At 37.9% G+C, this 576,716-nt stretch overlaps 7 protein-coding genes and 1 long non-coding RNA gene across 21 annotated transcripts in view; 6 read left to right on the top strand and 2 right to left on the bottom strand.

Annotated features, from left to right (window-relative positions):
- Positions 1-10,534, top strand: part of pde9ac (phosphodiesterase 9ac) — a 13,903-nt gene extending 3,369 nt beyond the window's left edge. For both annotated transcript variants that reach the window (XM_028044568.1, XM_028044569.1), the window contains 17 exons: positions 935-1,005; positions 1,483-1,560; positions 2,147-2,190; positions 2,270-2,324; positions 2,470-2,540; positions 2,618-2,705; positions 2,791-2,872; positions 2,958-3,032; positions 3,128-3,214; positions 3,378-3,482; positions 3,731-3,813; positions 4,098-4,254; positions 5,025-5,138; positions 5,405-5,509; positions 5,585-5,713; positions 5,803-5,898; positions 10,074-10,534. In XM_028044568.1, the coding sequence (XP_027900369.1) occupies positions 935-1,005; positions 1,483-1,560; positions 2,147-2,190; positions 2,270-2,324; positions 2,470-2,540; positions 2,618-2,705; positions 2,791-2,872; positions 2,958-3,032; positions 3,128-3,214; positions 3,378-3,482; positions 3,731-3,813; positions 4,098-4,254; positions 5,025-5,138; positions 5,405-5,509; positions 5,585-5,713; positions 5,803-5,898; positions 10,074-10,121 (1,488 nt within the window). In that variant the 3' untranslated portion in view covers positions 10,122-10,534. The remainder of the gene's footprint in view (positions 1-934; positions 1,006-1,482; positions 1,561-2,146; positions 2,191-2,269; positions 2,325-2,469; positions 2,541-2,617; positions 2,706-2,790; positions 2,873-2,957; positions 3,033-3,127; positions 3,215-3,377; positions 3,483-3,730; positions 3,814-4,097; positions 4,255-5,024; positions 5,139-5,404; positions 5,510-5,584; positions 5,714-5,802; positions 5,899-10,073) is intronic.
- Positions 10,535-29,640: 19,106 nt separating this feature from the next.
- Positions 29,641-49,542, top strand: oafa (OAF homolog a (Drosophila)). The gene is made up of 4 exons (XM_028045792.1): positions 29,641-30,377; positions 45,667-45,801; positions 47,117-47,297; positions 47,736-49,542. The coding sequence occupies exons 1-4, from the start codon at positions 30,147-30,149 to the stop codon at positions 48,008-48,010; spliced, it is 822 nt and encodes a 273-aa protein (XP_027901593.1). The 5' UTR covers positions 29,641-30,146; the 3' UTR covers positions 48,011-49,542.
- LOC114162047 (uncharacterized) lies at positions 36,344-52,603 on the bottom strand. 2 transcript variants are annotated; one of them, XR_003599124.1, is made up of 3 exons: positions 52,476-52,603; positions 50,450-50,756; positions 36,344-36,626 (listed from the first exon to the last, which is right to left on the bottom strand). It is a non-coding gene; the product is annotated as an uncharacterized LOC114162047 (long non-coding RNA). The 2 variants fall into 2 exon arrangements; XR_003599123.1 differs by lacking the exon at positions 52,476-52,603 and having other exon boundaries at positions 50,450-51,499.
- tlcd5a (TLC domain containing 5a) lies at positions 50,038-56,019 on the top strand. 4 transcript variants are annotated; one of them, XM_028045793.1, is made up of 4 exons: positions 51,941-52,022; positions 52,170-52,200; positions 53,634-53,837; positions 53,977-55,752. In XM_028045793.1, the coding sequence occupies exons 1-4, from the start codon at positions 51,981-51,983 to the stop codon at positions 54,489-54,491; spliced, it is 792 nt and encodes a 263-aa protein (XP_027901594.1). In that variant the 5' UTR covers positions 51,941-51,980; the 3' UTR covers positions 54,492-55,752. The 4 variants fall into 4 exon arrangements, with proteins under 4 accessions (XP_027901596.1, XP_027901595.1, XP_027901594.1 ...); XM_028045795.1 differs by lacking the exons at positions 51,941-52,022; positions 52,170-52,200 and adding an exon at positions 50,038-50,358 and having other exon boundaries at positions 53,977-56,019; XM_028045794.1 differs by lacking the exon at positions 52,170-52,200 and having other exon boundaries at positions 51,922-52,022.
- A 2,685-nt stretch (positions 56,020-58,704) lies between these two features.
- Positions 58,705-115,570, top strand: arhgef12a (Rho guanine nucleotide exchange factor (GEF) 12a). 6 transcript variants are annotated; one of them, XM_028045591.1, is made up of 42 exons: positions 58,705-58,795; positions 60,147-60,320; positions 84,354-84,374; positions 86,125-86,216; positions 90,040-90,105; positions 94,042-94,140; positions 96,042-96,091; positions 96,308-96,365; positions 96,464-96,636; positions 96,866-96,943; positions 97,630-97,749; positions 98,123-98,230; positions 98,752-98,877; positions 99,692-99,793; positions 99,913-100,023; positions 100,107-100,205; positions 100,449-100,491; positions 100,618-100,723; positions 100,874-101,011; positions 102,090-102,122; positions 102,744-102,858; positions 102,943-103,042; positions 104,913-105,107; positions 106,524-106,665; positions 106,747-106,779; positions 106,870-107,021; positions 108,424-108,570; positions 108,660-108,745; positions 109,644-109,769; positions 109,867-109,981; positions 111,011-111,111; positions 111,287-111,364; positions 111,490-111,565; positions 111,694-111,861; positions 112,310-112,397; positions 112,488-112,565; positions 112,664-112,758; positions 112,847-113,047; positions 113,133-113,369; positions 113,443-113,669; positions 114,194-114,269; positions 114,361-115,570. In XM_028045591.1, exons 2-42 carry the CDS (start codon positions 60,289-60,291, stop codon positions 114,369-114,371), a joined length of 4,302 nt encoding a protein of 1,433 aa, XP_027901392.1. In that variant the 5' UTR covers positions 58,705-58,795; positions 60,147-60,288; the 3' UTR covers positions 114,372-115,570. The 6 variants fall into 6 exon arrangements, with proteins under 6 accessions (XP_027901392.1, XP_027901391.1, XP_027901390.1 ...); XM_028045590.1 differs by lacking the exon at positions 58,705-58,795 and adding an exon at positions 58,890-59,269; XM_028045589.1 differs by lacking the exon at positions 58,705-58,795 and adding an exon at positions 58,890-60,035.
- A 24,198-nt stretch (positions 115,571-139,768) lies between these two features.
- On the top strand, positions 139,769-474,350 carry grik4 (glutamate receptor, ionotropic, kainate 4). Of its 2 annotated transcripts, none has more exons than XM_027999192.1 (22): positions 139,769-140,751; positions 220,736-220,928; positions 283,687-283,820; positions 320,374-320,538; positions 327,411-327,508; positions 351,195-351,360; positions 362,311-362,489; positions 367,117-367,170; positions 394,926-395,087; positions 400,306-400,458; positions 403,324-403,428; positions 432,974-433,081; positions 444,163-444,366; positions 447,048-447,161; positions 459,152-459,261; positions 460,318-460,491; positions 462,254-462,298; positions 462,422-462,587; positions 464,175-464,400; positions 467,056-467,184; positions 467,277-467,395; positions 468,477-474,350. In XM_027999192.1, the coding sequence occupies exons 3-22, from the start codon at positions 283,739-283,741 to the stop codon at positions 468,864-468,866; spliced, it is 2,949 nt and encodes a 982-aa protein (XP_027854993.1). In that variant the 5' UTR covers positions 139,769-140,751; positions 220,736-220,928; positions 283,687-283,738; the 3' UTR covers positions 468,867-474,350. The 2 variants fall into 2 exon arrangements, with proteins under 2 accessions (XP_027854993.1, XP_027854994.1); XM_027999193.1 differs by lacking the exon at positions 462,254-462,298 and adding an exon at positions 159,862-159,931 and having other exon boundaries at positions 139,772-140,751.
- An 11,799-nt stretch (positions 474,351-486,149) lies between these two features.
- On the top strand, positions 486,150-531,147 carry cbl (Cbl proto-oncogene, E3 ubiquitin protein ligase). The gene is made up of 16 exons (XM_027999732.1): positions 486,150-486,296; positions 493,177-493,424; positions 509,901-510,047; positions 511,197-511,353; positions 513,579-513,700; positions 516,151-516,288; positions 516,986-517,073; positions 518,133-518,264; positions 519,146-519,364; positions 519,804-519,935; positions 520,899-521,318; positions 524,127-524,215; positions 524,329-524,523; positions 524,606-524,691; positions 524,821-525,066; positions 526,632-531,147. Exons 1-16 carry the CDS (start codon positions 486,150-486,152, stop codon positions 526,925-526,927), a joined length of 2,862 nt encoding a protein of 953 aa, XP_027855533.1. The 3' UTR covers positions 526,928-531,147.
- A 4,396-nt stretch (positions 531,148-535,543) lies between these two features.
- mcamb (melanoma cell adhesion molecule b) lies at positions 535,544-574,968 on the bottom strand. 3 transcript variants are annotated; one of them, XM_027999733.1, is made up of 16 exons: positions 574,785-574,968; positions 545,258-545,388; positions 544,941-545,169; positions 544,755-544,822; positions 544,577-544,664; positions 543,577-543,756; positions 543,041-543,171; positions 542,470-542,587; positions 542,275-542,390; positions 541,942-542,083; positions 541,692-541,816; positions 540,869-541,013; positions 540,455-540,574; positions 538,756-538,879; positions 537,708-537,819; positions 535,544-537,590 (listed from the first exon to the last, which is right to left on the bottom strand). In XM_027999733.1, exons 1-16 carry the CDS (start codon positions 574,849-574,851, stop codon positions 537,588-537,590), a joined length of 1,899 nt encoding a protein of 632 aa, XP_027855534.1. In that variant the 5' UTR covers positions 574,852-574,968; the 3' UTR covers positions 535,544-537,587. The 3 variants fall into 3 exon arrangements, with proteins under 3 accessions (XP_027855534.1, XP_027855535.1, XP_027855536.1); XM_027999734.1 differs by lacking the exon at positions 540,455-540,574 and adding an exon at positions 539,283-539,324 and having other exon boundaries at positions 574,785-574,967; XM_027999735.1 differs by lacking the exon at positions 540,455-540,574 and having other exon boundaries at positions 574,785-574,967.
- Positions 574,969-576,716: the final 1,748 nt, after the last annotated feature.

Raw genomic sequence — 576,716 nt, 5'->3', positions numbered from 1 at the left:
GGAAGACATGTGTAAAGATCAAATCTGGACCCCGGCCTCAGACCTCAGAAACGCAGAGTGGTGGATCCTCTGGGAAGTCAGAGGCAGGTGCCTTAAATCATAAGTTACCTGTTCAAAAGCAATTACAGTATCCCGGGGGATTTAAGAACCATAACGAGGATCTAAAATTAGACACTGAAGGATGTCCGTGAGCCTTGAAGGGGCTGCCAACAACACACACGTGTCCTCCTGCATCCTTAAGACTCCAGAAAACATTTTTTTTAAAACATAGTGCTATAAATGTTAATTGTTTTTGACATAAATCTTGAATAATGTTTAAATAAATCCAATTCAGCCTTCTATAAGCAGCTACAACATACGGTTTCTGGCTCAGGTTTGACATATTATAGTTCAAAATAGTAACAAGCAGAAGCGCTCCTCATCTAGTGATGTAAAGGGTTTTTTAAGTGGAGGTCTGGCTATGACACATGTCTCCACAGGAGCTTCAAGCCCATGATCTGAACAGCGATGTGTTTTTGTTTTTCTGCCTTACAGCTGGGGCTAATGCCCCTGCTCCCATGAAAACTACAGTTTTCTGGATCTTTGCTGTAAATCATTGTTCATTCCTTCAATTTCACAGCCTGCAAGTGCTGACTTACTCTTGTAAACTAGACTGATTTGTTTGCATGTGACATCTTTAAGGGCTCCAGGAAATCTCACACTCCCGCTGTTGTTTTCTGTCAAAGTGTTCCCACACAGCAATATTGCCTTTAGCTTATTCCAAAACTCATTTCACTTTCTTAGATTTTTTTTAGATATTAAAAAAACCACAATAAATTGAATGACCTCGATGTTTATGAATTTGTGTAACATAAAATTTTTTATACAAATCATTTGTCATACACTCTCTGCTGTCTGACCTTGGATCTGACTTTGTTGAATTACAACATTTCAGGTAGTTTTCAGTCGGCACTGTAGTCCGTGTGACATCAAGGAACTTCTGTGTTCCTCATCCAACCTTCCCAGGTTTGTTGTTTGGTTTGGTTTCACATTCCAAAATAAGGAAATACCAAGTAAATATACAAACATATATATAAACTTTATCCCACTGTGGGACAATTTAGATAATATTCTGTTCTATTCTGTAGCAAAATGTTGACGTTCTGTACAGATGAAAACTGAGGATTAATGACAAATGTGAGCTTTGTTGCTTTCTCTCAAGTTAATGTTACCTTTTTGTCTTTTTTTCGTATGTGCAAATGTTTGCACACCCTTTTTCAAATTGTTTTATGTTACAACCATAAACTAGAGGGGCTGAATAAAAAAAAAATGCCCACCAAACTATTCAGATTGGTGGTGGTAAGAAATACGAAACTGAAGTTTGTGGTTTTAATATGGCAAAATGTAAAACAAAAGGGGTGATTAACATTTTTGTGAGGCATTGCATGCAATACTCACATATAATACTCACATTTTTCTTCAAATCTCATTGTCTTTCAACAGGAACGCTGCCATTAAGGTTGTAAATCCAGAAGGTGCCATGGTCTCTATTGATGCCACAATGCCCACCAACTCTCCAAAGTAACTTACCAGACATACTGTAGAAATATTACAGCTTTGTTTAAATTTCCTCACATTCCATTTTCTTAAAAAGGGAGGTATTATGTAAAATCAGCTTTTTGACTCCCACAGTCAGTTCATCCAGACTAGCGGCAGCAACAATTAGCAAACATCTGGTGGAACTACAAGTCTGCAGCGCTTTTCGTGTGAACTGCTTCTCTGTCCAACGCTCCTCATAGTTGTAGATGGGATAATGAACTAACGTTGTTGTGACGATGTGGAGGTGGAGTGTTGGAAAGAGCAGGAGCTTCTTAAAGAGACAAAGGTCCAATTTCAAGGTGTCAAGTTATGAAGTCAAAACTCTTTTCAGTCATATTTATACATCCAGCATTTTTATGACAACTGAAGGTAAAATAGTTACGTGATTGTGCTATAAGACAGGACAATGTTCCTAGTAAATACATAATACCACCCTTTTAAGATGTGGTTGCATCCTTTGATGGATTCAACAGCTCTTTAGGAGAACTAAACGAACTTCAAAGTGACAGATGATATGAAAAGGGAGAGAGAAATCTAACTAAGGTGTTCACATCTGATTTCTTAACAGTTTTCTATACAAAGTTGTCCCGCTATCTACTGATCAGCCAGGAGGTAAAGAATTTAAGAAAATTGTATGGGAAATTATTGTACTGGTGTTCAGTGGCTCATCAGATTTTTATCCATGCCACAGACAGGGAGGACATGTTTCAGAGCGTGCTGTCTCAGGTGGCAGAGCAGTTCACCAGGTAACACCTTCATCTTTTGCTGTGTCTGAAGCTTTCCCATCGCCATTTTGCAAAACGTTCTTGAAACCGCGACAGCCCTCAGAGGTAAACTGAATCACTTGTAAACAGAGCTGATTTCTTATTTGTTCTTAACTGTCTGAGACAGAGCCTTCCGCATCAGTGAGCTGAAGTCTGAGGTCACCAACAGGTTGGCAGCGTTGGAAAAGAGAGTGGAAAGTGAGTGATCAACAAAAAAGAGAAGCATCTACAAAACTCTAATAGGGAACTCAAATTTATCATTCGTCCTGTTTCAGTGGAGGGTTTGAAAGTAGTCGAAATCGAAAAATGTAAAAACGATCTGAAGAAACTTCGAGATGAGATGACTTCAAGAGGCGGAAGTAGGTGAGACTTCAAACATGGCATCACACAGAGTACATTAAAACAACAACAATGAAGATTGATTTACTTTGTCTACTTCTGACCTTAGGGTAAGCTGTTCATGCAAATTCAATTTCTCAGAAGAGGGGAAGAAGGTCACACCTAGAAGAGATGTCCCCACTTACCCAAAGGTATTTTCTCCACAATGCAGCCTTTGAAGTTCACAAAAGGTGTGTGTGGATTTTCTGACTGTGTTCGTTTATCTGCCACATTCAGTACACACTTTCTCAAGAGACCATTGAGGCACTGAAGAAGCCAACGTTTGATGTTTGGCACTGGGAACATAATGAGGTTTGGTGATTTCCATCATTACAGTTTAATGTTATCCCTCTCACCTCCAAGAAAGAAGGCTGTTATTTTTTTTCTTTCTCTATTTGTGGTGACAGATGTTGAGTTGTCTGGAGTTTATGTACCATGACTTGGGATTGGTGAAGGAATTTAACATGAACCCCATCACACTCAAACGCTGGCTGGTAAATAAAGCAGATGCACGTTAAGCTACGCTTAACGTGCATCTGCTATTAAATTAATCGCTATTAAATTAAACGCTATTAAATTAATCTGTGTTTCTGTTAGAAACACAGATTAATTTAATATCCTGTAATACCAAAACAGTGAGTGTTCTTTATTTTTTAGCTGGCAATACAGGAAAACTATCGCAACAATCCTTTCCACAACTTTCGTCACTGCTTCTGTGTTAGTCAGATGATGTACGGCATGATTCACCTTTGCAACCTGCAGGTATGGTAGATATTTGTTCTGGGCCTTTCAAAATTATTCATACATCTTGAACTTTAACAAAGTATGATGCATGCAAAATTGAAGCTTGTTTTATTGTGGCAAAACATATAAAAAATTAAAGAGGCATGAAGCACTGAATACTTCTCAATCTTATTTACTAAAGCCAGATGTAAGATTATTTAATTAAAAACAGTATTTCCAGTGAATTTCCAGGCAACAGGCTTGTTTCATCATCCGTTATCCTGCAGGGGAAGCTGACCCTCACAGATCTGGGAATTTTAATGACAACAGCGGTGTGTCATGACTTGGACCACCCTGGCTACAACAACACGTAAGACTCAGTCCTATGTCTGTAGTACTGTTGACATATGCAGCACTGGAGAAGCCCACTGACCCTCGTTATGTTTTGATATACTCTGCACAACATTGTTGTTGATGAGCTGTGAAACTAGTTCAGCCTGGAGAGAATTCAGGTATGAAAACATTCCCACTGAGCAAATCATGTTGATACGTTTGTCTGAGTTTCATGTAGGTGAGAACCTTGTCAGAAAAACTTCATGAGAACTTACTATCCAACCATCTCAGATCCATTCTACTATGTCATCCATTTATCAGATACCAAATCAACGCTCGCACAGAGCTGGCAGTGCGCTACAACGACATCTCCCCGCTGGAGAACCATCATTGTGCTGTGGCCTTTCAGATCCTTTCGCTTCCTGAGTGCAACATCTTTGCAAATGTTGATCCAGAGGCATTTAAAAAGATTCGACAGGTGAGATGTTGGTCATGTTGAGTTTGTCTTGAATCTTTTGCACTGCTGTCACATCTATGTATCGTTCTGATTCTGATTTCACAAGGAATCAGCAAAGATGTTCGTACTTATTTCTGTCCAGACTCATGAAAAAAGAAACTTATCTTAACTCTTATAGACTTTTGTGGCATGATGATGGGTTCTCTGACAAACCCAGTATTTGGCAACAAAAAAGTTAGCCAAAATAAATCTATAAGGATACATGCTGCATGCTTGTGTTTACTCCATCTGGGCATCCTCTCCCATCATTGAAGTCAACTCACCACCGAAGTGATCAGTGGACAGCTTTGCCCCTTTCTTCACCCAAGTGTCCGAGACATGAAGCCGCAGATCAGATGAGACGACAACAAAGTCTATCAACGAAGTGCAGCCAAGGATGTCCTGGTGCCTAGAGCACATTTGGACACCCTTATGCTTGAACATGGAGTCCATCATGGACAATCCATGATGAGCACATTAGCACACTTTGGTACAGCATGTATTGTGTTGTGCCAAGGTAAAATGAGTTAAATATAGAGTACATACCAATTCTGTAAAGTTTGTATGCCTTTTCTTTCACTTCAGACTTATGCTCTACTTCAGGTTGGTCCCAATTCAATCAAGCCTGTGGTTGTAAAGTGACAAAATTTGAAAACATTTAAGAGCTATGATTACTTTTGAATGCCAGTGTATGTTGATTTCAAATCTAAATAATAATAAAAAAGATTTCGACTTTCCTTTCATGTTTTCAGGCTATTATCACCCTTATTCTGGCCACTGACATGGCCAGGCATGGTGAGATTCTTGAAGGCTTCAAGCAGAAACTGGACAACTTTGATTTTAGCAACGAGGACCACGTAATGTGTGTATGTAAACATTTTCACCAACAAAATTCCCATCTGTTAATGTTACTCTACTGCTACCCCTATGGATCGGGCCTTTTGTATTGCAATGTATTGCATGTATTACATTGCAATGGGCCAAAGTCACAAACAAGGCATTTCTGATGAATGAGAAATTTAAACGAGAAATACAAGCAAAACAGATTATTTTCACAGCTGCACTTGTTTTAGTCCTCAGCTCTTGGACATGTTGAATTTGAGTTTGAACAGGCTTATGTTTATTATTTTAGTTGCAGAAGGTGTTGATCAAGTGCTGCGATATTTCTAACGAAGTGAGGCCAACTGAGGTTGCTGAGCCGTGGGTGGACTGTTTACTGGAGGAATACTTCATGCAGGTGAATTTCCTTTGACCAGAATGATCTAATCTTAACATGACAATATACTAATGCAGTGACCTCTTTGGTTTTAAGAGTGACAGGGAGAAGTCTGAGGGTCTTCCAGTAGCTCCCTTCATGGACAGAGACAAAGTTACCAAACCCACAGCTCAGATTGGATTCATCAAGTTTGTCCTCATTCCCATGTTTGAGACAGTCATGAAGGTAGTGGACAAATGTGAATTGCTAATACAGCACTCTCTTTTTAAAAATAAAAAAAATTGTTGTTTACTCTACATGTGTATTTTGACCAGCTATTCCCTCAGATTGAAGAAATCATGGTTCAGCCTTTGAGAGACTCTCGAGACCATTATGAGGAGCTGAAGCAGCTTGAAGACTCAATGACAGAGGTAGGATTTGTCTTTTTTTTTTTTTTGCTTTACACCCCTTATTTAGTTCAGTTTGGCTACATAGAGAAAGCAATGTGAGAGACACTCTGTGATACTGTTGTCAGTCACAATGAACACCAAATTATTGACATTTTTCTAAAACGGTCAGGACACTGACTGCTTTTTCCTGAGATGCATTTGTTCTAGATTTCACCCAGTCCAGCAACATTCAAAAATTTGTGGATACGCATTAAACAGTAGGGATGATTTTTACATGGGATATAAAAAAAACTCATAAACATCCAACTCTCCCTGTCCTCCAGCCAGGCAATACTTAATACAAACCCAAGCAATGAAACTAATCTTTTTCCCCCATTCTTTGCCAGAAAACAAATAAGAACATTTTTCCCCCTAAATGGTTGCTTTAAAGTCCCAGTGTGAAACATTCAGAGACATCTATTTGCAGAAACACATGACATCCCAAACTACGCTTTTATATGTTTCACACATGGGCGTAGGTTTGGGTATGGACGGTCGTGACATGTCATGACCAATATTCAAGGGATATAAAATAGTCCCGACCAATTTTTGCCATATAAATAAAAAAAAAAGAACATATGTATTTTTTAACAAAAACAAAATAAATAAACAAAAATCTACATTGATTAGTTTAATGTTTCAATATACTACGCAGTGGTAGCATTCATTTTAAATGCTGGTGAGTTGGCGAGTAAGTTGTAAGGTCCACCCAAAACGTAGACCAAACCTACGCCCTTGGTTTCACAAGTTTTGAAGCAGTCAGAATCATTGTGTTTATGTTGTTCGAGGGCATCCAAGTTATAGTCTCGATTAGGGGTTGAACGACTACATATTTTTTAAGGTCGACTACATCATGATAATAGTCGAGTCGATGTCGACTAGTCGCGGTGACGTCATAGTGACGTAGGCGCAAAAACCCTTCACAACTACTTGGAGGCTTTATTAGCTATTTTCACGGCAAATATTGACCCCCCCCCCCTCCACACACACACACACACACACACACTCCCCTTCTCCTGCTTTTACTAAGTCTATTATGGAGATTCTTCGTGAGCAGCGGGGAAAAGTTTGTTGCACAAAGTCGGGTCTGACTTTTTTTTTCTAAACACCGGCTGATGCTGATGATCTCTGGATAGTTACTATAGAAGTCAAATTATCACACTGACTACATGGGGCTTTTGGAACATCACAAGCCAAACTTGTTATGAACGGATCCCGTTTGGTTACAGCTGAATTCAACGAAACCACCTGCTTCTCCTCCGCCCGATGCGCGGCAGGAAGCTCTGCTGACTCAGCAGATTGAACGATTTAAGATATTTTCTAGTCAACGTCAACATGATAAAAGTCGAGTCGATGTCGAGTTGACTAGTCGTTGTGACGTCATAGCAACGCAAGACGCAAAGCTTTGGAGTAACGTACAGGCTTTATTACCCGTTTTCACGGAAAAGCTAGTTCGAGCTAGGTTCGAAAAACTGTAGCAAATCTCTAAATCCTTCTCTGTGGACAGCAGCTAGTGGTCTCATGTCTTTGACAATGAAATTCACAAGCAAATTTGTGATTTGCTGCCGCCGGTGTCCTGTCACAGCTGGGCGTTTCATGAATGAAGTTACTGACAACTGACTGGATCGAGCCGGTTGTTCAGGAGCTAGCATTAGCATTAGCGGATGCCTTTTCAAATGACTGTGCATCGCGGTCGTACTTTTGTTGTACTTCAGCACAGCTTTGCAGATTTTGCACGTTACGGTAGTTAAACCAGAAGAGTCATCTTTAGTGAAATATTTCCACACTGTTGACGAATTTCTACCTGTTTGACAAGATGCGGGCTTGTCCTCGATCTGTCTTGAAGACGCCATTTTGTAGCCAGTGTTCTGTCAGATCAGCTGTCAGAGTGTCATACACTCTGACAGCTGATCTGATGACACTTCTAAGCACGAGGTGTCATTCTTAGCACGAACTCACGGCTATATATATGTCAGACAAGTATACACTGCCATTACCAACTACAGGCTTTTATTTAATTAGCAGCTGTCATTACCACAGATCTTTATTTAATCAGCAACATAACAACATAATTTATTAGTTAGATCGTCGTGACAAAGACACTCGCGAGCCGGCTAAGTGACATCCTTAGCGGGAAGGGGGCGATTTTAGACGGCTCGTGTTTTGTAGTGGACTGCAGCTGCAACTCCATCTCCTTTTAAAAACACTGTAAAACCACAAATATGCATCCATCTACATATCATTTAAACTAATGTATTAAGTTATTTTTTTTGTGTCTTGTGACGTATACTGTGCTGTCAGATCAGCACAGGCTGTCACCACCAGCAATCACATGACTGCGACTAGTCGACATGAAATGTAAAAACTCGTGAGACGTCCTAGAGTCCACTAGTCGACTAGTCGACTAATTGGTTCAACCCCTAGTCTCGATGCTACAGTAACACAAGAATAAATGAACAAAAACTGTTACTGTTTACATCCAATAAAACAATAAAATGTCTCTCTTACTCTTGTGAAATCTGCCATTGCTCAACTAGTCTAAACACACACAGAACATTGACAACACAAGGTCAAGGTCGTGTTGAAGATAAGAGTTTACGAGCATTTTTAAGATTTTTAAATTATACATGATTACAAAGTTCATTAGCATTAAACACACATAATTACTTTACAACTTGAATTATAATTCCTAGTTCTGACAATAAAGCATGCCCACTTGTTATGGTGTATAAAAGGAAGATTGCATAGTGCCAACATAATAAAAAAAAAACACCATAAGCATTTTCCTACTTTTCCCTGATGGCATACAAAACGCTGTGAAAAACTTTGAGTCTTCACACACACCAGCAGAAATCAAAGCTTGCATGTGCTGACAGATTAGATCAGTGCATGAGGATTTGATTGGGAAACTATAATGTAAAGAGTCTGTTTTCCTCTGTAACAAGATGAAGTCACTCAAATATTCACACACACAAACACAGGCTCAAACACAGGCTCTCGTCACATGCAAACATAAAGGTCTCTTTTGTTCAATGAGGCAGAGAAGAAGAAAAAATTGAAAATATGTCAGTAGGCTTTGAGACAAATTATGGTCCGTAGCAAGTGGGTAAAATAAAATCAAATGAATTCTTAGTTCTGTTTTGTGTGTATTAGTGAGTGCAGTGAGCGCTCTGAAAACATTTATAATCAGGAATGTGCTGCACTTTCCCCATGTTTGATTTGTCATTTCAGCTTTAAGAGATCAATTTGCTCCCATAATCCCATATAATTGAGTTTCCTGGCAAATCTAAATCTTTCACTTTGAAAGCAAGCATACAATTTTTCAGAGCGCTTACATGAAAGACAGAAATAAGAAATGTTTGAGTTCAGATGCAATATAAAAAACTTTAAATTTAATCTTGTCACTGGTGAAAACAAACTGGTGAAAATGTTACGTATTTAATCTTCTCTTTTTTTTCCCCTGTAGTCATGATTTTTTCTGTTGAGCTGAAATCATAACTTCTTTGACGTATTTGAACTTTGATGTATTTTATAAATGTACTCTTCACTAACAACCTGGCTCTGAAACTTTGTTTTTTGCAGAAGTATTTAAAGAACCATTTATGTATTTTGTTTGGATGTTATGTGACGGACCAACACAAAGTACAACATGTCAGCTTGTTTCTAATGGGTTTGTTCACAGATTCGCCTCATCAAATTTGACTAAGACCTAGTCATTTTGGAAAGAATTAGGTGTTGTTTTTTTTATCTCCTGTTGTGCAAACCTGGTAGAAAAATATCCCCCAAAACCTGCAGCCATAACCTCAGGCAAACATGGCAACAAAGTCTTGAATCAGGGAGGACGCCACACTTTTCAAGTTTTTTTTTTTTTTTTTAAACATTTTGAACACAAAGTCAAATTTTCTCTTGTACTTCCAAATAACTTTGGAGGTACAAAGCTGAACTCTGTGGTTGTAATATTACGAAATGCAAAAATAAAACAGGAACTTTTGCAAGGCCTTGAATCAAGGTTTTTCAATACTGAACCATCTTGCACTATCTGAACTGGGCAGTGCGTGTCTACTTATCTAAAACCCAGTCTTAACATAAACTTTTGTCCTTGAGGTAAAATAATTCCTGTCTGCCTAAATTCTTTTTTTTTTTATTTCTTATTGCAGGAGTCGTCTTTCATGAGCCGATTGAAGAAAGACTTGAAAAGTGAGTGAGGCCCCGGTGAAGACATCCAGTGCTGCATACTGAAGATGACAGCTGAAGCAGGGGACTAAGATAAAAGCGACACAGCTCTGCAGCATGCTGAACTAAATATAGGCAATGCATCTCTTGAACTTTGACTTTGATTTTTACAGCAGATGATGAAGGAAGGTGCTGACCTCCCGTGGATATTTATGCCGTGAAAGCACTAGCCTCTATGAATTGCTTTTTATTTTGGCAAAAGAGTCTAAGGGGATCGCTTTCTCCAAACAGAACGTAATTTATTTTAATTTATCATGTGCTTTCACAATATATAGAACAAGTTTTCTAGTTTACCAAAGTTTTAGCTGTTTAAATAAATAAATGAAATGGACCAGAGTGGCACATTTTAAATGAAAATCTAGCAATAAAGTTTCACTTGGTGTTACTGGTATTATTAATGTTTGTCCCAAGAATTATACAATGTCATACTTTCATCTTTTAATTAATTGTCCTTTTGCATTTACTTTTTAGTGAAATACAGTGCATGAAGTGTGTTATAAACAAGTCGCCAAGCCCTGTATATGTCTGTTCAATATAATGTATATAGGAGGTATAAGAAAACATTCCAACTATTTAGGAGCTCCTGTTGCACCAGATGTTACACAGTAAAGAGCTACAACAGCAGAACACTAAATATTCATCTACTTAAATTTTTATTCTAATTTAGTCATTTCTGCTGCTGTTTGAGTTAAGACCACAACTGCATTTATTTTATTGATTGTTAAAACAATTAGACTTAAGTTTTTATAACTGTCACAAATATGTAATTATGGTGAAGGGCTCAGTTTTACCATAACTACAGAATTTTGCTTAAAACCTAGAACTGTACAGTGTTGGGTTGGTCCTGTAGAGAACAACACTCTGCTCTAAAATGTAATTCAGTTAAACTCAATCCAACTCTGTATACTATCCTAGTTCATAACAGACATAATCTCAAGTTTAATCCAGTTAATTTCAACATTACTATAAAGTTATGTCAAATGCAAATTTGATCCAGTTTTAATGCAGTGCAGTCAGTCAGCTGCTTTTACAAAAAATGAGAAACCAGCCAATCGCATCCAATCTTTACTCCGATTTGCACTTTCATCCTGAGAAAACACAGGGTGACTGTGGAGCCAAACTAAACTCTCCTTTAATAGGAAAAAAAACTCAATAGCAGCAATTTGCCTTATCCAGTTTAAAACTAAACAGGCAGGAAAATACATGGAACAAAAGTATGGGACCTGAAGCTACAATTAAAACAAAAATAGTCTCAACTGTTAATGGAGAACAAACTGGAAAAATCAAACTGAAAAGTGAAAATTGGTCCTAAGCTAAGACAACCCAAACTTAGCTAAAACATAGTTTGAGCCTCAGTCTTAAAAACAGACAGGGTGTCTGGCTCACAGATAAAGCTTGGGAGTTGGCTCCACCAGAGAGCAGCCTGATAACTTTGAGACCTGCCTCCCATTTTAGAAGCTACAGGAACCACAAATAAAAACTGCAGTCTAGGAGTGAAGGGCTGTGCTGGAAATAAAAGGAACTATGAAGTCGTTGAGATAAGATTGAGCCAGACTATTTATGGCTTTACATCTAAAACTAAGTTTAATTTTTAGATATCATCATGAGAATTTTCTTCGGATCATTTGAAGTCTTTCAAGGTCATTTTTTAGACCTCATTATGATAAAGAGTTACAATAGCCCAGCTACGGATTGACAAATACCCTGGTTTGATGTTCTGTATCACTTTCTGCTCCTACTTTTGGCTATTTTCTGCAACTAAAGGTGGAAGACGAAGGTCGGTGTCCTGAAACTTTTAGATTTGTCCCTGGCACCACACACCAGAATTAAATGGCTCATTTACATTATGCAGTCAAGTTCTCCACAGTCTAGCGAATGACCTCAGTATTTGACTCAGGTGTGCTGAAGCAGACCAGATTTTCTGTCTTTTGACAGAAAAACACGACCTATGCTTTGATGTCCCACATCTTTCCCTCTGTGAACACATTCTCAGTCTACAACAGAATACAACAACTTCAAAATAGTCATATACACAACTCATGTGCTCTCGGTGATTTAAAAGTTCAGGCAAAGCATAATAAGTTATAGGAACAAAGTTAGTGGCTGGTTTTTATATCTGTGATTGCTGCCTCGTGTAGCGAGTAGGAAACCTTCCACATGTTCCCACCCCACCATCATTACCTGATGTGTTTCATTCATCTGTTCTACGGCAAACGCCTGATACACCTCCTATGTGTCAAACTTATGCCTACTTTTTCCCAAGAGACTACACCCAAAGGTGTACTTATGGAAACCCACTCCACAATCCACACCCACTTTTCCTGCCACAGTTTCCCTGCGGGCCACATGGATGGTGGCGGTTTTCCTAAAGGTACTTCACGCTGTTTTTATAGATGCCTTTTTATGCAGCATGTTGTAAATTACTCTGCTATTACTTTACCTTTAGGCAACATCTGACATCCACTAAATGCCACCTGTGTAGTTCTGATGAAATTATATGACTACACACCGGCAAACAGCGCGGATCAACAATGTTTGTACTCTACTTTAGGTGGAAGGTTTGCCTGAATTTTTTTAATTTATGTAGCATGACTAAACTACATTTGCAGCCCATCAATGTGCAATCTATTTTGATTAATGTGTTCATTTGCCTGTCAGTTTGAGTGTTATTCCGACTTACGCTGCTAAAGAGATAATCTTGAGGCAACAACAGAGAAAACAGTAGACCACATGCTTCAGTGGCTGTTCAGATAAAAGAGGAGAAAAAGCTTGTTTTGGACTTCAATAAAGGTAATTAGCCACCACCTTCACCACATTGCATGACAGAGTGTTGAGATTTATCATGCAAGGAATGCTGTAATGTAATCAAATGATGTTTTATCTCATCACATTACTGCCCTGTCTATTGCAATGCTACCTATAAATAAAATGAGTCATATATAATTAATGCCTAAGGTATGCTTAATTAAAAATAGATGATGGAACATGTTCATTTTAGAGATTTTTTTGTGAGATACAAGCAGCTTTCAATCTCTTTTTTACAACAGTGAGTTGGGCCTGTCTCTAACTTGTTGACTGGTGTTTTTTTATGAAATCAACACTAATTAAATCTCCTCATATTTAAACCTCTGTAGCTGTTTTGCAGGGAGGGTGTCACATCACAGCACACTGCCACAATACTTCAGCTGCTCTGTTTGTGGATATAAGGGAAATACATTAATTATATCTGAAATAGTTTAACATTTAATGAGTGTTTATGTATCTATATCCATCCGTGTTAATACATGTTGGTTTAATTTCATCCTGTTATTTTCTGATATCGCTGGTTATTTATCTCCACCTATTTTTTTCTTATATTTCCTCATGCTGAGCTAAGAGGCTGCTTTAAATGTGCTTTTTTCCCCCCTTTTTTGCAATTAAACCAAAGACCTTCAGTGTTCTGAGCAGAAATGTCACATACCTCCCACAACTTTCATGGAGCTATAAATCTGCACTGGTGGTCTCACAAATCCTGATCTCAGAGCCAGGAGAGAGTTTGAAAAAGAAACAGGGTAATTTGATCACGCTTAATCCTTTTTATCTGGTTTCATCCACACTTTATCAGATTAAAGAGCATGTGAGAAACGCGCAGTCAGGAATGCTGATTGAAACTGATAAAATGTTTGTTGCTTGAAAAGAAAAAGGGAAAACCCACTTTGTGTGACAGCACAGGTAATTTCTTGTAAATGATAATACAGTGATTGACATGTTGTGACTTTTGATCATTTGTAACGCAGACAAGATAAAATTTCCAACAAATGATACCAAGCAGGGTATCTCGTAATTTGAATGCCATTGTTGTATCCAAATTTTCAAACGCACTCTTTGTTACTGTATTTATACGACACTTTAGGCTCCAAAGATTCAGTCATCCAAAATGTTCTCTGGTTACAGGACAAAGGCAAGACTGGCCTGTTTTCATCTGACCAAACAAATCACACAAACAAAGGCGAGCGAGCAGGAGGGATGGCTAAATTATCCAGGAACTGACACCCACACTCCTAAGAATGCTAAGCTCCTTGTTTGACCATTAAACTGTGAGGACACAAGCTGGATTTACTGATGACAGCTACATCCCTGCTAATAATGGCAAAATGTCAAAGGTCACAAGGGAGAGTAAAGGATAAACAGTGTTTCTACATTTTTGCACTAGCACTTTGAGACCCGGTGGAGGAGAGAGAGCAAAATATCTTGGAGTGTGGAGTGCTATGTAAAAACATTTTCACCCTCGGGTGAAACTTCAGTAAATTTAGTTGATTTTTTTTATGATAGAAGAGTTCAAATGTGTTCAGAAATGTGAAGTGGGGGCGTGCTGTGGTGGCGCAGGGGGTTAGCACGCCCCACATTTGGAGGTCTTAGTCCTCGACGTGGACGTCGCGGGCTCGACTTCCGGTCCCGGTGACCTTTGCTGCATGGCCTCGCCCTCTTTCCTGTCTGCCTACTGTCACAAAAAATATGAGCCACTAGTGCCGCAAAAACTCTTTGGAGAAAAAAAAAAGAAAAGAAAAAAAAAGTGAAGTGGTTGGGTAACTTTACATGGTTTTCAAAAAAAATTTATTAAAAATCTGAAAAGTGTGGCATGTATTTGCTTTCACCTCCCTTAGTGGAATCAAACGTTACCAAACGTTTTCAGATCTCGCCTACTTAAATCAACTTATTTACCTGTATGTAATCTAATATAAGGCCTCAGAGGTGTTGTTACAATAATGAAGAAGCGACTTCATAAAGACGGAAGAACATAGCAGTTGCTGAGAATTGCAAAGCAGGCTAAGGTTTTCATCACGAGTTTTCAATGAAAGTCATCTGTAAACGTAATAAGCTTGCTGACACTCCAACTGGCCTTTTAAGAAAGAGTGGGAAAAAAGTCAATAAAACTAAACCACCACATGCACAGTTTGCCTCTGTTGACACAAATAACATATGAAAGAAGGTGAAAACAAAAGCTTGCTTTCACAGATGATCTCCATCCAGTCTGATTGAGCTTAAACTGTTTTGCAAAGCAGAAAAAAGTACAATTTTGATCTCAGTAATAAGCATTTCAGGCTATAGATGTGTAAAGATGGTGGAGACATAGCCAAAAAAAACTGACGTCTATAACTACAATCAAAACTGCTTCTACAAAGCATCGATTTAGACAACTGAATATCAATGCACTTTTTAGGAGTTTTGTTGTTGTTTAAAGAAATGAAGTATATCTTCTAGATTCTTGGCTGAATTGATACACATGAACACAAAGGTTGTGCTACGTAGCATTTAGTGGTGTGTGTTCTTATCAGCATGAGGTGGAAGATTTGTAAAGAAGAGTGTGGGCTACAACAGCATTAATAACTTTGGTTCTAATTTGAAAATTGTAAATATGGTGAATTTATGGCATAAAACAGTGAGGCGCTGCCTAATGATGGAACATTTGAACAAACGCTCATACCAGATTGTTAAATTATAATTTATATCTCAGCCAATACACATGCCCGGTGTGAAAGAAAACCATAGCAATAAGGCAAAAAACCAAACAACCTTGGGAAAACCACAGGGAGGCTCCAACAGTTTCTGGGATTCCCAAAGGGACTGCATGACATTATGAGTTTTTTTCTCTGACTGTGCTTGTGTTCCAGACAGGAATGTTAAAATGATGCAACAACCAGCTGGGTGTTGGCAAAACCACCAGCAGCCATGCTGTAATTAATTTGTTGCACATAATCTCGTGAAACCCTCCACTCCACTCTGGGAGACTTATACTCGCATTATTACGGGGATTTTTGCAACAGTTTTAAAAATAAAACCTATAAAATAAATAATTTTAGGAGTATTTGCACCAAGTATCCCAAAACAAAAGATTATTTAGAATTTTACTTTTTTAGCTGTTGAATAATGTTTGTATAGGCAGCATACAGTCTGCCTATACAAAAGCATAGTTTTCAACTTTAAGATTCTCCCAGGGAAGCCATTTTTGCCCATTCACTTTGTTACTGTTGTTTGATCTGCAGTGCTTTACTTGTTCTATATTCTTTTATGGCCTTTTATATTAGTTGTTGGTGCACTCTTTGAGTAAACTTCCCTGACCATTCCTGGGAAGGTTCATTCTTGTTCCACTTTTTCTTAATTCGTGGACAATTGCTGTTACTGGAATCAGAAGAACTAGAAATAGTTTTATGACCACTTTCACATCTACATACACATCTACGCTTTGTTTCTTATCTTTTCTTGGTGATGTGGGACAAAATGTGTTTCTTTTTGCAAACATCATTTTGTCAGACAGGTTTGATTTATTGCATAAATAGGCAGACAAGAGAAAGTAAGTGTTATGTTGCGACTGAAAATTTATCATAGGAGCTTGCTAAGAAACAAGAAGACAAGAGAAACTGAGCATCAGACCAGAACAACCACAGCAGCCGTGCCGTGACTCAACAGCAATTACACTGGCTTCTTATCTGTATGAATAAGAGGCCTGTTACGCCAGCAGAGCTGGCTTAAAGACAGATGGACGTATGGAGAACAGTTATATAAAAAAAAAGGCCAATTCCAAAAAGTGCTTTGATGTCCTCCCTCAATAATCTCAATAATCTCGTGACACTGTGGAACGGTTCTAAACTTCATGCATCTTCCATTATGAGAAGGGTTAGAAGAGATTTTACCAGCTGAGGGACTAAAGTCCTTTGGCGTGAAGGTTCTTTTTACTTCAAATCTGTTCTTCTAATAACAGATAAGAGTTAACTTACCATTCAAGGAATGTATGTGTAGTGATCTACATGAGGCAGGAAATTGCAACAAGAAAATAGTTGCTTCTCTACAATTGCCCATATCTGTAGTTGTCACAATCCCAAGAGCTTAATTAGAAGGCTGTTGAACTCAAGTTGACTTCTAATTAAGCATTTAGGATCATTACGTCCTTAACGACTGAGAAACTGTAGAGTTGTAGAGTTACAGCCATAATTACAAAGTTTAAAATAAATAAAAATCCTGGTTTGACTGAAGTTTATCTTCCTCACTGTTTTCCTCAACAAAAACAGTGAGGAAGATGGTATGTGTCATAATTTGCAGTAGCTGTAGGTTTGGATCCAGAAGCAGAGAGGTGAGGCAGCAACTTAGTTTGATGATTTAATGAATATAAGAGCAAGTGCAAAGTCCAGGTAGCACAGGTGAGCATTGTAACAAGAACTCAAACACTGGTAAAACAACAAACTGTCTTCTTCTTCTTCTTTTCCTTTTTTATGGCGGTTGGCAAACAACTTTTAGATGTGCATTACCGCCATCTACTGGAATGGAGTGTGGATCGGGACGCTAACTATATACACCCCCCTCAAAACAAAACAAACAAAACAATAAAAATAAAAAAATAAAAATAAAATAAATAAATAAATAAATAAAAATAATAATAATAATAATAAAATAACAACACTTAAATCTTTTCTATCAATTTTGTTTTCTTAAGATAATTAATTAAATAACTTATATTTTTAGAATTAGAAATTTTTCCCAAAATATCTTGTAAATTTAACTGTAATTTATTTTCTTGTAACCGGCTAACTAATTTCCTTCTCTCAACAGAAAACCCAAAGATGTTTACTTTGGTCAGAGGAGCCTGACTGGTAACAGGTAAATGCTCCAGAGCCTCTTCTCGTTTTAAACGTGTTGGAGGCGTGTTGCTGAAGTGCACTGAGCAGAATTGGGCAGAGGTCTCCAAAAAAAATGTGGTCATGTAAGAATAGCTAGTGATGTTACGTGATGTGCCGAGGCTTCGAGGCGTGTGTCGAGTAATGGAGGGGGCGTTTCCGTAAAGCGCATATCGAGGCGTGCTTCATTTAGGGGAGGAGCCGAAAACGATGACGTCCGAAGCCTCGCTGCACCACGTGACTGCTTCGGGAAGTGGCTCAGAGTTTGGCGCGGGGTTTGCCAGCTTTAGAAACCCCACAGGCTCCATTCAAAATGTGGGTTGTTGTAGGCGAGTTGCGGTCAGTTGAGAGAGTGGATAGAGTTTTGATAGTTTGGATAGCAGAGTTTGGATAGTGGTTATTTAGTTTGAGCCGGCGAGAAAGAGGAGGATTTCTCCTATGTGGGAACATTTTGATTTGATAAGCCCTAACAAGGTAAGGTGAACTGAACATTTGCAGATGCATTACGTTTGCTTATGAGGAACTGTATTTTTCGTTGTTTCTTATTTTCTGTAAAGGTGAGGTGTTTATTGTGCTCCAAGGAGTTGGGGTACAATAATAACACCTCATCCATGTAGTGTCAAAAAAGAGAAATCGTTTGAAATCAAAAACTGTGGAGAAATTGTTGTTTCTTAATAAAAATGCACACAATCATCCAAGTTACACAAGCAATAGCCTATTCACTACCCCCTCCCTAGTTCCACAAGCACTTTCACTGTCCTCTGCCTGATTAAGCCCAGGCCACTTTTCTAGAGTCACAGAAAAACTTTATTACACAACATGCCATATCACATGACACTACTATTTTGGGAATAATTACACACAGAGAATACATTCAAACAATATTTTATTATACACACATGTGTATACATAATTTATGTAGACAAATGATTTCGTCCTACACCTTTTGTGAAGTCATTCCCAAGAGCCATAATAGACAAAAATTCAATGCATCACACGTGTTAAGATACAGCTGGCTGTGATTATACACCTGGCCAGTAGGTGGTTTCGTGTGCACATGAAGCTTCAAGAAATGAACCCTTTCTCGAACCAGTTGGCTCAAGTGGTTCAATGCCTCATGAGGCTTCATCTCACCATCACTAAGAATAGCGCTACTTCAGCATATTGTTATTCAAGTGAAATAGCCATTCAATAAATGACTGAAATAAGAGTTAGAAGCATTTGGTAAAAAAGGTTAACTAATTTGGTAAATACTGAGTAAATGGTCAGTTAAAATTACTCAAGTAAAACTGAAAAGTATGGTAAAACTACTCCTAAAGGGACTGTAATGAAGGTCTTCATTACTGGGATGAAAACACTTAAAAGGGTGTGTTGAATAAGAGACAGATACAGATTGAAGTATTTTATTGTTTGTGTGTTTTTGTGCAGTGGCATCTCAGCTGGAACTGATGGTGTCCTGTTAAAATAAAACAAACAAATGGATGGATGGGTCTTGTAACTGTTTGAAATACACTGAAATGTTTGTGTAGATGTGGCTTACCTCTGTCTCTTCCTCTGCAGGGTGTTCAGGCTAAAAGAGTCCCCAGGGGCCTGAGCACCTTATAAAGGTTCCGGAGGAGACCAATGCAGATGGAAGAGGGGGAGCGATAGAACGATGCATTTTAGAAGTTTAATGACAGGATTTATATTTATAGAAAGATATTTTTAGAAATTAAATGGCTGCTTAAAAATGAAGAGCATTTGTTAATATTGTGTTGAAGATTTGGTTGTTTTGTCAAGATTGTTTGTGTACATGTATTTTCTCCTACCCTGTTTCTTGGTGGGGTTGTTAATTGGAGCAGCCAGGAACTATAAAAACCTGCATGTTGGCCACATTGCAGGTTGGGTAGGTGTGGTTGCTGCTGAGACCCATGGCTGTTGTAAGCAGGATTGTCTAAATGTTAAATGTTGGAGAATAAACACCTGGTTGGTCTGCACTATTTCTCTGCCTCAAGACTCCTCTGTAAACCAGCCGCTAAGGGCCATTCTAACAGGGACACTTTCCCAAAAATGTTTTTCAAGTAAATGTAGCTGAATAAATGTCAGAGATCCGTCTCTGACTGAGACACAGCTGATTACTGGACTGGAAGCAGTGAAGTGTTTCAACAGGAACATCAATGCTTTTGAATTAAAAAGTTTTGAAAAGAGTCATTGGCCACTATGACTTGGTGCATTGCTGTGGGCTTGCTTCTCTTTATGTGCTCTGGGGAACCCTTTAGGAGTGAACAGAATCATGGAGCCTTTTAGACAAAAGAACATGAAGTTTTTCTTAATAACAATCTGGTAGTTCGGTGCCAGAAAGCTTAAAATGAATTATGAACCATAGGTCATTATTGGATATGTCAGCAGGATAAAGTTCCAAAACCATTTTTCATGGCCATCTCATATATGTTGATACTATTAGCAACGTAACATCACGCGCAGAGATCTTAGATACTGATTGAGTAGACACAAACAGTTGACAACATGTCTTGTTTCTCCTTGTGTTTATGACTTTATGTCGAAAGCTTTTCAGGACACACTTTGTTAAACTAACATTCACAGTCTGATTTACTTTGTTCCTTGGGTATTTAGCCTTAAAATCTTTACTTTTCCATCAAAGTCTAATCCCTGCATTCAGTATAGGTTTGTGATTACATCTAACCACAGAGCATGAGCTTTAATGATTTAGCTGTCTTTAAAAGTCATAGGATAAGAAGATTTGATATCTCATAATAACTTAAATTTATTAATTTATCTACATCATTTACCACAGTTCCTGGAGAGAATCTGCAAACTCAAAACAGAAAATCCTCAATTAGGATTTGGAACCAGGAGCTGCTGAGAGGCAATGAAGCTAAATACTTCAGCAACCTAAAAAAAAAAAAAAAAAAAACAATAAAAAAATTAGACAAAAAACTGGGTTTGTGAGTCACCTCTGAATGACTCTACACTAGAGCTTTTTAAAATCCCCCCACTGTGAATTAGTAGTAATTTATTCTCCAAATCCAGTAGTCTGAGAGTATGATTAATTAAATATTAAGGAGGTCTTCACGGCATACTGAACAGATGTTATGAGTCATGTAGCTCCTTAGGACAAAGACTTTAATTAACAACATCTGATGCAGGGAGAGGGTACATCCATCTATTCCCAACAACCACTAATGCAAAAAGCAATGAGCAACAACTATGAGCATCTTGGTTTTTACTTGATCGTCTCTTCATTAAGCACAAATAAAGCTGAGTCAATAAGCAAAGTTTGTTTTAAACAAATCACTGAAGGGAGACTATAAGATTTTGTTTTTAGGAAAATAAATTTGTCACTTGTAAAAAAAAATATATAAAAAAATCTGGGGTTGTTAAAATTTTCCAGACATGTTCAGACAAGCAATAATGAAGCTTTTTTTTTTTGGTCTCCAAAGCATACAGAAGAGGCTCAAAGTATTTGTATGTGAATCTTCTGGAAACAAAGAGCGGGGTAGCTCCACCTGAGCTATCAGATCATAACAGCTTCAGCTTGCCATAATGGGGAAGGATAAATGATACTTTCCTACGCCTGTGTTTAAAGGAGGATTGCCTTTCATCTTCTCCTGGGACTCTGCCAGGAAAGATTCACACTGTGGAGTTTTAAAAGCTCCTAGCCATAAGTCCAAGCATGTTTATTTGTTTTTACAATTCGAAAAGAGTTTGTTTTTTTTTTCTCTCCTCCCGATAGTGTATTTGTAACTCCCCTCCCTCTCTCTGTGATTAACTTTATGGGAATTTCCATGGAATACACTCCTCACAAGTTATTGTGCGGGGTTGGGGAACCATATGGTAGAATGTTTTCTGAGGAACTGCAGACATTGGTTAGCTAGGGATCTTTTTTATCTTTCAGCCCTACCCTAATGACTAAGGAACATCTGGACAACAGAATCCAAAAACCCTATCGTCATCAAGTTATGGGACGTCAAATGTAATCATGACGAAAATTTTATCTAAAAGAATTAAGTTTAATTTTTTGTAGCCAAACCATACATAATCAGAAGCTACTTTACTACATCTTGCTGAACTGGAGAACCTGGACTAAACCCATAGATGCATGGTAAAATCTTGCAAACTCCACGCAGAAATTACCTGATTGGAAATTAAACCCAAGACCTTGCTGCAGGGCAACCCCACCAACAGTGCTACTGTACAGCTATATTTTTTCCACACAATGACCTGAATTTTGTCAATAGTTAAGACCCCCACATAATCAAGTTCATTTTACATTGTGAACAAAAAGCGGTTGTCTGCCGCACATGTCCGCATAAAGGTAAATGTTTGCATCAAACGACAAGGAACTGAGATGATTGAGAGTTGGCACGACCAGTCGCAAAGATGTTCATCAGCCACTTCATACCGCACCAACAGTGGAGAGATTGTGGGAAATGAAGGAATTTGTCATGAGAAATGTACGCAGTTGGTATGCAAACAGTGTGCAGAGTCTGAGTGGACCACAGAATATACACAATATGTCAGAGTATGTGGGAGCTTGATGATGTTTCCACTGACACAGGCAAATGCCACCATGTTCACTCTGATATGACTTGTATAATTGGGTTCTGGTCAAATTTCAGTGCAGTTCTAAAGCTGGTATGCTGGCAAAATCAAAATGTGCAGGAAAAGTTCTACTTCCGAAATTAAGCACTTTGCGTGTCATGAAATGTGTTTGCTGGTGTTCAACTGCCCTCTTCCACACAAACAGTTGTGTGCACACAGGCCACACAACAAGATTACATGAAACAGACAAGAAGAGAACATTGTTGTGAAGGGTGAAAAACAAATCCAAATTTGTCAGTGGTACCTAACCTTTTCAGCTTCCAACCCCCCAAATAGCTGGAAGAGACCTGTGACCCCAACCGTTGGCTGATTGTGCAAATGCAAGCAATTGCTGATAATTCAACTGAAGATCAGACTGTGGAGTTTTCTGACCTGTGGAGAAATTTGTTTTCACAACACTGTGTGAACTAAACAGGTACATTTCTACTGCCTGGCAGAGAATAATTGCCAAGAGAAACATTACACATGTCACAAATACCACATAAAATGTCTATAATTTGCATGTGAATCTTTTCAGAACGAAGCTAAAGTTCTCACAAACTGCTGTTGTGAAGTGCATGTGTGACTGAGGCAATAAGGTTTTTCCCAAAATATGTTGTCATGATTCTCATTGTAAAACAGACCCTCAGCATCATGCTTCCACCACCATCCTTCACAGTTGTTCTTAAGGCTGAAAGAAGTAATTCCTGCAGTTTTAACCAGAAGACATTTAACTTCTCCGTGTGGGCATTGGGAAATTTCAGTCAATCTTGATGGTGTTTGTTTTGAAGGGTCTGTTAGACTTGAACTTTGGAGGTTAATGGTTTGTTGTAGAAGAACATCCAAACCAAAGATTAATTGAGGCAAACAGTTTGTGTCAGATAAGTGAAACCTGCTCCTGATGGGGTGTTTCAACAGAACAGTGATCCCAGACTCATCAGAACAGGCTTTGAAATGGATAAAGCAGGCTTGTAATAAGCCAGTTTAACGCCAAACCTCAACTCCATTGAAAATTTCTGGAATTACTCAAAGCTGGGTATTTGCTGGGAAACTTACCAGCTTGCTGATGGCTTAAAAAAGGGTGTGGTTTCTCTACAACTTGCAATGGTGCATTTTATCCAAATATTGGTGAGGGTGTAAGTACGTGTTTCAGCCTTGTTGTGTCATTTTGGCTTGCATGGATCAGAGAAAATCTAACGTTAGTTCAAACTTGGGTATCCAATTGTTATTTGTTCAATTTATTTTAGTTTTGCATTGTACTAGCTGTCAATGTGGGGAAAAAAATATTTGAAATCTCATCAAAACAACCTCATTTGCTGTCTCTAGTAAGTAACAAAATCATCTTTCAGTTTTTGTCTTTGTTCCACCATGCAAGCCTGCGCTCCAAAAGGGTTTGCTGCGGCCCCTGAGCCCCACAATGTGTAAGAGGATATCTTGACTCAGGCTTCAGCAGGGAGCTCAGTGAGCAACTGGTTGCTGGCCTCAACACACTGACAGTTAAAGTGAGGGAAGAAAAAAAAGTGAGGCACAGATATGAAAATATCATCAGAGGGAGAGGGAAGCAGCCTCGGCTCCTGCAATCCCAATGTAAACACCGCACACTCTCAAAAACACATACGCACTCTAACCCTTCTGGCATCTGTTTGAGGGAAAGATCAGTGATAAACCACAGTACTTGGCTCTTCCCCACTCTCTGTCCTCATTCTGCAGCACTGCAGAGGTGAAATACCATCAGACTGTTGGTTTTGGAGAGGTTTTGATTGCACCAGAATAGTTTGCTCAGGCAAATCAGCACAAAGGAAATTTGTATTGGACCCCTTTATGAATAGTTGTTTGCGATAGCAAGAAAATCTTGCAAAATCTAAAAATATAAATTTTCAATATTTTTCTTTAATCTTTTTGGTCTAATACATGAGGAAAAATATTTCTGTTTTGGACAGCTCAAACAAATGTAATAAATATGACAAGCCTGCTAAGTTATAAAACAATCAGTCCTGTGTTTTATTTTCTTTTTCCTTAGCTTACAGCAAAAATTGCTGTTTTGTTGAAAGCTTCTGTCTGGGTGGCACAAATCCCTCCCCATCAAATTCAGCAATTTAAAGCTCTCTTTTCAAATGCTCTCACACGCGTGCGTACGCACAAACGCACGCACACGTACGGAATGCGGTATTAGCGCCTTAGCTGGGGTCAAATCCAAACAAGAGGAACGGTGCCAAATAAAAGGCTGAAAATATTTCACATTTCTCACAGCAAGATAGGAAATGCCAGTTCAGGATCACTTTGCAAACACCATGATCAAGATTTTTTTTTTTTTTTTCCAAATGTGTGTGAACACAAAAGGAAACTAAACTAAAGGCTCAAGTCGGGTTTACTGATAAATGAGTGCAGCCCCTTTTAAACAAAGCAGAGATTTAAAGCTGTTTCCATACATCATAACTGCAGGAGATTGGAGAAATTAATGTGTTTAGTCAATGAGCCTCTGCAGCTGTGTTATTAGAATGAGCCATATGATCACATGGAGGATGTGAGGAGACTGACGAGACAAGACTCTGGAGTCCTTCTCATGGGAAGTGTCTTCTGGAGTCTAAACCGCTTCTCAGCTTTGCCATATTAATGGAATATATATTCCATTAATAGGAATATGCATTGCTATTAGTGTGGTATGCCTGCTCATTGTTTAAGTAAATAGAAAAAAAGTTTGTATAACAATTGTATTTCATTTCCTCTTGCGCTGTCTGATAATAGAGTTCCACAACAACTGTTCTGCTTCTCATTCACCTACAGACAAAATAATGAGGCGAAATGCTGACATGGTTAACCATACACTACAGATTGTGCCAGTGATTACCACAGGACAACATGGTTGTTAATCATAAACTTCTTCTGTATACTGAAGCTTGTGTCTGTTTTTGCTATCAGTCTGAATAACCTCTGTTAAATAGTCTCACAGAACCGGACTTTGAACTGCTGTGTGCACTTCAGACTGATTTTAGAATGATGCAAGTGCAACAAAAAGACTCGTTGTTTACTTACAAATAGACATTTTGAACCCATGTTACACTATGTCAATTAAAGAGGAAAACAACACAATACTTTGGTTGATTGCGTAATAGGAATTATATTGCAGGTGTAATAAGGTTTGAGAAAACCTACAAGAAGGAAACATGCATTTCATTACTCTCTCTTGGTCCATACTTCTTCATATGTTTGCTTGTTAGACATAACTGATGAATGCTTGAGAGTGACACTTCAAAACAAAGGGGAGTGTTTGAATTACCTCCATTCCTCAAACCTATCAGGACCCATGACTCAGCTTAGTTTCTCGGTTCCACCTAACAATGTTTGCACTGCTGTAAAGTCTTCTGTTTGCCTTCCCCTTGGCTGAAGCAACTGCTTCTGGGTTCCAGCGGCTCCAGAGTGCGGGCACTTTTGGGGTCACCAATAAAGGCCTCGGCTCAACCTGATTGCAGTGCTTGACATAAATGTGCATGAAGTGTCTGAAAGTTTCTCCAACACCTCAGAGACTATAGTTAGACATAAAGAGGAAATCTGCCTATTTGTGGTGAGATGATAAGCAACTTTTATCAACATTGGCAGCTCTCTAATGAGGTTTGTTACTATTTCCTTTGAGGAAGCTACAAGGACAAATTAAAAACTGTGAAAGAAGAAAACGGGGAAGTACAGGCTCCCATGCACTCAGGCATGATGTTCATATTCTGTAAGGACAGCAAGCACAAAGTCTGCGGACAGCTGAGATTTCATAGTTGAGCATATCAGTTTCCAACATTTCTCGTGACAAATTTCTTAATTTCCTACAATTACAACCATAGCATTAATGGACAAGGACAGATAGTTGATTTGGCTTTTAGTACTAAAAAATAAAAAACAAAACAAAGTGGTTATTCAACCAAACTAGGAATGAAGCTCCCTAGTTTGCCATCCCTACAAACGGGATCAATGCACACTAGAGAAAATATATCAATTAATTTAATTTAAATTTAAAAGACTCTCCTCTGGCATTATTTGCATCACAGTTCATGTGCCCAGGCAATAACTGGCATTTACACTTTGCTCAAAGCAAGTAGTTACAAGGACGCACAGCGTGACTGTCACTCTATGAACCACACTGACAGGTGACAGCTCGGTGTCACGTACAAAACAGTTCGATGTCAACACTGTTTCCCGCCAAACAGTGAATTGGGCAACATGGAGCATGAGTGCACAATCATAAAAATTGACCTTTGCGCAAACATGTCAGGCAGATGTACAGTACATTTTGAGTCCACCTTGAATATGCGCAAACCTCTGCAGAGTAATGTACGCCTACGTATGTAGTAGGCGTTAACTTTCTTTTTTCAGTTGTAAAACAGCCAATCATCTGATAGAGGTAGAAATGATCTGATTGAAGGCAACAATATTTATAATATGTTACAGCTGAATCTTCAATACTTAAACTTTTGGGTTTATTTAAACTCCAGTGGGGCATTCCAGTAAGTGTAGAACCTTAGTTGGCCTTCAATTGCACACACTTCTTATTCTGCAGACCCTTTTTCAAAACACTTTAAACTGGGATTTACTGTGGACACCTTCTGTCCATCCCTGTGTGGTTAACCAAGGTGGCGAGGGGGTTTGTAATCATTGCACTTCTACAACACCTCCTAGCCACCAAGCGAGGCAGTGACAGTTTATTTATGAACTTATGCCAAGAGTATGAAGACTTAAGGGAAGGGGGAAAAAAACATTAAAATCACTCTGGTGAGGTATATCGTTTTCATCTTTGTCAATTCCCAGCAACAGGTGAAGATAGAGTAGACTACTGGGCTGTAGCCAGTTTCTCCAGTAGCAAGAAGAGTCAAAAATAAACAGAAGAGAAAATAGGATAAAGCAGACACAAATATCCATGTTTACATTTTTGAAGTGGGAATGACTAAAAGGTTATGACCATGGGCAGGTAGTGCTCTTATCTTCTTTACGTTGATGAAACAACGAGGACTTTTCCCGCAAATGCCTAGTCAGAAAAGAGTCATATCCAAAAATGTTAGAGTAGTTCCTACAGATGCTCGTTTTGAAATTGCTGTGCCATTTGCATCAGATGATTATCAACATAGAAGTCTGCAATTATACAGTAAAAACCATAGCCAGCTAACAATGAACAAAAATATTGATGCAAAATGAGGCATGTTAGTGTATCCAAATTAAAAAAAGTATTTGATAGAAGTTTAAAAATCAATAAAATAGTGTTCACTTGAAATTTTACAACACATTATTTTTCTAACAGTAAGGATGACGTAGGTCAGACTTACTAACATACTAACAATGTTTCAAATGCAATGCTGTGTTATGGACTGACTTTGTTGTAAATTACTTTAGTATCTGATGTAAATTATAATACAAAATTGCAATGGTTTATATCAAATAAATGTGTGTGCTCTATTACCGCATTCCTAAAATGTGTGTTTTCTAATAATGGCAGAAATCTGTTTTTGTTTTGCACCTTTCTTACAAGCTGTTAGCTGGAAAACGAAGAGTTGTTTCATGAAATTGAAGAGACGCCTATCTATTGCAAAACTTGCAGCAGCACACTATGATCCTTCAACCCAAATTCCAGAGAGTTTGAATTATAAATAGCTGATCCAAAGTGACATAATTGTATGGCTGTAGCATTTTTTTATATTGCCAAAATACAAACTTCAAGCAGAAAATTGCGTCTTAAATGCCTTCTTCTGAAGGAGTAGTTAGCTTCAGAATTACTTTGCCCATTTGTTTTGTTTATTTAGTTTATAGAAATAGTAGAAATTTAAAAGATTTCAGATGAAAACAAGCCAACTTTATGTACATAAAATTATTGTATGGTAATTCCATTGGATGCATTAATGCTTAGCTAAAAATCACATAAATGTTTTTAAATTTTATGCATTATAATCTTTCTAGCAACTATACAGTACTTCAGAAAAATATCAACACCCCTTTCATTTTTTCACTACCACACATTTTAAAGCATTTTATTGGGAATTCGTTTTATAGATCAACACATAAGAGTGTGTGATTGCGATTATGAAGGAAAATTATGTGCAATTATTTTGCCAATAAAGATTCTGAAAACAATTTAGATCCCTTTACTCTTAATCCCTTCCAATAAGATCGTGTGCAACCACTTGTCTTCAGAACTCTTCGAGCTATTAAGTGGATGTGTGTGAAATTTAGACATCAGGATAAATACAGATGTCCTATGAAGTTCTTTGAGGTTAGTTAAACACCACAGTGGAACAATGAGGAGGTGACTTTAGAGGAGCTGCAGAGATCTACAGCTGAAGAGGGAAAATCTGTCAACTCAATAAATGTTCAGCAATCCGCAAATTTGGCCTTTATGGAAGAGTGGAAAGAAGAAAGTAATTGTTGAAACAAAGTCATAAGATGTACTGTTTGCAATTTGCCACTAACCAATGAGGGCAGTGGTCCATAACCCTGTTCCTCTGGGACTCCATCCCTCTGCCACACATCAGAAAATGTAATTAGCTGGTATGCTGAGGATGTTGCAATGTAATTATTTGAATCAGGTGTGCGGGAGCTGATCTACAGCTGAAACATGCAGTTAAAAGTTGGAATAGGTTGCTGAAGACTTCTTACTGGAGTGGAGGTTCTCCTTCCAGCATGACAACAACCCTAAACACACAGCCAAAATCCAGGCCTAAATGCAATTAAGGGGGTGCAACACATTTTGGAAAATTGGAAAATTGCTATGTACAGTTGTTCTCCGTTTAACCCAAATGAGCTGGGGCTATGAAAACTGTGAAAAGCATGGAGCTGTAATTAGAAAGTGAAAGCTGACTCAGTCTTTCTGAGTCAGTTTGCCACACTTTTAAGATTTCATTAGCCAACAAAATAAAATCTAAAAGGTTTGTGGTGACAAAACCCACCAAAAAAAAAAAAGAAATTAGGAAAACCTTTGTAATACACCGAATAACTATTTTTGTTTGTTTTTCTTTCCCCTACCACCAGCTGCACGTTATTTTTTTGCCTTTAATTTATGCCTACATCGGAACATTAACAGCGATGAAGAAAGAAACAAACTCGGTGTTTTACAGCTCCTCATGGCACCTTTGTTGTAATTGCTGGGGTATTATTATCCTACGTATACTTGCTGGAGTGCCAGAGAATCACATGAGGCCCTTTAAGGGGGATGGGCAGAGTTTTGAGAGGTTGGTATGACTTTAAGAGTTTACTACCAACACCTCTCTCTCACACACACCCACACACAAACACACACACACCGCAGAAAGTTTGGTTTGGAGGGTTGACGAGCAATGGGATACCTACGGGCAGGAAGTGACGGAACTGCATAAATTTCAGAAGGAGGGGGAAAAGGCGAGAAAAGGCATCAACACAAAGCAGAGTGCGAAGCAACGTGGGACCGTTGTAGAGTTCGTCGGAGGAGTGAACTGCGCATGATCTCAACAACACCGGAGCGAGCAACTTTTTCAATGGAAGGAGGTTACCAGCAATGAGAAGCGGAGATTTTACTCAGCGGCTCTGATACCCATGACTGTGTTCACACTTCTGGAAAGTATCGGCACACAACGGCACCATATGGAGCAGTGACCCACAAACCTCCAGCCTCCCCTAGCTTTGAAAATGAGGGGAAAAACTTAGCGCAAGAGGAGGTGGAGGGGGAGAAAAGTGTGGGAGACAGTTGGAGGATATGAACTCAGACCTTCAGGTTTCGCCACGATTATTCGCTCCGTCCGGTTCAGTTTTGCGTCTTTGGGGATGTTTGCGGGTTGCACCTCTGCGCCTTCCGTTCGGACTCTGGCTCGCCTTTGCGCCCTGGTGCTGATGGTTGCCGTGGGATTCGGGTCGGAGCTTCGGGTTCGGGTCCGGCTCTCAGACGGGTTGGTGACCGAGGAGATTTTGGAGGCGGACAGTGAGAGAGACTCGATATCGCTGGAATTTAAGCAAGGAGATGGAACCCTCATCACTTTTGTAGCAGACTTTAAACAGGTGAGAGGAGGTTAATATTTTATTAATGTAATAAATTCCTCTTGGTATATGACAGGTCAATGTTCTGGATTCTTAATCATATTTTGAAACATGGCTTTTTTTCAGTATTATGTACTGTAATCATTTTTAGCCATTAGTTTTCATTAAAGTTTGTAAAACTTACACTTTTCCTGCTTACTCTATCACCTAGTAAAGGGGACAACTTTCATTTAACTTAATACAGAACCTATTAACAACCTAATCAGTTCCCCTTAAGAGACAAAATCTAATCAAGGTTCCTCTTTAGACTACTTACTAGTTTTAGGAAATAGGCTGCTGTGTGTTTTCATTTTATTACATGCCTTATAGTAAGACCATTTATTGGTATCCCAGAAAACGGGCAGAAGTGCAAAGGTTAAAGTGATATATTGCTCCTTCCTCACATGTTGCTGCACACTGTTTGTTAGTTGGCTGAATGAACTTTCACTTTTCCCTTGCTTATTAAAATGAAGAATATTGAAAAGAAAAAACATATCCATGGAACAAACATGGATACTGAAGGCATTTAGTTGCTTGCATGCCTTCATCACATTTCCATTTTAAACATGGAAATATGATTTTTCCAAGTTCTCAGTTGGAAACTAAAATCAGAATTCCAAAAGGAAAAGTCAAAACCCCCAACTGAGCATCCAGTATGGGTATCTCACTTGTAATACTGAATATTTTGGGCACTTATGAGAGTTTATATCACCTTACCTACTGCATTTGTCTCGAAACTCACCTGTTGTTTTAAGCGCTGTATGAAAACATGGCCATGCACTGCGTGTGACGAGTCCAAATTATGTTGGCTTCTATTTTGTGACTTTCCACTTAGTCCTGAAGTGAAATGAGGAATTTGGACTACATGTAATCAGATGTAGCTTAAAATCAGATATAGTTCAAGATTTATGAAATATTTTCTCTGTTGACAAAAACAAACAAACAAAAAGAAACACAGTTGGTATCTGTAAAGCAGTCGGGTACTGGCCAATATCACCTCAAACTTGTGATATTATTTTAAATAGCAAAACAATAAAAAGGAGTAGTACACTTTATTAAGCAACCAATAATTTAGAGGGTGTTGATCCTGTCTTGTGAGTTAAGATTATCCAAATTGAATTAATACAATATATACCATGATAATCTCACGTCGGACCATGCAGAAGGCAGATAATCAGAAACCCCTAGTAGCTTTCCTTGACATCCTATTATCTTGTCTTTCCGTTCTTTTCAAAGAAATCTGCCATCGCTACAGGGTTTTGGTTTCGGCTAAATTGTTACCCCAAAGCAAGCATGAAGAGTCGCATATTTACGGCTTTACAGAAATCTCCCCAAAGCATAAAACTCACCCCTTGAAGAAATTACTCTAAAACCATGTCTAAGCTCTGTTAGAAAGTTTCATTCATCCATCTCCATCAAAGCGTGAGTTTTAGCAGAAACCAGGACAGATGTTGCTCCCCAGATGTGGACGCCCACAGAAACCTCAGCAGCCCACGTTTCCAGTCAAAGAGGAGATTATAAATGGCCACGTTTACCATTCTTCCAAAAGTAGATGAGCTCATCGAGCGTCTTCACCCCGGTCAGCGCTGAAGCATTTTGGGGTTTTGTTTCATCTTAGACGAAGAGCACAAAGAGACACATAAAAATCTGCGGAGAGCTCAGAAAGCTAGAAAGGCATGTGTTTGTTATGGTTGTTGTCACACAGAAGCTGGCGAGATGTGAAGGGGGGGGATTTGCCGGGATTAGGTGGGCATGTCTGACCTTTTTGATCTGCATGTCTGCTTCGCTAACCAAAACAGCTAATTTAGAGTTGAAAGAGAGGAGGCCATCATCTCAAATCATTGGTGACAAAGCAACAGAGAGACGGACATGTAGATTATTTATCAGCAAACCAGGAGTATTTCCTTGGCTGGTGCATGGCCGTGTGCCTGCGCCCATACTTCCGCATGCATGTGGTTATGTTTATTTGAATGAAGCCAATAAAACGTTCTTAGATCACTTTGCTTTTCCGCTGGTTGATTTATCTTTTCCAGTTGGAGAATCAGCCGTCTTCTCTCCCTCCCCTTCTGTCCTCTTCCCTCTCTGCTGCTGCATGTGGTTTCCATTCAGCTCTTGTCCAGTATCTCAAAGATTTATGCAAAGTCAGAAGAGCTCCCAATTCCAGCTTCCATAAGTATACAGTTGGGATGAACGTGATCCGCGCATCTTCACAGGAATGTCAAACAGAGTCAGTATGGTGCTTTGCTGTCAGTCTGTCAGGGATAAGATGAACTGTTTAATTTACTACTTGAAGGCATGTGGAACATGTAGAATTTACTGGTTATGTGGAGTAACATTGGGATCATTTACAAATGAAATCCTCCTTCTTCACTTTGTTCTTTCTTAAGACTTCAAGACAAGGAAAGAAAAAACAGTAAATGTTATAGACATTAAATGCAGGAGAGGTCTGCTGAACCTGAAAGAGAGCTTTATCTATGCAACAATCTCCCCCAAAGGATCAGCTGTACTCCTGGAACACTGTGCTTGTTCTGAAGGCATCTGGACATATGGAAAAGATGATGTGGTTTAGCTAGCTCGCAATGTTTCTGAGTCAGTTTTGAGTAAAGCACAGCAAATGGATATCACTGTGTTTCAACTTGAAACCACACAGGAACTCTTAAATAAGAGCATAACATCAATAATATAATGACATGTCACTTATTTTGTGGAAAAATATGGCTGTTTGCCTTTGCGATGTTGACGTTGTTTATTTGTCAGCAGAAGAGAAACGCGTTTCTGATTGAACAGCTTTCTGCCACTTCACTTCACATCTGCTTCCCCCCGCCCCTTCTGTAACTGACACCATTTACGGCCTTAGATTGTAGAAGACCTTATGCTGAACATAAACCACGTCTCACAGATTAATCTAAGGGAAGTGTCTTGCATATTTCATGGATTGCTTTTATATCTCCAGATGTCAAACCAGCTTGTACCAACGTGGTTCTACGTCTATTACCAAGTAATGGGTTTAATCAATCCAGGATTGTGAGGGACTGCAAAGACTTGATGGCTCAAGGACTTTTCCTATTAAAATGGCTCCAGTGTTGAAGTAGGAGTCTGTTTCTACCCCTTCAAGCACAGACTGGCACAAAAAAAACCTTGTGCCAATCTTGGCCAGTTCTTCGATATGTCAGAAGAAGACACACTTGTTTTTGTCTGGGGCTGGACTCAGTGTTTCATCAATCACGTCTTTTATAATGTTGATAAATCAGCACATATTGTCAAAGAAGGTTTCGCTTTCAGAAGTTCGAATTTGCATTTCCAAGTCATGAAGGAAGTAGCTTGTAGTTAAATCATCAGCAAGAGGAACAAAAGGACCACCAAATAACACTTATTTTTCCAACTGAAACGTGTTTGATTCGAGGATTAAGTATTTCGGAGATCTGAGTTGTCTTGAGAGTAACTTTTTAAAACTTTTGTATACCTTGATTCTGTAAACTTGCCCATGCAAAGTAAAAATATTAAATAATTGAAGGGATTTGTGGTGTCGGTCTCCCTGGACTGTGCTCCTTCACAAAAAATCAGAATACAACAAAAAGAGGATTTTTATGTCTTCTGGAGAAGTGTTTATTGTTATGGCTCTGAACTTGTCCTCCCTCTTTGGGAACTGCGCTGAAAGTACCAAATGTTCTGCTTCTGGCTTACAAGCTAACAACTGAAGAGCTCACAGCAATTCGTTAAGCATTTAAACATTTTGACTTGGCTGTAAAATATGGGGGTGGGAGCACAATGCGAACCATACTAGCAGTCAAAACTAGGCTTTTGTCAACTCTTAGTGCTGTTTTTATCTCTGTTTATAGAATAGATATGCTTTACCACTAACATTTTTATTTTAAGTTTTAAAATGGATCAAGAACCCATACCAGTTGAATTGCAACCCCAATCCTTGAAGGTCTTCCATTGTTCTAAGACTTATCTATGACTTCTTAACTTAACTAAATGAAGTATGCAGTGCAGTGATGCTTCAGCTGGAGAGTGAGTTAAATATTTGAATATGAGTAAACCTTTATCATACTGAAAGTGATCCTTAATGGTCAATAAATAATAAAACATTTCTGTCTCCAAGTAATTGCGTAGTTTTAGTAGTCTGGGTGAACCTGCTAGTTTTTTACTAGCAAGCTATTATGTAATAAAGTATTTAAAAATGTAAGCTTATAGTGATTTTTGTGGCTTTCCCACAAAAAGACTGAAAAAGACTCTTTTATATCACCCTTGTTTTGTTGAAAGTGAATCCACATCAATGGAGACGGTGCAGGAATGACCTTTTGTAGTGATGATGGGTCAGGCCATCAACAGATGACTGGAGGCCACTTGACACCATCTCTCATTATCATGCTAAATGGGCCTGGATTTTGTAAATAATGGTACTGTGGTGAGAGGGCTTGAGTAGTTGAACTTATTTGCAATTCCTGACTACCTAAAAATGTGGCTTGTCTATCGGTTACAGTTGTTTCTCTCAGGTCAGTTCACTGTAATGTGCTTTGGGGACATCTTCAAAGCACAAAGCTATCCCGAACAAAGAGTTTTCTGCTTAAATGAATTGGAGATTCCACACACCCTCATGGCAAACTGTATGTTACGAGTGGAAAGGCAGGTTTGTTAGCTTTCACTGTACTGATACACAGGTGTTTGTGTTTAATTTCTGATTCAGTTGGTGTGTTTTTGTTGAGCTTGGACTTTGACCTTTACTAAGCAAAGTTAATTTCCTGTGTGGAAGAACCTTTGGGAATGCATCAACTTTAAGAATTGTTTGTGGTTTCTAAGAGAGGCGTTAATGAAGCGTTTTTGTCGTGTACGTCAGTCACAAGTTTGTACATTTTTGCCACACCTTGTTTCATGCTTAAGCCTGAAACGCTGTCTCACTTTGTCACCTGCACTAACTTGTTAAAGTCCTTGCAGGTAAGTGTCACCTATTCCAGGAAATGCTTCTGAATCAGATATACAATAGTGGAAAGGAAAATTTCCAACATTTCTGTTCAGAAGAAAAAGTGATTGTGAATCATCAGTGAGTCACTAAAAAGGCCATCCAACATTTACCTGGTATTATAAAGATGCAGGACAATGAATCACATGCTTTACACATCACAATCATTTTTAAACAGTGGATGGCTTAGTCTAAGTGCTGTTTTTGGGAAGGGTGCTGAATTTTTTTTATTTGATGCATTGCTTATTGGATTGTCTTGATATGTCCATGTTTTTTTAGATATCTGCCCCTTTTTAAAATATAGGGCAAAAATACATTATAATGAAACAAGTCTTTGAATGAAGGCATGCAATAATTTTTTTCTGGTAATCACAATGTTGATTAGATTATCAGTATTTTACAAGTTATCCTCAGCAAACACTAACCATGGAATCTTCAGGGAGCATTACGTAAAGGTTAATTGGTGTTCACTGAAGATTAGAGCTTTCTTAACATCTAGAGAATCTTCAAGAGCACATTCCTTAAATGTTCCCCGGAGATTTGTTTCGACACTGGCACTGTGACCTGCTGGTAGCAATGGGAGAATATACTCTTAAATGTTCCCTGAAGACTACCTATAACTAACATTTAGAAAACCTTAAAAGTTCCCTAGATGTTACAAAATCAGCAACATGCAGGGAAGATTTCCTGGAGGTTAGAAAATCTGTAACCTTTCGTAAACATTTAGATAACTGTCCCAAAAGGTTCCGGTACAATAAGTGTGTGATTGAGGATGTCTTCTAAGTTAGTCTTAGTCAGATCAATGTTGTGAAGATCTGACTAGCATTCCCTGAGTGTTTTTTTTTTTCCCCATCCTTAAGATCAAGATAAAATTAGCTTCTGTTTCCTTGTTAGTTAGGTTGTCTTCATAATACTTTGTAAGTGATGAGAACATCTTTTTTTTTTTGTGGAGCTTTAGTGAAGCTTATTTGTACCTTCCATTCAATAAAAATTTATTTTTTTTAATTTTTGTTTATGATGTGCAATGAAGTTAATCTCTTCACACATTGTGTCACATTGCGAGAATGAAGTGGAATGTTTTACAGATTAAATGAAGCCCTTTTCATCCTTTACTCCCTGCTGACTCAGAGTCTTTACAAACTATCTTCTTCCAGGGCTGTGTTGTGGCCATGTGGTCTCCCTTTGGCCTCTCATGACCCTTTTGCTCCAGCTGGTGTCCTTATCCTTTGTTTCCCTCCCACCAGCAGGCCAGATGTTCATTAACAATGCTGCGAAGGAAGATTAGGAACAATGATGATGGTCTTGAGTAATTGGCTTACCACCTAGGACAAAGATAGTAACAGTTAAAGGACAAGGAGAAAGCAGTGATGGGTTGTAGTTTACATAATTGTAATCTTTTCAAACAATCTTTCAAGTTTTAGAAATCCTCTTGGGAACAACAAAAGCAAACAAAGGGGTTAAGGTGCTAAAACCTCAGTTTTAACTGAATCATCCTCAAACATCCCCTTTTGTCAAATATGTAGACAGCCTATTCAGTTTTTGGTCCGTCCTGGTGTCTAGGGCGTTAGTCACTTATTGCCTTTTATTTGTCAAAAAATTAGAAAAACAAATGTATTTTAGTAGTTTTGCTTTTAAGACTAATTTGGATAATCTCTGCAGAAATACATCAATAGTTATGTTTTTAATTTTGTCTGTTTAGACTTATTCCTTTTGAATGTTTGTCATTTAGTATAAATATTACTGGAATCTTTTGTCCTGAATCTGGATATGAAAAATGTGGAGTAACGTTTTGAGGTGAAATGGCACTGTAGCCTTCTCTGTTGTTTATCCCTTATCTATCTGCCTCATTTCCTTCCCTGTTAGCACTCACTGTTTGCCTTCCTCTAATTTCCTGAATACAAAAGTCTCCATGAACTTTGTTTGGTTGTCTGATTAATTGCATCCAGACTGTGTGCAAATGAATTCATAGTTCTCCTGTGGTGGGCTATGGAGAGTTCGTATAGCTCGTGTGTCCTAAAAACAGAAGTCTGACGCCAGTGATAATTGTCTTTCTTAGTTGATGTTAAGAGCACTGCAACATTCTTTTCAGGAGAATAGCCAAAGGGTGTGTCTTTCTTTCCACGGCCTCCGGTGTTTTGATTGTCCATTCACTGACTCTGTTTACTAATTGGTTCGTTCTTTGGGCAGCCAGGTGTGACCAGCCCTAAATGTGACTCCACATTCCTTCCTTTGGAGCATCTGTAATTAACTTCAACTCAAGCATTTCTTAGCTCAGCGGTTTTTCTTCTGCTCCTTTTGTCTGCGTTCGTCTCCAACTCCGTCTCCCAAACTGATCTTTAATCCCTGGCCACACCTGTGCTTTTTGACTGGCTCCTCTCTTACTCCAAGGCAAAGACCCTACTTATCACCACACAAGGAAAATCTACGTCGTTTTTCTAAAACGAGGAGTTGGTGTTCAAAACAACAATAACAAAAAAAAAAGGCAAATCATCACTTGCATTTTTGGAAAAAGAAGACAAATGCACCTAAATTTCATATTTTATACAATGACAAAAAAAAAAGCTAAAACAGTTCAAGTTTAAAGGTCAGTCAACAAATCATTTCAGCCAGGGTTAGAATGCCTTCACAGACTCGCATTGATCTCAAATGACTCATTAATGTGTGGCTGGCTAGCAGTCCTTTTCAGCTGCCCTTATCAACACACCAGGGTGTTAGAGGGGATTTAAAACAGGAAGAACCCCCTCCGCACGGGCTGCAATCCGTACACTTTTTGTGCCTACATGTGAATAACCATTCTCCCACTCAAGTGTCATCTTGTGTGTTTAGTTAAGCACCCAAAAAGATATGCACAAATCTTTGCCAATTTTTCTCTTGCCATGATTGTGTTTGGCTAGGTAGTTTGCAGTGAAGTTTCACTGTAAATGGAACCCTTTCAGTGTGTGAATGGGCTTTTGTGGACCTCCTTAAATAATCTGGCCCACTGAAGGTTGCTACCATTGAAACAAGCCTCTCTCTCTCTTTCTCTCTCTCTCTCTCTCTCTCTCTCTCTCTCTTTTCTGTGGAACACATCTTAGTATGTCCCAGTTGCAAGGGTGCATAAATACAGACTTGTGTTTGGCTGGTATCCAGCGGTAGTTTGTCTGCAAATGGACTAAAACTTGTGGTGTAAGTGAGCAAAGTTACAAAATCTGTACTTATGTGGATTATTTATAGCTGTGCTGACATTTATGCTGTACCAGTTGGGGAAAAGGAGTCACAGCTATGCCATCCTCTTAATTATGGGATGGGATTGGGTCACTTTTTTTTAAAGACGAGCCAAAGATTATTATTTTTTTATTTTTTTCTGATTCTTAATCCATACCTGGTTATTTTCTCTAAATTATGTCTGCGAGCCTTGAATTTTTTTTAGGTTAAAGGAAATACAATAATTGAGGGGTGAGTCCTTTACCCAATGTAGGTCACATTGCAAATGCTTGAGTGCTTTTAATTTTACAGTTTCTGGATTTATTTTTTTCTTATTCGCTCTGTCAATTTGATTTGATCCAAAACTTGGTGCATTTGAGCCAAAGCAGGTTTTTTGCAGCATAAGTGATTAAATTCTCCATTTGCTCAGAGAAATATGATTCTCCTCAAAAGGCTTTTTTTACACAACACTGGGCACGTTTCAGAAAAATTGTGGACAATTCGGACTGTTGTGTTTTTTCCTGCAGTTGCTGTTCACACATGAAATATCTACTGTAAAGCCATCTTCTTTCATTGTTTTTCTTGCTTCCCCGTCAGATATGTTCCTCTGTAGCAGAAATCACAGAAAGAAAAATTACCATAAGGTCTATTACAGATCAAGCATAAACAATATTTCCATGTCAGCCAATTGCCACAGAACAAACTTACTTTTACATTTTTATATCAGATGTAATGCCATCTGTCTGGGTGGACGCACCAACTGTAGTTCAGTGTCAAACACATTAGAACCTGCAACTTTCCAGATTCCATGATTAAATTAGTGAGCACAAAAATATTAAGATACCATTAAGCATTAGCTCACATTTTAGCTTTGAGTCTTAAATGTGGAAATGAAGTTAGAGGTTGTTGCTATTTTTCTTTCATTTGAATAAATAATTAACTTTTAACAGGCAATTTGAATTTTACAAATTTGCATGTGGACAAATAAAACTATTTTTTAGCATTAAGGTGTAATTAAACTTAAAATATAACATCTAAGGATTATTTAGATAACATAAACTTACCTAAATAAAAAGACAAAAAGCACAAAAAAATTAAAACATATTATATTTTTTGTTTTTTATTTTATTTTTTTAAAGAAAATAGCACTTCCATTACGACTTCAGAAAAGACATTGTGGTTGCTCTCTGTCCTGCAACATTCTGCATTGGGTTCCTAACCCAAAATAATATCCCATATTTAATGTGGAAACAACCACCTTCAGTCCTCTTATTACCACCTCTTGGTTTGCATTTAAGAATTGGTCTGAGACATTTGCTTCTGACCGGATTTAAAATCTAAATAAAATCCAGAACATTATGGTGTACATTCATGGTGCTAATTAGCCTATCCATGATTGGGGTGATGCACTGTACAGCTTTTTTGTACTTTCCCCAACATTGCACACACTTCTCTGTTAGCATGGGATGACAGGACCCCTCGAGCACGTTGGATTCAGAAGGTCCCTGTTTACATTAAGTGGTAGGTTAGATGAACAGCCAACATGCCTCCATCAACATTTGTTTTCCTGCTAGCTGCTGTCCCATTTTTAGCCTCCTATCTTCATTTTTAAACACCTCTCTACCAACTCCAACACTGAATACAGTTGTTAGCACCTGTTAATGCTTAGGCATGGGCCGTTCACTGATTTGTTCGCTGGTTGGGTGGTCAAGCTGAAAATTCATCCATCCATCCATTTTCTGTGCACCCTGTGGGGCCGGGAGGTGCTGGTGCCTATCTCCAGCGAACGTCTCAGGCGAGAGGCGGGGTTCACCCTGGATAGGTCACCAGTCTGTCTCAGAAGTTGAAAATTAAATGGTTTTGATCACCTGCCAGTTCATAGTTGCATCTTTACTTTCTTCAGGTGTTTTTGTTGTTGCCTGCCTTGTAGCATATAAAATTCCATCCTTAACATCACAATTGTGATATATACACTTTTGTGTCTATGTTTTAAGCGTGCCTGCAGAAACAAGGATGTTTTCAGGTGTACGTCAGAGTTTTTTGTCTAAGCAAACACTTAATGCCGCTGCTCTCAGATACACTATTATTCCAGCTGTACTGTTAGAAAATCAGTGATGGTTTGTTTGTATTGCAACAATGCATCATTCAGTGAACAGTTAACATTGAGAGTGTTAAATAAAGGGTTTAATAGGATTTCTACACCTGGACTACCAAGATTACATCATGTGTGCTAAATGTTACTTTATCTTCCCACATAGAGTCAGTTTAAGAAGTTTAGTTTTCATCCCATTTTATGTCATTAACCAGCAAGATCTTTTAAAAAGTTTAGCTGGGAAGATGCATTTTGTGAAGTGGTAAAAAAAAAATATATACTTTTTCAAACTTATTTGGTACTTCGCAAAAATCTGGAGGCATATCATTAAAATATTAGGTATCCTGCCTATGTATTTAAGGACAATGTTGGGATACTTAAATTACAAAGTGTTTAGGTTCCACTCTAGAAGTTAAATAGTATTTATAGTAGTATGAAATTACAATGAAAGAAAAAACGTATGTATGTTTTGTGTCTTGTTTTTACCAGCACCTGGTTGTAATGTTAGACTGTTACCACAAAGCGGCGCTAGTGAACAAAGTTGCATACCTTTAAAAGTAGCTGCAGTTATTTAGTGTTTTCAGGTATGGAAACAAAGCTAACTGGGATCTGTTTGTTTCTTATTTCCAATGTAAACATGTTCATTTTACTATAATACAAGTTAGCTTTAAACAGTTGATAAAAGTAGTCCTTGTTCAATATAACAAGTAATATTATTCTCTACTGTCTGATATGTTGATCATTATCTCTTTATACATTAACTTATTAACTTTATGTATTTTGAATGGTATTTAAGTTGGTGTAATCAACCCAATCTCTTCCTCAAGTCAGAATTTTAGTCTGGGTTTGTTTGAATTTTCTCAATATTCAATATGGCTACCTTCAACATAAAGAACACTGGGGGTGCTGTGGTGGCGTAGGGGCAAAGCACGACCCACATACTGAGGCCTTAGTCCTTGTGGCAGTGGTCACAGGTTCGATTCCTGGCCTGGTGACATTTGCTGGATGTCTTCTCCCTCTTTCATTACCCTGTTTCCTGTCAAACTACTTTCAAATAAAGACCACTAGACCCAACAAAACCTTTTAAAAGAACAATGGTAGTTCTGATTGTTATCTCAAATCTTTATCTCATTTCAGTTGCTGTATGGTAACACTATTGGAGAACTGTAAACTGTTGCCTTGCTATGTTGAATGACGTAAAGTTGTATTCATCGATACTTATGGGAACCACAGTCAATAAGTACTGTTCATGAAAAAAGGCATGTACAGAAGGCATGACATGCATATCAGTTGTAGTTTACATGGAAAGACATGGTCAAGGTTTTGCATATCTGGAAGAAATAATACAAGAAAATAATCTGGCCTTCACAACATCCTAAAATAAAGGAACTGCCTGTTCAGATTAAAAAACAACTGTTTTTGGATGTCCATCCCTTGGAAGTTTGGCAGCTGTCTTAAATATTTTCCACTTGTGCAAAATCTTTCTCACCATAGAATAATGGACTTAATGTTGCATGGAAATGACCTAATAGCCCTCTTCAGATTGATGTTCAGCAGCAATGGCTCTAGTAACATCATTAATGATGCTTTTCCTTTGCCTTGAGAGCTCCAGATCTAGAAAGTTCCAATACATCTGTTTTTATTTTAATACCCACACTTCCTGACAATCATTTATTTCACATATATGGTGAATAGCACCTTCCTACTGCCCAGTCTCCTAATGAAAGCAGTATTTGCTGCTGTTCTCTTCATTCCTACATTTTGCTTTAGTTTTATTAATATTAATGACTCTGTAACGTGTCAATGCTTTTCTTTTTCCCTTCTAAGTCTGTGTTTTGGCCTACTCAACTTTAGCCGAGCATTGGAGTTCTAACAAGGTTCTCAGAGAAAACTCATGCACGTTTTTGAAGGCTACCGTGATACTTGGCTTTATTTAGACATTTTGTTGTCTAAATAACAAAATGATACAATCTATTTGAAGTCTAAATATTCTTTTGGAAAGACCAGACAAATTGCTTTTTTACTTGTTTTTCACTTTAAAGCAGGGGTTCCCAAAGTCGGTCCTCTAGGGTCGGCGTCCTGCATGTTTTAGTTCTCTCCCTGGTTTTACGCACCTGGATCAAATGATGGCTCATTAGAAGGTCTAAGAAGAACATTGACCTGCTGAAAAGGGTGTTGATATTACCAGGGAGAGAATTTTTGCTTTAAAGCTTGAAAATAAAAAGGCAAGGTTCATCAGTTACAACTTGACCTGACTTATGCAACAATTTACATGAAAAACCTCATAATTACTAATAAATGCAGCTTCTCCTTTCAGTTTTTTATGTTCAGAGGCATAGAAATAGCAGGTTTTCTTCCAGTTTTCATTGGTACTAGCTTCACAACAACTTTAAACGATTTTGATTTTGCTTTAATAATTATTAGAACTAACTCATTTGCATGCTTACGGCCATCAGTCTGTTTCATTGTTTATATTGGCAGCAGAGGCATTGTCACTCCCTATTTGTGAGAGCAGCTGCAGCATTTACTGTTGCTCCGAAACAACAGCAAAAATTATATTTACTATTTTAAACTGACCGTGACATTTTATTTATGATTCAGAAATACCTCTGAACAACAGTTACCGCATACATTGCCCCTGAGAAGTTAGGTCCGTACCATTTCCGAGATTTCCAAAACACTAGCAACACTTTTTAAATCCAGTATTTTTCTCCAACAGATGTAAACAACTTTACTTTTCAACAACTTTATATTTCTTCTGATTTCCTTTTTTAAACCCAGCTAATGCTGAAATTAGGTAACTACAATGTCTCTTCTGTCACTAACAACTTGCACACTGAAGAGTGCGGATCAAAAGACATTGTATTCTTTTGGAGGAGATGCAAGCAATAGTCTCCATAACACAGTGTGAGCATTTTAATTCAATGTAGTTAGACTGGTTGACACGGGTATGGTCAATTTCTTGAGTAAAAGGATTTTTGACCAGTTGGTCACCGATCAATGTGGGTCATGTTCAAAATAGTCTTGATTCCTTTCACCAGACAATTTGAAGGCAGATCTGTAGTGATCAGATATTGATATGATTGATATACTCGTTCATGACTAACACCGATCAACCAATAAGACCTTGGAAACAAAAATGAAACTCCTCTGTGAATCAGCTGAAATCCTACATCAAGCAGAGATTGATGTAGGCGCCAAACAAAATTGTTTGGCATCTTTTCTCACACATAAAAATAAGAGCCCGAATGTATTTGTTTTTGTCTTCTAAATCAGTTTCTCTGCAGAGACCTCCAGGAAGTGACATCACCTGGGTGTACTGGAGTAAACCAAAGGCTTCTATTGAACACCTAATCATTGCCACACTCAAGCTAGTTAGAGCTAAACAAGCAAGATATAACGCGCCTTCTACCTTGCACTGCTGTTGCAAACAGGTACAACAGCAGTGTTTTTTTTCCTGCCCTGAGTTAAAGAATAAATCAAGTGTTGCCAAATGCCATGCTTCTTCCTTGAGATCCTTTTTTTTATTGTCCGGGGGTGGTTTGGCCAAAGTCAGCACCATTGTTTCCTTGCACTAGTAGGCAATCATTAATCAGTACACAGAACATCAAAGTGTAGGAGGAGATCTCGTATACTAAACTTAAGCATGGAGTCAGTTCTACAGCGTTATCTTTGGCCTGCTTCTCTGTAATTACCCAGAAAACCCTGGGGCAAATAGAACATTTTTCACTCTGCCTACTCAAACAGCGTGGCAGTTCAGCCCCATGTGTCTGCAATATGGGAGGTCTCCAATGTTGCGGCCTCTGAGTTCCCCCACATGTGATGAAACTTGCTCGTCCCCTGTGTGAGCATTGTATCACACTGTGATATATGCGAGGCTCCTCCAGTCTTGACGTCCTCTTTAATCATTTCAGCTTTTGTCTTATTATTATCTCCGCATGGAAAGAGCTGAGGTTTCTAATTTCCTCTGTCTGTGTTCTTGTGGTTCTCTGCGGTCTCCGGGCCAGCTTGCAGAGATGTAATCAATATTTGCTCAGTGGTTTTCTTTTCCAAAGGTCAAATGGTATTGCATGATTGTCTTGTGTAATAAATACCCCTGCTTGTACTGTACGCCCGCCAGGAGATCCTTTCACAGGCAAAAGTGGCTCTCAGACTGAGTAACTGGTGGCCGTGCAAAGTTTTCTGTCAAAATCTACACAGCAAAAAAAAAAAAAGACACTTGTGAGGCAGGATGTGTTGCTTTTGTGGTTACTCACTCCCCCAACCCCCAATTTAGAAGGCAAAGATCAAAGAGTTTAAGGAGAGCTCTGTTGGGTCATCTCTGAATGTTTATCTATTTCTACTACTCTGCAGCGACTCATTCACTTCAGAGCAGTGTGTGAAAAGTGGAGGAGGGGTGTTTGGGGCTGTGCTGTGGAGCTTCAGGGAGGAGGGAGTGGGGTGTCTGATGAATAGAAAGACAGGTCTTCTGCTCTGCTCTCTCAGCTTCCCATCATGCTTTGGACGCCCCTCCTCATCAGGACTCTTTATGGCCTCTGGTTTGGTGCCAGATCTGTCATAGACATGCCAAAAGCGACACTTTTTAAGAGTTATTTTGTGCTCCTGCTACCTACATTTTACTACAAATTTTGTTCCAAATAAAATACCAAGGAAATATACCCCTGCCCTTCCCTCCTCTTTTTTATTTTATTTTTTTAAGAGAACTTTGTGCAGCAACTTTAATTTGACACTGCAAATAACCAGAGCGCCGTTGTAGCAACACTGGGAAGGCCTACGCACAATAAAAGTATCAACAAACTGTCAGATGAGGCTTTATTGGCACAGTGAACATAAACTCCTCTTTACTTTAGTCAGACAGTTGTTTGAACATCTTTGAACTCCACATATTGAAATACTTTGAGTGTCTGGAAAAGTGCAGCAGTGGAAAGAATATTAGCTGTAATCTGTATGGGCTGCAGATATAAACAGTAACTTATTGCAGTGTCCTTCAGAAGTCGTCTGTTTATGCGTTCATCCTCCCTGGCCTCTTGCAGGAAGTGAAGATATTCCGAGCGCTGATCCTGGGTGAGCTGGAGAGAGGGCAGAACCAGTACCAGGCGCTGTGCTTCATCTCTCGCCTCAGCCGTAATGAAATCATCCCCAGTGAGTCCATGGCGCGACTCAGACAGGTATGACGCACCGGATCTAGTCGTCCTGTGAACCAGCTGACATTTAATAAAGTAAGAGGAAGACGCCTCAAGCGAAGCCATTAATTTACAGTTTGTCAGCTTTTTGTTTCCTGAATGTGTCCTCTTTCAAACTAGTGGACTAAAAACACATGTAGATCATCCTTTTGCACAAGCAAGAGGATGATCTACTCTATTCCATAGAATCAGAACTTTCAGTGTAATGTTTAACCATTTTAACTCACACCAATGAATTATTTGGACAGAAAAAGCGCCTAACTGGATAAACTAGAGCTATGTTTGGGTGTAACCTATGACCTGGAGAAGAAACCACTTAAAATCATTCTCATTTGTAGATTTTTATGTCTTTGGCAAATGCAAGGTTCCTACTCAGTCTGGAAAAGTAGATTTCATTGTTCTTCAGGTCTGAAAAAACAGATGAGAAAATGGAAAATATGTGTATCTTCAAACTGTATGCTGTCTCCCTTTGAGTACTGTCTTTCCTTTTTATTTATGAATCGTTTTTTTTCCTGCTATACTGCCTTGTGTCCTCACTTCTTTTTTTTGTTACCTTTTATTTATCCTTTTTACTTCTTTCTGTTGTGCTTTATTCCTTTGTTTCCCTCCATTTATTTCTTGTGTTATCTTATTTCCTTTATTGTGTCCTTTTTTGTCTTCTTTGTGTTCATCCTTCCTTATATTATGTCATCATTGTATCAACAGTCCATTCCTTACCTCTGTCCTTCATTCCTTGGATATCATCTCACCCCCTTGTCTCCTTGTTTTCTTTATTCTGTTTTGTCCTTTTCTTCTTTGCTTCCTTGTCTCCTCCCTTAATTTATTCTGACCTTCTTTACTTCCTTGTGTCGTCCTTCCTTTGTTGTTTCCTTTTAGTTTTGCACCTACAAGCCCTTCTTCCTTCATTCCTTTGTTCCCTCTTGTTTCTTCTTTTGTTTTTTTCGAATTAAATATGTAGTACCTGGCTGCTGTAGAAACATTTGCCAGAAATATTTAGTTAAATTTGAAGGAGTTTAAACACTGGGAAGTTATTACTGGAAATGTGTTTCTGAAAATTAATTAGAAACCCTGTAAGTAGACTTCACCATAATTTGAGAGAGACCATAAACAATGTTGCATTGTATAAGACTTTTTCCCCCAAAACAGTAGTCCCTCAAAAAAGCTTTTGTGGGAATCATAAAAAAACACGCAATTAAGAAAGTTAATTGATTTCAACCATGATTTTTTTTTCATCACTATACACCTGCTGCATCTCACCATACATTGAGCTTCAAGAATCTAATCATTTGTTTCTCTTTAGAAAAATCCTCATGTCATTCGCCTGGCAGAGGAGCGAAAAGGGCTTGAGCAGCTGACGATGGGCTCTGCTGTGAATCTCAGCCGGGCCTGGCAGCTCAGCTCCCACATCCACAACATGTGCAGCGAAGCTCATGAGGCCATTTACACCAGTGAGTCAGATGTGAAATATTGGCTGCAGAAAGGTAATCAGATCTGTCATTTAAGTATTTATCTTATTCTACTTTGTCTTTGCATATCTGACAACATTATTTATGTTGTTTATATATACAGCTATTTGAGGTTAGATTTGGGTTTGTAACAGCAATAAAGCCTGATTGTCAATGCTGAAGAGAATCAGTATGACAGCACTTTTGTTCACTGACAGCTATGTTTGAAAGAAAACACTTCTGATGGTCATGGTTCAACAAGCACCATCATATCCAGAGGGAATCACATAAGCATCTGTTTAACATGACAAAGCTCATCTCTTAGCCTACCATCTGCCCTCTTCGAAAAAAAAACACACTCTTCAGATCCACGCAGAATTTAATTGAGTGAAATAAGAAGATTGTTCCAGACACCAGTGTGATGGCATGCTTTTGTTTTAGCTCTTGTTGACAAGATTTGCCTTTGTGTTGCAGGAGTAGACAGCTCAATATTTGAGGTCCTGCCTCAGACGACGGAGGCGCCCAGCTTTCAGGCCTGTCATTCTACTAAAGACTTGTGGCAGCCGTGTCTCTGCACGTACGGCCTCCGTCTGGAGTGGTACCCATGTCTGCTGAAGTACTGCCGCAGCCGGGACGGCACGGCCAAAGGGACCACATACAAGTGCGGCATCAGGAGCTGCAGCAAGGGCTACCATTTCACCTACTACGTCCCCCAGAAACAGCTCTGCCTGTGGGACGAGGAGACCTAGTGTTCTTTTTATCTCTGGGAAGTTATAAATGGAGGAAAAAAATAATTGTTCTTAAGCCAGTGTTTGTCCACCGGTTCTATACGTGGCAATATTGGACCTTTGATGGAAAGATAGTAAATTAATCTTTTATGTATTAGGACACGATGAGGGGGGGGAAACAGGAGATTTATTCAGGTTCCAAGTCACGCCAAACAAAGGAAGGACAAGTAGCTGAACCGTCACAAATAAATGACACGTTATTGATATCCTCATTGTTACTTTGCCAAAAACTACCACTTCTGTGCCTCTTTTTGGAAGAATTATTGGGGAGGAAAACACAAGACAACAATGACCTCTGAAACAAGCTATGATGTGCACAAAACTAAACAGTGCATTTGCAAGGAATGAAAAACCAGCAGAGGAGCATCTGCGTCTCACATTTCCGCAATGGAGGAAGACAAAAATAGTCTTCCATCTTGGTGAAGGACAATAAAGATAGTAGATTTATCTTCACGATAAAGCTCTGTGAAAAACAAATATACACATTTATATGTATATGCCAGTTGAAGCACCTGTTTAGGTCACAATAAACAGGTTCACTAAAAATGCCTTGCCAACAGTGGCTTTATTTTTGTTTTGGTTGTAAAACAAAATCACCTAGGGCTTTGTCTGATGTCATATTGCTTTCTTGATTTTTTTTTCATACTTTTTCTCAGATTAAACAAGTCCTCAGCAAAAAATAATTATTCTAAGACATTTATAACTCCTAGGACTTTGCATACTGTTCATGCAGGTGTAACATTTTTGTTTCTAACATCTGTTTGCTGTACAGTCATCTGTTCCACCTCATTTGTATGTTTAAGGAGCAGCTCTTGCCTATTCATTTTCTCACACTCTTAGAAAAAGTGCCAAATAAAATTAATTTTGCAGAAAAACTGTTTTTAAAAAGGGCCTCTCTTTAGTTGTCTTTTCAAGAAAAATACTCTGTACGTTTTATACAAACTTTGCAATCTTTACTGCCACCTTCTGGTAAATGGAGATACAGATTCCACTGCCATATAATAGTTTTGTTTTTGTTGTTTATCTGTTGAAATCATCACTTAAATGTTTAATTTATACATTTTAAATCTTTGGTCATTACATGCATAATTCAAGAAGCCATTCTTGATCTCATGGGACCAACTTAAGCTGTGTCTGTCTGTTGTCAAGAGTTATGTTGAAGTAAGGTTTTGAATCATCTTACCTCCACCATGGTCTTTAGCTACCATATAAACATTTTAATTTTCTTGTTGGCATCTCCTGCTAACTAAAGAACCAAATAAGTGAAACATTTGTCACTGTAGCCTTTTTGTGATAATCAAGTGCCTTAACATTTCCACTGATGTTTTTGCAATGTAATTGTAGATTAAGTTGTTAAACATATTTTTGTATGGAAGATGTTGCTGAATTGTTGTAAATAGTCCTAAAAAGTAAATGAAGCAATTTAGATATTGCATCTTTCAGAACTGTTTTGCATAAATTGTTTCAATAAAGTCTTTTTGCACTGCATAAGAGACTGTGTGAGTTTGGGGTAATTTTCAGTATATACTTGAAGGAGAGAAGCAATGCTTACAAGAGGTAGGTGGATATATACTAGAATGGCCGAGATCTAAATCTAAAACCTGAATACTAATGTTCACTCATCCAATCTACTATTTTCAGTTAAAACTACTACTGAAAAATAGTAGTAAGAGTAGGATTTTTTATTTTTTTTAAAAGAGACATACCGAAGATTTGCATCTGTAACTGCAGTGATTGTATGTTATGCAAAATACTAATTCAGGGCTCCACATTTCCAGGTTTATATTTGTAAATAAAAACAGATATTAACAATCTAGAATTTCCCTTCTATTTCACAATTACGTTTGATTTAATCTTTCACATAAAATCCCTTTAAAATTAAATGTTGTTCACTTCCTGGTTGAGTTGTAACGCCACGTGTTGGCTATTAGGTGTCGCCATTGTACTGAAAATATATATATATATATTAAACATTCTCTCATCAGGCCGTGAAGAGAAATGGAAAACGCTATATTTAATGTATTTAATGAGCCTGTTATCGCCTACGGCGTGGTTCGATATTATTTACTCAGAACACCTTCCTTGTGTTACTTCGAGCAATATAAAATGTTTACATTTATAGTACTCAATATAAGCGTTCTGAGAACCAAAGGATGCTGATGGAGGCTGTTGCTGCCGGAGCAGCCCGGATAAAGGACAACAAATAGCAGCTAGTGTGTCACACTTCTCTTTCCCTTAGAAAACATACATAGAGAGGAAAACGGCAAACTGCATCTAGGCGCAGACACCGACAGATGTTTACCAATAAGGTAATGCTATTTTATAGCGCTTGTGAAAGACCAAGAAAATGCTTTAATGTTCTATATAAGCATAGCCTGCTACAACTAGTTAGCTTGCTACCTGGTACGGTTAGCAGGGTATCAGGTGGGGTTGTCGGAGCATCCTGATGGATGGTGGATAAGCTTTAATTCCGGTGCCTTTAGCTGCCTACCAGCATATTTCCGTGACGGTTTCATCTGTAAAATACTCAAACGAGAAAACAAAAATATTTATATTGCTTCAACTTGTCGCCACGTCCTGTTTTCCTTTGGGTCGTCATGGAAACGGCACTTTCGCCTTAAAATGTCAAGCGTTCATACCGTTAGGTGCAGTTAAAAATATATAGAATGTCTTCTATTCAGGAGGGGCTCCAATTATTACTTGTATCCTGAAAAACATAATAATGTTGATTTATGCTATCATCATCTAAATCTTTCCTTGCGTGGTCGCAGGGTTAGGGGACTAGTCGACAGTCCATCACAGGGCAACACAGAGACGCACAGGATTACACACTCACACCTAAGGACAATTTTGAGAGACCAAAAGTATTGTTTTTGGACTGTGAGAGGAATGCAAAACTAAAACATGCAAACTATGCAGAAAGACACCAGGCCATGATTTGAACCCATCGCCTTCCTGCTGCAAGCCAACAGTGCCACGAACTGCACCACTGTGCAGCCAGTTGTTTTATCTTCTGTATATAGTTTTACAATCTGTAGTTATCGACTTAATTGGGTACATTGCCGTTGTTTAAAATAAAATTGATTTAGTGGATTTCTTAAAGCACAAAATGAGCTGAATGAACTGTAATCTTTGAGGAACAATAAAAGTAATTAGATATCATAATTTTTCATTTAAATTAAGCATTTAAAAAGTCAATAGACCATTAAACTGTAATGTTCAATATTTACTAACATTTAGATGTGTATTAGGATGTATCAGGACAAAACAGCCCATGGAGTTCCTTTGCAGTGTGGAAAAGTATTAATGTTTGTTCAAACGTTATTTCTTGTTTCATTGTCTGAACACCATCCACCTTGGTGTACAATGCTACGTCCATCCATCCACCCACCATATTTTACTTAAAACCTAATCTCTGTTTTTTTAAATAAAAAAGGCAGCATCATAAATTGGAAACTTTTGTATTTATACTTAAAAATTTGCCAAATAGATGGAGAATTCTGAAATTTTGCATCTGAAAAATTATCCTCATTATCGTTAGGTGTTTAATGATTTTCATTTATTCTCCTCTTTTGTAATGTCTTTATTGTTTATTTCATTAGATTTTGCCTCTTCAGTTTTGTGTGCACTGTTTCATCCTCATTGTTTGTGCTTTGGACTTGTTTCTTTAGATTAGTGGGGTTTTTTCTGTTGACTGTTTATGTTAATTCCAGTTTTTTTCATTTCATCTATGGCTTCCATTTGGTCTCATGATCAATATTTTTTTACTGTTTCCTAGCAACAAGGGGTGACTCAACTTTTACATCACTCTCCCCTATTTGCAGAAACATGACAGAGTGAGAACTCCAGCAGCAACTATCTTTGACTGTTTTTCTTCCGTAACCTTGTCAACAAGAATTTAGGCAGTTATTAGAAAGTAAATAACTGCTGAATGCAGTACATACGCTTTGCACCTTGGAAAACGTTTGTGTTTGTAAGTATTAATGGCATTTGGAATAGACTTAGGCCTGTTGTTTTTCCTTTGGTTACTAAATTGTAGAGTAGGGTACGTAATCTTTGAGTGTAGCATTAAGATGTTTGTATTATCTAGCAATGTATTTTTCTTTCTGTTATATTTCAGTTACAAAAATCCACTTATAAAAGTTCTCCATGTAAGAAAAGCAAACCTTTGCGTGAGTGGAGACGTTTGAGTAGTTGTTCGTAGCTTTGTAGCTACGGTACACATGGTCATGTTATGAGGACAGCATATCACATCGCAGACTCTCAGCGGGATTCATAATAATAATAATAGATTTTATGTATAATGCCCTTTATACCTTTAGATCTCAAAGGGCAGGAAACAGAAAAACACAAACAATTATAATGTATAAAAAATGAATAGACACATTCACTGTTCTACTGGAAGGTAAAACTCCACTCCACTCACAATTTGTTTCCAACAGGTTTTCTTCCAACCGTCCTATGAGACCAGCTTCCCCACTCCATGATCCTGCTACCACCATGCTTGGTGGTGGTGTTTTTTTCTTACCGATCTTCCACAAAGACCAAATTTGTGGAGTGCTTAAATAATAATTATCTTGTCAATATATTCTGTCACCTGAACTGTTTCTCTTTGTCCCACTACAGCATCCTTGCACTCCATTTTTGAATGATGCTTTATCTAGGAGATATTCAAAGCACTGGATATTGTTTTCTAACTGAACCATATGCTTCTCCACAACTTTATCTTGGACCGGTCTGCTGTGTTCTTTTGTCTTTGTGACACTAAACTGTCTCACAATTAAGCCTTACTTTGTGTAGTTCAATCACATAAAACCCTAACGGAATAAATAGAAGTTTGTGGCTTTAACTTGGACAAAATGTGAAAAAGTTCAAGGGTGGGAATATTTTTGCAACAGTATTCCCACTGTGTTGTAAGTAACAGCCATTATCCATATTTTAATAATATTTTGTAGAGACAAGTACATTTATACAACCTGTTAGGATAAGAATAGAAATTAAACCAAAATAATATTTAAAAATCAACACATGTACTTTGGAACCGCCGTGCAGCCTGAACAAGACAAAAATAGTTTCGTTTGCACCGACGTAGAGCGTTTTTAAAGCTCACGTGGCATTTGACAGCAGCAGCGAAAGTCTGTGTTCCTCATGGGATCCTGTCTGAGGCCCATCACCCGGTAACCTCGCTGCCTGTTTGGAAATTAGCTCCAAAGACATCCAGAGTTTAGTGTGCGTCTTGTGCTACTTTCAGAGGGTGGTTCTGCCCGTCTGCTATGGTCTCACCTCCTAGCACAAACGTCACAGCAGAAGAAGAGACGTCCCCCTCACCCCACCAGACCCTCAGCCTGCCGACTATAGTACTATTATAGTTCAAGCAAAGGCTAATTGTTGGTCATTTACAAAGGCTGCACAGTCCAAGCCTGCGGATGGCATTTCTGCCTCTCTCTACTGTAAGTGATATTACAGGGGGCGATATCTGCCTCCTTACATTGTTCTCCTATTCTATAAGGTGATTCAAAGGACGCTAAATACTTATTTAGTTCTTGTTTATTTCTAGCTCTTTTCTGTTTGTTTTTGTCTTCAGGGGAGACGATGTTGCTGCTTGTAGGTTTCACGCTCCTCTGCTTCTGCTGCTGGGCATCTTTCTACTTCATCTTGTGCTTCTTCAATGCACATAGGAGCGACGAATGGAACTGTCGCCTCGTCACTTTGGTGCACGGCATGGTGGCGGTTTGCATCACAGCTTACATAGGGTATGTGGATGGACCCTGGCCATTCAGTGAGCCAGGTAGGAAACAGATATGGTGAATTTTTGCAGAAATGTAAAACCTCATTGTTGCTTTTTTTATATACTTAAATAGGTTTTTCCAAGTGATTGCATTTTTGTATTTAAAAAGCTGAAGTCTGATTCTGTTTTGTTATGTCAGGCACCAAGAACACCCCCTTACAAATAAGTGCCTTGGTGATCAGTCTGGGCTACTTCATTTTTGACATGGCCTGGTGCTTGTACTTCCGCACTGAGGGACGTGTCATGCTGGCCCACCACACCATGACAATTCTGGGAATCATAATAACCCTGTGGCTGGGCGAGTCCGGAATCGAATCGTGCGCCGTTCTCTTCGGCAGCGAAATCACCAACCCCCTCCTGCAGACGCGCTGGTTCCTCAAGCAGACGGGACGCTACGAGACTCCACTCGGGGACGCTGTGGATGTCCTGTTTGTACTGCTATTTGTTGTGATGCGAATCTTTGTGGGAGGTACAATGCTGTACTGTGAGCTGATCTCGCCGAAACCCTTATTCCTCATCAAGTGTGGAGGAGTGGCCATGTATGCTCTGTCCTGGGCCTTCATGGTGGACATTGTTGGCTTTGTAATACGGAGGGGCAAGAGATGGCACCAGGAGAGAGACCAACGGCTGAAGGTTGCAGCTAAGAAGCACTGACTGACATTTCGGCCTCCGAACGAAATCAGTTTACCTGACTTTATATCAGCTTCTCACTTCAGATACTCAGTGGATTTTTTCAGTCTGCAGGAAAATCAGCTTTCTGCATTGACAGATTTAGAATTTTTTTTTTTTTTCGCGTGAATGGAATACACTATGCCATCTTTTTGAAAAGTCTACTATGTGTGCATTAAAAAAATACATATTTTAGTTTTTATGCACCTGATGATTGTTATTTCAAAGGTACAAACAACATGTTTATAACGAGGACTGAAAACCAAAGCACTTTTATAAAAACACATGTTGCTTTCAGCTGCTGTGAACTGTGGCCCAGTCATTTGTGGTGGTGCTGTTCCAAATAGGGAGTTTACAATTTAGAAAGCGAGACAGTCAGACCTAGGGGTGACTGTTGAGCAGTTTTTGTCAGACAATAACATTAAGACAGCTTTCTTTCAGTTGTTTTGTTTTGTTTGCTCTAAGAGAAACACAGTGCTTATTTGAAAACACAATACAGTTTGAGACATTTTTTTTCCCACTTGCATTGTGAATGCGCTAATATGATAGATCTACGCAAAATCCTGCGACGTTGTACTTCATTTCCTTTCTGTGTGAGCTAAAATGATCCTGAATTACTTATTAACATTTTACCTTTATTTGTTGTATAAAAGCCTCATTTAATTGTAATACAGTAAAAAAAAAAAGCCCAGTGTAACTAGTTTAGAGGAAATGTATTTGGTACTATTACCATTATATTCAAATAACTGACTTTCACTGAGTGTTTGTGTGATTGTCGAGAAAGTCCCTTCAGTCTTTGTTGACAGCAGAAATGACCCTTATTGCAAACTAACTTTTTGTCTGAATTTTGTTGTTTTTTAAGGCACTTACGCACTTTTTTAACATCCATACTCTGCTGAATCTTTGGAAAAAACGAGCTCAGTCAGCCAAAATGTTGGAGATCAGGTTTGAGCTCATAGCATCAATCCATGCCAAGGAAGGTACCAAGCCATCAGCTTTCATGTTTGCTGACACAATATCTTTGTCACGAGGAATATGATCATTTGTTTGTAAAGAGAAGAAAGTACATAAATAAGTTCTCTGTGCCTTATCTAACACACATACACCTTGTATGTGTTATGTTTTTTCTTTTCCAGTGCTGTGATCTAAATGCTCCAACACTAGACTGTAAAGTGAAAACATTGACAATGGATTTAATTGTCTTTGTAATCCCGATTGAAATAATAATAAAAAAAATCTTTGTGTATGTTTTCCACATCAAAATGTCACCTGAGAATAAATAATTGTCAGTAGCTAAATCGGCACCACGTATATTCAGATGAACTGAAGTTACCACAACCATCCACAAGATGGTGATGTTCCAATTACATTTGAATGATAAGTGAGACAATATCCTTTTTACTCGTACTGGATTTAGGTGTTTTATTTTTGTGCGTGTGTGGGTGTTTTATCTATGCAAGATTTTAAGACTTTCAGAAAGGTCCGTGTGGTTTTTAAAATGCAAGATATATTTTTTTTAAAAAGGTACTAAAGCATAACACGTGTCTTTTAGGTGGGATTGATCAATAAGACTTAAGTAAAAGAGTAAAAGAGAAATGAATAAAGTTTCCTTTTGGGATGAAAAATGTTTTATTATTATTATTATTATTATTTGAATTGAGTGCAAATTCAGTGCACCAGCTTAGTGAAAATGGATCCAAAAGCTGTTAGAATCACTGACACAAAAATGTGTCCTAATAAATCCAGCTGATGTTTCATGATTTAGCAAATAGCCATGACAAATAGCTTCTAAAATACATAACTAGTTCATTTTTGCCACTGTTTTAATTGACAAATAATAGATTTAATGAATCTCTTTTCACTCCTTAATCTTTGCCTAACCTCTGTGTTTTTCTGGTTAGCACACATGGGGACACAGTTTCCCAATTCCCACTGGATTCCATGACTTTCTAGCTCTAAAACCAGATTTTTCATAGGCACACTTAGAAATCAATTGGGAGGAAATGTTCTTGCAGATCGCCTCAAAAATTTGAACATTTTCTTCTGTGACACATTTGCAAAATAATCACAATATATGGCAACTCTTCAATATCTGCTTTTAAGAGTTACCATATATTTTGAGTATGTCTTAATTACCCTCAGTCAGTATTGAAAAATGCAAAAACATTCTATAATTTCAAATAAAATAAAAAAACACAATTTTATGGTTTTGGCTGATGCATACCGATTTGTTTAGCATAAATAACATTTCATTTCTGTGATTGAAATTTGCTGCCATAACCAAAAACACAAAAATATAACTTGTGAATAAATTGAATTTGATAATGATTTTGTTCTTTCTGAGCAAGCACAAAAAATTACATCTGCTTCAGGCTTGATTACTGTTTACGTGACTAATAGAGTCATACTAGATCATATCTTTTTGAAGTCAAAAGGATCAGCCCATGATGCATCAGCTAACCAAAGGCCTTTCCATTTCTCCATGAATGGTTTAACCACCACCTGAATTAAGTGCCATCAGTTAGGTGGGACGAGGAGGTCATAGTGACACAAGGTCAGGAGATGACATTTTTATTTAGTCAGACTGTTTTTAGTCATTTTTATTTAGTCAAACTTTAAATAAAATCTCTCAAATCGAACTGCTGAAAGGGTCGCTACATTTTTAAACAAAGAGACATGATTTAACATTCAGTTGTTTTTGACACTATTTTCTCCTGTGGATGCTCCACTAAACCTTAAAATGAATTTAATCTTACCCTTAATCTTACCGCTTAGTTCTGTTACTAGGTTTTACATATTCTTACTGTGGGGATGGAAGTTGCCCCCCTTTAATGTTGAGGAAAGGAAAAATGTCAGAGCTATCTAATCCTTATTTGCTCTAAGTCTTTTGTGGGCAAAGCAACTATTTCTATGTAATGTTTGTTGTAATATCCAATGCACCATGCATTGGTATGTCATTTGTTCTTTTAAAGAAACATAAAAACATTGTTGTATGCTACATTTTGTTACAGCTCAAAAATTGTTTACATGTCCTATACATAGATGTTGATGTTGCATATTTTTATTTTTAAGGAGTCTGAGTTTTATCAGTCGTTAACAGAGGGGAACAAACAATTTTGATCCGTGCGTAAATTGTAGGATTGTGGATTATAAAAGAAAATATGTCCCTTTTAGAATAACTTTCAAGCATAATTAAACTGAAGATAAAGTAAGTTATCTTTTAAACAGCACTGTACATTATATTTACTACTCAATTTTAATGTTTTAAAAGTGATCACTTGGATACAGTTATTAAAAATATAATACTAAAAATATAATACTTCCTGATAAAGTAGAATTATGAAAGAACCTGTTAGAATGGAACAAATAAAATTTGTTTTGCAAATTGCTTCAATTTTACATTTGTAGATTTCAATATTTCTCCATAGAAATTGTTAATTTGACACAATTTGACTGCATAAAGATAGATGAATAGCTTAGTTAAGTGAGAATCATTTTTTAAATTGTACTTGATTTATTTAATTCAACTTTAATTAACTATTAGTATCATTTTTGATTGTTCCTATGTTAAAATGAATATTAAAAAATGAAGCTAGCTTGTGGTTAATGTCTAAAATATTTATTAATAGAGTATGCTAATAAACTTTTTGAATCTATTTCAAGAAGGTTGCATGCAAATCTGCTTCTTGACAATGGCAACAGTTGCCTCAGGGTAAAAAAGCTTAGCTTGTTTGCGAACTTGACTTTAATGGTAGCCCTGTGGCTAAATTGCAGGATGCTAAATTGAGTTCTTGCTCTAACAAAGTAACTTTCTCCCAGTGCAACTCTTATCACAACTTTCTATAAGACTTTTCATTTTTAAGGATTTAAACACAAGGAAAGTACTTTTTTTCTCTAAAAAAAAATACATTTAGACGGATCAATCAATCAATCAATCAATCAATCAATCAATCAATCAATCTATCTATCTATCTATCTATCTATCTATCTATCTATCTATCTATCTATCTATCTATCTGTCTGTCTATTTAGCTATCGCTGAATATTATATTGAGAAACGTATGCCTTTTTCAAATGCAAACGATTCCATTTAAATTTAAATACTTTTATTGGACAATATTTAATGCGTCAGACAATCCATTTTGGGATGCATTATAGTGTCATTACACATTACACCTGGATTTTTCTTGATAGCGCAAGGCCTGTCAGAATGCATCACACACTATAAGAATTGATATCACGTTGTTGTTTCGCGTGGAAGGAGCAGTGGGGGGCCTGTTGTCACGAATGTAAGCAGTTTAACAGTAATGTTTGCTAACGTTGTGATGCAACCAAGCATTTTCCCATCTCCCGGCGGAAGTGGTCAGTGGAAGCGCTACTGGACTCCAACTGGTAGCGGGCTAGGGCGTTGCTAGCGGCAGAAAGTGGGATTGATTTTTTTTTTTTTCTCGCTACCTTTCCTCAAGTTATACTCTTCCACTAGCCGCGTCTTCCATCGGAAAACAGCGCCTTTTGCGTTTGCCAAAAGTTTTTGGGGGCCCCTCTCCGAGGCTTCCGGTCGTTGTTTACAGAGGGGCGGTGGACAGTTCGCGTCCCGTTAGCTGGCCGCGGAGCTAACCCGCTTTCCATCCACGGGAATTCTGCCGAGAAACGACCGGATTCTGGAAACATGGAGTCAAGCAACGTAGCGCTGTGCTAACCGACTCCGCTGGGTTTTCTCTCTGTGCCTCCCGGAGACTTTTCAACACGGAGACATATCGCAAGTTAGTCTGGACTCGAGAGGGTGTTGTTACGTATAATTTTCTCGTCGCGGTTCGGCTCGTTGTTGTGAACGGGAGTTTGCTTAGTTTGCACTCGGAACAAGAGCACACACGAAGCAAAGTTTTTTTTTTTCTTTCTTTCTTTCTTTTTTGCTGAAAGGGCTCATCTGTTTTGTTTGCTGGTAGCAGGCGAGATTTAACCCCACCAGTTTACCGTGAGAAACGATTTCCCCAAACCCCCCCCCCCACTGTATTTCTTCTTTTATATACATAAATATGATCACCTTAAGCCGCTTTGTTTTTTAATCTCAACATATAGCCGCAGTTGTTTTTGCTAACTTGTATCACGGCTCGTTGATACTCGCTACTGAGCGATTCTCATGATCACGGGAGAGTCGTTCCCGGAGCCACAGGCAGGCATTTCTGGGAACAGGGAATACCAGATGGGACTGCAGGAATTTCCAGCATCTTTAAAGATCATTTAGGCATCGAGGCCACTCGTAGCCGATCAAGGGGTGGTGGCAGACGGACTGCATCGCTGGGCCAAGGTGTTCGGTGCTGCATTTGGATTGTTTACACGTCTCCTACCGGCGGAAGCTGGGGATGTGAATGCAAAAAAAAGAGTCTCGCAAGGAGTTCATGCATGCACGTCCACTTGTGCCAGCTAGAGCTGTTTTTATATTTATTATTGCTGGCAAAAAGCTCTACGCTGTACGGTCCTTGCTGCTGTTTCATTTCGACAAGGATTACCTGTAAACATGATCAACCAGTCAGTGTTTTATTAGATTTTTTTTTTTATTCGGGGGTTTTTTTTTTTTCGTATTTAATTTTTGGACGTGCCTTGCAACAACTTAACTGTTTTTTTTTTTTTTTACCAAAGGGAGTTGATTCGAAGCACAGCTTATAATCCTTGCCTACTCAAAGACGAATGCCGGAGAAAGACGCTCCAGGAAGCCAGATCACCAAGCTCTGGAAAATGCTAATGGGATATAATTTGCTGCAAATCTAGAACCGGAAGCCCAATGAGTGACCCACAGTTCAGTTCCACTAACAGGTAATGTCTAATCATCCACTGTCTGAACGCACACACACACACACACACACACACACAGACACACACTGATTAAGACTTCTAAGGTCACGGTTCACAAACTGTGGTACATGTGCTACTGGTGGTACTCTGGCAGCTTTCAGTGGCACTTTGAAAATAAAAAGTGGGCATCAGTTACTTCTAATGTAAATACAAACAAATAAAGTCCAAATTAGAAATTACAAGCACCAATCACCACTCCAAAGATACGATTCTGCCATTATTTCTTTGATTGGTTTCATTTAGCACATCAGAACTAAGAACTCCCATCATTTATGGTCTTCAAACACATCAACCAGCAGCATGCACTTTGATGCATTTTTGTAAGCATGACAAGTAGCTCAATCAGCTCAAATAGATCATACACGGCAAAGGAACATTTATTCTAAGTATGAAAGCCATATGATAAAAAAAAATCATCAGAAGTGTTTTTACTTTAATTGCTACAGAATATTTTATGCCAGGAAGCCAAATTGGATTTATTGGACAAGGTTGGTGAAAATTCTCCTATTCAAATTCTAACCTTTATGTTAATTTCTCCAAGTTGGAACATTGAAATTTTAAGTTTAGAGTAAAAAGGAAATTCATAATGAAACTGAATACTTCAGTCAATCACGCAGTGGTGCAGCACAACGAGATGACAATGTTTCAAAAGAAATGCACTGCTCAGGCCAATACTGACTTCAGATTATTTTTTTTTTTCAGGTCTGGGCTGCTTATCCAGATTTTGACAGATTCATTTTTGTTTTCTTTTTAATTTCCAAAATCTATAACATGCACAAAATGTAAAAATGTGCTGCATGTTGTTTAATAGATGTGGTAGTTTTTAATCCAGCGGAAAGTGGGAAGTTCTTAGAATTATCTTGACATCATTGGCATCACAGCATCTGCCCCTAAGCTTAACCAATTCTTAATAAATTAAAACAAGTGCCTCTGTGTTGGCTGATGCAGTTTAAGATGGAAAAATGGCAGGAGTCCTTAGTTAAACAGTTGATGACCAATCAATTGTTCAAGTGAAAATGTTCAGATTCTGATCTCTGGCTGATTGATTGGTGTTTTACCTCAACTGAGTAATAAAGCCCTTCTCTATGGTTGTGCTGGGAAAACTCGATATTTATTGAGGTAGTGCTTATTATAAAACTCTGAGAACCAATGTTCTGGTATTTTAACCTGACTGTCTAATTATTTGTGCGCAGTAACATCGTTTTTAGTAAACATTTAATACAGATTACTCTGTGTTGATATGATCAGTTACAATTATGGAATTATATTACTGAAGAAGGACATCAAACCTTAATGGAAACTCTGCCAACCCTGGGTAATGTACTTCCTGCCAATGAGGAGGCCTTCAGTGTGTTTGTGCTAGGAAACAGTCCTCTCTAATCCATGTACACCTTTCAACATCACTATTACCCCTAAGCCTTTAAAGCTAACCCTCTCCTACACCTATTAAAGCAATCTCTGGATTTAAATAAAACCATGGCTGCATGAGGTAATCGCTTTATCTTGGCAGCTGTCTGTCCAAAAATCAAAGGTTAAACCAGAAGGGCTAAATAACATGTTTTTTGGGAGCTGAATAAAAGAGAGCCATGCGCGTGTTTGATGGCAGTGCATGGAGATACAGTCAGTGTACATCCCTGCACGCTGCCTTTACAGGAATGACTTCCTCTGTGGGTTTTGCACCTATAGGGAATAAGGAGGTGACTGTTCCCAATCTGACGAACGTATGACAGTGGAGCAGAAGTGAAGCTGGTGCATTACATCAAGCCTTCCTCCCTCCTAGAATCCCACATACCTGCAAGCAGAGCAGCAGGCCAAGTTTCCTGGAATGTGTTTGTAGACTTGGAACAGAGGGGAGCTTATTGCACAGGTTGGGATGTGAAATATCCTCATGGCTTTGAGCTGGAGGCTAAAGCCCAATCCATTTTACTTGACCCCCTTCCCCCACTGAAATGATGGCAACAGTGGCTGGCACCAACTGCAATTGTAGTGGTATTTTATTTTTATGTGTGTGGATGTGTGTGTGTGGTTTGTCTGATGGTATTTATGTGACTGGCTAAGCATGGGTTGGTATGTGATTCTTACAGTATGATAACCTTGATTTTAAAAATACAACCAAGTTTCACGGTTTCCTAATATTTACTGGAAAATGTAGAACGTAGACTTATTGGCTTTATTTTAAACAGACAATAACACTTAGCAGAAAATGATTGATTAACTATACAAGTGTTATCAAGAAGATTTTCTTAGTATTTTGAATTTAATACATAGACTTAAGCAAAAAAAAAGAAAGAATAAACACATTTAAATTAGTATTTTTCTTTTTAGCGCTTTTACAAATGGATCATTCTTTGCTCTTCAGCTGTTTATAGGGTAAAAAAAGAATATCATTGCCCTGAGATTTTAATCCTACTCTTGCATTAATTTTGTCTACTTATTTTATCTTGTTTTTAAAATAGAATAGAAGTATTTATTGTGCCAGAGTTGGGGAATTTAGCAACATTTTTTGATTTATCTGTATGAATGGTGATGATGAATGATGATAACAGCTCTAACAGCTGACTCTCGGCTGCTTGGCAACAGGACGATTTCAATCCTTTTCTGTCTCAGTAAAATAGTTTCTGATATAGTCAGCGCCATACCTATGTTCCACCATGCTTGGCACATTATTTAAAACAAGTGTCTCCTTCTATAGTGTAAAATGATGTCTGCTCGTGTTAAAGGACATTATCACCACCTAATGCAATGTACAGTATGCAGACCCCACTGTTGTTTTTATGACACTTTTTGCCCAGACAAAGGCCTGGGACCCTCTGACACTTCTGGGTCAGGACCCACCAGTTGGAAAAGATGGCTTTACCCAGACTGGTTTCAATGACATGATGCTAAATTTCACTGGTTTTGGAATTGTAAAAATTGTATAACATATTTCAATCTTTATACACATTGATACTGTTAACTGGACCATGCCTGTGTTGATTTAAAATGGTGCATTAATGTTGAAATCGGTGATGTTCGTATGTTGGGGTCCATGACTTTTCAGCTCCAATAATAATTTTTTTACCCTACATAAAGAAAATAATATAGCTTAATGTATTATTAAAGTTAAAGAGATTTTACAGTAGGCTTTTCTGTGCAGCTACGTGTGTGCCTCGGTTGCAAAACCAATTTGGTTGCTTTCGTGTAGGATGCAGCTGCTCATCAGGGTGTATGTGAAAAGTACTTGATAGTGCTGAATTTCCTTCGCTTCCTCTCACTTCACGTGCAACACTTCGCAGCCTGTGTTTGCAGCAGCGTCGGCCTTGACTGCAATTTGCTTCTCACATGTATCAGGCACTCTGCCGGTGGGCTCAGTTTAGTGTGCCTGCTAGGTCTTTGTCACAGAGTTCTGCTGATCTCCACGTTTTCCCACCACCTCCCTACCGAGGTCCTCCCGGAAACCGGTGCTGTTGACATCACTGGTTGTAAACAATGGTTTTCAGTGCAAGCAGATCGTCCGTCCAGTGCATATTCCTGCAGCTGTTTGTCATAGAAGTCTGAAAAATGTCTGTCCAAATGTCAGTATGTTTGCACCTTTTAGAAGTTTCCATCAGAAGTAAAAATCCTTTCAGAATAGATGTGGAGGATGTATATTTCTGTAAACAGTTACTGTTTGTTAAGTAATGAGGACCACAAAGTGACAATGTCAGCTCTTTTTGACAATAACAGAGCTGAAGTTTATGTTTGCCATGCTGCAGTGTAGTTTGTTTCCTCGTGATAAATGTTTTCGTGAGTCCTTCTGACAGCTTGGCTTGCTGGTATGCATCTCCTCCATTTTGGCAACCTTCCATGATAATGCAGCATCCTTTCATTCCATCAACTTAGTGCTGATACTGAAGGAGCTGTGTCAGCTGCTTTGCGCTATGCATTAAAAACGAGTATGTAGAGATAAATTACAGACAAGAGCTGAAAAAGGCTCAACATAAGGTACCAACTGCATGTTTCTTGCAAAGAAAAAGGAATTTGATTTCAATTAAAACATCTTTGAATTCAGTTACAATATTCCTTCGGTGGAGTATGAGATTCAACATGCTTTTAGCTAATAAATTACACAGATCTTTAAAGGCGTCGTAAAATTGCTATATTTAAATGGTGAATGACACAAGCGTGATGGTGTTGCTTTGACAAGCGGTTATGAGAGCTTACAGTATTACAACTTATAACACCACAGCAATTAAAATGTATAACATGATCTAAATGTTGTTACTTAAAACAGAAATGCAACAATTATTACTACCAGTACTTCTCATATTAAAATATACAATACAATGATTATTATGTTCATAATAATGATATTGATACATAGACAAACATTTGGAGAGTGAATGAACACAAATGAGTGTGGTGATCATCCCTCTATTTAAATTCAGTGGCATATTTGATGTACTTATGACAATGCTGTCAGTTTCTTTCTGCTAAAGATAGGGACAAAAAGTTAAATTCATCTGCACAAGTAATCAGGTAAACAGTGTCACCTACAACATAAGGTTAAAATAATATATATTTTTTAAATTATTACTTTTAAAATATGAAAACAGTTGTGGAAAGTGCAAGGAAATGTAACGTAAAGCACTACTAAATTCTTTAGTTTTTAAATGAACATGCTTAATTTAGGGACTATTATCCTTTTTGCCTTTCTGCTCTTTAAAGAGTAACAGTGAATCTAAGAAGCTAATATAAGTTGGTCATTGAGCAGGGCTATGTGCTCATCTAACAAACCTGCAGTCTACTGCTGAACTGCCTCTTTGTAGGCAAAATGTAGCATCTAAAAAGCGCTACGTTAATAACAACTTGCTGCGCTCTGCAAGTTTCAATTGTAGAACACAAGCAGACAGTTTTCTTTCTTATAAACAAGAGAATTGTCTTGAGTTAATGTTATTGCACAAAGTCTACATAGGTTGTTGTATGTAAATGCCCAGTTAGTTCAATGTGAGAGTAGGATGTGCTATTCTACAGAACAAAAATACCTCTTTGTATAAACAATAATAGTCATCGGTGAGTGAATGTCGGTAACATCACTGGCGAGTCAGTACTTTTCTATTCGCCATGAGATATTGGTTCAGACTAGAATAATTTTTGAGGTCAGAGAGAAGTGCCCAAGTCCATTCCCTGAAAGTTGCTCTCCTTCAACTTTTAGGCGCATCCCTAAATCACATTTAGATGTCTTTATATTTAAAGACTTTACTGTATTTGAGAAGTCTAGAGGATTCTCTTGCAAGAATACTGCTTCTTCTCCAGGTTTTAAATCACAGTCCATTTAAATGCTAAAATACTTACTCTGTAGACTTATATTTTAATTATGGGTTTAAAAGGGACTGATTGCAGTTTTCTGGCCCATCACTGATCATTGATTTTTAAAAGCCTGACCTGTTGATTCCGATTTTAGCCCATACTGATTTTTTTCTCTCTGAGATATTGCTAAATATAGCAAGAAAGTCGCTAAGTTGGCAACAGTGGGGTGACTATTATTAACTGCAAATGTGCAGACATGACCTGCTGGGCTGGTCTGTGTGTCAAACTTCTCTCATGGCAAAGCAAAAATTGGCAGTGGTTGATTTTCTGACCTGTGATGAGGTCGATAAGATGGGTGGATAAGATCGCTTCACATCCAGGTACTGGCAGATGATCAATCTCCCAAAATTAAGGAAATCAGGGCCCATTTATCAGCTGGCTGATTTAGCAGTGCATCCCTTCTTTTAATGTGGATTTTAAATCCAATATATGAGCCTCAGCTCCTTCAGACTAGTGCCAGCAGAAAATGGGAAACACCTGGTGGAACTGCACATCTCCTAAGCTTATCAACTACTTCTCAGTTTAACACTACTAAGAACCGTTGAAAACAACAAAATGGACAAACATTGGGTGTAATGACGTGTTGATTGCGAAGAGCCGGAAAGAGCAGGAGCTTCTTAGAGAGACATAGGCCCAATTTCAAGGCGTTAAGCTATGAAGTCAATTTGTTTTATAAATAGAAACCATTTCTACAACAACTGAAGGTAAAGTTACTTGGTTGTGCAATAAAATGGCACAATTGTGCCTGGAAAATACATAAAACACTTCCCTGTATAGGGGGCTAAATGGGGCCTTCTGATGACCTTATTTATTCACACCAGAATAAATACCTATTAAGGAAGCAGAACTGCAACACAAAGTGATTCACAGATATCAAACTCGCAGCATGAAGGTCAAAAGATTGTCATACATGTAAATATATAACACACAAAAAATAATTCTAATTGAAACTATTTATCGTCTTTCTTAACTTATTATTGGGGCCTGCCATAGCAATGCATAGGACAGCATTACTATGGCATTTCAATGCCTCCATGCAATGCATGGCAGGCACCCATTCTACACATCAAAATAACTGCCGGATCCTTTCACCGTTAATACAAGGGATTAGTGAGGCCTTTTAAAATGAAGCTTACTGAAAATTTCAAAATGAAAGCCTCAATATTCCTCTCAGGCCACTTGCAAAGCAAGGTTAAAATAAGGCTAAAATGCTTATGTTTTTTGAACAATAACAATATTTGTTGTTAATCTGTTGCTAAGAGACGAGCTCGTCTTCTGGTAACCAATTGCCACGAAGTAAACATTTGATTTTTACTTTTTCAAAATGTACTAATTGTAAATTTCTTGTGTCTAAGCCGATAAGCAGAATTTCATTAGAGCTTATGTTTTAAAAAAACAATATTACTTTTTTGGTGGTAAGAGATGTGTTTTTTCTGCTAACGAATTGACATGAAGTATAAATCAAATTAAAATTTTTGTAATATAACAACAAAAAAAAAACATTTTCACTTTTCTGCCAAATGCACAATTCTTGTTAAGTAGTAACTGGTGTTAGATAAATAGTATTCAAAAGAGCAGAAGAAATCTTGAACAATAACAATATTTGTTGTTAATCTGTTGCTAAGAGACGAGCTCGTCTTCTGGTAACCAAGTGCCACGAAGTAAACATCAGATTTTTGCTCTGCAAAAATGTACCAACTGTAAATTCCTTGTGCCAAAGCAGTATTTCAAAAGAGCTTATGTTTTTTATAAACAATAATATTACTTACTAATTTGGTGTTAAGAGATGAGCATTTTTTTATGGTAAAGAACTGGCATGAAGAATAAATCAGATTTTTACTATTGTTTTGAATGTATGTTTTATAATATGTTTACCACCAATGAAAAAAACCCCCAAAACATTTTCACTTTTCTGCCAAATTCACCAAATGCACAATTCTTGTTAAGTAGTATAAGATAAGTAGTATTTCAAAAGAGCAGAAGAAATTTTATGTTTTTTGCACAATAACAATATTTGTTGTTTATCTGTTGCTAAGAGACTAGCGTGTTTTCTTGAAACAAAGTGCCACAAAGAAAACATCTGAAGGCATCAGAAGGCAGTGAATTAACATTAACATTAGCACAGACAGCAGTGCACTGCCCTCCATTAAAAAAGATCGTGTTGATCTTTTTTTCCTAGTTGTAGCAACATGTAGCATGTTTAAAGTGTAGCTTAAAATGTGCATATGTTGGAGGTTACAACAATCCCCTGAATTAAATAGAAGTCTGAGGCACACAAATTGGCCTAAGTGTTTCAAAAATGTCTTGCGTGAGACACTTCCAGCAATCAAAAGCTTTTTGCTATTATCATTATAATAATAGCAGAGTATCATATTGTGTTTGAAAACAACTTATAAGTACATTGTCTGTACCTCTCTTCATTTGTCATATTTTGCTGTTCTAAAATTAAGTTCGATTTGGCTGAAAACGTTCAGAAGCTGCTTTCATGCATTCATATTTTTATACTCTTCCCACTTGTTATTACAAATATTATGTATATTTATGAACAAGTGCAAATTGACTTATAAGTCTAAACATTTTGAGCCAAAGTGTTCGTATCTAATTTTTAAAAATGAGAATATTATTGTTGAAAATGTAGCTGTGTCAGTAAATTGAACGCCTGAAAAAAAAAGAAAAACACTTATAAAGCTTGGAAAAGGATTAGAATGGCAGAGAATTAAGAATCAAGCCTTGCCTGAGGGATGGGGATGTTGAAGAATGGGCATTAGCAAGGGCACTGAGTGCCTGGGGAGTTTGGGGTCTATCACCCAGCTTTGTGATGCTGATGCCTCTGGACACCTCTTACAATCCTGTCTTGTTAGCCACAAGAGCTTCAGGGCTGGACATTACTTTCACTCCATAAAAGACTGGATCACAACAATAAACTAAAGAGGGACAAGGAGAGATTTGTCTTGTCCAAGTGTTATGTCCTCACATGTCCATTTAACTGTTCATGACCTTAAACCTGGCTAGTGCCTTATAGGTAACAACACTAGCTCTCAGCCCCTGTGTCCTGCTGATTGAAGAGCAGCATTATAAGCCTATCTCTATTTGATGATTTCTTTTCCTGTAAATGTGTTTAAAAGTTTTATTTGTTGCTGTCGTGTGAAACAACTGGAAACGGACGGTGGATTTTAAAAAGCACAGCCAGGTATAATATCTGTGTCATGTTTTAGACTCATGTTAGGAGATTGAGGACGTTGTATGAAAGGTGGTGCTTTAGAAAGTGAGAAACTACCTGCCTCAGCAGTGTTATTAGTATTGCAGTGTCAGCTGATTCCGGGGTGCCATGGAAGACAATCCATGTATAACTCAAGTGCAGTTCCTAATGTGATATTACCTTTAGGAAGTCTATGTGGAGTAAAGCATGAATAGTTAAGAGCTAATGAAAATAATTATAGATTTTCCTGTAGAGTTTCCAGAGTAGGTGTTGTTCTTGGTCACTGAATGTCCTTCGTCAACCTGTTCATGTTGGATTAATTTAAAGAGTGCTATTTTCTGTCTAAAATGACAAAAGAGGTGTCACTAGTTTGCCATTACACTCAAGCATCATAACACCCACTAATTTTAGAAGTTGGCCAAGATGGATTTTTTTAAAGGCCAGTGTCAATCTTTAGAAATCAGAGCCTCCGATGCATGCTGTGATTTTTATTTTTTTTGTAGCAATTTTTATTTTAAATAAAACAGAAATACAGCAAGATTAAAAACAAATAATTATACACTAACTGACCAGTCCAAAAAGTTAATCGCCTAGAAGGAATTGTCCAGTTTATTGTATTTTGGTACGAGAACTGACAGAGGGTGCAATTTTTTCTTCATATTAAGTACTAGTATTAAGAGTGGAGCTAGCACGCACACTAGGAACATTGTGGTTCATGTCCTAAATTGGCACCTTTAACTAGTAAAATTTCAAACTATATATGTAGATGTTATAGACAAATAACATCTACATATAGATACTGAGAAAAATACCTGACGCTTAAAATTCTGTGTTTCCTATGTTGTTTTTTTTTACACATTCTGTTCTTAGTGTAAAAAAAACAATATTGCAATATTTTAATCTTAATTAGGCCTAGCCAATAAGTAGCAGACAATTCAGCCCTCGTTAATATAAAAAATATATCATTTAAATCATCCTGTTTGGGAAAACTATAGACAATGTCACATTTAGTACAAGTGTTAATGTCATTTATGGGAGTGTGTACCATTTGATCTAGTTGTACAATTATTATTTTATTTTATAGTAATTTCTTCCATTTGCCTGTCAAGTTTCCTGTTGATACAAATATGTTTTATTACTGAGGGACAAAAAGGCTCTTACTGAAATTAATTACATTGAAAGAACAAATAAATAAAACCTGGATGTGTTTAAAGTGTAAACTTTGCCAAATAGGCAGCTCTGAACTGTTGTTTGAACCAAACAAGTAAACTATGATCCACAAAAAACCCTGGAGCAATTCACTAACAATGGGAATGCAAAAGGCTATCCAGCAAAAAAAAAACAAAATAAGTGATCCAAAGAGAGGAAGTGACTTTGATTATGAGTGTGATGAAGAAATGAATGTTATTAGGAAGACTGGCACAATGTTTAATATTGAGATGATTATTGTGATTAACCCATTATTTCCTCTCTTCTGTCTTCCATCATGGTTTCCTCACCTCTTTTCATGACCTCATGCATTTGAGCCACTCAGACCCTTTATAAGGTTTGAGAATCAGTGACATTGCCAATCTATTTGCACAGATGTGTTGCATTGCTGAGTGGTGCAGACACAACCAAGTAGCAAATCTTGCACATCATCTGTTTTTAATCCACTACTGTGACATAGAATCTAAATTGTTCACAAATGAACTGGGTGCACTTTTTTTGTTTGCCAAATGCTGCTGCTGTCTTCTCGGAGGCTGCTTATTTAACCCCTTCACCATTCCATACCCTTGGCATGAAAACTGTGGTCTTACGGTTATTACCAACGAGGCGGATCGCAACTTTAGCGTTGTTGGTGGGGAATATTTAGCCAGTGTTTTGGAGATTATTACATCACCATTTTCTCCCATCAGGTATCTAAAATGCTGCCACATAAATAATTTGAAAGTGATGGAGCCCTTTTTAATGCTTTCGTAAATGCGTGATTTATTGTTGAACCGTGTCAATTCATTAAGGGACACATAATGAATTACTTCCTTTCCTTCTTCAGCGTAGAGGGTGTTAACTTAGAGCATTCAGCTTCACCGTTGGGGCTTATGAAATAGCTTTAATGTACCTCACTATATGAATACACATACAACTACTGGACAACGTTGCAAGATAGAATTCTCTTTGACAAGAAATATCTTGATCTTGTTCCAAGTGCTCTGATTATACCTCCATCTAACAAAATCTAAGCTAGCCCACTGCTGCGATTTGTGCCTGATTGTTAACGTGTTTGTAGTAGTTCAGAACTGTTCCATGTTAAGTGATAAATACATGTCTGACTTCCATAAAAAATGTATGAAAAGGTCCACTTAGAGTAACTAAAGCATTACACATACACACTGTTCCACATTTTCTCCATGCAAGGAATGTCAGTGTGAAAGGGGCATGTATTTGTGTTTCCAGGTGTGTGTATGGGGGTGTGGGCGTGTGTGTGTGTTTGTCGGGCAGACACCTCTACAAACGTTTAAAATCTTTCCAAAAGAAACCAGAAATCAATAGCAGCAGAGAAAACCTGGTACAGTTTGGATTTCAAAAAGCCTGACTAGCTCAGGGAAGTCACTCATTGATTAGCATTGGTTTCAGGTCTGGCAGCAGGGCTCACGAATAATCAGCGGTTTGGACAGGTTAACACCTTTTTTCCTTTCCCAGTGCTCAAGGACAGCAGACAGCATAGCGTGAAGAAATGTCTATCCCCCGGCCCTCATGTCAGGAATCCCGATGAGGTTTATTGGGGCAGAAAGGGCGCAGATTCCCCCCTGAGGCTGTAGCTTGAGCTAAAAAGCTATTGGTCTTGTTTCTTTAACACACGCCACACCTCCCTCGCTTTTTCTGTCTCATTCGCTTATTTAATCCCTTTGTTCCTTAAAACTATGTTGCACTGAAGAGTGCAACATGGCAAGACTGTGAAAATGTACAGAAAATACTTTGTTTTATATTTGTGTAATGTGGAAGTTGTTTTAAAAAAGTAGCAGGATAGATGAATGTAGAAAATTTGCAGAGAGTGGAAAATAGTGACATCATGCAGACTGCCTGTTGGTGTGTCTGCTCGGCTATAAAGATTAGATAATTGTTTTTGTGTTCATGTATCTTCTCATTGGCTGGCTACCAGCATAAATCAGACTGTATCATTACATGCATAGGACAGGCAAGCTTTAGGAGGTGCTGTCAATGGTTGGCTGGTTAAAAAGCAATGATTGTCAGTTCCATGAGGTATTTACTTGGCAGGCCAGCAGGCATTGCTCAGCACAAATAACAACCTGAGGACAGCACACCAGCCACACAGATTCCAAATGCAGTTTGCTAACTTTTCCAGTCTAATCTACCATCTCAGGATGTGCTTTAAGATGTGATGTTGGATTAGACACACCTTCGTCTAAGCTCTGCAGCCCTGGGTGCTTCTGTCAAAGCTGAATATTTCTGACTTAATACTGTGCTGTGAAGAAGTACCTGAGTTTTTCTTTTAGAGTTCTTCTACTTTTTGTCAAACATGAAATGTTTCAAATGATCAAGCATATTGTCATCAGACAATGACAACTTGAGTAAATATAAAATATAAAAGCCAGTTATTTTGGGAAAAATGCTACCCAGACCAATGTGAGAAAGCAATGGTTCCCTAAATAAAACTAGTTGTGCACTGTGGGCACGACTATGTGTTTGCTATAATTGGTAGTGAGTCTTTTCGATTGCCCGTGGAGGAATTTTGACCCACTCTTCTTTGCTGAATTGTTCATTCATCAGGTGCCGATGCAGCAAAACCCCCTTCTAATGTGCTATTCAGCTCTGTCTTGCATGCCTCCTGCCTCCTGCCACCGCCATGTTTGGATATTTCATTGGAGTTCCTTTTATTAAATTCTCTGTTAGTTTCACACCTGAAGTTATGGGATACACACTGTTCCACATTTTCTCCATTTGTGGACAGTGGCTCTAACTGTGGTTTGATGGAGTCTCAAACCTTAAAAATAGCTTGGTAACCCTTTCCAGATGGGTGGAGTTCCGTGACTTTGTTTCTAAGTTTTTCTTAAATTTCGTGATAGTACAAGTCTGGCAGTCTGAGTGAGACATTTGCCTTCTGCGTCGGACCAGAACCGAACAGTGGGAGTTTAAGGTTTGAGTATTTACTTCCTCAAGTCCTCGGCTCCTCAAAGCTATCTAATCTGCTTTCTGGCTTCTAGAAGTTGAGTAGCTGGGGCTGTTTTGAATCCCATGAAATTCAGACCAATCAAACAATAGTTTCACAAGGAGAGGGGGGCAAAAATTTCACCAAGGAAGTTGTGGCAAGAAAGGACGGAGGACATAAAGCTGAAAATTATGCGATTTTTGTCACAGAACTGCGACAATGAGAACTGATTTCAGCAGTTCAGCTGAACCATGCAGAGCCCCAAACCATGTTTAGTTTGCTGAACAGTGTCTGCTAACTTTGGTTGAGTTTTCTTTATCACTTGTCCTTGTTATTGTTTTGACATTTTTTATAATAAATTAGTTGTTTATTATTCTCTAGATTGACATAAAATTGAACAGTGTACAGCTTCACAGGTTTCCTCCCAGTTTACACAAGTCTGTTACTTTGCATGATGTTCCTTTGTTTCAGTTTGAAAGATCCAGTAGCTTGCAGGAATCAAAACGTGTTCAAGTTCTACGCCCATAGAACTGTCTGTCGTCTTCTTCTTTTTTCCCTCTCTGTGTCCTGCTCTGCTACCAGCCTTTCTTACTGCCACTTTTGCCACAGTTGGCCCAGCTCTGCCACAGTTTTCCATCAAAACACCAAACCTCAATGGAGCATTCAAGCCCAAACCCGCTCCAGCGCTGCCCCTCCCTTCTGCCCGTCTATGTTCTGACTCTGCCTTCTTTATGTCTTACTCACTCTCTGCACATTTAGTGGGCCAGTGCATGAAGAGGCCCTCATTTTGATTGTGATAGCAATGTAGCATCTGAAGATTTCAGTGAGCCGAGTAGTTTAATTAATTGAGTTTTTAATCAAAGAAATACATGGTTAGCTACGATTTTCCTTGTCTATTTGTTGGTTTAGATTTCATCGCAATCAAAATATATAAAATAAGAAAGCCTTATTGTCATACAATGTGATGTGGTGACACTATATAGCAACAGGAATAGACAAAACATGTTGTGCAATTAACTACCAGCCATATTACCTTTACTAATTTGCAGAGGACTGTAGTCAAATGCACAAAATGTTGCAGAGAGTTGTATTTAATTTAGAACTTTACAGTATATTGAATGGCAAAAAAAATCACAAAGGACTGCTAGCAAACCCGGTCCGGGGGAGAGCCTGGAAGTGCCAGCTGCGAACCCTACATCCGAGAATATCTAGGGCGGCGGGAAGACGGGGTTTGAGAAATCACATGACCTCTGCGGGCACCGCTGCTGCTGCTGTGGCCAGGAGACAATGTTGGAAAAAATGTGGCATGAATTAATACTCGGTATTTGTATTATTTACTTCCCAGTTGAATAGGTCAACGTATTGGTCTGAGTGAGTTGTTCTTTATTGGCTGAGGTGTTAGAGCTCATGGAGAGTGGTGGGAAGTGGTAGTGAAGAAAGAAAAGCATCCAGAAAATAGTTAATTATAGTTCATATTATCATAATTTTCAAAAGCAGTATTTTCATTCAAGCTACAAGTTTGTTTTCTGATAGAAAATGTCTGAAGTATCTGTCAAAAGATAAAAAGGCAACTTACAACTCTAATAAGGCAACTCTTATTTTTTTATAAGAGAAAACCTCTATATTTATTTACATTTTAACTTAAAATGGCTTGGCAAAAATATTTACCAGTTTCTAATTGCTGCTGTCTGTAACATACAAGTCCCCTGAAATGGTTACTGAACAACGTTAATTATGGGTTAGCTGTACACATTCTGTTCTTAGATGATCAATTTGTTGGACATTTGATAGCAAGATGTTGTTCTGGAGATAGAAGATGGAGTTCGCAGGTGGCTTGGACTACTGTGATTGCAGAGCTTCCCCCAGTGTATTATAGGCCTGGCGGCCCACCATGCTTTATGAGCCCCACCGCCAGGTTAAGCCTTTCTTGTTTATGTTTTTAGGAAAATAATAATAAAAAATTTAAAAAACGCTATTTTTTATATTTTTATATTTTAAGCGAAATTGCAAGCGTCTCTGCTGCTCTGAGCGTTTCACTGGTGGAGCAGATTTATTCCTAAAATATATGTTTATAGAAGATAGGTTTATAGTTTATGCATTTAAAGCTGGACCAATCACACCGCTGGCGCCTCTGCGCGTTGCCTCGTGCGCTGCAGCAGCTGGATGTCTTAAGTTTACCTCAGCACGGATCCTGTGCACCTCCTTTCACTCAAACTGGACACAGACTGACCTGTATGGATATTTACATCAACCCCCTGTGAGGAATTATATTTTTTTCCAGAGAAATGATTTGCAGAGTGGTGCTTTCAGAGGTGCGTTGAGTGGTGAGAATGATTTATATTTGTGGACAAAGAATTTTGTGCGGCTTTTCCATCTCAACACGCTGCCCAGCGCTCGGTTCTGTCTGTGCTGATAAAGTTAATGTATGTGTTCCCGGTTGGCCGGTGCGTTAGTGGTTTACGAACCAGCACTAACCTCATCATGCAGGTTCAGCCCGGTGAGGAGCTTTCGCGCTCGCCTCGTAGTCATGCATCATCCTGGTTTTATATTATTTTATTATTATTTTTAGTATTATTTTTCCGGTTACGAAGCATCAAACCACATCAAATGCTTTGTCCACTTAGTCAGTCAGAGTTAATGCGCATGGCTGTGCGGAGATTTGAGAAACACATCCCATAAACTGGACCAACCAACATAGTTTCTGTGTCCCCTTGTTAAAAATGGAAATGGAAGAGCTACTAAAGCCACATTAGCACCATTGAATTAAATAATCCTGTTTGTTGCTCATCTCTGCGCAGTGCAGCAGATTTAACTCATCATGCAAGGCCGGTCCAAGGCTCTGTGAGGCCTTGAGCAGAATTTGACTTGGGGGGCCCCTTGTGCTGCTGAAAACATCAGCACCTCTAACAGCTTATCTGTTAGATTTAGTGAAATCTGGGAGAAGGAGAGTAGTTTAATTGGCCAACCTAAAAAGCAATAAGTTGTAATTGTAGTTTGTATTTGTGGGCAAACAGAGCTCAAACTCAAAGACTAAACTCACAGCATCCGATTGTTGCTATAGTAACAAAACAATTTAACTATGAATATTGTTCTTTAAACTTTTACAAAGTGAACTTCCCAGCTCCTTAAAATCCTTTAACAATTTAAAATCTTTTAATTTCTGTATGCTGAAGCCATTAAATCAAATTTAGCAGCATTGATCATCTCAATAAACAAATGTTACATTTATGTATCTGTGGTCTGTGTTACAATATTAGCATTTATGGTCCCTGAAGCCCTGGGGAACTTTATGAAGCTGCTGACTTAATTTGGATTAAACAAAAGTGCAAATAATTGATATTCATTTTAATTATGTTTTTTGATTTCTTGTTTTTAAGACTAGTTGTGGGTTTAAATATCGTTTCACTGGTGATGTCTTCCCGTAACATATAATTACCCAGTAATATTTTTACTTTTCCTGTCTACTTAACATCGTTTAATACAAAAACACAGTGGACCGCCTCAGCACCCCGACCACCGGGCTTAGCAAGTTTTCTGGGGGAAACCTTGGATGGCAAAGGTTGGGAAAGTCAATACAGCTTTTTCCTTTCATTAAATAACTTGTAGTTTAAACGTCCTTGTTGATGAAATGTTCTGTGCTGTACAAATAAACTTGATTGATGGTGCATTTTTCCAAGAATTATTGCTTGAAGTTTTTATTTTCTGGTAATCTAAGTGGCATTCCCAAAAGTGCATTTGCTGCAGGTTTTTTATCTTCATCCTTTTTTTGGCTAAATAATAATAGTCGAGTTACACAGCATAACATCCTTCATGTAGATAATGAACATAATGATATAACAATGTAAAATTAGTTTTGTTTCCTTTTCAGTTTGTATAATCACTAATCAGTTGCCATATACTGTGGTTCAACCTGGAATATGTAGATTCTGTTTTGAAGTCCTGGAAAGTTTGTTTTGAGTGACTGAAGTTAGCCAACTGAGGATTAGCACAGACAAGCAGACACTAAGTTAAGCTTTATATCATAACATTATCCCAGTCCTCTCAGATTGTAGCCAGGGCCTAAACATTACTAACAAGGACATGCAAAGCGTATGAACAGGGATCGAGAGTTCATTTATAGTACGGCAGAATTTGAAATGGCAACGTTCTAACTGTGAAGTAATAGAGATAACAAAACAAAAATGAAAATCTTTAACTATATAATTAAATATATTAATTACTTTCTAATAGGTATAAAGCCCACAGGTATTTCATATACAATTCATTTACTAAGAAGCTACAAAATCTGTATGATGACATAAATGAAAAATGAAAGAGGATTTCAATACAAGTCACCTGTGCATCTTATCAAGATAGGGGACTGTCACAATTACCTCTTGTGCAAATCTGCTTCCTTGAATTATTTCTCTTTTTGTCGGTTACAAATTAATAACTAAAGAGGAACTTTTGTTTAGTCCAAAACCTACTGGGAATTGAAAATAGTGTATATTTAAAGTAAAACATAGATCAACCGAGGTTCTGATTTTACATTGTAGTAAAGGACTGTTTCACGATTTCTTTTTTGTTTTGTTTTCTTTCCCAACTATAATCAGCTATGTTTCAAAATATAGAATGCCAAGAATTGTTCAAATCTGGGCAGGGTTATGCTGGAATAAATAAGCTCAATGAAACATTTGGTTTGTTTTTTAAAGAAAATTGGAGTTTGCTTAAGTTCTCTCAGTAACCCAAGGACAAAACTAAGTTTTGATGTGGCAAATCAGATTAGGGTTTTTATCGAACAATGTATGTGGCATTACCTTAGAACTGTAAAACACACGATGTAGATTAATTAAATGCAGCCTTTTTTAATATGATTTTTTTGCTTACAGCTAATGATATCATATTTAAGTTTGGAATATCACATCAGACAAAAACAGCCTTTTAAGTACAGAAATGAGAAGTGTGTATAATACTTTCTTAAATATATATATTTTTTCTTTCAAAACGTACTTTTAATCTGTCAAACGAGCCTCATCGGAGTGCATAGTCCATCTACTAAATATGGCTGTATAGGTTTAATTTTTTAACTAGATTTTACTAGTGAGCAATGTGCAGCCTAATTCACTTATGGTGTTCTCTGTGGTAACAGATGGCCTACATTTTTTGTTCATTTGAGTTGTTGCTGTAATGTACCAGCTGAGCAAACTTTCACTTCCTTTGCACGTGTCTGGCAAACCTCATTCACTAAAATTGACACTGCTCTAGAATAGCTTAAATGGGTGGCATGCTCACAGATGTCTGAATTAGTTTCCAGTTCAAACATCACATTTACTTTTAATATAAATTAACATGCACAGTGGGAACTGTCTTGGCACTACAGCAGAAGCAGACATCTACAGTATAGTTTTCCTTGTTTCCTCTGTTGGGGATACAGCCAATCAGCACCAAGGAAAATCAATGGCGTTTCAACAGCGTTTCAAGTAGCACTGCAGAGTGATATTTCAGCTTCCTTACCTGCATTTTCTTTAGAATATTTGGATATGCTCTACTGAAAAAATCTGCAAACAAAATTATAGTAGATTTTCTGTGAATAATTTGGAGTTACTTTCCATGAAAAAAATCCACAAATAGGTGACTCTGTGAATACTTAACCACGATTAGGTGGAGGTACGCTGTGTTAATAATACATGAACTCCTATGCAAAGGATGCAGAGTATTTAGTTATGCTGCCAACATTTCCTTTTGGTTGTTTTGAGTATTTTGTCTGAATTTCTAAAAATAAAAGCATATGTATAGTCTCTATCATCTCTAAGTATACCTGATTAGTAGAATAAATTTCCAATACTTAAAGTATGAAATAGACCATATGCTTGTCATTGCCCTTTAAAGATGAATATAACAAGTCATTTTTTTTCTCCATTATATGTCTGCAAGATACATCAGTTCATCAAATGACCTACTTTAAGGTGGATCAGTGTTTCCCAAACACAGAAGATGCAGTGCAGGTGGATGTGACTCGATGTGCAGCTGGCGTCCCATCTTCTGTTCTCTGAGTGCTCCTGTGTACTGCTGCTTGGCTCATTGATTGGTTAAGGTGTGCTTATGATTGTGCTGCAAAGATTCTGCATCATATAACCTGATGGATGTTTTTTTTTTTTTTTTTAAATAGGCTACTGTTTTCTAATGGCCTTCGATCAAGGTTCCCATCAACCAGTGCATCAGGTTTCTTCACTATGACATGCTCAAAGATGAATGATTTTACTTTCTTGCATTATCTCAGGAGTGAGGACGTGGCTTGGAACAGCAGTTTAGACCGAGCAGATTTAGCCTTACTGGAGACCAGAGCAAGACCAGACTTGGTTATTGATCTACATGGTACATTTTTTAGATGCAATTTTTACTATAATTAATTTAAACATAAGACTGTTGTTCTTGCATCTAGATTTTCTACAGTTTTGCATTAATTTTGGCCTGGGTTTAGCCAGTACCTTAATCCAGATATATTGTGCAGATATTTATGTAAACTGTAAAAAAAAAAAAAAAAGCCTTTTTTTCCCAATGTCAAGTTTCACTATCTATAGTTGTAGGTCAGAAGGATAACTAAAGTTTTTTGTATTTGGTAAATGCCAGAATAATAAGAGTTTTTTTTTGTTTGTTTGTTTTTAAGATTTTATTACATTGCATTTGATATATTTCCCTTTTCTACTTTATAACTTGGGGCAAACATTTTGGTTCTCCTGTCATAAGCTTCTCTCAGCGGTCTGCTTGGATTTAGTCCCATTCATTCTGACAGGTCCGGTGTTGAATCAGGTTTGTAGGCCACCTTGTTCAGATACCGATTCATCTCAACATTTTTATGGAATTAAGACACTTTGAATTTCAGCCTCTTTGTAGCTAATTTGTTTTGTATTTCTAGAATTATTGTCTATTTGGAAAGAAAACCTTTCTGCCTAAGCTTTAACTTCCTGCCAGATGTCTAGAGATGTTGGTTCAATGTTGCCACATAATATTATTTGCTCATGATGCCATCTAATTTGTGTACCAGTCTACCCTCTAGCAAAACATCATCACAGCAAATACTTCACATTTTAAATTGTGTTGTTAAGGTTGTAAGATTCTTTCCTTTTCCTCCAAATGTAACTATGATCGTTATGGCCAAATATTTCAGCTTCAGTTCTATAAGAAAACCGGACATCTGTTCAAAAATTGGTTCTCCCAGTCAGTTTTACAAAAGAGAATTTTGTTTTCTGTGTTGCTTCTGAAGTGATGGTTTCTTCCATTCTGAGCAGCTTTTCAGCTCATGTTGTTACAGGGTTTCTATCACTGTTGAGCATAATGCTGTCTTTCCAGCTTCAGCCAGTACATTCGGGTATTTTGCTTTGGTTCTACAGTTGATACACATATTTTCCTCTGAAATGTGTATATCGTTAGAATAAATAGCTTTTTTTTTCCTTCTGTAGAGTGTGATCACTGGGCATTCCGATGGTGTCTATACTTGTGTACAATTGCTTGCCTAGATGGCTACATCAGATATCTGGATAAGGAAAAACAATCCACAGTTCTCTTTCTGATAGCGTAGCTGATTTCTTCTTATTTTTTCATGATTTCACACAAGGTAGCACCGTGTTTGAGGTGTTGCCTTAAGACATCCACATGTATACCTCAAGGTAATTCCTTTATTATTCAATCTATTAAAAGCTTGCATAACTGTAACATTCTGATCGGGGTATATTCATTCAGTGGTTGAGTAGATTATTCCTAATAGAACATGACATAAAGCAGGAAAACATAAATCTTTGACGTAACGTCAGACAGTGAGGAAAAGGGAGATTCTTTTTGTCTCTTTGTATGGCGTATGTAAACATCTGATTTCAAATTTATTTGGCAGTTTGATAGACAAATGCAAAGACAGCATGTAGAAAACCAGGTGAAGACAGTATGCAGAGAATTTCAGAGCTCAATTTTACTAGCTACCATTTTTAGTTGTTTCACACTAAGGCTTTCCTAAACCAACAGAGTCACAGTTTCTGTGATTAATCTTGGGTTTTCCCCAGGAAACGCTTGTTAAAACATCATTTATAAAACACATCTTATTTGGGTGCATTTTATACTTGTCTGTTTTTAATAAATATATTATAGAAAGGCTGATGTCTCACCTAGCTTGCATGTCAGTCATTGTTCCTTTGTGATCAACTAAGTACAGCATCTGCTGACTCAGTTTTACCGTCTCTAAACTTTTGCATTCACATGTAAAGTTTCAGTATGCATGTGTGTGTGTTTATGTGCTGACGTTTCCATCTTTCCAACTCAGAGGTTTCTTAGGGAGGGGACTACTTAAAGCTGTTTTTTTTCTCTTCTGCTTGAAGCTCTGGAACTTATTACAGTCTGAGGCATTTTCATAAACAGGCCATTCAGCTGCCTCTGCATGGCTCTGAATGAGACTCAGTGTCACAAGGAGAAAGAGAGTTAATGTGGGCTGGTTAGTCGCAAGACCTCCCCATTATGGAAGCCTGCATTTGTAGGACCATTTTGTGCTATATTAGTAGGGTTTTCAATTTTAAAAGATTGCAATGCAATTGCCACTGAATGTTTTCTGTGAACCCTTTTAGGTACTTGGACAAGTTATTTTGCGTGGCATATAACATGTATATGATCTAAATGCTGCTATTAATGCAAAATTAAGAGCATCTGAATGGACACTATTTGGCCATTATAATGCATTTTTAACGATGGTTTTATGCTTCCTGATTCATCAGGGTAAAAAGTAGTAAAAGTGAGTCTAAACTGCACCTTGTGGTTTCTGTTTTACAAAACAACTTTTAAGTTTTTTGTGATTTGTAAATGAAGCAACGTAACATGTCACCAGGGACTGCACACAGGCCATAACTCAGTACATTACCCCATGAATTCACACATAAGAGTGCTGTCATGAATTGGTTACAGTGGCTTAGTGATATAATCGTAGTGCTATGGTCTGAAGCTGGACTGTTTTAATCCCTTTCAGTGGTCTCTGACATTCTGCTAGGACGTACATATGTTGAACACTAGAGTAACATAAGCAGCTGAACTATTAAATGACCACCACTTGGTGAATTAAATCAGGTGGTGAAGGGGGACAGGCTTTGTATAAACACTAAAATACTGTGGGACCCCACAATCAAGAAAACCTTTATTTCTTATGGAATCCTGCAAACTGGAGGTGCGTTATATCAGACAAAAAATATTTAATTTTGAGTCTATTTTTAAAAGCTGATGATAGCATTGATGATGTTTTATCCACATTTTTCTGGCACTGCTGGCATTAAATATGTTCCCAACATGCCTCTAGAGCTTATGCATCTCAGCCACTAATAATTTACTTCAGTCGAGGGGATTAAGGGCAATGAGTGTGCGTCCAACTGTTCAAATATATTAGCAATATCCAGGGAGCTTAAAAACCTGACACTTGAATATAGTATCCTACCAGATTTTGTCCAAGCAATCTTTTCAAAATGCAATATTTCACACCCTGATATTGCGCTGATTGTTACTAGAGATGTGAATCTTTCTGTGTGTAGCGTTTCAGTTCCAGTTTTAGGGTCATGATTCGATTCATAAACAATTTTTAATTCAGAAATCAGTTTTTCTGTTCATACAGTCTAGAGATTCTGTTTAAGTTGTGTGACTGACAAAAGGAAAAAACTTTTGGAAAAAAAAAACAACATTTCTTTAAAACAATTCTACAAGGTACTGTATCAAATTCCATCGGTTTATATTTAATCAAAAATAGTTTTGTGCATAAAATTTTGTAACTTAAACTACCAGTATTAGATTTGCTTAGTTGCCTGGCTTTTTAAAAATAAAATACCAAAGAATTATTCAAAATATATTTTTTACAAAAGATTAAGCAGACTAAAATTGATTTTTGAGTATTTTGATTGATTGATATAGAATTGCCAGCACTATGAATTGCAATTCTCCTTAGAAACTTTTTTTTTCTGGATCTCTAAATGTAACGCAATGTATTTTGCAGCTGTACCACTCTACTGGTTTATTTGGGGAAAAACCTTTACCAACGAGTCAAATCAGATTACCAGGGAATAAATGTATCCCAGAAAACAGCCCTTGTGGTAGGAAGCCAGTAAGTAACACTGAACCGTGGGAGAGGTGTTCTGATTGGAAGCTTGTGGACCTTCCCCACTGGTGGAAGTAGGAGTGGGCGATATGGACTTCAAGGTTTATCACAATATCTTGTGGTACTACTGTGACAACAAAAGTGAAAATAAGAACTATTTATTACTACTTTTGTGGGTAACTTCATGACTGTGACTACATAGCAAAACATTCCTAGGGCCACAAACACAAATACTGCTCTTGCTCTTTATGTGCTTCTTCAGGACATCAGTCACATAAAGAAGTATCGTTAAAGTGCACACACTAACTGCATGTAATAATTTTTTTTCAAAATTATTGTTATTTATTTATACTCAAATTGAACAAACAGTGAAAACAATAAACTAGCAATCCCTGCAATAAGGTTAGCTTTGAGGTATTTTACACACCATTAATTAGAATTTATCATGATAACATTAAATCAAAATTCTTATGGTGACAAGAAATGGTAAATGATAAATTATAACAATAAATGCCCATCCTTAGGTTAAAGATACTAACCCTTCTGTTTGCTAGCTCCCAGTTTAAGGTTCACAAGATTTACACGCATGTTAAAAACCACTATTTTACAGTGTCTAGATATATGTTAATCAGATAACAGTGGAAATAATAGCACAGACTTCAGTGTTTGTGGTGGCTGAGAGTAAAGATTCTTGTCAAAGTAAGTGTTAAGGAATTGTAAACAGTAACTATTTTTTATATTTATGTTGCAAGATGCAGATTAAAACAACTTGGCTCCTTCATTGTCATGAAAAGTGAATAGTGAATTATGGAATTCACTTTTCATGAATTGAATAATTCATGAAAATTATTGAATGCTTCTGGATAATAATTTCTTATTTGCCATTTCCTCAAAAGTTCTTTTTTTTTTTTTTTTTTTTTTTTTTACAAACGTGCCATCTATAAAATTCCTAACCCTAAAGTTGTCGTGTCTTTAAGGAATTAAACTCCCAACAGCTGCACACAAAGCAAAAATCTGAAAGGCAGAGCAGATTTGACCTGGAAAAGGTTTTAATCCGCAGCTCAAGAACTCTGATGTTTGATGAGGATTATCATGTTTACCACTATACAAGTCTCAGTAAATGTTGATACCGTCTTGTTTTTCATCCTGAACATCAGCATAATTAACTCATTTGTGTGTTGAAGTTTCATAAATATTCTGATTATTGGTGTCTTTATTTTGCAGGTTTACCAAGAAAGCGATAAGGTAAGACTTTTCTTAATAAATCGTGTTGTCAAGGCTTTCATAATTTTTAATTAGGTTGTCCTGCTGTAGCTTTCATACACAGGTTTAGATTAAAGTTGTACTTGTCTTGCTGTGTTGCAACATAGAAGCCTTTAACATTTGGACCAAACATACCCTGCCAGCCCCCGCTCATTCATGAACACATACACACTAAGCGCAGGACAAAGGGCTTCCTTTTCTATGAGCAGCCCATGACTGCCTTCCACTGCGAACTAAACAGTGGCCTTTTTTACTGTTGGGGCCAGCATAGGCAGAAGCGGCCATACATAGCCTCCTCATAGGTTCAAGCAGGAGTTATGTCCTGTGGCATCTCCGCCGAGGAGTGTGTGTTATGTGGCACTCGTCTCTGGGCACTCAGCAGAGCTGCTCCACATCCTCTCTGACTGTCACATTATACATTGGACACACTCAGACTGATTCATTCACTGCCAGATCTTTGAGTAACACCATTCTCAGCGCTGAAATAAACCAGCATTATTCACATTATTCGCTCGCCTGAATTTTGTGCTTATCAGCACATTAGCCACTGAACTTTTTCACATTTTACAGCCACAAACTTTGGTTTATCTCATTAGGATTTAATGTGATAGAGCAACACATGGTTAGTGTCAAATTCAGTGAAAATGACAAATGGTTTACACACATTTTTTACAAATAAGAGATTGAAAATTGTGGTGTGCCTATGTTTATAACCTCAATGTATACTTTACAACCTTTTCTTGCAAATACAGCTGCAAATCTTTGCCCATTTTTATCAGAACAGATATTGCTCAGTCAGACTGGGTGGAAAGTTTCTGTAAGAACTGTCTTTGAGGTCTTGCTGCATATTTTCAGTTGTATATACTGTAGTCTGGACTTTGACTGGACATTTTGGTCTAGACCATGCTACTGTTGTGCTTCCTCTGTTTAAGGTTGCATCCTACTCCCACTGAAAAGGCCTTTTTAGCTTTTAACCCATAAATGCTTTGCATTTAGTTCACATATCTTACCCATTGATTCTGACAAGCTTTGCTAGTCCTGCTGAAAACAAGCAGCATAATTCACCATGTTTCAGTCTGTTTTTTTCAGACTGATTTCCAGCATTTCTGATTAATTCTCTTTCTTCAGCCTGTAACGTTAGCTGGAAAGCCATGTTAGTGTGTTTCGATTGGTATCATGCTCTTTTTCATTTTCAGATAATGCACTGATAAATGCTCCGTGAGATATTTGAAGTAGCCTAACCCTGCTGTAAACCTCTCAACAATTTTCTCACTGCTGTTTCTGCTGTGGCCCTTAGTCTTCATGATGCCACATAAATGTGCACTAATGTTCTCTAACAACTTCTGCCTCCACAAGACAGACAGATTTATGCATGGATAGACTATTTAATTTTGGGATTTCTTAAAACAGTTGATTGTGTTTGATTTTATTTAGGAGTGTCAGGTCAGTTGGGTCTTGAATGCAAATATACACCAACATTTTTCTTTGTTTTTGTGCAAGAGGTTACAAAAACCTTGTATCATGTTTAATGTTATGCACTTTTTTATGTTGATCACATAAAATTATTAAGATTAACATTAATGTTTGGTTTCAATGGTTTCACAAATGTGGGAGAGTTTAAGAAATGGGTAGTACAAGAAGTAAATACCTCCACAAGACACTATTATTTTGAAACTTTTTTGTTTAGAACCGTTGGTTGAGTCTTATCTCATTTATGCTCTTCTTTCTTTAGAACCAGCAGCATTCTCAGTAAGGACCATCCCCCAGACAAGAAACCCAAAAGTGACAAAGCTTCACTTCCCTCCAATGAGTTTGACCCTACAGGTAACTTCCCATTCTCATTCTCAGGGACATCCTTTCTTTCTGTTTTTCATGTTTACTCTTCTGCAGTCTTTGTTCTTGTGGCCACTGCTGAATGTTCCTCCCACTCTTTGTTCTTTCTAACACACACAAGACTGCCAAGCAAAATACTTGTTGTTAATCATTTACCAGAAAGCGTGTTGGAAGGGTAAAACATAGTATATGTTATATTCTTTTTGCATAATGAAGAGAAAAAAATAATATATATATGTGTGTATATTTTGCTGAAATAGATTATAATATAATATTTTCCCCTTTTTTATATTAGTACTTACATTATTTAATTATGACTATACATTAAGTTTTTAGACTTCACAAAATTTTCATGTGAACAAAGAAATAACCTCCAGTGCAATTCCTTTTCTATTCAAGAGAACAATATCTGTTGACTAAGTCATCAGTAATGAGAAAAACAATATGTAATGTAGTGCACTGAAAAAAGTATATAATTGTAGTGGTTGACACTGTCTGCTGACTAATGTCTCACTTTCCTTGAGTGACACTCATGAGGTATTTGCAATTTACTCAACTGGTTTTGCACCAATCCCTCAACAGATGACTGGAGTTGGATGGTTTTCTGCTCGGTTGGACCAACTACTATCAAAAAATGTATACTTTTGCTTAGGTTATTGAATAGTAATGAAATAACTTTTCAGAAATCAAAACTGATTTTTTTCTGACCACAATAAACCATCAGAATCAGGACAAAGAGAAGAGACATAAAATACCCACAAAAAATGGCTACAGCTTTGTTGATGTGATGACATTTGTAAAACCCTCCTTAAAAAAAAGATGTATGTGTGACTTTGGATTTGGACAAATACAAATATTGCAGATGCATGCAGTTGAAAAGACTTATCACATCTGATTGGAATTCAGTTTTTTTTGTCCTGAAATATGGAGGACATTGCAGCAAAAACTCTGTTCACAGGTCGACTTGTGAAAGGACATTTTTGCAACCTTATTGAGGAACTGTTGTGTGAAAAGGCTCTGTGGACTGGAACTTTATTTCACTTTACAGTTATACCACTCCTTGCTTAATCTAAGGCTGCATACTGTTCTATGGTTTGCAAAATCTTTACCTGCTTTATTTTTAAATAAAGTATTAACGAGGTGTGGCAATAAGCTGCTTACTATTGACACAAATGTAGTTAACAATCTGCTCACATTGTTCGGACTTGGTTTTATCTCAGGCATGTACACAGAAACTGACTACTACATTCTCTTTCGTAGTGTTTAATAAAAAGCATGACAGTAAAAAGAGGTTGTAGACGAAGTGTGTACTTCCAGTTATCCTCCTCATTGGGAAGTTTCTTGCACTACCTCTAAAACTGGTTGCCAAATAAGACATTGACCACAGTCTGGAGCCATGAATTGGCAACTGCACATAGCCTAAGCCGTTGCATGTTTGGTGTGAGCTGAAATGATCATCTGGATGTTATGACTAAACCTTTAAAGCTTTTATTAAAGGTCTTGAATATTGTGACTAGTACTGTCTTTTTCAACAGATAGTACAGGAGTATTTTGCAGTTGCTGTTGTATGTGCCGTGTCAGACTTCTCAATTTTACACTGGTCAATACTGCGTTGCGAAGAAAAATGTTTTCCCTTTATTCTGTCTACTCCTAAACATTTCAGCTCAACGGACAGTTTTTTGTTTGTTTGTTTGAGACAAAGATTGACAGAGTAAAATACAATTTTCAGATGATGATTTAATTTCTTAGGGGAAAAGTAATCCAGAACAACCATGCCCATCTTTTTAGATAATGAATTAACTCTCATTAAACATACTTTTTGAAACACACAAAGGCCTGATTACAAACAAAATAGTAAAAACATCTAATATGACCTGTCTGACGATCTTCAAAAGTAACACATCTTGTCCTAATTTGAAGAAATTCAAAAACAGAGGAGAGCTTGTCAATGAATCAGCCTGGAAAGAGTTACAAAGCCATTTCTAAGGCTTCCGGACTCTAACAAACTGCAGTTTGACATGTCTGAACATGGGCTGGACTCCTCCTGACTGGGCCGAGAGGCGTGCGGAAAAAATATAAAGCCTCCCTGAGTCTGCTGTGGGATTCGAACAAACCACAGTGAGAGCCATTTTCCACAAATAGAGAAAACATGGAACGGTGGTGAACCTTGCCAGGAGTTTGCCAGCCTACTGATATGAGACCAAGAGCGCAAGAACGAGTAATACAGGAAGTCACAAAGAACCCAGAAGAACTTTTAAAGCACTGCAGAAAATCACTTGTCTCTGTTCAGGTTTTGTACAAAATTGGATACAAGATTGTATCCATATAGATCCAAGGCCAGACCATACGGGCTTCAGTCGTGAAGTAGCTACAGAGAACATTCTGAAAGACACTGTCTAGGCATCAGTGTGCCATTTTAAGCACAAGCATCATTATATTATGCATCAGAAAGTTGATCTGAAACACACCAGTATGTCCACTTCTGAGTGGCTATCCCACTGTGGTGGTGTGCTATGACCTTAAACATCTAACCATGCTTGAAAACTCTCAGTTGTGGCTGAATTACATTACTTTTGCTAATAAGATTGGGCCAAAATTCCTCCTTGTCATGTGAAAGACTCTTTGCCAATTATCACAAACACTTTATGTCAGTTGTTTCTGTCCAAGGATGACACTACTATTTATTAGGTTTAGGGGGCAATTACTTGTTCACATCAGTTCAGGTTTGTCTCTTAGTGAATAAGATAATCAGTGTATAACTGTCTGTTGTACTTGTTCAAATGAGTTAATTTTAGTTTTAGTTTGATGAACTGAAAGATTTTAGCATGACAAAAAAGCAGAAGAAATCTGTTAGGGAGATCTGCTTTTCATTACACTATGCATGAAGGACACAGAAAGCCTCTCCACCTCTTCCTCAGTCCAATCTCAGACCTTTGCAGGGTGAGATTGTTGAGGTCCCAAAACCAGTCCAGTGCAATATTGTGACTTTTCCCTCAGGTCTTGTTATCAATCGGGGCAGAACGACAAAGGATCTGATTAAGGCTTCTGTATTCAAAACAAAACAGAAAATCCTCTGCAGCACATGGTGGCTTATCTCTGTGTCATGCAGCCATTCATACAGGACTGTTTTTCTTTCTCAACAGTTACACAAGATGTACTCTTCACCACATGTTTTGTGTCACTGCAAATACATTTATGTGATTTTCAGTGGCAGTTACCGCCACGTCTGAAATGACCACCACAGACAGGGAGGATAGAGGCTATATTTATTTGAAATTTACATCGACTTGTTCCCCTTTATCTAAAAAAAAAAAAAAAAAACACTTTTGAATTCATTGTACATTTTAGCATGTTTGCATGCTGTAGGTTTGTGCTTGTCTATGTGTTATGTGCATGTTGCATGAACTGTTCTCTTGATTTCAGCTGATTTATCACAATTTTTAAATGGCTTGGATATGTAGTAAAGGGCAGCAGATAGGATACAACATCACACAGATGTGGCCTCCTATGATTTATATCTTCAAATTTAAAATCCTTCATTGGCTGTGGTCTTTTCTCCAAACTAATGACTTTCATTTAACCCCTTAACTGTCACGAGAACACCGATGTCCTCACCCATTGACTAACATGTAAGTCAATGGGTGACAGTCGAGGGGTGCTGCCCTTTTGTTCATTTAGTTTTTCTTCTCCCATGATTGTTTCTTCCTCATGATTTTCTCTTTCCTGTTTTGTGTTTCCTTTTCATGTGTTGGTTGTCGTTTATTTTTGTTTACGTGTTTGTGTGCTGCTGGCTTCTGGTGGGGGCTGTGAGCAGAAGCTCTGGTGGTGGAGAAGAGTGGCAACAACAGTGTGCTTGCAGAGGGAAAGCCTGAATCCTGTGGTAAGACGTTTCATGGTGCAATCGCCGGCGTGACATTATTAATGTCCCAGTGTGAAGTTGCCGATAGAAAATAACGAATGGCCAGGCTAAAATGTCAATTTCAGCCTGCGTGATGCAAAGTCGGAGCTGGACACCAAATCAAGGCATAAGCCAGAGAGATAAGTTACATAAGCATGCGATTTACAGACTTTGTAAGCAAAAATGTTGAGAATTATGCCACAGAGTGATTAATAAGCATTTTATTGAAAGATATGCAGCTAAAGTAATTTTATAGTTGACCTATATGTCGTCTCCTAGGCATGGGAACGTGTAAGATTCTTCACACTCACGGCAGTGATGTCCATGGTATATCAGTTCTTATTGAAGGGACTTTGAAACAATAGATTGGTTCAATGGAAGAACTGAGCAATTTTGAAATTGTGACTTTTAAAAACTTAGTAAACTGACCCATTCGATAACGTAGAATATTACAGGAATGTCTCAGAAATGTTTAACTCTAAGTAAAACACGTTATATAGATGAATTACACACAGAGGGATGTTTGATAGCCTTTATTTCTGGTATTTAGGATTTTCCACTTACAGGCAATGAATAGATCACATTTAAAATTTGAATATTTCACCAGACCAATAAAACTGGTGAGCAGAATGATTGTCTAACAGTAAATACTTCATTTTTAGTACAAGAGCCATGTCACTCTATGGATTCTGTATGTTTTTAATAGTTTAATCTTGGATAAGTTAAACCTATATTGAATATTTTACTAGAAATTGTTAATGCTTAGAAAAATAGGCTCTTTTACCAGCACCAAATTATATTGATGTTTTAAAATTGATCAGTTTTAATATTACTAAAGTTTGTTTTTATCATACCCTTCCTGTGGTTTAAAGTTCTTTCAATGAAATGCTAGAGAAGATGACATCCTAATTAATTAAGCTAGCTATGAGCTTACTGGTGTTAAGCAGAACGGCAAAAAGATGTGATATTTTCCACAATAAGTAGTCAAAACTAATAAAATGTGTTCATTTTATTTTTTTGGTTTGGTCAGGTAAGAACTATCAAATGTTACAGCAAACATTGTTCCTACTATAATAATAAATACTGCAATGTTTTATTTCTGGTTTGAATCACAAAATATTCTGTGAACCTAAAAGTCTTGTATTCTTTAGTCAAGTTGGTAACACCGTGAGATTCTCATATTGGCCCATGCCCAGTATAAAACTAAGGTCTCAGTTGGTGTGACGCCTCATTTCCTGAATCCATGCTAACGGGGTCATTATGGAGCGCCGTCGTCCCTGCGGTGTCAGTGCTGCTGTAACTCTGGTCGGCTGCCCTCTCACGCCTGTCACATCAGTTGGGAGTTTGTTTCAACACTGCAATGGCCCACACAGTCAGTTAATTTGAGGTTTCTAATCAAATGACTCATAGCAATAGCCTAAAGTTATATAAAGCCCACTGACAGAACACATTGTTAAAGCTGCTGTCAGATGTTTCAGTTGCTTTCTAGAAAGCATGATCAAGATAACACATTCCTGTCATTATTAGGATAGCGTAGGTGTGTTTTGTCTGTTTTTATTTCTCCCTGTGCTTGCTTCAGTGATCATAATCAAACTCAGGGATTCATTGCAAACAAAAATAATGTAAGGGTTTCATTTGCCTCAGTTTTAGATGTAAGGAAAAGTGTCTGAATTTTGTGAGCCGTCCTTTATTGATTTTGGTTCCTTTCCTTTGGCATTGTGATGCTGAAAGCACCTCGGCTGCATTAAAGGTCAGTTTATCCCTTAGAGCATAGGTGTCAAACTCCAGTCCTCAAGGGCCGCTGTCCTGCAGTTTTTAGATGTGCCACAGGTACTGGAGTGAAATGGCTTAATCACCTCCTCCTTGTGTAGATAAGTTCCCCAGAGCCTTGCTAATGACCTAATTATTCTATTCAGGTGTGATGCAGCAGAGGCACATCTAAAAGTTGCAGGACACCGGCCCTTGAGGATTGGAGTTTGACACCCCTGCCTTAGAGGATATTCCTATGTGTTTCAGTGAAGGGTGCCGATTACATATGAGTTGAACTTTTGAATAATGCATGAGCTCAGATGGTTTAACTTGAGCAGTAATTACAAGACCACTCTCAACTCACTGCCATTGTTCATGAGACCTGAAGATTTTGAAAATTTCAGCAAAAGATAGAAAATCAGATCTAGAGGCAGATTCACACCAGCTCTATTCCCCAAACGGCTTTATCTGCGTCCCTGCCCTCCCATCCCCTCCCATCCTCCTGCTCTTTCAGATCTACCTAACCCTCTTTTCCACCAGCCACCCACCCCCCATACTGTGCCCTTATATGAGCTGCTGCCCCCTCCAATTTCCAACCCCCCATCTAACTCTTACTGGTGAACATCTTTATTGTTGTTGTTGAATTGACCATACATTTTTAGACATTACTGGAAGAAATAAGTTATTGTGCTTAATGTTTGCTTCTTAAAAGATATATGAAGGTTTGTTGTTTTAAGAATAAGTGTTTTATTTTGTATTTTAACAACTGTGTTCTCATTAGCTTTCTGGTTAGTCTGGCTCTTGTCATCCACATGAGATAAGCTCCTTTCACTGTGGTCAACAAACAAAGCAAGAAAAGAAAAACCTGTCAAGTAACGTTCCTATTTTGATCTTTCTGATCTCTGGATACAGTTCTTTGCAAAAGCGTTAAAACCCTTTGAACTTTGTGACATTCTTTTACTTACAGTCACAGACCTTATTATATTTAATGATTACTGACTTGACCAACACAAAGTACAATAATGCAAAGTGGAAAGAAAAGTCTAAAATGTGTTATGTGCATTTATATGCCTCCTTCTTTACTGTTATATTCCTAAATAAAATCCAGTGCACCCAGTTGCTTTCAAGCACCATCCAGGTAAGAAAATAGGAACAGACCTTTAGCCAACGTAACCTCAGTATAACACAAACTGTTCTGTTAGTGAACAAACATCATCACTAAGACCCAAACAGTAATGACCTGAGACTGAGGCCAATGTTCACATTTCTGAAGGACGGTTACCTTAAACATACAGCCAAAGTTAAAATGCAATGATTGACATCAAACCATCTTTATGTGGCAGAATGTCCAAGTCAAAGCCCAGAACTAAATCTAAATGAAAACTTGTGTCAGTAATGTCAAAATATATGCCAGCTGACTGAGCCTTAGCTAATTTGCAAAGAAGAATTAGGAAAATGTCATGATCTACATGTTGACAAAGTTGATAAAAACAGAAACCAGAAGAATTGCAGGTGTAGCTAAAATTGCGTCTGCAAACTGAATACATGCATTCCAAACATGTCCGAATTTTATTTGTTTAAAAACATGAAAAAACAGAAAATTATTTATTATTTTTATTCAACTTATTTCATAATAAAACAATATTTTATGTTGGACTAAAACAAAACGTCACAAAAGTTAAGTGAGCTATTGCTATGTTACCATAACACATAAAGTATTATTTGCATCAAGCAATCTTTACTGTTTGCACTTCAAGATGCTTAATGTATGTCTTAACAGCAGCTGTTTAAAAGCATTACTCACATCTATCAACTTCATAGCTTCTGTCTCTTGACCATTGTGGCTACCCAAATTTCCCTTTGAGACTGCTTTCAGTGTGACTAACGGCGTAGGAGGAACAAACAAAAATTCTGTTCTTTTTTTTTTTTTTTTTACTTGCATGTAGGGATGTGAAACTCAAACAACATCAACTTTCCTTTTAGTTGAGCTTAAAATGTTAAAGTAAACTTTGGTCATTTCACTTTAAATTATGAACGAGAACACACAACTGGTAGTGTATTTCTCTGCCACAGTGTTTTTGTTTCTAACTTCAAAGTGCCATCTTTTATCTACTTCCTAGTCTTTATGTACTTACTGTATTGTGTTTTCTGTCCTGTCTCACTTTACAGGTCTGGTCCAGCGATGTGTGATCATTCAGAAAGATGAAAATGGCTTTGGGCTTACTGTCAGTGGTGACAACCCTGTGTTTGTGCAGCTGGTCAAAGAAGGTAATGTGGAGTGTAGCGCTTAAAAAAACCAGATGTTACAATGAAAACTCCTGGTCTGAACCATCACAGAAAAGATATATGCTCCTTTTTATGCCTAGACATCAGGTTCACAAAGCTTCTCGTGAACTTGTATAAAATATTGATACCTGGAATGATAGATGTGATTCTCGAAATGTATCTGATTCCACACTCAATGGGCAGTAAGCTATATTTTCTGCACAGTACTTTCAGTGTAACTGCAACTTCTTCTGTCTGGGTACTTGTAGTTCGTTACTGCAGTGCCTGTAGAGGGTGATGCAGTACTGTTGTCAGGTCTCTAAAAACATCACATGGGCTGTGTAGTTGTGGACAGAAAAAGAAGAAGAAGGAACTCTTTTGGGGCTTTTGTTGCATGGTCACCAATGCTTTTTGTAATATGTGCTCCTGTTTATTAGACAATACAGAACGCAGTCTTCCCAGGCCTATTTATAAAGATATATACTGTACATATGTAGAGTCGGTGTACTTGTGTTGAATATGTGTCTTCTAGGTTTCATGCTCTATGCGATACTGCCTTCGATTATTTACTGCGTTTTAATTGATCGTGTTTCTGTGTTTCAAAGAAACACACATTTGGTGTATGTCCAAATGTGGGAATAAATGCCCCGTGATGAGTCATAAACTAACCAATGCCCTCCACCTTCTCTTCAGTTCATCTCATAAGTTTTTCTTTAAATTTTGATCTGCGATTATATCCATCAATGAAGGTCAGCTTTTTTTATGTTTTGAACCATTTCTGTGTCAATTTGGACAGAGGTTTTGAGTCATTATTCCGCTAAAACGTGTGACAACAAACATTCAGTTTTCTGACAGAATTCACCAGAAAGAGGCCTACAGCAACCCTGGTCCTCCACCTTGCCAAACAGTGGTGCTTCGTCACATGTCCGACTGTTCTTTAGTGCCAAACTCACCTGGAATGTTTGTTGCTGAAAAGCAGAGTCTTAGTTTCACAATACCCATGTTTACATTTGTGATGACAGGGTAGCAAAGCATTTTTCCTATTATACCTTCCAGACAACTTGTTAGCGTGTAGATAGCGTTTAATGGAGACTCAGTCATCAATGTCACTCATTGTTGGGAGTTCTCTGACGTTGCATTTTGGATATTTACCTTCCTAACTCTTCACTGAGGTGGCAAGATAGTTTTGTTGTTTGTTTAGTCTAGTGGCCATTCAATAAGAGAAATAGGCCTTTACCTGTGTTTATAATCTTGGAAAGCAGGGAGTCGTATAGTACTAATTACATTTATAGAAACTCAACTTCAAAGAATAAATGTATTATTTTATATATGAACAAAGCAATTAGACGATAGGGCAATGTAAAGAGAACTGATGCAAAATTTAAAAAGTTTGTCTCTGGCCTTCCTTATTATCAGGTGTGAGGTTAAGCTAAGACCAACAACATTTAGTAAGCAAGTACTGTGGAAATATAATAGATAATAGCTGTTTGTAATGGTCGAATGTTTACCCACAGCCTTTTTAGGACCTTTGCTGCAGTTAATGGCCACTGCCAAGCCTTGGTGGTTGTTTTTTTTGGATTTACAAACTACACTAGCTTTACCCTGCTGAGTATAGTCAGACGTGGCTCCTATAATAACCCGTCTCTTGCCTAAATCCCCTTGTTTGGGGTGGAGCTGTGAAACAGGTCCTACTTGTAATATAACTACTATTATGGTCTTCTAAAAGAGGCCCTTTGCCTCATCTGGTCTGCCAAGACAATGTGAAATATTTGTTGTATAGAAATTTCAACAATTTAACCAGGGAGATGTATTTGTTATTTTCCTTCGACAGGATCATTATTTGTTGTGTTTCTGTTCTCCCTCTTGAGTCAAATCATTGCTTCTTTCTCCTTTGTTCTTGCCAGATGGGGCTGCAATGCGGGCAGGTGTTCAGACGGGAGACAGGATCATCAAGGTAATGTGGTTTAAAGAAACAGAAGATAAACCCAAGTGTCACAATGTCGGTGCAGTAAAGGGGCTGTATGCTGCCACCTGCTGGAAATGAGGTGTCATCTGCTGCTCACTTTCAGAGAATATTTCATTGTCAAACATTTCGGCTTGGCTTCTCATTTAAAGTTTTTGTTGTTGTTTGTTTTTCATTTCTAGTAATTATGCTGCTGTTGTCTTCCAGGTTAACGGGACCCTTGTCACACATTCTAACCACACAGAAGTAGTGAAACTTATCAAATGTTAGTTCCTCTGGACATATTTTTACCAAAAAAACACATTTATAAACAGAATAAAGCTGAAGATGATATTGTGTAATTCTTCTGTCTTATTGTTCTAGCGGGCTCCTACGTGGCGCTCACGGTTTTGGGGCGCCCTCCAGGACTAGCCCAGATCCCGTTGCCTGAAGCAGAGCCTGACATCTTGGGTGTTAGCATATCCTCTCCAAACTCTCCAGCAACAGAGCGCCCCTACAGTCCTCAGGACCGCTTCTCCCTCTTTCAATCATCATGGGTACGAAAGATATCTAATTTATTATCACTCTATTACCGTGCTGACTAAAATATCTGCAGATTCTGCATTTATGTCCAATCTCGCAATTATAACATATCTCAATTGATGCGTTAAATCTTTGGAATGCTTGTCATATCTGCCTTTGTATGATCCTCACGTAAATTTATAGCACTGGTTCCACTGAGTAAGCAGAATTAGGTTAATCAATTACCACCTTTTCAACCCTCAGGAAGAAAATGGCAGTGCCTGCAACCAGAGGTCTGATGTCTTGCAAAAGAAGCTCTCAAAAGAACAGCAGGATCTACAGGTTTGCATAATAATGGCTGTTATCTACTGTGTTTTACTTTAAAGCTTGGCGTCTCCTTGGTAGTGAGCTACTCTACTTGACCCTTAGCTCCATTTGTGTATAAAGCCTCGATTAGAAATGTTGCAACCTAATACTTTCTCAAGATCACTTGTTCTACTTCCACTTAAGTAGAACAAGAACCTTAAGCATAGAGCCAGAGTTACAATAAAGTGATTTGAATCAAAGTATTTCTATGTGCTCGGATGGCCTAGTCAAAGTCTATGCCTAAATCCAATTATATAGAATTACAAGTTCATGGTCACAGACAGTATCCACTCAGTCTGAGTGAGTTTGAGCAAAAAATGACTGAAGTTTGAAGAGACGCATGTGTGAGACTGGAAGCTGAAAATGCACAAAATGTGGTTCTGCAGAACCATGACTCATGGAGGGTAAATTAAAAAGCATGACACATTTTTAAAAATATTTTTAGTTGTAATAAAAACTGTGAAAACCATCTATTCCATTCCTTCCTCTCCATAATTGTGTTCTACTTTGCACTATATAGATTTATGCAATTATCGTGTGACAGAATCGGAAGAAGTTGTGTGATTATTTTTTGCGAGTTTTTTATGTGCGTATTTGCCTATTTGTGCATAAGTACCCTTATACCTGTCTTTTGTTTTGATTACTCTCCTCACGTTGTCTAGGCAATGAAAGAGGAGTACAGCAGGAACCCCTCCCCCAAACTACTGAAGGACATCCAGGAAGCTAAAAAACACATTCCTCAGCTGCAGGGTCAGCTCTTAAAGTCCACTGAAACAACACAGGTACCAACTTTCATATTTGGCCCAGAAAACAGGAAATCTACTGACATAGATCTACCAGATATATCCCAGCAGTCTCTGTATAATTTTTTGTAGCACATTTGGGGATCATTCCAGACATCCTAATCTCATCAAAGGATTAAGCTTCCTCTGTGGGAAGCCACTCTTTTGTGTCTGCATGGCAGAGAGTTTTGCATCTCTCGTGCTATTTAAAGTGTTTCTGGATGTCAGTCTGCTTCATGCCAATTACATTCCGGAAATGTAATAAATCTACCATTTTACTCATTAGTTTTCTCACATTAACGTGTTACATTCTTTGGATGGTGACCAGCTTTTGACTTTTGAAAATTGTAACAAGTCTTGCATGGATCTGCAGGAGGCTGTTTCAGGTGGCGATGCAGACGACAGTAGCGTGTACGAAACGGATCTCGCACACACCCCTAAAGCAGACAATAGCACAGATCTATCCTGGAGCAGCTCTCCTGTAAGTACTGACTTTCATTCATCGTGATTAAATGCTCATCATATTTACAGAGTAATTTAAATGCATGCATTGACTTTCACATGCTGGTTTGACAGAATGCAGATAAAATATATTATTGGAGGGGTTGCTATATGTAAAATCAATTGTTTGAGTTTTGTATTATTTTGTAATGTTATTCTCTCATACTGCGAGTTTTGCTCTTACAAACAGTTGTTAATGGCATAATGTGGAGTGTCTTTAAGTAGTAAAGACACTAATAAAGACGAGGTCAATTTCAAGGCATCAAATTAGTCAAATTTATTTTTAGTCATAATTGATTTATGCAACATTTTAATAACAACTGAAGGTGACACAGTCACTTTATTGTGCTACAAAATGGCACTAAGTGCCTGGAAGATACAAAATACTGTAACTTTAACCAGTTGCAGTATTTTGCAACTGTATTATTTCTGTATTTTATTATTCCTTTAGTAAATACGGATTACTTAAAAATGCTTCATTATTTTCCATCTTGTTTCCAGATATTTAGACCAGCGACTCCAGAAAGCCATTGTCCTAAAGAGCTCTCCTACCCCAGCCCAAAGAGCACACCCCGAAACAGCTTCAACTCCTGCCACTCCCCAGAGACGGAGGACACCACTGACCTGGTAATTGAACTAATCACTAATCCATGTGCAGTTAGCCTGCTTTACTTGTTTAAAAAACAGTGTAGACTTGTTTTAGGGACCTTAAATGACTAAGTTCACCCAACTAGCTGTAGATTTAAGGTGAAATTAGACAGTTTGAATGTAGCTCTTTACTTTCGTTGTTCAACCAACTTTTTGCCATTTGCTAATGGCAGTACAAAGTATCTCTCTTCAGACTGATAATGCCCGTTTATCCAAATATGGCTGTGGCTGTACATAAGGCTGAACAATATTAGAAAGTCTTGTGATTGCAGTAATATTAGTATTTATTGACAATAATGAGATCAGTTGTGATAGATGCCTATTTTCTTTTTTCTCTTCTTCTCATTTGTGCTTCCATCACTCTGTGACCTTCAGCATTTTGGGTATTGTCATTAGTGTCAAGTGTGAGGATTTACTGCCACGAGACTGTCCAACTTGCCAAATATTACATTAGCACATGAGATGCAAGTTTATGACCCTTAACATATATTAGCCAACAATTGCTGCATTTTAAATAGTGCTTTGCAATATAAATATTGCTGAGACTAATATTGGAATGTTGTATTTGCAATATATTTTGCAGACTTGATCCTGTACGTATAATTTTGACGTGTGATTAGAGAAAATCCAGATTAGATTCAAACTTTTGCAACCAGTTTTTGTGTTACATAATCATTTTCACCTGGAAAAGGGAGTTAAAAGGAGATTCATGCCTATAATGAATGTATGAAAAGTTTCAATGTAGAGAGACTAATATGTTTAATCGTTTTTTTTTTTTTGTTTGTTTTTACAGGACTCTCTGTCACCCTCCGCACTCAGCAGTCCCTCCTGTTCTCGCGTTATCTCGCAAATTATTGGAGCTGAAGATGACTATTTTGGTCGAGACCAAGAGCAGGTGGGCTTTTTTACAGGCTTCTAACTTAAGTGTCACACATTACAGATGTACTATAAACATCTGTACCCAAATGTACCCTTGTAAAAGGAAGTTTAAAGAAGGACGTGCGTGTGTTTCAGACAAACGGCCAGTGTGACAGCTTTAACAGTATTGAGCAGCTCAAGTCTCGCCCTGCTCACCTCGCAGCCTTTCTGCACTATGTCATCTCTCAGTTTGAACCTGCTCCTGTGGTGAGACTCTCATAAGCGCGGTTATTATCTGTTTTTATGCAACCTGACATCCTCTAAGTGAATCCTAATGATCCGGTTCTCAGTTGTGCTACCTCCATACCGAGCTCTACAAGCAGACCAACTCCAAAGAGACCCGACGGGTTTTCATGGACCTCCACAATTTTTTTATGGACCGGGGAGCAGTGAGTTGCTCACGTTGAACATGAATTACATTTTTACATGACAGTTGTTGAATGCTACTAAAATTACTCTAACATGTTTGTTATTAAATATTTAATAGTTAGATTTTTCTGAATCAGTCACATGTTTAGCCAAACATGACCATAATCTCTGCCATACCCCCCTTCATTTATATCAATTATGGCACTGATATGTTAATAGGGCATCATTGCAACTAAATGACTTAAAAACATTTTCTGTTGCAGAATTTAAAGGTTGCTGTTCCTGAATCTGTTTCCTCTGATCTTGGTAATTATGTCATTGTGCTTATGAAACTTGGTGAATATTCTGCTTTGTTTGATCATTTTTGTTTGAGTGTGAGTTCTTAACCTTATGTTTAGCGTATTTAAAGAGTTTTCTTTTTTTTCTTTGAAGATCGGCGGCGGACGGAGCTCATACCAGAGGAAATAAATAGGCAACATGTTCAAACACTGCAGGACTCTCTGCTAGCTGACGTTGAGAAACACCTCGAGGACTTTAGGTAAACCTGTTCGCTCTGACTGTTGTAGTCCTTTCTAACGTGGCAGCTACTTAAGTAAACTGTTTTAAAGTTCAAACTGTGAATTGTTAATATCAGTGCACAAATAGTTTTTACAGCGATTCATGGATAAAAATATGCTTTGAATTTCAGGCAGAAGCGCAATATGGGCCTAACGGTGGCTGAAGCTGAGCTGGCCAGACTGGACCAAGAGAGAGTCCGAGATCGTGTCACGCTTGAGCGAGAACGTTCATACGCTGAAAACATCATATCTAAAATAGATGATATTCTGTGAGTCGCTCATTCAGTTGACTTTCCGGTCTGACGTTGACATGCAGTCATTAAAAATTGTAAACGTAGATCTTTTAATGATGTATTTGAGATGTCTTTTTTCCTAGTTGAAATGATCACAGAACCGAAAAAGAAAAAAAAATCTTAAAAGCTGGAATTTGCTTTTTCATTTTCATTACAGAGTTTGAAATCACACATAAAAACTCAAATATTTGAGCACTAATCTTTGGTTGAATGCAACCAGCATCAACACTCTGGCAGTATTCTGGCCGAATATAATCATATTATATTGTCCGCTTTGTGCTTTGTACGAGGACCTCTAGTAGAGAGAGACAGACTCTCATCATGACCCTGCCACCAGTTGAAGTTAGGACTGCCTGAGGCGCAGTTAGGCAGTTTTTTCATCCATCCACGTTACTTCTCGCATGCAGTCTGTATTAACAAGGTTTTATCTTCAAAATGTGATCTCTGTAGAAAGAGCTCATAAATTACTGGTGATTTTTTAAAATAAATACTTTAAATTGCCTTATAGGGTTGAGAGCTCTGTAAATTTGAGTCAGTCTCTAATCTTTAGCTCCCTCATGAAAAATGTGCAGAAAGCCTGTCAATCCAAATTAGACTGAAACAAATCGTTGTTCTACTTTCAAAGAGGAACTCCCAGCTTCCTCTTTAGGCAATCCTGATCATTTGCAACAAATTAATAGTCCTTAATAATATCAAGTTGAAATAACGCTAAGAACTTTAGCGCTAGTTATCAGAAGATTAGATTTATATATGCATATATTTGAGAATTGCTGTTTAATTTAGTGGTGGTATATATTACATCAAATGATGCATGGACACCCAAGAATTCTTTCATGACAGAACCCATCCAGTTCATTTATGTAAAATTGTTTCTCCCTTAAAGCAATTAAAGCCCATAATTGGAATGATGTTTATGCAAAAGATGAGTGCATGTAAACATCTGACTGGAAATGTATCCATATAAATAAATTTTGATGAAAGGTCATTGGGGTTGTTGAGCAGAAATATACTACTCATGTCTCTTTTTGTTCAATCATATTTTTTTGCCTTTCAGTTTAACTACTCAGACCACAGAGGAAGACAAATGGTAAGACATCTCATGCTGTCACAAGTATACATTTCTTAATTAAATGAATATTTGAGAGGTGTATTGTTGCTTTTGAATGAATGAGTCTCAAACTTAAGAAGTCTTTTAGCACAGTGAAAGACTGTGCTAAAAGAATGTTTAAACACTTCTGTCTTTAAACATTTTGATTCTGTAAAATCAGGCATTAAAAGCAGACTTGGGTTAAATGAACTATGTCAGAAATAGTAATTTGTGAACTTAAGACCATATGTCTGTGATGTTTCTCCCACGGCGACTGAGCAACTCTGACAAGTTCCTTTGTGCCATTAAAGCGCCGATTTGCATCTCCCACAGTTTACAAATAAGGCGTCCGGGCAGACTCTTATAGAGAACATGTAATTTATGCAGTGTGTTTATATTAAATTATTCAAAAGTGTGACTGATTGAAACACTCTTGTTTGATATGCCATATGGTCTCAGCACTGCACAGATGGGTTGTCTAGAAATTGTACGAGGACTGGGATGACATATGGCACAAGTCGCAATATGCATACACGTGCTATTCACAATTAAGCGTTGCCTCATTTTTTGTTAAACTACAAATCCCAAACTTGCATGTTAACTCTTCTTATTTTTCTTTAGCACTACAATACAGTTTGTTATCTATACATACATGAAGCACCTCGGTGTGAGGGTTAAGGAGCCTCGAAATCTGGAGTCCAAACGGGGTCTGAACCGTCTTTTCCCTAAGATGAAGGTACCACGTGTGCTTCTGGCATATCAAACGTTCTCCTTTACGTTTAACAAGCATGTAACGCTTTGTCTCCTCCTTTTCTTTAAGCATAAAAGTATTAAAACAGATAAAGAAGTTGATGACAGATTAAAAAAGAAATTTTTAAATCTTGTACCTCAGCGCCGACCCAGTCGCATCGAAGCAGCAGGTAAGTGCTTGATTTTGGGTGTATGTGTGTTTTGAAGGCTGTCTGATCTAGTTGAAACCATATATAATCATACATATAATTTCTTTACTGCTAATTGCCAGAATATTTTTATTTGGAAGCTTACATACATAAAAAATACAATACCCTTTGGTAGATTATGATTTGTGTGGCTTTGTATTTTCGGCCAGAGTTGCAATGATTTTTTGCTATTTTTTTGGACAAGATTTTAAAGATAGAAAGCGAGATTCGGATTGGTGTGCAGATTCTTCTCCAACACATCCCACAGATTCTCAGCATGGTTAAGGTCTGGACTTTGCGGTGGCCAATCCATGTGTGAAAATGATGTATCATGATCTTTTAACTACTCTTGCATAATTTGAGCATGATAAATTCTGGCATTATTATCATGGAAATATGCCTGTGATAAAAATCCATTGATGGACTAACCTGGTCATTCAGTATATTCAGATGATCTGCAGGCAGATTATGTGCAGCAACCCCAGATCATAGTGCTGCCTCCACAAGCTTGTAAGGTAGATGCTAGGCATGATGGGTACATCACTTAATGTGCCTCTCTTCTTACCTTAGCAACCGTCACTCTAGGACAGAATAACTCTGAACTTATCAAATCACATGATCTTCTTCCGTTTCTCCACACTGCAATGCCTGCAAACTGAATCCATTTGTTCTAAACAGCCTCAATGATCGGTGGTGTTCTTAAAACTACTCAGATGTAGTCCCTTAAACAGGCAGTATAAAAACAATGGGAATGTCTGGTTAACATACGAGACAAAGACTGGTTCTGTGTCCCAGAGAGAACCATGTTTTAATGTGAAAGCCTAAAACATGGTTTTGGAGCAAAAACAGAGTATCTTGTAAATATGCTGACTCAAGGTGGTAAGAGAAAGACATTATGCACAGTGAAAAACGTCCTGTGCCAATAAGGGCTGAAGGACACTTGGAAAGGAAAAAGCCATTACTCCAAAAGTAACATAGAAAAAAATTGATTATATTTTCAAATTGCAAAGCACAATGGCCTTATGCTTTGGAGAGATATTTTGTGGTCTAATAAAACTAAAGTGGAAATACTTGGCCATAGTAATTATTGTTACATTTGGAAGAAAAGTGAAGATATTTATAAGCCAGAGAAGAGCGCCTCAATTGTGAAGTTCTGTTGGCAGGTGTTTTGCTGCAAGAGGGATTGCTGCATTTCAGAATACAGGTTTTATTGTAAGTAAAGAAAAACATTGCATGTCTTTATTAAAGCGACATCTCAAGACAACAGCATGACGATCGAAGATCAGGAACTGATGGCTCTTTAAGCTAACAATATCTATAAGCTTTCTGCCAATTTACAATTGCAAATTACTGACTACACATGCAATTTTTGGTCTGGTCATCAAAAAGCTCTGATATGAGTTCCATAGAAAATTTGTGGGCAGAGCTGAAAAGGTGTGTACATGCAAGACAGCCTATAAAACTAGCTACACCAGTTCAGTCAGGAGAAATGGGCTAAAAAAAACAGCAAACTATTGTGAGAAGCTTTTGGAAGGGTCACCAAAACATTTGACCCAAATCAGATAGCTCAAAGGCAATTCTAACAAATTCTAAGGACACTTAAGCTATTTTCAGAATATAAAGAAAGGATGGAGATTATTTTCTTGTTATTTTGGTATTTAACAAATAAAGAAACCTAAACCTAAAACAGGAAAGGCTTATTATGATTCAATTATCATCAGTGGGGAAAAATGGCTATGTAACTCTTTAAAGACTGAATATATTTATCTGGTGTGAATTGTAAAAAAAAAAAAAAAAAAAGACTGGCACTCAATATATATTCTTTCTCTTTTTACAACTTTTAACACAACAGGCAAAAACCTGGAAAATCGCCCCAGGCCTCAGAAACAGCTGTCTCAGCCAACGCTAGGAGCGGTTGAGCTAATGGATAACAGTCGTCTGAAGGGCAGCCAGTCCAGTGAGGGCCCCGAACTCACTCATTCCTTGTCTGTCTCATCTCCAAGTAACGCCACCCACAGTGTGGATGCAAACCGAGACGCTGATATTGGTGAGCTTTAATGTGCCCTATTTAATTAGAATATTAAGATTGTCGATCCTAGTTTTGCCGCATTCTGTTAGTTTAGCATAATAAAATAGCCTTTACTTTTGGGAAGTTTAATATGTTTAATAGCCTTGTAGCCACTTGGTAAAGTGGTCATAGTTTCAACATTCTGCTGTTCATGTCTACGCTTTGAGATAGTGAACCAACATATATGTACATGCCGAAATATAGTCTTTGAGATAGCATAGGAATAAGCTTGATATAAAGTTAATCATTCACATTTTGCTACACAAATCACCACCAACTGCAAAAATAGAGTTCAGAGTGCAATTAAAAACAATCCAATCTCAACGTTAATATCAAATTGTTTGTTTCATGATGTCTTTTGGTGTGATACCAAATTAAATTCCCTTCAAATTGGTGGAATTGTGAACCAATGAACAGATTTCAACTTCATTATTACAACTTCCATTTGTGTTTGGGAAAGGGAGCAAAGCAGTTCCAAAGGCAAAATTAAAAAGCATTTTTAATTTGCTGAAACAGTTGAGAGTTTCAGCAAGCAAACTCTGAACTGATGATTCTGTTGCAGCTATTACACTTTACAGTTTATGTTGAGTCACTCCAAACATTATGGAACTGTATCGTGCCAATTTTGAGCTGCAGGATTACAACTATCACTTTATGGCAGCATAACACCATTATGTCAGGATGCCCACAAAAAATATATCCCACAAAAGGGTGGTGCAGATTATATTTGTGTGTTGCATGTTCCAAAAACTGTGTGGGCAAAGAATGTCTGCGTGGGACAGATTAATGCAGCTGTACTCCTGGCAATCTTTATGCAGTTAAAGCAAAGTGAAAACCACCATGACACACATGGTGTTGTTGAGTTGCACAGTTGAATAAAGCTGTTTAAAGCTTTATTTTTGATGGATTTTAAAATATTTTCACTGGTGTTTTGTACCACCATATACAGAAGCACGCTACTGTCACAGTGGAAAATAAATTAACAATATAATTACCATGTGAAATGTAGTATGATTGATATTACCAGTATATTGCCAACTCCATGTTTTATTTTCAGCTTTCTTTTATGGCCACTCTGTCGTCCGACACCATCCACAATTACAGCCAAAATCCTCATTTTAATAGGACGGTCTGTACCACCGTGCCACCTGTAATCAGCTGCATGCACAATTTTCTGTAGATTCAGCTCCATGGGCCCACTAATTGTGCATACCGTTTTTATCTGGGATCTTTTACAATCAGACCCTAAATCTTAACTCCAGTCTGATGACTTCTACCAACCATCCTGTTGAAATTTCTCTCCTTCTGTGACCCTTTTGTTGACTACAAATGAAGTTATTTAAGTCGGTGTACGGCGTAAGCACACTTCAAGGTACGCTAATGTATGCGGTTCAGTTTCAGGTGGGACTCCAACATCAGCCCCCTCCAGGCTGAGTGACGGTCTTCAGCCTGATCCTCTGGATGGATTAGCTTTCCCTGATTCAACTGAGCTTTATCCCATGGAGAAGTTACCAGAAGATGACAGAGAAAGTGACAGGTGTGTTTTACGCATTCTGTATCAGAATGAAGACAATTTCCCATTTTTGTCATTGATTAATTTAACTAAATCTTATTTTAGAGCTCATGACGGGACACCAAAGGCGGTTAGAAAGTGAGTGCAACAGATCCATTTGACTTTGGTGTTTGGGATTAATCTGAAAGGTAAAGGGAGAAATGAAAGGTTACCTTATTCTTGTCTTAGACTTGAGGCACTGGGTATTGGAGATGTCCAGAGCGAGGATGATCAGGGGACAGACTCTGAGCTTGATCCCCACAACTGGCAGCAGCTGGTGGGACGAGAGGTCCTTGCAGGACTCAGGCCTCAAGAGATTAAGAGACAAGAAGTTATAAACGGTGAGTGCAAACAGCAGCCATTGGTCCATAAGTCTTCTTCATGTTTAATTTATTACAACCACAAATGTATTTTACTGGGATTTCACATGCTACTGCAGGGCTCTTTGGCACCTCAACTGTGACTCTTATAAAACCAAATAATATTGTGTGCAAATATAAAGGCAATATGTGCTTTATGTTTTTAAGTCGGCAACCTATCTTCCTTCATTTTCCATATTTATGGGAAGGGCTCACTCGGTTAGCCTCAGCTGGACTCTACAAAACAAAGTAAAAAACCGACAGGATTCATTTTGTCCTAGAATCTGAAAAAAGAAAGCAATATTAATCTAAACTCCTTAGCTTTCAAAATAGAAATGCCATCTAGTACATATTTATAATGTCTTTGATAAAGTAACGTTTCTTTTCAATTGAACAATGTTAAATCCAATATCTGAAAATGGAAAGAGATTCATACACTTGCAAGCACATCGAGATATGCCGTTCGAACTAAACTGATTGGTTGGAATTATTAAAAGAAGCAGCCAAGAAGTCCTTAGGAACTCTGGAGGAGCTGTAGAGAGCTACTTCCATAGTGGGAGAATTTGTCAACAAGACAAATATTAGTTGTGCGCACAATAAATCTGGCCTTTGTGGAAAATTATCTAGGAGAAAGTAATTACTGTGCACTTCGCTGACAGACCAGAGTCATTCCTAATAGCAATACAGCAAGGTGCTCTGGTCTGATGAGGCCAAATTTTGACTGTTTGGTTCAAATTCAAAATCACTCTCTGAGAAGGACAGTGAACTTTGAAAACAGCTAGTGAAACATTCTCTTGGCAGCATTGTGCTGTGACGATGCTATTCTTCAGCAGGGACAGGAAAACTGGGAAGCTAAATGAAGGCAAATGCTGAGCAATCCTGGATGAAAACTTATCGGAGGCTCGAGACTGGCTAGCAGGTTTACCTTCAAGCAGCAACAACCCTAAGCAAACAGTTGATCTACAAATTGAATGGTTTAGATAATTTTTTCTAAAGTGCCCAACATCCCGTCTGACTGATAATGAGCTATTTTTGCAAAAAAGAATAACCAAAAATGTCAGTCTGTAGATTTGCAAAGCTGGTGGACAAAACCCAAAAAGCCTGCAGCAAGAAATAGTTCTAGCAAGTGATGAAGCTGGGAGGATAAATACACCTTTCAGGTCCTAATTTGTAAAAAATGCAAATGCCTTGTATCATTGTAATTTCACCTCACAATTATAAACAACCTTGTTTTTGAGTATAACATAAAATCCCAATAAAACGCATTCAAGTTTATAAAGAAAAAAAGATCAAGAGATATGAATACTTTTGCATGTCACTATGAGAGTGTACGTACTCACTATCTAATCTTCTGCTGAGTTAACTACTTTCATGTCGTCCACAGAGTTGTTTTATACAGAGCGTGCACATGTAGGGATGCTGAAAGTTCTGGATGACGTCTTCTACCAGAGGCTTTCCAAAGACGCAATCCTTCCTCCTGCTGACATCAAGAACATCTTCACCAACCTGGAAGAGGTCCTGCAGCTGCATGGTACACCCAATAAAACAACTCTTGTACTCTGTAACTTTAATTCATAATTCATAATAAGACACTTTAACGATACATTTGTTGAATTTCAGTTTCAATACTTGAGCAAATGGCAGCCATACGGAAGAGAAATGATTCGTTGGTAATAGATTTAAGAGGGGACGACTTGCTCTCGTGGGTGAGTCAAAATTGTTTCTTCTGGTATCGTTTTTTTTAAACTGTGGTCACAGCTTGAATGATATAGTTGAAACAAACTGTGCACACAGACACAGGGAATGTTCACAGTTGATATTATGCCTTTTTTTTTCAAACAACAGCCTTCAAAGTCTGTTATGAGCATTTTATGTGTCAAACTAATTGAAAGTAAGCCATAATTGTCAAATGAAAAGAAAACAGTGTTTGCAGTTTACAACTGTTTCAAGTCTTGCCACAGAATCTGGACTTTGACTGAGCCATTCTAATACTTGAATATGCTTTGATATAAAAAAAAAACAGCATTATTGCACTGCTTGTCTCTTTTGGGTTATTTTGCAGCCTGTAACAGGCTTTTGTTAAGTATTACTCATAAGCTCTGATTTAAAAAAGGAACAAAAAGGGAGATTTTTATTTATGAATGTTTAGAAATCCTTAACCTTTACAAATATCAGCTGCTTTGAGTTAAGTGTAAAAAAAACTCCAGACAGAAACAATCTTTAGCCCAATAGGAAACTTTCCTATCTTAGTAACAGGGAATGTTTCCACCATGGAGAACAAATGCAGCCTTGTTTCTTAATGATGTCAGAAGATGGCCTGGATTTGACTAACATCTACACATCTCAATGGCTTTCCTGACATATTTGATGTGAGGTAGTCAAATATCCAGTGGCAGGCTCGTCTGAATCCCTTGTATGGGGAGATAAGGAGGGCAAACAGTCCCCGGAGGTCTGAGCATCGATCGAGTACCACATTAAAACTTAAGCTGTCTGTGGTCGAAGGACATAAGTCAGGCCACTTTCTTGGAGTCAGCTGCTCATGTAAAAGATTTCCGTTACAAATGCCTCTGACCAACTGAGCTCCTCTTCATCTCTGCTCTGTAGTTCAGTGGTGCCGAGGAGGAGAAGATCAAGCAGGCAGTGGGAACATTTTGCAGTAACCAGCCATTTGCACTGGAGATTATCAAGACCAAGCAGAAGAAAGACTCGAGGTTCACCTCATTCATTCAGGTACTTGTGATGCGTCTCACCACATTGTACAGGTATTTTTTCCCCAAAATATATTTCACTATGTAAGGACTCCTGACTTTTATTTGTCTATTTTTAGGAGGCAGAGAGTAACAGACAGTGTCGAAGACTGCAGCTAAAGGACATAATTCCTGTTGAGATGCTGCGGCTCACCAAGTACCCCTTGTTGTTAGACAACATTGTCAAATACACAGGTGCAGTCATGCTGACACAGGTTTTTTGTTCATGTTCTAATTATGTTCTAGTCTGTGGGTTTATGGGCTGCTTTTCCTCTTTTAACTGGCTTTGGTAATTATTTAATTAACCAAATTGCAGTAATTTTATTTTTTGAATAGTTTTGATTAGTTTAATTTGGGATTATTATATTAAGTAAAGAACACAAATTGCCAGTTTGGACCAGAAGATTGTTTAGAAACCTGTCAATTGATGTCCATTGTGGTCTGTTCTATATCTAGTAAAGCTGTTTCTGTTTTTAGTTTGCAAGTAAAATCAGAAATGTTCATATTAAGAAAGTTTGGCACCAAAAACTGTTTGCAGCTTTTATATTTGAGATCTAATAAGAATTTAACTGAAATGTTTATATTTAGGCAACAGAAATTGGGTTAAAATTGAGCAACATGTTTGGTAATTTATATTTGGAATAGTCAGCTACTGTCTGTTAAGATAAAAAGTTCACCAATACAACTGATATACTGTAGATAACACTGGTGTACTATATATTTGCAGGGTTATGTAGTACTCATTCTGGATTCTCTAAAATGGTAAATCCAGCATAAAAAACAAGGAAATGTTTATTTTAAAATTTTAATACAGTATAAAAAGTGATTAATATTGAAAACCAGCTCTTGAGTTTCAGTAAAGCGGTGATAAATGTAATTTTGTTGCAACACACCAACTATTAATGAAGTACTGAGACTAGAAGACAGATTATCATTATAATAGTCCTGCAGAGTGAGTTCCCAGTTCCGGAAATGGGGCACCAATTATTTGGGCCATCATTTTATTCTTAGCACGAGTTTGGGTCTCACATGAGGAGAAAGCCTTAATGATAAAATATGACCAGCTCTTATAGGAGCATAATGCCTCCCGTGCTTTATTATATTTTCTAAGAATTATGTGTCCATTAATACTTCCTGTGTTAATGGACACAGGAAGTATTAATTTGTCTGGAAGCTCCCCAAGGAACCAGAGCCCTTACTGCTTGGTGTCATAATATTTTTCAGACGATCCAGTGGAGAAGCACAAAGTTAAGCAGGCAGCAGACTGCTGTAGAAAGATCCTTAGTCACGTCAACCAGGCTTTAAAAGAGTCTGAGGACAAACAGGTGGGTTTTTGAAATGTGTTATCATGTTAAATTTTCTTCATGTGTTTCCTTTAGTTTCCTTATTTGGAGGAAGGAGACAGTTCTTTAGTTTTTCTGGCAGTAACAACCTCTCTCCATATAGCAATCTTCTTTAGCAAACCACTTACTCATCCTATTTTTCTGTTTATTCCTACAGAAATTAGAGGACTACCAGAGAAGATTGGACCTCTCCTCTCTAAAGCAGACAGACAACCCAGTGATCCTTGAGCTAAAGGTGCACTTGTTTGTCATCCACCACCATGTGCATTGTGAAACATGCACTGGATAAAACCATATGAGTAATAGGTCCACAAACCTTAAATCTCACTTATTTATTTTTTTCTGCTGTGCATCCATCAGAACCTGGATTTGACCAAGAAGACACTGATTCACGAGGGCCCTCTATCATGGAAAATGAACAAGGACAAAACTATTGGTTTGCACTGATTGTTTTTTTTAATACATTAAATATTAACATGCTCTTCATAGAACCCGCAGTGTAACTCTACTACAAAAATGTGTATGTATGAAAGTGAAAGGATGCATTCTGTCTTTCCCTTTCAGAGCTGTACACGCTCCTCCTGGAGGACATCCTTGTTCTGCTACAGAAACAAGACGAGCGTCTGATCCTAAAATGTCACAGCAAAATCCTGGCAGGCACCCCAGATACAAAACACACCTTCAGCCCCATCATTAAACTCAGCACTGTTCTGGTGCGCTCTGTGGCTACAGGTCAGTTTACAATCTCCCCGGACTCTCCGCTACTGAAATTTGTAGGAACAGTCCTAGAACCCGTGTAACTGGTCAACCTTATCATAAGAGATCGGTATCTGGTGGTTTATGTCTGTTGTATTTTTTACGTTTTGTCACTTCATAAGATGAACTTTAAAGGATTTTATTGGGATTACATGTGATAGACAAGCAAAATGTGATGCAGTGTGAGTAAAGCAGTTATTTCAGTTCCTTTGAGTCACTACTTGGTTGAATCACCTTTCGATACAATTACATCTACAGGTTTTTAACGAGATTGAAGAAGGAAAAAATAACACCCAACACAAACATTATGTTTCGTGGTTGTAAATACATTTGCAATTTATTGTCCAGATTTACACTTAAGCTCCATTGATAGAAACATAAACAATCTAACCTTAAAGCCTCTGATCACTCTCTCTCCTGCCAGACAACAAGTCCTTCTTCGTTCTCTCCATGTCTGATAACGTTGCACAGATTTACGAGCTCATGGCGCCCACAGTCTCAGATCAGAAAATGTGAGTCCAGTTTCCTTGCGATGGATTCATTTGACATTTTTGCCACGGTTGTTTATCTTACCGAAAAGTATTTTTCTCCTCCTACACAAGGTGGCAGACTCTGATCTCCCAAAGAGCCGATACGATGAAGGTCAAACCTCACAGCATCATACCGTTACCTCAGACTGAGTATGCTTCCTTTTCGTTTTATAATCCAGTCTCATCAGATAGCTACCAGGGTTTCGGCTTGTTACAGAGTTAAGGTTCTGTCTGTGTGGGTGTCTTAGTGGGGAGCGAGATGGCGTGGAGATCATTACAGCAGGTGTTTCCAGACTGAGCAGAGAACAAGACCGCACATCCACTGGCAGCACACAGTCCACAGGTAACTGAAGCCGCTCATTTCTACTGCCTATCATGGAAAACATTTCCATCCACACTGCAGCTGTGTAACTGCAATCATCCATCTTTAGATAAAGAGAGCGGCCCGGCCTCTAGAAGTACCCTGCAAGGTTCTCTACCTGCTGGTAACCCGTTTGAGGAAGAAAAGGCAGACGTGGAGGAAGAGGAAGGTTTTCTGGACCCAGAGCTTTCGTGTGAAGTATCTGAAGTTGACAGAGAAGGAGACTCGTTCGATGTGTTCCCCTCAAGGGCAGATGAAGCACTAAAAACATGTAAGTCATTTGGATACATGAAGAAATTAACTCTCTGAGCTCTTAAATTATAAAGCCAGTCATTACTACTTGTTGGTTTCTTCAGTGGCTGCATTAAAGCAAGTCCTGGTGAACCAGCTGATGTCCCAGGAGGCAGCACAACAAACCAAACGTTCCACAGGAGCCCGTCTCCTAAGAACCACCTCTTTGCGGACGCCGACAGACAACCGCGCAAAGGTGATGACTCACAACGGCTCCGAGAAGGGCACCTCTAAGGCAGAGGACCTGGCTCAGGACCTGGGGTCAGGGGACACTGGATTCTTTGATTCTCCTGAAGATTATGGTATGTGCAAGGAAGTAGAAAATTGATTTAAAAAATGTGTCTTTGCAGTAGATCATTTTGATTCTGCCTGCAGGATGTTTAGTCCTGGAGGGTTACGGAGGACAAGGGGAGAGCAGCACAGACGACGACATCCTGGCATCAACCCAAGGGAAACAGCTGAGGACCTCACAAGGCTGTGCGGCCGACTCCGGCATCAATTTGAGATTTTCTTCAACGTCACAGTTCGGCAGCCTCTCCACTTTCAGCAGACAGGTGTTGTCTCACCTTAGACATCTTCAGACCAGCCTCGGCTATTTAAAGGTACTCAAGATTACTTATCGTTATGTATTTCCAGCTCCTCAACATATCATTTAATCCTGGGTTCCTACGCAGATTTAGAAAGTCTAAAAAAAGACTTTCTAAATCTTTTTTAGATTTAGAAATCTAAAAATCTACTTAAACAGACCTGTTATCCAGGTCTGTTTAAGTATGGAGAAGGTTTTGTGTTTCCAGACTCTATTCTCCATCTGAATGAGATGACAATGCAGTATTCGATTAAAATAACAACAAATAGACGATGAATTCTTCCATCCATCTCGCCGTCTATTCATCTATCTATCTTCCTGACTAACTTAATTATTTACCAATCTATGATCTAGCTGTTCTTCCATCCAATCATTCCAGCCTGTCTGTTTGCTCGAAAATAGACTGATAACTGTAAATTTGAGTGTAGCAAAATATCAATATTGACCTGAAAAATGTGTAGGAGACTTGAGCCTTGAATAATAGTAGGTCATAGTCAAACATAGTTTGACATAGCGACACCTTTTCTTCCCTTTTTATAGGAAGTTGAGACCAAGTACAATAATCTAATACGCCAAAGGACAGATAGGTCATCGACAGACACAGATGGAAACAAAGGTATTCACGTTTAAGCGTAAATCCTTCACTTTGAACCATTTCTGTTCTGTTCCCTTTTTCTAATTTTCCATTCAATGTTGTTTTTACTCAGATAAAAGATAGTGTGGATGTCAACGCCGCAGCTTTTGACTTTGGTACCATGGAAGAAGTACCGACTCGTCGTCTGTTCTTTCTTCTCGAGTCCTGGACTTTCTGGACGTCGTATAAGCTTGTCCTTTGACTGCTGAGCTCTTCTTTTTTTTTTTTATTTCCTTCACCCACAGCCACCGCAGGGAATAACAGACTTAAGTGTGAAGCAAATGTTTTTGAAGGGAGAATTTATTGGTGTGGTGCCAGGCCATCCCTTCTCAGCACAAGGCGAACAGGGAAGTGGGATTGCCCCCCGAAAACCTCAACCCCTTTCTACCATTGAACACCAAATTTTCCCCTCTAAACTCCCTGCAAGAAAGAGAACTTATACCAAAATGTACAAAGATGTGTGTTTAGAATATATATATATGAAACACAAACAAGAAAAGGAAAATTTTAAGATAATGTATTAAGATTTTTTTTTATTCCCAAGATGTATTTATTTTCTTTCTTTTTATTTTTTTTTAAGTGTTTCCCAAATTGTTTGCATGCTTTTGGCCATGGTGTGTTACCTTTTTAGCTGCTTATCCTGGTTGGGTCACACATGGTTGGCCTGAGTGCACGCTAGTATACAAGTGCTCTAGCGTACCTTGATGAGTGGTAGCACTATATCCTGACTGATAGAGGCCAGAGTTGCACGAGTGATGGATAAATCCAGTGTATTAAAACTCCTGAACATTGTTAAAGTCTAGAATTTAACACAAATTCTAAGTCTGGTGTTAACTAGATTGAAGAGTTTTTAGGCTCTGATCTGGTCCTGTTGCATTTCTGTGCTGATTCCTTTCTTTCCCCTCTTACTCTTTTCTCCTTTTGTGTGCGTGACTTCTCCCCTGCCCCCCGTGAACCTTTTTGGGTGTCATCTCTTTCCTCTTTCAAGCAGCCGAGTGGTGCTCATGCTTATTTATCCCTTCCCACACTCTATATGTCATGCTTCCTGTTGTGCCTCTGGTTATCTTGCTCTGTTACCCTCTCCTACAAGGAGCGGTCATGCTCTCTCTGTATCAGCTTCTGACAGAAATGCTGCTTCCTTCTGCTACTGTTGGTGATACTGATCTGACTGCCCACATTTTCTAATAATGTCATGAAGTTCATCATATAGTGTACAATGATCAAGTTGGAAGGTTATTCATAATGTTACAAAATAAAAGGTGCCATGACACATTGAAAAAGAAGTCAAAATATTTTCTTCCTTGTTTTCTAGATGGTTCTTGTATTGGAATGATAGGGCGCCTGGTAATAATATTTGAACCCTTTTGCATTTTGCCATGGTACAACAGCAAATCTTAATGTAATTTAGTCAGATTTTATGGAATAAACTAGCAGAACATTGAGTATAATTGTCAAGTGGAAGAATAGGTATTTGATTTTACGTAGGTAATACATATCTAAATCAGCTTTGCAAAACAACATTTCTCTAATTATAGTCGCAACACCTTTGGGGTATGTCTCTACCAGCTTTACCTGTCTAGAGATTTGGGAATACCAGTTTTGAGATCTTCCTACAGATTCTCAGTTCCATTCATGTGTTTAGACTTTGACTAGGCTACTGTAATGCTCTAAATGAATTGATGGATTTGTTTTGAAGGATGAGCCTTTGCCCTGGTATCAAGTCTTTTTTTTGCTAATTACAAACCTTCTAGTATAAGTCTCCATATTTCCATAATCTCTGACCAGCATACCTATTGCTGCTAAAGAAACATGAAACCACATCATAATGCTGCCACCACTATTTTTCATGGTGAAGAAGCTTAGTGATGTGCAGTACTTGCTTTCCTCTGCTGATAGGATTTAGGATTTTGTATGAATTAAGTTAATTTTAGTCTCATCTTACCAGAGCACTTTCTTCTACATGTTCACTCTGTCTCCTACATGACTTGTGATGTTAAAAATTTAAGAAATTGTTTTCTAACTTGGCACTAACTTAAAAATCTCAGCAACTTTGATCCTGATCTGTCTCATGTGTCCTATGAGCTTATGATACAGTTTTACTTAGCGTTCCCTGACAAACCTCTTAGGCCTTCACACAAGAGTCAATTATACTGGGAGAAGATTATAGACAGGAAATCTTAATTTAAGAAATATGTGGTATAAAATGACAAAGTGTGGAAAAGTTTGAGGAGTATGAGGTTATGCTCATTGTTACTGATCTATTTTATTTATGGAATTATTTTTTGCATAACATCTTATCCAGGAAACATCAGGAAAGATGTTTCCTGCATAAGAAAACAGGAAAATAAAATATGATGGACTGGCCTAACTCTTAAAAAGAGACTGCTACGCTGAAGAATGTCTTCCGAGGTTATTCATCTATTGGTCTTCAACTATTAATTACAGAGACGATATTAAATTAACAGACACTGCTAAGCCTATTTAATTTATCAGATTGATAATATAGTTTCCTTAGCTCATTGTGGGATTTGTCACCATTGTAAAAGATGTCTACAAGTTATCATGTATCAGTAGGCTACATGTTTTATCTGCTATGCTTATGTAAATTGTGTATGAGGTACAACTACGTAAATTACTTCATGTCCATACGTCTTCATACAATAGTCTACACCATTTCAATGATTAGCTTTTTTTTTTTAGATCAATCCATTGTCTCTGTTTGTCCTTGTGGTGTCTCATGGGGGCTGGTGTCTGTCTCCAGCAGTCATTATGTGAAAGCCAGGTACACCCTGGCAACCTGTCCATCCATGAAGATGGACAGGTTGCCAGTCCATCTCGGAATAACATAGAGACACAATCAACAATATACCTGCTATAAAAAAGCATCTGTTTAGGATGATCTGCCACCACTATGTTCTACAGTATCATAGTTTATGTCCACTAATGAGTCAGAAACATGGTTTTCTGAGGCCTTGTATAAATCTATATTGGTTCTCTTGATTCAAAATTTCAGCTCCCGGCATTTTCTTTTGACATATCAAATATCTTAAATAGCTTTTATTCTTTTTCATTTTTCTCTGAATCTATTTAACAGAATTCTTCCTTTTATTTTTTGCTTTTTCATTTACATGAAACAAACCAGCACAAATCCAAGCTGGAAAGGTAGACTTTAATCTAAAATGTGGTGAAAATTAACAATTCGTTTTCATCTCCAAATTACTGTTCCAAGTCGTAATACCCAGATGGGAAAATTGAGCATTTTTTTTCATTTAGTGGATAGGAAGCAACTCATTGCTTTAGTTGTGTTTGTTTGAGGATTTTGTGCAATATTCCCACTCAATGTTGGTATTTTGCGAGCGTTAATCTCTTTTTTTTTCTTACTCAATTAGCATTGTAATGCTGCCTTCCTTTTACGTGTGAAGTCGAAACTCAGAGCTGGGTTTGAGGTTCTAGATAAGAAGTCGGAAATTCAACATGGCGACGCGACGCCCACAATCACCGTCATTGACGTCCATACTCCAGTCCGCTAGGTGGCGGTAAATGCATCTTAAGTTGGTTTGCCATCCGCCAATAAAATTCAAATCTGTGCCGTTTGGTTTTACACGCCCGTGGAAGTTGTTTACACTACCTCTTACAAACGTGATTTTAAGCTTTACTGTCTGAAAGCAACCACTTTTGATTTGCTTAGTTTGTATTTGAAGGCGCTACATGTAACACTGATTTTAGACGCACTCTATGTCTTGTAAAGTAAACATGTTTCCATCGCAGCTTAGTGACGTGGGGAGCGTCCACAAACGCGGAGTCAGTCCTACAAGTCTTAACTGCGGGTAGTCGGAGTTGCTCCCAGTTTTCAAGTGGCAAATCCAACTTCGGAGGTCGTTCCAGGTGATTTTTCCGACTGAGGAGTCGGAATTCCCCAGTTCCGAATACAACTGGAATGCAGCATATTGCTCAACATTTACCCACGTCTCTGCGTGAACACACCTGAGTTACTTGAGCTGGTCATCAGCAGGATTAGTGACAGGCTCAGGAGTCAGCTATTAGAGATGTGTCGGAGCAGGAGCTTATGTAAAACATGCAGGACACCATCCCTTCAAGAACCAGGTTTGGTTTACTTCTTATGTAAATATAAAAGCCAGTGTTCGTGGGAATGAAGTTATTCTAAAGTGTGGGTAAAAAACGGGTTCAGTTTCAAAGTACGACCCCTTTAAATGCTAGTTTTCTGGAGTTTTTTTTTTTTTTTTTTTACAGTTCTGAGTATTCCTTATATTTTTGCATGTTTCATGGTTGAATCTGTTTGGTAATACCCTATTTATATTGTTAGACCCAGGAAAAGACCACATATTAAAATTCTGTGCTGAGGGAAGACTTTGTTTTGACCATGCACGTGTTTCCCTGCTTTATCACACCTGAATCAAATAAATGTCATTAACAGACCTGTGCGGTACTTTGACTGACATACTGAAGTAATTAAACCACTTAATTCAGGTGTGTTGAAGTGAGGAAACAGCCAAAAGTTACAGGAGGATGCATGGCTCCTCTGGTGTGAATGCTAAGGTAAGAACATTTGTTTACATCTTAGGTAGGTATTTAATACTGATGTACATCATACAGACCAGTCACCACCATCTTCTCATAGGTGAGAATCTATGTTTATTGCATTGCCACATGAATAATTTTCTGATAGTAAATCAAATGCTGTTTTTTTTTTACCTTTTTGAAATTTCCTGGGTACATATTGGACTTCATACTCCAAAGCTGATATATCAGAGTCCAGATGTTTCTTCAATCCCATCTGAGGTGTCAGATTATCTTTCTTCAGATTAAATTTTAAAGTTATTACATTTCATTCTAAGGCAAACAGAAGATGGTATGCATTTTTATTCAGTGTAGACTTGACTTTGGCTCTGCAGAGGCATATTGCATCATTGAAGTTGCTATGCCACATAATTTGAACAGAATAACAGAATAAGTGCAATCTTTTTTTAGACTACAATTGATAGTTCAGTGTGCAAGTTTACCTTGATATAATCCAAAATAAATTTTAATTGAATTCAGAAACTGAAATATGTAGTTTACTACACAGATATATTTCAAGCATTTGTTTATTTATCATTTTGAGTAAATGAACAATCCAAATGGTCTTTCACATAGAATAATGCATTTTAATACAAGAAAAATGTTGACTTGCTTTTATGTCTACTTGAGTCTCCTTTTGCATGAATTGCTGTGTCAATGCATCATTGCATGAAGGAGATCAATATAAAGCTCTGAGGTGTTCAGGAAGCCCAGGTTGCTTTAATGAGAGAGAACTCATAAAAGCAGCTGATCCTCTGGTGTGGTCAGAACCCCCTGGAACTCAAAACCCCTCAAGACAGTGGAGATGATGGTGGACTTTAGGAGAACACAATTTGCACTCTTTCCCCTCACAATCCTCAAAAACACTGTGGATCACCGCCGACTTCTTGGAACCACCCTTTCTCGGGACCTGAGATGATCCTCACACACACACCGTTCAGAAAAGAGGCCAGCAGAGACTGTACTTACAGTGGCCACTCAAGAAATACAACCTACCATAGGACCAGCTGGTTATCTTTTGCACAGCCATTATTCAGTCTGTCCTGTGCTCATCCATCACTGTGTGGCTCTCTCCTCTCAGGACTTGTACAGAGCTACGGTCAGGAAAAGGGCAGCTACGGTCTGTGTTGTCCTCTCGCACCATGAACAGAAACAGTTTAGACTTTTACCTTCAGGTCAGGGTTACAGAGCTCTATCTGCTAAAATCAACCGCCTTTCTGATTAACACTCAGCAGTCAGAATGATTTTTACCAGGTTTTTACTATACATTTGCACTGGTTTTTAAAAAACAGGGTGTGTATATAATACATATTTGCAAAAAAACAAAAACATTGAACTTTTTTATACATGCGTATTTAAAATGTCTTTTTTGATAATAGAGTAATATGCCACTTGATAATGGATGCCAGAGAAGGTGATGTTGATTACCAGCAGGTGGCAAACTTCCACCATAGAACTTCTTTATAAGCAAGACCCACCCCAAACCTGCAGTGACATCAGTGTTTTAAATAACCCACGGTGCTTTTTTGATTTTCCAAACACATTTCACTCCAGTGTTTGCCAAGTCATTGAACCAAGCAACATCTAAATATGTTATGACGCTTCACACCAATGCGAAGCTGGAGATCAGGGGAGCCGACACAGATCTGTGCAGCTATAATGTTACTTTCTTCAGGTTTACTGCTACCTGTTGTAGTGTTATAGCTGGCCGTGGTTATGCATTGTGTATCTGTAAGTAGGGTTGGAATAATCCACACAGTTTGACGTGCTTCCTCCGTTTTTCCTCAATCTGTCACTCTGCTGCAGTGAAGCAGGCGGCAGAGGGAAAGAACCTGTTCAGAGAAGATGGTGAAAATCCAGATGAGGTAGAAAAAAAAAAATGGGGTAAAATGGAGAGGTGGAGGAGGGGTAATATATTAAGGGAGTAATAGGAGAGAAATGGGAAGGGACAGATTGTGATACAGACACAGGGGATATGAAAGGATTGGTAATTGATTCTCGTTTGTGCACCTGTCATCAAGCTAATTGAAAAGGCAAAGACGAGAGGAGAGTGGTGTCAGTCAGATTGGACAATTCAACAGGGCACTTTGTGTCATGCTCAAATGAGATGAGATTATTATTTTTTTTGCCTCTGCTATGCATCAGTGCCCCAAGTAATGCAGGAAAAAGATGTTTTATCCTGAGATTGGTCTTGTTTGAAATTGTCAGCAGGCCTGCATTGCTCTTCTCTTAATATTTAAATGTCTGCACTTGTTTTCTGGCGTTCATTTGAAATCAACTTGAGCATTCCTTCTAAGCTCGTCCCATGCTGAGTAGCAGCGATCGTAGTGTGGAGCATATCATTATGTTTGTCCTGAAGGGGCCCAACTCCAAGATAAGGATGCTGGAATAATAATTCACCTGTGACGGGACACAAACGAGACTCTTTTTTTGAGTGATCCCAACAAACTGCTTCATAATAATCCATCCTTGCACATCGACTAAAAGTGAAGTTTCACGCAAGCACTTGCATTTGCAGATACCCGTTGCTTCCTGAAACCGAATTCTCATTAATATGTTAATGTATCCAGCAGTGCATCTATTACCATACTGATGGCTCAGGTGTTGTATATTTACACATCAGGCTGCGAGCAGTGTTTATCCCATGTCACTGTATGAATTAGTTGGTTATTGTTGCAGAATTACTGATGAAGTGTGATTGTGACGTATTTGGTTTAAACTAAACATGACAAGCACTTCAAGTCTTCGCTGTGCAAATTGCGTGTTAGGAATACAGCACCTCCCCTGTTCACTGTGCTTCATTTTTCTCATTTGATATACTGCACTGTTCATCAGTATTCATCTGTGTGTTTGCAGCAGAATCCTCACCAGCAACATCCTGAGCTTCTGTTCTTACTCGTATATCAGTGAATGTCTATAATGAGTCATTTTAGGTCAGACTCCAAATTGATCAGCGATTTTCTTCCAGTATCTCCAAGTAGCCTTTCTTGCAGAAACATTTTGTGTGTGTTTTTTTCCTTTTCTTTTTCTTTTGTGTTTTTTTTTCTTTTAAATGCAATTGATAATAGCCTAGTTGCATGACGCTTAAAATAAGATATTTATATTTCAAACTTAAGGTAAACTTAAGAGAAAATCTTGAAAACATTTTTTAAAAAATTCTAAGACAGGCTGCTCTTCAGATTCGCAGTTTCTTTCAGAAGTATTTATATTTGTTGCACATTATTTACTCTTAACTGTTTACAATTACGAACTTCAGAAACATTTATTTTTTTATTTTAACGGCAACACACTCTACAATAGGGGTTTCAAAGTTGTTTAATGCTAATAGAAATTTGCTAAACTTGGCAAGCATATACTCCCTTTCAACTGGTAATCCTAATTAGTAAGTATTGTCTACCTGTCTGTAGTTTATTCTAGCAATAAAGTAGAACGCTGTTCAAAGGTTTGTTAAAGAAGATTAGTAAACAGAATCCAAAAGACCAAAGGACAAAGCAGAATGATGTGGAGAACTTTGTAGCTGGACCGGGCTATAAATACCTCACCACTGTTCAGTTCATCATCTGAAATGGCATAACTGTAAACTTACCAAGACATAGCCATCCAACTTGATTGAAATGGTAAGGAAGGAGAGTATTATTCAAAGAAGCAGTCAATATTCCCATGATAACACTGGAAGAAGTGAAGAGGTTTACAGCTCAGGTGGGAGGGATCTGTTGAAAATATAACTAATAGACTGAAAATTAACAAACCAAAATGAAATATTTTGACTATTATTCCAGATTTGTTGCTTAAAAATAACACTGCACATGACTCTGAAAACACTATCCCCATGGTAAAGTATAGAAGATACTGCCTTATGGTGGATTGATGCTTTTCTTCAAAGCCAATGAAGCTGTTGAGATTTGATCAGAGGATGAAAGGAGTTGTGTTCAGGCCGATCCTTAAAGAAACTTATTAGAGGCTGTAGATCAGGGGTATCAAACTGTAGTCCTCGAGGGCCACTGTCCTGCTGTTTGTAGATGTGCCACACCTACTAAACACTGGAGTGAAATGACTTAATTACCTCCTCCTTGTGTAGATCAGTTCTCCAGAGCCTTGCTAATGACCTAATTATTCTATTCAGGTGTGGTGCAGCAGAGGCACATCTAAATGTTGCAGGGCAGTGGCCCTCCAGGACTGGAGTTTGACACCTGTGGTGTAGATAAACGGGGGTTATGGGGGTCCATCAGTCAGTCGACTGGTTTATGTCAAAACATATTAGAATGGAAATTCTAATAATTTTCTGACCTAAATCAAACTGGGTACCTGTGACTTAAGACTTCATAATTGCTCTTTGTGGATACTATGCATAGATTGCACTCCTTTACGGAAAAGAATGGGGAAATATATCAATCTCTAGATGTGCAAAGCTGATAGACGCCAAAACAAATTTCACTACAATTGCAGCAAAAGGTAATAACTTAAAAAATACCTGATTTGAGGCTGAACATGAAGATTTTTAACTGAAAATAAAAAAAGATTTACAACTAGATACATGTTTTCTTCCCTCTTTGCTGTGTCAATTCCAATTATAAAAGGTTAGTGATTGTTATGTAATGAAGTTCGAGTCATGATTTATGAACACAATTGCAAGTCGGTGTATAATGAGCTATTTTTGAGAGGAAAACCAGGAAAGGTTTTAGTTTCTGCCCTTTCATTTTACAGTTTCACAATAAATATGTGCATTTTCTTCCATTGGTTCATTGTGTATATGTTCTTATAATTGTATTCATACGCAGATTGAGCCTTTTTTTTACCCAACAGCTGTCCCTTTGCTGCATAAGTCAAAGTTAATCACAGGCCAAACAGCGAGAGAAACAATCATTTACAGTCAAAGGGAAGACATGAAATATTTTCTAAGTTTTTCTTTCCACCTTTGTGAGGAAAATGAATCACAACTTTTGAGTATGAATCTTCTTATAGTGAAACAATAGTTCCTGTTCTGTACTGCCCTGATACTTGCATACAGATTAAATATTTCAATCAAATCTGTACCATTGTAATTTAAAGTTATGTGGTACAAGTAAATGCATGCTTTTCACGTCCCTTAATGCCTCTCTTTAATTTGTTTTTCCATTTACTTGCAAAACTCTCACTTATATTGTAACCTATTTCCCAAACGGGAACCCTGACCTTATAGAATCGATTTCTGTGCTGCCCTACTCGCTCTCCATCGAGCTGAGGCCAGTATCAGATGAATTGGACTGAGGATCAATGCAATTCCACCAATTGTGTTTAGTCCATCCTTTATTGTAATCAGTGTACCATGCAGAACAATGAGCCAGGCGAGATGTGTACAGGATGTGTTCAGTCTATTCTGAAGGAGGAATAAACTGGCTTTCTAAGAGGGGTGCTGTAAAAACATGCCACCGATTGGGCAACGATTCGTACAAACCAAATATTCTAGAATGATACCTGAACTCTTTCATTTATTCCTCTTGTGGGATCACCAATCAATCAGATAATAAATAGGCACCTGTGACTTGGCTTGGCATTAACCCTGTCTAATTACCACATGGCACTTTGATGGAGTATCCGGGTAAAAGACTTTAGGCAGGCAGGCCAGCTGGCGTCAGGCTCCGTTGTTCATCCTGCTGTGAAAGAGAAACCAGTGGGAGCGTTCTGAGCTGCGACCCGGGAGCACACCTAGGCTTAACACGCCGCGGAGACACATTAGAAATCGATTGCGCTGCTGGCAGTCGTGTTTCTTGGGGATTTTTGTAACCAGCACCGGGAGGAGAGGTGCACAGCTGCAGCCTCTATCCTGCCAGGCTGATTGGACGGAGTGTGGTGGCTACATGTCCAGTACTGCGTGAACATGGGAGAGGGGGGGAGAAAACCATACGGTGAAAACAAAGTTAGATGCTTAAAAGCCTAAGTGGGTTGTTTGACATTTCACTGGAGTCAGCCGCTCTGTGTTGGCCTCTGGGCATTTGGAAGGGAAACACACTGGAGCACTGCCTCATTCTAACCGATGCTGGATGAGTACGCAGTGATTTAAAATACTTATTTTGCCCTGCTTTGAGTAACTCAAATCCGAACAAAGCACCGAAAAGCAAGTATTGTTAAAGGAACAATATGGCATTTATTCTTTTCCTTGGCAAGGCCTTGATGATGCCAGTTGGACATTTTATCAAAAATGTAAAGCGAATCAAAGCAGTTTAACAGAGTCTCTGTGAAAACAGCTGGTGATATTTTCACATTTGACTAAAAATAATCTGCAGAGTGGTGTAGTATCCTCCTCCCTTTTTTAATTTCCCCCAGAACAATCATAGTCATGAGTCACAATGAGTCATCTAGGAATCATGGTTCTTCTTTCATTCCATGGAGCGTGCTATGCTTGCTTAATTATGTAATCATTTTTGTGTGTGCCATGTAAACAGGCATTTGGTAGTACTCTTTAAAGTCTGCAGCCACAAATTTAATACGCTGTCCTTTTTATGGGCTGCATATAGCAAACTATAGGCTTCGGTTATGAGGATAAATTTTGAGACAGTTTTAATTTAGCAGTTTAACAAAACCAGAAATAAAATGGTATTTAATCTAAATCTCAAAGCACAAGTTTTTTTTTATAGCTATATCTTAATAAAACAGAATATATTCAAGTAAATGATTACAGTGATTAAATTTTTTTCTATATCTCTTACATGCTGGTATGCATTTCATTTATTAATGCTACTTTAAAATTCAGTATCTCAGAAAGCTAGAATTTTATATAGTGAAACTAAAAGATACTAAAATCAGCAATGTAAGATTACAGAAAAGTGTGTTCATTTGATGTACAGCATCAATCAAGCACATTTTCACTGAAGCAAACACTGGTACACTTAACAGTGTACCAGTGAGGAGGTGCCAAACCCTGCCAGAAATTGAAATTAGCATCTCACTAAAGCTTGTCAGCAGAGAAAAGCATGAAGTGCTCTAAAATTTACTGGCAAACAGCTGCACTGACTTTGGGCGTAGTAAAACACAGTAGATCAACATCAGCCGACTATTTGGCTCCCTAAACCATCAAACTGGACCTCGAGAAACTTGGATTCAGTAAAAGGGACCTTGATTTCCAAGTAAAATGCAAAATGTATCTATATCTTAGTCTATTTAGGCTACAGGCGAAGTCTCTTGTGGCATTACAAGTCTGGATACAGTGTGTGTCGTGGGTCTTGACTGACTCCACATGCAGTCCACTCCTTTCCCACAAACTTTTGATTGGTTTTTGATTCATAGTCCTCAAGACTGCAGCTTGCAGTCTTGAAGCTTGCAGATTTCCTATGCTTCCCCCTCTTCAGTTTTCCATTAATATATTTGGTTTCAGCTCTCTGTGAACAACCAGTTTGTTTAATGGTGATCGTTTGTGTCTTACCCTCACAATGGAGGGTGTCGATAATTACCTACTGAACAACTGTCAACAGTATTCAGCATGGTTGTGTAGGTCATGGCATATTTAGGAGGCACTAATCTATTTCTATTCGTCTTATGTAATGAAACTCTCAAAAAAAGTGTTTTTCTGTTTATTTGTTGTGGGCCATCTTTTTAAAATGAACAGAAATCACTGTTTAATCAAAAATAAAATCTGGTTTAATTTTTGACTTTATTCTAATACGTCAAGACACTCTTAAGTTGTTTAAATAAATCCCCATAGGAATACTTTCAAAGACTGTTACCATTAATAGTCTGATACCCGTTTTTTCTTCTTCATACTTCATGTTGGCATCTTAAAAGTCTGCTAGCAAACATATAGAAAAGTAATGCTTTTTAAAAATTCATCACCAGATTGCAGCAAACTACAAAGTTCAGTTCTAATCCAGTTTGGTAAATTCAAGTCAACCCAGCGTATTTTAATTATTTTAGTTTTTAAAAATGCAAGTTCAATAACTAGCTTATGGAAGGAAAGTCTGTTTGCATCAAATCTTTACTCTTGTTCTGAGCATATGTAGGCGGCAGACTTTGCCATCCAGCTGCGTATATTTCAGAGTGCGTTTTATGCTTTGAGTGAAAGCTGCAGTAGGTTGACTGGCATCCATTAGAGTGTTGGTGGGGAGGTGACACTTCGGTGAGCGTTCACAGCTCCAGATGCATCTCGGCTTTAGATTAGGAGAGTTGATGCAAGCCTGTCTAAGAGTCCTCAATGCTGAAATAGACTAAAACGGGGTCAGATGATTTAGCTTCAGCTCAGTGCTGATCAATGAAGCTCCTACACTAATTCCAACATCCGGAAGGAAAGAATCTACTTGCAGATAAAAAAACAAAGTCTAAATGGTGAGCAAAGAAGAAAATAAAGAGGATAAGGGAAAAAAAAAACCCTGACTGGAATCGAAAATGCCCTTTCTGCTTGGTCATCTGTTGCTATTCTCTCCGTGGGTTGGAGGCTCCTGAGCTGGTTATTTGTAACATCGAAGATGCTCCCCTGCCATCAGTTTTAACTCATCTGACAGCATCCAGCTGGCTTTTGAAAAGGGCAAAAATTGAGCGGATGCTAATAATTCCCGGTAAGGCCTCAGAGGTGAGCCGTTTCCCCTGACCTCTTGGCGCAGAGGTTTCACCATGGGTGCGGCAGAAAATAACTTCAGTCAAGGGCCCCCGATAATCCAGCTGCATTGCAAGCAGGATCACAAAGGCACTGTTTGGAAAAATGGGTAGGCAAGCATGGGGGCGGCTATTAAGTGTTGGACCACAGAGAGCCTTTCTGCATTAACATCTTGACCTTGACAATTGGATAAAAGGTGGCTTTGCTTCTCCAAACAGCTTAAACAGCATATGGGCTTTTAAGGTTAAGCTAAGCTATTTTGACCTATTGAAATAATAGCCTCTCATTTCTTCTCCGAGCATGAAGCGACAATAAGAAAATCCAGTTTTATGTATCAGCAGAAATCCCAAAATAGACGCTTTTATTTGTCCCTTTGTAGAGAGGTCACACGCTGACAAGTCAGTTTGCCAGAGGCTTTGATGTACTCTCCTGATTACATAATTATGCTCTGGTGATGTGTGGTTTGTTCAGCTGGCAGCAGAAATCTGTGCCATCTTTGCTGTTTAACCTTTAATAAAATCAGGACTGGAGATTGACAGAGTAGATTGTCTGAGTTGGTGAAAATCAAGATAAGAAAGAATATCTTTTGCTTACAGGTAAATTTCCCCAAACAACCACTGACTTTTCTCCTCTTGACTTTCACAGTAATGAGCCAAGGCAGCGATAACTTGAATAAAACAAAAAAAGAGAAGCATTTGCTATCACAACAGTGCCTCGAGGAATTTTATTAAAGATTTAGACAGTGGTTGTAATAAACCATTTGTAAAATCCAAGAGAAGTGGATAAAAGGAAAACTGATGAAGGTTAAATCAATACAAGGAAACTCTGAGGTCAGTGGATCTCCAAAATATCAAGACTAGTATTGTTCTAGGACAAAAAGATTTATTTTCAGCATTTATTTGCTGAAGTGATGGAGCATAATGTGAAGTTGAAGACCAAAAAGAAACTCATTGATGATACAAATATTGCTCCATGATATTAGGACACATGGGATTTAAATATCTTTTTTTTATATTTCAGTGATGATGCTGGTTGTTATTAATGCTCACTATTTTCTTTTTTCCACAAACACAAGGTCTCCACCACTCTCTGAACTTAAGCATCTTGACCTCTTGAATCAATTTTATCTGTAGACATCAAGGGCAAGGAGCGTCCTTGCAAATGTACAAGTATATTATTAGCATGCACAACATAAACGAACCTAAACTCAATCTTAGCAACATTTGGAGGCTTCTTCAGGTCTGCTGCGAAAAGAAACACTGGAGGTTCTTTTTACCCTCAGTTATCAGCATCTAAGGACATTCTCATGAAAATGAGATCATTGAAAAGAATAAATAAAATCTACAACTCCTTGAAGAACCTTGGATAATGTGTGTTAAAACATTAAATTTTCCTTTGAGATCAATAAAGTCTCTATGAATTGAGTTTTAATTGGAAAAACAACCTTCCAAATACTGCATCCAAGCAATCTAGTAAAAATACCTTATTGTACACGTTGCTGTCATGCTGACTGTGATTTGACATACTGTGCAGCTCTGGAAGCAAAACAAAATTTTGCATGCTCCTGCATGAAGAAAAATAATAAAACTGCTAAAGCAACTGTTACTTGTGACAGTGCAGCAAGTTTAACATCAACCCTTGACTGAGATGGTGGCGACCAAGATAAAAAGCACTTGACAGTTGCTAACATGAGAAGCCAAATGCCTTTTGGAAAAATATATTTTATACTCAGACAAACATCTAGCTATGCTTAAACTAGTTGAAGGGTTAAAGGCAGTCAAAAGAAGACTTTCAATTTTAAGAACATTGTATTGCTGTGTTTTGCTCCTTGTACTGATCCTTTGCAAAAAGTGGATGACAAAAGAAAATGCTACCTCTGAAATCAACAAATAGGAGGTTGGGCCTTCATTTTTAGCCGTTTCCTCTGAACAATGATATCAAATTCACATAAAGTAGTTTTGGGGTGGACAAAGCAGGCTGACATTAAGCTTTCTTGAATGACCTTTCCAAAGGCTCAACCTTAGCCCTGTTGAAAATTTGTCGACTGTACTTAAAAGCTGAGTGCTTGACAGAAAACTAACCCGTTTCAATTAAAGGAGCGGTAACATATATTTTCCTGGCACATGGTGCCATTTTATAGCATGTTACCATGTTATAAAAATGCTGTACATACGAAATTGGCCTCTCTAAGAATCTCCTAATCTTTTCGACACTTCCCCTTCAGCAAGTCGTCACACAGTGCTTCTCATTATGCTGTTAACAAAGCTTCTTGGGAGTGATGGACTGAGAAGTAGTTCATGCAAGTTCCTCAGATGTGCAGATCTACCAGGCATTTAATTGTTCCAGGAAAGCTGAGTGGGAGAGGGGTGCTTTGTGAGACAGAAGCTCAGCTAGGGGACTGTAGCTCCAAGGAGGAGCTTTGGGTAAATGGGTGGGACTTTGTGACAGCAAGCATTTAGACACCAACAGAGATTCTCTCAAACATGCATTAAAGAATCAGAGCAACATTCCAGATATGTTTTTGATGAGGGATTAACATTATAACATGATACAAATCTGAAAAAAAAATCAATTTTACAAATTACGTCCTCTCGACCTTTAACTAGACCAGTTCCATCAGAACCCTGCAGAATCTTGCTCATGGCTATATTGAGTTGGTTTGAGATGCTGCTTAATGGGTGATATTTAACAGATCTTACTCGGGGAGTATTTATACGTTTGAACCTATCTGTGCAGTTTTATGACCTTGTGTGGATTGTAGAAAATAATCAAAATGTACTGGATTTAAAAAAAAAAAAGGAATTGAATAAAACTAATTTTGGAATTTTAACCCATAGAGAGTGAATGCAAACTTCTGATAAATTAATCCAACTGTCTTGCAAAGGAACTGTTTTCCTTCCCTAAATGCTAGCAGTGTCTTGCTTCTATACTTAAATATTGCAACCCACTTACCAGTCAGGCAGCACAAATTGTGATTTGAAACCCCAAAAACTATTACTGTTATTTAAATGCTCCCATCAGCCCTATTGCTCATTCCTCCTGTCTTTAAAGACGAGTAAGAAGCATTTAAGTGCTTGTTCTCTTGTGCTGAGTGGAATATACAGTAGCTGCTCTGTTAATGTTCCCTTTAAGTTGTCCAAAGAAAGTGAATCAATCCCCTGCTCCCCTCATCTCATTCCGCATCAGCTTTCCAGCTGAGAGACACATGAGCTTTAGCACACATAGTTCTAATCCAGGCAACATCTCGCTCTATGGCGGCTTTCAGAACTGTCACAAGCAGCTAAGAGTTTGGGGGTAGACCTACTCCGAGACAATTTCTTGGTTAGCTGCTCCGAATTCATGTCACTCTACTCTTCTTCACTGCTTTATCTCTTGTTACCCACACCCTCAGTTTTTCGCTCATCCTTCATGTCTCTCCACATCTACTGGAAAAGAGCCAGAGCCATTAGCCTGCTGTCAGTCTGACGGAAGAGGAGGATCCATCCTGTTAGCTGATGCAAAATGAACACCACCACTTGGCTGGTCAATTCACAATACAGGCGGACCTTTGGGGACGGAATGTAATGCAGCACACGCAGGCAATAAAGGGGTGTCCGCGCGCATGCAGATGGACACCAAACAACACCACCTGACACACTGACACAGCACTGCTGCACTGGTGCGGCACTGGCCTGATTCAGAGCTAATGAATATTTACCAGCTGGTCATACCACATCTGAATCTGCAATGGCTCGCAGGAGAGGTGTTAAACCCCTGGTGGCTAAGAGTTGTAAATCAATCTTTAACGCCAGCAGCTGTCAGGGTGAAGAGTTTCCTCTCTGTGCTTATGGAGCTCACATACAGCCATCCTCTGAGCTAACATTTATGCACGTGTCATGAATGAAGTACCTGATAGTGTAGATGGTTAATCTTTTATCCCCATTTGGCTCTCTGATAATCACAGAAGAGTGGCAAATGAAAACTGACCACTTGTGCCACAGGTTCAGAAATATTGGGGATGCATTTTAAAAGATTTTGTTTCACCACTCCCCTCCTCAGCAGTGACGTTTCCTCTAAGGAGCTGCAGCGCTGTCAGGCCACGACGGTACTGTAGCGGTACAGGACTGACATTTCTTTCTCGCAGAAAGGATGCACCTCCCAGAACATAAAGAGAATAATCCTCTGGGTTTTCTTTGTTTCCCCTCCTGCAAACATACAGCAGTATGAGGCGTTAAATTTTCCTCAACCATGGAAGCACTTTTCTATATTATTAAAAATTTATCACAATATGTGCAACCGTTAAAGTTTTATAAGAATGGGGGGGAAAAAACATTGTCAGCTATAATGAAATATTAACATCTTAGTAAAAAGATACAATTAAAAAAATGTGCGCTTAAAGAAGTGAAATGTTTTGATTCTAATTCATCTAAATTATTAGTGAACTTATTATTAGTGAAATTATTAGTGAACTTAGTTAAATATTTTCTCATTCACATAGTATAAAGAACATTACATTATTATACATTAATGTTGATTCTTAAATGTTAAAAGGCTTCATCTTTATTTTAAAAATGTATTGCTCCCTCAAACTATGATTTATTTTACATGTTTTCAAACAGATGTAACTCAGTCTATTAGAATATCACTGAAAACTACTTTGATTAAAACGAGAATGTTTTGTTATGAAATCATAACACACAGAGGGATATATAGAGGGATATAAAGTGTTTTTTTTCTTCTTCTGATATTCTGATTGTGACTTAGAGCTACTGAAAACCAAAAATGCAGTTTCTTAGGTTATATGAATATTACATAAGACCAACAACAACATCACAACTCCAAAAAGATTTTGCTATACAAACTAAAAAGTCTGTTTATGTATGCTACAGTACATCCACTCATCAGTGGTCAGGGCTCCTTTTGCATGAACTACTACTTCAGTCCAGTTGAGTTCTTCAGTTCATTATTCTGTGGTGTGAAGTTTTTAGGAAGCTTAGCTTGTTTTGATAGTGGCTCTCAGTTTGTCTGCATTGTTGGGTCTTGTGTTTCTCACCCAGGGCCGGCTCTAGCCATTTGGGTGCTGAAGGCACAATGATGTGGTGCCCCCTACCAGCCTCTGCACCCCAAACTAAGTAAATTTAAGTAAATCTCAGAATAGTATTTATTTAGCCTGTATTATTATATATCTTGATCATGATCTTGTTTTAGTAAAAGCACTTTTGACATAATGTTGACGGGCTTCACCCTTGGCCTCAAATGAGATCTGATTTTGGATCTTAACACCCATCTGGTCCATTGTTGGATGTGTGCCGCTCCATAAAAACACAACATTATACCTGGTTTCTTAGGTAGTGGTCCATGCAGCAGGACATAAGAGGAGAAACAGTGTTTGCTGTTTCTACAGCATAACTTGCCCTAAGGTGGAGGTCGCTGAAGGTAACTCTAGCTATTATTTGTCTTATTATTGGTGTGTTATCCTCCAAAGTAAAGTAGCTGTAACTAATTGTCCATTTGCTGCATGTAATGTTATGCTCTCTCCACCTTCTGCTCCAATCAAGCTAGCTGGTAGCACAATGTTATGTATTGATTTTCAACAAAAACCTATTTACCTTTGTGTTTTTTCTTTCTGATTGAGCACCTCAGAGCATATAGAGAAACAGTTAAGTGTTCAAATTATTAAAGTCAGAGAGAAAATCTTAGTAGCATCTAAATGTAACCCATTAAGACTTTAGCACAAGGTTGCAGTTGGAATTAGTCTCAAAAAATGGTTTTGAGACCAAGACTAGTTCTAAGACAGAGTCCAAGAAGGACCAAAACTTTGAAAAGGTAATCTCGAGACTGTTGAGACAAAGACTAAAAAACAATCCAGCCAAGTCTTTCTTGGCCTTCTGACTAGGCCAAGGAAGACTTTTCTGACATTATATCAGTAGCAGCCTGACATTAAGATTGCGACAGCATTAGCTGATATCCTGGATACATCTGTCGGTGTTGAGGCAGCGACTTCAGCTGCAGCCCATGTCTTGTGAATCTCCCCCAATCGTCTGGATGAGCTTCTCTTTAATATCCTCTCAAAGCCGTGGCTATCCCCTTTGTGGCTTGCCCTTCTTATTGATTGATCCAGTGATCAATCCTGTTTCCCCAAAGTTCATAGAGCATAAGATTACTTTAAATTAAACTTTTTTAAATTGGACGTATCCAAATTTTCAGAGAAACTGCATATTGGGTTTTCATTAGCCGCCATCAAAACATACACAAATCTTCGTATGTTACAGTCTGTGTTATGAATCATAACTTCTCTTTTCAAATTAAATTATTGAAATTAACTTTTTGAATGATATATGAGACATCATCACTTACTTAGCTAATATTGTTGTTTTGTGATTAAACTGTAAGTCCAAGTTTCAATCTTGCCCTTTTACTGAGCATAAACCTAACAGGTTCACAGCTGAAAAAGGAAAGTCGGTGCCAGAACATCTGTCAATAGAATAAGGCCCTGAATGCTAATGACGGAAATTGCTGACAATCCATGTTGCAATTCAGTGGCAGGTTTTATTCCATGTAAGCACACATTGCCATTTTCCTTTAATCAATACACTCGCAGCGATGGAGCCAGTCACTGACTTCAGCATAAATGTGTCGTCCATTGAGAGCTGCGTCTCGGTGAGGTGACTGTACCCTTGTCCTGCCATGTCAGCGTCAGCAGCCTCGTTCACATCCATCCTCCACACACGTGGTCGCAGTTCATTTGGAATTCAAGGCTCTGTCAATAACGTCTCCAGCAGCACGACTGCATTCTGTCTAATTACTACAGGCCTCTCTGTCATGTGAAGTTTATCTGGGGTCAAATGAAGTCATGCTCATTTTAATCAAATCAGACTCAGACAGTGGCAGACTGACATGACATGACTTGAACCAAACATGTTTAGGAGCACATTTTGTTTTGCATTGCTGATTATTCGTTGCACTTTGGCAAATTTTCTTATGGCTCTAAATTGCACCTTAGGAAAGAAAGTATGTGCTTTAGCATGCATCGTTAAATCGTCTGTTGCTGTCAAGTTGTTTGTACCACATGTCATATTTTCTGCTACTGTTTACCTTATTCCACCGATCATTTAAATCTACCTCACGCCAGGGGATTTAAAGCTCTTTAAAAAAAAGAATCTGAGTTCAGATAGATCAGATAAAGTTTCAGGCAATGCATTTCTCCACAACAAACCAAACTTGCTCAGATATTATTTCATTCCTCTTTCCATTTTAACGCTGACTTGACATGGTTTTTGCCCCCATTCCCTGATTTGATGTTTGTGTTTGATGCTACGGTACAGCGAGTTTATGGATTGTACTGAATAATCAGGTTACTTCCAATTTTTTTTTCTTTCTTTTTTTTTGGGTAAGACCTCAAGCAATGTCATAATAAAAATTATGGAAATGTCTTTTTGTGAGACAAGCAAAACAAAAAGAGTAACTCAAAGTCCTTTATAACCACCATGTTTGTCTAGAGCTAAGGAAATATGAAAACTTTTTAAAAATAATTAATCAAAGTGTTCAGATTTTAAACGTTACTCTTATTGATACAGTCATTCATGCTGACAATAACACAAAGTATTTTTGCACACTCATGAAGGCATCCTCCTCATTTTGCTGACACAATCCTGTATCCACTTTGTGTGCATATCAGGTTTGCACATGCTGTCAAGTTTGCACCTGGTTTTGTACATGCAAAACTTTTAAAAGATGAGGCCCAGAGTTTCTTACTGCTAACCATAGAGTGCATATCTTTGGATTCAATTTTTTACCAAGGACAAACTTTATATTCAAGGTGTTGTCAATGTTTTAGAACCGGTGTTTGGAAAATAGCAAATTACTGAATACATATTTGGCATGGCACACTGTTTGTCGCCTGGAACACATAAAAAATTAATATCAGCTCTCAGTCTGCATTATGAAATACAAATATCCTATTAATTTTCCATTCTGGCCCCATATTGGCTATGAATGGTGGGAATCCCTTTATTAAGTCCCACTTGGAGCATGCAGTTTTAGATTTTTATCTGTAATCGGTGATGATTTACTTATGTGGTTCACTCTTACGCAGTTGTGATAATTGACGTCAGCTTTGTATACCTGTTGAAGTGATTGTGTACATTACAGCAGCTGCTAATAATCCCTGTTTTTCCCGAGGCTTAATGTAAACCTCCCTCCAGGTGACTCTGAGAGATTAAAATCATGGTGTGGTTGTAATCTAAATGCAGCTGAACTGTACAATTGGCCTTGTCACAGATGTAAGATTCGCCAATAAATCCAGTTAAAGTGCCGGCACGCTGCAGTGGCTTAACAGTGTTGCTTTATTTATTTAGGGAAGAACACTTGTTAAGATCAAGATCTCCTTTGCGAGGAAATCCCGAGCATGAAGATTATTGAGCGAGAAGATGGTTGGAGGGTAGATTTCATCACTACGTTCTCATGTGACGAAAATGTGCCTTCATCCTCTCCTTCCATCCTACTAAAGCACAAAAGGTTGTTTTTGGTTAAATATGTACGTCTCTTACGCAGACCTCATATCTTTTATCAGACCGAAGGTTGCGCAAATGACATACTTTGGCTTCTAAACAAGTTTTAGTGTCAAAAGTCTGTCTTTAGAGTGTTGAAGGAGTGACTGGATGTGTTGAAGAAACAGACCCATTTTTATATTGAGTACAGACTCAAGGCAGTGAACATGGAGTGAATAAATGTGGAGATTTTGTAAAAACAAAAAAAAAGCACCTTATTTTTTGTGTTTGAAGGGAAAATATCATAAAAAGTTAACTTTTTTCAGTTTTATATCACATAATAATGTTACTCCCTCATCAAAAACATACCTGGAATGTTGCCTTCATGCTTTTATACATGTTTGAAAAATCTTTAAATCTCCCATAGCAGCCATTCTGTGTCCAAATAATTGCTCACCTCCTCTTCACTCAAAGATCCGCCTTGGAGCTGCAGTCCCCAGTCGTTTCCCTGCACCTTTCCCACACGGCTCCACCAGATTAGCGGCAGCAGCAACTAGCAAACACCTGGTGGAACAGAATAACCTCACCTCCTATAAGGAATGGCAAGGAGTAGGAGTTTAAAACACCTGTAAGAATAATTAGAATTCAACACGTGTGGCCAAAGATGTACTTTTCTTTTGCAGTTGTAGTGTGTCTAAAACCTTGGTGTAAAATCATAAAGAATTGTGAGGTTTATGAAAGAAAATCACACGGTTGGAGCAAAGATAATCAAAGCGGCAGTGCTGTAAACTGAATGCAGTGTACCTTGAAAGTGGAAAATGCACAACAAAAGAAATGAGAAACAAATAAGCAGGAACAGAAGATGGTAGTTGTGACGGAATTGTGAGAAATTTGTGCATGAAATGTGGAAAATATTCAAACAAAACCAACTTTAAACACAGTTTTTGTGGATAAAGCAAGGCAGGCAGTTAATGTTAAGTTGCTTTTAGCTGTGAACATACAGGCTCTGTTTGGAGCAGATTTTAAATAAATGGCACCCTTGTTCACTCCCAAATCCCTCCCTCATGTCAAATTTTCCTTTGGCAAAACACTGGGACCCAAGTTTAGCCTTAACTTTCTAGATTAACCTTGATGATCAAAGTGACAAGAAGGAAGATGTAATCGCAGAGCGGTAAGGAGATCACAGGATTTTGGACAGAAAGGACAGCTTGAAGACAGGTCCATGGTTAACACTCCTTTTATCTGAAGGAAGCACTGAAGCCATCTTTCATTTTGAAAGATTTGTGCCTGATGTAAAGGTTGCATTACAATTTCCGCGTGTTCTGCAGTGAAAGCAGGACGACTGGGATGAAGGACTCATAAGTCAAAGTCGTCTGGTGAGGCACTCCTATGTTTAATTGTATGAGTGCCCCGCATACCTGAGAGCTCAGAGGGACACGGGTTTGTGATTAAGAAGATCACTTTGACATTAGCTGCAGATCCATCATCCCAAACGATGCGGTATGCAATACTTGACAACCACTTTTTTACTTATAATTACTGATAAATGAAAAAACAGTTTACTATTTTGGAGTAATTTGAGATTGCCACTTCGTGAGGCAGCTAGATGAGTAACTTTTTTGTTTTTTTTTATTTTATTTTATTTTTTTTACCCTTTTAGTAAAACGTGAAGATGCATTTCATGGTTGTTTGAAGTTCTACCAAGCAGCGTTTGTTCAAAGAACTTTCAAAAAATAGCTTTGTTGCCTACAGCGATAGGAAAAGAGGCTGGGGTTGAATAGATTTTTCAAATCAGGGATTTTACTGGGAGAAAGGCTACCAGCAGTGTGAATAAAAGTCCTGGAAAATATCACAAGATTGAGTCGGCAGCAGGGCTACAAAAAAAAATAAAAATTGAGTTTAAGCACAAATATTTTCCCTTCTATGTTTGAGTTGTGTACATTTCAGTGTATTATGATAATTTCAACAGTGCTTGTTGGCAGATGACTGAGCATTTGTGGGTTCTATGATTCAGATTAGTGTGAAACAACGTAAATTTAGCAATTTTTTTTCTTCTCTTAGCTGTTATGAGAGTGGTGTGTCATGATTCGTGTCAGTTTTATGGCATGATCAGTGGGCGTACCGAGGGTGGGCTGGTGAGTCGCGGTGACAGATTTTTTTCTGAGCTGTCCACTCTAATGACTTATAACCTTCACCTTTTTAGTATAGTGTTCAGTGTTTAAATTGACATTTACAGTTCATCCACTATGTTTGTGACTCATCTGTGTGTCTGAGTGTGGACATATAGTGCTCAATCCTTGTATTATTATTTTTTTTCTTACTGCAAAAATAACTGGCGGCCACTCTAAGATCTTAAAAAAAGAACCAAACAGCAGAGGTGAGGTACAGCACTTTGCAATAGTAGTCAAACCATTTTAACTTGTCCACTTTTTGTCATGCTATAACCACAAATTTCAATTAAAATGTTGGGGTTTTATGAGACAGACCAGCACAAATAAATCACAAATAAAAGTATGAAATGTGACATGATCTTGTATTAAGCCCCCCTAAATCAACCAGTTGTAAAATTTTCTTTGAATAATAGTTCATAAGTAAGGGAAGTGGGACAGGGGTATAGTGTTCATCCATGTACAGAGTCCTCAGTCCTCGACAGACCTGCCGTGGGTTTGAGTCCCGGCCTGTAGACCTTACACACACCTCTTCCCCCTCTCTCACACCTATGCTCTTGTCTACACTGTCAAATAAAGACTGGAGCTGAAAAAAAGCTCATCGGTCACATTGACTGCGCCACTGAAACACATAAATAATAGGGGCGCACCGATGGCAGTTTTCTGGCCGATCGCCGATTACCGATCTTTTAAAAAACCTAACTTACCGATTCCGAGTTTGGCCGATATCAGTTTTTTGTCTAAAATGTTGCTCAATATATTAAGAAAGTTGCTGAATTGGCAACAATGGGGTGACTATTGTTAACTGTAAATGTACAGACATGATCTGGTCGGCCGGTTTGTCAGTAAAACCTCTCACAGAAGAAAAGAAAAGTACAGTGGTTGATTTTATTTTATTTTATTTTTTTAGACCTTTGCCGAAGTTGATAACCTCGACAAAGGTGGGTTAGCGGTTGTGCTGTACTTCTTACAGAACAACCGCTTATATTTTCAGATGATGACCTGAACAGAACCCTGTGAGAAGTTCAGTGTTTGGGATATATCTCTATAGCCTGACCTGCTTTAAACCGCTCTACAAATTTAGATTGGACCTTTCTACTGTTCTCTTTATGTGGCTCTTTTACTTCTACCAAACCCCTGAGGTTGTCACAGAAGAGCTTTTTTTATACCGAGATTAAAATGGACCCTTTGTACAAATTAGAAGATTTCTGAATACAATCGCTTTTATGGGATTTTATTTTTTGGTACTGGAGTATATAGGGAGGATATACAGAAATGCACAGCACACTTCTTAGATTCTTTATAAAAAGCAAAAAACTTTATTTTTCTTCCTTTCTATTATGCACTACTTTGTGTTAGCTTCTCATTAAATCCCAAAAAGCTAGACTGAAATTTGTGGTCGCTACATGCCAAGAAGTGTATAAGTTAGAGGCCGTTTACTTTTACTGGGCACTGGATGACCCGCTGATTTTTTCTATCAAATAGATGTGAAAACTGAATTTGCTTTCTTTGTAATACTTTAGTGAGATGAAAACCAGTACGAAATTATTGCTTAAGCAACACATTTATTGTGCCTACTCCGCCTTTTCTTTCTCTTTCAGACAAAATAATGGCAGCTGGATAAGTTGGGTGTTAAAATATTCTTTCTACACCAATAAACGACTCATACTGGTCGCAGCAACACGTCACACGGTTAACTTTCTCCCCCGTAAAACCCGTGTTCTTATTCCGTATGCGCACCGCGTCCACCTCCTGTGATGGGTTTATCAATGCAGAGTCCGGAGCGTTTTCCTTTTCACGCCCGGCCAGTCTCTGCGTGAGGAAGGCACCGAGCATCTCCTTTTCTGACGGAGAATTTCTTCGCGCAAGAGAGAGAGAGGGAACGAGAGAGGGGAAGAAGGAGAAAGGACAGACCTCACCCGCACCTTAGTCTGCTCTGAACCTTTCCACCGGACCGCAGTGGATGGATCATCATCGCAAGATGTGAAAAGAAGGAGGCTTCTTCTTTTTTATTTTTGGCAGGCTGCAGAGTGTTTGATCACAGGAGCTCCGCGCAGAGAGGGATCAGCTGCCTCGCTTTTTTCTCTCTGCGCTCTTCCCTCAGCGGGTGAAGTGGGATGCGGGTTACGCAGCATCACCGGTGCCGTCGTTGCAATCAACCTCACAGATACACCTTCCACTTCTTACGGCCTATCAGATTGTGGGCCCGTGGAACAATAAAAACTCTTTAACCGGTGAGGAGAAAGGGGCTCATTTCTACCGGTGATAAAGAGAAGAGGGATATTTTTCAAACTCCTTCGGATGTGATTCCCCCGCCATCCGCTCTTCCTCCCCCCCCCCCCCCCCCCCCTTTAACTCCTCCGCTCTTATTTTCTGCCTCTGTCCCGTGAAAGCGGGAAAAGATCTGATCATCCCCTCACCCCCCTCTCCCAAAAAAAGAGAGATTTCCCCGGACCGCTGTTGATCTTATCGCTATCGCATTTAATCTGTCCATTTCTCTGTCCTGCGAGTGTCGGTGGTGGAGGGAGCTGCGGGAGATCCAGAGACCTGAGGAGGGGAAATTGAGTTACTCTGCAATTACAGGCTTTTCTTGCAATTCAACCTGAGTTCTGCGGACCGAAGCGCACAAACCCCGCGCCAAAGTGAGAGGGAAATTGATTTTCAAGCCAAGCGAAGAGGCAGCAAAGGTGAGTCTTTTTAATTTATTAATGCACGGAGTTTAAAAGAATGTCAGTTGCCTAAGATTGACTCAACACAATTGAAGCATTTTGGTAGACGTCGCTTATTCGTGCAGGATAAGTTGAATAGTTATTTATAATGCAATTACTAATTAATGGATGACTGAAGCTGTTAGTTTCTTGCCAGAGTTGAACTGCTCGGATTGTTTCCTTATATCCGAGCTGCTACAGTTGTCTTGTGTGGACTCTGGCCGTGCGCACATTGTTGCATGTTGGGCAGAATGGAAGCCGTCCTTTGCACGGCAGCAACAGGAGAGCACAAATCATTAGTTGGAAGGAGGCAGAGAGGACGTCTCGGTCGTGACGGATGTTGGGAGGGCGCTGGCAGAAAGTGACACAGATCGGACTGTAAATTCATTTCGTGGGTGATGAACAGCAGATGTGTTGCGCATGTTGATGTGACGCTCAGCGCACAGTTGGGAAAGTGGGCTTTTTTTCTCAAAACACAGATGCACAGGAGGTGTGTGTGTGGGGGGGGTGGGGGGGTGGGGGGGGGATTGACTGGCGATGCTGTCATGAAAAAAGTGGAGGGAGGATATATTTTTGGCACCACCTTGTGGTTTGGTCTGCTCCTTTTTTTTGCTGTGTTGGTGGCATCTACAGGTTACTGGTGTTATTTATAGCATGATGAGCGACAGATCCACATACAGTCATTATGATGTAACGGTATGTTTTTTCATTTTTATCTCCCTAATATTTTTTTTTGACAATTAAATATACATTTTTACATTTTCTAATGTTTTGTGTGGATTCATTTGTTTTGTTTCCACTTTTGATTCCAGCAGTAATTCTATACTAATCCAAATGTCCTTGTTTGAACATTTGTTTTATTTGCTTAATATGTTGCAATGAGGAACATAGCTTTCATCCATTGCTGTCTCCACCTGTTGAGAGCCATTTCAAGGCCTTTTTTAAGTAGAAATATTGCTCATTTTAAAAACACAAACAGCTCAAGCTGTTTTCATGCTGAAAAACACTATTGTAAAAACACATGCCAGAGTCTCAAGATGTAATTTGCTAGTAGATATTCAAGTTAAGCAATTATTACTACTGACCTATTGTTTACTTCATCTGAAAACCTGTGGAATTTGCTAATCATTTTCATACTGTTAACACTAATTCCAAAGTACAATGAGTTGCTGGAAGTATTTGATCATCTGCTTTCAGTCGCAAATGAACTTGAAAGACAACCCATTCATAATGCATGTGGTTTGAAATGTTGTCTGTGCGTCCTTTGGAGCTTCAACAGCTTCAACTCTTGCGGGAAGGTTTTCCACATGGTTTAGGATGTCAGGGATGAGAATGAGAATTATTTACCTTTATTCTAGATGTGTACATGTGGTTTCAGACACTGATGATGGATGAAAAGACCTGGCTCAGGCTGAGGTCAGGAATCTGTGCAAACTGGTCATGTTGTTCCAACCAAGACTTGTCAGTGTCTTTATGGAACTTCCTTTGTCCTAGGTTTGAATCCTGGCCTGGGGTTTGCACGTTCTTCTTGTGAATATGTGCATTCACGCTGGCTTGACAGAAACATGACTGTTAGGTATGCATGGTTGTTTGTCTCTGTGTTGCCTGTGTGATGGACTGGTGAGCTGTCCACTGTGTTACTGTATCTCTCTCTCAATGAAAGCTAGAGAAAGATGCCAGCCCTGCAAGGAGAAGTGGTTTTGGACAATGTAGTCTGGCAACTACCAACCAAAGCCTCAACCCCTGAATTGTGACTGTTGTAGAGTCCAGTGAGGGTGTGCATTACAACTATGCATTGAACCTGACACTTTGCATTGCACCTGGTGATGTAAGGCTTGGATACAGCTGCTTTGCAACAGAAACTCATCTCCCGAAGCGCTCTATGCACTGTTCTGGAGCTAATCTGAAGGCCACTGGAGGCTTGGACGACTGGGGCTATCGACCACTTCTTTATGATGCCACTTACGGTTGACTGTAAAATATTTGGTGCAGAGGAAATTTGACAACTGGATTTATTGCACAGCTGGCATCATGGGCGTAGGTTTGGGTATGGACGGTCGTGACATGTCACGACCAATATTCAAGGGATATAAAATAGTCCCGACCAATTTTGGCCATATTAATAAAAATAATTTTTTTTTTGTTTTTTAACAAAAACAAAATAAATAAACAAAAATCTACATTGATTAGTTTAATATTTCAATATACTACGCAGTGGTAGCATTCATTTTAAAATTTGCTGTTATGAACTATGACGACCCGCTATTGGCTCAAAGAACGTGGATCTACGTTCTTTGATTAGCTGCAACAGGCGGTGGCCAGCTGGCCACACGCGGAACGGAAGCTTGGTCCATGGTGCTGAAAGTGAACGCGTCTCCTTCTGAGTTTGACATTTATTATGAGTCTCCGAGACCATGTCGCCACTAAAAAAGAGGGTTAGGTTGGGGGGTTGGTCAGTAAGTTGTAAGGTCCCACCAAAACTTAGACCAAACCTACGCCCTTGGCTGGTATCATGCCACAGTACCACAATGGAAATCATTGAGCTACTGAAGTTGACCCATTCTTTCACAGATGTTTGTAAAAATAGTCTGCATGCCAAGGTACTGGATTTTATATACCAGTGGCAATATAAGTGACTGGAACACCTGTTTCTGTTATTTGGATGGCCAGCATAGTGTTTTCTATTTTATGCCTTCAAACACAGTGGTAATATGTCCACAATGGTAGAGATTGTATAGCAGTATTTCTGTCACAGGTTTAATGAATGCTACCGAATTTCTGATTGCAACTTTAACTTTTTTTACTTTTTTAGTGGACTGGCTTCATACGTAGCAGTCAGATTTTTCAGTATCCAAGTTGGAAAAATAACAACTCTTTATGAAATTAGGAAGTCAGAGGTTACAGAGCAGCCCCAAGGTTTGTTTGGAGTATACCTTCAAATGTATAGAAAGTCAAAGTTACAAACTATTAATTGGTAATTAATTTTGATATTTTTGTATCTATTTAAATCAAAGGCACACATTTCACTTATGGTAGTTGGCAAAAAACATAATAAATCCTTTCAGTTTTAGCACTGTCACACATGTGCAGCAGTTTGATATGACCACGAGGAAAGTTACCCACATTAGCACTGGTAACTTAGTGCGCATAAGCGCCACATAAAAAAGTATAACTTGTGTAAACTGCATACTGAATAAGTGTCCAATTGCTTTTATATATGTGCAGTCAAGCGGGATCAGCAGGTTAGGCTGTTTGAAAGATTGACGATCGACCAGAAAACTGTGATCAGTGCAACATTTATCCTCTCTTGTTGTATTTGTAACTGGGACCAAAGGTGTATTTCTCTGTTTATTTGATATGTTTTTGAGATTGCCATTTATTTTGAGTGATTGTTTTTCATAATGTTATGCGAAATTCCTTAAGATATAAATTAATAAATTATAGAACAGCCTTAAACAAAAGCACAAGTGCTTCAAAAATGTATTTCTAAGAAGAGCACCTACAGTAAGTGCCCTTATTTAAATGCATTCCCTGCTTAATATTGATAGGTCATTAAGAATCCATATAAAGCCATTGTCCTGCTTCTATTTTTTTCTGTTTTAAACATTTATGCTTTCTAACTTTGCAGCATCTATCTTATGTTAACCTGAATGATTATCAACAAATACTGAGTCTCGTTCCCTCTCCAGCCTTATTTCTCTGAGCACTCTTCTTTCAGAAAAACACAGCTAAATGTTTCCTTTCCGTTTGAATCCTCATGTCGAGCACAAGTGATTCAACAGCCACCAAGATGAAGACAGTTTCTTTTCCCCAAGAATGAATTGTAAGTGATGCAATACATTGATCAAAAAAGTCAGAAGGAAGATGAACTACCTGCTTGTATTCCTCTTTTCTCCTGAGGTGTACTCTTTTTTTTTTTTTTTTTTTCTTAAATCTTGGTGCTAACCTTGTTCACAAGGAGGCGCTCTTACCCTCAAAGATAGTACTAATATTAACAGAAGTCAACAACAATGCATAAAACAACACTAAGGTATTAGCATAATGACTTTGGCTCAAACAGTGTTTGTGATTTGGATGAATTTCAAGAATTTATTTTTGCTCCAAGCACAGTTTTAAGATAATTTTGGCAAATCAGAAGGTATTTTAGGCATAAAAACTTAGTAGGATGATCAAATCTAGAATAAATTAGGGCTATTATTTTTTTGCAGGAACATCTGTTCTGCATGGTCAGATTGTCAAAACAGAAATGTTGTGAGATGACAAGTGAAATCCTAGCTTATTTGGGACTCCTCTCTGGTGATTCCTTCCCTGAGCTGTTTTTGAAAAACCAACCTGATGAAAAACAGTCTCTGGTTGATAAATCGAGTCCATTTCCATGACTAATATAAATAGACCTCAGATGCTCTGTGGGCTGTTTTTCTTCTGTATTAGTTTTTTAACTTAAAAATGCATCTTCAATGCACTTTGAAATCTAGAAATGTTTTTATCTTGCCACTAAAGATAAAAAAAGAGCAATGACTAACGAGTCAATGTTAGCATTCTCTGCATTTTAATGTGCGCACGCTATGAACTGTTAATATTGCAACCTTACTCTTAGAGTGAGTCTGCTGCTAATCAATGGTCATTTTTAGTAATGAAGCTCTATTTAAATTCTTGCAGAGGGTTTTTGACTGGAGCACTTCGGATAATTGTACATTGGTGAAAGATATGCTAGTATTTCAGATGCTTCCTATCAAAATCTACTCTATCAATCGTCCTCACCTACTCAATAACATTAGCCAAGGTAGATTTATTTCAGTCTGATTTCCAGTGCTTGGTCATGGTCATATCAGACAAAAAGGTCTGAATTTTACTTACATTATTTTAAAACAAACATTAATCGAGCAAGCTGAAATCTCCTTCTTTACGCCAAACACTGATTTTAAAAAAAATAAATTATTGAGTTTTCTTGAGAAAATAACTAGGTGGACTGTAAGCAAATTGTTTATGGTACAAGCAAAAGTAAAAAAAAAATGTAAATAATATTTATAATTGCTTTATAAATACACAAATCTTTGTTTTTTACACAATAATGTATTTGTTTGAAACAAGATATTTAAACACCATGCCACTTTAGCAACTTTTCTATCAATATTCATCATTCCCAAACTATGATACAAGTATCACTGGCATCAAGTGGACTATGTCTGGTGGTACTTAGAAGAGGATCAGTGGTTTGCAGGTTAACAAAAATTATTCCCAAGACAATCACAGTAAGTGCACACACTTTACAGACCAAAGCTGCTTTAAGGAAAAGTGCAGGACTGGAGGTTTTAATGACCCCTGTGGAAACTGAAGTGGCTGGAAGTAATACAGTTCAATACAAATGATCCCAACCAAGCTTCATTCCTAGAGAAAACCGGACCAGTTTAGTTTGATTCCATCAAATTTACTTTTAGCTTGTTGTCAGTTTAAGAAAAAAAGTAGAAGAAATTGATAAATCAAGAAAAAATAATATTGAGTTAAAGATCAGGGTGTCACAGTATTCTAGGGAAAACCCCCCAGCAATTCTTAAATCAGCATCTTTTCATGTGTGAGACCCATTCATTTCTAGTTTATGTTGATTTCCAGCATGAACGCATATGATTGTACTAAATAATGTTCAGATTAGTTGGTCATCTGAACTTGACCAACTAGAAGCATTATAGCTGTGAATAAAAATCAAGGTTAATTAAAAAAAATATATTTCTGATATCTTGCATCAGTATAGTGTAAATGATTATTATCTTGTCTTAGTTTAGTTCTGAAAACTTTTTTGTTTTGTTCAATTAACTAGTTTTAATAAATTCTCAGAATATGACAGTATGATGATATTCATTTCACTCAAAACAGATCCCTTGCCTAAAAATATTCAACTCTGAGAAATCTTTTCTGTATTTTCCTATTCTTTTCCACATGGGCACAATGGATGAGATCTGTTTCAAATGTAAGATGCTTCATTTAAATTCCCTACATCACTATTCAATGCATTAGGAAGCGGAAGTCGAAATCAGTCAAACCAATTTCAAACCAGCATCACAACTTTACAACCCTTATCGGCTTAAAGTGGTTAATCTGTCAAAAATACTAGGCAGTGGAGATTTCACTGTAGGATTTATACTCTCATGGCACTGCTGAGGCCTCATGGCTGCTTTTTTTTTTTTGCGATGCCCTTGGTTGTTGTTAAAAACAGTGTTGGATTGTACAGATCTACTAGGTCAAACTCAATTCCTCCGGCAGTTTGAAAATCACATGGCAGCGTATCTTTGTTTCAGTTCTGATCTGGGTGAAGTGTTACCAGACACTTGACCCATTGGCAGCCGTTTGCTTGCATCTGTGCTTCAGTTTACCCGGCGTCTGGTTTGCTGAGGTTTGCAAAGCGAGCTGTGCAACTTTAATCGAGCACAATGGTGCAAGTCAGAGTGACGATGTCAATTAATTTAAACTAAATGCCAGATTTTCCAGCAATTTGTGTTCCTTATGGGTCTTACTGTCGAAGCATTTTGTGTTTGGGTGTTAGATTTATTTGTTATTAATTTAGAGTTGGATAAAAGACGTGTTTTATTAATGTTTTTTAAACATATTAATAAAAAAATATTGAGAGATACAACATACTTCAGGTCTTTTACAGATTTGCAGAGTGAAAAAAAAAAGCAGACATGTTTCTTGGCCTCATTTCTGGAAAATCCTGATGCATCACCATTCAGTCTTTATAAGGATGAATATGTATGATTATGATAATTCAAACAGTTTCATTTCAAAGAGTTTGAATTATCATAATTTGTAAAAGGTTACATGATTGTTGAAGAACAAGTAATTGCAATTAATGCAATAGCAGTTTTAAAGGACGACAAAAACCTCTTTTGCTGAAAGAGTAACTTGTTTACTAAGCAGCATATAGGAACATATGAATCACACCTCTGGTTAGAGTTACCATTGCTGTCTGAAGTGTTAGATCTTTTAAAAGCTTTCTAATTTCCCACTGTACAGTTTAATTAAAGACTTCCCCTTGTACGTTATCTGCTGAAGTTAATACAACATTTGAAACCATTGATTGAATGATGTTCAGGTATCTTTTTGAAGATGCCAGGAACGAGGAACAAGGCACTGAAAACAGTCCTATGTGTCGCGTTGGGATAGGATTACTGCTGAAAAAGAGCACTGTGCTGCACGCTGCAAGTACAGTTTAAACCTGCAAGATGACTTGACAAAGATGAGCATGAAAGAGCAGGAGACTCTAACAGGGAGGAGCAGAAAGCTCAGCCAAAGGTTGGCATCAACCAACATTTAGATGAAGATTTTGGCAAACATAGTATTAACCATCGGTGTTTTGTAATATTTTTGAGTCTCATTGACTTTTTTTGAGAGACTGACATAGTTTTAATGATGGATGCATATAGACTCAAATTATTGTATATTTTATATATATTAAATCAGTGGGTATGACAAGCCCTCTGATGCAATCCTAAAATGGCATATTTTCTCAAAAATGTTAAGTCTAACTCATGTTTCAAACAAGCAAAATGCTCACAAACAAGCATGTGAATCTATCCGGTGGAAAAAATTGGTGTAAGAATGGAACTAAAAGAAAATATGAAAAACTACTTAGTTATAAGTTCAAAATATGTTTCTTTTTTGTAAAATCTCGATTAAGTGACAGTGGCAGGGTGAGCAAATATAATATTACAGCAGAGGCCGTGTGCACTGTGTGCTGACAAGAAAAACGAAGTAAGATTCATGGTCTCATTGCGTTCTTGATCAATTGATGGATTGGACATGGGAGCTCAACTCCCCAAAGTTGTGAATGTTAACTAGCTGCCGTGTGTCTATCCTTCAGCCTTTGAAGCATACGCACCCAGCATGGTTCACACACGGCAAAAGCAAGCCATTTAGTCAGTTATATTTCTGGGGTGTATCTGTACAACTTGACTGATTTATAGTACTCTGAGGGTAAAGTCCTTTTCTGTGCGATGTTTGGGTTTAGTACACAGGCGGAAAATGGGAGAAAATCGTTGTACAAAATCTGATTCTGGGTGTTAAGAGTTAAACAGGTTCCGGGAGTCATATTTTAGCAGAACGCATCGGCTTTTTGTGTCACTTTACCTTTCTATGGCCCAGGTGTGAGGACAATGCATAGTAATGCCAGGTCGTGGCCTTTAGCATACCTGTTTGTGCCTCCTCATGGCTTTATCTCTTTGTACATTTTCCTTGCAACAGCATAGCCGTCTGTGTGCTCGGTGCCCCTTTGGTGAGCGGTTTATTTGTCTGTCAAAGATGATCCATATCCACTGCACAACCTGTCAAACGTTTAGACAGTGATAAATGAGAAGGAGAATAAGTGCAAAGCAAGCTGGCATAGATAAAGTACTTGAAGGGATTCAAGTGGTGGTCAAGGGAAAACAGAGAACCCAGATGGACACGGTGTACATGTAGCACGCATTGTGACTCCCTTTTCTACTTGAGCTAGCGCATGTTCTCGCTCTCTGGCGGTGCATTGTTAGTTAGAAACGCTAAAGAGGAAGCTGCTTTGAAACAGAACATTGAAGTCAAACGTCCGTCTTAACATCAGCATTTTTAAAAAGCCAGAGCCAGTATTTTAAAGCTGGAGCTTTCATGTCTTGGGTTAAATGGCGTGAAAGAATTAATAGCCTACTGCTAATATCATAAGATGTGACAGCTGTCGGCACCAAATTCACTCAGTCGCAGCCATTTAATAAATGTTAAGTCTATATGAGTGCTTCGCAGCACAGAGTGAATATATTAGCTGCCGGGTTAATATGAACTCTGTAAGCATCAGCCCCAGTTATTCCCAGCTACTGATTGTTATGATAAGAGACAACAGTCACAGTTACTTAACTAGACAGATCTCCTCATCAACCATTTATACGATTATGTTGCATTTTTGCAGATTGGTTGCTGCCTCCTAAATCATGCACAAGTACATTTTGTGATAGTTTTAACATCTTATCTAGATTAACTCATGTAATGTAGTCAGAGGATGATTTACTATATACTAAATTATTTCACACAAAATCTACTTTAAGATGAAAGAAACCTGAAGACAACTTACCAGAATATATTTATTAAAGACCAAATAGGCAATTAATCTTATCAAGTCAAATTAAGCCTGATTAGATGCCATTTATGTAAAGATCCTTTAAATTATTCAAACACATGACTGATCTTATGACTCTGGTGAAATTTACACGCATGTTAAAAAATAACGCAAACCCTCTAAACTTTTACTGCCTTTTACACGTCGTTTTTATGCATCTACAATTAGAAAGGTGCTTTTAACAAAGCTTTTCATTTTACGACTTTATTTTTGTCTAACTCCTGATTAGCCATCTCACTGGCACAAATTGGATTTGGCATATGTTTTTTGGTTTTACCTTCTTAAATGTTTTTGCACTGCCTAAACCACATAAAATATTGAGAAACTGCCAGGTACTAAAATCAACAGCTACATTAGAAAAAGAAGAACCTCAGCATGTCTGCAGAGATTCAGTTATGCTAACAGAACAATGCACAAAGCATAACTATTGTAACAAATAAAGTACTAAATATAGTTCAATACACAGACAGCGTAGAAGTGCTAATTTTGAGTGATTATTTTGTCCTGTCCGCATCTTCTGTGATTCCTCTGGGTGCTGATGTTGGCAGCATTTTATGTCCTCACTGCTACAATCAGTCTATCTTCTCTGGCTACATTGTCAGGAATATCTGCAGAATTTTTGTTGGGATGTAAAAAGTGGTCTTGGACCTTTGGAACTAATGCAACCATCATGTCACTGGTTAATTGGTTCAAAGTAAAACTGACCTGAGTCAGTTCAAATTATTTGCTTGCTTACTCCTCTCACCCTTGCTGAATATAGGCCAGTTACTAGTGAACTCTCTTAAAGTCAGTATGTATGTCCAATCCAGGATTTATTTATATAAAGTTTTTTATATTAAACTGCTTTTATTAGACTCCATTTGTTAAATTATCTCATTTTCTGCTACCCATTAAGCAACGGTAGAATATTTAACCAATAGGCAGTTTTGAAATTCACATTTGTTCTCCAAGTTGGTTTTGCAAAACCCCTGACACATAAACTGCTAAGATATCTGGATAATTTGACACCCAATAAAGCAGAGAAATACTTGGAGGAAACTTTAACAACAGTTTCCTCCAAGTATTTCTCTGCTTTAAACATCTAATGATGTAAACATTATACAAGGAGTGTCATTAATTACAACAAAAATAGCATCTTTATCACCATCCTCTATTAAAAGGTGGGATAGATGTTTACTACACAGAAATAGTAGTTTGTTTTTTGTGGGGTTTTTGTTGCACACTTTTAAATTATTTTTTATTTTTGTTAAGTAGTGCTTTAAAGCTTATTCTTTATTGAGCTATCTCTTCTTTTATAACTGTCCAGCTGTTGAAAAAAGATCTCATGTTGCCAATTTACTTTAAGTGTCCCAACAGGCTTTCTGCCATTGTCAAAGACTGTAGACCCAACCCTGGCATCCTTACAGAATACATTATGCTGAATCTCATGTTTGACTTACTCCCAGCTATACCGTATGTGTCTGCTCAATTTCAGCCATCCCCATCAGTCTTTTTGCAACAACGCATTAAGGATCAATCAGTTGAAACCAGGTGGGTTGTAACTTTATAGAACACCTATTCTTGCTTGTGTTTAATTTTTTCCATTACATACTCGCTCAAAAAAAGGTTCTGACTCCCCAATGTCACAACTGACTACAATTGAGAATTTTTTCTACATTAGTTTACTTTAGATTTGCTGCCTTTCAACCATGAGTTGAAATCTAATCTTCTATTTCTGCTAAAATACACTCAATTAGTACTTAAATGAACTTGGTTGATTACCATTAGTCTCCATGATCCACGTGCCTGTAACTGTGTGATGACAGAAGAGTCTTTAATTTACAAGCAGTATGTGTGATGCAGCACATACCCATTTTTAGATCTCTTGCATTGCAACACACAATGACAGAAATGCCCTTATCAATTTCTCTTCTTTTATCATGTGACTGTGTGTTTCACAAACTGTTCTTACAGCGGATCACAACTGGTAATCCATCTAGTGTGCACATGGGCTACACAGTCTTCAACTTTATGAATGTCAAATGTTTTACAAAGCAATAAGCGGTCCCAAGGTGACCTTTGTAATGCTTAAGTAGCATTGTGTCAGATACTTAATGCAGGGTGTCTGTAGAGTGGAAACCTTCCTTTAGTTGCACTAAAGTTGGCTTTTGATTTGCACATCTCTCCCTAAAAGAAAAGGACAAAGTGTTCCTTTATTTGTGCAAATCAAAAGGCAACTCCAGAACTGTGCTTCAGCAGATTGTTAACCCTGGGTTAGCCAAATGAACTCAGAAGTGTTTGAAGTTCAGATGTTGAATCGATTTGGTAGTGTAACATAAAGTTATTTCACTACTGCCTTGCAAAATACTCAAATTTGATGCATTAAAAGCAAGATTGTTTCTTTGCTCCTCTTTAAAGTGTTCTAAACACTTGCAGGTTGCTGTGTTATGGTGCAGCTGCAGAAGACAGAATAGATTGGGAGATCAAATGTACTTGGAGCTTGATGATGATCTTACAAAAGTACCTTTGCAAGGACTTCCGTCACATACTTCAGTTATAAATAGCAGACTCGAGTAATGATGCAAAACCATAACCATTCAGTTAGAAAGATATTTTATATGCTGGCTTACCTGCCTGACTTTTTCTTAAGCATTTACTTAGTGAGCTGCCTGTGCCATCTCTTTAAAACATCTGAGATAAATGTTGCAAACATTTGCATTCTCATATGCAACACGTTCAGGAGATGTCTGTTAAATTTAGGGACACAAAGCATGTGTGAAAATATATTTTGTAAAGTCACAGATGTTGTGTGAGCATGCCATCATTAAGAGAAAAAAATGCCTTGATTAATGACTGTAGTGAGGGAGAAATACTTACTGGTGTAGTATTGATAGAATGTCAAAATGTAAAATACGCTTGTGTTTTTATAGAGAATGAAAGCAGCTCAAACTTAATAAGTCAGTTCCACTTAATCTTGTTCATAAATCAATACAAATATTTTAGTAAATCAGACATTGTGGGTGCCTGACTTTGATCAGGCTTGCTTCTGCTCTTTTAGTTTTTTCTTTGTTTTAATTTTAGTTCTCAAGCGAAAACTTGTCAATCATTGCACTTTTCAATTTACACAATTTTCTAAATTGCATAATAAAAATTTGAGTTTGAAAACAATGATTCACAACGACAATGCTAAACCCCTCAGTAACCTTTACATCTGTATTGAATGCAAAACAATTATTTAGAAGTTATATGTGCAGCGTATTTCTGCTTGGTTTAAAAAACTACCTCAAATAAAGCTAAATTCACAATAGCTGAGATACTGCTAATCACTCAACAGCTCACTTACCCTAATTTTTATTTATTTATTGGTATAATAGTGTTAGAAGGTGCTGCAGATCAATCGGCTGCACATCCATGGTGTGAATCTCCTGTTTTATCACATGCCTAAGGCACTCTGCTGGATTTAAAGCTGGTTACTGTGGAGACACTGAAGTTCAAGGATCTTATGTTCAAGAACCTATTTTCGAGATTATTTGAGTATGGTGACATGGTGCATCATCTTAAAGGCAGTAGCCGTCAGAAGATGGGAACACTGTGGTCATGAAGTGAAGGAAACAGGCAGCAGCATTACTAAGATAAGTTATGGTGTTTAAATTAAGTTTTATGGGTACACAAGAACCGAAAGTATGCCAAAAACGTATCCGACATCACAACATGCCTTGCATCACCAGAACCAGTGATGCAAGGCAGGTGGATCCAATATTCTGGGTTGTTTCTGAATGTACCCTCTGAATATCACAGCTGAAACTGGAACTCATTGGAAAAGGTGTGATTTTTGCAAGAATGTTGTCCAGTTTTGGTTTTGGTAAGCTTGTGTGAATTGTAGCCTCTGTTTCCTGTTTAGGAGATGGTATTTCTGATACCTTAGTTGAAACAAGTGATTGATTGAGCTACTGTTGTCTTGCAATCTTCTTGAACTACTCTGCCCATTCTCCAGTGACCTCTGACATTTTTTTCCCCACACAACCGGCGTTCACTGGATATTTTGTCAGATTTGAACCATTTGGTGCAAGATCTCCATAAACCAGACAGTCTCACAAACTGTCTGATTTATGGAGATCTTGTACCAACACATACTGTATGCGCTATATCATATTTTCTTCTCATTGTGGTGTTTGTATTCAATTTCAACAAGTCATCCTCATAACATTTTGATGTCTGAATGCATTGAGTTACTACCATGCTATTGGTGATTTGCATCAACAAGCACTTTTGATAGGTGTACACAATAAGGTGGCTGGTAAGTACACATCCAATGTCTGGACTTCTGTACATCCAGCCTCTAAAGAGAAAGTTATTGAAAAGTTTTTCTTTGTGTCCTTATATCCAGTAATACACAACAGCATGCACAAATTATATAGCATACTGGTTGTTTTCTCCAAAAACAAAAAAAAAAGTGTAGTGAAGTTACTGCATTGATCCGAACAACTGGCAGCTATTCATTCACATAGTGTCAGGAAACCCTCTAGGCCGCCTTACATCTCTGTGGATTTCAAAGACGACTCCTATAATGGGCCCTGAAATGGCCTCAGTCCCTCACTGAAGTACAGAGAATACTGAAATGTGCATTTTCTCATTGTGTTATTTTCATGCTGATAAATGGCATGCTTGCTGTAGATTCATTCTAATTATTATGCTACAAACGCTAAGTTCACAACGCTACAAATCAATTGCACATTGGGTTGCAAACCGATAAAGGATATACCAATAGACTGAACTGATGTTGCATGTTTTGTCTTTTTTAAGCTAATCACCCATGATTAACTTTTAATTTCACAGATGGCTTAAACTGCCAGGGATTAGTCTTTCAAGATGATTACTTCGTAGTATCATTTACTCAGTTTAGAGCTGCTTTTTGATGTCTCCAACTTCCCCAATAAGCCATTTTGACCAGAGTATAATTCTCATCTCTATGATATTTTTCAGGCTCACAAGTAAATTAGACAGCAGAGTGCAGTGTGCATACTAAGGAGCTTTCCTAAGTGTTTGACTTATACTTTTGTGGGTGTGAAGTGCTTGATAGAAAATGGTAGTTCTGTTTAGTTGGCCTGCTGGACGAACGCAAAAGGAGAACCTGTTGGACTGAAATGTAATTTCAAGAACCTGTTTTGTTATTGTAAAAATCTCTGAGCTACATTCATCTAACAGAAAACCTCTGTAGAAACATTACAATTATAATACAACTTGGCAATTACAGTAAGCAATTTGACTTTCCCTTATAAGGATCTGTTTCCACAGCAGCTCATCCCTGCTTGCCTATTTCTGGCTTGGCAGAAGTTGGCCATAAAATGTTAATGTACTTTTGTGAATGCTTGTGTGTCCGAAATGGGAAGAGATAATTTAATTATTGTTTCATTACACTACAATAAGATCTTGCAGTGTAATTTTTCAAAATGTAGACCTAAAAATCTTCTACAGTGTATTTTTTCTATTTTATGTGATAAACACACTTGGTAGCTCGTGACTGTGAAGAAAAAGACGCATGGTTTTAAAAAAAGTGGTACAAATACAAATCTGAAAAGTTTCCATTTATTTGTATCTTTGATTCCCCTAAATAAAATCCAATGTGACTGATGTGATTACTAACTGGGGTCTTAAAATTAAGGCAGAGAGGTACATTTGGAACAAAAACCCTCATCATACAGCCAGCGCTGTGATGGAAAGGCTGACATCAAAGCATAGTTAGTTGCTTTGTATGCCACACACATTTTGAAATTAATTTATGGTTCTTCTTTCACTGCACAATCATACTTTGCGTTGATCTCCACAACTCCTGTTGCTTGAATGTCTCAGCTACTGAAAATATACATCATTTGTGGCAACTAAGCCCAATTAAGCTCAATTCAACTCAATACAGATAATATCATTATTCAGAGTGTAAATGTATGACACCTGGAATATAGTATGTTACCAGATATTACTCCTGAGTAGTCCTTTATATGCAAGGAAAGGCAATGCACTGATATCTGCATTCTTAGTTTACCAGCTGCAGTACTCTTAGTGCTCAGTTCAATCAAGTTTATTTGCATAGAACATTTTAGTAACAAGGCACTTCCAAGTGCTTTAAGTCATAAAATGCAACAATACAAAGTCATTGAACACACAGTCAATAATTGAAGCATTACATTTTGTCAGATGGCAGATCGTCACACGTCAGATTGTTGATTAATGTTTCATTTATAATGTTTCAAAAAGCAACTCTAAACAGGTGGGTTTTTAGTCCGGATTTTAAAGAACTCAGTGTTTCGGCTGTTTTGCAGTTTTTTGTAAGATTGTTTCAGATTTGTGGTGCAAGGAAGTTGAATGCTGCTTCTCCGTGTTTGGTTCTGGTTCTGGGGTTGCAAAGCAGACCAAAACCAGAAGACAGTTATCCATCTTGGAAAACTATTCCAAGATTTTATGACTCGTTTTGGGCCTGGTTGAACATTAGTAAGCTTGTAGAGCACTATTTAAGCATTTAAAACCTAATCTTACAGAACAAATCTTATTTAGATGTATATTGTTTTTAAACGGTGAAAGATTATAATTGCATCAGTATTCATTCAGCTGAAGCTTTTGCATCCCTCCTTAGGTCTAAGCCCCCAGAGACAATCATATTAATCTGTCTCTATTTCACTACCTCTCCCAATGGTGCGTGCAGAAAATGAACATTGTTAGAATTGATCCGGGTACATCGCTCCATAAGCTCCCCATCTTGTGAAGCAGCCCTCCGTGCCTTCCCAATCCCCTTTTGCCGATTATATGCCAGTCAGCTCTGCCAGCAGTCTTGCACTTCTTTCATTTGTGATTGTGAATTTCATCAAACATCAATAGTCCTTTGAATCATATCCAAATGGATATTTTATTGTTCTGCATTCAAGAAACAAGCCGTGTGCTCAATATGCTGGCTTTCTTAGTCTTACCTGACCAACCTCTTATTACCACTCAGTGGATTAATATGGAAACTGGAACTCTATTCACTTCCAGTTGGCAAGGACAGAACTGACAGTGAATTAACTGCGTGTGTCAAAGTTACCTGGTTCTTAAAAACTTACCAAAGACTCATACCTACAGTGCTGTGAAAGTGTCGGTCCCTTACAGATTTATTTTGTTTTTGTGTCACACTTATACAGCTACTGTATTTACTCGGGTTAACTGTATATGATGTTAAAATTTGTTGAGTGATATGAAACATTGAAGTGTGACAAAAGAGCAAAAACAGGAGAAATCTATGAGGACAAACACTCTACTGTCTTAGTCACTGAGTAGTGTAGGCTGTTTGAAGTGGACTGGGTTGAACTTCAATTGCATAAGTTAAATATTCTTTCTTTAATTCACGACTAAAGAAAAGACTAAATTTTCTTGTATAGGTTTTAGCAACTGCTGCTTTTTGTTTCAGTTTGGGAAGAGACAACCCTTGTGTTTGATATGTTTAATATAAATAAACATTAATTTTAGTCTCTAATGCAAAATTTCTCCCTTCTCACAGAAAGAAATGTCCTGTAGGAACAGCTTCTGTCAGGTTCAGTATCAGTTTTAACTGAGTGGGAGAGAAGAGAACAGGACAACCACTAAAACAGAAGCACTGGACAGAGAGAAACAAAGAGTTTGACTATAAAGGATCATTCACTAAATAAAGGAAAATCCACCAAGCAGATGATTTGGATGAATGTAAAACATCACTATCTTCTGGCTTTCTTTTTTTATCTTCCTCTTTTTAATCTGCTTCTTCAGTCGTATTTAATAAGTATCTCTCAAACAGCTGCAGTCACTTCCCACAGACTCCTTCTTTCCTCTAAAGTCACAGAGCTGCCACGATCCCCATTGTACTCTCCATAGTTTTACAGGACCTTGCTATTTGCATTTTATACTTCTAAATGTACAGCATATGCTGTATGACTTTCCTGTCATTCTAATTGGCTAGTGGAGGCCATGAGTCATTTCACATGTGCTCCCCTCAGCTTGATTGACATGCAGCTGCAGGGACTCATCATATCCCAGGTGAAGAGGCTGTATGTCCTGGCTACTTTTTAATCATGTACTCCAGGCTGGGGCTGATAAGAGATGTAAGGGTGATTATGGTTCAAGGAGGACGTCCTTGCGCTGGGGCCTTGGGATTATGGCTCTTCACCATGCTCTGACTGGGGGAATAAATACATCAGTATTCAGATAGCTGCCTCTGCAGGGGTTACAGAGTTGCTGGAGAGATTTGAAACAGAGAGTGGCAACTTGCTCCTTCAGGGAACTCGGATCCGGTGCCTAAAGCGTCCACATAATCTGTGAATTTATTGCATTTTGACGAGTGCAGTAGATGGGAGAGAAGATGAAGAAAACATTACAGATATATTGAGCCTACCTAACCTTTGAACCCAGTTTCCACTTCATTTCTAATACATGAACAGTGTGTGTGTGTATGTATATATGTTTATGTAAGTGTATGTATATATTTATGTGTGTGTGTATGTCTGTCTGTGTGATCAAATTCATGCAGAAAGCATGAATGAAAAGTGAAATATGCCCATCTCTCATCCAGAAAAAAAAGTGCACTAAATAGAGGAAGATCTAAGCGAGCTAAATATAGCCCAGCCATTTTTGCATGTCATGTCATGCACAAACTTATTCTCTGTAAAAGGCAGAATCAAGGGCTGGGTAACTTAATGTGCAATGAAAGCTAAATCAAAGGAGGCCTCGCTCAAGGATTTCACCAACTATTTAAAAAAAACAAAACTTAAATTTAGCATCTATTTGCATAAAATTACAGTTTGGAAACACCTCACAGAAGCAGATAGTTTCACTGGCTATAGGTAGAAATGATATGGAAATAGAATATGGATTCCTCAAACTCACCAACACTTCAGCTGAGGTCACATTAAATCTACCTGTTGGACATACCGCACCTCACAGTCTCGTTTCATTTCCTTTTTTTCTATGACTTTTACCTTCCTATGAATCTGCATGCTTCAGCTTGCCTGTTATTTTACTACTGGTACACTTGAATATTCCCACTGAGCGATAATTCTAATATATTCTATTCACAGCTGATAACAACCATTTAACTTGTCCATTAATTTAGCTATTCGCACCCCTTGAAGTTTGGAAGGAAAACCCGAGTTGTGTTTTTTATTCTACGTTCTTTTTTTTTTGTGATATAGATAAACCAGTTAGGATATGTCTATGAGCTATATAATACATGCTCATCATATTTTCTGCACAAAATCCTTCTCAGACAACGAGATTTCACTTTACTCAGTTCTGCCTATTTAAGGAAGAGAATGGACTGGTTTAAAGTCTCGTGTCACTTTAAGTCCAAATAAACTGCTGCGACAAAAAAAATAAAATTATTGAACAGCGATGGAGGTGTACTGTTGTAAAACTAAGATCCAATAATAAAGGCAAGACAAAGTCTAGAGTAACAAATGAATGCACAGGACCTTACATGAAGGCCATCTTAAAAAGATGCATTTTGAGCTGTTTAAACAGAGAGTTCGAGAGTTCTTGCATGGAAAATGCTCCAGAGTTTCAAGGCCACTGCAGCAAATTCCTCTTTCTCCTTTTGTCTTTAGCCTGGTACATGGCCAGGCCTACAGAAGCTGGTTAGACATGAGAGGAAGATGAAGTGAGCTGAAGACATGGAAATCCTGGGAACAAAACCTGGTTCAGGCTGCAAAAAACAAAGACAAACTATGCATTCCTTTCTTTACATTTTATGACTGCACATTGTCGTGTGTTGGTTTATCGCATAAACTCTGAGTAAAACTGATGCTTGTTTAATGTGGCAAAATATGCAAAAATGTATAAGGACTAAGTGCTTTTGCAGTGGCCTATAAATAGCTCACCATCTATCCAGCTGCCTTAATTTTAATGATGGAAGTTGCCATTAAGAATGCAAATATTCATTATCTATCAATCCATCCATTGTCTCTACCTACTTGTCCTTGCAGGGTCCCGGGGCGGGGGGCTGTTGTCTATCTCCAGCGGTCACTGGGCGGGAGGCGGGAACACCCTGTAGCGGTAAGTGACATTAAATCAAAGAATAAATATGTCTACTATAAAAGATCTATGTGCCAGGTTTTAAATAAGGATGTCTTATTAGATTAGAAGTAAATAATTTTAAAACTAAAGTCCCCAGAGGTTCAGTTTCCTCCTGGAAGCCTGTTGTTACAGGTGACTGAGCTGCAGGAGAGTCTGCCATTGTGTCTCTGACTAGTATTTACTTCAGAATTGAATTTTGTATTCTAATAAAATCGTTTGATTTATAAGGACAGTGAGTGGAAAAAGCATGCTCCTAAAAAGGCTGGTTTTATAAGCCTTGTAGCAGAAAGATATTGTAACTCTGTAGCTGCGCTGTGATTGGTCAGTTCACAGTAAAAGAAAAAAACAAAAACAAATGGAACTGCAGGGATGATTCATTATAGGCTTTAAATCTCAACTTTCTGTTGGAAGTTGCTTGTTACTTTATAAGTACTTTATAAATATGAAAGACACACGTGTCTGTCTTCATTTAGTCAATTATGTATTCTTAGGTAACTTGGCAACTTTGCCATCGCCATGTCCCTGAATTAACTCACACCTACGCATATCCAGCAGTCATTGTCTCTTCAGAAGTGCTCTTTACTCTGTCCTTGCTCTCATATCGGTCTGATATCACAAAGCTCTTAATTCGATGAATGTCTTTCGTCAGCAGAGATGCAGGGAAAGATAAAGCGGATGCTTGTAATTACTTGTACATGTTAGCTCATCAGAGAGATTTATTACTTGAAGCTTCTCATTTAGTTCAGACTGCCTGTTGAAGTCCCTTTGTTCTGAGTGTCCTTTTCCCAAATATGGTTGAAATCATAGCTGTTAAATGTCTGAAATATGTACTATTGAGCTCACAGGAAGAATACTACTTTTACTGAGATGTACCTGAAATGAGTTGACACTAGTTGCTTGCAAAATACCATGATCCTTTGTACCAGGAGTCGACTGGTCATCTGGCATATGGCTCGTGGGCCAATGCTGCCAGAAGAGCAAAGGTATGATGTGATGATGGGCCGTACAATAAAAATGTTTTGGGATGTGTGTAAAAAATTTAAATAAATAAATACAATTATTAAAAATATTATGAGAAAAACATCTTCACTACATCTAGGGAAATTGTAACCAAAAGTGTGATCATGCTCAGCATAGGAAATGACTACAAGACTTGCATTATTCAGACTTAAAGTCCACATAATAAAAGCCTTTAGTGTAGGTGTGGTTTATGTACAGAACTACAATTTTGTGCAGAAACTGTGTCTGAGAATTGCATTTATATCCTTTGTTTTCCATTAACGCTTTCAGTTGATCTGGTGTGTTGTGTACCTTTGCATATTCTACAGATAATCATGCTTAGCTGCAATGTTCAAAAAATGCCATTTGTAGTTTCAGTCCAGCCCTGTTTTGTACCATGACATTTGAGTCTAGGTGCTTTTGGACAATGGAAAATAGAATACCCCACCCATCTCGGTTGACACACACTAATAAAAACTTCTCTAAAATAAATAAACTAGTCATAGAAACACTTACAGGTTTAGCATCCAGTCATAGTAGACTTAGGACTGACATTCCTAAATCGACGACAGAAAGAGCTTAGTTTGATTCATTTGGAAATTTATTCGAACATAAGATTATTGCACTTTATCAGTTTTAGAAACATTTTTTAAAGATGCTAATGACATTGCTTTTGGATGCTAAAATAATTCTTGAGTGTAAGATTATTACTGATGAAAGCTGAATGATGACAGTAGTTTGTTCTGAATTGATAATAAATATTTTAATATCCTGTATAAGAGTCACAAAGAAATGAAGAAACCACTAATTGATTCTTATCAACATCATATCTGTTGTTTTTTTTAAACTTAAATCACTGATATTTATCTAAGTAATAAGGATTACTTCTACATGTTATTTTAGTTAAAAGGTTTTTAGTGTGTGTCCATGTCTGCCGTTCTCCTCATTCTCCATTTTCTGTTACCAAAATATACCAAATATATTAACTGTCTAAGAAGTCAGCTTTTTATAAAACTTCAGGTTTTTAAGTGAGAAATGTTTCTCCTTTTACATTTTAGAACCTTTAGTTTTGCTGTCTTGTTGCAGAAGTATTTATCTCAGCTTGTGCCTGTTCACATCTGTTCTGAGAAATATTTCACCTCATGCACATCTCATAAAGCTACATGTGCCACAGTGCTAACTTTGCCCCACACAGCTGCTTCTTCGCCTCCAGAAAATGCTGAAATTGCTTGCATTTTGTACCCTGTTGCTCTGCTAAACATCTGCATCCCCTTGTTATCTGAAACACCTGTGATGATTAACCATGTGCCTGAAAGGGGACCCGGTTAAAATACCAGGCAGAAAACAAAGATTACTGAGAGGAAGGAAGGCCTAGTTGGCAGAGAGTCAGATTGGAAGGCTTAGAAACATCTATGTTGGACTAAATGTTGAGTGTAGTCTCACTGCAATGATCAGATTGCCTCAGATCTCCTCTAATTGAATCTACTCTAACAAGCTAATGTTGATAGAAGACAAAGGTGTCTGATGCGGACATTTTGTTGCAGGCAATTATTTTCCTATCCTTCCTGTACTGGCCGAATCTGCTGAGGGGATAGATTTTGATCTGTTGACTTGCAGCCTCTTCAGATGTGGTGTTTGTTGTGGAGTCTGGTATTGATTAGAAGAGCAGTGAAGGAAGTGGAGGAGGAGAAGGGTGGTTCTCATATAAATTAGTCAGCCGCGATGGTTTGAATTTGTGATGTGTCACCAGCCATTGGTTTCGTGCTTTGCGACACAGATGATCCTTCAATACAAGCCCTGAAATTGATATATTAAAGGTCACATTGCTGTTGGCTCATCCGATTGTGCAACATTTGAGCTTTCTAACAACTGACTTGATTGAATGTCAGTTGTGTGTTTGTGTGTGTGCGTGTTATATTTTATATATATACATATACAGTATATAGTATATGATTGTCACTTATAGCATAAGGTGTGCTTTTATGTCAGCAATAGGAAATCCCTGATGTTTATCTACTATCTAGTTTAAACAGTTCCGATGTCTCCATTATGCTTTGTCATGCAAAAAGTAGCTGTAAGCTACCTAAATGTTAATATGACTAAACATTTAGGATAGATGTCTAACTAATGTGAACTCATACGCACACACAACTGTAATGCAGTTTGTTATCCTTGCTAGAGCCATGATCCTTCGGACTTTGAATTTAGTTTAGCCTGAGTTCTGTTTCTTGTGCTCACCTGTATTTTGATTGATCCGTGGTTCTCCAGAGTCACTTCCTCCTGTGTTCTCTTTGTGTTGTCACTGTCTCAGTTTATACCCCCCGCACAGATGTTTGATATTCAGCTAATTACTCTCCTTTTTCTCCTGACAAGTTTTTTTTTTTTCAATCATTGTGAAATCCCCCTGTTGGGATTTTCTCATGTCTTACTGGTTCTTTCCTTGTTGTGTCATAGCAATATATTTGAAGTTTCACCCCTGCTATTGGGTCCTTTTCAGGAAAAAACTAAGCTCAATTCTAGAAATTATCTGGCCTATTAATTAATGGTTCCCCTTATAAAGGACAGGAGAATAATTTCTTTGTGAAACCTTTTCTGTCGTCACTAGGCCTGTCACGATAAACGATAAATCGATTAATCGTACGATAAATTAAAACTATCGACGTCATTTTAATTATCGGCATTATCGTCTCTTCCAGCCTTTTTCTCTTTCTGTTAATGACACTGAATGGAAAAAAAGGCTCAACTCCGGTGCTCTCCACTGACCCTCCCTTCCTCATTTCCTTAGTGTAAAGCCCAGCGCACACTGCACGATCTTAGAGCTGTCGGCCGATTGTCGGCCCATTTTCAAAACCTGACAGACCACACATTAGCCGACAGAAATCCTAGGTATAACGGTTCGATCGGATTCGTTCCTGCCGTGTGGTGTCCAACAATGGGCACAAAATAATGGCTACAAGTCCAGTGAACTAATTTTAAAACCAGGCATTAATCAATGCTTTACTACAATCTACCTGCAATGCATGTGGCTAGTGTCAGCGTAAAGTCCCGACTGAATGAAAATCATTAGAACCTATTTACGTCACGTTAACGAAGAACAGCTGAAAAGTTACCGGGTTTATCAACTGCGGTAGCAATTTCGCTCCAACTCCTCTCCTTGTCATTTCTATATTCTTTGCATGTTGAATAAACATTAATGTTGTTTCCACGTGTTATATTCGTGTTTAATAATGACCAGGCGTGTTGTATTGCTCAGACACTTTTATTAAAGTCTCTTTCCATGCGTCTGCTCACACAGGTTTCGTACAGGTGTGTCACCCAAGACTCTCTCACTCTGTTGTTCTATTATTTACATTTATGCATTCACATGAACTCATGATTGCCACCTAGTGGACATAAGCATAATTCATTCAATCATCACATCCTCCTTTCTTTAAAGTAAGAATATTACAAAAGAATCCTGTCAACAGTCAAAGAATAACATATATTGTATGAGACAGATAAAACATGAATTACAAGATGCAAACATTTCAACGTAGACATTCCCCCCCCCCCTTTTTTTTTTTCTTTTTACAAGTTCAGCCTATCTGGTAGATCTTCTTAACCCAGGTGGATTGTTCCTAATACTGTCCATGTCGCAATGTGTTTTAGTTGTAGGAATAATCTGAGAGTCCTTAGAATCTTCACTCAACTCATCAACAGGCTCTAATGGAATTTTCAACAAACTGCGACGATTTCGTCTCAAAACCTGTCCATCTTCAGTTTTCACTTCAAATGAACGTGGAGCTACTTCCTGCAGAATAGTTGCCTTAGTATTCCATCCCTCATCATCCTGAATCCGTACTGGGTCCTTGTATGACAATGGGGGTAGAATCTTAGCTGATCTGTCATAATATGACTTTTGTTTTACTTTCTGCTTTCGTAACCTGTACTCCAACTTTGACGATTTCTTTGCACCTTGTTCATTACTGTCATAACTTTTTCAATGTTGTGCGAATCTTCCGATTCATCAAAAGTTCAGCAGGTGAAAATCCACATTGCAATGGTGATGATCTGTAGCTTAATAAAGCTAAATACGGATCAGAGTTACTATCTGCAGCTTTCTTCAGAAGTTGCTTAAGAATATGAACTCCTTTCTCCGCTTTTTCTTTCGACTGTGCATAATGTGGACTTGATGTTACATGCTTAAAATCATACTGTTCCGTAAACTTTTGCCATTCTCTGCTACTAAAACATTGTCACTCACCACCATATGTGGGATGCCATGCCTTGCAAAGATTGATTAAGCATGTGTTATGACACAATTTGATGACATATTAGCTAACAGAGCCATCTCTAGATAGTTTGAATAGTAATCAATGATCACTAAATAGTCTTAACTCTTAAAATGAAACAAATCCATTCCCACTTTCAGCCATGGTGATGTAGGAATGTCAGTTATTATCATAGGTTCTTTGCTCTGTTTGTTTCTAAATGTCTGACATGTTTCACATTTGCTTATTAGCACCTCAATGTCCTTATTTAGTCCAGCCCAGAAAACTGATTCCCTAGCTCTTCTTTTACATTTTTCAATGCCTAGGTGACCCTCATGAATCTGCTGTAGAATGTCCTGTCTTAACTCTTGTGGAATTACAATTCTGTTGTTTTTCAGTAACAGTCCATTCACAATACTTAGGTCAGCTTTAACATTGAAAAACTGTGAACATGAACCTATTGGCCATCCTTCATCCATATTCTGTATGACCGACTGTAACTCTGTGTCTTTAGCTGTTGCCTCAACTATTTGCTGTAACTTTCATCTGACACAGGCAACACAGTGGACACCAAATTCACATGACACTTAATATCCTCTTCAGTTGAACTCACACTATTGTCTGAAGGGGCTCTAGACAGAGCATCAGCAAGAATCAGATGTTTCCCTGGAGTGTAGATCAGTGTAAATTCATACCTCTGCATCTTCATCATAAGTCTCTGAATCCTCGGTGACATCACGTTCAGATGTTTTTTATGATGGCAACCAAGGGTCGGTGATCTGTTTCCACTACAAAAGATGGCAGACCATACACATAGTTATGAAACCGTTCTAGTCCATAAGCCAGCCCCAAGCATTCTTTTTCTATTTGAAGCATATCTGCATTCAGCTTTTGTCATGGCTCTGGACGCATAAGCCACTGGCTTCCATTGTTCATTCTCAGCCTGAACAAGAACTGCTCCAAGTCCATCTTTTGAGGCATCTGTAGACAGTTTTATTTTTTTGGTTGGATCGTCAGATATTTTTTTAGTTCCTTCCACTCTTGTTCATGAACTTCTGGAATTCCACTGGAATTGACTATTGTTGTACAGGAGTCTGTGAATGTTTGTCATCTTTGCACTCAAATTGGGAATGAATTTTCCTATAAAATTAATCATCCCCATGATGCACAGGACACCCGTTTTGTCGACAGGAGGTGGCATCTTCAAGATGGCTTTTATTTTATCTTCATCTGGTTGAACAGATAGTTTGTCTCCAAGAAACATAATTTCATTGACTCCAAACTCACATTTATTTTTATTGAGCTTCAGTTCATTTTTCCGTATGCGTTCCATGACGCGTTTCAATCCGTCATTGTGTTCTTGAGCTGTTGATCCCCAGATAATGATGTCATCAATGTAGACTCTCACTCCTTCCAAGCCTTCTATGATCCGCTCCATCGCTCTGTGGAATATTTCTGGTGCCAATTTTATCCCAAAAGGAAGTCTTAGAAAACAGTATCTTCCAAACGGTGTATTAAAGGTACACTACTTGGTACTGCTTTCATCCAGCTTTACTTGCCAGAACCCTTGTGCTGCATCCATCTTGGTGAAATATCTTGCTCCAGCCATCTCACTGATTATTTCCTCTCGAGTGGGTATTTGATAATGTTCTCTCCTAATGTTCTCATTTAGATCTTTTGGATCCATGCATATTCTTAATTCTCCATTCTTCTTTGTAATCACTATGGAATTAACCCAATCTGTAGACTCTTCCACTTTCTGAATGACCTAGTCATTTGGTCCAACTCATTTTTCAACCCCTCTCGCAGTGGTGCTGGAATACGACATGCAGCATGCACAACAGGTTGAGCGCCCTCTCTCAGCTGAATCTTGTTTGTGCAGGGTACAGCACCTAACCCTTGAAAAACATCCTCATAATCCTGAAGCATTGCATCAACAGGGTTATTAGATTCATTCAATTCAGTGTTTATGTGATACACTCTTTTCACCAGTCCCAGTTCTTCACATGATTTATCACCTAAAAGTGACTCACGATCTTCTTTTACAACTGAGAAGAACACAAGATGTTTTGTTCCTTTAACTGTCACATTCAGCTGACATGTGCCAACGCACTCAATTGATTGTCCATTATAGTCTCTTAGACCCGACTTTACTTCTTTTATATGAGGTTTTACATGCATTTCTTTTATATCAGACATGCTAATAAGATTCGCCTTAGCACCTGTGTCCAATCTGAACTGAACTGTGGCTCCATTTATTAACAAAGGAATTGTCCATTTATCATCTCTGTCAACACACTGCACTTTTTCTGACTCAATTTCACAATTCACAACACCAATAAAGAATGCGTCACTTAGGTCAGTTTCCTCTACTAAGTTTACACGATTCCTCTTCTTTTCTTCTTTCCTCTTCATAAAGCATTGCTTTGCAAACTTATTCTTTCCACGGCGATTTAAACACTGCTTACCGTAAGCAGGACATTGTCTCACTTTATACCGGGATCCACAGCGCTTACAGTTGATATCATAGGTGTGTGGTGCCTTTCTATACTAAAGAAAAAGATATAAAATGTCAGATATTTCACAAGGAGATATTAACATACATGGGAAAACCTTGCATAACCTTGTATTAAGGCAGAAAATACGGCGGCCACCGCAAGAAGGGCTTGCAGTATTCAATTATGCCGCATAACTGATAAGTAGATTATTGCGAGGGAACGCAAAAGAAAAAAAATATCCTGTGTTCCCTGGAGGGCTCCGTAGTTTAGTACAAATATGGATGTGTGTTTTTAGGTTTGGGAGTGGGAACATAAAATTTTTACTGCTAAAAACAATCTTCGAAAATACAATATGATTAATTTTGTAATTGACAGGGCCCCAATTTTTTTATTTTTTTATTTCTATGAACAAAAAATAAATAAATAAATTGTGGAGGGTCCCCTGTTGGTCAGGGGCCCTTAGAATTGTCATAACTTTCCCCCCTAAACGGCGCCCCTGGTTGCTAGTGTAGGGTATTTTTCACTAGTGCAATTGGGTATTAACTGAACATGTCTAGGACTTTTTTACAGATTTCTACAAGGGATGACTATTAATGTGTCATCACTGGACAAGAAGAACTTGAGAGAGTTCTTTTCAAGTCCATAGTCTTATCTCTCAGTACAGCTGGGATTTTATTTCCGAGGACTACTATGTGACTTCATTGAATTCAGGCCAAGCCCAAATAAAGAGCTGGTGAGTTTGGAAATTTACATTTTTGCCAGTCCAGATACAGATTGCTAAGCTTAGTTCCATTAGACTTGAGTCCCTGCAAAACTTCCTTACTTCCTTCCTTACAGGCAACAACTTTGGGAAAACTTTCTTTTTTCTATTCCTTTTATTTACGATCCTCTACCTCCCACACTGGTCAAAGGTTTGGCCTCGGCTATTCATTCAAATCAGGCTGATACTGTATGTCCCATTGTTTTCATGTCTCCAAGGAAGAGTAAAACATTATAGTAAAAAAAAGATAATAATAATTGGTTTCCATAGAAACGAGTGTCATTGGTATACTGGGCAAAATTAGTGCATCTTTCAACAAGGAACCGAACTGCCAATTTTTCTTTCAGCCAAGCCATTTTGTTCCTGTGACAATAATCTTCTTTTTATCTGTAAAAAAATTTATTGTTTTTGGACCAGCTGTATCAACAGGTGACGTGATAAAATTCATCTATGAAAATTGTCTCCGTCTTTATGGATATCTGTGTTACTACATTTGTTAATGGTGAAGCTTCATCTACCAAGAAAAAGCAGCTTCATATACAGTATATCTTTGTATACATTTAATTCTTTTCTTCTGTACATCTTTTGTGTAAGATTTTGTGAGTTTAAGCAAAAGGGTAGACTTTTATCAAAGTCTGAAAGTAAAAAGATTAGGACAGTTGTTCTCCAGAAAAAAGAAATGTCACCCACAGACTGCACGTCTGCCCGTTTAAACTCACCAACCCCCCTCACCCCCACAAAAAAACATAATCTCACTTATTTGCTCCACAACCTTATCTACCCAGATATACAGTGTTAAAGGGGCAGATAAATATAGTCCCCTTGATGAATATGTTGAACAGCTTCAGAAAATAATTAAAAGGGTTGATGAGGTTGTCTGTATGAAGTATGGCCTCTTATAAGTCCTCATTTGGGAGTAGTCTAAGGGCATGTATGCCCCCTACATGTTCCTTCGCCTCCTTTTTTCTGACATCTAATTAGAGGCATGTCAAGTCCTTCTGCACAGTGTTATGATGATTATACTGTTGGGATAGTTTAGGTGATAAGAAAAAAAATGGGAAAGAGACTCTTAGCTTGGTATGAACAGTGATACGACCACAAGGTTAATTGTGATGCCAGTGCAGGAAGGATCAACAGCTTTTTGAGCTTAGATTTAGCCATCTGTCAATAAGGTCAGTTGAGATCTATAAAGACTTAATTTTGAAAACGTTTCGCTGATTACCTTTTGGTAGGCATTGGAAGGCATGAGGTTCTCATGGTAGCTTTAGCATGGATTTAGTGTTTATTTAGAACAAAAATGTATAAAGTAATGTAGAGTGATTGATTTGTTTTATTAAAAAGAAGCTAAATAGAATATCAATACTTTTTGTTGGTATAAAAGTTCATCAAAAGCTACTATCGCTGCTTTGATTTTGATACATGAACTTAAGCGAACATATAAAATAAACACTTGCTAAAGTCAGTAGTAGTTTTGCAGTGTTTATGTTCATAATATAGATTTTGCAACTCTGCTTTTTATAAAGTAGCAAAATAACTACCTCATATAATCTGATTAATTAGTCAGTCTGTCTGCTAATCCAGCCAGCCTGAGTCAGCTTCCTAACTGACCATCTTTAAAAGAGAGTTATCTTATTACAGGTGATGTGTGGAGCTCAGTTGGTGTTCAGTAGGATTGTGTATCTCTCCTTAGTAGATGATACACATCGATATGCTGCTAATACTCCGATACCTCAAAGGTACATGAGGAGCAAACTGATTAAATACAGTTCAATTCTCCACTTAAATTCTGTCCAACTCAGTGTGTCTAGATTAAGCTAAACATGACACCATTTAACTTATGACAAAATAAATTAGAATAAAATGTAGTAAAGGATTTGCAACTAAAATATGTAAGTCAGTCAAGTTTTTGCTGCTTCTGGAAACAGAACAGAGTTTTACAAAAATTAATTGGCGAGCTAGAGAGGATGAGCAGCAGGGGTTCTTCTTAATGCCAAAGAAAAGTGTAATATATACAGTATATTTACATAATATCGCTAATTTATGCATGCAGAGTACTCTTTTAGTGGGACATGGGTCATGTTGCCACATCTGGATTTTGAAGACCAGATGAATCGGCGCTGGCAGTGTTTGGCCGCTGATAATTATGTTGCTTCGGTAGGTGTTAAAGTTTATGATTTGTTGCTTTTCTAACTGTTTTACTCTTCCAAAGGCTCACAGCTAAACAAAACAGAGTGTCCTTAATTAACCGAAGTTTCTGCTTACAAAGATAATAGTAAGTCATGCAGCTGCAGCACCCAGAGGGGAATAAACAAAGATTTAGCTCAAGCTTCAGTCTCAAACCAAAGTATTAGAGATCATTTTTTCCCCTCAGCTGAAGGTTAAATGTTATGAGGACACTACTGAGAGGTTAGAAAAGGCTATTGTTTCTCACCGACCTGGATGATTCTTCTTAGCTTCACCTGAGTGTTGTGAATTGGGTTTAGTTGTGTTGTAGGCTTGCTGTAAATAGATGGACAAGGTGACCCATGCTGTAGATCAAACTGCCAAACAGCCACTCAGGGACAAGGTCTTGCTCGCCTGACTGGACATCATTTTTCTCCATTTAGCCCCATCTCACACCTGTAATTGGACTGTTGTCCACATGAATGTTTACAGCACCACTGGGATAGTCATGTTTTTTGGCTCTCATGACTTTGTCAAAATATTTACTGCCTTTCTTTGTAGGGCTTAAAAGTCTTGAGCTGCCAATTTTGGGTTCAGATTAGTAGATTATAGATTAGTATACATAAAAAGCTGAAGATATATCCAAATTTCTTTCATCTGGTGAAGGCAGGTGGGCAGGTATTGCCAAATCACAACAGACTGCTGCTGACGAAAATCAAATTTTAATAACTGAAAGAAAAGAGGCTTTAACAAAATATAAGTGGTTGGGTTTGGCCTCTTGTTGCTTACTGTACAGGTATGTGGAAAATATTTCGAAATCATTTGTCATAGATGGCTTTACGTCAGGAAAACCTGAGATTTTAACTTTAGCATGTACGCTTTACGAACTCAAATATATATGTTTTTTCCAAATAGTTAACACAGCATACTTATCTGGTGCCACTCTTCAGTGTGGAAGTTGTTTCTGTGTGAGGAAGTCTAAAAATAGGCTATTTTCAGTGTCATTGAGGTAATTTTCAAGACATTCAGGAGATGGTAGGAAAGCTAGATAAAGTACAGCAAAGTTATTCTGTTTCATGTCTGCGATGTTCTGTTTGTGCTAATATCTTAAAAGTAATTTGATTAAACGGAACATTTTTCAAAGTTTAACCTTTTAGTATTTAAGAGCAGCTCCAAACCAATTCTCTTGTCATCAGTAACTTCTTCATCTTTTAATAGATTTCCACCAAAGCAGTGCTAGACAAAAACTAGATCTAGTTAGAAACAGTTGTTATAAAATTATGGCAGATACATAGTGTTTGTTCATTTTCTAGTTTTATTCTAAATTTCTGTAAAACAAAATCCACAGTGCAGGAATCCAAAGTTCAAGGAAATGTTTGTGAGTATTCATAATTTTGTCACTGCTAACAGAGGCCTTAATATAAGCAGTCCATTTTATAAATGCTGCTTAAATGCCCAGTGACTGTGAATGCCTCTTACAATGTCAATTTATGATCTGCATTTACAAACAGAATATGCATCTGGTCATGTTTAAAGAAGTGAAAATATTTGTAAAGAGTGTCAAAAAAATTATAATCCAAGATGAAAATGGCAGCTCTTAACCCGTTCGGAGTGTTGATTTGTACTCATTATATGAGGTACAATTTTAAAACAAATTACAAAAGGAAAGTTACCCTCAATCTTGTATTAATATATTTTTTCTTTAAGGTTGAGGCCCAGTGTATTTTCTCTTCTAAATAAAGCAGATTACAAGTGAAACTAGCTTGAGTTAGTTTAATTTGTTAGAGCCCACTTCCAACTCCTGAATGAAAGCAGTTCTTTCTTGAGCTCTATGCGTACAAAAAGATGAAAAACAAACGTACGTGTCGGGTTCTCTTAAGTATTGTGCGAGTAGAAAAGTAAAATGCTAATTCTTGTTGGGTTTATGTTCTGTGACCTTAATTTCTTCATAAAATAATTTGATTCATATATTGTTTACACAGTATGCACACACAGCAAGCCTAATTAAAAATACACAGAGATAATGACTGCTCATCCATGTTAAGGTTTGTGCGAGCAGCGCCAAGTACAGTGCAGCAGAGTTTTTTAAGGTGTCATCCAGGTGTGTTTTCTCAACTGTGTGCGGTAATCTTAATTTTAAAAAAACACAATGAAGTCCAGAACTCACGTGCTTGAATGAAATACTATTATATGTTAGGCAATCTATGTTAAGTCCGTGTTTATATATCGTCTTTTAACAACAATTTTTGTTTTGCTCACAAGTTTGTGATTTGTGAAAATATCTGCTATGTGAGTAGCTTATTTACATTTTAATGTCTGGAAGTGCAACGCAGCTATTAGCTGTAAGGACCTTACCTTGCTAAGTTATATTTTGCAGCCCATTTTATTAAACTTTTTTTTTTGTTTTAATGTTTTGGTCATGTAAACAAAAACGATCCTGCAGTCTATACCCTACTGCCTCTTCATGCATTACACACATTTAAGTTTTTTACGTTGCTTTAATAATGCTGCATAAATTGAAGTTTCATTGTGATATTGTGCATTAGATTCAGCAAAAATGAACGTTAAGAATAGTCCCTCCGCACGCTTAACATTGCAACAATGTTAAGCTTTTCTTTAGATTGCTAAAGAAAAAGGTCTCAAGTGTGGGAAGGAAAATCACACAGTTGCTATGGCCACCCTTGAATAATGTCTCCGAGTGATTACATTACATGCTGTACCAAAGGATCAAAGAGAACAAGAGTTGTTCCCCTCTTCAAGTCAAACAAAGTGACTTTCGTACACAGTTGGTGTAATGTGTTGGCTGATGATAATTGAAATTGCTTCTATCTTCACTCCAAGGTTTTTTTCCCTTCATCTGTCACCTAATTTGTGTGTGCTGCAGTTAGTTTCCTGCTGCACCCTATCTTCTCTCTTTTCATCTCCCCTCCTCCTCTCCAACCTTGCCCTTTTCTTTCACTCGTCATTCATGAGTCTTTCCTGCTTGCCCCCATCTTTTACCCAATGTTTGGCCTCTGTGGTGGACCAAAATGTCAGCTGTGGTCAGAAACCTTAAATCGTTTGCCATTGTTCTTGTCTCTTACCCTTGAATCATTTAAAATTAGCCTGAGGGTGCGCCTAATTTTAGTTCTCATTCATACTAAATTGATTTTTCCTCGAAACAGGCAAAAATAAGAAAACATCCTTCTAGCAACACTGCTTATAGTGTGGAGTCAGTGGTCCTTTAGTATGGAAAATGGCCTCATTTGCATTCAAAGTGATAGACAAATACGCAGCTACGCCTCCCACGATAACTCTGGATGTGGCCTCGGCATTTAGCTCTGAGCGCAACTTCAGTCAATCTCACTTTTATGGGTCTTTAGACTTTTTTGTTTTGAGCCGCTTGTGCACAAGCTGTACATTGACTCAAAGTACGCTCCACTGTTAAAAGGCCAGTTTTATTTAAAAAGTGGTACAACAATAAATAATTTCCAAACTTTTTCACATATATGGTGGAACAAATATCAACTGAAAAACAAACAACTCACTCTCAACACAATTCTTTAAAAATAAAGTTGATTGAGCTACATGCAGAAGTGTACATACTCTTAAAATGAATGATTTCAGCATTTGTTCTTCAGAAGGAGTCTGTCTGTCCCACATTTCGACTTACAAATTTTTCTCAAAATCGAACCCTATATTAGTACAGCTTATCCCCCACACTGTTACACCACCAGTCTAAAACCATTCTAGCAATGAAAGACAGGAATAAGGTTTAACACTGTTTAGTGAAGTTCGGACGCATCTGAATATTGAACTTGCTGAAATTCACCGGACCAGGCATTGTTTTTTAAAATGATTTTCGGAAAGTTTGAGGGCGCCTCGTAGCTCAGTGTTGGAGCAGAGGCTACAGTCGTCAACACAATTATCCCTGATCAGAGTCACGTCCTCGGGCCATTTTGCTCCACGTCTTTCTCTCTGCCCTCCTTCCTGTCTAAGCTGCTGTTGAACAAAGGCCATAAAAAACTAGAAATAAGAAAATATATTGGCAACCTTGTGCTAATGGTAGCCTCAATTATCTGTTCCCATTTGACAAGAATAGCCCTTGTTGAGTTATTGTTGTGGTATTCTGGCCATCTATATCGAGGTTTGATGTGTTCAGAGGAGGCATTCGTCATAGCTTGGGTTATTTGAAATAGTTCTTCTTTTTCTATCATCTGTTACCAATCTGTCCATTTTCATCTCACCTCTCACTGTTATCAAACTGTTGCTCACTCAATATTTTAGTTTTTGTTGCTTTGTGTTAATAAGAAATTGAACAAGTACGAACTGCATGATTGTGTGCCTGAGTATAGAGTTAATTTTAAAAAATAAATACAAGTCTTTTTGTGTTTGCACACAAAAAGTACAACAGTTTCACATCATGCAATCTGCAAGATCCAAAAAAGGGAAACTTTAGCTGGTCAGGATTAACCTCTGCCCTGCATTTGTACAATTTACTCCCAAAAATATTATTTTTTTAAGCAAAATCATTTTAAAATGCTAAATTTGGGATTCCTGTGGGTTAGAAATGTCTGAATATTTTCTTGAAGATTAATCCTTTTCACTGAAGCATTTACAAGACCAGAAATTATAGTGGGCTGTTGTTTGACAACTTAAGTGGCTGCGGTTTGACAAGATAAGTGGGACATGTGACGTGATGAAGAAAGCCCATATGCAGCATAGTCTCTGTTTGTGGAGTCACCGCTGCAATATAAAACTTTATTCTGTTATGAGCTGCTGTGTCCAGTCACATAGCTGGGATTCTTTGGGATGTGTATTTACATAGATGCACTATGGAGTAGTGATTTTTACCTTGCATTTGTTTAAAATTGTGTCCAAAGCACTTTTTATAGTTAGACCCAAAATTATTGATACCCTGCCAGATTAAAGTTTAAAATAATCTTTTAATGTTGCAAACCTGTTTATCCTGATTGGTAATATAAACATTTTGGAGTCACCCAGCCTAAGTCCTGACCTAAAGTTGACCAGTGGAAACATGCAAAAGGCAATTATAAGGAAGGTTTGATTGCTGTAATAACAATTTTCCACTCATTGTTAAGTAGGGTATAATTACTTTTTATTATGTCATTTTATAAGTAAATAAACATATTTAAAGCATTATAATGTTTTACCATATTTTCACATTTTCAATAAGAAACAAACCTTAATGAAAGACCAACTATCTAGTAATTGTATCAGTATGTAAAACACATGTTCATAACGCCTACAATATGTTGTTATTACCCTTAAACGGTACAATGTAAATATTGCACACACTGATACTGCGATGACAATATATTCACGACATATTGTGCATTCGAAGCAGTTAGCTATTTTAGGTTGCTGTGGCGTTTAAAAATATGAAATTACTACGAAGGCACATTAGCTGTCCTCTTAAGCTGGAGCATAGATATGGACTCTGTTCATTCCTTATTAGGAGGCTGGTTCTGTCTGATTGGACGAGCTAGGTTTGGAAATGTTACCAGTCTTTTGGAAATCTGAGAGTTGAGATGGTGCTTTTAACTCTAGAAGAAATACACTTGGCTATCTGTTTGCTAAGTGTACTAGTAATACTTACTGCATTAATTGTGCTAATTGCAGAAATCACCTGAACAACAATATAGGATGCAAATGCCAGTATACAATTCTGAGGCTAATCATTTTTCTTTAAATTATAGTGAAATTGTGGTTTATGGCAGGGCTGTATAGTAAGACTGCTCTCTCCTGCACATAATGTGACACCACCAATAATTATAAGATAATGGATTTATATGCAATTATGTGATGAATGCTGCTTAAGGGTTCTTTTAAATGAATGTCTAGTATATTTGATATGTATCCCTTCACACATCAAGAAATCTGTGGAAAAGGACAGATTTATGAAAATATATTAAAGGAAATTTGAGCATACAGTACACAAACCTGCATTAGCTGTCTATAATGAAAGGTAGACATGGTTGACAACTTGTTGTTTCAACTTGCTGAAACATTTCGTTGCTGGCTGAAATTCTCCATGGACATAATTAGTATATGAATCATCATGTACTTACTGGAATATAAACTTGAAGAAATGTTGAACTAGTTGATGTTAAATTGCAGGCATGAGAACAGCTATGAAAGGAGATTGAGTTAACAATGCTCACTCTTTCTTTTACATGTTCAGAAAAGAGAGCAAATACAATATTTCTCATGTCTTCAAGCTGATTTATTGTCAAAGTAAAAAAAACATTAACAAGGTTTTGGATTATCCATGCTGTTGCACTCTTTTAGATACAACAGCATGGATAATCATTCACCTCTGCACACCTGGTTGAGACTCCTGCAATTTATGACAATTAAAAGACTCTAAGCAGCTGCTGCAGACATACTGACATCTAATCTCTAGTAAAGACACTTATTCAATGTGACAGGTAATTTTGCTTAGAAAGAAATTATGAAAATGTGATTGATGTATAAATAAAATTGTATGGATTCAACCTTTTGGTGTGCCAGGAAAACCACCTTTCAATGGGAGTGTGTATGATTCTGATAGATAAAATGGGAGGAACAGCGTTTCCAGGGGGAAAATAAACCATCCAAAGCAGAAATTTATCCCATTACTCAATCAATGGATTTCTCAGTAGAGCACTCGAATATTAAAATATTTGTTGACTGTAGCCAGACTCGAGCTATTAAACTATTTATTAAAGTGTGAATGTGTGTTTTTAGCAATTCTCACCTTCTAAGGCCTTCTTTTCCAACAAATACTACACTGTGAGAACTCATTGCTCCTTCTTCAGAAATGTTGAACTATGTAGTGAAAGCTTTTGGTTTGGGCTTTCAGCACTGAGAGTACTGCAGGTGGACTAAAAATGATGATGAAATCCTTGTTTGAGTAGCCACCGCCTGTGGTCCTCTGACACTGGATCAAAACCTTGATTCATTGGCTTCATCAGACACACTGAGCTAGATCTAAGGTGGAGAGTGCACTCTAGCATAAGTGCATACATGAAGACCACAGAAATGTGGCTTGATGTGGAATTTAGTTCACACATAATATGCTTGTTTATTCCGTTGTCCAGCCTTTTATTTATTGAACATCTAGGCATTTCCTTTAGTTGAAAGCCTCATTATGTTAATTTGCAGAAAATATTGAAACACTTTTGTTTTGATCTCTGTTTGTATCAAATGCTGCTTTCCTAAAAAATAACCACACAAAAAAAATGTCTTAAGCTCATGTGATGTTTTGGATTTGATCCATGCAGTCTAGACTAGTGTTTCCCAACGCTGGTCCTCCAGGCACACTGCCCTGCATGTTTCCTTTCTTTAGCCCAGTTGATTCCAATTTTTTTGGCTGATTAACAAGTGTTTGCTGAATTGCAGTCATCTGACTCAGGTGATTTAAAACAAGGAAATGTCTAAAACATTTTCCAATATTTCTATTGGAATTTCAACTGTATATATGATTTTAAATATTGTACTTTTGAATTGACCTCCTGAAATAAATTACCTTTAATATGCAACCTTGTTGTATTTGTAGGACATCATAACTGAAAATATATACAAACAAGCCACACAAACTTTTATTTAAAAACATGCCAGACGTATCTCAAAAAAGAAATTCTTTCTATTTTTCAAACGTTACCTGCTCTATTATAAATACAAGTGAATGTTTCAAATAATTTTGTGAAGAGTCATTCCATAAAATGCTTTGAGAAGTTGCTTTTAAAAAGTGGGACTTGCATAAACTTGATTATAATATTCCTATTGGCTTTGTAGATGCAATAAGATCAAGGCACACCAATGAGTTGTTTGGTTTATTTAAAAATAATCAATTTATTCCCGCTCCAGTGGCCTTAGTGCTCTTTCACTGATTAGTTGTGCTACTTCTCTGACCTGTCAGACCAGCTAGTTGGTGCTAATAGAGCTCAATCTGCATGTGGGGGTGATGGTAAACTCCCATGGAGAAGCCAATGCAGCAGTCTGTGATTAATCCTCACATCAAATGCACTAATGGTTTATTTTTTGGGGGGGAGGGGAATTACAGAGCCTTGGAAGTGCTGGGGTTCATTGATAACAAAACCCAACAGTGAAGGTGGGGGGAAGAGGTGAACACATCCCGCTGCCTTAGTACTTGTCTGCCTGTGTGCATACCTGTGGATTGATACCCAGTGGACATCAAACAGCTAATTTTCATACTGACATTAGGATTTATTTTTTTAAGTGTGATTCTGATGCAAAACATGGCATAAGTGTTTTCAGCCACAAGCGGCAGTTAAAGTTTGTCACCGACCCCTGCAGTGAAAATATTGTTTGATCACTGTGTGCCTTCCTCTAAGTTTAGGGGAGAGTTTAGGTTATTTTTTTAAGACAGTTCATACATTACTTTCAGGTTTTTCTCACTCTGAAATTGAAGCCTTTTTTGCAGAAGTTTGACACTAGAGTATTTAAACATCTGCCTGCTGTTTTTGTTTGATGCACAATGTGGCTTAGGTGCCTGGGGTGACAGATTCTGTTGCAAAACTCTTTATAGCCATGAAAATAAAACAAAAAATGTATATATACAGCTCGACTTTCCACTGAAAAGAAATTAATTGTGATCATCAAACTGTGACACAATGCTTTCTGAGGTGATGGCTTGGACTGTGGGAAACCATTATAGTGTTGTATATGACAGCATGAACAGGGGGCAAGGCCGATGATGAGCTTTCTGGCTTTGTCTGCGTTAATGGTTCCATCCAGTAAATCACCTCCAGTGATCAGTGCTAACATGATTCATTTTAGCTCATTAATGTTAATTGAAGCTGGTCTCTCCTTATGAAATCTTATGTAATCACTGTTGAGATCACAGGAGCTCTGGAAAGAGCACCTCACCGTAAATAATTTTTGACTGAAAGTAAAAGAAGCAGCAGAAGTTTGTTTTATTTATTAGAATAATAAAACCAGAGGAATGTAGCAAAATTCATATACATACAAAAGTATCATTGGGCCAGTCCCATTTCCTAGGTTTATTCATAACCTTTCTACCTATGACTTGGTGTTTAACTCAGGTAAATGTAAAATATTCCACTGAGAAATGGGATGTTTTTTCACAAAGCTATTACAACATCTTTTCTTTTTAACTCTCTGTGGATAAGCATATGTGTGTTAATAAACCAGTATGTTTTGTAGCCTGAAGTCAAGCCCAAAGTTTGCTTGAAACTTGTATGAAACTTAAGTCACCTTCTGTGCTGTGAGTGGCATAAACCACTGATCTGCCGCCTGGGTGCAAAGGGATAAAGATGGGCTGTTCTGACTGCAGCAGGGAAGGACCAGTATGTAAGGTTCGGGGCCTCAGAGTGTTTCAGGAGGAGGCCCCAGAGGGGGCCAACGGCAGACCCGGTTAGGAGGAAATCGAATGATATGAGATTTCATGTTAGTACCTTCAAAAATCTTAAATAAAAGCTGAAAAAGGTTTTGAATTTCTTGTCAGTCCTGCGAGGGGTCTGAATAGTTCCTAAATATAGTGACAAAGTAAAGAAGTGACCAATTCTGAAATTGAAATGAATATTTATCTTAATTTTATTTCAACTGGTCAACAATAGTTGTCAGATGCATTATGACACTAGACATTGTGTAAAATAGTTACTTTTCCAAGTTTGCCAGTGAAGTTACATGGCTTCATAATTTCCAAATAAGCAACTGAAATTTTTTTAGGACTTATAATAAGGGGCAAGGAGGTAAAAAGGAAATTCACTGTTGATATTATTTCCCTGAGGAAATATCTAATATGTATGAGATGTTTTATTAAAAACAAAAACCTTTCAAATTGAAATGAGGCTTTGGGATGAAGGTAAGCAAATCTTTTAACCTGCTAGCATGCACAGCATTCTGAATAGATCTAAACTTAGCAGATGCCCCCTTTGGAGCTTGTGACTCAGCCTGATTAATTCAGGCACTTAGCTCATGTTCAAGACACAGAGAGCTCAAAGCTTCTCTTCCTCTTCTGCTGTATTTGTTCACTCCAGGATCTCGAAGTCTCCAAGTTTTGCTACAATCACTTCCTTTCTTTGTTCTTTACCAAACATTTTCAAACAGTCCTGTCTTGCAATGTCACATACACTTCCCATTCCTCTTTCTGACTTCATCTTTCTCTTGAGAAATTTTTTCTCAACCACCTTTCTTTTACCCCTTATATTTTTGAGGTACTCAGCATCTCAGGATATATGCGACTCTTCCAGAGTGTGGCGTTTCTTGATTCTGGGTTGTTTGTGATATGCTCAGTGAGAGTAAGAGCTCCTTTAATTAACAGCAGCACGAGGAGTTGTTGGGGAAAAAAGGTGTTCAGCTAGAGATCACTTACTTTTTCAGTTTCCTCCATCTGCTTTGAGTTTATTTCTTGCTTTCCATGATTTGTAACTTGCTTGTCAATCTAAAGCATATTTCTTGCAGGGTTTGGACTTATTGGAAGTTGGTGGAAGCTCTGTTGTCCCCATTTGTTTAGCACTATGTAGTTATGCAGGTTCGATGGCTCAGAAATCACTTTGAAATACTTTCTACATGCTCTGCATTAGGATTAGTGATTTCAGTAAAGGGAGCTCATTTGTCACAACTCAGATTTTTTTTCATTAACTTCTCAGATAAATTTGCGGCCATCGTAATTGCTGTGGTATTCATTATGTAGGTGTGCCATCATTAGACACACTTATTAAAAATACACTGTGAAAATAGTAATGGAGTTCAACTGAGTGTCACTTTAATCGAGACCTGCAGGGAATAAATAAGAAAATATGCTCCCTATTAATGGATGCACATGTGCACACACAGGCCATTTGCACTCATGGTTAAATGTCAAGTTATTTTCTAGCCATGGCCAACAGAATACAAAGCACCTCTGCATTTGCTGGCAATACATTGTGCAATACATTTCTTGACAGAAAACCTGGGGAAACAGTGAGCATAATTCGTCATGTTTTCCTTCAGCTCATACTATTGCTCCACTTTACTGGAATGGAAGCCCATTAAAGTTTCTATGTTCCTGCAGTAAACAAAAACCTCCTTTGAACCCGTAATCTGTCTTCAGAGGAAATAATAAAAAAAACACAAAGAAATTATTAATGCGAGGCAAGGTCAAAATACTAATACAAGGTTTATTTCAAGCACACAAAAATAAGTCACACAGGGCTAAGACTTAAATGTAGCAAAGATCTGATACTAAGTACCAGATGTTGGTGTGAGAAATTGGTAAAATATACCATTTGCATCGCGCGTATAAAGTTAAGTTGACAAAAAGTAAGTAAACTGAGAGATGAGAAAAATGATATTTTTCTGAGTGGGTGATCTAACCTACTAGAGCTGAACGTGTGCTGTCAGAGAAATGCACCAGATTCTCACACCTTTAATTGAATAGTTTGGGTCAATGTTGTCAAATAACTGTTATTTCATTAGGCTGTTCATTTGAATGCATGTTGTAAGTATTGATACGAGTATGGATAGAAAGTAGCAACGGTCAACAGCCAAGTAACGATTAATTTATGAAGCATTTTCTTTTTAAAAAAACAGTAGCGCATTTGAAATTTAAATAAGAGCACAGCTTTAAATTTCTACATCTGACTTGTGAGTGGCAATAAAGTGGCAGCTCTGTCACTAGATTGCTACAAATCTCATTCCCAGTTGGGGTTTTGAAAGGTAGGGAAGCAGCTGGAACGACCTACTCAGACAGGACTCATCTGTGCTTCAGACGGACCGACGAGTAGAGGAGACCTGAACAATATGACATTCAAAGCAAAGTTCTTACTTTATGAAGCAGAACAGCTTTCTCTGCGTTTTGTCTGACCACTGTTAACCACGGTCCCCAGCACCCAATTTCAACCTTTTAGCCATTTTTTATTTATTTATTTATTTTTTGCATTTTGATTGTTAATCATTTAGTGTTACTGTTAAGAAGATGGGGGTTTTCAGAGGTTATTGGTTTGGATCAAGGTTGAAAATGTCACATCTTTTATTGCACCACAACAGTGTAAAAGTCACTTGACAGATATGACCATCGCCACTGCCTTCCTACTGACCTACAATTTCGCTTTCAGGTTCCAGATTGATTTTTTTATTTTTGTTTCATAGAATTGGATTATTTAACAGCGAATTAATATATTGGTCTAAATTAAGCTCCTCCATTGTGTATTGCACTATATTATATGATGATAATTGATTATTGCAACAGAAATATGCCTAGATGAAGCATCATTAAACCACAGACATTTTATACTCTTCATAAAATACTACTCATTAGGGTGGAAGATGAATATACACTGCTCAAAAAAATAAAGGGAACACTTAAACAGGTGTTTAACACTTAAAGTGTTCCCTTTATTTTTTTGAGCAGTATACAATTTATCCCTTGTTTGACAATTATGAATTCACATCAACCCACTATCCAGCTGCCATAAGTGCATCAAAAAGCTAAGTTGATGCATATTCAACACCTATTAAGAATGACGTTGGAAGCACTTTGCTGCCATTTGATGGTCTGGAGTCAAGCCAATGTTGTCTAAACGGTAAAAATTGTAAATCGCTTGCTTTTGCATCGCATTTTGTCAAGCCTCGAGGACCCCAAAGAGCTCTGCACTACATCCAGTGATTCACTGATGGTGACTGATGGTGGAAAGCTACTGAATTGTAGCCACGACTGCCCTGTCGCAGTCCGACAGAGGCAAAGCTGTCATGCACTGCTGCCACCAGGAGAGGGATGTGTCTTGCCCAAGGGCACAACGACAGAGGCAAATAGAGCAGGATCAAACTAGAAACCCACTAATTGATTTTATTGCCATGATGTGTGATGTAACTTTTAGTATTCAAATTAACGAGTTTAATTTAGAATCAGTTTGACAAGAAAACACAAAGTTTTTTCATATAATTGTAAAATTCAGGCAGCAAGAGGTTAAGCTTTGAAAGTGAAAAAAAAAAAACTATTTACAAAAACAAAATGATCGTATTATTTCAGCTGTCTTGCTATCTGCCACAAGATTGATCTCTTTTTCGATAAGTTCGCCACATCTCTGCTTCAGTGCTGTCAAACAGTTGTGACCAATATCAAATCTTGGAAGTACTCTTAGACTCTGTTGTTCTGCCTTATCAAGATTAATGCTTCCCAGCAGTATTTGGAGCCATTATGTTGTAGCACCATGAGTTTTCAGACGATCAAATATATCAACAGTCTGGTCTGTCATTCAGATTGCTGTGACCAGACATGCAGCTTTCAATCTGTCATGCTCTGACTCTTTCTGCTTTCTTTTGAAAGTTGGAGAGGAATTGGGGTTTCAATGGGTCATTGGGTTCCAAACGTCTAACCCTTATCGAATCATGAATTATGTGTGTAATGATCCTTAAACATGATAAGAGAAGGCCTGGAAACTGTGTGCGCTGAGCAGGTAATTTGACAAGCTTGTTTTGCTGAGCTCTGGGTACCATGCCTTTTATGTCTAGTACATTGAATTGCACCATATTATATAAGTAATTGATGTAATTTTCCTTACCATTGAGCTTTTGTGTAAGTCTTTTTAATTTCCTTTCTCAAGCTTTGTATCTTTATGTTTCACTGTAAAATCACAATTCAGACTTTTTCGGCTTGCGGTGCTGTAATCTTTTATGCTCTCCTTTGCTCTGGTGTTACCATAATTAGTCTATTTCTTACTCATGTCTGCAACTCTGCTGACATCTCATACTTTACCTTCTGTAATTGCACCTTACTGTACCCAAACATCCACCTGACAGAGACGCTGTTTTCCAGCTGCCCTGTAATCTTTGTTTGATACCCCATCATCTCCCTCTAACCTCATTATCAAACATTCTTTGGTTATTGGTGTGAGAAGAAAAAAGCTAACGCAGGGTGCAGCCAGTGGGTTTGAACCCTTCTGGGCGCTCTGATCATTTCAATAAAAAAAAGAACAGACAACAAAGTAGAGGAGAACACCTCTATGATTAGATCACCCACTATTATTAATTAAAAGTGTGGAAAGGGTTTGTCAGCTCCATTAGGACACTCTAGGTGGAAAAAAAGGAGAGAACTCATGGGAACATTTTTCAAAAAGACTCCACGCAAAGATTTGTTTCATTTGTCAAGAAAGGTTGTGAATAAAGAAGATGGCCTCATCTATCAGCCTCCAAATGGAGAGCTCCTTTACTGCTTAACAGCCACTCCACTACATCTCCACCACCCAAATGAGTGCAGCTAACATTTCCCCTTAAATTTTAGTGCAAAGGCTTGTTGTTCTAAATCCACGAGTCTAAAGCCAATTTTTGTGACTGCATCTCAAGAGAAGTGTCACAAGCATAAAGACTTGCAATTTACACGTGGAAATTGAGAAGAAATGCATTTGCTTCTTACATTAGTTACTGGTACATGTTCATGTTTTTTTTTTTTTTTTTGTGCCTGTGTGTTTGTGTACATTTTATTCCCAAAGCAGTTTAATTGGTTTTAGTTCCCACTAGGATCGCCTGTTCTGAGCCCATTTATAATGGAAACATGTAGTTATTCATGGCTAGGTCTTCATTTAAAATAATTTTTATAAGCACAGTTTTATATATATTATATAATTTATTTTGAGTATATTTTGCAAACTGCAGAAGGAAGCAAATTTTAACATATTTCATGTCTGCTGTTGAAAATTAATTTGATAAACAGAAGTCTGACATTGACTGTCTCACAGTGCAAACAAGTCTTTTCTGATCCTGAGCTATGCAAGAGTCTATGTATATCAAATAATCCTCCTGGGTTTTGTCCTACTGCACTCTCTGTTACTCTGATATAAACACACCATCCGTTTCCTATGCTACAAGAAAATCAAGCGATTTTCACTGGTTCATGTATCTATTCTCAGCTAAAAAGATAAATTAGTAAATTCTCTGGTTGAGTGTGATCCTCACTTCTAGGATTGATAGCTTCTAAACAAATTGTTAAATAATACAATAAGGTGCAGTGGATGCTTAATTTAAAGTAATTTTATTATTATGCTTAAATACATTTTTACTGCCAAAAGTAATAAAAAGTGGCTTTCTTAGTCTTCAGGGTAAATTAACTGTATTTATTTAAGACTTTTGTAGTTACAATGAAAACTCAAAGCACTTTACACTTGCGCCACATCCACCCCTTCACACTAATTAACGGACATGCAGTAAACACCTGGGGGACCACTGAGACACTTACTTCATCTTTGCGATACGATTTGATGCTTTGCAGATTTGACTTATGCACAAACTGTTTTTAGGTGCTAAATATACAGTAACCTGTTGAATCTGCAGTCTGATTCAATAGTTAATCTGACTGCAGATTTACTATTGAAGTTATGTTAGTGTCTTACCCAAGATGTGTTCATAAATCTTCAACTAAACCTTAAAATTCGAAAACCTTAATTTGCACTATTTGGTATAAGTATTGTCCTGAGAACCAGAACCCCATCACAATTCAAGAACCAACACACGACACACATACCAGGCAAATATGTCTGTCTGAATTTTATTAAATTAATCCTCGCAGTGGAGTGTCAACAGGTTTTTTCTTGTCATTAATGAGGGTTATAAAGGTGTCTAACATGGAAGGTTAAATGGAAAAAAGAAAATGTTCATCATGGATGAGTGAAGTCAAGCCTTAGGGGTTTAATAGATGGGGGGTGTATTCACAGTGATTGCTGATCAAGTAATATGAAAAACTACAATTACGTTTTTAGATAATTGGCGTACTTACGGACAGATCACTCTGATTTTATTCCCGCCTGTGATCCATCACACTGAGAGAATAGTGACGTGTTTCAAATGAAGCCCATTGACTCATTGAGACTTTTTTTTTTTTTTTGCTTGAGCACAGGCATGACTGCACACACACAAATGCAGTTAGAGATCTGTGCTAATTGCTTATGTGGAGCTCGCTGACATTCACACAGTCACGTTAATCCAATTGAGATGCGACAACTAAGCCAGCCAGGTGTGGCACAATGCAGAGGGGGTTGTTCTGAAAATGAGATGTGGATATGTAAAATCACACACCAGAAAAGGGCCTGTGTGAGTAGGTTAGACAAACTGTGTGTTAAGTGGGGAGTAGTACACTAGATATTCTCTTGTGTCAGCTCGCTCTAATGAGATAATTGGTCTTCACATGTAATTACAATGTTAAGTGCAGTCAGCAAGTCGTGGCTCTGCACACTGATCAATGAAGTGTAATTTAGGTCCCCTGTATTAACAGCTGCAGTAAAGTTTTCCTGTGTGTGTCTCACTCCATGAAATCAAAGATAACTGTGATGCTCAAGAGAAGAATGGAAACAGGTTGGGATGGTGGGTGTATTCACCTTGAAAACATGTCTTTAGTCTCTTGTTAGATTAGATAAAATGATTCGACCTCACTGCTAGAGCTCTTTTCAAAGTGTAAGTTTTCATCTGTCCTGTTGTCCTTCAAAGGCTTGTGCAGTAGACCTTTGAACTTTCTGTTGCACTGACACTAAAAGCACAGGTTTTTTCCAGATAATCTGATCATGCCATACTAATGGAGTTATTCAAACGTTCAAATTTTTTCAAATCTGATTGCCGCACATACGCAAGGTTGCTTTTAGATATCACACAAATCACTTTTTCTTTTGACATTTTTGTATCAAAAAAACAATATTTTGTCAACAGAGGGTGATGGTAATTCAAATAATTGTCCTACCTGTAAAACACGCAAAACTAAAGCAATGTCTATAAAACTTAAAAGAGCATAGTCTGATTTGTTTGAAAAATTAATGACTTGTGGAAGTCTAATTTTTGTTCTGGTTGATAGGAACATTTTAAGAGATCATTGTTTCTAGTGGGCTTTAAATTGCTCAGTTCTGATGATACAACTTCTGTGTCTTTCATTTCTTTATTTGGGTAGCTGCAAAAGCTTCCTTGCACAGTTTTCCAAGCAGTGCAACTTTGTACACAGGCTTCGTAGCAGTAAATTGAGAGACAAAAGACAGATTGATACTGAATGAAAGTGTTGTCAAGCATTTGTAGAAAACAGTTCAGAGTTCTCAGGATTTACTGATCTGAGTAAATCTCAATTTTCAGTTGCCAGCATGGCGGTTCACCTTAAATTTAGACAAGCATGAAAACACACAAAAAGAAATAGACCATGTTTGAGCATCTCTACTCTTTCATTTATTGCATAGTATCCTTTAATGGTATGCATCAAGCAGTGACGTGCGGTCAGGGGAGGCAGGTGAGGCAGTGCCTCACCAGCCATCATGGAAAGAAAGAAAATATATAATCATAAAGTAATTTAAATTGTTATATTCATCCGGTGGTTTGTACTAAAAAATATTTATTTTTCATGTAGCTTCACCAATTTCGATTTTTATTTGTTCAAAATCGCTGAATTTTCTTATTCAGCGAGGCAGAGCTCACGTTGAGCTCTGCCTCACCTTGGATTGCGCAACCCCTGGCTCTGCGCTGGCTGCTAAGCGGAGAGAGCATGTTGCTGTACGGCGTCAATAAAATGGTTTAAACAAATTTAATATATGAACTTATTTCCAATAATTTAGCTTATGTATATAATGTACAGTGCTTTTTGTCACCAACTGTGTTTGTGTAACGTGTTTCGTGTAATGAGCGATTATAAACGGCAGAGAACAGGTTCGAGGTGAGGCAGGCAGTTCTCTTGCCTCATGGCAGGGGGCGCTCAAGATCCCAGACGTTCGTCTTGTTCACTCCTCAACTGCCGAGTAAGTGACAGCGAGCTAGGCTAAACGATTCGGGAAGCAAGTCAAGTCCAGCGATAGATTATAATAGAGATAGTGATTTTTTTCCTCTCGCTTATCCCGACTTTCGACATGGATGACTACATTACAACACTAAAAAGGTTTTCTCAAGTGGACTTTCAATCGAAGCATTATTTTGTTTTGTTTTTTAAGGAAATGTGTGTTTTGTGAGCTACAGTTTGTATGTGTAAGGATGCAGAAGTGAAACATAACCTGTAAACTGCTGTCAATCTATGCATCTATTTGCAAATCTGATTCTGATGACGTCAGTGCCTCACCAGCTATGAACCTCACCGCACGTCACTGGCATCAAGTAAATTTACAACCAAAAAAAACTGCAAGAACTTCTATATGTTAGTTGCACCTTGCACCAAAGCGTTTGTTTTCTACTTTGTACTTCAAATAATTATTAAGTAGCATTTTTTTTTTCAGAAACCTTGGTGTCACCGATTACAAGACTTGTCAGGAGTTTAGACAAACGGGTACAGTACAGACCAAAAGTTTGGACACACCTTTCAATTCAGTGAGTTTCCTTTATTTTCATGACTATTGACATTGTAGATTCACACTGAAGGCATCAAAACTATGAATAACACATGTGGAAATATGCACTAAACAAAAAAGTGTAAAACAACAGAAAATAGCCCTTATATTCTAGTTTCTTCTAAGTAGCAACTTTTTGCTGTGATTACTGCTTTGCACACACTCTGCATTTTCTTGATGAGCTTCAAGAGGTCGTCACCTGAAATGGTTTTCACTTCATAGGTGTGCCCTGTCAGGTTAATAAGTGGGATTTCTTGCCTTATAAATAGTCATGAAAATAAAGAAAACCCATTGAAGTAGAAGGTGTGTCCAAACTTTTGGTCTGTACTGTATGTCTCCAAGTTTTAAAAATGTTTTAGAAAGTCACATCACAAATCAAGAATCTTGTTTTGGCAATGTGACAAGTCAGAGGTTTATATACATTTTGGATGGTCACTACACAGAGCAGTGAAAAGCATTGGATTTTTTTTCTCTCTCCCCAACAAATTGTAGAGCCTCATTGAGTAGCTGGTCTACATGCACACTGCTCTTTACCGCCATTAACCACATACATGCAGTGCTTGGCTGCAGTAATGATGCTTGACTCCAGAACCCAGAGACAAGCTTCTAGTGTCAACCATCAATCTACCCAATGAGAATTTAGCTGTATTGAGATTGCACAGACATCGACTGCCTCTTGTGCTAAATTTTCCTGCAAGTTGCTGATGCGACTGAAGGTTAGCCAAATCACTTCTCTGTTAGCAGATAGAGACATAGAGGGTGAGATAGATCAGCGTAATATGTTTAGCAGCAAATGCTAGCTGTGGATTCTCAACAAGATTACTTGTGTATCTGCTTAAACTTCTGCTCACATTAGGCACTGTCATTCAGTTTATCTGTTTCCTGGAGTTTAATGTATTGCAGAATTTAAAGATAGCTTTTAATGTCTATGACTTAGACAAGTGTTTCCTTCATATAAAGAAAAATTGTTTTGTTTTTTTAATGTAATGTTCTTTTGCAGGGCTTCATGTACATACAGTAGATAGCATTTCTTTTAGGGGGGAAATTGTTGTCATTGTAAAGATTCTGAGGGTTAACTTTACTTTGCTATTTTGGGTATTTATTTAGTAAATGCAAGCAGAAGGCATTGAAAGTACAGCTGGGACTTTTCAGTCTCTGAAGACCACCAGCTTTCAACTGTGGTTACATTGTGTTTATACTGTACTTTCTCTGCCTGCACAATACGCAGAAGAAAAGGAGCACTGATCCAGTTCTCTTGACAGTCTTAGTCTTCTACCCTGAAACTATAAACTAGTCATTTTAATATTTAGCCATATGCATGCAGCCTTCAGATTGACTGATTTGACTGGTTATTTTTGTTGCTGGCTTTTTGAACGTTTTCAAAACGTTTTCAAACGTATGCAGATTTGAACAATAGGAATAGGAATGTGACTACCACATTGTAACTTGTACTTATCTTACTCCCTTTAACAAGTTAAACATGGTGAAGTGATCAGGTGACTGTCTCTTTTATAGTAAATGAACACAACCAAAACCTGAATGAAATACATCCTCCAAATTGCCTTCTTTTTACCACAACGCACCTGTCAGACTAAGGTGAAGATCTCCCTCTGGTCTTTAACCACAATTGCTTGTGTAATCAGATGGAAATTGCTTAATTTAATACTTATAAATGCCAGGTCTTTAAAGTAGGTCTGCAAAATGTGTGATACTGTACTGCAATTTATTGACCCTGTGTTCCAGCCAACCATTTTCTTTGTGAATTTCCAGACTTTTTTGCATCAATTATCAAGTGACAGAAGGTTTTAATCATTGATGACTGTAATTTGCACACCGTAATGTAGCTGCAGAGTTTGTAACTATCACAGATCATTTTAACCTTCAGTGTCCTCCTACTCACAAAAAAAAAAACATCAGTGCATTGTGCTTGTGCTGCAGACTGCAATTAGGAATATTTTAATGACATTGTATGTTATTTTAATGAACCAAACTTGTTACATTTATTTGCATGCCTTTTCTGGAAAATGTGTTACATTTTTCTTACTTTAACCATTTATAATGGTTATAAAAGCTTATAAAACACACTGCATTTCTAATAGCATCACATATAGCAACTAGGCTACATTCCACAAAGCTGCAGATGGACTTTTTAAACTATTTGCACTGATTCACATTACATTTTTATTTTATGCTCATGACCACTAGGTTTTGGTGTACCGAAAATTATTGCAACTTTTTTTTTTCTTTTTTTTTACCGAAGTAAATTTACATCTTTAAGCCACAATTTTGCCTTCCCTTATGTCAATGTCAAATTTCTTTATATAGCACTGTACAAAAATGATAATTAAAATAAGTTGATGAAAAGAAAAAGAAAAATAATACAAGAAAATATATGTATAATGTTAAAATAATAAGAGTAGTAATAAGTAAAGAAAAAAATGTATGCAAATTTGAACAATAGGAAAAATCTATGCGATTATAGAAGTTTTGTAAAAATGTTTTAAATGTATTTTTATGTAATGTGCTACGATAGTAGTACAAAGAGTTGTATATCTATTTTTGCTTTATTTTGATGTAGGCTGACCATCTGCTCTAATAATAGCTTAAACAAACCCGATCATTTTAAACACCTCCTGTCTCAGGTTTGAATGTAAATGATTTAGTGGCAGCAGCAGGCAGAACTAGTATAAGCAACAGAAGAACGCCGAGGATAACCCACAATTTGCTCTTTCTCGCTATATGTTTAGTAGAAAAAAATAATCTGTCTCAGCATGAGAAAACACATAAAATAGTTGGTCTTGCACTACATCCAAGAAAAAAAATAATAATAAAAATGAAGTGAAAACATAACAGGTGTTTGTTGTTCAGTGATGGTGGCCAAGGATTAGTTTATTGCAAGCGTTGCATTTCCACCACGAATTCTTCTTGAAAGGAAGTAGGCAAATACCATGAATCTTGAAAGCAATGCTTTTGCATGAGATATTACATGTGGCAGGGCAATTTCCATCCTGAGCAGTAGCGGCCTGTCTAGTGCGGCGTTTAATTCTCACATGTGATTGCAAACGATTTTTTTTCTCAGAGCAAGTTGGTACTTGACTGTGTCAGTTTAATTTTAGCAGAGTTCGCACCTTTCCCTTGAAACTGTGAAATGGTCATCACAATCATACCTACGCTGCATGACTCTTTGTATAGTTTAAACTGGCCACATTATGATTATGCCTAACATATTTTTTGGGGGTATTGGAAACGAAAGAGAAGATGGGATAAGTCACAAAAAACAAAACTTCTTTTGATTTTTGATTGCCAGGACCACTCAAACGGTGCATGCTTGATTTTTGTGGCATGGGTACCATTCTCAGAGTTGGTTTATAAAAGTCTTCTCTGCATCAGCAGCAGCCACGGTGCTAAAGCACAGCCTTCTCACAGGCTTTCTTCTCCATGCTCTGACAAAGACAGGAAACAAGTCTCTGGGATGTGAAACCCTTGACAGCATCTCATTATCCACTTAATAGCACCAGATTAATTACACTGACAATGACAGATGGCTTGGTACTGGATCACTGAGATTGGGAGCTAGTATAGTGACACTAACATTCAGGTACAGTTGAAAGACTCTGCATATGCAATATACCGTTCCCCAATCCATATGATGCCGATCTGTTTTTCTTATAGTGTGACAGTTATGCATTAGGGCTGTCAAAATCTGAAACAACATTGTAACAAGTTATACAGTCCTGCTGTAGAGGTGTTAAAATGTGTCATTTGTGCCACCATTTGTACTAGCTAAAAGTAGTTTTATAACAGGATTTTGAATGTCAACCAACACAGAAGTTATGACTAATCAAGAAAAGTTGTCCTCTGTTGAAGCCTTGCGTTTGATTTTCACAGTAAACACGGTGGAAAAACATTCGTCTATTTGTAGTCAGATTATGTTCTGGTGTGTTCATCCTACAAGCGCAGGTTACCCTCATTGTATGTCCATGCAGGGAAAGATACCTATTGTAAATTTGCAATTAATGTGTGCAATAATAATCTTCCATCTGAGTCTAACTACAGTGGATCACCAAATGAATTCAATTTGTGATTACTTTGCAGTCAATTTGAGATTAAATGTACCAACACCTTTTTCCCAGCGTGATTAGATTAGCTGGGTGAAAAGACCCTCTTGATCAAATTCATATGAGGTACACACAACTGGTTTTCTTTTTCCTTTTCCCAAAACTAGAGCGTGCCTGTTTTCTGATATTTAGTAATATTTTACTGTAGTTATCGGGGAGGAAAAATTCTCTCTTTTTAGACATGTTGATCACCTGCTGATGCATTTTATATGTAATATTACGCAGGTGATTTAGCCAATTAAATAAAATATTAAAATCTACATACAGTCATGTAAATTAGAATACAATATACAACATATTCATATATGTAATGCAAGGTAAGGTAAATATATACTTGTGTTTATATCCCATTCTTTTCCAGGGATTAAAGTCTGGCATTGACTTGTGAACATCCATTTTAAAAGAACTGAGCATTAATTAGAATTATTCCAATTCTTTTTACAAATGTATTAAGAGTGTAATAATTCACAAAGCTCATGAGACGCCACCTGAAGTTATATTGGGTCCATGAAAACAAGACAAGATTCTTGTTAAATGTGTGAAAACAGAGTAAGGCTTTTATAAATCTCCACGTTTTAAAGAATTTTTAATCAATACACCACGATTTAGTCCATATTTGATAAGCCCATATATTAAATGGTCCTACTTTTTGTTTTTAGATGTTGCAAAGATTATCTGTTCTGTCAGAGTTATTGAAATGTTTTATTTTGAACCACAGATGATCAAATGCAGTCACGACTCATGCAAGCTTTAGTGATTTTCTTTAAAGCAGAAGTCAGTTGTCCAAGTGTCTGTCACCCAGTACTTAAAACTCTGCCAACTCATGAGCTATTTTTATTTTTGCTTCAAAGGAAAGGTCTCAAACATAGGTACACCAGGGTGTCAAACTTTAACTACTCGCCTTCATATTCAGGGCTTAATAACATCCACTTATTTCTCCAGACGAAGTCACATCCTGACAGCAACTTGGTTTTACTACTCATTATGTATTCCCTTCGCACAGAGTTTTCTGACTTCTCTAACAACAGAGGTAAAATTTCAGATCACTCTCAACTCTTACTGTGTTTTGTTTACCAGTAACAATTATTGCTCTGTCATTGTGATAATTAATAAGTAAATGTTGGAAGGTAATCTTGAGCCCAATTTGAAAGACTACCAGATCCTCTTAGAGGTTTTTGAGTTAGACTCAGAAGTGTGGTGTTTAACACTGCTACTCCTCAAAACCCAGATGGGACTTGTCTTTAATTTTACATTCTTTTAGACCATAAATTGGTTTTCTCATCTTTCTCTCACAACTCAAAAGCAAAGATATTAGGTTTTTGGACATAAGATTTAGTATGTTGATTTATAGTAACCGCCCTTCTCTTCCTGTCAATGCTCATCCTTGCTTTTCTTCTGCACACTTCAGTCTGCTCTTTCTGTCCAATCTAATTTTTTTAATGTGCTTTAAGATAAAATGCTGAGTTTAGTAGATGAAAGAATTTATTGACTTTGACTGGTTTGAACAGCAGAAGTATAACCCCGTCTATTTAAATATTCCCAGTGATCTTAAAATGCTATTTTCAAAATAATTCAGAGTATTTTCCACACCACTGGCATTCAGGATCTTCACATATTGGCGATTTAGCGCCGACACTCCTGTCAGGACTGCATAGATTTAGACTGCACTATTTAAGATATATATCAGTGGCAAGAAACAACAACCCAAATGTACTCCATACTAACCTAATCAATACACCACGATTAGGAGCCGTTTTTTTATGTTTTATTCTGGTTTTTTAAATAAGGAATGGAGTCAGGAAGGAGTTCCAGTGTTCTCAATATTTTTACTCACTTTGAATTCAATGCATGCATAACCATGAAATACAAAGGCAAATCTCCTAAACCTTATTTAGGTTTCATGCAGCTTACATTTGAGGAATCATTTGTATGTTTTCTGTGAGTAGGTGGCCTGCAAAACATCCTTTGTCTTAAGATCAGGAATAATGTTTCTAAATTAACTGCTAAGGCAAACTTCAGCATTTGTGCTGTGGGTAACTTTGATAACTTTAAGGCTGCTGTTGCTTCTCCAAAAAAGATAGTTTTGTATGTTTTAATCAAGAGGAGCTTTTCATGCCATATCAACAGCAAAAGCATTTACATCCTTTTATTCGTCGTAAGACCAAAAAGATTCATTCTTTTGAGATAATTGTTTGTTCAACCAAGAAGTTTGTTTCTGATATAATATAACATTATAAAACAAGAATCAATTTTGACAAAAACATTTTTTTCTACGTTTTATTAAAATATGGCATATCAAATTAGCCTTACAATTCTCAATGACCAATGGAAACCCCTTTTGGCAATAAAACAATCAAACCTTCACCACATTTTTACATTGTTTTTCACTAATTATCCTTAGTGATGAGCTCCAAAAGTTTAAGCTTGGGAAGTTTCCTTACCATCTGTCTTATCTTTAGCTTCCCATAGAGATTATTGCATTTAACACAGAATTCCTGTCAGGCCACTGCCAAGTGTTAATATTCGAGCTAATATAAAAAAGGTTGTAAAAATAAAATACAAAACACTTTATATCTAAATTTGATAGGTTTATTCAAAATTTCATTCATACTTGGTTAATAAAATATTTTAGAAACTTTAACATTTAAACAAATGAGCATAAAAAAAGAATCTTGTTTCCTTTGTATTTAGATGTAACTTTCTGATGTTTCATATGGATAGTTGAAGCAATATCTTTTTTTTTTATTTTTGACAGAAAACTGTTACATAAAAAATCTCTGACTGAGTAAAGAATCCACTTCTTATTTAGGCTGCATGTTCCAACATAGATGAAGCCTTGGATCTATTTGCGAGTCCTTGGCAATTAAAAATGACAGCTCACATTTCCCACAAGAAGAAAAAGTCTGTTGGTTGGACCCTTTCAAACAGCGATCCACGTTGGCCGTCCTTAAATCACCTGGTCTTATGCCCCGAGGCACTTAAAGCTTTTCAGTTTCTACTCTATATACTATAAGAGTTGACATAATATTTCAGATATGTCGTCTCTGGTTTACAGCTGAGGTCACCATCATCTGTCTTGTTGTTGGATATTCCCTAGATGTAACAGGTTCTGTTGGACTTGTGCTTTCACACAGGAGACAAACCAATCCAACATGTGTCCACATCTCTGACTGTGATATTATTCTTTGCAGCCCTGCTGGTCCATGTTGATTTTTTATTTTTTTTATCTGACACAGTCACCATGTGCACTACCACTACTGCTATAGAACATGGTGGTGTAAAGATGTATGTTGATATATAAAAATAGAAAAAAAAAACTGTGTATTGATATGGTTGATGTGTGCTTCAAATAGCAATATAAAAATGCAAAGTTTGTTCTTACTATGGAGATTTTAAAATGGTAGTGGTTTTCCTTAACTAACTTTCAACATTCTTTCCTAGAAAGCTTTGTCAAGGTCTGATGCTTCTATTATATATGATAAGATCTGGAGCAGAAGCTAGGCCTCCACTTCTGTTGCTAAAAAGGACAAATTATAAGAACAATTGCTCGACTGTTTGCTTTGTCTCTTTCTCGAATGCTGATCAAATTAAAGAAAAGAGTCTCCTGCATTAGCAAGGGAAAATAAATGAAGTTATACTAATAAATTAAGGAAACTGTATCCAGTGTGGGCGTGTGCGTGTGTCAAATCATTATTTCAAAACTGTTTATTATGGTTAAGCTTGTTTTAAACATTTGTTTGATGATCTCAAACATTTAAAGTTGCAGTATGTCATTTTCATTTTTTTATTATTTTACATATTTTTTAATGACAGTGTAGGATGAGACAGATAATCTGTTGAAAAGTTCAGGTCTGCCTTCTCCTCGTTTTATCTAGGAACAACCAATCAGAGTCAGGAGGCGGGACTTATCACTGTCAATCATGTTTGTTTACACGCTGCTCACAACTCCCCTCCCCTGTAAGTGGGCAAATACTTTTTCAGAGCACTGTCTTTTAAAAAGGCAGGTCTGTGGATTTACTTACTGCTGGAGAGACTCCAATAAATGTGTCCAGTTAAGAGAGGCAAAACAAATCATCTCGTCTTTAGAGTATATATCTGTTCATCTTGGTACAGCGCGTCTTAATCTAAACAATTTTTTTTGCATGCTGAAAAATAAGAATGAAATGTACAAGATTGGCAAGGACCAACCATTCTGTCACAGAGAACAGAATGAGTATATGTGTGGAGGAAAAAAATGTAAATGGCTCGAGGTATATAAGAAGGTCACTCTGCTCTCAATGAGAGTGATCACTAATGATTATAATCATGCCTTTTTTCCAGAAGTGAATTGCAGTTAAAGAAATCGCAGTGTGCAATCAACCAATCTCTACATCCTCATCATTGTAAAGCTTCAGTGAGGCATGCAATCATTGTTAATGAAGGGTTTGATGTTCCCAAGTATATGCAGTCCATGACACGATCAGGTTCTAGATCAGATGTTTGAGTAGGTTTACTGGGTTTTTTCCTTTCATAAAACACATTCAGGACTCAAGCTCAAGTTTCTAATGCTGGCAATTGCCAAACAAGAAGAATGTAAACATGAAGTCAAGGATTCATGTAATTCTTGCATCCATTGTGAAGTTGATATCGTATGTTGTCAGGTGCAGATTATTATGCGTTTTCACAGTGGTGATATCCGTCTTTGCAGCTTTTATGGACACAACGGACACAACATGTGGATGCAAAATGAACTTTACTTATTTTTAATGTGGGAAAAAAAATCAATGAAATTTCAAGTTGTTCATTTTGTTGTGATGCTTCAGCACTACTTTTGTTTGACCTGTCCAGTTATCAATGTCTTGTTTTTCCTTTAGCGTTTAGTTGTGTTGTCCATGTGTATTTATAGCTGTGTCCTTATCACAGTGTCAGCTGCCAGTCTTACCTTGATTTGATCTCTGCTCGTCTCTCCTGACCTACTTCTTTTGCTCTCTTTTGGATTGTGCTTTTGCTTCATCTTTTGAATCATTTTCATGCCCTTCACAGAGATTTATACTTGGCTAGTAATCACTAAGTATCCACAGTAAGTTTTCCATCCTCTGACTAGTGGCTAATGATTTATTTAAGTATTTTTTTCTTTGGTTGTCTTACTTTGTACCCTGGTTATCCAGATTTAAATCGACTTCAGTACAGTCAAAAATAACAAAATACAGTGTAGTTTATCCTAATGTCTTTTGCATAAAAAAAGGGGGACTTTGTTAAGTCACATTTATTTAAATGCGTCAACAAATGAACAACACCAGGTACACTGACCATGTATCCTATGCAGTCCTCTTACTTTTCATCTCATGATTGAATTCTGTTTCTTTTCCACGAGGAAAAGGTTTGCAGCACAATCTGAATGTGAGTTCAGTCCCGCTACGGTCTACTGTATAGCCTTGCTCCAGTAGCAGCAGCATGGATGGGATCCAGTATTACAGATATTAATGGGCACACTTTAGGCAGAGAGGGAGGATGAATGACACTATAAAAGAGAGGAGAGTGGAGAAGAGAGGCAATTGTGTGCGTGTGCGTGCGTGTAAGACGAGGAAGGTTGTGATGTCCGTCTTTGAACAATATATTTGACCTGTGAACACAAATGCAGTTAATGTTCCGATGCTATTAACATAAAAGAAAGAAAAATGTGCCTGATGATGTTATTTTACATATGATTATAGAAATACTGGTTATCAACCTTTTTTGGGACGTGCCTTGGTAGCCTCACTTATAAACTGTAATCCTCTAAAACATAATCAGTCTTATAACATAATTATCACTATTTTAAATCTAAATTAGTGTGGTTAAAAACCAGCCCCTTGCAATACACTTTGCTTCGTACAGAGGGCCTGGCTCTCTGCTATTGAGAAACAATTGCTTCCTGGAGGGATGGACTGTGTTGAGGTTTCAAATTTTACCCAATGGACCTTACCAGAGGGGCCGCTTTTCATTGGTTGATGCCCATTCTACGTGGTCACGTGCGTGGCCGTCTCACAAACAGACGCTTCCCGTTAGCTAAGTATAGCATAATGGCAGAACTGATACAACCTCTACACCTTGAAGCCTGTCTGCTACACGCTCTTATGTTAGCTAAACAGATCAATATCCAATGTGTGCTGTATCTGACATACACTAAAGATTTTATTTTAGCAGAAAAGGCTTTGGACTAAACTGTTACTCGTGTTAGCCACGTTAGCACCAAGTACAGCTAGTCAATCAGCCATCACTGTGTTCAGGGAAGCGCTGATTAATAATCGAGAAATAAATATCAAGCCTGGAAACTTGATATCGTAACGGACTGAATGTTATGTTTTTAACGTAATCTTTGCTCGTTTGCGGAGTGCAGGCGGTTGCCACGGTAACAGGTGTGCTTAAACTAAAAGAGAGAGAGAGTAAAAAGGTAAGAGTGGTTTTGAGTTGATCACCTGTTCGGGTTTTTTTACCTTTGCTGTGGCGCATTACAGCCGCTGTAGTTTCTAAACGTTGGACTAATTACCTCGTTCGTTTGTGAGTTTATGTCATTCACAACAAACATCAAATAGAACAAATATATTTCATAAAATTTTAACAAACAAATGGCTTCTACCGCGGTAATTATGTGAAATTAAATTAATTATATCCCGACTTCAGAAGATTTGCCTTTACCTTTACAGAGCTCTTTGGTTCCTCCTATCAGTCTGAAGCTTCTCATATTGACGTCATCAAACCAAATTTCAGATCTACCATAACTGACTGACACCTGCTGGCCTCAGGTTTGCAACCAGCTTGTGACTGAGAAACCAGTAACCTCCTCCCAGATGATGACATGAACTTGTTAGTTCCTCTGTCCATTGTAGTAGCTGATATATTGTGAAAATCCGGTAGAAATGATGCACTAATCGAGCGTGCCGTGATGGCGTAGTGGATAGCGCGACCCGTATTTGGAGGCCTTGAGTCCTCGACGCGGCCGTCGCGGGTTCGACTCCCGGACCCGACGACATTTGCCGCACGTCTTCCCCCCTCTGCTTCCCCGTTTCCTGTCAGCCTACTATCGTATAAGGGACACTAGAGCCCACAAAAGACCCCCTGGAGGGGTAAAAAAAAAAGAAAAGAAATGATGCACTAATCGAGTCATGTTTACATAGAAACAACGTGCCGCGAGGCTTTGCTTGTGAGACTTGTGGTCACGTGCGGTCACAAGCTCGGACCTTACCAAGCTTGTGGGCGGAGCTTAGTGAGGTCCATTGCTGACGTTTGCCTGTGACGTAATGCACCAGTTCAACGCTAAGAAGCTTACCAGAAGACCCCTGCGCATTCAGAGCCAGTCTGAACCACATGGCTGTTCAAGTAAATTCAATATTTGGAAGTGTGGCCAACACTGACTGAATGGCTTCATTCACTTCAACTACAGGCAGACTGAAATTCTAAAACTGCAGAAAATTGACGTCATCATTCACTTTTTCTCTTCCTGTTTGCTGATTGGCCCGGTCAAAACCAGAGGCGATCCAAGTGAAGGAGAGCGAGCTCAGACTTTGCAGGAAGCAGAACTTTTTTTTGAGTGGAGTCGCACAGGAAGGCAATGACATATGACATATGGGTGACCCATAAATATTAATTTATACAACAACAGGACCAATAAGAACTGTAAATGTGTTAGTGAAAGCAGTCTAGACTTGAGAATATTTAAATTCAGTTATCAGGATCATAGCTCTGGATTGAAGAATCTACATATTTTTTTATAGGCGTAGCTCTTTTTATTGAAAATGCGATTTATTTTGTTGGAGTAAGACATCTGGATTGTCTCCTGCAAGCTCAGTCTTGTTCACTCTTTACTATGAAGTTCAAATTCACTAGACTGCATTTATAGCTTTCTATCTGGACATAAACTGAGGAGCTAAAACAATACTCATTAAATTTTATGTTGCTCAAAGCAAAAAGTTTATAAGAAAGGGACTCTTTCTTGTAAACTTTGTGCATATACATCTGAACTGAAATGGCTTTGAAGTACAGCATGTTATCAAAATCATTGAGTCAAAACAGTGGAAATATGCTAACAATATCCATGCACTTGAAGAAACTGCTCAGTGGGAAAACATCATCTGTATATTTATAATATATATATATGTATATATTAAACAATGTCTGTGTCAGATGATGCATTACCAGAATATTATGGTGTTTATGTTAGTATGGATAATACAATATTTTTTCTGATGAGACTTCAGTTAGGACCAAGCATCTGTTACAATATGTTACAGTCAACAAAAATGTATAGGAGAGATTGCTCTGTCTGGATCCAGTGAGATAAAATATCTGTGATTTCTGTGATGCAGAAAATGTGGACGGAATGGTGGAGTTTAACATACACAAGGGAATCCATAAAACACACGAAATTTTGCAGAAATCATTGAGATCAGTGAGAAGGAAAAGCGACAGCCAAAGGAGTCCATGTAGTATTTTGGCTGCTGCAGCTCCCACACCTGTCACTGCCTGGTAAGGCGGGACTTGACTCATGACTCTCCTCTCAGTAGACAGAATAGATCTCCACTCTGTAATTACACTCTTTTTGGGCTAATAAATGTGGTTGGAACAGAGAAAATGGAAACCAGAAAAATAAAAATGAAAGAAATTGAATTTGGGGGCGGGGGGTAAAAAAAACACAGCTTTCATCAGACAATAAGAATGAGAGATGCAATAAATGTTTGTCCATTTAGCAGGGAATTTCATCCACAGTGATTTACAAAGGAGATCATTTGTAATAATGTAGATCATATGATGCTGATGAACTTCTGTTGGTTATTTTACAAAATTTCTTAAGAAATATATTTAAATGTCATTAACTTTAATTACAATGTACATTGTTGAACTGGGACTGTATCAGCAAAAACCTAACCCTAAATGACTTTGTTATTGTGGGTCATGTCAGATCTGTCATTCTTCAGTTTTGTTATTCACACAAGAAAAAAGGATCATGAAAAGTAAGTCTAAATTGTAACAGATATTTTTTCATTCCTGGTCCTTTAATATAGGATTGAAGAAATAGAAAATCTTCTACCTACTTAGCTCTCATTTTATGCACTAATTCCATAAAATTTTTATCTTGATATTTATTCAAAACACACAATTGATCATCTCTGTAAAACTAGACTAAGCTCCACTGCAGACATCACTATTAGTCAAACCCATTATTCTGCTTTTGTGGGCAGAAGAACAGCAACGGGTCGGTGTTGATATGTGTGCATTTATTTACGCATACCGCTATGTTTGGTGACTGGATATATGTGTAAGAACATTTTTTGCAATACTGTCTGATATGCTGCTAGCACATAGCTGCAGTGGACCTATTTCAATAACTGCACCCATCTACTTAGGCTTATGGAAATGCAGGATAATGAAATATTGGGCATTTTGGGCAAAAATAATTATTTATACTGAGAATTATAATGTCCAGACTGGAACTATTTATCACAACTAATGTGTTGAAGAGACTGAAAGACGTTAGGATTCCAATGAATTTCATTTGTGGGCCAGTCAGCATAACCCTCCCCCCCACATCCAAGGTTGAAAAATTCCCGAGCTTCAGCAGACTGATTTTTTAAAATATCAAACAGGATTGGAGAGGAGGCGGACTGTTATCTCATGCAGCGCAATTACTCTGGTGGATTTTCTCTGGGAAGATTTCCCTTTACCATATTTATTAAAATGTTTACGTTGCTTCTTTGGTTTATATTTCCACTCTGTTTCCACGTGTGTTTTGACAAACATCTGTGTGGGTGGACGACTGAGGACATTTTGAAAAGGAAATTGTGCTTTAGACGTCACAGGTTTTGACACTAAAATGGTTTACAGTTCATTTAATTGTATAATGACTGTTTTAAAAATCGTAACACTCTAATAAAGGAACAATAGTATACAGATCGGATTATTGTAGGAGGAGAAAATTGACTGCTGCTGATATTTGAGAAACAGTGAAGCAGTAAAGAATGTTGGCTTAATTTGCTTTCCATTGTGCTTCAGTGTGAGATTACACTTAAATAAGAGGGATACCATCTTGAATCGCTTGGTTTGATTTCCTCCAAATACTCCTCTCAGATCCCCTTTTCTGTTTCTCATCTCACTTGATGTATTTTTTTTCTTTTCTCACTCTCGCTCCCTCTCATCCACAAGTTGACCAATTACAACAATGTTAGCTCTGTCTGTCTCTCCCTGCTTTGATAATTAGAAGTCCGACCATGTTCTTCATTCACAAATTCCCTGCTCAACCATTGTTGCTTAGGGCCAACTTTCAGTTCAGATGAAGCCTGATTAAATTCAAGGCGCTGATTAGCCGCAATGGCTGCAACAGAGGAAAGGAAAGTGGAGCGGAGGAGACAAGGGACAGGGGTGATGCAGGGAGAACTGGCCTGAAGTGCGGATGCTATCCTCTTTAATCACTATAGTAAGGCTCTGAAAAAGCCAACACAGCTGTTTCAGTCAGTAATATAAGGATCTGATCTAAAACATTTTATGCGATTTGCTGTGGCTTACATAGGGGACAATAATTCCCGTTTGTTGATGTGATGTGTGATATCTTGAGGCAATGTGTCATGTCCGATGTGTTGGAGTACAATTTGTTTTAGCTGTGCTCAAGTTCTCAGAATACTGATGCTTTATACTGATGTCTTCACAAAGAAAATATGCATGTGAAATGTTTTACAGCTGCAGCCGCCATAGCGCTGTTGGAAAAACACTACAAGAGAGAACAAATAACTTGTATCCTTTCTTAACTTTTAAATCAGTATACATTTAAAATGTGTGCAATACTGTTTCTGAGAATACTAATTGCATAATATAAATTTGAGTTATTGCAGGCACAATACAGCAGCTATTCAGTCAAAAGGGCAACTGAAATACCTGCAATCAGTAAAATAATATTTAACAGTAGGTCCTCAGTACCATAAATTATGCATAAGTCAAATAAATCTCACAACACCGCCTATATCAAATAATGACAAGAAAAAAGCAAATATTCATTCAGAGCCAAAGTTGCATCAAAATAAACGATACTGAATTACTGAATCAGAACTTCCTGAGAACATGGCTAGCTGATTAATGCTGGTTCTGATTGGCTGCTTGTGACTGAGTGGAGTAATTCTGCAGATCACAGGGAGGGGTTGATTATTTTTTTCAGAGATTATCTATGTCATGTTATTACATAGTGAAAGTTTTAATACATATGTAAAATCTTTGTTTAAGTTGCCTCTTGCAGCTTTAAGCAGACGTTCGGTGTGAGAGTTCACTGCGGGTGGAGCGAAGTCTGTGAAATATTACTACCAGCAGCGACGGTCCAACAGCGGGAGCAGAACCAGCGTCTTACACTGCCAGCTCGTTGACTTAAATGATTTTTCGGGTTATTTGTTTAGCTTTCTGACCGTGATGCTAATCCGGATGAGTGTTGGTAGTTGTGCGCTGCTTTACCTGCTATCTGGCCGCTCCGGATGTCTTTTTTTTTTTTTTTTGCCTGCAGTGAGCCTCGATGTAGCCAAACTCCATCAAATGTTTGTTTTTGGAACGTCATATTAGATTCGTTGTGTTGATGCATTTTGACGTGCTTCACCCCCGAGGTATTTCTTCGGTGGAACACGCAAACTTTCCCATTCTCTGTCAGAGCGTAATAGTTACTCACCACATCGTTTAGGATTTGTTGCTGCGCGCTTGCGCCGTGTGAAGGAAAGAGGAGATGAGCTGAGGTGAAATCACTGGGAGGCCCAGTGTGTGGCTGGTCTAACGGCGGCCTTAAATCTGCCTTGTCCTATGGCTAAATCCAGGGATGACTGTCTGGCAGAGGGTGATGATAGAGAAAGCCCTACTTTAATTTGGAAAGCTGTTGAACACTGTATTCTTCTCATGTCTCAGAACAAGAGCAGCACAAGCTGACGGTCAGAGAGGCGTTTCCACGTGGAAACAAACTTCGTCCATTCAATTGTTGTTTTTTTGCTAAAATATTACATTTTTATGTTTAAAGAGAATGAATTCACAAGTTAGATTGTGGATACTTTTAGACAACAGGTGATAATTATTTATTCCAGAACTTTTTCACCAAATTTGTCTCTGTTATTAAGTTTTTCCTTGGTTTTCCAACATTTAAGATGATATTGACTACAGTCGATGCTGCAGCCTGTCTTTATTCTGTATTCAGAGCATTCAATATTCAATCTCTTTATCACTTGTTCATCAAATTTAGCCTTGATGCCTGGTTCCACGTTATTGATTCTCTACGCTGTTGGCCTTTTTCATGCTCTGTGTCACTGTGGATATTAAACACAGCTTCGACATTGTTGGCGGAATGAGTCGGATGCTTTTAAGACGTAAGGAATATTTTACAACTCTGTTGATTTACTGTTAGCAATTTGTGCACAACCTTCTTTTCAGGGTTTGCTAAAGAAATGTTACAAATGAAAATGCCCTCAAATGCATTTTGGGTGGTTCTTTTTCACAAAAGAAGAATATAGATTTATACTTTAACACAAATTGTTTTTTTTGTTTTTTTTGCGTATTATACTTAAAAGCATTTTATGGTACGTTTGACCTACAGGTGTTCTCTGGGAATTCAGACTTTGTTTTCTAAGAAGTAAGACATTTACTGGCAGATGTTATGTAACTTAGTTGATCAAATTACTGAGAGGCTATAGGAGGGAGGATGGCTGTCATGAAACGATGGGTTTGACAAAAAGGGGACATGAGAAGATCAAATGGGAAGGCAATGAAGTTGAACTCAATTTATTTTGAAAGTTCCCATTAATTTGTTAATTAATTCATCCATCCCTACATCTATCCATTGTAGATATGCATTTATCTAGGCAGAGTCACAGCCTATAGCTCATTTATTCGGCTTTGCAATAAGGATTAAAAGCTTTGAGACTGCCAAAGTGCCACATTTTGTGGGTCAGTTAGTAAATTTAATTGCTATAATTTTTTTTAATCCAAGTACTTCATAAAAATGATGTTTCCAAAGTGCTACATATACCAAGAGTCCCTTGTCTCTTGTCTGTATTACTCTCAGGGTCTGTGCATATGTGAGCACTGCATGTCTGTCATTAGTCATTAGTCTGATCTGTCTGACTAATAAACTTAAAATAAACCTCAAATAAACTGAGTATGTCATCGTTTTTCTCTGTAAATATGTCATTTTTTCTTGTAATGAAATTCACTCCAGGTATTGGCAGCAATCTGTGCATATAGACAACAATAATTATAATAATAAAATTAAACAATTTAGTCCACAAAGGAAGTTACGGGTACAAAATTTGGGGACACAAGGAACACACAGGAATGTATTTATCGATTTCTTCAAAAGCTTTTATAGGTAATGCCAAGATCTACTGAGCTATGAGACGTTCTTGCAGTTTTTCTTTCTTTGTCTGAAAACAAGAGTTTTATTGATTGCTGTAATATATGCTGTAAAAATAACCACATCATGAAATGCAAATTTCTCTGAGTGTTTTTGGGTAGAGGTTCAGTCCATTCTTCCCCCACTTGGGCTGAACAATAAAGTCCAAATGGTTCAGCATGAATTCAACTGACCAGAAGATTTTATCCCCATATTTCTTTGGCTTATCCAGATCTTATGCATGTAGCTGTAAGTGTGTGGACCTTTTCTAATATCAATCTAAATATGATTCTGTACCTTTTTTAAAAATGTGACTTTCAGTGTCCTCAGTTCTTTTCCTTCTCTTTACAGAAATTCATATCACATTTCTTCCTTATAAACTGGACATTTCTTTTTCAAAAGAAATGCGTCTAATTATTTTTTGCAGGTGTGTTATTCTGTGTGTTTGTACAAAAACAAGGTCACTATTTTTAATCTTGCCTGCTAAGCTACAAATGAATCAACTATAAACGAGCGCAGCCCCAAACTGTCAAAATTCATTAAGTAATTGGGAAGGTGACAAACAAGGCTAATGTTTTTCCCCTTTTCTCCCTTTTTTCAGGTGTGAAAAAGTTAGACAGTTTGTACCTTATTGTAACTAAACATTTCAGCAGCAATTGTAGCTCAAACATTAGGATCAATGTTGTTCAGCAAAAGGTCTGACACTCAATCCATGATGTTGGATAAGCAAAAAACACTGGATGACTAAATGATTATAGGTTAATAAATCTAAAGTTAGCAGACCTCACATTTAGGGATAATGCATGTTTTGTTTTATTATTTTTTTTAAAGCTTACTGTTGAGTCCCTGCAGGAATCACTTTACAGTTTCAACCAGTCAGCATCTGCTTTTAAATAAAATATTTATATGAATGCGGAGAAACTTAGAAACAAAGAAAAGTAGCTCACTATACCCTAAAATTCTCTACACTGCTTGTAAATCATAGCTTGCTATGTTGGTTTATTCCTCTGCGTGTACTTGAGTGTGGAGAGCCAATTTTGCATCCTTCCCATTAAATCAAAGGATCTCATTATCTCATTCAGCAGTCAAAAACACAAATCACTCATTCTCCATTGCACATTAAGTACAGACCCTAATGTAACAAATCCAGTCATCAGTGGAACAAAACAACAGCTGGGTGATTGCACTTAAAACACATTTTCATTTACCACAATATAACGCCATCATGACTAGGCCATAAAATTTAAGCCTCCAGGTCCAAATCCCAATTAAGATGATTGTTTGTGGTGAAAAAAGTCGTTATTTTCCAAAACACTAAACTTAATGGAAATGTGATAAAATTAAATGAATATATGAAATATTGCTCCCTACAGCATCGGCAATATTGTCTCTCACAGCGATCATTGATCTTTCTGCAATATGAAAGAAATTACAAAACATTAATGTGGAGAGTTTAATATGTACCTGTCTGGCAGACCGTGTACCTCACAACTATTTATTTATTGTCTACATGCATTATAAAATAACTTTCTGACAAATACAGGGAAATAAGGCAACAAAAAGGAAAAATATATTTTTGCTCAGTTTTTTTGTCTTATTTTTCTAATTTAAGTGTGTTTTGTTATGAATGTTGCCTCCTCAATGTATCCCATTACTAATCAGATGTGACTCATAATTAAGCTGCCATAGCAGGAAAGGGACAGCTTCGTAAAACTTGAGCTTTGTTTGTGGTTCTAATGTGGAACCCAATGATCCTTTTAAGGTTGAGGAAGCAGCTTTAGACTATTATGAATCATAACGTTTCCCTTTTGTTGTGCTTGGAAGAAAAAACAGCATGATTAATATTCTTCTCTGAAGAGCTCAATTATTCACAACGCCAGTCAAATTAGTATATTTTTAGATTGGAAAGTTTTAATGTAGAGAAGCGGGATTTCGGGAAAATATTTAAACGGGCTTTATAATGTGAAATCAACTTTTTTGAGCTTTATATTAAAAAACCACATCTCGCTTTGATCCCTCCGTGCATGTTTGAGAAATCATTTAATCTCCCGTGGTAACCGTTTGGGGTTTGGACAGGATATTTCAAATGTCCAAAACTGCCAACCATTGAAAAATATAAACTTGTACCATCTTTGACATATCTACAAAAGTAATGTTTATTACTGTCATTTAACGCACCTGCTTTCATGAGTCCTTCCTGTCTTTCATGCATGTGTCCCTTTTTCTTTTCTTCCTTCCCTCCTTCCTGCCTTAGTTCCTATCTTCCTGTCTTCATTCCTTCCCTCCTTTGTTTATTCCTTCCTTACTTTCTTCCCTTTTTTCTGTTTCTTGTAAGTGTCATATTTAAAGCCTTGCCAATGCAAAAATATCTATCAAATTAAGGGTAAACTTTATTATTTTATCTTTAAAGAGGAGTATAACGAACTGAGAACTTTGGACTCTTGCGTCTGGAAAGGTCTGAAGTAATTTCATTAACATTTGCAGGAACTCTATGAGTGACTATTTGTTTGAAATCCTGATCATTTCTCACTGATATTCTAAAGTTGATTTGCACTGATCGCTGTTAGTCGCTGACTACTCAAACAACCCCTCTTTTACAATTTGTTTTCCATTTCGATATGCGCAGGCAATTTTAATGTATATGCTTTTAGAGCATATCTGCACAACGTCCTTGTCCTTGAGCTGCCACTTGCTAGAGTACATGTGCGCACTCCACACACCCCCACACACACCTCCACACACAGGCACAGGGACATGCATAGGCACACATGTGTCTTTGCACATTCATTCGTAATTATGTTAATTTGATTTGCAGTAGGACAGCCCAGCAAGCATACAAGGCTTTTGACACCAAATCTTTTTACACATGCATAAACTGCAGTTAAAATTCCCTGCAGTCACTGATCAGTCTCATATGCATCTTCAAAGAACCATCCTTTCTCCTTGTCAGCTCGTCCTCATGGTCAAGCATCTCATCAATGTTGTCAGTTGGTGTCAAATGGCAGCGAACAAGGTGAGAAGAAAGTGAAATAAATAGAATTAATTATGATTTCTCAACATGAATCGGTGAAAATAATAGGTACATTTTGAAATATGTTGTACAATGATGAAAGAAGAGCATTATTTAGGTCATGGGACTCAAAAATCACAGACAAATTGCTGCTTTTCAACAAAATGAAAACCAGGAAGTGTCTGAGCAATCAAATGAGAATAAAATATAAAACCCCCATAGCACTCATTCAAATTTCACCTCACACTATTTAGTAACAGCACAGAGCTTTTTGGAAATCTAACATTCTAATAGTTTTTTATGATGTCCCCATGAATAGACAGTTTTGAAGACTTTGATAAATTGATAAAGTCAAACCAGATATATTTATCTCTCCTGAGTTTTTCATTTTGAAAACTTTCTCCTAGAGTGATTAATAACAATAAGCTGTGCTTGCTTAAATTACGTCAGATACTGATGACTACTTGTAGTAATATTAAGGAAGCTTTACTTTGCATGTGTGCAATAAAAGCCCACACCAAAGCCTCTTTTTGGCATATTGATGGGAAAGAGCCGTACCTGTAGGGGTCTGAACAAGTACAAGTCTTTTATTTTCATTTGGTGACAACTAGATTGGTTTTGGTGGTGGTTATAACTCAACTGCTGATGTTGATGGGTATGAAAAGGGCATTTGAATCTTGATGTAATATTGGAAGATTTTCTCTCTCTCTTTTTTTAACCCAGTGAAATATCTGTGGCTTGCAGCCTTGCCAGCAGCAGGATTTCTTTGCAAAACGCATCCCTCTGGATGTAGTGCTGTGTACCATCTGCTTTCATAAAACCTGTCGTCGATTATGCATATATATGTGTGTGTGTCCTTAGGGAGGAATGCAACATTTCAGGTCATGCATTATAAATTACCATGAGCAACTGTTGGAAAAGCGGGCACTTGCTGTCCTCGGGTAAGGTTAAAGCCCAACAGGATTCAAAGGGATGTTGCTTTTGTAATGCAGGGCGTCCGCTAGACAGAAGCAAGGGCAACAGCGTAAAGGGGAGGCCTAACTTTACTAGTCTCAGTATAACACTTAGCCAGTCTGGATAAAATAAGCCTCTATTTAATGCTTCCTTTCTTGTCAAAACTACCTCAGGTGTACATCTCCGTTTTTCTGTAAGCCTCCAGCATTGCATCACTTGGAGCTCAGTCAGAGAAACCTCCATACCCAACCTTTAACACAATGCTTTCTGGATCCCTTTTTACAGTCCACATGGACTTTTATTTCTCCCTGATGCTCTGTTTCAAATTCTGTCTTTCTAAAATTTTATTTATTTGTTTTGCTTTGTTGAATCCCACCAAGTTCAAACTCTGCATTGTTTTCCTACATCTCACCAAGAGGGCCATGCTAAGCAAACACGGCATTTGTTGGCCAGAAGAAAGAGAGAGGTAGAGAAACAGTGGGAAAAAGAATGTGCGCAGCTGCTCTTTGGTGTGTCTAGTGCAGAACCGATTTAAGGCCCCAGGCCACAGGAAGAAGACTGCTCTACACTCCAGGCACGTCCCTGAAACTAGCAGCAGAGGAAGCACTACTGCCATTCACCACCATCGACTGCAGACGCCTAAATGAGTCTGTTCTGTCCTGCAATGCCCGACGTGGCAGTCTGCCACTTACTTAGCCTCTCCAGCTCGCAGTATGCCCTGCCCCCACTGCCTGCTTTTTTGCAGTTCATCTTTCCTTTTTCCCCCCCCCACGTCTTTCAGTCCATCACTGTCGCATCTCAAACTTTGCAATTTTCATGTCTTTCTGAGGAACCCGCCATCCAGACTGGCAGACCTTAGTCTAGTCATGCGTTTCCTGTCACCATTTCTTTAGATTTACACTCCATCATGTCCGGCTACAGCTCTCCCATGGGTCAGTGTCCATTTATTGAGGTCAATTTGTTGCAAGGTTTTTGATCACAGATTGTTATAAGGTTTACAAGTACATAATCTGTCACCTAAAAGTACATACTTCGTACAGAAGTATTAACTAGCAATGATAAGAACAAAATATGCATGGCGGTGTGGGTTATTGGAGAAAAAATTATTTGGTGGGGGGTTTGGTTAAGTCTCTGTATTTTTCATGTTTCTGATATCCCTTTGTGACCTCTGAAAATGGGAGACGAGCGTAGCTGATGTCGGATTTAAAATAGTGTGACAGGTTGTGAGCTCTGAAGGGTTCAGTGGGCCTTGCAGCTAGCTTGACAGCTTTGCGCCGTTTCCTGTGGTGTGCATTCGATTCAGCTCTTAACTTTGGGCCATTGCACAAGCCAAAAGAACATATCTACTTTTGAGATTATATACAGAGGTCACGATTAAAGAGAGATTTTAGATTTCTTGAAGTGGGGTTCTGTTGAGAAGTCATAAGTTCTTGGCATCATGTCAAGGTCCTTTTTGTCAAGACCAAGAAGGACTTCGACCGTGTTCAGATTCAGTTAAATCGAAACCCCTTTTTAGACAATTATGAAAAAAACCTTCACCTGGCTCATCAGATGCCCATCGATGCAAATTCAACACATACCAAGAATTGTATTGGAAACATCTTCTCCCCATCTTGCCGTCATGGTCTGAATAATAAGCTAAATCTGAAATACTCCTACTGATCATCTAGAATAGATTTTAATCAAATCTGTCATTTATTTTCAAAGCCCCAGTTTAGCAACAGCAGCATCATTAAAGTAATCTACATGTCTGAGACGGTAAATTTGTCCTATTATACATAATGCTGCTAATTTGCATCATACTTCAAATGTATTTCTATTTTCGTATATTCAAATCATCAATCCTTCCTTCAGCATCTGTTTAAAAGAAACATCACTATTAGTTTGTACGTTTTTACATACGTGACATTAATTGTGAAGTGTGGCTATTTAAACTGAATTAAAACTGAATTTGTGGACAGAGTTAAAGAGATAATATACGAGTGAACGAGGCAGCCTACAAAAATTCCAACAAACTTTTGTGGTTGAGAAAAAAACTCAAAATCTTTAATCCTAGTTATTTAGTTATTCTACCAAAATTGGAGGAAATGTAAATGAACATTGGATGGAGAAAACTGATGCAAAATTCGGAATCTCATTATTGTGGGATTTAGTGAAGATAATTGATTTTGGCAATCGTCACAGATGTAAAACAGTTAAAGTTTATTTCTTATACAGTTTATAAACTCAGTTTCTATTGCTAGTATGATATTAGGTCCTTATGACCACTGATCAAAATCTCAATGAAAAATAGCAATTTGTGTAGGAAATGAAACCTCTTTTGAATTTTCAACTAATTAAGCTTTAATGTTATTTTATAAGACATGCCTATTTTCTTTAAAAAAATAAAGTAAACACTACAGCTCTGAAAGGAATGGATTTTGTCCACACAAACTACACAAAATTGTTTTCCAAGTTTTGCTTGCTAAAATACATTTTGAATTCTAGTTTTATCTTTGTGTTCAGTTTTATATTTGATTCTTAACAGAAAATATTTCACAAAAATTGGAATATATATTTATTTATATATATATATATATATATACTTTAATAATCTATAAGAGAAACATGTTTGCCCTTAACACACCAATCTAAAAATGTAAGAATGTACCTCAATTTTGAAGGAATCCCTCAATTATTAAAAACTTGTACAAGATAATTTTAATGAATCGTAAAAAAGTAGGATTGCTGTTGCTTTTTGGATGCACAGTAATGAAAAACGTACACCGGTTTACTAATTTCCCACTTCACCTGCAGCGATTCTTAGCTGCTGTTTTGCAGTTGTATTTATTTCACGATCAGCTACAGGAAGTAGTGGTTTTGCTAAACCAAGAACAGAAAAATCCATATAGCTCCACCACCCTGTGCGTGTTACATTGATTTTCTTGATGAGTTATCAATTTGCATGTGTTGTATTCCTGCAGCAACTAAATTTGCACAACATTTTGAGGCTTAAATCAGAGTAAACCTGTTGAGGAAAACATTTTTATCAAGCTGTTTTTAAAAAGGACCGTTTTTTACAGCTTAGAGGCAGAGAGCAAAATGTATCTAGTTTAGGCACTTGTGACTTTTATTTGAGGCATAAACAAAATTTTATGTCGTTCTTCAATGTGCATGCATGTTTTCACGTATAAATACAACCGCAAACATCCGTACACATAAAACAGACATTTATGTAAAAGAAAATGCATATGCTGCAAAACAATTTCAGTCAATTTGGTGTTGACAGCTTTGATAAATGTCCGATAGAAAATCAGTTATTTCGTAATTTAGCAATGAATAAAAATAAATAAATTAGTTTCAGTTATCTGTGAAATATGAAGTTCTGTCTATCATGCCACTTTTTTCTCAGTACTGTTCTAATCAATCACGCAGTCTTAAATGAACACTTATGCTACTGATGCATCCCTTATTTCTTCATATCAATTAAATTTTTGTAACTGAAGCCGGTCTGGTGGTTTTTACAGTGTAATTTAAAGATTATCACCCATCTTACTGCGACTTATTCAATCAACATGACATTTTCTTGCAGTGGAGTGTTTGTCATGCCAGAAACAGCTCACACACTGCCAAACACCAGAGATCACTCGGCGTTCTTTTTTTTTTAAGCAGAGAAAATTAAAATAATTTACCTTTGCAGAGAAAATTTTTTTTTTTTACAAGATTTCCAACAACAAAATGATGGACTGTGTAACACTTTAAGCTATCATTTGTGGCCAAAATACGTGTTCAAACAAATAGGTGTCTTTTATTGGCAGCAATAGGGAGTGTTTTTATACTAATAGCAGTTAACAAGGGTGTATTCAATTTACTAATTGGCTCTGCTTGTAGCACTTCATTAATGTGATTGCTTGGTGTGCTTGTGTCGCCTATACACCGACTCCACAGACTCATCCACTGCTGAGCATTTCGTAGTTGTTTTTTATTTCTTTTTGTGTCCAAAAGGTGTGTATAATGAATAACTAGTGCCTCGGAAAAACTCACATTACAATCGCAAACATTGATGTATTTTATGAGGTTTTATGGGAAAAACCAATAAAGTATCTCACAAATTGTGATTTTCCAAATGTTTTTCTGCAATGGAAGATCTGTAAAGTGTGGCATGCATTTGGAATCAGCTCAACACATCCAGTACTCAAAAGAGCCACCTTTCTCAGCAGTTACAGCTGCAAGTGTTTCAGTGTCTCTCTGCCAGCTTGGTACATCTACTGAGTTGTTTTTCATCTGTCATTTGTGTCTTTTTAACTCTGTGCTTCCAACACCTTGTTTAATCTATATTTAATGTGAGATTTTCTCAGATCTCACCTGTCAAAAAGCCAACTTGCTGAATAAATGTAACCGATATTAGTAGTAAAAGATCATCCTTTTCGAGTGACGTCATGACATCAAAACATTTACTGTTTTCACATGTTCATTGTTGTGTAAATAACATCAGGAGAATCAATATTACTGACTTACTATGACTACATTGTTTGCGAAAAGTGTCATTTCACCCACCCAAATAACTAATTTCAGATGCTTCAATCTAGTTCTACTAAAATAAACTTGTAATGCTTCTTATGCATATAAACTGCAAGGCAGTTTCATTCACTAAAATCTGTGGGGAAAATTTAGGGATGGCACCAAGGACCTCAAAGGTCCTGAACTTATTTCAACAAAACACCTTTGGGATTAATTAATTCTCGCAGCATCAATATGCTGCTATAAGAAAGGTTCCCATAAACACTCCTAAACCTGTGGAAGCGTTTCCCAGAGAAGCTGAAGCTTTTTTAGTCACCCAGTTTATTGAATTAGCCATTTGTCTTTCTTCATGAGTAAACACATCAGCATTTGATTCTTCTGAGCATTTATTTAGGGGGTTTTCACTCTCAAATTACATGTTGCTGACTTTAGACTGTTCAGACATTATGCAAAGAGCTGTAGTCCAATTGTGCTGTGTGTTGCTTTCTTAATGGTTACTTTAATTCTCCTCCTCATGTTTTAATGGTTGCTCTCCAGTCTGGGTGGGCTAATATTCCTTTGCAACACTGTGCATTAAGATTTGATATATTAGCTCTCTGAATCCTCAGTTTTTAACTTAGTTGAGTAGCTGTTTTTGTTTTCAGACCCAAATAGAGTTGTACTTTCTACAAAACGGTAATAATGCTACAGTGGTTGAATGAATTTGGCCAGATATAGGAAGATTGTTGTTAGGAAACCTCTTCTTATCCTGGATAAAGTCAGAAAACCTATACTAAAAATGGTAATACAAATGGACCTCAAGTAATGTGATTTCAATCACATGTAATCAGGGGGAAGTAATCACTTGAAATGTAAATATATTCACTGGCCACTTTATAAGGTACAAAGTTCAAACTCTGCATCAGATCTGGGAAGAAAGGACGTTTAATTAAATTTTGCTCAGCATGGTTGTTGGCGCTGAACAGGTATATTTCAGGAGCTACTAATATACTGGTCTGAAAAATATAACTCATCCAGTCAATTGTTATGTGATTGAAATTGGCTTTTTAAGGTCAGAGGACACCAGGTTATCCGTTCAAGGTGATAGAACGATAACAGTAGCTCAAATAAGTATTTGTTTTAATGAAGGTGTGTTGAATACTAACTCTTTAAACCATGACACAAATTGACTACAGCAGAAGACCACACCAGGTTCCACTCCTTTCAGCTAATGGCAGGAAATGGAATATACAATTTACACAGACTCAACAAGAAAAACGTTCCTAGGTCAGATAAGTCTCAATGTTTACTGTCTGAGCATTATGTTAACTTCACATCCTACGTGAGTGACGTTGCTGACTATGTGCCTGCCTGATGATGGAAAGGGAGACTCGCATCATCAGAAGTGCAGCAACTGTGTGACGAAAACCAATCAAAATCTCTGACGGACTGCTTCCAACACCTTGTTTAATCTATATTTAATCAATTTCTGCAAGATGTCGGCTGGAATCTAGCAGTAGATTCCCGCTCCTGATTCTGATGAGAATGTTCAAGACCTAAAAGGTCACAGAGTGAAAACATTGTGGTGACCTATGAGAAAGACAGCAGTGAGAAAAAAAGCTATCAATTTATTTTCATTACATCATTTAACAACAGTTTTGACATTGCACTCTGTTCTAATAGCATACAACTGCAGTATTGACACGAGGTTTTATACTTATTTTTTGCGAGTATCTAAGCGAGCATTGCTCTTATAGCTTTGGATCCCATGAATTGTATAGCTTGATATTAGCGCAGTTCTTTATGCCTGTATGAAATGTGTTTTTTTTTGTTGTTTTTTTTTTAGAAAAACATGAATGCTTAGTCATGCAGGTTTCATTGTGCAATGATCAGTCTTGAATTAAGTCAGGAGTCTGAGCAATCATGTATTCATAAAAATACTTTTAAGTTGATATTTTGTTTATTTACCATTGTTTGTTTATTATTTGTAGTTTTTGGTAAATTAAATCTCAAGATCTTTACCAGTCTTGATTACATGGAACCCAATGGCTTCCTCTGATGCCTTGTGACAGCAAAGATAAAGTTTATCTGATGTGTTGACACTGCATTTATGACTAGCCAAATACAGTGTTGCTGCTGATGTTAGTTACAAAGATTGATTTTAATGGACAGAAACGTAGCGGTTTCAGTCCTTTGGGCAATGTTTATAGAAAATAAGTTATGTGTCTTTGCTTTTCACGCAGCAACCTGCAACCTAAGACCAAGAAAGATAAAATAATTGCGAGAAAAGTCGTAAGGAAGACGGGGTCGGGGAGCAAAGCATGGTGAAGGAAACAGTCAGCAACAATATCTTTATGACTTCAAGTTTACGTTTGTCAGCACTTCTGAAGTTTCCTTGTTGTTTTTATACACACTGCCTAGAAGAGAGACATTGATTTCATCTAACGTTTTATTCTGGTATTACTATAAATGATTTTGAAAAACACATTCCATAAAAAAATCTTTATTAGAGGCAAGTGGATTTTACAGCTGAATTAAAATGTGCTCTGAACAGAACATTTTTCTCCCATCTACTTCAGCAGGAATTTTTAAGCTAAATCATGCCTAGATGTTTATATTGTTGTTCCAAAAGGATAGTACAGTCTCTTTTTCAAAAGAATATAAGGTTTGACTAGATTTCCCAGTAAAAAGGATCCAAAAATGACCTTACCACGAGGCGTAGATGGTTGGGAAGCAATCAAATCCAAGGTACCGGCCTGTAGATGCTGAGGTTCTTTGGATGTTTAGTCTTTGATACTGGTACTACACTGGAGGTCTTCCGCAGTTGTGGTACTTTCCCCAGATTCAGGCTCAGGTTGAACATGTATCCCATGATGCCACACAGAGCAGAGCACCTAAGGAAACTGCAGCTGATGCCATCTGGACCTAGTTCATGTCGTTCATCCACCAGTTTCAGTCTACTTTGAAATGGTGTTCAGGCTCTTCCAAACCACTGAACCTCCATCTTCTCTCTTTCTTAGATGTTTTTTCATCCCTAATTTTCCTTTGAAGTTACAATGACTCTCTTCTTCTCTTTGAGGAGAGGATTTATTTTTGGGGTTTGTGCACAGGTTGGAAGATGACCCAGACTGAGATCTAAGCACCCAAGGGGAGGGAGAGATGATCTGATGGCATACAATGAGTCCAGTGTTTTATTGTCTTTATTAGCCTGGCTCATCTTGTCATACATATGATATTAAAGGGATGTCTTGGTTTTGGAATATTGACATCTCATTTTTCCAGTGAGACATTGCAGATCATATGGAGAGGACTGAAAAAATATATTGCTATTCTTGATGCTGCTCTTGTCAAATGATTTTTTTTCTGTTCATCACATTTCTTCATTCTTCTGTTTTCTTTGTCCTGAATTACATTACTGCTGTCAGTACAGAGCTTTTGATGGACAACTGAGTCTTTACTGAAGGCAATGTCATAGCACATGTACTCCACATGTAGCAAGATAATCTGAGAATCTGTAGACGTTCTTCAAACTCAGTTTTCTGGTGCACTTTACACCTCAGACAGAAAACTAGACTGCCACATGACACAACAGAACCAGCTCGTTTTGTCAGGTTTCAGCTGCCCACCTGCATCTTAAGGGTAAGAGACAATCTGTTGAGGACAGTAAGGGTAGTGCTCTGGTTTTGCAGTGTAGTACTTTTCACACATCACCTTCTAAAATCAACGTGGCCACTGTTTGGCATGTATAAATTAACAGTAAGGAACAGAGGCATGGATATGTGGACTGATGTGCAAAATGTCTAGTGTTTTTGTTTTTCAGGAAGTTTCACAACTCCTATCCTCTTCTTGACACTGAATATAACATAGAATAAGAAAGTGGTTTTAGAGTAATGTAACAACAAAATCATATTTATTTTTAGGATTATTCAAATTTGCCCTGTACAGGACTGGCGACCTGTCCATGGTGTAGCCAGCTTTTCACCCAATGATTGCTGGTGATGGGCAGCAGCCTTCCCGCAATCCTGCATTGACAAGCGGGTATGGATGGATGGATGGGTGGGTGGATGATTAAATTAAATTGAATTCTACTGAACTATATTTCCACTTTATTTCGATGGGGTAGAAGTTCACATGTGATAATTCCCCTGAAGACTCAACCATGAGATGAGCACAGGCCTGGAAATGAAACATTTTTTCCACCAGCAAATTTTTATTGACTATTTGTCCAAAAGGTCACAACAAAAGTGAGAATTTCAATAGCACTAGAGGCCTCGTTTGACCAGTGGTCATGGTTAAAAATAAAAAGAAGCCTAGTATAAAATGTTATCTCACATGTGCTAAAAACATCTTCTCAATCCCCAAAACTTTGGGGGAAATATTTTGACCAACAAGTAAAAAGTGGAATATTTTTGAAGTGGTGCATCTTATTAAATCAAATGTTAAACTAAGACAGCATTTCAGGATATGAGTACATGCTCTTAGTTGATCTGTTCAGAGATTAAAAATTGAGGGAGTTCTGAGTTGTGATGTATTTCATGAACATGGGGAAATATGGAGGGATTGGTGCATCTCTAATTATAAGCTACATGTATTTGGTTCTGCAGTACCAGCTGAGCGTTCTGTCCAGGATGGTTAGTGGTTGTAAGATTTTCTCAAAACAATGACCAGCAGAAATGCTAGACCTTAAACTTTTGATTGCTTTGAATAGAAGAGGCCCTTAACATTTGAGGCAATGCATCTTCAAGTAATGAAGAAAGGAAGCCTAGTGGCCTCCTGTTTGTGCCCTTTTTGAGATTTGATATGATCCAAATTAAACATCTAATAACCTCATTAATGAATAATTCAGTATTTTCTATTTAAATCTCAATTTTTGAGTGCCCCTCACTTTTCCGGACAGCTGTTCATTGAATCTACTTGATGCCTGGTGAGTGTATTTCTGGCGACTTTTGGAAATGCAGTAATGAATCTGAGGTCGTTTAGATGATCAGTGCTCATATTTTGGCAGGCCAGATACTCAAATGATTCATAGATTAAAGGCGAGATTCAATCACTCCCTCATTTTTCAAGCTGCCCGGGCAAAGCGTGTGTGACTCAAGATTTGCACGTTAGAAGATCCCTTTATTAATTTAGTGAGAAGGTAAAGATAGGAGTTTTATGCGTGTAGAGAATCTTAACATGTGTCGCAGCAGGTTCTACACGCCTTCTGATGATTTCACCCCAGTGCTAATTGACAGGGTTGATCTCCAGGGAGAACTTTAATTCTCTGCTGAGTTCAGGCGCCATTAAACTGCAGTGACATGAGATTAATGCTCATCTTGTTAGTGACATTTGCTTTCTCATTTTCTGTAGAAACTGTCTTGCAATGCCATCCGCTGAGGGTTGTGGTGAAGGATGAGTTTCAGAGGCTCTTTCTGAGGAATGTGCAGTGACAATAAGAAAAATGTTAGATGTGCTGTTTAAACAGGAAGGGAATCTGGCTGAGTAAGGGACATGCCACAAAAACCAGGCCATCAGCAACACAGCACTGTGAACTTTAAAACTCTGGTTTACAAGGCAGATCATGAATTTGCTTTGTGGTTGATAAACGACCGTCCTCAGCGTTAGTGATCAGGCAGCGGAAGAAGATGCTGCACAAGAAATAGCAAGCCTCCGGCTATAAAGATTCATGTGGAATTATACAATTTATTTTAAAGTTTGTCATATAAGTTGCTCTAAGACATATTTTTTTATGAATGCTGGGATTTATTAATGCTTGTACAGTGCAAGTCAAAGTCTTGGACATGCTTACTGATCCATTTTTAATGAATGACTATTTCCAAACCTTGGACAACAACTATGTGCTTTATGAAACATTCTCTGTTCTTTTCAGACTCTAATTTTGTATCTCTTACTTTCTTTCTTTTCACAGGGATCCTGCGAGCAGCACCTCACCTCGAAGAAACCAGACTGTGTGTACATATGCACACACCTCTGCAGGTGCTGGCTCGCACTATATGTGTACGTGAGATGACGAGAAGCTAAGTGACTACCACAACCACCTAGATCAGACAGCCCTCTGTGCTGCAAGATGGATTAAAGCCCCACATCTCAGGAGATCAAAGGTAGGAGCGGATGTTTTGTAATCAGCAGCCACTCACCTGTTCTTTTCAATGACGGCATGAAGAGAATGAAGCGGGGAGAGGAACTGATGAATAACAATGAGCTTAAGGACAAGGTCTTCCTGCCATCTGTGAACTTTAGGTTTTGACGTTGACGCCTGTCAGCTGTATGCATGCGAGAGGAAGTAATGAAAGTTTTAAGAGTATTAAAAGTGCTGCTAAAGCAACATTGGCAATAAGGTTTCCTCCTGCTGCTTCAGAATGCAATTTAAATCCGCTTTAATAAACCGAAATTATGTCAGAGTCTAACCAGACAGTTACAGGTTTTGCCAAAGACAGTCAATCATACAACCATACTGCATTCTGTTTATCTTGAAAGCCAGAAGTCAGATATACATTGCATTTTGCAAATTTCAAGACATGGATTTGTTTTTTGTTGGGGACATTGACCAAACTAAGATGAGTTTTAGCATTTAAACACTTAAATTACACTGTCCCTTACAGATTCTATAAAGTATTGAATGGATGATTAGTTTAGTGTAGAGATGTACAAAGGAATTGGCTGATGGCCAGACTGTTGATTATTCAGCTTGATTGGCTTTGGCTGGTGTAAGTGCACATAAAAAGGATAATTTTTTCAATAAGTTAATGTACCAAAATAAGCTCTGCCAACTCTTAGTGATACAAACGCTCTTTTGGTGTGGAAGATGGTAGTAAGTGAAGAGGCCTTCATTTTATGTGTAAGTAAGTTGCGCAATTATTCAAGATAAATTTATTTTAAGTTAATATTAAGTTTTGGCACTGACATATAGAACCTACGTGCTTAAGTGAATGCACGTTTTGAAGAATCAGTGAGTAAAGATGGCAGAAAGAGACCAGCAGGAGCAGCAGCGGTGTCCCTCTGTATGAAACGTCTCATGGTGGGCAGCACTGTTTTTTACCTGATGGCTTTTAGTGTTAGATCCTCCATTTTGACAAATGCTCTGTCTGTTATTTTAAGGGAATGCTCAAAGGAAGGAAAAAAAATAAATGCACTGTTTCTAAATTCAATAAATAATCATTGAATTGTTGACCAAAATAGTCTTGATCACAATTTTCTATAACTACAAACCCCAGTTGCATCAACGAGATATAAACTGAAATCAAAGGAAATTAAGGAAAACGTAGGAGTCCGTGTTCAGAGTCATTGATATTTGACCTTTGGATGAAAGACCTGTTTACAAAAGGGAACAAAAAGTTGTTTAATTACCTGAAGAGGAAAGCGAGTCTGTTCAGGTTTTGTGAAAGCAACAGTTTGGTTGATAATCTTTCAATAGGAGGAATAAAATGTAAAAATAAAAAAAAAAATAATAAAAAAACTCTCCGGGTTGCATGATGTTGCATGGTGAAGGCTGACAAAATTATGGCGAAGGCAGCACACCATACAATACACACTAATGCTGTGGAATCGATAAACAATTAGAGTTTGTCTTTGTGTTCGTCTGAAAAAAGTAATTAATGGAAAATAGGAAGATTATGTGCCTTGTTGTTAATTCTGTTGACAAAGGGTGAGTAATTTGGCTCTTTGTAAAAGTGATTTTCTTCAGATTTTGGCAGAGCTGTTCTCTGACTTTCTTGAGAATAGTCCTCATGTGACTCATGTTGCCTTAAGATTCATCATTTAATAACGTTCCTGGTCACATTGTGCTGTAATTGCAATAAGTGTTTTATCAAATGAAACATGGCCCTGCTCTGATCTAATGAGCTGGTACCAAATTTGAATTTCTATTATTTTCTGTTTTGCTGTCATTAATTCAGTTGGGTTGTTTAATTACAGAAATGTGTATTTTCTCTAAAACCAGTGGATATCGCAGTTTTATGTTTGCAACACTGCTCTGCTGATTTTAAGTAACAAAATGTCTCTTTAATTTCAGTCTTGGTGTTGGAGTAGTTAAGTCGCTTTTACTGGCAGCTGTAAAATTTTTTCTTTTCTATCAGCTGTTGGAAGGAGGGTCAGAGGCTGAGTCAATGTTGCCGGTAGCATTGTAGCATAAAACATTACAATATCAAATGCTGTCTTTACAGTGACTGCTATGTTAAGTAGCAGCGTGACGATGCCTTCGCTCCTGGCATGAATAATTGATGACTGCTCACAGCAGGGGGGATAGAAAAACATTCAGTGTTGTTGTCATGTCATCTTAAAATATTGGGCTTTTTCAAGATAAATTACATTCAACTAAAATAGGAGGGTTAACAAAAACTAGATTAGAAACTAGGTTAAAACATTCTTGCTGGTGAATCTCTGGGTTAATGAGATAAATCATCAAAAGGGCAAATGAGCGTTATTTCTCCAGCTACCTTGTTTTGCAGCCATAACCGATTTGGAGACGATCCTGCCACTTTATGACTCTTAATTCTAGATTCATTTGGTGTTTTTCCAATTTAGATTTCAGAAAATCTGTCTTTGCATTGCAGCAAAGGCAGAGCAGCTGTTGATGCTTCTGGGATCATCGGCTTTCTTACAGCATTTTGTTTGAAAGCACAGTGGCTTGTCAGCTATTGGTGGCCATTCTGAACACTGCTCTTGCTGAGACACTTGCTTACTCTTTTCATTGCTCTATTATTAATGCGTTGGGAATACTGAGCAGTGAAGACATGTTTGTTTGGCAAGGGACTGTAAAGAGTTGCACATTTTTCTCTGGAGTTCATACCCAATTACTTAAGATACTGTACATGTTGTGAAAGAGTTTTAAACAAGTTAAGTCTGCCTTTTAATGAGAAGGCTGTACAGTAAAGACAATTCTATAGCTAATATTTGAAGTTGTTTCATAATACACTAAAGTTATGCTCTTTTAGATTCCTATAAATCAGTCAAAATACAGGAAATAATCAGAATTCTCATGCTGAACTAAAATGCAGTGTAGTCCCACACCAACTAGGCCTATCGGTTTCCCTGTTCTCAGATGCAAACAGGGTGTGCCAATGTCTAACAGACTTCACAGGCTTTAAAGCGATAGAATCGTTGTTTACAGTACAACTTCCTAAGTTTTGTTCTCTTCATTATGCCCTCTTTCTAATGCCGGTCTGGACAGTTGAGGATATAACCAATAGCAAAAACCACAACTGTGTATAAATGGCAACCTAAAAACGTTCAAATATCTGGATTATGTAGTCTAATAGCTGACTGCTGTGATAATTTATTTTCTGAAGCTGCAGGTAATTTCCTCAAAACAAAAAGTAGTGCACCACTGTTAGGGTAGCAGCTTTTCAAAGCTGTCTGTGTTGTTTTGTGGTGAAACTGCTGAAGGAACGTTTTTAAGTTCAAGAGGTTAATTTGAGTGGGAAATGGCCACAATGTGAATCATCACTGGTAAACATCAGGATCGACTTTTGAATTGCCACCCTCTTCTCCAGTTTTCTAAATGATTCCTAAATACTTGTTGCTATTGTGGGCTAGAGAAGGAACCAAGCCAAGAAAAACAAACACCTCCACTTTTGTTCTTTAATTAGTTAGCTTCATTACCAGACCATCTATAAATGAGAGCCTTCCAGAGCACAACTCCTGGAAGGATTCCTGCAAAAGCAATTCTGAGCAATTTGAAGAAAATCTGACATTGCCTCACAGATGAGGCAATGTAATGAGGGTTAATAACGAAAAGGTGACAGGCGCATGCAAAGCACATCTTTTTCTCACTTAAATCTTTCTCTGTAATTAAGTGATTGAAGAAAAACTTTTCTGAAAGCGAATCTGTTCGTTTTCTGTTATGAGAATACCTCATCCTAATTAGCCTAATAGAAAATGTACTGATAAATTATGGTGAGCTTTCTTTCATCAGAACAATTCTTTTATTTAATATATCGTGAAATGATAAAAGCTTTTCTCGAACTATTATTCGATACTGTCTTCGTTAAAGGGGAGACATTTCCTGAACATTCCTTTGCTCACACTTTATCCGTCCTTGTAATATACACTGCTCAAAAAAATAAAGGGAACACTTAAACAGGTGTTTCACACTTAAAGTGTTCCCTTTATTTTTTTGAGCAGTATATATTCAGACATGTGTGGTTGTTTTTTTTTAACTTTTGCCACTCACACAATTCTTAATAACTTTGAAGATTGGGTAACCTTAGGTTATTCTTTTAATATTGTCTAATTTTGGCTACAAACTCCTTCAATTTTTTTTAAAGTCAAGGATGCCCAATGAGTCTTTGACAGTGTTTTTGTAACTTCTGTAAAATCATTCCAAACTTTAAGAAAAGCTGTAATTATGTGTTTTGAATTTGTTTCAAGGCTGCAGTCTTTTGCCTTTGCTGTTTTTTTCTCTCTTTTTTGCCATAATAGAGATAAACAGAAGGTCTGATCAGGTTCACAAGCCGCTGTTTCACACCAACAATGTCAGATTACGCTCTGGAACAACATAAAAATATTTTCAAACTCTGAGAAACGGAAGAAATTTGAGAGATGGTTATAAAATTAAGCCACATGTTTTCTCAAAGCGCATTGCACATATACATGTAGCAATATTGGCATGTTTCATTAATTTCTAACTCAAAATGATAGAATAATGCAGTCTTACATGAACAGTTTATAAACCTAAAATATTACCTTGACTAAATAATTTAATATGTTCTCCCCAGATGAAAACGATGGACATCCTGGTTCAAAATCTAGCCCAGTTAAAGTTTGCGAAAAAAACAAACTATATACGAGTTCAAACTGGAATCATTTCTACCCTGATGATCTGTTTATACCATGGTAGATGAAGTGAGAGTGAGGTAAAGATCGACCCCAGAAAAATATCCCAGGTTCTGGAAAAGCTTCCTGAGGTGGGATTACTCCTTTTCATCTCTCCTAAGTGCATAATCAATAGCGCTTTCCAAAAGAGCGAGTTAATTTCTTTCTTTAAGGACGTAATAAACATGCAAACTGTTGTGTGTGGTAGGCTTCAGTCAGCAGGAAAAAAATCCACACGACAATGCTTTGCATAGCCTGGAGTGAAACCCTTTACAATACATAGCAACTGCACAAAAACAGGCAACAATTTCACAAACTATGACTTGACATTGTCCTTCTCTAGCTGGAATTCCTCTCTGATTCTCTGCCCTTCTTCTTTTGCCAAAAAAAAAGAAGCCGCAGGAAACCTACTGAAACGCATTTATTCTTCTTTTTTCTTTCTTCCTTTTTCTTTTACAAAAAAGTGAGGACAAAGATTTGTCTTTATACCAACTGACTGTTTTCAGGACTGAAATGCATTGATATGGAAGTTCCTCCTTTGTGGCTACTGGACGAAAATCACAAAGCACAAACAACTGTTTAGTCCTAGCAAACATTTAATCAAAAAAAAAGTACAAATAAATAAATAACGCATGCATATTTTTAGAATATAGTGAAAATGTGTTAAATTAATACATTTAGGAGAAATCTTTTAGTTGATAAAGCAAACTGATTCAATTTCTTACTGGAGAGAGTGTGTGTTGAGCCTTTTAATAGTTGTGGGGGGAAAAAAGAAACCTCTGCACCGCATGAGGCCTTACCACAACGTGCACACACTCCACAGCGACGGGTTGGCTGAAATCATATTACCAACGCCCATGCGATCTGGTAGCGGTACAGCCACATTTATATTCACACACGGGGCAAAACACTTTTCATGTTTTTAAAACCACTGTGCGGCCCCAGTTTCCCCATGAATAAAAATGCCAGAACACACACTACGCTTTAGAGGCGGTGAAATTCTCCAAGGCATCAGCACCCTGTGAAATCTACTACCGACAAAATGTGACTTTTTGCTGACTTTGGCTCGGGGAAAGTGATTTGAAGAGGCCGTTTCAGTTTCATTGCCCACATGTGCAATCTTGCATAAGATTTTGGTGTTGAATATCACTGTGATGCAGATGGTGCACTGTAGCCTCTTGGCATGCATCAACCTGAACATTCTTGATTGTGTCTGTGTAAATCCGGCTGCTGAGCCTTATTGGAAATGTTAAAGTAATCTTCACTGGCCTTCCTTGTTGTCTCTCTCACCCGTCTCTGTAGGGTTTTTCACTTGCTTAACAAAAGCCACACAGCACATATCTGGTGAACTCAACCTTTTCAGAGTAAGTTGCATGTCTGTGTTATAGATTTATGAATAAGAAAATACTTAATTAACTTTATTTTCCCCTCAGGCTGCTCCTGTCTTTGTTGCTTCTGGGTCTTTTTCCTCTTTCTTTCTCCGCTGCACCTGAAAAGTAGAGATAAGACCCACTGATGTTTGTCTGCTCCCTGGCAGATTACTGAGGCAGACAGGTACAAGGGCTCTGGCAGACAGTAGCAATATTTGCGAGGCCAATGCAAGACTTAACTGGAAATGCTTGAGAATCCCATCCCAGCCTTTCTGCCATCTGGCTCTCTGTGTGGCCTGGGTTTTGACCAGTTGCTAAAGGGGAACAAAATAAAGAGGAATAGAAATCTACTACAGTAAAGCTGTCAAGAGTGGTGTAATAATTTTTACTTTTTCAAACCAGTAAACTGTAACGTTTTTAATCATAGTTGCTTCTGTACATAATTATGCTCTTTAGCCCTACAATTATCAGTTGTTCTAATGAAAAATACAAGAAAACTTTTTTTGACAATAGGCCACAGGTCTGTCTTTGACAATATAAAATGTAAATATATAAAAGTGTATTATTATGTTTTGTTTTACCTTTATGTGCCTCTTAAGTATTAACCTTGAACTTGTTACTGATTATGGCGAGCAAAATCTTTATATTGAGACACTGGTGAAGGTTCTGAAACCAACCAAAAGGCATGAGATGAATGTTTAAACTCTAAAGAAAAACATTGACATTCCTTTTTTCTTCTTCCTTCTACATGTTTTATGGTACTCATAAAATTATTAAACGTAACCGTTTTTAGCTAAGAACTTTTTCTAGATCATTTCTTGACCATGATGCATGGCAGACATTTTTTCTTTTTTTTTGCGTTATATGTCAAAGCCCCGGAAACATTAATTTGAAAACACAAAGATCACTAGCTATCCTGAGAAGTTATTCAGCAGCGCTTTCTCAATAAAAATATATCAAAGTTGTGGTCAGTACATTGTTAACATTGTCACTTTGGTTTCTGTGTACTTTTGAATATTAGGAGATACATTATTAAATGGGGGAAACACAAGACAAGACATTCCAACAGTGTTTCTTCCTAACAAGCATCATTGATTTTCTTTTTGTGATCATTTATTGCATTTCTTTTATCTTTGTGTATTTCGTACCTTAAATCAGTGGTGGCAAAAGGTTTTGAGCTACGCTTGCCAAACTGGCAGATGTGAAATTTTGATAAATATACTATATGCACCTCAGATTAGGTCACCCTATTAATACCACTGATGAAAAAGTCTTATGTGGATAATATTTTTAATAAATTATAACATAAGAAGGAAGATAAAGAGCTCCAACTAGAAGAAGGTTGTGTTTTATTTATTTATATTTATGTCAGCCTTTGACCTTCATGCCCTCCAGTCCAATGTCTGCAACTTACTTTGTATCCCAGCTCTGCTTGCTCTCCTGCTTCTTACCTGGGTTTTTTATTTAGAGGTGACACGCCAAGATCATCTTTGGCCTCCATTTATCCCTCTTTAAAATCTTCCTGTACACAGACAGCCCTGCTCAGCATTCTTAAGGAAGCATTTAAGATGAACATTAACATCTAATTTTTTTCTGCTGCTGAAAAATCTCTCCATAGCTGAAGTCCGAGAAGCGGCTACTCTGTGCGCCACCACACAGCATTGACTGTTAATGTGATCAGGACTGGTTAGCTTTTCCCCTTAACCGCTCCAGAATCTGCTGCACAGAGCTCTGCAATATGTTTGCTTGCATTTTATTATGAGAGGAGCAGCGGTGGCTTGTTCTGCTTCGCTTCCACCTCTGCGCTACAATCCGCTCAGCTTGGATGCGGCGCAGAGTGTGAAGTCGAGCAGCTGACAGAAATACAGACCAGTTGAGGAAAGCTGTACCTTATAGACAGATTTAAATGCGAAATGATTCGGCTCTCATCTGTAACCTAGAATCTCCGCTCCAACACCAACACAACTACTGAAAACTTTGGTCACAACACTCTCAGACATGCGAGTCAAAAGCACAATACGGTGTAGAGTGTTTTATTTTACATTTGTCAGTGTACAGCCCTGGGGTTTTTTAAAGACGTTTTTAATTGTTGGTTAAAATGTGCAACGATTTTAAGTTTCATCAGACAATAATAATTTACTCCAATAATGTCTGACTGTCTGATGGGATTTTGCAAACACTGCTTAATTAGGAGTTTTATTGCCTCTTACTGATGGTTTGTTTGCATCATGCCAGTTGTTTCTGCAAAGCATTGTTATTGTACAAACAAATACGAAAGTCCTCCAGAGAGAGCTACAGTTGAGGGAAAAGTGGTTGAGAGCAACAAGTTGTAAAAATATATACAGTACAGATCAAAAGTTTGGACACACCTTTTAATTCAATGAGTTTCCTTTATTTTCATGACTATTGACATTGTAGATTCACACTGAAGGCATCAAAACTATGAATAACATGTGGAAATATGCACTAAACAAAAAAGTGTAAAACAACTGAAAATACTCCTTATATTCTAGTTTCTTCAAAGTAGCAACCTTTTGCTGTGATTACTGCTTTGCACACACTCTGCATTTTCTTGATGAGCTTCAAGAGGTCGTCACCTGAAATGGTTTTCACTTCATAGCTGTGCCCTGTCAGGTTAATAAGTGGGATTTCTTGCCTTATAAATAGTCATGAAAATAAAGAAAACCCATTGAATTAGAAGGTGTGTCCAAACATTGGGCCTGTACTGTATGTGCAGCAACAGAGACATAGAGGCAACACAGACCTTAAAGATGATCAAATGGTTACATTCCTCGATTTTTCCTGCATGATGCACCAGTTTCAGAATCAGTTTGAGCTGTTTAATTTATTTTTTTTTTTTGCAGTGTTTTGTTTTATGCCTCTTTTACGCAAACACCCTCCGTTTGTACCCTCTGCGCTGTTTGATTGACTCGTGTTTGATCAGAACTGTTTAAATAGTAGCTTCAATATTTATGCAGCAAATGGTGATGATACTGTGTGACTATGGCAGAACAGAAATAGTTCATTGCTCTACACCATGTGGCAGACAAGCCCTTGCACATGTCTGACAGCTCTACTGGAAAATTAAATCAGAGGCAAAACCAGATGTACAAGCATAGGCAGGGGACAAGGAGTAACAAATGATTTTATACCCAAAACTTTTTTCAATATACATACAAAACAGTCAGAGAGACAAAATAAGCAAAACTCTGAGGCATAATTTACAAAGTAGCTCAGACTAAACAGATTAAAGACAGTAACTGTTGGGTTGAGATATTATTAGAAAATAACTGATAAACCTATTATATGCACAATTGCAATAATGAAATACAGATACCTGGTTTTATGTGTAAAAGTTGCTTTCATCCCAAACAGCTTGATATACAATACAACCGAATAACAAATGGCTACAGACCAGGGTGCCTTTGGTGCTTTTCTGTTTATAATCAGTGGCAGCATCTGGCCTGCTGATTTTCAGTCTGTAGTATGACAGATGTATAGAGCTTTGGGTCATGTAATAGATGGCTCTGTCATCTGCTTTCTGGGATAAAAATAAATAAATAAAAATAAAACCGACCAGAAAGCAGCAAAATGATTTGTTTAACAAATCGTATATAAAGTCATGCTTGAATTGTTTGTTTTGCTTGCTCAAAAGGTTTATCTGTTTTTGTTTTGCATTGAATGTGGACGAAGAGGTATATTTGTCTGAACATACAAGATCAAAGGCTTTCATTCACTTGAAGGTAAAAAAGGTGACATCTTTAAAATGTTCCAGTGCTTTTTGCACTAAGAACCTTCATCCCGAAAGGAAAAAATACCTTGGTTTTGAATGTTTTCAACAAAAACCTCAAGAGTGCAGCATGCATTTGTATTCAGTCCCCTTTGAACTTTACCCCTCATTAAAATCCACAGCCTTAAGAACTACTATTAGTTGACCTGTCAATAGAAATCTGACTTTTCTAGTCTACATACTCACTCATGCACATACTTTTCACTCTTCTGTGTCCAAAAAAACCTTCATCATAGCTTTTGATAAAGCTCAAAAGAGTTTCTAATCCCACAGATTTTGTTTTCTAAAACTTATAGGACATGTTTTCATGACTTTGCTGCATTGTTACGCTCTAAACTGTTTATTTAAACCCTGACAATTCATGTCAGCGAAAGATTCTTAATATAACAAACATTTCCGTGATAGTTTAGTTTATTCTTGAATTGAAGTATTCCTCTTTTTTTTTTACTTGGAATATTTCAATGCATGTCTTAAACATTGAAGATTAGAGTGAGCTTACATCATCTTAACAATATCTTGTCTTGACAATAAGACTTTGTCAGAACATGTCAGAAATTTATCAGACGTCACAACATATTTGTTTGCAAACACACTTACACAAACAGAATAAAAGTACATGTTATAAACCTTTGATGTCTACTTTCACAGTTGACTGATAAACAAAAGCATTTTTCCGTTTAATCTTTGTAAAATATGGAACTGTGTGGGCGTGCCGTGGTGGCGTAGTGGTTAGCGCGACCCATATTTGGAGGCCTTCAATCCTCGACGCGGCCGTCACGGGTTCGACTCCCGGACCCCACGACATTTGCCTCATGTCTTTCCCCCTCTTCTTCCCTGTTTCCTGTCAGCCCACTGTCATATAAGGGACACTAGGGCCCACAAAAGACCCCTGGAGGGGTAAAATAAAAAAAAAAAGTGGAACTGTGTATGTCCGACCGGACAGTAACAGTTTCTGTTCATAATTCAGTGGCTGGTTGAGGCGACGTGACTCTCTTTCTTATATTTTCTTGTTAATGTTATCAGCACCAGATGACTTCACAAAGGGAGGATTTTTATGATCCATTCAGACTTATAGAGGAGTCTGTTTGTTATGAACTGACAACTTCAAACAAAGTTGGCCCTCAGTTTTATTTAGCTTGCCATAAAGAGTAATACATTTTGTTCAGTAGGATGCGTCTGTTTGGACTGCTTACATCGTCCAAGGGAGGAACCACTGAGACATTCAAAGGGCAGTAGTTAGAGCGCCAGGCAGTGTGAGAGTGACCTTCGTGGACAAACAACAGCTGTGTGTCAAGATACTGGCTGCTGGCAGCACCAGACATGGGATTGTGACAACTGCAACTGCTGAGCTCCAAATCTGGTTCCCAAAAAGAGGTCAGGCAACAGGTTCATTTCAGACAAAACAAAGGGGCCCTCTTTTCAAGTTTACCATTGCAGTTCAGTGGGAGGCCAGTGGACCAAAAGTGTCCAACTGTGACATCATCTCTTTTTCCTATGCAAAACCTTTTCTTTAAAATTAGCTCATATGATAGGAAATCTGGCTGCACAGTGGCGCAGTTGGTAGCACTGTTGCCTTGCAGCAAGAAGGTCCTGGGTTCGATTCCCGGCCGGGGTCTTTCTGCATGGAGTTTGCATGTTCTCCCTGTGCATGCGTAGGTTCTCTCCGGGTACTCCGGCTTCCTCCCACAGTCCAAAAACATGACTGTTAGGTTAATTGATCTATCTAAATTCTCCCTAGGGGTGTGTGTTGTGTGTGAATGGTTGTTTGTCCTGTATGTCTCTGTGTTGCCCTGCGACAGACTGGCGACCTGTCCAGGGTGTACCCCGCCTCCCGCCTGGAACGTAGCTGGAGATAGGCACCAGCAACCCTCCCGACCCCATTAGGGACAAGGGTGAACAGAAAATGGATGGATGGATAGGAAATCTAAATTATGTTCAAAATGTATACATTTAGGCAGAACATTCATTCCTTGGTTCTTTGGGATATAAACCTTAATTAGTTGCTTGTTTTATATATATATATATTTGTTTTAGTTTTTGTTTTGATTTTTTAAATTTAAATAATTTGATTCTCAAAATAAATATATTTTGTTTAAACATCATTCGATTCCACACAGTAGCTTAGTCATTCATAGTGATCATTTACAGACTGGTAGAGACTGATAAGATTTTTATTACAACAATACAAGTACAAATGTGGACAAATTTGATGGTACCCCTCTGTCAATGACCAAAAAGCCTACAGTGGTGCTAAAAGTGTGTACCTAGAAAATCCAGCCCTCCTTAAGTTCCCACCAACACATTTTATAGTTGTATATGAATGAGCACAACATCTGCAGGTGTCTAGTCCTGCAAGTATAATATGTATTGCTAGGCTGTTCAGCACAAATCTACTGCAATCACTGATGTTTCTGCTGTTATTTTGGGGAGGGGGGAGTTATTTCTGGACATGTTTCTTTGAGTCAGTGGCCATGTCTTGCTATTCTGTGGGTGAATGTAGTGGCTGTTCAGTGGCAATGAATATTTTTCTCAGGCACAGGTTTCTAGAATTAGAGGGTTAGAATTGGACAGAAAGATGGATGGTTTTCAAGGGGAGAATTATAGATAAAGAAGAAAAGAAGACCTGAGGGGACAAAAATTAAAGACCACCCACTATGCGGAGCAGCAAAAGAGGATGTGGAAAAATGGGGAGATAATAGCAAGTAGAGAAGGATGGGCTCAGAAACTCAGAGAATGAGACCAGCTGAGGTTTTAGTGAGAGGAACTGAGGGAAAGGAAAGAGATATATGATACTTCAGCTCTTTGAAACTGTAAAGTAGAGAAAGAAGTTGATGAATGACTATGTTGGGTGAAGTGGTCACAGCATCTTTCAGAACACAAGAATGAAGGGCAATAGCCGGAGGAGAAGATGGAGAACAGCTGGATCCAGTGGTGTGTGGTGAAGGATGGTATTGCTTTAGCTTTGGTGAACACCTACTGGTCCTTTTAAAAAATTGTAAGAAAAAACACATTCCTGATCACACCCAGACTGGATGCTGTTGCTGGTGCCTCCTGATAGATGGCTCACGTTGCCTGGCTAATATAATGATAATGAGTTGGAACATGGCCAAGTTCAGGCAGGTAGGAAGGAACTGGGTATCCACTCATGAGTGAAGAAAACCTGAAGCGATCCTTTGACAAAAAGCAACTAAAAACATGTTTTTATCTACCAGTTAGAAGAGAATATGCAATAGGGTGAAACCAGTCACTAGGGGTGAGAGAAAAGGCTATGTTGTTTATGTTGATAAACCATTACAAGAAGTTGATGTTCTGAGGAAAAACTGTTCTGTGGCCGACCGAGAAAAAGTAATGCTATATACAGTGTGGGTGGGAATTCCCACACTTTATACAGTGTGGGAATTTTATTTGTTAAAGTTGACCACTGTTAGTCATTGCTCATTTTATGCTGTTTTTGCTCATTTTCAACATTTTCTTCCTTTGCATGTTGTATCTCCCCGGTGTGACCTGTATTTAAGCAGCTTTTGTTCTTTGTCTTCAGATTAGTTTGTGTGACTCATCTGACCTCAGTTGAGTTGGACTCAAATCTGGGTTTTATCTCAATTCATTTTGCACTGGAGTTTGAGTCTTTAACTCCTTTTTTGACATCATTAAATTGAATTTCTTTTCCCATATTGAACACCTTTTTTTCCCTTCATAGTGGGTCTAAAGGCAATCTAAGATCTTCTAGCTATCTAGATCCTTCTAGGAAGGATCTAGTCTGTTTTGATCTTTTGTGTTGTACAAAGCTTTTTGTCACACATTTAAATTACGATAGGCGAGGTTGAAGCTGATTTAGAAATATAAACTTTTTACTTGTGTATTATATTTGTACTCCCTGAGTAATTGTGTCTGAATTACAATATGTCCCACATGTAAATGTCATAGTTATAGTTATAGTTATCAGTTCTATGAAAAGATCACAGAGAGAACGTTTTACTTCTGTTGTATTCGTTTGCTCATGTTTGGTTTCTATGGTGCACAAGAGTAATGCCATTTGGGGCTGAATACAAGACTTGCCTTTAAACATACTGTAACACTATAAAAACATTAATTTAAATTAATTCAAAATGTTCAAAGAATGCATTTGTTTTCAGCTCATTCCCATTCCATACTGTAATGAAGGAAGAGATGGGATGAATGAACACAGCTCACGTGGCATATTTCCATTCTCACTGGGCTTTTAGTTTTCACTGAGGCATGAACTTCTTTCCCCTGACAGCACAGGTAGAGAGCATCTGTGAATGGTGAGAAGACAATTTACCGTTGAATTACTCCCGTGTTTGCATGTGAGCGACAGGTCTTTATCAGAGCTCTCGCCTGCTGATCAAAGTTGAAAGAGGGTCAGGTTGAATTAAAGACTAGCTAATTAAAATGTCCAGCGAACATGCCAGCCCTCATTTCATTTATCACCTCAGGCTTGCCTGAGAAACAGAGAAGTGAGATGTTAGTGAAGCATGGAACTGGAACAAGGTGTGTTGGACTTCATCTGATGCTGGAGCATAGGTCATTTAACAGGTTGTGTTTGGTAGTGATAGAACACATGCTGTGCTGTGGTACCTTGAGTTAGTAGACTTACAAGTAAATGATAGCATTACATACATTTTGCACAGCTTTGTTCACATAAATACACAGGCCTGCAGATTTGCAAACTGATGTCCCAGATAAAGAAATAAAGCTTGGAAAATTAGGCTTTTTGTATCCCTCATGCTTTGTTCACTTCATTTTTGCAGCATAGCATTCTCAAATCTCAAAACGTTAACACTTTGTTCAGAACAGAGAGCTGTTATATTCTGGTTCTTGTCGAGGGGTACAGATTGTACGGAACATTAACAATATTTTCTGTATTTCATATTTTACCATTATGTCTCAGATCATCAATTTAAATGTTGAATTTAGGGGTTTCTAAACACTTCTATAGAATATTACACACTGGAAAAGGAAGGTATTAAATGTCAATTTTCTGTGGAGAATATCCTTGTACATATGCATTATAAAATATCCTAGAAAATTGTAGAATTTTAAGAAGACAATTTATGTTCATACCATTATGTCTTGTAAAAAAATGCTATATTCATAACTAGCCATATAATTGTAATGGATACTATAAGGAAGAGATTTAGAATAACATTGTGGCAGAGGCAAAAAGTGAGTATAAAAATACACTAGAAGATGCTAAATAGGTTTGGAACTTTTTCTAATCAATGTTCTTCGTCTGGAAATTGGATCAGCAAGAGTGAGCTAAAAGAGGCACTCCAACAATTACCAAGCTTTTTTTGGAGGGGGGAACTTTTTCTTTGGTTTCTTAGTTTAATTTTCTTAAGTACTTAGGTTTGGTTTTAATCCTATGGCCCATTGAAGAGCAGCAGCAACAACAATCCAGCTAGCAGAAGCTTAGCTCATGCACTATTCATTTGCATTCTGGATGCACATCTCCTGCTCTGATTGCAGCTGGTAGGGACTCCTGCGCAAGGACTGGGCCATCTGTGAGTGTTTTGGTACATAGGATGGGCCCACACCTCTACCCTCTGTTAGTTTAAATAGCTATGAATGACGCACACCAGAGTTGCTGAACTAACAGCAGAACAGTTGGTAGATTTGTCTTTAGTTGCTCTAATTCTCCCTAAATATAGCAGCAAAATTACAAAGAGTGAGGATTTGTTTTTTTTTGTGACTTTTAGCTTCTCATTTTCTCTAGCATCTTTGGTTATGGAAATGCAGTTTTATTGTTAGTTTGGTGGAGTTTGGCTAAATCATTTGAAGCGTTAAAGTGGAAGTATTTTGTTAGATCTTTTCTCACCACCCTTAAAATAATGACATACATTTCTAGCTCACATGCGCAAAAATTTTGACCTCAGTGCCCTCGGTTTTTTGATGCCTGCTGTATTGTTTCTAAGAAAGCACATTGTAAATATAATTAAAATTGTAATATTTGCCTTTTCAAAAAAATTGAGGAAATAGTATCATATTTACAATCTACAATATATCTTATGCATGACTAGCTAAATTGCTTCTGCCTGTTAGTTGGCAATATTACCTTTAGAGTTGTGCTAATTCAGGATGCAAAGCAGACCATCAAGATATTACTTAAAGATATGGGGTCTAGACAGGCAACAGATTCACATTATTTTGTACAGCTATTCAAGGGCTATGCAAGATAGACACATCACATATCTATTCATAAAAAAAATAAATAACACACCCAAAGTAATTAGATACATTCCCATTAATAGTTTGACTTTATTTCTCATATTTTCTGTGACGTACCTTTACAGAGGCATTCAGTCATTGTGACCTATGCATGTCCACAGGGAGCAGTGTAACCATATTAACTGAATTGTGCATGCACAAATCCGTTTATCTGTAGTCATTAGAATCCCATACAGAACATTCAGGGGACTAACAAAATGGAATGCTGCTTAGGAATATAAAATAATAATAATGAGGAAACTTGTGCCATCGGTTTGTGCAATCATCAAAGTGTGTTTTTTTTTTTTTTTCTATCAGCAGATTTTTTTTGTTGTGAAGGTGTTTGATGCAGACTGACACCGGGAGCGAATCACCCTAATGAGATGCCATGTTGCTCTGCGGAAATGATTACCTCAGGAGGAGAGGCATTAGATTGATGAGGGCAATCTTTTCCTCCTTGCCTGAGATGCACCAGCACCTTCACCACCATCACTGCACCATTTAGGCAAAGACAAGCCTCTCTTTGTCAGACCAAATGACCCGTAACATTTCCCTGGAGAGTTAAAAGGGGGGAAATCCATGCTGTGCCGTCGCAACATCAAGTGACAAAATCAATTTAAGTATTGTGCTTCTTACTAGAGATTCACTTTTTTAAGTCATCAGTCCCAGCCTGCCTGTGTGCATGCTGATCACCATGTTCCTCAACACTACAGGCCTACGATCTGAGTAGCTCTCGACTCTGGAAAAAAAGGCTTTTCTCAAAAGAAAGTGGGGCATATACAATACAGATGCATAACAGTTAAGGCATGTTTCCCCTCTTAAAATTTTAATGCTGATTAATCGATGACTGAGGTTATTGATGCAATAAGGGATGATTGCTGAGTGTCCTCTTTGCTGCTGTTTGACCCAGCTTTCTGTGATTGCCTCGGCGAAAGCTTGGGCACCCATTAATCAAGACTTGGTTGATCGCCTCCCAGGTCAGCAGTGATCTGGGAGGGAGGCTTGTGGAGGTGAATGCAGCAGCCGCTTGATAGCTCACACCGGAGAAGCCTTTAAAGTAGCAGATTACAAAGGCGGACATACAGTAGATGTCTCTGTTGGCTCCTCTGGAATCTGTAGAAACATTGGAAACAGTTGATGCGGGATGAGATTACATGTCGGTACATTCAGACTTCATCATTTTAATTAGATAATGAACAAAGATGGCAGATAATGAAGCAGTTTTTGTGCATATATCAGTGTCATAGATAATAGTAATGAGCTTGATAAATGTCACTGTTATTACCACAAAGATTTATTTCTACCATGTTTTGCATAAATGTTTGCAAAGGGTAATTCAGTGACACAGCAGAACTCTAGTGGAACTGATATAATTGAATAGATCAGTTTGTAATTTTAGCAGATTATACTGAACAAAGCAAAAGAACAAGTTTTTTTGTTTGTTTTAGGTTGTGTATAATTTTTATCTTCTTAATCAATGGTTTGGAAGTTTAGGTTTTCATGAGATAAAACGTCCAGTTTTAATATACACAAAAGTTATTCTTCTCCACATCTTTAAATGTGGAGAAGAATAATTTGTAACCCTTACAAATTATTTCTTTTTTAAGAATTATGAAAGGTCTAAGTATGCCAGACAACTCAATCATTTAATCTTTTTCAGTAGTTTAATGTAAAGAGGAAAACCTAAACTACAATGATCTGCAGAGTTGTCTTGAGTCTCTTTCTACCATCTGAACTTTGCTGCTGCGAAAAGAAATTCATACAAGTCAAATATTTGTGAACTTTATCTGCAACAGCCCAGAATAGCAGTTCTGCACTAATCTGCCCACATGTGAGGCAGACTGTTTTGGGGTTTTGTTAGTTTATAGCTTCGTAGGGGTTTATTTTAGTTGCACTGCTGGGATTATGCCCAGAAAAGTAAAGCAAGAACAAAAGCAGAAAGGAATTGTATTTTTTTTTTGCTTATATTTTAAGGTGAATGTGATGAATAAAAGGGTAACGATTACATGGAGAAGAGCTAGTGCGATGTGAACAGCAGTTGTTTCCTGGGATAGTTTTTGCAATACTTAATCAAACATTTGCCAAATCCACCACTGGAGGAGCAGTCACAAAAACACAAAGTGGTTTCCACATGACATATTGACTTTTTAAGTGAAACAACTTTCTTGAACAGTAACATTTCCTTCTGACTGCAACACTGGGCAGTCAATCTAGTAGATACAGTCAATCCAGTATATACATTTAAATATTCTTACATTTGAAATCTGACTGTTTCTCATTTTTCACAGGCAATTTTACCTAAGTATCTTGTTAATTGCTGTCTATTTTGAGACTGTTTGATGTCCAGAAGTTCAGATTTTCTGGTTAGTGGAGTATTAAGGATGCTTAAGCTGCCTCTGTTCTAGTCGTTTCTGTTCTGACTGAATTTCATTTAAAAAGCTAAACCCAGCTCTGAGGCGCATCCTTGGGGAAACGAGTCAGTGCTGCGAGGCCGAGGCTTAACTCTGGAATTTGATGTTTTACTTTATCTTAAGTGCACCAGCTCTTTAGTGATACTTCTTACTGTGTAATGCATGTTCTGACAACGTTTCCTTGAGGCATTTATTAGTATCAAAGTTTTATTTTAAATGCATGTTAGAAAATGATTTGCAATTTTTGCTCATTAGTTGTTAAAGTAAATAAATCAGTTTTTCAGATTCAAAAAGTAAATTTTAATTAAAATGTATATTTTCTTTCTGCTTTAATTTCTTAAGCTTTTAATAGTAAATCCATTCTGCTTTAAACAGAACCATCCAGATGGGGACATTACTTTTTTTTGTAGTTATACCTTCATAAGCTTCACCTAAGTTGCACAGTATTTGTAGTTTACTTCTCTAAACAGATTTGATATGTAGCAAAAACTGTCAAGGGAATTTTGTTTGTTGTTGCCTTTCAGAAAACATGAAGAATATAACATTACAGATGGAAACAGATAATAGTTAATATGTTTTTAATGGTATGTGGTGGTTATATTTTGTTTAAATCTTAAAGAATCTTTCATATGTTCTGTAAGTATGCAAATTATGTATGCAACATTATCATGAACATTAATAAATTTAATGGGAATTATTTTAGAAAAGCGGTATTTTGTCTTTTTATTGATCCATCTTCCCAGTGCATGTTGCACTCCACCAGGGCTTTTTATTATTTATTATTATTTTTCACCAGTTCTGTTTGTGGTGTTCAAGATCTTGAGGTGTAGTAACTGAGAGGAAGTTGTCTGGTTTGGAAACATTTGATTTCCACAGAGGCTATGGATATGTTGCCATCTTCAGGTCAAGATCTTGAGCATACATTGGGACAGTTTGTAGCCAGGCCTGCGCAGCTATCATTGCAGAATTGAGGACAGTTCTCAAGTGGGAAAACATGGATTGGATCATCTCTGTTTACCTCATGAGTACCGTAGTTGTATGTTGGTGTCTTTTCTACAAGTGATAGTGGGATGGAGATAGATAGCTGGCTTCTCTGTAGTTATATGGACATCGCTCTGGTCTGTCATGGTAACATCAGAGCTAAGCCATAAAACAAAGCTCTCAGTTTACCACTCTGTCTTTGTTTTATGAACCTTACCTATAGTCAAGAGTTATGGATCAAGACATACGGATATATACTGGATAAAGTGGCTAAACTCTGCCTTGGCAATAAGGAGCTCCATCATCTGGGGACTAAAGCTGCTTCTCCTCCCCACTGAAAGGAGTCCAATTAGGCTAAGACATCTGATCAGGACAGGCACCCTCAGTTGAGAACCAGTTGTGGAAGCAGAAACCTGACTAGCTCTCAATCCAAGAGAAAATTAGGTGGACGACTGCATGAACAGAAAACCGTCCCGTCCCCCAATAATTTCCTCTGCTTAAGTTAAAGTATGAAATTAGGATCAGAATTGAGGCAGGATACCACTCTATTTTAGACCAATGGGAGACTGACTAGATTTGGATGAATTGTAGATTTTATGTCAGTTCGAAAATGTCTTGCTCATGCATATTTATCCTTCAGCTGTGGTTTGTTTCTGTTTGTCAATCTTTTGATTTGTGTGTGTTTCTTTGGCTTAATTATTAGTGAGATTTTAAAGAATTATATTCATAAATCAACTCCTGGTAATTCTTGTTATGATCTTCAGTTGAAGTCTGAATTAACACTAGTGTTGATCCTATATAAATCGGGTCCTGGGCAGTGAGTAATAAGGTTTTGCATGAGTCAGAGCATGGTTTAGCCCCCACTTATACTGATAGGCAACAGTGCCACCTCCAACTGTAGAAGATGGATGGATTGATGAAAGCTAGATTAGAGCCTCAGACTTAGAATCATGGTTTTGATGTTGGTTATATCTCAAACAGTAATCATCCCCATATAAAGAATCTTGACTTTCTGCATGTAGTATGAAAAATTACAGCCACAAAATGTTAACAAGAAGCAATGAATGGAGGAGGAAGGAAATAGCTTCTGTTCAGTGACACACAGCTTATGAATTTTCTTGGTTCCTGCATTTCTGTGGCTTACATCAGCTGCGCATTCTGTACATAATAGTTGCATATTCTTTTCGCACCAGCTTTGAAACTGAATGAGTCAATCAAAACATGTTGTACAGTGCCAGATTGGCATTGGTGGCAGCTCAGATTTGAATGATTTTTTTTTTATTTGCCAAGATTATTCATCATTTGTTATAGTTTAAGAATGTTTTTATGTAAAATGACAGACCAAAGTCTTTGGGCTCAACAGTTTGTCTGTTTAACAGAAGTAAAACAGATCTGTCTGACACATTTGCCTTTGTATCGCTTCTTTGACCCTTTGTGACCTTTGTGCATTTTTCTGCCTCTGACATATTGGGTCCTTTTTTTTCCATTGCGCTAGCAAAAACACCTTCTGTGTGCAGACTCCAGTGTTATTTATAGAGAATTCATTTTTCCCAAAGGTTTATGTTCTCTATATCAGGCATTGTTCAAGTTGTTCAGTGTCACTCTGACTAGAATAGAAAACCAACTAATACCCAGTGGAGCAACACTTTCCAGTGCTTGCCAGTGTTTTGAACATATTAACAACAAAAATTTAAAAGTTATTCACAATAAATTTACACAGATTGACAGAAATAAGACCACTGATATATGAAGAAACACTTTCTGTATTGTTACATTTTATGTTGGAAACACATTAATCGACGTATTAGCAGTGACTTAGAGTCAAACTTGAACACAGCTTCAGACAGAGATGTTACTCCCTCTATGTAGCATAACAGAGTTGGCACCTTTAAGACAATAACTTCACCCCAGACTTCCCTAGATCATAATTTGATATGATTTGATAGAAGCAGGCCCAATCCACACAGACCTCAACACTATTATCCTTGTTAGAGCTACTTCAGGAAACTAAGAAATATCATGAATCATAGAAATAAACACACCCATTAAAATGTCAGGTTTTCATTTGGGGCAACAGTGGTTGAGGGGGTAGGAGTTTGTCGTGAAACAGTGGGTTGCCAGTACAAATGCCTCCATGGGCGAGACATTTTACCCGCCTTGTCTGCTGGCAGTGGAAAGCCTGGTGATGCCAATTGAATGGCAGCCTTGCTTCTATACTTAATTGAGACCTTGCTGAGGATAAAGACAGGACCTGGCCTAGATATGGATCAGCTTTACTGTTTTGATGTGCAACTCGAACTTATTAGTTTGTCTGCCATAGAAAAGGGTTCATCTCGACTTATCGCAAACATCAGGCCTTGGGTTGATCGCAGGTGGCTTTAGTAAAATTGCAGGTTTGCCAGAAGAATAAAAAATTGTTCCACCAGACTTTTACTTTGACAAATGAACGCAAGTCAAATGACTTCCTTTGAAAGGCTTGTGGAAACTTATGTACCGAGAGAAGTATTTTACTTAAAATATGGTTAAACGATTTAAAAAAAAGATATAGTTTATGAAGGAGCACAAAAAATGGACCCACTGAGAAACAAACAATGGGAGAGGGTTCTTGTTCTTGGCAAAACGATTCTCTTCTCACTCACACTGAGCAACAGTGTCCATGCTTGTGGCAAGCAAACTGCCATCTCTTTGTCTCCCTGTCTGTATGAATGCACTCTTACTCTTTTTGTTACTTTCCCCATGCTAGATTTATCCTGCCTGTGAGTTTCCCAAATGGAGCCCTATCTACAAGTCTCTAGCTCACCTGAAATGCCTCATTCCTCCATCAATCTGACTCCCCCATTACGCCATGGGAGATCAATTTCACCTCCTACACAAAAGGGAATAGAAATATATAGACAAGCACTGAGTACTGTTCATGCCAAGTATTGGTATGGGATTGGTTGATTTAGCAGAATATTTTATATATGTAATGTATATTTAGACCCTAGTCCAATACTATCAAGACAGAGATCTGGGGATTGTTTGGGGTCATACTTGGCAGCAAAAGATAGTTTCACAGACTTCACTCTTTACTGTTGTGGCTTGGTTGGTTGGTCAGTGGAGCATATAAGGGCTATCGTTTGGGCCGATCGACTAAAAATGTTCTGCTGCAGAGAGGTTTGCTGGGATTTATGTAGGCTTGGACCAATTACTGTATGTGGTTTATAGATGGGCATCCTTGCATGTTAGGGGTGTGTTAGGGCTAAAACTGAAGTAAGATGAAATGTTTGTCCCTGTAGTCTGTCTGCTTCCTTTTCTGCTCAGTTGAATAAGTGAAGAAAATGATAGAGGGGTGCTGCTGGACAGAGCACTGTCATGCCTCAGTTAGTACTTTGGGAGCCTAACAGCTACTGTACTGCTCTAGACTTCTTTATACAGTAGGCAATTCATAGCTGAGCTTTAATCCTCTTATTTTTGAACATTATTCTCAGAGCTTGTTTAAGTTGATCAAGCTTTAATGCAGTCTTCAGCCACACTGCTGCCATGACTCTAGGGAAAGCAGTGCTGATCCATCACTGAGTCTACAGAATGCAGTGAATTGGGCGAAACATTATGTTTACTTTTCAAATATGCAGCGTGATCTTCTTGTGTTGTTGTGGCAGCTCTGACCTGCCCAAGCATACATTATGCCTTACATGGAACAATGCTAAGCTTGTCGGCATACTAAACCAATGGCTATTTGATGATGTAATGGTGATACAACAATGTCTGGACCTTGGAACATTGTCTCAGGTTTAATAAACCTCAGTTTCAGATAACCGTGTGTCCTGAGGTTACAGTCACCGAATTTACTGATGCAATACAGGTAAAGGCTTTGAGTTATCTGGAACACAATTGAGTGGTGGGCAGGAAAGATACCACCAGTCTAAGAGAAGCACAAAAGAAAAGAATATTTGGAAAGACTTTCATTGATAAGTCATTACATTATGGCAATATTGTTCTGTGAACAGAAGAAACTAAGGTATAAATCTCAAACAAAGCTGGGTTTTGCCATGTTTGTTCTTCATATTCCTGGCAGTGTTGCTGGAGAATTGATTATATTATCAACCTATGATAGTTATAGCAAATTGGTTTGTTTTAGTATGCTGTACCTGCTTTTCTGAAATAACTGGTGAGCAGTTTAGCTAAAATTCTTCTTGTCTGTCCGTTACAGTAATCACACACCTACAAAAATGTCCAAGCTTTCCAGGGACATTGGCCTACATGTTGCACTGTTTGCAGCTGTGTCTTTAATAAAACAAGGTTTAACCTGTGGCTTTAGCAGGTGCATGATAATTTATTCCTGAATTTAGCAAATTACTTTTCATCAGTCAGTGAGAAGATGAAAAATCAAGAAGACTGTGGCGAGACAATCTAAATTTAAAGTGACCTCCAGAAGCTGTGTCAGTGTGTTGTTTTTACATGTAAATAAAAAAAGTAAATTCATTATTTCCATTACAACATAGTTAGATTTTTTTTAAAAGAAAAAAAAAATGCTTTTGGCTAATCCCTGCTGCTTTGGCAGTGATTAAATAAGTTGTTTCTTGATTACTTCATCACCTTACTACCAAGCCTTCCTGCTCTGCATTAAACTGGTGTCAGGTCAGTCTACTGGTGTCACAGAATATATTGCCGTCAGCCTGGATACATGATACTTAAGAAATTAGCTAACATTTACTGCAGTTCAAGCTATTCGATATGCATATTAGTACAATGTTACTGCCATGAAGAACTTGAGTTTTGGTTTAAACTGTCTAACAATGAGTTCTAAGATGAGTCTCTCTGAAACCATAAGTAGAGAGCAGAAATCTACAATTAGGAGAAGGATTATCTGAAATATGAGCAGTAAAATCACTAAACATGTCGAAGTCCGTCCTGCAACAGCAGACAGATTTAGAAAGCGTCCCTGTCTTCACTGCTGAATGATCTTGAATCATATTCCGTACACATTCAATTCATAAAAGTCACACTATGTAGATATTTAGGATAAAAAAGTCTTAAATCTGGCTTAATTAACTACTTTTTTTCTGAGGTGTAACTCCTTGCAACATTTTATTTGAAATCAAGTTTCCTGAACTAGATTTTGAGGTCTGAATGCATAATTGAACTCTGATGTGGACCAAAAAAAGTGAACTCTGGTTCACCTAAAAACCTGAATCAGAGGCGAGGGGGTGAACAGGTTTGTTTGACAGAGCAGTGTGAAAGCGAACTGCATCAGCTGAAAATGAAACAACTTGTTGCAGTTTTGATTCCCAATTGAACCGAGTCTACCTGACTATTAGGTATGAAAACACCCTTAAAGCCAGTATTCCAGATAGTTTTTTTGCTGAAAGTAGTTTGCATTATTCTATTTATTATTCATTATTCTCAGTTCGCCTATTTTTTCACCTGTTGGTTACATATTTTATTTTTTTATTGTGACAAAGCAACTTTACAACTTTGTTGGACATAATTTATATTCTACAGAATCTAATGTGTATATTTTTCATCTGCCTCTGTGCACATGAATGTTTTTCAAACTGATTCCCATACTACCTGGCAGAAACCTGGGATAAAGAAAAAGCTGTAGTAGCTAGGACAAGGTGGATAAATGAAAAAAATGAGCCTTCCATTATTTATGTTTCCCTTGCAAACTTTATGCCATTAGATGGTGTTGCTGTTGTCTTCTGTACCCATTTATTAACTGCACTGCTGCATTTTAATGGATATGCCAAAGAGGACGTTTACCTCTGGTGGTGCAGCAAAGAGCCAGTTTCTTTGGCTTGGTGAAACAAAGGAATGGATGATGCTCAAGATAAGAGGAGTGCGTCTTTTTAATGAGTTGGTTTGTCTGCTGGCAAGAACACTCATTGAGTTGCATTTTGCCAACAAAGCAGTTTTCAAGGTATTGCTCTAAATTATAGTGTATAACAAAATATATATTTTGTGTCACACCAAGAACCTGTTTTCCTGTTTGGTCAGTTCTGTATTTTTGCAGAAGCATTAACTAATATTAATAAATATTACTAAAATGCCATAGAATCCCTTCCTTACTTTTTTCCTGAAGTTTACTTGAAGGGAGCACACTCAGTATCAAGATACTTAACTGTGCTTGACTTTTTTCATAACACAGGATAAAGTAGCATCTGCTGTACGAGGACCCACATTAACATCATTGTTACTTGCACCAAAAATCATTTCCCCAGAGACATCAATTAAGCATTTCATAATTTTATTTTTTTTTAAAAAGTAAAACATGTCTATCTTCTGAGCATTTAGTCCTGTATAACATTAACTTTCCTGCACAAATTAAAACATTTTTAAAATTATCCATAGCAAACAAACCTACTTTGGGAGCCTCCTTCAATATTTTAAAATATTTATTATATCTGACTATAAATCTCCTGCATTTCTATATAATTGAATTCAATAAATAATTTTATTGAAAGAAATTGACTTACAATGATATTCAGCGATTTAATGATATTTAATTCAGTAATTTAATCAAAAGTTAACCTCATATAGATTAATAACAGAGTGATATTTATGAAGGATAATTGAGGATTGAGGCTAAAGGTCACATAAGGTCATTGATTAGGAAGCTGTCTATTCACAGTGTTAAATTGTTGAATCGAAAAAAAAAAAAGAAAGACAAAAAAAACTCTATGTTTGTTTATGTGAGACCAGAATACAGAACTACTCCTTTGTGTTGCTAATTTATTTAAGACTCAGGAATGCATACTATTTCCCAAAAAAGAAGGTTTAAACCATTTAGTGCAAATATGTTTTGTTTTGGATGACATGAAGCAAAATTACAATGATTGATTGCAAAAAAAAAAGGTGGGATAATCCATGTTTAAGATCTTGCTCAATAGAGATCTGCCTCACTCCATCTCTGTCTCCGCCTTGGATAGTTTTGTTACTTTTATTTAAGGTAGTTTTCTAATGTATGAGGCTTTATAATTATCATTGAAGTTAATTTGAGGATGTATCCATACCATGTTCTTGGTCAGATGATTTGTAAGTTTTGGGTCAAACATGCATAATGTTCTACCCCCCCTAGTAAAGGAACTTTTTGTTACTCTTACAGTATTCAAGCATTATAACAAAAAGTTGAATGTAAAAAAAGGTTTGGCAGAAAAAGCTGCATGAGGAACTGGGATAGCCACTTGAGAAGATTAGGCAAAGCCTATTCACGAGGAGGTTCACAAGGCGCAGACTGCAGAGCCACCACACACAGATGTATCCCACTGTCACATCCCCTGTGTTGAGGCACTGCTTAATGAGAGACAATGTCAGGAGTGTCTTGCACAATCTAAAGAGAAGCAGCACTGGATTCTTGCTCAATGGTCCAAAATCCTCTGGCATTTAATTTGTAAATCAAAGTCTATGAGTCTGGAGGAAAAGTGGAGAGGTCCAAGTCAAGTTCCCACAGTCACTCAGGGTCTGGAGAGCGACTGTGTTTTATCAAGTCCAGAGTCAGCGAGCCGTCTACCAAGGAATTTTAGACTCCTTCCCTTTGCTGACAAGATTTATGGAGATGCTAATTTCATTTTCCAGCAGGATCTGGCACCTGCCTGCATGGCCAACAGTTCATATAACAGGTTCAGTTACCATAGCATAATGGTGCTTAATTGGCCAGCAGACTGACCTGACTTGAATCCCATAGAGAATCTGTTTGGTATTATCAAGATAAAGATGAGAAACCCAACAATCCACATGGGCTGAAAGCTGCAATTAAAGCCACTGGAGCTTCCTTAATCTATCAGCAGTGCCACAGACTGATCACCGTCATGCCACACAGTCATTAATGCAGTCATTAACGTGTAAAGTGCATGTACAGTATGTAGAGGCACATTTGTTGTAACATTTCTGTAATAAATATCCTTTTTACAGGACTTATGTAATTTTTTTTTGTAATCGGCTCTAAGCTACAACCATAAAAATGAAGAGAAATAAACATTTGAAATAAATCTCTCTGTGTAATAAATCTGTAATTGAAATGCTCAGACAAATTAACTTTTCGGTATGATCAAATTTACTGAGACCCACATTTACATATGTCATAAATCAAAAAGAAATGTAGTCGTTCCAAGATAATTGATGTTGCCTGATAAAACTCTTATTGTTCAGAAAAACAGCTGGGCAGTTGTAAGTAGACACATTTACCATAAGTGTGCATATAATCAACTTGTTGACTCTTCTGCTCTTACATATGTGGCACTGATGACCAGCTGGTAAAAACACTGATTTATTAATTTTTTTTCCACACCATCTGCTACATGTCTCATAAACATGCATGAATACCAAGTGCACCGACTCCTTGTTCAATCACATAGCTTAAATTCTCATATTCGTATGAAGAGACGAAATCCTTCAAGTTATTTTGCTGACATGCTAGCATCATCTAAAGGCAACACCACCATTTCTAGCAGCAGTTATTCCTCTGAGCTTCAGTGCAAACATCAATACTGAACGTTTCTTAATCTGCACTGTGTGAAACTGGCCCGTGGGTAGATTTCTTATTAATATCTCTGGTTCTGAACAGACAGGGAGCACCAGTCATTTACAGCACCATTCACATGGAATGAAATATATGCATGCACTTTCTCCAGTGCGGCTTTAGCCACGCTATTCTGGCCTTACAGTGTTAATCTTGCAGATGACAGTAAGGCCAGAATACTTCCTGGAAATATAAATACCAACCTCTAGTGTTAACATGGAAACAAGGATGGCACAATGAAAGGGAGTATTCTCTACCTAAAGCTGCAGTAGGCAACTTTTATAAAGAACATAAATGCAGTGCAGCCTGAGGCAGTGCAGCCTGATGTGTTTTTTTTTCACACATTATCCGTATATTGCCGTCAGGACATGGTGACAGTCGCAGCAAATATGTAAAAGACATGTTTTTGTAAAAGTTTTCTACTGCAGCTTTGAAGTACTTTCCTATTCTTTTTAACACCAGTGGAATAAAGTACCATAAGAAGAGTCAATAGGAACACCATAGGTAATATCAATGGACAATGTGTTTATCCGTATCCACATTGATTTTGGATGTTGCAAAGGTGTCACTTGAAAATCTATGTGTGAAATTACACTCCGTAAGAACGTAAAAGCAACACATATCCTCCTTCTGGAAATGGCTGCTTACATTTTAATAGAAAACAGAGGTTAGAACTTTTACTGGATAAGTGCTGGTGTCAATGGAGGCTAATTGTGATGTTTTCTGTAAAATCCAACTAAATAATTGCAGTTTTATGGTTTCAGGGAGGTCTAAGATCTCTGGATGTAATAACTCCATTGTCTTGGAAGTAAATCTGATCTATTGACAAGTAGAGGGATGTTATCCTTTAGCACCTTGGCACCAGTAATGTTTGCCTGGCTGTTTTTGCCAGCAGCCATAAGTTAAACATCATAGTGCTGTGATTTTCCTCCCTGGAGGCACCGTTTGGCTTTCCTTAATAAACTGAGCCTCCATACACAGAGCTGTCAAGATACCTAATTGCCCCAGGAAACTAGCTGGTTGTTACTTTGTGTTTTATAGTGGGGTGATTAGCAATTAAGGAGCAGAATGCAAAAGAGGTGAGCATGTCCCTATCTATCCTTACAGACAGAGTTGCATTAAAAACTTCTGGAAATCCTGGGGGGGCGGTTATTATGTAAACTAAACTTCTTTGAACTTTACATCATTTTATGTTATTTCCTCATCAACATACCAGGAGAGTTTGACTCTTTCATGCATGTTTTAGAAACCCTTCAACAAACCCTCTGACTTGAAGCTGCAGTCCTCAGCATAGCTTCAAGGCGAATTTCAAGGCATCACATAGGGAAGTCAAATTTGTTTAATGTTATTTACATATATATATATATATATATATATATATATATATATATATATAGCACTTGTATAACAACTGAAGCTGTCATAGTTCCTTGACTGTGCAATAAAATTACACTATGTGCCTGGAAAATACAAATAGTAATATAAAAGGGGAGTTTTATATTTCATCAGACTGTATATGCAGTCAGTTCTAATAGAAACAGATGTTCAGATATTTTTGTCTTAATTCAATTTTTGTAAAATTGAATAATTATTGAGCACATAATTTAAGGCCTAACATTTTAGGTACACAACACATTTAACTTACAAAACAGCCTGCACAAAGCTACAAAGGTAACAGAATAGTATCTAAATAAATGCCACTTTCTACATTATACACATTAATACACTCATCACCCAATTTGTCAGACACCTTGTTAGTACCATGTTGGACGTTTTTTTTTTTATAATCAGAACGGTCTTAATCCGTCTTGAATTTGAGTCAACACAGTGATGCATCACTGAGATTTTGGAGTATCTATGCTGCTATGTTGCCATCACATAAATATTGCAGATTTGTCAGCTGAGCATCTACAATGCTTATTTCCCATCCGACTTCATCTCAAAGGTGCTCTACTGGATGGAGATCTTGTAGCTGTGGAAGCAATTTGAATTCAGAAAAGTTATTGTCATTTTTAAGAATTTTAAAACTAGTTTGAGGTGATTTGTGTATGATTGTGCTAGAAGTGCTTATGAGAATATGGGTACATTGTGTTTATAAAGGGATGGCTATGGGTTTAGGCTGTGGCCTTTATTCAACTGGTGTTCAACTGGCATTAAGGGGTCAAGTAGAAAACATCGTCATAGTCTCAACCATTGGTACAAGAATGGATGGCTCTACGATTTTATGCTGTTCACACCACTAACTAATCTTACCATCTTAATGATAATCATTGGAACAGGCAACATTTTTCCAATCCGTTAGTGTGTAATTTGGATGAGCCTGGGTGAGTTCTATTTTCAGTCCAGAGTAGTCTTAGCAGGAGAAGCACCTGGTCTGGTCTTCAGGTGCTTTAACCCGTCTGCTTCAAGGTTTAAGGTGTTGCACATTGAGAGAGAATATTCCTCATGTCTCGGTTGCAGCAACTATTTATTTGCGCTTCTGTTGCCTTTGCAGTCATCCGAAACCAACATCAACAAGACAATTTTGTCCCAGACAATTGCCAGTCTGTGGATATTTTATGTTCTATGTATTATACTCGGATGGCTGTGTGTGAAAATGCCAGTCGATCAGCAGTTTTCTAAAACACTCCCAACAGCTGCAAAATGTTCAAAGTTACTTATATTATTTTTCTTCCTCATTCTAATGTTCAGTTTGAACTTTACCAAGTCGTCTTTGCTACATCTGTCCTCTCAGCTGCTGCAGTTTAATTGTTTGATTCACAGTTTGTGTTACCCGGCAACTGAACCGATGTACCTTGTAAAGTTGCTGGTTAATGTAAGAATGCTTTATATGGATCTTCACAATGCAGAGGTTTATAAAAACATGGTCTTGCTATAGATATGCAGTGGAAAAGTTACTATAAATGTTACTGTAATGCTCTTCTGCATGGCAACAGGAATGCATGTGCTCAATGCATTCCTGAGCACATGCACATTGACTGAAAATTAATAGATTTTCGGTTTATTAATTATGATGTTACATATCTGTAAAGTATTTTTCCAATAACTGAAATTGGAAAAATCAGAATAGCTATTCAATAAGATCAGAAAATCAAGAATTGTACATGTGGTTTTACAAACTGTACACTTTGAATGCTTCCTTTTGTGAAAACCCAAATCATCTCTTAAGTCTCTGTTTGCATAGAGCCATTAATGCACTGCGCTCCTTCCAAGCCACGGTCACTGGGGAAAATGGTTGAACGCTGATCTGAGGCAGCTGGGAAGTGCTGTGTGGGATACTGAGTTCCACGCTGTTTCAGGGTGTCCAATTGAAGTCCTACTTCAAGCACAATGTTATCACATCATGTAGGAGGGTTTGCTCATATACTCCTCTGCATGTAGAGCTATTTATTTGTTTGCAACAGTCCATCTCAAGTGAGGGAAAACAGGAGTTCAAGAGGGGGAAAAAGCACCTACTTTCTAAGTCTGGAATAATATGGAGGGGATAAAGGCAGCTTTCTTGACTGAACAATATTTAGAAAAACACCTGTAATCCAGGTTGGGCTGCTGGAGTAATGGTAGTTTTGGTGTGGCTTACTTATTTGGGTTGCTTCAAAACAACCAAATACAGAGGTGAAAAAATCTCTGAGGGAAAAAACATTATGCCCATTTTCACCTGAAATGTAAAGTCCTAAAGCAGGAGTTACCCTTTAGCTACTTTAAAAACAGACAATGTCAAGTGTTGACACGGTGAAGTTTTCAAAGGGTTTTAAAACTGGAGTGGGCAATTCAATTTTACTGGAAACAGAAGGCAATCACCTTTAACATCTGAAGTACTCTCTAACACGAGTTAACACTAATCTTCATGATTCAGTCAACAGCACCATCAGGATGGCTTCATACTAAAATGATGATTTCAGTATAAAGATTAGATATTCTAAAAGAACATGGGCTCTAATTTTACAGTTTTTGTTACATCTGCACTGACAGAAAAAGTGACGCAACAGTGAATCAGAATGGATTTTAACATAAACCGAAATCATACTTTTAATATCACGTCATTCTGATATTTAAGATTAATATCAGAATCTTGAATAATGTGTATATTGTAGTGAAAAACTGAGTCTAAATGCTTTGTGAATTTGCATTGTACTTTGGAAACTAGCTCTTTAGTATATATCCTTTTTAAGATTATTAGAAAAACTTTCAAACAGATTCTCAATGAGGAGCTCATCAGAGGACCGTGGCAGCATAATATCAAAAACTAATGTTTGTAGGAATTTTGTTTATTCATGAGGTTTTCATTTTATGTATTTAAATGAAGAATATTCTGAATTCAAAATAAGAACCCTATTATATTTCTAGGATATAATAGTATGAAAATAATTCTTTAGAACCATTCACTGCACCCGTGCCAGGTGTCATATGTCCTATATCAAGACAATGGTACTAGCAACTCAAAATAAGCCAATGCTGGATGCAAGCATGCATACTCATCGAGACCTGTGTGGGTCCTTTCCACATTTTCAGGCAAACATCATTATGTATTCTGAAAGAAATAATTGAAGGCATATGAATACTTTTGCAGAAGGGGCAGTACATCCAGCAGTTTCTTGTATTCTTCCCTGTCATTAAGTATGCATGTGTGCAAGCAAACAAGGCAGCATGCCAATGTGTGAATATATTTTTATGGGGCAGAAAATGATCCAGGTCATTGAAACGTAGACACGCATTGAGCCAGATGCTCCAGAAATCAATTCCTGTGAGACAGATGGAAAGATCACTACAAGCATGATTCCCTCGCCTCTTTGTGTTGCAGAATCCCTCGGGACACTCAGGGAGCCTGTGTTCAATGATGAGTGTATCCTTGGTACACTCACATTATTTTTAGAGAGGCTTTCCCATTCAAACATTACATCTCTGTTTTGATTTTTGAAAGCTTTTGGTAGTCTTTGACATCACATGTTTGAAGTTGAATCCCATATAGAAAGAATAAAATGGTTTGGTACATTTTGACACTGTTACGGGGGCATTATCTTTTTCGCATTTTTTAGAAATGTTTTTTAATGTAATGTAGCTTTAAAAAGAGACTCCAAAAGAAAGAAAGAAAAAATGGTAATGTGTTTTTCAACATTGTGTTTGATTTGTAGATATGTTGCCTAACTTTAAATATTTCATTTTCAACCTTTTTTCTTTTTGCAAAAAATATATTCTTTAAAAAAATCTATCTTTAAAAAAAAATATCTCTCAGTTACGGAAATGTTGGAAACTTCCTTTAAATGTTTTGACTTTGTGCAGAAAGAGCAAAACTCAGAAACAGTGCTGTTTTGGTGAAACTCTAATATTTTACTCTAGCTATTATAGCTAAGTGTTATTACAGAGTATTCACCTGAAGTCTGAGCTTTACAGAAATCAGAATCACAGAATTAAACTAATTTGTATAGCACTGACAGAAAAATTGAGCAATTATAGTTTTTTTTCCAGTAATTTGCCAATTACATGTAATAGTAAAATACATTTTTAGACCAAAATTTGACTGTAAAGATAAAGAGACTTAGGGTCCTCTCAATGAGTGCACCCACATTTCCTTGTTTAGAGTAATTCCTCTTCGCCTGTGAGACAAATTTCAGATTCTGAGACTCTTGGCAGATGTGTACATTATTAACCTTAAAGAGGTTAGTGATTTTATGAGTCTAACAGCTCCACCTGCTGAACATTGTCCAAGACTGTTTGGTTTAATAAGGAGTGGTGATGCTTTATATTTCATAAAAATCAACTAAGCCAAATGGCAATCAGAACCACAATCAGTGAAAATAGTGTATAATATAAAATCTTCTGTGGAACATGATGTCCGTTTAAAATATGATGGGTAGGAAAATGTCATACTAAATGAAATCAGGAATGGACAAAATGGGCATAGTTATTATCTAAACAGTAAATTTCAACTTGAACCGTCAGATCACAAGAAGAAAAATGAAAACTAGAATCGCTATTATCTCTGATAAATCACAAAAGTTTCCTGTTGAGAAGTCGATCTTTTTTCTTCATCTTATTTCACTTTGAGTAGGCAGATTAGCTCTGTACCCCCACCTGTTTGGATGTAGCGTAAACTGGCTATGTCAAGCTGACCCTATAATAGAGAAAACAGTTGCATGCACAGAAGGTTCTGCAACTTGTACATATTAACACAAAGCAGTGGATTTGTGGCCCTAATACTCCACACTATTGTTGTTTAAGGATGATTAAGCTTAAACATTAATATGTTACAAAATGCAACTCTGATGGAGTAAGATTAGTGCAAAAATGTGCAGTACTATTTTAAAACATCTATATTTAATCTCTGAAAAACAATATAGCTAAAGGAAATCTGTGTCTGTATGGTTATTGTTTGCTCTAAGAAGCTATATGAAAACAATAAGTCTAATAAAATCAGCTGAAAATGTGCCTCCGGTTTTTTTTTGTTTGTTTGTTTTTTGTAAGAGCAGTCTTTTTTTATGGTTGTTTTCAGTCCAGATTTACGAATTATTCTTTGTGTTCACCAAATACCAAAGCTGCTTTTTACAATTGTCTAAAATAGAATAAAACACTCACAAGCTAGATTTTTTGCCAGCAGCTCGCTGGGATTTTCACATTGAGTCTATAACTGAACCAAGATTGGATATTATTTTCCCTCTCCATGCAAGCCTCTGCTTAGGTTGATCATATTCCAGATGTTTTCACAAAAACACGCAGCTGTCATTCTCTGTTGCCCTTCATCGCTGTAAGTATCTGAAGTATCTGTAAATGTTGATGCTCTCACATCAACATTTAGTGGACATTTTGGTAGCTGAATGATATTCAGATCTCATTATCAGAGCTTTGGTAAGTTTTTTCAGTTCCGTTTTTGATTTGGTCAAAATAACAAGGAAATGTAGCAGCAACTTTGGTCAGATTTAGCTGCACCAGTCGTAATGGTGAATTTGATTTGACTTCTAAACTTTGATAATCAAGAGAAACTTATTCAAGGTTATTTTTATGCTGATGTAACATGCTATCCTCAGTGAATGTGTGTTATCGTTCAAAGTGTTGTCTTCTCCCTTCTTGAAATGAAACCCACAATGGAATTGATACGATCATCTTATCAGTTCACTATCTTTTACTTTTGTGGATTCGTCAGACAAAAGAAAGGAGTGAGCTGGTATGTCAAGTTACTACCTCAAAGCAGTGTGTTATCTAGCAATGGGACAGCAGCTGCTGTGAATTCCCCAGGTACATCCCACGCTACAATACCTCTTCATGGTATCTCAGTGGGAGCAGGTTTAGTAGACAAGGCAAGTTCACCCCTGCAGAGTTTGGGAATGTACTGTAGAAAGATACAGACAGATATATAATATGTGCAAACAGACACTGTTATACACAGCGACACACACACAGAGGCACAAGCCAACTCAGTTTTTAATGAGCACTATCTACAGTGAAGCTGAGTTGTGTTACAGTGCAGGTACAGCCTTTTCACACATGACTAACTCTCATTACAGACACAGGACAGAGATTAAATCAGCAGCTTAACGTAACTCAATTAAAACGTAGCGTGCAGCACGCTTTCTCCTCCTGTCTTACACTGTCAGGCCTTGTGGGTTTTCTGCCTTTTACTCTGCAACCTCTATGATTTTACTACAGTGCAATGATTTCAGATTTTCTTGTTACCTTTCCTTCAAAGGCGCTCCTCAGTGAAAGGTTTTGAACTGCCATAAGAATCGTAGTTGAGAATGCTTTTTTTTCCGTTAGATCAACAATTTAAGTTTGCGTCCAACTTTTTGAAAAATCCAGCTGCAGCCACGTCTGTAAACATTAAGTTGTGGTGTGTGGCCATCAGTGTATTCGCATAATAGACCTCTTCAAGCTAAGTCCATAATGGTGACCTAGCTCAAAACCAGCTAATTCTGAAAGAAAATTAAAATAGGCAGAACATTGGCAGAACTAAATGTACTTGATACTTTATCTGAGAATGATTTTGTGCAAAAAATATAACAAACCTGTTTTGCCTAGCCCATGGACTTATCCTATCTTGTTCAAGGTAGCAAGGCTAAGTCATAAAAAAGACTTTAAGGAGTCTTTGTAGCAACAAACTAACTCCAAGTGCCCTGGTGTTAGTTGTTGCAAGGTAAATGCTTTATGTTGCTTTAGTCTTAGTCTATTCAGACATCTTTTGTTTTGAAGGTTAGTTTGGGCATGTTTTATTTCGTGTGTAAAACTTATGGTGAGATGATCAGACTATTTAATACGTAAACAATATCATCCATCTTGTTATCAGTTCTCAGAGCATGCAGTGAATCTCATTAATCTTAACTGTCTAAATAAATCCTGTCATGTCACACTTGCTGCACTCAGAAGTATAAATGATTGATGTTGCATTGCTATACTTTATTCTGTTGTTGCCAATTTAGTTGGCAAAGAGACCAACCAGTGCGATGTTGAAACCTTATTAAATACCTGCATCTGACAGCATATGGCTGTTGATTTAAAGTAGGTATATAGGTACGTGATATTCAAGCTGTGCCTGCAAAATAATCTCACTACAAAGGCAGGCGGCAGCTACATGTCCCGTGCAATTTTTTTCACCCCCACTTGACCACCTGCCCCCGAAAATGTCTGTCAACGCCACTGATTGTAGCAAATCTACTGAATGACCTCTGAAGGATTATCAGTACACACTGTGATTTGCTCATCTTACAGGGACCACTTCTACCTGTCTGCATCCTCAGAAAGAGAAGCAATGACAAAATCATCTTTTGCTTGCATATGGGTCCTGCTTGCGGGGATGTACGAATAGTCTTCAGTTTTCTAGTTCAGTCCAGGAATAAAACCACCTGTGGGCACCAATCAGATCAATCACACTGAACAAAAAGTGGCTAAATATGATTCAATTTACCTTGCGTTTTTTATTAAATATGAGTAACTTTAAGGAGGAGTGCTTAAGAGAATAAACTGAGTTATACCCATGCTTGCTTTGCAAGACAGGTTTGCTTTAAGCAAATCTCAGACTTCTTCCTTCAATTATAAACTTTATTGAGAATGATTTTTGGTGATGGAGCACATCTCTATTTATGTAAAAGTCAAGCTATTAAACAAATTCATATTCAAAGAGACATAGCAAATGCATGTGGTTTGCACAAAGTGAGTCCGGCTTCAACATTAATAAGGAACAGTAAAAAAAAACAAAAACAACAACACACACACACACACTTGATGTTGTTTTAACCAGCAGCTAATTCCTTATAAAGTGTGGACTGAAAACTTTCAAAAGCCTATCAAAGCAGGAAAAACATTGGTCTACTTTATTCTAAAGGTTTTTCACTAAAATAAGTATGAATATTCAATTCCTTTTACATTTTAAAAAAAGATTGGTTTTAAATAACAGTAGATCATAACATTTTTTAAAGAATCTTTTTCTTGGGTTGCTGATTCACTTTTTAAAATAAAAATACAAACAAAATGTAATTGTATTAAAGCAGTATTCTGTAAAAAGCAACTGATAGTAACATGCATTATCCCGAGGTGTTGATAAGCACTTAGTGTTGGGAGCTGTGAGGAGGTGTGGATATGACGCCGTAAGAAATAGAGACTCAAAGCTACACTGTGTAGGAGGAACCCACGCAGCTCAGCGAGGCCCAACTAACACTGCTTTAACTACAAGTAAGGTTAGGGTCTGTATGTCTGAAATCCCTGAGGAAGGGACTGATCAAAGACACGGGGCCGCAGTGCAACTTTCTGAGCCTGCAGTATCCAGGAACATTTATGCGCGCAAACTAAAAGACAAACAGAACACACCTGCTCCGTTGACGTGTATTGATCGCATTCTGTGTCCATCTGCTGTTCCACCTGTTTCAGAGTCCCACAATAAGAGGCTTTCTACTGCGACATAGCATTTAGTTGGCAATACAACAACAAAAAAACAGCATGCTGAACATTTTTTTTAATTTTTCTTTCTTTTTGTTTAATTGGCCGGAGTTCACATATGCAATACTAGGAAAAAAGTGCACTTCACAGCCTACCTTATTGCGCTAATTAATGCAGCATTCTTACAGGACGTGTAATGCTAAAGGTAGCATGTGTTAGATGGAAAATCCACAGTGTTTAAGTTGGATCAGCTCCAGTCAGAGTTTCAGTGAAGAGCTGGAAGCTCTGGCTTTGGAGAGACAAATGGAGACAAATGGACAAGTGGAGAGACAAATCTGAGCGTGTATGGAGGTTGTGTGTAAACCTATGCATCTAGAGAATAGACATGCAGAGAATCTCCTCTAAAACTGAAACCAAACCAAGAGGTTAGCAACACATAGCATACGTGTGGATCCTCCTCAATGTAAGCTAATCATAACAGTCATGTAGCAAAGGTGGCCTCCGTTTTCTGCTGGCGTCTAAGTTTAAAGAAAGTATTAAGTGAGACCTGATTCTAAAGAAAAGATGAACACAAAAAGAAGCTAAATTTTCTTATCAAAACTTTTCACACACATCTAGATCATTATATAGGTTATACTTTCAATGGGTGTCCTAATTTATTTATTTTTACTTATTTTTCTTCATATTAACCTTTGCTTAAGCAGGCATGATAGATTAAGAACAATTTCTTAACAATTGAACTAAGAGTCTTTTGAGCAGATCAGTTTAAATAACAAAATAGTGTAAACACTGCTCTTCAGTTTAGACATAAGTTTGTCCTGAGTGCATATCTTCTATAAGAACATGCAAATGTTTTTTTTTTTTCTTTTGCATTTATAAATGACTGCTACAGGCCAAACAGTGCCCATATCTTTGCATTTTTTGACTTCCAACTTCCACTTAATCTATTCGGAATATCAATCCAGAGAAACTGTTTGCATTGTCAGATTTCCTGGAAATTAGCCCAGCAGTTTAAACACAACCCCTTTTTTATACAGCTCCTAGCAAAAGCATTCTGTTCATTCTTTTGAATGTTTTTCTATCATGTGTTTTTGTTTTTATTTTTGGATTTTAGTTTATAGAGCAATGCAAAGTCATGAATGACTGTGAAATGGAATGAAATGAATACATGTTTCAATTTGTTTGACAAAAATTAAGAATGTCTGTCGGCTCCCTTTATGGTAATAAAATCATGTGCATTTAACAGACTTCCAAAATTACTTCTCTAAAAAGTGGATTGTGTGCAGATTATCACCATAAACACAGTTGTTCCTTCATGGTCCATGTGATTTGAACATTACTGAACAAACAGCATAATAAAGATGGGGAAAGAAAACAACAAACAGTGAGTGATTATAAAAAAAAAAGAAAACGCAGAAGTGGCTCAGACCAAAATTGATATTTTGTCACCCTGCATTGTGGTAAACTAATAATGGTTAATTTTCTAAAGCAGGGAAGCTTGTTACGTGAATGAGGAAATGTTCAAGCAGGATGACTACGTTTCCAAAGATGTTGCTAATTATTGAGCCAAAAAAGTAAAAGTCTTATTATTGTTGTCATAAAATCATATGTTAGGGCTATAATGGACACACTGAATAGAGGATACCTTAGATATACATCCTCGGGTTATGTCAACATCTCAATTAAGTTATCTGTTCGTCCTTCTTTGCCACTGCACCCACAGAAATCTGTCTTGCAAACCTGGAAAACGGTGAGTTTTAAAATGGAGCCTTTCACCTGCGGTTTCTTTTCTCTGTTCCCAGCCCTGTCCACCAGCCTGCACACATACTCATTAGTGTTTGAATGTATAAATAGGTCAGATTTGACTCCAAACAGCTCACTCTCCCGGATATAACTCACCAGTTTAACCCATTCTTCTGCCACATTGTAATCCTAGCAGAAACTTTTGCTTTTAATTTGGATTTACCTTATCTGGTTTAAATGGATCTGTGATTGACCATTGCTTCCCATCATTACCAAAATTGTATTAATTTCATTAGGATTTAAGAGCCAATGTCTAATTTCTCCTCAAATAAATGAAATAATAGAATGGAAGGTGATTAAAACTGTTTTTGCCACTGATGTAAAGAAATTTCAGTCTATTTAAAGGCTAACACTGTTTCTCAGATACATGCAAGCGAGTACGGTTCTTATATTAAAACGGTAATAATGAGCAGCAAAAGCATGAACTGTGACCCAATTTCAATATGTCCTCGACTGAAACAATATGAATGACTGGATATATAGTTATCTCCCTGCAGATGACTATCAACTTTAAGATTTTTAAAACTCAGCAAGATAGTCTAGTGTTTATTTCATGGCTGCAGTGGTGTTGGTGCTGCCAGCACACAATCCTGTGTGTTCATGTTTGAGCCAACAGCAATCCTCACCAATAACCTCAGCTTTTTCTCTCCAAACATTGCTGTGCCTCACTCTCACTGGTGACAGTCTGCTAAATAGGTGCTGATAGGGGCCAGTCTGTGCTAGACAGGCTGCAGAAAATAAGTGAAGGACAACCCAATGGCTCTTGGTGACCCACTTTCTGCTTGTTTTACCTCAATTTTCTTTTTTTTTTTCTGCCACTGCTAAAACATATCTTGAAGCATTCCACTGTTTTCTAAAACTGGAGTTGAATGAGATCTACTCTGTAAGTGGACTTTAAATCAAAACACAAATCTGGGCACATTCACTAAGCTATGAGTTCTTCAATTTCTTTTGTACACACTTTTGGAGTTATCAACATAATTTCTACACTGAATGGTCAAAGCACATGTTATTAAGGATATGGAGACACAAACACACCTTCTTAAGTAGAATTTGTCCTTTTCCTCCCTCCAACTCCAAAATGCAAATGGGTGGATCAAATTGATACATATTTCAAAATAATGGCTCTCCCCAAAAATCTCAAGCATCATAATTGGAGAGGTTTTTCTGACTGAATAAGTGGAAAATGTCAATCGATTTACAAAAAATTATTAGATTAATTACTTTGCTTAACTTTGCGGGCTTGAAAAATGAATATGCGCGTCTTCAAAAAAATGTTTTAAAAATTGTTTATTGCCTAAAACCATAAAATATGTCAGAAGATTCTCAGTTTTCCGAGTTTTTATATCCAAGAAAGTTTAAAAGAAGTAATTAATTTTAAAACAACAAATTAGAAAAGTTACTTATAAAGTGGTGGTGCTTCGATGGGAGGATAATTCACTGTTGCAATATCCAAACTTTTTTCACTCGCATTTGTGACTCTGCATTGTTGACCGCAGCACAAGACTGTAACCCTCCGTGGGAGAGAAGCTTTTAGGTCAAAACGGGTAATGTGATTAATCAACATTATGTAACATTAACATGATAAACTTTTTAGATTAATCACATGGGTTAATGCATTGACGACCCTAGATTTTATACACCACTCCACATGAGGACTCATCTTCCATACCAAGTTCATTAAATTGATTTCTGTTTATTAACCTCTGGAAATGAGGCAAATCTATTCCACCATTACAAACATTTATAAGGTTTGTATTGTGCTTTTTTTTCCATAAGCAGCAACAAGATTTAGTTTATATAGTTTAATTTATATGATTAGAAAAATAAAGCACAGAAATGTCAAGCACAACCCTCAAGGTGGGCCATATCCAGTCTTTGCAAAATTCAATGACTTTAAGCTTGTTGTGAAAAAGCACCTCAACTTTGGCTTAAGATCCTTTTGTTCACTTTCTAGCAGAATACCAGCAAAACCAGAATTCCCAGAATTATAAGATGCTCAGTGTTACATTGCTCAGAAAGGACACAATGACATGAGAGCAGAGCTAACTTTGAACAAAAATGTCACTGTACTCCCGATCTTGTCAGGGGGTCTGACAGTTTCTCACTTTCTCCTCTGTGTAACTCTAAGCTCACAATTTTCCACAAAAATCAAAAGTAAAAAAATACATCTGTCATCTTTGCAAGGGAACAAAACACAAATAGGTTTGTATGAAACACATACAGTATGTAGCTTTGTGTGAATGGCAGACCTGAGCTGGTTTTCTGATTTACATGAATCTCTCTGGAGCAGCAAGTAGATAAATTCTGCTCTTTAAATAACACTGTCTGCATTTGCATGTTTGAGACCTTAATTTATTTGTTTCCAACAAATGAACTTTTTATGTGATGCCTCAAAGGATCGTGATGATTTATTCAGCATTCACATTGTGAATAGTAATTATTTTCTGCCTTTAATGCAGTTTAGCTGGAAAGTTATGAAGAATCATTTAAGCAGAGCAATATCTGTTTGCGATGCCACGCTGAACAGATTTTGTTGAGAATCCATATGTTGTTTCATTAATCAGACAGCAGTTCTCATCAATTTGCTTCTCTGTTACTGAAGTCTGTCTTGACATAGGCGTACGCAGGCAATTATGAGTTAGATTTTATAAACTCAAGCTCACTTGCATGGAGAGGGTCATAAAGTCACAGCAAAGGAAGAGCTAAAAATTAAAGCCATGAATGTTTCTGTTCCAGCTTTTGTCTCGTAATGGGATCAGCACAGGTGTCTGTGTGTGCGTGTGTGTGTGTGTCTCATAATAGTCTCAGGAGAAAGGCTGCCTTTTCTCAACCACCCCACCCTCATCCCCTCCTCCTCAATTTCCCCCAGCACCTCCCTGTCTTTATCTTTTCCTCCATGGTTTTTGTCATGCTAACCTCCTTACCTCTTTCCTTCCTCTATTGTCTTGGGGCTCGCCACCTGCACAAACTAAACTACCTTGGATTCCTCCAGATTCTCTGTTTGCTCCACAAATCTCATTCACAAGCACAGTCCATTGCTTTGCTTATTCCCCGGTCTTTTCCTCTTCTGTTATTGGACTTCTAAACCTCCATGAACTCTTCACCTGTAGCGTCTCCTCCCCTGCCGGCAGGTCTGCTGTTCTCGTTACTATTTCATTATGATCGATTTCACCCACGGTTAGCTGCCGACCAACAATGAACGGGTTTGAATTATGTGTACTCCTTCAATCACAATGATTTTGCTTTAACAATTTTTGACTAAAATAAATGTTACATTCCAAGAATTAAGCAAGTTTTTCCCTCACTCTTTTTACATTTTTCTGTGCTATATTTATACTTCCAGACACCCAGGCAGTCTTGTAATGGTTTAAAGATATATGCTAATGACCTTTTGGAGGTCATTCAAAAATGTTTTTCTTCACTTTGGGTCCAACTTTCTGTCCATTTCTTGTGCCCGACTAAAATTCAGTGTCACAGTTTCGAGGCTGAAAAGCTTCTTACAGCAGGATAACATTATCTGAATGGCATGTTTAATAAAATATTTAGGTAAATTCAGGTGACACAGGGCTGAGAGATGCATTTTCCTTCAGCTTCATGCCAAGTTTTCAGCTCGCAGCTCTCTAGAGATTACCTTCTTGGTGGTAAAATCTGATTTTGTTTTTATACTATCTCTCAAGCTGTCTCTGTGATACAAGTACACCAATACATCAAGCTTACAAGATGAGACAAAAACATGATATACAAGTTTCTCTTTGAGAAAACTACGTGTTTGTTCCTAGACCAGATTTGAATTGTACCTGTATATTATGGCATATATGCGTGTTCATTTCTAGAATGATCCAAATCTCTAACCCCCCCCCCCCACATAAACCATCCCTTTTTGTGTTTTTCACAAATCTAGTAAAAGGTTTCATTAGTATCCAAAGTGTTTCAAAGAATCTGTGTTTAGAATGAAAATGTTCATGTTTGATCCTTTTAAGCTTGTTACATTTTGGTATTGAGATGCTTCCCAGACTCATTTTAAAAAATATACTGAGGGTTGACAGGAAGCTCTAAAGCAGGGGTCTCAAACTCCAGTCCTCGAGGGCCGCAGTCCTGCAGTTTTTAGATGTGCCACAGGTACAAAACACTGGAATGAAATGCCTTAATGACCTCCTCCTTGTGTAGATCAGTTTTCCAGAGCCTTAATGACCTAATTATTCTGTTCAGGTGTGGTGCAGCAGAGGCACATCTAAAAGTTGCAGGACTGCGGCCCTTGAGGACTGGAGTTTGAGACCCCTGCTCTAAACAGATGCCAACTTTACTTTCAGAAGATTGCAGTTAGACACTTGTGGTATTCTCATTGTTACAAACATCTCACATCTTGCCTGTCCCCCTTTTTTCCCCCCCAACTACTAAAATGCTGACAGACTTAATTAAAACTGATGAAAGTTTCATCACTGCTTTTGCAACCGAGGTTTGTGTGTGAGGCTGGCATCTTTTTATGCAGACTCTGTCAATGCAACAGGGCAACAACTCAAGAACTATTTCCTTCTACATTTCAAAATAAAAGCTCCAAACATGGTGTCGGGCTCATAATAGCTTAGACTTACTTAACTGGCTGAAATGGATAAGCCTCGAGTTCATTTTGTGGAGAAATGTTGCTGTGTTTTTACATCCAGTTATTTGTAGCACCGGTTAAGAACTGGTTCTAATACCAGCCCTTGTTCAGTTGTGGAACTGCTTTGATGTTTCAAGACTTTTGCACAATGCTGTCTGTATTTAAGAGTTATGATGATCATTTTATTGATTTTTATGCACAGTAGCGCAGTTGGTAGCACTGTTGCCTTGCAGCAAGAAGGTTCTGGGTTCGATTCCCGGCCCGGGGTCTTTTGCAGTTTGCATGTTCCCCCTGTGCCTGTGTGGGTTCTCTCTGGGTATTCCGGCTTCCTCCCACAGTCCAAAAACATGGCTGTTTGGTAAATTGGTCTCTCTAAATTCTCCCTAGGTGTGAGTGTGCATGGTTGTGTGTCCTGTCTGTCTCTGTGTTGCCCTGCGACAGACTGGCGACCTGTCTAGGGTGACCCCTGCCTCTCGCCCGGAACGTTAGCTGGAGATAGACACCAGCACCCCTGCCGACCCCACTAGGGACAAAGGTGCAAGAAAATGGATGGATGGATGATTCTTATAGTGAACATCAGCGACATTTTCAATAAAGTGAACTTGAGATAATTGATTCACATTTTCTGTTACCATAACCCTGACAATTACACAATCCAGCAAAACTATGAATTTTAAACTCTTATGTGTCAGTTTAATAAGCGGATACATTGATGTAGTTGATGGGTTTGAATCGCCTTTTTTACAAGTATGAATGACCAAGTATAAATTTGAAGTAAGTATAAATTACTGGAGACGTCGACAAAGGCAGTGTCAAGGTTACAGTTTTGTGCCTCGGTTTTTGTGCAAATACTGCACTACATTTATATGATGAAATATTTTTTTCTAGACAGCTCAAATCTCAGAAAGAAAGCTTACATTTACATTCCAAGGTCAAAGCGCAAAGCACTCACTGGTAATAAATGATGATATGACAGTGGGTGGTGATTATTGTTATCTGCGGCGCTTCGGTTGCTCTGCTTTGTGGCAACAGATTTCCAATATGTTTTTGGCCCTGAAACAGGTTAATGTATTTCTTCAAATGTATGAAATGGGCCTCTCCTCTCTTCTCCTCTTGAGCTGCACCGTCACTAGTCCTTCCCTGCGTCATTGACTACAGAGCAGTAATTAGGCAGAGTAATCTTGTTTCAGCGACAATGAACTACAGCAGCCATAGCACATATCCCTATGAAGTAAATCAGTGTGAAAATGATTGCAACATTTGCAGACGAACATTACATTACGCCGTTGCTCCTCAAAATTATATACAGTCTTCAGAATATATTGCTGCTGTAAACCCCACAAGTTTGCATAGAGTTTACTTTCTTGGTGGATTGATGAGAAAGTTTGACATTGGTGTATTTCTACCCCTTTTTCTCAAATTGCTTCTAAAGCATCAATCCAGTGAGGACACATTATAGAGCAGCCATATCTATACAGCAAATATAAATCAGTATTAAGAACAGTTGAAGTTAGATTCATGGTTCGTTTGTCCTATTTTTATTTTTTGGAAAATAGTGCAGCTTTATATGCTTTTGATTTTTTTCCCCCAAGGTGGAGTGCAGAATTGCCTTGTCTGGATACAAAGACATATTTACACGGTATTGGTTCCATATTCATTGGTTCCATGAATATGATTCTAGATTAGATGTTGGTGCTTTTTCAGATTCTTTTTTTTCACACATTGTGTTTTCAGTCATATATATATATACAAAGCCAGGCTGGTTATTGCTAAACAAATGGAGCTGAAAAATTATTTATGACTATAAAGAAATGTAATGTGTGAAATGCCAAAGGACTGATTAAAAACATTCTCGTTGTCTTTGTAAATAATGCAGCACAGCCCAATATGTGCTCATGTTTTGTTCTCATGACTGAAAGATGAGAAGACAAAAAGGTAATTAAGTTATAAATGCCCAACTAAAGATGTGAAAACTATGTTTTCCCTTATCAGTCCAGTCCCTGGCTGTTCTTCAAAAGGTATCAAACACACTTTTACGCAGTTTTGTTTTTTTTTATGGTAAGAATGGGAATCATATCTAGGTTACACTAGAGATCAGAGAAAACCAGAAACCCTGCTGGTTTGCTTTATCTAAATGCTCTTCTTTCTGCTGTAACAACGGCTTAATTAGAAGGCTTAAAAGGCAGCATGGAGACAAGGCGTGGAATGCTTTTCAGATGAAAAGTAATTTCAAGCTCTTGAGGATTGTCTTTTGTTTTCTGCTGTAGTTGGATGTTAGATATACTTTGTCCGTTACACTTACTCATGTTTTTTTCTTCTTTTCCTCACTTTATAATTCTATTCTTTACACATTTTGTTTTTTTCTGACTGTTTCTCAACCCGTTCTCCGCATGGCTCGACTTTTACAGACCAGACACTATCTTGCATTTAAAAAAACATTTAAAACTGATTTTATTTCTTTGTATTATCTGTGTGTTTTCGGTAGCACAATGTGTAAACAGCTTAGTTTTTCTAAAAGTACAAAAAATATGTTCAGCCCCTGATGGTATTTGCTATAATTCCTTTATGCATTGAGTTGTGGTCCAAATGTGAACAGTTTCTCTTTTTCTGTTTAGTATCATTTATCATACAATGTCCTTTTTAGTTAATCATTCATGTGTCCTCAGATTTCATTTGTTCATACAAGTTTTATATAATGTTCTTTTTGCTTAACTACTATTTTCATCAAAGGCATATTTGTAGTTTGCTATTGATTAATGGAGAGGCTCCAGGTGAAATGAGAGATTTGTTTGAATAAAAGCAGAGATTTGCATCAAATTGTTGTGTCTAAAAAAGTGATAGGCTTTTTGTGTTGCCAATTTTTTCCTTATGATGAGTTTAATTTTGTGACTTGGTAAAAAGTCTGAAGCACATATTAAATAAAACTATATTTTGATGTCCTGCAAATGACAACATGCATTTTGGCTGGCGCAGCGTTTCACTGGAAATTGAACCAAATTAAACTTGAGAAATAATAGGTTTCTTTACAGAATCTGAATCAATTTTCTTTTTCATTTAGATTGCATTTACTTGATTTGCACACAGCTATAGAATAATTTCAGACACTGTTAAGTTTGGCACAGAGCCTGAGCGTTTCTGTTAAATACTGTTTGCTGTTTCTGATGTTCACCTCCATTATCCTCTTCCACCCTGGAGGTAGAAACCATTTCTCTCCCCAACTGTGCACTTCCACGGTAGTGGGCTCAATCTGTGATTGTTTGCCGTGCAGCCTTCCATGATGGATGACTTGCGTAGTAGAGTTTAAGATGATGCCTACAGAAAGCACCAAAGAAAAATATAAGAATCGTCAACTTTCCTTACTGCTGGGGTTTATTTTATTTTTTTGCAAATAAAGATTAGTATCTTTGTGACAAGGGGTCAATCTAGCTATTTATTTTAACACAATATATCTTACATAAAAGCTTTGGAATCCTTTTGCATTACAAACTTTAATGTGATTTGTTAGGAATTTATGCAACACCAACACAAAGTAGTGAAAGATACACAGTTTGCTCTCCTGAGTTAATTCACTGAAGAGCCACATTTTACTGCAGTCGTAGCTACAAGTGTTTTAGATTCTGTTTCAGTTTTACACATTTTTCTTTGCAAATTATCTTTGTCTTACTCTCATTCGAAGGGGAGTTCACTACATGTGAACCGTAGTTTTGTAATCTTTCCAAAGACTCATTCAGTTCACTTCATTCTGGGCTCTGACTAGGCCATTCTAATGAATATTCTTTGATTTGATCCCCTCCATTGTAGCTTTGATTGTATGTTTACGGTTATTGTAATGTTGGAAGTGAGCCCTCCTCCTCGGTCTTAAAACTTTGGCTGCTACGAATCACTTTCAGGTTTCCCTTTGCCCATCTTCCCATCAACTCTAACAAGTTAACATCTTCAGTAGTCAAAGAAAACCAAACCCACAGCATGATAGTATCAAGTTTCACTGTCGGGAGGGTAAGATCAGGGTGATATGCTGTTTAGCTGTTTAGATGTAGCATGTTTTTTGCAGGCCGAATGTTTAGGTGTTGATTTCATCATGACTGAGAATCATTGTCCACATGTCTGCTGCATCTTTTAAGTGACTTGCGGCAAACTGCAAGTAGCATATTTCTCGTGGCTATCATTGGAAAAAAAATGCAGAAACTTAGAGAATGCAGCAAATTCTCTGTGTGAACTTTACTTAATGATTACATTGCACTGGTTTTAATTAAGTGCAATGTAATTAAAAACTTTATTTGTATTTAAATTTACAAATAAACTTGTAAATTTATGTACAAATTTAGTTGTAAATAAATTTTGAAACCACTTTTTCTTTCAGTTCGCAATTATGCACCACTTTGTCTGTCATATAAAATAGCAATAAAATGCGTTAAAGTTTGTGTTAAATGACAAAATGCGGATTAAACGAGTATAAATACATTCGCAAGGTACTGTATCCCATATATTTACAGCAATCCTTTGTGTTTAGGCATTTTTATGCTGCTATGGAGACACATTATACTAGCAGGGATACGCTTCACTGGTTGCCCACCCATATTAGCCCTGAACTGATTAATTGCATTAATTAGGCAACAGTCTACAGCCTTTTACGGGTAACAATCCATAAACTTTTGTCTTTAAATCTCTGACAGGGCACTATCAGTGATGCATTGGAGCTAATATTCCCCAGAGACATTGCCGAGGTAATATCTTTGCAAGCAGAATAACCTTTAGCTGCAGGGTAAGATTTATTTATTTGTTTTATTTCAAAGGTACAAATTTAATTAAAAGCAAAGAGGATATGACCCATATAAGGTGTTTGAATTAAGTGTTCTAAAACCGAAAATTACTTTGAGAATACTATTAATATCAAGAGCAAATTCAGTGCTGCAGTGATTTTTATAATCCTTTTCTCCTTTCATGCAAGAATTCGCAACTAACTTATGATTTAGATTTTATGTACCTTGGTTTATTACATTGTTAATGGCTCTCTCTTTGCCCCATTACAATAACAAAGTAGAGGTAATAATCCAATTGAAAGTTTGATTATGCTGCATTGATAATGTTATATTCCATTATGTTGCATCAATAACAGCTTTATCAAAATGATCTTTTTCAGGCTGCAGAAGCTAAATAAGAAGCAAATGACCTTCAGAATGGGAATAAAAGAAAGTTAGCTAGATGTTTTGTAGAAATTAGTTGTAATAGTCAAGAACATAGAATATCTGACTCTTAGAACTGTTGCTCACAAAAAATGAGCAGTGCCGTAGCCAGTCGACGCGCTGGTGTGAGCAGGCTGCCTTGTGAGCCATCTGACATCAGTGGGTGTAATTTTGATGTGCATGCCCTGGAAAAGTGCCGGACTAAGAGCACTGTAAGAGCAGCGTGTCCTTTATGTCGATGCCGTCATAACACAAAGAAAACAACCCCAAAACCCATAGAAATCTCTATAATTGTGGTATTAAAGGGAGCTCTGGCTTATACCTCATTAGGAGAAGAGCACAGAAAGCCTTAGGGCCTTTCAGCACATGCTAGAGAGAGAGAGAGGTTGAGATTGGCAGCAAGAGTGAAAGAGAAATTGACTGCTTGCTTGCAATGGGGATTAAAGCACATTGCACAAATACAAAAACATACAAAGCAACTCACCACATGCTGCACAAATAAAGCGCTGCTGTATTTAGATACAGTAATTGCAGTGATGCTAATGATGCCTACGTCTATCCAGTTGAAAAGATGTACTTGATGTCCTTAAAAAAAGTAACTGTATGTTTTGTCTACGCCATTTGTTGATAAACTCCTAGCTGTTTAATCTTTCTGGTTTCTTATTGTATGTACTCTAAAACTGCATGTTTAATTGAGGAGCTGTGAGTCATTATGTTCAGAAAGAGGTGCGTTGCTGTCGGATAAAAGGCGTATATCTTAGTAATATATAAAACGCTCCTTTGGGTGAACATGCTTTGTAGTTGTGAAACTTATGGACTTGTTAGGAGACTTTAGTTTATCTACTACATGGACTGAATTGTATCATCAATTGTCTTCTTTTTTTTAGCAGTTGGCTGTTCACATATGTTTTTTTGAACATTATTTATACTGTCTGATATCCAATAAAATGTGTTTCAGCAAAGCAACACTCAACAGCTGAAATTCTTTGATTCAGACACGATAAGACGAGCCTTCCTGACAGCTGTAAGCTCTGAGTGGAGCGTTGCTTATCCCAAGACATTCTCTGCTCATTATTATTTCCCCCACGTGGCTTTCCTACCCATTCAATCTTAAGCATCAATGACTTTCTTCATTTTTTTCCCCCGTCTTAGTTTTTCTACGCCCCATTAGTGTTTTTGCACTACATTGGTTCTAAAACCACACACAGGCATAAACACCTGGGCGACAAACACACCTTGCAGTCTGACCCATACATCTGTTTAACTAGAGCGACAAGCTGTTGCGATTTGGAGGGACATTGATTTCGAAATCAAGTTTGCTTCCCTCCAGTGCCTTTTTGCCAACTGGGAGCTGGGGCTGCCTAAATCTGCCAAGGAACAGCTTTTCAGGCCATGGTGCCTGTTTGTCCGTGGCTTACATTTCTGCCTCTCTCACTTTCTCCTCTCTCCGTTGCTCCTGGTGATGCAATGTTTTACAGTGAGCTTGAGAACGCATTTTACCCACGAGTGTCTTTAAGAGTCATTTTGTATGCTGTGTACTATGCAATATACAGATCAGGAACAAACCTATTTTAGTTCTCCCTATGCATATGAAAACACTTATTCTGTTGGGTCTAGGTAACTGGCTGAGTTTAAATCAGGGGAAAATAAAATGTAGTTATTTGAGAAAAGATGCAAGCATGTCTTGTTCACTTTTTCCATCTTTTCCCATTATCTGCTGAAGAAATGCTGATTTCTGGATCTCCATTATCCACTTGTTAGGTTACCCTCTCTGTGCAGTTTCACTGGGCACCTGGAGGAAATTCAAACTTTAATCAGAAGCAATTGTACAATTGCTAAGTCCGATCGCATTGGCTCATCACAGCTGATTGTGGATCGTGCACGGTTTATTGGGAGCCTAACTGTGTGAGATTACACTGCAACATGTTCACGGAATACAGATGTGACAGAATGCTGGGTTGTTTTTAAAATAATTGTGAATTAAGGTCAGCCCGATGCTGCGCACTGAAACCTTTTTACATAATGTCAAATGACAACCCCAAATGTTAATGGACTTTTTTGTGATAAATCAAAAAGAGTAAAAAAAAAAAAAGCTATTTTGAAGTGGAAGGGAAATGATTACTGGCTTTCAAATTTCTTTTGAAGTACTTTGACAAACTCTTTTTCTTTTTACAGAAAATATATTTTACTTGAGTAAGTTTCTTTGTATTTCTTTCAGAAATGAAATGTTTGACAGCTCATATTTGGTTTTATTTGTGGCCTAAATCGGGTTCACCCTCAAAAGTTAATTGTCCTTGAAAATTATTAGTAATTTTTTAGCTATTCTAGCCAACATTTTGGTGGAAAAAAATAAAAATAAATTCCTGCTTTAGAAAAGATCTGTGGAAAACTCTTTAATGTTGAAGTCTTATGTTAGTAAATATGTTTTTTTATTCTGTTTTATGAACCACTCAGTTTATTTTGTAGAAAGGCAAAGTATTGCTCTCTTTGTATCACTGTGTTGCACCACAGGACCCAGAAGAGCCCAAAGCGAGGCTGGAGTGAAATACATGTTGACATTTCCAAGTAGTTCTGAAAGATTGTCCTGTGGACAAATAATGCTTTTTGGTTGCATGAGCTCAATGTTTGTTTCCAAGAAAAACAGTCACAGAGAGAAATTGCTGAGGCACATACATGAAGTCGGTGCTGGACTCAATGAAGAAAATATCATTTAGGAGTACATGACACAAAAAAATAAAAATACAGGTCAGTGACACTGCATGCTCCTCATCTACCTCTTAAAATGTTAGAAGATATTTTATCTGTTACTAGTTGTCCTTGGTAGAAGAATTTTGTTATTAATCAAGATGGAACGTGTAAAGTTGCAGAAATTGACAACTCTGATTTTTATAGCAGTGATTAAATGAAGACATAGTTGAGCTTATTGCCACGGCCGTTGTTTAAACTGACAAAAGAGGCTCTTTGCAGGTTTTTGTGTGTTTCTGGCATACAAAGACCAATTAAAAGGTCTAAAAAGTGTAAATAGTGGTTAAATATAAGTGAAGAGTCTTTACTGTCCTGAGCCTTTTTCTTAATGATGTCTGCTGTCCCACTTTTGCAAGCAAGACATCAACCTGTGGGAATAGTCCAGTTTAAAGCTGTGTACCCATCTTTTCTCTTCGGTTACAATTTAGTGGTCGTCTTCTTTTTTTTAGAAACGACAGCAGGTTCACGTTGGTGTCTGAGGAATTCACACACAGTTTCTAATTTTCAGTGTTCTCATCTTTAAGCTAGTGTATCACTTTTGTCTTGAGTTGCTGAATATAAACAGCTATTCGTCAAATAGCAACCCGATTAGATATAAATATTATGTATAAAAATGACAAGTTTTTCTGATTTATAAAAAATAAGACCGTAGGAGGGTGTCTCTTTTTTTACATCACAAAAATCCCCTTCACTGCTGACATTATGTACAACTAATGACAGTAGCCCGTATAATTTAAAGGATCATACAGAGTACAGATGACTAAATCAATTAAATAAAAACTCCCATCCGCGTATCATCTCTAACTCAATGTGTCTCGCAATCTGTGAGCCGACAGGGTGCTTCAGAATTATAAACAAGAGCGCATCTGGTGCAGCTGCACCACTGATAGAGTGAGCAGTTCATCCTCCAGAGCAACGTCAAAACCCTGAGACAATTTATTACTCACAAAGGTAAACTGACTCTTTTTTCTTAGCTGTATATTGATTTGGAAGGGGTTCAAGGAGGAAAAAATACTGTAGATATTTCTAAAGTAGCACCACAAAATCTGTGATTTTTATTGCAAAAAAATCCCAAAATAAATTGAAAATTCTCAGAGGTGCTGAGATACATTTTCTACGTTAGACGTGTTGAAGTGAAAGGGTTGTATGTAATGCAATGCTATACATACAGCAAATCGTGCAGCCGTGTAGCTTTCACACCAGTGGAGCACCTTACGCCTCCGCAGGTTTGTTTCTGAAAAGTTGAACTCTGAGATCTGGTTTCAAAAAAGGGCCGGTGTCCGATTGCAGTCGTCAGTGACATGTAAACGAGCAGCTTGACACGAACAAAAAGTTACGGTTTTATTGAAAACCGTCTTCTTGTGAACGGACCATTAATTGAAATACTCTCACATCCACTTCCTGCCAGCACCTCTGTAGTCGTGGCAACACTGTTGGGATCTCTTTCCGTAACAAAAATGTTCATTGCAGCTGAAGCTCTCACTTTGAATTATCTCAGTGATCTGTAATCTATTTAGCTATTTTTATTTTTTTTTTACATTTTCTGCCTTTGAGGCATTATTTTCATCAGGAGTTTTGTTTGAGGTGGCCATTATTAGAGGACAGTTTAGAGAATGTCTCCTCCCTTTATAGGCATCATCAGTCCACTGGAAATGATTTCAGCTACATACTTGCACAGCTTCAAATGTGCTTGTTAATACGTCTATACTGTCTCGCCAAAAACACAGTGAGACAGGGTTTCTCATCCCTGCACAATAATCTAACCACAAAAAAAAGAGGCACAGAAAAACATGTTTTGTTTTATTATTGTTTTTTTTTTTTTTTTTTGGATCGCTGCTCAAACTTTCTGCCATGATTGTAAACGCAGCTATCTCTCCCGACTCTGCAGACAATAAAGTCAAAGCTAATAAGATGATTGTCTGGTCCTTACACTATTATGACAACTCACACAGTCACAAGCATTGCAACATGCAAGGATATAATGTGAAAGGAGAAATGATTGCCTTGTATAATAATGAGTTTGAAAGACAATACAGCTCAGCCTGGGGCTGTAATTCTACATGTGCTCGCAGTTTAAGCACAATATAATCTCACAATTTATGAAGACGTGTTATTAAAACCATTACTAACCTCAACCAATAGATATCATATATCCCCTTATTATTTGCCACCATGTGGGAGCTTACATTAGCAAGACATAATTATTTCTTTCTTTATATAATGGAATTACTACACATACTGGTGTGTTGATGCATGCCTAATTGTCCTTGGAGTGAAATGAGATGTGATATTAAGAAAAGCTACTTTGCTTTTTTTTCAGCTGCATAATGGACCAAACGTCAGTCCTACAATGATCTGTAGCAGCCTATATTTAGAATTAAAACCATAGTTTTACAACACTTCTAAAATAATCTTTTTGGGATTTTTTGCAGCTTCAGGCTATAGGATTGGACTGATTTCCCTACAATAAAGATATTCAACTTAACGATGAGCAGTACAGTAGATGCCTGTGTTACAGATAAACGCAATAGACAACTTGTAGAAAGAGAATAATTGCAAACACTGTCCATTAGACACAGCATGTCATGTTGAGGCTACATGAATTGAAGACTTTCAATCATACAGCTGGTTGTGTCTGAAAACAGTTGATGCTGAAAGACAGAATATCTTGGGGTGAAAAACAAAAGTGGAACGATTTGAGAATGTTTTACACATAGTAGGGATGAGCAATAGATCGTTTACAATATATATGTCACAATAAGCACATTATAAATACCGATAGGAAATATGTCAGATAGAGTTTTCAATAACTTAACTGAACTCTAATCCAGAACCGCAAAGCCTTCTGGGGAATGTAGGCAGAGGAAAGACTTTAGTTGCTCAACCTCAGCAACCCAGCAAAGCAAAGTGAGTGGCATCAATTAACTCTCGCACTCTTTGGTAACCTAGCAACAACATGCTGAATAACTTGTGCATCCGCAATTCCAGGTTTTACCACCATAACTCGTAATTGCTTAAAAATAAAAAACACAGTGTGTGGAGTAAAAGGAGAAAATGAGTACAACAGCTCCAGAGGAAACTGGATTAAAGGGGAAAATAATTTTTAAACGGTATTTAAAAATTCTGTTTTAAATACCAGAATTTTAGGTATTTAAAACAAAAACTAATTGTATATTGAATGATCTGAAAATATATAATAAAATATCGCCCTCATGCACAGATGAAATTACTCTACATATTAATTAAATGTGTCATAACAGCTTATAAATAACATCATAAACCCATAAAGACTTCTCATATAGAGAAACTTTTCAGGAAACTACAAAATAGCATACCAAAACTAGCTCAAATAATTAAAGTTGTTGCAATTCTAGGTTATTGTTTTATGTTCTACCTCAGTAAAAGGTATGATAGTGCTTTATTTAGCTGTTAGTTTAGATTAATAACAATGTTTTTGTAACATTTCAATCACTGTTCAAAACAGTTGGTGTGTTTGTCTTAAGATCTACCCTTGCAAAGTCCAGTAGTTGCCGTGGTTTCATAGCAAATATTAACTTACTACCAAGCATGCACTTATTACTCAAACTGTACAAAAATCCCAAATCATGACCCGTTACTGCTGCAAGCTGCTTCATGACTTTTTTTCTTCACAGAAGTAAAGTAATAACACATCAAGCACAAGATTTTTAAAACTGGCGATACATTTTAAGTTAAACCTGTAGAATTGAGAATGATGGAAAAAAAAATAGAATAAATAAATTGTAATCTTTCATTGCGTTGGGATTAACTCGGTAGAGCTGAGTCAACGGGCTGAGGAGAGGGAAGTCTGGGGTTCCGTGCTTAGACTGCTGCCTCTGCGAAGGGGGATGGATGGATGGATGGATGGATGAATGGATGGATGGATGGATGGATGAGAAAATTATCCAGAAAACAAAGCTGCCTTAAGATTTCTGGTGTGAGAATAAACTAAGCATGAACAATATGGTAAATATTTTTCAGTTAGTTTTTTCATGTTTTGTTGCACCACTTTACAACCAATATCACCTCAAGGCAACCAACAAAAAAGTAAATTCACTGCAGTTTATTCGGGCAGATTCGTAGTTAATTCCATATATTCCTGTTCAGTTGTAATTAAACACCACAGCTGGGTTGTCGTCATAGTTAGCGCTCTTCGTGTGGACAGTGTGTTTCCAGATATTCTCCTTGTAGGTCATGGGCTGCCTCAACATCAGGCCATTTCCATCACACTTGTACTGCTCCTGACAGCAGGACCGCTGAGATTAAGTGTTAATAAAAGGTTTGTTTACTGCTGGGAGATGTTGGTAGAAGTCACTCAGGCTGTGACCATCCAATTTAACCTGAAGGGGAAACACTCAAGTCTTTGCAGAAAGCCAAACAATTAGGCCGAACGTGATATTTCCATGTTCAAATAGCTCTTCAATCTCTATTGAGTGTATTAATACTTTCAATAAGCCACTATTTTAGGCTTACCGCAAATACACACCACAGGAATACACATTTCGCATCCATATTAACTCTGCAGCTTTTGGCAGACAAACGTTCTCAAACATTGGTCATGCATCACTCATTTCCATCTACAACTTGCTTTTGTACCAGTTCTGTGACTCCCAATGCAACAGCACATGAATATATGCAAATACATGAGTCTCATTATGCGTCTGACTTGCCTTCAGTTCAGACTGTCATTTTTAATGGTCCACTCGCTGCTGAATTAACTGAGTGTCTGATGAGTGATTGACAGCTTTGGCATTTGGATTGTGTGAACAATTGCTTTGACGAGGCATGTCAGACTGTCGGATCAACCTGCTCTGGCAGTCGTCGATCCTCTCTTGGGTTTCCGCATTGACAGAGGACAGACTCGTTTTCTCTCTGGGTTGTCAAACCAAGCCAAGGCTTCTAAAGTATTCCACTTTGCTATTATTTTAATAAGTTTTTAATTTTTTAGGCAGAGATATTAAATTATGAAAATATTCTTCCTAATATTAGAAGAAGACTTGCTTTTCATATTGCAAATAGCTGTAAGACATCTTTCTGGGGCATTTAGCAGGAAAAGTTTAGTCTGCTTATACATCACTGTAAACTGAACTAAAATGAAGAAGAAAATAGTTATATCCTGTAATAAAAACACTTTTTATTGGCATTAGATATCTTATAATTAAAGGAGAAACACAAAAGCAGATAAAGGCATGCTCTGAAAGGCAGACATGATAAAACTGAATTTTAATTGGACTTTATGATGTATGTGTGATGTGATATTTGAAGTAGATTGTTGGATTTTTTTATTTATTTTTTTCATGGTGCCTAAGTAAGTGATGCTGTCAGCTGAAAGCATATAAATCGTCTTAAAATATGAGGGAAGGATGCTTTTTTTCTGGATTTTTATGTTAAAACTACAGGAGTAGCCAATGATTCTCTTAGCTACTTGGCTAATGGTTTGTAGTGGTTTAACCACTCAGTTATTTATTGAAGGTTTTACTATTCAAAGTGAAAATCCAGCCGAAATGTCCTGGGTTTGAATCCCGGGCTGAGGTCTTTCGGCATGGAGTTTGCATGTTCTCGCTGTGCATTTGAGGGTTCTCTCTGGGTACTCCGGCTTCCTCGCACAGTTCAAATAAATGACTTCCAAACATAGCGCCATGTACTCCTCTGACACTGCAAGAGTAAGTGTATAGAAGACAGATAAAACCTCTATTAAAAACAATTCAGACTTTAAAACAATGGCCATTATGAAGGAATCAGGCATCATCAAATCAGTTCATGTGTGTGTTTTGGAAGTTCTGCCCATCAGCTCCTTTTTAAGTCTTTTTTTAATGTTTAAATATTTATTTTTTCTGTCAGATTGCTTCCTGTGTTTTATACAGTTGATTCTGCAACCTTCCCTCGTAAAAGACAGAAACTCGGTTGAAATGTTTAACACTGCAAAGGGGTCTAAATGATGCACATTCTTTTATGAACTTCTGTAACACTAAGATGTTTTGTCTTTAAAAAAGAAATTTGTCAAGTAAACAGAAATTTGAAATGTTTTGTTCTTCTGTCCATTTTGGACAGAAGAGGGTAAATGAAAGGGGTGAGTGAACATTGTGTCTTTATTTTTCTTGAAGTAAAAACGGAATAGCAGTTTTGACTTTGTTTGCAGCTGTCATAGTTGAGGCCTGTCATCTACAGATAAAAACTGAGGTGAATGTGTACAAACTAGCATCTTATGTTATTCTTCTTTTTTCCCTACGCCCCGCCTAGCTCCATCTTTATTAATTCTGCCTCAGTGCAGTACGAGAAAATAGATCAATCTGTGTTTGCCTTTCTCAGATGAGAAGCTAAAAATGAAATTGACATAATTGACTTTAGAGACCTGAGAAATGAGGGCAATGATTCAACCTGGCTTTCATTTTACTTCTGTATTGAACGAAATGGAATTTGTGCTTTAGTCTTTCATTGAGGAGCTATTAATGGTTCAGCTTGCACTCAGTCAAAAAGCTGACAAGGTCTTTGTCTTTAACTCTGTGCTGATGAAGCTTTTAATCGACACTGATTAGTCTCAATAATAGAATGTAAATCTGATTTTTAATTTATTTCCTGTTTCTCTTAATTGCAGTAAATAGTACTAGTCTGTAAAAGTAATGAAGCCATTAGTGGGTAATAAACTAGAAACAGACATTTTATTTTGTAATTAGTCAGTAAAGCATCCATTTGTTTGATCTCAGAAGTCCAACAAATATTATTTGCTCTACATTCCTCATATGTTGACAGCTCTGCTTTCAGGCTCTGGTCTCTATGGGATCAATGAATCTGAAAGGTACTATGAAACAAGGATTGATCAGCTGTCACATCACACCTCCACCCTCTTTGAAGCATCTTAGGTTATAGATAAAACATTAATCTCCTCAGGTTATCAGGTGTTCACCTTGCGGTGTTTTTTCTAATCAGTTGTTCCTATTAAATATGAAGCAGTTTCAGTCTGTATGAAAATCTGGGAAGTTTTTTTTTTTGGTATCCTGGTTTATTAGCTTTTTATTGATTAAAAAGTTGAGCACAAACTAATATGCAGTATTAAAAAACTTTGCAGATGAATATTTACCACATAAATCTGTTCAATTTTTACCAAATGACAATATATGTCATCTTAAGGCTCTGTATAAACAGATTCAGATTATAGGCATGTGCATAGAATTTAATTATGGTTCAGTTCCGTTCATACTAAAATAATTCAAATACATAAATTAATGAGTTGTTCATATTCATGCAGGCAGTTTTAATCATAAAAACAAGTAATGTTTCAGTTGCAAAAATCACCATGCTATTTAACTTCATGCCAAAACCATATATCATGCCATGTTTTTTCTGTAACATGATACAGTGTCTATATTTATTTGGTGGTATGGTCCCCTGGCGCCCCAATAAACAAGTATTGGATGCAAGACACTATGGTAAATGTCTACTTACTGTAGAAAAAATCACTACAGTTATGTTTTATTATTATTATAACGTTATATCTTGGCATTAGCCTACATTACATGATAGAGATTATTCTTAACCACAAGTTTACAAAGAAGAAATTCAGTATCCATAAAAGGTCCTGTCGACTGTTATCTGACAAACTCTTGAGTTTTGGAGTGAGTTGATAACCTATATATGTTAATTAATATATATATAGGTTAATTAATATATATATTAATATATATAGGTATATATTACCTAACTAGGTAACTAGGTTCACCTTTGTATTAAAAAAAAAGCATTAAGAATCAACAAATTAAAACATTTTGATAAACTATGGGATTTGAATTACAAAAATAAAACATGTCACAATGTGTGAAACATGGCCTATTTAGATTAAATGTATGACTGTTTCTTTGGTCAAAGTTTGAGTACTAAATATAGCTATCTCAAACTTCTAGTATTAACTTAGCAGCTAAAGTTTGATGTTATCTTATGTTTGAACAAACATGCTATCTTGTACTCACTAAGACTTTCTTACAACTCGCAACATTCACATTAATACTTTATTTCATCCTGTAGAAGAGCTGCAGTTTGTTCAGGTCCTTGATTAGGTCACAGTTTTGCAGAATGGATTTTGCCGTCTTTCTGTTTCAAGAGATTTTAAGACGTCCATCTTCCTCCAGTAAATTGCCTCACTCTGTTTGGAGAGCTCTGAAGAAGCTAGATGTTTCTTGTGTTATCTATGTACAATATAGGAAGGTTTTTCTAGCATGGTCTTTGAAAATGGCACATCAGTTTCTGGACATTAGACCCTCAAAGCTCAGTTCCCTCTAACCACCCACTCCTATAATAATTAAGATTCACATTAATTCATGCCAGATGCTTATCAGATACAAACACAAATTGTTGTCATAAACAACTCACTGACATCTGCAAGTTTTCATGTGTGAAAACAGAACTAAAAATATCTCTAGCAACTGTGTGTAATAGTGGCATTTCAATACTGCCAGATGAGACCACTTGTAATTTAATAAAGCAAAATGGATATTAAACATAAAATTCAGAGAAACATTGACCTTATTAATAAATGAAGAGGCAGCCACCTTTTGTCAAACACATTTTTTTAATAACATCTCCTCTTTAATATGGAATTAGCCCACCATTTACTGCTTTAACAGCTTAATCGCTTCTGGGAAGGATTTCCACAAAAGGGTAGGAGTGTGTTTATGGGAATTTCTGGCCATTCTTTCAGGGGAGCATTTGTGAGGTCAAGCACTGATTATTGGATGAAAATCCCTGCAGTCTCCTCTTTATTTCATCCCTAAGGTGTTCTGCTCGGTTGAGGTCAGGCCAGTCAAGTCCACACCAAACCCCTCCTTCTGAGAGCCTTTTAAAGTTTATCTTTTGAATTTGATTGGTTTTTCTCTCTTTTTTTTCTGCCAATTATTGACCCTGAGGAGTCGATGCAATACTGTATGCTGACTAAAGTCTCTGGGAATCAGCATATTAGCAATAAAAGTTGTTATCCCTGGTTACTTGTAATAAAGTCTTAAAGAGCAAATTTGTCTTTGACTTTCTTAGGCTGACTTTTTGTCTGTAGACGCAGCTAATTCATCCTTTCACTTTCTGATTATTTTTTGTTTGAGTGATTTAAGTTAGCTTTTTCTACAAATGCAGCAGTTTGAGAATAATCAAATGAAGTACTGGACTAAATAAAAAGTTTGAAAAAGTCCAAAGAAAATAATGCACTGTACATAGTTTTCATTTTGCGAAGATATGAATTCTTGGCAGCCACTTATCAGTTGCACAGATTTAAGATGCTGAGCAATCATCCAACAGAAACTGTTTTTGTGTATGAGAAATATCCATATAATTTGCATTACCCATGGTCCAGATTAGCCTAAACTATTTTAACCTTTTTAAATGGATGTAAGAAACAGGTAATAGTTACTTAAATAATTTTCGTAACATCAGAAGGTTGTTGTCTCATCTGCAAAGTTAGTTTTTCCTAAGATTTAAAATCTGGCAAAATAAAACTCCTAAAGTAAGTTATGCAATTGATCCTGTTTGGATCAAACGAATTCGGCTGCAATTTTTTATATAGCATGCCTCAATGCTATGTTTCTTCCACACTTTGTTCCCGTGAATGTCAGGCTGGAATCTAAGTCTTGCTGATCATGGCAAAACCCTTTTGGCACCATCTCAGGCCATGTCACAAAGCTCATATTATTTGCTCCAGGGCACGTTTTCTGTCACAAGATCCGAATCAAATAAACATCTTTTTGAAGGGATGAAAAGCCAGATTTAGACTCTGCAGCCTATGGATGTAGGTTTTTCTCAGTAAACAAAGATGATTAGAAGTCCAGTTGTTGTTATTTGGAGAAAGTTGTTCTGAATTAAACACTCTTTGTGTTTCCGTAACTGAGTGATGTGAACAGGATTGGTGTGTCGATGCAAATGTTCTGAAAATTTGATTTTTTTTTTTTTTTTTTTGTTGAAACATGTAGCTTTCTTTCTAATTTAAAAAGGCAATTACTTCAAAAACATATAAACTCCCCCCGGTATTATCATGGTTCCCTGCAGTACAATTGTCGTGTTGATTAGTCTCAAATTATTTCTTAGTTTTGGCAACCACATATTTTTAATTAAAATTTTCATTCTTACAATAATGTTGAACCCACTGGATTAACAAAACAGCAAAACAGATAGAAAACATTCAGTCTTTGACATTTTACCATCTTGGGTACTTAATTCAGAGAAGTGGCCTTTTTTTAACCTGACAGGTCATGACACGTTTTTAAATCTCATAAAACATGTTCGTGGGAACAGAATAAACTTTACTCACTGGAATTTTAACTGTCAAAAAAAGAAGAAAAAAAAACATTATCATCCTTCTATACAAACTGTGCTAATTCACTCAGCCATTGATACAAATAGAAAATGAGATCAACAGTCTCATTTCAACTGCAATAGGCCTCAGGTTCTCTTTGCAGCAGTTTTGCAGCGTCTCCTACAGATTCCCAACATGCATCTCAGTAGGACATTAAAAGACTGAGTGTGCTTGTTTCACATCCTGTCAGATGCCATGATTGCTTCAGTGTTACTCTCTGTATTTTTTAGGTGGCTGTGACAGGGGCACGCCCGGGGCAGGACCCATGAGGAGTCATAGAAGATGCTCACAGCCTGGGCGCTTCTGCTCTTCTTAGCCATGTGGGTGAGAAGCACCTCTGGTGGCCCGCTCTCCTTCAGAATAGGTAAGCTGCAAAACAAAATTGTAATAATTTATTTCCTAACATCAGTCATCAGGGATTTTATGTGATAGACTAGCATCAAGTAGGCCATAAATTGTAAAGTGGAAGAAAAAACAAATGTGGTTCTCAAATGTTTTTACAAATACAAATCTTAAAAAGTGGTATGAATTTGTGTTCTGGTCAGTGTGTCGATATTTTGTAGACTTGCATTTTGCTGCAATCGCAACTGCAACTCCTTTGGGTTTTTGTCTCTGCCAGCTTTGGACATATCGATTCTGAAGTTTCTTTAGTTCTCTTTGCAACATAGCCAAAGTTCAGTCAGACTGGATGGACGGTGTATGTCAGCTAGGCCTGTTACAATAACAATTTTTTACTAAACTATAAATTGTCAGAAATTAACAGTAACTGTTATTTCAAGACTATTTAAACGTCATATATTGATAAGGGCATGAAAATAAGACTAATGAACTGTAATTTTATACGGCACCCGAAGACATTGTATATATCTGAAATAAAAACACAAACACCAAAAGCAATAAATAAAACAGAAATTAAAAACACACATAACCACAGCTATTAATAACATGGATTATGAAGTCTGTGTAAACAAAATTGCCCTTCAAAAATTATTAATCATCAAAATGGAAACTATAGGTCTCATTTTAATTTATTCTGCACTTAATTGATTAATTGCTTATCGCTTAATGTCAACATACATTTTTAAGTCTTTTCACTGATTCTGAATTTAATTTATGTCTTGATCTTGATCTATCATTCTGATAGATGTTTAATCTAAGACATTTCATTGTAGCCCAGGCTGCATGTTTATGGTTGCATTTTCTTCTAAAGGATAGACTTCTGCTCTGGTCTGAAGTCCTTTGCAGCCTCCAGCAGATTTTCCTCCAGTATTGGTGTATTGATGTGTTTTTAGCCCCGTCTATCCTTCCCAACAGCTTCCTACTTCCTGCTACAGATAATGCATCCCCACAGCATGATGCTGCAGCCGCCATGGATTTTAATTTCCAGGGATATTGTTTTGTTTGGTTTTGCTTTGTATGTTGATGTTGGCTATTGGACTGGAGAACCTTCCTCCAAATGTTTGCTTTCATACACTTGGCTTGAGGTGAGGTGTTTTTTTTTACCACTTTGTTTCAGTGAGCAGTAAGTTTCTTCTTGCCACTCATCCATAAAAGCCAGATTTGTGGAACACATGATTAATAGTTTCCTAATCAAATTACCTGAGCTGTTGATGATGGATTTTGTTAGGTGATATTAGAGTAAGAGGCTGAATACAAATGAATGCCAACCTTTTAGAATTTTTTTTATATAAATAAAACCGAAAGTGTTGATTTTTTTTTTTTTCATTTGTTGTCACCTAAAACCCAATAAAACACATTATTTGTGGTTCCACCATGGAAAAAAAGTCAACTTCAAGGTGAATGAATATTTTTGCAAGAGCCTTTTAAGAGGGCTAATTAATCATGTGACCAGCAAAAACTTTCCCTTGATGGATAAATGACTGAGCAGCAAACAGAGTTGTTGATGACATTAAAGAATAAACTTTAAGACTTCTTTCAAAAAGTCTCTCATACACCTCACAAGACATTAACTGTCTCATTGTGAAAGGAAAAACAGCTTAAAAGAAAATATCTCAAAAGCCACATGGGAGACTCGTACTCCTGCATTTTGCTCAGAACGTGTTGAAGAAATTTCATGAAGACGTCAGAAAAGTGTGTCAAAGTGAGATTTCTGTGACATGCTCTTCCTCTCCGAATCTGAACCGCTTCACTTAATGAGATATATTTTCAAAGCTTGGGAGCCAAAACAAACTTTTCAGTTTGAGGAAACTTCAGACGTTGAATATATAGTCTTTAGCACACATGGTGTTTTATGACGCAGATATCTCCTGTAAGTTTCATTTTGAATGTTTAATCTAGTGGTGTTAAGTCTACAGAAACATCTTTGTTTCCTGGAAACCACAATCTTTTTGTTATTATTATTTTTTATATTATACTTTTCTAAAGTATTCAGAGCAATGTAAATGCAGCACCTTGTAAAAACTAAAATTGGTTACCATTTTCTTGGTTTCACAGTGTCCAGTCATCTTTTGGATATTTTTCAGTCAATCATGCAGGAGCATCATAATATATAAGAATATAATCAATGTACATTCAGTCATATTTAACTAAAAATATTATGTTGTAGAACATCCTGTGGTCTACATAATGATCCCAGAGTATACTGGCTTGACAGCGGCCCAACAGACAGTAAAGGGCATCCAGTTATTTTCTTGTGTAAAGCCACATCGGGTTTAGAGACACACTTGGATATTTCATACTTGAGCTATTGAGAAAAAGTACTAGACTGTTGCACTATGGCCCAAAGATATCTTGTCAGATAAAAGTACATTTTCAATTCATTCATTAGTTAAGGTCCAAAAATCTAAAGGAAAAGTGGAGAGACACAGAACCAGAGTTGCATTCAGTGTAAAGTTTCATCAGTCAGTGATGATTTAGGGAGCACTGTCATCTCGTGGTCCAACGTCTCATCAAGTCCAGAGTAAATTCTGCTGGCCACCAGAAAATATTTGAGCATACTTCCCTTGCTGACCAACTTTGTGGAGAAGCTGATTTCATTTTCTAGCTGTCCTTGCCATCTGCTTACTAAAGCACAATATCTACTTATGTGACCATCATTGTGTTTGATTGGTCGGCAATCTGGCCTGACCTAAACCCCACAGACGATCAATGTGGTATTGTTAAGAGGAAGATGGAAGGCACCAGGGCCAACAATGCAGATAAGCTGAAGCCCACTATTACGGCAACCAGGGCTGTTTACTGAGATGGAACTGTATTTGCACTTGACCGTGTATAAATTGGTTTAGGTAATGCATAATTTTCAGAACTGGACCGTATGTAGAGAACAAATATCTGATGCAATATGACAAAGACTTCATCTGCAAAAGCTTGAGCGAGTGCTCATTTATGTTTCTATTTGGCTTTAGTGGAAAGATATGTGCATTGCCTATAGAAAGAGTAATGGAAAGATTAAGATGCATTTTCAGAATAAGCTTCATTCTGCAGAGAGCAGAGTTTGAGCCCAGCATCTCTGGGGCTTTGTAGATTTAACCTACAAGAACAGTTCGGGAAAAACCCAAAGTCACACACAAAAACAAAATATCACAAGATGATTATAACTCCTTTAATCAAAACTTAAACTTAACAGAATGACACTGACTGAATCAAAAAATTTACATTTTGAGGATATTCATTATCCTCTTCTTGATGCCATAATCAATTTTGTTTAATCAAATAAACAAAATCTTCCTATCATGACATGTAAGACGTCTGTTTCAGGTTGTGCCTTAAAACGCATCCAAATGTGTGTCTCAGATTTACTCATGTTGGGATGTTTAAAATTGGAAGACAATAAAAACACTGTTGTGTTATTTTGCTCACGAGCATGGGTTGAAAGGAATAGAAATAATTGTGGAAATCCCAACCAACCTAAAACATGAATGTTACTTACTGTTGGAGAAAAAAAAGATGTTTCTTGACTTACAGTGCACGTGATTCATCCATATGTAGAATTTGCAGATGCCTGAAGTTTCCAAGCAAGTATAGGTTAGGAATCAGGAAAGAGACAGATTCTGTGCCCTGGAAATGGAAATTTTTTTGGTATGAAATGTGTAACTCCACCCTAAACCAAAAGCAAAATGCCATGTAAAGATGCATAAGCCAGGAAGTTAAAGCCTGAACACAAGCAGGTCTCCAAATGGACAATACAAGACATACTGGCAATTTAGTTACAAAGAGGCCTAAGGACCAAAAAGTCAATATTTCGGAGTGGCCATCATAAAACTCTGGTCTCGGTTCCATAAATAATGTTTAGGCAGAGCTGAAATGTATGTTGGGTCAAGAACACATTATAAACCTGATCAGCTGCACCAGGAGAAATAGAGCAAAATGTTACTAGGATAATCTTGCGAAAGCACACTAGAACGTTTTAATCAAGTAAATAAAAAAATCTGTTCTACAAGAAAGGAATATATAAATACATTTCTGACTATTTTTAAAAAATGTGCTCCTCAACATCATTAGATTAAGCAAAAAGTAATGCTTTTGGTTATCTCAAAGGACGTAAAATACAAAATGTTTATTCAGATTTAATGTCAAACAGTCATAAGAAATATATTGTTTTACACAGTGAATTTAAAAATCTGTTGTAAATTGCCTTAGATAGCTGAAAACACCTTAAGATGAAAGCTTAAATGATTGTTTTATTACTTAGAACTAGATTTAAGAAAATAAAATAAATTAATATTTCTTTAATGAGTGCTAGCTGGTGTCATTAATGCTCAGCATCCTCAAGCTAAGTAGCTTTTTTCAAAGACATGTTCTGTTCAAATAAAAGTATTGCTTAGTTTTTCTAAGTCTGTCTTTCAAACTCCTTAGTGTATAAGAGCTGTTGCAAAGCTCTTCTGATCTGAGTCTCCTATTGTACAAGAAAAATGTTTATCCTTCCATTATTTCAAATGTTAACAGAACTGAGTCAGAACATACTGTCACTTCTTAACAGCATCAACATTTTATTATTTCTGAAAAGACCACTTTTATCACTCAGTAGATTTCTCCTTGTCTGCTCGCTCTCAGCTCTCAGCTCTGCTTCTGCGTAATACTGTTTTCAGACTGTCACACAGTGCTTTCAAACCACTTTGTGCTTTCTGAAAACAGCTCAAACCCAGAGTTTTCTTATATGAAAACACCAAGAACAAATCATTCTGTTGGATTTCGAATGTTTACTGGTTCATGAACAGCAGCTTTACCCCTTTGTTTACCTTCACTATTCATCACCAGCCCCTGTCTGACTGTATTAATTCAGCTCTACAGCAGCAGTAGTTGTTTTTCTCCTTACTGCTGCATCATTGATGGATAATTAGCTGCCTGGCCTGCTTTTTCTCCTTTCTCTCTAATGTCATCTGCACATCACCCAGCTTGTAGCCAGTTACCTTCATTACGAGGCATAAATATGAACCAGCAAAAGGCTCACATTTCAAAGTACACGCTGACACACAAACAAATGTGTAACCCCAAAGCATCACCACAGACTCCCCTCTGCCATTTGTGCTTTTGTAGATGGTATTTAGCATGGCTTTCCCAAGAGTCCTGCCTGGCTGGCATAATGTCACTGTCTGGCCTTCACTGAATGTGACGGTGCCAAAAACAACCTCCCACCTCTTCCACATTACCCCCAGGACCTTTCAGCGGCCAGCAGCAAGATCAGTGTGGTTGGGTTGTCTTTGCTTTGGTGGCAAATCCATTGATTAAAATTAAAAATGACAAACTTCTATTTATAAATAAGTCACTTTGAACATGTGATCCAAGGTGTCCATGTTAGTTTATAGAACTTTTACAGATTCAGTTAAAATTTTTATTAAGCACATGAAAAAAAAGAGAAACTGAATTTGATGGGATTTTTTTTTTGATGGACCATCACAAAGTAGTGTGTCATTTAAACATTTCAGGAAAATGAAACATTGCTCTGAAAACTGACATAATTTCTGTTTAGCCAGATTTACTCTGATACTCATAAATGAAATCAGTGTTGGTCAGTCCTCCTACATATAACCTCAGTATAAATCCAGCTGTCGTGAAGGCTTCAGAGGTTAGTGAGGTCACATTAGAAAACAAAAAGCATCACAAAGACCAATGTTCCCAGCAGACAAGTCATGAATAAAGTTGTGGAGAAGTTTAAAACTGGGCCAGGTTGTGAAACATCTCAGAGCACTGTCCAGTCCAACATCTAGGAAAGATGCAGCAAACCCATGAATATTTGGGTGTCCTCCTTGCTGACAGGCCAGGTTGAAAAAGCATTAGTTAGAAAAGAAACCAAGAGGACCATGATAATGTGGAGGAACTTAGATCTACAGCTCAGTTCGGAGAATATTTTGGCTGATAATTTTAATCTTTTATCATGCACTTCACAAATCTAACCTCTGCAAAAGACTGACGGGATGTTTAAATTGGGTCTTAAAGAAGGCTTAATAATGTCTTTATTTTGTCACAAAACCTTTAAATTACATAGCAAGCGTAGAAGAAAATAAGGCCAAAATCAGTATTTTTGACCAACAGGTAAAACATCATTTGTGATGAATAAAACTACCCCATAGTGTGATCTGGATGGTGATGGTAGCATCATGCTGAGGAAATGCTTTCTCCTTCAACATAATGCTGACCAGCAGGCAGCTGGTCAGATATTACGGAGAACGGATTGGGTAAACTGTGATACCTGTATATAGAGGAACAACACCCCTAAAGACCCAAAGAAACCTTTAGACCTACAATGAGAAGGTTTACATTTAAGCATGTTTATGTTGGAAGGATTTTATACCTAAACATAAGAGAGAAATGGTGGCGATACCTAAAAGAGAAATTATAGGACACACTGTATTCAGCCTGACTGAACACAAGGTATTTTGCAAAAGATAATATTAAAAGAAATTCAGTCTTTGGATGTAGAAAACTGGTATATATGCCAAAGAATCTTGCAGCTGTAATTGAACTATGTGTGATGTTCTTTCCACTTCACAATTATTCACTATTTTGCAGATGTTTACTAAATTAAATCGCAATAAAATACATTAAGGGTTGTGGCTGTATACTGTGTTTTGGTATATTTGGTCAGGATTGTATGGCTTGTTAATCACAGTCAATAGTTTCAAAATCCTGAATTGAAAAATGTTAACTCAAAGCATTTATGGAAGAGACTGAACTCCGTAATATTATGCAAAAATCCCAGATCAACACCATATGGTGCAGCTTGTTTTTGTTGGTGGTATCATCACTCCCCATTCGTTAAGTGAAGTAGTTTCTACTGCTTAATTTGATCCAGTCAGCAAAGGCTGCTTCTTTTGCTAATTTGGAGAAAATATTCCTCCGCTCACACATGATCACTGCCTTAAGCTGATGTCTGTTTTTTCTGTATACAGGGAGGGAAAACTTGGGCAAATAGACTGGAAAATCAGACATGATCCTTCATTAGAGCTGGATTCATCAGGCACCCTGTCTCGACTCCATAAACACTTTCTCACGCAGACATGCTTTGCATCTGTCCTGTTCAATAACAAAGTGTAAAAGCCAATTATAAGCTGTTCCTAAATCAAAGGCGGTAGGGGGTTTCACTGGAGACGGGCTCTTTTTCTCTCCCATTTCATAACCTTTATTGAATTCAACCTAATAAGAAAACCGGTGGGTGCAGATTAAATACTCTAAATTGATCACACTGGTTTTAGAATTATGTATATTTAAATTTTCTACATTCAGACAACATTACTACTTTGTATGAATAAATGCTGCGTTTATAACCAAATGGAATACAAATGGACTTTTATTTAAGTACAAAAAATCTGTTAATTTTTCAAAACAAAAAAAGCATATTAAATACCAAAGCACATTTGAAACATTAATCGAAAAAGGAGAATATGTAAGACAACGCTGGCATTACTGAGAAACTTTATCCAAACTTGATGAAAAGAAACTGCTCAAGGAAGCGACCAAGAGGGAAACAGCAAAACTTCATGATTGCAGGAGTTCCTATATCGCCAAAAGAACATCATCACCGCAATAAAGCAATACAAACATAAAGGTTTTGTTTTTGGTACAAAACCTTTACATTTCTACTAGAAAGCTTGAGATGTGAATTGAAAATTTTCAGTAATTTCCTATATTTGCTCCCAAGAATGAAATTATTTAATTTGCCAGATTAATACTGAAAAATCTATTTTAAACTTTATCATTTGCAGTCAACTGATATTTTAAATAAATTGTAGACTATAATTACAGCCATGTTTAAGCAGTGCAGAGTAATAAGACCTTCGAATTATCACATAAACACAGCAGTGCACACCCAGTCAAATCCTCAAACTCGTACTACAATTACTTTTGCCTAAGGCTTGTTAACCTGAAATGCTCATATTTATTTATTTATTGTATTCACCTTATTAATAATAAAAGATAAAAAATAGCTGGAGGACTACCCGGACTCCTGGAGCAGCTGCTAACTGCCTGGCACCACAGGAAGAAGTCGGACAAATCAACCTGTGCCTCTTTGCTCTGTTTTCCACACTCAGCGGGAGGAGATGATGGAGAATCCTCAGTGGGCTGAATTCAATTCGCTTCACCTCCACTGCAGCAAATGCTGAGCCATCTTTACAGGCTCCTTTAGGACAGATGACGTTTGAGCTGTTGGACTGGGATTCAGTTTCTTTTGAGATAGATATTAGAACTGGAAAGCGTGCTGTTAATAAGAGTCACAACAAGAGTCATTTTGCCCCCCATTGTGCCGTAAATAGAGAGGACACACTCTAACTGTTGGTTCCCACTCTTCTTTGGTTACCCAAGAAAACATATTTCAAGTTATTTGCTTCTGGTTTATTTCCTCCAACTGTGTGAGGATTAAAAACTTATTTGAATGAAGCATCGCTATCCACGGCAGGATTTAACAAAACTATTTTGAGGTTTTTTTTTAAAAAAATGCATAGAAAAATCTCTGGAATATTGCACACCTTTTGAAAGGTTGCTAATGCCTGTGACCATTGGATGAGAGGGAAGATTTGATAGGTCACCAGTCCATGCCAGTGCCACACAGACACACAAGACAAACAGTTGTGCATGATCATACTGGTACCTCTTTCATTTTAGAGTGATCAAGCATGTGGCGATAGTGAAAACAAACACCTCACTTGTAATATGAAGAAACTTCCAGCAGAACCAAAACATGCTGTAAACAACCATCTAGTTTGACCTGCTGCAAGTGTTGGGAAATGAAGGATGAAAAGTGATTAAACTGGCACAAATCGGTATGTGTTCTTGTTTGATTTTTTTCATTCGGTGAAACTCCCTTCATGTTTTCTATACTCTGCTTGGATAACCTCAACTTATGTGACATGCCAGTACAGTGTCAGGGAACTATCCTATTCCTATCCTATTTGAGGTCTGTTTTTAGTAGAATAGATTTTGCTGTAAAGCAGCAATTACAACAAAATAATGAAAGGAATAGATCAAGTTTCTTAGATGACAGTATAAAGTAAGAAGGATCATATTTTACAAAGTCTTGAATACAAAATGCTACTAGGCCTAAATATTTGTAAAAGGTACTCATGGTTTAGCTAGGAGTTGGGAAATACATTTTAAGAATAATTAAGCTAATAATTTCTGTTTTTATGATTTTAAAGCAAATAATGATATCAGATCAAAACTAAACAGAAATATAGCATACATATGCTGCAAAATCATTTTGTATGTTCAGTGGTATTTGTCCAGCATTTTTATGTTTTTATGTGTGAGCTCTGTTTTTTTGTTGTTGTTTTTTTTCAGCTTCTTCCATGCACTGACGGCCTGGGTGGCTCAGTGCAATGGAGTCTTGGAGTGTAATTAGCCTTGCTGAAGTAATGTCCACCAGTCAGCAGCACTGCACTGTCAATTCCCTCAGTTGTTCTCTCTCAGTGACTTATTAAGGCCAGCTGCAAGAGCCACCGCAGCTGAGTCACTGTACCCTTGCCTCCAGTCAGCTTCATTCTGCCCCCATTTGCTCTAATTTCAGATGCCATCTATGAACTCATTTAACTTTCTGTGAAGCCCAGGCAAGATGGCATGTTGGGTGGGAAAGACTGAATTGTATCTGAGGAAAGCATCCTGGGTTTCCTCAGGATGCCCAGTTGTGGGCTCATCAGCTAATGTTTAGGTAAAAAATGTTTCTCAGAAAATTAAGGTTAAAGCAGAGGCTGACGTCCCAATAAGGACCCTGGGGAGGAGACCTCATAATTATTGTCCTGGCTTGTAATTACTCAGCCATGTGCTGTTTGAGTCATTACTTTGATGACACTCCAACATGTGTTTTCACAGAGTTGAAGCTGTGGGGAATATTTGAGATCTTTGTCTTTTTAGGTTACATGAGACGACTACCTATTTCTTTTTAAAAAAAATTGTTTTGTTCAGATACAATAGCAGATAATGAGGATGTATCTGAAGGAAATGAAGCTTAATTATCCAGCAGCATTTGTGCCTCCGGGCAAAACATCCTTTATTACAACTCAGTCACCTAATTTAAAATTGTTTGTTTAGGATTTTTTTTGGGAGTAGGCTTTGTATTTGGAGCAGAATTGAGTCCAAATACATACAGAGACAAACCTTCCCAATGGGGTCTAAATGAATTGAGGCAAGATTATGACTAATCTCTAAGGTTTTAATTACCGGGACAGGTGCTGGGACCAATCGTTTATTTAATGCCAGAAATGTCAGATCAGAATGATTTTATACATTTATGCACACTTTATTTTTCCTTTACTGTGGAGCTTACTGCATAAATTATGCAGCAGATTTGATAAGTGATATAACAATCGTGTATGTGTGCACTTTTAATCTCGCACCCTAACAGAACATCTTCAATCACTGTAACCTCAGTGGAGCTCATGAAGACAAATTCAAATATGAGCTGGTTTTCCTCCGTGAACCTGCACTTTATATGCACAACAACTTCTCTGCTATACACAAACAGAAAAAAAAATTGGTACTTAAATTATTAACAAACTAATTACAAGCTGCAGGGTTATGTTTGTGGATGCGTAATGGAGCTTGTCTCCTGTTGAGCTGGAGTCCGTAAGCGTAGTTTAAAGACAACGGCATTAGAGTTTGAAGATTATTACCGTATGCTGCGGTGGTATGGAATGAAGGTCATAAAAATGGCATATCTGGACCTCAGTTGAAATGAGGTTGGTGGTTGGCGTGGTTTCAAATGCAATAAACATGAGAACAGTGACTCCCATTGGAAATATTAAATGTTGATCTGAAAAAGAGAGTTCATACTCATCAGGAAACACAAATGTGATGTAGTATTTCAATGAATGCCTCTGATAGCTAGCTTCAAAATGGAGTTTTAAAGCAGAAATGTTGGGCTTCTGAAAAGTATGTACATTTTTTTGCACTCAATACTTAGTTAGGCATCTTGCATGAATTACTGCACCAATGCACCACACAGAGGCCATCATCCTGTGGTACTGCAGAGGTGTAATGGAAGCACAGATTGCTTTGAAAGCTGCCTTCAGGTCATCTGCCTTGCTGGGTCTGGTGGCTCTCATTTTCATCTTTACAACAGCCTATAGATTTTCTAGGACGTCCAGGTTCAGGGGAGTTTGCTGGCCAATCAAGAACACCACAGTCACTGAACCAGCTTTTGGTACCTTTGGTGGTGTGAGCAAGTGCCAAGTCCTACTAGAAGATAAAATCAGCAGCTCCATACAGTTTGTCAACAAAGGGAAGCATAGAATGCTCTAGAATTTCCTGGTGGATGGCTGCATTGACTTTGGACTTCAGAAAACAAAATGGACCAACACCAGCAGAAGACATGGCACCCCAAACCATCACTGACTGGAAACTGAAACTGGATTCTGAGCCATTGCACAACAGTCCACTCCTTAGCCCACTTAAGATGTCTCTGACATTGCCTCTGGGTAAGATTATGTGTTTCACTTTCTGAAATGACTGGCAAGAAATATTGATCTTATACACAATATGAGATGTACTAGTATTACCTCATAAAGTCCCCAGTGAGCGTATTTTGATTTGGAAAACATATAGCCTTTATAACTCTTAAGAATACTTAAAAATATTACTAAATCTTATACATTGCTAACAATATTTCTTATATGTGTATTTCCCAAAGAAAAATTCTAGATCCAGATAATGCATCCCCTATGTTATGAAAACGCTTTGCATATTCCCAAACCATAGTGTAAATGTGCATAATATATTGGTAAAAGAGCAAGAAGAGCAAACGGGTGAAATGGGATTGAGCCTGGGCATTTTTAATTCTTTATGCCACATTGTCTTCAGGAAACAGAATGTATTTCTCCTTTTCTTTCAGTTTATTTTTAATTCATCCCACATTTGCACCTCCCAACAGACAAGGACATCAATTTTCTCTGCGAAGCAGATGTGTTTGTGCTGCATATCTTGGTTCTACTCCTCCATTCAAGCCCATGCTTTGTTGAAAGAGCACTTTAAAGAAAATTAAAGCAGATGATCTGATTATTCATGATTGATTCCAACCCAAACTTATTGTGATTTATTTCCCCTATTCTAAGCCATCGTTTTCCACCTGCAGACTGTGTGCACCACTGCTGTGTTACTGCCTTTGGTTTCAAAACTATTGAATACGTGCTGCCAGGGCCAACATGTGAACTCATGCCCTGATGCATGAAAATGTTGTTGTAACTGCTATAAATGCCATGCCTTTTGTCCTGAGTTGAGCTATTATCTCCTGGCAGTGAGCAGAGAAATAATAGCTTTGTTGACTTGGTTTTGATTAGTGCAGAACAAAACTACAACAATGATCTGCTCGCGTAATCACAAACTGGCTCACGTTTTGTATATGTTTTGCATAAATAGAAATCCACACTTCACTTTTTAACTGCACGGCCTATACACTTTCCATCTCTGATCAGCTTGATAGTTTTTTGCAAGTTAAAAAGCTTATCTGTTCTTCCTAATTGTATTTTTTAAAGAGTGAACTTCAAAACCTACTGTTTTTTTTTAAACCAATAATTAGCTGAAAATTTGGTTTAGGGAATTAATGTATAAACTTAGATCTTGATTTCTCTATATTTATGTCAGAGTTTAGGAGGGAAGAAGTCAAATGACGGAAGAAAATATCTTGGAGGCTGCAAAATACTTGAGACTGTGGTTTAAGGATCATAGCCAAACAACACGATGGGCTCCAAATATCAAACATATAGCCAGAGCTGCAAAAAATGGTTTGGAACAAATAGTAGTGTTGTTTTTGAGTAATCCAGTCAACATTCAGATCTAAATACAATTTGGAACCTGTGGAAAGACGTGAAAGCTGATATTCACATATGATGTCTGTCTAATCTGTTTTAAGAAATTTTGTAAAGAAAAAGATGGCAAAACTTTTATTTAGATGTACAGAGCTTGTAGCGACATGCCCAAAAAGTCTTCTCAATGTCATTTCTGTGAAAAAAATATAGACTTTGTTTTCTGTAAGACACATTCATGTTTCTGGCTATGTTATGACAAACAAAAATCTAGGTGTATGAATATTTTTATCAAAGCACTCTCTGGTATTACTCTTTTTTTCTTTTCGGCTACTTTAAGCATTGAAATCCTGAAAAACACAAGTAGGGAGGTTCAGCCAACCTGCTACAAAGTGGAACGAAACCATCAAAATAGAAGCAGACAAAGAAAGAACAAAACCTTAATGACACTGACCTTCAGAAACCCACTTTATTCCTAAAGTCAGTAGTGTTCTGCTATTAAAGAGGTTTTTATTACTGCAAATATTTTTTTTCTCTTCCCACATTCACAGTAAAAGTGGAAATACAAAATAAAATTACTGTGACACTGAAAATGTGACAATGAAAGTGTTGGTGGAAGAGATTAACACCAAATAAACTCTCCTGTTGGTACTTAGTAGCTTCTGTCTTTTCTGAATAAACAGAAGATCTAGAGCAGCCCACATGAACAAACCAATATAGTTGAATCAGTTTTTCATTTGTCTTGGCAGTAAGTGATTGGATCAGCATTAAACTGCCTCAAATAGACATCCTTAATGCAGTTAGCAAAATTCTCACTTCTTAACATGTGCGTGTTTTGTCATTTTTTTCTTTTTTCTTCTTTTCATTTTCTTCTCAAAGATGTCAATACATTGTTGAGGTGGCTGTGGTATGTAAAAATTGACTGATGTTCTCAGACAATTTTGTAAACTTTCTGTTTGTGTGCAACTGGAACGTATAAAATCTAAAGCCACAATGCACAACTCATATGAGTGGAATAGGGAATTTTACATTTTTTGTCAGAATGTTTTCTTTTAAATTGCCAAGGATGTTGACACATTTCATGTCTGTGTTTGAAAAACTGAAGTCCAATATGGAACAACTTCATAATAATCTAACCTAATATCAGCAAAGTATGTGAGTTGCTGATAGTGCTCCTAGATGTTGCACAGTGCATATTAGAACCAAAAATGTACTGCGTACAACAGGATAAGCAAGTTATCTAGGCAGGGCCATCAGTCTTTTTCCACAATAACTGATTGACTAACCACTCGGAAAAGACATGTAAGCTTTATACACGGTCAATGAGTACCACATGGCATCAAATAATTACTGATTGAATTAACCAGGAAGAAGGAACCACTTTAAGCATCTTTCTGGTTCCAGTTTCCTGCTTTATTTCTCTCTGTGCAAGGACGATTGTTTTTTGCTAAAGCTGAAAACTGATGGCATGAATGCTGAAGTTAAGACATAAGGCTGGATCGTTTTATAGAGTTTGAAGAGGATTTGCTTTATTACAGCACAAAAACACCAATAATAGTTGAGATTAGAGTTGTGATGAGAAATAGCATTGTGCTAAGACTGTTCAGTCTCATCGACCTAAGCTGGCAGCTGTGGGTTTTTCTTTTTTTGTTGTTGTCTTTTTATTGTTTTTTCCTCTGACTCGCTTTGGTCTCTAAGGTGCGTTAAGAGAAATAACAAACCCTCTGACTTCTGCTGTTTTTCCCCCACTAATTTAGACTAGTCAATTCCTCTTCCATAGCAGTGCTTATTACTGTGGAACTGTTGGGAGTAAAGTGTTTCCTCCAGTGCGCCAAAAGACTCTAGCTGCCACTTTTCACTTGTCAGGAGATTCGCAGAGGTTTTCACGATTCCTCTCTCTCCCAGTCTCCTCCAATATTAGATCTCTGACTGATTTGCAGAAATCACTGAGGCAATTACAGACACATAATCCCCTTTTGAAAGCAGAAGTGTGGCTACTGATCTAATGGACCACAAAGATCTCCTGAGAAGAGTAAGTCCATCCTTGGACATTCCTGTCACTTCCCACTTCCTTAGATTAGTTCCTCAAACTGTTTGGTATTTTATCAGATGGATAACAACATATCAAAATTATTTTCAGCAATTTCATATTATTAGCATAATTGTATCTGTACTGATATTTCACCCCCTCTTCACCTGTATGAGTATGTTTAGCATACACATGCACACACCATCATGACCAGCCTTCCTCCATGGGAAGAATGCCCACTTTTCCCTTGACACCACATTCTGCCAGTCCTTCACCATTATGCCTCACCTTTGATCATGGATCACGGTGAAGAGTTTGGCAAGCCCTCAAAACCTTTTCTTCTTCCAGGCCAGACCTTGTGCCATTACAGATGCTTGGCAAAGCCATCGGTTGATTCTGTTTTTGCCTTGAGCACCAGTGCTGGGAAAACAGATGCTAGTGAACGTGAGCTTGTTACTTCGTGTATGCATCAGTGTGGACTCATACTTCCAGCTAACTCATCTAGTTATCTGTGCAAACTTCTGTTGCACTTGATGTTGCACTTTTTTCATTTTATGGCCATGTGGAGATGATAAAGTCAGCCTCTTTTGTCTTTCCAAAATAATAGGAACGGGCTGCTTGCCTAATGGCTTTATAACCCTGAGAGGAAATACAAATATGGTGTTTACAAATTTAAGACACTTGTGTGTGATTATAAGGACAGACTGCAGCAAAACTCTTTTTAATGTGGTCCAGAAAAATTAAGCTAACAGACTAATGCAACCCTTTTCACATTTACTTTATATTAAGTTGATTACAGTTTTAAGGAACTTTTAATTAGCAGTTTGTGACTTCCTCAAAAAGTCACTGTTGGAGAAGTATCGTACCCTGTTTTGTGTATTCACAGCAACAAGAGCATATGGGCTGTTCTTTCTTTGAATTATTTTTTGGCTGGACTGCACTGATTTGTTTTTGACAGTCAATAGATATCATCGGAAAGCATACAAACCCAAAACATGTTTAACAAGATGAATAATTGTTGCGGTACCAAAAATGTTTCATTTTATAAGACTTTTATGCATCATTTTTGAAAATCTTGCATCAGTGAAAATTTCAACCTACAAAAATGTAAGGAAAGTGGCAACTACCTGTGTATATTGGCCAAATATATAGAAAAAAATTAAACATAAAGATCAATTGGGTAAGACTAAGTAGTGACCTTTTGGCTAAACTCTTTACTGGTGCGAAAGCATTTAATTTCTTCTAATAATTGCTGAACAGTTTTCTGCTTGCTTTCACCGATATTTTTCATCTGTTGCAGTCAGTTCCAAGTCTTTGAGACTGAAAGCCCTCCTTGCCATCTCCCTCCACAAAACATCAGTCAAGGAAAACATGTCAGTAAAATGAATAAGATAATTGTACCCAAAATCTGCATGGGTCAGAAAAAAAATCATTCTTCAAGTAAAGAATGAATAAAATAGGTAACTTGGACTACTTTAACGAAGATCAGATTAGGTAGCAATCCAAAAGTACAGAAAAACACATATAGAGTAGCAAACTTAGCTACTATAAACACTGTCTGGGCAAAATTAAACACACTAACATAAACATAGCAAGGACCTGAGGACAGGGTTGCAGTGAGTCAACAGCCTACAGACAGACTATTTCCACTGTCCAGCCAACTGTGTTATTAACTCGCTCTGCAGTGAATCAATTGACAGGACTCCATGTTTCGCTGTGCATGCTCGCACTTGTGTCTGTGTGGCTTTTCTCCTTTTTTCACTTCTCTAAGTTCCCCCTGACTGTTCAGGGTCAGTGGAGGCTTGTCCCTCTTGTTTTCCTCCTGTCACCTTTCCTCAGGTTTCACAGAGTTTTGTCCCTGAATCTTTATTACTTTGTATCACTTGTAGACATGCACACACTCAGTCACAACAGGGGCTGTTTTTAGCATCATGCGTTGTTTACCTTGGCAGATCTTTGGGGATCTCTCAGTCAGCATTAGCTCTCCTATTCTGTTTACCAGAAAACAGTTTGTGACTGCATGAAAAAAAAATGCATGTGGTTCCTGTATTCAGACCTTGTTTGTGGAAGTGCACAAGCTACAGATGCTGTGTTCACATTAGCCGGCCTCTAGAGCTTTACGAGTCCTAGATGATGTATAGCCGGTATAGGTAGTATAATAAGGTAATAGTGAATTTGGCTGAATCACCAGACAGTGGGGGGTATGCAGCAACATTGTCCCAGGTTAAGCAAAGATCATGAAGTACAGAGGTTAGATAGAGGTAGTTTCAGGAACACACATTTATTCAAAGTTCCAAGAGTTTTCCAAGAGTTTTATTAAACCAGGTTTGGTGGTTCTAATTATCTTGAAAAACAGCTTCTCTCTTCTCAACAGCCAACTACTTTTAAATGTTGTTGTTTATTCCTGTGATACCTCCTCCCGTTTTTTTTTTTTTTTATATATCAGCATTTCTATTTTCCCACCTCTCCTGTTCATAATCTTTAAGAAACTTTCTAAAGCCTCCTGAGAAGCGTTAAGTTGCCCTGAAGCCCAGTTGGAATCTGACACACCATCCTGTTTGCACAGTTTCACTTGTCTCTGTGTTTGACACCATGCTTAATCCATTCAAACTCATTATGCATAATGCTAAATATTGATTTCTTTTGAATCCTTGCTGCAGGCATTTTAAGTTTTTGTCCATTTTGTGTTTGTGCTAGTATCTGCTCTTGCTGCAGCTTGGCTTTAAAGACTACAACAAATAAGAGAAGAGAACGGCAGGCGGTAACTTCAAACAAAATCTAATTTATTTCAGTTCAGTGAAATAAATAATGTGATTTAGTTTTAGTTTGCAATGTGTAGAATGCATGTACGACATGGAAAAACACAAGATGAGCAGAACCAAAATATCAGATGCCATTGTAGCGAACACCCTTATCAAGAGGAGTAGCCGTTTTCAGGCAGGAGCAGCTCTTTATAGGTTTGGACACTCCAGGCCTGTTTGTGTCTCCTGTCACTGATTGTAGCATCTAGCCTGAAAAAAACAAAACAAATACAGGTCATCAAAAAGCACTTATGGCAATGGTTGATGACTTTTAGAGGTTAACTGATACTATATTTTTTTGGATCACAGGTTTGCTACTTTTTTGCTGCGCAGTAAAGTGATTAGGTTCAAGCAGTAGCTTACTTTTCCTTCTGTAGCATCACTGATCAAGTGGTAGAGATAATCCTAGTGGGTCCTCGTCTTTTTTCCCTGTCCTATTCCTAAAATATACACTGTCACACTCGAAAAGGTTAAGCAATCAGTTGTAATCTGGTTCTCATTATTTAAAAGTATATTAAAGTTTTACATGATCTCCTTTTTTCTTTTAACGGTGTTCCTATAGGTAAGAACCCATTTCTACGACACAAATCACAAACTAAATGCCACAGAAGACATTTAGGTGATTCAGTTTGAAATACATTGTTGTGAAACAGTATTTGCCTCCTCACATTTCTTTTGTTTTTGCATATTGGATAGATATACAAAAACAGTTTTTCTAATAGTTTTTCTTTTTTTATAAAGAAAAGCAGTGATTGAAACCATATATAATGCACTTAGTTTTCCAGCCTCTGTGTCATGGTTTAAAATGTGCAGGTGGGATACAAGAAGAGCACCATGTCAGAGGTAACAGATTGATGTCCAGCACAGATCTGCGATGATAGTCCTGAAGGACCTAAAGAGCCATGGTACTGTGACTTTCATTGTGATGAATACTTTCTCACCCGTCGACATTTGCTCCGTCCCTCCCTGTCCCGTTCATATTCTGATGAAAAGTCGATATTTCATGTACAGCGGCAATCAGTCAGTATGAGAACATAGGAGCACATGCCAGTTTGCATTAGACGGTGAGGAATAAAGAAGCTGAGGGGGAGAGACACAGTGTCTGAAAGGTTATTCATTACTGTATCCCATGAAACCTCTCTATCAGTTCAAGCTGTGGTGCGCCTTACAATTGGCCGTCCAAAAGCCGGTGCGTTGATGTGGATTACGCTCCCTGACTCTGTCCGGAGCGCCTGTGGCCTGGGGACACACATTTTCTCCCACCGCAACATCAGAGTCCAGCAGGCCATCTAAAACAGTGACTAACGCTGTACAGCCTTAATCGTAGATTCTTTCATAGTAGTGGTATATTAAAAGCCATGGACTGTGAAAATGTGAGGGTAGAATGGATTTTGAATGAAGTGCTCTGATCGACAAATAGCTGCTGCAGTGTGTTTGCTCCACTCAACCTTTAAATCGGTGACAGTCCTGAGCTGTTGTGCTGTAACCTGTGTGCCAAAACATAGATGTTGAAAATATTCGTCATTCGTCTTCACCGTTTGAAATCTCTGGGGGGGGGGAAAGGCTGTGATGAGAGCCTTTTTCTTTCTCTGCATTTCCTTGGAGATGCTGAACGTTTTCTAAATTATTTGTAATAAGGTTGTTGGACTTTATGGGATACTATTTGATTGCAAACTCTGTTAAAACATTGACATATTCAGTTTGGGTGGCTGGGTCTAAAATATGCTTGCAAACAGAATTACAGACATCTGGTTGACAAAAATATATGAACAGTAGAAGAGGTGAGAGCAGAGATAATTGTTAGAAAATTAAGTTAATTAAAAATGATAGGTATTTTCCTTTCGAACCTAAATAAAAGAAAGAACCACAGACAACGTATATGAATTTCATGTATAGCTTTTGCAAAAGGAGAAGGCTTTGAGAACTCTTGGGAGAAGGCTCTGAGAACCTTTTCTCCGAGGAATCCACAGAGCGTTCTGGGCTCCCTTACAACGGCTCCTGTTTTTATTGTCAAAGAAGGACAGGCAAGGGGGCAGTCAGGAAAAACAACAGAGGTCGTAAAGCTTCTAACCCAAACATCTAACAACCCAGGTCCAGATGTGATATCTGATCAAAGGTCTGAGCCCGGTTCAAATCTCGGTCAATACTGTCAAGAAAACAAAATACGACTGTTCACAGGTGGTTACTAAATTAGGGGGTGTTCTTGCAAAAGGGTTTAAAGTCTGAGAAACTCAGTGTTATCTATTTCCCGTAAAGTTGAACAGACAGTAGTGACCTCCAGGTCATTTAAAGAAGAGAACACTTTAAACAGAAAATCACAAAGATCTATAGACTTAATGTGAACTAGAGTAAGAAAATAAAATGATAATACCAAAAACTCTCTAACAAAAAATGTTTGGCTTCCTCACCACAGAACTCCAAAACGTCTTTTTGCCATGATCTAAGCTATTCTTGTTGTATATAAATTATTGAAATCAGCATTTCAAACTTTTTGGAGTCTGTCACTATAAACGCCATTGCCGTCTTGAAGACAGTTCCTGATTTGTTTGCCTTGCTGGTTTCTGCCTTTCTTACTGTGATGCTCCCAGGAAAGAGCCCCCTTAAAAGTTTTCAATCTTTCTAATGTTTTCTAGGAGTGAACACCCAGAAGTTCAGTACAGCTACCGACAAGGTAAAACCAGAAAAACTTTAAATTGTTAAAAGTTCATGGCGGCACAATTTCTAGACTGAAAAGCTTTGAATTATTTCAAGTGGTTGCGAAAATAAAGCCTCTTCTCTTTTAAGAGTTCAGAAACAAGGCGTAGGTTTGCCAAGCAACATCTGCACATGTCACAAGATCTCTGGAGACAAAGCTTTTGAACAAATGAGACCGAAGTGGAAATGTCTGGCAAATAAGAACAGTGTCTTAATTACTGACACCAAACACAGCATTTGAAATGCTGCAGTGGTGTAGTAACTGAGCTGTTCTCAGACCAATACCCACAAACCATAATGCACAGAAACAGTCTTTAAATTCCTCTCCATTCAGTTTGCAAAAGTTAAAAATATAAAATTGTCTCTGTAAAATTCAGTTCTACAAGCTGTTCATTTGAAGAATTGGATGGATTTTAAATGATTTGAATCACATTATTTGTTTTAAGCAATGCCTGGCTATCACTAGGATTTGACAACAACTTGAGTACAATTTCGTCTTTAAACTTTATTTCTGAGTTTTGGGAAATTGTACTCGCATCACATTTTATCCTTGATTGTGTTTTCAGATTTAATCATTCAAAGACTGCTTTCAAATGTTTAAAAATATTTTACAAGAAACACATCAGTTCTAAATTGCATATGGGTTTACAAATATCTTGATTAGTTAATGGAATATTTTTTGAATACCAGACAAGCCAGTAAAACAGATTGATGCAAGGGCAAAACATGGATCGATCAACATTGCAATTTTTTCAAAGTTAAAATTTGAATAAGTTCTACTGTAAAGTTAGATATTAGATAATCAGATTTCCACGTTTGTACAGCAGTGAAATGTTAACCATCGAGATGACTTCAGAAAAAAATAAAATAAAGAGGCACTTGTAGGTTCACAAGCGGCGTCTGAATGAAAGGGTATTCATAACAAGCAGCCTTAATTACTGTACTCAACTTGTCAGGAAGTACATGTCGACTTACAGGTAATTGTTGTGAAACAGAGGAACTTGACCATTGTAATTACAGCCCAGGGTTAATTGACTTGCCTGATTTGGTCTCACTAACTTTGACTTAAGATGTTTTTATAACTTCTCAGTCAGTCAGGCGCTGGAAATCTGAAGTGATAAAAGGCAATCGGAATTGTGTTCACGCTTTTCTGATTACCCTTAATTTACATTATTTTAGTGATTCAGGGCTTGGTAAGATTAAGCTTACATTAAGGACTCCATAGCACAGACCCAGGCTGATCCTCACAAAGATGGTACACTTCACAGAAGCACTTTGAGCATGTGAATATTCTGCCATTTTTTTTAACCTGAGACACTTATAATCCCTTTTTCGGGTCAGACTGTCAGTCCATGATGTACATTGTCTATGACTCTATACCGATGACAGTGACCCAAAGAGCCTACATGATGTGTGGGTGTGTCAGTGAAGTCATGTAACCTGCTCTCATTGGTGTAATTGTTCAAACAAAAACTGAAAAGTTTGAAACTCCATTATCAGAGATGAAGAACCCTTTTTGATCTTTTTCTGAAGAATAAAGAGAAGTAGTCCACTGTCCTTCCAGGTTCTCTGGTTAGGAACAGATCATTTTTGTTCATCAATATGACAGACATAAGATGGAAAAAGCTATGCACGGTCATAAGACTTATAAATTTGGTTATTAAGTCCTTAAAATGACCACGAATTAAACCTTCTGCAGTTAGGTAATCTTCAGGCTGTTGATTTATTGGTGCTGCTCTAAATGTCCTGTTATATCTGAGGACTGGAATCTGAATTGACCTTGCGGTCAATGATGTTATAAAAGCATTTGCTCCTGTCATCTACTGTAAGATATATTCTAAAGGTCAGCTTGCTGCAGGTTTAGCTGCTACGTCACCATGTCAAGGGCTCTCCTTAGCCTCAGCACACTGTTTATCAACAGTTTGCTATGTTCTGTCTGAGGTTCATCAGATTTAAGTCCTGTTATAGCACATATATAACATTCTATATCTGTACAAGACAAAGAGTTAAACAATATTCAGTTAATTTTCCTTCATCTACAAATGTGTTTAATGAAAGCTCCCTCTTTTTTTTGGCTCTTATCTATCCCTTTCCTTTCTCTAATCTAAATGTCCATTGGTCCCACATGACCTTCCAGACAATTGCATGCCACTGGCTGTGTTAGTGGGCAAGGCCTGTTGAGGGAGATATGCTGACTGACAGGTAATGACATCCACTGAGAGCTGGGATTCCCTCAGGATGTACTGTCTGTTGGCGTGCCAGTCTTTTCCCTGAATCCAGAAATGAAACTACCCTTCTTCACCACTGCCATTTTCATCATTATAACCATCAGCATCCTCTTCTTCCTCCTCACCATCAACGTCAAGATTATCTTTGTGTCGCTGGCATCACACTGAATCCGTTTTTGCACTGCTTGTCTCCATCACGATCTGTCAAACAGTTGGCTCGTTGCTACAGGTCTGCCCGGAGTTTTTCCCTTTGTCATGATCTTTTCTTGTCAGTTTCCCACCCCTTTTTCCATTCCTTTTCGTCTGTAACTCTTTCTTTAGATCTCTTTCCTCCTCCTGTGTCTGCCAGTCTGACTCTGTCAGGCTCAACTAAAACTGTCACTTATTTTTACTCATGGATCAGACCAAATGCAAATGAACCTTTGACATTTATTTCCAGCCTTTCTTTCGCTGACCCACTTGTTTTAGCCTGGAAGGTCTTTTACATTGAATTAATACATTCTGTGGCACTAAGACTGATGAGGTTACCGTGGTTTAACAGACTCCTAATGTATGAGCATATGTTTTTATATAAAAGGCAGGGCAGAAGCGGATGTCATAATTCACTAAAGCTGCCATGAGAATTGATGGGAAGCATAGGCTTTGCACCTGCTGCTGTCATTTTCTATGAAGTGATTGACTTTAATTTCTTTTTATCCCTTCATTACATGTCCTTCCACTGCATATTACAAGCTCAGCCACTAAAAGAACTGAATATATACTCAGCTACAAATTATTATCATAGGTGAAAAGATTGTATTTATGAAAAAAATTGTTTTCATGGCCAGTTAACAGATTCACAGACTCCTGCCATGGCTTCCAAAGACTCTGAAGCCTTCAAAGCATGATGAAGTCCTTCTCTGACAGACTTCGGAAAGCGAATTTCCATTTCTGCCATCGTAGTGAACCAGTGAAAATTATTTTTCTTTTGAACTTTTTCTGACGGCAATATTTCAATATTGATTCCTTTTTTTTTTTTTTGGACGCCCAATTTCTAGAAGATGCACTTCATAAAAACCAGAACTTCACACATATGTTACAACTGTTTACTTTTAAATTTGTATCATTTCTGTGTCTGTGTGACATTGCAAGAAATATCAATAATACTAGTTTTTGAGATTTCTTTATGTTTTTAAGAATTCATAGTTAATTACAAAGTAACATAAAAATAACTTTTTTTTACTCAACCAAATCCTACACTCACCACAGATGGCTAAAACAAAATAAACACTTTCAAATAAATGTAATCAGTTTATAGACTAAAACAAAACAACTATAGTTCTAGCCAACACAATAGTAGGTAAAGTAATTATTAATAACCAGAAAAACCAACACACTCAGCAATAATTAAAACTAATAAAAGTTCAATCTTACAATTCCTTTTAACAACTGATAGTCTACGGTAATCTGTCTTTGGGATTTCCTCCATTATAAATGCACCACTAAAATTTCTACATTAGTTTCTCCACAATAAAAAAATAAGAGCATATCAGTTGTTGTTTTTTTCATTCAACAGTAAAGTCTTAGCAACCATGCATTTTCAACTTGTTACATATTGAAGCCATAGTCTCATTTTACTTGACATAACAGCTGTGAGAATAAAATCTGTTTTCTTCTTTGATTTCCCTCTTATCTCACTCATCATAACAAAAGACTGCTGAGCAGCAAAAGGCTGTCAGAAACCATCAACAATAACAAGGGAGGTTTCTAATTGTCGCCCCCTTTATCTCCGTCTTGGCATTCATTCTTTATCATCAACAACTGTGGGTTGTTCATACACAAAAACTGAAAAACAAAGGACGCATTTTTGCATTTGCTTCCCAAGTTGATTGCTTTAACTTTCGAAGGCCTTGAGAGAAAATATTAGTCTTCGTTTTAATCAGTTTCAACAATTACCGTAACCCTTCTTTACAACTTTTCCTTGATGTTTTTATTTATACTGCTCAGTTTTTTTATTTGCTAGCTATCAGAGGCACCAGAGGTTTAGGTGAAACGGTTTCTTACAGGTCAGTAGAGTTAACATCAGCATTAGGTTTCAGATTGAAACTTAAAATGTTTCCAGTGAGGTGAGGACAATTGGCCACCGCCTGGGCTGGGCCCGGATGGGAGGCAGAATATGACTTCAGGGATTCATGATTTTATCAATCCTTATAAGATGTATGTAGGATTATATAGTAGGTTGCCACAGTCATTGTTGACTCATGGCTGCTAAAAACTTTAAAAGACCGACTGACTTTAGTGACATAGTGGGTATAAAATATTGAATAAAATGTTGTGCTACATGACTGGCCTTAGTTTTACTCTTACATTTAACTTTATGACACGCAAAATTACGAGAGGATCGCCAATATTGTCTCCAAGTGTATTCTGGGTAAAGCTTGCCACCAGCCGTCTACCAACGTCATCATCAGTCACTAGGCAACAGACGGCAAACTAGCTTGAGCATTTTTACTGACTAAGTTAACATGAGTGGAGCTCCATGGAGCGGCAAAGTGAAAAGGATTTAAAAAAAAACAGAGGAAGGAAAAGCCAAAAACTGGATGCATATTTTGTTTGTAGTCTTGGTGATTAATCGGATTTTTTTGTTGGCTGCAATTCAGACCCGCCAAAACTGCCAGCCCAGCGAAGGAACCGAACTGGTTACAGGTAGCAACTCTGACACTATTCACAAAGTGTGAGTTAACTGTAGACTGATTGTAAACTGCATCAGTCCAGCCGCAGAGATTACATCCTCTTTTCTCTGTCGGTGGTACAGCGGTGACGTCAGGGACTGAAGGCTGAGTTATAGTCGCTTTAACAGTTCGGGTTGAGCGTTTTGAGCCCAGACAGCAGTATGGCGTTTATAGTTAAGGTTTACATTGGATCCGCCTGGAAGAGCATCTTAAAGATCGTCCAGTTTGTGAGCACGGCGGCGCGCGCGATCCGCGCAGAGTTACAAACATCCAGAGGCGCACGAGGAGCTGCGACACACTGCGCATGCGGAGCGTGCCTCTGCGTACCCGCTTCAACGCGCTGCTGCTGCTGCTGGTTCAACGCGTCAACAATAAACGTAGCTTCAGCAGTTGCTAGCTGCTCCTGGCTCTGAGCTGAAATTGATTAAGTGTCAAAATGATCCGATCGCTATCCGCGGTTCTGAACGGATTTGAATTTGTGTTGTTTCATCATTAGTGACCAGTAGCCTGATTTTGTTGTTCTCTTGGTTTGTTGTACTTCATGTCTGTTTGATGGATTTCAGAATCACATAGTCGCTCTATGTGGTGATGAAACTTGTAAGCTCCGCTGTTGGAGGCATGTTTATGTTGTGGTCGGAACTGAAAAAAGGTATTAAGCAGGCCAAGCTCCAGTACAAACAGCAGATTGAGGAACATTTCATCAACAACAACCCCCGAAGCATGTGGAGAGGCATTAGAACCATGACGGACTACAAACACAGCACTCAGCTGACCAGCCGCGACCCCACCATGCCTGACACCTTAAACAGTTTCTTTGCCCGCTTTGACACGGCGGGCAGCAGAGAAGCCGTACATCTACCCCAACTGGAAGAGCAGCACCAGCCCCTCGTCTTACAGAAGCATCAGGTGACGTCCACCCTGAGGAGGATCAACACCCACAAAGCTCCAGGACCGGACAAGGTGTCAGGCCAGACGCTGAAAACCTGCGCCGACCAGCTGGCAGGAGTGTTTCTGGACATTTTCAATCTGTCCCTGCAGCTCGCCACGGTTCCTGAGTGTCTCAAGTCTTCCACCATCATCCCTGTACCGAAGAAGAGGTCCATCACCAGCCTGAACGATTACCGGCCCGTCGCTCTGACCCCGGTGATCATGAAGTGCTTTGAGAGGATTCTTCTGAGGTACATCAGAGACTTCATCCCCGCAAACCTGGACAGCCTTCAGTTCGCCTACAGAGCGAACCGGTCAACAGAGGATGCTGTCTCCATCACTCTGCACACAGCCCTGACCCATCTGCAGCATCCCAACACCTACATCAGGATGCTATTTGTAGACTTCAGCTCAGCATTTAATACCGTCATCCCAGACAAGCTGGTGCTGAAGCTACTCGAGGTGGGGCTGCCCGCTTCACTGTGCCACTGGATCAGAGACTTCCTCACCAACAGGCCTCAGGTGGTGAGAATAAGTGGCTCAACATCGTCCCCACTGGTCCTCAACACAGGCATGCCGCAGGGCTGTGTGCTCAGCCCAGCTCTCTTCACCCTGTTTACACACGACTGCATGGCCGTCCGCCCCACCAACACAGTCGTGAAGTACGCGGACGACACAACAGTAGTGGGTCTCATTTCAGACAACAACGAGACCCACTACAGAGAGGAGATTCTGCAGCTCACTCAGTGGTGTTCAGCCAACAACTTGGTGCTGAACACAGGGAAGACCAAGGAGGTCATTGTGGATTACAGAAGGTCCAGGAGGTCGGCTCACACTCCCCTTCTCATAGATGGAGAAGTGGTGGAACGTGTGGACAACATCAAGTTCCTGGGCCTCCACATCACTTCTGACCTCTCCTGGAACACAAACACCTCCCACCTGGTGAAGAAAGCACAACAAAGGCTCTTCTTCCTCAGGAAACTGAGACGGGCTGGACTTTCCTCACGGCTGCTCGTGAACTTTTACAGGGCGATGATCGAGAGCATCCTCTGCCTCAACATGACTGTGTGGTATGGTAGCTGCACAGCATTGGAGAGGAAACAACTGACACGGGTGGTGAGAACAGCACAAGGCATTGTGGGATGCCCCCTCCCAGACCTGGACTCCATTTACACAGACCGGGTCAAGAAGAGAGCTGGATCCATAGCGATGGATTCCAGCCACCCGGGCCACAGACTGTTTGTGCCGCTGCCATCAGGCAAGCGGTACAGGAATATACGGACTACAACAAATAGACTGAGAAACAGTTTCTTCCCCACAGCCGTCAGAGCCATTACTCCCTGCCGCCCCCCCCCCTCCCACACATATCATAACCTCGCAGTCACACATACATATCCCCCACCCCCACACAGCCATATTGTTCTGCACTTTGCACTGTCACATCATCTGTACTTTGCCATAATTGGACCTGCTGCTACTTCTTTGGTGTGGTTGAGTGCCTTTAGTTAATTTAGTTGTATATATTGTTATTATCATTATTGTGTGTTTGCTTATTTATACTGTATATATTTGACCTTTTGCACGGGAGCTGCAATGGAAATTTCGTTGAATTCTGTTCAATGACAATAAATGCTATCTATCTATCTATCTATCTATCTATCTATCTATCTATCTATCTATCTATCTATCTAAAGTTAAATTATCATGAGCTTTATTATTTGGGTATAAAGGGCCCGGTCATTAGCTCCACCCCCCGGACCGACTCTGACTTGTTCCAGCTACACACTTTAGTATGAGATTCTATTGGCTGAATTTATATTGGTGACAACAGAAAATCACTTTGTTGTCACCAGGTCTTTGTTGTGCAAGTTTTCTAATTTTGTAAGATAGCACCTCCACTCCCCTTGATGTTTTCTGCTGCAAGGCTTGAGGTTGAGATTGATTAAAGCATAGAAACGTAAAATACATCTTCAACGCTGCTGTATAAGCTGTCATATCGGCATGAGAAGTTTGCAGTCATGCTGCTACAAGTGAATGAACTATTGCACACATGAAGCTCCTCGTTTGGCTGCTTAATTACACAAGTGCAGGGGTGTTTTGAGATCCCACGGGTTCCTGAGCACACATTATTCACACACTGTGTATAAATCTAATGTCTAAACGACTCTTATAGCTGTCTAGTTTTTCCTACTAATTAATGTCAGCACAGCCACCACGTAAAATGAGGAATGAGGTTAGAATGGGTAAAGAAAGTGTTTGATTAATTAACTGTTTTCTGCATGAAGTAAAATAAATTACTAAACAATGAGGACTCTCACAGCATTGAGTTCTGAGTTCAGAAACAGAACAAGTCAGTTCTACTTTGAAGAGCTTTAAGTCCAAATTACTTTCCATCTGATAATGGTGTGTTTAACCATGACACAGCACTCCAATTTCAATGTTTTGTTGGGTTCAAGTTCCCACACAAACAGTTCAGCCTCAAAATGTATTCACCTAGCTAAAAAAAAAAAAAGCACTCCCATTTTCTTAAACTGACAACCAGACATTTCCAAATGCCAGAATAATGATACAGATTTTTTTAAAGATCATTTTAACTACTAAAAGTGTTTGGCCTCCTGGCCATCAGTACTTTTGGAGGGGAAAAGAGGGATGCTTGCAAGGCTTAGAGGAACTGTGAAGTACGGCGTCCACAGCATCATGCTTTTGTTCCCCTTCATCTAGTTAAAGCAAATTCTGGACATATGAGTAAGCTACAGTACATGGAGTAGTATCACACATGTAGGTAGAGAATGCACCAGGTCAATGCTGAGAGGCCCAGGCAGACCAAGCTATGACTCTGAGATGTTCTTTCTGTAAGAAGATACCTCAAACACCACAACCGGTTTCTCTATTTGCGTTTGGCTTCAGCATAAATAAATGTAGACATGGACACTAGTACAAACTGTATTTTAATTAAATAATTATTGATGTTTACAGCTTTATTATCAGCTTCACTTCCTTAAAATATAGAACCACCCTAGTCTGCCATTTTAACAGCAGCTAGAAAACTTAGGAAAATCTAGTTAAGGGTACTTATTTTTTGCTGGAGAATGATTAAAGCTTATTTATGCAGGTTTGACAATTTTTGTAGTCCTAATTCCTCTTTTTGTTAGTAAGTCATCATAAAGGTAGCCCCTTCTTATCCTTTCTTCTAAATAAGGTATTTGAATAAAAGTCTGGTTCTTGACTCCATGTTGTCCAACACCATGTGAAATCAGCTGTACGCCTGCTTCGACTCTGTTCAGCAGAAGTAGAAAACATACATTATTACACTTCTAACATCCAACGTTTGTACTTCATCACCAAAGAATAATCATTAAAATACCAGTTCAAGTATGAAAAAACTGCTCAGCAAATGTAAAAAGGGTTGGACTGCTGCAATCCCTAGCAAAAATCTTTATTAAAATCTTTTAAACGAGATAATTAATTCTAAATAAATACATAAAATCTGAGTGAAAAAAATATTTTTCCTGTGATATTTTTACTTCTTTTACATTGTTGGGCGAGTTGATTATGCATGTTACATTGAATGACACTGGAGAAAGTGAAGACTAACTTTTGAGTTTAAATAAAATATTCATTGTGAATCTATGTGAAAGGATGACATGTAGAAACTCGTTAAACTGATCAAAGAGGGCAATTCTTTTTTTTCAGATGTGAAATCTGTTGCCATGACTATTACAGCCTTTTTATGTTTTATGGAAATGCATTTTTAAATTGGACTTTTTAGTTAAGTGGTGGGCTTTTTTCTTTTTTTTTTTTTTTACAGATAAATAGGCAATATAAAATTTTCAGCATTCAGACTTAAAACAAATAAAGCTAAATTGGTAGTAAGTAGTGACACATTCAAAAAGTGTTTGAGGTAATGTCTACCATGAGAATTTAGGCTGCATTTATTCTTCTTCTGTTGTTGTTGCTTCTCTTTTAAAGACACCCAGCATCTGTTTAATTTTCTTGTTCCATGTGTCTTTAAGCTGCGAGAAGCTTTAGTATAATGCCTCTACCTGTATTCTGACACTTTATCCACTTAAACCAAATTAAACCCATTCTAAGTTCACAAGCGGATTGAACAATCATCCAGTTTGAGTCTTCATTAGTTTTATTTTCTCCCACATTGTAATCACAGAATCTATTTTACTGTTATATCTGTAAAATCACAAAAATCATCAGTTACAAAATTTAACTGAAAATTCTTTTAATTAGTTAATGTTTTTCTTTTGTTGAGACACATTTTGCAGTCTATTTACATAATTCAAACCTATTTACATAAGTACAAAAACAGAACATAAAAAAGATGCATAAATAGATTTTTATATTTATTGTTCATTGTTAATTACAAGAAAGTACCAAGTATATTAACGAATAAAACCAATGAGGTGCTCTTCCATAGCAACATAATAAATGCAAAAAAAAAAAAACAGCATACAAAAAATAGTCTGGCTTAATTGGCTTTGATGTTATACAGTTTTTCTGATTTATGTGCCAGATCCTCAACTATTTTACTTAAAGGGAATGTATTACGTATTTTCCAGGCACGTAGCATCATCAAATAACTGTTACCTTTATTTATTATAAAAATGCTATATATATCAAAATAACTTACAATTATTGTACCTTTGCAGTATGGTGCCTTGAAAAAGGCCTATGTCTCTTTAAGAAGCTCCTACCCTTTCTGACACTCAGTCCTCAGCATATCGTGACAACAATGTCCCCATGACAGCAATGTTCCCCCATTGTGCTGTTTACAATCATTCTCCAAAGTGTTGGGAAGAGAATAATTTTTTTTGATACGCTCAGTGCAGTTTCACCACAGGTTTAATTGCTGCTGCTCTGATATCTTTCACTTCCTTAAATGTGCCTGCCTATTCAGCTCCTTTTTAGTACCAGTGGAACTGTCGATGTAGAAATATTCCAGAATGCTGTTTTGCATTAATATACCATTTATATTTACAAAAAAAGTGAACCCTTTATGTTTACAAAATAACTGATCGACTACAACCATGCCAATGGAATTATCTCAGAATGTGAAAAATGCTCATGAAAAGCAAAAACATTAAAGTCTAGATGAAACTACACAACATACATTCAAATGGCAAACTAAAAATAAATTAAACAATATGCTCATAAAGTGAAAAGCAATGGTCTTAGTATAGTAATTTACATCCAAAATATCAAATCAAATCAAATTTTATTTGTATAGCACCTTTCAGCAACAAGGCATTTCAAAGTGTTTTACATCATAAAAACATAAAATTACAAAGTCATAGAAACAATTATTTTTCAAAAGCAACTCTAACCCGGCGGGTTTTTAGTCTAGATTTAAAGGAACTCAGTGTTTCAGCTCTTTTGCAGTTTTCTGGAAGTTTGTTCCAGATTTGTGGTGCATAGAAGCTGAATGCTGCTTCTCCATGTTTGGTTCTGGGGGTGCAGAGCAGAACCAGAACTTATTTGCTCGCCCTTAAATTGTCCCCAAACACTCCAATGTAGAATTACTTTTGCCCTCAATCCTTTAAAGTTTTTTTCAGGTCTTACGTTCTGCCCTATTTGCTGGTCCTGGGAAAACATTTCCCTCAGTTAAAAGGTTTCGTGATGAAATTGTTTGCATATAAGCCAATTAACTCTGTGCAGTCATCACAACTGAAGCAGTTTAGCCAAGTGTATTTTTCTTAATATCCATCAACAATAAGCATAAGTGGTACAATATAATAAACTGGGAAGTAAAAATAAAGGATAAAACTGAAAACCTTCTCAAATGCAATTACACTGTTGCTGATTTCATGCTGAAATGTTCAGTTGTTTACAGACCTCCACTCAACTAGGATATTTCATGTCATCATATTTATTTTCTTGCTTGGCATACTCTAATAATATCAATAAACTTAACTTGAGGGTGGGTGTTAACATGGACTGTAACACTTATCTGTATGTATTGGGACACTGAATTGTAGAGATCTGTACAGGTATCACCCATGCCTACCTCCTTTATATGCGTTTGTGTGTTTTTGTGATCTGTAAATACATGAATGTGGCAGGGAAGAACAAAGAAAACACACCTGGTAACAATTCTTTCTGAACATCCAAAAGTTTGCAATTTTTTGCATATTTTACCAGGCATAGCAAAATAAAAGACCTCAGGATTGCTAAATGGGTGACAAGGCATTTTAGTGTAGGCTTCACTTGACCCATATCTGAACTACATACTGAGTCCTTATATGCTTTCGTGACTTGAGGTTAATGAAGCAATTTATTTACAGTAATTCCAAAAAAAAATTAGGATAGGTCTCTAATTGTAAAATAAGGGAACTTTATTTACCCTAGTCATGAACATAACTTAAATAGAACAAAATCTCAACATTATAAGCATGAAAAAAAAGTTCTGGATAAAAGAATGTATTGAAAAAAATCTGAATGTGATTGCTGTAAACACTACAGACAAGACCACTTCTTTAAATAGATTAAAAAGGAGACTTTGAAAGGTCAAACTTTTATTGGAAATCTCTTGTCCTAGTGTTCCTTGAATGAGACAATAACTATTAATGTATTGCATAACGATTTAATCACATTGTGATATTTTAGAAAAACATATTTTGAATCAGGCAACAAATATTTGACACCCCAACCTCCTCTAACTGGTTAAGGACAGAGTCCATCAAAGTATTTACAGCACATTAGCTGGAACTAATTTGTAAAAGATCTGGTAAAACATTTGTTAAAGTTAGCATTTGCTGAAAGAGTGTGTCAGACATTGAGCTAAAAGAGAAAACAGTAGATGGTTCAGTAGAGTGTGTTTTTACTCTTTGCTAGCCTTTCCCAGAAATACTTGAGGCATTTATATTCCTAGATCACAAAAACCATTGGTCCCAATTCAAAGAAGTATAAAAACTGATGGTGTAGAAAACAGAAGGTCAGTGAAGTTTCAAACTTGTAAATGTCTTTTTTTTTAAAACCATATCATAAAATGTAATGTCTTAGAGCTGTAAATCCAAGACTGTAAATGACAGAATTCCAAAGCTGTATCCATAAACCAATTAGCCATAAAATAAAAATTATCCATCAAATACTGCATGAGTTTCTCTCCTCGTGCCAAAAGAAGCCCTAAAACACATTTCTTCATGAACATTTGTCCTCTAACCGGCTACGCAGTCATTTAGAATGGCCTCAGCAAATTTATCAGGCTATATTTTCAACTGATTTTAGTCAACAGAGTAGTTTGTGTTGCTTTAAGTTAGATAGTCTAAGTGTCAAAACCATGTAGGTGGAAATCCGCTATTAATTTAAGAAAATAAAAAGGATGAATTTTAACCCCCTACTAATTACCAATAACCTCTCCACAGAACTTTCTTGAAAAACCTCATCTACTCCCTCAGGTGGAAAGAAATTTGATTTAAGAATCAAATTCTGCAGTAATGAATAAGTGAACAATTTAAAAATGTCCCCTTTTTTTCAAGATTTATCTTTTTTTAGTCATGTAAGCTGGCCAACAGCTTTTTATATACCTGCAGCAAATTTTAATGCAACATTTGCTATTTAGAAATCCTTGTCAGCTACTTCGATGGTTTAAAAAAATTCATTCTGGGATGATTGCAAAACAAATTTCTAAAGATGCCAGAAAAGAACGATACGAATTGTCTGTGTAAATTGCAATCCGAAGCTCCTCACCAAATCTGTAGGGAAACAATGTGTACGGTTCTCTCCAACCACGTTTTTAGCTCTTTTCTCACTTTCACTACAGACAAGATTTCCTAGACATGCTCCAGAGGGACCGCATGTCAGAAAAACAACTTTCACCACAGATTGCTAATAAAGTTTGCAGAGCCAGATACTTTTTTTACTGGAAAAAAGCAAATGACTGTTGTGTAAATACAGAAGGTAATGTTGCTAGATTTTAGGGAGAGCTTGGTTTGTGTGTGCAGCCTGGTCTTTGACACAGTGTAAGGACCATTTTCCTAACGAATTCTACACTGTGGGGACTGACTGCTCCTTATGGGGCCCAACACCCAGGCCCCATAAGAATAAGAGCTGTTTTGGGGTTATGTTTAGGACTAAGGTGTAAGGTAAAGGTCAAGTAGACTATAGGAATGAACGACAAATGAATGGAAGTCAATGCAAAGTCCTACTGAAGATAATGTCTGAAATGATTGGTCCACCAGAATTCAATGATTTGTAAGGGCGAATGAATAGTTTTAGCACAGTATTGTATACCACTAATCACTAGATCATTCCTGCGTCTTTAGGAAGTCTGTGCTCCAACACACCTTATTCACATTTTTTTAACATCACATGTTAAACGTACCTCTTGCCTACCAAGCATCCAAATTACATTCTTTAAATCCAGCTGTGTTCAAAGCATGGAATTTTGTACAACAAATAGGACAAATACTCATCTGCTGCTGCTTTGATGTTTTTATTATTTACTTGGCTGAGGTCTTGGCGTTCAAGCAATTATCTGTTATTACCTCCTGAGGAAGTGGCTGTGCTGACATCTTTAAGTTGATCTATTTTTTACATTTGTTTAGGGAACATTGACATCTGGTTAGGGCTCTTATAAGTACTGATCCAGCACAGGTCATAAAAAATCTTATTCTGGGTCAGACACACAGTGAAAACCATGAGACAATTCATTTTAAATGATGAAAGCATATGTTATTCAGGTTCTTCCCGAGCTTAACAACCCAGAACACGGCGGATGTTTGCTATGAATGTTTAACCACCAGTTCAATATCTGTACTGTCAAAGGTCAGTGAATACATTCATGACGTGATTAAAATATCACAGCATGCATGCAAAAATATCACCTTAGCTTTTTAATGCCCTATGCGATCTTATTCATATATACTTATTCACATATATAGAGCACAAAGTACAAATAATCTCTCTATAACTTGCTTAGAAGAGCCCAACACAAGAGAGGAACTAGTTATCCTGATTGCAGTTTTACAGTACAGTAAATATTGCATCCAGAAGGAAAATAAATCAAATGTGAGAGTAACACTTTTCCTGAGCACAGTTTTATGTTGCAGTGGTAAACTGATTTAATTTAGCTGTAGACTCACTCTGCAAGCTATTGCACTGATTTCATGAAAGCATTAAACAGCTGCAGATTCTAAGGGCAGCAAACAAAATTATTACCTACATCGTGTTTTTAAAAATGTTAAAACACTCAGGTTGTAATGTAGAAACTGGACTTGGTTTGAAATTCTTACCATATGATAACCTTAAATAAAGACGTGCAACATGCAACAAAAAACTTTTTTTTTTCCTCTCACTGCTAACAAAATAATATAACATAAGAAAGTGGCAATATGACATTAGTACTGGTAGTTAAGTTAAGCTGTCTGCATAGGTGACTAGCGTGCAGACAGTTTTTAAAACAGTATTCTCCTAATAAGACTGATTGATAGTGCATTTGTAGCTTCCATCTCATTACTGAGCATGCTTTTTACGAAATGCTTTTGTAAGATTTTCAATGACACAAATTATTATTCCATGTAGGAAAATGAGTCACAATTAATTGGATTTTAATGAAAAACCATATGTTGACAAAATAAGCAACATTTCAATTTAAGATCCCTTTTTGCTTTTAAATTATTGAATAAAGAGACATATAGGCTCCACAACAAAGATTGTTTTTAATCTGGTATTTAGGTTATTCAACTATCAGATTGGTGCCAAGTGCCATTCAGTTTTCAAGTGTTTCAGGAACCTATGATTACTAATGTAATTTCTTTGAAAAAATACTTCTTTAGAAATGTGGACTGTAGACGCTGACATTTGCGTTGGTGACTTCTCTGCTTGCTGCAACATGTTTTGCATTGAGATGGAATAGCTTCAGAAATAGATTAACTCCTTTTCGCAAAATTTGCACACAATAGTTGTTTCCAGCATCCCATCAGATCGTTTTTTTTTTTTTTTTTTGTTGTGTTTTTTTAACAAAGACTTGATTGGCCAAGATTGGCCTTTAACATCTATTGGTGTTGTTTGCGGATGCCGCTTGTGCATCAGACTCACAGGCGTACCAGAAATACAATGCAAAGGTTCCGACTCGGGACTTTTGTTTGGGGAATGTAGAAAAAGTGAATAATTGTGTCAAAAATTTAAACACGTTAAGATCTACGTGACTAATAAATCAAAATTAACATGTCAAAGTTCCCAGCTTGATACATCGTGCACCACTGGAGCACCTGGTGAGGCAGGTCACACTCCTTCAAGTCAATAAAAAAAAAATCTGATTTGTAGTATAAGTGTAGAGAATATATCTTTCAATTCTTACTTGTTGTCTTTTACTTTGTTCTTGTCAGCTGCCATTCTTGATGATCCTATGGAGTGCAGCAGGGGAGAGCGTTTAGCCATCACGCTGGCCAAAAATAACATCAACAGGAGCAGCAACCGCTCTACAACAGGCAAGCTGGAGGTGGACATCTTTGAATTGCTAAGAGACAGTGAATATGAGATGGGGGAGACAAGTAAGTGTCTTTGATCAGTGCAGTAAACATAAAACATGTCTTCATGTATGTTGTGTTTTGTCGTTCTTGTTTATAGTGCTATGAAATAGTATTTGTTCCCTTAGATATTTACTGTTCTTTTTTTGTCACACTTAAATGTTTGGGATTCTCAGACTAATTTTAATCTAAAATGACCTGAATAATTACACAAATACATCCTTTACAGTATATGTGATATGAATTATGGTCCACTGTGCTTTGCAATTTTTTTTAACCACATTGCAGGGTTTTCAAGCAAGAATGCCTTGCATCACAAAAAGGATTTAAGTTTCGACTTTGACTAGGCCACTCCAAAACCTTTAGTTTGCTTTTCTTTTGACCCACTCAAAGATAGACTTATCCTGCTGTATAATCCAAGAGGTGGCTGAATATTCCCTTTCAGAATTTTCTGATACAAATACATGCTTCCATCCCAAAGTATCACACTGCTAAATGCTATGTTAGTTTATTCCATAAGTTTTATATATTCTTTTTTCTTTTAACTGCCAGATGAGTCATTGATGTTCTTCTGGAGTAACTTCAATATGTGAGCAATTCCTGGGAAATTTGCCTCTGTTCTATGTTCTCTCTATTTGTGCATAATCAGGTATCACTGTGGTTTCCTCAAATCCCAAAGCTTCACAATTCGTTTCGTAACTTTTCTTCTCAAATTGTTAGATGTCACTGACTGCTTCTCATCTGTTCTTGAATTTTGTTAGATCAAGGGAATCTTTTTGAGGTCTTTCAATCTTCTTTTCTTTTCAGAGATGTTCTATTAAATTTTTCTTTTGAATTTCCAGCCCTGGCAGTAAGTACAAAAAGCTTTAAAAAATTGCTTTTTTATGAAATCTACATCCGAGAATGGTATTTTGATTTACTAAAGTTATCTTTGACATTAAAATTTGTTTGATGATCTGAAACATTTAACTTTGACAGATAAGGAAACTCAGTAAATTTGTAAGTGGCAAATATTTCACAGCACTCCTAGTGTGTGCTTTGTTCTGTCAAATCTGAGAAAAGAAAGAGAGGGTGATCAATGTGAAATCTGCTGCATCCAGTCACCAACTGCTCCAGAAAAGTAGCAAAATAAAGCTAAAAACTATAGAAAAACTAAATGTACTTTATAGTACTTTGACATCTTTTCACCACCCACTTCATGTTCTCACCTCTAGTAAAGGTAATCTAATTAGACTGTATTTTGAGCAAAGATATAGAAATTGAAATTAAGGCATGTTGTACAAACTTAAAGTCTGTGTTTTCTCATTTATTGGCAACTGTAAAGTTTTAGTTGTTTATTTTGCATGTTTTCTGCATCAAAATAGTTAATTGTGAAACAATATAGTTAGGATATAAGTAAGAAGAGTGTACTTATCTACCAAAAAACATTAAATAAATGAATTCAAGTTCTTTTTGTGCAACACTTAGTCAGATATTAAGAATAAACAATTCTGTATTCGGGAAAAAAAACAAAGTATTGTGAAAATGTTGAGACTTGCAAACCCATACAAATAATTAAAAGGATTCAAAGTCACACAAATGGATTTACATTTTATTAAAACAATCCATTCATAATGATGCAACTGATTAAATAATTTCAACAATTGCAGATATCCATTTTGTTGAGCAAAGTTACTTTTGGAGCATGTAGGAAAACCAGCATCTTCATAAGATTTGACTGAAATTCTGGGACAGGACTGTAAAAATGAAAGTTGAATCAACAGCACAATTATTTTAAGCAAGATTGCCAGGAAAATTATAAAACCAAATGAGAGAACATTTACACTCACCAAATGTTTTAAGTGATGCTTTTTACTTGTTATATCTGATAACTGGAAAATGGTTTCCTCAAACCTCAAGTTTTATTGTTTGACCTTTTTGAATTTTTATTGAAAACACTCAAAAAATCAATTCTGCACAGTATGTATATTTAGAAAACGGCAAATTTTCTTAACTACTGCAACAAAAGGCATAGAAATTGATTTTCAGTGTGAAATGATGGAGCAAACATGAAAGATTCAGTGGAGCTGCTTCCATAGAAACACAGATTCACTTACTAGAGCAGCAGAAAACTTTTATGTTTTCTGTCTGAATAAAGACTAACAAGCCTAAATGTTCCTGTTTTTCTGTGTGTATGGCAGCATCAGTTCCTGTGTGTAGCCTAGATATTGTTATAGTACAAATCCTTTGTGTGTGTGATTAGGGCCAGGAATTGGATTAGGGTTGGATCAGTGGCCACAGTTATTGTAGATGGAAATATCAAGCAAGAAATACTGCATGCTTTGCTTCATCGCACAAATAAACAGATACACTTAGGAGTGCTTCTAATATTGTACATATTTTATCATATTCAGTTTAAAATAAAAAGTTTATCAAACACATTTTCAAGTAATCAAAATAATATCTTTAGAAAAATTGTGAGATGAAGCCTAAACAAGATTAGAGTAAGACAACATATTTGGTGATAAATACCCTCCATTGTATTACTCCTCAGGTTCTCATCAATGCAAATTTAGATTATATTACCAAAACGTATTCGGTGGAGTCTCTTCACACACATAGGTACTGGAGTGATGTCATCGTCTTGATTAAATTGGGTTTAATCATGTCAGCTACCCTTTACGCCCATAACACATTAGACTGTTCTAGAAAGACTTTTCACAAAGATAAGGAGTGTGTTCATTGCAATTTAAAAAAAAAAAAAAAACATTCTTTCAGAAGTGTTTTGATGTGTGTAGAAGGGGACCCAATCGCAGCAGGCAGTAGACGTAGAATGTTGTGGATGTTTTAATGAAGAAAATCAACTTACAAAAATCCAATAAGCCAGGGTACAAGACAATCCAAAAACACAAAGTAAACTGGTGACAAAAGGGAACAACAGGTAATCCCGGGAGGGTAGTGAAGAGATGGACTGTCATGTCCATGGACTGAGATAGAGGAGCTTAAATACTGGGAGGTAGCAAATGAAACAATGGAGGAGATGGAACTAGCTAGATGAGATAACGGATTGCAGGTGTGAGTAGCTGGCACAGGAACTAGCTGAGGGTCAGGGAGAAGGTGGCACAGGGAGGCTAAGAAGATACACTGGGGAATACAAAAGGGAGGAAACACCAGGGAGCTGAAAATACTTCTAATACTAAAGAAACACTAAGACTATAGAAAACCTGATACACTAGAAGAGAAAAGACATGAGGGAAAATAAAAACAAACCTAAACAGAAACAAGGCTGATCTAACAATAGTAAGAACTAAGGAACGTAGAGCTAGAATAACTAGAATGACTAAACAAAGAAATAACCTAACTAGAATCACTAAAGAAAGTGCATTTGTGACCTTTGACATTATACCCACAGCTCTAAAATGTTCAGTATAATAAAAAAAGCATTGTTTTGTCATCATTTCAGAAAGTGAAACTTATAGATTCATAGAAAAAAGGAGTAAAATATTTAAATAGTTTATTTTAATTGCGATGTTTGTTTATAGATAATAAAAATTCAAAGCTCAGTGTCTCAAAAAATTACAGAATTGCATAAGATTAATAAAAACATTCATTTTCCAGCCATGTTTGTTGGGTCTGGTGAGTCTGATCAGCTTAGCTCTGGTTTGCACTTCCTCAGCGGTGTTCTGTCTGCAGGCGGCCAGACTTGGTGAAGTTGTGTGTCTTAGCTGTGGAACGATAATTGGCTGCTATTTCTTCTCCCTCTGTGGGGTGGCAGCCGGTGTTACTTGTTGATGGCACTCTCCGCGACCCTGTAACTACAAGGTTCCTTTTGCAGAATTCTAAATAAACCAGGGTCGTAGTTTGCCCCGTTAGGTCCTGGATGCACTAACAGTAAGGAGTATTTCTAGAGCCTTAGCTCCTTGGACATGGAGCGGACTTCTCAATGTCACCCTCCCAGTTAGCATGTCAGAATAAAAATTCTTTGACTTAGGTGTGGGATTCTAAGGATGTCTGTCACATCAGAGTGTCCTTCTTGAAACCCCTTCTCCTGCTGCTGCTGTAACCAAGGTTAATACAGTGTATTGTTGAGTCATAGTTTCATAGCAGCCTCCTATGTTCCGTCCTTCATGACTGGATGTCCAGCAAACAATATAGTTGGGCAGTTGCCTTTTGCCTAGAAACTGCCAAACCCAACCTTGTTCATTTGATTGTCAGACAGAGAGACATAATTAGTCACTCTGGAGAAAATGTCTACACTGCTCTAATCTCCAGTGGAAGCATGTTTTAAACCACTTAGATGTTGCACTTGATTGAAGGTCATGTTACACTGTTCTTGAGTTAATCTGAAGACCACATGAAGTGTGGAGATCTGTAGCTATTAAGTCTGTTGAAATTTATGACGATCTGCACACTATGTATTTCATTATCTGCTGACCCTGCTCTGTGATTTACTTTGCGACTGACATCCTCATGATGCCAGTCACCTCCACTTTGTTTCAAACCAGTTGACTGTGAACTATTTAGTAACATCACAACTAGACTTCCTGTACAGATGTCACCCAGTCATGGTACCACAATGGATTACATCGAGCACCTGAGAATGAACCTGTCTTTCACAAGCATTTGTAGCTGCAGTCTGCATGACTTTGTGTTGAATTTTATACACTTGTGGCCGAGAAAGCATTTGCAACACTGGAATGCAGTGGTTTAAATCGATGAACAAAAACCGTTGATGTTAAGCTACATTTTTAACAAAAACATTGAGTTTCACATAAAAAAAATTCTCTTTTTTTTTTTTTTTTACAAAAAACAAAAATATCCAAATTTTAGTCCTAGAAATCAATGGTGATAACTTTCACAGACAAAATGTTTTTGCAAATTTTTCATAACATTGTGTTTACTTGTGAGAGAGGTGGGATAGATTCCACACAGATCATAAATGCTGTGTCTAAGCCAGGGGTGAGCAGTCCTGGTCCTCGAGGGCCGGTGTCCTGCAACTCTTAGATGTCTCCCTGGTCCAACACACTTGAATCCAATAGCTGAATGACCTCCTAAGTGCAGTCAAGTTCTCCAGAGTCCTGCTAATGACCTCATTATTTGACTCAGGTGTGTTGAAGTAGAGATGCATCTAAAAGTTGCAGGAGACCGGCCCTCGAGGCCTGGAGTTGCCCTCCCCTGGTCTAAGCCATTGCCTAGATGGTGTTTCCAAGTGAGCTGAATCAATGCATAAAGCTAAACTTTTTGCTGCTCTGTATTGATTAAACTATAACCTTTCTGAGCTGAATGTTGCATTGACATCAACCTTGTTGCAACCAGGAGTTCTCATGGGGGCCAAACTCCATCCTAACAATGCAAACTATAATTTCCAAAGTCCTGCTGAGGATGCAGGTCACATCTTACACAATAAATACAAAAATGGCACATACTGTGTTTGTGTATGGCATTCTTGTTGGATTTGGTTATTGCACTTTTGGTATGCTGCAGATTACCTTATCTTTGAGGTCAAATTGATCCCATAAATAATAGCAGGATTAAAAAAATATGGAAAATAGATGTTAGAAATATTCAATTCACCAATAATTCTATAAGCGGTATATATACAGTACAGACCAAAAGTTTGGACACACAGTTGTGTCCAAACATTTGGTCTGTACTGTATATCTATATCTATATATATATAGATATATATATATATGTGTGTGTATATATATGTATATATACTTTCTGGTGTTATGTTTTAAAACATCTGTGTTATAGCAATATTTTATTTTGATATTAAAGATTTTGACATGTCGTTGACATTATTTATTTTACCAGAGGAGTCTTTTTTTTTTTTTTACTTTTAGATCAGTTGTATAAAACAAAAGTACAAGAGCCAGTTTGTACAGTTAGTCATAATTTCAAAACAAATAGCAGCATCTTGACCTGCAGCCAAATCAATCCACTCTATGTTTCAATAAAGCTGCACAGACAGGTGCAGATACTTTTATGTGTGCATGCCAAGGGAAGAGGATCATACATATGCATGTTGTTCTGGAGCAGTTAAGTCATGTGTCATGCTGTAGTTCCCACGGGTGACTGAAAGAACAATTATTAATAATTTGATTCTCTGTCTCTTCACCCCTGAAGAAGTTTACCCACTTTCACACACATGACTGATAATTGCTTCTCTTTTGCCCCAGTAATCAACACAAAACTACCAGGACTTACACACACCTTGCACACACAAGAGCGGCACAGTTCTGTGCTTTCCCCCAGCTCCACACCACAGTCAGCAGTGTTTTAATTATAAAGCAGGGATTATAAGATGACAAGAAACAGCATTCTGTGTTCCAGTTTGAAAGATGAAAGCATGTGTACACAAGAGAGGAGTAAAACTCATTTTCACTAAAATGTTTCTGTCAAAAGATATGTTTTCAACCCCAAAGGTAAAGCCTTTAAATCAGTCCTTGTAAATGTAGAATTCAGAGAACAAGACAAGATGTGTGCCACTTTTGGGGATATTATTCCATTCATGTGCAAATATTCAAATACCAGATTTCAGCTTTTAAGCCTCCAGATATTGCTATTTCTGTCTCTGTGCCTTTCTTGGCGTCTGTCACTCTGTTGATCTGTGTCTCTTTCCGTTTCTATGTTTTCTGTCTCCATATGTGAGCACATATCGCATTAATATCAATCCTTCCTATAAGATTAGCTTCCAACGGATTGACAAAGATCTGGGGACATGTATTTGTCCATATTCATACAGCAGGAAATTCCCTTTAGGCATTCGAAAAAGCCTCTCTCTACCTGTTTGTTTAGAGGTTGTAACAGTTTCCATGAGTATCTGTTCAAATATGACCAAAAGCTTTATTAGATACATTTCCCTGCTACCTAATTCTAAAATTCGTACTCTACATGTCTCTGTTTCCTTTCAGTGTGCCAGATAATGTCTAAAGGGGTTGTGGCAGTCCTCGGCCCATCTGCCAGTCCAGCTTCAAACTCCATCATCAGCAATATATGTGGAGAGAAAGAGGTGAGTCCCTGCACCCTATGGGCTTGTAGCCCGGGCTCACAGCTTGACCACAAATAAGAGCTTTGAAAAATAGAGCTGCTCATTAGCAGTTATGCGGGGTTTTTTTTGTTTTTTTTCTGGTAGAATGAGGAAGAATGAAATGCAAGCTGCTGGTAAAATGGTAAAACACTTAATGATATAAGTTTCCACTCTAGTCCTAGTTATTTGAAAGTACTGCTGGACATTTCAGTTAGGATGTTCCTCTTATTAGCTTGGAGCAGTTTGGTCCCCAGAGGACGTTGCTTATGCAAAGAGAAGTTATGTTTTTACTTCTGTTTGATGTTTATTTATTCCAATAAATCACATGTAGTGAGAACAAAGTAGCTGTATGGAACTGTTTGCTGCTTTGTCAAAATAAAAACTAAGGGCTATTTTGATATATTTGTAAGATACAAAAGGCATGTTTTCTTATCTGAACAGAATAAAACAATTGTTAGATATGTGGCTTTTAAACTTAAACATAAAGGCATTTATGCTTATTAAACATAAATTCCTTTATGTTTAAGAAGCATTAAACATAATGGCCTTTATGTTTAACAAGCATAAAGACCTTTGTTTAATAAGCATAAAGGCCTTTATATTTAAAAAGCATAAAGGCCTTTATGCTTATTAAACATAAAGGCCTTTTAGTCTGACAGACTTTTTTCAGATTTGATATAAAGCTATAGAGTAGAGGTACAATCAGTGAATTCATGTATTCATATACTTTTGCAAAATTTACCAAGTGTAAATTTAACTGTAAATTTCTTGTGTCTAAGCAGAAATTAGACACAATTAATTACATTAATTAGACTTTAATCAGAGATTAAAGTCAGAATTCTGACTTTATGAGTTTAACTTTAATCTCGTTGGAACTTTAATCCAACGAGATTAAAGAGATTTTAAAGTCAGAATTCTTTTTTTTTTTTTTCTCGGTGGCCCTAATCCTCTTCCGTAGAAATCTTATGTTTTTTGAACAATAACATTATTTGTTGTTAATCTGTTGCTAAGAGATGAGCGTGTTTTCCGATAACCAAGTGCCACGAAGTAAACTTCTGAGTTTTACTTTTGCCAAAGTAAAAATCAGTGCGGTGCATATTAGCAGTAGCCTTTTCCCTAAAATAAGCTTTTATCTATTTTGTTTACTTAATAGCCATGTTAGCACACTGAATGGAGGAACTCAATGTAAGAAATAGTTATACCCCACATTCCACTGGCAGCATTTATGCTAACATTACCAAATTGGCTAATTTAACTTATACACTAATTTTAACTTACTGAATAGAGTAGGTTAACATGCTTGTGACTCTGGGGTGCTGTGGTGGTGCAGGGGCAAAGCACAACTCACGTGGAGGCCTTAGTCCTCGTGGCGGTGATCGCAGGTTCAATTCCTGGCCTGGCAACATTTGCCGCATGTCTTCCCCTGTCTCATTACCCTCTTTCCTGTCGGAACTACTTTCAAATAAAGGCCACCAAAGCATGGCCTTAAACAAGCATGTTTAAAAAAATGCTTGTGACTCTCCTCATGCTTGTGGCTCTTCGCATGCTATTGAGTACATTGCAGCTTACTTTAGCATTGATGCTAATGTTTAGCATCAGAATGCTGGGTTCCAACCGACAGGCAGACTTTGGCAGGCCCAGTTTAAATTTCTTGAGAAATTTTTTAGTTCCTCATTAGTGTGCAAGTGTAGGAAATTTGATTCTGGGGGGGATTCACAAAGCTTAGCTATCTCTGTTATTTTTTGCAATTGTGTTTGTTGTTCTCTATTTCTGTATCAGATCATAAGCATAAATTGTATAAAACACATACTGTACATATCCAGTCCTACAGTGAAGAACAATTTATATTTTGTTAAAATCAGGTCACAGTTCTCTTACTGTGAACCCAATATAGCAATTGTGAAAGTGATTAAAGTGACTGAAGGTCGTGGTTGTGGAAGTCATTATCTGAATTTGCTCTCCCTTAAACGTTTTAATGCATAAGAGAGGAATCATGCTTGAGATGTTGTGTCTAATTCAAGTGAGGTGGATGTTTTTAAAACACCTCTGTCTATTGTTAATTGTCATAGAATGTTTCACTGCTTGAACTGATTCATTCAAAGATGAACTGAAATGACTGAAGTTGTACCAGCTCCCAACAGAACAGATTCCTTAATGTTCAATCATGGGTTAGCTTCTTAACGAAGTTAATTTATTTGAGTTCTGTTAAGTAAAAACAAATTCTCTGTTTGAATATTTCACACTCATACAGTTTGTCTTCTACTTTTTAACACAACATCAGAATTTTAATAGGTGCTTATACAATTTTATTTGATAAGAGATAACAGATAAATGCTTTTTTTTTCTTTGGAACCTAAAAGTAATTGCATAGTCAGCACCTGTTCATCTTTGTGTTGAAATTGTTCCTGCTTTTACAAAGTCTGAAATGTTTGGTGTGAATTTTAAGTAGTATTCAGACACTTTATGGTACACTTTGAATTGCAATAATGAGCCTCATTATAATGAAGGAATTGGTAAGAAAGAAAGAAATCTGAATGAACGTGACAGGAAGTACTTTTATTTTGAAGACCTGATAGTCCTTCTGTAATAATGTTGTCATTACACAGAGAGAAAAATTATGTTTGTGGGAATTTAAGTATGTTTTGCTCTGAAATTGTTAGTGCTGAACTCAGTTTTATGACTATCTATGTTGCTATTGTTAAAAATTTTATCTAACATGAAGATTGCAACAGCCCACAATCCACAAACATCCCTTGCAAAAAAATAAAATTAAAAAATCAAGGCCACCCTTCAACGGGTGTGAATGCATCAGAGCTGCGGTTTGTGGTTTATTTAATGACGTAGTTTCACACCTACATATCAGGTAAAGATTTTTCATGAGACTTTTGTCTTAAATCTCATTTCTGTCACTTAAATGTGACCTGACTCACCCATATGACGCTATAAGATAAAGCTTACAGTGCTCTATTAGTCCACAGAGAAGCTGTCCTTTTCTTCCTGTGTGGATCTGATCCCGATATGACTGCAGTAGAAACAGGCTTCCAATACCAACGTCCTCCCAACAGTATCTTTTGCTGCAATGAAGTCTAATGAGACATCAGCCTGCTGTAGTGGGAGACAAACCAGAACTCTCTGTTGCTAAAAACCTCTGGTGGCTCTGAGTGAGGGGACCAGCTGCTTTGAAATACTGACTGCCATATTACCACTGTACGAATTTAACGTTGACATCAAAAGAGAAAAATCCAACAAAGAGGAGTTAATATGCGCCCAGAAGGTTTAGTTTCCCCACACTTTCTTAAATTTCATCCTCACATATCTGTTCTTATTGTAAACGAAAGGGGTAATCATCAGGATTAACATAATGCTGGGAAGCTCAGCCAATCATGTCCTTTTCTGAGGGAAAGTGACAGGATTATAAGATTTGCTGTTGTCGGAATAAATTAATCTTTGTATTTTTCATGTATAACATGACATTAAGCAGTGATTTTCAGCAGCACTGACACCAGAGCTGTACTCAACTCTACTTAAGTTAACAGTAGATAAATATTATTTGTACTGCAGTCACAGGAAAAGTAATGCAGCTAATTATCATACATACCTTGACAGCTTCATAGAAACACATTGCTGAGTTTATGATTGGTCAGGTTGCAGTATTATACTTTATCCTTATTGCTCTTGGCGATGCTTTGAGGACTTTTTCAGAGGACTGTAACGCTTCAGTTTGAGTTCTGCTGTTGAATTCATAACTCAGTCCCTGTATTTATGTTGCTGGTACTTATTTCTAATCCCTGCTTTGTTTAACCACACATTAAGCCCTTTTCAATTACACTTGTGTTATTTAAAATTTCAATCAGAGCAGTCTAATAGAAATAGCAGTGTTTGGTTTTTGTCTTCTCTTTTTATTAAAAAAAAGTACAGTCAACTTTTAATTGAGTAGAAAATTTGAACAACTGTTCTGTCGCTGTATGTCAAGTATGAATTAAGTGCTGAAATTTGAAGAACTTTCTGGGCAGATATGTCAAAGTATATGGTGCTACCTAAAACTTTCAGCCCTCATGGCAAATATGTTTTTTTTTTGTTTGTAAAGTTCATAATTGTTTTGTGGTTCTACAGCCATCTGCGGAATTACACCACTCGGTCAGAAACAACCAATCAGAACCAGGAGGGGGGTCTTAGTGCTGCCAATCAACCCTCCCCTTTCCTCTCTCCTTTGCTGCAGCTCTTTCCCCACAACAAAGCCTGCTGTGAATATACAGGCTAGTAAGTATGGCCACTGATGACTGCGGATAAACAGTTTTCCTGCAGCAGTAAGTTGTTTCCCTGCCATCAGCACAGCAGCAGCAAACAGGCAATCTTAAGCAGTCTATACATGAGTTTGATTGGCAAACCTTCTTCCTGAATCTAATTGGCTGTAACTTTGGGAAAGCTTTGCTTCCTCTGGTCTGAATACGGAGGAAATGATGGATCGATTAAGTCATCAGTTATTTAATTCAGAAATCTCAAGAGAAGTGTCACACCATTTTTAAGGAAGCTGACGATTGTCATTGAAGTTTCAAAGAAAAAATAATCCTAAGCACATCTCAAAGCCCACCGAGGCTCAAGAAAATGTCCTGGAAGTGACCGTCATAGTCGACTCTCTGGCACTCTACTAAATATCTCTGGTAGGATTTGGAGAAGACAGTTGCAGCATGCAAATCCAAAATTATCAATGAAATGGAGGCTCTGTCCTTGAGGAGAAGACTAGTTCTCGGAAATGTTGTCAGACGCCAGTGTCTGGCAGTGAATTGCATTTGAAGAAGGTCATAACAGAAAAAGTGTACTCTACTAAGTGGTAAAGATGTTTTTTGTTAAGAGGCTGAGTAATGCAATGCTCATCGTAGGTGGTATTTTATGTTTAACTTGATTAAAACAATATTGTGTTGAGTTATTTAAGTTGTCCTTGTTTAATGTGTTTACTACAAACAGCTACTGTTAGCAACCTAAATAATGTGGACCACTACTCACTTTCACTTGATTTTAAGGGATAACTTTGTCCTGAATTGATTGGAAGAAAAACATTCTTTGGCACATTGACCTTCTTAAGCTAAAGTTTGGAGCCCATTACACTTCCCCTCAACTTTGACTTTCTTTTTTTTTTATTATTGAACGTTTTGTAGTATTCCCATGTCAGACAGAGCTGTAAATGTTTGCTATCACTAAGAAGGTCCTTTTGACATGTGTGCCGTCTGTTTTCTCTGCTTCTTTGAAAACTGTTGAACTGTAAAATGGCTTGCAGTATCAAAGCGTGAAATAGGTTGATGTGACACATTTATCACCTCAAAATACCATCAAGCTAGATTTAGTTTAAGAGATTAGAAAGAAGATCTATAAGATCATACACTGAATCTTGTGATATAAATGCTCAGATTCTTTTTGGACATGTAATTTCCCGGACACTAGACAGGAGATTATCATATCGTGGACTGAAATCATTTTCATGGGTAAACTGTGATTGGCTATGGTTTGCTGCCATTTTGGGTCTGTATTGAATATGGTAGTGGGAAATTGTTTGATGAAAGTTAAATAAAAAAACTTTTTTCAAAAATTAATATTCAACTTAATATCCTTTTCTTTCAGTTTGAAGTGAACATCATTTTAAATCTAATTCCGTCAGGGGTGTAATAGTTTTTGTCTTCACTGTTTCTGGACCCTGAATTTGACATGAAGGAGAAGCAGGTAGCAGATATCCATGATGTGTGGCCCAAATGGACCTGCATGTCTTGGCCAACAGAGAATTTACAAGGAAAGACCAACGCTAATGTTACTTCTACAACCTAACCAGGACTACATCTAGGTCTCAATGCACCAAGTAGCCACACATCTACATCCTCTTGTGCTTCTTGTGAGGTAATGAAAGTGGTGTTGCTGTTTGTTGCTTGACAGTGACACTGACAGTGATGGTGGAGGGGTAAGAGTGTCCAGATAAACACCAAGCTGTTTTATCTCACTGTTAGGCTCCCCAGCTCATGCTTAAGGTGTGAAAATCAGGATGATTATTGTTTAGTCATGGCCCTCTGTTTAGCAAAGATCATCATAGCCTTTTTTTCCCTCTTATAAATCTATCTACAGTGAACAATGTGTTTCAAATTAGAGGGGAGAGGGGTCTGTATTATTATTAATACTAATTAATATTAATGAATACTTATGAAGAGCAATATTGCCTTATTGATTTTCTGTTACATTAGAAGCGGCTGAATTATTTACTTCTCCTCACATTCACCTCTTTCTCACCTATTCTGTCACTGGCTGCACAGATTGTGGCTTAATATTAAGCATTCCCTGTAATTGGCCGAATTAGCTGCCAGTAAACATGGAGAGCAGCCATCAGGTCAATAATGATAATGCACCAATGACATCACCCCTATTTATTGCATGGAACCAGTAGTGACAGGGTAAGGGACTGCTGCACAGAATAAAATCAAGCTTGTGAGAGAAACATAGCCAGGTTTTAATCCACTCTACAGTGATATTTCACCATTATACAGAGGTAGGAATCTGTGAAAATTAAAGAGCCTTGGTATCTCAATGTCATTTTCACAAAGGTATCCATCAGTCATATATTGATTTACTGCTCTGTTTGGTGTTTTTAATTGATTTCTTTATTAGATTAGAGTCACCAGCTTTGCCATTACCACCAATCACAGAGAACCCCTGGTAATAACAGAGCTACTTGAACAGGGCAGACGTAACAGAAGGTTCATCATGCAGGAAAATTTAACATCGAGAAAATGTTTCCCTGCTGAGCAAGAAAGCGTTGAGCTGCAGTCATGAAGGGCAAAGTCATCTTTAATGAGTTGCAACACTATTAAAATTCAGCTTTATTCAGTAGCACAACAGAGAAATCAGCAGTCCATTGGGAAATAATGTAAATCTTTATTCTATGCGCAGTAGCCAAATAGTGTGCAGCATGCTTTTGAGGACTGTTTGGGTGGGGGAAAGTAAATTGGAAAGAGCAAAGCTAACCAGAAAACTGAACTTGTTTTAAGTCATGACCAGTACTATGAAAAAGAAAAAAACAAAAAAAAAATATCTTCTATATTTTGAAAAATATCACTTTTATATTTTGGGGTTAGAATCTGTTCTGTGTAGGACAGTAATTACTGCCTAGAAAATTTGTATTTCTAGATTTTTAATAATTAAAGAGAAACTCTTCCGTTACTTTGTACTTTAAACACGGATCCTGTACCCGTTTTTAAGTGTTTGGGAAGGATAAGATGTTGATTTTCAACTTTTTCTCTTATTATTATCTTAAAAATATTTCACAACGATGCAACGACCAATCAGGTCAGCAGAGAAGACCTTCTCTGCATCCATGAATTGTACAGGTGTGAGATCACTTAAAAGTGCAGCTAACATCTCAGCAGACCCCACACAAACAAAACTAAACAGCGCTTTAAAACGCTTTTTGCAACAACAATAAAAAAGGCCACTTATTTTTCTTCCAGTAGGGTTTTCTTTAATGAACACGGTAAACACTTTAGAGCCTGAGTAGTCAGCTACTCTGCTGTGAAACTAAACAATCATATTTGCACTAACTTAATATGCCTTTTTTTCTCTTTACATTAAAAATGGTTGTAAATACACATACGTGTACTTAATTTTCCTTTTTATTTTTTATTTCCTCTTATATTTATCTATGCATACTTTTATTCTGAGAGCGCTTGAAACTGAAGTCACATTTCTTTGTCCATTCTTATAAGGATGTTGCAACTTTCTTTTTTTAACAAATCCAAAATCATAATTGAATGATGTTGTGCTGACTGCATAGAGTAGTCTATTGGCTGGAGCTGCATGCTTTTCTCAACCACAAGTAAATGTTATGCAGATTTATTCTGGACAGTGGCACAAAATAAATTTTTGCGACATCAGTTTTTCCATGGTTTCTCTAAATGTCCATTTTTACTGTGCAAACTAAATTGCAAAATCTTGAAACTTTTCCTAACCTCCATGCGAAGCAGAAAACAGATTCTAATGTTATTGTTAATTCAGTGTTGCTGTATATTTTACCATTTTCAAGGGACACAACTTTAGAAAACCAACATTATACTTAAATACTTGTAGGTAATATTTGTGTAACCCATGTTATTTTAGCGAATATGAATTATAGCCTGTAATACACTATAATGTCAATAGGTGGCAGTAAATAGCTTCAAAGTAGTCTAAAGCTACAGTGATATGCTACAGGATATAAGCTAGAACAACCAGAAGAAGAAAAAAAACGTTGTGTGGTCATTTTTCAAGAATTAGTTTCAAGAAAACCGAGTTTTGTCAGTAAAGTGGCCACAAAACGTTTTTTTTTCTTCTTCTTCTGGTTGTTCTAGCTCATATCCTGTAGCATATCACTGTAGCTTTGGACTACTTTGAAGCTATTTACTGCCACCTATTGGCAATATAGTGTATTACAGGCTATAATTCATATTCGCTAAAATAACATGGGTTACATTTGCAAACGCTGACAATAGCTACATTTTAAAGTTAATTCACCAATGCACCATTGTCTTCCACATATACTCAATACAAAGCGGTTAATCTTAACACCTTTAGTTTGGCAGGTCAGAGATCTATAGCTAGGGATCGAAAATTATCTTTTTTGGGGCTGTTGCATATGTACACAATAAATTGTCATTACAAAAACCCACTGGAAGTGCAGAAAATACAGAATACTATTGAGATCCCAAACTTTAGTCTCTTAATGATATATTATTTGTTTATAAAAGGTGGCGGCCTGTCAGTCGGATCTACCGGTGAGAACATGCATGTCCGTATGTAATTGCCTACTGTTGTGCATACCTGCCCCAGAGCACCTAATCATTCACCTTGACCATATGAAAGCTGCTGGCTCGCTGACGGGCCATTGCCGGTGACAACGGTGGCAAGACTGTGACTGACTGTGACAACCTCACTGGGTGACCAGTGCATCCTCTTCCAGTCTCCATAAATCACTCCCTGGTTTCCACCATGCACACAGAGGAGTGGGATTGAGCCCATCTGGGTTTCACACTAATGGTGACTAATAGAAAACTCCTGCCACCGCAGAGAGGGAGTTAACTGTGTGAAAAGAAATTCTTTTGATTGGAGATTTCCAGGAAAATGCTAAATAGTAGCTTTATATTTGAGGAATGTAATTCTAGGAGCCTGGTGATTGACGAACCATTGTCCAATGTAGTGGTTCAGATTTTTAAAAGTCTTTAAATCTGATGTGAGATGCAGATTTTCACAGACTTTTATGATTCTAGCTCAGTAGCTTTTTAAATATCTTAATCTAAATTTATTAGTTCTTAGAAAAGGCATTTTTAAAAAGCCCTCATTCCATTTCAGCTTGGTTTGCATGCCACAGTTTATCAAATTAGGCTTTGATTAAATCCCTTCATCTTTTACTTTTTCATCTAGTATTAAGAATGAAAGGATCTTTCTGATTACAGTTAAATGAGGGTTTATGTAAAATCCATCCATTTAAACTTTATATCGGGTAATAATGTTATTCAAAAACATATTTGAAGTATTGCTTTGATTCTTTCTATGCATGAGAAATCCTTTAATCTCCCGTGGAAACCATTCAGCGTTACCTAAATGCTGGCCTCTAACCGAGTATCCACTTCACAGAGGACCCTTCACCTCAGCCTTCCACATTTTGCTCCACCAGACTAGTGGCAGCAGCTATTAACAAACACCTGCTGGGACTGCTGAGCTTATCATATGAATTACTTCTCAGTCAAATGTTCCTAAGAACATCATAATGAGAAACGTTGTTGTGATGACATGCTGAAGGCAGAGTGCTGGAAAGAGAAGGAGCTTCTTTAAAGAGAATTGCGAAGTTAATTGTCTTTCTAAGATTTGTTTGATATATACAGTATTTTTAAAACAATTGAAGCTAACAAAAGTTACTTGATTGTGCTATAAAATGGGACTGTGCCTGGAAAATACAAAATACAGTTTTCTAAGTGGAAGTTCATGAATATTAATGGTTTTTCTGCTGTCTTGGGGATACTATCTCTCCTTGCAGGAGTACATAGAGTTTAACCAGATGAGCTTCGTTACACCGGTGCTCAGGCTGGATTTAGAGCTGAACCGGAGGTCTGATGGGCAAACATAATGCACACATGTTGTCAGCAGAACCATGGCACTCAGACAGACAATGTTTAATCAAGTCAGAAAACTGTTTGCAATTTAAGTATAATTTACTTGGCAATTATACTGCGACGTTAGTTTAACTCTTAAGGTGTTGGTGCACCTGGCAGAAGCTCTATTTGTTTTATTTTGTTTGTTTTTTTGCCTCTCCTTTCTAGTCTCCTGCAGTGCAGTGTTTTGTTTTCTGCTTGAAATAGCAATTCTGTGGAGGTTAAATTATTTCTGGCTCATGTCTTTACAAGGTTGAATTAATTTCCATTTGAAGTTGAGTGATTTCTTAAGGTTGGTAAGTGAATGAACTCTGAATTTTACTGTACACAGATACTGAAACAATCTCTGAATTGAGCAAGGAGACAAACCCTGTCATGGACCTCAGACTGTTTTAGAGTGCCCTCATAGCTACCATTGACCACTGGATTCAGGTTTCACTCTACACATGACTCTGAAAGGATAAAATAGATAAAGATATATTTTTTTACAGGAATAATATTCAATATATAATATTCTTTTTGCATGATCGTGACTGGGGAGACCTGTGAAGTATACTTCATTACCAATTAATCATTCTGCAAAGACCGATTGCTTTAGCTTTTTACTGCAGATACAGTACATCGCTTTATATTGATGTTTTCTGACACCAATATAAAGTGATGTCAAAAAACATCTCTTTATTTTGCGGTCCAACTTTTACACATGATTTGAAATAGAATAGAGTAGAATGACTTGATGGCTAGAGGTAACCCAGTTGAAATATTCTCCTTGTGGCTATGCTGGCCTTTAGTCTGTTTTCTAGATGTTTTCCTGAGTGAATTGTTTTAGGTGTTAAAGTTCAGCCAATTTCAGCTGAACCAGCCTTTTCTCTGTTCCTCTGAATATGTGGCATGCTTTATATGCCACAGTTCATTTCTTTCTTGTTACTTTTAATTGACAATATCCCTGTGAATCTTGTATGAGCAAAAACATTTGGTTGGTTTTTTTTCATCCTTTTTGTGTGTACATCTTAACAAAATTACAATAACGCACAAATAAATTTTCCCACTATTTGTGTCTTACTAAACTATCAATCAATCAAATTTTATTTGTATAGCACATTTCAGCAGCAAGGCATTTCAAAGTGCTTTACATCATATCAAACACAGAAACACAATGCAAGATGGAATCAACAATCAAAACATGACATTAAGTCAAGTTCCATCATTACATTTGTAATTGATTACATTTCAAATACAATCCTAAACAAGTGGGCTTTTAGTTGAGATTTAAAGAAGTGTTTCAGCTGTTTTAGAAGAAGAAGAATTACTTTATTCATCCCAGCAGGGAAATTATTTCGCAGTTACAGCAAGAATGTTTTATACACAGATTAACACACACCCTACGGGAGCTGTGTCTGCAGGCAGCCAGCTGAGCTGGCGCCATTTTTGAAGGAGGACATGCGGCAAAGGTTGTCGGGACCGGGAGTCGAACCCGCGACATCCGCGGGTCTAAGGCATCTAAATGTGGGGCGTGCTAACCCCCTGCGCCACCACAGCATACCCCACAGTTTACAGTTTTCTGGAAGTTTGTTCCAAATTTGTGGTGCATACTAACCTGCACACTATGGTGTTTTCTGTTTCTTGTAAGACGACTGAAAGATACACTGGTTGGCAGACGTCTGATGATAGTGAGTACATTGTATTGGCTCAATGACAATATCTGCCAATTCTCAGCAGACTGAAAGCAAGTTGAGCAACAAGCCTCTAAGTGTCATATTAGCAGAGGTAACGGCCTGAAAAGTGACTGCACTGTTCTCTATATGTAGTTGATCATTTGTCCTCTGCTCAGCCAGCAGTTGCAGTTCTTTTGTTTCTTTCTGGGCTATGCTCCTTTTGATATCTTTATCTGTTAGCGGACTCAAAAGTTCTGCGGTCAAAACTCAAACACATCTGCATCTTAATGAATTAAAATATCTTTGATAAGTTACTTTAGTAATTTAGTGTTGCTATATGGTCAAATCCAGTAAATTCTCATTTATTTGACCAATTCAATTCACAAAGGGAAAGATTATATAGATTAATTACACATAGGCAGATGTTTTCAAGTCTTTGCTTCAGTGTGTATTTCTAATATCTAGGGTTAAAGGATATTACCCTGGATATCCAGGGTAATATTCTGGGTATTACTGATACAGCACCTTGTATCAAGATACTGTATCTTGATACAGTGCAAGATACTGTATCAAGATATTCAGTACAATCAAGATACTTGACTGTATATTTCTGATACAGTAAAGTATCTTTAACTTTCTTCCACATTTAGTATCTTTTAGCTTTCTTGCTTCACAATCAAGCGGGTTTAATCTTTACAGTCTTTCACAATGTGTTGCAGCAAAGCTTTTCGTCTAACCCACAAAATTAAAATGATTAACTTTAATCCGCTCTGGGATTCAATGAACTACTTTTTTTATTAAAAAAACCTTGGCTCTCTTTGAAATTGTGTCACTCTTCACTTTTTCATATCCAAAATGTCTCTTGTTTTTCTTATTTTCTTTCTCCCCATGACAGTTTCCAAACCAGCTGTCAGCTTTTATCCCACCTAAATATCAGCGATTACTCTCCTGAAACAAGTCCCAGTTGACCATTTTTTGTCGATTTTCACGCTAGCTTTCCTCTCTGATGTTTTATTGTTTTCTTTTTAGTTTTCCCTTCATGTTCCGATTTTGTCTTGCTTTACAATTTTTCTTCTGTGTTGCACTCGTTTAAGTTACTGATGAATAGCAGGTAACAATCTGGTCCTCTTAAGAAAACTAATCTAAACACAAGGGGAGCTGTGCTTGAACAAAGCTCTTTCTCTCTGCCCCTCCCTAATGACCTTCCATCATCCATACAATGAATCTGTGCGTTGCAGTGGGTAATAGCTCTCTTGGCAGCAGGTTTCGTCTTATTAGTCTCCAAACCTACTCTGGTGTAATAACAGATCCACACTGGCTTCAGTTCTGGTATAAAAAATATTTTTTTATTAATTCTGAAGCTGCTTGCTGTTTCTTCGTTTAGGGAGATGTATTAATGCTTTGCTGTTTAGGGAACAATGTTAATGCTCCCTAAACAAAGGAACGTAATATACAGTAGCTCCTTTGTTAATATTGTGTTATTACGCATCCTTCAGAGTCGTGTGTGAAATTGTAAGCTTCACTATATATCATGACTACATTGACATGCTCATATGGTATTAGCATGCCAATAATATGTGTTGGGTGGGGACCCACTATCTATAGTTTACAAAGATGATTGTTCCTGAAATGCTAAAGGTCACAGACAGTTGGAAGCAACTGTCTGTTGGAAGCAACTTGTTATGCAGAAACTGTATACCAAGTTTCTCCATAACAAGAAACTTGTTATACACTTTCTTCCATTCTGCAGATGCAACAACTTCATTTTTTAGACATGTTTTTTTTACTGAAAGATATATGTTGTAGTCAGATAACAAATTTCAATTGTCAATAACAAAAATCAACACATTTTCTTGTTCACATGTGCTAAGTGTTTCTATCAACAAGCAAACAAAAGGAAATGTTTAGAGTAATAGTTGCCTTTTCACAAAAATAATTATATTTCTCTATACTAGACATCTACTAATATATCGGTTCCTTTTTGATTGGGTATTTTTTGTATCACTCTTTATGCTGGACATTTTTTAGAAATTCAGCTCTGAGGGGGAAATATTTTATAGTTAGATCCAAGCTGATTGTATCAAGCCACCCATATTTCCACCTTTAGAACTTTTCAGTTTCCCTAAAATGAGCATAAAAGGTTAGATTTTATTGTGTTAATCATGCCCTAAACCAAACCTTGACATTTCCTTTTCCATGTATTTGTCTATGCACTTCTAACTATAGTCAGATTAATGCATTGATAGGATATTCATTTATGAAAAGAATAGCTGATACTTGCCAGCCTACAAAAAGAAACAAAGCTATCTTCAATGATTCAAGATATCAATTTTTACAGTGAAGATATATTTAATAAGAAGAAAGTTTAAGATCAGTATTATCCTCTGCATAGAGGTCAATTAATCACATTTTCAAATCAATATGTGTTTTGATCCTTAATTCAAAAGAAGTGGAGGGTATCCTTCTCACAATCAAATGGTTGTTAGGTTGTCATTTTCTTTTCTTAAGGATGGATTTTGTTATGTGTTTTCTGTCACTTGTCGCCTGACTTCTCAAGCTGGATGCCATAGAAATAACTAGGTGTCCTTCCTGCAGCTGACTTTGCCGTTTTACTTCACATTTTATAACAGAGTAAATAACCAGCCCTATCTGACCTGGCTTGCCAGCAGACTCTTGGTGCAGACACCAGCAGACCAAATTCATTTCTTACCTTGACTTGACTGTGATGCTCTTCTAACAGGCTTGTCAGCGCGCAGAGTGAAAATACCGCAGATAATAAAAAATACAAAGTTTGACTTCAGACATCGGCTCAGCCAGAAAGAAAACATTTATTGAAATCCAGACGGCTTCCTTCAGAGTCGTGCTCAATTCACAGGTCATTTAAATTTGATCCTGCGGAGAGATTTTCTTTCCTGATCACTGCATTCCTCACAGGATCTTTGTGTGTAGTAACTATATAGTAACTAATTTCTATTATGGTGTTTTTAACTCATAAATTCCTGTATTTGGAATTTTCTGTGAAACTTGTTTTAGGTTGGTTTTTTTACGGTGGAGTACAACTGTAGTTTTTACTGACCAGGTTGATATAAAGTAAATTGGCTTTTCTTCACACTGAATGGATAACATTAATTCTTGCAAGCATTTAAAGAGTACCGAACTTTTAAAGTTGCTTTCTGGGATTGTTGTCCTTAAAATACATAATCCTCTTCTTCATATTGCATTGGTTTCTCAGCTGCTGCTACTCTGCGGTCTGAAAGTCCACTGCAACATTCAGATTCTCGTTGCTCTATCAGCATTTTTTGTTCTCAAACATTTGCTGGCTTTGTGTTTATAAGTTGTTGAGCCTGAGCTGCACTTTGTTGTGGAGGTGTAAGTCAAGTATTTGGCTGGATTCCCAGAAAAGGATTAATCTCACTGTTGAGATTAGAGACAACACTTATAATCAGAGCTTTTTTTTTTCCATTGAGAAAAGTTATTTATTGTGGGGATTTTTTGTCAATGGAGATAGACCTGCTGTAAGGAAATATTTACTGATAAAATATCATCTGATTTACTAAGAGAATGATTTCAAAGATTTTAAGCTCCTCAAATAAAATCAGTTCCTTCTTTTTTAATTCTCGTTGCTCTAAATCACAGATAGAATGGCACAGCCAAAGAAAAATCTGAATAAACCAGATGAGTACAGAACAAGCTCTTCTGGAGAAAAAGTTTTTTTTTCTTTTGTCCTCCTGCTCTAAACTACCTGATCGATGAGATAGAGATCTAGTGGTCAATGTTCCACTTTCTTAAAAGGCACCAGGGGATCCACAGCCTACTTTATCTTTATCACTGCTCGGTCTTTGTGCCGACCCCTGGAAGCTGATTCAGGCTCAGTGTTAGTTCAAATAGAGATCAGGGTGGAGGCTCTGAGACAGAATAGATGGGAATTGATGACAGGGTGCTGACACTTTGCCTCCCTTATCCTTGCATCTTATTTTGGTTCTGTCTTTCCCACCTAGCCTCATTTTTTAAAATTATTATTATTATTCTAAACACCAACAGCTGGTTCTCCTAAATTCCCCATAAACCTCCCTGGTTCAAAAGCAAATCAGGTTGCAATAATAGACTACCACCTGTGCTCCTACCCCTGTCAACCTCACAACACCATCCCTGCCAGCTACACTCCACCATTTCAGCCTTGGCATCCCACTCTCTGACTTATGGACAGTGTCTCTAACAACATCTGCTCTGTGACGCCCAGCCGCCAACACAACTCTCTGGCTTGCAGTCTGGTACTTTTAGTCCAGTCTTCAGACATTGTTCTTTGCTGACAGCTGGATTTGTTTCAATGATGATCTCTAAACTGATTAGCTATATCCACTTTTTGACCCTAAAGGGACTGGGCTTCAGAAACCCTCTATTTAGTAAACTCAGACTGAGTGGCTGCTTTCCACTTGGCATAAGCGCTTAGAGATTTCAAGGACAATTGTGGGGTTTTTTTCTGCCAGGCATGTTTTGTACACTAATTGATGGCCAGGTCAACAGGTAATGCTGTAAATGAGTCACTTCACAACACAGCAACACTGAAGCTAACCTTCCTACAGCTGCACCTCAAGCGTTCCAAGGCCTATAAAAATCCAGGGATACTTTAATAAACTGTTTTGTTCTGCAGCTCCTCTGAGTCCAAGCCGGCAGATGCAGATGCTGATTATCTCAGCTCTCCATATGGCACCACTGCACATCCAGCCCCCTTTTTTTGCTCAAACCCCACCCTCCCATCAGCCTCCTGTTACCTTCTCAGTGTCCGGGTTGCTACACGAATTGGAAAGTTGTCAGTAGCAACTTAGAGCTTATTGAAGTATGCAGAAGAGAAAAAAAATACCACATTTACTCACACATCACTAATACCTTGATAGATTTTTAACTAACCTTGGTGAGTTTTGAAATTCTAACTGCTATATTGGTGGTAGAGCTAAGCTTAGGCAAAGCAAACAGCTGATGTTGACATGTCGGTTTGAAAAACCAGTGATTCACCTGAATCCTCGTTTTAAGTGTTTAGACTCAGTGTTGTAATGGCAATCATATCGTAAGTCTAATCTAATTGGGTTGGGGGTTTTTTGCAGCTGACAAAAGGTTCTTTCTCTGCCACTCATGTGTGTATGTCGTGCTTTGGTGGAGGTGTGTGCAAAACCCGTGTCCTGTGGGAGCTTCCTCATTAAACGCCTGTCAAGCCTCTGTCTGCAGACCTGCCAACCTTTCTGTCACACTGCAAGAAACACACACGCATACACATCTTTAGATATAAACAAATATAAATGGACAGTGGCACACATCCAAGTAGTCTTTCCGAGCAGCTTCAGTTTCAAACACAGACCTGAAAGAGAAAACTGAGGGCAGAGTTGTAGAGAATTAGCAGTGGGTTGCTTCAAGGTGTACAACTTTGTCCAACTTGGTATCAAAAGGACATGACTTGTTGAATAGTTGGAAATCTGATGCATATTTAATGTCATGAATGCGCATTGAACATTTTGGCACTCAAACCATGAAATGCTTGTGTTTTTGCTGCCCAGCAACACTTTGTTCTCCAAAGAAATGGTTCTTTGCCAATGACATCTAGACTTATGATCATATGACCTGTGATCTTCATGCTGCCTTCACAGCATAAAGGTTCATCTTCTGAGAATTAATGGTGTTTTGGGGTGTCATGCATGTTGGTTTTCTGCCTCATATTATGTTTTGTTTGTAGGTCAAAGAGCTCAATTTCTTTATTATCTGACCATGAGACCGTCTCCCACATATTTGTTGTGTTCCTTAACATGCCATGATTCTATGCATGCCAACGCGTAGTTGGTGTTATTTGGCTTCTGAGTTGCAATTCTGGTGTACTGAGTTACATTTAACTTTTTTTTTTTGTCGTTTACTTGTGCTTTGTTCTAGTTCTGATTATTCCCTATTGATCAGTTATTCCCCTTGGTGCTCTTGCATTGCTAACTCTGCTTCATTTGGCTGTTTCCCTCTGGCTCTCAGTACTCAGTCCCCTCACAGCTGACATTCATTCTACTAATTAAATCGCTTGCCAATGCTTTGTGTAACCACTTCACCTAATTGTTCCTTTCTTATTTTTTCCTCATTGGATTCTTCTATTACACACTTGTGGTTTTGTTCCTCCTGAGTTTTCCCACCTACAGTATGTGTTTCTGTTTCTCATAGTTTTGATTGTTTTGATATTTATTAAGTATACCTTTTTGTAACTACTGCACTTGCCTACATTTGGGTTCTCCAAATTATAAGAATGACACTGTGGACTTGTGGAAAAATAAAATTTTTGTTGATTTCTGTTATCAATTGATTCCTTTTTGGCCATTTTCCAAAAACGCCACATTTTATACCAATAGTTGTCTGCTACTAAAGCTGTGGAAGAATATGAATAAGTGTACAGAAATGCCATGAGCCATGTCTTTGTATGTTTTCAAAGTACAGAATTATTCATACAGTAGGTGTATTTGTATATTAAATTACACATTTGACTATGTATTGAAGTCAAATGGCTGCACTGGAACATATTTGGGGGTAGCAGAGTAAAAAGGGTGACTGCAAATGCTCGTTGTACAGACATTTATTTTCTAATTTCTTTGTGACGGTCAATGACAATAACATAAATAGGGGTTTGGGATCGTAGAGTGGTAAAATGGGAAAAGGTTCAAGGGGAATTAAAATTTTGCAAAGTACTGTATTTTGTTCAAGGCAAATGGATCCTTTGCACAAAAACTGACAGCCATTATACTGCTTACAAAGAGAGTGCCCCTGACAACAGGAATATATTTGGCCCTGCGAAACTCACTGACACTTAATAAGTGCTAATTGTGACTGCGTTGCTGTTCATCACTCCCAGTTTGCACCTAATATACCTGGTTGTGTTTTTGTTTTTCTGTTGACAATTCCCCCGCCGAAGCCTCTCTTCTGTCACTCACTCCATCGCTCTCATCTCCTCTCAGTCAGACCGTCAGTTCCTCCTTTACCGTCTTTTCCATTTTTCTTTCTGTCTGACCCACCTGACACTCATCTGTCCTTCACAGCACTCACTGCAGTATTAAATTCTGTTTACAGTGAAGCTACCAAATTATTAAAAAGTGCAGCATTTACCTTGGGCTGTATTGTTGCAAGAGATTTTTTTTCCCTGCTCATAATTTTCCAATATAATTAGTTTCACACCATTAGTGTCAAAGCCCTAAGCAGAGGCTTTAAAAGAGCAGTCTGTCTACTTTTAATGTCTAGCCTGTTTACTACACTTGTTTCATCGGCTTGCTTACACAAATTTGAATAATCTCTTATTCTGTCTAAATATGTTTAAGCAACTTTAGTAAATGTTTAATTGCTTGTGCAATAATTTAAGCAAAATAAATTATGCCAAAAGAGATGTGGGGGAATATTGGTATAAGCCAGAGAACAGACAGAAAAAGATTGAGGATCTCAGGATAATTTTTGGAATGAAGGAAATACAAGCTATGATATATCTGAAAACCTACACCTTATTTTCAAATGAGGTAAAGTCAAAAGATTTTACCGGCAAAACAGAAACTTTTTTAGTGATACTGGCATGAAAAAAGAAACCAGACAAAGAGCATGTTCCTCCAATGCTCTTTAATGTGATGTTTGTGTTATTGTTAGTTAGGTGGCAAACTACCAGGTCACATCTATTTGGTGGCAAATTCATAGTGTTACTTGAGGATATTGTTGAGTGGAAAAGCTAAACTGAAAGCCACGAAGCTGCAAAGACACATGTAGAATGAGATTTTACTGTCGTCTTATTTTCTTGTTTAATCTGTCATCAGAGAGATTGATTCTAGCTGCTGGTTTCTGATAAGAAGTTGAGCAAAATGAGTCTGATGTCGCTGTTGACTTGCTGTTATTGTTTTGGAGATTGATGTTTTTGCTCTGAGTAGATTCTTTATAGTGTTCATGCTCAACATTGTTGCATTAAGTAGAGAGTGACTGAGACTGTACAAGAACCAATTAATCATGTGTGTTGCAGACAAGGGAATTGTGTTTGGCGGTGATATATAGATAAAATCCTGTCTTGCCTGTTTTAAACTACTTCCAGTCTACAGCCCTCTTGCTAAATATAGATGAACTTCAGTAGTGTTAAATATATGGTTCTTGACTCCAGCAGTGTTTAGAAGCATCTCCAGCTCATCACTGGTTGAAATGGGCGATTTACACTCCCAGCATGTCATCAAGTCCTGCAGTAGATGTGGGTTTTAGTGGAGTTTATTGAGAGTTAATGGATGACACAAATGCTGCAGAACCAAATAAACGAACAAACAAAAAACCTGAAGGTTCAATCATCTCTTTACTTAATCCCATGTCCTCTCATTTGGTATTGGGCCCCCTACCTGTGCTATTCGCAGTATAAGTATTGGAGGAGCATCTGACTGTGCACCATGGACTGTTGATGTCCCAGAGGGAAATTGTACTAAAAAGATATTTTACTATTTTTCAAAGAATCTGGAGTCAATGACCTTCTTACAGATGAAACCTGAACTGGGTTACTTTGAACTGAACAGAGATAATTTAAAACACACTTTCAGATTTTTGACTCATTATTATATTTTAAAATATTTTTTTAGAACAATCTTGACAAGAACATAAAAAACTTCATGTTAAGCCAATGAATTGGACAACACCATTTCCAGTGAAGACGGGATGTTGTGTAAAACATAAACGGAAACAGAATATAATGATTTGCAAATCCTTTTTGACCTGTATTCAATTGATTTCATTACAGAGAAGACATATATAATCTTATAATTTATATATATATATATTTTCGCAATTATTCACATTTAGATTTTGATGCCAGCAACACATCTGCAGTAAACTCATTTGCATCTCAGCTCAAATCAGTTACATTCATTACATAGCAGGAAGTCAGTGTTAACTTGAGCTCTTAATTTATTGATGGAGATATGGTAATCAACAGCAGGTTGGGACGATGTCCTACTAAGGCAGGCTGTGGTTTTAACGACTTTCATTTGATATTAATAGGATGAAAGAACGAAAACAGAACCTGCAACATTTCACCACCAGAAGAACCTGCATAGCAGGATAGGTCGGTGGTTTGACACTGTTTATGCTAATTTCTGGCCCGACCATCAAATCAAGACTTAGTGGACCTGTCAAATTTTTTCCCCAATCGGTTACCATTTTGATCAGCACAATCTGTTTTCTGTCTCATGTTTATAGCTGCTGCTGTCTGCTTCGAGGTGTTATGTGTTCAGAGATGATATTGTCTACATTTGTTAAAAGAGTAGTTGTTTAAGCTACTGTAGCCCTTTCATAATCTCCAACTAGTCTTCCGATTCTACTTCAACATAAACATTTTCATCTACACAGCTGTCACTCTGCATCGGCTGTCTTTTTGTTAACTGTTCTCTGTCTGCCACAGAGACGGTTGTACAAGATAATCCTGATAGATCAGCTGTTCCTGACATAGACACACAAGCCAGTTGGTCCGACTCTCATCAACCATGTCACTTTCAAAGTCATTTAAATCCTTTCTGTTCCATTCTGATACTCAGTTTGAACAAGGGGTTTTCACCATGTCGAGAAGGCTAAATGCACAGAGCTGTGGCTATGAGATTGGCTAATGCACATTTTGGGTTAATGTGGAAGTTTAAATGATAGATGTTTGCAATTTTAAATTAGCTACATTGGAGCACGTTCACATCGGAAACTTGGCAAACCTTTGTTTCCAAAGAATGGAGATTGAGATCCTTCTAAATAGCAGTCTGTTTATACATGTATACTTTTTTTCCATTAACTTGGTGATTTTTCATAAAAACAAAGAAGCATCATTAAAACATTTACAGAAATTATAACGGGGGAAAGGATTAGGATGTTATATCGGGTATTTTCTCCATGAGTCACGGCTGCATGCTGTGGCGTTTGATGAGGAATTTTGACTTGGAGCCGGGTAGTTCCCCTGAGATATTGCGGTATTTTGCAGAAGAATCCAGAGGACCGCACTGATGGAAAAGGACAGACTATATGTGTCTGTCTGTGTTTATAAGTGAATCTTGGAGTTTGTGTCGGCAGCCTTCTAAACCCCCACTGATAAAAGCCCACCAAAGTGCGTCTGGTTTGTGAGTGGGAAGGTGTGTTGCACCACAGCCTGCGGTGCTGAAAAGGAAGAGAAGAGTGCGTTGGAAAGGAGACAAGAAGAGTAAACAGTGAGGGGTATTAACGAAAAGAGATGAACAAGAGATGGTGAGAAATTGTAGAAATGCAACAGGGAATATAAGGACACAACTGAAAAGGGTCTCATTTCCCCTGTGTGGTGTGTAGTTATTACCACGATTTTAAGACACCTTTGGAAGAACGAATGGCTGTCAGAGCTGGCTGCTCCTCCACCCATCCACACACCCAGAGACTCCATTACATCCTGATGGGCAGGGATTTAAAACCCATCGTGGGCATATAGGTGCGAAGGGGAACGCAATGTATGGGTGCTGAGAAACACATAGACAGGCAATCTTCCATGATGAAGAGGTTGCCTCTTCTGTATCTTCTCTCGGACTCAGCATGTCTTCCTACATCCCCTTCAAGGCCCACTGTGCACAGCTGAAACGCCTCACCAGCTGACTGACATGACACCTGCCGCCCCATGGTCCACTCCTCCTCATCCTATGTTTCCTCACATGCCCCAATAAAAGTAGCCTACTGTCAGCATCTCTTTTTTTTCTTCTTTCTATTGCTTGCAGATGCATCTCACTGATGCAGAGACGGATGTTATTTAAGGGAAATAAATTGAAAAAGTGTTTGCATTTCAGCAGGATTTGTAGGTAGCGCTACAGGGGCTTTGTTTCTGTGCTCAGGGAATGCTTAAGGCTGCAAGGTTAACTGTTGTGTGCTTAACCTCTGTTTTCACCGGGGAGATGAATAGTGTTAAACATGCCTGTTTGTGCCGTGGGAGTTGTATGATGAATTTATTAAAGGCAACCAAGGAACACAGCTTTCTTAAATAACCTAATTGAAAAGGCTTCAGACTGTCGTACTGAAGACTGTTTACCTCCCAGTGGGATTTAGATAGAATAATTATGTATTTATTGATTTTTAATCAAAGCTTCAGTGGCCTATATTTGTTCTCACTGTGTCTCATCTTTTTCCTGACTTCTGGAAAATGCATGCAATGCAGTACATGTTATGTACTCTGTTCCAGCAATGTTCCACTTGTATAGATATTATTAAAAGAGAAATACAATATATTATATATCATATATATATACATATAATAACTGTTGTGTCTGTATTTTGACTATTTGTCTATTGAGAGCTCTGTATTTTCCTTATGAAAACCCCTTCCTCTAGCTTCTTCTTTTTTCAAACTATTGTTATTACACCATATTTGGCTAAATTGCGTGCGTGTCTTACGAAATTGTTCATAAAAGCAGATCGCAAGGTTTTACTTTTACTCTTATGAGGGAGATTTTTCTTTTTTTTAACTAAAGATTTGTTGTTAAAGATCCTGTCAGCATTTGAGAATAAAAATAAGTTTCCTCATTCAGTCTTGTTTTGAAGTTCTGCTTTGGTAACTTAAAAAATGTCTGTATTGTGAATTTGCACACTACCACAGACCCCTGAGGTTATTGTTGCTTGCAGTTTATCCTATTTGCTGTAACATCTTTCTTCTGAGCTATTCATTCTTTTGATCATCACCCGGTATCTTGCTGACTATTTTTACCCTGCATTTTGTTTGTGGTTCTTCTTTAGATATTTTTTTTTCTCCTTTTTATCAACACGTGTGCTAGAGGTGAAAAATACAGCTCTCAACAGTGGATAGCTAAATTACAGCAAACTAACAATAACTTCTCCGTGCAGGTACCGTATGTCAAAGTGGCTCCAGAGGACATCCTGAAGGTGCAGTTTCCCCGCTTCACAACTCTGGACTTGAGACCAACGAATACCGACATCAGTTTGGCCGTGGCCGGCCTTCTTACATTCTTTAACAGTACCGCCTCCTGCCTCATCTGTGCCCAGGCTGACTGTGAGTGCAACATTCACACCTTCCTGACAAAATACATAAACATACACACCTGCAGAGAAGGTTCACAAAGCTGCCTCCCCTGCAGCTGCCAACAAAGTACAAACACTTTCTTTGTCTAATGTCTGCTATCCCTTAACACATGTTAGCACACACAGGCTTCTTGCATGCTCGCCGTCTGTAATCTGACAACAAACACAGTGCTGTGGCATGCTTTCTTCTGAAGCAGCTGCTGCACTCCACACAGCCGCACCACACAACTTTCTCACAGCAGTCCGCCCACTTAAAATTACATTTACTGCAGAACCACTTCCCCACTCCAGCTGCATTGTCATTCTTAAAATTAGGACAACACATTTAGCTGTGTCAGGTTGATCTATCTTTAAATGTGTCCACACGCGCTCTCACATTCTGCGACAGAAAACCAACCTTTAAGACAAAGGAGGCTGCAGCTGTAACCAGCAGTGATCTGACCGCCTTCTTGTCAGAGGCCCTTATTAGATTCTAAAGATATTTAACTAAATGACCTTAAAGCTTGTAAATCTCCCCAATGAAAGTTATTTTTGTAAACAGAGAGGAAGATTAAATTTGGGTTTGTTCCCACCCTCTTGAGGTCCAGCGCTCAGTAATTACAACTCCTTTGACAAAGACACTGTGACCCTGTGGCACCAGCTAGCCCCTTTTTTTAATCAGTAGAAGGCTTTGAAGAAAAGAAATAGGTTTGAGATATCAGCCATGTGTCAGACAGCCCAGAGGTGGCAATAAGCTACTCTGAGACACCCACCCTGTCTATCTCCACACTCAGTTCTTCTGCCTTTTAACTCCCTCCTTTAATGTCTTTTGGTCTTTACTTCATTAAAAAAAACAGTTTGCTCGATTGAACAGTGTGTAGGATTTAGCACTAGCTTGGAGCTAAGTTGTGGGTTGCAACCATCTGACTACCTCTTGTGAGGCCATTTGTCACCAAGCTGCAAAAAAAACTAACATTTGCATACAAAACCAACAGGTTTTTCTACAATAGAATATTGCTTGGGTATTTTCCGATTTCGTAGTGAAAAAAAAAACTATATATATATATAGTATATAGTACGGTATGGTGTTAGATAAGGCAACGTGAAAGCCCCATGTCTTCCAACACAATTAAAACAAACAGCTGATACAACAGAGTGTGACAGGGCTTTAATTTCACAATATCAGCTCAAAGCTGATTTTGGTTAAATTTCATGTCTAATTAAATTGTTGATAATTGTCTCCAGAATTGTGGACTTGTCCGCAATTCTCTTCCTTATTACTAAGGCTATTTTTTTCCCCATGATGTCGCACAAGGACTGATGTTTATTGGACATATTGCCTTAAAATACATGCATTAGCCGAAATGTCATGAATTAGTTTCCCAAAATGGTTTGTGGCATGGAAATGGCATTTGCAAGCATCTCAATTTGAAGAAAGTTCTATAAAGATTTTGACATTTAGCAAATAGAAATAATTATGGGAGTCCTAGTTGACCTATACTAGCAAGATTTAGTGTGATCTAATAACATTTGGCAGTTGGAATAAATGTTTTTATATGTCGTATCTAGTTGTATCTAGTTTCATCTGTTCATTTTGTTTTGTCTTTTGTCAGCCAAATGAGTTTACATATCTATTTCTCTATTTTGTGTTTTTGTTGATGCTTTAAACATTATGTGAATTTGTATGTACAATACAATATTGTAGTGTATTGTATGTACACTAATGTAGTGACTTTATAAAGGAAAAAGCTGAAAATGTGGAAAATCATATGAGATATCGTTATCGAGGTATTTAAGAAATATATTGTGATATTATTCTTTGGCAACATCGCCCAACCCTACCTGGAATATACAATAAAATAAATTAAATGTCATGCTACCCACTCATATAATCTTCCATGTACTATATCTGTAAATCAGTACTTGTTTTTCTTACAATATCCATCAGTCACTTCATCTATTAAGGTCTTAGACTTTTGGCATGTATTGCCTTAGAGGGCTACTTAATAGAGCACCTGAAAAGTCTGTGACAACAAATGAACCTTTTAGACACACTCTGACTTTCAGGTCTGTGTATTAACAATATATTTCTCATTTTCATTGGTTAGGTGTTTGGTGCTGTGAGTAGCTTCTGATTTTGTGGCAATAAGCTTGAAGTGGACCGGGAAGGAAATGAAATAAAAAGAAGCAAAATGAAGGGAGATTAGAGGTAGATAAGAGAAACCATGGGAAGTCGGAAATGAAAATAGAGAGGATGCCTTTTGGCATTTGTGTGTGGAGGTGAAAAGACTCGGGTCAGGAAATGTGGGGGAAGGTAACAATCCTGGAATTATACATCAGTAGAAAGCTGGAGACGGTCCAGGAAATGACAGGGCAGCTTTGATTGTACTCTGGTCATGTGATCATTCAACAGAAACTGGAGCTAATAACAGCCTGGCAGGGTTGGTGTGTGCATGTCTGTGTTTATGTGTTTATATTTGAGCAATGTAGGTCAGTCTATGGGTGTTTAAGCTGACACCTATTTGAGTTTGGATCCTTTTCCAGCAGCCGCGTTCCTTTCCAGAGTTCTTGCAGTCAATTGGTTGGTTGGCAGGCTGCTGTCGGTCAGTGGGTCATCCACATGTGCTGAAATTGTTAATCACCCAAGCCAGTGACAGCCTAATATAGCGTGACCAATTCATGAATATTTTTCAGCAATGGCTGAGCAGTCAGGAGGGAAGGTGTGCCCAACGGCTTGGTGCACACCAGGGCAGACATTACTACTGATGTATGTGAACTCAGCAGCAACGGATGTGCTGAAACTATGTCTGCTAACTTTTATGTTTTTTCTTATTTGCTTCATCTCTTTGTGAAGTCTGAAGCAAGCACCAAGAAAAGTGCTGATTTATTCACACACTACAAGGTGTGCACACAACTCTGCACACAGAGCTGATAATTATATTGTTTCCCATGTTTGCGACAGAATTGCTCTTTCATTCATGAATAAATGGCTGCACCTGTCACTGAGCTGAACAAGGAGAAGCTCAAAGACTGTAGTGTAGGTTTAAGATTTCTTCACATTTTTGACAAAAAAACCCTTTGTTCTGTCACCTTCTTTTCATGTGTTTAAGCAGTTTCAACTATTTACATGTTTTCTGCGAGGTATCAAGTAGCCACAAAAAGCCTTGGTTTTGCCATACCTTTAAACATTTTAAATATGGTCTTAAATTGCATTTTGTTATTTACTTTTATGGAAATGCACCGAATACACTCTTTTGTCCCATCAATAGTAGTGCTGGCTGAGTGGAGTTTTATTCTCATTCATCTTTAAACAATCAGCCATCTGCAAAATATTTTTATCTGAAATGCTCTTATTAAATGCTCATGTTCATATAATTTAAACTTCCCTTTTGCATTAAGCACTGCTACCTCCTTCATGATGGAATAGGGACTATAAAACACAACTGGGAACAGGGATTTTAATGGTTGGCTAAAACCCATAATCTGGTGTGAACCTTTCTGCATATTTGTGGAAGCTGCTGAAGCTATTTGCCCATGCAGGTGTGAAAATATTCCAGTCACATCTCAGAGCCTAAAAAATCTCTAATTTAACAAAGTTATATCCAATTTGCTTTTCGTAGTAAGTAATCAAACAAAAGCTCCCCAGCCTGCTTATCTTGGATAAGCTGAAGACAATATTGACGATACATGATCAATGGAAAAAATCTTGAAAAAATGGCATAGCAGTAATCAAATGCTTTTTACATGTTGAACAGCTTTTTGCATGTTGCTGCTTTATATCTTGACAAATTATCTTTGGTGAAGAGTCCAACATCTTTGTGGTTGGAAAGCCTCCATGCCATCACCCTAATCCATAAGTCCCATTGGTCCATTATCCGGTTCAAGTTCGGACTCTGGCTGGGCCACTTCAAAAGGTCAATATTTTGTTCAGTTAGAAGAAACTTGTTAAAATATTACATTTAGCCTAAATGTACCAGGATTATGAATAATCTTGGACTTAAATAAAATGTATGCATAATGCCTTTTGGCTTTTTTTTGTATTCTGCCATAGCATAAAAACTGTTGCATATGATTGACTTCACATCAAATAAGAATAAAGTTCCCTGTTTTACAATTAAACTCCTAGTCACGTCTATTTTCTGCTGTCCCTGTATGTGTCACACAAAGGAATATTGCTGTGCAGCATTAAAGCCGTTCTATTAGATTACAACTAAATTCATGTCAGCTATCACAATATTTATTACAGATTATTTCAACCTGCCAGTATGTTAATTATTTGAATTAATTTCAAATATTCAGGTATTTATTTGTAGAGAGCCTTTCTTTGTTTGCTACCAGCTGAAATGAAGACAGACTGTATGGATGAACAAGTGGACCAGATGGGAAAGTTGACATAACAGAAGTAGGGCTATTGTAAAGGATTATTTTAGTAATTGAGTAGTCTATCAATTATTCTGACAATTAATTGAGTAAATTACATAAAAGTGTCCCATTTTGCAGTGAGTTAAGGTAGTAAAATAAATATATTTTAGGGAAAATGCTACACAATCCTTGAATTATTAAAAAGCATGTTCTGAAAGTGCAAAAATGGAAGGGAAAACAAGCATTTCACATTAACTGTTAAAAATCAAAAAAGCAAGCTTGAATTGTGGCATTGGTAATCACTGCCATTTACTGTATATTACACTTTACTTTCAGTCCCAAGTTTGAAGTATGAAAAAACATCAGCTCACTAATGACGAAAAGACAATATTTTAGCCAAAGAAGTGCAATTAGTTATGTTCTTTGGACATAAGGGGGTCTCAGTTTGAAACGTTTGAGAGCATGTGAAGTAACATGCTCATCACTTTCCTTTGACCTCTGCATCTTATTGATGCGGAGGTTTTGTGAGGATCCCATATATGAATCCTGTGTGATAAAGTGACAAAAACATTTCAGGTCTCACCTGATGTAAAAAAAAAAAAAAAAGTGTATTACATTGTGGTTATTTTTGGATTACTTTGGCAAGGACGTTACTCTGAATTACATTTCACATTTTGACTGTTCAACTTATCTGCTGTACTTTGAAATGGCCCTAACGGTATTCCAGAGTCATAAAACTTTAGAGCTCGAGGCTACATGATGATTCAACATAATGTACAACTGTCAAAAGGGCTTTTAGGTCTCTGTTAACACATCGACCGTGACTGCGCTTTATTATATATTATTCACCTGCACCTGTCAAGGAAATCACAGTCACCTGCCGTCTAGAGCTCCCATGTTAAATCTTTTACGTTGCCCGTGCCTTGGTGATGCAGCAGTATTTACTTAGGGGTGGCGGAAGGTTGGTCTGTGTGTGCAGGCGTCCTGCAGTGACAGCAAGAGAAAGATGAATAAGTGGCTGGCTCAGTTGAATGTCAGGCCTCACCTTTATCTGTGTGTATGAGAGAGTCGAGGCCAAGTGCCGTCCATGCCAATGAGGAAGTTTGGTGTCACTAACACACATAACACGCACAAAGCCTTGCTCTTTTCTTCTTGCCAGGACCATCTGTTATATTATGCATTCTCTAGGGTGAAGGCATCGCTTTAATCAGCCACCCATAGCTCTTGATCATATCTGACATGAGGAAGACTTAAAGAATAACTTTATTCCCATCCTGATGGTTTTAATTTGAGGTTCCTTGTCGTAGCTGCTATGGATTAACGTCACTGTCTGATGTTGTAATTTATAAACACTATTTGGTTTCAGTTTGTAAAAATGACGAACTACGACCATCATAATTCTTACAACATTTTAAAGCAAAATGCAGAATTAAACTAATTAAACTAATTTACAAGAAAATGTAAAACAATGCACACAAAAATAAAGATAGCACGCTTAAAAACCTATTTAGACAGATTGCATAAAAGTTGATTTGGAGGTTTTAGTTGCACTTTAATTATCTCCCAATCCACCGACAAAAATTTATCACATCCCATTAAACGCCACCCATTTTGTCAGTGTCTGATGTAAATTGTAAGCTAGTTTTCTCTACCACTTCATCTTGAAAATCTGATTAGCTCAGATTTAGTTATTCATACATATTAATTTTAACATGCTGAGTGCCTCAACTGCTGGAGTCAAGTGTGAGCCATGCATAGCAGCGAGGGGTTGATTGGCTTCACAGGAATTGGAAAAGGAGTTTGTGAGAAATAAATAACTGCATTGTGCAAACTTTCCTTCCCCTTGGGTTTTACCTTTTTGATAATGAGCTGTGGCATCTGTTTTTGATGTTGTCTGACTCAAATGACTGGAGTAACACTATTTTTAGTGTGAACCGCAGATCAACCTTCTGTCTCATTGTTTAGCTCTCTTTTCTGCTGCTTCCATTCAGAGCAGATTCATGGAATTCATAATGTTTTCTAACTCAACAGTTTTATAGCAGTGAAATGTGATTTTTGGTGTAGTAGTACAGCATCTCATCTGACAAACATACGAATCTCTTTTATTTTAAAGTGATATAAGATATCTCTATTTTCTAAAAATTATAGGCATACACAGTTACGGTTGTTAAACAGTCACAAATAGGCATGAGTTGATATACGATTCTCATATTATAATAACATTGAGTAAAATATGTTACAATTTCCAGGTATGGACAATAAGATATCTAAAGGAACAATGCACGACATGGTATAATCAAAGGGAGGAAATCCCATTTTATTTTTGGGGGGAACAATAAACAGGGAGATTTCTTAAGAGCAAGTTTGGGGGGGGGGGGGGGGGGGGGGGGGGTCGACGAAGTTACAGTGAAATGCAACATAAAATCTGGTTTAAAAGGTTTTTAATGTGTTCAAGCTGGACAAAATTGACTAGGAAGTGGCAAGGCATATCAAAAGTGTATTGTTTTCCGCAATAAACCAACTGTTGAGATTGATATGAGTCAAACTAAAACTGAAGTGGTTTTTTGATTCAAGTTTGGTCCTGTGTCACTGATCTAATCTCTACTACAACACCTTTACAAAACATTAAGACTCTAAATAAAAGCAAGTTTTAATGAGTAACCCCACTTATTAAAATCCCTCATAAACATTGATTTATTGTAATGTCTCAGGGTTTTCTGGAAAAATAATATATTACAGATGTAACCTAAATGGCAGAGATTAATTAAAAATATATTTTAAAAAAATGACTGATGTCCACAATCACGTTTTTCGTTAATGACAATGTCCCCATTTATGCGGCTGTTTCTAATGAAGGATAAATAACGTGGTGACTTACCCACGTCAATCATACAGAAAATAAATCTAAACATTTTCTAGTTGAAATAGTTCAGTAACTGGAATTGCCACAAAATTGACAAAATGTTCAACTTTCAAAATTTAAGCTGTAATGGATATTGTAAAACAGTGAATTAGGCAGACTTAAATAAAAAAATTAAAACCCATCATGCTTAGCAATGAGCTAACTGCAGTTAACATGCAGCTAGCAAGAAAACATGCTTAATTAACAAAGACTGGCAACATGTTAATAAATTGTGGTACATGCACAATAACACTTCACGCTAGCAAGAGAATATCATATTTTCATCAACTTACCGGAGAAAATATTATTCAAGATCAAGCCATTTCTCATATTTATAGTGGCTTTAATAACAGCAGTAGTTCAGGGACAGCAGCAGATATTGCTCTTATATCTGAGGATAAAGCAGCTGCATTATTTCTCCAATAAACAGGTAGTCTAAAGAAAAGTACAACCCACTTTCAAATTCCTTACAGTCTTGACCTTGACTTCAACACAGATAAAAATTAAATTCGAAAAGTGGTTTTATGACCTTTATTCCTAACTCTTAACATTTATAAATCTGTCAGAGAAGTTGAGAACTATTTCTTCTGTAGTACAGCCAAAAAATATAGTCCAAGACAAGAAGAATACGAAGACATGCACGGACGTTCTTTGAAATGTTGTGTTACCATATTAGCTATCTTAAACAAAGCACATGCAATTTTAGTGTTTTTTATTATTATTATTATTATTATTATTATTATTTCTTTAACGTGTCTGCAAAAAGACCTTTCTCATAAATGCTCCCTCTATCTAAAGGCATAAGGTTCATTCATTTGATTAACACTTGGTTTTATTTAGCAGGAAACACATGCAAGAATCCAGCACATTTTATGTTCTTTCTTCTCAGTGTCTCTATCATTGTGCGTGTACCTTATAGCCTGAGCAGTCTGGCATTCTGGAACCATCTAATGTCACAAACTCAATGCGAAATGGTTTTTGATGGCCTGTAAAACAGTAGTCAATGGATACAGGAGGCAGACCAGGAAGGCGGCGTAAAAGAGGCTATTTCAAGCTCATCAAAGTGATTCAGTGTAATACAACAGAGGAAGCTGAATTGACAGCTTCCAGACACAGACAGGAAAGCCAACAGCAGCTGGGACTGATGTCTCAGGAGTAATCACATACAGGTTATATAAAAACAAACACACATACACTGATATACTGCCACACAGACAGGCCGTAAGACATTCAGACCGGGACATAATTATAGACTCTCTTAGACATGATGTCGGTAGCTGAGAAGCCCAGCAGCCGATGTTAATTTATTGGAGAAGATGAAGGAACGAGTTTGATAACTTGAAATCGCCTCAGCAAAACTGGTCTCCCCATGACGGATAAATTGCTCTGCTGTCACCATGGCGAAAATCACAATAAATATCTGTTGACGCCACAGTGTAGAGGCAGGAAACTGTGGTAATGCAAACAATTTTCTATAAAGTCATGTCCTTTCAGTGACTTTGTTGTATCAATATCAGGAAACTTTGCATGAATGTGATGAAATCTGCCAAATTGTCAAGGAGAGACTTGTGAAGCTGTGACATATGTTGTGCTTTACTGCTCTTCAGATGCCTTTTTTAATCATAAAACACAGCATACGTTTCTTGAAAGCAGGGTGTTGTCATTGTTAGATGTTTTAATGGTGGTTAGCACAGATGATGGGTGTGAAGAGACATATTTCAGATCACAGCCTGCAGGTTTAATATGACAACACGTTTGCTTCCTTAAATATAAGCAATTAATTTACGAGTGACATTTATACTTCAGCTTTAATAAACACCGATTTAAATGTCAGCTTAAACAGACTAAGTAGTTTCAAAAAATATCTGCTTGCTTAGAAATACGTTCATTATTAAAATGTTTTTGTCAAGCAATGTATGATTTACATCATCACAAATTTTAAGATGAATACAATGTTCAGTTTTCAAATCCATCATTCTGTTGTATACACCTGCTTATCCTGCCATCAAACATTTGAGATCCCAGTCATTCATGTCTTTTTTTGGATTCATATTTTTTGCGTTACATTTTAATTCAGGGTTTTGAACTTCAAGTTAAAGTCACAAACTCATAGCCAGCCATTATCCTTAAAGATTTTCTGGTGAGAAGCAAAATTTATGTATTTTCCAGGGACATACTGCCATTTTATAGCACAGTGAACTATCTATGTCACCTTTACTTGTTATGAAAATGCTGATAAATACTCTATACTTAATATATAAATTGGCCATTGACGCATTTAAGAAGCTTTTTCCAACACATTAAGGTTCTGAGGCAGCATAAAAGCCCTTGACCATCACACTGCCGATACGTTTCTTGCCTTTTGGACTTAATCCTTTAGAACATCCAGTTAGGTCTGCACTGCTTTAGATATTCTTGAACCTATTGATGGATGGTTCCCAAGCAGGGAACCAGGAAAGGTTAAACCCTTTTCCGTTTTGTAAAAAAAAAAAAAAAAATGCTTTAACTGAAGTGATTACTTTTTAGTCAGGTCGGTTTTGATAGCTTTTATCCCTTAACAAATGAAAAAAGTTTGAATGTACTTAGGTTATCTTAAAATATTATAATTTGTCTGAGGATCATTTGAGGATGGCAAAAAAAACTAAAGCCGAAGACATTTCAAAGGGACAATGTTTATACACTTGCAGTACCAGTAATTTCAACATATTAATATTATTGTTGCACTTTTTTTTAAACTTTCCATATATAACAATGGGGCTGAAGGATATTTTCCATCAGAATACAATTGAACTTGATTAGCATTGCTTAATTTGCATAAAGGTTCCCCCTGTTTGCGAGTCACATCACACCTGTGCATCATGTCCTCTGTGGTTGGCACCAGAATACAAAACAGATGGGAAGAGCAAATTTCAAGGTCAGGTAAATACCAACAGTGCAACCACAAATCTGGCCCTGACAGCCTTGTTCAGTTTGTATTTTTCCCATAGCACACCTTAAAAATTTGTTTATTCTCATTTATGCAAAATTAACTAATAACATCACAGGAACTGCTAGTGTAAGAGTGACTGCCAGGACTGTTTTGGTTAAGTTTAATTAGGATACATTCACTCATATTACCTCATATGGGTAATGAGTTCACCACAGTTTCTTGAGACTTGTGTTATGTCGCCTTTGATTCACACCAATTTAATGACCAGAATTTAACTTGGTGCAGATGCAGACTTTGACAAAGCAGAAAATTTTTGACATTGTCCATAAGTCGAGTCCTGTGTGCAAAACAGTCAATTATTATAGTCGTTTCGGGCAGTTTTCCATCTCGGACGTCGTCTTTGCAACACTGTGCAGGGTGTATTGACATTTATGGGTGCCCTCATGTACCCTTTGGTTCCACCATTATGTCACTGTGACATCTGTTCGCCCCAGTGAAGACAGTGAAGCAGCAAGGTACTTAGGCTGACTTTAAACTAGTGAGCTGGAAGAAAAGCTGCCATTGCCAATGAAGGAATGCTGGTTGGAGCAGGTAGGAGTAGAATGAATGAAAAAGATAATAAATCTGAAACATAGCGCAGAACAAGAGAAACATAACAGAACTAATCGAACAATGTTTGAAATGTTTAAATATTTGTCATCTTCAGACATACGATCCTCATATGTGTTTTCTGTATATTTCATCGACAGGCTTGTTGAACTTGGAGCAGCTGCTCAGACAGTTCCTAATCTCCAAGGAAACCCTGTCAGTGCGCATGTTGGATGATAGCCAGGACCCGACCCCCCTTCTGAAAGAGATCCGTGATGACAAGACGGCCACCATCATAGTGGACGCCAATGCCACCATGTCACATATCATTTTAGAACGGGTAAGTATATGTCTCATAACGTTCATGTTATCTGTGATTCTACATGCTTGACTTGACTTTTTACATATATTTCTTACAACATGCAAAGAAATGGCAAGGCGTATAAAAAATTTTACGTTTTATTTTGTAACCAAAAAAGTTACTTGCAACAGGCATGTCCTTTTTTTAACCACAGAACTTTTTTTGTTTTTACTTTATTTTCAATATCACTCTAAATAAAGTAAATATAATTTTCACCACAAAATTTAATGTTTTGTCTTAGATCACAAAATTGACAAAAAAATTAAATAATTAACCTTCTGGTGGTTTAGTCCCAGAAAGTTAGAAAAATAACTGAGCTGTACACCAGTGCTACACAAATCAGCTACAGTTAGTAATTATAAATGAGGATATTGACTCAAAGAAATAAAGTAAAAAAACATTCTGTGGGGATTTGTGGACGACTGTGTCATAATAGATCAGGCTTTTTTCTCTTTCTAATGTGGAATATAGCCAGGGTTAAAACACATGTAAAGTGAAACAAAATGCTCTTTGAATGAATTTGTTGGTTCCTTACTCTAAAGGGACCTTTTTTACATTAAAATGTAAATGCAGTATGCAAAGCTATAAAGCAAAAGAGCTTTCAGACAGTATTAGTTAGTCCACTTCCTGCCTCTATGTATGAGCAACCTTTTTGTGCTTCTTTACTAATGGAATATATGAGTAGTTACTGTCTCAGAATATTACTAACACCCAGGATTTCACCATGAAGTGAACCTCTACCTTTTAATGGACACACGGGTTCTGAAGAAGCCATGATAGCGTCATTCCCTTTTAAAGAAAAATGCTCCACATTGTTTCCTAAACTCAGTAAATGGATGTCTGGAGAGGAGTTAACATTAAATGGACAGAAAAGAGGGCTAGAGGGAGAAGATTTTATTCATTTCTTTTATTCAGAAGCACTGTGCTGGTAGCAGCAGGAGTCCATACCGTCATGTCTCTTTTACGTTTTTGTCTCTGTTCCTTCTGTTTGGAGTTTGCCTCATTTTCCACACAATATATATTCATGTTACTTCCTCAAAATTTCACTTTGTATTCTGCTGTATATTTTTTCCCACAGTGCCTTTAAAAGTATGTAAACCATTCAAACCTTTGGACTGAAAGTAAACATAATCTAACATGTATTTATTATTATCTTCCCCTTATGCAGGAATGAGTCATGGAGTAGTGACGTGATGTACACAAACAACCTGATTCTTTTTATCAGCTCTCTACTCCAAACTGTAGGAATACGAATTCCTCTGTTGTCCCATAATGGGGACATTTCAATGCAACAGAAGCAAAGTGCCAAGCAATCAAAGCAAGTCAGTTTCTACAAAGATAAGAATATGCACTATATAAAACAGAATAAAGAACAACATACTGTACAGTAAGGGCAAAAATTCAACATAACTACTGTATAGTAATAAAAACTGTGTAGTTATAGAAACCATGGAGTGAATAAAAATGTACAAAATGTGTATGTTAGCATTCAAAAGACAATAAGTCAATAAGTTAGAATAAAAATTGTGCAACAGCTTAGATGTGCAGACACCAGCAGAAATTTTATTCAGAATGAGCAAAGATGGACAAATACCAGAATATATGGAAACACTTCTGAGTTTGTTGTGAGTAGTGATGGTTATGGAGTCTGACAGCTTCTGGGAGAAGGGAGCCACAATAACTCTTCTTAGTGCACACAGGATGCAGCGGTCTGTCACTAAAGGAGCTCAGTGAGAGCTGATCTTTGTTTTATATTCTCTTTGCTTGCACTGCAGCTATTGTATTTTTTTAATATATTTTTTTAATATATATTTTTAAAATGATATTTATTTGGTGAACAAATACAATACAAAAAAGAGGTGGAGGTATGAGTGCATGCTCATTTTTCACAGTTTTGTTTTTATCACATTTCATGTGTTTACAATTAGTTTGCTAATTGTAAACAATTAGCAAACTAATTGTTTTTGTTGTTGCTTTAATTGTTATATTTACTGGTGCAAAAGAGGATTTTTTTGTTTCTGAAAAAAACATTCTCAAGTCAACTTTATTCCTCCACTATTTATCGCTTTCTTTTATTTGTGTGTTTTTTATCACAAAGCTTTAACATGTTATTGCTATCCTCTAAACTTCTAGTAAACTACATGGGTATTTGACATTTATATTTGAAATTTTATATTTTATGAAAACATATACATAACCAGCGCCTCTGGAAATCCCAAGAAACGTGTATTAGGTCTTGTTTTATTCACAGATGACTCCATGACAAAGGCTCACAAGACAGAAGCTCACGGCGTTATTGGAAATGGGACAAAAGCTGAAAACGTCTAAAAATACATATAAACCAGACAAAAGCTCACTTTTGTTTGCACACCTTCCCAGTCATAGCTGTTGACAGTCAGTGCTGAGGGTTGGAGTTATTGCATACTCTAAATGAACAGCCTTTTTCCAATACCACTATTTTAGCTCATCAGGTTTGGGGATCATTAGAAAGCTTAGAATCCACACTTTCAGAATATGTCAATAACTCAAAATGCCCCCTGGGGAAACTTGTTCCTGGTTTTCTCTTGCCCCATCACTGCAGCTCTGTGATGTTGTTATCTGTACTGGTTTCCTCACCTGTAGGATGTCTTATCCCCTAAGACATGTTGGAAAAGCAAACATATTCTTGAAGTGGTAGTAGTGAACTAGTAAAGCAGATATACTCTGTATCAATCTGCTTTATCAGTTGATTTGGTGGACAAGCTGATCGTGAGTCCATTGGGATTATTTTCAAACTACTGAATATGTCATATTTTATTCTGCTGTGCAAAATCTGAAAGTTTGCCTTTTCGGGGGGATGGGGGCATACGGTGAGTCACAGCTGATCCGGACGATTGATACAGCTGGCAGGTTCAATCAATATGATTCTATATAAAAGCACAGATGTTGTTTCAGCTGAAAAAACAAAGGCCTTTATAGCTGTTTATATTGTAATAAATTGCATTTAGGTGAACTCTATTTTTAAATAGGTGACTCCTGAAGTCTGTTGATTTTACAAGATTTTTACTTAGGGGAAGTAGTAGATTATTATCCCTGAAAACTACGTGTTCATGTCCTGTTAACTTTATAATTATGCAGCACTGTTGTGTAGGTCCATCACAAAAGTCCTAAATAAACATCAACATGTGTGCTTGTAGTTTGACTGGATACACTACTCTCAGTGCTCTTTATATGATATTTTTAAGAGGCAATCCTGCAGCAGATTCCTTTAAAGTCCAATCTGTGGTTTAGCTCAGAGATGCCAAACATGTCAAAAGTGAATCACTACAAATCTGCCCGTCTCAGATGGTCCTTAGGGTTTGTCCTAAAGGAATTGTGAAAAGCAGGAAGCATTATTTAAAGGCAGTAAATGGGTTTAATTATTCATCCTGTGATTGCTTTGTTTATGTTCCGCTCTCTCTATGAAATCTGTGCAGCAACCATCCATCATGATGTGAACCCTGCAGTATGTTGTTAAAAGTGGTAGTCACCCAAAGAAAATATGTCACGCATATATATAATTTTCTGCATCAGAAAGAAAACTGTTTTTCATTCTACAGCTTTGCTTTTTTGTGTGAAACTAAAGGGTAAATGCCAACCAATAACTGTCATAAAGCTATAATTAGCTTAGCTGACGTAATTTTAAAATGACAGTGCACACAGAAAAGTACGCTGTTTGAGGATATGGTGAGTTTATTTGGAGTTCTGTTACACAAAATTTATTTGCTGCTTTTCTGTAATATTTAGTAGCGTTATACTTCTTAGAAATTTATTTTCTGATCTTCTTTTTTACACCTTGTCTGAATATTCTTGATTCATAACTGAGTGACATGCACTCATGTTAACAGCACAAATTCAGGAGCATTCTTAGACATTAATAATTCTTCACTGACACAAAATCCTCAAATCATTTTCATGTTTGAGATGCTCATTATGCACATTTTGAACATGAAAATATCAAAACATTTTGCTTTAAAAAAGAAATATTCAAGGATAAGCTTCAAATGCGGCACATCTGAGTCGTGCATTAGAGTTTTTTTTTTATTTAATCCCTTTGTACCTACAAATGAAGTTGAAATGTATGGATTTTAGATTACTTGTCTGTCTGGCTTGATTAAGCTAAAGTCTCCATCTTAATAAATTTCTGTTCAGATCATGTGTTTTAAGAAAATGATCTTTATAAAGTTCGCCCTGCCCTTCGCAGCTGCTCCTCGCCGACTTTGATTTAATCAGATTGTGTGACAGTGTCGAGCAGCATACCAATGGAGCTCAGAAATTAATTGCTCCATCGAGAGGTTTCGTTAGATGATGATGCGTCAGTGCTTATCAAGATGTGGATTTGATCTGCATGCTCAGATGAAGCTCCAGTTACATGACTCGGTAACCTCTCAACTTTTTTCCTCCCTCCTTATTTTTTCTTCTGAGCCTTATGTTTTGTTCTTCTCCGCCCCTTTGTGTGTCTGACTCTGAACTTCACACTTTTTTTTTCTGCCAAAGACTCCTTAATTTTGTTCTGCTCTTTGTAGATAATTAATTTTTCTCACTTTTTATTCCTCTCCCTATGCCCTTCTTGTCATTTTCCCTGCAGGCATCAGAGTTGGGGATGTTGTCTGTCTACTACACTTACATCTTCACCTCCCTGGTAAGGAAATGCATGGATATGTTGGCAATTATAATGCATATTTCATACCTAAAGGAGCACATCAATAATCTAATGCTGCACTCATGTAATGCATTACAACAGAAACCTTTAATTGGTACTCTACTTTGAATTAATGCTTCATTAGGAAGAGGTTATATAGAGGACTGATGGCACGGATTCATTATTTCCGAGTTAAATGGTTGATTTTCTACCTCATTTTGTTGGACAGCATATTAGAGACTTGCTGTAGCGGCCACCGTGCCTCCAGTCATTGAAGAGCATTTTAGCATCAAATAAATAAATAAGTGGTGGGGCTTGATTAAATTTTTAATCGACTTAATAGTAGTCTGCAATAGGTAATTTCAATTAATCACATTTTAGTGGAAAACTATATATCATCAAAATAAGCAACATTTTCAATTCAAAATATTTTTTTCTGTTATTTGGTTATTCAACCATCAGATTGTTGCAATGTGCTGTTACACCCATTCAATTTTCAAGCGTTTTAGAAACCCCTGATAACTGAGGTAACTTTGGAAAAATGCTTTCTTAGAAATGAGGCATGTGGACGTTGATATGACCGTTGGAGACGTCTGTGCCTGCTACATGTTTCACAGTGAGATGTTTTAGACTTCTGGCTCCTTTGTACACAACCTGCACCTAAAAGTGGGTCAATTTCAAGACGTCAAATTGCAACGTTAAATTTCTTATGTTTATGTATAGATCATTTTCTATCTTCTGTTGGTTACATAGTTACTTGATTGTACTATGAAACAGTGCAATTCTGGAATATACATAATACCACTTCTTTAAAATAAATTATTTAAAAATATGTTTTTTGCTGCTAATACGTCTTGTGCTGCTGCTGCTAACACTTCATTTAAGAATATAAGAGTTAACTAAACTCACTGAATACATGAATGATTTTTACTGTTCTCTTTCTTTTTCATTGTGATTTTCTTATGAATGCTTATTGGTAAAGTAGTGGTTTTGTTTGCATGGTTGAATGAACATTTCTTTCTAAACCAAAATATTTCAGAGTCTTAGCAGCTCTGTTGTTCACATTATCTATTCTAATTGTAAACTTATTAGGACATTTCATCAGAGTTCTTCATTTGGTCTAAAGACTAAGCTGGCTTCTTTGAAGTCGTCTTGGTTTTTTGGAAACTTTGGAGTGAGCTTAGTTGGACGATCTCTTCTGGGTAACTAATCTTATGATAATCAAGTCTGTGTTTCTCACAGCTCTGCTGCCTTTGCCCTGATATATACCAACCCATTTATAGTATGTTGTGTATTCCATCCGTTGACTGAGCTCTGTTTCTTGAATAAAAGAATAATTGATACAGCATCAATTCACAACAGATTCAGTCTTGAGGCACCTAACCAGACAAATGAGTCCAATTCCTATTCAATTACATTTACCAGCCACTTTATTAAGTAAGTCTGTTCAACAGTTTATTAACACTATTGGCAGATCTGCCGATCACATGAGAGCAACTTACTACATTTAAATATCCAGATGGCTGTAAAGAGCATTTGTTGCAGCTTGGCGATGATGGAGAGGAAAGAGGACTAGAGGGAGTTTGAACATAGCATAGTTGTTGATGCAGGCCAGCGGGACCTCAGTGTTTCAGAAACTGCTGGTGTACTCGTATAAGTACAGAAAATGGTCCCAAAATATCTGGTGTGCTGCAGTTTTGAGGACAGTTTTGGCAGGTGGGTGCAGCATGACAAAAAAGCAACATAAACACACATGTTACAACAAATACAGTACGACTAAAACCATCTCTCAATGCACAACATGTCACAGCTTGATGCAGATAAGGAATAGCACCAGAAGACCACACTTGACAAATCTTTCAGCTAATTTCAGAAAACTGAGACTATAAATCTGCATCTTGATAGAGGAAAATTGTTTCTAACAATTTTTCAGAAACAAAGCTGGCAAAATTTGAGTTCAAAAGTTTGAATGTGTGTGGGAAATTGAGAAGATTGTTCTCTTGTTTGCACTAAAATCTAAGTATTGGTGGGAAAGGGTGGAGGAAGGAGAGATTCCATTTATGCCCAGACTCATCAGTTGCATTGGCTTACAATTGGGGTGAAGGCTGTACTGACTGGATGTAAACATTAAGAGATCCCTCCGGTGTTGGGATCTCTATGTCTGACACTTAAAAAAATTAACTATTACTTTTCCTTTTCTTTTGATAAGACTCAATTTTCAAAAGCTGTTTCTAATAGCTTTTCCAAGTAAAACATTTGGTGAATATATTTTCTTGACTACCCCAGCCAACCAACCCGCTCTTTAGCCGAAGCCAGCTGACCATCTCCAGTGAACCTGCAGTCTAGTATTTACTGTGTTGAGGGAAGGCTATCCATTCACAACAGGAAGAACCAGCAGTCCAAAAGTCGTCTGAAGTAAGATTAGTTCTTTTCTTGGTGTAGTTAAGTCTAAACCCCCAGATTTTAGTAACATAAGGTTACCGTCAATCCCTCTAAAAATGATCTTGATTACAGCCATAATTTCATATTCATAGCTTGTTTCTGTTTTTTTCTGCAGTGATAATTTCCTACTAAGCTTAAGGACTTGATGCTATCCTGTCTGTATTTCTGGAGCTAAAGCAGAATCCCATTGTCTTTGTAGTCATTAGTTTAATCATAAACATAAATTCTCCTGGACATGATCAAATGCTAATATTTCAAAGCTCAATTCATCACTGATCACAAATTGTTCAGTGTTGGTCAAGAATCTTTTTTTTTCTAATTCGGTAACATTATCTGAATCATTCACATTTTTATTGTTGCTGATTGTCTGTTTTATATTTGAATGAATAGCTTATAAAATTAACGGTCACGCCTGCAGTAGTTTTGATGTGAAAATGTCATGAACCAGCAGACCCCATAATTCAAGAGCTTAACTTTGAATAAAATTGAACAAAATAATTTAAGGAAAAATTAAATATATGTCTTCTTCTTACCAGTGTGTTCCTTTTATATGACATGCTTTTAAAAAACTGTCTTACAGCAAAGTGGTGTAAAGTTGACCATTAATCTGTCCTGTCGGTCGGTCCTGAAGTTGCAGCTCTGCATTTTTTACAGGCTCGGATGACGACTTGAGTGCTTGTCCATAGGGAGCGAAAAGGCATTTTTCTCATGTTGGTTTACATCAAATCCACTTCAGAAAAAGGTCTCTGTCTCTGATATTTTAGCATTCAGAGGACTTGAGGTCAGCAGTGTTATGTTCTGAATGCTAACACTGTACAGCTGCATGGACTATGCAGCGGCGCAGAAGCATACTGCCACAGAGGGGCGACCTCAGTAGTTTAAACTAAGTGAAACATGAACATTTAAATTGTGACAAATGAGAAAAGTTGTTTGAAAGCAGCAAAAATAATTTTTCCCTCAGATGATAGTTTTATTTGTGCCTGGCCTGCTACATCTCCTTGAAAGCTGTAACATGTCGTGAATCTCAGACAGGTGTGTGATATTGAAGAATTTAATCAACAAAGGAATAAGTATCGTTTTTATCATGTGAGTCATTTATTTAACTGGATGACTGGCTAGAGTGGGCATGGGGTTCAAAATACAAATCTGATATGTGAATTGAAAAAAAGAATAAACAACCATTTGTCCTAATGGGCTCAGATTTTCTGGATGCTTGTTTTGATTTATCTTTTGACATTTGACACGCTGCACCATATGGTCGGTCCTGAATTCCATCCAGTTTTCTGATTAAATTTTTTACTGGAATATAAACTGTGGAGTTACCACAGCTTTCCTGGGAAAGTATTGTGCTATTCTTTACTTAACTTTGTTTTAAACAATATTAAGTATGAATGCTTGGGTTCATAAATAATAAAAACACCTAATCCTTTAGAACAAATCCACAAAATATAAAATTGTCTCTTCCTGTGTCGTCCATAAATATGGATTCATATTTTTTCTTTGCTCAGGAGGCATGAATAACATGGGCTTCATCCCAAAGCAGACTTGATGGTGTGAAAACAACTTTAATGATATGAATTTCTGTAGTTTTTGTGAACTGCTTAACTTCAAAAGTCGGTGTCAATGTCAGTGCACTGTTAAATTTATAATATGTTCTCAAAGGTGTCAGTGGAGAGTCCTGCTAGTCTAAGCTGTCCTTTTTTCTGATAGATTATTACTCAAACACCATTTACAAAGATTAGCTTAGGTTGCATAATATTAGGCACTAAAACAAGATGCTTTCCAAAAGAAACTAAAAATCTCACGATACAATTTAGCTTACAACACAGTATTTATTCAGTGGTGATGGGTGTTTTGTTTTATTTTCTGTTCTTCCCAGCAAGAGCTGCACTGCTCTTAACACAGCCTAAAGTTCGAGTTCACACATGAAAACTCCCAGTTTTACAAAATGTACAAATTGTGCATTAGAGTTTAGTTAAAAAAAAGGACAGGCAAAACAAAAGATGAATGATCTGAAGATAAAACTGAAAGGTTTTAATTATGCTTTTGAAGCAATTCATTCTCACTCAAATAGTTATCACTGATTTTCACAAAGTCCTTCTGCATGTTTGCTCAAATGTTTCTATTTTATATAACAAAAGACTGATTAGGATTAAGATGGAGAGACATTTGGAAAATATTTGTAATTGTGAAGTTAAGTTATAGAAGCTGACCACTGATCTGAGGATAACATCTGCATTAGGTTGAGATGTGAGATGTGAGGACAAAGATGATGGTGGCTCAGAGAAAATCTGATGCTACAGTAAACTTAGCAGACAGCTACTCCTTTTTGTAAATTAATGAGGTTCAAAACACTTTGCTCTAATAGCGCTGCTGAGAGGATTCATATCAAGCTGATTTATGACTCATTACGCGTATGCTAGTTTCCTCCTCAACCCTTGAAATACCATCTTCTGTTCTAGCTCTCTGTTCTCCTTCAGTCGGCTTATTTCTCTCACTTTACATGTTTTCACATTGTAAATAATCTTGCTTTTCTTCTGCTGAAGGACAGCCCACAGATCTTTGTACTTTCAAAATAATGACCCATCAGCCACCCATTCAGTGACACCATTTTCCTAAAAAAAAAAAAAAATCCAGCTATTGCTCTGTGAAGCACAATAACCTTAGCTGACATTATTTAATGATCAGCTGGGTGCCCTTGGCAGTCAGGGATTGCATACAGAAGCTGTGAGATTAAAAACGGCTGAGCTTTTGTCTCCTTAGTTGTTGTAATTAGTGACTCATCCTATTTATTGTGTTTTAAATGGCTCTGGCTCTTACATAAATACACAGAAGAGGACAAAGGGAAGTTTCAGGATGTGCCTTCCCTCAGTTTTTCAACACTAATTGTACTTCTCCGAACAAAACACATTGCATTCTTTGTTTGCTTTACCATCCGCTTATGAAAGTACATCACCATCATATTTTATCAGGCTACTCTTTTCATAAAAGCTGTTATGTTTTCACGCAACTTAAAGCCCTTTGAACAGTCAGCGTCCAACATGATGATCTCATAGCATGACATACTTTCATGTTTTTACCCTGTTGGCTTTTTGTTCTGTTTAAATTAAGCCCATATACTTTTTACCTGAAAGGCAAATCTTGCTTTGTTCTAGGAATCTGTACATACAGGTTTTATGTGGCGTTCATGACAAAAACCTGCTTTTGGGGTGCAGACTTACTCTGTGTTTTGCTCTTCTCCTGGTAGTTCTCTGCAGCTTAAATGTACTTTTTGAATACAATAAACAAACAAATAATTTAAAAAAACAATATGTCAATATGTATTTTAGATTACCTGAAAAACTGTTTCACACAAATTCATGATTTTGCATGACAAACTGTGTGCAAGGTAAAAGTTTGAAAAACAAAAACGATTTAAATTCGATTCTTGAATGAATGTCAGTTTGTATCTTATCTATTAGTAGTACATAAAATATTTAAAGAGTTAAATGGAATAGTACATGCTAATATGTCTTATTTGATCTTAATCTTAGGAGACAATAAACACAACTATATCTGCATGATGAATTGTGTAAGTTTGGCATCTTTATCTACAATGTTGTGTGGTAAGATTGTGTTTATAAGTGTCCATCTAGCATTGACTTTCAACTGTTATAAAACATACTTTTATTTATTATTTTTGGGGGAAAAAACCCTATGTAATATTTTTTATCATTCTTTATATTTCTAAAGCATTCCAGTGTGACATGATTTTCTACGCTTTCATTTGCTCAAAAGAAAACTGTCATTATTCCTCTGTTATAAAATCCAAGATCAACTTGTAAAGCTCAGTGTTACGAGCCTTTTATATTTGCTGGCTATGGCAAAAAAAAATGTCATCTGTGTTGGAAAGATATACCGTTAGTTTTCATAAATACAAACACCTCTGGATGCAATATAACCACTCATCTCAGGCTAACACAAGATATACTAAAATAAACTTGCAGATCTCCATGTGTTATCAAAGCAGGAACTTGATCTGTTTTAATGAAGTGTGTGTGGGCAGGCGGTTTCACCTTCAGATGGCACCTAATTAAATTTTTGTAGAAGTGAAAGTTCAGTTCTGAACTCCAGATTGGAGTCGCTGGCCATTTAAAACCGTGTCGTAGATCTGAACAGTTATCGCATATCACTGCGTAATCTGATCAAAAGAGCATTTAATCAATCCAAATTGCTTTCAAGAGTTTTGGGGTGTAGTTGTAATCCCAGGAGGGTAAAAGTGAGTTAGAGGTCCCGCTGTGTTTTGATAAATTATCATAAAGTAGTCATTGGTTTCAGAGTAGGCTATTTTAGGAAGAATGAACTGCTGATTATTTAAGCTTCAAAGGTGCTCTAAATTTATGTTCCTAATATTAGGTGTTTGCATGGAAAGATGCTATCCTGTTGGTATTAAGAGACTGAACATTATTTTCAAATCAGCCTTTAGTTTGCCTCCTAATGCAGATATAGAATCCCATTGGAAAAACATTATTTATGCATTTCAAACTGTGTAATTTTTTTACAATATTTCATAGATGCAGGTAAAGAAAAGGGAATAACTTGAGTGATTTATACACTGCTTTCATGCCACAATTGAAGAAATTGAAGCGGGGAAAAGCGGTGTGTAAAAAGAAAAAGTTGATATTATGGATATTTAGAAAACCTGTGATTTCTTATGCTTACTGTGAATTTAAATTTTGGAGAGTTTGTCTGTTTGGAAGATAAATATAATGAAACACTCGATTTTCAAATGTTTTATGTAACGTACAGAAGTTCTGCAATGCTCCATTTATGTTCAAAGAAAAATAAACTTCAATTAAATGCAAAAGTAAATGTACCCACTTATTTATTTTATGTGGTGTTGAATCTTAAGATATTCAGGGCTCATGCCGCATTGTTGTTTCATGGTGATGAATTTCTATTTATAAAAAAAAGCTTGAAGCTAAAGGAGAACTGGAAGCTGAAACATGAAAAAACATACCACTGAGTCAGCAAAGAACAGGCTGAGAATTATGAAATGAAAACTCCTGGGCTTTATTAAACCTGTATCTTAGCTGGAAACTAACTGAACAAGCAAGTAATCCCTCAACTTATCACAACTCAGAGTGAGGAGTAAGGTAAGTTTTCCTCACTTAGCAGAAAGAAGCACTGAAGCCAAATAGTTTAGACAAAATAGTAGGAAGCAGGGTGTCTTGACTTGTCAATTCAAATTTTTGTTTATGAATAAAAAATCAATTTGGAATGTTTGCCATAAATTAAATCATTTATTTTCCAGATATTAACATAAAGAATTAACTTATATATCTGAACATTTCTTAAAACAGAACTGACTACATACTATGTGGTGAACTGTAGGACTTGTACGCTTTATTCAATCATTAGTAGGATTAATTACTTTTATCCTCATTAAATTGCTTCAGGAAAATATGAATTGCCTTTTGTAATCTGAAAAATTACATTTATTGGTAAATACATACATTTCTAAAGAGGATCAGGTAAGATTTAAGGACTTGTAGCAGAATAAGTCATAATATGATAAAGCTACAGAAAACTACAGAAACTTTTGATTATAGATGTTCATAGTTGACTAGCAGATCGTTCAGGCCTGTAAACATTAATCATTCTTAATTTTCCATCTTGCTCTCCCTTCCCTATCCAGATATCTGAATTCTGTTCGGCCTACTTTGTCCAGCCATTCACTACTCCTGTCTTCCTGTGCTGACACTTCATCTGTATCTGGTCCTGACAACTCTGACTAACGATCTGCCACACTGCTCCTCTGCCTAATCTGTTTCCCCTGAATCATCATCTCAAGACGCTCATCAGTGTCTTCAAGTGCCCACCCATCTCGAGTCTTGGTTTTCCTCTTGCCCACAAACAGATTTAACTTCCAGCAGTAGAAAATGCTTATTTTTCTTTAGCTGATTTTTGTTGTTGTTGTTGTTTGTCTGACTAGTGTGATGTGAAGAGCTGGATAAGGAAGTAAGGTTAAGCAAGGGTAATTTGTTTCGCCCGTCATCACTGAGCAGAATGTTGACCTTCTTTTCATCGTGCTCCCATGTTTCAAACTACATCATGTGCAATTATATCACCCTGTTTCCATTATCCATACATTCTTCCATTTTCTATGCCCACTTGTCTGTGCAGAGTCACAGGGAAGATGGCACCCTATGTACAACGGTCATAGAGCAAAAGGTCTCCAATAATTCATATGGCAACACAAGCCATGTTTCCATCCAATTGGCACTAGAATTTTGAACCAACTTTTAAAACTTTTGTAAAAATGAAAATGTGAATTAGTCATGTTGCCATGTACTGGTTTGGAACAAATCAAACAGGCTACATATGTCCTCAGAGGTTGATGCTGCTCATGGCTGTAATAAATAAGCTGTAGAGTTTGCAAACTGGCATGAACCACACATCTCAGAAAAATTGAGTCCTACTCTCGGAGCTGGAAGTTTACGATGTCAGAACTTGGGCACATGTGTGTGTTTCCAAATCCCCTTTTGCGTATTATCTCTTTCTGGGAAAATCCAGAAACCACCTCAAGCAAGCTTAAAAACTTTTTTTTTGCAAAATTGAAGAGGTTATTTAGAATTTTGCCATTTCCTTCAAACATTTCCAATGTGATACTTCAAAATGCACATCAAAAACACAGATTGTAACGCGGCTACAGTGATGCTCAGGACAAACAACCATGCAAGCACTCATACCTCAAGGCAATTTAGAAATCCCAATTAACTGTGTTTGAACTGTGAGAGGAAGCCGCAGTACCTGGAGAGAACCCTTGCATGAGTGGGTAGAATATGCAAAGCCCATACAAAAAGACCCTGGGCCAGCATTTGGAGCTAGGACCTTTGTGCCGCAAACAACAGTGCTAACAACTCTGGTACTGTGCAGCATCGTCTTCCATGAAATTTATTTTTATAGCTTGCACATTTAATTGTAAATAAAAAGCAAGAGAGGATTCAGAAGAGGTCCCTGTGGAGAGGATTGGTGAGAGTTAAGCATCTTTTTCTGATCCTTATTAAAAGAGCAAATTATCATCAGACAATGCTCCCTGGGGTGAAGATAGTTTTTTGCTGCTCATCGTTTTTTAAAAGCTGTTAAATTCAACTTGTTACATGTTGTAATGGTCTCTGAGATTTGCTTTGAACTCCTTACCAAATTAGCTACTCTCTGTGATTTCAGGGGCTTTGGGCTTGGATAATGAAATGCAATTCTTAACCTGCAAAATTACTTTTACTTGATGATGCTGATAAACTTCAGACAAACAGATGATTGAAGTGAAGAATTCCTTCCCCCATTTTTCGACTTTGGCTTGTTAGAACCAAGAACGTCAATGTATTTTATTAGGACTTTAAGTGATGGACCAACACAGTGTAGCACATAACTATGAATGGGAAGAGAACAATGGATTATTTTCACATTTGTCCTAATAATAAAAATCTGAATGTTTTTTGTGCATTTTTTAGCCACCCTGAGTCAATATCTTTGCTGAAATTTCAAGTCCTTTGAAGTCTGCCACTACCAGGTTTGCACATATAGAAACCTATTTTTTTTTATCCATTCTTGTTTGCAAAATTTCACAGAGTTAGACACATTTTATCTTAATGTTTAAATTAATGAATCTTAATTAATCTCTAAATTTGCTCTGGTTTTATTCATGTCACCTTGTTGGAGGGTGAACCTTTGCCTCAGTTTCAAATCTCAGATTTGTTTCTGATAGGTATTTTCCTTTCGAACCTAAATAAAAGAAAGAACCACAGACAACGTATATGAATTTTATGTAGAGCTTTTGCAAAAGGAGAACACTCTATCGAACCTCTCCTCCGATCAGTTCTACAGAGCGCTCTGACCTGCCCTTACAAAAACTCCTGTTTTTATTGTCAAAGGAGAACAGGCAAGGGGCAGTCAAGAAAACAACAGAGGTCGTAAAGCTTCTAACCCAAACATCTAACAACCCAGCTCCAGATGTGATATCTGATCAAAGGTCTGAGCCCGGTTCAAATCTCGGTCAGTACTGTCAAGAAAACAAAATACGACTGTTCACAGGTAGTTACTAAATTAGGAGGTGTTCTTGTAAAAGGATTTAAGGTCTGAGAAACTCAGTGTTATCTATTTCTCATAAAGTTGAACAGACAGTAGTGACCTCCAGGTCATTTAAAGAAGAGAACACTTTAAACAGAAAATCACAAAGATCTATAGACTTAATGTGAACTAGACTAAGAAAATAAAATGATAATACCAAAAAATCTCTAACAGTTTCACTTTCTGACCATGTCTCACTGCGACAATGGTGTTTTTAGGGTGTTAGTTTTTCCCCACAAAGCATCTTGCATGTAGCTCAAACTTTTCAGATTCATATTAACAAAGTGGCTTCTTGTACATATAGTCATCTTAGTTGCTTTTGGCAAACTGCACAGGGGACTATTGCTATGGGTTTGACCTTGATTTTGTTTCAACAACCTTTTCATAAAGGCCAGATTTTTGGAGAGCAGCACCATTAGTATTTATACTTGAAGCAGATTTATCCATCTCGTAGTATGTTTTCAGGTGTGCTATACTCTTTCCATTTTTGGATGATGGATTGAGCATTGCTCTGTGATGTGATGAAAGCTTGGGTTATTATTTCATAATCTAACCCCGCTGTAATCTTCTCCACAACGTTCCCTCTGTGTCTGGTGTAATCCTTGGGCTCGATGATGCCGTTTGTTCTCTAATGTTCTGTAATAAAAATATGAGGCCTTCACAGAACAGATCCATTTGTGAGCAGGCGGAAAATACAAAGTTCAAGACCATAGACCGAATTCTGAAGGCATTTTCTTGCACTGGATTTTATTTCAGATTCTTTTTTTAATTAAAAATTATTCTACTTCATAATCATTCCCTACTTTGTTTCTCCACAACAACAAAAAACCCTGATAAAATGTTGTGAAAGACAGAATATGAAAATGCTCAAGCGATATAAATACTCTTAGGTATGTATCAAATGTATCAAATTTTATTTTCTGTTGTATATGATAAATCACTTGGGATCTCTATATCTGATCCTCAATGACCACTCAATGTTAGATTAATATGTTCAGATATAAATCCATAACTTTAATAGTTTTGGGGGGCAAAAGGAAAAGCTAAAAGACTGAGAAATTCAACTGGGTTTCTACAGCTTTGGGTTTTGAGAGGAAAACTTTGTCTCTGGGAGAAAAAGTTGTTCACATCATTACACCCTCCACCACCACCAGACGCACCCTCCGCCCTCACACACACGCACGCAGCTTCTCCACTCCACAGCCTCCATCTAAATGATTTGTATCCTGCGATCCAAGCCTCTCCGTTGGATTGAAAAAATCACATCAAGTTGCGAGTGACTCATCGTATGTTGACGGGATGCCTAATGTCATTTGAAGGTTAGATGAGCACGAGATTGGGCCTGGCAGCGCCCCGTGTGGCCCACTTTCACTTTGTGATGTCATTTTGAGCCTTGATGTGAGGCTTGCAGGCTCACTTTCTCTCACGCACAATAAAGTCCATGCAAAAAAATCAAAAACACGCTTTGACACGTGGCGTCGGCTGACATATTATCCCCCTCTACAAAGCGGGGGCCGTCCTTTCCACCCCCTTCCTCCATTCTCAACCCCACGCCTGTTTGTTTTGTTCTCCATGTTCCATTTCCTCTCCACACACCCATGATCCCTCCTGTCACTGCGTCGTCGTCATGCATCCTTGCCTGAAAGTCTGCCGACATTTCCTGGCTGTCACACACACACACAAATGACAAAACTTAAATAAATAAACTCGTAGCCCTTTCCCTCCTCCCCTTTACCCAGCAACCCTTTCCTCACTCATTCATAGCAGTGTGTAACATCTTGGCCTGCCTATATGTGTTCCTCATGGAAATAAGATGTATCGTTTTGGTGTTGTTTTGAAAATACTTTTAATTAAATTTTATTTATATAGCACCAGATTACAAATAAACCTGCCTCAGGACACTTCGGATACAAGAACGTCCAATTCCCACCCAACTGTTTCCGTTTGATTTTAATTAATATCACACCAATTCATTCCAGTACAATCGGATCTGATCATACAGGGATCCCCAAATCCCCTCCTCAAAGGCTGATATTCTGCACATTTTAGATGTAATTGCTTCATCTTACCGAATTCAAACAGTTTCATTGCCTTCCCAGCATATTATCAAGTTCTACAGATCCCTGTAAATGACATTTTCATTTCAATAATTTATATTGAAACAGAAACACATCTAAAAAAAATAAAAACAAAAGGCAGGGCAATGGTACTCAAGGACAGGAACTGAACACCCTTTAAATAGTCAGATTCATATTTAAGTACATGTGCTCACTGGCCGGTTTATTTGGTGAACCTGTTTAATGCTTATCGCACAAAAGCAAATCATATGGCAGCAACTCAATATATTTAAGCTTTGGCCAACATAAATACGGAAGTTCAAACAGAGTATCACAGGTAATGTGGGAAAGGAGATTTATAAGTGACTTGGAATGTGGGTTGTTTGTTGGCGCCAGACAGGCTGCGCTGAGTATTTTACAAACTGATGATCTACTGGGATTTTCACACACGACTGTCCCTCAGATTTACAGAGACTGGTCCTTAAAACAAGTCCAGTGAGCTACGGCTGTGTGGACGAAAATGCCTTGCTTATGAGGGAAAAGACAGACCGGTGCAAGATTACAGAAAGGTTATAACAAGTTATCAATCACTTGTTATAACCAAAGTATGCATAATATCACCTTTTTTTCTTTTATTAGGAGGTTTTTTGTGGTTGCTCTTGAAGGAATGTTAAAACTTTTCTCCATGAAGTGAATTAACTCATGACAGCCCACAACATCAATTGTTTCTAGTCGTTATGTCTTCTTCTCTCATGTTACCATTTGTCTTCATAGAATATCAGTAATTTTTGGCTGAAAAGTTAACGCTGTTATATTTCAAAAACAGATCTGCGTAAAGTGCATTTTCCATCTCACACCAGACTCCGTTTGGACTGTTTCACTTTTCTGTTCTGCTTTGCCTCGGCCATCTTAATTTCTCTTATCAACAGGCTTCACTTAAGAATGACAAGCGGCGCCCTCTTCTGGATGGAGGACACACTAAAATGCTGAAAAACGTTTAAATGGACTCTCTTAGTTAATTAAAAAGAACTCATTTTCATCTAATAAATCATTAACCAACAATTAATCTTAAGTTGAATAATTGTTTGCAACTCTAATTAGGAAGAATTATCAACAGCAAGTTAGTGCCTTTTATAATTTCACCCATTTCTTTTTTCTGGCCCTCCTTACTTTTATCATCCTCCATCTTCTCCCTCTTTTCTTTTAGAGGGTCTTTTCTTGCCAGGTGTGCGCAGTTGAATTGTATTGTTTAGTCACTTCAAATGTATTGCTCAGAAAGAAAAAAATCATTTCCCGAAATGTGAATGTGTAGACATGTTCCTGTAAATAAATGAAACAAACACTTGAATTTTACTGTTCCCTAAATGCACTGGGGAACATAAGATTTATGTCACCAAAATAAAAAGAAAAGGAAAAGTCTTGTCACTCAAACAGTTTCAGGGGAGCAACCACTGTGACTGTGAAAATGATTGGGATTTAATTAATTCCCCTCCACGGCTTATGTAAAGTTCATATTTCCCTGTTTAGACGCAGAGTTTGAGAATCAATCAACTGAGTAATAGAAAAGGTAATAAGCTGCACGAATACTGACAACAGAGAGCTGCATCCAGGCAAAATATAAACTAATGCTATCATTATGTCTCAACAAGCATGTCTCACCAAATAATGTTTCCTCGCTTTTCATTCCTAATGCCGAGACGACGTGTCATCTTTGTTAGGGTCTGCTCTGATTGTGCTCCTGCTATTGAGAGTTCTAAAAATAAACGCAGACTCTTCTGCAGTCAGGTAAACACATAATTCTGGTGCTGTAATTGACTCCAACTTTAGGGACCTCTGTTGATGTTTGTGCTTAATTTTGCAGTTTTAAAACTAAATAGAAATCTGATTTGGCTTTGTTTCAATAATCTTAAAATTTATCTAAACATAAGCAGTCGAAAGCTGTCCGTTATAGAATATAGAATAGAATTACTTTATTCATCCCAGCAGGGAAATTATTTGCCTCTAAACAATTAATTTTGTCATTTAATTTACTTAAATTTGTGTTACTTTTAAATCTTTTACTGAGTAATCACTTTACATAAACAATAACTTAAATCTTTAAAGTCCTAAAGGCAAGTTTTTGTCAGGTTTCATAGGAAATGAAACAACCATTAAAGTATGCATTTAAAACAAACTATTCACCATCAATTTTCTTCCATTTACATTGCTGCAAACAGCAGTCATGGCTGGGTGCTTTGGATAAGTCGAGTACAACTGTGGCTTCTATAGCTTTTTATGAAGCTGTTATGATTTGCTCGATGAAATACTGACGAGACAGAACATTTCTCTAATACTTTCCAAATCTTTTTCTTTTTTGAGTGTGTCAGGAATATATTATATATTATAATTTTTATGGCTGTGGTTTGATCTAAAGTGTTAGCAAGGGGCTGTTTGAATACCTCAGGCAGCTAGCTTCACACTTTTGTTTTGCTTTGTCCTAGCAATGTGTACATTCAGGTGATGTTCAAGTTATTGATTAAGTTTGATCCACAATATTGACACAAAGCTATTGTTCTGTGTAATTTTCTTTCTCTAACTTAGAAACAATGTTTCCAGACCCTGTAGCATTTCCAATGTTTACATCCTGTTTGTCTGTCCTCTCCATTCACTTGGCAGTGGTCTCATTTTATCTTCTACCTTTTAAAAATTATGTGTTAAGGTACGTAGAGATGTGCATATAGATATTCTACTTTGCCCCTTATGCTGCTTGGTTCCCTTGGTGCACATTTGTCAAACTAAAGGTCTGTATTTAAATTTCAGGTACAAATACATGTATAGATGCAAGTGAAGAGCTGTCCTTGATTTATCACGTCCTATTTAGAGTTTCAGATCTTATCAGAGCAACATTAAGTTAATGTTCTCAGTTCATCTTATTTTTATAGCTTTGTGAGCTTCGGATGATTCACTACATTAGAGTGAAATAAAGACTTATCTTTGGATGTATTTAAAACTATACCTCAAATGCATTTTGGTGCATTCCATTTTATTATTTCCTAAGTTATTTCCAAATTCCACATTCCTGTTTTTATTTTATTTAATTCCAAGTGTTCCAATTGAACAAGATTTATTAACCCCAAAGGTGTGTATTTACACACTGTATCAAAACACTTTAATATATTGTTAGGTGCTGTGAAGTGCTGCATTTTATTGCGGATTGCATTTTGTTTGTGAAATTCCATGATTCTGTTCACATTTCACAGTTCACTGCTTATTTTTGTGACGACACAGAAAATCTAAATAAATCAGTCAAGATCTAGAAAAGAGAAGTATTTTTGGGTACTGACCTCAGATTCCTAAAGATGCCATGTGGATCTGTTCAAGCAAGTATTCACAACATCGGGATGTCTGGCCATCATACCTGTCCGGGAGAAGGAAGGTCTTTTGTACAATATGTGCAGAACATGTTTTCAGACACAGAACATAAGCAGACAGACCTTGTAAAGATGCTGGATGAAGCTGGTAGGTGTCATTATGGCTGAGCCATCAGGCTGAAAACAAGCAAGAAGGCATTACTATAAATAACATCTAAAGTCAAGATTGTAGTTTTCAAATGCACTCAGGGACAAAGACCTTTATTGTTGGAGATACTGTACATCATGTGGTGTTTGTACATTATAGCCATTGTTATGTTTAGAGGAAAATACTGAGAACACCATCACAGCAGTAGCTTGGCCATTGACTTCCTGCTCAATTCTAATCTTGCTTCACAAATCAGGGCTTCCTCCCGCTGACTTGGATTCCTTCAATAAAATTTCAACCGGTTCAATCAGCCAACAGAAGGAAAAGTTGTGAAAGATGATGCGCTGTTTTAGAATGGTAGTCTGCATGCATTTTTAGTCTTAATTTTGTTTTCAGTTCGCATTGGCTATGCTCCCAAATATTGAATTAATATTTTGGAGCATACTACTTTTAGCATATTCATGCTAAAAGTATGTATATCCTTTTAGTAGCATAAGAGAAGCATGCTACTTCTTTTTTTGGTATCTTTTTATGCTAAAGATTTGCCAGATTTTAGTTTGATGTTTGTATAACAAACTGAATCATGAGAAAATGGAAATAATTCAGTGTGGCATCACACATTTTTGACTCAGAATATGTGTGAGCAGTTCTTGTTTATTGATTACTCTTTGTCAGCCTTGTTACAGCTAACTCTCCCTCGGAGCCTGATGTTTGGATGACTCAGCCTTGACAATTGTGTTGCAGTGTGGTTTTCTCCAAATCCTAGTGCCTGAGTCAGCTTACTACCAGGCTTGCAATAAAAAGTTGAATTGGCTTGCAGACTTCATATGTCACATCTTTTCTGTGGTGATAACTTTCTATCTGCCTCCATCCCAACCCGATCCCTCTTATACTTAATCCTTTTCTCTTTTTCTTTTCCTATTTAGTTTATCTCTAAAGTATGGGATTAGATCCTGGGGAGTTTTTTGGGGAGGGACAGAGTTTAAGCAAGCCATTATATTATGATAAATCAAAAATCAACAGGAAAAGTATAACAATGAATACTGTACCTCTGAAATTTGAGGCCACATTGTGGCACAGTTGTTAACTCTGCAGCAAATAGGTTTTGGCTTTAAATCTCAATTGAAGTTTTTCTGTGTGAAGTTTCTGCATGTGTGTTTTACTCCAGCTGTGTCCCACACATTCCAACAACACACACGTTAGCTCAATAGGTCTATAATTTTCTCTCGCTCTTAACTCTAGTGGTAGGGTTGGGACAAAGGCACATTTGAAGTTTTGAAAATTGTAACTGAAAGTTGTAGACACCATTTTGTACTGGTTGCCTCTTGCTTCTTGAAATGTTTATGTGAGAATTGCTCATAATTACATATTAAGGGATATAATTTGAAAAGAAAGAAAAAAAAAGAGTAATGCCTCTCTGGTAACCAAGCCATGACTGCCTTTGATATGTGAAACTTTGACTTTTTAAGATTGGAAAGAGTGCAGGGGAGCTTTTGAGGAAAACCACACATTTTCTGTGTTACTCCCTGAAAAGGACTTCAAAAGGAAAGAGCATTTTAAGGAAAAGCTTTTGTGATTTGGAATCATTTTTTACCACAGTATGTTTTAGGGGGGGGTTGTTTTTTTTTACACATGTTAACACAAAATCAGCACAATATTGTACTTTTATACACCATTCAAAAGTAGAAATAAAAATCTGAGTGATACTGTATCAGTATTTACATGTAAGTAAACCAGTTGAACAGTTGGAGAAAAGTGTTTACTTGACATCTCTTACGTAAATTGCATCAGGAGGTGATTAATGCTTGGACAATTAGATGAATATTGATGTGCAAGCAGCATGTCCCGTCATATTTTATTCAATGCTTTTTGTTCAGAGACTGCAGTTGAATCAGATGGTGAATAATCACAGAATTGTAAAAACTGTTTGAAAAACACTTTCCCACCTCCAACCCATTCACCAACATCCCACTCCCACACAAAAGGACTACCTCCACAACACCCTGCCACCTCCCCTCTGCACTTAAGATCACTGAAGAAGACATAAATATGAGACTAGGAAAGCTTTTGGACGGGACAATGTCTCTCCCTCATCCTCATTCTGGTCTTCAACAGGTTGTTAAGGTTGTGTGAGGTTTCCTCCTACTTCAAGCATTCTGTGCTCTCGTACATTAAGGGGAACGCTGCGTTGTATAATAAAGCAGAAAACTAAGTTGGAGAACCAACTTAGTTTTAAAGCACAACATGAAAAAGGAAGAAAAAAATCTCCCTTTTAGTACAAAAGATCACAGTGAGCTCCTGTCACTATACATTTACCAACCACAGAGATTAGCTAGCAAGGCTAAAATCACTTTACAGACGGAGCACAGAATAAATGTAGTCGGACTTAATTTGCCTTTAAGAGTAGGAAATGTGCTCGGATGCTTTTTACTTGCATTATCTTCCAAATGACTTTAAAATATTTAGAAATAGATGCAATTGCATACAATTGCATACAAAAAGTGTTATGTGAGACAGCTTTGGACATTTGACTATAAGGTCAACCTTTTGGATGGTGTAATTGTTAAAAGCCTGCCTTCTAATATTTAGATAAACTGTTTTTGCACTGCTAATATTTTGCGTTATATTCTATACATAAATTAGAGATGCGCTCACTGAAAAGGTAGGATACACAATATAATTTGATACACTATGAGCATGACCAATTCATAAGCATTGAAATAATTTAATATTACTCAATATCAGTGCAATATCAGTATTTTCAATCTGTACTTTACATTGAAGGACATAGAAGACATCTAATTTTAGAAAAGAAATTTTAAACAGGCAGAGTTTTATATTGCCTGCTGTGTTTTGTGCTTTTTAATAATTTTTCCTCCTTTTATGAAAAGTACCTCCTCCATGTGGACACAGCAGTGCAGTAAAATTAAAAGAAGTCGTCATGGTTAATATGAAAACGTTTCCCTACGTATCTCTGTTTTGAAGCTTTCTCCACTGATGTTCCTTCATAAAACATAAAGATGAGTGTCTTACTGGAAAGGACCAACACTGGTGGCTTGCCGGGTTGATGGTGTGTTGTGTCTCTGCCAGTGTAAGAATTATTCCAGCCATACATAATTCTATATATAACAATCTAAAATGTTAATTTATTTCCAAAAACAACATATGCAGCTACTAAAAGCATTGGGACAAAGTTGGTTTGTCAGCTCCAACATTCTCTGCTTAATATATGTTAATTTCACAATTACCTCAAAGTGAATTTAACTGGCTGACCTGCTAGAAATGATGTAACTGGCAATTTATCTCACTGTGCAAGAGAAACGACTTGGGTTCACTCCATGCGCCAACAACACTGTGAAGTATCCAGACGGAAACGACTGCAACTCGTGAGAAATTGATGGAGCTTCAATCTCAGTTTTCATGTCCAGTTGTACAGAGCGGTGTGATGAATTTCATCAAGTAAAAAAGAAAGACCCATGGTAAATCATTCATTCAATTTTTCAATTACATCCAGGTTCATAACAGGTCTGACATTTGGTAATATTCCTTTTCTCCTCCGCCTCTCCCCTCCCCTCCCACGCTCCCTGAGAACATTGTAATTAAGAGGCTGCAGGAGGCTTTACAGCTCAGCCTGAATTTACGCGGCAATTGATACAAGTATGAAATGACTTATTGCCCACAACACTGCATGAACATTTCAGCTATTAGCAGATAATCAGCATGCCACTAGGAATGGATTTTGCAACTGTGCAAGGGTCGGCTTCAGGCCGAAAGGTTTTAGCAAGTTATAACCTTCCATCTCTGCAAAGCTGAAGGGACGTCATTAATCAGCATTTTATCATTAAGAAAATCAATATGCAATTTACTGAAATGTTACTCGTCACCGCCTACTGGACTCAGTGTCTTCTCTCACAGTGGTGCCACACTAGATAAAAGAGTAGAGATGATTTTTCTTCCTTTTTCAAATTGTCACTGACGATTACCAACTGTGACAGCTCTGTCTTTATCTCAGCCACGTTTTGCAGAGCAGAAAACAATGGCTTGAAGATCCAAGAATGCAGCAATGGATATAGATGTCTCTTTTAAACCACTCCAACAATTTCTGTTTTTTATGCAAAATATTGGTGGGAATGGTGCAATATAATGCAGGCTGATAACTGGAAGAGGTCAACAGAGGATGCGTTTTTGGAATTTTGCTTAGATCTCTAAACAAGCTTCTAAGTTTAGTTTATTTAGTGTTTTAATTTAGTGTTTAATTGCATTGTCAGCATCTGTAATGACCATAGCATATCCTTAGTATGGATAAATATAACTGAACAGTAAATGTATAAGCTAAAAATATGTACATTTTGTGTGTGTTCTTTTTTACATAACTTTTGTTATGCAAAGTTATGCAAACAGGTGTTGATCATTGGCAAGGAGGCTTCATTATAAAGGTGTTGTAGATACTAAACAGGGCTGTAAACTGGTGAGCGTCACTTTCCACGCAAAGGTTGTTCTGTAAAAGCAAATTTAATGGGAGGATGTGTGATCCCTCACACAATCTCTGACCCATGAGTATGGCTGTTTTGGACGTAGGTGGTGAGGTGGGGAATTAAAGCTATGCTGCATTGTAATTCTTTCAGACATTTAATGTGACTCCATATTAAATTTTGGTCTTAGATTAACTTTAACATAATCTTTCAAAGTGGCTGGGTTATTTATGCTTCCGTTGGTGAGCCAAAATTATACATGAGAACCTTTCAAATAAAACAACCTATAAACCAAATTAAATCTTAACTCAAAGTCCGTGAAACATTTCATCAAGGTTTTCTCACCATCACATTTCTCTCCCGGAATGATTAGAGTGCAATGCGTACCACACATTGACGCACAAATATGACGAGGTGTGAGGCAATTATACTGATTGATGTAAACATGTAAGAGCTGTTGTGCAAATGGGAGAATTGGCTAAGGATTTCAAAGTGTTCACACCTGATGTACTGATGCCCTCTTCCATGACAGTACTCACATCCTGCAGGGAGGGGACAGTGAGTTCCCCCACAGGTGCTATCCTAAGCCGCTTTCTCAATTCCCAGAGGGGAAACTCACGCTTCAATATCACTCACACAGACCATGGTCAATGATGACCATGAGAAAAGCTAAATAAGTATGCCTCAGTGGTACTGTTTGAGTTTGCTAAATTAATACTCAGGACAAAGGATGGACGGATGGTAATTTAGAATATTGATTCATACGTCACTGAATCTTGTCATTATGACTAATATGAAATTATCATGTTTCTTACATCATATAACACGGATGACTGGTAATTCTCACAAACAACAAAATCCATTAATTTTAATGTGTTTAACAGTTTTTTTCCCCCTTGAGAGTATTAAGATGACTCAAGCTCATTGAAATACAGAGACCATTGAAATTAACAATGAAAAATATGGTGAATAGAAGCATCTTTTGTTTTTAAAAACACACCGTGCATACTAAATACAAGCCTCTCAACATTACATCTAAAAATATTGTCACGTTTCAGGGAATATGGTTGTGTTTCATTCACAAATTGTATTAAAAATTGTTTCTTTCATACAATGTTTTTGTCCCTTTCATTTAAGCAACTGAAATGTATGAGATTGAATACATGAAAGGGTGAACTTCCCTTAGTATATTTTAGGAATGTCTCCTAGGAAATATACCAATGCTCTCTGTGTGATGGGAAAAGAGTTCAGCAGGGTAAAGGAGAGGTACGCTTTATAACTTGGGATCCTACTATCAGCTGAATCAGTCCTCGTGGGGTCTCATTAGTCACTGCTCAAGTTGGCTATATTGTTCCAAACACCAGTGGTCATATATTTGGACATCTTTAATAGTGGTATGGTTTGTGTGCAGTCACATGACTGGCAGACATGAGAAAAGAGTGAGACATCCCAGAAAGCGGGCAAACGTGAAATTCCATTTACAATGATAAAAGGGCTGCTAAAGAACAGAAAAGGGAGCTGAAATGGAAGTTAAGGCTTCCATATTGTGTTGATTTTCAGAGGGAGATGAGCTGGGAGGATGAAGCAACAGTTTTTGCTTGGTTGGCTCACGTTCAAACTGTTGATTGATCTCCAGGTGACAGCCGGTGTCACGGGCCCTTGGCCATGCTGTCATTCCCACACCCCTCCTTCATCCCTGCTCTGTCACTCTGTTTCACTCCTCCATTGCTTCTTAAGCTCTCACTTGTGCCAGCTTATGTCTCACCTTCCTCTCTATCTTAATTGATTTAACTTTCAGCTGTATTTTTTTCCTCCCTCTGTATTCTTATTGTTATTCGGTTCATATACCCTGTTCATTGGTTGAGAGTTGGTTCATCTGCTGTTTGTTTTTACCACCTCTGGTTTTTGTTAACTACAATGGGAACGAACTGTACTCCTATATATTGTCTTTTTCCCTTTATTTGCATTGCAAGCATTGCTCGTGTCCATTATTTTGCTTATTTTAGTTTGCTAACAAGACTTAGCAGATTTCAGCAGTTCTCAGGGCTCACAAAGGATTATGGGAGCTAGGGAGACCCCTGAAGTACAATATCCTTTCAGCTGTATTTTCTATGGTTTATGACACAGTAGGAACACAAAGATTGAATTTAGGTTGGAGACTGTATTTTCCCTCAAAGACATGCTGTAATACAAAAAGCCTTTTGTGTGTTAAAAAGAGAGTGAAGAGATTATTAAAAATACTACAATGCTTCTACAATTACCGACCACTATGGCGACGACAATAACAAAAATGGAAAGAGTGTACTTTAATGTTGACAGTTCCGTTTTATATTGAAATATTTTACAAAGCAGCTTTTAATAGAGTGTAATTTAAATCTTAGGTATGTCGGTGGTAAGTATTAATTTCAGTTGACAGGATTTGGAAAAATTGCACAATTAGATTTACAGATTTGCTTGTCTTTAAAAGCTACTTTACTATTGTGACTTTAGTTATCATATGATGAAGTTGCCCTTCCACTTATCCCTTCAAATCCCTCTAAAGCTTATATCCTGGATCACACAGACATGAATAGGGAGAGAAAATGTGCCACCCAATGACAGACTGCCCCCCTGGGTGGCGAGTCATATAGTAACTATAAAAATGATCCTGTCACATGGCGGAGACTAAAAAGCCAGTATAAAAGTTATTTAAGGCAGACTTCTTGCTGTGCATATATTTAAAAGAAAATTAACTAACTACAGGTAAGCGACAATAAAAAAAAAAAATCCAAAAGTCCAATCCCATTTCTCTTGTATCTCCATGTTTTACACATGCAACAGGAACATAAATCTTTTTAGCCAGTTCCAGTGTGGACTTAATATTAAGGTAAAGGTCACATTTGACAAGGAATGCATATAATGAAGTCCATAGAAAACGAATGCACACCAGTGTAATGTCCTCTGATGTGATGTGCTTCTGTGTGTACTTGTGCACGGCACCACTTGAATTTAAATGTGCCTGTGTGTCGAGCTCTGAGCCCTGAAAGCCCACAAATGCAGCACATTAGTTTCTTTCAGGCATAGCTCGAGGATATTTCGGTGACCTTGGATTTTGTTTAGCATTTGCTTCTCTATCTCAGGTTCTGAAACTCTTTTTAGATGTTTGTAGCCACACCCCTCATTTTGTGACAGCAATACAAGCTTACGCGTGTTGAAATATGCATATATGCAATATACAGTCCCTCTACAGGGACATGCTAATGATAGCTCCATTTGCACAGCTTTCACTTTAATGATCTATGAAAGTATACTTAGTCAGTAATTACATGGACAGTCTCAAAAGGCTTTTAAGAGGCCCCTTAAGGGCTCATTTAACACGGAGGAAGTCTAAAGGAAACAATATCAAAGGATCTTTCTTGTATTCTGACATGTTTACATAAGTGATTGAAGTCTAACCAGGGATTTAGTTGTCCTGAAGATACTCCTGGAACGTATAAGCTCTGTTTTAGACTTCTTTTTTTTTCCCTTTAGGCTCAAACTGCTCTGTGGAATAAAATTTTTCACAAAATATTGGTGATTTGGAGAATAACATAAGTAAGAGTTTATTTTAAAGCTATTGTAATTAATAGTTACTTCATGATTTATTGTTGCAGGCTGAAAAGAAGACCCTGTCTCAAAAGTCCCACATTCTCTAATGATTAACATGAACTGAAAGCAGGAACTTAGAATAATAATGAAACTGGAATCAATAAATTAACCCATAAAACAACCCAGGATCCTAACACACATACTATTTGATGTTGGTCTGTCTTTCAAAATCGGTAGTATTTTGAGTTTTGGTAGTTGTATGTTTGCATTATGACTGCATGACACACCTACACAGACAGCGGGTCTGTGTAGAGCTGCGCAGTTTGTGGCACTGTTGCCTTACAGCAAGAAGGTCCTTGGTTTGAATCCCAACTTCTTTCTTTGTGGAGTTTGCATGAGCTTCCTCCCACAACCAAAAATATTACTATTATGTTAATTGGTCTCTCTAAATTGTCTTTAGGGTTTGTGCGTACATAGTTCTCATGAAATGCCTTTAAATACACCGAAGTTTAAGGTCGTAATATGGGAACAAGTTTGAAAAAGTCCAAAGCTTTGATACTTTTTCAAGGCACAGTGAAACCTAGTGGGGGGAAAAAATCTTTCTTTATTGAGAGGTCAGAGCTACTTTCTCACCAAAATCTATGCCCACCGATTTTTCATGTAAAAATCTATTCACCTTTTGTTGGGTACAATCAGAAATGGGAATGATCTGTTCAGTACCGAAATCAAGTGCACTTCACCCGGCAGAAATATACCAGACTAACAACCCTTTTAGTGACAGCAGGATGTCATAGGAGGGAGGACTCTGGGGAATCAAAGGGAGCCTGGAAAGTGTTCTTATTATTGACGCAAACTGAATCTGGGTGCTTTCAATCATGTAAATGTCAATATTTGTATTTGGCTGCTGTAATGATATCCAAAAGGAACAGCTTTTTGTTCAGTTTTCCCAATGAACACGGATTACAGCCTTATGAAGACACTTTGCTTAAAATTACACCTTATATTTTATTTCCAGAAATTTCCTGCTTCTCTAAGATAAGCACCCTTCACATGTTGCATGTATTCATCTTCAATTCAAAAGGCTTAGATCTCCATCTTAAATCTTTTCTAGGCTTTCCTTTTTCTCATGTGGACGGCATTCTCTGACATTTTAATAAAGTTCTATCCAACCATCTCCTTGGATGAACACAAGAAATTTTCTGCTGCTTGTCAGCATGATTAAACATTTAGGATTCACAGGTTTCTGTGGGGTTAGCACTGGGGATAATAGGCCTCCCACTCAAAGTCAATATTCCCTGCTTCCTCCTGCCCTCCTCTGATCCGTGTTAGTATCAGCTCAGTCTCTTCTTCTTACTCCACTGTGGAGTGACTCATGCCGAGTCCTCTTGTGGTCTAAGAGCTTTTTTCCACTTTTCCTGCGTGTCTGTTATTTAATTCATGAACCTATTCACTCTTTGTCTGTTAATGTCCTTTATGTGATTTACTTAATACCCCCTCATCTGTGTAGTTCTAAAAGAGGAGACGGTCATTTTTATGTTTTTCATGTTTATGTTTTTCGGCTAATTAGAAATTGTGGACCTTTGTAGGCTTTCATTATCTTTCTATGCTTAGCAGAGTTTCTGGGTAATGTTTTCAGATTTCTCAGGGTTTACTTATTTATATTTTTCATCTTAGCATTTCATAATTTTTCTCTTTTCACTTTGGTTTTTTTAATGTTGCCCTTCAAGTTCTGCTATTTATTATAACACCACAAAGAGTTTAGGGTGCATCCTAGTATGTGTTCATTTCACAGCATTTTAAAGGCTTGGGAGCTGAGCACAGTTATTGAACCAGTTTGAGTTCATTTTCTCTCTGCACCATAAATTCTGCTTTCTGTTGCACACAGTTGCATGTAATGGCAGCTCAAATACACTGATTGAAAACTGTAAAATCTCTACAAATTAGATGATCTAATATCATTATAAGAACTCATCTCTTTTTAAGTGAAAGCTAAATAACTGCATGTTGCATTTCTTGAAGCTAGCGCATCAATTACAGCTAACCAAAGACAAGAAGCACATGGAGGCAGGACAGATTGAACAAGTTGCATCAATTGAAAAGAATGTGTTGTTCATCACATTTCATATTGCATCTAAAAAGTGTAAACATCCCAGAGATAAAGATGAGTTTTTGTGATGTAAATATGAAACCAAGATACCTGATTTCAGACATTTTTAACATTGTTTCACCTTTAGGGTGACATATCTGCTGTTGGTTGATGTAAAAACAGATGCATCTGCTTAAAGGGAAAAGTGAGAAAAAACTGCAAATGCTGCAACAATCTGCTGGCATATATATTTGTTAAACCACTATTTAAGAAGTATTTGATTCAATTCAAGTGTTCAGTCTTCTTTATTCTGTAGAGTCTGATGAACTGTAGATAAAGTTCAGCTGTGCTCTACGAGTGACAACAACCCCCATGTGTTCTCCATATTTACCAATGAAATAAGACCTAAAATCTCAGGTTGAAGAAGACTTTTCCTTTTAACTCAATGCAGATAAACTTACTCTATTGTGGTAAAACTACATGATGTTATGCTGATAAAAGGTGGATGTTAGTCATTTAATAACAAAACAATGATTTTATGTCGTATTTGAGGAATTATTGGTTTGTACAGACTACAATGTCAGTGGCTAACAGCCAACTCCTTGCATCCATTCCCATTTGTTTCCAGTGCCACATGTCACCTCTCGCTGCACAGTGTTAGCTCTATCGTAGTCTCCTCTCCAACATTTACCATCCCCACAAACCCTTATCTCCCAAGTCCCTGGCCTTGGTGGGAAACAGGTAGATAGCTAGACTTTGCTTGGTCCAGCTGTCATAATGTGGATGACTCAAAAGGTACGACAGGTGAAGGCCGCCACCTGAGGGGGAACTGGTTTCTGACACCTCTATTAACCTTCAGGAGACGTCCATCTGCTGTCACACCTCTGCGTTCTCTTTTTCCTGCACTCCCTCATTTCTCACCTTGTCCCCTGACTGCTTTTCCCCAGGCAAAGATTGTCCCCAGAGCAAAAGAACAAAATAACAAATGACTTCTATTTCCCATTTTTTTCACAACCTTGAAGACGTTGGTATGCAATGGATTTCCATCCCATTTATCTACAGGTCTCGGTGTCCTTTATCAGCTTCCCATCAACTCTCTAGTTTGTCACAGTCTCTCTCCATCAATCAGCAGGTAATTCCAGCATATTTGCTTCCCATTGTATCTTCAGCACTGTTTGTACAATGACCTCCACGGGAGGAAATTCATGTGGCAGTGGAAAATGCTTAATTTTGTGCAGTGATGTCTGCCTAAATAGTGAAAATGCATAAAATGCTGCAGCTGTTCCACGTCAAATCAACCATAATAATGGAAGTTAATGGAAAGTGAGTCATACAAATAAAATTGTATGTAAACCAGTTTAATGAACACTTGCCCTTTTTACCTTGACACTCATTCGATATATCATTTGTTGTAATTTAAACAAATGAGGGTGAATTGGTGGCAGCAAACAACTGCTTCAATTAAAGTGTGCTGCGTGCCTTCAGTAACCGTTTCCTCTCTCTCTGTTTCCTTTCTCCTCACAGGAATTCACTTTGCTACGACTGGACGATGTGGCTGACCAGCGGGTCAACATTGTCGGGTTTTCAGTCTTCAATAAAACGCATCCCTTCTTCCAGGAATTCGTGCTCAGCCTCAATCGCTCCTGGCAGGAGAATTGTGACCATGCACCCTTTGCCGGCACTCCGGTTAGTGACCCAATAAAACCATCTCACATACAGGAAAGATGGACCATAAGAATGAAGCGTGACCTCTCAGTTCTCAGCAGATTAGTTGAGAGGAAATGAATTAAACACTTTACTCTTCATCCCCTCCATCTTTTAATCATAAAAATGATACAGCTATATATTAATCACACTATAACTTCCAACTTTTATGGTCTCTGCTAAAAACACATATTATTTGTTATTTTATGTTAAAACTGAACCAATTTCTTGAAAGAAAAATAACCTCAATATACTGTATGTTTTATCACTGCACTGCTCTTCTAGCTCGCCTACTGCTGCAACCTCTTTGCCAGAACTTTAAATTTCCCCAATTGTTGCAATGTTTTCTGTTAAGGAGTAAAAATTTACTGTAATATTTTGAAGGAAAACATATTTGTAGTTTATTTGTTTGGAATCAAACTTCTGGAAACCAAAAATGTTCAGGCAGGTGTCGAGGTTGAGCTGGCTAATCCCAGTTAGGTTCTCGGCAAAACCTCCAGTCCTTTGGGTTGGAAAAACCAGGTAAAGTACCCTTTTGGTCGAGGAATGGAGAGGTCGCCATTGCATAGGTAGACGCATCAAGAGACTTTCTCATCTCTATGGGAACTCAGAAACACGGGGTATACAGACCACTTTTTCAAAGTTCTCCAGTGAACATTTTGAAGGTTTTGAAATAAATCTTCTTCCAGGCCAGGAGGTTAGAAGGAAAATGTTCAGAGCTCGTGTTCTCAGTTGGAGGTTGACTCCAAAGTCAAGGATTTGGGATTCAGGTCTTGCTTTTGTAGTAGGGATCAGTTCTTTATTGCAAAGGGAAGTTTTGGCAGCGATGTCTTCAGCACAAGGAACGCCTAGGAATTAGGTCTGATCAGTTCTTGAGTAAAAATGGATCCCAACAAAACATTTGACTCTTTGGACAAAAGCAAAGCATAATCAGAAATGTGTAAAAATCTTTATATTTGTTCTTATTACAACTTTTAATTGTGTTTTACTTTATTTGTTGAACATTTTATGATTTTCTGTTTACTTTTACTTGTCTGCTGTTACACAAGATCATATTGATCTTATAATTAATGACAAAAACATTTTCAGATCTCTTTGAGTTGAGCTGGATAAAATTAATTTTGTCTTCCAACCTGATTCTGTTGTGCAGAAATTAACCTTTTTTCTCCTCCACACGTCTCAGCTGACTTAGGAAATGAACTGGCATATAAGTGCATGACTACATCTGTTTTTTTAAGTAAACACATGAAATTCGAATCTTATTTAAAGGATTTTTTATGGTTATGTATTTTAAGTTTCTCATAAATTCAGAGGACATTCATAAAACATCTGGGGCTTCTGCTCTGAATGTCACGGTCTAACTATGCTAAGCTGTGTTATTTCCACACAGGACTTTTTAAAGCTTCACAGACAACAGTTCTTGGGTTGAACCTCTGTTGCACACATTAACAAGGAAAGACACTGAATGATCATGTGTTGCTCTTGTTTCCCAGACAACTCATTAGCATTGCTTAGCACCACCTTATTACTTATATAATAGTTTCTTCCTTGCTAACGGCCCATCGCAGAACATGCCTCGTCCTAAATTATCTCATAAATTATCAAAAATGTTAGGAGTTCAGTATTGACTATATTCTATAATGCTATTTGTTTTTAAAAATATATACTTATTCGTTTAAAATTTGTTGAATACAGTGTGTCTTAATTGCTATTATGCTTAGTTTATATAACTGGATCATTGGAGTTTTCACTCTTAAAGTTTCCAAATAAAACATGGTAAATTGCCCTCATAAACTGCTGTTTATGGGACTACAATTTATGAGCATTATCTGACTTTCTAATAGGCCCCGAAGGCCCGGCGTTCTCATCCATTTGTCTTTAAGCCTGTCGTAAAATCAGAAGCTTAGTGTTGCATCAGAAACTATGCCAGCTATGACAGTGAATGTGTGTTCTCAGACGCCAAGAAAGAGCTATAATGACAGGATTTCCTGCTTGTCCACGATGCCATTCTAACATTATGACATTTCAAGAATAAACTTAGTTAATCCTGAATTGGTTTAGATAATTTTTAAAACATGTGGTTGTATACATTACGCAATATCCTTATTAAAACCTTTCCAAATAATAAAGTTTAGATGATTGGTGAACTTCACTAAATAGATGGCATCATGAGGAAAGAATGAACCTTGTGTGAAAAAATTGAAGTAGCACCTCAGAACCTAACAAGTTGAAGCTGCAAATGGAGATTGATCTTAAACATACCACCAGGTTAATTATGAAGTTGCTTAGCAACAACAAAGTCTGTGTTTTGGAGCAGATGTCATAAAATTCCATTGAAAATTTGTGGGCAGCTGACAAACCTCAACCACTTACACCAGTTTTGAAAATAAAAGTGATGACAATAAAATAAGAATTAGCAAAAGCATGAGCGGAAAATAAATATAAAATCATAAAAAGTTCAGACATTGTAGAAAATTCAATTAAATTTCAGATCAAAATTCAGAGCAGATGAATAGCTTCAGGGCTTTAGTTTTAACATAATTTTATGTTTTAAGCAAGAAAAAAGTACATATTAAGAAACCGGTCTTATGCACGCACCCACTAGCCGTCAGTTTAATTAAAGATGTGAGGTGAAACAAGTTAGGAATAATTCATACATAGCTTGAAAAAGCGTCTTCTTTATACAGCGGGTCACTTGGATACTTGGTGAGCCTGCGGCAATTAGGACTTCTAGTTAATTAGCAAATAACCACCAAGGATACAAGCTGACAGCAGCCAAGCAAGAAACTGATTATAACCCAGTTAGACATCCACTGTGATTACACCCTTTTAATTCACTCTCGCACATTTTCAAAAAACGCTAACAGATGACCTTACCAGTACATGTGTTTCACTAAGACATTAATGCATTCATAAAATTGAAGTCCTGCACCATTATTTTTAAAAGAGAACATGTGGGTGGGTAGCTTGAAAGTTTAAAGATCAAAAACTGTTCAAAAGAAAATAATTAGGTTTTGTCAAATGTTTTTAAAAAAGTCTATAATAACAGTCAAGTTAGATATAGAGATTTTAAAGATGCATTCCAACCACTTTTTGTTAAAAAAAAATAAAAATAAAAAAAACATTTGGGCGTTGCATAAATATTGTAAGGTGAAAATTTGACACTCTTCCTCTTCATGGCAGAGGAAATAGGTTCAGTTGGCAACAGCTACTTCGGCACAATGCCAGTTTAAGGAAAGGTGCACATGCCTCCATTCATTATCATACACGGTTTTTCTTGTGGGATAACGAGGAGTGCTAGTGCCTAGCTCCAGCTAGCAATGACCTGAACAGGTCGCCGCTCCGTCACAGGGTCCACATACAATGCGCGCAAGTTTTGGAAAGGCATGCGCCTTTTGACATAACACTTGTTTCACTCAAAGTGGGTGTTGTGTTTAAATAGACAATAACACTGAGAAGGGGTGAGGAATAAAGCAACCTAACTCTGATCTTATGTCAGATGTGTAAATTTCTTTTATTTTATTTTGACAGATGGTGTATGTCATATTAATAAAGGGAAAATAACAGTTCTGTATACCTAAATAAAATGTTTTTTGACAGTCCATCTTATGCCAAAATGTGGACAAAAACAGAATATAGGCTTTACTAAGTGAAGGTGGGTATAGGCAACCTGTGAGCTATAGACTGAATAAGCATAACATTTACAGTGTTAACAAATTTAGATAACGAGACCTGTTATGGTGTTTCAGTTCTTTTCACTAGGATTAGAATATTAGATATTGTTCAAGAAAATTGTCCTGTATTATCCCAGTATTATGTAATGGCTTCCACATTTTGCAATGTATAGAATTGATGTAATACAATCATTTTCATATGAACACATTTTTTTAAGTATTCAAATGAAGCTTGAGTATACAGCCTACAAGAAAAATAGGTTTAATTTTACAGTTCAGATATGTGAAAATAGTCAAAATGTCAGGCATTATTTAAAAAAAATATTCTGATTAATTTATGGGTTTGTTGTTACCTGTTTAACAAGTCAACTTTAGATTGACTTTAGATTGTTAGAATAAATAGATGCAAACATTTTGACAATTGCAAACAGAAGAAACTGCATTGATGCAGACACTCTGTGAAGATTAATTCATAAAGGGGTGTAGGATGCTTAAAACTGAAAGAGGAAGTGACTGGCTGACCTACTTTCTGATTAATTCCACTAATAATCAGACAATTAGAGGATTGAAGTTGAATTCCCAGATGGTCACTTGGCACATATGGCACTCCAAAGGCTCGGTTGTTAGAGCAAATGGCTGCTGCCCCCAGAGGTTCAGAGGTCAAATCCCGTTCTTTTCCAGAAACCATGCCCTTGACCCTAACAGTGGCCAACCACTAAAATCAGTCAAGCATCAAAAGCAATACAAATATTTAAAAAATGTGACAGTTCTTGTTATTCTAAACAAATCCACATTATTTCCACATAACACCTGTTTAGGGTCTTTTTTAGCACGCCAACATATATTGCCAGATATGAAACAAGGCGACAGCAAAACCAAAACTTAAAATTAAACACAATCTCCATACTATACGTCAGATCTACTGAAACCTTGTTCTCCTTTAGTTAAGCACACTCCCTTAATGTTTTTTACTTTCATTCTTTTACATTTATCGATATCTCCCCCAACTTTTGGGTCACTTCATCTCCTGTTCCATTAAACAGATGAAGAACGATGAAGCTCAACCCCTCAATAAGCTTCTTATGAGAGACATTAGGTGTTTTAATTAACTGTATGTAGCACGGACGGCGCGGCGGTGACGAGGCCGTTTGTTCAGGGGAGATGAGAGGAAAGGCTGCCTCTCCCACTGTTTTTGGCCCTTGCTGAGAGCGGCAGACAGTAATTGAAATAGTCGGGGTGTGCCAGCTTCATTGGTGATGAGAGCAGGAAGGACAGTCTCTCCGAGAAATAGGAAACACAGCAAGAGAGAGAGGGAGAGATGGTTTTCATCGCTGTCAGCAGATCAGACTCTTTCTCATGATCTAATGGAATAATATCACTTCCAGTCTACAGACGGTTTAACCCCTCACTGACCAAAAGGCACTCAATGTTACACTTTGAGTTATTGGAGGTTTCTATGTGTTTTGGTGTGTGGGCGTGTGTGTGTGTGTATGTAGTAAGAATAGATTCACCTTCTTCCTCTGCAGCTCTCGTCAGCCCTGCTCTTTGATGCGGTATATGCAGTGGTTGCAGCGGTCCAGGAGTTGAACCGTAGCCAGAACGTCGGCGCTACTCAGCTCTCCTGCAAGTCATCCAAAATCTGGGAGCACGGCACAAGCCTCATGAATTACCTTAGGATGGTAAGATTAACTTTGATGGAAATGATGAAACTGACAGTAGAGGAACTGTCAGTAGAAGAACTGTCAGTTCCTCTACTGACTATACCCTGACTATACCCATATTATAAGGGTATAGTTTGAAATTTTAGGGAATATATTTATATTTTTTGCATTTTTTTGAGTCAAATAAGCCTCCTCAAAGTTTTTGCATGTGTGTATTTGTTAATTGCACACATTGTTTCTTGTCTTCCTGTTTCTCTATATGCCTGTGTTCTTTGTGCCCTTTTCAAAGCTGCAGAGAGGAGACCAATTAAGTGGTTTTCATCCTGTAATTGATTTAAAATAGCTGGATTAGGTGTGTTGTTTCTTACTTTGGAGAAAGGCACAACAAACAGACCCACAGAAGAATGAAGAGACAAGGCTGAAACTCACATTCAACACATGAAACACAGCAACAGACTTGTAGAAAGAGAAATAGTCAGATACATCCACAGTAAATAACTGCAAACTTCTTAACTCGTTTTCCGAGATTAAACATGATAATGATGACATTTTAGAGCAATTAGTCGCCGCTCTGCAACACCACAGCTGTCATGTTGTTGAATCAAAAGCGTTCTTTCTACAATGGAGATGACAACACCAATAACACCAAGCAACAGCTTTAGTTCTGATGATGATAAAAAAAAATATCTAAAAACATACTCATTAAATTTTGCATTTTCCAAATGTATGAAGGGTGAAGGCTCTCAAACCTTGTGTGCAATGCTGAAAAAAACTGCATCACTGTTGTTATTTTTATTTGTTTATATTTGAAAGTAATAATGAAAATTTGGTTGTCACACAATGATATTGTGATAAGTGCTCAACAAGTTGCCTTAATGAGTGACCTACTTTTTCAGTAGATAAGATAGGACTAACAGTCTTTTTATTGAGTCAAGAGGCCACATTTGTTTCTACAGAGTTTTATATTTTTACCATAAAAATGGCAGCGATTGTTGTCTTCAATCATCGACAATCGACCTACAATGTTTTTAAGTAAATATGGTAAAAGCTAAATTAAGGCAAAAATTCTTTCCAGTTTTAAGGAAAACATTATCTTCTTTATTTGGCCGTGTTATTACCTAGGTGGTGGATCAAACAGTAAATCCATGCAGAAAATAAAATTCTTCTTTTTAGGTTCTGGCACAGTCAGTAGTCTGATAACTTATCACGTAATTGTACCTGTGCACAGGTATTAATCTTGAGTGCACTGGCAACATTAGTGCCTGTATCTGTGGTCATGGAAATCATGTTACTTTCTCATAGTGAGCTCGTTAATTAGGTGACGTTTGATATATCGCCTACAGATTTTTCCAGACGGTAGATTGTGTGCAAAATGTAACAATTCAAAGTTCGGTATTAAACTATCAGCGACTGAATACTTTAGAACTTTTTTGTGCACTGCTCCATTTCTTTCTTTCTTTTCTTTTTTTTTTTTTGCTCAGTAAGTTGAACATCAGCAAATATTTTGGCCCTACACCCCAAAGTTTCTGGAAAGTCTTCTGTGCTCAAAGTAGTAGCTTTGATTTTATGCAAATTTGTGACGCTCTCTCTTACTGCACCTCTTGTTACAATGTAATATGTGTTTTACCTCTGAGATCTTCATGGTGCAGGGTAATGTCTCCCTTTACTCAGTCAGTTTATAGTTTCTCTGCATTATTCTGAGGGACAATGAAGGAGAGATAAATAAAGACGGGGTGTCAGCGAAGTGAAGGGTTTTCTTGATAGAGATAAATGACTGAATGGGATTAAAATCCTTAAAGTTGACACGTGTTTGATATCAATCTGTTTGTCTTTCTTGCTCAAAGAAAGCAAATGAGTGTGAAATCACATTTTAGACTGAAACTTACTCGCATTCATAATATCATTCTGATACTGATATTATTTCACTAGGAGATTACAGGAATTTATGGATGCTTCATAATTGTGTTATTCAATTAATTTACATCAACCAAGTAATTAAACATTTTTATGGACAAATTCTGGGTCCTCAAAGTCCTTCACTCTTCAACCACATTCACCCTTTGCACTCACAAATGCACACATTTAAACACCAGTAGTCAACTTGTGGTTTGGTAAGACTCTTAACCTCTAGAACCTGTTTATGGGTCTACGATTGTCATAACCCTTTTATGCATAGAGAAGGTAAAGTTTGCCCTAACTTTCAGGATTTACAATTTTTCATAACTCGCCTATTGACTTAATGACGTCAGGAAGAGCAGGGCTCAGTTAAGGTATGTAAAATGCTGTAAAGTTCACCTAGAAGTTAACAAGGCTCATGAGAAAACATCTGTGCACAACACAGCCTCTGCAGTACATCAGACTAATCATTATAGTGTTTGTGGTGGAATAAAACATACTAAGACAGTAAGTTTACAGTATTTGTTTATGCAGTGTGAGTTTGTTCTTTTGTAGGGTAAACCACTCAATTTAAAAAGACAGGCAGCATTGAACCTTCACCCTGTCTCCACATATAAATAACAAGGACAAACCTTCCTCTTGACATGAGTATTCAGATGTTTTGAATAGGGATAATTGGTTCTGAGGAGTGAAGTAAGACTCACCCTCAGGCCTTTTTATGCCTGTTTATTGACGTGTTGCCCACCAATGTTTGATGTTGGTACTGTTGCTAATGAAGAAGAAAATTCTAGGTAAACAATTTTAAAGAGTGCTTTCAAATGTAGTCTCACTAGAAATTAATTGGTCTAGCCTTTTTCATTTAGTGTACCACTTATAAATAAATAACCCCATCTTTGCATTAAGACACAGAGTTTTATAGATGAACTCAACACATATCACAGTGGTGGTGAATACGTTCTAACGAGCTTCTTTCTCTGTGTTGGATAGGTAGAATTGGACGGCCTAACAGGACACATTGAGTTCAACAGCAAAGGTCAGAGGTCTAACTATGCCCTGCGGATCATGCAGAACAGCAAGGAAGGCCTAAGGCAGGTAAAGTAACTTTCAGCCATATGCTACAGGTTAAGACTGTTTAATTTCAAATGCTTTAGTGACATCATTTGCCTAAGCCCATACAAAATGTAAAGTGCTGTATAATGTGCCTTGTATGCTTGAGTGAAACAACACAGACTGGCCGATCACTCTTCAGATAAGCACTCGCTTTAATATCACAGTTACTGTCCACACTGCTGATCAGACACAGTCCCGTTCCCAGTAGGGCGCTACTTCTGGCAAATCTTGCACTTTTCTTTATGGTAGTTGGGTACAGTTCGCTGAATCGTACCACAGGGAGTTGTGATAACACTTGCTCAGCTGACATTTCTTGGTGCAAACAATCTCCATTATCCTGCTGGCAGAGGAACTGATGTGCCAGAGGACAAAATTAAATATTCAGGATGCCTCTTTGAAGGTGAAAGAAGTACACTTAAAGGGGAAAATAAATTTAGATTGAAAGAGAAGTCTGCTTTGAAGAAAGGAGGGCTTTTGGTGCTGTTATCGTGGCTTTAACAGAAGAGTCTAAAACTTTAGATAAATGTTACACTTTTTAGTTTGCGATTCTTTATGCTGTTTTCTTGTCTTTTTCTGTAAACTATGCCTATATACACTACATCACTGAAGGTTTATTGGATTTGATTGCTAACAAAGTAAATGTGCACAGCCCATGTCATTAAAACAACCAGAGTTTTGTTGACGAGTTGTGTGAACTGCTCACACTTTTTATGGCGTAATGAAACATTGGAAAAAGATAGAATCTTTGAGTTTCCAACCAGTCAATCAGGGCTGAGCTAGCTAGAAATTGTCCAAGCTAGTGATTTTCTTCTGCCATTTCTTGTAGTAAAAGTGTGCATGTTCTTTCTAATGCTGAGCAGTTTGAAGCAGAGACTTTGCCTTAAACTCAAAGTTTACCATGACATCAATCAGTTGCATCCTAAAAACTGCTGTACAATAGTTCATGTGCAAAAACAAATCTCCATGTACTTCCTCTTCAAAAGTTATGCCTTTTTCCCACTCAGTTTCTCAGCAACATGTCCAGAAGGGGAGATAATTTATGAATGTTACAACAAATCTTGTGAGGCATTCAAATGGACAATAGTGTATTCTGGTTAGTTTTGCTGCCTAATTTTCCTCTTTTTTTTGTATTTTTGTTGACCGACATGTTTTTTCTTTTTCACTCATCCCTACCAGGGATGTGTTTTGATATGTATGATATCAAAATCAACACATTGAGGAACCTTATCCGCTATTCGCAGTGTGTTGTAAAGATAACGCAGAGATTTACATATCATGCTTTCTGCATCACATGCTGCCTGCTAATCAGTTTAGTCAAAACCCATTTGCCTCACCTGCAGTTTTTTTTAAAGTATATATCGATCAGAAGTGTGCCCTGTTGTGCAGGATGAATGTAAACAATCAACTGCAGTACCATCAGGGCTAAATTGTCTCCATGTTTTCTGCAAGAGCTCAGTTTCATTAAATAATGACATAATTAGAAATTTGTGACAGAAAAAAAAGACTTGGTACCATTTTTAACCTCTATGGTGGAAAAAATCTAAATCTCATAATCAAACAAATGAAAATGGCGTGGACCTTTTATCGCAATCACCACCAATAAGTAATCTCTCACAATGAGACACATGTATTTGCCAGCCAGTAGTTTAGCCCACTCTTACTGAAACAGCTGCTCAAGCTCTCTGAGCTTTGAACAATGTCATCTCTAATGGCATTTTTAGATATTTCTATAGATGTTTCCATGGATACAGATCTGGGTTTAGAGGTCATTCATCTCAGAAACTATTGGACTTGAATTCCACTGTTGCTTTTTGTGTTTTCTTGTCGATAGTCGACGCCTCCAGGGTCTTCTTTGATGAAAACCATTTTGGTTCGAAATGAGATTAGCTGTTCTAGAACAGGGATTTAGTAATACTACAAAATAAGTATTATTATGTTTACATTTAAAGATTAACAGTTAGCATAGTGCGTGCTATTAACGTTACTGACTCCTTTTCCTGCGGAGTAAGAAATCTTTTGCTTTCCAAAACACATTTTGTCATCCGGTAATATCACTCACTCAGGCCTTAACTGAACCACAGATTTGTCTTGACATGTGGTGGAAAATACATGTTCCATTTAAATAGCTTTTTCCAACTCTGTGCTTCCTCTGACTTAATTGTAAAACACCTCACTGATAATGAAAGTTACTTTGAATATCCACTCAGTAACAAATTGGAAGCGGCAGAGTTTTGTTCTCAATCTGACCAAGCAGTGTCATATGCTGCGATCACTTAAAGAAAAGCAGGTTTTTGAGTTTCTGGTCCAAGTCGTCCAATTCTTCTTAACTTCTAGTTCTTGGTCTCAAAAAATAAGCATTTGCTTTGAGAAATGATATTTTTCTCAGTTTCATTTTGTTTTTATTGTTCACATACATTAAAACTAAAATTGACTATTTGTAGCACATTTGTTCCCTGGGAAAAGAATCAGATATTGTTTTGAATATTGCTGTTGTGTCATGAAGTGACAGATAATTTTGCTCGCTGTAAAAAGAGTGTGTGAGTGCACATTTTTATGATTTCATACATCATCCCGAGGGGTTAAAGATGATGTAAAACGGTGTCTGTGCTGTTCTTTTCATGAGGCCATAAAAAAAATATGTACATTGCATTTTCCAAGGAAATATCTGCCTCTCACCCTGACAGCTATAAAACCACACTCATTTCTGAGTTGTCCTTCTGTCTGTGCAGCATTATGTACACTATACAGGTTATTATCCATCAATTATCATACAAACTGCCACCACCCTGCTATGGCACAGAGCTTTGTTTGTGCCTTCTTATCTGGAGCACTCCAAGTAGCTGTTTTTGTATCACCTGCTAGACAAGATACAGGATGAGAAGGCTTCACAGTGCTTCACTATGTTCTCACCCTCTCAGTGGATGATCTCATGAAAACGCTCCTCCCTGAAAGAGAGCACAACATCTTTTCTCAGCTGCCTGTGAAACCGTCAGTCAGTGGCCCGACGCTTTTATTAACCTTGTCTGTCTCACCTCACGTCCCTTTTTAGTCTGGCACTGGGCCATTCAAGCAGAAGGATAACACTATCAGGTCTGATGTGATGATTTCAACCAGAACTACTGCAAAACAGCAATGCCAGTAATGGTAATGGAAAGAGGCAAGGTGTTATACGGTGGGGATACAATGAACGGGGTTGTTGGATGCTTTGTTAACAAAACACCTCCCACATGCTGTTGGTTTGGGCTGCCGCAGTCAGGCAGACAGCGAAGGGGCAGAGCGTTGGCACATAGGAAAATCTGGCTCACAGCCCACAAACCCAATTTAAGAGCAATATTCATATGCCATCACATGATGCCATGCAATGCCAGGAAGTCTAGATAGAATATTAGCATCACAGTATATACAATATCTGGCACTAGAATGTGCAGTGAGAAGAAAAAAACCTTTTCGTGCCAAAAAAATGGCATGAAGAGCCCAATGAACATCAACATCTCACCAACCTCTGACTTCTAATTTTGAAACAATAGGATTAATAAAGCTTTATGTACACAGCCATTGATGATCTGTCTGTTGCTTGACTTGTAAGCTGTTTGTGCATTATTGTATTATTTAATGAGGAACTGTCACTGGATGTGCTACCAGCTCTGTAGGGAATATTAGTCAGGGCTTTCAGAGTGTGAAGCATATGCAGTATATTATTATGAGTTTTGTTTCAGTAGCTAAGCTTTATCTCCTACTGGTGTGCGACAATCATTATTTTTGTTTCCTTTATCAAGCTGTAAAATACGGAGCCCCTAAGGGGACATGGAGAGGAAAAAAAAAAGGAAAGAAATCCCGACTTATTATCTCGAGATCCCGACTTATTATCTCGAGATCCCGAGATCCCGACTTATTATCTCGAGATCCCGAGATCCCGACTTATTATCTCGAGATCCCGACTTATTATCCCGACTTATTATCTCGAGATCCCGACTTATTATCTCGAGATCCCGAGATCCCGACTTATTATCTCGAGATCCCGACTTATTATCCCGACTTATTATCTCGAGATCCCGACTTATTATCTCGAGATCCCGAGATCCCGACTTATTATCTCGAGATCCCGACTTATTATCCCGACTTATTATCTCGAGATCCCGCGACATTTCTGAAAAATCGCGAGTTACTTTTTTGGGGGGGAAAGGCATGTTTTTATGCGGTAAACGTGGGGGAGTACGGAGCCCCTAATGTCCCCTCCTCTGGGACATCTCTGGACCGCAGAAAATGATATAAGTCGTCCTCCATAATCAATGTAGACACACTCCCCCACGTTTACCGCATAAAAACATGCCTTTCCCCCCAAAAAAAGTAACTCGCGATTTTTCAGAAATGTCTCGGGATCTCGAGATAATAAGTCGGGATTTCTTTCCTTTTTTTTTTCCTCTCCATGTCCCCTTAGGGCAGGGGTGTCCAAAGTCGGTCCTGGAGGGCCGCCATCCTGTGTGTTTTAGTTCTCTCCCTGGTTTAACGCACCTGGATCCAATGATGGCTCATTAGAGGCCTTAGGAGAACATTGACAAGCTGAGAAGGTTGTTACTACAACCAGGGAGAGAACAAAAACATGCAGGATGCCGGCCCTTGAGGACCGACTTTGGACACGCCTGCCTTAGGGGCTCCGTAGTAAAAGGCAACAAAGACTCCAAGTTTCCAAGTGAGGATGACATGTGTGATGCTTATATTCTAACCAGAGATATTTCATCTTCCACCTGATTCAAACATGCAGTTAAAACCAAAGGTTTATGTTCACAGAAAAAAAGACACATGCACATTTTTTCTCGTTGTCTAAAGTTAAATCAGCTTAAAACTTTTTTTGCGATAGGTTAATTAGAATTACTACAATTATTTATTTTTTCTGAAAGCCACAATCGTATGAGAGAGATTCTGTCAGCTATTAATGTATTAATGAATATGGATGCTCACCAGCTGCTTTACACAGTATACTGCACCTGAGGACGCTGTCTTGTCGCTGTTGCTTCACAGTTAGAGGGGCTTGCTGGCTTTTCCTTCGTTACTACGTTATCCCTGCACATCTAACTTTTACCAACTGCACAATATGATTGGCTGGAATTGATCATGCAATGCACGTTTTCAATATATATCAAAATGTGGGGGGAAAAATGGACCATGCTGGGTTTGACTTTATGATTAGACTGGAGTGGAACATATTGTGTCGTGAACAGAATTTAAACTGAATTTGATAGTAAGTAATTTGAGATAAATTTGACTCTTTGTCCCATAAAATACCTTGAAATTACATTTTTGGGAGTTGGTGCTCTATAAACTGAATTTAATTGAATATTAGGTTAATTGCTGACTTACCAGTTGCCTGTGGGTGTGCGTGTGTGTGGCCTTGAATTTGATACACTGCTGTAAGGACACACTGCTGCTTGTGGGACCCATAAGGAGAGATGCTGCTTTTGGGGTTGTGGGTTGAGGTTAGGACTAAGGTGTGAACTGAGTCTAGGTTAGGTTAAGTGTAACAGTCAGGGTCAGGCTACACAAATGAATACAAAATGAATGAAACCCAGTGTAAAGTCCTTGTGAAGATGGTAAGACATACTTTCTCCTCTAATCTGATTAGTATGTGAACTCACATTTAATTTAACTGATAGAGTCAATATACAATATATACCTTGTAGGTTTAGGCCAGAAAGCACGTTTTAAATAACTGCACAGTAAATCAGATTCATGTGTATGTGACCTGTGGCGAGAACAAAAGCTGTTTCTACCATTTTGGCCATTTTTAATTATCAACATGTCTGCTGGGTTCAACTTGTTCTAATTCATGGTGGTTCAGGTAGAATCATTACTGAAATTAGCTGGCTGTGCCTGTATTTGTAGAGCGGGGCGATTTCTCCAACTAACCTGCAGAACTCGTTGCTCCCACTGGCATTCTTTATAATTTGCGAGCAGATGGCAAATTGCCCCCAAATGTAAATCTGCCTCATAGACTCTTTAAACTTATGTTTATATCGCACACATTATGTCTCCCTCACCTAAAGTTCAAAATCGGAGAGTTTGCGTGTGGCCGTGTTTCTCAAGCTGGTTGTTTTGAGGCTTCCTTGAGGTTACGTGCTCCAGACTCTTTGCACATTATGGGTTACATCTGCAACAGCTGGTTCACTCTCAGGAGGAGGACGGTATACCAGAGACCGCGTGTGGCAGCTGCTACCCTCCTGGGCTGCACAAAGAGAGCTTTTGCAGCAGATGGAGTTTTGCTCAAATATTTTCTGGGAGACGCTACAGGGCAGAAAGGATTTCCTCACCCCTCAAACATAGAATACAATTATTTTGTGCATAATTTACTTTAAACGGAAATATCTTCGATCTGCAAAACACGATCAACACGAAATTCCAAAAATCAGCACGTGAGTTTCGAAAAAAGAAAAGAAAACCTTCCTGTCTACAGTTTTAGAAGAAAAAATGGAAACCTAAACTTTCAGTAATTACATGAAGCCTGGAGCCAAGCTTAGTGAAGCTCATCTGTAGGATATAATGAAGCTGGAACACGCAAAAATATTTGTTTGTCCACTTTTGGCTGGTGAATCAAAATTCCCAGCTGCTTCTGTACTGACAGGCCTGTCAGCCAGCAGTGAGGCTGAACTTGGCATGGCTTTGTCTGTGCTGTGGCCAAGACACCGCTGGCACCTGTAACCAGCAATAATCCAGAGAGAAGAGAAGGGAGGAAGACAAGAGGCTGACAAATAAATGAGATGGAAAATAGAGGCATTAAAAAACTAAAAGCCTCAAGATTTAAAGCCAAACATGTATATTTTGGTAATATCTGCTCCGCTTTAGCTGTCACCGCGCTTAATATTAACGCCCGTGTTATTGTGACCTTCAACTCTATTTCTCACTGGAATGAATAATCGCATCATTTATGGGGAGCTGATTTTAATCCTCCGAATCTTGCACTATGTATTGAGCTTGATAAAGGCGTGCAATAAAAGAGGAAGTATCTGCTCGTGTTTCAACATGGACACTTTTCTGAGGTGCTGTGCGCTCCAGATGGTCTAAACACCAGGGCTACGCTGTAAAACAGCGTCATTCCAGATAGCTACACAAATGGTTAATGTGACTCAACCTGTTTGTGGGGAACACAGACGGCTTTCTTCTTCACAGGAATATAAAAAGACCCAACGTTTCTCTAAAGCCTACCTGCGTTCTTCAAAGGAAATCACTCTGTTTGCTGTTGGGGAAACAGCGGTGTGACAGCGGCTGTTGCTTAATCTGTTCTGACGCTCGGTTCTGGTTGCTCTATGAGCCGATGTTTGCCTCTGCATGCTCATCTGCATGCCTGTCTTTAGGTTTCAACGGTTCATGTGTCTCTCGAAACCATGCGTAAGTCTTGACGCAGCGCTTGTGGACATTTTCCACACATAACTGTAAATCTCACATTTGCTTGATCTGTTGTTTGATCTCTGTTTGAGTTTACGTTGGAGGAAATAGGGGCTGCATAGCCTTTAAGACACAGATTATCCTAAGAATTATCCTGAGTCTTTGTGTGGATTTTGATTAGTGAATAGCATATTCTTTGGATGGGAACAATTTGGTGGTGAATTTATGGCTTATTGAAACAAAGCTTCATTTCTCCAGATTTCTACTGAATTCAATTAAAAGCAGTTATCCAATGCACCTTAAACACAATGGCTAACAAAAAGCATTCAAACCCAAAACCACAAATATATTGGGATGTTATGCAATGGATTAAAAATACTTGTGCAGTAGAAGGAGATTAAAAATAATATTTAAGTGCATTTAATTAGGGCTCTAAAATGTCCTCTTTGTTGTACTCTAATACTTTTTATCCAGTATTCTTTTGTAGTTCTTTTCTGTTATGTCTTTAACTCACAATTTCACTCCTTAATTTACAATGAGAATAAACGTTATTATGTTCAGTTCCTAACAATATTTTTATTGTGGAACACAGAGGATGCTCAGTTTAGTTCTGAGGCTACTTTGCCTCTCTCAGTGACGTTAATTGGTGCAAGGCAAAATGAAAACTCATAAGCACTCAAGACACAAAGCTAAAAAAGCACTGCTGAGAAAAACATCGGGCCTTCCTTAAGCGGCTCTCCATGACTCCAAATCTTAATTCTGTTGAGCATCTATGGAAAGATGTGAAAATTGCAGTGCTTAGACGCCGCCTTTCAAACCTGAGACTGCTTCAGCAGTTTGCACAGGAAGAGTGGGTCAAACTACCGGCTGGGAAACGCAGGCGTCACGCTGTGAAGTGCAGAGATCGGTTTTTTGGCAGTGATTGGTGCAAAAGACTCTGTCACACAATATTAAAAGAAGATACCACTTTTTAAAAAAAAATTATCATGTTTCTCTCAATTCTATATAACGCTGAACCAAGACGGACAGATTTGTGTAATGAATAGAACAAACAACAAGAGACGCTCACTTTGCTGTAAATTGTGCCAACAAATTTGTGTTTGTTTCTGTTTAGTACTTAACAAACATTTTAATCCACGTTTAAATTTGCCACCATGGTGACAAAGCGTTCCAGCCTCCCAGCAGCTCCCTGGCCTCTAGCTATGGACTCTCATTTTCTACATGAAGCTCATTGACAGGATCATGCTGACTAATCGAGGAAGCTGTAAAATGAGTAATTATTGCAGTTTGGATTAGGCAAGCTGTTTCCTGCAGAGGTGCTGGACTCTGTTACGGACCAATATGTTTTCCTGCAAAAGAGGATGCACTCGCAAATTAGAAGGGTTACCATCGTTATTGATTTAATAGATTTTCAGCATAGTTTTTTATTTTATTTTTTTGTTTCGTACTTGTCCGTAAATCATTACATTAACACATATGCATATCTGCCTGCTGCAGACCGGCTGCGCTCTGAAAACTCTCAGCCAGTTCTTGGTAAGAAAGGAGTCATTAATTAAGTCTAATAATGGAGACACTTAATCACTCTTTCAGCACAGAAACCACCTGAGAGAGAGGAAGGGTTTAGAAAGAAATGTTTGAGTCTTGGATTCAGTTGGATGCTCGCTACATGTCTGCTAAGCAGGAAACAGTTTAAGGCTATAAGTGGAGACACTGGCCAGAAAAGGGAAAGGTCAAAGGCCCACAGCAGCATGACAGAGAAAATTGCTCCCAATCATTGCTTCTTTGAAATAGTCAATACACAGGAAAAGATTTGGCTCAGAAAGTCTACCATATTGATAATGAGTTATTTAAGCCTGTGAGGGTGATGACTATTAGACTTTGAAATGAGTTGAAGTGCCAAAGGAAGCGTACTTTAACTGACTTGGAATCAGTGTTTCTGAGCCAGTTATCTCCCGAGGTTGTCATTTCTTTGAGTAATGCGGTGACAGATGAAGTATTTAGATCCTTCACGTAAACAGAAGTGCAAACATGGCAAATGCAAAAGTCTGCCGGAGCAGTCCCAAAAGAAAAGTGTTTAAACATTTTACTGCAGCCGCTAAACTTTACGTTTGCTTTGCTTAAAGCTGCGGTATGTAACTTTTTTCATATTTGTTTAAACAATACCTCAATCATGACAGTATTGTATGGGAAAGATGACCTGTGAAAAAAAATCAAGCTTCTACTCTTCATCCCAGTGCTGCTTCTACTACCTTCCATAAGCAACCAATCAGAACCAGGAGGAAGATCTTAGCACTGTCAATCAACCTCGTGTAAGCGCTGTTTATCTACTGTGATTGGTGACCATGACAACTAGCCTGAACGTTCATGACAAACTCTGTTGCGGAGAACAGTGTGGAGCACAGTGAAGGGTAAAGATTTTCTGAACTCTGAAGGGATTTTTAGAAAACTGTAAACCCTGATTCAAGTTTGTATTGGTATTCTGAAATAAAAATGCCTATGTTTTAATATATATTAATTGTTTATGAAAAGTAAAATTTGCTAAAGATTTAAAATGATAAAGAGGTGGTGATGTAACCCACTGTAAAGACTTGCAAGCAAAATGTTCTTGTGCAACGAGTAAAACTATGGATTTTATAAAAAGTGGTAAAACATATAAAACAGCTGAATCTTGTCGATTAACGATTGGACAATATTTATAGTGCATTTTCTAGTCATATTGACATTACACTACATCCGCATTCACCCATTTGCGCTCACAAACGTGCACACAATGACTGACAGACTGATCGGCCACTAGAGGTTACGTCTCCAGCACGTCAATATGTGGCAGGAGGAAGCTGGAATTGAAATAACAACTTTAAATTTGCTGGGCGACTGCTCATCCCACCGAGTCACGTTCGCCCCTTGTGACCCATTTTAAAGCTTAAATGGCTGACAGAGAGTACTGAGAAACAGTGCAAGGTGTTCCCAGTTACGTTTTATGGGGAAACTTTAGGAATTTAAAAAAGTATAAAAGTTATAGCACCCATTTGCTTGAGCAGCAGAAAATAAGAGGATGTCATTTTCCTCCCATTCATTATCTATACCAGCTTTTTATTGCAGGGGAGCGAGGGCAAGAGGGGGATTATTTCCAGTGGTCATTGGGTAAGAGGCGGGGTACACTCTGCACACGAAGTTCTTAGCATTGATGCCTTTAATAGGGTGAAAAAAAATAAAATTTTATTATTGTTTCAAAGGAGCAATTGTCTGACTCGGATCTCTGGCGAATTGATGGGTGTAGGCCTGTCACCATAACAAATTTTGCTGGACAATAACTTGCCCTAGAACTTATTGCAATAAACTATTACATTGTTGTTTTGAGAACATTTTCAACTAATATAACAGTAACAATGACAAAAAAATGGCAAGAACACATTCTCAAAGATCAAGCAACTTTAAATTCTAATGAACATTTAAACACTGGAACTGGAAGACATTTGGAATATCCACAAATAAAGAAAACAACTGAAACAACAAATAAAATAAATTATAAAGTCTCTGTGAACAAAATTATTTTTCAGAAAATGTAATAGTTAAGACCAAAACACCAGACTGAACACTTTTATCATTGAGTTTTTTGGTCAAATGAAATAGAAAACAGAAAAATTATAAATCAAGCAAATGAAGATAGAAGTTTTTTTAATTTATCATGCAATTAATTGAATTGTTTATTGTGACGGGTGTGGATGGATGCCTCACTAATAACAATATTAATATTTAAAGCTTATGCTATACTGTCAGTAATGAGCAGTTCCAAATAGTTTACTGACGTACAGCTAGAATAAGTTATAGCTTTAAACTTTGTCTCTGGCAGAGTGAGTTTTGATATAAACTTTCAGCTGTGATCTTTACACCTCGTTATGCTGCATATGTATTTCTGGTGGTTTCCTCCTCACATTGACGGTTTTGGTGAACAAGTGAACAAATCAATAAGGAATGCACATCACAGTTCTCTTCGCATTGTGCCATTATGCACTGCTGCAAGAAAGGATATCTTAACTTCTGAACCTCTCATGAATGTGATTCATAGCCGGAGGACACACAGATATTGCGTAGCACCTGTGGGAGGGGAGAGTATGAAGGACGGGGTGTTATATTATTGTAATTTTATTTTTAATATGAGATGAACTCTCAAAATCTCAGAGTAAAAGAACTTGTGATCCCTGTGATGGATCTGTTATTGTACAAGATAGGGCGCTATTATTGCCGCTGATGCTTCAGTTGGGAGCGGCATGTTATTGTAGATGCTGGTACAATATCAAATGTGATATGATTTAGAATAAATAAAATCTGTTTTAGGGTTTACAGTAAGCATTCTTTCCTGTTTTTCTTAGAATTTCAATCGTTTAGGCTTCAAAAAATGTTTTACAATCTTAGCAATTAAGAGAGAATAATCTATTTTCATATGTTTCAGCAAGCTGAAATGTGATTGTTAAACTGTACTGCTAATAAATTAACTTTGTACAAGAAATAGAGCGGGAAGTAAAACCCAAGTCCAAATGCAGCATTAAGGGGAGAGTGAAGGCTGCAGCACATTTTCTTATATACTGGGCATTATTTATCTATTTCAAGTTTACAACGTGGGATCTTACAGAGTCAACACAAGTTCAGAATAAAATCAAAGTAGGAAATTTGATTTTAGAGGAGGTTTTTGTAATCTTGATTAGAAAAAGATAAAATATGGATAGGATGTTGGCATTTTTCATAACCGTAACCCTCACATTGCCAAGGGAGGCATCCATCCATCCATCTATGAACACATAATGAATTTATGTATTTATACTTTTAAACAATAAATTAGTTCTAGGTATTCTGTTGTGAAAACACATCTAGAAATTCTGGTGTTACACTTTTTATCAAATTGTGGAGCACCTGCAACTTGAGTTTTTGTCAAGAAATGACCAGTAAACTGCTGTGGGTCAAGCGTCGCTTTCACTGTCATGATTCAGCATCCAAATATTTGTTGTCAGACTGCATTCATGGCGAAGTTTACTTTCCAGGTGACCTTGTGTCTGGAAGTTCTGAGAAAAAGTCAAGTAGAAAAGCTCATCCAAAGAAGACTTTCTTTTATTATCTAAAAAAATGCGGCGTTTGCTGAACATCTAGCATGCACTTTGCCTTTCAGAGTTGTGAACACACACTTACACACATATGCACAAACGGAAAATTGGCATCACCTCAATTTGCATGAAATGATTTGAGCTATGTTATTTACACAAGACTTCCTCCAGTTAAAGGGTGAATGTGCTCGTTCAGTTCTGTTGGATTTATTTATTTCCTGTCAGGACAGCTCCTACCTTTATTACAGCAATGTGCTTCTTTTTTTTGTTGCTTTTTTCCCCCCTCTCTCTCTCCTTCACTTTGCTCCTGAACCGTCTGTGAGAACACCATTACTCTAGCTGCCGCTGTAGATGCAGATGTACTCAGGTCAATTTATATGCTGCAGCGAGAGAACAGATGAAAAAGACAGGTACAGCAAAGAAGGAGAGTCGGAGGGTAGTTGGAGGAGAGGAGTAGAGGTGGGGTGTGAACTCAGCAGGTTAACAAATTCAAGAAGATCTTGAGCCTTTCCCTAATATAGAAGCGTGATGTAGCTCAGCACGCCACAGCTTGGCTTGATCTCTTTCTTTGCCTCGGGCTTCAGCACAGATGATTAGGTCTTAACAAGGTCTGATAGACATACTGGATTTAAATACACAAGCGCTGCTACTCGAGTCTCTTCCAGTGAGGTTAGGATATATGTTGCACCACAGAAACCAGTCAGTTCAGTCATTAAAAACTGTCTCAGCACTATTATTACTGTTGAGATTTGGTAATGAACTACAAAAGTGTGAATTTCACCAAATTGACCTGAACGTCAGATCAAAATTGGAACAAGACTCCAGTGTTTCTGGAGGGGGGTACGTGTTAACATCAGCACAGCAATGAGCAAACATATGCTGGTACATCCACTACTGTGCTTGCTTGGAAGGGATCCAGACTCTTCAGGAAGGGATTATCCACACTCCTCTAATGCTGGAAAGTAAAAGTATTTTATTACAGTGGGTAAACCTCCCTCCATTTCTATATGGAAGTCAACACTCCTTCATGTGTCTGTTTTGATAATTATGCTGAAGACAGGATGAACGTTTCTCTGCAAAAAATGGAAGCAACTGCTGTATGATCTGGGACTGAACTTTAATTTGGTTTTTATGGTGTTCTGTGAGCAATTAATTAAATGGGTTCATGTGGAGTAAAGTTTATGTGTATTTACTCAGTTTTGCTTTTGTATGCTGATGTCTAGTCCTGCACCATGTGACTAACCAGCTATGTAATGAAATTGTGTTATGAAAGAAATAAACATGTTAAAAATTTGAAAACAAAATGGTAATGAACTTAATAATTACATAAGTTAGTACCTAAGAAACTCATAACTAAACAATAATATCAGTCCCAAATGTCCCAAATGCAGACATTTTGGGACATGAGCCCCAAAATGTCTGAGGAGTAGAATAAAAATAATAATAATAATAATAATAAGTAGGATAAAAACAAATCTAAAACAGAAATATACCACTCAGATGAGCGTCTGAGTGGTATATATCTTTCAGTCTGGGAAGGGTTACTAAGACATTTCTAAGGTTTTTATAGTCCAGGAAACAAAAGCGACAGCCAGTTATTTAAAAAAGTATCAAACATTAGCAGACATTTTCGATATGTGCCATATTTTTCAAAATAGCTCTAAAAGGGCAATGATAAGGAGGTCAGAAAAGCATCTGCAGACCTTACTCAGAGACACTGGACAACAATGGCTTCCATGGTAAAGTTCCAGAACAAAAACCCCTGCTGACCAAGAAACACCCAGGGAATCACATTTACAGAAAAATATTTTCAGGATCTCCAAGACTTTTAGTGCACTAATGGGACGAACATGGAACTTTGTGGGATATTTCCCTGTTACATCTCTATTGAAACAAGCAAAGTATTTGAAAAATGGAACCATCATTCCAACAGTAAACATGGTGGAAGTTTTTTCCTTCATGATTAATTAAATGCAATCTGCATACAGAGTAAAAAAAAGAAGTGTTTATTCAGCTTAAAGCAGCTCAAATCATTCTTGGTTTAGCTGCAGAATTCATTAAAATTTGACTTGGTATAAAGCCCAAAAACGTACCTTTCAGCAGGATATTTTCAGCATGTTTTTGTTGACAATGAGCTCATACAACCATGACACTATTGTTTCATCAGTGATTATAAGCTTTCCCTATAGAAGCAAAGAGTAATGAGTTGGTGAAAATATGTAGTCTATAGCTCCACATGCACGTCACTTCACAGTAAAGCCACTGACTTATGATTGTAATTGCACTTATTTAAGATAAGATAAGATAAGATAAGATTTATTTGTCATTGTCATCAACAGATTACGAGATTGATTCAAAGAAATCAGATTTTACTTCAAAATTAGCCAGTTTTAGAGGTTTGTTTTCAGTGATTTTCCTCAACGAAATGACTGTACAAATATGTATACAAAATATATTTGTGTAAGAAAATGTTTAGTTGCCAGAGCCCATACTGTTGCGAACATAAAAAAAGACGAATCCAAAGGTTTGATGAAAGTCTGAGCACTGCTACACTCAGGTCTCTTATAAGGGAATGTTATCTACCTGCCTACAGGGGAGAAGAATATGTGACGACATAAATTGTTTTTATTTTTCACTATACAGTGCAGCTGTTTTATTTGAATCATGCATAAAATTGTCCCTGAAAAGTTGCAAAGCCGGTTTGTGGATCACAATGAAGGGCTGCAAATTTGCTGGAAAGAAGTTTCATATTTCAATTTTGGTTCATCCATTCGCTTTATCTGTATCACAGAAAATAATACAGAAAATCATATCAGAGCTGAACATCATGGTGGTTTTTTGTGTGGGCGTGTGTGTGTGTGTGTGTCATTTCCACTCGTGCCTGTTTGTTAAACCGTGTGTGGTTCATTTTTCGAACCACTGGAACTGTGGCATGTTGCTTGCAGCATGTCAGACCATGTTAAGTTTTGAAAATCAGCCATTAAACATACTTTCTCTCTTTTATATCCACGCAGTGATTATTTTGTGAGGTCTGAAGGCGCTCTTCTGCTTTTCTGAGAACTGTAAGCTGTGAAGATTGTGCACAGACCCTCAAATTAAATGTGCGAATTCAATATAATAACAATAAAGAAAAGAAAATCCATTCTTGTTTTTATACTTCTGATCAGTCCTTGCTTTTTTTATGCTGCTTTAAACTTTGTGGGGATTTTGATGCTCTATTCACTGTAGATGGGTTTTATTTTTCCATCATATCACCATGTCAACCTTGTTTGCTAGGAATATCTCGTCGGCTGGTGCTGTATGCAGTTTATTCCGAATTTAAAAGCCTCGCGCCCTCTCTCTGAAGTCTGTAACAATCTGGCACAAAACTGTAGATTTGTTTATGAACGTCTCTGTCGCTGCTGGTTTACTGCACGCATAGCTGTCTCTGTTATTAGCTCAATGTCCTGAGTGGTGCAGACAGCCCCGAAGGTCACAGAAGCTATGCATTCTGAAAAAAAATAACCACAACTTGTCTGCAAGCAAAAGACTCCAGTCACTTTTATTAGACTTCCTCTCATCTCTTTTTAATTTAATTTGCCCAAATATGTATGAAGACTGATCACGAGCCATGAATCCAATCCACTATGGAGCATTTGATGTCTGATTTGAACGTCTGACCTAACGTGACAAGGTTGTTGTTGTTTTTTAAGATCTGTCTAGCATGTGCATGTGTGGACTTTATGAACTAATTATGTCTGCCTTGGTTTTTATTTACGCTCAGACTGAAATGCAGATAAACATGGATTTGCTGCAGGGGCGCAACAGCAACTATCACTGTCAAGTTTGCAGATTAAATGATTTAACTTGTACTTTTTTATTTTAGTTTCTAAATATTTCCTAAACTTTTGTGGGCCTGTGAAAAACCTACTCGGAGAGAGCACTGCAGCTAGCTGCTGCCAATCAAATACATTTGATTTTTATCAATCATTAGCAATTGTGACAAAGTCTTTGAAACTAGCAAAGTTTTACATTGTGTCAGTAGGGAAAGATATCAATGCAGATCTCAGAGAAGCAGTTGTTGTTGGTGATCAATTTGGCTTTAGGGGAGATTTTCAAACAAAATTCAGTTCATCATTCTACAGGCAGAAAGATCATCCACAAGTTTCCCCTGTCTTCAGGGAGCTTCCTGGAAAAAATGAACATCAAATGACAGTGAAACACCATAAGAACCGCAAACCAAACCAGTATGGCTTGTTGGGAAACCTAATGTTTTAAAAATAAATATGGCAGAAAAACATAAGTTTGCAAAGTTGCATCTAAAAGACCCACAACAGATCTGAAACAATGTCTTTTGCACAAATTGAACCAAAGTAAAGTTGGCCATAATCCACAGACACGTGTTTGGAAAACACTAAGCTGTTTTCCAAACAAATTAAATGCGTCCGTTCACTGCCTCTTCTGCTAGTCTGAGTTACGATGCCACATGAGCCTTGTCGCCTTCTCTAAGGTTTGCATATTTAACTTTAACAAGTCAAATAAGAGATCAATCCAGTCCCTTCGAATCATCAGCCCTCCTAAAGATATCCCCTGTGGTGAATCTACAAATGCATATTGAAATCCATATTGAATCTGTCAATTTCACAGACTCACATCCACAGTCTGCACCGGTATCCTTTCTGTGCGTCTCATTTTCTCCTTTGTTTGGTCTCTCAGAGACAAGCAGTCCCCTCTCCTCTTTTGTTTTTCTCGCTTTGCACTTTGCAGGCTGGAGATGGGAAATAGATCAAAAGTAGAATGGATGAGCTGTTTTGCCAGATCCCCCAGTCTTAAAGGATTTCAAGGCTGGGTGAGGCTGTGAATGTGTTCCTTGGCGGCGTGTGCGTGCGTGTGTGTGTGTGTAATATGCATGTACATGCAAATTTATGTGTATCTGCCTGAGAGCCTCTGTTCCTTTGTGCCTACAAGTTTGCCTCTAAGTCTTAGTTTTTATCTGTCAGCACTGTGCACCCTCGAATGCCTTCTAAGACTCGCCATGCGCCATACTTTAGCTGTCGAAGTAGCAAAGAGGATTTGTAACCCTATAGGCATTGTTTCATTTGCTCCTACTTCTAGGCATTATCTGCTCTCCCAAAATCTGCACAATTCCTAAAAATATTCATGTTTTCTATTTAAAGGCAATTTATGTCTACTGATCAACTTAAATTTACCGATAGTAAATACAATGTTTCGATTTGATGTGCAGTACTCATCTTAAATCGTTACAAACTTAACAAAACATTTGCTGGGCTCACATGTGACTTGTGTTGCATAATTACTCTCTTGATTAAACTATTAGCCAACACCACTAGCTATTAGCCCGGTCATTTGGGTGATAAGTTCAGGTTCCAACTTTTTTAGGGAGGGCAAATTGTTTTAAAGTTTTGGTAAGCTGTTGCTCAGTGCTATGGTTAAGCAAAAACTAACTCCTGTTGCATCTCTAACTCTTCAGAAGAAGAAAAACGTTTCTGCTAGTGCAGCTCTCAATGGTTCTTCGGTAGGTTTTGAAGCTTTGAGTCCTCCTTCATCTAGAACTGATAGCAGAAATACAGGCTGGTGTTGTTTATGTTTCTAACGTTTTAAATGATTTCCCATCATTCTACATGACTGACTTTCAATCTGCAGATCCAAAAGCTGTGACTAAGTTAAATAGAAAATATCAGGTTCAGCTGAAGTCTACAAAGCAGCATTGTGCCTAAGCCACAGCCACCATGAATGCACAAAGGTGTGTTGAGTTGCTAACTTTCTTTTACCCTTTTTCTAAGTCTTAGGTACAGAACCAAACCTGCCCTGAAAGGCGCAGACCTTTTTATCCCTTTGCAGTTAATAATCTGCAATATAGAACTGAGGCAACATCTGGCGTCTCTCTGTTTCCACTGTTATCTGTAATGTGTAAGGCCAGGTTAGAGGTTATAAAGATAACCTGTGTAATAACTTTTGAGGAGCTTTATTATCAGCCTGTGAATTTTTAGCTTTAGCCTTGACCTCCTGTTTGATAGCTACAATTATTTCAAAACGGCTTAATAAAAGAACAATAAAAACCACTGGCAGATGAAGTGAGGAAATCTTTTAATTCTTGTTGCATTCACTTCATAACGTTTCTTATTGTTTTAATGTTTTTCTTCCATTGAGAGCAGGAATCCCATTGGCAGAGACAATGCCTAATATCACTAGTCTTTACCAGCAGAGTCAAAAATGAGAAAATCTTACCCGATTTATGTATATTTCTTTTATGTGCCACTAGTATAAATGTAAACTACCATCTGTGCTGCTGAGAACAGTCAGATCGAGCCAACTTCCATGACAAGAGCAAAACTTGGCCAGATCTGAATCCATCTGCTACAGCTGAACATCTTTATTCTTTAATAAACAGTACAAAAATGCTGGATTTCTACAATGAAGGTAACTGATTTGTTTAATGCAGCAGGCATAAATGTTCTTTAGCCAGATCAGGTCCAAATTAAGAACTGAAATAAAAACCGAGTTTTAATTGACCAAGTAGTTAAACAGGTGAGATCTGGATCCAGCAGGAACCAAAACAAACTCTTATATACATGCTGCAGATGTGAGCAATTACTACAGCCATATGGAGATGAATTCAATAATTGCAGGTGGGAGGAAGATTTATTTCAATTTTTATTATGAATGCTATTACCTTCACTTGTCACCACATATGAGAAAATGTATGATTTTTGATCATTATTTAATATTCATTGATGAGGTTCATTTATCAGATGAGATATTCTAATCTTAAATTTTGCTTTTCATTAGCTGTAAGCAGAAAATCATCATCATTCATGTCAGTCTATGTGGATGTATGTGTCTGACCTTGCAAACATGAGTTAGTGGAATGACTGAGCTTTTTAATATTCTAATTTATTGAATATCGCTGCACAAATCTGAAATTTTAGTGGTGTGTTATTCAAGTTGCTTAGGCCATCGACACAGCAGACTTCACCTCCACACTCTTTAGCACTTAGGACTTTAGTGTTTTTTAGTATTTTTAGCTCTTAGTTATGTTGATCTGGTAATCTAGTGTTTTCGTAATATATTGTATGAACTGTAGTGTATGTTGTGTGTAATGTCTTAAGCTGCTGGGACTTTGAATTTCCCCTTGGGGATCAATAAAGTATTCATCATCATCATCATCATCATCATCAAGTGGAGCATCAAAAGCTGCCAGCAACACAGATTCTGCATCAGTTTTGGGTTGCACTTTGCAAAACAGACTTAAAATGGACGAGAAAACATTTCAGTATTTCAACATCTCATGAAATTACCATGTATTTTGACTGTTTTGTATGCCATTTGTACAACACCGAGGCTGCTTCTTTATGTGTTTAAAATTTGATGAAGCTTATCCTCTCTTTTTAGAGCTAATTTTTTGATTTCCGCCATCTTCCTACTACTCCAAACTGCCCTCTCAACACTATCTGCTGCAGGGCATTGCCCCAAGCAAGATGTTTTACTGGAAGTATGTTGAAAAGACAACTTAACTTCTGTCAACATATGGATGTAAAATAAATGGTGAACCCAATGAAGACGTCTACTAATATCTAAGGTTAAAAAGTTGTTTGGACTAATCAAACGAGCAACTCAAGCTTGACATTTTTCTTGGATTAAATATGAACGAAATATATTAGCTTGAAAATGACTTTTTATAGTTATTTTTGGGGGCAAAATAACCTATAAAAATATTAAATGACAGGAGCAAATTTCTACAAACATCTTTTGGTGTTTGGTGGGGAAGTGTTCAGATTGTTTTCAAATAGCTTTCTGCAATCTAATGGAGGGAGAAATAAGAAAACACTCCCATGCAAAACTGCAATTAGAACAGTTTGTTGTTGCTTCCACAACTTCAAATGTCTTTTATCATTAAGACTTCTGCATAGTCGACGAGCCCCTGTTTGCACATAGACTGTGATCATTAAAACACACAATCGTTGTAATACTATTCTGAGAGCAACTTCGTTGCTGCTGGTGTTCTGCACACAGTGTCACACACACTGGTCCGAATCGAGCTGATTATGAAGCCATAAGGATGTTTTCAGAAACTGTTTGGACCACACAATCCATCTCTATGCAAGTGATGAGCAGGGACTGTTACTGCCAGGGCACCCATTGTTTATCATGTTTTCTGCTGGGAATGCAACACTTGAAGCACCGCTTTGAAATTCTCCTCTGCAAGCCAGAAGACCTTTCCCTCAACTCAGAGCTGATGCTTCATGACAGACGTCGACTAACACCATCGTTCACCATAATGTCAAATAATGATCAAACTTACTTGCCTTATTAGAGTTGCACTCATCACAGATATGTTGTTGTAATATCGATATGTGTATTATTGTGACAAAGTACTATCATGCTTTCATTAGGACCTACATTTAGGCAGAAGGCAGGCAAGTTAATGTCAAAGTGGATATTTAACAATGTTAAAGGTGGACATAACACAAAGGGGGAAAATCACAGGGAATCCCATCTCCTTGTGCCATCTCCAGGGCACAAGTAGATGGCAACAATAGGATCTGAAAATGACCCAGAGAGCAAAAGTAGATGGAGAGGGAGGGATTTCAAGTAGCAGAAAAGGTGAGCGAAAGGAAGATAAAACAGGACTCAGAAGAATGACAACCAAAACAAAAAAATATTAAAAACTATCAAAACCAAGAGGAATTCATGCTTTACACACCAACTAGACATTAAGCTTGTTAACTGAATCTCAGTGCCATATATTCCCAGACCTAAAACAAAAGCAACGGCCTAAAGAGAGATTAAAGAGAGTTGGTCACATTTAATGACAGATGAGAACGAGAGAGTTCAGGGAAACATGTATTTATTGCTGTTGGTTCAAGAAGCTGTCAGATAATTTAGCGAGGTTACATAGAGTGGAATGGGGACGCACTTGACCAGCCCTTGAATTACAACCTCTGGAGTTGCTTTCTGTTCGTTGGCAACAGAGTCACGACTATGTGCTCTCCTCAGTCCTCTCTCTGTAATGGCCGGCCTTTTCCACCTACGCCACCACCTGTGTTTGTGTAGCTCCTGAAGTTTCCCTACAGCATCACCCGGATTAGTCTCATCGCTGCTGGTGATGAGTCACAGCAGAGAGCATTTCTGCTAAAAAGTTAGCCCTTTATCCCACTCACTGCTCCGTAGAGAAAAAGTACGTAACAGCTGCATACACACTGTGGTTCACTTGAAAAATGCTCTCACTTTGAGGGAAAATAAGTTTTGTTTTCCTTGGTAAGATGTTCATTAAACTGGTGGTAACTGGCGCATGTTGTCTTCACACACAGAAACCATGAGGCCGCCATGATACAAGTAAAAGTTTTTCCTCAGAGGCTTGTGAGGGTACTTTACTTTAGCTGCACAGACAGCAGCCATCCAAGCGTTAAGCAGCTGCATATTTCCGTCTCGACTCGAACTCATTTATGTCCCTGTGACACCTGAATGCCTTGGCTTTACTGTAAGTGGGCTATGTGACATTATGCTCGATAATGGTAGCTGTTGCTTTCCCCACGTATGATGGATGCGCCTGTCACAGTACAATGCTGCTACACCGTATTGGATACAACGTTTTTCTGACAGACGGGGAGGAAAAAAAATCAGCCAATCCTGACGCTTCAGTGGTCAACCGCCTTAATCTTTTCTTCATGCTGTAATTCCGGTTGCAGAATGAACCCGGGGTAATCCCTCATAAGGCGCACCGTTCCACTTGTTGTCACTCTCTCCGTCTCACTTGCCGTCTCTTTCTGTTTCTTGTGTATGTGTCTGTTCCTTGCACATATTTCCCATCTGCATTACCCATACGCTTTCTCTTTCTGTTCTGCTGTTTTCTTTGGTTTTCTCCACCCTATGTTCTGTCTATCTAACCGACTGCTCCATATAGTTTGTCAATGATTTGCTTTCCATTTGCCAGCCTCACCACACCTACTCAGTGTGTGATTGACATTCGTCTCACATCTATCTGCTCCTCTTTTCTTTCGGTTTTGCTCCTCTGCTTTTCTTTCCCCTCTCATCAAGTCTTTCTCTGGAGACCAAATAGTACTAAACACGGGCCTGAATTGGGCTCCTCAATGCACAGTAATTGTCTTTTCTCTGCTGAAGATGACACTTTTTTTAGAGATTCCAAAGTTTAAGCACTTTGTTTAGTGGCAAGTTATGTTCTCAGTCCTAAGGCATCACTTAATACCATGTTGTCAACCTCAGCTTTCAAACGAATGAGCACATTTGCTGAAATTGAGACTTTGTAGCCGCATTGAACATATAAAAACAAATAGAAGGGTTTATTAGAAGCCAAACATCAATCTTTTCTTGACAGCACAATAGCTAGTTTATGTGCCTTAAGCTTAATTGTGGTTTTTATGTCCGATCAAGGCAGGCATGTTTTTCCTGTGTAGATAACAGCCTCATTTTTAAATGTGGTTTTGGATCTGGGGAGTGACAACTTTTAGCAACCTTTAATTTAGTCATAGACGTGGTGCACTTACACAGGATATTTTTTATTTTTGCAGTTTTTTCTTGTTTTTGTGGTTGTTCCATTAGGTTTTTGAAACCTCTTAAACACTTAATTTTGTGTCTGTTTTCAGATATTTTCTATAAAATAAGTTTTTGAAACAAATTTCTTCCATATTTCTAGAACCAAAAGCAATGGGTTTTCCTTGCAGGCGGTATTATTTTATGTTATGTTTGGTTATGGTTAATGTTATCACATTAGTGTGCTTTTCTAGCATCTTTAATAGCATGTACAATGAAATACCTGCCTATCATGCAAAACTTTGGCTACTGTGCTTTTTAAAAGTATTAATATCCCTTATATTCCAATCACTTCTCTCTTGAATTTCAAGCAAGGAAATGCTCTAATGCCAAAATGAGTGAACGTGTCTACTAATTTTTCACGACTAGAGAACAATATTTTGATCAGTGCCACAAATTCCCAGCTATCCCTATTGACTATCTGAATCACCACAGTATAATGCTACCACTCCCATTTTTTCCATTGGGACCAGCTTTAGTTTCCTTCACATAGAGCTTCCATGTAGGTTAAACAGTTTCATCTGACCAGAGCACCTTCTTCTACATGAATTATGACAAACTGGCACCAGTTTGCTAACAGTCTCTTTCTAGTAAAGTGTCTTCTGAAACCAGTTAGTTTTATATCTGGTATGCCCAGCTCCAGTCCTCAAGTGGCCAGAGCCCTGCAAGTTTTAGATGTTTCCTTTTACCAAGAACAACTGATTGAAATGCCTGAATTTCTTCCTTCATGTTACCTTGCTTGAAGATAAATCTTTGAGCCATTTATGTGATTCAGGAACATCTAAACCATGAAAGACTCTAGCCCTTTAGGAATGACTTTGGGCACCACTGAATTATACCAAAGGCTGAATAAAATCCTACTCTGCAGATTTGTATTTGTTAAAGGTTTTGAAAACCAGGTGTTCTGTCACACAAACTCTGAATATACTACAATTCGATTTTTGACTTGAAGGTGACAAAATGTGAGAGATTGAAGGGATTTGAACTCTTTAGTTTGGCTCTTTGATTTCAGATCTGCAGACGTAAGCCTCTCTTTGGCCCCTGCTCCTGGTTGTGTCTTCCCTGTGCATTAGTCAGGCCTGACTTTTATCTTACCTCCACAGCAGTGGAACATGATGTTCAGCTTTATCAGAGCAGGAACATCAATTTCTTAAATTTTAAACTAAGAACACTAAAAATACCCATTATCATAATGCTATCAAATATCTAATTTATACCTACTTTGCAAGTATGAACATATTCTACTTTTACTCCTTTAAAAGATTTATCTCTTAATTATCTGCCAAGGTTTCTTATCTTAATACAGATTGAAATTTTATTTTTTAAGTCTTTTTTATGAGTTGCCTTGAAGAAAAACATCTGGTATATGACAAAATCTGAGTATAGCAAAGTCAACACAGCTGCTTAGAAAGCTTCCTGCCACATGCCTCCTTGTAATTTAAACCTGGCATTGACAAACTGACACAGACTGATTCTGCTCTGATATAAATGTTCCTACTGATGCAGCTTAGTGACGCAGTATGTGCATCGATTGAATGGAAAAGCACTAATCATGCGCCAACCCAAACAAACTCACCTCCACCAACCTTCTCGCCTGCTCTCTTTGAGCACCTGTCGCTTGCGTCAGAGACACTACAGGCTTTTACTCAGCTGCAGCGTTTGACACCCCGGTAAAAATGGTTTTCTGTTTGAAAATACGCAGCTTCCTCTCTGTGTGACAGAAGCAGGAGTCAAATAGAGCCTCTGCTGGAGCTGTGATTGTAATAACCTTTGTTTTATGGGACGGTTTGCTGTTTCTGCCTCACCAAAGATTGATGTGACACACTAGGATTCGCTTCACGTTACAAGTTACACAGTCTGCACCATTACTGCTGAGTGTGCTTCAAAGACAATGACAGAAGATTACAGATGTTTTATCTGAGCCGTTTGATTAATGGCAGACTGTGCGGCTCACTGATAAATGTTTCATCAGCTTAATTAGCGTTTTATAGTTTGCCAGTTCGGCTTTTAGACTACTTGCTGTCATCCTTTCATCATATTTGTGCTCCAATATGTAGTATTTATCCTCATACTTTATTGCTTTTTGATTCATAAAGAACAAGATGCCTCAGCACAAAGATGCAAAAAGTATTACTGCCCCATAAACTTTTTCTCATTTTTTCACAATGTAAGCACCATCTTCAATGAGGGAAAATGGTCCATGTTGTTTAAATGGTTTTTACAAAGTCGGCCTTCTATCACTTGAAGAACATTTCCAGGATTAAAGGACTAATGTCTCAGCCATATCTAGAGAAACTCATCCATGCGTTCATCTTCAGTCATATTGATTATTGCAACAGCGTCTTCACAGGTCTGTCCAACAAATCAATCAAACAGCTGCAGCTGATCTAGAATGCTGCTGCTCACGTTCTCACTAAAACCAGGAAGATAGAGCACATAACACCAGTTTTAAAGTCCCTCCACTGGCTCCCTGCAGCTCAAAGAATAGACTTTAAAATACTTTTGTTAGTTTACAAGTCACTGAATGACTCAGCACTACAATACATTAAAGATCTGCTGTTGTATCAACCTTCCAGACCTCTCTGGACTTCCGGTTCTGGTTCTGCTCTGCATCCCCAGAACCAGAACCAAACGAGGAGAAGCAGCTTTCAGCATCTATGCACCACAAATTTGGAACAAACTTCCAGAAAACTGTAAAACAGCTGAAACACTGACTTCTTTTAAATCTCGACTAAAAACCCACCTGTTTAAAATTGTATTTGAAATGTAATTAATTACAAATATATTGATGGAACTTGACTTAATGCTGTGTTTTGATTATTGATTCTATATTGCATTGTGTTTCTGTGTTTGATATGATGTAAAGCACTTTGAAATGCCTTGCTGCTGAAATGTGCTGTACAAATAAAATTTGATTTGATTTTTAAAAAATAAACATCTAACAAGTACATACTGACCCCCCTTTGATCCCAATCTGATAACAATAAATTAAATCCAGTGCAACCAATTAACCACTGAAGTAATCAAAATAGAGTTCTCCTTTGCTGTTCAACAAAGGCATCTGAGGTTTGTTAGAGAGCATCGATGAACAAACAGCATGAAGATCAGGGACCCCAACAAACATGGCAGGGAGAACATGTTGGATACATTTAATATAGGGTTAAAGTAGTCTCATTTAAAAATATCACAAAGGTTTAACTCTTTATAGAGACTGTTACGTCCATCATCTGAAAATGAGGAGCATGGGGACTACAAACTCACCAACAGGCGGTTGGTGGCGGTTCAACCAAACTGACAGGATGGGCAAGGACAGCATAAATCAAAGCCCATGGTAACTCTGGAGGAGCTACTGTCCCAAGTTCAGGCAAGAAAAAGACTCAGGAGGGATACATGTTATTGGTCGTAAGTAGAAAACTATTGAAAGAAAGCCAAAAAAAGGTTCTGTTTGCGGTTTGATACAACCCTGTACAGTAAACAGGTGGAGTGGTAAATGGCCTGTACCTGTGTAGCACTTTATCTAATCCAGAGGACGCCAAAACGCTTTCAGTCATTCACACATTGCAGTCACAGTTTACCGGACAAACTCCTACCTCCTCCTCCACTGTCACCCATAGAAGAAAGAAGGTGCTTTAGTCACTTTCTTTCTTCTTCTAGGAAAAATAATCAAAACAAACTTTGATTCCTTGTTTCCACTGACTTGTAAAACACTCTGTGTCCCAAGTAGTACCGTCCATCCACCTGAAGACATGGCTGTAGAGTATCATGGTGTGGGGATGTCGGAAAACTGTTCCAATGTAGTGGAAATTTTGCAGGAGCTAAGACAAACGGCCAGATGAAAGCTTAATTGTATATTAGATTAGCCCAGTTAAAGTCCAGACTTCAACCCAAAGCAATAATTTGTGGCACAACTTAAAAATTGTTGTGCATAGACATTTTTCATCCAACTTGACTGATGTTCAGCTGTCTTGGAAAAGAAAAAATGGAGGAACAAATTTAGTCTTGAGATGTGAAAAGCTGATAGATTTGCAGCTGTAATCACAGGAGAAGCTTTGAATACATGCTGTTAGCATTTTCCCTTCCTCGACCAGGCTGCTGCTCATGTTCTTTCAGTGCTCTGTGTTTTCCCATCATTTTAAACTTTTAATTGTATGTCTCTTATTTTTCACATCGTCTTCTCTTGCTATAACATGAATTGTCCTTTGGGAGCACAAATAAAGCTGAATCTAAACATTAAATTAAATCTAGAATTAAAATTTTATGCTGTTTCATCACTTTAAGTTTGATGTCATGATGCGTCAAAATGTGAAAACTTTTTTTCAGGATATGAACTTTTTTGCAAGCCACTGCTTTTGCATGATGCTTTGACTCAAGTAATGGTTAAAGTATGAAAAGTTTTCAGTCTTTGGGAAATAACTTTTCTTCACTGAAGCATCTGAAGAACATTAGATCTCTTATTAATGCGCATCTCGAACAAGGGTGACGAGCGGGCTACCATGGGGTCAGCTATCTCTCCCTCATCGCTCTGACTCTCCACCTACTCGTCTCTGGCTGGAGTCAAGGTGCCACCTCATCCCATTAGCCTCTCAGTCACCCTCATGCTCAGACTTTCATGTCACCTGCTGCGCCAAGCCAAGCTAAAGACTCCCCACCACCTCCGCAGGCTCTGGCAGCTGATTGTGTACACTGATTGTGGAACGGCATATTTCACTGGCCGCTTTTTTGACCATACTGCGGAATATGCTCACATTTTCTCTCTCTCATTCCCTCTCCCTCTCTTTCTCTCTCTCTCTTTCTTTCTCTTTGCCTCTTGAGGCAATCAGTGGCAGGGTGTGCAAAGTGTTTGAGGAGCAGTGTTGTCTGTTTGTGTGAGCAAGGTGCTGTTTTTTTCGCCCCAACGAGTGCACCACAGGAAATGGAAGGCAGGATCTTTTTGATCATGCTCTCTCAAAGGAAATCTTTGATTCTGGGAGCTGTCTTCTTTTTTTTTTTTTCCCCTCTTCTCCTTTTGATATCGCTCACATCAGAATTCATCATCAGTGTTGGAAAAGTGGTTAAATGGCGTCCAAATCCAACGCAGATCAACATGAATGGGCCGAAATCTCTCGGCACTTTCAGCAGTTTAGCCGTGAAACAAACCATGACCATGTTTTTTTTAATAACACTTCAATCATTGGTGGTTTAACACCCTCTCTGGCCCGACTCCAGACACTGAAACCTTCTAAGCCTGTAAACGGAGAAGCAGTCTTGAGAATCAGAGTATCTGATACTGTCTTCAAGTCTAAATTAGATAATATATTTTATGTCCATTGTCTTCACTTATTCATAAACTTCAAGTGTTGATTATTATGATAAACGTTTTCTTTTTAACTATAAAAAGCAGAGACAAAGGTGATCATTTTTTCAAGCTGTTGGAAGATTACAGACAATATGATTTTTTATGTTATGTCCTGAAAGTGCTGCATTTTGTATGGCAATAACTTCCACAGTTATCTTTGTGTTAACAGTGTGAGAATGATTATTTCATTTCACAAAGTTTGAAAATAGTCTTTACATATGAAATTTTGACTGGAGATAAAAATGTTCCACAAAACCAAAAGAAAAAAGTCACACGTTTCAATGCTTTGTTGATCTTTTGTTTGTATCTATTGTGCCAATTCAAATGACAGTTTCTGTGTGAGCAACAGATACTGAACTTCTGCATCAGCTGCATAAATAATTATAGTATGTAATGCTGACAGAACCCTAACACTTCAACTTATGAATTATTACGAAAGTTACAGGTGAATTTTAAGTCACCCTACTTTACATAAGAGTCCATCATAGTTGGAAACAAACCATGTACAGAAATGGCATCTATCTATCAATACAGAATAGATCAAAACTTTTAAAAAGTTGTTTTTTTTACATCATGACTGTAAATCTAATCAATTGAACAAAGACACAATATTTCTTCAGAATCTGTAACAGATTTGTGTGGAAAATTATTCTTAAAATTATAAGATCAAGTAAAGACTAAGTAAATAAAACTAAAAAAACATACACATACACATAAAAGCAGCATGGCTTAAAGTGTGTTGTATTTATAAGCCTGAGCTGCGTAAATGAATGGCAGACAGAGCCGGGATGCAAGTTAAGACGCTCTGTGAGGTAGAGGTGTTAAGTTCCACTTGAGCTGTGCTGAGAGTCTGGCGCTGCACCGCAGGATTTGCGGGTAATTGCTTTAATGAATGCATTCTGTTGCCTCTGATTGAACACATGCCCTGTGCACATGCCTCCAGGAGCCAAGCACGTTATTTTCATTTCCTCCGGCATTTCTTTCCGAGTTTCCCTGACGCCTCGCCTCACACCGCAGAGATCTCCCGCCTTGTCTGAAGGTCACACCGATTCTCCGATAGTGAAAAGGGAGAAAATTAAGCACAGATTGTTTCTGTTGGCCTTTCCTAGCTGATGGACTTGGTGACTGATTCTTTGTTTGTATGCGTGTGTGTGTCGGTTTGTAGATCGGCCTGTGGCACTCTGAAGATGGACTGTCCATGGAGAGAACTCTTCCATCAATCAACGTGACAGACACCCTCTTCAACACAACTCTTACAATCACAACAATACTGGTAAGGGCCTGTATGCATGGGCAGAGTGACACACATGCATCGGTTGTTCGTGTCTTTTCTGTTTGCCCAAGTCCCTGGCTGTTCTGCATGTGGCTGACATCCTGCTGTCGACAGAATATTACCATATCAAAAACCCATTTTGTGTTTTCAGATCCAAACTCAGCCCTCCTGGGATCAGAGCAACTGTGGCTGCTCTATTGTTTGTAACTCGAGTACCTTAGATGAGGCTATATCACAGTGTGTTGGCAGAAGCTAATAATTTACCACGTCAACCATCTTCAGCCTTTGTTGGAATTCGCTTTGTGCCTCTGTCTCTTTGACATTACATCTCGTGTTTAATATTTATGCAATTTCTCTTCGGTTTATTTCTTTGGTATTGTGTGAATTTCTCAAATTTATTTTCAGCAGTTGTTTTGCATTTGGTATGAGCTGACTTGCACTAGACAGAAGGATATAAACTACCATTGAAAGTATTTCTAATCAGCTGCCCACAACAATGCACATCGAACAGGAACTTCACTCATTATAGCTTCTTTACAAGTTCTTGCAGTTTTTAAACGATTCCCCCGTGAGAGTAAATCCAGAATTGTACTGCGCAGATTAAGCTTTTTATTACCTCGTTTCTAAAATAAATTTGCATAATGTGAAACATATCAATAAAATAAGAAACATTCAATTTGTAGTAGCTATGTTTGAAACGATTAAGACTTCATATGAAATACTGACACTTACATGCTGTTTTTTGATAAGTATGTGCATTCCAGGTCTGTTTGTAACCGAGATTGCTGCAGTTTCCCCCCCAATTTTATTTATTTTTTTGTGTGAAAACTGAAGAGCTCTAGGCTACCTCATCTGGACGTTTTATTTTATAGTGCACAAAATGTTTTCAATGACTGCTGGATTTTTCCAGTTGTAAAATGTGTTAAATGTAGCTTGGTATTGTCATTCAGGATATCTGAAGGAAAAAAAAAGAAACGACATCACATACCTTGCAGCATATGTTGCTCCCAAACCTGTATATATTTCAACGTTAATGGCAGCTTCAGTGAGGTGAAAGCTTTGCAAACCTTGTACACTTTTGCTCCATCACTGATTCTCACTGTTGACTACATGCCAGATGGTCTCCCTCGTCTTTTGCCTGGAGGATGTCCATGTTTTTCCCACATCTGTGATTTCCAAAAAAGTTTCAAGTTTTGATTTTTTTGTCACACCTCAGAGCAGCTTTCCACTAATAGTTTAGTTTCATTTGAAGTGGCCTCAGCTCCAAAGAAAAAGTTGCAAACATTTAAGTGGTGATCATGGTCATCCAGTTTTTTTCCCCCCTCAAACACATAGATGATGGTTCACCACTATGCTTCAGATTAAAATTTAAAAAATTTGGGCAGTTTTTAACCCAATTTTAGTAGTTTCTTCGGTCTCCTTATACGTTTTCTCTGCTTTCCATGCCAATAATTTGACCCATCTTAAAAAAAACTAACATCTTTTCCACAACTACGATGCGTCTGTTTAAGAAATGAGAAGTTTCTCATTGCATCAGTTGGGGATAAATAACTTGTTGCCAAGTGGAAGACCATTTCATTCAGTAACTATCCAATAGGAATCTCACACCAGGCAATGTATCTCATTGTGATGAAACTTTTTGATAATGTTTTGAGATGGTACTTGTAATGGATGCATTCTAAAGAATTTACATTCCTAATTCAAAATTTCCAGATTTTTTTCAGTTTTCTGTATTAGCATTATAAAACTCTAAACCAATACATTTACAGAGAGTAGGCAGAGGCAAAGTCTGTAGCATGAGGAAAATGGTCAAGAAAAACATAGTTATGGTAAAACCTGGAACAGTTTAAGCACTAAAGAGCTGATATAATAGATGGATTCTAGGTGGTAGAAATGTCAAATTTTACATAAAACTTTCAGAAATTTCAACTAAATTTTGTTTTTTGTTATTATTGACTTTTGTGAGTGGAAATAATAACCCAATTTTAGCATAGGTTTGTGAAAAATGTGGGAAAAAATTAAATACTTACCAGATGAATCTGTCTAAAGACTCAACAAACTTTGTGCTTTGGCTTTAGGCAACAAACAAAAAAGGTTTTTTGGATTTTACTAATGACTTTTTAAGACAGACGAAAAGGTGCTGTAATCAGGTAACATTAGAACTAATCGGTGTGGCCATTAAAGGAAACATCACATGGGGCATAAACCCATTATCCCACCGAGAGGTTTCATCATTACTAGTCTCATGGTGTTTTAGTGGCTGGACAGAACTGAAGAAATGATGGATGGTGTTTGCAACACTTCAAAAGATACAAATTATTCCCCTAAACTTGTTTGTTGTGGTTGAAATGCCTTAAAAGGATTCAAGGTTGTTCAGATTCAGATCACTGAGAAGAAGAAATGTTGAACTTCAATGAAAAACTGTTAACAAAATATATTTGCAGCATTTGCCTCCTCTACAGGAATTTATTTTAATAAGCATATAAAAATATAGAAAGTTTTCAAATGATTTTATTCATTAATGGAGAAAACTATTCATCTGGCCCTATGTGAAACAGTAATCCTCCCCCAACACTTTTTTGAAATTGAACTATGCTGTCAAAACATTTGGTTAATTAAATACTCGTTTTTAAGGTCACAAAAAAATTGTGATTACTGCTATACATTGTGTAATCAAGAAATCACATAAACAGACCCAGTCTGACAACACAAAGTACAAAAAGACCCGAATCTAAAGAAACTTGTATTTTCCGAACTACAGAGCCCACCTATACACTATAAGCTGCAAACACAAAGTAAAAAAACAACTGGAAACGAACATTTATAAGCCGCACCGGGCTATGGTATCTCCACCGCTCTCGGTTTTCCACAAGGACTTAATAAATCTGCTTTTAAGGACGCAGCCCTGCAACTCCAACGCCGAACCGTGGACTCGTTCACGCCGAGCGGCTGTTTCAAAAAACATTTCTCCGTCGAGCCTGCTGCTAGCGTCTGAAAATTAGCACGTTCTTCTTTTATTTCCAATTTGACTTCCAATGATTCACTTCCTGCTGAAGAGCCTCCTGGCGGCTGAAGAAAAATCCACAGAAAAGCCGCACCAGGCTATAAGCCGCATGGTTCAAAGTGTGGGGAAAAAGTAACTGCTTATAGTCCGAAAAATACGGTAGCTACCTATCTATTAGTGTGGAAAATGTTTGGAAGAAAAAAGCTTTTGTTAAGCTTTTAGACACCTGTGATTCTGGCATCCATTCTGCTTATGCCGATAAGCAGAATGGCACCGACTGTAGAAAACCTTCCTACCTTTCCAGCTGGTCGACTGAAATAACTAAAAGAGTGGTTTGACAACTCACCCAACTGGTGTCAAGACACTACATCAACATCTAAAGCTCTGCCGGTCTCACTCCGTTCAGTTAAGGTCAGTCTTCATGATTCAATAATAAGAAAAACATTACACCAAAACAACATCTATGAGAGACTTTCTGACCAAAACAAAACATAAAGGCCAGTTTGAATTTTTCCAAAGAATCTTGAGAATTTTCTGAGAAAATGTTCTGTGGATAGAGAAGACAAACATGGAACATTTTAAAAGCTGTGTATCCTGATACATATAGAGTAAAACTAGCAGCATCTCAGGAAAAGTGTATCATACCTATAGTTAAACATGGTGGTGGCATGCCGCTTTGGAGCTGCTTTGCTCTTCAGGACCAGAACAACTTTATGTGATAGACACAATTAATTCTGCTCTCTATCAAAAAACCCCAGAGGAGAATTTCCAACCATTATTTCATGACCTTAACCTCGGTTGTGTTTATTTTATGCAACAGAACAAGGGTGGCCAGTTAAGTTGACAGGTTTGGGAATAAATAGTGTTTAGACCACGTGTCAAACTCAAGGCCCGGGGGCCAAACCTGGCTCGCCTTAGCTTTTTATGTGGCCCTTTAGACTCCGATTTACATCAGTTAGTCTGCAAAATTCACACAAAGTCAACGGTTCCCAAAGATTTTTCTGATTTTTACTGCAATTTTTTCTTAAAGTTGGTCAAAAACATTGGGTTTAAGTGGCTGCTGCCTCAGCTTTACCTGATGTAAAGTTATAGTCTGTGACTGATACGGCAATTGATTAAAAAGTCAAGTTTAACACCGTACATTAATAACAAATTCCTTACAAATATTTTTAAATTAGCGTCAGAAAATTTGTGATTTTGATTGCAAAAAAAAACACACAGATAAACATTAACAAATATTTTTGGATGGACTGATCAGTGTGAAAAGATTCTCAATATTATTTAATTTTAAGAAATTTTGTTTCATTGATTACTGAAACAAACAGCTGTTTATTGATATTTTAACTGTTTAGTGGGTTTTATCAATACATTTTGGCCCTTTAAAAACATTCAGATTTTTGCCAAACATGAAAATGAGTTTGATACACCTGACTAAGACAGTAGAGTTGGTTCAACTTAATAAACGAGGTAATTTATAAACTACATTTTCAAATTACTCAGATTATCCCTCAATGTTGTTCAATGATCTGAAGCATTCAAGTGTAAGAATAATAATTTAAAAAAACAAAAAACAAGGAAACCTGTTTGAGAACAATAGTTTTTTAATTGCATGGTGTTCTGACTGGAATGATATTAAACATCCAGCATGTCCCCAGAGAGAAGAAAACCTTTCACTGTGTCACTCTCGTCTAATGCAGGGTGACCCAATTCAGCTGGGTAGAGTTTGCACCCACTCAGCATCAATAAAAGTAATGCAGCACAATTTAAAATCTACTTTCTTAATTAACTTATTTAACAATAATAAATCCTCCATTCATAATTGATTGATCTTTTTTTTCTAATTACAAGATGCTCTGAGGGTTTTTTCCTCCCCTTTAAAGAAATTGTTCAGTTTTTTGTTTTTTTTTGTCATTCGTGCCTTTTTTCATCACAGCTTCCAAACAGCTGTACGCGCAGGGATTTGTCAGTCACTCAGCTCCTCCTCCTTCTCGCTGATGAAACAGATAAGGCACAAAGTGGGTTGTAAGCAGAGGCAATTGTGCTAATGTGTTTTTCTGAGTGGCTCGCTTATCAGCGTCATTCCCATGGCTTGGGGAGGGCATATTGGCACACTCTGCTGGTCCTTAATGGGATTCAGATGAAATGGCTTATTTTACAAGGGTGCCTGGTAAGACTGAGGATGTGTGTGTCTGTGTTTGGGTTAGGTCTGATTGCAGCTGAAACAATGTTTTCACTGTAGAAGGAGTTTATATAAAAGAAAGAAGAAGAAAAAGAATTGGATGAGCACAGAGCTTTGATTTCACTTTGGATATATTGAGTCCCTAGACCAAACTTGGGAAGCCACCACGGAGCAATTTTCAGTGCCTATCACAGCTCATTCATCATCGTCTGATTGCCATGTCACCGTTATCTTGCTTGTGGGCGGCAGACGGGCCTCAGCTGAAGGCCTCCATAAGAATTCCTTACCTGTAGCGCCGGCTTGGAGGGGAGATGTGTTCTCTGCAGTATTTATGAATCTGAGGCTTTGTGTGCCCTCCAGACACATCTGCCCGGCTTTTATGAGGCTAGTTTCCTTACACCCCTGGCATGGCTGTCACCTTTACTTTTCAATTTCACAAATAGCTTTAGGGGCGGAAACTGCCACAGAATTGATTATCACTTTATTGCAAGGCCACAAGCCATGTGTTTGTGAGCATTGATTGAGTTTGTGACAGGCATTGTTTAGATCTTTGCAAAAATGTCCTTACCAGGCCTAGTGGCGGTATTGATGCAAGTGACAGGGCTTATCTTTACCTCTGAGATTCTTTTGATTGTGTTGTTGAAATTGTGTGCAGTGGATGTGTATTCTTGTCCTGTGAACAGCGATGCTTCAATAAAAATAATTAATTTTAACATTTTTGAAAGTTTTAGCAAGCAAATGATTTAATGGTATTAGGAGGTATAAGATCCTTGTATGTAATCAGAACAATAGTAAAGTAATATTCCGTTCAAACAGATACATGCAGCTTGAGCTTTTTCAATTTTTTTATGTTACAACCACTAACATGAATTACATTTATTGTGATTTGTGTGACAGACCAAGAGAAATTAGTACAGAATTGGGGGAAAAAAGGAAGAAATACATGGTTTTCATTTTTTAACATTTGCTAGGAAAAATGTAGCAGTTACAGGTAGAAAAAGCTTTTTACATGTACAGGTTTATAGTTTTCCTCGTTCTTCTTTGGAAAACGGCTCAAGCTGGGTCAATTAACAGGGCAGTATTATGTAAAATCAATTTCTTTTTTAGTTTCACATTGTGTCATGTTATTCCCTCATCAAAAACATACCTGGAGACTTGCCTTGATTTTTTTAATGCCGATCCTTTAATCTCCCGTGGCAACCATTGCACTGTCCAAAATGCTTGGTCTGCCGTCTTCAGCTGAGTTTTTGGCCCACAGACTCCCCCACTCAGCTCATGACTGTATGTTTATGTTTATCCTAAGTCTTTGCAGCTTTTATTAGGACCTAGCTCCAATTATATTTGTGTCAATTCTGACCAACTTCTCTGGTCCAGTTTAAGAAAAGCATTTACATAACATAATGCTCCTATCATCATATTTCACCTGTTGGTCCAGGATGATGTGCAGTTTTATGATTATGACAAGCTAAATGTATCAGGACTTGAACAAAGGCCAGAGTAGAGCATAACTGAACTTATGAGATCTTATGAGCTGTATACTTGTATACTAAACTGTATACTAAACTGACTAAAAGTGAACTCTGCATGCTAACTAACTGGGATTCTCTTTAGATATAAGAGGTTACGGTGATAATCAGATATCCCCGAAGGGAATTTAGAAATTAAAAAAAAAAAAAACTGATCATTTTTCCACTACTTCACAATTATACTTTACTTTTACATCATCTAATATCTCAGACAAATACTTGAAAGTTTATGGCTGCACTCAAGGTGGAAAAGTTCAAGAAACAGAAGCATTTTTGAAATGAACTTTTTGCTGTTACTCACTTTAAATCTAAATCCCACCAGGGTTTCACCTTGGCAGACGTGTTTTTGATTCCAGCCATTATTTAAAATTCCCACCGCCTCAAAATCTAAAACTCAATTCAATCACTTTGTTCTTAATACTTGAAACGTGCTCCGAGTCGCATCTGTACGAGTCATTTTCTGCTGTTTTTTTGTTTTGTTTTATCAACCATGTCGCCCTCTTATATTCTCCCTTAGCTTCCCACAGACTCCCTTTGGGTCGCCAAGCGCTTTCTTATCCAGTCACAAATGCAACGGTAAAAATTGAGCAGTGTACACAGCACTGACTGATAAAAGCAGACAAGGAGGCTGATTTTCTGGCACACAGGCTCAGAGGCACTGAGGCATATGCTTATGTATTTGCACATGCAGACAAGCTCTGCTACTGTTCTCTTTGGGTTTTTTTAAGCATTCATTTATCTCAATCTTTTCTGCAAAAGCCTTATTTGAGGTTCACCATTCCTATGCCCCAGCCAATTTTCAATTGGCCTGTCATTTTAAGGGAATACTATTAGATCAAATTTGCCTTCTGTTCAAACACAGCTACAAATTAATATCCCAGATGGCATCTTGTTGCACCCTGGAGGGCTTGTTTTAGGGAAAAGAAGACTTCGGGGGGGGGAAATTAAGAAAGGGCTGCGTGGAGGTTTTAAGATGAGGAACTCTATTGTTGTGGGTGTGAAGTGTAATGTGAAGAACATCCTCCGGTGCACTTTACGACTCCATGAACGTGTGTACTTGCCTGTGTATATCTGAAAGTGTTCCTCGTCTGCTAAAGTTATCTGTATGGAACCAGACTCCTTTCGGCCTGGGAATAAGTAGCTAGGAAAGCCTGAGAAACTGTTTTAAAAGTTTGCATTGCTTTATAGATTCAAACCAATGTTTTTTTTTTCTTCTTTACATTTGGCTGTGGTGTGTTAAAGAAAGGAGAAGGAATTTCCTTATGGTCTCCTCTTCACAGAAAGAACAATCTTCAGTCCCCTGTGTAAACGTTTCACATAAGAAGGAATTATTTTTGTTATATTCTAAACTTAAGCGACCCTTTGACTAAGAAATAGTTTTATGACAACTTTATTTCAGTATTTAAAGAAAGTTTTAAGATCAACTTTTAAAACCTCTGGTTTAGTTTGGTCCATACAACTTTTAATGGCAATTTTTACCAACGCTCTTAAAGGCAGAGGATGAACTTGAAACAAAGATTAAAAGAAAAAAAAAATCACTAACAAAATCTATTGGCATCAATGAAAATGAAAACACAAAGGTTTTAAGACCGCTCTGTTACTGTCTAGGTTTTGCTTTACTGAATGTTTCCAGAGTTTATTTTTATTCGGCGTGTCTAACCAGGAATAGAAAGATAAGAGATACAAATGGTAATATTTCCTCCCCTTTTCACCTAAACACACACAAACACAGACACTGCTCCATTGTTAAGGAGCTGCAAAGTCAATATGTCTGTTTTTCATGTTCAAACTGATGCTACTGAAAGTCTGTGCAGTGTTTGAAATCCAGCATGAAGGATAAACTAATGAAATGCAAAGTTGTATTCTAAAAGACATCACCATTAATGTAGCATGAAAATAGGATTTACTTTTTTATTTCCAAAATGTAGACACATTTCTGGAAATATTTTTTCTGCAGTCCTCAACTTCACCAGCAGATATTCTGCTATGTATATATATATATATATATATATATATATATATATATATATATATATATATATATATATATATATATATATACCATAAAAATGTGTGTATTATTTAGTGTACACAGACTTTGGGCTATAATCTTGATTGAAGCTCTACCAAGAAATGCTCTGTCATCAACTCTGTAAAAGATCATGTGTGGGTGCAACACATAAAACTGAAAGCAAAATGCTTTTACTGAATCTTTACCAGTTGTATTTTTTATTTCCCCTGTTTATGTGATTTGTTTCTCAATCCTTGCTGGTTGTGGCAAACATAAATTTAGGAAACAGCAACACCAACAGTTATGTCAAGAAAGTTTCAGCAAAATCCAAACTTCAGAAAATGTTGCCTTCGTAAACAGTTCAGCGTTTTGCGACAAAGTCAGCCGTTCATTTAGATTATGAATTCCAATCAAATACTGCATGTTATTGATTGGATTATCATATCTTGTTGAAAATGATGAATTTGCAAGATATTCAGAATTTACTGCTATATCAAATTCAACATTGAAGATCATTAATATACCATATTTTTCGGACTATAAGCCGCTACCTTTCTCCCACACTTTGAACCTTGCCGCACCTTATAGCCCAGTGCGGCTTTTCTGTGGATTTTTCTTCAACCACCAGGGTGCTCTTCAGCAGGAAGTGAATCATTGGAAGTCAAAATTGGAAATAAAAGAAGAAAGCGCTGATTTTCATTTAGAACAAGTACATGCTAGCAGCAGGCACGACGGAGAAATGTTTTCAAACTCATACACCCTCATCAAGGGCGCACCTTACTATAAGCCGCACCTACAAAGTTTTAAAAAAACAAACAAAAAAACTGTAAACATAAATATATAAACCGCACCAGGGTATCAGCTGCTGGTATCTGCGCTGCTCTCGGTTTTCCACAAGGACGCAGCGGAGAGCGGCATCATATAAACTTCGTGTTGTTTCCTATAGTCCAGAAAATACGGTGGTTAAATTAATCGCTGGATTTTGTTTTAAATCACCAGATTTTCCCTCTGCAATTTTTGTTACACATATTTACTACGGTGCCAAAAAATGTAGATGGTGCTGTACATCTACATACAGTAGATGGTAGTGTGTCTCCCAAGTAAGCTTTTTTGAGCCTGCCTTGACGAGCTGAATCGACATTCACATATGCTTTGTGCGGTGTAATGCAGACAGAGCCCATTAGCATTTGCTTTATCCTTGTGGTTATCACATCGCTGCAGTTTCTTTCGTCCACCGATGCTGGGAAAACGAGGCAGAGCCGATCAATCCACGATGTCAAAGCGATGCTCTCTGCTGCCTTTAAAAGTGGAACCAAGCAGTTAACTTTGACGAGAACAAGACCACTCACAAGTAAAAGTCGTGCCACCTGAGGGGCATCAAGTTTTCGCAAAATAAATAAAACTGTTTTTATAGATTGAACCTTGAGGCAAATCGATCATGTACCCCACATGTAAGCATTTACAGCTTTTGCAATGGCAAAACAATTTCACTTTTATTCTGGCCCTCAAACTTCAGCACCACATTATTAGTGGTTATGCTGTTCCCTTCTGAATGCAGCCACAGTCCACTTTTTGGGCTCACACACATGGCTTTATGGCTGCAATCAGTTTTTTAAAAAACAAAACTTTCTGAATGTTATTGAATTTTCTCACTGGAAAACAAAGTCATTGTGTTAATACATCTGAAGTTTGCTGGTTAGTTTTAAGATTTTGTTTTTTTAGTAAGTCTTGTTGATGACAGATGAGCTGAACAGATGAGTCAATTGAAATGATAGCTCAACAGCAAATATCTTTTCTTTTATCGTGACATAGTAAATCCAAACCACAGCAGCTCGACAACTGCATTATTTGATAAATAACGCACTAAAGTGGCCTCTAAAATACACCGTGGGATTGCTCTTTAAATCTTTTTCCAACATCAACTATCTCACAAAACAAGACATAAATAAGCTGGCAGTCGAACACAGACTTGGATCTCCAAAAGGCAGGTTGTAAATAGGTGTGCGTGTGCGTCTGTGTGATCAGATGGAAGAAATGCTTTTGTTTCTTATCCAGCTTTTTGCTGGTTACCGCAGATTAAGGCTCTCACGCCGGTGTTCCTGTTTTGGTACCTGGCTCTGCTTCAAATCAAAAAATCTCGGTTTTCATTGCAGGCGGTAAACCCCATGTGAACCACGACCTCCAGAGAGAAGTAAAATCTTCTGAGGAGTTCTGGATCTGAAACGCAATCAGATAAAATATTAAAGATACACATGGCATGATTTCATTTTTTTTCCTAAATTTGAAAAACTGTTAAAGTGGAAGATGTTTTTCATCATCTCCAACATCAATAATAATACTATGCAAACTGTGCTTTTGCAGGAGAATCCATACGTAATGCTACGGCCAAACCACCAAGAACTGGAGGGGAATGACCGCTACGAAGGCTTCTGCGTGGACATGCTGAAGGAGCTGGCAGACATCCTCAAGTTTAAGTATCGCATCCGGCTGGTCGGGGACGGCGTCTATGGCGTTCCTGGAGCCAATGGAACGTGGACTGGGATGGTTGGAGAGCTCATCTCCAGGGTATGTACAGTACCTGGTAGCTTTACTCATTATGAATAACATTTCTTCTGCTATCTGCACATCTCTGCTGCTGCACAGTTTTATTGTCACTCATTGTTTATGCTCTGTTATCTTTTAATGCCCAAATTCCCACACTTGCACATTTTTTTAATCTACTCAGTTTCATATTCCTTAGGAACTTTCTAGTACTTACGTTAAAATTTTGTCCCTATTGTACAGTAAGTTGTTCTTTATTCTGGTTTTATATACTGCATATTCACATCTTTGTAGGAATTGACTTTCTTTTGCTGCTGCTGCACAAATATTTCCTCATTGTGGGACAATAAAAATGATGTAGTGTATGAGTGAGTCTACTCAAAGAGGTGATCTGTCTTAATTCTGTGGGCTAATGGAGGGCAAAGCCATTAAGAATGTAAAGCAAGATGTGCTTTCCTATGTTATAGTCAGAACCCGTACCCACTGAAAGCTGTTCCAGGGAAGCCGACCTTCACTGGTTAGCTTAAGTCAACACGTGTCTTTCGAAGGCAGCCTAAGACCCAGAGCTGCAGAAATTAAAAAGGGCATGCTTGACAGGAATTTGTCATGGGACAGAGGTTCATCTGGAGGAATGGGGAGGGGCGGGACACAGGGAGAAGAAAGGCTTCATCTTGTATGGTTGGAGGCTATATGAGAGAAAGACGTAAAAGCAAAAAGATGTGGGACCAGCTTCGCCTGCGAGTTTAAAAGATAAGTTGAGAAGATACAGTATGAAATACACGCTCAGCATCAGGGAAGGAAGGGAGAGAAGCCTGAGGATATTCTGGACAACAGATTCCCATGTCCCTGGCTGTTACATTCTGACTGAATAATATTTCACCCAGCGAGGATGATTACTTTGACTGGTCTTAGCCTGTGTGCTAGCCCAGAAGAAGGCCTGGGGAGTCCAAGCGCAGTGTATTCTGCTTTGTTAGAAAAACCTGCAGTTAAAAAAACAAAGGAGGGAATCCACAAAGCTGTTCAAGTCACTGTGTATTTGCTTGTGCTATTCAATTTATATCACAAAGCATATTATTCTAAATAGCTGCAGAAACACACATCAAGATCCAAGCAATCCCATTTTTTATTCAGGTTACACTTGTCCCCTCGTGACCCACAATTACAGAAGTGATTAAACAGAGTGGAAGGAATATTTTCTCACAAAGAGCTCCAAGTTTCCACCTGCACTCTTCAAAACTGTAATGACATCTGACTTTATCAGAGAGTAATTATATTGTGTTATAAAAAAGTAACAAGAAGGCAATGCTTCTCATTTGTGACCAGGAAATGAGGAAGCAGGGGAGCTCAATGTTTTTCATATGCAAAAAAAAACAAACATGTTTTTATGAAAGTTGCCTGCTGCAGCTTTAATGAATGTATTTGTGTTTGCATGTATTGCAGTGGCAAAACAGCTGGAAAGAAAGGAGCAAATGTGCGCTACTTGTTTGCATACATTTAGCTCTTACAAAAAGTTTAATTTGTCCAAGGTCAGATTCAAATCCTTTTGTCTTCTTAACTGGATTATATTATGAATGACTGTAGCTAGACACAGAGACCAGGGTGCTTAACAGCAGACATTAGATTGTGTGATAGCAGAAGCTGCATTAGGAGACAGTCAAAGGAATCTTATTGCCTTTCATTAATATTTCATTGGATGTTAAAGCTGCTGTTTGCTTTTCAAAGACGTTTCTTTGTTAAATTTGCCTGGATAGCCGCTCCCTACATGTGCCTTCCTTTCGGTGCTGAAAGCAGTGCTTTCAAACAGCAGAGAGGGGAAAATAGGACAGCTGATGACAGAGGGTCAAAGCCTCTGGCTAGGGATTGGGCTTCAGGAGACGCTGTGGGCCTCAGTGTTCAGTGTGGGCGGCTCTGAGTCCAGGAGACGGAAAAACAAGAATAATGGAGCGTTTTTAGCTAAGGTACGACTTCGCTCCTCGACGTGGCATTTCAAACTTGTTCCAAGGGTTTCTTTGACTATTACAATTCACTCTTACGTCAAATCTAAATCCAATTCCGTGTATGTCAGATTCTGTTAAAAAGAGAAAGTGTTCCTGCTGCAGTGCTCCCCTCCGCTTGCTCTCGTCCTGCTATTCTCCTCCATCTCCACAATCCTCTTAGTCCTCCTGCTGCAGACAAAGAGCAATGCTTTACTGCTTTCGCTCTTTGCTCCACAGGGAGATGAAAAATCCCTTGCAGTTGCACTTTGCTGGCCTGTATTATTAGTAGAAAGCTTTCCAGTATTCAGCTGCACTGAGCATTTCTACGTATGTGTGCGTGTGTAGATGTGTGTGTTTATTTCGTACAGTGTGTTTTGCCAGCCGTTGCTTTGTCAAGTGATTTGTCTTGACAGTGCTCCTTTGGCCAGCCACAATGGTTACCCTGAGCTCTCTGGTGCCCTCCACGCTCACAACGACTGACACACACTCACACACGCACTCACAAGGCCAATGTTGGATTATCCTCAACACAGATAGTGCTGTTGGTGGACAAAGGGTCTAAAGGATACAAAAGGGTATTATGGGGGTTTTGGCTACCATTAGTCGTATTCTTTAGTCATCCTCGTCATCTTTTAAAACAGTTTAGTCGCAGAAGGATGTTATTTCTCAGAACTGGATTACACGTGTGTCTGGGTTTGTTTTTATGACGTGATCTGACTCTCCTTTCAGAAAGCTGACCTGGCAGTGGCCGGACTCACCATCACAGCAGAGCGCGAGAAGGTGATTGACTTCTCCAAGCCTTTCATGACCCTGGGAATCAGCATCATGTACCGTGTCCACTTGGTGAGTTACCCCCCACCACACACACACGCACACGCACGCCCACACACACGGCAGGCTGTCAACCATGTGTAATAGCTGTAAAAGACCCACTCAATTCTCTTTTTCTCAAGTGTCTCTTTTTGCCAGTCTAAATCCTGAAGTAATTTCTACTGCTTGGAGACCTCGTGGCATTTCTCACCTCTCAGGTGACGCTTTTTTCTCTTCCTGTTTTACTCCATCTGCTGGATCTATTCCTTTCTCGCTTGTTCTTTGCAATATCAACCTGTCAACAATAACCAGCTACCGTCCCTTCTTGTGTGTTCTCATGTTTCCTCCTTCTGCCTCTTTTGTCCGCCCGCTCTGCCAGCACCAGATGGTGTGGTTTGTAGTGTGAACTTCTTAATGAATGTAGCAGTTTCACTGTTGCTTTCTGCTTGCTCTCTGATTATGGTTTAGCCTTCTTATTCACACGAGCGCTGGCCTGCGCACGCACAAAGAGGAGCGAAACAGCAGCAGCAGAGCAGGTGGAATCGAGCCAGCGTTTGCAGAAACTGTGGCCCATTAATCACCGGTCCTCCACCAAAACACAAGGTGACACCAAAGGGCCCAGAGGCCCTGGCCAGAATCTGCTCCGAGATGTTCAGCCACGTGCGCAAGCTAACGGCGCGGTGCGGTGCTATCCCGGAGGGGCATTTAGTCGTGTTTCTTCGATCCTGCATCTCCACCTCCTGCGCGTCCTCATTCATCCCTCTCCTTCCTGCAGCCTGTTCACTTCTCGAGTACCTGAAAGAGTCAGGCGCGATCCAACAGCTGGGGGGAATCGATCAATGCTTTGCAGCAGGTTGCGGCCTTAAATGGGCAGTGGGGCAGTGTGTGACCTTAGAGGGGGAAAGCCGGCAGGTGGGTGACATCGAGAGGATACGACGTGGAGCCGCTGTCGCCGCAGGGCCCCCGGCGCACAGAGTCATAGAGTGAAACTAGCGCAGACTTGACCCATTTTCTGAGTAAAACGGTCAGTGAAAGAGAAGTGGAGATAACAGCGTTTGAAAAGGTTGAGAGAACAGAGCAGGATGAGAGGTGATAAAGACCCTCATCCCTCTACCTTTGACTCTCTCTGTTTGCATCGTTTGTTTCCCTGTTCTCTCTTTACGTTCTGGTTGCCCCTGGGCATTTCTAGATCTGATTCCCAGCAGTCTCTTGCCATGCTCTGAAATCCGATATTTGAATTTCTGTGACTGTACTTATTTAGTTCTAATCCACTGGCTATTGATCCGCGGCTCGGTGCTTTCTGCAGAGGCGGTCTGCCGCTTATTTCAAACTTTAAATGAAAATTTCAGTGTGATCAATAGGAAGGGTGAATGGGATGAATTGAAAGTGCTGGCTGCCTATTAATTACCATTTAATCTCAATTTCTCGTCCTTGTTAGTGTGTTTGCCTTTCTGTCTCCTGTTTCTGTCACCTGCACATTCTGTTTCTCCACTTTATTTCTATTATTGAACATCTGTGTTTTTTCCAGTATAGATTTTTGATGGTAAAGAAACAGCATTTATGCTATGCCAACAACAGAACCTAGAAAGAAGCACAAAATTAAATACGACCGGCTTGTTAGAAATCTGGCACTATAAAACCAACCATTGCCTTATACACTCAAAAAAGATCTCATTAAATGAACTCAATTACACTTTAGGTAATTGTTTTCCACACACTGCAGAGCAAAGTTTAGGAATGTGTTTATGTAAATTTTTGACCATTCTTCCACAGGAGGAATTTAAGGTCAGACGCTATTAGATGAAAAGGTTTGCCTCACTTTGCTCTAATTCGTCTTAAAAGTGTTCCTTTATGCAGCTTGTTTTTTGCACTGGTGGATAGTCATGTCTGAACAAAATGAGACCATCCCCAAACGATATCCACAAAGTTGGAGACTTGAAATTCTCCAAAATAATCTCAGCAAACTGAAGGATGAAGAGTTTCTTTCACTGGAACTAAGGAGTCCAGAGCCTGATCTACGTACTATAAAATGTTATTCTTAAAACAAGACAGACAGGCAGTTCTCCAGGGAACTGTCTAACCCAAACTCATCCATTGAATTGTCAGACAGAGAGGAGTGATTCATCACTCCAGAAAACATGTCTCCACCACTCTACAGCAGCAGCAGCAGCAGCAGCAGCATGCTTTACACCACCACTGGATGTGTTGCATTGAGCTTGGTGATGTAGGTCATGAATGTATCTGCACAGCTACTTAAACTCACTATCTTGAACCTCTCTATGCACTGTCATCAGCTCTGTTGAATGTGAGAAGATCTCTAGCTACTGAAAAGTTGCCTCTGAGCACAAAGAGCCTCAAAATCTTCTGGCCCCATTCAGTGTTTTTCCTTCATCCTACCACCTGTCATTTCAAATCCTTTCCATTTTTATTCTAACACCACTAACTAATATTTATTAGAGATGAAATTTCAAGACTGGGGTTATTGAACATGATGCATCCTACCACACAGATCAATGCTGAACTTCACTGAGCTCCTGAGAGTGACCAAGTGTCACGTTAAGGTGATGCATTTCACCCACCTGTAGATGATAAAGTGGTCAGAAAACCTGAAAATGAACCAATAATACTTGCAATATAGTTTTTTTCTAGTGGTTAAGTTATTGCACTCTCATTTAAGAAGCTGATATGTGATCAGTTTAGCTCTGATCACATATCAGCTCACAGATGTGATGTGGCACAAAGAACTATAACATCTCAGCATACCAAACTTTTTAAGGGATGTAAAGGAGGAAAATAAATATAAAGCAGATGTATTATATGTACCAAACTAAAACAATGTCGATCAAGTACATTTATTGCAGATAATGATAAGTTGAGATGGTAAAAAGTTAGAGAAGAATAAATATTATGCCTTTTTTGTAAATGCATATTAGGATAATATTAGCACCAAACATATTGTATTAGAGAATATTTAGTGATTACTGTGCTGTTAAAATATGTTGTTTGATTTGGCTCAGCTTAAACTTGAGTGTGAATTTAGCAACGCCACGTTACAAAACCTGCTAGGGTCTTTATTCACCAGAGGAGATACTCCTGCCTTGTTTACTCTGGAGGGTTGCAACTCTGCACTATATATGTAAAAAAACAAAAAAAACATTGAATATATTTCTGAAATTCTGCTTCTTGTCTGCAGCAGGAAGAGCACAACCTCTTTCTGTTTTCTAGCTGTCCTCCCCGGCAGTTTTGCAGCAGCCTGAGCGATGTCAGTGAGTGCCATATACTATGGAGGTGCCTGTCATGTGATGTGATACATCACATGATATAGAGCCTGTAATGTACGTGTGACTGCAGGACTGAAATTTGCATTGGATTTATAGGCTCAGACATCACCTGAGGCCTTTTAGAACAGTCATGAAAAAATAAAGCTTTAATAAAATCTCTTACGTTAACATCTATAAAACAAATAACTTGGAACCAAAGATGTCAGCACAGAAAAGACTTGAAGTAAGTGAGCAAAAAAAGGAGAGAGCCTGGTGGTTAACTAGACTTTAACTGGAGTTAATTGAGGATGTAGAGTATGAAACCTGCATGTGATTCAGCAGCATGACCTTTATTTACTGCATAAACTACAAACGCATTACAAAGACACAAACTTCTATGTATTTCATTGGAATTTTATGTATAGACCAACAAAACGTGGTGCGCAGCGGTGAAGTGGCAAGTGAAAGCATACATGGCTTTCTGGTTTTTAGGAAAAATTTGTGTGGCATGCTTTTGCAGGTGGCATCGAGTATTTTTATGTGTTTCTGCTAGCTTTGGTCTACAGATTCTCCCACTTCAGCTGTGAATTTCTGCAGCTTCCCCAAAGTTAGTTGATGTTCTAGTCATTGCTTTCTTTGCCCAGACTTTCCAATGTAGACCGACAACTGTATTCTACACCTATATTTAATGTCTTTCCTGCCTTGTTCAAGCTGTTCAATGTTTTCTAACAAACCTCTGGGTCCTTCTCAGAAAAGCTGAACTTTTACTGATACTAAGAATAAAATGCACACAAATGGACTCTACCGATTTGTTCTGGAGGCAATTAACTGAACTGGTGCCACCTTATAAGAAACGGAATAAAAATTTCTATATGCAGGTGTGCTGTGGCGGCACAGGGATTGAGCACAGCCCGCATCGGGGAGGCCCTGGTCCTCCGCGGCTGTCGCAGGTTCAATTCCCGGTCTGGTGACCTCTGCCACATGTCTTCCATCTCTCTCTCATTATCCTACTTTCCTTTCATAGCACTTTCAAATAAAAGCCACTAGAGCCAAAAATAAAAATATTTCTACAAGCAAAATTGTTTGAAAAACTAATATTCTTTTACACGCCAATCTGTGTTAATCTATGACACACATTCTCTGCAAAACACATGAAATTTGAGCTTTTAATGTGAAAACATTTTTTGCAGCGCCTGTAGGCACACAAGGTCACATAGATTTGCGCTTTTGTACAAACCAGCCTGACAGGAAGCCGACCTACCTGGTGAGCTCGGGAGGGAGCAGGATGCCGCTGTGAAAGTGACCCTGTTTGACCTCTGCCAAATCAGGTCCTCTCCAGAGATTGCCCCTGTGGCCGTTTCATCAGGCGTAACATCTGACAGCATCTGCTTGGACACAATTAGCAATGTGCACATCATCAAAGAGCCCCAAGTGAAAGACACAAGGCAGGGAGGCTCAGGGAGGGAAAGCAAGGAAGACAACATAAAAGGGAATGAGGAAGAAACGGGAGGAAAGAGAGGCAGGAGCTGAGCAGAGAGAGGACAAAGAAATCAGAGCAGAGAGACGAGCAGGTGAGTGTGAGGTAAAATGACAAAAGGAAGTTTCTTTCATTGAGTCAGTATTCAGGAGATGAACCCCTCTGTTGCCTCGGGGTGATGGTGTGGTATGAATACGAAAGGGCCGGATGACTCGGTGAAAACCTCGACTGGATAACCTCACCAGCATCTTCGGTCGCCTTCCTGGCATGTAGGCACCTCCCCCGGGGAGAACACAGAGAGGAGGAGTACGGGTGATGGGAAGGTGCGAGAGAACAAGGGCAGTAAAAGTTAAACGTCCAACTCGCTAATTTGTGTGCCAAGAGAAAAACAAGAGTACGCTTACCGTTGAAGGCATCAGTTTTTAGCGTATTTGTTTTGATTTCCTCATGAAAGCAGATCGTAAAGAATTTTGTTTTTCTGTCTGCATCTTTGCACACCCTTTGATTTGCCTCATATCCTCTTATCGTCTTAAGGGAGGGATGAACGCCCGTAAAATGATTTTTATGGGCGTAAAATGATTCACTGCCTTAATAAAAATAGTTTATACATGGCAGCAAATGTTTATGTGTAAGAAGACGGGGCAACGTCTTGCTTTACTGAACCCTTATAAAATCACATTTGGTTCGTTCTGAGTCTGATTCATGCTCCAAAGCAGCTATTCCTGTCAATACCACAGCCTCCTGCCTCTTTGGAGTGTTTATCTCCCCTTGAACCGTTACTACCTCACGGCTTGCGGTTGCCGTGTTTTGCCCGTCAGCAGTCAACCACCTGCTGCCTCTGTGCAGGGGGAGCAGAGGTGCTCGTCCGAGAACGTACTGAAACTGCCGTGCTGAAGCTGACTGACAGCAAAGACAGCTGCTGACAAGATTTAAAAGACACACACACACACACATACAAAGGTACTGACAATCTGTTTCACACTAACCTTATAAAATGAAGATATTATTCTCCTTCCATACATCTCTAAGAACAGAGTTTAAAGAGCAAAATCCCAGACCATCTGGAGGTGCCTTTGTATCTTTAACCTCCCTCACCCTGTGAGATCTTGCATTAGCACAGGTTGTACTTGTGAGACAAAAGGTAGACAACACAATTTTTCAGGCGGTGAAGTGCTGCTGAACTGGGCTGCTGAAACAGATGAAGTAGTTGAGCTCCGCTTTGGATTGAAGCTGATTTAAGCAACCTGAAAAAATCATTTCTGCGAGATTCTTTGGCAAAAATGCTGTGGAATTTTTTTTTACAAAAATAACAAATTATATCAGATTTTTTTTAAAGTGGTTTTCAAGTATTTGTACAACTTCAAAAGTTTTTTTACCTCAATTTTTCCCACCCTAACCTTATCACATTCTCACTGACATTGCAAACCATTGTTTGGAATGCAGTGTTTGTTAACTAATATATCTTCCAAGAATAATGAGTTAACACTTTGGTAATAAGATATTCTGCCTGATACAGGTTGTGGTTGGCAAAAGGCAACTTTTACAGGCGTCTCTATCTATATTTGATTTAGGTTTGTAGGAGCCTCTCTGCAACTAGAGTAAAGGTTGCAGTAGTTCTCAGGAACTGAAGATGTTTCTTTAGGGTTCTGTTTGAAGGCAAACCTGTACCTCAGTTTTAAGTTTTATGCAACCTCTAAAATTAATGGTAACACAATAAGAGTCCTCTTTGGATCCACGTTAATATCAATCAATCATGTTTATTTGTATAGCACGTTTCATTAGCAATGCAGTTCAAAGTTCTTTACATCATAAAAGTGCAAAAGTAAAAAGTCAGAACGTGCAGTGACTCTAAAGAAAGTTGGATGGTTTGTTTTGCAACAGTATTTTATTTCAGTGTGAAATGAATAAATTATTTTTTACTTTGATTTCACTCAGAATTTGAGTCTTTTAAAAAATAACTATTTAGATATGAACTGCTGTGCATGCAGAGGGTTTAAAGGTGGATCTTTAGCAGGTTGTTTCTTCACTGTGAACATCAGAGCAAAAGACAAACACTTCACTGTTGTAAAGACACAACAGCTGAATTTCAACCTCCAATTAGTTAACTCCACAAAATACCCCATTTCATGTTTTATTTGAATAATTTCATGCTTCCACCTGTCTTTCATACAACTTGAAAACCACATATCCCTACTTACAGCTGACATCAAATCACAAACATATTCCAGTCTTAAAAAATCTACTGTTTGAGATTTCCATTTGTTCAGAGTTCGTCCAAGTGCCTCTGATATTAATCGGTGAGTCTTCTGATGTTTTGCAGCTGAAATTGCAACAAAACAGATAAGATTTGTTTCTTTTTAAATTCCCGTCAGTCTCTCCAGCTCTCCTTCTTTTATCGATTTTAGTCTGAACTAAATTTGACCACTCTGCTTCAAAATGTCCTGCTGCCTTCTTGAGCCAATCACTATCCTCATGCCTCTGCTGTTTGGTGCTGAGTGCAGAGTTATTTTATCAGAACTGGAGGGGAGAGAAAAAAAAATAGTCTGAAGAGCACAAAGAGCGAACCAAAACTATCAAAGTACAAAGTTTCTTTCTCTGCTCCTAGTTTGCTTAAATGTTCGCAAAATGGCATATTTAAAGGAAAAAATGTCTCCTGTGGAAAAAACTCATGACATGCTTTTGAAAAGAGGAACATTTTATGCAGTTTCCACAGAGTGCTCATTAGTGCGTCTGCTTCAGCCTCACTATGGACGATCCCATTCAGCCCTGGAAAAGCACAACGTTGTTTGAGTCCTAAAGCAAACACTTTAGCTCACAAAAATCTCGAGATTTCCCGAGCAGCACGATCTCCAGCTGTTTTCCCTTTGGTCCTTGTAATCTCTTTCTCTTTCCCGCCTGTCCTCTCTCTCCGGCACCCTCTCTCTGCCATCTGTTAGCACGAGAGTCCCTCACCTCCTCGGCTCTGTTTTAGCGTAATAACAGCACCTTGGTGGGAACTTAAGACGCGGGCACGCAGGGGCCAGCAGTTCACAAAGCGCTTCTTCAGCATGCACCAAACCGAACGAGCAAGCAGGAAGACTCTCGTCAGCACAACCTCTGGTGCCAACTGAAGGCAACTTGGCAGCATTTCTCTCCTTCAGCAGCACTCTACCTTCAAGAAGGCCATTGTGTGCTTCAGCACTCTGCTCGTCTATTTCCAGACCTATCATCATTATCGTCACAAGCAATTACCCCTTGCAGATAGAACGGTGCGCATTATGACTGGCAGACTGATTTGAATCTTGTTCAAAGTGTTAGTGAATCTCACTCTTTGCCCCTGATTTCCGTAACCAGGCTTAAACATAAGTGATTACGGTCGCATTAATGAGTTTTTCCATCTCTCCACGTGTCTTTTAGCATAACAAACGCCCGACGAAATAATTCCCCCTCTCTTTGCCTCAAATTTGATTTTGAAGGGCCTCAGAAATCTATCAATATTTTGTTCCAGCTTGCGGGAGGTCTCGTAGGAACACTTAATTGAGTATATTTCCATAAAAGTGATTTAGGCTTGTTCACGTGGGCTCCAGAGTGTTTCTGAAATGGAAGATAAGCAGTTTCTACATGACGTGTTATGCCTTTGTCTTCTAATAGCGCCCAGGCAGTCAAATTTCTTGATCACCTTCGCTCTCTCAGCGCCCTCCCTGCCCCGACAGCCACCTCCATTTCCTGGTCGTTAGCAGATGGTGGATTGTGCGACTGTGTGTAAACGGCTAATGTTCTCTTAGTGAATTTGCAGGAGAGAAATGCAGTATGAGTGTTCACAAACTCATATGAATATGCACGCAGACCCGTTCTGATGCCGGTTCATCTGTAATTGGTTTCATTTAGAGGACAAAAGCTGCTGGCGATGGATAATGAAACATTAGAAATTAGCCCCTGGCTTCCCACTGGTCCACTGACTGCCGACCTTATTTTAGCTACTTTATATCCCGCTAACCAATCCAAACAGATATATAGCAGCCCTGTAGCTACTTCGGCACTACTAGCCTTATTGCTCGAGCCAAAGCTATTAATCTTCTTCCCTTTTTTCCCTCTGAGCCTGGCTACTGTTCACCCCAGTCCTGCTGGAAGTCAAGTATAGGTCATGGAAATGAATTTATGTTTAATGCAGCCATAATGGTTCAGTTGATTATCTGAGGCCTCTCCCTGTAAAGCATTTTGCCTTCTAGGAAGACCAAGTACTGCCTGTTGTCTGTACTTCATTTAATCTTTCTGACCTCCACTTGGTTTTTATGGTTGGACTTTATACTGCATCATGTAGCTTCGATGTAAGGCAAACTGCAACAAATGCATAAATTACAAACAACAGTTTATGTTTGTGTCTCCTTTTGTTCAAGTAGTCAGTAATTACGAAGAGGTTAAAAAGAAATCACGGATTTCATCATTTCTGATGAATATAGATTTGAAAAACACGGCGAGCATTTGATTTCTATCAAGTCAATACCTGAGCCACATTTTGAGTATGTGTGTGCTGTCTTTGCACATCTTGCTCATTTTTCTTTTCAGTGGTCCCACAGCATGACGCCACCATCTCTCTGTCTTACAGGGCTCCTGCACATACTATGTCTTGCTTGCCAAAAAATTCAATTTTTTTGTCTCTTCCACATGCTTGCACTGTCCTCTACATGACTTACTGCAGTTTTTCGACACAGCTCCTCATGCCTTCCCCTCAGCAATGATTTTCTTCTTGCCTCTCTTAAAGTTTCAGAGCATGCTTATTTTATATCACCTTTTTTCATATAGGTAAATCTCACTGAGACATGGTGTCTCATTTTCTAGAGTGATCTGTTTTTAATATACATATAAAACCTTAGTCATCCATGACTAATACTCATCCTGCTTGCAAATTATCCTCACTGAGCTGTGGATCTGTTCAGCTCCTATAGCTACCCTGGGCCTCTTGGCTGCTTCTCTGAATGATGCGTATTTGCAGTTGTGCCATAATCTTCCTGTTAACAAATGATGGTCTGAACAATGTCCCAAAAATTGTCCAAAACTATTGTCTTATGTCTTAACTTTGTTTTAAGGCAAACTGTCCCTGACCTGGTGTGTTTCTGTTCTTCATAAAGTAGCTTAGCTGATCTTACCTCATAAATATTTGAGGGCTTTATAGAACAGCCGTACGCGAGCTCCGTTAACTAATTAAGCGACTTTTGAGGGCTAGTTGGGTCCACTGGATCTTACTTGAGGTTTTCCGAGACAAGGGAGCTGAATACAAATGGAAGCCACATTCTTTCAGCTTTTTATTGGTACATGTTGAAAATCAATGCATTTTTTCGCCATTTGCAAATTTTCCACTGCTTTGTTTTGGTCTTTCACATTAAACTTTAATAAAATACATAGATGTCTGTGGCTCTAACATGAGGTATACATATTTTTGCAAGGCAAAAGTGTTTTTTAGCAGCAGATTCTGGGAGGCAAAGCCTCTTATCTCTGTTGGTGTATCACTTTACAGCTCTGTGCCACTCTGTTGACATTTCATGGGAGGCTGAGTTTGTGCTTTCATACAGCATTGATCTGAGTGTTTACATGCAAATGAGATACACATAATTACAGTGCTATCTGTTTAGGACAGGAAAATCTGTGCTTATCGCATCGAAATCACTTTATTTACGGTAGGAGTCACCTTTTTCTGCCTTATCCAAAGCAAAGCAGGGAGCAGCTAATGTTAGTTACGCAAACTAAACTGGCCTCAAGCGAGGGAGTCGGCACTCTTCTGGTTCATTTTCAAGAGATACTTGAAAATGCCAATTAGTTCACTTTTTTGCTCCATCTGCACTGTTTTAGTATTTATACTTGTTTTGAATGTTTTGACATTTTTTTCATGTTGCTGTCACAAACTTCATTGTGCTTTTGGGATTTTATTGGATAGCTCAAGAGAGAATAGTACAGTTTTCAAGTGGGATTACAGTAACATGAATTTAAAAGTTTTTTTGTTAACAGTCCTGTGAATTTATGTTCATCCTTGTAATACAGAGAATCACCTTTTGTTGCACAGTGATGTTGCACAGTACAAAGTAACAACGTCAGTAACGCGTTACTTTGTACTTTGTAAGCTGCTTTGGGCTTCTTCTTTTTTTTAGTTGCTTGCAAATTTAATGAGTGGCGGGTTGCACCTTTTTGGGCTCGCTTTTGAACGTGAAGTTACTCATTTGGGCTTGGAAATAAGCAGAGACTCATAATAAATCCCAGAATTTGTCCATCATTAAGGTAGTCTTAGTCAGGCTCTCCCTGCCCATCATTTCCCGGATGATCCGTCCCGCTGTGTCTTTGTTAATGTCAAGTTAATATGTTAACTCTGAATGACGTCGAGCTTCGCGTTGCGCTCATAAAACTGCAAACATCGAGACTAATTTGAACAGAGCAATAAACGTGAAAACAGCCACGAATGAATGTGTCCGTAGTTGCCAATAATTATATTAATTATTAATATTAAGTTAAGTGTCACAAATCTGTGCAGCCATCTGAGTTGTGGAGCTGCAGGAGGAGCGCTGTGCGCTGCCCTTTGACACCAAACGCAGGGCCGTAACGCAGAACCTGGAGGGTTAAAATCCTTCTTAGAGTTTTCCAGACAACAGTGGACCACACATATTACTTTTCTTTGTTTGTACTGTTGTAACCACTAAACAATCTCCTCTTCAGGTCAACCTTGTAAGTGGAGACACATTGTTGATGTTACCATTATAAAATAGCTTACAGTTAAATATTGGCAAAGATCAATGTAATTTTCACAGCGTTGTTGTTAGCAGCTGCTGAAAGTAACTAAAATGTTACTTTTAATGTAACTTAGTTACTTTCCAAATCAAGTAGTCAGTAATCTAACTAAGTTACTTTTTCAAGGAGTAATCAGTAATCTGATTAAAGTTACTTTTTCAAAGTAACTGCCATCACTGTTGTTGCATTTACAGCTGCAAGTCTTTCACGGTGTGTGTCAATGAGCTTTGCACAGCTTTGCCAATTCTTCTTTGCAAAACAAGTTAAACTCAAACCAATTTATTGAAGGTCATGAATCTGCCTAAAAACTCTAACGACTGGATTTTACATCTGGACATTGACTGGGCCATTCAGAGATGTTTGTTGTTAAATCTGAGGAGTTAGAGTACTATTGCAATGCTCTGTAAGCACAAGATGGGATCCTACTTTATATATAAATATATAAAGAAAGTTGTCATTGGATTTGAGGAAGCTTCAAGTCTTTTTTTGTCATTCATGTAATCAGTAACTTATTTGTGTTTGTTGTGTTTCAGGGACGTCGGCCGGGCTACTTCTCCTTCCTGGATCCCTTCTCCCCTGGAGTCTGGCTCTTCATGCTTCTGGCCTATTTGGCCGTCAGCTGCGTCCTCTTTCTAGTGGCCAGGTAAGGGTAAGCTTGATCTTTACAGAGGAGGATGAGAGAAAAGTATGAGAGGAGAACAAAGAGTTGACTACAGAGATTAAAAAACAAAAGAAGAAGAGTTGTTTGGGGACACACAGAACAGGAAACAGGTGTCTGTTCCCTCACTTTAAAGTTTTTGTGGTTGATCTGCAACACCACAGGGAAAGGAAACGCTCTGCTCTAAGCGACGGGTCGTTAGAACCACACTGCCACCTGCTGGCCAGGGAGAGTACGGGTAGATCTGCTGCTGAAGTGTTACGATGACATTAGATTGAACCTTACAAATTTCTTGGGAATTCGGTTTCCAGCAGCAATAGCCAAACAGAAAGTTCATCAATAAATATAAAAAGAGGCTAATTGGGTTTTTTTTTTAAATCTAAAATGAAATGACTATAAGAGAATACAAACATAGCAACAGCATCTTAATGATAAGGGTACCTTGATATAGCTCAAACATGTTAAATGGATATACGTATATTATTGTACCATTATTGTTAGATCTAGTAACAAAAGAAGTGTAAATTATCTTTGGATAACAAGCTGCAGGATAAGTCTAAGTGATCCCAGATCAGCTGTCTCATAAAACCTTTAGAGAGCTCTCGGTTAATGATATGCAGCAAGAATTATAAAATAACCTCAGAGGTCTTCCATATAGCTTCCTAATTTAGTTGTTTTGGAGACAAATCACACAGTAGTTCAAATTTGAGCATGATATCTGCAAATAATCTAATCTCTCAGTGTTGCACACAACTGATTTTTCATGTGCGTCCCTCGTTGCTTTGTGTATTCAAAATTCACAGCCGATTTCCCTGTGATTAAAGCGAGCTGCACTGTGGGGATTGAAAAGAAAGCTGTTTGTCTCTCTGGAGAGCCAAGGTGACTTTGTGCTCACTTCGTTGTTGCAATCTCTTTGCTCCTTGTCATTTGCTCCTCTTTATGTCTCAATATCTGTGTAGCGCCTGGGTTTATTCACTCTGATTCATTCCTCCAGACTCTGACTGTTTATATAACCTCCACCTTCTCCTTTTTCCCCTGAAGACTGACGCCGTACGAATGGTACAACCCCCACCCCTGTCTGAAGGGACGCTGCAACTTGTTGATCAACCAGTACTCACTCGGCAACAGCTTCTGGTTCCCTGTTGGAGGATTCATGCAGCAGGGATCCACCATTGCTCCCAGAGCATTGTCAACACGTTGCGTCAGCGGAGTGTGGTTAGTACTGGCAATTTTTTCCAGCTTTCAAATCTACAAATGTAACGCACATTCAGCTCTGCTCTGACCTACTTTTGCTGCAACATGAATTGCATTTCATCTTTTGTCTGTCCTTGCCACCACTTCAAGAATTGTTGTAGTTCTACGTTTTTTAAAATGCAATCATGTCTTCAAAAATGCTTTACCATCACCTGATTATTTTTTTATGATGGCCGTAATACTGAAACAGAACTTAAGACCTGAACTGAAGTGTTCAGAAAAAACCAGAGGATCAAATAAATGCCCCCTGTGTCTTATTCCATTAAGATTCCATTAACATGATCTTGTTTTTACAGATACATCATCACCACAAACCTCATGATTTTTGGGGGATTTTCGTTGTAACAGAACACAGAATGCATATTTGTGAAATGGCAGAAAAAAATATTCATGTTTTTTGTAAATGTTTTGTAAATAAAACCTGAAAAGTGTGGCATGCATTTGTATTTAGCACACTGAAGTAAATCACCTTTGACTGCACAGGTGCACTCGCTTTACTAAACAGCTGACTTCTGGAAGACTGTTAGTTTTATTATCGACACCAAGTAGAATTCAAATAAAACAAATTAAACTTTCCACTTGTTAAGTACCAAAACATAAAAACATTGTTTGATGTTGGAATATTTTTGTGATGCACTACATAAAGTAGATGCATAAAACAAAGACCTGGGAAAAAAGGTACAATAAATTTGCACAAATATATTATAGAAATGAACCAGGAAGTCCCACTGGAAGCAATAAAAGCTTCCAGAAGCATAAAATTTTCTACATACATTAACTATTTGAAACTGTTCACAAAATAACCCCTCCAACACCTTCCAACTTTGTCCCAAAATCCAGCTGAAGAAGCCAAACTTGCCCAAAGCATGATACTACTACCACTATGCTTCATCATGGGTATGGTGCTCTTTTGGTAATATTGTATTGTTTTTATACATACTTTTCAAAATTTTGGGCAAAAAGTCCAACTCATCAGAACCGAACACACTTTCACGCCTCCATTTCAAATCGTAGCTGGGAAGCCTTTTTTACTTTGTTTTGGGATGATAAAAATGTAGGATATTGTTATCCCATGTATTACACAGCGAGCACTTGCAAACAATTTCTGTAGCTGCATTGATGCTGAATGATTGAGTAACATCCTGTTCTGGGTAAAGTGGTGACATGTTACACTTACTGTGTTTGAAAAATTGTGAAAAATTGGACTGTTCATCACTGAATCTTAATTTGTCTGTATGAGCATGTTGTATTGGTATGAACTACTTTTATTAAATCGCATATTTCTGTGCAGCTGGATCTGTTTGTCCTTTAAACTGGCTGTTGACATGAGGGTAATTGAACTGAATTGCTCAGAATCGAATTGAAGGACAGTTAAACTACATTTACAATAAACTTCCCTCCTTTTTGCAATGACGTTTAAACAATCCAATTTGTCCAATTTGTTATTTGTGTCCCAAATAGCAAAAACCTTAATTCTTTAGTTTCCTAACAAAGTGAAATAATTTGTGTTGCTTTCTGTTTTTATTTTTGTTTGTTTGTTTCAAGCATTTTTCTCTGATTTGGGGCAGCTCTGGTATGTTTACTCCAGAGTTTCAGGACATCGGTTTTCAAAAATCTCTTATACATTTGAGACACTGTCTTTCTTTTCATGTCTGCTTTTGCATCCTAACCAACCATTGCCCCATTTCTCCATCCATTCCACCGACCCCCTTCATCCATCCAGCACCTCACCCACTGTGAAACCTCCTGCCGTGTTTTCTCCTCTCAGGTGTGGAGTTTATTTTAATCTTCCCTCACTTTCACCACGATAATTTATCTTCATACAGCAGTCTGTTTTTGCATATATTCATAGATGGATACATATGTTCTTTATCTCTGCCCTCCTCCACAGGTGGGCCTTTACATTAATCATCATCTCCTCGTACACTGCCAACTTGGCCGCCTTCCTGACTGTTCAAAGGATGGAGGTGCCAATAGAGTCAGTAGACGACCTGGCGGATCAGACAGCGATAGAGTACGGCACCATGCATGGAGGATCCACTATGACTTTCTTTATGGTGAGAGCTCATAGTACAGTAGCTTTTCTTTTTAACACATCATTTCCAGTCGAGGGGTTAGATAGGCATCAATCTCATCCTGATGTGGTTGCTTTTAATTTTGAGAGGTTCCTTTTTTGTGGTGGATAGCTTATACAACTTACAACTTCAAAGATTTTTAAAAGTAATTATTAGGTGCACAAGTTCCTGTGTGAATTACTGGTGGATTTTTTGCAGTCCAACAAACTGATGGATTTCATGGCACAAACATAGCTTTAAGCAAGTTCAGATACTTTCTGTACAGTTAAATTCAATGCCATGCCAAATTTTACCATTAATTTATTGATCTATTTTGTATCATCGTCATGTTGAAACATTAAGTTACATAGAAGTTTCAGCCATATCCAAATCATATTGCTCAGATTGGAGGAAAATAGATGGGAAATTAAGGACATCCCAGGAATCACTAAGGATGAACTGGAAGTTGATGGAAAATCAGTGAATCTGTTCACAGCGAAGGAGTTTTGCATTCCCACGGGCGAACAAAAATCCCCTGCACCAAATTTTACATCTTCAAGTTCCATTTAAATCTAATTACTAGTCTTAAAAATAGTATTTTTTCGAGAACCAACCAAATTGAAAAAACTAATACTGAAACATTTAGTTCATATCGATTGATAGCTGCAAAGATAATGTTGCTAAGGAGCACTCAGTTTTATCAAAATACATTGTGATGTGTATATTTGTTTCTTTTATATGCATATTTTCACGTGGTGTCAGTCGAGAAAATCCACAATAAGTTCAAATTTGAGTTCTTGTTTCTAAAATCCATTATATTTGTTCTTTGCTTTCTTATCTACATATCTAATAAATAATGAATAACCAACATTAACTATAAGATCTGAAACATGCACATGAAAACTAGATGTGAACTTGTCATTTTAACTTTGAGCTTGCTCTGACTTCCAAAACTCTTGTGATCAATAAGTCAGACAGTAAGTGTTGGGATCCTCCTTATCACCTGCTTGTCTTTCTCCTTTTACCATAAGTTTTATTTCTGTCCTGCCTGCCCACTCCACCATCCAATATCCTCCTCCTCAAGGGGTCAGTCAGCTGTCCAAATCCCATTTCAACCTCTTTCATCTGCTGCATATTTGACCTCAGAGAGAGACAGAAAAAGGCAGTGACAGTGAAGGACGGTGTTATAGAGGAGAAAAGAGACAGTAGTCCTACACTCCTTAATGCTTTTACACGTACTGGACCCTGAATAAATCAGAGAAAACTGGTTAAGAGCACATGTAAGAAAGTCAGCAATATCATTTGAAGTCTTTGGTCTAAAATCTGTAGATGCTCAAATTGAAACTCGTATGCGGCCAAAGGAGAAAAACAAACACAACAAAAAAAAAGCAGACAAAGCAGAATCACTGAATCGGAGTTTGAATAAATCCATCAGTCAAGAAAATGAAAAAGGAAAACAAATAAAAACTCATCTCCACATCAGCAAAGGCAGAAAATGTTTATCTGCAGCTAATAAACCTTTGCCGCCTGACTTCTTCAGCCGACTGTTTGTTTATTCTGATCCGATCTCACCCTCGTGCTGCCTTGCAGAACTCTCGCTACCAGACCTACCAACGCATGTGGAACTTCATGAACTCTAAGCAGCCCAGCGTGTTCGTGAAGAGCACAGAGGAGGGCATCGCTCGTGTTCTGAACTCCAACTACGCCTACTTGCTGGAGAGCACCATGAATGAGTACTACCGCCAGAGGAACTGCAACCTGACTCAAATTGGAGGACTGCTCGACACCAAGGGCTACGGCATCGGCATGCCACTGGGTGAGTGGGGAACGGTGGGAGGGAGAGACATTACAAATGAGAGCTAGCCGACATTTATTGGTGGAGTAAAAGGAGAAGGAGGTTTGGCGTAAAATGGCAACTTCAGAGGCTGAGGCTGATAGTTTCACCTAAATGTGCTGTATAATTCACTGTGAAGCCGAGAAAAGGAAAAAGAAGAATAGGAGCATTAGTTGAAGAATGGACCATAAGCGTTGCATTGGAGGGTTAAATTGAAAAGTAAAGCTCCTGCATAGCCAAACAATTGGCTCCTATTATTGGACAAAGTGATGCAAAAAGTGAGAAACTAGCGAGACTTTCAGCCGGGCTTTTACAGAACAATTTCTTTGCTAAGGTGAGACAGGAAGGGAGTTTAAAGTATCGTTCCAGAGAAATGTTTCTGAGAATTTAGATACGATTTTATTTGTACTTTGATCTCCTGCAGCATGAAAAAGAATACGTCTTTAGTAAATAAGATTTGAAATCCTTTGATGTTTACAAGATAAAAATTCAATCTTTCTGTGGATTAGGTTTTACACCTGACACTGGACATGCACTGTGGAATCAATTTGAGGTATTTGATCTTAAATCTGAACAATTCCTTCTCAATTCAACATTTATGTTTCACACTGAACTCTAAAGCCAAGATGCTCTTTAGATCAGACTCTGACCTGAGTCTGATTTCCATCATTAGCCCTCAGGCAGGTGCTATTAAAATACAGTATACAAATTAGAACCATTAAGCAGGAATGCAAAGAGTGCAAGTTAAGGAGGAAAACATTAATGATGATAAATGAAAGGTGCCACATTTTCAAAAAGAACAGTACAAACATCCCATCATATGCAAAACTCTTGAAGAACCAAATCCTAGAATCAGTAGTACCAGTAATTCTGCAGAAGATATATAAGTAGAAATACTTAAAATTTATTTATTTATAAAAGCCATGCAAGTGTTTTAATCTGCACCCTGTTTGGAGAAGTTCGATGCACACATAATAAGTGTTATCATTGTAAGTATTTTTATTAGTAATGTCCTACTCAAGATTTTTTTTAACCAGATACTAATTAAAGTATTGTAGGATCAAGAATTCGGTGATATTGAATATCATTCCTGTTAAAACTACAGGCCTAAACTCAAAGTCCAGTAAAGTAGTGTGATTTTACACTCACCAAATCATGACGCTGTGTTCTCTGTTTTTCTTAATGTCAGATATTCTTGTCCCAACAAGAGCTTCTTCACGTCTGCTTTAATATGCTGCTTCAAGTTGCATTTTTAACGAGTTTAAGGTTCTACAGCAGAGTAAAAAATCTCCTGGCCGCCCTGGTGGGAGGGTGTGCTGACAGTGCACTGCCACAACTCCCCCTGAGACAGATGATAATGTTTTCCCAGTCAGCCTGCATAACATAATCAGGCGTCTCTTGGTGATGGTGTCCAGCCTACTGGAGTTTGTTTGGATGGCAGAACGCTAGTCTATTTACACTGGCTGTAATTTATTTTACATTTAAATACATAAACAAGACATTATGCATCCATCACGACTAATTTGGACATGGACAAATTGTGTCAGCGCAGCAACATGTTATGTGTTTGATGAAACTACTTAAGGAGAGGATTTGCCTTTACTTCTGGTTTCAGAATTGGAAGCACACACAGACAAAGGTTTGACCACATTTAGTACAAGCAAATAGTTTTGCTTGTACTAAGTCTTTAGTAAACTCCTGCTCACAAAGTTCTCATGCAGCTCAATTTGCCAAATTGTTAGGCTAACAACACTTTTCTCTCCATTTTGGTACAAATTGCTGAAAATGCAGCTTGTAGCATATTTCAGTGCCATTCTAGTTAGCTGAATGAGGATAAATTTAGCATTTTGTTTAAAACATTTCAAACTAAAAGTTTTAGTTTTGCTTTGTATAGCTGTTTGCAAATGGACAGCTATCTGAGAACAGCACAAAGAGCAGCCAATGTAACAAAGATGGACGGGAATCTTAGCCAGCAATGGAGCGCCTTTTACTGCGAACATAAATGTCAAAGGTGAAAATTATAGATTTTACAAATCAGCAAAGTAGCGTGACTGGTCGATTACAGTTTTATAAGTCTGATTTAATTTCAGCCGGCAATTAAAATATCTGCTATCTGTCTTCTAAATGGTATGTAAATATCTAGTTTCACTTTGCAGCAGCAAAAAAATTAATGGGGTAATGAAACCACAGTTAAAAAGGAAAAAAAATATGCATATCAATTAAGTTTGTCAGGGTTTTCTGATGTACAAACTACGAGTGGAAGATGCATTGAGTTCTCCTCTTTGCAATCTGCTATATTACTGTTCCAGAAAGGACCTTCTCCCTTTCAGCTGAAAGAGTAGGAGAGGCGCGGCATAATCAGCTGATTGCAATCTGAAATTTATGCCACTAGGTGTGAGTGCCGTCGCTACAATGAGCCTTTAGAAAAAAACGTGGACCGACGCAGGATTGTTCAGTCAAAAGGCCTGCCTCTGATTTTATCTTCAAATTAACTGCCAAACCAACTTCAGCCACACAGATATAGGCTTGTGTGAAAATATGATTATGTTCTGTGTCGTGAAGTTCGGCAGGTTTCAGAAACTTTTAAGCATCCAATGTAAGAAACTTTTCCCGTTCTGCCTTTTCTCCTTCCTTCAGGGTCAGTGTACCGCGATGAGTTTGACCTTGCCATCCTCAAACTTCAGGAGGACAATCGTTTGGAGATTCTCAAGAGGTTTTGGTGGGAGGGTGGCAAGTGTCCAAAGGAGGAGGACCACCGGGCCAAAGGTTTCATTTTTTTTTGAGGGCAATCCTCAGTGTAATCAGTCACCATTTGCTTCTTTGTTCCCTCATTTCCTTGACCTTTGCCATCTCCTCAGGTCTGGGTATGGAGAACATCGGCGGGATCTTCGTGGTGCTCGTGTGCGGCCTGCTGGTGGCGATCTTCATGGCTGTGCTGGAGTTTGTTTGGATGTTAAAACAGGCCCCAGGAAATGAGGTGGGGAAAGCATATTTGACCTTGACATACTTTCTTCCTTCCCCTGGGAAGGGCCGTGAGGTTTTACATTAACGTGTAGCATCTATTCTTCCCATCTGAGCTCCCAGTTCATTGCATTAATAATCGGCTGTCAGCACAGGTATCTGTCTTTTTTAAGGAATGTTTTTAAAGTGTACAGTGATGAAGCATTTCCTCGTGTATGAGAGGATAAATCAAAATTATACTTCTGACCTTAGAAGCTTATTTGCAGCTTAATCTGGAAAGAGGCCTGGAAAACATTCATTTCCAAACGTGAATTATTTGTGCTTTGAAGTATTAATGGACTCAGACCTGTATGCAGTTTTACGTCTGTTCCTTTGCCCAGAAACCTTTGCATTTGCTCTGTGCAACTTTATAAAACTCTTTGTACCTCTTAGATTTTTTCAAGTAGCAAACATTAACTTTTCTGTATTTTATTGGGATTTAAGGGGACAGAACAGAAACCAGCATACTGTAAAGTGGATTTAAAGCTGAAGTGAAGAGGAATAACAGTTTTTACAAATTACAATATGAAAAAAAAATGTTGTATTTATATTTAGACCTCCTCCCTCAATGCTTTTGACGCAACGACAGCTGCAAGTCTTTTGGGATTTTTCTCTTTCAAATTTTCATATCACAATGCTAAAGAAAATTGCCCTTTGATATTTACAAAATAAATTTGTGCGTCCTGTCCACTACATCAGATTCTAATAAAATATTTTGAACTTTTAGTTTAATGCTAAATGTTAAAAAAAAAAAAGTCAAAAGGCCCCAAACTGGTGGAGAACTATTATTGATGTGGCTTCATGTGTGCATGTTAGAAGTAATACTAACATATTAATATGTAGTATAAATGTGTTGTGATTCTTAATATTTGTTGCTGCTAACCAGTCATAATGATAACCATGAAACCTGTGTGTGTTCTGTGTGTCCGTGACGTCCATCAGTCTGTCCTTACCGAGTCAGTCAGTCAGTGACTTGTCTGGCCTCTCTCCATTTCTCTTCCTCTCTCTTTCCTCCCTTTTCTCTTTTTTTCCTCTCCCCTTCCCGTGTGCGCACGCAGCAGTCGGTGTGTGAGGAGATGCTGCGGGAGCTGCACGGGATCGTGTTGTGTCGGGACAGCCTGCAGGTGAGGCGCCGGCGCGCGGCGTCTTTGATGCGGCCGCGACCTTTACCCCTGGAGGAACGTCGAGCGCGAGCCGCCGCCGTCAGCCTCAGCAATGGCAAACTGTGCGCAGGTACCGGCCTGCCCGAGCCGCTCTCCCACAGACTGGCGCAGGAGGCCGCCCTGGTGGCGAGGGGCTGCAGCCACATCCGGATTTGCCCCGAGTGCAGACGCTTCCAGGGACTCAGGATGCGTCCCGCCGGGGCCGGCGAGGCCCTTCCCTCTCCCACGCACAGCGAGGAGAGCATGGAGTGGGACAAAACCACAAATAGCAGCGAACCTGAATAACACTAGGAAAATCCAGTAAGACTGACTTTTCCAACATACACCTCTCTCTTTTTTCCAGGGATCAAAGACCATGTGGTATTTTTATCCAGCCATTCTGAGCTTGTTCTTGAAAAGCAGGACATTGCTGCAGACTTTGTTTTGCCCTTGAAGCAACCACTTAAAGTCAGATTTTGAAATGTTTTTGGATGATTTTTGTTTTCCTTGGTCAGAGGAAAAAGAACTGATGAGCGTGTCTCATTGCGGTCTGTCCCTGGAGGCCCATTGTACCCTGTGAAGCAGGACAGACAAAAACAGCTATGGGGCATTTGTACTATGCAGTATTTCCAGTCATTTATCAATGTGCAGTTCATTTTTTTTAATATTTCTGTCCTCTGTTTGATTATTACAACTAAATATTGTTATTCTATTCTTAAAAAATATAAACCACTTGTTTTTTTAGTCTGACAGTTACCTGTATGAAGATGTACCGCATCCAATGTGCTGCGAAGGAGTAGGAGGTTAAAGCAAAGTCATCCTTTAAACCTTTTTATGTTAAAAGTGCCAAAAACCACGAGTGTTCCCTTGTGGCTAAACGAAGCACCAGAGCCTTCAGAAAACAAACAAATTCAGCTGAACCAAGAAAATAAACACGCAGACGCACATCAGCTCGTTTTGTAGTGACGCTATTCTATAAAATAGCATAATAAATAAAATAACTGTTGATATCCCTGAAAGACAGCGATGCGCGGCATTGGTGAGTGGTCAAATCAGTCACATTCACATTCTGATCAAAATATAAGGTGGTGACTGAGTTTCAGCATTTTCTAGAAAGATGCCCGTTTATTTCCGTCTTTCTTAAGCTGCTAACACTCTTTCTTGTCTCGCCACATACAGTGGTGTCTTTACAAGTGCTTTTTTGCAGAGCTACAAACATGGAAGAAAGATTTTGCTTACGTATTGGGTTGGAGGGTGTTTTTCTATACTGTGCAGTAAAACGGAATCTGCATTTTGTTATGCTGAAATGGTTCAGATCAATTAAACAATTGAATATCAGACAAAGGTAACCTGAGAAAATACAGAATGTAGTTTCCAAGTAGTGATTTAATTCATTCTACCGATACCAACATTGTCTTATTTGAAGCTATCATTGTCGCTCTTGTTAAATCATGAAATAAGTTTAATTTCATTGACTAAGTCCAGGCTAGTGGTAGCCTGATTACTGCTTGTCCTGTGCAATAAAGAAGTCATGTAACTAGCACCTGTCTGACAACATGAAGTAGTCCAAAGGACCTCGAAAAACCAACACACCAGATTATGATCTAAAGAAATTCAAGAGCAAAAGAGAAACAAAGGAATTAATGAATCAGTGTCAAAAATATTTTTTAAAAGTCACATTTAAGGTTTTTGGAACCACAATCAGTGCAATTTTCCTCTAATACAGAAAACCTGGAACAACAGTGAAATCTTTTGAAGAAGCAACATCTGAAGAAGTCAGAGAGAGACATAGAGGATAAGAACAGCAACCAAGGGAGAGTACCATGGGGAAAACAGCAGCAGGCAGAAAGGAACACAAAGATCCGTCTCACATTTGCAAAAAATAAAAATAAAAAATATCATTTTCATGATCCCAGAAACCTTTTGGAAAATATTCTGTGGATTTACAAGGCAAAAGTAGTTTCTTAAAAGGTGTGCGTTGTTAAAACAGCATTTCAGAAAAGAACATCATGCACACGATATTTAAATCTAGTTGCCTCGTTTTGCAGCTGGTTTGCTGCTTCAGGACTTGGGACAACTTGCCATCATTGATGGAACCATGAATTCATGAAACAGGGAAGATCCTGAAAGAGAGTATCTGGTTGTGAATTTGTGATAGAGAGCAGTTGGGTTATTAACTGGCTTAAAAAAATTTTTAAGTTTTGGCATGGAGTAGTCTAATTAAAACTGAGCTTAAACCTGAGTGAGATACTGTTGAATATGAATAGTACATCATGCTTGAATACAATTTAGTTTGGCTGAATTAAAATAAGAAAAGTTGTTCAAAATTCATCTAATGTGATGCAATCAGTTACATCTGGTTGTTCCTACCAAGGCTGATGGCAAAACTAGATATCAGGTTTATAGGGCACAAAGAATCATTTAAAAACAACAATGTAACATTGGGTTGAGCAATATTATTGTGTCAGTGCTATGACATTTTTGCAGCATTTTCATACATTTTGTAGCAGTAGCACCTATTTCATTGATTTAGGTTTCTCTGAGTTAAATTATAAAAGAGGCAACTTGACTTAGTTGTAGATCAAATTACATAGAACAGTAATGTTTGGTAATCAATAATTCCTTAAAGACATCATCTTTGTACATTCTGGAAATGCAATGCACGTATGTGATGGAGTAATAAGGCATTTTTCTAGTGCTACTTTTCTGCAGATGTTCTTTTCCGCAGCATCTATGGAGTAAAAGTGACTTGTTTGTAATTTTATCCCAGAAAATGGCTCTGCTAGGGAGGTCGCTAGACATACTTTTTGGACCATCCTGAACCAACCCACAACAGCATTTTGGATTCAGGCCATCTGGTATTTTGTACTGAAACAATATTCTCAGCATTTTTATTTTTTTTGCATTCCTCCCAGTTTAAACTTTTTCAGGGGACTGAAGACGTTGTGAGAATGTCGAACAGCATTTATTCGCAGAGGTGCAGAGAAAACCTCCACAACGCCCCTGGAATGTGGAGCAATTTTGCAACACTTTTGGTACATGTAGGTTGAATTTCATTAAACATCTGTTAATGGAGCAAATTAATTTCTTCTTAGTTTGAAAGCGTTTTTAAGTTTTATTCCATTGGGAGAAGCTTGGAGTGATTTTGCCAAAGCTATAGATAGAAGACATGAACCAATCAGTTATATTGCTCACAATAAATCACAAGGTTTTATATATACTATATATATATATATATGTACAGTCCATGCAGGAAACTTTTTTTGTCCATTGTCTGCCCAAGGATCAAAGGAGAAACCTTTTAGGGTTAACAATCCCTGGGAGGTTAAAAGTTGAGGGTAATTTAGTTCTGGAGACAAAAACGTTCAGGTCAGCATCATGGAAAAATCCCTTTAGTGCCACAACATTTTGATTCGTTTCTCATTTTATTAGATTTCCACAACAGTTGTTATAAATACCTGCCAGTGATGAACACGGTTTTTGTTCCGTACATGCTGAATGAAATCAGGTCCCTTTTTCTGCTGTTAAGTCTTTTATTTTTGCCTTCATATGAAACTAGTGACAGACCAAAAAGCTCTTGGTCAAGAAGCTTTTACTGCAGCAGTTTTCCTCCGTTCTTTTAAGTGTTAAAACGTCGGCGCTTTTGTTGAATGTGCAGTTTTACAAGCCCCTTGGAGAAGTATTTTGCTTCTGATGTGTTATGACAGTTTTCATACTTTATTGACGCTATAGAAGCAGAAAAAAGTCATTTGTTTTTTGGAATGAGTGACTTGGGGAAATATAAACAATGATTCATTCACTTTTCTTTCCCTTTCCAAAGAGTTTGATGGCAGAAAAAAAAATCTAATTAATCACACAAACAGTTTGCCCTGTTAATCCCTAAATCTCGATTTAAAAATCATTTATAAATGTCTGTTGGAATGACATTTTCCCTTTTGCATTTTCCTACAAATGAATCCAGGAGGACTCTTAGTTACTTATGAGAGTTTAGGCTGAGTGGCTGTTTTGACTGCTTTATGATAACCTCACTGAATCAGAGGGCAGACGGCTGCCAGTGCAGACCCGTCCTTATCGCTGATGTGCCCATCACTTTAAATCTGCACATCACAATCTGTCAATCACCTTCATGCCATGTTGTTGTGAGAAGTTTTACAGATTTTTCCCCCTGTTTTTGCTTATCTCAAATAATTCAGATCTTCAAACACATTTTACCACCAGACAAAGATAACCCAATTAAATGCAAGAAGATGTTTTCAAAGTACAAAAAAAACTTTATCCAAACAAGGCTTAAAGGTAACCCACTTTGGTTGACTCGTGCTTACATTGTTGCTAACCGAACAGCTCTTATGGAAAGCTGAGTTCATTTAAACGAGTCATGTCCAAGCCTGCCAGATCTGCAGAACCAAGAAATGTCTTAAGTAGAACCTGTCCGACAACATAATACAGGCAATACGACAAACAGTCTGGATAGATCCAATGAACCACAAAAATATTGTTTTTTTTTTGTTTATTTTTTCACAAATTAAGAAACATAGAACAGTGGTGAACCTTCCCAGAAGTGACTGACCTCCCCAAATTACTCAAAGATGGCATTAAAAACTCATCCAGGAGGTCAGAAAAGACCCCTGACCTAATTTGATTGAACTGCTCTGGTACGCCCTTAAACAGGCAGTTTATACTTGAAGCAATCCCTCAATGTGCCTGAATTCAAACAATTTAAAGAGGAGACAGCTATTAGGCTTAGGGCGCAATTATCTTACTAGTGAGTGGTGCTTGGATTGTTTTTTTTAGTTCATAAATGGAATCGTTGCTTGAAAACAGTTTGTATTTATTCAGGTTTTCTTTGTCTGATGACAAAATTAGTTTTAGTTTTTGAAATATTTAGGCCCATAAGGGTTCAAATCTTTTTTACAGCACTGCAAGATGCCATTTCACGACAGCTTTAAATGAAGGTGCAGCATTCACCTTTCTGTCACTTCAAGCCTCCATCTCGTCAGAATTTCCTCTCCTCCTTTAGAGCGAGCAATGTGAAGAGAAACATGTTTCATTTCACAAAACATCTGTCAGGTTTAAATGTCTCTGTGTTTTTTTATGCACATTATTTGTCCATAATCTGCTCCAATGTTGTTGTTTTTCATTCAAACAAGCTGGCTCACAAAAGTTATGTAAATACAGTGTAATCAGTGCAGTTCCTGGTAAATGTCTATTGTGGTATTTTTTTTTCAAGAGTAATTATTGTTTGACGTTTATTGTGTTAATGGAGCAGCATTGTACACTCTTGTGTTTTGTTTGTTTGTTTGTTTTTTAATTACAGGAATCCTTCTCATGGACAGCTACATTGATTAGTTTAATGAAGAAAAAAAATCTTAGGTCTCCAGAAACATTCACTGTAAAATGCGAACATTTCTTTAAAGATTTAGTCAAATTAATGAGTCAGTCCAAGAGAAGAGAAGACCCAAATTTAAAAAGGTCTATAAAAGCCGTTTTCATCCATTTGCTGAATGTTACTAAGAAGCAGATGAGAGTGTGAAGGCTCTTTCTGCTCTCAATGCAAACTTCTTAAATGCTGAAAACATTTACAGAGGTGCTAAATCAAGCGTAGTGGGAATGAGATTGCCAATTACCTTGAAGGCACGGAGAGCAGTGGAGTACGAATTAAAACAAATCCCACCGAGACTTTGGGCGACCTTCTCCGGGAGAGAGCTGGCACTGTTTGTGCTTCTATATTTTATATGCTTTATTTTTTTATGTTGACATTTTATTTCATTATAAATACATTTCTGGAAACAACGTCCATTCTCTGGGCTTCTGGTTTGTCTCGTTTGTGCTCTGATGGATTTGACCTTAGCAGCTGTTTAGATCCGTCACGCTGGCAGCCTCCTGAGTGAACTGTTTGGTTTTTTTGTTTTCTTTTATACAGTGCCTTTTTTTTTAAACTATGCAATCAGAAAACCCACTGAACATTTTCACATCTTGTCACATTACAACCACAAGCTTTAATGTATTTCTGGGTGATTTTCTGTGGTACATCAATGCAAGCATCTCATAATTACAAAGTGGAAGAGCAATTATTCAAGTTTTATTATTATTATTATTATTATTTGCAAATAGAAACCACACAGCATAGCTTTCATACGTGTTCACCCCCACGTATTCTGATATTCCTAAATAAAATCCAGTGCAACCAGTTGCTTTTAGAAATTAACTGTAATTGTTAAGTAGCTTGAGATTGTGTTTGTAAATAAATTAATAAATATTTACATATTTAGTATATAAATATTTAGCTTGCTAATTATACTTTTAGTTCTAAACTGCGACATTATGAAATTAGTAAAAAAAATTGTGAAAATATTTGAAAAATTAACCCCATTTTTCTTCTTACACAAGAGGCTAAATAACTAAATATTTAGGCGTGTCAGAGTAAAAGGGGCAGATCATACGTTCACAGCACATATTTCAGGTTTTTGGTGGCACAAAAAAACATTTGAAACTAGGTATCACAGGTGCTGTCGTGGCGCAGGGGCAAAGCACGACCCGCGCATTGAGGCTTCAGTCCTCGTGGCGGTGGTCACAGGTTCGATTCCCGGCCTGGTGACATTTGCCTCTCTCATTACCCTGTTTCCTGTCGAACTACTTTCAAATAAAGGCCACTAAAGCCAACGAAACCTTTTTTAAAAACTAGGTTTTACTTTGCTCCAAATGAAACACTTACAGTATTTGTGTTTCTCACAAACACAAAAAAAATCCACTTTAAAATCCTTCAGGCTTTGTAGTTGTAAAATGACAAAATGTGAACCAGCTTAGGGAGTGACGATACTTTAGCAGGACACTGTGAACACGAGCAGGTGGGCCGTGTTGGCCAACAGAACCTGAAGCGTCTTCCTCTCTCCTCTCTCTCTCTCCCAGAGCCCGGTTAGCATCCGCACACCCGAGAATCCTTTGAGCAGCTGAGAATTTGTGTGGGCAGAGAGTCTTAACGCAGGCTAATGAGTTTAACAACTCATCTGTGATTTAAGCATCCACTGGCTTGTAGTTCATCTATCACCGCGATTTTTAGCGGATATTATAGTCTCCTCTGGACGGTAGGATGAACGGCCCGCATCAGATTTACAGTTTAATCCAACCTGCTCCTTTTGTCTCCCGGTGCCTGCATCCAACTCTCTCTATTCCAGCATTACAGATGGAAAGTTGTGTCCAGTGCATCATCAGCCTGTCAAATTGCTTATCTACAGCATTCACACGGCAGCATGAGCCTTTAAGCTCCGACACACACAAATACTCGCCTCTTCCTGTATGTCACCGTCATGTCAGGTTTATATCGCTGTGCTTCTTCTGCCTCTGGTGATTTAGCTCCATAAATAAAATGCATCTATTTGCTCACCGCTTCCTGCCGCCGCCTGCTGCTGTTGGATTTATGGAGGCCCTGATGAGCACTGAGAGCCTGAAGAGATGTGTGTGAAAAGGTACTTCTCTCCTCAAGCCTGCGGCTTGTTGCATATCTACACCAGTTACCCCATATCTAATAGTTATTTTGCGAGGACTTAAGAGATGCCGCGCTCTGACTTTAATGTGTTTTATCGTGCTCGAAGCACCCTGAACAAATATTGGCGTCCCTTGGGGAACAGATTTGCAGGGTGCAACTTGCCACAGTTCCAGATGTTTCAAACTCTTCAGAATATTGCTCAGACTGTAGATATGAACAACTTTAGGTAAGTAGTTAGTTGAGATATTTATGGTTGACAAAGTCAGCTGTTGGATGACAATTAGTGCCACTGCTGTAAATAATTGTTTTGATGTTTGAAGAGTTCATGATGCCATGTGCTGCATCAAAGTTCCCTTAACATTTCTGAAGAGAAACAAAAATATCGCAAATCCTGCACGATATTCAACATAGGATTTGAGACATTTTATCTCAAATTAATATGTTATTTGAAACAAGACCTTAAAGCTGGGATACATAACCTTTATGAAGAATATGTTTTTTACATATTTGGTAAAACTGTCACTATGTCATGACACAGGTGAGACTGATAATATGTGGGGAAAAAATACAAGCTCCTTCTTCCAGTGCAAATTTCAGAAATGTACAACTCGGTCAGAAACAACCAATCAGAGTCAGGATGAGGGTCTTAGCGCTGACAATCAAGCTCAAGTACATACTTCTAAGCTATAGCGTGTTCCTGATAGCAGACCATGCCATGAATGCTCAGGCTAGTGAGCATGGCCACCGACATTGGCATATAAACAGTTTTCCTGTAATGGTAAGTTGTTACTCATTGAGGAGCTTGTACATGAGCATGATTGACAGCTCTAAGACCTTCCCCTGGGCTTTGATTGGTTGATGTTAACCGGCAGCATTGTATTTCTTCAGATGACAATAGCAGCGCAGGGAAGAGGCGGAGGAGTTTGGTTCTTTCACAGATTATCTGCCTCACATTTTACTGTCACAACATGGTGACAGTTTTAACAAATATGCAAAAACATATTTTAGAACATTTTTATATAATTGCATAGTGCAGCTTTAGATGTTTATTGCAGGAAAGCTTGATCTTCATTTCAGTCAAATTAATGTACTACATCACTAGAACTGATCATATTTTATGCTTGTAGCAACAGAAAAATGCGTCTTTATTTGATGACTTGCCTCCTTATCAGCTGGTTGGCATATAGATTTTCTCTAATTCTGCAGTTCTCCCACAGAGCTTTTAGATTTCATTCCTTTCTTTATCATACTCTGCATGTTGGATGTGTAAATACGTGTCTTCATCTAACTTTGTGAGTTAGAATTAGGCCTGTACTTCATGTCTTATTTATACAAAAGTGGAACGGGAAGTCGTGAATTACTATTTAAAAGTTCTTTGACACAATTTACAAAAATGCTAGTTTGATGTATTGCTCTACTGCAGAATACAGTAGAGCAATACACTGTGTTTATTTGAAGTATTTTTACACAGTTTACAAGACAAGGGTTGCCAATGCTTGTACCGGCTGCTGTATATCCCACAAACAATCAGTGTGTCCAGAGGGAACCAAACAACAACGCCTTTATTTCTGATAGCCTTTCTATGTCTTTACTTCTACATTCATTATGATTCTATTTCTTTATAATCGCAGCTATTCATCCGCCCAAGATCGCATCACTTTGTGTAACTATTCCTTTTTTTCTGTCTGACATCAGAGACGCTAAATGTTAAACGCAACGAATGCCGTCGCGGCACAAAAGGTTACAAATGATAGACTGCATTTTATCTTCACAACAATTCTGGTGCAAATTTAAAGTAATGTCTCACTTTTCCGCAGTTGCAGCCTCCTTGTTTGTGTGCCAAAACGCTGGACGAATTCATCACAAGGCTTTTCCACAAACTTTTGTTCTCCGAACAGTTGTTGAAACGTATTGACCAAAACATCTTGACATTGCTTGTCTTTCAGAGAAATAAAAACAGAGCTCCGTTTACTTTGCTTTGTTCCCCCTCTTTTCATTCCCGCCTGGATCGATTGGAGCCGCAGATGACGAAGCACGGATTATAGTGTACCGGGGTGTGTTTGGGTGTGTGGTGGGGGTGTGTGGGATGAAACATTTCTGTGTATGAGTGTTTTCCATTGCATTTCTCGCATGCACTGGTCTCCACGGAAAAATCACTGTGTGGGCATCTTGATTCATCAGCTAGAGTCTCTCTCTCTCCCTCTCTTTCAGTACGCATCATTTCCCAAAAAGCTGGCCAAAACGCTGCAGACAGCCATGTCAAATTGAAGGGTAAATAAAGCAGACAGCTTTTTACAGACATGAAGACGACTGAGTGCTAAGCATATCAATTTTTACAGGAAAAGAAATTTGGAAAAGTTAATACTAGAGACAATATTTTTGTAAAACTATTCTTACCGCTTACATGTTGTCATGCTACAAACTGTAATGCCACTGGAGACAAACACAATGCACTGCGTAGTCATGAACTGCATGGTAAAGGACTTCACACAATCTAAAATAAAAATCAGCAAAGTCTGCTGTGTATTTGTGTTCAACCCCTTCACTCTTGTTACACCCGTGAAAAAAAAAACAAACTCTGGCAACGTCAAGCTTTGAAAGCTTTAGATGAGCTTTGAAATTTGTAAGGCAATCTTCTCCCATCAATTATCTTTACAATGCTTTCCCCCCCCCATAGTATTTCAATTGGGAGTAAATCACTTTTCAGTTTCCTCACCAGCAGGTGCGCATCCTGCTTATCTACTTTTAATTACTCAGATGGCTGCAGTCAGTCCTATTTAACTCCAAACAAACAGAAACACACACACACACACAGTGTAAGGACAGCACCTCTTTGTGGTTTTCAAGGAAAGAAAATATTGGTTTTCACATAAAGGCCTCTTGAGTTAATGTTTTAATTGGTCGTTAGAGCACAGTCTTATCCTAATCCCTGTGTAAATGATTCATTACCCCACAGACCAGAGGGACCAACCGCACAGCTCTGGAGTCAAGAAAAAGATGCACAAATGGCAGCCTCAGAAGTTAAATCTGTTCATCTTTCTTGCTGCAGGGAAGGGAAGTTTTATCAGTGCTGGGCAGCTAAATCATTTTCCTGCATCTTTAACTCTAATTTTGCCTTTCCCTGGCTGTTTTCTTCTGCGTTTGCCATTTTAACTTTGTTTTAAAGTTTATTTTTCATATAAGTTTTCAGTTAGTTTCCCCCTTTGCTTACTTCTTGCATTATTGTCTGCAGTACTGTTTTTGTATTTCTACATAAAATCCCTTGCAAAAGCATTCATTCTCTTAAAGCTCCACAAACTCCACAAACGATGATGGGTTTTTTTTGGGTGGAAGTTTTAAGTATTAGGCCAACACAAAGCTGTGTATAATTTTAAAACTCAAACTCAGCCAGACTGGATACAGTGTGTCTGTAAAAAGCAATTTTCAAGTTATGAAATAGATTCTCATTTAGATTTAGGCCCGGTCAAGCTTCAATCTAAGCCCGTCCAGACTGCGCTGAATGAACGCTGTCATGAGGGAATGGAGACCTCAACTCTCTTGCAGCCTCTAACAGGTTGTCCTCCAGGATTGCTTTGCATTTAGATTCATTCATCTTCCCATCGACTCTGACCAGCTTCTCTATCCTTGCTGAAAAAAAGCCTTAGCACTTCATGAATCTGCTGCCACGAATAATAATTGTAGGGTTGTGACTTTGTTTCATCTGAGCTACAGTGGATTTCAACACGTCATCCGGTGGCACCATAAGCCATCAGGCTGCTTCTGTGGTTAAAGTTCTCCATTTCTGGCCTGTAATGTCAGGTGGGTATTAGTAGGTATGAAGTATCTACCATAGATTGATGAGGGTTCAACGTTTTATATTGTTTTTTTAACCTAACCCCACTTTAAACTTTTCAATAACTTTTTCCTCACTTGTCTGGAGTGTTTCTTGGTTTTATGATGGTGATTATTACCTAATGTTTCTAGCAAACCTGACTATGACTTCTAAAGTTTTTCTGTTTCTGGATTTTATTTACTGGTATCAAAGTAAAAGGAACTGAATTAAATTTTCTTATTTTTATTTCCAAAAACGATGAGTGTATTTGTCTATTACATAAACCCCCAATGAAATACTATGCAGTTAGTAGATATGACTTAACAAAATGTAAACAAAAAAGAAAAAAGGTTACAAAAAAGGTGCACAAATACGTTCGCATGGCTCCCCATTTAACATAACCAAGTCAACATTCTCCAGTCCAATTTATTTCTACACAAATCAGACTCTAATATCCTGCATCTCCTGGCTTACAGGCAGTCATCTGCTACATCTAGTGGACATTGTGATGTATTACAGCCAACCAGTGATGCATTTCTGAACCCAAACGTAGTAAAAAATTGCATTTGTTAATTCTGACAAGATAAACATCTATATACCATCTCTGTTGATCCTAGCTGATGTAACTTATAGGTCTTTAGTTGATTATGTTATTAGATCTGAATTAACTCTGCACACATTTATGTCCAGTGCATCCAGGCAAGACACTTTTGCGATTTGTTCTGATTTTAACTTAATCAAGCTGTGTAGGCAAGATATGGTTGGATTAGTTTTATAGCACTACTCATGTACAAGAAAATAAGTGCTTTATTGAAGCAAGAAAACTGTAAGGAAAAGATAATTAGGAAGAAATATTTCAGAGCAGTGAATAACTAAAAGCAGTTATTTGAGATTGAAAATGAAGACAAATATGATTCTGAAAACTGTTCAAATAGATGAAACATTATTGAAGTTTTCATTAAAGATCATCTTACCACATCTAATCTTAATTATAATCACTCTTTGTGTGTTGGTGTCAGCAAAGAATATCAGCAAATCTCGTTTGCTTCATTTATTTATTTGTCTGTTTTATTGTCTGGTTGTTTGTTGTTGTTGATGTTTTAAGTTTTATTGCCAGCACTTGAAGATCTTCACAGACAAACTCATATCTTCCTAGAATATTTTTGTCCCCTCACATTATTGAAATGTCCAGTGACTACGATATGTTAGGAAGAATTTTTCACTTGATGCTCAACATTTTTTGCATTGAGTCTGCATGTGCATGTGTGGGCATGTCTCTTGTGCTTCAGTTTCCTCCCATGCATGTTTCTAAACTCACCATTAGTGTGAGTTTGTGCATGCATTGTTGGGGAATTACCTTTTGTGGCTTTCAATGCAATGCCCTCCATGCTAATCGAATGTCCTAAAGGAAAATCTGTTTTCATTACAGTAAAAACAACTGTAAAAAAAACAACAACTTTATACTGAAAATGTTTGACAAATCTGGCCTTTATTCTGAGCATATTTGTTTGGGAACTGGAGGAAAATCTACATTAAGCAATAACTATTTGAAGCAAAAAATCACCCCCATTTGATTGCTTCCTGTATTCTTTACTTCTTGTTCTCCGTGGTTAAAAAATTACTTGACACACAGGTCGACTTTTCACAGAAATTCTTCAAAATAGGGAAGAGCCATGAAAATGCGGATCAAGTAAAGCAGATTTCTGTTGAAGTCAGCAAGTGGTGGCAAGATAATAACTCTTCACCAAATCTGACCTGACATGGCTTTTAAATCAACTTCATTACTAATTAAACTCGAAACCATGAAAATAAACCCTTGCTTTGATGGGAAAACTGCTATAAGCAGTAAAGTTTTCAGGTTAGGTTTTTAAAGAGTCCCTTTCTGCACATCCGAGGTTCTCGGAAAGTTGGTTCCCAAGCTGAGGAGCAGAGACCTCATGACCCGAGGGCTCTGGACCTGACAAGCAACTCTGAAATGTTTTTAAAGCCAGGACCATCTAGTGCCTGATGGACTTGTAATAAGATTCGAAAATCTATCATTTTACAAACATGGAGCCAGTCCTGTGGCTGAAGCATTGATGTGATATCGCAAGCTATCCAGACTCTCCTGCAGAAATCATCAGGAAAATAGACACAAGCTGAGTTTTTTTTGTCTAATCTGATCTTCCTTCCCCTTAAAGACCTTTATCCCCAATGAGTTTTACGTTGGAGCTGATGTTAATTAGATTCAATGTCTTGCTAGAGAGGAAAGAATTGATTATAATTACATATTAAAACCCTTTCTGTACAATCGCAGGCTGAACCCTCTCACACAGCTCTGGGCTGACCACTTACCTTTGAGGCCCAGGAACATTTGCATGTCTGTACTTAACCACTCAGGACAACAATGACTCCATCTCTCACCCAATTACATTTTAATAAAAATTCCACTTTACTTGAATATTGCTCGCCTAATCCATACTGACAGATTGGAATAATATTATATGGTCATATTCATATTTTATATTCATTATAAACAGGATTATTTATAAGGGCATTTCTTGTAGAAAAAACATTTCCAAATTATAGTTATTCATACATTATAACATGATTTCCTTCAATAAACTGCAGTTCTACACAATTAAATTGTACAAATATTCGTCCTCAAAATAATATTTTCCTCCAAACCCTCTTCTTTTGACAATAAAATCTTCTCACACTGGAGTTTGTTGTCACATTTATAAAGTATATAGTAAATACCTTCATTAAACTGGATCGTTTGGTTCTTTCTTACCAAAATGCTCATTTAAAAAGCTTAGTATACCACATGAGCTTCTAAAGTCCCATGTCAGGTCTTAGTTGGATTAAGTCTTATTTCTTTATAACTTGCCTTTTCAGATTCTGCTAATCTGCCTCAGATACTTCTTAGGCATAGCCCTATTCTGATATTCTCTAGTGATTTGGTTGCATTAATATTTTAAACAAACATGTCCCATAACAATAAGCTATCAAGAAGGGAATAAACCCCATTTATTAAACTGTCACTGAATACTCTCCCACTTAAGGTCAAATAATCTAAACATCCCTAAATACTTTTGCTGCTAAAGTCACGAGCCTGCTGTTTAGACAAGCTTAGTCTCATTGCACTGCTGCTCAAGAGTCAGACGTTGTTCTTTGTTAATCCTCACATAACATGGATCAACTTCACAAAATGTTAATCTAACAGCACACACGAGAAGAAATCCCAAACCACAGGACGCCACTGAGGAAAGCTGGAAGAGGGGATTGTTGTTCACAGATGTCTGACCAAACCCTCAGAGGGCTGTTATTGCTCTCCTCAAGTCCCTTTGTGTTAGTTTCTATTGGAAACCGTGTTTCAACGCGCATGTACAAACCTATCAGTCAGTTTCCATGTCATCCAGCTTGTGTTTAAAGTTTGCTCTGATGGCATCTTCTCCCTTGTTCCATCACATGTTATTAGTCAGCTCCATCAGAGCAACATAAATGCAGAGCGTCACTTTTAAAACCCTCATGTGACATATTTCTTCTGTCTTGGCACCTTTGTTTGAAAGTCCTGATGCTTTTCAGCGGCTTAGAACGACAACAACGGTTGTGTCATCTAGAATATGTGACACTTAATTACCCTCATTGTTGTAGGTAAAACGGCAATCAGCTTATGTGCCAGGCTAATTAAGCTTTCTCTTGCTCAAAAACGGTCTTAACCTTGGCTAACATGGCTCTAGTCTGGACGCAGAGGGATTGACATGTTGCTTGGGTTTTTAACGAGAAGATTAATTTTTTTCTTCATGCTCTGAAGTATACAGACATTTTGCTGTGCCTAGTTTGCTCTACTACTAGAGAAGCCCATTCTTACTCTATTACACTACAGTATTAAGTCTGTTTAACTTACACAAATGCATACATTAAGCATAAACATAAAACGTTTCATGTTTTCCAGAGATTAACAATTAATAAAACATATCTGTTTTGTTGTTTGTAAAAGGAAAACTAAATAACCACAAATCTTGAAAAGAAAATGAATGCCTTTCAGAAATATTCATAGTTCTTGAACTTTTTCAAATTTTGTCACATTACAAGCACAAATGTCAGCATAAAGTATTGGGATTTTTGCACAAGGTAGTCCACAAATGTGGAGAGGAAGAAAACTGAGGCTTGATTTTCTACTCTTCACTCTGGAAGACCTCAGAGGTTTGTTTGTTGGCACTAAAAATGGGTATTTCTGATAATACATAGTATGATGAGGTATTAGCTAGACTTACTAGTTATGTTAATTTTAAATAAATCGAGCAAGGGCAAGAGATGTAGACTCCCTGTATAGCATTTCTATTGCACTCTTTATATTCAGGCTATGTCAAACTATATAATAATAGTAATAAAAATGGCTAATTATCTGTTAGTGGAACATCTCATAAAATGGCCTGTATAGAAGACAGTCAGAGTGACAAAGATAAAACTGTTGTAGAAAAAGAAAAACCTCAATAAGTTCCTGCTGCAGTTTGCCACACGACATGTTGCAGAGAAAGCAAACATGTGGAAGGAGCTGTGCAAGTCTGCTGACACCAAAATAAATCTTTTTAGTTATGTGCAAAATGTCGTGTGTGGTGAAAAACACACACACTGCACATTACCCTGAACACACCATCCTCACACTGAAACGTGACAGTGGCAGCATTGTTCTTTCATCCTTCCGCTTTATACTATGGCATGGGGAGGGAAGCTGGTCAAAGTTAATGACAAGGAAGATTGAGCTAAATACAACGGTCTTGGAAGAACATTTCTCAGCAGTGCAAAGAGATGGAGCTTCACCTTAAAGCAGGCAAACACTCCTGAACATACAGCCAAAGCTACAGTGAATACGTAGTCATGTGCCTGAAAACTACATAATACTTAATGAGTCAAGACAAACTTCCTGCTATGTTTTTAATCAGGGAATAATATTATAACATGACAAAGCTCAAAAAAGTTCATTTTACATAATATCCTTCCCCTTTAAATCCAGCATTGCATAAGTTACCAGGAAAAAAATTAGGCACTAGTTGTGCAAAGCTGGTAGAACCCAAAAAGACAGGTCTCTGTAAGTGTGTGAAAGGTGGTTCTGCCAAAATATTGTTACGGGAAGGAGAAATACAAATAGGTTCCACTAATTTTTCAGATTTGCATAGGTAAATAAACGTAAAACTCATGTAAAGTTTTGATTCCACCCACTTTATAATTTCTTTGTGTGGGTCTATTCACATACAGTGAAGCTAGTGGTTGAAACGAGACAAAAATGTTAAATAGGGGTAGGAATACTTTCTCATATTCACCTGACACCAGACAGAATTACACGCCACAAAATTATTTCCTGAAAATGCATTTGTGATCCTTTCTCACCATCGCACCTTGTTTTTTTTTTTTAACATTCAACAAATCTGCAGCATTTCATGAATGCGCTGTACAGCCAGAGGCGCGCGCCCGGCAGCGTCCATTGATCGCGAACGCGCACAGAGAAGGCGTGGAAATAAAGATGGGTGGGGTGTTGCACGGAAGAGGTACGTACAGGAAAAAAAGAAAGGGCTGCACATACACGTCACTGGGGGAAGCTGAACACACTGGGCAATGTTTAAATCGCACAATTATTTATTCACCCCTGTTCCCGTTTATGACCACGGAGCCTTCACAGCTCGAAGCGCGACTTCCTCTTTGTGCTCGGTGTGAGGCGCATGTCGTCACCCTCACCGCCCGCAGGGGAGCTGAGCGCTGACATTGTCACACCGCCGCTGAACTTCCCGTCAAGAAGACGCGGCACGGGCGAAAAGAGCTGCTTGTTGAGAGAGAGAGAGAGAGAAAAAAGGGGGAACGACAGTGGGACTTGTCAAGAAGAGAGGACACACTAAAGTCCCCAAGGCGTCTGTTCACAGAAAGGCTGCCATTGTCCTCCAGCCGATGGCGAGCAGAGGCGGTTCTGCTAATTAGCCTGCGTTGGTCCCTGCAGAAAGGGAAAGGAGAGCGGGGCTGCTAGCTGCAACGACCGGGTTGAAGGGGGCCGTTGTACACATTTCATCCACAATCTGGACATTTCTCCTGTTAACTGGTCTTATTCCTAATGATGGGGTCCTCCAGCGGATAGTACCCTCCCATCCTTCCGTTTAACCCCACCGTCGCACCCTGGCTCGGATTCGCCCCTCGGGCGCTGTCCTCGCAGGGGGGTAACGGGTTCACCATCGCCCGGTAGAGCTAACTACAGGCGGCGGTTCGGTCTTCGTGACCCTTGGCCGCCCTGCCTCGCCACTCTGCCCCCTAACCGAGCCGGGACATGGCAGGGAACCTGAAGAAAGGTGGGGGGATCATCGGAATGATGAAGGATGCCTTCCAGCCGCACCATCACCACCTCCACTCCCACCACCAGCCCGGGGCCGTCGACAAGAAAACTGTGGAGAAATGCTGGAAACTGATGGACAAGGTTAGCAAACACAAACATCAACGAGCTTTGTTTACACGTTTGATGACCAACGGCACTCTTGGCTAACTGTGGCTAACTAGCTAGCTAATCTTTGCAGCTAATGTTAGGTTAGCTAGTCAGCTGAGGGGACGGTGTTTATAGTATCTCCCCTCTGCTAATCTTACCATCTAAACTCGTTTGTGTTTATTGTTTCGCTAACAAGCATTAAAACAGAGAGGCCAGTGAAACAACGTAAGTTTGATACTGGCCTCCGGACATGACAAGACCTGCTCCCAACGTCAGTCAAAAGTCTGAGCTAACTGTGGTAGCACCGTCATCTGTTCCACAGTGCTCAAATATTAAACTTTTATTTAAAAATGGTTACGGGATCCGTTTAAAACCTATCCTTCAGAGACCCGGGTAGTGCAGCATTTACAAGTCTGTGTCACTTCCCTTTTGGAAACTGCACATTCAGCCAGCTGCCTGTCAGCCGTCGAAAAGTGCAATAAATCGTAAGGAAACATGAAAAGTGTCTTTTGTAACTAGAGCATTTGAGCTCTTTCTTTTACGAGGAAGACTCATCTCACAACTTGCTTCTCGGAAAACAGTCAGAAGCAGTTCGACCCCCAGTTTCCTGTGAGATTCGAGCAGCTTTTTTGAGTTTCTTGTTCTTCCATTTTGATGCCTCGGCTGTTAGCTGTGAAGTTAAGAGGCTGCTACCCAACCAAAGTTTTCTGCTTCATTTTACTCCAGTGACTTTTATTAGTTAGAACCATGCAAGTCAACATATTTCAAACCTCTACCAACTGTTTATGGGCAGCACTAGAAAGATCAAAACGACATTAAACATTTTGAAATTACTACAGGAACAAAACTCTTCATGCTCCTACAGGTTGTTTAAAAAGCAGCTGAAGTATGGCTATGTTATTAACATGCATCAGCATGCATCAGTAGCTTAGGAAATATGTTGGAGCTTCCCTTTAAAAGCTCCTCTGAGTTACCTTTTATATTAAAAGTGTGACAACAGTGTCACTAACATGTTTTTCACTAGCAGCAATTCATTGTATCACAGTTTTTAAGCTGAGTTTTGTAACATAATTTAATTGCTTTTATTTAAAACCCAAAAGTAACCGACTTCTTGCTAAATTGTTGATGCTAAGATAATATATCGGATATCCTAGTTTCCATAATTTTATCTTTTAACTTGTCTTATTTTTAATCCAAAGACTTGGGCAGAAATTAACAATTAACTCCTGCTATATTCAAAAGCAGTTTTTGACTACCTATTGTGTTAAATGTAACACCTTTTTGGCATTAATTAGTCATTAGTACAGCCTACGTGCCATTTGTACATTGTAGTCTTAAAACTATAACTACATACTTTAATAAGGACTCTGATGGACTGGCAATGTGCCCAGGGTGGCATAGCCTCAGGGCTCCTCGTCAAGAATAAGCATAGACGATGAATGGATGAATGTTGTCTAACATTTTTAGCATTATTATATTAATAATATTCATTTATCTATTATTTTGACTCAAAGAAATACCTGCTACATATGGTAGTGGTTGTTCTGTGCTGGGTAGTGTATGTATAACAGATTAACCCGTTAATCAGGGTAAAGTCTGTATTCGACTGCATTATGAACGTGCTACTCGTAACTTGCCAAGCCTAGCTTTAAAAGTTTTATCTCACTTAAAAAATTTCCTGAAGAAATTTTGATAGTACCTGCCATTAAGTGTGTACGGTCCTAAAACATGAGGGTTTTGTTAGTGTGTTAAACCCACCATTTGTCAGTTTTGGACTTTAAGGCACGTTAAGAATCTGAAACTTACATTTGTATTAAATAATCCAATGCAAAGTTATACTTTAAAGTGGCAGATATAAACACCAGGAACACCATTTGTTCTGGCAGCATTGGCAAGCTGCTGTCGATTATGAATGTCATATATTATTGTAAAGAAAAGTGTGATTACATTAGCTACTTATTAGCTAACAGACTATTCACACCATGTTGGCAAACGGTAGCCAACACTGTCTGCTAACTGCAGCTTTTATAGTATCGTTAGCTAAAATGCTCAAATTTGCATGTCACATATTATCTGCTATGCAGAAGTTGGTAATATATTAAAGGAAGGTAATACATCCTTTTAGTTCTCACAACGTTGCTGTTGGTGATTTTGTGACGCTGATGTTTCAATAAAAGGACTCTAAATTTTAGGAACCGACGGAAAGTTTTACGCATTTTGAAACCATGACAGTTTTTTAAACCTTGCTGATGTTAGCTGGCTCAGGCTGGTGGTGCACATTAGCTGTTCTTGATCTATTCAGATATTTTAAAATAAAATTTCTATGCATAAACCTGCATATTTTTAAATTCATCTGTGATTCTTTTACTGAAAAAATAAATTATGACAACTTTGAAATAGAAAGATGTAGAAATGATATTTGCACACTTAATTAGATCGGCATAAATTGAATTAATTTCCTTATTTAATTTAATATTTTCCTTAGATTGTGTCATTTAAAAAAAACAAAAAATTATTTCTGTATTAGCCAAAAATTAAAAAAAATGTTTGTTCATCAGCCAAACTAATTTATAACAAAATAATCCTGTGCACTACGGTAAAAATTTATTTTGTGTATTTGTTGTGCTTTGTGCAACTGTTGTACTCACCATTTGTTCCGTTTTGTGTCATAGTTAAAATATAATTTTTGTAATCTTGCAAAATATATTTTAAATTGAGTTCTAAACATTTACATACATGGTGATGTATTTTAGGCTAGGTAATCATTATTCTAAATTGAACATTGTAAAGGTCGTTCTACCAGCTGTACAAGAAAATGTCTTAGTTTTCTCATAGGACACAGCGTCCAGTAATACTTAGTAAATATGTTTACAATAATTGGTTCAGAGAATCCCTTTGGAATGCAAGTTAATTTTACGTTTTCAACAAATCAGCAGTGTATGCTTAAAAAGTTGAGCACCAAATTTGCCACAACAAGTATTATAAGATTGTTGTCGTTCTTATATTTTATGCCACGACGCTAATGTGTGCTTAAGTTAACGTGCCATTAACTTAAGCAATAAGTTAATGACACAAATAATGAGTGCACTTGCTTGACAGAAAAAATAACAGCCACATGACTGTATTAGACAAGAAAAATACAAAGTTAGGGGAAACAATTTCATCTTTTCTGTTTTAGCTTTCATTTCTCAAAGTACCCTGCTACTTCTTACAGGCTACCTTCAGTTATTATGAACCTACCATGTCAGCACCAGGTGTGAAGTTGTCTTTGAAGGGGTTAAACAGAGGGAAGTGGTGTAGAAGTGGAATGCATTTTGCTGAAAGGCAGTCAAGCTTTCACTTAAAGTCAGGAGCTTTAATAAACGCTGACATATAAGGGTCCCCAGATGTTGCTGCATCAAACATGTAGGCATACAATATCGCGTGTTTGACTGAGTGCTCAGTGCAAGTCTGGCAGGTGTTGATGATGATAGCGGTGTAAACCTTATCTCTGGTTAGATGTAACAAGTGTCTGTCTTTAGACATAAAGACAAGATGAAAAAAAGAATATTGTTGATCGTGTTGAATCCTGGATCAGACTGAAACATATTTGTACTAAAAGTTAAAATTAAAATGTCTTAAGGTTTTAAGTCTAGAGGGAGAGAAACGTATCCCATAATGTATTTATTATTCCGTTTAAATGTTGTCAATTTTCTTTGTTGCAATGCCTAACCGACAGTGTCTTCTGGTTAATACTCTGTAAATGTGTGGTGGATACATTTCTCGTTCTCTCGTTAAAGTTCACGACTGCAACGCAACTTCCTACGTCAGACTTACTGCCATAAGCACATAATAAGCATCTGTCTTGCTTTTCTCGGTTTCCAGATTAAAAATGCCTTCAAATGAAGGACATGCTAAGTTGGGAAACTCTGCTGGAACTAATGATTATTTGATTATGTAATATTTTCCTGTTTACTTCTGGAGACGGTTAATCATCTGGTTTCCTCATGGCACGACTGAAGCTGTTTCGGTTGCTGTTCAGAGGGCTGTCGGTTCAGTCGGTCAGCTATAAATTGATTCAAGGTTCTTCGAGCTCAAGTGCAAACTTTGTCTCTGTCAGTTTTGAGTGGTTTAGAAAAAATGGAACGATATAGATACGGCACGATAATTCTAATAAAAATAAATAGCATTTTTTTAAAGACTTTTCTCTAAAGTAACACTTAATAGGCAGTATGTTATAAATTATACTGTGTTGCTTGTTTTTTCTTTTTTTTTTTAGATTTGTCTGGTGAGTTATTAATTTGTCATACAGCTGGAGAAAATTGCTCTCTACTGACATTCTCTCACATCTTGTTATTGAGACGTTAAACTGGGGGTGTGGTTTGTCAGAAAAATGTTAGCGGTTTTGAAACTTACGTCTTAATATTTTAAGTATACCTTAATACAAATAATTGAGCCAAAATCAAATCTTTACCAAACTTATAAATCACTCAACATCTTCTGAGGTTTGATTTTTGATTTTTTTTTTCCCCCTCCCTAATGGAAAACTGTTGGCTTCCATAAAAGGCAAGGCAATTCATAACAGCCATTTTCAAGACGTGTACCTGGCGTATTTCTTTCCTGCCCTCCTACATGATCTGCACACAGTCATCTGGCCTGATTTGCAAAAAAAAAGAGCCATGCCTTGTTGCTGACATGATAGTTTGGTTGCTACTGATGACTGCCAATCAAGCTCTGATTCGGGTTCAGATCTGTGAATGAAAACTTATTTCTTTACATGTTTTTGCAACTAAACAATCGGGGTTGTGTGCACTTTGGCTGCAGTCGTGTTGTTACCGGGCTTCATGACGGAGTGTTCCAGGCTTTACGCCAGTATCGTTCTAGCTTTTTTTTTTTTTTTTTGTTATAGTTAACGAAGTGACTCAGTTACAGTGAAAACGGCGATGAAAGGATGAACATTAATGAAGATCAGGCGTGTTTCGGTGAACTTGAGTCCATCTGGCCGTGACTACAGATATTTTGAACTTCAAATAAATAATTTACAACAGCAATCTACCAGGAGTTTATTTTTGTTCGTTTATTGTTTTAGCTGGGGGGGTAGTAGCCATGAAGTACATATTTTCAGGACAGCAGCCTGCACTTGAGCTCTTCAGATTTGCATGATAATCATGTTCAAATATGAAGCAAGGAGAATGGGTGTTTTGTGTAATTTATTTATTATTTTTTTAAGGCAGAAGTGGCAGAGGATACTCAGATTGAAATGTGGAAGTGTAAACACATGAATAGCCTCTCCAAACATGCAGAAGGACACACATGGGAGGGGATAGGATCTCGCACAATGACTGTAGAGGCACGATCAGCGTATAAAAAGCTCAAGCATTCTTGATTTGAACAAAGTGGTGGAAAACAAGAGGATTGTGGATGTGTTTTGGGGGAAAAGACAGTCTACAATAGTTTGCAGAAGTATTTATGTAACTTCAATGAAACTTTTACATTACGAATCACAAATGTCAATGCATTTTATTGAAATTTTATGTGTAAAGTAGTTTATAATTGTGAAATGAAAGAAAATGGTATGTGTTTTTGTTATATTTTAACAAATCTCTGCCAGCTACATAGAGACTGATTGTCTATTTTTTTTTTTTATCCATTCTTGTTTGCAGTCAACTCAAGCTCAGTCAATGATCGGAGAGCGTCTCTTAACATCAGTTTTCAAGTTTTGTCTCAGATTCTCAGTTGGGTTTGGTTTTGACATCGACTAGGCTACCCTAACGAACGAATACGGTTTGATGTAAACCGTATTCCAGCAGGATCGTCGTCGCGCTGGAAGGTGTGGCTTGACGCCAGTCTTCTTGCAGTCGTCTGTCAACGGGGCTGTTGAATACTTTGGCAGGATGCTGTACATGGATGCACTCAGCCTTTGTTTTGGGCTGATACATTTTTATGAAGGAAGTGCAGCGCTTGTAAAATAATTAATGATACCATACAGTGAGGGCCTGAATGTTCAGTGTATTACATAATGCATAGGTTGCTGGTTTCTAAAAGGCCTGGGCTTTCAGGGACCTTTCTCTCAGTCTTTGTTGGCATGTTCTGTTTTGCATGGCTCCTATTTGGCCTCCCTGGAAACATATTGAGTGGTTTAATCGCTCAAAGAGGTATACTATTAAAATTGGTTTTTAATCATTTATAAACTGCAATTTTGATGTACAGCTTAAAAATACATGATGACAGTCATCTACCGTATTTAAGCCGCTACTTTTTCCCATGTTTTAAACCATGCGGCTTATATCACGGTGCAAATTTTCTGTGGATTTTTCTTCAACCGCCAGGGGGATCTTTAGCAGGAAATGAATAATTGGAAGTCAAAATTGGAAATCAAAGAAGAAATTAATTTTCATTTAGAACAAGCACATGCTAGCAGCAGACATGACGGAGAAATTTCATACCCCTCATCATGGAAACAACACAAAGAAAAAGATGCCGTTTTTAAGTTGAGGAGTATCGATCTGGCAGTACAGGAGGGAAACAGAGCCGCTGCACGTAAGCTCGGCGTGAACGAGTCCATGGTTCGGCGTTGGAGACGCAGGGTTGTGTCCTTAATAGCAGATTTATTAAGGAAAACCGAAAGCGGTGGAGATACAAGCGGCTTATAGCCCGATGCGTCTAATGTACGTTTCCAGTTTTTGTTTCAAAAGAATTGTAGGTGTGGCTTATAGTAAGGTGCGCTCTATAGTCCGGAAAATACGGTAATCTGTCTTTCCTCATTTTTCTCCTCAGACACTTTTTTGTTAACCTTTCTTTTTTGTGCTTTTTCTTTCACGTAACCTCCCAAAGCTGGTTTCTTATCTCCTTACCGTGTCTCTGTTCTCCCCCTCACATCCTCCCGTTTCTGCAGGTGGTGCGGCTGTGCCAAAACCCCAAACTGGCTCTGAAGAACAGCCCCCCTTACATCCTCGACCTGCTGCCAGACACCTATCAGCACCTGCGCACCATCCTGTCTCGCTATGAGGGCAAAATGGAGACTCTGGGAGACAACGAGTTCTTCCGGGTCTTCATGGAGAACCTGACCAAGAAGACCAAGCAGACCATCAGCTTGTTCAAGGAAGGCAAGGAGCGCATGTATGAGGAGAATTCGCAACCCAGGTCTGTAAAATGGTCCAAAAGTGGACCTTCATGTTTGTGTCTTTATTTTATGCTGCCATGCCAGTACGTTCTCTTAATTAACCCATCTGAAATGAGTAATTTGGATGTATGATGTAGTTTGTGCTTCATTCAGAATCATTTTGAGAACAATGGCAGCCATACCCACCCCCTTAAGGTAGTTGTAGTTCAAGATGTATCAAAACAAGAGAAGAGAGGTGTTGTGGTTTGAGAATGCTAGGGTGTGTGGTTAGAAGGGTGCTCATTCTACAGCTGCCTGTCACTTTGTTTTTGAGCCTCTCTATCGTTGTCATCTATTCGCTATGTTCTTTAGCTGCTACATTTGTTAGCTCTTTGATATTCTTAGCAGTTTGAAACAAAAGCTCGCTTCTCGCACTAAAAAGAAGTAGTTATTCTTTTAAAAGTGTTGAAATTGGTAGACAGACCCACAGATAGCAGAAGTAGTTCTAAGCAAGAACATGAAATTCAACGCTGATGAATTTTAAGTGTGTGCTGCACTTTTTTAGTGTAATTTCCATAAATTTTAAAAGGTAGTTTTGACCAACATCATACTGTGAGATGCAGTGTCACAAAACAAAGGCTATAAAAGCTTAGAAAACTTTTGGTAACTTTATTGATGAAGATTTTTGGGCGTGTCGGTTCTAAAAGATGGAACAAGGTGACTCAATTATAATTCTTATTAAGCAAAAAAAAGTTATTTGGTACCAGTCAAGACAGTAAATATAGACCTCAGAGAAGATTTTTTTATGTATGCAAATATACGGGAACCTCCACCATTACTGGCATCTCAGTGAAGAGGTGTATAAATAATTAAAGAAAAATTTTACTTTCAGTGCATTAAGTCTACAATATCACATCGACATAGAAATGGTTGGAAGTTACAATTCTTGCAATATTTGCTAAAAGATTTTAATAGAAACTCAATCATAGCCAGCCTTCAAACAATATATTGACAATCTGTGGATGTTCAGAAATGGACTCTCACACTTGAGAAGTTATTGACAGTGAAGCTAAAACTCACAGAAAGTTTTTGGGGTATCTGGTGTCATTTAACTGGCATTGTTGCAATAAATATTGCAAATAATTGTTTCCCTAATAATCCTGGATGCTATGCAGACTTTGTGATCTCAGGACATGACTTTTTGCTTCAGGTTTGTGAGCGTTTGGGACTCATTTTCATTGTAGTAAAATAACCTTGAGGCTTTCTAGAACCATATTTCTCAGAGGCTTAGTTGCTGTGGAGGTAGATATCTACATATTTAGATGAGTATTTTTATTTTTAAATATCTGACGTTCACTTCGATTCTTTTGTCATCTTCATTTTATAGAGTAGCTAAGATAAATTGCTTTCTGTGTCTGATCATATTTGTACTGCAGAGGATAATCATTTATTATGAATTTAAAAATTCCAAAGATCCGATCAGTTTATAAGAAAAAGTTTGCAATATTTATAGGAATTTTTGGGCTGCCAATTCATGTAGCATAATTGTTGATAAATTAATTATTTCTTATTGTGGTACTCTCTGAATTTTTGGAGAGCAATGACTTTATCTTTGGTTAAACTGGATGTCAGATTTGCAAAAATACTTTAAGCTGTAGGTGAAAAAGCCGAAGTTGTTTAGACCAGTTAGACGTAGCAAAATCTGTTTTTACTTTTTGGCTAGACAGACAATGAGGGGAAATGAACAGTCTGAAATTGCATTAATATTTTTAAATGTAACATAATTTGTCTGAATAGGTATAGCATTTTGTTCTATGACTGAATATTCTATTTCGTGTATTTAGAAATGTAGGCAACAGTTTTTTTCTGTCATTTGCTAAGAGATACATCCTCATCTTGTTTCACAGTTCCTCAGTGAAATGGTTTTTTTCTCAGCTGCCATGACCATAATCTTGCAGACAAAACGCCACAAAGGCAACCAAAGAGAAGAGGAAGTTTCAATTTTAGGCCCTTCTGTTTTGAACACAGATAAAGTTACTTGCTACCATTTTAAGTATTAGTCAGTGTAAAATTAATTTCCATTCTCACTCCACTGCAATGAGACTGAGCAGAAAGAAATTACTGCTGAAAAGCAGAGGAAATGCGCTCATATACACACTCACCAGGCATTGCACACAAAGGTGACTATTGTTTGAATTAAGAAGGCAGTGGCTCTGACACTAACCAATGGGTATCAGCCCACTTAAGTTATGTTGGATGCCGGGGAAATGTTTAGGCTGCAGCAGGGTTTACACGTGGCTTAGACTCAGAAATCCAACTGGAACGATAATTTCTGCAGTTACCGGTGCTCATTTCTTTTGTTTTCCCAGTCAGCTTAAGAGGAAGTTTGAAAGACTTTTTTGATGATTATTAACAGAATTAACTAAGTCCTCGCAGAGCTTTGGATACACAGTCTTTTTACACATTAAAACATAAAAATAATCTGGTATTCATTAGGTCTTTAATCATTTTAAAGGCTAGTTGACTACAGTTGCAAACTCTTCCTAGAGTTGACATCTTGGCCAATTCACTCCTGCCGTCAGACTGTACACTTCTCCAACCAATTGCAAAAAGCTTCAAGAGCTACTACTGTAGCTTTAGTAAATAGTAGGGTAAGTGTTGAAGTTCTTGATCTTAATGTCAGAGAAATATTTAACTCATTTGGATTCAATGCTCAGATAAAAACAGAGGTTGACTTGGATAAGCAATGTTTTATCTGAATAAGCCGCAAGACTTCTGGAACTTGGACCTTTGACAGATGGAATAAAAGCAAAGCTGTCTGGCCATAGTGAACAGCACCGTCATCGGGGAAAACCAAAAACGAAAAAAGATCCTTGTTTTCATCTCTCCAAAACTTGACGGAGGGTGTGCTTTGTTTTTCCCATGTCTAAATTTAATGCTGAGTGAAAAATTTCGCCTGTTTTTTAGTTGTAGCATGGCAAGATACGAGTGAGCATGCTGCTGTGCAAGCCTGTTTCCCAAGAAGGTTTGAGCCACTACAAGTAAAGGGAAAATTGCATCTTATATAGTTCAGGCCAGGTGAGTTTTCTGGTCTGTCAAGCACAGTAACTCTTTGTTCACTGAACTAGCTTATGGTACCTTTGGCAGTGTGGGTAGGTGCAAAGTCTGTCTGGAAAACAAAACGTTTCCATAAACATAAATGTTGGACCAACATCAACAGAGGACCTGCCACCCCGACTCATTGATTTTTCTTTTTTTGTTTGTTTTTTTAAAGTATTTTTTAGGCTGTAGTGGCCTTTGTTGTACAGTATATGGACAGGAAATGGGGAGGACAGAGAAGGGAAGGGGAACACATGCAGCAAATGGCCGGAGACCTGGAATTGAACTCAGGACCACCAGATTGAGGACTGCAGCGTCTGGACATGGTCATCGCTGACTGAAAACTTCACACTGGACTTCAAGTAACTGTGCTTCACCAGTCTGCCTCCAGACTTTGTGACAGTCCAGTCTCTGGTTCACGAGTGGCTTAACTAAAGGAATACGACATCTGTAGCCCATGTGTAGGAGTTGTCGGCGCGCAGTGACTCCTGTCTCAGTTAATTTCTTATAAAGATTCACCAAGTTGTTGAATAGATTTTGCTTGACAAACCTCTCAAGGCTGCAGTTATTCCTGGTGCACCTCTTCCTGCCACCCCTTTTCAATCCTCTGTTTTATATGCATTCTGTGACCAGCCAGCTTCTTTAGCAAAGACACTGTTTTTTTGGTTTCCCCTCCGTGTGGAGGCGTCGATGACGGTCTTCTGCATATTTGTGTAGCCGACTGACCCTAGAGTGAGAGACCATTTTTAGCTTCAGGAAATCTCGCCAGGTCTTTTAAGTCAATTGGTTAACTAAGGTGTGGCAATAAAAGTTTCCAATTTTTCACCATTTTAGTATATTCTAATTTTCTGAGACACAAATTGCGAAATTTTTATTATTTGTGTGCAGTCATATGCAAAATGAAAATAAATAAATATTTGAAATATTCAGCGAGTTTCACTTTCTGAAGTGACTGCTCAAGGAAAAGAGCTTGCTGTTCAGTGCATGAAAGTGAGCACAAAAGTGTGTCTTCTGTGAGTAAGACTTAATTATTAACACTAGCATACCATATTCGGTGGGAGTCGACATAACATAGTCAGCACTTCCTCCTTTTTAACTTCACTTACTTCCTCCAGTAACCTTGCGCAGCACAGCCCAGACATTTCAGTCCTCTGTCAGAGGAAAATTCACAGAGACTAGATAAGCCTTCAAGTTAAAACAATGTTTCTTTTATTCATCAAATGAGAGCAAAGTAAAAGGGACTTTTATCTCAACCTAATCAGCATAGAAGGTGTTTAAATGTTTGATGGTAAGAAAAAGTTGGGAGTTAAGATAATTAAAGACTGAGGAAGTAGGACTTCTCCAGTGTGTTTGCTTGTTCTTCTGAGCTGCGCCACCATTGCATCCTGACGAACGCTGATAGATCCAGCTGCTTACAGGAAGTGGTGAGGTTATGAGCTGCAGGGTGATGCAGCTGCACAGAGGGACAGACTGTAGAAAGTGATAGAGGTGAAGGAAAATGATACATTTGCTAATGGATGTTTTTTTTCCCTTTAATTTTTAATGAATTCTTAACAGCAGATCTACCAAAGTGAAGCTCAACAAGTGCTTCTATTTTAATCAAAGTATTGTTTTTCAATCAACAACAAATTCAATAAAATTTAGTTAGTGCCTTTATTAAAATCAGAGTAAGATTTATTGCAGTTTTCAGAACATTAACTTTGTTTGCCCAGCATTAAAACAAAATAAGAGCTATAGAAAATGAGGTTTTACTTTATACTCCACACTTGCTAAGTAGAGATGCATTGAACAAGCTTTTTCTTCTGGTACCGATTTCTGTTCATCTTTGCGACCTAACCTCAGATGCTATTCTTCTGTCTTTCTACTGAGGACTTCATCACATAAGAGAAAAACACTTGCATGTTGTTGGGAATCACTCAAAATAAGCATTGTGCATTACTCTGTATGTTTTAATGTAGTGCACAAGCTTTAAGAAGTGTAAATTGACCTTTCGTTCCTGTAGTACTTTTGCATGTTGATGATCTCAGGTAGGCTTGTGACGCCTCGGCTTCCCAATTTTAAAATCCCAAGTTCCATGAATATTTTATTTCAATTTGATTTTATTTGAGACTTTTTGAAACAATTGGAGAATCTGACTTTGGGAAGAATTAAACTGCAACATAATTTCTGAAATCCTGGTCCCACAACCAACACCATTTTTTCTTTTAGGCTTTCTTCTAATATCACTGCCTTCTCTTTCTGACACGACTTCCATCAGATCTTGACACAATAGAAAAGTGCATTCCACACATACCTATGTGATATTATTACAATGGTCAACAACAGGACCAACTTCCTCAAGCTTTTAGTCATTCAGCCTTCCCTGCAGCTGGAATAATTGTCGAGCATTCAGCAATAATTTGGACACAATTCTTCATTCTTATCTTAGCTACTGTTGGTTGTTTTCTGAGCTTCAGTAGCCGCTCCATGGAAAATCTCCTAAGAAGTTTGGCACAAAACATTAATAATCATATTATATTTGTTTGTGTTGCTTTTCTCATTTCTCTCCCATTTTAAAAACAAATGTACTTTTCTAAAAAACAAACAAACAAATTCATGCTTTGCAGTAGACAAAAACTTCAGCATTTCTGGAACACTTATTTCAACTTCTGTTTTAGGAAAGGTCATGTTTTCATATGTTCATGTGACACATGGGTGCTGTGCATGATTTGCATGAGACTTGATCTTTCTGTGGCTTAGTGCTTGGTAGTTTTTAATCTAATGAGGCTATACATTTACACGCTGCTCCTGCTGTGTTTACAGTTGTCTTCAATTTTGTATCTTAGTTTGAAACTTCAGTGTGTATAGCTCAAAAATGTAATCTTTGAAAGATTTCTTTTCTATATTAACATTGCTTTATCCTTTCCTAATAAAATGTAACCAAGAATATTCCTCTTTATGTTTTGCAAATTCTCAAATGTTAAGTTTCTGGTATTCCTGTTTTGGTACAGGGAAGGATCTTTGTTCTAAATTATGACTTCCTATTTCTGTAAATGTGTTCGACACCCACGTGTAACAAAGGTCTGCTTCAGAATGCACCGGCCCGCACTTTGACTATCAGGAGAAGCCATCGTATCCCCTCCGCTGTAACGTTGTCTTTGCGTCTGTAGTATTGGATGGATTCGTTGGGAAATGCATCAGTGCATTACAGTGCTGATAAAATCGATTAAACGTGAACATTTGCATAAATAGCATCCATCCGTGCATTTTTCAGCAGCTGTTGGCATAAATTTAGCTTTTGCTTTTTTGTTATTTTTTTTAGCCACACAGATTGAAAGTACATTTGAAGTTAAACATAATTTGTTTATTGTTTCCAGTGGAACTGAAACGCATAACATTTTTGTTAAATTACTCAGTAAACTTCAAGTTTTAGTCAGAGGAAAAGGTCAATGATTAAAACTTTTATTCATTGGTAAACTTGAGGGCGGTGGGGAGTGAAGAGGGTGAATCTTGTATGTTTAGTTCAGCTCAGATCAGACTAATTTCATTTAAATTTTACCTCAACATAACTTCAACCAGTCAAGTTTTTCCATTTACAATGGCCAGTGGTTTCACACCTCTGTGGTTTATTTGCTGCTTTCTTTTGATTTGGATATTTCTGTGGGCTCATTTCTTTTTTTTTTTGCATTTCCAACAGATATGCTGTGTTTTGTCCTTTTAGTCAAAAGAGCTGTGAGTTAAGGATGAAATCTTTTGGTGGTTGGTCTAACTGGCAGATTGCTACCAATATGTGGAACGGAAGAAGCTGTTCACACTTAAGTAGCTGACAATATTTCACTTTCAAATCGATTTTCATTCTCAAGGTTTGAGGCTTCATGTGCAGATATGTTTAAGCACACACACAGCTGAACGTCTTGGCTATTTATGTCGCAGTAGCATCTTGAGCAGCCAACACATGTCATCCTCACATTATTAGATTATGGTGATTAGGATGACGCAACTCACCATCATCTCTGCTTTGTACAACGAGTGCTTTCCGTTTATGCACGCAGACATAAGTGAGCTTAGACACGGTCTAGGAAGTTGGAGGATTACGCTAAAAATAACTGTTGGATATTAAATGTATATTTTGTGTGAAGTATACCCTCACTTTAATCCTGTAATTTATGGTTCTGAGAAGGGGGTAAATGTGAATTAAAACATTGCTCTACACTGCGTAATTAATTGGGATTGTATGTGGTTGACAGACACGGCAGATCTGCCAGTGACATGCAAAATGCTGTGTGAAGGAAAACCCAATAATTAGTGGTAATCTGAATGCTATTGCCACAGAGATGCATGGTGGTAACAGCATCATGCTGTGGGAATGCTTTTCTTTAGCAGGGACTAGATACTGCAGGATTGGTGGCTTTGAAAGCAGGCCCCATTTTGGAGAATAATGTTAAAAATCAAAATTGGTGTATCTTTACCTCTACAAAGTAGTGCCCCATAATCACACATTAAAGGTTGTGATTGTACCACAACTACATTTATGAAGTTTAATGTAGTAGTGCAATGCTCTGCACACAGAAAACTCCACAAAAATGTTAAAATGCTTTTGTTTCTTTGTTTTTCTTACAAGCTGCCTCTTTGTTTTATCATCTTCAATAAGGTCATATTATTTGGACTTTGGAAAGTCTTTCATAGGTTTTTGTTGCTTTTCTAGTTGTAGCACCTGAACATGACCACATAGTCTTAAGTATGTGGTGAAAAATAGAGTGTGAGCATGTGAATGAGAAAAGTAGTACCCGGCTTAAAAAAAAGAAACAAACAAAGAAATTAATCCATTACTTCAGGAGTTGCCTTTCTTTTAGACCTTGTTAGTTTTCTTTCTTTAGATTGAACTTAAACAAGAATAAGTTGTATATTTGTATCAAGCTTTTGTAGCAAAATCTAAAACGTTTGTTTGAAATAGTGTTTTTTGGTAGGTCTTCTGTTAAATGCTCCCTAGAGTTTAGGACACTTCCATTAAGACCGCTTTTCCAAAAAATTACAAAAGTTTGGCACCAGGGATCTAAAATAAAATGAATATGGAGACGATTGAGAGACGATTGAGAGTCCAACACCACACCAAAGTGTGGTGTTGGAGAGCTGCGTGTTTTATGTTTCCTGTGAAGATATGCCCCTGGCTACAGCCAAACATGCAAAAATTTAAACCAGCAGATCATCTTACATGTAACTGAAATCCTATAATTTGTGCAACAGTTCAGCACTTGGTGTCCAGTTAAGTTGTTGGGCACAAGCATCAAGAGTATAGACAGTTTGGATAGGTAGTGATGTTTATCAGCGGGCTTTGTGGTTTTTTGGGGGGAAAACTGCAATCATGATTTTGCTGAATTATTGCTTTAATAATAGCAGCAAGAAACTCAGTTTTCTCAATCGGTTTTTAGTGTATCATCACCATCATAACTTGTGGAAAAACTGTGATTCCTTCTGGTGCACATGATTGAGTCACCAAAACGAATGCTGAAATGAGTCTTGTAAAGATCACTTACAGTTTCTCCTCTGTATCTTGTAGTGATCACTTACCAAGAAGATCTAAAAAACCCCCCAATCTTTTAAAACCTTGTTGACTCTGGGTGTGTGTGGGTGTGTGTGTGCTGTGAACTAAATTTGACACAGGCTTGCGCTTGTGTCTTTCCTCAAAAGACGAGATGTATTTCTCCTTGTTTGGTCTGGATTTCTGCGTTAACTAGCGTTGAGCAGATAAAGCCAATAATGGTTCTGCTTAATAATGGCACTCCTACCAGTCCACACAGGCTCTGACTCTGCAAGCCTGACCTGTGCTGGCTGTGCTGCATTGTGTTAGCGCGCTACAGCACTGGCTGGCTAGCTGCGCTTTTTTATCACCACCAGCAGGAAACAGGAAGGGAAAAGCCAGCTGCAAGGTCAGAGGTTACTATATAGCATGAGGGGGAAGGAGGACAAAAACGTAGTGTTCAAAAAAGGTTTGTCTTTTTTTCTTTTTTTTTTCTCCTTCTGCTGCGTTCGTGGCGAAAAGTTCAAGTGAGAGAGAAACGTACTCTAAACACACATGGGAGGCTAGAGTAGATCACCAAACTTCTCTGTGTGGTGGTTGCCCACTCAGTTTGCATGGTCACTGCTGGCACAGGAGCTTAAATAGCAGTCACCGTTGTAGTGGTTGGCTGCTGAAGTGTTGGCTGCTGCCCAGTGTACACACAGCACAGAACTGCTATTGTGGGATGGAGAAGTGCAAGGACGGAGAGGACTGAGACAGGCCTTAAGCCTGTCCTATATAAACCCTAATTTTTATTAACATTACATGTTCTCATACGCATACAAGTCTTGCAGTTTGCTATGATTAATGGATTCTTTGCATTGAAATCGATTTGATATGCTTTTACTGTTCGTGTTTACTGCAAAATCAGCAACTCTCTATGGTATTTTCTTTTATTTGGCTAAATCTATTAAAGTGCTTGGAGTGAAAAGGATTCCTAAATGTAAGATGTCTTTTGTTGGTATGTGCTCAACAGGAGGCGGTCATCTCTGGAAATTTAGATTTCAGCCTCAAAGTCTGATTAGGGGATTATGTAATAACTCTTAACAGGTGTGCAGGCTTAGATTAAAACCTGTCACGCCATTCCTTTTCAAGCCAATTCTTCATTTCTTGTAATATTCTGTTAAAAATATTCAGTGATCTCATGGACTGTGCAGATCTGGTGTTAGAGACAGCTGGAACAGACTGTGTACTTGATACTAGACTGCTGTTTGCTTTCGCAGGCCCTCTGTCTCAGTCTAGCTCAGAGTTGACTTGTACCCTGCTCCATCACATGGGACGGAAATCCATTTCTGTCAAATTATGTGGCCTTTTTTGGGATTGTAAGATGAAATGGCTCAGTATTTATCATCTATTTGAACACATACACGCAAAACTAGTAAATGAGCAGTAAGCCTTTTTTTGTCCTTTTTTTGACTGAGCAGCTCTGTGGCTCTACTTCCTTTTGAAGCTTCCTGTGCTTCTGTTTGGTATGGTAACTTCACTGAATTTTTAATAACAGTTCCTGCCGTATGTATCACTCAGGGAACATCTAAATGCCGGTGTTGGTAGTGTTGTGTGGAAGCTGAGTTTCTACACTGAAAACTAATATGATTTTTTTTTTTTTTTTAAAGGGAAGGAATAGTGTGTACATTCCAGTGGGATCAGTGAGGTGGCTTTAACAATTGTCTGTTCAAAACAACATTTAAGAGTTTATGTTTATTTTATGGTCCGTTAAGCCGCTCTATCTTTCAGAGAGTTACTTTGCCTTGCAAAAGCATTCATATCCTTTGAACCTTTTTGCATTTTGTCACTTTACAACCACAAACCTCATGGGATTTTTTTTGGGTAGCACATAATGAAGTAGGAAGGGCGGTCATACATGCTGTTCTAAATGTTTTACCAAAAAAACAAAATCTAAAATTAGTGGCAAGTAGTGGTATTTAGTTCTGTTTGTTCTGATACCCCAAAATAAAGTCCTTGTCAACAAACTGCCTTCAGACCTCGCCTTATTTGAAAGTCCTCTTTTCAAGTCTAATTTAGCGGTTCTGTGAAAGCCTCAGAGAGTATGTTAGTGAGCAAACGGCATCATGAAAACCAACAAATAGAGCAGCCGATTTGGGGAGGAATGTATGGATAAAATGGGCAGTAACACATTATCTCAGGGTTTAGATGTCTTGCAGAGCACGGTTTAGTATAGAACAGTGTTTCCCAACCCTGGTCCTCAAGGCACACTGTCCTACATGTTTTAGAGGTTTCCCTGCTTTAATGTGCCTGATTCATCTGATTGCAGATCAACAAACACCTGTAAATCAGTCATCAATTGAAATCAGCTGGACTGAAGCAAGGAAATACCTAAAACATGCAGGGCGCCTTGAGGACCAGGGTTAGGAAACACTGGTATAGAAGATGGATAGAAGATGTCACAACTGCAAACCAACCAAGACAGAACAAAGTCAAAGGGTATCACGTTTCCCAGATCAGAAAAACTTTTTTATTAAAATAAAAATATATGGAGAAAGTGGGAAGTAGGTCAGTTATTCTACATTAGATGATTTTTGTGACATATTCCTGCTTATCACACATTTATAACTTTATTGACATGACTCAATGCATGGTACTAGCGCCTCCAGGTGCACGGCACTAGCTATAGCGGCTAAGAGGCGCTGTTCAATCTAGTAATGTATATCAATAACTCAAGTCTTTCCTCTGCCTACATCCCCCAGAATGCTGTGCGATTCTGGACTGGAGTTCAGTGAAATTATTTAACATTTTATTGGACGTATTATCTATTGATCTTGATCATGTGTCTGTTGTAATATATATTGTCATTGGTTTCCCAGCCCTACTTAAGAATGAGAGTTTGGCATCAAATGAGAATTACTCAGTCAGGACAATGAGACAATGTAGATTAAATCATATTGATGTCTTGCAAAGGTCCCAGGGAGAGTCCATACCCAGATCCAATTGAGATTCTGTGGCAAGGCTTCAACATAAATTAAATTGTTGTCCATTCAACGGTCTCAGCATTAAGCTATTATTAAAAGAAGAACAGGCAAAGCAAATCCTCTCTCTAGAAGTTGGTTGAGACACACCCAAAAATACTTAATTGCTGTGAACAGTTCAGTTTGTACACAGTACACAATGTCAGTGTTATTTGTAATCTTGAAACAACTGTTACTATCCACTTAGTGCTACTTTGTATTTGTCTGTTATATGAAAGATGCTGAAGTAATGCAAAAAACATTGAAGGACTATAAGTATGTATGTGAGAAGCTAATAAACTATAGATAGATTCCAGTCCAGACTATGTGCATCGACCATGGGAGAATCTGATGAATAAGAAATGATATCAAATGGAGGGTTCCTAATTGTTGGTAGCCTGCATGAATGTTTCAAAATGACGGAGGCTGTGAGTGGATAAACACACTTAAACAGAATAGATATAACATCTGTTACAGAGGTGAGATGAACAAACAAACCTGAAAGGAGGGACAAGGTTTTTGGTTTAGGAAGAAAGCAGATCACAGTGGGAGGTTGTTGTAGCGTAGATAAAAGCACGCAGAGGTGGAATGGATGGGATGACGGCTTTATGGCTGAGTAACACTGACGCATCCAGGGAGCAGAAGAAATGGAGGGTGACCTCCTGTCCTGTTGAGGTTATACTGCCGAAGACACACTCGCCTTTTATGAGTAAACTCTGAGGTAAAGAAGCTCTTGCCGGAAGCATCACAAGTTCATCCAAGTATTTCTGAGTAGTTGATCGGCTAATTTGTCTCTGGGCATTATCGACGAGTGCAGTGCTCACTTCAAAGGCAGCTACTGTGGCTGCATCCAGCTTAAAGTCGGTTCTGTAGAGTCTAAGTGGAAGGAGCACTTCAAAATGTTGGACAGTGAACTCCACAAGTGTTCACTGTTTTGAAAATCATTTACTAATGAGAGGCTTTCCCAGTTTTATACGTTTCTCTGACAAGCACAGTACTTTTTTTCCCCCCTGGGTTTAATCTTGCAATAATCGTTTTAATGCATTTTTGTTTTCTGTCCTTCCTCATTCATTCTTTACATCCCTCCCCTTCACATGCTGGGTGTGTGCTGTGGTGCGGGGCAGCTGCAGTGTTGCAGTGTTTTCAACGTCGACTGTCTTGTGCATGTCAATTCAGCCTGCCAGCTCAGTCTCCTTGCTGCTCTTTTAATCTTCACTTTTTCAGCACAGTACTAAAGTGTGGTTTGTCATTGTCAGCACGGTCTCTTGCTTCTTATTCTCCTTTTTTTTGACAGTTCCCTCTTGCTCCTCTTCTTCTAGTTTGCTCTCTTCTCAGCTTCCTTGTTGTGTCATCTTTATTTTCCGCTCCAACATATCAGTCACTTCCTCCTCTCTTCGCTTGTTGACCAGCCCTGTTGAAACTGAGTCAGAACTGAAAGACGCCGCAGCCTCAATTTCTAATTCATCCTGTGAGCTAAATCGTATGTCTATGGAAGCCCTGCTGCATTTTGTGGGCCGCTTTTAATGAGGAGGAACTCGAAATAGAAACTAAGCCTTCAATTTTATGTTTTTATTTGTTGTTTGAATATTGTAACCCTTAATCTCTCTGGATTTTCTGTCATCCAGTCAGTTGTATGAGTGTTTGTGGTGTGTGTAGATGCCACATTCAGTGGGTACAAAAAGTCTATACACCCTGTTAAATTGCTTGGTTTTGACCAGTAAGGGGTGCTATGTAAATAGTTCACTTCCTTTTCAAAACTTTTCATATTTAATTTGACCTATAACCTGTAAAGCTAATCTGATAAACAGATTTTTTTCAGGCTCCAAAATAATAATAATAGTAATAATAATAAAAGAAAATCTGGGTAATATAATTGCATAACTGTGTAACTGCATTCAGAACAAACCACTATATTAAAACTCATGTTAAGTAGAAGTCCTGCAAAAAGTTTTCAATGTGCATCATAAGGACTGAATTGGCAAAAGGTATCAGTCAGGGGATAGATACAAGAAAAAGCATAGCGCACAGTTCAAAGAGCAGACATCAAGTCAAGAAAATTTGGTGCAACAGTTACATAACGAAGAAGAAGATGCTGCTCCAAATTGATTTAAAAATATAAACAGAAGGAACAAAAAAAGAGAATAGTTGTCCTGGAAGTCTACAACCACATTAAATGGGCTACAGAAACTTCTGGCAAATACTTGTTGTGTAATACAAGTGGAATCTCCTGTCTTCTTCATTAGTGGTGCAGCAATTTATCGGCCAGCTGATTTCCTCAATTTTGGGAGATCTGTGATCGGGTGACACTTGGATGTGAAGCCAATATAATCCACCGATCTTATCTACCTCACCGAAAGTCTAAAAATCAACCACTCTCCTCTTCTGCTGTTCCGTGAGAGAGTTTTGACTGACAGTCCGGCCCACCAGGTCATGTCTGCACGTTTGCAGTTAACAATAGTCACCTCACTGTTACCAACCCAGCAACTTTCTTGCTAGGGCTCTAGCGATACACTAATCTCACAATACAATACGATGCACGATATTCTGTTCACGGTACAATATACAGTATATCACAATATTCAGCAAACGATACGATTCAATACATTTTTAGGATTTTCTGAAAGATTTTAGAGGGACAGAGTGATTTTGGTGACATTTTGTGACTGTTCCATAGACTGGCATTGAATTAATATAACTGATGGTGTAATACTGATGTAATAAATGTTTTTGTTATACATTTGTTATGCATTTGCTTTATTTAAATGTTAATTGTGTGGTTTTGTGTATTTGGTTATGCAGAAAACGAACATCTTTTGTTTTATTCACTTATATTAGATACTGTAATTTATCTATTTCACTTCATTATTTAAGTAATTGTAACTGGTTGTTTCATTACATGTCATTTTCAATGTACATGTGCAACTGGGTAAAAAAAAATGTCACGTGTGATAGCTGTCATTTACTTAATGTGGATTTGACATAAAACTCAAAGTAGGATTTAATACATCAATACTCGCAGATGAAAAATCAATACTTTCTGAGAAAATATATCGATAAATATTGAGGAATCGATAAAATTACACACTATGCAAAAACAAAAATGGTATCGGTCAAAATCGGAATCGGCATTTTAGACTTTTTAAAAGATCAGTAATCGATCTTTTAAAAAGATCAGCCAGAAAATTGCAATCGGTGCACCGCTGTTTTTTATATGTCTGAGCTATAGGGATGGGTGACAGGAAAACAGGCAGAAAATTATTCAAGCCCTGCATAAACATATTTAAAGTCAACCAAAAGCACATGTGGGAAAATGTGTTCTGGTCTGAGTCAAAGTTTGGACCTTTTGTCTACGACTCCAAAAGGAATGTGCAGAAACACAGCGAAGTGTGATGGTGATTCATATTTCGAACATATATTTTTTATCTTTAACTGGGTGGAGGGGATTATGAGCAATTCCAAGTACCAGTGTTCAGACTTCAGTTTGTAAGATGAAGAGGAACTTGATATTTCAGCATATCAACCCAGAGCATAAATCCGGATTAATAGATTGGCTTTTATCAGAAAATTTTAAGTTGTCCAAAACTAAACAGATTAATAATGTGGTATGATTTCTAGAGGGGTGTGCATAAAAGATTTTCTCATAATTTGACAATTCTAGATTTTGGCAAAGAATGAGAAAAATACTCCCATATTAAAAAGTTCCATGCTGATAGAGTCCTACCCAAAAAGAACCCAAAACGTTTTTCTGTTACATTGTACAGTTCGTAGGTCGCATCAAAAGGGAAAAAGTTAATCTGTCACGATCTTATAAATATCTTCTATCCAAGAAACTTGACACCGCAAATTTTAAGAGACGCAAACCCCTAGAAGCACTAATAACTAGTTCATGCTGGCAGCTTTCACAACTTCCATAAATCTGCTGCAGCCATATTGGACACACAACTGAGGGCTGACTGTGGAGTTCCAGCTTAATGGGATGCTCTTGTTCCATTTCCTACAGGGAACTCTGAAAATCCCCCTCTAGACTACAAAACAACCCACAATCAGTTCTTGTGGCCTTCTGAAGCAAAGATGTTGAGTTTGCCTCACAAAATAAAAAGAAACATGTTTTTACAATGGATGGCACAAATGTTCCAGGCATTTCTTTAATGCCTATTAAATCCTATTATATCTAATCACAACTGGATGTGCCAACATCTTTGATGTGGTGCATTTATGGTCAATGACTGCCAAGAGTTCAGTTTGTGTCAGCTGTTCCAGCCCTATTCAAACCATCTGTGAAAAAATTAAAGTTGTTTGGTTGTTGGAGGACAGACAGTTTTTGCCATCTTTATTTATAAAGCCTCCATTGAAGCTTAAATAAACTGTATGGACTATAAGCATGTTGATTTACTTTTACGTTCACTCAGCCTAATTCCAGCAGTAGGATTTTTGTTTTTCGCCCAACAAAAGCAAGCTTTATTTGTAGCAATTTACTTGTATAATTTGGCTGTTTTTTTTCTCGTATTTCTTAGCAGCTCATTTCAGGTAAAATATAATTACGACCTGTCCATAGACTGTGGCGGTTTCTCAGTTTCTTGTTTTTCTAGTAATATTCACAAATTATCAATTAAGTCATAATGTGCCACAAAAATATTTACCCACTTTTCATCCAAATAAAAATTTTCTGAAACCAATCAAATTTTAACTTCAGACAAAGATAAATCGAGTAAAAGGCTGTTTTAAATGTTGGTAGATTTGAATGCTTGCCTCATCATTCAGTGTTTGTTTAAATTAATTCATTGTGTGTTTCTGTTTTTTTTTGATTCAACGAGTTTGGATGTTTACTGAAAAATGGTGATAGTGAAATGCTTACGGTGGTCTTTTAAGAAAAATCCAATGATTTTAAAAATATTTGTTTCTTTTTTGTCACTTTTCAGACGAAACCTCACCAAGCTGTCGTTGATCTTCAGTCACATGCTGGCTGAGCTGAAAGCCATCTTCCCCAATGGCCTGTTTCAAGGTGACAACTTCCGCATTACCAAAGCTGATGCTGCAGAGTTCTGGAGGCGCGCCTTCGGGGACAAGTAAGCACCATCGTTTTTGTCTTTTTATGGTGGAGTATTCATGTATCACAGGTATAATAACCCATATGGACCAAAATGTGTCAATATATTTACTGGTATTTATTTCAGTGATAAAGTTACCATTAAAAACTTGCTAGTTCAGCACAGTCTTACTGTATCCAGTCTAGAGCCCAAACCAAAATATTGTTCTAAAAATAAATACCAGCTACACTATCTGAGTTCACCAGCTACATTTAAGGAGAAGTTAAGAAAAGTGATGACGGTATGAGTCAGCACGCAGTCAGTTTTTTGGGGGTTTGGAAACTTCTTCAGCGAGTTTATTATTACAGTATGAAAATTATATTGCAACCAAATGATATCCTCCCCAGCTCTGCTCTAACTTACCTGCCTTTAATCAGATTGTCTACAAAGAGGCTGATTTTAGACTGTTTTTAAAAGCACAACAGGGAACCATCACAACATTTGCACTTATGCATTAGATAACATTAAGTTCAGTCACTGTTCAATATAGCCATGGACATTTCAGCAATTCAGTTAGTGTTTACATAACTCTGTTATTCCATAGCATTTCAATTTGGTTTCCCCTATTATATTTCCAATGAGAATTAAGTGAACCGGACAACGAGATGAATTCAGTTCATTCCAGTAAACTTTTATAACACTGGTTTACAACATAACAAAACAAATAGATTCGATTTATACAGTGGTTACAAAAAAAAATCCAGTTAAGAGTAAACTCTATTTAGTTTATTCAATTACAGTCATATTGTACAGTTCAATTAATCCAGAATATAGAAATGGTAAACTTCAGTTGATTATATAGCGGTCTAGTGACTCTCAGATGATTGCATCAAGTCACTGACAATACAGCAATCTCTCATCTTGTGAAGAAAGTGGCGACAGTGGAGTGGAACAATTTCCTCCCGACAGGAACAACCTTCCAGTAGAACCAGGCTCGGTATGAGCAGCCTTCTGCAGAGTCAAAAATGTATTTTCACATTACAGCAGACTGCTAATCCAAATTTAAAACAAGAAAAGAACAGTTATAGCTTGTTTTTTAAATGTAAGCACAGAGGGAGGGGTGTAATACACAACGTTGTCCAAAGCTCTTGACAGACTGTAAATGTATGATTGTCGGTCTGTTCCCAGAACCATTGTGCCTTGGAAGGTGTTCCGTCAGTCTCTCCATGAGTTTCATAACATCAGCTCTGGTCTGGAGGCCATGGCTCTCAAATCCACCATAGATCTTACCTGCAATGATTATATCTCAGTGTTTGAGTTCGACATCTTCACTCGGCTATTCCAGGTAGAAACTCCACACAAACACGCTATGCACCTTTCAACTATTTTTTTTAAGTCATTTACTCACCAGTATTCTGGTCCAGTCATAAAATGGAAGTTAAAACAACCCTCCTACATTTTGCGAAATATTATTGTACCTTTTGATTTTTATTTGCTTACAGAATTTTGTTGATTATTAGTTTTAAATATACATATCAGAAACATTGTAAATATTGTAGTATTGGCAATCCTAAATACAAACTGGTAAATTCAACATATTTTCACACTTTGTTACAAGCAATAATTGTACTCCATTTTGTCGCAAGTTTATATTGCACATGCATGGGTTGATGTTGAACAGCACGTATACATTTTTGCATCAGTATTAAAATAAATTTATGTCGCAACTGTTAGAAATAATGGTAAGAAAAGGCCCTAGTTAACTGCTTACCTTTCTAAGTTGCACAAGTGTTCTTGTATCATAAACCACTGCTTTGCTGTAGTGTCATTTATCCCTGGGTGACATTATCCCTTGAAACTTGTGCGCAAAGCTCTGACAGGCTTAATGAAGCCTAAACAGATTACAGACGTTTCCTCCCCCAAACAATAAAAGATCTCCTCCGAATGTCCTCAGACTCAGAGGAAGTAACTCTGAGACCATTTTGAAGGCTGTTCTTAACCTATTGACACTGTGTAAAAGATTAGTAGTAGTTGTATATTTATGCAGAATAATGTAAAATTGTGTGCAGTAGAAAGAAAACCAAAAATTTAAAGTACAGTTTGCTCAATTAACATTTTTTGTGAAAGTTGTTTGAGCAATTAGGTTAGAATGAGGCCTGCAAGAAGAAATGAGGCACTCTGACTGAACAAGACAGTTTGAACTTGTCACTTCCTGTGTGGGAGGACTATAAAAAAACAAGCCGCAAGTTTTAATATAAGCTGATTTGTCCGAGCCACAGAAAACATTTAATCTCATTGCTGAGGACACCTGAAGCCTTTTCAATTTCCCTGTTGGGTTCATTAATGTGCATTCATTCATGCCTAAAATACCTTCACTGACTCACCAACTCAATGTCCAAATGTCAAAATGTCCACTTGAAGGTCACTCATGTTTGCAGACATGATTTTACGTATGAGGCCTGGTTATTGCAGGTTTTTAAAATTAACTAAATACATCCTCAAATGAACAACATCACTGTTATAAATTGCCAGAAACGAACACATAAAAAGGCGGTAAAAAGAAAGCAGTTTTTCTCCTAAAAGCCAATCCAAACAGCTTTTGGAATCATACAGTTATGAGCTTTAATATTTTAATATGCTAAGTGATGTATTTGAAGCTCATGATGGCATTTGGCTTTCTGCAGTTTCTCTGGGCATTGCTTATTCTGGCTAAGTGGTGAACTCGTTGAAAAGGCGGGGTTATAAATACTCTTTTTTTTTTTTCCTCATTGTAGAATGATAGAATCCCCAAGTTTACAAATGTCCCACTCAGTTAAAATGTGTCATATACATTAAAGGCTCGAACATTCACATGGCTTAAATGGTATTTGAAACTTTAGCAAGATTTACAATCTTCTTGTGAACACACGGCTCGATTCTGGCTGCATATTTTAACCACTAAAACCACTAAAAACTGGGTCTGCGTCAGAAATCCAATCCTTGTAGTTTTTGAATTTTTGTTTGGATTGAAACCAGTGAGTCCAGAAGACCACCTCAAGAGCCAACTGTGCCTTTGTTTGTCAGTGTTTGTATAACTTTGATCATGTGTTGAAAATACACAGTTCAAATTAAAGCTCAAACTTTTTCTTTTAAACTCCTAGTATGATGTATCATAAGGAACTTCAAAACAAACCTTTAAAACACATATAGTCCTAAATCAACGTTAATAATGAGGGTATGTAAACTTTCCGGCTTTGATTTACAGACAGTATGGAAAATCTCTCTTTTACTTCATCGTGTGCCTTTAAACTCTGCAAGCTCATCTACCATTAAACATAATGACTCTGGCTGGATCTACCTATAAATCCCACTGATGTCCACTGAACAGCTGTTTGAACAAAACCCATGCATGTTGCAATATGCAGCATTTCTCCTTACTCCATTTTTGCTCTTTATTACTGTGTCCATTCACTCACACATTATGACTCACTCTGCCTTTCTCCTATGACCATTCTCTCTCTCTCTCTCTCTCTCTCTCTTTCTCTGTGTATATGTGTGTGTCTGTGTGTATATGCCTGTGTGCGTGGGTAGCCTTGGTCATCCCTGCTGCGAAACTGGAACAGCTTGGCTGTTACTCACCCAGGGTACATGGCCTTCCTCACATATGATGAGGTCAAAGCTCGGCTTCAGAAATTCATCCACAAGCCTGGCAGGTGAGAACCACTCTGAGCACAAACACATCTAGAAGACAAATAACATGTATTGTGTGAAGAAAAGTTTCGGCTTTTGCTTCCTTACTGTGAGCGTAACGTTGTTTCCACTGACTATTGCACTGATGCAGGTTAGCTGTAGCTCTCAAGACTTATTTTTAATAAAACTCCTTCATCGGTCCGTGTTTGTATCAAGTATCACAACTTGAATCCTGGTGACGGATTCTTAAGCCATACATGCTACATTTTGTGTGGGTGCGTTTGGAGCTGAGTCCAAAGAGCCCAGGGCGGCGTGGCGCTGGTACCTTACATCAATGGCCTGATTGTGCATTGGAAGTTGATGTCACTCTTCAGGCCTGGCCAGCTTAAGGCCACATCAACACCAGAGCACTTACTGGTCGATGTAAAAGCTGCTTTTTTACACTTTAATCCAGAGCAATCCAGAGCTCCCTAATGGCTGTATTTTTTTTTTTGTCTTTTTTTCTTCTTTCCAACTAGCTATAGTGAGCTGATGCAAGTCTTGTTTTGCTAGCTTACATCAGTCACAAAATGCTTCAAACCCATCCTGCTTCACTGTCGCAGTGAGACCAGTTCAACTTTATTTCCGAAGCCGCTCTGTTCCTCCTAATACTTTTGTAAAAGATTTCTCAACTTGAGGCTAGATGGCACATCGAGCCCAGAAACCTCAGTCTCTTGCTGACTCATCTGAAGCTCCTCTTTCACTTTGTTTTATTGTTAGATTTCCTCTTTCTGTTTTAATGTTTTAAGACAGCTTTTTCTTATTCTCAAAAAGCTTAAGCGAAGTGTATCAGAGTCACATCCTCTTTTTCTATGTAGGCTTAATCGCATTTTATAATAATTGTTTGCAAGTTTAATATAAACTTGCAAAACGTGCTTTGATTTTATTAAATGTTTTGGCCACAGTGAGCACTTTCTCTAAGGAACATTGTAAGTTGTTCATTGCTAGCTGATATCTTCACATTTAAAAACAAGAGTTCTTTGCTGGTATGTCCCAACAGGCCATATTATTGCTTTAACTGTTGATTTATAACAAATACTGTCTCATCTTTCTTGTTGCTGTGTTTAATTTTGCAGAAACCCTATATTTTTTTAAAAGTTAGCATAAAGCATTAATAAAACCTATAGCGAAATTATTAGATGTCAACCCCTGAGCATTGACCCTTCATAGTGCAATCAGTCCTTATAAAATCCCAGTTTTTGTTACAAAAAATGGAACTATGTTAAATTGTACAGCATATACCTCACAGTAACTTCAGAAACATTAAAATTATTTAACTGGGTAATAAACAAATTGTCATCCAGAAAGAAAATGCAACTAGGATAGTTTAACTTTGTTTCAAGTTAATTAGCGTCTACAGAAGATAAGTGTGTGAACACAAAGACTGACTCCTGGAATTGAATCAAAAAGTGGTTCAACAAAACTGTCCTTTCATTCAGATTAATGTCGATGTGAAAGAAATAAAGGTGAAGTTTCTACCACTATTCTGGACCACAATTCACAAATAACTGTATTCAGTAGTTTGTCCTACAATCTTTGATTAGTACCACATTTTCCGCACTATAAGGTGCACCTTCAATGAATGGCCTATTTTAAAACTTTTTTCATATATAAGGCGCATAGAATAGACGCTACAGTAGAGGCTGGGGTTATGTTATGCATCCATTAGATGGAGCTGCGCTAAAGGGAATGTCAACAAAATAGTCAGATAGGTCAGTCAAACTTTATTAATAGATTACAAACCAGCGTTCTGAAAACTCTGTTCATTCCCAAAATGAATAAACAGCTGTTTTATTATTTTCCCCGAGGTAAAGTAATTGACGTGGTATTTTCGTGACACAGTTTATCTTTTAACAACAGCAAGGTATAACATATAGTGGAGGGGAACTTTTCCTCAATTCAATAAACACGTAAAAAACAGTCTGATACTGTTATGGTGAATCAAACGTTAGTGCAATCACAATATATATCCACTTCCGCACCATTGATTGGTTCAGTTAAATTCTCTCGCTGCTGCTCTGTTCCCCTGTTCTACTGTGTGACTGATCGCCTTGAGCTTAAACTCTGCGTCGTAAGCGTGTCTCTTAATAGGAGCCATTTTGGGGTCTTTACACAAAACCCAGCGTGCACCGCGCGCTTCTTCTTCTACGGGGGAAAATGAAGTCGGCGGCTGCTTACCGTAGTTGCAAGACCTGTTGTGGCTCAATATTGGTCCATATATAAGGCGCATCGGATTATAAGGCGCACTCTCGGCTTTTGAGAAAATTGAAGGTTTTTAGGTGCGCCTTATAGTGCGGAAAATACGGTATGTGTGTCATAAAAGTTGAGATTACTTAAACATCTTTTTGCTTACTCATATAATTGGTCTTCTGTGTCTGGTATTTATTGTTATATTTTTTCAGATGACTTGATACATTTTTTTCTCTCTCCCCAGTTATATCTTCCGACTGAGTTGCACTCGACTGGGCCAGTGGGCCATCGGTTACGTGACAGCCGATGGGAATATTCTCCAAACCATTCCCCATAATAAGCCTCTCTTCCAGGCCCTCATTGATGGTTTCAGAGAAGGCTTGTAAGTTCCCTTTTTGTTTGACTAATTTATATCTGTTGTGGTTTTTCATCTAGATTTCTGAGCTTCATCTCTCCTTTCAGTTTATGCCCTTCAGATCTTTCCTTTTTTTTGTCATTTCTTTTGTTGTTCTTTTAAGTGCGTCTCTGTGTGAACTTGGTTGCCCCCTTTTTTTGGAGCCTTCGATTGAATCTGCCTCTCAGCTTCAAGTGAATCCAGGCATAGCTCGCCACCGCCAACCCCCTCGTCACCACACTGTTATCATAACCAGAGCATAACCATTGATTTCTAATGCGGACCTCAGTCAGTGGTTTACCCAGCTGGCTTGAAACCCGTCTTTTCCTGCCAGTCGTGATCCTTGTGTTTAATGAAAACTGTGTTTGGCCTGTCCCAACCTGTAATCAAACTCCGATTTGAGCTGGGAAAGCCTGTAAAGTATACGGCCTGTGTCTACAAAACATTTATCAGATGGTAATTACAGCGTCCAACCCATTTGTAAAATTGTCTTGTACTGTATATGCATCAACTTGCGCAAAATAAATGAACTCAACAGATGTTTTTATCACCGCAGCTTGTTGGGTATACAAGTGGTGTAATCACTCTAATAACAATAATTACTTTTAAATTAAAATGCTTGTTGAATTAACCAGAGATGTTTTGTGTGGTTACATTTTCATTTTATTTTCATTTGCACCCCCAGCTATTTATTCCCCGATGGCCGGACTCAGAACCCCGACCTGACGGGTCTGTGTGAGCCTTCACCTCAAGATCACATTAAAGTCACACAGGTGAGAGTCACGCTCCTACCAGACTGTTTACCCAGAATACTTTGTTGGAGGGATTTTTGTTTTGTGTATTTGCGTTGCTTTTTTATCATTTTATTTAAAATTGTTTATTTAAAAAATATATATCTTCAACAGTGCTTTGAGAGACTGAGTACCACAGTCAAATATAATCTAGATAAAAACATAAAGTAAAGTGAATATGTCAATAATTAAACACAGAATTACACATGCCAATAGTGACTTTGCTGTAATACCTCAATATAAATACATTATTCTTGCAAAATAAAAATAAATCTACATTGTACTTCTTTTTCCATTCAATACTTACTTATGTGTTTATTAGATTTAGTTAGAAATGATCAGGATAGTCCTTTATTAATGCCACAGTGAAGAAATTCACTTGTTACAGCAGCAGAGTAACAAAATATACCCATTTGAATATGAAAATATCTAAAAATAAAATGAGCAACTATATTACAGTACCTGCAGCTAAAATGAAATTAAAATTAACTAAACGCATTAAATAAATACAGAATATGTTATTTTGTATGTTCGTTGCACAGCTTTGGAGAACTATTGCACGTTTTCTTTTTTAATTATTTGAATAAAATTTTATGAAGAATTGTGCAAACAATAATTAATTTTCAGTTTTATTTAAATGACTACTTATACAAATTATTTCTTCAACAGCTTATTGATGTATTGAATTGTGGCTTTTTCGGTCCTCAAATTTCAGAGTCAATTTCCTTCAGAAAGACAAAGAATTAGCTTTTCTTTCAGTTTTTTTTTGGTTTTTGTTTTTCATTTAATACATCTGAACTTTAAAGTCAGAACATTTTTAGTGAGAAAGACGCCTTACAGAAATGTGTAAAAAGCAGTTTTTGCCTCGGTTCTTGTCGACCTTATCTCTGCATCAGCGCAGAACCGAAACTCGGCGTACGCCCCCTCGCTCTAACTGATCGCTCCCCATCCTCCCAGGCTCTGTTCAGCAGGATCTCAGGTGGCGTCAGTTCTCTGTGATGTTACTGTCTTCTCATGTTTTTTTTTTGTTCCCGCCCTCAGGAGCAATATGAGCTGTACTGTGAGATGGGCTCCACTTTCCAGCTCTGTAAAATCTGTGCGGAGAATGACAAAGATGTGAAGATCGAGCCCTGTGGTCATCTCATGTGCACCTCCTGTCTCACCGCCTGGCAGGTACGAGAGTGGGTGGAAGCAAAGGGTTTTGAGTTGGTGGGCTTGCATGTCACAGGTTATGGTTAGCGCTCTTACACCACTCTGGAAGAGTGTAGCTTTGAGTTCATCTTTCCAAGTATGAGTGGGTAAAAGAAACAGTGTGGCACAATATTTGCATTTGCACCGTATTCCATATTTATTTTCATAGCTCATTAATTAAATTTCTTTTCTTATATATATATTTTTTTCACAGCTCATTATTCTCATTGCTCATAATTTTTTTTCTTGCTTTTTTTCAGTATTTTATGTACAGATAATCCTTAGCCTTTGGTTTGACAAATTAAAACTTCGGTGTTGGCCGAACCTTTTTCCTGCTTTGGCTTTTGAGTTGCAGATGTGAGTAATAGGAAAATGCACTCGGTCAAAAAGAGAGGGTGGCATTTCACTGCTTGTCTCATCTATCTGACATCATAGTTTTAAGCTGGATTTGACTTCTATTTTTTTTATTTATTTAATTTTATTTTTTTTACCAAACAATGTATTACACTCTTCTCTATGTAGTAGAACATAATTAAGTCTGCATTTATTTGTTATGCGTTCTAAGCTCAAGCTGAATTAACATTGTTTTGGTGGAAAAACGAAACCCACTGCAGAATCAAAAGCTAACTTCAGTTTTCATGATTTGTGTAACATCCAAATAATAAAACCCAATTAAATATCTTTTATTCACCTTTCTCAAACCAAGTGTCTGCTGGGGAAAAATCTAGAAATCTGTTTTTGGAAATGGAAAGGCGGTATCGTCATTCCAAGGTGGATTTACTGAAGAGCTCTTCAGCATGTCAATAAAGTTTCCAGCTTCTTGTCAGCTTGTCTTTACTCCCTCCTTTCTACCTGTGCTACAGGAGTCGGAGGGTCAGGGAACGGGATGCCCCTTCTGTCGGTGTGAGATTAAAGGTACAGAGCCGATTGTCGTAGATCCTTTTGACCCCAAGGACAACAGCGGGGGCTCAAGTCGGGCCGCCATGGGAGCCGAGGGAGCTCCATCGCCAAGCTATGACGACGACGACGACGACAGACTTGAAGACCCCCACCTGGTAATGAGCAAACTTGCTGGCACAAAGGTAAGATTGTGAAAAAAGATTGAGGTATTTTTTTTTTGTTATGAAACAACCCACAAGGGACTTTTCAGACCAATCTCTGTGTAGATGAAACACATTCTCACTTGTCATGTCTTCCCTTTCTGAGCTGAAAGCTCACATCTTGTTACTTTGGCCTTTCATCTCCATCGTTCTTGTTGCCAAAGAAGCAGCTTTTTTGTACGTCTCGTGTTAGAAATGTCCTACATGTCTTAATGCCTCTGAGAAAATCTGTATACATTACTTGTTGACAACCTGAGCTGCTTCGATGTAATTCGATTATCATCTAACCGAGCCTTTTCAGCAACTTCTGTACATGTAGTCATATATAATATGTGTTGGAACCATTTCATTTTTTACTGAAAGTACGACAGTGTGACATCAGTGGATTGGATCTCATGGTTGCCTCTCTTGTCTCATCCAGGTGGACCGCCCCCCGTCACCCATGTCTATGCCCCCTCAGTCATCTCTTCCCCCAGTGCCTCCCAGGCTTGATTTGTTACCACACAGACCTCCAAACCCCCCTGGTGCCTCCAGTCCAGGGGCCACCAGTAAGGTAAACAATTCAGTTCAGTTTACTTATACAGCACCAATTTAAAAAAAAAACTTCAGTTAAATTCTACATACATTCCAATTGATCCTCGTTGTCAAACAGTATAATAAGCTCAATTAATTATTCAAAGTATTGATCATTTTCATCCAATGCCTTAGTTCAGATTAAAAATACAGTGTTGACTAATTACAAAGATTTAGCATTATGAAACTGTCAAGGTTATATTAGTCTAAGCTTTTAAGGAAAATAGATTTATCTTTAATTTGTTTATTTTATTCCTGCATATATACAAACAGACTATTCACTGTTGTTGTGATCTATTATCAGTTTTAATGCTCATCTCTCAGTCAAACCAGTTTTAAACATCTCCAAGCTACTATTGTAGTAATTTCATATATTTTAACAGTTCTTGTCTATATGTAAGTATTTAACTTCCTGGTTGGTTCAAATTCAGATAATTTAGTCTCAGAGCAATAGAAACCAGTCATATGGACTGGTCCCCAGCCTTTCTGCATACATTTTTGTGGAATGTAATTCTAATTATTTATGAAAAATTTGGCTTCTTGCTGTTTTTTTTTCTTGTATAACTATGTAAAAGATTGAAAGAAAGTGCAGTTTGAGTAGCTTTGGCGCAATGCTACTTGACACAACTAGTATTTCTGCACTTTACTAGGATGTTTTTTACTTCTTTTTTCCTGTTACTCTAGTAAAAAAAACTGTTATGAGGGTTTTTGACTCTTATTTTCTCTTACTCGAATACCACAGCAACATGTCTTTGCTTATGAACAAAAAGTGCAGTTGGGAGATTAAATTTATTTTCCCTTTGCTGTCATTCATCTAAATCCTCCTGATGATTGATGGTTTTCCTTCTAAGCTGATTATTTCCTGCATAATAATTTTCTTTGGCTTTTGGTCTTTCTGGTGTTTCATCTAAAAGAGCTCCTTCCATCTCTGCCATCCCTCCAGGCAGCATCACATCACAAAGACAAGCCTCTTCCACTTCCCCCTGCACTGCGGGATCTTCCCCCACCCCCTCCTCCAGACAGACCTCACCCAGGCGGAGCGGCTCCAGAAGCTCGGCATCCAAGACGGCCCCTACCGTGCACTCCAGGGGAGCCCCTTCGAGATAAGCTCCCTCCCACTCCCCCGAACCGTCCTTTGGCTGACTGGAACTCCAGACCCGTTCCCAAAGCTCCAACCCCCTCTTCTTCATCATCTTCACCATCCTCCTCATCCACCCACGTGCCCAGCCTGGGGGTCGACCTCAGAGCAGGTGTCAGGGAGCTCTCCAACAGACACTCCCTCCCCTTGGCGCTGCCTTCTGCGCTGGACAACCGCGTGGACTCTCAGAAGAACAACAGCTCCCTCAGTCTGGACCACCAGCTGGTCAGAACCAACACACACACACACAAAACACCTGATTTATCTGATGTCAAAAATTTTTAACAAAAGACTTTGGATAGCATTTCCTAAATATAAACAGTGATTTTTGACGGGTCACTCATGACTAGAGCGTCCACAAATTTAGTCTTTAGCAGCCCAAGATTTATTTCTTAATGGGTTTTTTAAATCATTAAACAATTTAAATAATTGTTATTTATCTTTCATACCACTTTATTGATGGTATTAGATTTTATTCGAAAAAGTTAATGAATGATAGGTAAACATTATACAGCTTGGGGTTTAAAGTTTACCTAACCTGCCTGTGAAAACTAAACCTGGCAAATTTTGAAAAATTTGATGAAAGTGGGCGAAGCCAAGAAACAAGGCCGAGTGTGGAGATGATTGTTGGAGGGGACAGAAAGAAGAACTTTTAACTTCGGCACTTTGTCGCTCTGGTTATCTACTCTCCCCCACATACCTCCTAAAAAAAATCAATCAGTCAGAATCAGTGGATAAATTTATCAACTTTTTTATCTGTGTTGTTGGAAACTTTTATGGCGACAACTCTCTGCAGTGTCCTGAGTAAACAGTGAGTGCTAACGTGAGCTTCTCCCATTTCCTAAGCACTGCAGTCTGTCTTGCGCAATCGTTCATCCTGCAGTATACAGTCACCAGTGGTCAGAGCAGAGAAAAAGACCCATTTCGCTCTGTGTTCACATTGCAAATGAGTCACATATTTGCAAAGCTGATTGACGCTCTGAATCGGTGTTCGTCACGGTCAATCTCACTATTCCAACTTCTGACTCGCCTCTGGACGGGGACACATAGTGTGCAAAGGCCGCCAACTTTCTGCAGAGTTAATAGCTACAGAACTTTAGTTTCAGTGAAAGAAACTCGTTGGCATAACGCAACATTTTGATCAACTTTGTTTGGGTACAGTTTGTGAATAGTTCCTTCGTGTTACCACGTTACTGCGCACCAGTGCAAAAAGAATAGTCCATAAAGACACAGACAAGCAGATTTAATGCAGAAGAGTCCTGACCTCAACCTGATGGAACAATGTTGGGATTAATTAAAGGAGAGAATGTGAGCCAGTCTTTCACAATCTGAGCCTTGCGGAAAGCCTTCCCTCATACTCTGACTCTTCTTCAAAAACTGCAGGAAGAAACAAACCTCACAGCTGTCTTCTTACATAATCCGGCATCACAGATACTTAATACGGTCTGATTCTTCTTTATAAAACTAAAAGACCAACTCTGCTCCTTGTTTATTCACTCAACTACCCTGTTTGGTGCCCTAACGTCTCTGTTACACTGTCAGCTTCAGCCTTACAGCCTTCAAGAGTCTACTGAGTTTCCTCATTATATTCTCTCATTTTTTGAAGTTATCTGACATGTTTGATAACAGCGACCAGGCATCACTTTCCTTGGATGACTCTGAAAAAAGTTTCAGTCTTTTCCTCCTCGATCACTCCTCAAACCAGAACTTTTTTCCCCTCTCATGAATTAAACCCATGTGTCTTTACGAAACGTCTGACTCTGAACACTCTCTAATCATTCCTGGGCTGCTCAGTTTGTTCTTCTGTAATCATAATTTTCGTCACGAGAACATTCATGGGGATTAGGAAAAAAATAAATAATATGCAGAATTGTAAAACCTTCGGTGGAATTTTACATCCATATTGCCAATAGTCATTTTCATGTGTCACATAATGACATTTTATAAATATTGATATGTTGGCTAGCCCTAGGATGAAGGCTCTCATGTCAATACTTCTAGGAAAAGAATGCGTCAGATTATAATTGTTTTAAAAGTCTTGCATAGTTCTAAGTTAACTTATTAAAAGTTGCAAAACTTTAAATACCTATATTATTTTTAGAAGATATTTTTAATTGTTTTTATCTTTTTTGAAGAAGAAGAAGAAGTATCTAACCACATCTGATTTGGTTGGTTAAAATCTGAGTGATCAAAAGATCTTTCAACCCTTTACAGAGAATATCAGGCTCTACTGTCACATCGTCACTCCTCTTCCTCCTTTAAGTCTTCTGCTATATGTTGCTGCAATTTTTACTTTTCCAACATATGTTTATCCTAATCCTTTCCTAATCAAACATTCCATAATGTTTATTTCTCTATTATGATGCATAAGCTGGTCTTTCTAGTTACAACATAGAAATTGGCACCTTCTGGTAAAAGCTCTCTGTGTGGTCCTGCGTAATAACATGCCTGTTTTAAAGAGTGCATTGCTGATATTGAGCAGCAAAGAAATCAAATCACATCTGTGGTTTCCAAGAGTTTGTAACATGCAACTCGGAAGTAGTCTGAAAACCTCTTTATGTACTTTAGATTTAAACTAAACTTTATTTTCAATACTCGCCCACAGTAGTCTCGTAAATGCAAAATAGGATGGAGTTTCTGAAACTGAGAATATGACAAGCATCCCTTTATTATAAAGGTTGACAAAGGAGAAATAAATAAAAATATCTCTAAAATTAACTGCTCACCCAATAAATAGTAAAATGAGTCCATCTAATTGCTACCTTGAATTTTTTATTAACTAGAAATAATGTGTGCTTTAAAAAAAAACTATTTAAATAAAATAAACACTTAGCCTGGTGGGGAGGCAAATGAAGCCTGGTGGGCCACCAGGCTTATGATACACTGGATGAAACCCTTCAGTTCTAACTGGCTCTCTAGTTTTGGCAGAAGAAAAACATGACCCTAAGTTATAACTTTTAATTATCTCGTTTTAAATGTTCAGTTTTTTGGGGTAAAGTAACTAAAACTGGTGTAATCTGTTTCCTCCTTTAGAGTTTAGCTGCAATAGTTTCTCAAGATTATGACAACCCCAAAGTGAAACCATCATCCTCGGCCAATGCCATCTACGCACTGGCAAACAGGTACGTCCAAATGACCCTGAGGTTACTTACCAATGCACACCTGCGGTCTGGAAGCCATACACGATGTTTCCTCTTAAAGAGTCTTTTAATATTCTCATACTGTCTGTACCCAGACCGTCTCAAGGTTTGAGGCAAGTGCCCGGAGAGGAGGCGTGTGACAGCGAGGAAGACTCTGAGTACATGATCCCTTCATCTCGCCCCATTGCCGCCCCATCAGTACCAGACACCCTACAAGTCCAAAGGCCCCCACAGCCTCAGCCTCTGACTGCTCTGCAGGCACAGACTCAAGCCCCTGCAGTCAACTCGCGGTATTCAAACCTTCCTAAAGCCACTTTAGGAAAGATCTTTGAGTCATGGTCTGAGCTTTAAACCCATCATTTGTTGTTGTAGTCTCACACTAGGTGCAGAGGATGGGCCGATATCGCATGAAGCCATGTACAGCGTCCAGCCGAGGTCACAACAAGCCAGAGATTCAGGTATTTTCTTCTAAACACAAAACCAGATAGCCTAAAAATCCCCCTCAATTCCCTGTCTTAGAGGATTCCGATGCTGCAGTGTGAATATTTCTTGTAGTTTTATGATGAGATTATCTTCCATCCTTTCAGATTACTCAGAGCTGCCTCCCCTGCCGGTCACCAACGGGCCCAGAGACCATGCAGCAGAGGACAGAGAGGAAGAGGATAACGGCTACGACTTCCCAAAGCCCCGGCTACCACAGCCCCCTGCTCGGCGGACCTTTTCAGAAATGGGGGGGTCTCTGTCTACATCTTCATCCTCCTCATCGTCATGCTCGTCATCTGTGGCAGCCTTTAGCCGCCTTTCCCTAGATTCAGATTTTGGAGCTACGGCATGTAAGTTTATCACAGCAGCAAAGTATACATGAGTTTCGATCCATATACTGGCTCTTTGATGCATATTTAGTGTTTTTTTAGATAGGTTCACTGGTTACTCTCTGGTTAACGCACTTTCCTTCAAAGAAGGAAAGTCCTTCTTTGAAAACTCTACATGTCCAAGATCAGTCACCAGATGTTACACATTAGTTTTTCTAACCAACTGAGGTTCTTTAGGTGCTCCAGGTATGTTAGAAAGTGTTTTCAGATCAATTTCAAGTTCTGACTAGTTTTACAGGAGTTATTTGACTTCTTTTTAATATGGAACTAAACAACAAACATATTAATATCCTGAGTAGAAGTGACCGCTGAAATTTACTCCACTGTGTGCCATGATGTGGCTTCTCACTCCAGTAACAGACGCCTCACATAAAGGTGCTGCTGTCTGTACAAAACGCTAACACAAATGCTGAGTTGCAACTGGGAACTGGGAGTTCCAGTTGATAAGTTAACTGGAACTCCCTTCGAAGTTGGATTTTCCATTGGCAAACTGGGGCCAACTCCAACTACGACTTTCTGTTTCAATATGGTCGGTCCTCATATCAACAGTAGTAAGCTGTGGTGGAAACATGCAAGAGTGTGTTATATGAAGCACCTGCATCTATATACTGAACAAATCAAACACGGTGTTTGCTTTAGAAGATGAAGCTTAAAATTAGAGATAATGCAAATAATGTTTACGGGTGTCGCCATGTTGAAATTCCAACTTTTTAACTAGAACGCTGTCAGCTCAATTGTTCCCACTTCCCAGGTAACTGGAATGCAGCATTAGCATGGTGCTTTTGATTGGAGAAAGATGGGATTTTTGAGGTTCCAACCGACCCAATTATTTGTGCATCTCTGAGAAACAAAACAGAGCAGCGAAGCGGTGGCCATCTTGAGATGTTTTTACTGGTCAATTGTGTGACTCGTATCAGTAATCTTTCAGTGGTTTTCCAAAGACACACAAAGCATAAATTAGGAGTATGCTACTCGCTTACTTATTACCTGAAAATGTTACCTTTTTTCATACTTAATGGAGAAATTAAAAGCAGGCAAGTTTCAAGATTGAGCTCCAATTTTACCATCATTTGCTGAAGACATTGGCAAATCTGGTGAAGGTGCGATAAGACAATTGCATGTTATGCCTTTGCAAGCCTTGAGGTTTAGCCACAGTGGAGGAAGTCTATTCAGCATTTGTTTCTTGATTTCTCACGGTGATGTCTCTGTGCTGGGTTGACATTTACCACACACGGGCATTCTGCATGTTTGAATCTGTGAGCCAATTAAATCACTGTGCGTCAAGCTGACAAGCTCGCAGATTATACCCGGCCCTCTCGCAGTGCTTTGTTAAATGTCACTGCAGTGGAAAGCTGAAAAGGTTTCAGATTGTGTGAAAGGACATGTCTCTTTCCTTAGACTTAATTATAATTACAAACCATCTTTTAAGTGTAGCACTGTTTCCAGTTAAATAAATTATCTCTTCACATCGACCTTTAGTTGCTGTTTAAATCCAAACACTTCCTCCTCCTCTTTTTATTCCTCAGCTGCTTTAGAGCCAGCAGAAGCACCGGAGAGACCTCCAAAGCCGCTGCCCAGACGGATCAACTCGGAGCGCCGCCAGAGCCCCGTCCCGCCTGCGCCTGCTCCGCCCAACGGTGGCGCAGCGGGCGGGGAGGCCAGCCCCCTGATCAGCAGCGAGATCGAGCACCTCATGAGTCAGGGCTACTCCTACCAGGACATCCAGAAAGCTCTGATGATTGCACAGAACAATATAGAAATGGCCAAGAACATCCTGCGTGAGTTCGTCTCTGTTCCCTCCACCGCCCACATTTTTACATAGCAGATTGTGGCGCCCACGAATCGCGGTTTGCTCTCTTTGCCCTAGCTTGGCTCAGCCTGGTTTGGTTTTGGTCGCCGCAGACCGACCTTAAAAGCCTACTGCCTCCAGGACTACGTAAAGTGCTGCCTGACACCCTACGTCCCCCTGCCCCTCCCACCGAACCCTCCTGTGGTTTCTGTCCTGGCTGTTACTCAGCAAGCTTACAGTATCTGCAGGAATCTGCGCCAGGCACTCCACGTGCTTTCAAAAGTCTCATGCTCTTTTTTTTTTTCTTCGAGTGTTTGGTTTCAGGAGCATCTCCTCAGGACCGCCCAAACGCGGCAACCCGAGACTTTCATAGGAATCTGCGGAAGACAAACTCTCATCTTCCATGTTGAAGCCTCTCGCTGAAAATATAATCAACACCTCACAAGGAAAACTAAAAGTGTATGTCTATATGAGAATTTAATATATAAGTAAGTATATATTAAATGTGTGTAATATATACAGTACAGTACGTGCATAAATAATATGTGAAAATGGTTCAGTTTGGAGGGTTGCTCTTGGTACCACTGCAGAGGGTGGGGGGGGGACAGGAGTCGGATTACGGGAAGGAAGAGGAAGGATGAATCGGGCGTCTTCCTCACCAGGATGCGTTAGTCAGCAGAACCTTGGAAAACGTGCAGCAGAGCTTTTCATCTTGACTTTAGTTGGATACGGCCTTTACTTAACATTGCTTTGGTACTTTTTTTTTTTTTAACATAAAAAAAAGCAAGCGTGTCGTTTTGTTTGTAGCATGATGATGGTTTCAGGTCTGGACATGTTGCTGGCTGCTTGTGTGTTTTGTGTACGTGAGCATGGTTGCCTGTGTGTGTGTTTGCCAGACTTTTTACTCCACTCGTCCTGCTCTCGGATGAAGCCCTGCCCTCTCCTGTCCGTCTCAACATGAATGTGTGCTCCAGTCCGCGTACTTGGACTCGCGCTCTGTTAATGTACTACTGCTCTAAGTTATAAGGCGGGGCCTGGTGTAGCTGCAGAGGTGCGTCCCTCAGCTAGCAGACAGGCTAGTTGTTTCGTGATCTGTGGTGGCTCACATGTTTTCTTTCTGTTGTATGAACTCACTGGCTGGTCCGGGTTTCTGTCTCCAGCTGAGTCCAGTGTTGCAAAACAAAAATGAGAAAAAATAAATAAATATTGACTTACTTTGATAATATATTGTTGTTATACGATCATAAATATTGTTGGTATAATTAATTCAGAAGTGTTTCACTGCTGCTATTATTGTTAGTGCTAAACAATTAAAGCCTTAAATGTACATTTGTGAATACTCTGTTTAACCGTCATCCTGTTTCTTTAAAGTGACAGTATCCTTTGTCTTTCCAGTTCATAATGTAGCATACTTGAAAAGTATACGCAGCTCGTGAGCCCGCAGCCGTCTCAAGCTGTCGACCTGTTTAGTATTTTTAACGTTTAGTTCTGCTCTTTCTTTAGTGTATATACAAGGTTCCTGCACGATTGTTGAAAAGTTTGAAGTTAGATTTTTACATTTAAAGTTTGAGATATGTGTTTGAGTTCCTAGACTATCATAAGTATTTCCATTATCTAAAAGATAAAAATCTGAATATCAGGAAAAAACAGGCTTTTTATACCTTAGAATTTCAACATATTTAAGTAAAATTCACAGAATAAATAATAAAGGGCTATTTCAATGCCTTTTTGGTAACTGAGATATTTATATAATTGCAATACTAATAATTGAACACTGTGATAATTGAGATTAGCACTTTCTGTAATCATGAAAAGCCCACCACTCTTTAAGCTTTCCTGTATAAGCACTGCATGAGTTGTGCTACTTCATTCAATTTCTACAAGCAAGTAAAATATTAAATTACATGTAGGATGATACAATTCGGATTTGACCAGTGTAGATGTTTTAGATACTTCCATGCTTTTTAAAGGTGGAAAGATTTATATATGTCCAGCATTACTTCTTTCTTAAAAGTGGAGGAAAAGGTGAAGTTGCCACCTTTCTGCCAATTGGTTGCCAGGTGGTTGCCAGGGCTACATTGCATTTCTTACAAAAATAATTGTACCAGGTTCTTTTCACAGCATTTTGGACCCTCTGCCCTCCAAGGTCAGGGTTCTGTGGTTCCTAACCTGGGCAGAAAAAACACAAGCTAAATTAAATCAGATGCTGTTACAGTTAAATCAATAAGAGTGGGGTCTTGAAATCCTATGTAGAATTGAAAGTAACATTTGTATTTATAAAGTGCACTAATGGTAAAAATTAAAGAAACAACTGGATTCTTAGTTGATACAATTTGTGTTGTTAGTGTACCTTTTTATTTATTTATTTTTTTTATTGACTTGCTAAAACATGTTTACCCAAATGATATTTGGGGGTAAAAAGAACCTACAACCAGTATCTCAAAGATTGGGAATTGGATGTTTTTCACAAACTTTGATTTAAAGAGAAGCACAAACTTGATCCAGAAGCCCAAAAAACATGGAGCAAGTCTTTTTCCCCTCTTTAAAATCAACCAAGTAGTTAGTTCTCCTTTAGTTCTCTTGTGACTAGAAAAATGGCCAAACCACCAAATTAGTCTTTCAATGAATAATAGAAGAAACCATCTTTAAGCCAGCCTTAAGGCAGTGGGCAGCAACATATATAGGCCTTATGTTTCAGAGATTATGAAAAAGAGTTGATCAAAGATGACCCAGAAGCCAAAAAAAGCAGCGAAATAACCCTTTACCACTCTGTGAAATTGGAAGCCAACCTCAGTGTTGTATAATTTAATGATTTGTGAAATATAGAGATAATATAAACTTAAAAATATGTATAGTAGTAATAATAAGTAAATGATTTTTACTCAATGTTCCAGAACTTTTTCTTTAAAAAAAAAAAGCTGAAAAAAATGAGAATCGTTGCCAGTGGGAACCTTGTGTATATTAACAGTAATAAAGCAACCAAAAATGCTTTTAAAGTTTTCGGTAAAAGACGAATGCTTTCTGTTGAGCTTTGCCTTCTCGTTGCTCTGAAAAGAGGAGCGAGCGCCGAGGCTTTTCGTAGCGTAGACTCATGGGTACGCTGGCCCCGCCCCACTGTCTACGGTAAAAATCAGTATTTGGGCCGACTGTAACAACTAACTCAGGAATAAATGCTGTCAAAACGCAGAGCGGACTCATTAGCACAGACAGCAGCTCACCTGTGTACAGCGAAAAGTAACTGCTTCTTAGTCACAGACTTGCACATTTTGTTTTTGTATCATTTTTTCCAGTGTTCGCAGGAGCAGAAACAGCAGCTTTTTACTTCCAGGTACTCTGAATTTAAAGGATATAGTCACACAAACAGCTTGTAGGTACATTAACTTGAGGCTCTCCCAGTATATGAAGAATGTTTTTGGTGTTTTTTATTATTTTCTGATTGGGGGGGTGCCAATTAGCCCCAGGTTGTCTTCACCTCTTCCGACTGATGCTGTGTGTTGACTGGAAGCTCTCTCTGCGCTGTCTCTAGTTCTGTTTCATGTTTATTTCCTAGTTGCCTTGAGAAACTTCTTGAATGATGGATGGTGACGGACTGGGGAGATCCGCAATCCTCAACACTGTACCGATGTTTCAAGACGGCATCTCATTATGTATTATTAATTAACCTTTATTTTTGCACAGCATACCGATTTGTGCTTTGATACTGTCACTCTAAAGAACAGCTTATTGTATACAGTTAAAGAAAAATGTCATTTTTGCATTCCTGTGCATTTTGTCCCAAAGGTTTTGTTTACTTGTTTGTTTTTCTTGACTTGTGCCATATGTTTAGAGAGAGAAAGAGAGAGAGAGAGATCATCACCGATGTCCTTACTTTTGTTTTTTAAAAGGCCTTGCTATTCGAGGAGTGTTTGTGGGTCTCAATCTGTATCTGTTGGTCTTTGAAGGCAACATAGTGCAGTAATGCTCGCATCGATCTGTCCTCTGCCTCTTCAGGCGCATCTAGCCTCATCCCTCAAACGCTTCAGTGTCTTTTTTGCTCATTTTTTTCCAGATCAGTTCTCAGCCTCTGGATGCTCCAGATGCTCAGTGCTGTGCAATTTCAATATTCAGCCAGTAGAGGGGGCTGTCGTTCTAATTTCCCCCCCAAAAAAACCTCAGTAAAAGAAAAGGCATTCATGATTTTTTTTTTAATGGTTTTTAAAGCTCATATCAATTTGAAAGTATGCACATTGCTGTTAATAAAAGGTTAAGCAACAGCTTCCTGTCTTTTTTTTAAATTGTTTTTTACATGGATATCAAAAGGAAAATTAAAACCAATGGAATCATTACACAGTGATGAATTTCAATAGTTTATTTTTATTTGTTTTATTGACTATAACAAACTAGAGCTGGATGATAAATCAATAATATGTATTGTGATACACACGCGATGAATATTAATAGATAATACAGATATCGCTTAACTGCACAGCATTCTGGGAGATGTAGGCAGAGAAAAGACTAGCAGTTGGCTAAGCTAGGTCTTGAGAGGAACTCTCGCTCTTTGCTAGTCAACTGGTTGTTACCTGGTAACAACCAGTTGACTAGCTTGCTTAGCTGCAGTTTCAGGTTTCGCCACAGTTCATAACTGCTTAAACGGCGTTGCGTGAAAAGTGGATAAAACAGGAAAGATTAAGTCACCAGTTTAACATTATTTCAGATATTTAAAACAAGCAAAGAAAGTTAACAGGCAATCATGAATATAGACTGATATGAAACGCTTATATCATGGTAAGTTCTTCAGCCATATCGCCCAGCCCTAGCTTAAAATTTATGAAAACTAATAACATTTGAATATTTTATTAGACCTCTAGGCATTTTATGACCTATTATTAAAGGTATCACTACTTGGACATGCATGACTTTTAATGAGTGAAGCATTTTCAAAAGGTAAAATATTAATGTTGGATGAAAAGTAAACGATGCAATTGCCACTGAAATTTACCTCAAAATTAAAAAAAAAAATCAGTCTAAGTGAGAACTCTGTGCAGGTTGTTAAATGTTTAAGCGTTTTACTCCAACTCATTGTTTTTTTTTTTTTTTTGCAACTTTTAGAACTGTCAGATAAAAATAAAGCGATTTTTTAAAAAGTGTTATTTCATTACTTTGCTATAGAAACCAGTGACGTGCGGTGAGGTTCATAGCTGGTGAGGCACTGACGTCATCAGAATCAGATTTGCAAATAGATGCATAGATTGACAGCAGTTTACAGGTTATGTTTCACTTCTGCATCCTTACACATACAAACTGTAGCTCACAAAACACACATTTCCTTAAAAAACAAAACAAAATAAATGTTATTACTGTCTTACCTGCTTCGATTGAAAGTCCACTTGAGAAAACTTTTTTAGTGTTGTAATGTAGTCATCCATGTCGAAAGTCGGGATAAGCGAGAGGAAAAAAAATCACTATCTCTATTATAATCTATCGCTGCACTTGACTTGCTTCCCGAATCGTTTAGCCTAGCTCGCTGTCACTTACTCGGCAGTTGAGGAGTGAACAAGACGAACGTCTGGGATCTTGAGCGCCCCCTGCCATGAGGCAAGAGAACTGCCTGCCTCACCACGAACCTGTTCTCTGCCGTTTATAATCGCTCATTACACGAAACACGTTACACAAACACAGTTGGTGACAAAAAGCACTGTACATTATATACATAAGCTAAATTATTGGAAATAAGTTCACATATTAAATTTGTTTAAACCATTTTATTGACGCCGTACAGCAACATGCTCTCTCCGCTTAGCAGCCAGCGCAGAGCCAGGGGTTGCGCAATCCAAGGTGAGGCAGAGCTCTGCCTTACGGTGGCCGACAGGTGCAAATGCGCAGCAAAAGAGAAAACATGCAAACAAACAAAAAACACGCGCATAAATTAAATGCGGCAAGCAAAAAGCGAATAAAATGCAGCAAACAAAAAGAGAGACGCAAACAAAAAAGAAGACACCCCCGAATGAAATGCAGCAAACAAAAAGTGAGACGCAAACAAAAAAGAAAACACCCACGAATGAAATGCAGCAAACAAAAAGTGTTGAAAACGGAAGTGCTCCAGACCACTAGGGGGAGTCAAAGAAAATAGTATTCATTTCTATGGGACCAGATGCAAGATTCAGAGAAAGAAATTTGAAAGAAAGTAAAGGTACGTATAACTATATTTCTTTTCAGAAATATAGTTATACGTACTATATAACTATATTTAGTACGTATAAATACTATACGTACTTATATTATAAAAAGATACGTCGTCTTTTATAATATTATAGAATAACAGAATAATTTATGGGTAGCGTGATAGACTTTGTGTCAGTCATACCGTTCTGGGCTCGGTCTCGATTTTCTTTGACTCCCCCTAGTGGTCTGGAGCACTTCCGTTTTCAACACTTTTTGTTTGCTGCATTTCATTCGGGGGTGTTTTCTTTTTTGTTTGCTGCATTTCATTCGGGGGTGTTTTCTTTTTTGTTTGCTGCATTTCATTCGGGGGTGTCTTCTTTTTTTGTTTGCGTCTCTCTTTTTGTTTGCTGCATTTCATTCGGGGGTGTTTTCTTTTTTGTTTGCTGCATTTCATTCGGGGGTGTCTTCTTTTTTTGTTTGCGTCTCTCTTTTTGTTTGCTGCATTTCATTCGGGGGTGTTTTCTTTTTTGTTTGCTGCATTTCATTCGGGGGTGTCTTCTTTTTTTGTTTGCGTCTCTCTTTTTGTTTGCTGCATTTCATTCGGGGGTGTTTTCTTTTTTGTTTGCGTCTCTCTTTTTGTTTGCTGCATTTCATTCGGGGGTGTTTTCTTTTTTGTTTGCTGCATTTTGTTCGCTTTTTGCTTGCCGCATTTAATTTGTGCGCGTGTTTTTTGTTTGTTTGCATGTTTTCTCTTTTGCTGCGCATTTGCACCTGTCGGCCACCGTACTGCCTCGCTGAATAAGAAAATTCAGCGATTTTGAACAAATAAAAATCGAAATTGGTGAAGCTACATGAAAAATATTTTTTAGTACAAACCACCGGATGAATATAACAATTTAAATTACTTTATGATTATATATTTTCTTTCTTTCCATGATGGCTGGTGAGGCACTGCCTCACCTGCCTCCTGCCTCCCCTGACCGCACGTCACTGAAAATATAAAATATCAAGTTTCTATTAGAAACTTGATATTTTGATATTGTCATTTTTTCTGAACTGAGACCAAGAAGGTTGGAAGAAACTTCAGGAGAATCTGTCTAATAAAGTGGTCCTAAAATAACAAAACAGCAGAAATCCTCCAAAACGCATGAAGAGGTAAAGTACAGACAAAATTGATTACTTGAGAACTACTTTTGTTTCATATGCTGCATTTAATGTTTAAGCTTCTTGTTTTATAATGTATTTGGTAACTACATTATAAACCAAAATATGATTTGACCGCCGCCTTAAGCGGATCAAATGACAGTCTTCTAAGACGTTTATGCTGGGAAAGATGCAGCTAAGAACCAATTGCTCATGCTTACAGCAGCAAGACAAAGATGCAACACAGATTGTGACAGGAGGGTGAAGCATTTACTGATCTGAAGATTCAATTCATTTTCTTACATAGATTATTTAATCTTGTATTTAGACTTTATATATCCCATAAAGAGGACACCTTCCCTTAAAATATATAATTTTGTGTGCTCAGCTGATTTCAGCTGCTGTTTGTCCACTAAGATCAATGATTATTTAAGCTTTTTTTTTCTTATGAAGATTTAATCAGATTACAAACATCATGTGTTTTATTGACCAGTCCAGACACAATGAGGACTCAGGAGATTGCTGCCATGGGCAGTTAGCAGCGTCCTTGATCAGTTTTGTTAGTAATGTCCTATATTTTTCTAAGTGTTGATTATCTTCACAGTGCTATCTGCTACAAATTGGGGATTTTTTGCACTTTTCTCCTGACTCAGTCATTTGAATGGTGAGATTACTTTGTTCCTTTATAATCTTTAAAGTTTACAATTAACCAAATGTCAGTAATGTCTCACTAAGACAGCTGAATTTTATTTCAGTTTTGAAAATGATGCTTGTCTAAAATGCCCAGCAGAAAATGAATGAATGAATTAAATATGATAAATGAATGACGCCACGTAAAGCCTGGCGGGCCTCCAGGCTAAACATTGCTTATCTATTTAAGTCTTTTAAAAATGTTTGCACTATTTAAGATTTTATATTTGGTGTCCAGATATTAATCTTCCAATATTTCAATAACACATAATTATCAAGTGATATTTTCAAATTTCTTGTCAACTTGAAACATTTTTGAACTCAAAAACACGACGGCCCGCTGGATGAATGACTGCCCTGACACCCAATCACCAGAAGCTTAGCAAGTCTTCTGGGGGAAACCTTAATAATGCTATTCTTAAATATAATGTTTTTATTTCTGAAACATTTCAGGCGTTGGGGCCACGTTCCGCTGGGGTAGGTCCAGCACTCACTGGAGGGTCGGTGTAACCCTCCTGACCTGGAACTCTTTGAGAACTCCCTGGATGAGCTCGAGAGCGTAACCCTGGAGACGGATACCTGGGTTTCCCTCGTGCAGCTCGATCTCAGATAAGTGGAAAACCATGAATGCATGTTTCAACATCTGAAGACGTTAAATTAATGTTAGCACTCTTAATTTTTGACCATCTAACTTTATTTGGTATGATTTTGAAAACTAAAAACAATAAATGTTTTGGTAATTACAAGACGCGTAATAACTCAGAGACACTTAAAGGCATTTCAGACAACCAACGCTGTTTACCAGAGTTGCTAAATGCAGAAGGAAGGGAGTGTATGATGACATGATTGTCTTTAAACTGGAGTTGTTTAGTCACAGTCATTCCCCCCTCCTCAGTAGTACACAGATACTATAGGAACCAACATGAACACAAAACACTTACATGAAGAGCAGTTGTTGGTTTAAGGCTTCGGGTCTGAGGGGGTTCTGTGTCTCTTTGGGTTAGATTAGCTCAAGTTTCAGTTATTACAGAAATGCATTCAGTGAACAGAAATGTGTGTGAACCTCTCCTAATCTATTTTTTCCTTTTCTCGTAATGAAAAAAACAGCCGTAGAAATTAAGTTCATTAGCATACAGTTCCATTAAAAACATGTCATACTGGAAAAAACTGCATGAATACACACAAAAAATAAAAAACAAAAATCAGTGCATGGAAAATAAATAGGAGAAAAAAAAACAGCACAAAATGTGGAGTTTTTGCAAAGCATCTGGATGTCATATCTAGGAAAAGAAATGTAACTATATGACCTGACTAGTGGCAATGCAATAGATCTAACAAATAAATTTTATCAAATGTAAAAATATACAGAGAACAAAAAAATAGAAAAACATTACCCAATAGTTCAACTTCTTCAAACTGAGTGATGCGTCTTTAAATAACCTGCATGTTTGCATTTAAAGAATTAAAAAAGGTGTAGCTGAAGAGGTGAGGCATCTCTTAACTTTCAGTGTGCAGACTGAAACATAGCAGAAAATGAACAAAACAATCAACAAATCGAGCTCCCGCTTTATCTCCAAGAAGCACCGAATCATAGAAACACTGTCTGGATATTTGTTGTTTTTTTTGGGGGGTTTTTTTTGTGTGTGTTATTTTAAATAAAGAAATATATACATAGACTATAATATGTACAGTAACTGAGCTGCATCATTATTCTCTTCAGTGGATTGCACTGCTTGAGGTGATGCTACGTCATACAGCGCGGACATATTTAATGGCACCCATGGTAAAAATGTGCAAAGAGCCTCAAAATAAAGGTCTTTATTTTGCAGTAGAACTATTTTACATTGGAAATCTTCAACATTCAGCAGATTGACTTGACTTATTGAAGATCATTTGAGAAGGTTGGTTCTGTCTCCGTGAAACAAAGATCAGTTGTTTTGTTCCTTCTATCACTGTCCAGTGATGATGTTTTATTTAAAATCTGCTGGTAATTCTGAAACCTCTGCTGTATTTAACATTGGGTATGAGGGGCAGTTTGTTTATTTTTTTAAATCCTAAGGTGTTTTATCATGTTCAGAGAAGTACTAAACACAGACACAAACATGGAGGAGGTATAATTTAAACAGCTAAATAAAGACACTAATTTTCCTGGATAAAAATAGACATTCTCCCAAATATTAAAATTTTATTCATTTATTTAATTATCTGAATAAATTTCCTTGAAGTAACCACTGGATTTCTCACAACTTTTCATTGTGAGATTATGTAACCTGAATAAAACAGCAGTTTATTTTAAGGCTTTTACACACTTTTCTCAGGGCAGACAATGAATTTGTCCAGCCCTGTATTTAAAACAGACCCTGTCAGCTTTGTGCTATAATTCTTGCTCCACAGACAATCAGCAGTATACAAGGCTTGCAGTAACGAGACAGACAGTCAAAGCTTGGTAAGCGTGTTTTGGAGTTGCATCATGGAGCTTGCAAATTGTGTTTCATTTCAACTTGAGGAGCATAGTGGACAGCAAGTAAAAAAAAAAAAAAAAATTTAAAAATCCTTTCACTTTGAACTGTTTGAGTGTCAGCTGATTATCTCCATGATGTGAATCTGAAAGAAGGAGCTTTGGTGGAGACTTGAAGGCATCTGGGGGTCTGAGCCTGAGAGGGAACACCAGGAGCAGCTTTCTCACCACCTCACTTCTGAACATGCAGGTTTCTCATCACTCCAGAGGATGAACAGGAACATTAACACACAAACAGGCGCAAGGAGAGACAGGGATGCGTTAGAAAAACATGTGATCCGATCAGCAGAACAGCACTGTGTCTGGTCCAGGATCTACCTGGTCGTTGGGTAGCTGTTTTTCTCCGTTGACACCGAGCAGAATCGCCTCCTCTGTGTTGTCGCTCTTCATCTCCACCACAATCTTATCTTTGCTGGACTTCTCTTTAGTGCTTGGTTTGGACAAGAACAGGCGCAAATAAGTGACTTAAGAATTGTATAACAATGTCAGTCATTAGGAGGCTGTGAAACGGTACCTAATGTGGATGTTGCGCTTTTGTTGCTGAAAAGGATCTATTCTGCATGCCTCGACTAAATATCCTTGGCTAAAGAAAATATACTTGTCTTTCAGTTGCAAAGAGAAAAGGAAAATATAATGCAAATGTTGGTGGACAATCAATTTATTAGTCTGCCATTTAAATCGAACTGAGCCAATATGATATTTTACCCAAGGAATTTTTGTTTCATGTGACCAGATGTATAATCTTTAATTATAACAAGGAGCCCTTCCAGGGGTCAGTTTGTTTTGTAGTTTATGCAGTGAGACCAAAACAAAAAGGGTGTGATGGAAAATCCACAACACAGCTGCTTGTTTACCCGATAAGCTCGCATACAGAAAAGGTCTGAACAAAGGGGATTTTGCGTCTCATCACGTCTTTAAAGTTTGTGTGCTACTTTTGATATTTTCTCGAATGAATAGTGTGCGTCTATTGGGATTAGGTGTGTGGAATTGGTGAAATTGGAGCTTTGTTTGATCATGGCAACATCTCTGTGAAAACTTTTAGGAGTATCAGATTTTCTTTAGTTAGATTTTTCCACTTAAGTTGTAGAATTTTATTAATTTAATACAAACTTGGTAAAACACTAATATTTGCAGTAGCATGGAAAACTGGATTTAAATGTTGTTAGCAAATAAGAATACAGAACTTCTGTCCTGTTTTTAAAATTTAACAGAAAAGTTTATTTTTCCAGCAGTGTTTTATATATAAAAATATACAAATCTACTTCTTTACATTAGACCCAACAGTGAAAATTAACAAAACCTAGAGAATCCCTTTATCTCTCTTAACAAATACAAAAACAGACAATTTCATTTTCATTAAACTTACAAGTCCTTTTTTCCTGATCGATTGCAGATCTTGCCTTTTTTGTAAAGGAAGTAAAGCACGCTGCCCAAGATGGCCAGAAGCAGGATACAGATAATGATCACTGCAATGACAACACCATAGCTTCCTGTTGAAGAAGAAGAAGCAGAAATACAAATCAGAGCAAGTCGATTTGTAAAAGAGATTATGTTCGGAGTTGGAAGAGTCCGATGGCAGGTGAGGGTGTGACAAAGCATTCAATAACAATACAGCAGTGCTAGCACCTTTCAGGTGATCTAAATCTGGCAACTCAGAAGAAAAAATGTGCGAAAGTTTCAAGTCTGCAGGAGAAGAGGTGCACTTAAACCAAAAACAAAAGGGAGAATAAGCATCAAGCATGCAGAGGGACAAGTGGAGGTAATGGACAACAATGTTGTGCTCAGTAGGAAAGGAACGTCTGCTGGAAGAGAGTCAGAAAACTGATACGGTGGATAAGCTAAAGGATGCTTTTTGGTTTTTGAAGAAGATCTGCAGCAACATGACATACAAACCTTTTTGGATTTTCTCTTGTGGTTTGGGTGTTTCTGCTTTGACTGGGAAAAACCAAATGAGCAGAGTTATCAGAGGGTTTGTGGGTTAAATAACTGAATCAGCAGGGCTGATACACGCCGACACACAAACAGGCATTCCAGGCATTCAGCATGAAAAAGTCAAGACTAAATTACTTAATTTTAAAGGCTCTTATCTTTCCAAAGCTAAAAAAAAAATATCTAGCATGAATCTTGGTCAGTGACCTGAGTCATTTCCCACAGTAGCCCTCTTTAATCTCATTTCACAAGAGAGAAACAAAAATCCAGAACAGCTTTCCTCTGAGGGGATGGAAAGTTTCCTGGCAGGGTATATGTTGAAAAAAAAAAAAAAGAGAGATGGAGAAAAAAGCAGCATCCTGTGAAGTGGCTCACTCTGAGTGGATTCAAAGCATTGCTTCTTCAGTCATGTTTATATTTGTGGATATTTCTGTCCAACAGAGATGCTATGCTGACAGTTTTTAATATCCTTCTCTGTTTTGCAGATGCCCGCTTTTCAACCACATTATGATTTTCTCAAGTTTCTCAAATTTCATCTTAGGATAATCGGTGAACAATATAATTAAAAATACATCAGCCTGATGTTACTGGTTGTGATTGTCATTCAACCAAAAATGACAGATTATCAACATGTATGTATCGAGTTATGTGTCTTTTTATCTGAGGCCAAAAACTGAGAGTTTTCTGTCATGTTACATTTAGGTCAACAAGTAAAACAATAGATTTTTCAGTATTTGATCTGCTTGATTAAGAAAAAAAAAGTATTATTATTATTATTATTATTATTATTATTATTATATCTAAAAGCCGTGCTATTTTTCAGAAGTAGAATTTGCTGATTATATTGTTTTGGTGATTTTTTTAAAGCTGAAACTTTCAGTGAAATACAAGGTTGATGTATTGGAAAGGCCAATGTCAGAATCAATGAAAGTGGACTGATTTCAATGGATGATAAATTGATCAGTGCAACACAATCATAATTTACGGAACATGTAAGGTTACAAATAAGATACAAATAATTTATATTAAACATAGTAACGTGATGAAACAGATATACAGTAATAAATCCGTGATGATTACGGGAACCTTTAGTTTACCTTGATCAGGCTAAACAGGCGCAAAGCAACTGATCTTACCTGTGGATTTGGTTTTGGCAGCATTGGTGGATGTGCTTGTATTGTTGGTTGTGTTGGCTGCTGTAATGGTTGTTGGAGAGATTGTTGTGGTGGTAGTTGCTGGTGTGGTGGTGTGTTTAGCTGAAAGGGGGTGGGGGGCACAGATGGGAACACACTTCACGTTACAACATGAGGGGGAACGGAGGGGTTCACGTCAACAGCCGAGCAGCTTCACGACGTTGCCTCTTTTGCAAAGAGAACACACGGTGAAGTGCTCCAAATTACAGGCAACACTTTACAACACGTCACAGAGAGCTCCTGACCTTCAGACGAAGAATAAAACACAAACCTTGACACAGACATCTGTCGATGGGGAAGGAAGGGGCATCCAGACACAACAACAGAGTGGACAACGGGAATGAAGCAGGTACTCACTGAATCTGATGACGTACGTAACCGAGTCTTTGCCGAACTCATTTGAGGCGTTGCAGAAAACGGTTGTGTTTGAAGTGATATTGACTTGAACTTTGGCTACGCTCTTAGCACCCACACCGGTCATGTGATTTGAGGAGCTGATGATCTGCCACAAACACACATTTCAAGACAGAACAGTGTGGTTACAAAGGAAAAGGGTCAGATTTGGGTCAAAGGTTGTTTTGAAAAAGCATGAAAAGTTGGTACTTGTCCCACCAATATCAAGTGAGGGCAGCTATTACTTTTGTTGGCATTTCGAGTAACTGTGGCATCATAATTACTGAAAAACGAGTCAAATTCAACTCAAAACAAATTCTAACTGTTTTGTGTGTCTTAGTGTATAAACCCCTGATTCAAAGAACTTTAAACAGTAGGAGCTGATTGTATTTTTTTTGTGAATTTGAAACAAACTTTTTAGGAATTTTGGTATACCCTGATAGTGGTTTCCAGTCCATGCCCTACTAGGAATCTCCTGCTACCATTACATTTTGATGACAGCCTACTGTGGAAAAGGCATCTTCCTGCATAATAACTTGACAAGTATCATGTAGAAGAGTTATTTGTCAAACGAACAAATACCAGAACCAGTGATTTCCCTTTAAAGACTCAGGAAATAATCCATGCCATTACCTTCACCTGACCAGTTTGGATTTATGAGACATAGATAGTTTGATTTTTGTCATAATTGACCTCGTCACATACTCATGAGTTAGGTCTGATAACTGAATCCTTTAAGCGTATGTTGGATTTAAAGCTAAAACTGAAAGACATTTCTCAGTAGTACCTTCCCATTAGTGGTGCCCCAGATTATATTGGGAGTTGGGTAGCTTCTGACGTGGCAGGTAAGTTCAAGTTCCCTCTCATTGGTCTCTTTCTCATTAAGCTGTTTTTCTATAATCTCTGGTGGGCCTGCGGAAAGAAAGACATGAAGCCAACACATTTGATAATCTTAACTATGAAGTAAAAATTCATTTAACAAGTAAATTCATCCTTAGAAAATAGTTCCAAATAAGCGGTTTTGTTGTCCAACTCACCCTGAACAGTAAGCTGTAGTGAAGCGTTGGCTTGCATCGTCTGGATCTCCGGTACTGTCACTACACAAACATACGTTCCTGCGGTGTCATACGTTACAGCCTTTATGTTTAAATGGTGACCCTTTTCAACTTCTTTTCCATTCTGCAGAGAAAACACATCAAACTTACTTGCTGCCATTAGCATTTACATAGAAAGTAAAGCATACGTTAGTGGTTCTTAATGCATCAGACCTCTGCTTTTTGTAAGTAAAGAACAGTCAGTGTCAGTAAGCTTGTGGCGGTGCGACATACAATTGTTTTGCTACTTTATGCGAAACTACATTGCACTGTTACCTTAAACCATGTTGTGGTGGTGCTGAGGGATGATAAAGCATTGCAGGTAGCCGAAAACTCTTTCTTCCAGTCCACCGAAACAGAGCCGGTGGGTTTAATGACCACCTCATCCAGATCTATGCAACAGATAAAATACTGAGTACTGAATAAGTCACATTTATCGTTCTCAATGCAGATAAAATTAAAAGTCCTTACAGTTGACAAGCACTGTGGTGTTTGTTGATAATTTCACAGAATTTCCATAGTCCTCTACGGTGCAGTGGAAAACGCCACTATTCTCACGAGTAACGTTCTCCATCTTCAAGCTTGGACCCTTCAAAACCAAATAACAGTCTTATCAAACACAATCACATGCAAGTTGTTATCCATGTTTTAGGAACAAAGATAGTTAGAAAATAGACAGGAGTTAAAATAAATGAAATTTCCTCATGTGTACCATTTTTAGGACATTTTTTCCTTCCGCTCAACTTTCCACTAATGCAGCCCCTAGCGAACCCCCCGCTTGTTTAGCAATGACCTTTTGTGGCGTCCTCTCATTTCAGAGGGTGTCAGTGAAAGACTGATGGGCAGCTGTAAGATCAGCTACTGTGTAGGCCATAACATTTCTTTATTTAAGCAAAAAACATTTACATTTAAGAATATAATATAACATAATCAAATGAAATATCCATATTAGACTTGAATTACTGAAACTAATGAACTTTTGATGGCTGTTTAATGAATGTAGAGGTAGCACAAGAGTTATGGTGACAATCAAATTTCTTACCTCATTATTTTCAATTATGAAAAATTGGGATTCACTATTTCCATCACTGGCGCAGAGGAACTCCACCGTGTCGCCCTCCTTGATTTTACCCTTTGGGGATTCAACCCACAGATTTACTGTCGTGGGAGGATCTGAAACAAAGAAGGGAAGGTCAGACTTTAACTGGGAATTTTTAGCAATCAGAAAGATCCAGAAATGTTATGCCATGGGGAAAAAAATTATACTACTTCTCAAAACATAAGTCTCAAAGTTATTAAGCGACTATATGATTTAATACAGAAAACTAATTGACATTTTTATAACTTTTTAGTACTGTGGATTCTTTTCTTCTCTCAGATTACATCATTCTTGGACAAAACTAAATTACACAAACCTCAAGAACATCTTGTAACTAAAATATGTTTCTATGATATGTAACTACGGTTTTAGTACAGGATCTCTAAAACAGATTAGTTCTACATCGCTTAAAATTCACCCAAAATGTCCAGAGCAGCTGTTGCCAGAAAACTCTCATATTTGAAGTCTGGGTTACTCACAGAAGACAGTGATGTTAATTCTTTTGGTTTCAAGCATCTTCTCTGCTCCAGGAACAAGGAATGTGACCTCGCAGTAGAAAACTGCATCTTTGTCCTTCTTCTCCACCTTCATGTTCAGGTCACTGTTGACCGAATATAAACCACTTGACTGAGTGGTGACACTGTGATCCAGTTTCACAGCTGGAAGACAAAAAAACATTTGCAAACACAAGAGATGTAAAAAGGTAAGGCGCTTTAGAGCTGATTCACAGTCAGAGAAAGATAAATTCATTAGAAAGGAAAATATTGTCATTGACATTCACCAGTTTCATTTAATTTCATGTGTATGTCAGTTTTATAAATGAGACTCGGCTCTGTTTCAGCTGTCCTCTGGAAACAACGACGGGTTCTTTGGCAAGTGTGAGACGGATGTTTTTGTGCTTTTTACATAAGTAGTGGTTCAGACCGTTTCTGTTTATTTTTGCTGCTGGTTTAAGTGAGCTAAGTAGGTTTGTTGTGCTGTAGAGGTTGTCTGGGGTTCTGATGTGACCATCTAGATGAGTTGTTGAGGCATTCTCGAAGGAAATGTGGCAGGCAGGCCATTCCTGTGAAGGTTCACCACTGTTTCATGTTTTCTCCATTTGTGGATTATGGTTTTCTCTGTGGTTCGCTGGAGTCCCAAAGCCTCTGTGTTGGCTTTGGAAGTATTTCCAGTCTGAGAGATCGATGACTTTGATCCTCATCTCTTCTTGAATTTGTTCAACACGTAGCGCAATTTATTACTTTTTGAGGTGTTTTACCTTTAGATGGACAGGATCTATTTAAATTACTTCTTTGTAATAAGGCTGAGGTGTAGTTTACTAACTTGCATAATTTTGTGCATCTTTACATAGCTAAACGTCTTGAAACTGAAATCTTGGATAATAAGGCCTCTAATAAAGTACTGTACTGTGTTTTTACCACATGATCAGAAATTAAAACTGTACAACCAAATACAGACTTTGAAGGAAGTGTGTCTCACCATCTGGAATATTGTGCAGTGGCATTTTGTCTCTGTACCAGGTGATCTTCGGTTTGGGGTGTCCATTTTTCACCTCGCAAGAGGCAATCTATGTAACATAGGAGTCCAAACATGAGGGTGTTGTCTGACAGTTTACTATTTTCTAATGGCTCATCTCTGTGATCAAAGACCTGGTTACCTTTGTCACTTTATTGCTGACTGATATTCCTTGTTCCACACCTTGAATTGTGGGATCCTCTGGTGTTTCTGAAACGAAAAAGGGACAATGTAAAGAGAAGGAAGACAGGCAACAACTGACTGCTTAATGCAAATCCGTCTCTAGCTGTTTTTAATCTCTCAGCCATCAGAATGCAGTAAATCTTACTAAACACTTTCAGCTTTGTGCCTCCCTCTCCGCTCCCTTCGCCAATGATCTTGACGAAACAGTTGAACGCCACCTCATCGTCCTTCAGCTGCACATCCCTGATCGTCAGCACCACCTCTCGAGCGGTGGTATTCACCATGATCCGATCAGAGTAAGGAGTGTTTTTCTCCACGGTGCTTTGAAGGCTGTCCTGGCTGTAGATTCGTCGACTGTCTGTTGAACTCTTTACCTGCAGGTTCACACACATCAGTGTGCATGTTAGGACAGCTGGTCATCGCTCTCTGGGTGTCTAGAGTAAAAGGTTTGATGACACTCACATAGTGCCACTCTATTGTCATGCCGCCGCTGCCGCCAAAGTCGTCCGATTTGAACATGCAGGTGATCTGAGCTGGGTCTCCCAAAAGAACTTCCACTTTGTCCTCCATGTTTACCTCCACAGCAGCCCTGGCTGGAAGAGGGAAATGAAGATGTTTTTATGTCTGCTTTCCAGAACTTGGTTTACATTGAACCAAGTTTTGGATTCCAAAACAACAAAAAGTAAACATGTTGTTAAAATTTCTCTTTTAAATGATCATGACTGCAGCTTTTATAGAAGTCCACCACAAGTCAACATAGGTTAAACTGATATTCTTATCTTTGTGATACTAAAAACCCAAAGATAAGAATCTGAAACAACGTATGCTGTGAATAATTAGGCGTTTTGATGTGATTTACTTGCCGTTCAAAATCATCCTGGTCGGGGGGGGGGGCATGATAATGCTTGATTGTTTTCATCATATGTTCATTTTCTTCAGAAAATATTTTTAATGTGCCATTGTGACAGCAATTCTCAGAATATATATATTCAAAAATAAGAAACAAATACTTGCAGTATTTTTGCAAAATTACTCATCTCCATTTATACTCAAAAGTCTAGATATTTTATTATGTTTTCATATTACAGGCCAACTCAAACTAGTGCAAAAGTATTAGTTAAAAGGGTTTATGTACTTATTACAATTTGAATAGTGAAAGATGAGGGATGTGCTGTACTCGACTCTCTTTCATAAATACTTAGGAAAACCATCTTTTGATGTATTTGCAGCTGAATGTATTTTCAGATGTAGTTTGACTAGAGACTTTTACCCATCCTCCTACTTTCCAAAACTAATAACTCAAGCTCACTCAGATTGCCTGTATCTATTTCCAGACCTTCCTACAGATTCTCACATAAATTCAGATCTGGGCTTCGACTGGTCCAATCATAAATACTTTGTTCTAAAGCATTCTGCTTCTTGTGTTTATTTTGACTTGCTGAAATGCAAACCTCTACCCCAATCTTTTACAGCTTTTAATGGCTTTTCTTCCTGGAATGCTCTGTATTCAGTTCTTCCCCAATCATCTCATAAACTCCCTGAACCCCGCTGAACAAAAGTCTCCTAACAACATTATATGATGCCACCTCCATGCTTCTCAGTAGGGTTGTTGTGTTCAGGGTGGATACCCAGGGTGCATACTCTGCCAAACGCAATGTTTTACATGAAAGCCACAAAGTTCAGTTTTGCTAAATCCCAATAAAATGCAGTCTGGTTTGTTATAATGTGACCAAATGTAAAAAGGCTCTAGTTGTTTGAATTATTACCAGTAGTATCCATAACATAGGATACATACATTAGGATAACGAGACTTTTTAAAACAGCTTTTTACTTCAAATATGCAAGGGCGAAGACGAAATTGTTCAGTTCTGTGAACAAAAGTGTTAAGACTGCCCAGAATCACCACCATCATCATCATCTTTATTTAATATTTTTGTACAAACTCAAGTAAGAAATGTAAATCAGTAAAAAGGAGGAAAGCCCTGATGGGCAAAAGAAGAAGAGGGGGATGCTATGGTAGGAATGAGAAGCCCACCCATGTACACATAAATGCACCGCATTCCAGCATGGCACCCTCACACAGGAAGAAAGGCCTGATTTACAGGCAGCATAGTAGCACCACTGTTCCTTCATGATCTGTCTGTGAGGAACCAAGGTTTTTCCCGCCTTTAGCTTCCCCTGAATTGACCGTCCTTTCTAGTCTGTGGGGACCCTCAAGTACACTTGGAGTCACATTGTTTGAGTTGATGCATAGGAGTTCGGGGCATAGAAGAAGCCCAGTGACCTTCAGAGGTTTGTTGCTATAAATTGTTGCCCCAAGTTGAACAGAGCTCTGTGGGAGTCTCCTCAATGGGCAGGAAAACACCACTTCATAGCCAGAACTGGGCGTTTAGCTTTTGCTGTCTTTCTGGCTGATGTTTGCTAACCATGTGCTTAAATATGCTATTTTAATTAATTAAAATTAATTATTTCTTTATTTGCTAAATTACCTCTGCACTGGACTAAAAGTAGAGAACAAGGTAATCAATTTCAAATGTTTTTAAAGGTAAAAATAAACCAGAAGTTTATTTACTTATGAAAGCCATGTTTTTCTTATTGAAAGAAAATGTGTGTATGTTGATCTTTAAAGATTTTATACATAATATTGTATGTTTTTCTGTAATTGTGTGAAAATATAAAACACATTTATTTTGTTTGAGCCAATCCTCTAATTTCTTCTGCAAAAACAACCCAGCATGCATTCCTGCCTCTTTCTGCATTAGCCCACCTGTCTCTCACTCAGCTGCATGTCGCTGTTTACTCCTTGCTAATGGAGCCGTATAGATGCTTTCCTGGTAAGAAAATCCAATTAGTTTCTACGACATAGACATTTCCTGGCCATTAACGATGGAAGAGCAGCACTCTTGACCGACTTGCCAGGCCTCAACCCCCCCCACCACCTAGGAAGAACTGCAGCACCTACAAGAAAAATCCTGATCTCTAAAAACTCTGACAGCAACGTCACATTTCATTTGGAATTTGTCCAGCGTTCATGTCAGAGGTACTGCAGCTATTAGCACACATTGATTTACAGCTTAATCAGTGTGACACAAAAAGAGCTGAGCATCCTCTTTTTTTGGCAGCAGCCTCCTCATTTAATAACAAACGTAATTATTTACTTTGACTGGACTCTTATTGAATGTGAAGGCAAAACTACTCTCTATTTTCATCATCTGTCTGTCGTATTTCTCACATGATCAATAATTGAAATCTACCTGTGATGGTTAAAAATGAGAAATCCAACCTTTTTTCCGACCAGTGAATGCACAATAAGTGCAACAACACTTTTCTGTGTGGTAGTTGGTACTGAATGAAGTGAAAGATGGCTGTTTTCTGAGCCAGTGAGGCGTTTTTAAAAACATATGACATGTCGAGATGCATCATTCAGGATGCAAGATGCCGAGAGAGCGCATCACTTTCAGCATATCTTGCAGAAGTCTTCTGAGATGAAATAGGTTGCTGGGTTTCTGCTTTGCACAGATTTTTAAGTACAATTGATACTTTTGAGTAGGGAACATTGGAAATCACTGGACAAAGTGCCTTGGAGCATCGGCTGTTGACTAGAAAGCACCGGTGTGGATCCTTCACATTCCTCTGATGTCTGTTTCCCTAAAATGGACATTTGTTTTCCACAGCAGCATCAGAGCTGTTTATTTAGAAAGATCCTTTTAAACAGGGAAAGAGATGTTAAAAACAGTCAACTTAATACAGTACGGTAAAGTTTTTCTATTATCTTTCTCAAAGAATTTGAAAACTAACACGCTAGATGCTGACATAAGATGTAGATGGAAAAGTTTAAGAAAATAATGCTTCTCTCTCTTTCTCCCTCTCTTATGGTCACAAGCTGTGTTTCAGTTAACTATTAAATTGTTGTAATTGAAATTACAAAAATAAATTTGCTTAGCGGATACAAGCGGCCGAAATGGGTTTTCTCCGTAGGGTGTCTGGGCTCTCCCTTAGAGATAGGCTGAGAAGCTCAGTCATCCGGGAGGGACTCAGAGTAGAGCCGCTGCTCCTTCACATCAAGAGGAGCCAGTTGAGGCTCGGGCATCTGGTCAGGATGCCTCCTGGACGCCTCCCTGGTGAGGTGTTCTGGGCACGTCCCACCGGGAGGAGGCCCCGGGGAAGACCCAGGACACGCTGGAGGGACTATGTCTCTCGGCTGGCCTGGGAACGCCTCGGGATTCCCCCGGAGGAGCTGGAAGAAGTGGCTGGGGAGAGGGAAGTCTGGGCCTCCCTTCTGTAGCTGCTACCCCCGCGACCCGACCTCGGATAAGCGGAAGAAGATGGATGGATGGATGGATGGAAATTTGCTTAATGGAAATTGCAAAATTGTGTGTTTTTTTTTGTTGTTTTTTTTACATTAGCCAAGTATAGACAAAGATTTGCGCACATTTGCAATGCAAACACAGCTTTTACACACACACAGCGATAATGAGCAACATTAATGATATTGCTTAACCTCTCAGACATTCAGTTTGTGGTCAGAAGGTACTGGTTAAAATTAAGCGCTCATTTGTGGGGAGCTTATTGTTTACGGGATAGAGACTCCATCCCAAAGCCAGTTAATTTTCTTATTTATCCCCAGATTCCTCCAACAGATGGTGTGGCCGACACAAAAGCTCCGGTTCAAATTTCACTGGAGATCCTTTGTATGTGGGCCCCATCCAACTATGTGTCAAAGGTTAGTCAGTTTAGTGTCTCCTGAACAAATTCATTTGGAGTCTGGCCATCCTTTGCAACTTTACTTTATCAGTAATTCCCAGTATTAGATTTGAATGTAAAAAAATTAATTAACTGCATAAACTAAATCTACATTTTACCCTGCAGGAAGACAATGTTATATTTTAAAGCCAAAGGCATGCTCCAAAAACACAATAATGAAATAACTCCCTATAGAACATGAAGGCATTTCACAATTTTAGTCTAAAAGTTAAAACTTAAGACTTGATCGGAAAACGTCTTGCTTTTTACTTTATCTAAATGTTTGTGAAAATGTTTTCAACGTAGTTTTGTGTTCGCTGGAAACATGGACGTCACAGAAAATGGTTTAAAGAGGTTGGAAACAAGCGGATGTTGCATCTGGCAGTAATGGGTTGATGGAGAAAGGATGCAAGATATGAAAAATAAGCTTAGAAGAAAATCAAGAGGTCAGAGGAAAAACCTAATATCTTCCTACAAGTTAATGAAAGAAAAATAAGAAAAATTAATGTTGCAAATCTTATGACTCCACAAAATTAGGTGCTCTTAAGGGTGAGGCCTGCTAGAGCCTGCAGTGAGTACACTTCTTGCAGAAGATAAGATAACCCCAAGAGGAAGTCATTTCAAACAGAGCTTGTGTCCGGTCTTGACAGCATAATCAGTTTCTGTCAGAGATAACGAAGCTTTTCCTCACCTACTGCATGAAGAGGAAATATTCAGCCTGATTTTTAAAATGTTTTTATTTTATACTAAACACAATTGCATTTGCAATTGTTCTTAAATTATTCTTCATGCCAGATGTCTGAAAGGCTTCAGACCAAGTGATGATTCCTGTCTCGGTAGAGTTTGGAGTTGATCACAATCGTTTTAAATGACAAAGCTACGTTGGTATCTTTTGACCACTTCATCATCGCTTTTGCCTTGTGACACGGCACTCCACCTCCAGGAGGAGAAGTTCAACGTTTTATCCACTGCAGCATTTATTTTTCCTCTTGATGGGAGGAGGCCCCTAATTGTAAGGAGGAAGGATTCACTACAGGAATGAATCCTGCCTTCTGTGATCCGTCCTTTAATTTCCTGCAGAATTCCACTTCTTCACTCAGCTCTTGCTGTTCTTATTGGACTGAAGTCGTTTACTTCTGGTCTTTTTCATCAAAGATATTTTACAAAGGACAAGGCCTCAATCTGCTTGTAAATGCGCTCACATCCACTCGCTGCCAGTGTTGAGGAAGCTCTCCAATGGTGGAAACACGATTCTGTTTCTCATCTCTCAGGATGAGACAATCCTAAAGTCAGGCAGACCTTTTTGGACTTTTCTTTAATCCGTCATTTCAACATGCTCTCCTTTACAAGCCTGACTTGGCAGGAAGGCTATAATTAAATTTATTTTATCAACTATTTTCTGCCTTTATATCAGTCCTATCAGTGTCCAGAAACTCACTCAGGTATAGCTTTTAAACTCAAGACAGTTTCATTTCAATAAATATGGGAGACAATTAAGAGGAGAAGAAAAATTCTGGTTCTGGTTGTGATGGCAAGACATTTTTACTCAGCAACTTCAGAAATTCACTAAAACTTGAGTTTTCATCTTTGATCTTGCATCCTAGCCTACAGCAGGCATTGATCTAAACACGTACTGGACGTTTTTGGCGTGGGATTGGTGATCCATGAAGTTGCTACAAAAGAATAATGTAAAATCGAGACATGCAAAATAAACATTCTCCTTGCACATGTGAGGCCATTTTGATGACGGGTGCTCAGAAGAATACAATGACTTCAGCCACACCTGCTCCTCTTTTACAGCAATCTCTCTTTAATAGGGTGAATTGAGCTCATTCTGTCACAGGTCATTATGTCCTTATGAAGAGAGGAAACACTAATATGGTTGATTTGTTATAAAGTTACATTTTCTAAACAAGTCACAAGGCTTTATATGCATCTGCGTGCTAATGTAAATATATAGTGAACTGAAGCTGAAAACACATTTATGCCCGTGTCAAAACCTTCGTCTACGACTGTAATAATAATAAAAAAAAACAAAAACAAGAAATTCGCCTCTGAGTGTTTTCCAGATGTAGCAGCAGTCATCTCTCTGACAGGCAGACTGATGAGATGAGGCGTGTGGAGCTCAAAGGATGGGATCTGTTTTGACTTTGTCCCTGTGATGGTTTCAGTAACAGTCGGCCGTCAACCTGCCGCTCACTCCGCTCCGCTCCGCTCTGGCACTGAGCCCAGACCACAGATGGCTATCAGCGAGAGAGAGAAGAGGACGATCACCTTCAGCACATTAGCTGCCATTCGCGGCAGATTACTGTCCAGAGCTCTAATTGATTTAGAAAGCACTGAGGCCTCAGCTCCCCATGAAGGCTGCATAATTACAGCAGCCAAAAAAGAAACCTCTTTAAGTTCCCACTTTTTGGATTCCTTTGCTTTTATCAAATATGTTTGACATGCAAGTTTGTGTTATTGTTTCCTGCCACGAGAAAGGCTGTCAGACTGAGGTTTAAAAACGACCATGATTTAACAACAATAAGGAGGGTGTCAAACTCAGAACATGCAGTCTCTGTCATATCATATTCCTGTTGTGTTTATCAACCGTTTCACACTAAAGCAAGTAATTACAGATGACAGAAAATGGCTAGAATGGAAAAAGCTAAAGTTGAGGTTGCAGCACGCAGCCACATAGCAGAGGAAAGGTCAGTGACATGATTGATGGCGTCCAGGAATAATGTGCTTTTAAGGACCAAGAAGCGGGACAGGAGCTCAGGTTCCAGTAAAACAGTCCCAATTAGTCGAATGCTGAAGAAAAATTAAAGTAGGAGTTTTTGTTTCCCTGCAGAAACTTCAATTCAGATTGTGCCAGAACCCACAGCAGGATTTAGAACCAAATTGAAGATTCAGTATAAAAAAGAACAATCCTTGTTCCTGAAAAGGCAGAGCCTCTAAATTTTTAAATATGGTATTCAACTAATAGCATTAAGTTTATAAAGGTCTTTCTATTGAACAGATACGTACAACACAATATTAATAAACAGTTTCCCCCTTCCATTTCTAATTTCTTCCCATAGTATCTTTTCTAAAATTTATCTAATTTTATTACTTCTTCCAATTAACCCTCCCCCCAGATTGGTATCATTATATTTGACTTTTTTTTTTTTTACTTACTACTTTTTTGGATTACTATTTTTTTTTTCTTGTATAGTAATTTCTCTAGATTTACCATTTATCCCAATTTAACTATTTTATGGGGTTATTATTAATTTTTTCAAATCTTCATATTAATCCAGTCTACTATTTTTTCCAGTTTAGGATTTTTATCGGACTGCGGGACTCATTACTTCTTTGGACCTCAGCATGTTTTCCAAGTTGCAACAGGATGAAACCACCAGAACGGTATGAATGAATCCCTCTCTCTGCCCTAATTTCAGTTTAGAACATTAATTATTTTTCCCAGCCTCAGTTTTAGGGATAGATAGTTAAATAGTTTAATAATAGTTAAGCATTAACCCATTTAATAAGCTCAAATGACAGTAAAGTTCTTACTTTCAGGGTCTACCTTGTTTACAGACAGCAAGGTAAATGGTTACAATATCTTATTGGCAGCAGCGTAATTTACAAAGTCTAATAGACTGTGGCTGGTCCTGACGACTATCTTGTGTCTTGATTTATAGAGTTTCTTTTCTACGCTGAATATATTAGAAAGCCTAGATGTGCAGGTTTTCTAGTGGTGAAGCTAGGTGTTGTTCTGCTCCCTTCTTTGTCCTCTGAAGCATCACCAGAGCACCAGCAGATTCATTTCAGATTTTTAACGGTTCTTCAGGCAGCGGGGGAATAACATTTAACCAAAAATAGCTCCTGGTACAAAAAAGTGGTAAATACTTTGGATCTCAACATACTTCTGTGCACAATATGTGTTCTACCCTTTGTGTGAAAGAGGTCAGAGCGGTCATTCACGTGAAAATAAATAATCCCGATCCATCAGTTAAGTAACATTTTCAGCAACAACGTCAATAAAATGTTAAAAACACTACTCAGCGCAAACAAAAGGTACATTTTTTACAGATTTAAAGCTTGAATGTTGGGAAAGAGCAAAAAATATTTAGTCCAAATCAGCACCCATTGATCAGACCAGACTCAGGCCATAAACATTTTATTACACGGTGGGCAGGAGAGCACATGACAAACTTCCAGGTCTGCTGCGCCTCATTCACGAGTTTCCAAACAAACAAAAAAACGTTCAGTGAATGAAAAGCAGACTTTCTTCTCCTGTTCTGCAGGGAGCAGGAATGAGCGTTTATACCAAAGAGGGAGCATGCTGTTCTGTTTGCATTGCGGCGTCTTTATGTAATCAGTCTCGCCTGACACAAGGTTAGTTTTTTTTATGGAACTACATTAATATTTACATAGCAAGTATTTCCCTGCTGAAAACCCTTTTTCATGAAATACATTTTCTCTTTTTACAAAAAACAAAGCTGAAGCTCTACCGTAATAAACGTTGTGTTCAAGGGCTTTTTATGTGCCTGGGTGTAATGGGTCATGAACCGAGATTGAATTTCCATTATCTACTCATTATCTCGTCAAGTGACTGTGCAGCTAGAGCACAAACATGAAGCCGGACAGCACATGGGATCATGATTATAATCATCTTAAAAATAATGAGCTGTGTATTCCATCGAGTTACAGATAAAATCTTTGTGTTTGTTGTCCTGGTTTCTATGTTTGAAGGCAGAATGCACGCTCTCGTACGCTGATTTGACAAAGCAACCGCTCTCTGTGGCGTATTTTTCACCTCTGTCACGTCTAACAATAAGAACGGCCTCTCAGGCTTGTTTGGTTACACGACAGAGCAAACTTACAGCAAGCTGACCTGACTGGCAGCAGAAACAGCAGCCGGACTGCGGGACACGAGAGAGAGGGAGCATGGGAAACCAGTGGCTCCGTCAGGCACTGGTTTACATGGATGTAAATAAAAGTCACTTGAGAGAATTTGAAAGAGCGAAGACTGGCTAACAAGGCTAAAATGAAAGGGAGGACATTTCTCAGCCTGTGTTGACACCTGATTCCTCTTTTTTTATTAGAGATGTACGATTTGTAGACGCTTTTTATCCGCACCAGAAGTTATTCTTGACACCTGTTTTGACTTCCACTTGGCCTCTTTTTTTTTTTTTATCATTTCCACATTCACTGCACTCTCATCTTTCATGGCCAGACACAAAAGCTGAAGTGAAAATGAAAGAAAAAATACAATTAATGTCAAATGGTAAAAAGCCTGATCCCAGCCATTTCAGTTAAGTACATGAAATTTCACTTTTAATTAAACACAGAATATTCAAAAACATGAAGGAAGTTTTGATGTTGGAATATAAATTAATTGACAAAATGACATGCAGAGCAAAACTGTCTGGGCACAAATCGGACTAGACGAAACCAAACTGTGACACTGCTGTAATTGTGGCATTTTCCCGTCCCTGTGTGGGAATCCTGACTTTGAAAAACAATAAATAAATAACAGAAAGTCTTTCTTCTTGAAAGAAAGGTTTGAAAAAATAGGGATGCCTTAAACATTTGAGTTGTTCTCTCTATCCACCGTTTAATTTATAATGATTTCTAGGCAAAAAGAATATTATTTTATAATCTGATATGTCACGTTTAAGCTTTACTTTAAGAAACTAGAGATGCAGCCAACCAGCCGTCCCACCCACTTCTAAACAGGGCAGAAGAATGCAACAAGAAACTCTTGAAGACACAAACACTGAGGTCCTTGTCACATGTTCATCAATCACATCCGTGCAGCCACACACACCCTGGGGCCTTTTAACACACACACACGCATGCATGTCTCACACAAGATGTAGAGCTCAGACGCCTCTCACTGCTCCATGAATCGCCCTCAGCAGTCTGCAGTCTGAAACACCATGAATAGGTCACTAAAATGAAAGAATGATGATTTTTCTACACCAGATATCAATAAATATACTTAATGTGTGGCCATTTTTGAAATGACAACTTTTATGTCCGGCTGCCGCACTAAGTCTCTTTGACATGCTCTCCACAGAGCTGCAGGGATTTTGTCATGAAACCCTGAAATGAAACTCCGTGGATTCTTGATTTTATTTATACAAGTTGCATTCAGAGTAAACTTTTAAAATGCTTAAAGGACTTTATTTTATTTATTTTTTTACTATGCTGAGCAGTAAATGCCAACTCCACAAATTCAAAAATAGGGTATGGAAACCAGACTGAATTGGATGTGCATCCAGAAATAACCCAAGAAATAATTAAAAGAAAGTTTCTGCTTACATTTTTCAACAGCACAGCTATTCAATATCAGCAAATAAAGCTTAAACTTTTAAAAGTGTTGCAATATATCTTGCAATGTAATGTTTTCTGCACCGCCGTGTGTGCAGTGTAACCAAAAGCTGCAGTCTATCTACATCCTGACAGGTTGGGTGCGCACTAAAGTTTACCAAGAAGTCAGATTCTCTTTTATATTTTCCAAAGGGAAGAAAAAACAAAACCGCAGTCAGCCATGACTCACAACGTAGTGGGAGTTTTAAGGTCATGCTCATATTTTTATCTCATTATTTTCTTACTCTTTGACTTACCGAGCTTTACAGCTGCAGCAGATAATCAAAATACACGCCTTCTACAGATAAAAATATCTGTTTTATCATATCACCAATTTGTCTGCATTCACAGTGCGCAGTTATAGAAGAAGTAATAAAAAAGTCAGAATGTTTCTCAACTCCTTGACTGCAGGCTCTAAGTAAGAACTCTTGATTCAAATTGGAAACATCATATAGTTACTTTGTCACCATGTCTTTGTATAGATTAACTCATAAACCACAAGAACAGAGAAATGTGTTCTACCTCAGGGCTCCAAATGCTAAATGACTTCATTCTGTTCTTGCCACCCTGGTTTTGGACAGCTTGTTCTTGACACATATTTTGAGCAGAATATTTTTCGTACTTGATGTCTGAAAAATATGAGGAGGGCACAGTGCAATCGGAGACACTTATGAGAACTTCCTGGGACCTCTGCACATTGGCTCTTGTGAAGTATGAAAGGTTGTGGCCAACAAGAACAAAGTTCTTGTTGCCTCAAGTAAAAGAAGTAATTTGCTTTCTCTTGGGGAGTGTTGGCCTTAAAGCAACACCGTCTACATGCGATATTTGTTTTATGTTATATATTAATAACACCACAATACTCTACAGTCTCTATAAGGGCGGCTTATGATGCTCTGGAAGATTTGTTCATTAAGACAGAAGAAAAAATGTGCCTTGATCGTCTGATGGGACAAATAAGTTATTTTTTAAAGTGCAGTAAATGAAGCTAGGCATGTTCTCTGTCAGCTACATTTCCATCTAAATATATATTTAAAGAAACTCTTAGACTCGTGTTTTAATGCAAGTCTAAGCTTGTTTAAGCCTTTTTTTGCATGTTAGGACTTTTATTCTTAAATGGTGTGGAGGTTGAGACGATCGAACAAAGATCATGTCAATGAAAATGTAGGAAAAAGTAAAGAATTGCACATAACCGCTTGCATTATGTGCACGACTGACACAATGATTTGAAGATTTGAGAATTTCAATTCTGCTCTCAGAAATGCACCAAAGCCACCGGAAAAAATTTTAATCTGATCGATGGATGCAGATCTCGACGCTATCATTTACTGAACCGTTCAGCACCGTGAGAGACTTCAACTGTGGCGTCCGCTTGGTTCAGGTGATGTTTTCATTGCTGTGTGCAGCGGCAAAGAGACGGATGGTGGCAGCTGTGCCAACCAAGCTGCACATTCCCACAAAGCCTCATGGGAAAACAAGGTGATCTTGTCACAGTCATGTGTCAGACACTTTCCCTTACAACACACATAGATCCTCCTGGGGATCCGGAGCCAAATGCCAGCAGCATCCACCCGGCGTGCCTTTATGAAACAAACTAAAAAAAAACAACGGTTAACGACTCCTCAAAATGAGGGAACGATAGTGGAGACTAGGAATGTAAATAGAGAGGAGAGGATCAGAGGAGCAGACCACACAACAGGGAGGAGGAGGAGGAGGAGGGAGTCACACTGCTCTCCAGTTTCTCCTGATGATGTGATGGTGCATGTGGTTTCAGCAGACCACCTGTTGTAAAGGTCATTGCTCGGTTCCCAGAGCTCCACGCTCCGTCCTCAAAAGTATCTCTGCTGACTCACAAGCCGTACAACAGAAACGCAAAGAAAGCTCCAGATGAGACTCACTCCTGGCAACAGCGTTGTCAATACAGGAGGTTTAAATTGAAGTAGTAAATATAAACTCTGTTCCTTGTAACAGCTGCCACTAAGTAAAACATTAAAGACCCGGCTTCCCAGCATTTTCTCTACTGGTGCCCTGATCAGGCCTTTATGTTTCTTTTAGGTCTGACAGTCCAAGTTTGTCTCATCTTTTATTTCTCCTTGAGGAAATTTGTTTGAAAGCCATGCAAAGAAATAAAGCTTCTTTTTCACTTTTCTGTAGTCCACACAAGATATGTGACACAAAACATCATCTATAAAATACCACCGAGTCTCTGTTTAACTGAAGCTGCTTTTGCATCAAACAACAGCAAATTAAAGAATACACAAAGAATCAAAATCACTTAATTGCCCCTGCCAGTAAACAGGTTCACAGATTAGTGAAACTACAATGTAAAAACATTAAATATTATCAACTATTTTTGGTCTAGTTTCCAGGGCAAATGTCTTATTAAACTTGAAGTAAGACAAAACTAACTTACAAGTAACATCCTTAGTATTGATGAAAAAGTACTGGTTCTGTTGGCAGATTATTCCCCTTGTGACATGGGGAAAAGTTTTTACAGTAAGTGAAATAATCTGCCAATAGAACAAGTACTTTTTCATCAATTTTAAGAAATTATGTGCTTAAAACAAGCTCCGACTGGTAAGTTAGTTTTGCCTTATTTCCAGTGTAATAAAATATTTCAACTAGAAACTAGACCAAAATTACAAAAATGTAAAATAGAAATGGAAAAATAGATCAAATTAAAAAAAATGTCACCCTCAGATTGTTACAACAAACTAATATTGTCACAATATTGAATGAAATGCACATGCATTTAGTGGAAAAGGCCTCGTCTTACAACCATATCAAAGAGTATTTCAACTCATCAAATGTAGCTTTTAAAACTAAATCACCAAATATAAATCTAAAGGTGTCAGAAGGGCTACACTGCATTAGAATACCTTGCTGTTGCTATATTATTGTTGAAGGCTAATTTCATGATCCCAACCGGTTTCTGTGTGCTCCGTAGTTACTTTTCAGCAAGATATAGAAGCTTGTGTTAAGTACATCCATCCATCCATCCATCCATCCATTTTCCGTTCACCCTTGTCCCTAATGGGGTCGGGAGGGTTGCTGGTGCCTACCTCCAGCTACATTCCGGGCGAGAGGCGGGGTACACCCCGGACAGGTCGCCAGTCTGTCGCAGGGGTGTTAAGTACATAATTTATTAAATTTGATGAAAATCTAAGTCTAAGTCTCTATAGTCTATAATATGGGTAATGAGAATCCTTACAGCTGATCAAATACTGGATTTTTGGGTGTGAAATCAGGAAACCTCAGTTGTAGCAGCTTTCTGACAGTCCTTTGTGACTGGATCAGTACATATTGTTCCGCATTAGGAATGATAACATCTGATACTTTCTACGTGCTTTTCATTTTTTACAAGATAATTGTAGCTATCAGATGTCTCCCGTCTGTTTCATCAAGTATTGTGGAAAGTCAGCACACATGACTGTTCAGACCCCAGATATGAAGATCCCGACACACTCAGCTTCCAAAAGTGGCACAGCGTTCTGCGAGCTGAGCCTAATTCCTCCTTGATAAGAACTTCCTTGTTCATACAGTCCAAAGGAAGTTCATTCTGTTCTCTGGTCTCCGGTAGTCAATCTACAGCACTTCTTGGTGCCCCTTACTCAGTTTCCACTCTCAGATATTTTGATACGCCCTCCTCCACACGCATTTACACAGACAGATTATAAATGAGTTTAATCTAGGACTTCATGTGGGATGCGGTCATATTCCCATGTTTTACTCTACGGCTCCCATAATATTAAAAAATAAATAAATATGGGGAATTACATTCCACCTCACAAACCTACACCTACTTCCCTTTCTGTGTGTGTGTGTGTGTGTGTCAGAGTGGATCTCAGTGGGCCATTTCCTCATGCCTGCTCCCATGATGGTACAAACTCCCCCTCCATCCTCTTTCCCACGTTCCAGTCCACCAAACGGTCTCCATGTCAGCCACTCTGTGAGCAGGCAGCAATAAAACAACACACGCTGTATGAGAAAGGCCAGCAGGGACAATATTTTTCTGCTATTCAGATTGTGACGATACAGAAATTCAGACGGGGAGCGAGAGGAGTCTCATGACATGGCTTCTAAACTATGAGATGTGCGCCGCTTGCTGCTGGCATATTAGGGCTAAAGATAGATTACACACAAGCGCAGATGCAAGCAGCCACACACTGAGAGCTCTCTGGCCAAACGCTCACAGGATGAGGTCCTCGGCAGAAGCTCTTTGCCTTTTTTGGTAGAAGGTGCAACAATGACTCCCAACTGTTTTTTCCCCCGTTTATAATAAGTAATTGTTCTGCTGCCTTTCGCTCCTTTCTCTGCAGGTGTTTATGAACTTATCTAAATGGCAGACCAAACTAAGACTATCAGCATTGTGAGCAGTAATGGTGCAAGTTGCTCGTGTCATCTACATTGTTAAGTTTCCAGCTGGTGCATGACAAGAGAATAAACAATAAGTATGAGTGTATTTCCACCCATCATTCATCTGCATGATTATTTATCCACTGTGAGTTGAGGCTGCAGAATTACTGACAACCTTCATTCTAAGCTACAGAAAGCTAAATATTAGACACAGCATTCGGCAAATGTTGATTAAGAAAAACAATAGCAGAAAGATTTATGTCGTAAAACAAGAAATACAAACATACAGATCTGGAAAAACTTTCAAAAACTGCACTGAATCCCAACGAAAACCTCATGGTTATTCCACCAAATATTGATTTCTGAACTCCTCCTGAGTTAAAACCTCACTTTGTTGTTTCTAAATGAATATAAACTTGTTTTCTTTGCATTATTTGTGGTCTGAAAGCACTGCATCTTTTTTGTTATTTTGACCATTTCTCATTTTCTGTACATGAATACAAAAGTTTTGCTTCAGTTTATAGTCAGTAGTTCACAGAATAAAAAAACAATGTTCATTTTACTCAAATATTTACCTATAAAGAGTAAAATGAGAGCAGTGATAATTTTTGCAGTGGTCTCTTAATTTCTTCCAGAGCTGTATGATATGCCATGGACACACTTACATTGAGTTTTTAATGTTATTTTGTTCCCAAAAGAGACACATCTGCCCCGTTGTCATTGATCCTTAACCAAAAGAAGCCAATTAGAAAATCTTGTAAATCCGGCCTGTTTCCAATCAGTGAGCGCACCATGCTAACAACTGCCAGGTCAAGCTGACAGCGTCAGTCTTTGATCCAGAGACTATTAATGAGGGAAGAGTTTCACTATGAGTGAAGACAGAGGAAACACAAAAACTGGGAGAAACTAATTATGGAGGTTGTGGAAGATCAAGAGAGAGCTGGACTATTTGTAGGTAATATGAAGGGTAGGCAGAGTACAACAATCATCTTTTTAATTTGTTGTTTCTTCTGTACTTTGTTCAGGTACATTTTTGGTTTTTTTTTTCAAAGAATCTATTTTATCTAAAATATTGACATGGTGATGATTGTTTTTATAAGGCTGGTGGTGCTAACTGTGCTAATCATGATAACCGCTGATAGAAGAACATTTAAAATGCCTACCCAAACATTTACTCTAATCGACTTATTAAAAACAAGACTGCTGAATAAGTAATTTTGACAGCCCTGGCACATAATTTATCCTTTTTTGTTGCCTCAAAGTTGGCCTGAGGAGTCAGTGGCACTGGCTCAAAACTGAATCTTCAGCAGCCTCCATTAGAGGGGAAGGGACGTTTTGTCCATCACAGCACTGTTTTGAAGAGAGGCATGAATTATTAACAGTGTTTTGACCTGACTGGAGATGAGTTGGGGATCCAAACGGGTTTCTAGTCTTGACTTTTGCAGCTCCCAAATGAGAGTGAGGATCAGACGTTTGCTTTGCTTTGTGTTGTGATGAGACAATAGAAAACACACAGAAACATACAAAACTTAAATACTTATTTAATGCTCTGAAAAGGTGTTTACCCACTTACAAATTTTTTCTATTTTTGCTTTTTCTGCCACACTTACTTTGATCATCATAAAGACTGATAACTTGGGTAAACATATAAGGCAGTTTTCATATTGGAAATGATCAATTTCATTTATCCAGCCTGGATAAATGATCCAGTATGCAGTCACATTTATTAGATTAGATTATTATTGAAAAGTTAATTTGTTTCAGTATCTCAATTTACCAAATCAAACACATTATATAGACAGAGACTTATCCTTTGTACTCTCTATTTTTGTTAATTGTGATCATTTTCTCCTAACAACTATTGAAAACTATTAAAAATTTGAAAATTGCATCAAAATCACATTACTACATAAATGTGGACTTAATAAAGTGTTTAATACCTACTACTTTTAGTTTGACAAAAGAGTCCCACAGGAATGCATCTTTTACTTTATTCCATGACTATCATTGGCCCCTGCCGAATCCAGCAATCGTTGAAACACAACTTATCAGACAACATGAAGTGGGCTAAAAGATCCCAGAAAGCACCAGATTATGCCCAGATCTGAAATGATTCAAAGACAGTTGAGAAACTCACTAACATATGTGTCTGGGAAGCACTGAACCAAAGTGAGAGCCTTAATTAAAGTGGAAGAAATCACGGTACAGTGGTACAACAAATTACTCCAAAAGTGCAAAACTACAGCTGACCCCCCCCCCAAAAAAATACAAAGAGCATCTCTCATTTGCCAAAAATAGGTAATCTCAATAATCAACAAGACTGTAGGAAAAATATTCTGTGAACTGACCAGACAGTTGTGAAACTTTTTGGATGGTCTTCATCCCAAAACATCTGGTGTGAAACTGACACCGTTTCAGAAAATGTCCAACATTATATCTACTGTTAAACATGGCAGTGGCAGTGTGGTGGTCTGGGCCTGCTCTGCTGCTTCAGAAATGCACAATAAGTTAATTGAAGGAACCACAAAGTAGAAAAAGTGCATTATCTTGTCACCTTATGCTCGTCAGCAAAAAAAAATGGACCAAAATGACTCGTATCCAGTTTTTACAAATGTTGATGTTCGCTTTTGCAGTAAAGAGTGGGACAAACAGGTTTGTTGAACAATTAGTTTTTCCTTTTATCCAATAAAATCATCACTTTTGTTTATAATAGCTTATCTTATGAGATATTATGTCTTGGATCATCTGAAACTTTTTTTGCCTTCAAAAGGCTAAAAATGATTAAATGTGTATGAAGGTAGATAACTTCTCGCAGCATTCTGTGATACCTGCAAAGAGATTTTAGTATTTTTAGTGCAAAACCTAATTTAGTAAATCACATCACGCAAACATTGGCAGCAGCTTCTGTGTTCAGAAACTCAGTTCTGATACTGATCAACCCATTAACTGTCTGCTGGCGTTCAACACAGTTTTCTTATCACTCAAGCAGCTTTTCACTGCTTTTCATTTAGACATTAGTCTAATACAACTTGAAGGAAATAGGGCTGCACCTTCTCAGTAAATCAGAGAGGTGATGACAACCGATAAGCAATCTTCAAATGAGCTGATCACAATCAAAACACTGTTGGAGCATGCAAACTCAGAGTTAAGCGGCATGATGTTCTTTCTAAGATAAACATCATACCAACATTTAGTTTCAGATTAATAAACATGCTTGATATACTTGCATCCTTCACTTTTATACCAAAGTGTTACAAACATGACTGGTGGGAAAAATGAGATGGGAAAAAAAATCTGTGGTTTACCAACGTGTGCCATGTGATATTCATGCTAGACTTTTTTCTTGTGATTTGTTAGAAATCATTTTTTGAAGCAAAAACGGTCAAACAGAAACAGGCTCAGATTTCCCTCAAACCCTCAAATCAGCTCGTCTCTTTCTAATTTCAGCTCTTCGTTTTCATGAACGATGCGCTGCGACGCTGTTGGTGAAAAAATGTGTTTAAGTCGTTCAGCAGCTAGAAAGAAAAAAAGTAGAAGAGTGTCTCTGTCTAATCAGTGAAAACTACTTACATTACTTTGAACACCCGTCTTTCTGATGATGTTTCCATAAAGCTACACACTCCTAGCGTTTGCTCTGATGTCTCTCAGTTAATAAAACACACAGACAGCTGTGATACTCACATCTTTTGATAAAGCTAACCCAGAGACTTTCAGACTCATATCTAAGTAACAGCAGCCCACCCAGACTGATCTCCCTGCATCACTTCCTCTCCTCTCAAATCCTCTTATATGCTCCCATCATGCTGAGAATATTAATGACTCAACACCCCAGCGGCTGTAATTATTAGCCATAACTACCCTGGTAAACAAGCAAACCGCTGACGTCTGATCTCGATCACGTTAGAGAACAAGAAGGACCAGCTGAAAGCGGCGATGCCCTTCAACCCAGCTAGGAGGGGGATTTTACACAATGGTAACACTTTCAAACAGCAACTGAGAGAGTCTGTGAGATGCTGACCCCAAAGGAGGAGAAGCACATGAACAGAAAGATCAGAAAGTTTCCCAGCAGCCTGAGATGGAGGACAAATTACTGCCTTAAATGTGGATTCACAGTCTTAGCGATCATTACAAAACACTGAAAGAGTAGTCCTCTCTGCTTTTCAATCAGACTCTACTTGTATTCTTACTGTAAATTGAAAGTAGATAAACTATTCCAGTAAACAGATCTGGTACTTCAGCGTTGCAGGATGACTCCAAACTAAACTCATACAAATTTAAAAAGCCAACTCTCCCTTCAGCTGCAGAAGGCCAATCATCGAGAAGCAGTTTTGTTTTCAAAAACTCTGCTCATATTAACAAAATGTCAACGGTGAAGATCTTGTAATATAAAGTAAAAATACAGCTGTTTCACGTTTTACACATTCTAATATTTTGATTTAAACTGTTAAACATTTTAACAATCAAAAATGAGGAAGATTACCCCAAGAAGTCAGATTGTGTTGTGCTTTGGTCATGTGGTGAAAAAATATTTTCTCAGTTTCTGCTGAAATGCTTCTGATCAAACTACTTTGACCTGGTTGTCCAACCAAACCTGGTCCGATGTAAAGTAGTAATTGTCCATTGAGCCCTACAGCTGCTTGTCCCACATCGACAGGAGCAGATTTGTAATAACTGAGTGAGAGACACAATGATTCGGCCATTTTGGGTTTGTGAGCAACATGTTTAAGGTTTTACAACAGCATCTCACTCTGATTTAAGTTCAAACTTTGACAAGAAAACTCCTTTTTGGACCTACTAGTGTGCTTTGGATTATTGTCCAAAAGCGAGAAAGTGATTGTCTCCTCAGTCTACAGATTGTTCCTTCAAAAGTTTTCCTATATTTTCCCAAACAGGTACTCATGAAGGACTTTGAAGCTGCAAGTAGGGAAGTAGATATTTAAGGCATGAAGCAGAAAGCAATAAAAAAAAAAAAAGCCCCCATATAAAGCAACAGCAACTCTGAAGACACGTTACTGTTACAGCAACAAAATAGTTGAATGCAAAAGTCTTGGGGTTGGGTTAGGAATAAATTACTTTAGATTCTTACAAATTAAGATAAGAGTTTAGTTTTGCAATGACACCGAAGTTAATAAATCTTCACACACACATGTTCGATATATCACACGTCTCATATCCTTGTCTGACAGTTTAAACAGGGTTGATTTCAACATTCTTGTACAACCCTTCCGACGCCCCGGCCGTTAATTATCACTTACAGCCACATTGCCCCATAAAGCCATCATTCTGACATTGGAGTCGCTGTGACTGACGAGGAGGAGCAGATGGCTCGTCTGAAAGCCATTAAACCACCTTTGACCCAAACTGGGGGAAAAAACAGACTTCTGGAGTCCTTCCGAAGCAAAACGAGAAAATGACTGGTACATACTTGTCTTATATTTAAATACGCACAGGCAATCATGAAACCCAGTAAAGAAATTTCCTCTTGGTCTCAGTACCTCAACATCTGTGAGAACCGATGAGATGATGTGCACTTAATGTGACGAGAAGACAAGTGAGGTTGTGTAAGTCAAGGCGGTGGATGAGGATGAGCTCTCCCACAAAACCCAACTCGAGTGAGTCAAAAAGTCCCAATCTGTTAATGTTTCTACATCTTTGCGTGGTTTGTGAAGCTGTTTTCTTCCCTAAGCTAACATAGGACTCCACTGATAGTTAATAGATATCCAACGATTGCCATTCTTCCTCCTTTTTCCTGGAAAAGGGTTGATCAGAAGCTAGGAAGGGCAACAGAGATGATGATGATGGGAATTGGTGAATATTCTTCGAGCTGTTTGTTGGTATTCCAGGAAGGAGACCCAGAATGAATTATTTAAAATAAAAAAGAAGGAAGCACAGAAATAAAACGTCATTTAAAAGTGACATGTTCACAGTTTATATGTTGTGGAGGTAAGAGAAGCCAAGACTTTCAGCAGATAACAGGAAGGCTAAATAGATTACAGCAAAGGCAGCCATTTGGAAATGTTATAAAATGTTAGAGTTAAGGTAGGGATCTACATTATTTAGAGCATATCCACTGGGATTTTAGTTGTGGAGATGTTACTTAGTAAAATATTTTAATGTTTTGTATTGTATCAGATCTTAATTAAAGTTTTGCATATGAAATCATAAGCACATCTATGGACTGACATTACAAATTAGTTAACCCTGATAGGTGGATCTTTAATGTATACTAAAGATTTATGTTATGAGCTTTTTTGTTTCAGCACATCCAACAAATGGTTTTAAACTCCAACCCATGAAGAACATTTAAAGAAATAGCTTTATGTTCCACTTTTCAATCTTTATGTTTTTTTCTTGATTAAACTGAGTCAAAATAAGTTGGAGTGATTAAAATAAGAAATTATTTCTCTGATCTTTGCTTCAAAGTTGGCGACCTGATCCTCCTTTCCACCTCTTACATAATCACAGTGTCTTTACTGACCTCCTCAGCTGTTGTTTTATCATTTATTTTGGGGATCATCCAACAGACTACGGCTACTTTGGTTTGTTTTTGCAGCCGTGAACAAAACTCTGTGAGCAATCAGTCCCACAGAGGACAATTACATTCATTACACTCCCCAGCAGACTGTTATTATCATGAACAATTAGCAAAACTAAGTGACAGGGAACAGACATGACACAAATCACAGCTTCATCAAACCAGCTTAGGTCCTGCAGTGGAACGCATTGTAAATGACCGGCGTAACCATTTCCGGAACCAGCTCTGATTTCCAACAAGACTGTTTCAGAGTGTAGAAAATATTTTCAGAGAAAGAAAAGATGAACATGGCAGCTATAATCCAGTCTTTCCTCCTGTGGTGCCACTGAGCTCCCCGCTTTCCTCCCATGCTGCAAAAAAGGATTACAGTCAAATAATAAAGTTATTTTTTAAAGAAATTATGTTGCAGGTTGCACATGGAGGCTTGGATCATATCCACATTCCCTAATATTTTGAATATGAACTTTTTTTTCTTCTTGAATAGCATCCTTAGTGACTTTCACATGTAAAAGCTTTCAGAAACTCTGTGGTTTTTAATTACTTTGAAAATTTCAGAAAAAAAGTGATATCTAAGATCACTTTTCACTTCGTGGATGTAACATTGACACCGCATCAACAGAGAAGGTTTCCATCAAATTTTCTACATTGGGAAAGTTTTATCCAAAACATTGCCAGTAAAATATGTTTAAATACTGTCATAGAAAATTTCAATTTTAACCTTATTTCTTCTTAATTTACTTAGCTTTATTTCTTTATTTCATTTTAACTTTAAGTTTGGATTGATAATATTATGTATATGATTTTTTTTTTAACAAAATGCTATCATTTTTCATCACCTACCATGAAATGATACTTCAAAGTTCTCATCTGGAGGGACATTTTTCTTTCAAACTCAGACAAAAATATCAGTTTAAAACTAAATTACAGAGTATACCAGTGAAGGCCTCTAATTAAGATTATAAAAGTAAAAGCAAATATGAGACTGATTAGGACATTGTGGGGTTCAGTGTTTTGTCAGCTGGTTCAAACCTTCAGATGATGATTGAAAGATTGTTCTTCATTAAAATACTGGCATTCCTTCACTGTCACAATCCTTTGTACGATGTGTATACAGTCACAGTCACCGTGAATATTTGGAATAATTACTGTATGTCTGGATGATTTCCTTGCACAAATTACTGCACATTTGATTGTGTTTATGTTGGCCAAAATTGCCTGGTTTCCTTCTTAAAGGCATAATTTTCCAAATTAGCGACTAGCTGGTCCAGTGAAACACCAAATTGTGCAAGATTTGCCTCCTCATTCTTGTTGCAGAACACCCTGTCAGTGTTGTTTTGTACCTAAACACAAAACCGACATAATGCAAACATCAGACTGTTGATAAGTCCGAATTATATTGATGTCACGTAGAACCTGAATGAAATCCAGATGGTTCTTAATCAGATTATGAATGGAATAAAAAAAAAGCATACAAATGTTGCTAGCACCTAGTTACTGTATCTGTACAGTCCGCAGAGCGATTCCCCTTAATTTAAAGACACTATTTATTTTTAAAGCAGCTAATTAAATTTTATTGCCAACAACCGGCTCTGAGAGCTTAGTCAAAGGGAGATATTTTTCTCTCTGCCACATTTATTGGTTCTTTCAGCTCAGACAGAAAAATGTTTACTTTGAAAGACAAACTGAAGACGGAGTCATTAATATTCACAATGAGCAACAACAAAAAATCTGCTCAAATTCAGCCACCGTTGGACGAGAAATGGCAACATGTAGCTAACTAGTGGCAGAGCAAGGCGGACATATGTTCGCTTTGTGTGTTTTGTTTGTGTTTGAGCGTGGGGAGGGGAAGCAGCCGGTGTGCCCAGCTGTGTGTCTGATGAGAGGACGTCAACACCTCTGGGAGTCAGAGGAAAGTTTGGCTCCTCCGATTCTCTGCTAGCTGAGGTGAGCTAAAACCTGATCCATAAAAATGAATTTGGCCCTCAGGCAAATAATAATCGCTCTGAGATGAAACGTCTCGTTGCAAACGAGGCCATTTGTTTCTTTGACGTCACTAGCGTTGGGATGAAAGACTTTCCTGAAGCTGAAACAAAATTGAAGAAATGAGTGATGACAAAGAGGCGCTTATTAATAAAATGTAATTTTATTTTATTTGTTATTGTCCTTCCAGAAAAACTCACAGTCAGGACCTGGGGGATCCAAATAGAAAAAGCAGAACTGCAGCCTCAGGCACCTGTCTACCCAGTGAGTTTGTTTGATTTTTGTTATTTTTCAGGCTGTGCCAAAATGTGAATTTCCCCTCTAGGGATTAATAAACAATTTCCCCAGAGGCGAATATTACTCTACTTAAACCCTTTTGATATTTGTTCATTTCATTTAATTCCTTCGTTCAGTTTGATATAATGGTTAAACTAAACTATATGCAAAAAAAAGGGAAAAAATTTGTTTCAGTGGCCATTAAGAGGGACAGCTCCTATGTGTGCAACTCACATGCAGCCTTCAAACTGTAAAATGTGATAAGAGGAGAGGACAGATGGCAGTTTCCAACTTTCCTCCAAACCATTAACCTTTGTAAATTATAAAATTGTCATTATGAAAAAATATTAAAGCTGAAAAACTAAAAAGTGACAAGGACTTGACTTAATCACTGGTTCCCTGTGAGTTTTAAAAGACAAGGCTGCGGTTAACTCTCTGATAAGGGAGAGTGAACTAAACTAAAACGTTACTTCCTGTCTCCTTCCTTTTGTCATTTTTCAGTGTAAACACAAGTTAAGCCACTCACTGCTGCAACAAAAGCTGTTGATGTGAGGATGTGTCTGCAGGCTGATTCTTTTACTGGAGCAACAGTATACAAACAATCATCGGCTGCTACTTAGCGCGCGTCCACAAAATGGCCTCTACAGCAGCAGCAGGAAGCCCTGAGAGCTTTCTCAAGCAGCAACAAGCCCTCTCGATCCCCTGAACTGCTGTATTGACCCAGGTAATGGAGATAATGGATGTTATTCGCATCGAGAGAAAGATCAAACTGGGAAAGGAAACGCTTTGTTTCAACAATTCCTGGTCCCAAGTGCACAGCCATTATTCTGGTTTATCAGGGAAATGATGCGCTGCACCCAAACACCAGCTGCACAGATATCACTTAAAAACAAAGCATTTGTGAATCTCTCTGTCTCTGCGTGGCATTGGGAGGAATACTGCAGAATTAAAAGCATGATCTCACTCTGACGCTTTGGAGCCAACATTTGATGCAAACTTAGCCGAGGAGCAACAGCTGAGCCCACATGACCATGTGGCGCCCCGGATAACCTGGAATCCTGAAACCTTTTCCAAAGACAAATGCTCCTGGCAGGTCAAACGAGACAATAGCGTCAATCAACATTGTCTGTGAGTTCAGCTTTAAGTATCCAAATTATTTATGGGACTTCGTGAAACACACTGGGAGTTGCAGAGAAGTCTGAAAGTCACTCACATCAAAAGCTCTCTTTTGTTTAGCTTTACCTAAAGAAAAAAGTAAGAAGAGTCGATTGGTTCCCAGTTCTGACAACAGTTTAAATCACATAACATTTATCTGGTTTTCAATAAAAGTAAGATAGCATGTGCTTTTAGTTAAAGGTCCGTTTGAAGATGCAACTGTGCAAAACGTTTTTTTTATTATTATTTTTATTATTTTTGCCATTAAGCAGCCGGACTTTAGTATTTTCTTTGAACGTGGGTCATTTAAGCTTCAATTTCTAGAAATTTTCTATTCATTATCTGATCATTTGCAGTTGTTTGTTAATTAAGCCTCTAAGGTCAAACTAATAAATCAAACACAGTTTAAAAGGCACCTATGTGCTCAAGTAATAAATCTAAGCAAACACCTTAACTAAACACATTTAAAGCGTTTCCTTGATGCATAAATTGAGTAATTTGTTAATTACCTACAGATTTAAATCAGCTATCTCAATCCTAGAACATTTTTTCTCTGTTGTGTGATGAACTCATTTAAAAACATGAAATCAGTTTGTCATAATTGGATCTGGCTGGTCAGATCTCAAAGAAAACAGATCTAAATTAACAAGGAGAAGCTTGATCGGTGCATCTTGTAATGGAAGTGAGAAACAGTATTTAAACTTCATTACAATTTTAGAGATCTAGCAAGAAAATACAGTAATCAAATGTTAAATAAGATTGAACTATCAATGCAGGTGCAATTGCAACAAGGGCGTATTTAGGGTATTGTAGAAGAAGCTGTTCTCAAAGGAACGGTCTTTTAGATAAAAAGCAAACTCAGTAATCCCAAACATTTTCCAAACAAGAACCACTTTCCGCTGTTTCCAGATGACTCTCAAGCTTTGTCCGCTATTTCCTTTCCAGGAGTCACAAGAGATCTGGATAATGTTTCACTAATCCCAACAAGCGTAAACTCACAAAAACAACTTTGGACAACTCCAGATTGATAACATAATGTCATGGCCTACATCAAACAAACGGCGCAGGGTGGCTCCTTTTCGCTGCGTTTGCACAAACATAATATGAAATGCTCCAGACTTTCATTTCAGAAGCAGGACACACTTTCCCCACACACTGGGCATTGATTTTATGGTAGTTTTTAAATTTGTTGATTGAAAAAGGCTTGAGGAATATATGTATTGGATTTACGTGGCGTTCCCAAAGTTATGTGCCAAGTCGTAGTCTCTATAAACACAACTCAAACAAACTGTTCACAAATCCCCCAAAGAGGCAAGAAATGGCCCAATGTGACTGCAGACGTGTGCCAGAAGAGAAGTCTGAATTTAGGGACTTTCATTTCAAAGGAATTCGGATCTGCTGATCCTGGGCCAGATTACTGAGCCGCAATTTTTCTATGCTGCGGTCGTGACGCAACAAGGGCATTTATTGTGTCTGATCAGCTCTCTTCTTCTGAGCTCATGAAACTGAGGCACAACGGCACTTTTTTTTCCCCCAGCTCATAGCGATGACCTTTAAACCCTTCGGGTCTAATGTGGACCGCTCTTTGGCCCGACTTGATGAGCTGATGTCACAGGAAGTTAACTCATTACTTATCAGCGATCGGAGCTGAAGTCTAGCAGCTTGGAACCTGATGAAAGGTTGCATTTTTTGGCAGGGACACACTCATTTTAAGACTGCAGTATCAGGAGAAGAGTGTGTGTGTTTTTTTTATCTGACCACGTCTCTACTTAAATCCTTTTGAGATTTATTAGTCTGGATTTCCCTTTTTTAAAAGGTAGTAAATTACTGCACTTTTTTATTTTATTTTATACAATACAACTGAAAACTTTAATGCATTTTTAGGTGGGATTTGATGTAATAAGCCAACAAAAATTAGCATATTATTCTGAAGTTGAAGGAAAATAAGACATAGCTTATTTTCTATTTATTTTCTGGCAAACATTTCTACTAACCTTGTCACTTTGACACCTTTCACTGAAAGTGCTTTCACTGGATGAAACAGAATTCATCCATCGTTTGTTCTCAGCATAGATCCATCTTTTCTATGAAAGCCTCAGAGGTTTCTTATGTAAGTGAGCAAACAGCATCATAAAGACCAACAAGCACAGAACAAGAACTTCAAACGTCCTTCGAATCGCTGCAGAAATAGAGAGGTTCAGCTGGAAGGGCCTGCAGTAACTTTGGAGGAGCTGCAGAGTTCCTCAGCTCTGGTGCCTATCTCTAGCAGGCGTTTGGCAAGAGGCAGGGAACAACTTGGAACAGGTAAGGCCTGTTTACCACAGGACAAGCAACAATGCACGAAAAACCTCAGGGCAATTGGAGCGAACAATTAACCTAACAGTCATGTTTTGGGAAGGAACCAGAGTGCCTGTGGAGAACTCACATAAACTGAAAAACATGCAAACTCCATGTAGAAAGACTCCTGCAGGCCAGGACTTCTCGCTGCAAAGCAACAGCGCTACCAGTTCTGTTGCTGTGCACTGTGGTGGCTTTAACTAGGACTAATTCAGGGCATCTTAGATTTTATTTGTGAAGCATTTTTTAAGAGTTGCCCAAAAAATATATCCTTTATCCTCAGAATTATGCACTACTTTGTGCTGGTCTGCCACAAATAATCTGTATAAAATACATTGCAACTGGAGGTTGAAAAAATGCAAAAGGTTTTGACGTGTATGAACTCTGCATGTTTGACACTTCATTTGTTATTGTTTAAGGAAACACCGGAGAGAGAGATATATAGGCACCCTTCTGTCAAAGTTTAATCGGAGTTTGATTGATGAGTGATTAATCATTAATTGATTTTAATTTCCGGTCACATGATGCCCCTCCCCCCATCCTGTCACCCCCACCCCTCCAAACCCCATCCGATATTCCTTCACCTTCTGACCTCTGTGTTTTAAAAATAATGCAATTAAAGAATGAATAAACATTATGAGTTTTAAGAGTAATACAATAAGTGTTAAATAATTGAGAATAATTTCGGAAAACCAATTTCTCAGTACAACTTAAAACATCAGCTCACAGACCTCAACCTTCTGGATGTGCTGTGGTCATTATGCTCAACGGTTATCAGCTCAACCAGATGATGGTTGAGGCCAGAATTTGGCCCGGCATCATTGTGAATGATTTCGTTCAGTTTTTTTTCATGTGACCGGAAATTAAAATCAATTAATGATTAATCACTCATCAATCAAACTCCGATTAAAATTTGACAGAAGGGTGCCTATATCTCTCTCTCACCGGTCAAAACATCTAGCGAAATTTTTGTCTCTTTCTTTACGCAAATTGCAGCCAAAAAATGAATAACTTTCAAAATGTGCTTACAGCTTCACACTCTTTATCTGCAGTCGCATGAGATCACAAAACTGATTAGCATGACAGAATGAATGGCTGCGTGGATTTATGTATTTGTGATGAATGACTTCAGGATGCCAGAAAGTCACCAAAGGACAAGACCAGGAAGCGGGCCTGCTAACGGGAGCGAGAACACGAAGAGATCACAGACAATAGCCTGAACTCAAACAGAGGTTCAGCACAATACATCAAGGACGAAGAAGAGGAGGAGGAGGAGGAGGAAGGCTTGTGGGGTTGGTGACAAACAGGGATAAGGAAAAGGTAACGGTGTGAGGAGAGTCAAAGGGGAAGCCATGAAGACAGGAAGGCCTGCGCTGTTTGAAGAAAGAACCAAGAGTAAATCTTGTGCTTAAGAATGCATAAAATTATAAACACCTCAGGAGTTTCTATTAAAAGAAAAGGCACTGCACTCCTACACATGAGAGCAGATTTCACAGCATGTCAAACCCCCCTCTCTCTCCGAGCCTGAACAGCGCCACATAAAGTTCAGACGTGCGTTTCAGAGTGGAGGGAACATAGTGGAGCAATTCTGTGCTGCCCGGGAAGCCCGAAGCCACTTGATCACTGCTGGGACAGTGACAGAGAGCAGACAGAGATCTCCCTCATTCTGCACCTCTGTGGGCGCTGCTGCTGGCTAAAAATACACGCAGTCCAGCAGAACTTCAGATAGCATGCAACAGATAGTATGGAAACTTGATCACTAATGCAGAGCAGCTTCCCAAGTTCATATGCAACAAGTGAACAAGTCGGACTCTTGTTCATGTCATCCATTGGACTATTTAGTCCTCTGTTGATAAAAGCAGCAGAATTGTATCAACATGACTTCTGTGCAAAGGGAATGCACTGAAATTAACGGGAAAAATTTGTCAAAATTTTTCACTTCAATCTGTTTTCTGCCTGGAATAAAAGAGCGTAAAAGATTCCTGAGATTGTGGATAAAAATAATTAAGGTTAAATAAGAACAGAAAAGTTGTTCTTGCAGATAAACAGCTTCCTTCAGTGGCTAAGATAATAGCAACAGAGTTAGTCTTAACTTCATTACAAGTCATGCTCGAATGTGACAAATGCTCTCCGAGTTAGTTGTTCTTCTTGCTTTCATTCACTTTGCGGCGTGTCTGTGTAGAAATCCTGCAAGGCAGTCCTGGCTGCCATTCCTCCTAAAGCAGCCCAGTCCTTCCTGAAACCCAGCAGCAGCGACTCACTCACCTCCCCAGGTGTGAAGGAGGCACAGCAGGCCCAGCAGCAGCGGAGAGGCAGCGTCCCGTACGGCCATGGTGGTCGATTGGAGGCAGAGATGTGTGTGCTGAGGTGTGTTTAGAGGAAGTCTGCTCCTCACTTGGTGAACTGCTTCAATGCACACAGCAGAGAGGGAGAGAGAGAGGAGCAGCGTGAGGAGGCAGATGATGCAGAGAGAGGGAGGGAGACAGGAACAAAGTTCCTCCACTGCAAAAAGAAAGGGATGAAGGCACTCAGACACTCTCACAGGCTCATCTACTGCTACGCCGCCTCTGATGTTCTTTTATAACTCTCCTGTAGCTGCACTATTTCTACTTTCTAGAAATAATTAAACCGACTCATGCTTTCGTCCCAATGCTGATTGAGCAGGCAAGTTAGATATCTTTTGCAGCGGATAAAAAGAAGGAGGAACAACTGGGTGAGAGAGAGGGCAAGACAGGCAGAGAGGAGGGCGGGTGCCTGGGAGGAAACACAAATGATGCGAGCAAGTTGCTGCCTGATTTGCCACACCTTTTTTTGTTTCTGAAACACAAACGTTTCCTTAATGAAAGGGCTAAATGTTGGTTATCTTTCTTTACTTTCACCAACAGGAAACCTCCACCCTGCTGAGAGGGGGAAAGACAAGATCTTTGATTTTGAATTGCATGTAATCATTGACTGGCTGAGCTTGGTTTTTATTGCTTCGCCTGCTGGCGAGGAAGTACCTGGTGAAGGTGTGCCTGTCAATTTGCACAATAGAAAGATTAAAATAAGATCCTATGTAAGTCTAGCTTCTAAAAGAAGATAAATCCTGGACAAAAACCCATTAGAGTATGTGAAGACTTGAAACTGGGGCAGTGGTTCACCTTCCAAGAGGAAAACCACCATAAACATGCAACCAAACCTGGAAGACAATAGTTTAAATCAAAGCGCATTACGGCCAAGTCAAAGTCCAGATCTAATGTTGATGTAACCAAGGCCACCTGACAAACCTGTCCTTTTATTACTGTGTATGTAAATATCTGGTTTCAACAGTCGATGATCCGCTTCTCAGTTTATTGGCTGTGGCCATCAAACGTCTATATGAAATGTTATTTTGTTTCAGGGTTCACCAAACCCTGCAGGCCGACATGTTTCTCATAGTTTCTGGAAGAGAAAAGTTCCCAGAGCATCATAGGTCCAACACTGTACTGAACAGTGGTGCTTTTTCACATTTTCCTCTTTTTTATTCATGTGAAACACATCTGGAATATTTATTGTCTGAAAACTCACATTTTTACATCTTTTAATGAGTTACAACAACATTTAATTTCCCTTTAGGATTAATAAAATATTTTTGAATCAGAATTTTACTCCACAAGTTTTCATTCTCACACAACCAGTAAGCACATGGACGTCGATTGCTTTATGAATTTTACCGTATTTATGCGGTAAAGTTCTGGCAAACACAGCTGCTGGTATTTTACCATAAATTAGAGACTTTTTTCTTTTTTTACAGTGCAGAGAATTAAATCAAGAAAGTATAACTTCAAGTTCATATCCAGTAGCAGAATCAAATTTAAAGACGACATTTTACTTCTATCACAAACTTTCTGACCGATTAATGCAAACATATTTTGTCTTCTAAAATAAAATTTTAACTAAAACACACATTTTTGTTTGAAAACCCCAAATAATATTTTTTCAGATAAAGATAACAGTACATCATAACACAGTGTATGAATGTTACCACTGAACGGATGCAATTAAAAACATTTCAGATAACTTAATCACTGTCAGATCAACACTTGTTTTTGAAGGACATAATCACCAACTGAACACACCTGAGGAACGATCTGGGTTGGACACAGACCAGCGTTTGACAGCATGATGGGATCTGAAGTGAACTGCTCTATGTGGAAACAGATAAAAGACTGATCGAGG

Source organism: Xiphophorus couchianus, chromosome 18 (assembly GCF_001444195.1).
Source record: "Xiphophorus couchianus chromosome 18, X_couchianus-1.0, whole genome shotgun sequence".
NCBI classification, from domain to species: Eukaryota; Metazoa; Chordata; class Actinopteri; order Cyprinodontiformes; family Poeciliidae; genus Xiphophorus; species Xiphophorus couchianus.
This window is presented reverse-complemented; position numbering and strand designations above follow the sequence as displayed.

Coding starts and splice junctions, on each gene's coding strand:
- mcamb (XM_027999733.1), bottom strand. CDS start 574,851: ATGGCCGTACGGGACGCTGCCTCTCCGCTGCTGCTGGGCCTGCTGTGC. Junction 545,170..545,257: donor TGACAATAGAGTGGCACTAT/GTGAGTGTCATC, acceptor GTGAACCTGCAG/GTAAAGAGTTCAACAGACAG. Junction 542,391..542,469: donor CACCACAGTGCTTGTCAACT/GTAAGGACTTTT, acceptor TCTGTTGCATAG/ATCTGGATGAGGTGGTCATT.
- tlcd5a (XM_028045793.1), top strand. CDS start 51,981: ATGCAGTACATACGCTTTGCACCTTGGAAAACGTTTGTGTTT. Junction 52,201..53,633: donor CACTTATAAAAGTTCTCCAT/GTAAGAAAAGCA, acceptor TTTTGTCTTCAG/GGGAGACGATGTTGCTGCTT. Junction 53,838..53,976: donor CTGGCCATTCAGTGAGCCAG/GTAGGAAACAGA, acceptor TTGTTATGTCAG/GCACCAAGAACACCCCCTTA.
- cbl (XM_027999732.1), top strand. CDS start 486,150: ATGGCAGGGAACCTGAAGAAAGGTGGGGGGATCATCGGAATGATGAAG. Junction 510,048..511,196: donor AGGCGCGCCTTCGGGGACAA/GTAAGCACCATC, acceptor GTCTGTTCCCAG/AACCATTGTGCCTTGGAAGG. Junction 524,692..524,820: donor ACAACAAGCCAGAGATTCAG/GTATTTTCTTCT, acceptor CCATCCTTTCAG/ATTACTCAGAGCTGCCTCCC.
- grik4 (XM_027999192.1), top strand. CDS start 283,739: ATGCTCACAGCCTGGGCGCTTCTGCTCTTCTTAGCCATGTGGGTGAGA. Junction 459,262..460,317: donor GTCCTCTTTCTAGTGGCCAG/GTAAGGGTAAGC, acceptor TTTCCCCTGAAG/ACTGACGCCGTACGAATGGT. Junction 462,588..464,174: donor CCACTATGACTTTCTTTATG/GTGAGAGCTCAT, acceptor GCTGCCTTGCAG/AACTCTCGCTACCAGACCTA.
- arhgef12a (XM_028045591.1), top strand. CDS start 60,289: ATGAGTGACCCACAGTTCAGTTCCACTAACAG. Junction 103,043..104,912: donor CAGTCGCATCGAAGCAGCAG/GTAAGTGCTTGA, acceptor TTAACACAACAG/GCAAAAACCTGGAAAATCGC. Junction 113,670..114,193: donor CCAGCCTCGGCTATTTAAAG/GTACTCAAGATT, acceptor CCCTTTTTATAG/GAAGTTGAGACCAAGTACAA.
- oafa (XM_028045792.1), top strand. CDS start 30,147: ATGTTTGCGGGTTGCACCTCTGCGCCTTCCGTTCGGACTCTGGCTCGC. Junction 30,378..45,666: donor TTGTAGCAGACTTTAAACAG/GTGAGAGGAGGT, acceptor GGCCTCTTGCAG/GAAGTGAAGATATTCCGAGC. Junction 47,298..47,735: donor GAAATATTGGCTGCAGAAAG/GTAATCAGATCT, acceptor TTTGTGTTGCAG/GAGTAGACAGCTCAATATTT.